Source organism: Microcebus murinus, chromosome 1, assembly GCF_040939455.1.
Source record: "Microcebus murinus isolate Inina chromosome 1, M.murinus_Inina_mat1.0, whole genome shotgun sequence".
NCBI lineage: Eukaryota > Metazoa > Chordata > Mammalia > Primates > Cheirogaleidae > Microcebus > Microcebus murinus.
The window spans coordinates 65,364,748-65,795,300 of NC_134104.1; the positions used below are offsets into that span (position 1 = coordinate 65,364,748).

Consider the following 430,553-nt stretch of genomic DNA (forward strand, 5'->3'; position numbering starts at 1 on the left):
CTTTTTAAAATCTCACTGATTCCCCTCAATAACCCCGGGATCGGGCAGGGGACAGGGCACGTGTGCTTATCCCCAGTTTAAAGATGCGGAAACTGAGGCTCCAAGAGCTTAGCCAACTTGCCACAGGTCACACAGGTCTCGTAACTTGCATCCCAAGGTCCTTCACCAGCTGCCTCCCCGACCTGGCAGGATGTTAGCAGGAAGGATGGGCACCTGAGCAAGGCGGCACACCCACCAGGGGGAAGGGAAGGAAAGGAGGAAGGTGACTAGACGCTCCTGCACAGCGCGGAGACAAGAAGCAGGAATGCAGAGGACTTTACTTTGGTGCAAAGAGGACCTAGGCCTATGGAATGAGGTGCCTACTCAGTTGCCTTTTTGCCCCTAGTTTGTTCTGCCTGAGGTTCTGGCAATCTAAACCATGGGAGAGTTGGGGGACCACATCTCTAGGCAGGGTAAAGGAAAACAGCTTTCGCTTTACCCTTCTTCATCCTCCAGCCCTCTCCTCAGAGCTCTGAGGAGGAGCCTAGAGGTCTGAGTAAGCTTCCTTCTCTATCTCTGCAGGTAGTCTCTGCAGATTGGAAGATAAACCATGCCAGAGTCACAAATTGGAAGGAGGAAAGTTCTAAGAGATCTGAATAAAATAACCCCTGAGTAATTCAGACTTTGAGTAACCCATGATTGGCTAAGTTGTAAAAAGCAACATGAATTAGTCAACAAAAATTCTTGAGCATCTCCAATGTGCAAAGCACTGTGCTAGTTGCTACCAGGACAGAAAGATGACCACACTCAACTAGGAATTTACAGGGAGGGGAGAGAGCTAACCACTACTTCTAGGTCAGAGCAAAGTTCAAGTGTTCAACAGAAATCCAAACAGCACATTGGGTGTTGAGAGAAAAGGAGCATCACTTCCCTCTGGAGGTCAAGTCTGGGTCCAACAGGGAAGGATGAATAAGAAGAAAGGAAGGATGGACTAATATTTATTAAACACTACTATATGTCTATAAATATTTTATTGTCAGATAACCATTTCTCCCCTTTATAAAGATGAGGAAGCTAAGACTTAGAGAACCAAGAAGTTTGCCCGAGGCTCACAGTTTATAGCAGTCTTTGTGCTCTACCATGCAGCCATGTAGCCAATAATGACATGGGAAAGACACTCAGAACATAGACAACTGTCTGTACAGGGGCCAGATGGCCAGAGATATCAAGGTTATTGATTAAGGTTCCATTCTTGATCCTCTTCTCTTCTCATTCTCAGAGCTCTCCTTAGGTCATTCCTTTTAATTTTATTTAATTTTTTAAAATAATCACCTTACAACAAAGGCCATGTGTGATTGATGTAGAAAAAAACTAAAAAAAGAAAACAGTCATAATCATGCCACCTAGAAATAACCAGTATTAAGGTCTTAATCCTTTTCTTAAACAATAACTAGATATCTTACCCACAATTAGTTTTAGAGTCTGCCTTTTTCCACTTAGCAAAATATTGTGGATGTTTTTTCATGTCAGTAAGCATTCATCTATAATATCTGCTTTACTGTCTGAACAGAATTCTATTGCATGGGTATAGTACAATTTATTTAACCAATCCCCTACTGTTAGACATTTTTCACTGTCATAGCAGTTTACAAAAACTTTCCACTCCTTTACTGTTATAAACAGTGAGCATTTTTGAGGAAAAATTTTCACACACGAGCCAGGCATGGCAGCATGCGCCTATAGTCCCAGCTACTCAGGAGGTGGGAGGATTGCTTGAGTCCAGGAGTCTGAGGCCAGCCTGGGCAACATAGCAAGACCCTCAACTCAAAAAAAATATTCACACACATCCATAATTATATTCTTAGGAGAAATTCCTATAAGTAGAATTGCTGGGTCAAAGGATAAGCACATTTTCTTCTCTAAGATAGTTCTGAAATCTGTATCTTCAAACTTTGCCTCCCTTCCCATTTCCAAGCTGTCCAGTGGAGAGCTCCCCATGGGTGCCATGGGACCCACCAGCTACCAGGATTTAATTTATCTGAAACTAAGGTCATCTCCCAAGTAGCTTACTACTCCCTCCGTTTTCCTGCCTCTGGTGGAATTACCTTATCCCAGATACCCTGATCTTAGAGTGATAGTCTCTCCTCTTCCATTGTCTTTCACATCTGTCTCTTCCCACTACCTTCTTCAGGAACATCCCCCTCCTTGCCTGGACTATGGCCAACTCTCCCTCCTTATTCTCAGATCTGCCTTCCACTTTGTCTCCATCTGATCTCACCCCCACTGAAAACTGTCCACAAAATAGCCTCTTCCTTCCTGCCAGCTTTCACTGTCTACCACTTCCCCATGTTATCCAGCCACCCTCAACTGCTCTTTACACCTCTGCAGAGATTACTTTTTTCTCCACAAATCAAACTCACTGCACCTGAGGGAAGCCCTCTCTAATCCCCCTCCTCTATCCCCTCCCTCATAGATACTCCCTCCTCCTCTGCCCCCAGCACACCTAGCTTATCTCTCTCTTTTTTTTTTTTTTTTTTGAGACAAAGTCTCACTTTCTTGCCCAGGCTAGAGTGAGTGCCCTGGTGTCAGCCTAGCTCACAGCAACCTCAAACTCCTGGGCTCAAGTGATCCTACTGCCTTAGCCTCCCGAGTAGCTGGGACTACACGCATGCGCCACCATGCCCGGCTAAGTTTTTCTATATATATTAGTTGGCCAATTAATTTCTTTCTATTTATAGTAGAGATAGGGTCTCGCTGTTGCTCAGGCTGGTTTGGAACTCCTGACCTCGAGCAATCTGAGCAATCCACCAGCCTCAGCCTCCCAGAGTGCTAGGATTACAGGCGTGAGCCACCACGCCCAGCCAGCCACCACACACACTGATTATAGCACTGTCAGATTGCATTATCTTGACTTGTTTACGGAAATGTCTCCATAATCTGCTGAATTCCTTAAGGGCAGAGTTGGTATCTTGTTCTGTGCCTCAAGCTTAGCCTGATGCCTGGCACATAGGAGGTGCCTAATAGTTGTTGATAAACGCATTAATATATCTGGGGAATGGTGAGTGGGATAGGGTCTCAGGTGTGTGATGGTAGATGAAGATGGACAGGTAGGTTGGACTCCTGAACACAATGTAGAGGAGACTGGGCTTCAGTTTAAAGACAATAAGGAGCGAGGGCGCGGTGGCTCACTCCTGTAATCCTAGCATCCTGGGAGGCCGAGGCAGGCAGATTGCTCGAGGTGAGGAGTTCAAAACCAGCCTGAGCAAGAGTGAGACCCCGTCTCTACTATCAATAGAAAGAAATTAATTGGCCAACTAATATATATAGAAAAACTTAGCCGGGCATGGTGGCACATGCCTGTAGTCCCAGCTACTCGGGAGGCGGAGGCAGGAGGATCGCCTGAGCCCAGGAGTTTGAGGTTGCTGTGAGCAAGGCTGACCCCACGGCACTCACTCTAGCCTGGGCAACAGAGTGAGACTCTGTCTCAAAAATAAATAAATAAATAAAGACAATAAGGAGCCCCTGAATTTAGGGATAGGAATATACTGGTCCATTCTGTTTTGGGAGGCAAACTGGCAATGATGTAGCCACATTGAAAAAGCAAGATCCAAGAGTACAGGACACCAATCTGGAAACTATTGCAGAGCAGATGTCTATTGGGCCTCAAAGTGATCTGGCCATGGGAATGACACCATTGGCTGGAGGAGGCCTATGGAAGGCTGAGAAGGAAACCTGGGGCCAATCCCTAGGTAGAGGAGAGTCCTCAAGGTCAGAAGAAACCAAAAATGCTGGGAGAGGTCACAGGAATGAAAGGCAGAGGTTAAGACAGACTCCAGGATGTGCACCTGGTATGGAAAGGCAAGGATGACGTCATCTGATAGAGTGCTGACCAAAGGACATCTCAGGCCTCTCTGAAACAAGTGCCTGGTTTGCTGGAAGTCAGGTGACTACAACCCAGGGCACAGTGGGGCCCTTTGGGAGACCTGCAGACACGTCCCAGGCCCCTTCCAGCTGTCTTGCCCCTATGCCTCAGTTACTCTTCAGGACTTAATTCTTCACTCCTCTAGACTTTTTTAGAGGAATATTTCTATTTTAGAAGTTAGAATATTTGGATATTTTTAATATTTTAGAACAGTCAGAAATACCTGTAGAAGTGGGTAGAAGTATTACTCCCCTACCTAAAAATACGTCCCCCCACACCGCTTAAAACTCCTCTATCAGAAAAATCATGCTTTGGGATAACACTCATTTGCTAAAAATGAATGCAGAAAATTGAGAGACAGAAAGATTAGTGGTTGCCTAGGCCTGAGGAATGAGGGTAGTGGGGAGTGACAGCTAACAGGTATAAGCATCCTTTGGAGGGTGATGAAAATGTTCTAAAATTAGATTATGGTGATGTTTACACAACCTCTCTTAATACCATATAATAAAATCTGCTGGCTTGAACACTTTAACCAGGTGAGCTTTATTGTATGTAAAATATATCTCAATAAAAATGGTCAGAAAATGAATGCAAACACCCCTAGGAAGTTGAGGGACTTGTGGCAGGACTGTCAATCATAGCAAATCATTGTGAATGAGCTTAATTGGGCCCCAAGGATGGGGCCAAGGTTGGGTGCTTGCTGTTTAGGAGCAGGGATGAGTTAGGTTGAGGAACTCTTGTGACCAGGGTGCATTCCCTTAGGCAAATAAAAGCATAGACCGGGAAACCCTGAGTAGAAAGGGTCAGAGTACCTGGGAGCGGGAAGGAGGGCAGAAAGGGAGGCCAGTTAGGAGCTAGGGGTCAAAAAGGGTCTTTTCCCCTTGCACAGTTTTGCTCTGGAGAGCCCTGCCCTGTAATGAGGTCTTCAAACGAAGTTAAGGAACTCTACCCAAGGCACTCTCGAGGCCGCAAAGGTTCATAAAGATCATCTCATTCCCACAATCAGGTAGAAATGAATCCACAAGTTGTGTCCACCTACCCTGCACATTTGCATTTTGAGAGTAGGCCCCATGCTTCAAACTCAACTTACCTTTCAGTTATCTCCAAGTCAGAGAGTAGTTAACAGGATGGTGCATTGGCCATCTTGAGATTTGGTCATCTGTGGGGCTTGGGGCCAGTGTCTTAGCCACTGGGCACAAATAACTGAGTCCCAGCACAGGGATCCATCCTATGCACAGCCAGTCACCCACCGTGAGCTCTGAAGAGGAAAGGAGGACATCACCTCTCTCACTCTTGACCTCCGGCTTCTTTGGCTTGGAAATCGAGGATGATAAATTTGCAATTAATAGTCTGGGGAACTGGGCCCTAGATTTTTCCAGACCCCATCCTTACCCCTAAACCTTGGGCCCTCAGGGAACAGAAAATATTCAAAGAGCTCAGATTGGAGCTGAGGTGGGAAAGGCTGATAATAGCGTGCTCTGCCACTCTCCCAGGTGCTGACATTTGCATTTTAATGGAGGCGGTTAATGCCTCCATTTAAAGGAGTGACTAATATGTTCTTTCAATTGCAACTGGAGGTAGGTGGGAGACCCTTTGTGGCCCTGGGCCTTTTGACTGTCCCTCTAGTCACATCCCAAGGACTGCACCTGATTGGCAGTGGCCAATCCTTAAGACTCTAGTGCCCACATTCTGTGCTTTATCTCTGTTCCGTTCTTGGTTGTGCTTTCCTTCTTGCACTTTTTCCTGAATCCTTTTTTGCTAAAGTCTAGGAACATCCCCATGAGTCATTTATTCTTTCAACACACATAAACCGATTACCCATTTGAAGCAGAAAACTCTGCTGGGCACAGCTGAGTGGGGGGAGCTGGAGAGGGATGCCAGCAAAATGCCACCCCCAAGAAGTCAGAGGTGAGGAATTCGCAGAAAGAGCTAGAGAACAAACAGCACAGTGTCAGCAGAGATGGGCCTTGCAGCTCATGCTGAGTGCTTCCTGAACATGACAAACATGAAGTAATGAATTAATAGGAGAAAAATATTCTTATAGGTTGGGGTGAGCAAGAAAGTCTTGGGGGATGGGGTGGGGTGGGGGTGAAAATGGACCTTAAAGGATGCATAGGAGTTGGATATACAGAGACTGGATTCAAAACATTCCACTTAGTCACAAAAGACCACATATTATATGATCCTATTTATTATATGAAATATCTAAAATAGGCAAATCTATAGAAAGTAGATTAGTTGTTGCCTAGGGCTAGGGAGGCTTGGGGAGAGAAACTGGAAGTAATTGCTAATGAGTATAACTGGGGTAGTGAAAAGAGTTCTAATAATTTGGAGATGGTTCCATAACTCTGTAAATATGCTAAAAAAAAACCCATTGAATTACACACTTAAAATTAACATGTAATGTATCACAATATAGCTGTTATAGGCACAGTGTCTAGCACCTGTAATCCCAGCTACTGGGGAGGTTGAGGCAGGAGGACTGCTTGAGCTCAGGAGTTTGAGATCAGCCTGGACAACATAGCAAAACCCCATCTTCAAAAAAAAGTAAAAAAAAAAAAGGAGGTAAAAGAGGCCCCCTACAGACCCCCAAAATCCATTCTTTTAGTAACACTGTTTCACAGTTATAGAAGGAATATCCTAGTTTTATGTTCCTAGTCTTTTCCTGTATGAAGGCCCATTTTTTTTTTTTTTTTTGAGACAGAGTCTCACTTTGTTGCACAGGCTAGAGTGAGTGCCGTGGCGTCAGCCTAGCTCACAGCAACCTCAAACTCCTGGGCTCAAGCAATCCTTCTGCCTCAGCCTCCCAAGTAGCTGGGACTACAGGCATGCGCCACCATGCCCGGCTAATTTTATATATATATATATATTAGTTGGCCAATTAATTTCTTTCTATTTATAGTAGAGACGGGGTCTTGCTCTTGCTCAGGCTGGTTTCGAACTCCTGACCTCGAGCAATCCGCCCGCCTCGGCCTCCCAGAGTGCTAGGATTACAGGCTTGAGCCACCGCGCCCGGCCTGAAGGCCCATTTTTAAGGCAAAAAATTTCTAAGCATCTTAACATGGTATATATGTACTTTTAGTTAAGAAAATACATAATGGTGAAAAGCTACTATAAAATTAGTCATTTAAATGTGTTAATAATTTATCAATCCCAATAGCATCTATACATGTTGGAAAAATGGTTCTGTATTTGTGGGGGGAGCATGCTTATCATACTTACAGATGAGGCTTAGTGTTCCTCTTTCAAGATCTTGTTGGTCCTTAGGAGGTCCTCAGCCCACAGGGTTCGAATCCTTGTCCATGCTCCATCAAAGTGTATTTGGGTCAGCGTCTTGGTCAGGCTCATGGGTGGAGACCCAGCATCAGAAAATCTGATACAACCTCCTCCCCAGGATATTTCTGCCTCTTCAAGCTACTCAGTCAAAATGGCGCCCTTTCTCCTCCCAAACCAAATGGGCTTTGCTGAGAACAGACCCAGCATGGAAGCCAGCCAGAGCCATGCTGTTGGCAGACACTCTTCTCTAGCAAATGTAATTAAAGGCAGCAGCAAGTGCCTATTAATTTTTCATTAGAAAAGTCAGAGGCAACCTTCTTGGAAGGCAGCATCATTGAACTTGGGGTTTGGTAGTGAAAGGCAGACTACCCTGTACGCACCCCTTTCCACGAGTGCACACTTGTTCACACAGTAAGTCCACAATCTCACTATTGAGCACAGGCAGGAAAGAGTCAGAGACCAGCACCTCTGTGTGCTTCAGAGATCATTTTGTCCCATCCCCTATCTCCAATTACCCCAATGCCTAGCTACACATATAATTGACTGCATGGACTAATACCGTATATGATGTCTCCCTAAGCTGTGTCTCCCCAAACTGTGTTTACATGCCATTCTTATAGTTTGAACCCTATTTTAAATGCTCTTGGAGAGACTACTATTCGAGCTCTTCATGGTAAATCCTTTTGAAAAGGAAATACAGTGCCTACTCCCAAAAGCGTTGTTTCATCACGCAGGGGCAGTGCTGTGAGGTCAGAAGAGGGCAGTGGGAGCTGAGGGACCGCTGGCCCTAACAGCTATCCCCCTATTGGCAGGCAGGGCCAATTCCACTGATAACTGACAGTTAACTTATCTCTTTCTCTTAGTCCTTGGGCCTCCTTACTAAGGCTTCGGACATGATGAGCTAACTGCCTTTCCACTCGGCACAGAGGAGGATTAAGGGGAAGAGTGCTACACTTGGTGTCAGAACACCTGGAGTTTCTACACCTGCTCTCCCACTTTCTAGCTCTGTGACCTCTGACAAATCGCTTCATGTCTCTGAACTGCAATCCCCAGCAAAGATAATAACGCCCTCCTTCCTCCCATGGTGACTTGTTATGAGGACCAGGACAATGGCGTGGAGGTCCTTTTCAAATTATTCACCATTATGTAAAATGGGAGGCATTCTTAATAACAGCAAATTAATAAATTTGCTCTTAATAAATGCAGATGTGGGGAGGGAATCAAGATGGCAGACGAGAAACACCGCCAGACAGAATGTCTCTGCAGAAAAGACAGATTCTAGCAGAAATTAGAAGGATACAAAATCAATACACAGAAATCAGAGGCATTCATATACGCCAACAACAATCAAATTGAGAACCAAATCAAAGACTCAATTCCCTTCACAATAGCAACAAAGAAATTAAAGTACCTAGGAATATACTTAACCAAGGAGGTAAAAGACCTCTACAGGGAGAACTATGAAACACTGAGGAAGGAAATAACAGAGGATGTAAACAGATGGTAATCCATACCATGCTCGTGGATCGACAGACTCAACATCATTAAAATGTCTATACTACCCAAACTGATCTATAGATTCAATGCAATACCTATTAAAATCCCATCAGCATTCTTCACAGATATAGAAAAAATAATTTTACGCTTCATATGGAACCAAAGAAGACCCCGAATATCAAAAGCAATTCTAGGCAACAACAACAAAAAAAATGGAAGGTTTTAATATGCCAGATATCAAAACTATACTACAAAGCTGTAGTAATTAAATCAATCTGGTATTGGCACAAAAATAGGAATATTGACCAGTGGAACAGATCTGAGAATCATGATATAAAACCATACTCATATAGCCATCTAATCTTTGACAAAGTAAACAAAAACATATGCTGGGGAAAAGAATCCCTTTTCGATAAATGGTGCTGGGAAAACTGGATAGCCACTTGTAGAAGGCTAAAGCAGGACTCACACCTTTAACCTCTCACAAAAACCAACTCACACTGGATAACAGACTTAAACCTAAGGTATGCAACTATTTGAATTCTAGAGGAAAATGTTGGAAGCACTCTCCTAAACATCGGCCTAGGCAAAGAGTTTATGAAGAAGTCCCCAAAGGCAATCACAGCAGCAACAAAAATAAATAAATGGGACATGATCAAACTAAAAAGCTTCTGCATAGCCAAAGAAACAGTCATGAAAGTAAACAAACAACCTACAGAATGGGAGAAAATTTTTGTATCCTACGCATCTGATAAGGGGCTGATAACTAGAATATACTTAGAACTCACGAAAATCAGCAAGAAAAAATCAAATAACCCTATTAAAAAGTGGGCAAAGGACTTGAACAGAAACTTTTCTAAAGAAGACAGAAGAATGGCCAACGAACAAATGAAAAAATGCTCAACATCTCTAATCATCAGGGAAATGCAAATGAAAACCACAATGAGATATCACTTAACTCCAGTGAGAATGGCCTTTATCAAAAAGTCTCCAAACAATAAATGCTGGTGTGGATGCAGAGAGAGAGGAACACTCCTACACTGCTGGTGGGACTACGAACTAGTTCAACCTCTGTGGAAAGCAATATGGAGATACCTTAAAAAGTGATACAAGTGGATCTACCGTTTGATCCAGCAATCCTATTACTGGGCATCTACCCAAAAGATCCAATGACACTCTACAAAAAAGACACCTGCACTCGAATGTTTATAGCAGCACAATTCATAATTGCAAGGCTGTGGAAACAGCCCAAGTGCCCATCAATCCAAGAATGGATCAATAAAATGTGGTATACGTATACCATGGAGTACTATTCAGCTCTAAGAAACAACGGCGATATAGCACCTCTTATATTTTCCTGGTTAGAGCTGGAACCCATACTACTAAGTGAAGTATCCCAAGAATGGAACAATAAGCATCACATATACTCACCAGCAAACTGGTATTTACTGAGCAGCACCTAAGTGGACACATAGGTACTACAGTAATAGGGTATTGGGCAGGGGAGTATAGGTACTACATAGGTACTACAGTAATAGGGTATTGGGAGGGGGGCAGGGGGCGGGTATATACATACATAATGAGTGAGATGTGCACCATCTGGGGGATGGTCATGCTGGAAACTCAGACTTGTGGGGGGAGGGGGGAAAGGGCATTTATTGAAACCTTAAAATTTGTATCCCCATTATATGCCGAAATAAAAAGAATAAAATAAAATAAAAATAAACGCAAATGCTCATTTTTGAGGTTAGCATGGAATGAGGTACCATTGCTGGGTCTCAAGCTCTTGCATACATTTATAGATGACTGTGATAAATAATTTTATGTCTGTGCTGTGCCTGTACCAGCTCCTCTAGTAGTCTGGGAGATCTGCTCTTTCATCTCTGCTGTGTTCAAAGCAGGGCCCCCAGGGCCATGCAGATGAGGTCTCTGTTCTCAAAGACATTCCCTCTTTGAGGATTCTAGCAGACTGCAGCCTGCCTGCCATGCAGACTGGAGTCCTGCAGGCGTGGGTGGAGATTAGAGTGGCCTGGGAGAGCTTGAGTGGTGCTGAGTGTTGTTTCTGCTCTCAGTGGCCACTACGGCCTTGGAGTGGTCCTGCCCAGCCTCCATGTGGCCAACTCTAAATCTGTGCCTGGGGTGACAAACCAAGCTGTGTTAGAGATCGTGCTGGGGCTGGCTGACCTTCCCCAAACCCGGATAATCTCTCTCCTTGGCAACAAGCTGGGGCAACGAGGGACAGTGACAGATTGTGAAATCCTGGGGCTGGGCTTTCTAGAATTACTTAAAAAGAGAAAATAGTAATAATATCTTGCATTTGTATAGTGCTTTTAGAAAGAAGGAAAGAAAGCAGTCTTTAAAAACTGTTCAAGGAGAAGGCAGCTTTACAGTTTGCCTGGTAGCGAATCAGGTGGATAAGAAATGTGTTGTCTTATTCTTATCCACTCGATAACATGGTGAGTGTTAGGAGAAATAATTTTTTTCACAGATGAAGATGCAGAGAAAGAAGTGGAGTGAATTGATCAAGTTCACACAGCAGAATTTGAGGCTGAATTTGACCTAACCTTCTTGACTTTTTATGCATTGGCCCAAAGCAGGCAGAGAGGATGAGTCTGGATGACATCACAGTTCACTTTGTCTACCTGAGATTCTGGCACGTAGACAGCTCTTCTGAGTCAGATTGTGCACTTGGTCCTCCAGGGCACACAGGAAGATCTCTACTTACAGGCTGGAAAACAATGAGGAAAAGTAGAGATGGTGCATGGGAAAAATTGGCATCCTCTAGCAAGGTTCTTCACACTAAGGACCCTTACGCCAGGCAGGACCAGACTTAACAGACCAGGATGGGTGGAGCTGCTTTTGCCACCTAGGGAGACTCAGTGGGGTTTGGAGATTTAAAGGAAAGGACAGTGAACTCTAACCAGTGGGCCAAATGCAGCTCACTGCCTGTTTTTGTAAATAAAGATTTATCGAAACACTGCCACACTCATTTCTTTTTTGTCTCAGCCTGCTTTTGCCAAGAGATGATATGGCCCACAAAGGCTAACCTCTTTACTGTTTGCTGACCCTTGCTTCACACCATACACATCAATAATTAACTAAATTCATTGTAGACATAAGTGTAAAACCTAAAACTATAAAACTTCTAGAAGAGAACACAAGAGGAAAATCCTTGTGACCTTGGGCTAGGCAAAGATTTCTTTGACACAACACCAAAAGCACAATTTATTATTTTTCAAATTATTCAAAAATATTGTGATAAAGTGGACTTCATTAAAATTAGAACTGCTCTTCAAAAGTGTGAATTGAAATTAAATCTTAAGGCTCCCCGCCTTAAGATTCAAGATGACTGAATGGACTCCCTCTTGGCCAAGGGGATATCTCAAAACTGAATTGCCTGCCAGGAGGAGGGAGGTCAGACATGCCTGGTCATGCCTCCCTCCCTTCTTGGAGATATACTTTGTAACCCATTAACGGGCCTAACAGTATGCAAGACAAACCTGCATTTCCTCAATTTACACAACCACAACATATATATGTAGGGTGGCTTGTCTCTGATTAACAGACCTGCTTATCTTAAAACATTCCAAGCCTTGGCCGGGCGCGGTGGCTCACGCCTGTAATCCTAGCACTCTGGGAGGCCGAGGCGGGCGGATCGTTTGAGTCCAGGAGTTCGAAACCAACCTGAGCAATAGCGAGACCCCGTCTCTACTATAAATAGAAATAAATTAATTGGCCAACTAACATATATAGAAAAAATTAGCCGGGCATGGTGGCGCATGCCTGTAGTCCCAGCTACTTGGGAGGCTGAGGCAGCAGGATCGCTTGAGCCCAGGAGTTTGAGATTGCTGTGAGCTAGGCTGATGTCATGGCACTCACTCTAGCCTGGGCAACAAAGTGAAATTCTGTCTCAAAAAAAAAAAAAATTAAAATCACTATAAGATACCTGTTAGAATGGGTAAAATTAAAGAGTGACCATATCAAGTGTTGGATAGAATATGGAGCAACTGGAATTCTCATTGCTGGGGAGAATATGAAATGGTACAACCACTTTTGGAAGCAGTTTGGCAGTTTCTTAAAAAGTTAAGCATGCACATACCATAAAATCAATCCATTTCACTCCTAGCCAAGAAAAATGAAAGCATGTAAACATATGTCCACACAAAGATCTATATGCTAATATTTATAGCAGCTTTATTGATAATAAGAAAAAACCCAAATATTCACCAACAAGTGAACAGAAAAACACACTGTGGTATAGTCACATAATGTAATATGCTTAGCAGTAAAAAGGGATGAACTATTGATAAAATTAACAACATGAATAGATCTCAAAATAATTATAATTAGCCGGGCGCGGTGGCTCACGCCTGTAATCCTAGCACTCTGGGAGGCTGAGGCGGGCGGATTGCTCGAGGTCAGGAGTTCGAAACCAGCCTGAGCAAGAGCGAGACCCGTCTCTACTATAAATAGAAAGAAATTAATTGGCCAACTAATATATATAGAAAATTAGCCGGGCATGGTGGCGCATGCCTGTAGTCCCAGCTACTCGGGAGGCTGAGGCAGAAGGATTGCTTGAGCCCAGGAGTTTGAGGTTGCTGTGAGCTAGGCTGACGCCACGGCACTCACTCTAGCCTGGGCAACAAGTGAGACTCTGTCTCAAAAAAAAATAATAATAATAATAATAATTATAATTATCCTAAGTGGAAGAAGCTATATTGAAAAAAAAGAGTACATACTGTATGATTCTATTTATAAAAAGTTCTGGAAAATGCAAACTATAGTGATAGAAAGCAGCTCAATAGTTGTCTAGGAATGACAGGATTGGGGGGCAAGGAAGAATGGGAGGACTTGATTGCAAAGGACCACAAGGAAACTTTGGGGATAAATGATGTTTGTTATTAATATCTTCATTATGGTGATGGTTTCATGGTGTGTGTGTGTGTAATATGTCAAAAGTTATCAAATTGTATACTTTGAACATGTACATTTTCTTGCATGTCAGTTATGTCGTGATAAAACTATTCTTTAAGCATTTTAATTTTTATTACTCAAAAAGGCTTCATTTTTAAATTTAGCTTTCTGACTCTGCTTGTGTCCTCAACGCTTTCACAGCGACTTTCTGCTCCTCGATAAGGAAAGCACGCTTAATCCTGCCACGGACACACTCAACACACAGGGAACCACCCTAGGCCCTGCTGACGTGTTCTTTTGTTTCAGACAACCTCATAGGAACCTTAGGTTTCACAGCATGAACCCCTCGAAGCCTTCCTGGGCTCATGCCACGTGCAGAGTTTGGTGCTCTCCCAACCTTCTTGGGACAATTCCCAACCTTCTTGACAATTCTATTGTCAGGGTTCGGGACAGCCTAGTTTTAGTAGAGGTTGTCTTGCAGGAGTGCCTGTGATGATATGTCAAATGCTAGACTGCTCTGAGTGCCTCTAGACAACATCCCTGGAGGAGGCTCAATAAAGCTATTTTTTTAAAAAAGAAGAAAAAAAAAATCCTGATCTTGTCATTTCTTTCTTTAAACACTGTGTAGTTGGAGGCAGCCGGCCCACTCCCCAGGCTTTATGTGCCTGACTCTCACCACAGTGGCTGAGCTCAGTTGCCACTCTGCCCTCTTAAGCCTTCCCTTCATGCGAGGGGCCACAGGTGACCACTGTGTTGCCATTGTGTGACAGGGACTACCAGAGGCTCTCCTTATGTTATTAGGAGGGTCATTGTTGCCTTCCAAGCCAACTAAGTCAGACATGCAACCTCGGTTTCTCATGCCCTTGAGAGACTGCTGGTTGCCACCATCCTGGTATCAATCACTTCACTGCTGAGGGTTAGTTACAGAAAACAGGATCCACTCTAGTTGAAGCAGAGAGGAACGTATTAAAAGACGCTGGAGATGAGTTCAAGGAAGGTCCCAGCCATTTCTGCATAAGGGAATTTCCTCAGTAAGTAGAGAATGATCTGACTGTAGAATAATGAAATCTGTATTATACAAGTACCCAGTTAATGGTGTTTTTTTCCCCAGCATATTGCAACTTCCCAAATCCTCTTCTTGTCAAATGGCTAGTAAAACTCAGCCCAGAACCTTTGATTATTGGCTCATTCCAGGTCTGGCATAGGGAAAAGACAATGTGAACCTGGAGCACCTCACTGGGCTAGAAACAAAGACACCCTCAAAGATTGAAGGGGACATGTCAAAAAAGCAAAGGACACTACACATCTATTAAAATGGCTGAAGCAAAAGAACAATGACAACAAAAACCTGACAAGGTCACACGAAGTGATTCCAGGCTCACTAAAGGATGATGGAGAGAACCGGCCATCTGGTGTGCAGGGAGTCACCTCCTACCTGGGTGTGGATCAATGATACGGCATCAGCCTCCCCGGGAAACCTTTGAGGAAGACACCAGGACAGTGTCCTGGTGGGGACCAGGGGTCCTGAGTTCTAGGCTGTCCTTGCTGCTCACCTTCTTGCATCAGCCCACGGGTGAGTCTTCTCCTCCTCTGAGCCTCTCGTGTCCTTGTGTGTTAAATAAGGATGTAGGGGGACCCCAGGTGTTTTCCAACTGAGTTCTGCATGGCCTAGGAGTCCCTGGGACTGTCTTGGGTGCTGCAAGGGCCAGAGGGAGCCGGGCTGAGGTGAGCTCTACTCAGATAGTCTCTGTTGTATGTCGACAGGTACAACTCTCAGTTGACAAACTCAGGAGGTATAGAAAATAAGTATCAGTTCCTTTATTTTCTAAATTTCTAAATTAATTTCTGATTCCCAGGACGCATCCCAGAAGCTGGATAAAGTGTTCACCTCAAATATTCTAGGGGGTCTTCTCTCAGGAAGTGCCTCACTTCTGGGTCAAAGGTACCCTACCGAAAGCCACCTCTCTGTCCAGTGGCCCCTTTGGGCCCAGCTGTCTCTGTCGTTTCTGTGCCACTCCTGAGACATGGTGGCTTTGGGAAGTGGACCAACGTCCCCTTCTGCCTTTCTCTCATCACCCACAGACCCTTATTCCAGCCCACTCTCCAAGCTGGGAAAGCCCTTCCTAGCCTGGGGGAATCTCCTCCCTTTGGGTCTCTTCAAGACATTCATTCAAACTTTGCCGGTGAGCCCTGCTTAGCAGATGAATTCTGTGCCCCGAAATTTCATGTATTGAAATCCTAACCCCCAGTACTTCAGAATGAGACCTTCTTTGGAGATAGGCCTTTACAGAGATAATCAAGTTAAAATGAGTCATTAGGATTGGACCTAACCCAATATGACTGGTGTCCTTAAAAGAGAAGGAGATCTGGTCACACACAAGTGCAGAGGAAAGACGATGTGAAGAGACGCAGGGAGAAGACAGCTATGGCCATCTATAAGCCAAAGATGGGGCCTGCAGCAGAATCTGCCCTTACAGGCCTTGGAAGGAACCAGCCCTGGTGACACTTTGGTCTCAGGTTTCTAGCCCCAGAGCTGTAAGGCCATAAGTTCGTGTTGCCACCCAATCTGTGGTACTTCATAATGACAGCCCTGGCAAACCAGTGCAGACTCCTTCCCCCTCTTGACCTCCCTGCAAGCTCTCTAAGTCCTCCTCTCTGTTGCAGGCTCTTCCCCTGTTGTCAGCTTGAATGGAAGAAAGGGATAGGGACAAAACTCCAGTGCATATTTCATAATCTCTTTCAGCTACATATACAAGGTTTTATTTGAACAGAGAACCAGAGACCAAAAACAGTTTTAAAATCATTGGTTTGATGGGTTGATGATTGTCGTCACTGAATTGTACTATTCTCCGTACTTTTGCATATATTTGAAATTTTCCATCATCAATTGTTAAAAGGGGAAACGAGAGAGAAAACATCACTTCATGCCACTGGACTAGAATAAGACCAAGGCGCGCCCCGTCTCTAGAGTTCCATCCCGGTACTGTCACCCCCTTTCCTTGTCCCTGCCAGCCACAGCAGCCAGGGCCAGCCCCCAGAGCCCATGCCTTCCTTCCCCAGCCAGGCTGGGCACGGAGGCCTCCACAGCCCTGCAGCAGCCATCGCTGAGCAGAACCGGGGTGGCAGACACCCCCCCATCCCAAACATCGAGCAGACCTCCCCAGGCAAACCTCACCACCAACTTGGCAGCTCACAGGATCCTCTGGATGACTCCTTACCCCAGCTTCTCTCCCTCTCAGGAGTTGTTTTCCCTTTAAAGGAAAATAAAAATCTCAGGACCCCTCCCCCAACTCCTTATGCAAAAGGAAAGGTAAAGGCCTCAGGCACCTGAGAAGGACTGTTTAGGCAGATCTTTGAGAAGAAAATTCCTTGCTGGCCTTCCATAAGCCAGGATATGTAAATGGTAACTTAGATCTGCAGGCTAAGTCTGGCTCCTAAAATTAAAGTCTGTTCAAGGCATACTAATAATGAATTACAAGTTTATCCAAGTTTATCTTTCCAGGTGCAGAACAGAAACAAGACAAGATCAAACATTCTTCCACCTACCCAGGAGCATCTGCATAACTGATGCTTCCTTCACTCCTTTTTTCTTTTCTAACATTCACCTTATCTCATGTAAAATGCAGATTTCCTCAGCCTCCAAGAATATAACCATTTTGCCTCCCTTAGTAACTCCCTTTCTCTTTCTTTTTCTTTCAGTTTGCCCTGTCCCCCTTAAATATTGAAGTTCCTAAATTCCCTCCAGGAAAACAGTCCCAGATTTGTCTGTGGTTTCTGTTTTTCCTGGGCACATCCTAAGACTTTGGCTTAATAAGCCTCCATTGATTGAGATCTTTATCTCAGCCACTTATTTTGGTTGCCACCATGAATCATGTATTACCATTTAAAAATACCAAATAATTACTCAAATGTTACTACTGACCACTCTAATTATTTTTCTGGGACAGCCACAGGGGCTCTTGCCCAACAGCCCTCCTCATCGAAAGCTCTGTTTAACCTCTACCTCTGAGTCAGGGCAAAAGAATCCATGGAAACAATAGTATCTGTGGCATTGTAAATGAGTTCTGGATATTACTGGTACCAAAGTCACTTTCCTCCTGGCACTATGGTGAAATAGTTAATAAATGGCAGCCTGATTGTTCTCAACTTCCTCGTGTCTCATTTCAGGGGCCATTCTTTATTTCATTTTTAAAGTTTCCTCCTCCTAACTCACTTCTTCCTTTGGAGCCAACACCAGTGTTGAAATTTCCACTGGCAAAATGAGAAAAGGAAGATGGGCTTTGCTGGGATTGATTTAATCAAACTTAAGAAACTGTCCTTTTATTTTAGGATTATGTTCTTACTATTTTTTGGTCTTAAAATATCTTTTCCTTCCTGCCATGGTGACATCAGTGTACTATGATGTGTCAGAATTTAATTACAGGTACAGCAATCACTCTAGCTGTCTTAAGCAGGACAGAATTTAATACAGGGGTTTAGGACAACTTCATTGGAAGGGCTGGTGGTGGACATGCAGGCTGGGCTCCTGGCAATGACTCCCAAACCTGGTAGGACTGGCCTGCCCAGGGCCCTGCCATCGCTGCCAGGATCAAGAATCTGGGGGGGTTGGAAGACATGGGCCCCATCTGCCAGCTTCAGGGCCACATCACCTCACAGGGGCCACATCAGCCTAAAATGGATGCCACACACGCTACCTGTTGGCACCTGAAAACTAGAAACCGGGCCTGGGGCTATCTCTGCCCCAGGGGAACCAACGGTCTTATCCGGAGCTTTCCAGGGGAAACAGCAGAAGCAGCAGAAGCACAGGCTTGGCCACGCTGCCTCCTTGCAAATCTCATGCTGGCGCACCTGCCCAGCAGAGGGCCAGTCACGTGCGGACCTGGAGCAGTGAGGCCTGTGGCAGGGGTAGATGGGAGTTGGGTGGACCAATCTGTAATACCTGTCACTGATGGTAGCTTGTTTTCCTTGGCAATCCTATAGCTAGTCCCCCATATTTCACTCATTCGTGGAATCCAAAATCCTAGGGTGGGGGGGCACCAATCCTCTAGAGCAGCCCCAACAAGGACAGAAATTAAGCTAATTATATCTACACCAGAATGTCTGATAAACATAGGAAAAGGAAGTCCTCTTCACCATCATCAAGGGAACGCAAATTAACATTATGATTAATCTTGATTAAAATCACCACTACACACCGACTAGACTGGCTAAAATGAAAAAGCGAAGATAGCAGGTGTGTATGAGGATGTAGAGCAACAAGTATGCATTAGCACAGACACTTGGGGAAACTGTGGCAGGACCTATTTAAGCTATGAGTACGGCTGACCTCTGACTCACTAATTCCACCATGAATTCATCAGAAAAAAACAGGTATGAGGCTGGGTGCAGTGGCTCATGCTTGTAATCCCAGCACTTTGAGAGGATCATATGAGCCCAGGAGTTTGAGAGCAGCCTGAGCAACATAGCAAGACCCCGTCTCTACAAACAATAGAAAAATTAGTCAGGCATGGTGGCAACTGCCTGTAGTCCTAGCTACTCAGGAGCTTGAGGAGGGAGGATCCCTTGAGCCCAGGAGTTTGAGGTTGCTGTGAGCTACGATCATGCCACTGCACTGCAGCGTGGACAACAGAGCAAAACCCTGTCTCAAAATAAATAAATAAATAAAAATGTATGAGAATGTTCACAGCAGTACTGTTTTTAAGAGATAAAAACTATAAACAACCATGATGTCCCTCAGTGGTTGAACGAATAAATAAATTGGAGTATAGTCTCACAACAGAGCACTACACAGCAATGAGAGCCAATAAGCTACAACCACATGCAGCAACATGCATGAATATCACAAACATGATGCTGAACCAAAAAGACAGGCACAAAGAGGGCCTGCCGTTTGCTTCCATTTATAAGCCACAAAAGCAGGACCTTAGAGGTTGCCACAGCGGCTGCCCTTGCGGGTGGATAGGGACTGGAAAGAAAGGTAATCTTGGTATCGATCATGTTCTGTTTTTGATCCAGATGCTAGTTACACATGTGTGTTCACTGTGTGAAACTTCATCTTGCTGTGTCACTTATGATACATGCACATTTTAGTATGTATAGATACTTCAGTAAAATTGACAAAAACTAAATAACCACTTAGCTTCAATCTTTCTTTCTCCAAGCACCTCCCACCCACTGCAGGCTGGTGACAACGATGCTTCCGCTTACAGAGCACCTGCTGCGTGCCAGGCGCTGCCGACTCTCACGAGCCATGGCGAGATGCTTGCCCCATCCTGTGGGTGAGGCACGGGAGGGGAAGAGAGACGAGCAGGTGGGCCACAGCCGTCCAGCGGACAGTGCTTGAGCTGCGAGCCAAGCCCGGGACTGTGCCCTTCCAGGAGAGCCCACTGCTTCCCCACTGGGCTCGGTCTCCTTTCCCGGCCTGCAGCCTGGGGAAGTGGTCCTTTGCCAAGGATTTGGCCACCTCCCTGCCCCCGCCCCCACCTCCGCTCCTCTCCCCAAGCTCCAGGCCGGTAATGCTGAGCAGCAGCCACCGTCGCCAAGCACCCTAGAGGGCAACATGTTGTTCCTTGATGACAAGCCTCAGGGAGCCACACAGCTGTGGGCGGCCACACGCGGTGGTCTAGTACGCTGGGACTGTCCTTGCCCTTGTGCCAGCCTCTCCTGGGCGTGGCATGGGCAGCGTTTTCAGATTTGCCAAGCCAGGGCCTGCAGGAGCAGGGCAGGAAGACTCGCACCCAGGACTGGCCCCTGTGGTTTCCTGCTTTGCTGCACCATCTCTGGGAGGAGTAGAGCCCTTGGACACTCTCGACCCCGGGGCCCTGGACGTGCCTGATGCCCTTGGGGAGGCCCTTCCCCCGGGCCTTGGGAATGTCGCGGATGTGCAGTGTCCGTCTGCTGTGCCCTCTGTCAGGGCCTGGCATCAGTGGACTGAAAGGAAGTGCCGGCTGCAGGGCTAGGAAGGCATGGAAGGGACAGATGCCATCAAGAAAGACAGTGTCCCTGCCCTCAAGTAGCTTATAGACTTGGTGATGACAGTGACTAACATTTATTGAGCACTTACTATTTGCTGGGCACTTATTCTTTTTGTTGTTGTTGTTTGTTTGTTTGTTGTGAGACAGAGTCTCGATTTGTTGCCTGGGCTAGAGTGCCATGGTGTCAGCCTAGCTCACAGCAAACTCAAACTCCTGGGCCCAAGCGATCCTTCTGCCTCGGCCTCCGAATAGGTAGAACTACAGGCTCATGCCACTACTCACGTCTAATTTTTTTGTTTGTTTGTTTCTATTTTGAATTGACCAGCTAATTTTTCTATTTTTAGTAGAGATGGGGTCTCGCTGTTGCTCAGGCTGGTCTCAAACTCCTAAGCTGAAGTGATCCTCCCGCCTCGGCCTCCTAGAGTGCTAGGATGACAGGCGTGAGCCACCACATCCGGCCTGGGTATTTGTTCTAATTTCTTCATAGACATTGTCTCATCGAAGTCTTAAAACAATTCTTTAGGTAGGTACTATTATAATTCCCAGTTTATAGACAAGGGAACTGAGGTTCAGAAGTTTAAGGGGCTTGTGTTGGGCAGCCTGTAAGCTGGCCCAGTCGTCCTTTCTCCTTGTACTTACGCTCTTGTATAATCCCCGCCATTCCAGTGTGGGCTGGGCTGACTGACTCGCATCTACTGAGTGGAATATCGCAGAAGAAGTAATGGATCATCTTTGCTCCTGAGGCCGGGTTATAAAAAGACTGAGGCCTCCATGGTGGGGGGGCTCCCTCTCGCTGTCCCTGGTCCCTCGCTCTCGGGGAAGCCAGCTGCCCTGCTGTGGCCCAGCGCTGTGGAGAGGCCCACACGAATGAGTTGAGCCTTGCAATGGCTGCAGGCTCTGCTGACATCCTGACAGCGACCTCGTGAGAGACCCTGAGCCAGACCCACCCGGCTAAGCCCCTCTCAGATGCTGGACCCACAGAAACCGAGACATCATAAGCAGCTGTTGTTTTAAGTGGCCAGATGCTGGGATAACTCGTCACACAGCAATAGATAGCCGACTCTCGTGCCCATCCTTGCACAGCCTGTCTGTGACCGGGCTGGGGTTTGCAGCCAGGCACGTCCGACGTCAGCGCCCACTGCACAGCTTCCCCCGTAATGCGGAAGAGACACAGTCGAGGCTCGCACTGGGCTGAGACTACCCTGCATTGACAACAAGGCTGAGGGCCGAGTCACCGTGGGAGGTTCTTAACCATTCTGTGCCTCAGTTTTCTCATATGTAAAATGGAAACAATGGCAATACTAATTTCATATGGTTATTTTGAGGAGTCAACAAGTTTTTACCTGGGAAGCTCTTAGAACACAGTGAACACTCAGTAACAGTTAACCATTATGAGTATTAGATGAAATAAGGTATGCAAACATTAAGTGAAATAATATTGGGCTCAATCTGCTCTGAAAACCAGTGTTCTCATTTGCAAAATGGAGATGACAATATTGTCACTCCTTGTTGTCAGGATTAGATGAAGTAGCGCGGTGCCTGGCACGTATTAGAGCTCAATAAATGGCATCCACAGAATGACACATCGACTGACGCTCGAAAGGCGGCATCAGGTGGAAGATGGGTGACCAGTGCTGTGACAGTGCAGCCCTGTGGATCCTACTCACCTGACACTCTGGGTTTCCCTGCCCCGGGGCCTGGGAGCCAAGTGAAGGTGGAGGGCAGGGTGAAGGTGTCGGGGGAACAATTTGCTGCTTGTGGGAAATCCAAGCGGCCTGGACCTTCCTCCTGGGCCTTGGCAATCTGCTCCTGCCGAGGCCTGAAGCAGGCCTACGGTGCTGCCGCTGACAGGACCCTCAATGCTCCAATGAGGGGGGATTATGTGAACAATCCCAGGAAGGAAATTGGTTCCATAAAAATCCCCAGATCCCTGGGGCTGGGAGGCTTAATGATTCCCAGCACAGATGAGTCCCCCTCTGTTTCCCGTTCCAGTTGGATCTTCTTTGCAATCGCATGGTCTATGCTCTAAATGCACTCCAAAAGGAATAAATGAGCAAATAACACGAAAAAGATGGGCCTTACTCTGCAGCCCTGTGTGGAAATGTTTGGGAAAATGTGATGACCATCTTTGTGCAAAGATTTGGAGATTTGTGAAACATATTTGTACAACTTCCTTTGCCAACTTCTTGTTGATATTTTTGGCATATTGAAATACCAAACATCTAAAGGAGAAGACAGAAAACATATAGCCCCCAAATGATACTAGAACATACTTGTGAAAAAGTGCACCACACAGCACCCCAAACCTTACCATCCTCACTGAGGTTGGTGTTTGCTATGGAATTTGGGACGGAAAGACTTGGTTATAATCCTGACTGGAGCAGATGACTTCCCTTCTCTGGGTTTTCTCAGCCACAAAGTATGGGGCTTGGACCTGATCAGTGGTTTTCAAATGGAGTTCTGTGGGGCGCCTGGGGGTGTGCCGAGAGGGCTCCCACCTCTTACATAAATCACAGCTACTCCCCTTTTGTCAGCCTCATGTTTTAGGGTTCGGATTCTGATTTTTTGGAAAAGAGATTTTCCTACTTAGGAAAAATAGACTTGAAAGTCACTTTCTTAGAACATCTCTGAGCTCCTGACCAGTTCTTATATTCTTAGAGTCTGTGTACAAAAGGAGAGGGAAAGGGGGTTTAAAATGGCCTAGAAATACAGGAGTCAGGCTGAAAGAGGGACTTCCTCATAACACAGAGCTTAAATCTCTGTCGCAAGTTAACACAAAAGGAAAGTGAAGGATTTTTGTTTGTGGGGATCTTTAAGAAGAGCAGCAGAAGGGTTTGGATGCAGCGAGAAACCCAGGGCTGGGGGTGGATGAGGTGACCCCATGGCTGGAGGATGCCACGGTCCTGTGAAATTCCTGTGTGGGCTGAGCAATTCCTAAACAGGGAAAGGCCTTGCAAGCCACAAGGCAAGTCTATTTTGTACATTTCTTTCCTTCTGCCCAGGCCTACTCCTCCCAGCTCTCCAACCTGAGTTACTGAGCACTTACTGTGTGCCAAAGACGCGCAGGTGCCAGGGATACGAATCCTGCCCTCTCAGACCTCACATTCCGGAGGCAGGGAGACACAGAGCCTGACCCACAAACCATACAGCCGTTCGCTGACACCTGTCCTAGGGCTCTGAAGAAGAAGTACAGGGTGACAGAACACTTACAAGGGAGCCAGATCCAGAGGGACTGGGGTGGGCTTCCTCAAGGAGTGGTGTTCAAGAAAAAGCTGACAGCCGGGCGCGGTGGCTCACGCCTGTAATCCCAGCACTCTGGGAGGCCGAGGCGGGCCGATTGCTCGAGGTCAGGAGTTTGAAACCAGCCTGAACAAGAGCGAGATCCCGTCTCTACTATCAATAGAAAGAAATTAATTGGCCAACTAATATATATAGAAAAAATTAGCCGGGCATGGTGGCGCATGCTTGTAGTCCCAGCTACTCGGGAGGCTGAAGCAGGAGGATCACCTGAGCCCAGGAGTTTGAGGTTGCTGTGAGCCAGGCTGACGCCATGGCACTCACTCTAGCCTGGGCAACAGAGTGAGACTCTGTCTCAAAAAAAAAAAGAAAAAGAAAAAGCTGAAAGAGAGGTGAGCGCGAACCAGGTGGAACCCATTTCCTGTGGAAATGAGGAGCCCTTTCCAAGGAAACAAGATGTCAGGGGCGCCCCAGGGGTGCCTTTTCCTCTGGCACATGCACATGCAGTACAGCCTGTGGGGTTTTAGCTCATTTCCAAGTTCTATGTTAATTAATTTGCTACTGCCCCGTCCCCAACTCTTCTAAACCTGGTGTGCATCAGAATCATCCGGGGCACTTACTAACACAGTCCTGGGCTCTATTCCCAGAAATCCTGATTCGATGTTGGTGACGCTGAGGCCACCACACCCAAAGCACACCTGAGCAGCGCTGCTCTGGTGGCCTGTGCTGCTGTGTCCCTCTCAGAGCCACACTGGACACACACCTGTCACACAGATGGGGCCGATCCTGGCCTGGCTGGGAGGGTGAGGCAGATGTCCTTGCCATGCTGGGACTGTGGTTTAGGGGATCTGCCTGGAGAGCATAAGGGTCCCCGTCATGGGGGTTAGGGTGGTGGGGATGTGAATCAGGGGTCAACACCCTCTACCTCCTGGGGCTTGTCTTGCACGGAGGATCCCAGAATCCATGTGAGGAACCCACTCGTCCGTGGGCCCATCCTCAACACCCAGCATGGGATCTGGCACCCAGGGGGATCTCACCAAGTCTTTGCTGCATGGCTGATGGGAGAGGAGGCACCATGACGTGGGGGTTAGGGACATGGGCTTAGGGACATAGAGCAGGATAAGCCGGTTTCAGATCCTGGCTCTGCCACTTACTAGCTGGGTGTTTGGGGTAAGTTTCCCAGCCTGACTGTGCCTCGATCTCTTCATCTGCGGAAGAGAGATGGTAGGAGACAGCACCTGCTGCACAGGGCCTCTGGAAGAGCAAACAGACCGGGGGTGGCAGATGTCTGCTTAGTGAGTGTTGTTGAAGGAATGAGAGCATGCAGCTTGGAGAAGGTCCAGGTGTGTGGGCAGCTGGGTTTTGGGGCTCTGGGGGAAGAATGGATCAATGGATCAATGGACATTAGGGGTGTCCAAAGGGTGATCTTCCCCAAAGGAAGCTGACCCGCTGTGGTTTAACCTCACTGAGGAGAGAGGGATGGAGAAAACTATTGCACAAGAGGAGATGGATGAGGAGGAACTTCCACAGTGAAGGTGCACTCAAAGGACCCACAGGGGTCTGGCAGGGGCCCGCAGGGGTCTTCTCTGTCTCCTGGAAATGCCAGGGTCGCAGCCTTGCTGCAGATCTTGCTCAGCTTTTCTCCGTATGGCTCCTGCCTCCTCCCAACTCCCCACTCTGGCTGGAACCCGAGAAGTTCACCATCGTTTCCACGGTGCTCGTCACTGTAGAAACCAGGGCCAGGAGAGACAGAGGAAGAACAGGAGAGGCAGGGGTGAAGAACAGGTGGGCTAATGGCCCGGGTGGGCGGAATGTGAAGCAACTTCAGATGCCTGGCAGGTCTCTGTGGTCTTCCAGCATCCCCCACCCAGTCGTCGGAGGGAGTGACCCCGTTGGAGGCTCTCAGGGGCGTCTGTACAGAGTGGGTGTGTAACATGGCTGCCCGCAGGGCTGCTGTGCTGTCTGATCGCATCTGCGACACACAGCCCAGCTGGGCGAGGGCTCAGTACAGCAGTTCCCGACAGCAGTCCCGACGGCGACTCTGGCTGAGGGCTGGCTCCCACTGTGGACACTGAGCCAGGACCCTACCTGCTTTGTCCAGTTGTAAAAGCAGAGGTGAGAGGTGGAACTTCTATTTTTTTGTGTGTGTGTGTCATTTTGTTTTGTTTTTGTTTTTTGGGGTAGTGAAGATTTGGCAAACATAGATCAGCGGTATGATTAAATGAAGCTAATAACAAAATTAATCTTCCATGTAATTATATACACAGCTGCTATAATGCTGCGTGGTAATTCGTTATAAATAGTAAATAGTCCACAAAAACAAAGGTAACTAATGCGCCTTTCACACAGCCTGGCTATGGCCACAGCTTTTCTCTTTTTGTCTTGTTCGTGCGTGCTCCGGGACCTGTCACGGAACTGGGCTGAGAGTTTCCCTTGATGCCATGTGGCGTTCAATCCCACTTGAAGCTGATGCCCACCTGTTGTGCCTCAGTTTCCCTTATGCCCCAGAGCCCTCCTTTCATCTTCCCATCAACCCCAGGAGCTGCCCCTGTCCCCTCGGGAGGAGTCCTTGGGCTGCTGTATACTCCACTGCTCCTGTACTTCTGCTCTGACCTCAGGTGGCCTTTGTCCTCTCACCCATCAGCCACTGTCTGTCCCCTCCCCCACGTGGCAGGCTCTGTCCCAGGTGCTGGAGAGACAAAGGGGAGGGGGGAGACCAGTTAAATCATCAGGAGAAAATTGTAAAACACGTGGGCTTATGATGATGAAATATTTTTGCTCTATGATGTCTCCATGCACACTCTATTGCTCGTGACCAAGATATTTTTGTAAGACTCAAAAAGGGTTATTTAAAAAAGAGAGAGAGATGAATAAGATCCAGTTCTTGATCTGAAGGAGCCAACAGGCTGGCAGAGGAAGCTGGCCTCTACGCAGCTAATCACGACACCCTGGGACCATACTGGAGGGGCATCCACGAAGGCCAGAGAAACACATGTGGGGGCAACTGCCTTTGCTTGGTGAGAGGAAAAGGGCTGGGGAGACAGCTCAGAGCAAGTTTCATTGAGCCGCATCTTGAGAGATGAGGAGGAGTTAGGCAGGTGGCAAGGGAATGGTAATAATAGCTAACATTTATTGAGCACTTACGATGTGCCAGGCGCTGTTCTAAGTGCTGCTTGCGTGTTGGCCCATGTAATCCCCGAGATGACGTCAGGAAGCAGGTGTTGTCGTCCTCCTCCTGTAGAGGGAGGAGCTGGGCATAGTGGGTTGTATTGTGTCCCCCTCAAAAGGTGTGTCCAAGTCCTAACCCCTGGTACTTGTGACTGTGACTTTATTTGGAAATGCGGTATGCAAATATAATTAAGGAGTGAGATTTCATTTTAATATCTTAAAATCTTAACGTAAGATTACAGTCTCATTTCTAGATGAGATCATTTTGGTTTAGGGTGGCCCCTAAATCCAATGCCTGGTGTTACTAAGACAGAAAGGAAAGGAGAGGGAGAGGTCAGACACAGACACGGGGGAGGAGGCTGTGTGAAGACAGAGGCAGAGATTGGAGCTGTGCTGCCATGAGTGAAGGAAACCCGGAGCCACCAGGAGCTGGGACAGGCAAGCAAGGACCCTTCCCAGAAGCCTTCAGGGAGAGCATCGTCCTGCCCACAGCTGGACTGCAGACTGCAGCGGCACACGCTCTCCTCTGGGGAGCCACTGGCTTGAGTTGCTGTGACTGGTCACCCCTCTCTTCCCTCTCCACCCCCAGAGGTCCTTCAGGTCTGCATTAGGGAAGGGCAAGGCTACTGCCCCCTCACCAGGGTGGCAGTCAGCTGACCCAGGGAGCCTGGCCCCAGACTGGCCTTGATGCACCACAAGTAGGACTCCCATGAGCTGATGTTCCTGTCACTGAACCACAGTCTGTGCCCACTGCTGTGTGCTCAATCTGCCAGGAACAGCCTGGCTTCGAGAGGGGACAGGCACTGTGGCCAGGATCGAGGGAGCCCCCTAAGTGGGGGGATTGGGAGAGACTGGAGCGCTGCTTTGTGGGGGGAATCTGAGCGCTTTGACAGCGGCACCAAGCCCGGCCACCTGTCCTGTCGGGGGGAAAGGAGGCTCACTGGGCAGCCTTGTCCAGACCTCTGTCATCGCACCTTTCGGAGGCACGGGGCTTGCGGTGGGGCAGGCCAAGCTTTCTCAGGGGTCAGAGACGATTCTGAGTCTCACTGTGTTTTTGTGTTTTCGCTCCTTTGTCCTGATGAAGGAGGGCTGGGAGCCATAGCCTATGTCCCCAGGGAGGTCAGATCTTGCTGCAGCAGCAAAGGGAGTGGCCCCTTCACGGGAGGGGACAGCACCAGCCCAGCCCAGACCCGGAAGCCCAGAGGGTGAGGGAGGGCAGGGCTGGGCAGCGTTTCCCTGGGCCCCCGTGTGCCCGAGCAGCGCCACCGCCTCTCTGTAGGAATGGCCCCTGGGAGCGCCCACTGCTGGCTCAGGGCTTCTGTGGGACCGAGGGGGACTGGGCTCCTGTCAGGGCAGAATCCAGGCAGGTTTTCTCTTTACTTTGTTTAGACTCTCCATCCACTGGCTCCTGCCTGGCATGCCTTCTCTTCCCAGGGTAACTACTAAATTTCTGCCAGGGGGGTCTGAGCAAGAAAGTAAAGGTGGCTCCATTGTGTAAGGTTCCAAGAATGTCCTTTTTGTGAGTGCGGGCTGGTGTCACTGCCCCTAGGGAGCCTGCTGGTCCCAAGGGAAGGAGACCCAGGCTGCAGGTGCAGAAGAAGCTGCATCAGGCACTCGAGTGAAATCCTTCTGGCTAGGACTTAGCAGGACAACAAGAATGGTAAAGAGAGACCCAGGGACTGTTTTTTGGGTGCTTGAATGTGTTGCTTTCTGTTTGTTTCTCTGTGGCAACAAAGCAAAGCTGATTTCATTGTTGAGCCCTTACTTTCTCTGTGTGATCGAGAGAAGGACGGGACTTAAAAACAAGGAGGGGTACTTCATGGCGTGCAAACTCCGGGTGTTTGCCTATTGCCAGCCCTGTCTGGGCCATGCCGTCACACGGTGCTTATTGGTCACCAGCTCCGAGCCAGGCTGGGCTGCTGCGGCTGGAAATGATTGGAGAGGGCGAGAGGGGTGCTGAGTGCTCAGCATGGGCACCCCTCGGCCTCGGAGCTAAAGTAAAAACAATATGATTAGTGCAGTCACGAGGGGTGCGTCCTGCAACTGCTCCGCCTCCCGGTTCATACCCAGGCTCTGCTACTCCCCTGCTGGGTAATCCGGGCCAGTTATTTAACCTTTCCTCAACCATTCCTCAGTGTCCTCATCTGTAAAATGGGAATCTAACAGCATTGACTTTGTAGACTTGTTCGGAAATTATGTGAGTTAATATGTGTGGAAAATATGAACAGTGCTTGGCACAGTAAGTGCTGAACGTACTAGCTGCCGTCATTTTTCATGGGGTCGCCTTTGCTTTAGGGGTCTGCACGTGGGCAAGTCACGCACATTTGGAAGATATGCCCCTGGGTGAGGTGCTCTGCTCAAATCTTTTCTGTTCCAGATCTCTTCCTCTCGCCCCAATGCCTCGGGTCCACACTGCCGGCATTCACTCCTGCACCTGTGGGCGCGACACCCTGAGTGTTCTCAAAGCCGCCAGCGCCTCCCCGTCTCCACTGAATGACCTGGCGTCAGGGCCAGCGGTTGCCTAACGGGTCCCAGAGTTCACCGAGGAGGAAACCAGGACACAGTGAGAGAGGGTGACACGGGACTGTCTGTGACGCGGTCCTTTACAAAGCCCAGTGCTCTTTCTCCATGCTGCTGCCTCGCAGTGGGAGGAGAGGTGGGGGCTGTCACTCCTGGCCCCGGGCGGCAGGGGAACCAGGACTCCTGTGCTTTTGTCCTTCAACACCATGGCTGAACTCCGATGGGAAGATTGTCTGTGCCTGCGGCCCTGGGCTGGGGCATGCACCCACTTTGGGAATTGAGAGGAAGGGGGCAGAAGCGTGGTCGCAGACGCTGGCTTTTCCCACGGGCCTGGCCTCTGGGGTGGAGCCCGTGCTGGGCCTGCCCAGCGTCTACCAACCCGGCAAAACTTGTCACGCATGGGGTTCCTGCCTGCAAGGGCCAGAGGCGCCCGGCTCTGGGCCTCTGGCGGGCAGCCTGTGTGCACAGGCTGTGTCCTGGGCCTGTGGACGGGGGCAGTGGCCGAGGGCCACTCCGCAGGGCCTGGAGAGGAGGCCGCAGATTCCGCTCTGCTCTCCGTTGAAGCAAACTCGAGTGCCTTCGCCTATTTAATGAGCTGGGGACAGTTCATTTCATCCTCATGGCAACCCGCAAACGAGGTATTATTTGTCCCCGTTTCATACATAAAAGAGGCTCAGGAACGCGCGGCGAGGCAGGCTGTGGAGCGGGAAGGAAACTCAGGCCTGACTCGGAAGCAGCAGCGCAGTGCTCTGTCTCCGAGGAGCCAGGCAGAGTTTGGGAGGCTGGCGCTGGGCAGAAACAGCCATGCGAGCCAATGGCGCGGGCCGCTGAAGAGGAGTGCGAGAAGGAAAAGAAGGGAGAAGACTGTGGATGCAGAGAAGGAGAACTGAGGGGGGATGAGGGAGAGCAAGGTCTCCTCCCTGGCCTGTGGACCGGGTGTCCCCTGCGTGGTGCCTGCTGGAATACAAGGCCCTCAACATGTGGGGCTGGAAGCCCCCAACCCTCCAGAGCCCAGGCTGGCAACACAGACAAACTCGCAGGCCCGCAGGTAGGGGGGTGGCCCGGAGGACCCGCCCTTCAAAGAGGGCCGCCTCCAGCCAGTCTCCAGGACGCCAAGTCACACAGGACCAGGGCCCAGGCTCCCCAGAGGGCCACAGCTTTTTTCAAGAGAAGCAGGAAATTAATTTTTTAAAATGTGAACTCTCATCATTTTAAAATACTGGTAACCAAATCAATTTAAAATACCATTTTAGGAAAAAAATAAAAAGCCTGCCAGCTTCCAGGATGCAAGCTCTGCTTTGTGGCACTTGTGTCCATGAGGGTCTCACTGCCAGATTGCGAGTCGGTCCGGGAGACCACAGGAGAGCAGAGTGGGTGCGTGTCGGGGTGATGGGTGGTGGTGAGAATGAGGGCTGCGAGGAGGAAAGCTCCAGATTTCCAGAGAGAAAGGAAACAGGGTAACACCAAGGCATTGCTGCCAAAAGACGCAAAAGAGACATTTTGCCTTTGACCTGGATGTGCCTTCCACCAGCTCTCCGCGCCAGTGTGGCCAGAGCCCCGGGCTCTGCAGGAGGATGTGAGGATACAGGCTCAAGAGGGCTGAGGGAGGCAGGAGGGAGGGAGGCCTGGAGGCGGTGGGAAGCCGCTCAGCTGGCTGCTGAGAAGTGAATCACATTTCCATGTGATAGGTGCAGTTCACACTTTGTAAGGGAGCAGGGAGCAACCACAGCCTGACTTTTCTAAATATACCAGGCAAGCCACACAGCCACCAGGTTTGCAATTGACAGTCCTGAAAGGAGGCTGGGCGAGGCCTCAGATTCCATCTTTGGGGGCTGCATTCCAGGCTGTGCTTGTCCAGCTGGGAGAGAGGGGCTGGGGCAGGCGGGTGGCACTTCTGGAAGGTGCCCACAGACACCCGTTCCTGGGTAAATACCTGCAGAAACTCTGAGCAACTGTCACAGGCCCAGGTTAAACTGTACAACCTTGGGGCTTCCAGAGGGGGTTGCTCCAAGCCCATGGTGGACTTCCTTCTTCTGTTGCCCTCAGCCCTCCCAGAGCTGCCTGGCGCAGAGACCCCTGGTTGTGTCCTTCGAGCTTCCAGGTATGGGTAGCATCCGTGACATTGGCCCTAGGAGGGTCTCCCCCAAATCCACAATGTCTTTGAAAGTTCTCACCTGAAACCACACGGTGGGCAGTGGAGGCTCTGCCTGCTTGGTGGGAAGCTCAGGTCCCTGGGACAGGAAATCCTCTAATTAGCTCTCTGAGAAGTGCCCTGCACATCACCCTGCAGGCTGGGGGTAAGGGGTGAGGAGTGCCCCTTTCTCCCTGTGGCATCAGTTCCCAGCTCTGTACAAGTGGAGGCTGGAGGAGACGATGCCAGCCTGAGGCCCCTCCAGCTCGGACGTGGCATGGTTCCCCGGGGTTCGGCGTGGGCCAGGTTCGGGGAGGTGGGAAGTGATGGTTTTCCATGGAGCGGCGGGGCTGCCCATCTTCTCCTTGCCTTGGATGTGAGGGGCAGCAGCCACGCCACTGCCAGGTACCGATCAGAGTCTCTGCAGGGCCCAGAGAGCTTTCAGGAGCACTTGGGTCCTGAATGGCTGCTCTAACGCTGGGGAGAAGAGGCAGACGGGACCCAAAGAGTGTAGGCTTTAGACGGTGGTCAGAGATGGCCCTGGTGTGTGGACCCCTGCCTATCAGCGCTGCAGAGAGATAACCCACAGGCCTTCTAGAATCTTGTAAGCAGACTCCCGGCTGTCAGCAGTTTTTGCTAATGACAAGTGCCCAGGGGGAAATTCTGAGTCCTGAAGAAAGCGCTGAGCTCAGAGCCCAGTGCTCAGACTGGAGGCACATGCAGGGTGCTGCAGCCTGGGATGCAGAAGCTGGGTCCTCCCAGCACCTTGACCTCCCATGGCATCCACTTGCTTCTCGGGGAGCCCTGAGGGCTCAGGCACGACTACAAGTCTCTAAGGAGCCAGCTTCTGTGACCTCTGAGAGGCTGCCTTGGTGGGGTACCCACGTGCCATTCATCCAGAATGAGCTCAGCCCCCAGGTGCAGGGAAACCCTTGTGGGCTTTGGGGTCTGTGGGGTCTGGTTTAAATCCCGCCTCTCACTCCTCGGAGAGCCCTGCCTGGCCACACTTCCTAACGCACTGCCTTTCTAAGTTTCATCATGGGACTTAGTACCCGACACTACCCGATTCAACCACTGGTTGAAGCACTGCCAGGCTCCCAAACTGCCGTGGGACGCTGGGCACTGAGAGCACAGCGGCAAGCAGGCCTGGAAGGGTCCCTGCCCGCACGGGTGAGAAGAGATGGTGACACTGGGCTCGGGCCCTGTTGGGTGTGAATTAGCAATTTTTACAGAGTCGCTGGAGACGCGCACTTATGCTGAACAATTCTGGGCTGTTGTCTGAAATTCAAATTGAACTGGGCCTGTTGTTTGTTTTGGAGGGCGCCCCTGGCGCTGTGGAAGCATCTAGGAGCGGCCCGGAGCCATCCTGGGACCTCCGCGGGCGTTTCCTGGAGGCGAGGCCGCAGCTGCGCCTGAGGGACGAGGAGGAATCGCAGGTGGAGGAACCAGGGCCTCCCAAAGGCCAGGAGGCCAGAGCCACGAGACCCGGGGACCTGCCTGACAGGCTGTCACAGACAGTGGGGAGCAGAGGGGCCGGGGACACGGGCAGGCACAGGTCAAAGGTGGTCTCAGGTCACGTGCAGGGATCTGGACTTTACCCCCAGAGCAGCAGATTTACTGAAGGCTTTTAAAGGGAGCAGGATCCGACTGCCTTTTTAAAGGCTATTCCCACTGGCCGGGCGGAGAAGGGGTTGGGGGGAGAGTGGAAGCTGAGAGGCCGGTGAGGAGGCTTCAGTCGCTGCCGCCCAGCTGAGAGGTGCTGGTGGGTGGCTGGGACGGGACTCGGGAGACAGAACCAAGTCAACTGAGTCAAATAAGGGGAGGGCCACTGAGGGCGTAGAAGACGAAAGGTGACGCCCAGGTTCTTGACCCAAGCCACTGGTGGACAGGGTGCGGTACAGCGCGGTGGGGAAGACTGGAGGGGAGAGGAGGAGGAGGAGAACAGGAGGTGGAGATGGTGGCAGGGGAGAGGGTGACGAGCTTCGTTTGCATAGGTGGAGGCTCCAGTGCTCATGGGACCCCGGGTAGAGACGGCCAGCAGAGCTCTGGAAACCGTGCGGGCCTGGGCAGAGGCCTGAGCCACCGCGTGGAGATGCAGCTGGAGGCCAGACAGCCTTGCCCCTCCTCTGCAGCTCCTGCTTCGGCGCCTAGGGGGCCTGGCCAGAAAGGGACGGGTGAACGGGGCTCTGGACAGGTGGCGTTGGGGCCTGAACTCGACCCCTTCCATAGCACTCGATCCAAGAGGGGCAGCTCTCCCGGGTCCTTGCTGGTGCCTGACAAGTGCAGTGTGGACACCTGCTGCCTCACCTGATTTTTCTTAGATGGTTACATGACCTCTCTCAATTTTAAAGTGTTTACAACTGATTCAATTTTTTAAAAAATGATACAATATGGGCTCGACAGAATACACCCATAGTCCATATCTGCTCTGGGGACCGCTGGTCAGGGGCCTTGGGTTGAGGCGTGCAGAGGCAGGGGGACAGAATAAGCTTCTGCGTTAGAATCCCCCATGGGCCATGTCTAGAAGCAGACACCCAAGCGATTCCAAATCCACAGGCCTGGGCCAAGCACCATGGGTGATTCTCGAGAAGCTCTGAGTTCGGGGGCAGGAGAGGAGACAGAAAGGTTGGCTTAGGAGGCAGGAGAAAACCAGAAGAGCAGGCTGTCAGGAGAAAAGGTCATTTCAGGAAACAGGGCTGGCCGACCATGAGGAAAGGTGTTGGCTTCCTGGGAAGGATTCCAAGGCCCCTCTTCATTCTTCCCCTGCACGTCTTTGCTCCTCCCTAAGGAAGAGGAATACTGATCTTAGTGTTCAGTTTCAAGATGCTGAGGGAGCCACGTTTGCCAGGGGTAGTGAGTGGAGGCAATGGGAGTGACCAGGCTGCTGCACATGGGGGTGCGTCTGTCTCCTGTCCCAGGAGTCAGCAGAGTGGGGCCTGCCCTCTTCCATCGGATGTCTTTCTTGTCCTTCCCAGCCTGGCTCGCCCCAGCCAAGCATGGTGGCACACGTTTTTCTGAGTGTGTCTGTCCCGGAGCTGGCGGTACATGCATCAGCCTTTCTCCAGTCGCAGCGGCTAAGACCTAAGTGCTGGGATGGGGAGTGGGATGGGCAGGGAGGGAGGCCTCACAGTGTACTTTAGCCCTGGCTCCCAACCCTCACTGGTTTGGGAAGCAGGAGTGTCCACTGAGGTTCTGCCCAGCTCAAGCCACAGTTTACTATTTTGCTTGCTTGTGTTCCATCGATTCTTTTCCATACACCTTCAGTGGGGCTACATCGAGGAACAATGAGAGTTCTGGGCCAGGATTGGGTGTTGCTGGGCCCCCCAGTCTACTCTAAAACACTACCAGTATTTCTGCAGTCAAATGCTCTACCACTGAGCTATACCCCCTTCCACTAGTATTTCTAACAGCCAGCAGGAATGGACCCCAATTCCAACCATAAGACAAGGACTAAAAGGTGTGCACCAGATCTCATAGCAAGGAGGTCACGAGTGACCTTACCAGAGGCAGGTCGGTGGCATGGTAGGAAGTGAGCGAAGAGTGGCAGATGAGGAAGAGAGAAGTGTGTGCAGCCACCTATTCCACAGAACAGGAGGAGTGAGGTGGAGGTGGTGAAGGGCGTGGGTCGAGGCCAAGATGAGAAGAGCTGACCCAGAGGAACACACACAGAGAGAGAATCAGACTGACAGATGGAGGTCCCTTAGGAGGGGGGAAGATAGAAACATCTAGAGCACAAGGTAGGAATTAGCTTTGGATAAACGGTCACCCTTCCATTGCAACACGAGGAAAAGAAAAGAATGAGCCTAGGACAGGTAAGCTTATAGATTTGGTAACAAAAAGCTGCCGGATTTGCTGTCTCATGGCTCTGCTTTCTCTGTGAAATTGGGGGTGATACCCTGGGCTGAGAGGCAGCCAGAGATTTAAGGAAGATCACATTTAAAGAGAATCATGGACAGTGAGCTGGGCAGGCTGTCCAAGGGTAAGAGGCCCAGGGGACTGATCCTGGCTCAGGGCTTTAAGCCTGTGTGGCCCCACAGGGGCTGCTGGGCCCAGCCTAGTCAGCTCAGACACATTCATGGCCATTGGTGGGCCTTTTCCACCCACTAGAGAGCAGCAAATGGAAGACTCCAGCGAGAGGACTAACACCTGGTTCTCGACCTAATAACTCAAGTTACCTACTTGACAATGTGGTTTGGATTAAAAAAAAAAAAAAAAAAAAAAGCCCGCACAAACAAGGAAAACTCTTCTAGATCCCAGGCTAAGCCCCTATCTCTCATTTAATCCCCGTGGATGGGTAAATATTCCCTGATGGGGAAAGCTGCCACCAACAGATTAGTATTTTTCAAGGTGCGTTCCAACAGCCTTAGCCCTGAAGATGTTCCAAGGATAAAGATGAAAAACAGGTTTGGAAAATCCTGCATTAGCACCCTGTCTCTTGGAGATTCACAAACGGCATTCACATGCAGAAAGATTGGAAATGTTTAGCAGGGGAGAAAACTTTAATATTGTTTCCGTGTCCTAAACCACAGAGCCCTCTCCCTACCATGCCCATCCTCCCGTTGCCACTCAGAACTAATAGCCTGTGGATGTCACGTCAACAGACACTAAATAAACAAATCACCTGCAGTAGAACAGGACTAGCAGCCCAAGCGCAGGCAGCCAGTGGTTATTGATGGACATTCTCCAGTTTCCATAGCCCCCTGGTTATCTATCTGGAATGTCTGAAATGGCTGTCATTTCAACAGCTATCTGTCGAGGAAGGTTTTCAGCTTGTTGAAGGGCTAGTATCATCTGTGGCATGAACAGAAGCATTTTAAATCTGTGAGAAATCCCACAGTCCGAGAGTCAAGCGAGCGCAGATCCAGGGTACTGAGCGCGCTGCAGGAAGCATTCTCGGTCCAGACACCGCCTTATAAGGTGACCTGACATTTTCTCATGGCCCAGGCCACCCTCTAAAAATATCCAGAGACAGACTCAGAGTGGGAACTGACCTCCCTGAACATTTCAGCTATTAACAAGCAGGCTCTCAGCTAAACAGGAGGGCTAACACCTGCTTTATGACCCAGCTAAAAAAAAAACAAACAAACAAACAAAAAAAACAAAACCCAAGTACTCTGCAGGGTCTCCGATGGAAAGGGCGCTACAGCTGGAAGAAAATTCACCAAGCCTCCAAGCACACACTCAAGCTGGTTTCTTTGTTCTAAAAAAACATGATTTCATGTACTCCTCCAGAATATGCTTTAAAATCTGTCTTTGCTTTATATGGACAATAAAGATCCGTGACTGATTTTCATTAGAGCCCCTTTCCCCGTCCTTGGGCTGAAGCTGTTTTGCAAACTCCTTTGGCTCCAAGGGCCCCCAGATCGCTTGTGAGGTGCTGCCCCCTGGTGGGGAAGCCCGGCTATGACAACAAGGCGGAAATGGTGTTTCTGGCTTTAACTAAGCGCAACATCTGGAAATACATCTGGATTGCATCCACCCAAGGCCAAAGATAGATGTGAAAGCACTGCTGTAGTAATAAGTGTATGCTCTGGAATTAGGGAGCAGAAAACATGATTTCCAAACAAAAGGATTTATGAAACGAGTACTAGGTGCTTACACAGCCTCTTACATTCTTATTTTTGCTCATCAAATAAGAGATTTTTAGGGTAAATTGCCTTTTGTGGTAAAGATTATTTTTGATAATGAGACTTGTCCCCATAACAGTAAAGGACTATCTTTAAATTAAAAAAAAAAGATTAAACAGTCTCTCACACGTTTAAAAGAAAGTACTGGTCAAAAACCACATAGCTCTTTTCTAGCTCTGGTTCTCAGCTGTAGGCAGAGGAATGTTAATAGGTATGGCTATTTTTGGTAATAGTTGCTTAGAACAGTTTCTTCACCACTAAACTGTATGACAATGAGCCAGGTTATTTGTGAGGCTGGGATTTTTTTTTCTTTTAAATAATAAAAGGAATTGCAAAGCTAATCTTCATTCTTGCTAAAGGGAACAACAACACAGCAGTATTTTCGGAATGCTGTGTGTAACAGTAGGCCTCTTAATTATACCAATGGCAATTCCTCCAGGCAAAGGCTTATGTTAACATAGTACACATAATTGCCACAAAATATGACAATGACAAATTAGAAAGCCCTGGTTTCCCATTACAAACCGAAGATTGTAAAGGTTGTATTTTATGGGTAGCCTCTACTATTAACTTTACCATCTGTTCTTCAGTTTCAGTTGCAATAATTTTATTTCTCTTCTTGTAAATGAAAAGCCTGTTTCTGAAATAGAACAGGCTCTGTATGAGGACACAGGTAGTCTAACCACTGGGCTGGTAACGTCTAGGCCAGGATCAGACAGCATTTAGGAAGAATATGTTATCTGCAGCCCCAGTTTATGTGACTTTAAACAAATGTGAAATAAAGTAAGCACCAAGGCCCCCCAAATAAAATATATCTACAAGTCTGTTTTTCTTGATTATATTTAGAAAAAAACTTTTAAATATAAGAAAAAGTTGCCCTTTGGAACAAAGACCATACTCTGGGGCAGTGGTGATGGTTTACTCCAAGAAAGACCCAGCAGATTGGGGCTGGGGTGGGTGGGTATGTTACAACTACAGGTATCTCGAGAGATCACCCAGAGAAGAAATTAGAATGTGCCAGCACAGGGAGAGAGCGGTGCTTTTGTTCTGAGGTGAAACAACTGGGGGCCCAGAGCTAGAAGGTCAGAAGTGACCCAGCTGAGGACACCCTAAGTCAGTGTCCTTCCCACTGCTTCTGCCACCTTGGGAGGGAGCAGTTCCTTGGATTGCTCTGTTTGGAGGCATTTTCAGGATGAGGTGCTTGAAATTCACCACATCTTGTTTTAATGTAAGCTGAACAGTGCTGGGCAACAGTATCTCCCCTCTCAGCTCCTACCAGAAAACTTACACTAAAAAAACCTCATTGTAAGACAAGGGTTCTCAACCTTTTGCTGATTAACTTCTTAGATTTCCTGGTCACTTACATGAGGAATCCCAGCTTACAGACTGGCTCGGTGAGCCTGAGGACTGGCTGGCAGGGCAGAATGACTTTGTGGAAACCTCTTAATATAATCTATGTTTCCTGTTGAGTGCAGAACCATTATGCATAGTAGAAATAGATTTTAAAATAGTTAGAGAAAGAGCTGGAAGTCCACAACAGGACTGAAACCCTTCCATATTCCTGTAACACCACATTCAGGCCTATTGAATATGAAAAACCATTATATTCACTGGTCAGTATTTCAAATCCAGGCAGAGCACACACTAGTTTATTTTGAAATGCAACACAGATCAGTATTTTATGAATACAACTTATTACCACATTAACATTATCAGGTAAAAACAGCTTTCAAATGCATGCATAGAAAGTTAAGCATAGTCTTTGAACTCCTTATTCTAAATATACAAAAAATACATTTAAATTATATAATTTTAGTGAATCAAAGACTTATAAAATTACAATTTTGGTTTTCACAACATAGAAAAAATACAAAAATGACTGTATATATGGGTGTATAATTTTTTACCCAAATTTCAAAGGAGCAGTACATATTCACTTTGATGTTTTTAAGATGTTTTATCTGAAACTCAGAATTGAAAATAATTTGCAGGTTGGATCACATAAATGCAAACTTTTTATTACAAATGAATAACCAAAAAAAATAAATAAATAACCAAGTAAAAAATGAGGGCAGGATCTCTTCATATGCCCCTTTAAACTCTACATCTTCTACACCTTTCCTGTCAGAAGTTTGCTCTGGAGGAACTTTTTTGTCTTCAAGGATAGTGCTTTATTCCATGACTAACTCTCCATGGTGCCTTTGATACTGGCTGGTACATGTTAAATGAATAATCCCAACCTTAGCAAAGAGAACATAGCAAGATGCAGATTAGCAGCTTGTGTCTACAAAGCACTACTGCGCACCTCAGAGAACCGTCTTTCTGAAGGAGGCCCCACAGGGGGGATCTGAACCACGCACCTAAGGGGGTAGACGGGAGGATGATGCCTTTGACTGTGACCTGAGATGAAACCGCTCGGTCTAACGAAATACTCACAGAAACACTACCTCCCTCATTCGCACCTCATAAGAAGAGGTGACATTTGGTGGGTTGGATGTTCTTAATTTATAAAAGAACACTACTTCAAAAGAGAAATGAATTCATGTTTGGGATAAAGAAACCAGATATGGAGAGAGGTTATTGAAGGACACAGTGACATGCCTTGTTTTTCTGCCACAAGGATTCTAAAGGTTGACATACAATAATTCACATTGGGGTAGAGACCCTTTTTGAAAAGGGAACTGTTTGCTGTGTTCTCATTGCCAAAGTTCAATTCGATGCAATACTACTGTTTGCAACAGAATGTTCTTCATAACCGGTGACAAATTATAATAAAGAGGCCTGAATAAAACTCCCAGCCCACCAATCCCAAAATACTTGCATTTTTCATCTTATCTTTTAGAAGTTTTCCAAAAACAATTGAAAAAAATCTTTACTGAATAAAGTAGTAAGACTAATATAACCCAGGTTGATTCTACTTTACAGTAGAAATAAATTTTGGAAGAATAAAAAGACAGAAAAAGTATGAAAAAAGCTTTCCCACATATTTTGTCTATCAAATACAAGAATAGATTCCAATCTCAAAATGCCCAAGAGTGCTGACTTTCAGAAGCAGAATTTGAATGTTCAATTTAAAAATAATTTATTACATACCTGCCTGCAATAAATTTTTAAGCTTCTATGAAAATAAGCATTTAAAAATTTAGTTTTCCATTATGATACTCTTTTGATATTAGCAATTATATATTAAATGACAACTACTCAGTAAGCTAGACTTAGTCTTAAAGATCAACCAAAAAAAAAAAAAGGCTCCATAAATAAAAAAGATACTGTGTTGTTTAAAATTTAATGCACATCTAAACTTGTGCTTTTACATTTTCATCCAACCCTTTCTTGAAGGGTTTTAAATGCACAGCTGAGCAACTGAATGGTATGAAGATGTGATGTTAATTAGACAATGTCCATAGGACCAAAATATTTCTTGGCTGCTCCAACACCCAGAGATGATACTGCTTTTAGCTCATAGCTGCCCAACTGGAACAGTTTACTGCCTCTGGCCTTACAACTTGGTGGGAATTAACATAGGAGCATAATTAGGAAAAGTATCCAAACAGAAAAGTGAGAGAAAATTAAAAATTAAAATTACAATGGTGTAAAAACCTATTCCTGAATGTTTTTCTGGACTACATTTCTAACGTGGCGCTTCCCATGCGCTTTTGATTACAGATTCCCCACTTCCATGTGGCTGGATTGGCTTCAGGGTCCATAAATGAGAACGGCTACCAGCACATACCTTACTCGCGCTACTCAGAGGTGTTCTGAGAACAGTACCGTGAAAGGTGCTTGTCACTTACTAGCTATGGAGTTTTCCCTTTCTGAGAACTGTCATTTTGTTAAAATATGATTGAGGCTGAGCTCCAGATAAGGTAGGTTCTTACAAGGTACACATACTTATTAAATTCAAGCACGTTTCTTAGTGGCAGGCAGTAATGACTCAACTGAAAACAAACAAAAGGATTCTAGTTGTTTTTGGATTACGGGCACTATCCCAAAGCTTCACAGGCATATACATTTTATAATTCATTCAGTAGATATGAGGGGATAGGTCCCAGCCATAACTTCAGAGCATTCCAGAGAACAAAGTTTGCCGCTTCAAAAATACAAATAGTTTCCAGCATGCAGTCAAGCACTTTGAAAAGGGAATGCTAAACACACTGCAGACTGAAACATAACTCTACTGCAAGCTGGGCATTCAGTTGGTACAACTTCATTACTCAGACTGTAACTCTCAAGTATTCAGTGTTACAGATATTTATTTATCAGATACATGAAGGACACAGAAGGATATAAAATGCCAAATCTCTTTCTAGCGCCATCATAAATATTGGGAACTTCTGGTTGAAAGAAAGAGCATGCTGAAATGGACTGGCCAGGATGTTTTATGTAACAGCCTTTTTTAAATAGAAAATCCCAGGCCCATGTGACACTGGATTTTGGTTTTTGTTTTATTTTAAATATTTTAAAAATAGTTCTTACTTATTTTCTATGAAACGTATTGGGAACTCAAAAAGTCTGCAGCATTTTTTGATCATTGAAAAGTTTGTTTTTTGGGGGGGAGGTGCAGAAAGCAGGAACTATTCAAATTTCTTGTGCTCTTCAGTATGAGATAGGACCTTTCTTCTCTGATGTATCATGTGGAAGTACAACTGGGGGAAAACTAGAAGGAAAAGAAGAAAAAAAGGTTAAGGAGATCATTTAAAATTGCAAAGTTCTATTTAAAGCACATAGACTTGAGGTCCTCTCTGACCCTCTGACTACTTTTTGTCTAGCAACCAACGAAGGTAACAAGGTGGGCTTGGGGAAGGGCAGGAACAACACTGAGAGACTCACCTTTCTTTCCTGTGTTAGCTGAAGGGGAGAGTGGTGGGGAGTAGGATGACAGACACTACTGTCACTATCATTACCAACCAAGATGCCCAGAGCCACCAAATAATACTCTTTATACTGTCTTTTTTTGTTTTTTGGTTTTTTTGAGACAGGGTCTTGCTCTGTTGTCTGGGCTAGAGTGCAACGGTGTCATCATAGCCCACTGTAGCCTCAAACTCCTGGGCTCTAGCTATCTTCACATTTATTCTGACCAATTTCACAACAACCAAGTGAGGCATTCCAATGACGGAATTATTATTCCTTTTTCAAAGAGGAAGAATTCAAGCTCCAGGGAGGGTAAGCAACTTGCCTGGGGCCTCACAGGGAACCGCTGACAGAGCTAGGGCCAGGCTTTGGCTTCTGGCCCTTAGTCTAGTCTCTCTGATCCTGGTGTGGGGTGGTGCACCCCAAACTACTTCCCAAGATGTTATTCTTTCGATGGGAAGACTGAGGACAGGGAGGAATACATTTGACTTGAACACAACTAAGCTAGGTTTGGATGCAAGAAAAAGCCCTTGTGAAAAGTAAGCCGTATCTTAGGCACTGCAGATTCTTCTGTTCTTGCTCATTTCAGAGAACATTTTTAAAAGTACTGGTTCTCAAATGAACAGGGTGGTACTGCCTCCCTAGGGAATGTATGCATATAAGTGGGGAGAGGGGAAGGTTACTGGCATTTAACACACAGGGCCAGAGAATACTAAAACATCCTACATTGCACACCAGTTGCCACAACTAAGGACTGTCCCACCCCAAATGCCTAGGGTATTCTTGCTAGGAAATGCCAGTTTGAACTACCTGGCCTACACATGGTCACTGTGTGTAAAACAGCTTCAGGTGGGACGGCCTTTGGTATACGATACCCTTTCCTCCCCTCCCTTTCCCAACAGCTCCAATTTCTTATTTTTCAGACAGTAACCCATCTTTGGGGGAGGTAATCTCTACTACTGCCAACTCTCCCCTGACAGCGTCTTCCTTTTCAAATGGGCTCCAAGTTGGCCAGATTTCAAAGGATCCTGCCAAGGCACCCACGGCATCGGTGGGTGCACACGGAGCTGCGCGGGAGGCCGGGTGCGCGGCAGCGCTGCCGTCCACTCCACGTGCTATTTCTAGGCAGGAAGTTGTTCACAGAAAAGACCCAGCCTGTGCATATAATTCAACAGGGAGAGAACTATTTTGGTACGGAAGCCAGAATATTTGACAAGCTCTATAATCTAAAAACTGGAAGTAAAGATATAATTAAGCCATAAGGAATGCTAATTGTAATCATTTAAAGACGTGAGGCCAGTCACATTTCTATAGATTAACTTTAGCAAAGGGAAACGCTGGGAGCTAAGCTCGCTAGGGACCCTCCTGCTGGCTGTATTTGTGCCTACGTTACCCCACAGTGATGGCTGCGGCCTCGCAGCTGGTTTGGAGGGTTCAGGGAGGATAATGACCTAGGCCCTTAGTGGCAGTTAAAGCAAGGATAGGGCCACGCAGAACTTCATTTCCATTGCTAAGGGTCTGTTGGTTACCAGAAGGGTCAGATGCCAGAAATGGGGACAGATACGGCCTTTCATTCCTTTATATCTTCCCAGAGGGTCCTTAGTGCCCCACAGAAAGGAATGTGGGTGGGAGGCCAGAGGCCTGGGGGTGCTTGTGCTGTTCCCCACAGCTTGAGCAATGATGTGTGGGGGGCCAGAACTTTCATACTGTCTCCATCTGCATTACCTACATGTTCAGACCGAACCTAATGTGACTGAAACAATTCCGGATGTGTGGCTACTATTTTTAACTACATGGGCTATACTCAGGATAAACACTAAAAAAAAAAAATCTCAATATGACAATGGGCTATTGAGAATTCTACCTTCTGCTCTGCCAGTTGAAGACACTAGGAGGACAGTCACTGGGCATGCGTGTGTGTCTGTCCCCGTGTACCGGGGCTGCGGGGGCTGTGGGTGCTACTGGGCCAAGTCCCTTCTCAGTGTCTCGAAAAACTAGAGGTGTGGTTATGGTTGGGGGAGCGCCAGCTTCTCAGTGTCCTCACCCACGTCAGTGCTCCTCAACCTTTTTTTGTCTCCTCCCCCATAACCCATTTTCGCCAATTTTGAGGGGAAAATGTAAACAGGACTTAGACACCTACGGAGTCCTCAGATACTGTATTGTGCTGACACTGTACATACTGCGAGTGAAGCAGACCAGGAGGAGAGCACCTTGCCAGGGACCCACAACACCCCAACAGGAGGAGGAAGCGCTGGGGGCCAATGCTCCTGGGCCACAACTTGGGCTGAGTGTGCAATGTGGCAGTAGATCAGGGCATGAGGAACAGGTGCTACTTTACATAAGACATGGAGATCATCAACGTCCCATTGAAGAAGATTAAAAGAACCCTAAATTGTAGAAAGAAAACTAAATTTGGTAAAGGAGGTTGCATTTCGAAAGCAACCTCTCCTAATTCTGCATTTTCTCCTGATAAATACAAAGCTTTGGAAAGTTGAAAATGTGCAGTTGGCTGGAACAAACTGTACAAACTGGTTTCAATATTAACAACCTTGAACTACTGAAAACATCCAGGGCACTGGCTCAGGCCAGAGCCCAGTGGGTGCAAGCAGACACGAAGGGTGCCCTGTGGCAGCAGGTGTGGCCTAGGCGCCATCTTGGACCTGGGTAAGGTGGCAGGGATTTGTAGGGAATCTTTTACTTTTTATTTAGATGCACCCTTTTTTTCCCCTGGTCTACAAGAGATAAGCTGCCTTAAGAAAGAAATTATATTAGACTTAACTAAACCAAGTTCTCCTACCAAAAGGAGGCTGAGATCAGAAGAGAGAAGAAACTGAGGTAAGGGAAGCACACTGCTGCTGGGAGCGGAGTTTGCCCTGCTCTCTATCAGGCAGCAGGCCCTAAGGGCTGCTTTCTGTCTCCTCTCTCTTCCAGGGGGGAGATGCAAAGTCCCATGGAACTGGGCTTGTTTTCCTCCAGGAACCCTACTGTCATGGGAGGGCTGCCTGGGCTCAACTGGGCCCAGCCACTGCAGCAAGAGGTCAGCAGAAAGAGGCAAAAAGGCTGGCACTGGCTGGCACCAGAGCACAAAGATGACCAGCACAAACCCTGAGGGAGGGGCCCCCAGATTTCCATCAACGTGGAAGCACCTTGCCATGGGTCTGATTTCATAATACCCTCCTTGCCCCTTTCCCAGTTATCCAATATGGTACATATCCTCCTATTTGTTCAAAAACTACTAATATGTTGAATTTAAATAAATCCTGTGGTGCCCACTGGGATAATATGTGTTACACTGGGTGTGGGGAAACTGCAACTGTGAATTGTTGCTCTAGAGAATGGAAAATGAAACTCTAAGAAGACAACATTAGAGGCTGGGCACAGTGGCTCATGACTGTAATCCCAGCACTTTGGGAGGCCAAGGTAGGAGGACTGCTTAAGCCCAAGAGTTCAAGACCAGCTGGGCAACACACTGAGACCCTGTCTCTATAAAAAATAAAAAATGGGCTGGGCATGGTGGGGCATGCCTGCAGTCCCAGCTATTTGAGAGGCTGAGGCAAGAGGATTGTTTGAGCCCAGAAGTTTAAGGCTGCAGTGAGCAATGATCATGCCACTGCACTCTAGCCTGGGCAACAGAGTAAGACCCTGTCTCTAAAAAAATAAAGAAAGAAAGAAAAAAAGAAAAAAAAAAAGAAAACAATATTAAAAGGTGAAAAACTATTAGTTAATTTTTATTATGTAAGGTTTTAGATTCATATATACATATACATGTATATATACACACACATATATATTTTGGCGGGGAGAGAAGAAGGAAGGAGAGGGAGAGAGACACAGAGACAGGGTCTCACTTTGTTGCCTGGGCATGAGGATGGCAGTGACGTCAGCATAGCTCACTGCAACCTTCAACTCCTAGGCTCAAGTGATCCTTCTGCTTCAGCCTCCCAAGTAGCTGGAATTACAGGTACACACCACAATGCCTGGCTAATTTTTCTATTTTTTTTGTAGAGACAGGGTCTTGCTGTATTGCTTAGGCTGGTCTGGAACTCCTGACCTCAAGCGGTTCTCTGGCCTTGGCTCCCTAAAGTGCTGGGATTATAGGGTGAGCCACCGCGCCTGGCCACATTTATGTTTTGTTTGAAAATCAACTACCGTCTACATTTAAAGAGAGATGGCCTTTAGCCTCCATGGTTCCAGTACTGAAGAGGAGGACTTGATAATGAATAAAGAGTGGAAAATGAATCACGAAACTGAATTGCGTCCAAGAATTTCTCCAAGATAAGCCTTCACATGAAATCTGGATGTAGTTTTTTTCTCACAGTGCATGAAATGCAATTTTCCACAGAGGGACACAAACATGTCGCTTATGATTGTTAGGATGATTCATTCAGATTAGGCTGTGAGCCAAAGAAAAATCCAACCCTATCTGAATTTAACCTGGGGTTGAGGGGAGAATATAGCATCTATCTTCATAGACTAAAATAAGATTCAGAGTTGCAATGGCTACAGCAATAGCTAAATAAGAAGAAACACTAATATTATATGTTATTGGGTATAACAAGATCCTTTTGGTATGCAGAAATCTATTATAAGATTTACAACCCAACATCAGAATTCAAGAAAAGGACTAAACTCCTCCTCCACAAGCAGGATTCACCTCACAGAGACAGCAAACATGTCTTTCTCTTTTTGTTTAGAAAACAGAAAGTCTTGAGTGGAGTGCAGCGGCTGGAGTGCAGGTCACTATTCACAGGTGCGATCATATCACACTACAGCCTTGAACTCCCAGTGTCAAGCGATCCTCCCACCTCAGCCTCCTGAATAGCTGAAAACACGTCTTTTTCTATCACTGACTATGTCGATAGGCAAATTTGATTATCTGTCTACCTATCGATCTATCTATCTATTTATTTTTGAGACAGTCTTGCTCTGTTGCCCGGGCTAGAGTGCAATGGCATCATCATAGCTCACTGCAACCTGGAACTCCTGGTTTTTAGGGATCCTCCTGCCTCAGCCACCTGAATAGCTGGGACTACAGGCATTCGCCACCATGCCTAGCTAGTAGAGACAGGGTCTCCGGCTTAAGCTGGTCTCGACCTCCTGACCTCAAGAGATTCTCCACCTCAGCCTCCTAGAGTTCTAGGATTACAGGCCTGAGTCTCTGCGACCAGCCTATCCATATATTTAAACCTTTGGTAGAACTATTAATATAACTGGAAATCATCCTGAAGAGAACACTATGTCCCATTCAGATGGTTTTAGTGCTAATAAGAAAAGGAAAAACAGAAAAATATAAACTAAATCGATTTTTATTTGTTTCTAGTTAACTATGATCCCTTCAAAAAGAAGTTAACTGTCTATTTTGATGTAGTAACCAATGCAAAAATCTTTTTACTGTGTGTGTTTTTTGTTTGTTTTTTAAACCTCTCACTGGTAGACAATACCATGTTTTTCAAATACCATAATAAGCAGTTCTCAAGAGACAGAAAAATAAAATCAAGGTAAGTAGTCTTTCATGGCTTTTTTGTTTTCCACTCAGTACTTTCCCCCAATATCTACTTAGCTTACCCTGGTATTCACTATTTTAAACCCACATACTGAGAAGGGCTCCATTTTGGCAGCTGTATTGAGAAGGGTTCATCTTTATTCAATTACTGCCAGAGAAAATTCCCTTTGACAGTCGGCATTCAATAAAAACCAAGCGTTCCCAGGAAATTAGATTTACCTTTGCTTGGACATGGTGCAAAAACAATCAAAGACATTTAACTCTAGTTATTGTACAGCCAAATTTTAAAACATAATTAAATATACGCAGAGCTGTTTACTTACTGGGAATGTAGGAGATCATTATTAGGATCAGGAACGCATAGTAGTCGAAGGAGAAATTGTACTTGTTGGGTAAACTGATGGAGTACAGGCCGGCCTGTCTGACAAAGGGCAGGGCTGCATACATTGTGAGCAGTTCTCCCGACACTCCCATTGGGTACAGCACGATGAAAAGCGTGTACCTAAAACAAAGAAAAATATTCATTACTCAGGCGCACCGCCAGCTTGAGGAGAAAGATGCACTACTGCCCTTCTAATCAGTACTAGTCTCTCAGAAAGCTGTTGTTTATACATTTTCCTGTTTACTTACGTTTTCAATTCAGGTTGTACAAATCAGTTTTTGAAAAGGGCCTATGTAGCAAGTATATGTTTTCTGAATGTTCTAGAACAAAATAAATGTGTTCAGTCAGCCTCAAAATTTGGCCTGACTAAAGAAACAACTGTTCAAAACAATTCTCTACATAACAAGGGGATATCAAATACTGGCAAAGTAGGGGCACTGGGCCATGGTTGGTACTGAAGGGTCTGGCCTGTGGGCTAAGGTGGGGGCTGGGGATTTGGAGGGCGTCAGGGTGGTGGTGGGGAGGAGTTGGAACATGTTATCCAGGATTTCCTGTAATACACACCAAGTCTGGTCTGTGGACGGAAAATAAAAATAGTGCAAACATGTATACTGCTACTATTCTTCAAAAGTCTGTATATGCTATTGTGAAAAATCAAATACATGTAATTAAAAAAATTAAATTCATAATAGCTTTAGGTTATTATGTAATTTTCTGATTTAAAAACCCTACAATTACAACTACCGTCACATGGGAGGGGATCCACACAATTTCTTCACTTTAAAAAAGAGTTCTCTATGTCTCAAAAAGAATTCAGGGCTGGACACAGTGGCTCACGCCTGTAATCCCAGCATTTTGGGAGGCCGAGGTAGGAGGACTGCTTGAGGCCAGGAGTTCCAGACCAGCCTGAGCAACACAGTAAGTCCCCATCTTTACAGCAAACAGAAAAATTAGCCAGGCATGGTGGTACATGCCTATAGTTCCAGCTACTCAGGAGGCTGAGGCAGTAGGATTGTGTGAGCCCAGGAGTTGGAGGTTTCAATGAGCTATGATAGTACCACTGCACTCTAGCCTGGGGAACAGAGCAAGACCTTGCCTCTTTAAAAAAAAAACCAAACAATTCATGGAGCTAAGTGAAAGCCATTCTGAGGTATAAATATTGCTAAAGGGACGATCCGCTCAGAATTTAACACATTAACTGCCACATGAGTTATATTTAACTCACGCTAGTTTTGAGCCAGGGCCTCACGAAGCAAAACCCTATAGCTGGTTTGTGAAAATCTTACTTGTTGATGTTCTTATTGTTAAAATATTGACAATTTAATTCTAAAAAATGTAGATTGCGTTGCATATAACTCATGCACAGAAAACAATATAAAAAATAACAAATTTGAAAGGATTGTTTGTTTTTAATAGAACAAGAAGGCCCCAGGGAAAACATCTTTTTTCTAGTGTGGCAGTCAGTGTGTCAAAAAGCCTTTGGCTGTTGGTGGCTTATAACCAGCGATGAACTACAAGCTTCCAGGTACAGGAATTGTGCTGAAAAATCTATGAGGATGAAGGGAAGACGTGTTCCCCACTGCCAATGTTAGCCATGCTAAGGGGGACAATGGAGAAGGAAGAATTTTTCAGAGGCTGTGGAGAACAGTGGATAAAGACTCTTTCTCCAACAGTGAGATCAGGTCTTGGCCAACAAACTTCCCCTACAACCAGGGTAGACGCCTTTCGCAATGCCTGTCCACGCTGGTTAGTGCTGCTGTTTCCTATTCTCCCCTTTTCCCAATAAAAATGTTTATTGCAAACAAAAAATAACAGAGGAGTTCTCATACTTGAAATGTTGGAAACAACTGGATTATGTCCCTAATTTAATCACCAAACTCATAAACTGTCTAGGAATCACTATTTTCCTGCTCTGAAATGAGGCATTTCAGCTCCAAGGACAATCTTTGTCAGACTACTACCCCCTCGTAGTCTTTCCCAACTCAGAACCCTGCTCACAACTGTGGGGGTAAACAGAGGGGGTGACAGAGGACTATCAGCCTTTCACCCAACTCATAATGAATATTACTGGTAAAAATAATCAAAGCAAAATAAAGCCGATGAGCCAAAACATGTAATGTTTATTATTAACTAAATATTAGTTTAAGAGTCACAGCTTCTTGGCAAAACTGAGACTAGGAAAACTAGACTTGGTCCAAAAAACATCACAATGGCAAAGGCTCATCAGTAAAATCTGATATGGACAAAAAAGGGCTGTTTCATCAAATCTTTATTGAATAATTTAACTGAAAAGAACTGATCCCAATAAAAACAACTTATGTAAAATGTAGACATTTTAAAACAGGATTTCTAATAATCAAAGTAGAGACTGTTTTTCTGATGAGATCTACAGACCAGATTTCTACCCCACCTCTATCTCATACGATTTTATTTTCAGAAACTTGGAGGGTATATTTAGGCAATAAAGGGCAAATGCAATGATGGATAACTTCAAAAGTTAGTCTTCATTCCATATACTTTTTTACCTGGCCCATTTGATGAGGTAAGGCAGATGGTTTAATAGACTGAATGTATAAAAAGAGTAACGGATAATTTCTGTGATTGTCCAGGCAATAACAAACAGGAGGACACTGTCTTCACTCTGTACCTGAAGGAAAAGAACAAAAGCAAAACCAAACACATGAAAAATGTGAATGAAGAAGCACCCCTAATGTGTAGAGGCCCCACAGGGCTGGAGAATTAAGTCCATGCTCCCACTGGTCTCTACTCACAGGGGCCACGGTACGGCACAGAAGGAGCCTGCCAAGTAAAGGAACTCAGCCTGGGACAACAGCTGTGCGGAGCCAAAGGCTGAGAATTAAGAGGAAGGCACTCAGTCACCAGGAGTGAGAGCAGCAGGGCAGGGGCAGGAGAAGAGCTGCACCCACAGGAGACTCAAACACTGAGCTTGCCTGTGGTGTGGGGGAGAGGGAGTCAAGAGCAGTTAGGTAAGAATGGTGGAGAGCTTGGGATCCATTACTGAGAATTTTAGTTTGCTTTGCGTGACAAATGAGAACCCAAGGAAATTTCTAAGAAGGGGAATGTAATGATGAAAGCACAATTAAGACGAGGCTAATTCATGGGGCAGGGTGAATTCAAGCGAAGGAGGTAGGACCATTTCGGGGGGGGGTGTATTTATTCTCTCCCACTGGTGACCTCTTCCCTGGGAGGAGGCCTGCATCAACTCTTCAGCAATTAGAGAAGCTTCTATGCTGATCCCAGGAGGCAGCTAGAGTCAGAAGAGCTTTGAAACTCCCAGCCTCCTCTGAAGGTGTTTTTATACTGAAACACCAATAAACTTTTTAAAGAGCTCCTTTAGGTGTTTTTTAAGGAGATATTCTCCTGCATTGAAATTTATTGCTGTGGCATTAACTTTCAGTACTTCTCCCACTCTACCCAGCTGGGTTTGTAATGATCTTTTGTGTTTGAAAACCAATAATAAGAAACAATCTTGCATCCCAATCAGTTTCCATGCATTTAAAACAATCCCAGAGTCAGGTGATTAGTAAATCGAACAAATCAACTACAAGATGGACTTTCTCACGCCTAATACCTAACACAGCAAAGGTATGGCATTCAAGCCTTAACTTTTGCTCCTTTCCATTTGCAATGTTAATAGTTTTTAGCACTTATATTCTTCCTTAGAAGGTGTACATGGAGCGATCCACCTACACGATGAAATAAGTAGTCATTTACATACCTATTAACTAAATTGCTCTGACAAAGAATTTCATAAATGCATAGTTACTATTCTCTAAAAATAATAAGAATTTTATACTGTCAAGATCAAGAGTACTTTTTGTTTTCCTGGAGCTCTCACATTAGCCAAAGTAAAGCAAAAGCTAAACACCTCTAAAGCTTTCATGTTGAAATATTTCAGTTTGTCTTCAAATCCTCACTTAAAACCCACCTATACTAACTAAAATATAATTTCAGAGCACATTTTGCTTTTGGGGATATTTTGTAATCCTCCTCATCTTAAGATGTATTTTTACAGCTATGGGCTGAAGCTTTGCCTAAAGATCTCTAGGTTATCACAGGAAGCTCCTCTAATATTTTGTACTGTAAACATCTTGAAAGCAGAGAATGTGTTTGATTCATCTTCTGTCTTCCTAAATCACTTTGTGCTTTTCATAAGTAGAAGCTCAATAAATATTTGTGGAGCAAACAAATGCAATCCTAATCAGGTCACTCCAAGACTCAGTTCGCTTCTTTTTGGTGCCTGATAATTAGTTTCTGTGTAGCGTTAGTGGCCTTCAAAACAAAGAGATAAAAAAACCCCAAAATCAAAAACCCCAAACCTCTGGATTTGACCCAACCTAGAGGTTGGTTATTTGATTCCCCCCAGTATCTGCCCGCCAAGTAGACTTTATCCAAAGGAACTATGACAATCTCAGACTCAGGCTAAATATGAAAGCCATCTGCTTCCAGAGTCCAGCTGTGAAGACCACGTCATAAATCTTGAAAAAACACAGGAGATACAGGAAATGACAGTTTCTGTACAAAATATTTTCAAATCAATTGGAAATGCAACATTTTTATCAAGAAGGGACTTATATAAAATCAGAGATCAACCTTATCTGATTTACAGATAATTATCCAAAAATATAAAACAGGGGCAAAATACAATGAATGAGGGGAAAATGTAATGAATTAGTTAAAACCAGTAAGATCAATGAGACTGGAACAGATAATTGTACACTCATGTTTATAGCAGCATTATTCACAATAGTCAAAGGGTGGAAGCAACCCAGGTGAGTCTACCAATGGACAAATGGATAAACAAAATATAGTCTGTATGTGCAACAGGATACCATCTAGCCTTAAAAGGAAGGAAATTCTCACACATGCTACAACATGGATGAGCCTTTAAGACATCAGGCTAAGTGAAATAAACCAGTCACAAAAGGACAAACACTGTATGATTTCACTCATACCTATAGGAGTCAAATTCAGAGAAAGTAAGTAGAGACAGAAGGTTGACCAGAGCTGGGGTGGAAAGAAAGAGGTAATTATTGTTCAGCTAGTATGGAGTTTCAGTTTGGGAAGATAAAAACATTTCTGGACATGGATGGTATGGTGTTGCACAACAATGGTAAAGTACTAATGCAACTAAGCTGTGCCCTTAAAAACAGTGTAAGTGGTAAATTTCATGTTACGTATATTTTACCATTAAAAAATAAAACAAAAACCAACCCCCAGTAAGACCAAATTTAATAGGGTTAAATATAAAGTTACATAGAACTCAGCAACAATGACTCCAGAAGAGAAAGGAGAAGAACTGAAGTATGAAACCAAGAGATTTAGTTTGGTGAATCACAAGCTTCCGAGGGGCCCACAGGGCGTGAGGTGGCTGTTGAAACAAACAAACCCCAGCACTCAGCCACATTAATAGTCTCATCCCAATTAGTGCATTCTAAATAGATTAGACCCCCCCACACACAGGGATCAGAGTCTGTTATAAGGACCCCTGAATTGGCCAGGCATGGTAGCTCACGCCCTGTCTCTAAAAAAAAGGAAAAGATAAAAAAGAACCTCTGAACTAGCAGAGCTTATGGAAAGGAAAGAAGAGTAAGTACTTTAAAATACGTAAAATGGTACCGTGTGTAAGAGGCATATGGACATGAGGCTAATGGATAAAATAACATGGAGTAAAATGTCCAGTTCAAAATAAGAAAAACCATGTAGCCAACCAGTTGACTAATGAAATAGGCCACCTCATGAAGCTGTGTGCTCCCAGGCCCTGGACATATCCAAACCAAGACTGCCCAGGAGACAGTCCCGTGTAGGATGGGAGGCTGAGCTGGACGACGGCCAGTAAGGGCTTCCAGCTGCTGCTCTTTGCAAAGGTGTGTGCGTACCTCCTCCACGTGGACAAGGCACGAAGCTCTGGCCAAGACTGACCTCCTTCATGAGCTGAAATTTTTTTAGCTGGGAAAAAAGGTAGAGACTTTGACAGTACTTATTGAAAATAATTTTTCCTTTATCAAAGAAGGTAGGAAAGGAGAGAAGAATTGAAATGATCTGTCATTACTGATGATTGTCATGGGAATAGCTGTCTGCCTATTTACTTCCCCCGTGATGGTATGGTTTTCAAGCGTCCATGGCTCATCATTTGGCTTCCTCCTCCCCAACACAGGTATGGACATGAGGGATGTGTGGAATCAATGCCCCTGAAATTGGATGATAATTGCTATTTTTCTTTTTTTAAAAAATTAAAAAATGTTTTCTTTTTCTTTTTTTAGAGACAGGGTCTTGCTCTGTCACCCAGGCTGGACTGTGGTGGTGTTATTTTAGCTCACCGTAGCCTTGAACTCCTGGGATTAAGTGATCCTCCTACCTTAGTCTCCCGAAGTGCTGGGATTATAGGCATAAGCCACCACGGCTGGTCTTTCTTTTTCTTTTCTGAAACCAAGAATTGGGAACATTTTTCTAACAAGTGGGGAGTGCCTTTCTATTAAGGGCCAGTGACACAGAGAAAAAGAATCAATTGATAGCCTCACAGAAGTAAAAAAAAAACAAAAAAAAACCAACCAGTTTATTTTGGGAGGAGTTTTTTGAGGGGCAAAGGACTAGGATTATAAAAAATTCAACTCAACTGCTTTTTGAGTCAAAAACTAGAAACAGACAATTTTATTATCAAGAAGAAGTTAATAATAATATGTGTAAACATTTGCAAGCAAATGACCATAGTAGTATTATTCATAATAATTCATAATTATTCATAATTATGATAATAATTCAAGTAATAATTCAAGTATTATTCATAATAGCCAAAAAGTTAAAACCCAAATATTCATCAACTGGTAAATGGATAAACAAAATGAGATACACAGCCATACAATGGAATACTGTTCGGCAACATAAAGGAAAGAAATACTGATACATGGTATAACACAGAAGAACTTCTAAAACATTATGCTGAGTGAAAGAAGCCAAATGCAAATGACCACACATTATACAGTATTTTATGTGAAATGTCTACAAGAGGTGCATCTAGAGACAGAAAGTAGATTAGTGGCTGCAGGGCCTGGGAGTGGGAATTAACTATAAGGGGCATAACGGATCATATGGGATCTAGTTTTAGATCATAGAAATGTTCTAAAACTACATTATGGCAACAGTCGCACAACTTGGTAAATTTATTAAAATGTACTGAATTGTACACTTCAAATGAGTGAATTTTATAAATTATGCCTCCCTAAAGTTGCTTAATAAAAAAGAATAAGAGGTTTGCTTTAGATACACATTATTGCTTTTTAAGGGAAAAGGCTGTGCCTCTAGAGCATAGACGGGAGATAATGAAGATTTTTTACAGTTTACAAAAGAGAAGGGGACAAAAGGCCAGGCTTAGGACAGGTTGCCAAAAATGTCTCAAAGCCATGTTTCAAAGTTGCATATTCACAACAACGGCACAAATAGGGGAGTGGGCACTGGGCAGCCCTTGCCGTTAGGAAATCTTCCTTTGCTTGGTACAGTGAGCTGCGGTGTTGGATACTCCACGTTGCAGACGGAGGTTTCCACCCCCTGCTCTTAAAGCGAGGGAGGCGGCGGCAGGGTGTAGGCGGCTTGTGTAATTTAGCCAATGGAGTTTACATAGAAATTCAAGCTGGAGAAACAAATGGGTGCAAGAGAAAACCCTTTACACACAAATAGCATCATATGTTTGACTTTAAAAGGCACAGGGAGTATCAGTACATGAAAAGCTGTCATTTTTATTACATTCAAAGTAAAACAGATGGTGCCACATCAGAAAATCGCTATTGTAGAAACCCTATTCTTCTTAGCATTTTGGAATCTGCTGCTTACCACTCTGGGTATTTCAAAGAAATTCCCTGACCAAGCTTTATGGCAAGCATTCTTCTTCTTAAAACTGCTTCCATTTATGAGGAGAAGAGATTTTGGTAAAATCTAAGAGGGTAGGACTAGAGTCTGTTCTTGGAAAAATGGTGGAGACTGTGTTTGTCTTAGTTTGCTCCGGCTGCCATAACAAAGTACCAGAGGCTAGGGGGTTAAACGACAGAAAGGCGATTTCTCATAGTCTGCAGGCTAGAAGTCTGAGGTCAGGGTGGCAACATGGTTGGTTTCTGGTGAGAAATCTCTTCCTGACTTGTAGGCAGCGCCTTCTCCACATGTCCGTCCTCGCACAGTATCTTTGCTTATAAGGGCACTAATGCCACCACAAGGGCCTCACTCTCATGACTTCATCTAAATTTATCCCCCAAAGGCCCAGCACCAAATATCATCACACCGGTGGTTAGGGCTTCAGTGTATGAATATTTTGTGGGCAGAGACACAATTCAGTCCATAGCAGCAATCTAGAACATGTGTTGGCAAATTTTTTCTGTAAAGAGCTAGATATCATATAATGTGGGCTTTGTACCACACATGGCCTTTGTTACATATTCATCTTTGTTGTTTTTTACACTCTTTAAAAAGTGCATTAGTGCCCTTATGTAAAAGCTGACCTGGTGTGGTGGCTCACGCCTAATCCCAGCAACTCTGGGAGGCTGAAGGGGGAAGATTGCTTGAGGTCAGGAGTTTGAAACCAGCCTGTGCAAGAGTGAGACCCTGTCTCTATTAAAAATAGAAAAAATTAGCCAGGTGTGGTGGCACGTGTCTGTAATCCCAGCTACTCAGGAGGCTGAGGCAGGAGGATCGCTCGAGCCCAGGAGTTTGAGGTTGCTGTGAGCTAGGCTGATGCTATAGCACTCTAGCCCAGGTGACAGAATGAGACTCTGTCTCAAGAAAAAACAAACAAAAAAACCCCTTGAATTCCTAGGCTCAAGTGATCCTACTGCCTCAGCTTCCTGAGCTCTTACTATATGTCAAGCAATTTTTAAAAATATATATTACCTCATTGCATTCCCATTTTACAGATAAGGAAAGTGAGATTTAAGAGAATTTGAGGGTTTATAGGTCTGGCCCCTAAACCCTGAACAGTTTTGACTTGTCTTCTTGGGCTTCAGGCCTCACACACGTGTATGCATACACACATGCACATGTGTGTTATGGGGAGAACAACTCTCTTGTGGAATAAGAACATTTGGAAGGAATCCTGTACATGAAGAGCCTGGAGAACAGGTAATATAAATGTGATGGTTGTTTAGTGTTAAGAAAGCCATCTGTTCTCCAATAAATGTAGCCAACTTCTGAAAAGGGAATGCAGAATGTGATTTGGACACTAAAGGGACCGAGGGAAGAGGCTCACTGAAAAAGACTGAGTAACAAAAAACTACAGGTCACTGGTATCCGCAGGTATCCTTAATATATCCACGAAATGCCTTCTAGTTGCGCACCAACTGACCCAATATAGAATGCAACATAAGAACTTGAAACAAACCCTAATGAATTCCCTAAAGTGAATGTGACTCTTCTTCACTGAGCCTTGTTTTGCTAATAATCTTCATTTCTCTTTTAGCCCTGTTTTACTTCTTGGATTTGACTTGTCAAAAACCCTAAAAATCTATCTCAAAAGTTTGTTTCTCTTTTCTGTGTCTGCTATGTAGAAATTAAAATATGAAACATGATTCCAATTAAAAAAGAAAACAAACTCAGAAAGATAAAAAAGAAAATAAGGAAAAAGAAATACTTTCCTAGGCAAGCTCTGATTTTCCAGAGAAGAGATCATCTCGAATGTGTATCTGGGTACTAAGTACTAAGGTTAGTACCCAGTACTTAGTACTTAGTACTAAGTACTAAGGTTCACCTCTTGCCCTTCCCCAGGTGGAGGAATCAGTATGGTGGCTGCAAACCTGGGCTGGTGAGGTCCTGGAGGCTGAGGACACAGAGAGTGAGGGAAGGTGGGAGGCGGCACGTGGTGTGAGCCAGAGGCCTGGCAGCTAAAGGTGGGGATGGTAAAGGAGATGGCCAGTGGGGTTTGGGAATCAGCTACAGGAAAATAAGTAAACTAAGCAAATAAATCAATACACTAAGAAAAATGGGCTTCTTGTTATTGGAGGAAGTATTTGCAAACATGGAAGGGAGAATGCAAGAAAGACACTGGGGTATTAGACTGCAATTGGAGACTGCATCAGTATGAACTCATGATTTATATATATATGTGTGTGTGTGTGTATACACACATACACATGTAGCCATGCAAGTTATTTTAGATATCTATGTGTGTATTTATGTATGTACATATACATGTATGTATGCCCCAGATTTCTCTATTGAGAGGGCCTAGTGGCCACGAGCACTTGAACTACCCAGATCTTAGATTCTAATTTTTTTTTTTTTTTTTTTGAGACAGAGTCTCACTTTGTTGCCCAGGCTAGAGTGAGTGCCGTGGCGTCAGCCTAGCTCACAGCAACCTCAAACTCCTGGGCTCAAGCAGTCCTGCTGCCTCAGCCTCCCGAGTAGCTGAGACTACAGGCATGTGCCACCATGCCTGGCTAATTTTTTCTATATATATTAGTTGGCCAATTAATTTCTTTTTATTTATAGTAGAGACGGGGTCTCGCTCTTGCTCAGGCTGGTTTTGAACTCCTGAACTCAAATGATTCACCTAGGATTACAGGCGTGAGCCACCGCGCCGGCCCAGATCTTAGATTCTAAATGACCATCTTCCACTAAGAGAAATCAGGCCTCCTTGGCAAAGGGCTGGTTCCAGGGCTGATGCAGGGGAAGTACAAGATGAGTCTGGAAATCCGTTTGTGCCAGAGTGTAAGGAAATACTCAGTTAATGATGGAGCTAAGTTAAAGGACCAGGAGAAAGAGCTCTCACTGGCCAAATCACAATTTTAGCATCAAAATAAATAACATATTATAATCTGTTGAATTACATAGGAATTCATGAGTCCAAACTGATATAAATACAATTTAAAAATGGGATAACAGGTTGCCAACTCATGTGTGTAAAACCACTGATTAGAAACAGACAATCACCATTTGGTAGCCATCATAGAGGTGGCTGATCCAGGCAGGAGTCTTTCTCACAAAATACTAATTCATGAAAAGAGGGAAATGGTGAATTGAAGGCGGAGCAACCTGGGAGACCCTGACAGGAGCAGGTGATCGAGGTCAACATTGCCAGGGGTGGGAAGGGGGGGGTCAAGGCATGATCTGAGCATGGCATCATTTCTGTGCTGCTCCTGCCAAGGATTCATGGCTTGGACTGGTTACAAGGGACGTTGACTGGATCTAGGTTAAGGGTCCCCCTATAGAACTTAAGGCCTAAACTCTTTAAAACTGACCTGAGGACAGGATGGACCAGGCAAGACTGAGGACCTCTTCCAGATCAAAGGAGTCTGGCGAGACCTGACAGGGAAACATGTATGTGGCAGGAATACAGCAGCAGCCATGTGTCTCCTTCTCCCATGTACCCCAGTGCCTGGCACTCACCTGGAGCACAGAAGATGCTGATTATTGTCATTCCAGGATGGAAAAAAGCACAGTGTTTGGACAGTTAGTGAAGTTTGAATGGGGCCTGTGGATTAGACGGTAGTGTTGTATCAAGGTTCATTTCCTGATTTGGAGGATTCTATGCAGGTGATACAGGAACATGTTTAAAACATCTAGTAAGTACTTAGGGGTCATGGGACATTATGTGCAGCTTACTTTCAAGGTTCAGAAAAAGACAAATGATAATGCATATATAAACACAGAAAGACTAGGCGGTGGAACAAGTGTAGCAAGATGCCAATAGTTGGGGAATCTGAGTAAAAGGAATATGGGAGTTCTTTGTACTGTTCTGGCAACTTTTCTGTAAGTATGAAATTATTGCAAAATAAATTATTTTAAAAAATCATCTGAATACTAAGCAACTACTTTGGGGATACAATTAGAAGCAAACACAACTATCACTTGGTTTCTTTCTTTTTTTTAATAAATATTTTATTTTCTTGAATTTTAAAAAAGTTTACACTATTCTACTTTCTTTCTTTAACTTAGCATACTTAGATACACCTAAAACCACTTGGTTTCTAGATACATTGTTTTAGATGTGAGGCCTAAGGGTTTGCCGGGAGAGGCCGGCTATTATTACTATAAGAACATTTATAACAAAACACATCAGTGAGGGCACACTAAGAGATAGCAACTTGAGAAGGAATAACAGATTTAATGCTGACCTTCAACTTGTATCAGCATTATCACTGTCTTAGCCTGTACAGACCCTGAGGGCAAGGCCCACAAATTTGCTTTGAAGAAGGGCTAGCTTAGTTGTAAGACAAAAATCAAATTCTTAATAAATGCTTTAGACTAGGATAATAATGATGATTAACATAATGATAGTTCCCATTAGCAGGGCTAATTATTTCTTAAGTATGATAAAAGTAATTATGCATAAATTTTCACCAGCTAACTGAGAAACTGTTTCAGTAAGTGTAAAGAACGTATCCGTTTCTATATGAAAAGTCAATTATATCTCCGTAATAAACCTCAGGACATAAAAAATTCAAAACAGTTGTATAGAAATTTGTCTATTTCTGGAAGTAGAGAAAACGACAAACTTATAAAAAGATTAGGCTACTTTATAGCCAATGTGTAGCTAGCTAACACTTATTGAGTACTTACTAAGTGTCAGGCACTGTTCTAAGTGTTAACTTAGAACACTTACAGGTGTTAACTCATTGACTACCCCAGGAGGAGAACAACTGGGCCTGGGAGAGTGGCACAGCTCCTTAGGTACCTCAACAGGCTCAAACAGCCCTCAACTGGGGCAACTGAGGATGACAAGTCTTATGGTACTCTGTCCTCTCTGCCTTATAAGTTATCCATCTATATGGTGTTTGCTGTCTGCTTGATCCTACTGGAAGCCCTGTGAGGGCAGCAACCATGTTTCTTATTTCCTTACATATCCCAGTGCTTAGCACGATACCTGGAGCACAGAAGATGCCGAATACATATCTGTTGAATGAGTAAGAATAAAGAAATAACAGGTGGTGACCCATCTGCGGTCTGAGCCTGCATGTTCTCTGACTTGGCTGGAACAGCCTTGGGTGGGGAGTGCCACAGCACTGGTGCCTAGCTGGTGAGTCAACCGAGGGGCCGGGCTGGATAATAGGACAATCCCAGTTCTTTCTCTAACTTGATTAAACTTTTTTGAACGAAAATACAACTCATTTAGTTATCTGTTTAAAATGAATTTCATCCTTGATAAGACACCGAAATGTATTAAATATTGATGCCATATGTTTAGGCCAGTCGTGGTGGTTCATACCTGTTATCCCAGCACTTTGGGAGGCTAGAGGATGGCTTGAGGCCAGGAGTTTGAGACAAGCCTGGGCAACATAGCGAGATCCCATCTCTACAAAAATTTAAAAATTAGCCAGACATGGTGGAGTGTGCCTGTAGTCCTAGCTACGTAGGATGCTGAGGCAGGAGGATCGCTTGAGTCCAGGAATTCGAGACTATAGTGAGCTATGACTGTACCACTTCAGCCTCACCTAGATGACACAGAGAAACTCTGTCTCTAAATAGATTAGTATTAGTCTTTTTACATAACAATTTCATGTATTAAGTATTCTTTATGATTTGGTATTATTTAAAAATCCACTATAGGGTCCTTGGTAAATAAACCAGAAAATACTACACTTTTAAAAATGAAAACTGTAAGTTATAAAAACATTAATATTCTTCTCCTTTAAAAGAGAGAAAAATGTGCAACTATCTACTTTTTTTTTTTTTTTTTTTGAGATAGGGTCTTGCTCTGCTGCCCCAGCTAGAGTGTGGTGGTGTCATCATAGCTCACTGCAACCTCAAATTCCTGGGCTCAAGTGATCCTCCTACATCCTGGCTAATTGTTCTATTTTTTGTAGAGACGAGATCTTGTTCAAGCTGGTCTTGAACTCCTAAACTTAAGCAATCCTCCTGCCTCGGCCACCCAAAATACTCTGATTACAGGCGTGAGCCACTGCACCTGGCCTACATAGTTTTTAATCAAAACCTACAGTGACAAAGAAAACTGGTTAAAAAGTTTTTACCATTACAACACAATAACTAAGGACTATTTTTGATGTGAATGGCCTAGTTAAAAACAACTCTTGGTCATGAAATAAACTTTTCTGAACATGCAATGAGAAAAATGTATAGGCATGCAGTCAACAAGCAATGCATGATCAATTCTACATTTATGACAAAGCCAGACATGCAGAGATGAATGCTAAAACGTTCCCCTTAGTCCAACTTTAATGCTTACTATGCGTCCAGCCCATTTTCTGGGAAACATGAAGGAAGCGTGGCAGGTACTTTAAGTAGCCTAGCTAATCACTACAACTGGCCTTTTGCCAATCAAGTGCAACTACGGAATCAAACAGACCTCAAGACTTCTTGGCTGCATGTCCTGGGGAAAAGTTATCTCTCCTCTCTGAGCCCTCTTTTGTAAACTGGAGATATGTGCCTTTGCACAGGTGTTGTAGGATTAGAGAAACATATTAAGTGTTTAGCAAAGTGCTTGCCATTATTCCATGAAAGGAAAAATTCAATTCAAAACGTATTTATTGAGTTCCTACTATCTATGCTAGTCATTACTGGGACTCAGTACAATGTTACCTCTTAGGCTAATTACCAAGAAAATGTTTTGCGTTGTTGTTTTGCTTTTTGTTGTTTAAGTATTATTTAACAGATGCCATCCCTCCTTCTACTTGAAGGTTAAGACACATCTACCCACTCTGGGTGTCTAAGGATCTCACCAGGTGCTGGCTTTTCCCAATATTTTTCTTTAGTCCTGTTTGATTCTCTCATCTCCAAAGAGCATGTGATTAACTGAAAAGCTTTCATGCAACTATTACCTTTGACACAACTGAAGCACGGGGACTGCATCAGAATAGGGTTGTATTTAATCCCAACCCTAATCATATATATCTAATCTAGTCTAAGTAGCCTACGAAATGACAGGATTAACTGCAGCAATGATAGCCCAGAGAACAATATTTCCACCAATTGGTTACTGTAGCCCCTGGGGAAGAGCCGGGGGATACTCACCCCACAGACTCCCCCAAATCTCCAAATGCAGTATCCCGGTGTGCCTGCCCAACACTACAGAGGGGATAGGATTTATCATTGTTAGACATGTAACTGAAATGTCAAAAGAACATGAAATTGATAATATATTTTGTGAAATGTCATGGCTCTTTTTGCTCTATGAAAGTATAATCGTCGTAAACATTTCAAAAGAGAAAATAAAAATAAAGGCTATGACCATCACCTCCTGGAGCAGAAATATCAAAATGCTGACCGATGGTCCTGGACCAAAGATATTCTGTTTGGCCTTATATAGTACTTTAAAAATAACTGAACCAGTTTTTAAAAACTGAGAGATTTCACATTTTAGAAATCTGGATTTCTGCCTTTCTTAAAAAATTTACACTTCATAACAGTGGACCTATCTAGCAATCACTACCTGAGGTGCACACAAGCGTGTGAGACAGTGTGCATGCACTCTCCAGTCACCATGTTTTTCTTTTCTTTTCTTTTTTTTTGAGACAGAGTCTCATTCTGTTGTCTGGGCTAGAGTGTCATGGCATCAGCCTAGCTCACAGCAACTTCAAACTCCTGGGCTCAAGCGATCCTTCTGCCTCAGCCTCCCGAGTAGCTGGGACTACAGGCATGCGCCACTATGCCCGGCTAATTTTTGCTACATGTTATTTTTAGTTGTCCAGCTAATTTTCTTTCTATTTTTAGTAGAGACGGGGTCTTGCTCTTGCTCAGGCTAGTCTCGAACTCCTGAACTTAAGCGATCCTTCCATGTCGGCCTCTCAGAGTGCTAGGATTACAGGTGTGAGCCACTGCGCTTGGCCACCACCATATTTTTCTTGAACTTTCTCTCTCTCTCTGTCTGAGACAGGTTCTTGCTCTGCTGCCTGGGCCAGAGTGCAAAGGTGTTATCACAACTCACTGCAGCCTACAACTTCTGCGCTCAAGTGATCCTCCGACCTCAGCTTCCCCAGTAGCTGGGACTACAGGCATGCACCACCATGCCTGGCTAATTTTTCTATTTTTTGTAGAGACAGGGGTCTTGTTATGGTGCTCAGGCTGGTCTTGAACTCCTGGCTTCAGTGATCTTCCTGCTTTGGTCTCCCAAAGTGCTAGATTTACAGATGTGAGCTACTTGCATGTAGCTGAACTTTCTTTTTAAACTAATTGGTGGGACAGACCTCTGCTGACAGTTGATAACCCCAGCTACTGATGGTAAAGTGCTACAGAAATGTAACACAACGTATGTGAAAAACGTTAAAGTTTGAAAAACCATTAAGTGCTACTTAAAATTCTGATTAATGGAATGCTGAACACTATTTTTAACAATTTGATCAGTTTTACACTTGAAGATCTGAACATGTTTTTCTTTGAGGCAATGACCTTGACAAAAGATTCCTTCCAACAAGGCAACACCAATGCAGAAGGCAAAAGAGTCACACACCTTTCAAGTTTGGGGTTATTCTTTCTGGTAATAAGCCCAAGCACAACGAGGTAAAAGGAAGAAAATGCCAAAACCTGTCCCGTTAAAAACAAACATTTACGGGGGCAATCTGAAGAAAAGAAAAGTTAAAACGCCTCAATGTATCAAGCCTAATAATTAGTTTTTCTGAAGAAAACAAAAGTTAAAACTCTTCAGTGTATTAAGCCTAGCCATTAGTTCTCCTTCCCTTCTAAGATGCAGCGCATGCTCTCAGCGTGCACACACACACATCCACACAGGTACAGCAAGTCACAGCTTACAAATTCCAGAAGTTCACCACGGTTTTACTCCAGACTTGCAAGGGGTCCTCTCTCTGGAAAATGCAGACAGCTTAGTAATATGCTTTATTTTTTCTGTGATATGTCACAGCTTGTAGTGAGAACTTTGACTACAGGGCTTCTTGACATGGGTAAGTAAAAAACGTTACTAAGCTCTCCTCCCTTAAGAAACAGAAATATACTTCATTTATATTTCAGAGGAGTGGAGGGATGGGGGTCCTTCGTCACATTTCCCTGTGGTCTTTAAGATTCCCGGTGAGACCAGTTAGTTGTTACCTGACTGCGTTCATTGTGCAGGACAACTATCACGAGGTGGAAGGTACAGGTATTCTTCTCAGGTTTATGTATTTTTAATTAAACTATCTGATACTTGTACTTCAAAATAAATTTATTTTGAGAAAGCTACAGTATATAAAGGACTCCCACTTTGGCAAAAAGGCAGGTAATAAAAGATAGTTCTGCCTCCCACATATTAAAAGTTTTCAAATGAATATTAACCAGTGCTTAAAAATGCCTCTATTGTACTGTGGAGCACACCTGTTTAAAAGCAGTTTACAGGTAATAACTTTTAACTTGTCTTGGCTTTGCTGACATATCTTAGCAAGGCTCACGACGCCTGCCAATCACCTCCCCTGTGCAGTGTGAGAGAAGCTTCAAGTGCAGTGGGATGATGGTGCTGACTGTACTCCAGTGGCATTCTTTAACTCAAACAGGAGAGAAAAGGCATGTGGAATGGTTTCTGCCAAGGGCAAACTCGGGCCGTGGTGTCATGGCGAAGGCCGGGCTGCAGCCTCTGAAGCACCAGGCCAGGCCGGCACAGCCTCCTGACCCAGTGCACTGGCAGCTGACCCACTGCCACCTCCACAGTGGTGGGGGAACACACCAACACCATTTCCCATACCCACAATCGGGATTTTCGTGACAATTTAATCTAGGGAACTAAAAAGAAATCCCTTGACTTAAAGAATACACTATACCAAGGATACTTTATACATTTTCTTTGGCCGCCTTATAAAAAATTATACAGCCATTCACACACACATATTGGATATAATATATGGAAACTGAGCTGACTAAAATCAAGAGAATGATAAATAATGATGTAACTAGAGCTGCACTGTCCAGTAGGCTAGCCGCCAGTCATATGTAGCTATTTAAAATATCATATTAAATAGAAACTCAGTTGCTCAGTCACACTAACCGCATTTCAAGTGGTCAATGTGTTCACATAAGGCTAGGAGCACTGACGAGCACAGAACGTTTCCATCATCAAGGAGAGTTCTATTGGACTGTACAGGAATAAAGGAAATACCCCAAAGAAACCCAGAAGAAAAATGTTGGTAACCAACATCTTTCCATTACTCTATAGTACTAAAAAGCTACTTTTTGGGGGCTTTAAACAGTCTAAAGAAGCATCTTAATTCACTTCACTTTGAACCCACGGATGAAAGCTAGTTTGAATGTCAGAATCACTTACTGCTGACTCTCCACTGATAATACCACTTGACAGCATGGTTCTATGCCACAGAGCTTTGTTTTCCTGTGTTACTCATTAATTCAAGCTGATGACATATAACTAAAGCCGAAACCACTCAGGCTCCAGCCTGTAAATCTCATGTGCTTATTTGGGAAACTACTATTTTAAGCCCAAGGTAACAATTTTTTTTCTTTCTTCACTTTCATTCCTTTTCTATGACAGTTTCTTAATGTCGAAAGTCAAGAATCTTTGTTAATCCCAGGACTCCAAGTAGCCAGATTCAGCTCTAAATAGGCTTCCTGCTATTGGGAGGGAGCAGCAATACATTATAGATACCAGCTAATAGTACAGACACGTCTTATGCTTGAAGAGGATGAGTTCCAACAATAAGCTTGTCAAAATTTTGTTATTAAAACTATGAGAAAAGGGACCCCAATGATATACCCAGAAAGTAAACTAAATGGGAGGGGGGTTAGTGGAATATTATAGAAGATCAAAACGCAAAATGTACTGAAAAGCCTAAAATCTGGAAGTCCTGGGGCAGAGGGAAAGGAAGAAGACACTCAGTGCCGCAGCCTGAAGGGGACAGGGCCAGCTGGGGCAGGAATGGCACTGGGCTCCGGAGGACACTTTTCTCCAGGGCTGGCAGGTTGGGACCTGGCCCTTCCAGTCCTGAGTGAGTGCTTCCACATGAAGATAACTGTGTAGACTTGTGGGGGGTTTGTCTGGTGTATCTGCCCCTTCTTGTGTCAGAACTGGTGACTGGGAATGGTACATGTCAGATTTTAGCTCTTGGGGTGAGAGAGCAAAAGAAAATGCCCTGAGGAGCCTCAGTGTTGGGGTGTTTGTAGGGCAGAGTCACCACGGGAGGAGGGTGCAGGATGCAATGGAGGAGAGGTCAGAGCAGAAAAAGATGAATGTTAAAGGCCAATTAAAGAACATCCTGATTTTGCTGAGCCTGGAACCTATGCAACTACTGACTGATAAACAGGGCTGTGTTCTGTATGAAGTGTGATAATGTTGGCTTCCATGGGTTAAGTAGATGTCTTTTTTATTTTACACTTATTACACTTAACTGACTTATTAATAATTATCACCAGAGGATATCATATTTTCAACAACAAATGAGTTCCAGTAGAATTTTTAAAGGAATTAAAAAAGGGGGGGGGGCACTAGGACAGTGGGAGAAAGATGCACCATGGATGGCAGAAGTGAACCTACAATGAACATCAAGTATCTAAGGATTTTTCTATATTTTGAAATAGAATCTTTATATACAGTACAGGAAAATGTTGGGAAGGGGCAGGAAGAAAAACACAGGGAAAGATACATTCTGATTTTGCCCAAATCACCCATGCTAAATATAGGTAATGGAAAAAGGACCCATTTAGCTTTAAGTAAAACAATCTTTAAGTAGAAATAGCACTAAAGTACTGCTGCATTTGTCTAGGAGCTGTCTAAAGTTTGACAGTGTCTGATTAACAATCAAATAATGAGGTTTTCTTACCTTTAAGAGAGGTGCTAATTTTAAAAGTGAAGGTGATGTAAACCCACCTACAGAAATATTTAAAATAGAAAGTAAGGGAATAGATGGAATAAGGGTAGAGAATTTCAGACATTCAGGAGGGCCAGAGGATACTGGATGTATCTCAGTGGCCTTTGCTACCTGAATTGGGATGTCACCATGGAAGGGGCACTGAGGCTGGAAGACAGGGTGGCATGGCTTCTGGTCCAAGAACAGAACTTCAGGAGGAAATAATGTGTCCCCACACAAAGCATCTCATCTCCTCGTCTGAATGACTGGGATAAGAAGCTGCCCTTTCTGCCTTTCCATGACACCATGTTCATGGGTGGTGCATGCTGGGAAAGGCCCAGCACAGCCATCAGGGACAACAGGGAGCATGTGCAGCCACGGGAGAGAAGGTACCAGGAGCAGCCTCCAGAGGTGGGAGAGAACACTAGCATACTGTGTACCCAGCCTCAGAACCCAGCAGAGAGAAACACTGTAATGCAACCAAGCTGGCACAGCAATGTGGGACTTAGGATATTAATTTATCCAGAGTTTTAGCTTTTGTAAGAATGAAAAAGAGAAGGAAAAGAGGAAGATAAAAAATTGTGTTCCATCTATGAAGGAAGTGGCATTCCTTCCCAGAGCAGTTGTTTGCTGTTTAAGGGATTCCAGAAGCTGCTCAGTGAAAAACTGCATGCAAGAGATTTTGATTTCTAAATACTGCCACTTTGTTTTCAGATATTCTCCTCATTTAATCTTCAAGAAAACTCTGTGATATCACAGTTGGGGCAGATATTAGCATTATCATTTTATAGATGAGAAAAACAAGGCTCAGAAAGTTCAAGTGCTTTGTTGTAAGTCATAACGTGTCAAAGCCAAAACTCATCAACCCTTCACCTAAGTTATGGGTGGTAAGCCTCCAGGTTCTAGAATATTGAGTTCTAATTACCTAGGAAATAATAAAACTGTCAAGGCTAGGTGACATTTCTTGAGAAATCTCAGGAAGAGATGTTGGCACAGTTTTTCCTCAGGGGGAAACGACCTAGTTCTTCAGTGCAGTGATTTCAGATCTTTCTCTGCTGTAAGGGCGGTGCTCAAGCCTCCCCTTACCTAGGCATCAGCTGGATTTTGGAGAAGGCACTAGAAACTCCACGTAACTTTACTTAGCAGTTTAAGGGAACTCTGAGGCTTTCATTCCTCAAGAATGAAATAACAGCTCTTGAACTTAGGAGATGCTGATTTGGTTAGGCTTCAAGTAAAGTAAGAAGTGAAATCCAGAAGAGAAGGTCAAACAAAAATCACAGCACAACACAGAGGTATGATCTAAGGATCATTTCTCAGACCTTGGAATTCACGAAATTATCTGAGGAGCCTAATAAAAATGCAGATTCCCTGGCCCTATTCCCAGACATTCCCTATCAAGTGTGGGGTGGGTCCTGGAATGTGTGTTTTTAATAAGCTCTCTGGATAATTCTGGTCCAAATAGTCTATAAATCCTAATTTGAAAAACAGTCTTGGAACTTTCAAGGAGAAGGTAAGTTAATTGGAGAAATTCATCAGAGCCACTTGAGCAGTAAAAAAACAGAGAAGCAAAGTGTTGCAGAGAAGCACCCAGGGCCCACAATGATGTGTGCACTTGTTGCATGAATGATTTAACAAGAGGATCAGATCTCAGTATGCATGTGGCATAACAGAGCTGTTAAAGAGGAAAAGGCCCTCTTGGTCTAAGGCAGGGGTTTTCACTCCATGAGGGAGCAGGAAAAGTCAGCACAACAAAAATAAGGGCGTGTTTACGTCAAGTTTTCAAAGGGCGAGAAGGCGGCAGCCCTGATGCAATAGAAAGACCCTGGATTCAGAACCCAAGCTGCCATTTGTTGGGTGTGTGACAGTCACTTTGCCTGCCCAGCTTCCAAACTCTAAAGGGAGGCTATAACCCATCTCAAGGTTGTCAAGAGTGAGTGGTCATAATGTACTTTAATAAAGCCCTCTGTAAACTATGACACATTGAACAAACAAAAATCATTGCAATTATAGGAAACTTTCTTAAACACTGATGACAAGAGTTCTGTAAGCATCTTGCTGACAAGCTGATGAGTGAGAATGGTAGATGGAGTGTCACACGCCCAGCAGCATGCCAGGAGGAGGGACACAGCTGACTGGTGAAATTAGGAGAATTCACAGAACATTCCAGAAGAATGTGGGAAAACGTCCTTTCTTCCAATGCTGGCAAAGGGTGAGGAGGACAGGAGAGAAGGCTCAGTGCTCTGGGGGTATAGTTTTATTTTATGCAAATTATCCCTTGTAAAGTATACAGGTTCTTCACTGCACTTGGGCTACAGCCACAGTGAGAGCCCAGCAACTTCTTCCTCAACTACTCCCCAGGGAGGCGAGCTGGGACTTCTGCTCCACAAATGCAATCTCACACTAAGAACTCACGAGAGGATTTGGGGTGGCTTCTTCAAAAAGGGCTGAGGCAGGAAAGAACACAACAGTGGCCTACTTAAAAGTTCAGGAATGTGAGCTAAGCTTCGCTACTTATGGACAAAGAATGATATGTGCCCTGTTAACTTGTCTGCTTCTGAAGGGGGGTCATGGTGAGGGACAGAAGCTGGCATTTCCCACTGAAGTTCCTTTTGAAAAATGCCAATCCCGTCTCAGTTCAACAAGGAGACAAAGATATAAACACAAACGAAGGGCTAAGGAAGCAAATGCCAGCAGTGGCCAGCCCAGCTAAGGTAGGGGGCAGGAGCCAGCTCAGGGCTGGGAAAGCTGAGACAACCCAGACAGGAAACGGGCAGACTTGCACTGAATACTGTATCCCCACGTCCCGCCTCCCTACCCATGCCGCAGCATGTTCTGCCAGAGCTCTTCTTTCTTCATATATATGGTCTCTTTAAAGGGAAAAAGGTTCCTGCCCAAGATTGTGCACGAAGGAAGAAAAATTAAATAAAATAAAGAATAAAAGGAAAAAGGTTATTTGCTGTATTAGAAGATGAAAAAGCTTTTGAGAACAGAGACCACAATTTTTTCCTTGATATCCTGCTGATCAAGGCATCACCCTAGCTGATGGGTGGAAAACCATCTGATCACTTTTTAGGTTCACAATGTACATGGTGACATTTACATGACTAGCATTCCATGGGGTAGAAACTAAAGTGACAAGTGAGGATACAGGTCCTGTAGGGCCTTTTCACCTCATATGTGAAAAAAGTAGAGTCTAGTCTTAAAAGGTATAAGGTTACTCCTCAGGGCATCATGTACAGTTATAGGGAAACAAGGGAAATGAGCATAGAAAACCATGAGCAGATCAGAGAAGATGAAACAGAAGCTCAGATCCAAATGGAATGTGTTGAAAATGAAGAATTCTTATCCACTTTAGAGGGGAATCTGATGTAAAAAAAAAAAACCTGAGAAATGATAACAGCATAAAAAGAGGTCAAACATCACTATGAAAAACTGAGACATATTTTATTAAGCACTTATTTCTGAGGTCAGTTTCCTTATGCATTAGTTATATGATTCTCACCATTAGGGCAAGCAGAGCTGAATATAAGGAAAATAAAGATATTTTTAAGATGCTTCAGGAAATAGAATGTAAGTCGTGTGTAATGTTGTACAGAACAAATTGAATTATAGCTAATATGAAACTCGAAGCCAGGAAAATAGCATTTGGCCAAGGGAAGGGGCTGAGGAACAGGTGACAGCACCCAGACTGGCCTCTGAAGTGCCACAGCAACAGTCTTTTTAAGTTAGCTGTTGCAGACTTGGGCAGGGCCAGAGAGGGAATCTCCTGCTCTAAACAAAACCAGTGAGTTTTATTCAAACAAAAGGGGAATGAGGAGAAAAGAACCTGATCCCAGAAAAGCAGAAATATCGAACCCTACTGACATGAGAAACGAGGAGGTCGACTAATCAATAGGTATAGGTAAAAACAAGGACCCAAGAGGTGACAGAAAGACAATAAAATTTACCACACTACACTCTTCAGAAAATATGTTAATGTTAGCAGAAACTGGGCCACTTTGGTTGCAGAGAAACAATTTAAAATATGCAAACGTAATGCATATATAACCTAAATTACTGTACAGCTAAAATGTGATAATATATGTGAGCCCATCTGGTACATGTTGAGTCTATACATCTGGCAGGTGGCGTGGTCACTGAGGATGACAGCCAGGCCCATGGACCTGTAATCCACAGAGATACTAAGAGCTTTTTAAGCCAACCTGTCTCAATGATCTGCCCCGGAAATCCTGGCAAATGCTGCTAACAGCAATTTGACTAACAGAACTGCCTGCTTTGAATTGTAAGCATGTTTGATGTGCCTGTCTACCCTCTGGCAGACCTGCTCATCAGAAGTGGTCACTGAAGCAGGAGGGAGGAGGAGAAGCAAGGCTATGGATAATCTATCAGCTGGACCATTAGTACCTAGACAATCAATATCTGACTATATTGGCAGAGTGATTGAATACTCCATAGTGAACAATATTTTGACTTCATGTACCTAGCATTTAATTATTGAAAGTACATAATTGCCTATTTAAGAATGTAAATGAGTTACTACTAGGAAGAAATTTTAGGTTACTGGAGACCAATGTCAGACAAAGTTATAAGTTGGTTAAAATGAAAATGAAAAGGAAAAATTATATACATAAAAGTAAGAGAGGAAGAAATATAATAGTCCTTCTTTATCTGGGCTTTTGTTTCTGTTACCGCTGGTTAGCCTTGGTCTGAAAATATTAAATGGAAAATTCCAGAAATAAACAATTCATAAGTTTTAAATTGGGCGCTGTTCTGAGTAGCTTGATGAAATCTCACACTGCCCTGCTCTGTGCCAGCAGGGATGTGAATCTTCTCTAAGTCCAGTGTATCCATGCTGTATATGTCACCCAGTTATCAGTTAGCAGATCCTGTGTTCAAGCAAGACTTGTTTTACTTAATAGTGGCCCCAAAGAGCAAGAGCGGTGATGCTGGCAATTCAGATATGCTACAGAGGAACCATAAAGGGTTTTCTTTAAGTGAACAGGTAAAACTTCTCCACTTACTAAGGAAAGTAAACAAATTGTATGCTGAGGTTGCTAAGATCTACAGTAAGAATGAATTTCCTATTTGTGAAATTGTGAAGAAGGAAAAAGAAATTTGTGCTAATTTTGCTGTTGCACCTCAAACTGCAAAAGTTGTGGCCACAATGCAAGACAAGTGCTTAGTTAAGATGGAAAAGACATTAAATTTGTGGGTGGAAGACATGTTGCATAGTAACTATAGCTTCAGGCATCCACTGGGGGTCTTGTAATGTATCCCACTCAGATAAGGGGGGTATTACTACATGGGTTAAAAATGACAATTTGTAGAAAGGACTTTGAAATAAATGAAGAGATGATGTGGTATTTTTAAATAACTTTCCTAACTCCATAAACAATTAAGAGTGAGAACAAAGGTGAATATTAGAATTTATTTGCCTGTTTTAAACTTTTTAAAAAAATAAATGTAATCACTAAAAAAGGGCACAAAATTATTTTACATTCTTTCTGCATGTGAAATTTAGACCTTTTCAAGGAGATAGATCTTTTTTTAAAAGCACATGGATCGGCAAATTCCATGCAAATATATTAATAACAAAAATAATAGCTTATTAACCAAAGTGTATTAAACTTTGGCTAAAAACTCATTAGCTATATATATTTTTCTGGATATATATCACACACCAATAAAAAGGTTAAAAAAAAACCCTCATTAGGTGAAATACAAATGAAACTGTCAAAATAAATCCTGAAAAACAAAATGTTTGGACAGGGATTTCAGAAGAATAGAGGGGAAAAAAAATGCCAAAATAATGCTAATGGACTAGACAGTTGAAAAATGAATCCTTCTTGTGACTACAAGTACTGTACCTCAAGGCGATATTAGTAAGAAAAAACTGACTTTGAAAAAGCAGAAACTGCCCCCCCCTCCAAAAAATGAAAGCTTAGTTACAAATTCACACCCATGGTGATGATGGTTTTCTTCATCAAATTCTTGCAATGAGTGTCCCTGGGGCTGCCTAGGTATCTGCCACTCTAGGCCCCTGTCAGAGCACTGGTCTCTCAGAACTGTTAGACTCAGTACATTTGGCAATTCCATTTATCCTGGTAGGCTGGGTGGAAACAAGTTTGTTTCTCCTGGTCCAAAAGAATTGAATTGCTCTGAGGATGAATCAGTGTCTCCCATTCCCACTGTGAAGATGCAGATGCCCAGAGTTTAATGTGCTGGATACAAACAAGATACTAGAAAAATATAACTGAGGTGCAGACCACATCCACACCATCCAAACCTCCATGAGAACTAAGATCACAGGACCGTACCATTTCATCAGTCTTCTCTTTAGCAACACTGCATATATGGGGTATGTTTCCCACTATTAACTCCATTCCTACAGTGAATGTGAACTTTATTCAGCTACATTGATATGACCTGGAGTTCTCATTTTAGCCACAACAAACGTGTGAAAGAGAAAGTTGACTAGTGTTTGTTAGTGCTGATATTATTTTATTTTAGTCTGTATAAACACTTACCTCTTTGACGCTATGTGTCACTGCCCATATTAAAAAAACTCTTGACATCACTTGGAAAGAAGTCAGGACAACGGAAGATGGAACAATTCCTGAAAGAAATTTTAGGATGGATGAATAAACGTACAGTATTAAGTTTCAACATAGAATACATTTTCTAAAACATTTGCACTTAAGTGTTTAGAGACAAAACCATCTTGAGCAACTGAAACTTATCTATATTGCTATACAGATTACGTTTTTTCAATACAGTCAGTATTAAATACTTTTTTCCTCCCTCAAAACAATAATATTGTTTTGTTTTGTTTGAGACAGAGTCTTACTCTGTTGCCCGGGCTAGAGTGCCGTGGTGTCAGCTTAGCTCAAAGCAACCTCAAACTCCTAGGCTCAAGTGATCCTCCTGCATCAGTCTCCCAAGCAGCTGAGACTACAGGCATGTGCCACCATGCCCAGCTAATGTTTTCTATGTATATTTTTAGTTGGCCAATTAATTTCTTCTATTTTTAGAGATGGGGGTCTCACTCTTGCTTAGGCTGGTCTCGAACTCCTGAGCTCAAACGATCCGCCTGCCTTGGCCTCCCAGAATGCTAGGATTACTCTGCTGTACATCACTATGCATGTACAGCAGAGATTCTGATGCAGAATGACGGTCATGCCAACATTCTGCATCTTCAGAAGTATCCTGAGCCAGAGTGAGAATCACTCTTGTCATGTGAAAAACAATAATATTGTTAGTGGCACTACCAAACCAAGTACCTTTCTTAAGCCTTTCAAAACCAATGACCAAGTATTTTTACACTTGTTATATAGATGAAGAAAACAAAAACACCACCTAACCTCTACAATCAGACATTAACAGGTAAGAGGTCATTTTATAATATGGGTTTCAAAACAAACAGGCAACAACACTAGATGGGAAATGAATCTTATTTGTATCTAATGAATGTTAGAAGCTCTTAGATATCAGACTTGATATATTATCTAATGGTTAAGTTAGGTATCTTTTAGTATCTATTTAAATATTTTGCCAATAAGCATATTGAAATCAATGGTTATCTTTAAATCTGTTTCTTTCCACCTTGTTCATTACATGTATTGATACAAATGTCCTCTCAATGTCCTCAAGTTATAATACTGGAATCACCTTTAATTAATTTAGATAATCACACAATTCTGCTAAGTTTACATTTCTTTGGACAGTCCCTTCAATTCCTGCAACTGTAATTCCTATCTAGAGATGAGCTACTACCATTATATAAATTTCTTGCCTCCTTTAACTAATCTTGAACCCAGCAATAAGCCATAATCTGTAAACATAATTTTTTCTTTATAACGTTACACTGGCATGGAACTGCTACTAAAATAAACTCTGGAAGCAGAATTTGACAACAGTTTTCAATCCAGCAGGCACTCCACTTCTCTCTGGCCTTTCTGCTGCCAGCAACTAGACTTACCACCTTCCTGTGCCTCTCAACTCACACATGGGCCACTCCACACACGGCAGGAACCTCCCATCGTGGTTGTAGATCCTTCTTTCACTTTAAAACTAATCTCATCTCACTGGACTAGCTCAGACCAATTTTCATTCTTCCAAGCGCTCCAAATGCACTTGGACTTCTGAACATTCATACAGTTGGACAAACTACAACTTGCCAAAAGACCATGTATGAGTCAGATAGATCTACAATTGCCTCTACGGTTCAGCTAGAAGAGAAAATCACTTTATACCTCATTAAGATAAAGAGATGTTATATCCGTTAGAATGAGTTTCCTAAAGAAAATTTAGGCTTTGAGGGACAGTTTGGTTCCCAAAAGCAAATAACCTGGATATGTCAAGCACAATTCTTGGCATCTAGATGTACCCAATAAATCTTAGCAAAACGAATGAAACGATGAAAGAAAAATATAAATGGCCGGGCGCTGTGGCTCATGCCTGTAATCCTAGCTCTTGGGAGGCCGAGGCGGGCGGATTGCTCAAGGTCAGGAGTTCAAAACCAGCCTGAGCAAGAGCGAGACCCCGTCTCTACTATAAACAGAAAGAAATTAATTGGCCAACTGATATATATATATAAAAAATTAGCCGGGCATAGTGGCACATGCCTATAGTCCCAGCTACTCGGGAGGCTGAGGCAGAAGGATCACTCGAGCCCAGGAGTTTGAGGTTGCTGTGAGCTAGGCTGACGCCACGGCACTCACTCTAGCCTGGACAACAAAGTGAGACTCTGTCTCAAAAAAAAAAAAAAAATAAATAAATAAATGTATGGACATAAAAGACCAATGAAATAGACTGAGAGTCCAAAAATAAATCCTCACATTTACAGCCAATTGATTTTCAACAAGTATGCTAAGACAATTCCATGGAAAAACTATCTTTTCAGCAAATGATGCTAGGACAATTGGATAGTCACATGTAAAAGAATGGAATTGGATCACTTCCTCACACTATATATATAAAATTAACACAAAATGGATCAAAGACCTAAATGTAAGAGCTACAACTATACTACTCTTAGAAGAAAACACAGGTGTAAATCTTGTGACCGTGGATTAGGCAATGATTTATTAGATATGACTCTAAAATCACAACAAAAAATAAATAAATTGAACTTCATCAAAATTAAAACCTTTTGTGCTTCAAAGGACACCATCAAGGAAGTGAAAAGATAATCCACAGATAGGAGAAAATATCTTCAAATATGATTTGGAGATATCTCCAAATCATATATAATAAGGAACTTATATCCAAAATATATAAAGAACTTACAGTTCAACAATGAAAAGACAAATAACCAATTAAAAATGGGCAAAGAATGTCAATAGGCATTTCTCCAAAGAAGATACACAAACGGCCAATAAGTACGTGAAAAGATGCTCAACATCATTCATCATTAGGGAAATGCACATCAAAACCAAAATGAGATATATTTCATATCCACTAGGATGGCTATAATCAAAAAGACAGATAGTAACTACTACTGGCAAGGATGAGGAGAAACCGTACCGCACTTGATACATTGCTAGTGGTACTGTAAACTGGTGCGGCCACTCTGGAAAACGGTCTGGCACTGCCTCCAAAGGTTAAATAAAGAATTGTCATGTGATCACATTCCCACTCCTAGGAATGTGTATGTATATGTGTGTGTGTGCATCTCCAAAAGGAAATGAAATAGATGTCTACATAAAAACTTGTACATGCATGTTCATAGCAGTATTCACATTAGGCAAAAGGTAGAAATAATCAAAGTATCCATTAATAGATGAATACCACATAAATAAAATGTGGTATATCCATAAAATGGAAGATTAGAATAAAAAATAATGAATAATCTTAAAAACTGAAGTATATATTTATGGTATAATATTAATGAATCTTGAAAACATTATGCTGAGTGAAAGACAGTGACAAAAGACCACATATTATTGTATGATTCAATTTATATGAAATGTCTAGAATAGGCAAATCTATAAGAGGTACCATGTTTCCCTGAAAATAAGACAGGGTCTTATATTGATTTTTCCTCAAGAAGACACCCTAGGGCTTATTTTCAGGGGATATGTTTTTTTTTAAGTATAGTAAAACAATCTACATTTATTCAAATATAGTTAAGTCGTCTTCTTCTGGAACATCATCATAACTCTCCAAACCTCGAATTCCATCCTGAATTTACTGCGACTCTATTTCCTTTAGAACCATTGGCCCCAGTCTCTCATGTCCAGCAATAGAGCTCTCATGGGGCAGATGAGAAGGGCTGCTCATCTTCTTTACCGCTCCATGACAAAATGCATGGGTTGTGCAGATACGCTGCATAGCCCCGCCCATCACTAGGTCTTATTTTCGGGGAAGGGCTTATATTGCACAAATGCTTAGGAATCTTGCTAGGGCTTATTTTATGGGTAGGTCTTATTTTCGGGGAAACATGGTAGAAAGTAGATTAGTGATTACCTTGGGCAAGGTTTGGGGGAATATGGGGAGTGAATGCTAATGGGCAGGAGATTTCTTTTCGGGGTGATGAAAATGTTCTAAAATTGACTGTGGCCATGGTTGCACAACTCATTAAGCACTCTAAGTGGGTGAATTGTATGGCATGTGGACTATATCTGAACAAAGCTGTTATTAAAAAAAAGTATGAGTGAAGTATAAAACCTAGTTATATAATTATATAATACAGCTAAAGAAGCTAATTAGTGAGTCAAACATTTAGTGATACACTTAGATCACACTTTAAGAAAAAGTTTTTTTTAAAAAGGACTGAGAATTAAAAGATTTCTTAAATGAATTATTAAGCATTTGCTGCTTAAAGAAAGATGACCACTATTTCCAGCTTCTCCTTTTTTTAAAAACTCAAAGACCAGCTCATCACATAAATATGATTTTTCCCTTTTATTTTTGCTCTTTCTCCTTTGGCCACTGAAGCAATGGGCTAGACTACTAATGTTCCCTGCAATGATCCAGGGTTGCTGCTGTATCTGGTTGGGGGTAGGGATAGGGGGACATCAAACTTTTTGATTTCTAAGACTTGCAAGTTCAAAAACCTAATTTTATGCCATTCACCAGGGTACTTTTTTTTCTGGTGTCAAAATTAGAATGCTTAGTAAGCGTGACTGGGATCACACAGGGATCTGGAAGGTCTAGGGAAGAACTGTCATTCTGCCGAACACAGGCTGATTAATTATCTCTTCTCTACTATATAACTCCCCTTTTTGCCAGGTGCTGTGGTTCACGCCTACAAACTGAGGAAGCTGAGGCAAGGAGGATCATTTGAGGCTAGGAGTTTGAGACCAGCCTAGGTAACACAGTGAGTCTCGATCTCTAAAAACTGAAGAAAAAAAAAAAAATCAGCCCGGTGTGGTGGCATGCACTTGTAGTACTTGGGAAGCTGTGGCAGGAGGATTGCTTGAGCCCAGGAGTTTGAGGCTGCTGTGAGCTATGATGGTGCCACTGCACTCCAGCCTGGATGACAGACTGAGACCTCATCTCTAAAAAAACTTTTTAAAAACACCCTTTTCTCGGGAATATGAATATTTATATCTGTCTTCCTTTCAGAGTGTTTTTCTTAAAAAGTTTTAGTATTCAAAAACAGTGATTTACTCTTTTGGTATATTTCCTACCAGTCTTCTCTTCTAAACATATTTTTGAACACAGTTCAACTTCTATTGTTTATATACTTTGTATTTTGCTTTTCTCATTTAACATTTTAAGAATTTTCTGTCTTATATTCTTCAAAACATTTTAGCTTGAGTCATGATATTCCTTTCAGTGAATACATTTGTTTATTCTCCTTCTGTGGGACATTTAAATTGCCTACAATTTCTTGATACTATAAATGAAGAAATGAAGTATTACAAATAACATAAAAATTTTTGAGGCTCAGACCTTTGCTTTTTTTAAATTTCAGTATATTATGGGGGTATACATGTTTTAGTTACATAATTTGCTTTTGTACAGTTTGAGTTAAAGTTTTAAGTGTGCCCTTTACCCAGTTAGTATGCACTGTTCCCATTAGGTATGAATCTACCTGCCCCCTTCAGCCCCCTCCCACCTGCTTGATTTCCGATGAATATTACTTCCATATGTACACATGTATTGATTGATTAGTTCCAATTTAGCATTGAGTGTTTGTTTTTCCATTCTTGCGATACTTCACATAGAAGGATGGTCTCTAGTTCCATCTAGGTTGTTACAAAAGAGACCTTTGCTTTTTTAAAAGGATTATTTCTTTGGGACATTTTCCCAGAAGTAGCAGTACTAGGTCAAATGTCTTTGAGGAGCTTGAACTATATTGCCAAATTGCTTCCCCAAAACTCTGTTATCAATTTATATTCTCACCAGCAATATACAAAGGGTTCCTGCTTTAGCCTACCCTTGGCAATAAATTTAAATCTTAATAATTTGTGAATAAAAAACTGATCGATACTTTCTAATTTGATGCAGATACTGAGATGTTTCTGGCCCTGCCTGTAGGTGCTCCTGCAATCCCTATCCAGGGAACTTGCCTACTTGGGTACATGAATTTTCTCCAAATGACATCATTCAAACCAACTCTCACTTAGTTTCTATAGCATATGCACCTACCTCCACCAGTCACCCAGCAAACAACAATTCAGCCTCTAGCCTGACAGCACAATCTCAAAATGCCTGTGGTCAAAAGGCCATAGGAAGAAGGACATTTATTTAAGGAGGACCATCTGAAGGCAAGGAGCTCTAAGTCTATCCTTGGATTCAAGCCAGACAACAACAGACGGCCACAGAGACAGACCACGTTATCTCAGCTCTGAAAAGAACTGGCATCATTGAGTTGGGCTTACTGTTATTATCAGGTGGATTTCATAAGAAACTGTCAAAAAATTATTACCTTATTTGCCGTAGGAATGATATACGGTATAACATCCCCCCATCACTCAACGCCCCTGATATAAAGCCCCAGGTGGGAAATTTGTTTTAGAACTTAATGTTAAGAAATGTTGTTCCTTTCCAATGATAAAAATTATATAACTCAGTCACCCTTTTCCACTTGGTACTCAGAAAGCTTCAAGCCAAATCTGAAGTACACTACATTATGATGTTTTACGTAGGAGTTACCACAAATCTTTATGGGATGTCAAGCACAGACAGATAAGACAGACTACATCCTCTTTCTTTTTGTCTTTTTGACACTTCTTGCAGTCAATCCTACTGTGTTTGCATTTATGTGCCATTACTTCTTATTTGAACACAATGGTATATAGCATGTTAAAACCCAAACTACAAAATTTTCGTTGTTGTTGATTTAATTGGTTGTTTTCAGATGACAGAGAGATTCTGCAATCTCATCAGTAAACTCTCATTAGATTAAAATTAATTCAAAAAAGATTTACTAGGCACCTATTATTTGTTATTTTATTCACCAAATATTTTTGGAGTATCTACTCTGTGCCAGGTGCAGTTCTCCGTGCTGGGGATTCAAAAGTGAAAAAAACGATATCCTTTGTGAACTTATGCTCTTGGGCTGTAAATGATTTGCTTTATCATAGCTCTTATTTTTAGGACTTTTTCCTGAAGGTGAGAGGCTACCAAACATTTGTAAACAGGAGAATGGCATGATCACATTCTTGGTTTCAGAAAGACATCTTTGTCAGCAGTGCAAATCCTTGGCAAGGCGAGGTTATAACTTGAGAAATAATTTTGGGAATTTATGTTGAAAGGGCAATGAACTTTTGAAGCAAAACATTGTCAGATAAAAGAAACACAGCCGTGTGTGTGTGTGTGTGTGTTAAGCAAACTGTATAAAGGGAATCTGGCAACTAGTTGCTTGCTTTCCCAGAACCAGGGTGCAGACTGACAGCTCCCTAAACTGCTGAGCCCTGCAAGCTGGGCAGCAATGGGAACCCTCCCTGCCCAGTGCAGCCCTCAGATGGGTGGGGTAACTGGGGTTGTAAGACTGGCTACGTATGACCAAGACCAGGTTGGAAGTTAAGTACAGCCATGCACTGTGTAATAATGTTTCCATCAGCAACAGATTGAATATGCAATGGCAGGCCCATAAGATTAAAATAAGAGTTGAAAAATTCCTATCACCTAGTGATATAGCTGTCATTATGTCAGAATGCAACGAGTTATGTGTTTGTGGTGATGCGGTATAAACAAACCTGCTGCACTGCCAGTCGTATGAAAATATAGCCCAGTACATAATACTTGATGACGATAACAAATGACTGTGTTGCTAGTTTATGTATTAATATTTACTATACTATACTTTTTAATCATTATTTTAGAGCATTCTCCTTCTACTTATATAAAAAAAAGTTAACAGCAAAACAGCCTCAGGCAGATTCTTCAGGGTTATTACAGGGGAAGGCACTGTCATCATAGGAGATGACAGATCCATGTGCGTTATTGCTCCTGAAAACCTTCCAGTGGGATAAGATGTGGAGGTAAAAGACAGGGATATTGATGTTCCTGAGCCTGTGTCAGCCTAAGTGAATGTGTTTGTGCCTTAGATTTTAACAAAAAAACTTCAACAGCAAAAAAATTTAAAAAATATGAAAAGCTTATAGAATAAGAATATGAAGAAAGAAAACATATTTGTACAGTTGTACAATGTGTTTATTTTAAGCTAAGTGGTATTACAAAAGAGTTAAAAAATTAGTTTATAAAGTAAGAACTTTACAGTAGGGAAGGTTAATTTATTATTGAAGAAAAGATATTTTAAAAATAAATTTAGTGTAGTATAAGTGCACAGTGTTTATAAAGCCAGTAGCAGTGGACAGTAATGTCCTAGGCCTTCATTCACTGACTCACCCAGAGCAACTTTTGGTCCTGTAAGCTTCATTCATGGTAAGTGCCCTACACAGGTTATCTTTTATACTGTACCTTTCCTATGTTTAGATACATAAAGACCATTGGGTTACAACTGCTTATAGTAGTCACCACAGTGACACCCTGTACAGGTTCGTAGCCTAGGAGCAATAGCTATACCATATAGCCTAGCTGTGTAGTAGGCTATACTGCCTAGGTTTGTGTAAGTACACTCTGTGATGCTCACATAACGAAATCGCCTAACAACGCATTTCTAAGAACATATCCCATCGTTAAACAACACATGACTGGCCAGGAAAGGCAAGGCAAGGCTGGAGTAGAGGAGGACAGTGTTCAGATAGACCTGGAGGAACCAGGGAAGGGGCCAACCATCAAGGCATATGTGGGTAATGGAGACTAGACCAAAGCCAGGAGGGAGAACACCAAGTTGGTGCCAGAAATTAAACCAAATAGTAACAAATAAAATCAGATCACAGACTCTCCCTAACCATATCCCAAATATACAGAATCAAAAGTAACAACATTAAACAACAACAACAATAACAAAAATCAGCAGCAGCAACCAAAAGGAATGGGTACAATTTAATGGCACATACTTTTAAATGTGCTAGGCAAGAAAAGAAAGATTATGGCACAACTTTTACCCTCTCTCCTTCCCCAAAAAGGGATATTAACCAGTTAACAAAATCCTGAGAATATTCACTAAAAAGCCCAGATTTGGAGAGAAACACCGATTGCCAGCTGCACTGTGACAGACACAGAGACTGGAAAGCGGTGGTGTGTGTGGGGGTGACTAACTGGGAGCCACCTCACTGGTACTAAGCCTGGGGCCCACACTGAGCCGGAGGACGGATGCAGAGTTCCCTGTGGAACGGGATACACTTCCTACAGGGTTGAGGGATCCTGAACAGGGCAATTAAATCTCAAACAGAAAGAACAGTCCACATAATTTATTAATATGTGGCTCATTCACATTCTTTAAAATACAAGAAGTCTAAAAAGCTATAGAGAAACGTCTCCCTCCTAATCCCACCCTACTGCCACCCAGGGGCAACCGATGATTAATGCCTTGTCTAGCATTCCAGAGATATATTTTAGGTGTGTAAAGCAAACATGTATGTGAATGTATAAAGATACTTATATATATGCATATACATACTTTTTGCCAATGTTTTACATAATGGCAGTATTTTATACACATTGTTCTATACCCTCATTTTCTTCCCTTTAAAGATCTTTCTATATCAATACAAAAATTATAAATGCCGAGGCTTTATAATGTTTTAATACATATGCACTCTACCTCCATGTCCTTAGGGTATAGAAAAATGTGCAAAACAAGAAAACTCCAATCCTTAAACTGTAGCTTAGAGGGGAAAACAATCGAATCTTTTTTTTTTTTTTTGAAACAGAGTCTCACTTTGTTGCCCAGGCTAGAGTGAGTGCCGTGGCATCAGCCTAGCTCACAGCAACCTCAAACTCCTGGGCTCAAGCAATCCTACTGCCTCAGCCTCCCAATAGCTGGGGCTACAGGCATGTGTCACCATGCCCGGCTAATTTTTTTCTCTATATATTAGTTGGCCAATTAATTTCTTTATATTTATAGTAGAGACGGGGTCTCGCTCTTGCTCAGGCTGGTTTGGAACTCCTGACCTCGAGCAATCTGCCCGCCTTGGCCTCCCAAAGTGCTAGGATTACAGAATCGAATCTTAAATACTGAGGAAGTGCAGACAGCAGAATTCAGTAACACACATATCAGAGCAAATAAAATTGCTGGATAGGGCTGCTAACACTTTAGCAAGATGAAAAGACATGGCAACAATATAAACATATTAATAATACAAAAAAAAGGAAACAAAAGTAAATTATGCATTGCATCTAGGGTGAAAAGTCAAAGATAAAAGCAACTGGAAGGAAGATAATAATTATGGAAGACAAAGACAACCCTATTTAACTGTGGTCCCCACCCCCAGGCCATGGACCAGTACTGGTCCACAGAGGTCCGCTGCTCCCCCATCCCTGGAAAAATTGTCTTCCACGAAACCAGTCCCTGGAGTCAAAAAGCTTAAGGACCACTGCAATGTAAGGATACTTGTTATCCCCAAAGTAGAGAACACAATACATGGAACAGGAAAAGTATTCAAGAGTACAGTCCAAGAAATTTCCCTTAAATGAAAGTACTAAATCTGCACTGAAAGAATACACTGTGTTCCAAACAACAACAATAACTGATAGTGAATGACTAAAACTGACAAGTTTCTTGGTTGTAAAAATAATACTTCAGAGATCTAGACAAAAAAGTTACCTATAAAGTGGTAAGAAAATCAGCCTGGCTTCAGACTGCTCCACAGCAACAGCCAATGTCAGAAGACAATGAAGCAATACTACAAAGGTCTGAGGAAAAGTACATTCAAGAATCCTATACCCACTCCCAAGATGTCATTCCAGTGTAACAAGGCAAAGGGTAGACATCACTAAATATGAAAGAACTTGGCAGATAATGTCTTTGTGATCCTCCTGAGAAACACATGCTATCGGAAATCCAGTCAAACAAGAGACAAATCAAAATAAAGAACTTAGGAATGGAGAAGTCATGGTAAAAGGGCCCATAGTAGGCACTGAATCCATTCAAATGTAACTCTCAGACTCAACTACAGCAATTATGTCCATAGATTTTAATGCAAATGCTATGAACAACAATAAATTAATAACATAATTGAAAATGGGAGTCAGGGAAGAAGAGATAGAAGAAAGTACACTAATTTTCTTAACAGAATGAGGAAGTACTGCTTAAATATCCTTAATAGAATTAAGAGATATTATATAAAACTGAAATATAGCTCAACATAATTCTAATCTAAAATTTTTTTCTTAGATCTTTTAATACATACTGGTAAAAAAAAAGTTTTATAATTTATTTATTTTTGATAAACAGTGTTTTTAATTAAAAATATCATGTATTTTTTATAATAGTACAAGCTATCTATCTTCATTCCTCCATCTATCTACTTTTTCTTCCTTATGTTAAGATGCATGTGAAGAGAATGCTCTCTGGAATGACATTTACATAATATTAATGAGGATTAGTTCTACTGGTAGAATTTAGAATAATTTTAAGCTTTACTCTTTGTACTTTTCCACATTGCCTGGACTCCTTTTAAGGAACATGAATTAAATTTTCAAAACTAAAAAATCATTATTCTTAACAAGAAATTAAACATTTAGCACTAGCAAAAAGATAATTCTGAAATTGAAACAATTCCAATTTTAAATAGGAATTTTCTTAAATACTTTCTCTTCGAATACAAGCTAATCTCAGGGAAACAGAAAATATTTCTGGCCAAAACGAAGAGAAGGGTGAGAGTATGAGAAGAGCCAGAGCAATTTCTAACCCCATGGGACTCACGGGAAAAGAGGACTGACATAAGGGCAATTCTCTTTTCTTCTTTCCGAGAATACAGAAAACTGGCCTTGCTCCTGGGTTGTAGCACCTGACCACCCTCAGAAAGCAATCTTCAATATATCCCACATAACCACACTTACATTGAGCTCTGACAAATGTCTTAGACTGAAATCAACAGCAAAATTACGGATTTACACGAGGTTGGCATTTCTAAAATATGTACTAAGCTGTAAAAGGGCATTAAAATTTCTTTGTGCTAAAAGGGGAGTATTATTAAATGCATTCATGCTTAATTCTTATGAAAGTGAAATGAATATAACAGGAGAAACACAAGAAATTAAGTGCAATGATACTCCATGTGCCATCACTGCTAAGAAACGTATAGTTAAAATTAAATCTTTTCCCTTTAAAGTAACAAAATTTTAAATACAGAGGCTTCTCAAACTGGGGCAGGCATACCCTAAAGATGTATAGCAGGGTCCAATCCAGTGGCATCCTACTAGCAGTCAGCTTACTCAAATCAACTGTATGAACTCAATGAAAAGAAAATGGAACAGAAAAATAACTTAGAGTGGGCAACTCCACCCAACATTTCACAATATGAATGTGTACACCAGAGTGAGTGAGTCTTAGGTCCCCTGGCCTTTCACCAAGATGACTGTGATTTTACTGTTGAAAGATAAAATAATTTTCATACAACACAGCCCCTAAATGTAAGCCAACTATTTCATATGGCATTTCCAATTAAGGCAGAATGAACACTTTGAACAGTGCAGGAAACCACAGCTGTGCTGGACTTATTGGGAGTCAATATTTAGCTGAATTGTGATATACGAGCAATTTAGAGAATTCTCATGGGAATTTTACCCCTATATATGCAATTCTACTTTAGGAGATATAGTCACTGAATATACACAGTGCATCTTCATGGAATATTGATTTTCCCTGAAATTTGAGGGAGGGGAATCCATTTCTATACTAAAATATTAAAAAGAGGACTTCATAGTTGTTTCACATTGTCGTCAGGTATAATGCCTTTACTCTCAAAATTTTGGGGGCGAAACTATATTCCTCACTACTATTTAGGAAACTTGGAAAGAAAAGCTGCAAAAGCATTAATAATACATGATAAAAATATAACAAATAAGGCTTAGGGAAAATAAGGGTAGAGAAAATATCTTAAAACCATGAGAGAAATTAATACCTAAATGAATGCAGAGAAGGGCTGTGCACTTGTTTGGGGTAGACCACAAACTTGGCTCTGAGCTCCTTTACAACCAATACAATGTGAGAAAAGAATCCAGTTGTATAATTCATAGTGTCTATGAAAGAAATAAAACCAGATGCTTGGTTACTTGAGCCAAGTCCTCATATATTAAATGGCTTTGACTGCTACACTAGTTTCTAGTTTACTGGATCTTCTTTTTGTACACACACACACATTTTGCTATCTCCTCCCTGTTTCAGATGGCCAGCTATCAAAATATCTGCTGCAAGCAGCTTACTCTTCCACTTAATTGAGGTTCTCATGTGTGAAGAATAACAATAAAATGGTTTCAAGAGATGGTCCAGAGGCCTCTGAAGTGAATGAGCTTTTTGAGGGCTTTATCAAATATTCAGAAGCTCTGGGGTCTCCACTCGGAAAGTTTAACCTCTGAATGACAGCAAAATATAGACATGAAATAAATGACACATATTTCCAACCTTTCTGAAGATAACATAAAAGACTATCACATTTTGAAAAAGATAAGGCTGGGCGCGGTGGCTCACGCCTGTAATCCTAGCTCTCTGGGAGGCTGAGGCGGGCGGATTGCTCAAGGTCAGGAGTTCAAAACCAGCCTGAGCAAGAGCGAGACCCCGTCTCTACTATAAATAGAAAGAAATTAATTGGCCAACTAATATATATACAAAAAATTAGCCGGGCATGGTGGCACATGCCTGTAGTCCCAGCTACTTGGGAGGCTGAGACAGGAGGATCGCTTGAGCCCAGGAGTTTGAGGTTGCTGTGAGCTAGGCTGACGCCACGGCACTCACTCTAGCCTGGGCAACAAAGGGAGACTCTGTCTCAAAAAAAAAAAAAAAAAAAAAAAAAAAAAGAAAAAGATAAAACATAAACATGCTAGATACCATTCTCAAGAGGACACAGTGAGTGAACTGTAAGTAATGGAAACTTACTCAAATCTCTGTATTATAGTTAGCATTCCAATAGCAAATTCCCATCCTATTATTTTTATTGTCTATAGAACACCAGATGTTTCAGAGCAGACTGTTAATAACAGCATTGAAATATGGGGTTCATATATACTTCACCAGCAAGACCACATACATCATAAGCATTTCTTTAAAAAAGAAAATGAGGCCAGGCCGGATGGCTCATGCCTATAATCCTAGCACTCTGGGAGGCCGAGGCGGGTGGATCGCTCAAGGTCAGGAGTTTGAAACCAACCTGAGCAAGAGTGAGACCCCATCTCTACTAAAAACAGAAAGAAATTAATTGGCCAATTAAAAACATATAGAGGCCGGGCGCGGTGGCTCACGTCTGTAATCCTAGCTCTCTAGGAGGCCGAGGCGGGCGGATTGCTCAAGGTCAGGAGTTCAAAACCAGCCTGAGCAAGAGCGAGACCCCGTCTCTACTATAAATAGAAAGAAATTAATTGGCCAACTGATATATATATAAAAAATTAGCCGGGCATGGTGGCGCATGCCTGTAGTCCCAGCTACCCGGGAGGCTGAGGCAGAAGGATCACTCAAGCCCAGGAGTTTGAGGTTGCTGTGAGCTAGGCTGATGCCACGGCACTCACTCTAGCCTGGACAACAAAGCGAGACTCTGTCTCAAAAAAAAAAAAAAAAAAAAAAAATATAGAAAAAATTAGCCAGGCATGGTGGAGCTTGCTTGTAGTCTCAGCTACTTGGGAGGCTGAGGCAGAAGGATTGCTTGAGCCCAGGAGTTGAGGCTGTTGTGAGCTAGGCTGATGCCACGGCACTCTGGCCCGGGCAACAAAGTAAGACTGTCTCAAAAAAAAAAAGAAAGAAAGAAAGAAAGAAAGAAAAGTAGTAAAACTATCAGGGCCAAATGAAATTGACAGCTGAACTATTTTATTTATATATAGAGTCACTTTTTAATAACTTATGCTAACAATCTTTAAGTACCCTGAATACTGGATTAAAAAAACCCTTTTTATTAGTATCTGTTTTAAAAATGTATTAATTTTTTCCAATATATTTCTGAAAACTTATATAAAGCTTTTACAAAAGGCTGAATCCAATTCAATGGTCACCTTCTTGAAATAACGTAAGATCTAATGAATGACAAGGCTGAGAGATGAGAATCATTCCCTTTTGGCTTGAAAAAACCAACAATCACAGGATTACACTTAAGCAAACCAAGAAATACACTTCTATCGGCAATGTTCTTTCTTCAGAGTTCTTTAAATCATGTGGGCAGGGAGGAAAGACTGAAGAAGATGAAGTTTAACTTTACTAGAAGGTTGTAAAAGAAGGCATCTGTGGGAAAGATCCTCTAAATAAGAGAGCAAGGAACTGTAAGGGTTATTTAAATATAGTGCTTTTTAACTAAGAAAATCTTGGCTGTCAGAGTTGGAAAGAATCTAACAGATTAAGTTCAATCCAACACTTGACAGATGTAAGGTCAGGAGAAGGTAAAGTGACTTGCCAAGCTTACACAGATAGCTGAATACAAAAATTGATATTTATGTTTAAAATTTGGTGGTCACTCTCTAAGGTTAATTAATGGTCTTTAAAATATAACTAGAACAGAATTAAATATTTGTAACCAATGTTTGAAATGTTTTCAATATAAAATGTCAGCAACCAATATGACAACTGATTAACATTTAAATTATATGAAGAATACACATTGTTTTATCTTTTAAAAAATCAAGAACCTAATAGGCAAATGAACAAATGGCATAGACAATTCACATAAAAATGAACACAATTAATAAACAAATGTAATTATATTCAATTTCATAATTAGCAAAAAAGTAAATAAATAAAAGTATTTATGATTTCATATGATTAAATTAGTGAATATTAAAAAGGAAGCATAACACCCAAAGTTGGTATTATGTTGAAATCATCATACTCACATTTTACAAATGGGCACAGTCCTTTGGCAATTCAATCTGGCAATATTTTTAAGAGTTAAAAGAACATTCTATGCTTTGAATTAGTAATTACATGCGAACATGTATGCTAAACTCATAAACTAAAGGCTAAAAACATTTATCTATCAACAGATATGCTGGTTGAAAAACTTATAACATTTTAAAAATGAGAACAACCTAAACATTCTCCACTAAGAGAGACATGATGATGATATCTCTAATTACAAGAGATATTTTGTAGTACTTTAGAAGTATCAGTGAATACCAGATGAGCCTGAAACATTATGTCATACCAGAAAGCAGAAAATTATCAAAGACAACTGGGATCCTTTTAAAAGGCCTCAGAAGATAAGCTCTGAAGATGCTCCCAGTGGCCAAAGATGGGCTAATCCGAGCATCAAAATGAATAGTTATAATGGACTGAAATCACACCAAATATGTTAAAACCCATGAGTTCATGATGATAAAATAAAAAACAAAAGCCTTCACTGTCCCTTTGACATGCTCTGATTTTTGCTGTTTGGGGGCAGGTGTGGTGTCTGTTAGTATCAGTGCCTGAGTCAGGAATATTACAGTTCTGGTTCTGCATGAGAAGAAGAGTATATAAAGCAACATGAAATGCCCTCATTTTGTTTTAAATTACAGACTAATATTAATTGTTTTCAGAACTGGATTTTTTCCCTCAAAATTAAGTTTTTTTTCTTTTGGACTTAATAAAGTATTGCTAGCTGAAGCCAGTTTGACATGGTGACAGAGATGTCTGACTGATGAGAGGTGTTACTGCCTGATTTAATACTAAACCCTAAACCTTTTTATTTTTTATTTTTATTATTATTTTTTTTTTTTTTTGAGACAGAGTCTCGCTTTGTTGCCCAGGCTAGAGTGAGTGCCGTGGCATCAGCCTAGCTCACAGCAACCTCAAACTCCTGGGCTCAAGTGATCCTCCTGCCTCAGCCTCCCAAGTAGCTGGGACTACAGGCATGCACCACCATGCCCGGCTAATTTTTTGTATATATATTAGTTGGCCAATTAATTTCTTTCTATTTATAGTAGAGACGGGGTCTCGCTCTTGCTCAGGCTAGTTTCGAACTCCTGACCTCGAGCAATCCGCCCGCCTCGGCCTCCCAGAGAGCTAGGATTACAGGCGTGAGCCACCGCGCCCGGCCTAAACCCTAAACCTTTTTAAAGAACAGCAAAATATATTTTACATGGAAAAAGAAACTTTCATTGGTCTTCTTTAGAAGACTTTGGAAAACAAACACATTTTTCTGAAAATTAAAGGAAATCAAGGGAAAGAATCAAAGTAAAAAAAAAAACAGAATATTGTTATGTCACAAGAAACCATGGAAAGTAGTTACCACTGGGGAAGGGGGAAGGGCTCTGGATAGCTGGGGGACTGGGGTGGGAGAGGGACTCATTTTTCACTGCATACCCACTTATATCTTTCGAACTTTGTACCATGTGAATAAATTACCTATTGAAAAAATAGGTACTCATTTAAGTATTCCTATTCAAGTTATGTAAAAAAGTGGAAAATGATTTTTTGTTTGTTTGTTTTTGAGACAAAGTCTTTCTCTGTTGTCCAGTATGGAGTGCAATGGTCCAATTACAGCTCACTGTAATCTTGAACTGCTAGCTTCAAGCAATCCTCCTGCTTCAGCCTCCCAAAGGAATGAGATTACAGTTGTGAGCCACCACAGCCGGCCAGAAAATGATTATATTAAAGACACCCGCCCCATGAATTCAAATGATAGCCACTCTAATTATAACAATGCAGACACTACATATGTACACAGACTAGGTCTGGAAGGAAACAGAAAAAGAAAACTGTTGACCTTAATTGCAGAATTTAGGGGCAATTTTGTTCTTTTTGTTAAAATGAATTCCATTGTTATATTTATAATGTTATTTGTCCAATACATAATGTTAAAATGGCATGTAAATAGCAAACAGTATTTTCACTCTGTCATCCATAGTTGAAGGATAGTCTAGCTTTTTGAACCTTGAGCCCATAATCAAGACATCAAGAACCATTTGGGGGTAACTTGACTCTAACTGTAGGCAAAAGATCCAAGAAGGGTAAAAGAGAGGGCCTGCTGATGTTCACATAGTAGATGTTAAAAGTACAAATGGCCTTGCCTAGCTCTGTTTCCCCATCCCTGTTCTAACACGGGGGTGGTGGCGGTGGCGGCGTTCACCGCGTGGGAGGCCAGCAGAACATGGAAAGAGCCTGTCGACAGCACATAAAAGACACACACTGAAAACACTGCTTGCAGGAGGAGTGAAGCTTGTCAAAGTACTGCAGAGGCTGGGAAAATGAAGAGAAGAGAAAGAGCAATTATAACCTGAACCTAACAATTCCCCAGCTAAATTTAACTAGAGAGGTGGAATATATCTGTAGCTTGAAAATGATAGGCAAATGAATGTTCAGGTACAAAAAGATTCAACCCACACAGAACTTTAAATGGTCATTGTAAAAAATCATATATTTCCATATCAATAATCTGCTATTATTCTGATAATATTTCAATTGTGATCCCCCCAAATAAATAAATGACCTTAGGGAAGAATAAGGAAATCCTAAGCTCAGAGCAAAGGCTTTCATTTCTTGGTAAAAAGTAAATCAGAATCAATAAGAATTTATAAAAGCCAAACTTTTTCAGAAATGCTACTTTAAAAATTTTCAGCTATGAATAGTGAAAATCAAGTATTAACTTCTATTTTTACTTTCTAAAAGTTGAAATGGAGTTATTTCTCCAAAGTTTTCCATATTTTTATGGCAAGAGATATCTCAGGTAATATACTTAGTTACACTGAACTACATTCACAAATAATTCCAAAGTATATTTCCTAAATTCCTAAAATATGATATTCTAAAATACACATATTTTATACACATAGAAATACATCTCAAAATGATTACAATAATTATTTCTGGGTAATGGGATCAAGGGTAATTTTTATCTTCCTCATGTGTACTTTTTTTTTTTTTTTTTTACAATGCACACTTGTTAGTTTTATTTTAGAAATGGTCTTTTTGCTAACAACAACAACAACAAATTGCCACAATTTGATTTAATAGCCATTATACTGCAAATTCTGTTAAAAATCAAAGTAGGTACAATTTCATACACAACTGATTTATAATCATTTCAGCAAAAAAGTCATATAAAATAAAAAATCTAAATTGAGAATAGTTTTTGGAAGAATTTATTCAAAAATCCCTTATTCTAATGAGGACTTTGCTGTGAGAAAAATAGGATTGTGTACAAGGTCAAACTGAGATTTATGACTGTCTATATATTACCTACGAGTAAACTAATCTATGTTTTTGCTTCTCAAGTCCAACATTATACATATAAAACAGATTAATTATTCACATCAAGTACTATAACATCACTCTATTCTACTGCCAAGGCTCACAGATTGCTCTATTGGCTCGGGACTTCAGCAACCATCCATACCCTCTGTGGCAGACACCACTGGTTGCTTACCCATTGTACAATCTCTCTCTCTTCCTCACTAACAGAACACTGATCTTATTTGGGACAGCAAAATGTACTCTGCTAAAATACTAGCTTCCTTGGAATCCCTTGCAGCTCCAGGAAGCCTTGTAGCACAGTTCTCACCAATGAAAAATGATCTGACTTTCTGGAAAGCCTTCTGGGGTAGCTACTTTCTGCCTGGAATGTTGTAAGTATGACACCACATAACTTGCCACAGACGTCTTATAACTATGGGATTACAAGCACAAAGACAGAAGTCACACACTAAGAATGGGAGGGCAGAAAGACAGACTTCTTTTTTTTTTTTTAATTTCAGCATATTATGGGGGTACAGATTTTAAGGTTTCAATAAATGCCCATTTCCCCCCCTCCCCCCAAAAGTCTGAGTCTCCATCATGACCATCCCCCAGATGGTGCACATCTCACTCATTATGTATGTATATACCCGTCCCCCTCCCCCCTCCCACCTGCCCAATACCCTATTACTGTAGTACCTATGTGTCCACTTAGGTGCTACTCAGTTAATACCAGTTTGCTGGAGAATATATCTGGTGCTTGTTTTTCCATTCTTGGGATACTTCACTTAGTAGTATGGGTTCCAGCTCTAACCAGGAAAATATAAGATGTGCTATATCACCATTGTTTCTTAGAGCTGAATAGTACTCCATGGTATACATATAGCACATTTTATTAATCCATTCTTGGATTGATGGGCACTTGGGCTGTTTCCACAGCCTTGCAATTATGAATTGTGCTGCTATAAACATTCGAGTGCAGGTGTCTTTTTTGTAGAGTGTCATTGGATCATTTGGGTAGAAGCCCAGCAATGGGATTGCTGGATCAAATGGTAGATTCGCTTGTATCGCTTTAAGGTATCTCCATATTGCTTTCCACAGAGGTTGAACTAGTTTGCAGTCCCACCAGCAGTGTAGGAGTGTTCCTCTCTCTCCGCAACCACGCCAGCATTTATTGTTTGGAGATTTTTTGATAAAGGCCATTCTCACTGGGGTTAAGTGATATCTCATTGTGGTTTTCATTTGCATTTCCCTGATGATTAGAGATGTTGAGCATTTTTTCATATGTTTGTTGGCCACGCTTCTGTCTTCTTTAGAAAAGTTTCTGTTCAAGTCCTTTGCCCACTTTTTAATGGGGTTATTTGATTTTTTCTTCCTGATTTTCGTGAGTTCTAAGTATATTCTAGTTATTAGTCCCTTATCGGATGCATAGGATGCAAAAATTTTCTCCCATTCTGTAGGTTGTCTGTTTACTTTCATGACTATTTCTTTGGCTGTGCAGAAGCTTTGTAGTTTGATCATGTCCCATTTATTTATTTTTGTTGCTGCTGTGATTGCCTTTGGGGACTTCTTCATAAACTCTTTGCCCAGGCCGAGTGTTTCCAACTTTTTCCTCTAGAGTTCTAATAGTTTCATACCTTAGGTTTAAGTCTGTTATCCAGTGTGAGTTGGTTTTTATGAGAGGTGAAAGGTGTGGGTCCTGTTTTAGCCTTCTACAGGTGGCTATCCAGTTTTCCCAGCACCATTTATTGAAGAGGGATTCTTTTCCCCAGCGTATGTTTTTGTCTGCTTTGTCAAAGATTAGATGGCTATATGAGGATGGTTTTATATCATGATTCTCAGATCTGTTCCACTGGTCAATATTCCTATTTTTGTGCCAATACCAGATTGATTTAATTACTACAGCTTTGTAGTATAGTTTGATATCTGGCATATTAATGCCTCCCATTTTGTTTTTGTTGCCTAGAATTGCTCTTGATATTCGGGGTCTTCTTTGGTTCCATACGAAGCGTAAAATTATTTTTTCTATACCTGTGAAGAATGCTGATGGGATTTTAATAGGTATTGCATTGAATCTGTAGATCAGTTTGGGTAGTATAGACATTTTGATGATATTGAGTCTGCCGATCCACGAGCATGGTATGGATTTCCATCTGTTTACATCCTCTGCTATTTCCTTCCTCAGTGTTTCATAGTTCTCCCTGTAGAGGTCTTTTACCTCCTTGGTTAAGTATATTCCTAGGTACTTTAATTTCTTTGTTGCTATTATGAAGGGAATTGAGTCTTTGATTTGGTTCTCAATTAGATTGTTGTTGGCGTATATCAGACTTCTTGTTATAAAGGAAAATAACTCCCTATTTGATTAAAGCCACAATAGTCTGAATTTTGGCAAGTAGAGCCAAATGCAATCTTACTTATCTTTCTATAGCTGAAAAAATGAACACAAAATCTTGAAGGAAATCTGGGTGGACTTAAGAGGTCAAACAATTATGTAACAGTGAAGGACCAGGTAACACTTTCTAAAAAAGCCATTTCAATACTTCCAAGATATGAAAACTAATAGCATCAGTAAGAAAGAAGATGATAGAAATTGAGTGTACTGATTTCTTCTGGTGAACAATTTTCTGATTTATTTATAAAACAGTTCATATCTAAAAGAAAAAAAATTACTAGCATTTTATGTCCAAAAATTTAAAAAATCTGCTTTCTTTTGCAATTTTGACATGTGGTATTCATGAGCATCTTTTAAAAACATCTTTCTGGGGCCAAGAATGTGGCAACTTAGTGCCAGGTCAAGATCTACCAGATATAAATGCAATATTTAGTGAAAGTATTTAACTATTATAAATAGTTGGTTGCCCTTTAATAAATCATTTTCCTTTAAAAGTGTTAGAATTGTGATTAATCCCTTCCCCCACACAGATTATTTTAAGGAAAAATTTTCTACCCATAAGCACTATACTCTAAGCAAATCAGCTCCAGATCCAAGATGAAAATATTATATGGATAGAAATAAACTCCAGAGAGCTAGGAAATAATGTATTTCACTTGATATTTCACAGTAGATAAAGTACTATGAAAAATTACTTTGAACTCCAAAGAAGTTTAATAAATATTTATGGAGTGAATATCTGCACCTTAATACTGAATATAGATTACAGGTCCCAGGCTCCTATAAAGTTTAGGAGAAAGCCCTTTCCGGGCTAGTTTAATATTCCATTTAAGTGCTCATTTCTGATCATTCAGGTAGCTTTTATCTGGGCTGAGGCTTTCTGAGAGTGTTTCCTGTCCCAAAATTATAAAAGTGGAAAGGGATCTCCTTTTCTTAAGGTGTGTCGATGTGAAGCTAAAAGCCCTCATATGCTACTGTGCTAATGGTGCGATCTTCACTGAGAATCATCTGCTCACTTGGCTCCTACCATATATCCATGTATTCTCAAAAGATTTTCCAAGATGACCAGAAACTGTTTTAGGTGCTAGCTATAAGAACAAGCATTACTTCGGATTATACAGAAAGAAAGGGAGAAACAAACTGGGCTATACTGTTGCTCAAACTATAACATTTATTAAGAGCATTCTATGTATGATGCCTAGTTCTATATCCTTTACTTATATTAATACATTATTTTACTTTATTTTTATTTTGCATATATTAACTAATTTGCTTCGCACATACTCCTATGAGGTAGTCCTATTTTCTCACTGCATTCACTGAGAGATCTGAGGTCCAGAGGAGGGAAGTAACTCATACAATAAATCACATGAGTACCTGGTAGAACCAGAATCAAATCTAGGCAGTCTGTCTTAAGAACCATGCTCTTAACTAATAAGCTGAGCTATACTACTGTGTTTCCCTGAAAATAAGACAGTGTCTTATATTTAGTTTTCCTCAAGAAGACACCCTAGGGCTTATTTTCAGGGGATGTGTTATTTTCCCCTCAAAGCCTCAGCTTGCAGCATGCACAGGATGGCCAGGACCTGACAGGAGGAGCCGACCTTGTTGGTAGGGCTGCCCGCACATTTCCGGTCACCTCTGGGATAGCAGCTGTCACAATGGGGCAGATGAGAAGGGCTGCTCGTCTTGTTTACCGCTCGTCAACAAAATGCATGGGTTGTGCAGATATGCTGCGTAGCCACGCCCATCACTAGGGCTTATTTTTGGGGTAGGGCTTATATTGCACAAATGCTTAGAAATCCTGCTAGGGCTTATTTTATGGGTAGGTCTTCTTTTCGGGAAAACATGTTACCTTCAAGCCAGGAAGGAAAAATCAGGAAAACAAGCCCTGTGGTGATGCTAAAATATGCCCACAAATTCTTTGATACTCCTTCCTTCACGAGGTAGAAACTAATTCTCCTCGGCATGAATGTGGTGTGGACTTAGTAACTTGCTTTTAACAAATAGAACAAAAGCAGAAAGAATGGTGTGTGACTTAGAGACCAGATCATAAAAGGCACACTGGCCTCCTCCTTGCCCTCTCTCTTGGATCACTCCTCTATGGGAAGCCAGCTGGTCATGTCATGAAGGATATTCCAGCAGCCCTACCTGCAGAGGCCCAAGTGGTGAGGCACCAGGACCTCCTGCCAACGGCCATCCTCCAGCTACAGTACAGTTTGCAGACACCTACAGCCCTACCCAACATTTTGACTGGGAGTGCATGAGAGGCTGAGCCAGAACTACCCAACTAAGCTTCTCCTGAATTCCTGACCCATAGAAACTCTGAGACAGTGAACATTTGTTTTCAGCAGCTCAGTTGTAGGGTAATTTTTAATGTGTCAATAGATAACTACTACTACTTCCTAAAAAAAAATTACTACAGAACCTTTGATATTAAGGTAAGCTATAAAATGTGGAATTACTTAATGATTTTGTATGTCCATTCATTCCTTGGAAGCATTATCACTTTGATCACTAAATAAGGGTGAATCAACATATCCTTTAGGTCCCTTGAAAAGCATAATAGATTGAACTAATTAATTTCTGAAATTCTATCCTGCTTACTTTATCGAAAATTAAGGAGTACATATTAACATAAAGGTTGAAAGATTATTCCTGCCTTAAATTGTCACATACCCTTTGCTTTTTTCTTATAAGTCAATAAAGAAACAATATATTCTACCTCCAAAAATCTATAAGAACAAGCTGTCTACTTGATTCCTGACAGTCTATTCAAGGTGCTAATCTGCCATTATTTATAGCCCCTTGATTCCTTTCTGAGCAGCTGTCATTAATAGAATAACTTCGGAGTTCAAAACACTCTTTAATGAACTCAACTGCCTCCTGAAATTATTAGTCATGCTTCTCAAGGCTACAACTGTGATAAATGCTAAAGATGAACTATGTCTCAAGAAGGCTGTGAAAAAACTCATCATCAAAAACAGCAAGATTAGCTGCTCCTCACTGACGAATATTCCATTAAAGCCCTCATTCCAGATCATTCGTGTAGCTTTTGTCAGGGCTGAGGCTTTCTGGGGGTATTTCCTGCCCCAAAGTTATAACGGTTTTTGGCCTGCAAAGTGCCCCAGAGTTACTACTTGGGAACCCATGTATGCTATACAAAGGGGGAAAAAGAAAGTTAAGGACTAAGCCAGGGAGCACCAACACTGGAGGGACACAGGAGGGACACAGGAAAAAGAAGATCTTGTGAAAGAATCTCAGGACAGGTGCAGGTGGCCTATGGCACAGGATGAGAGCTGGTCCTCAGGAAGGCCAGGCTTCCACTAAGGCAAGAAAGCTGAGGAAGCACTCTGTGAAGACAGAGGGAACTGTTTACAATGCAAACAGGTTCCAAAAAGCACTGTAACCTCTCCTTATGGGCTCCTATACCTCTTTGAACTTATTGTTTTGGCAACATGTTTGTCATTTTGTCTCCCCAGGCTCCCTGTCTAGCTCCTGGGCTTGAGAGCAGGCCTAGGTCTAGCTGATTTTTGTGCATTGTCAGTGCAGTGCCTGCCACCCAGCAGAAACACAACAGATACTTGCAGGCTTTCTGGAGGGCAACTGGGAAGTATGCATTAGTAAATGCCATAAATTCATATTACCTTTGACCTACACTTCTAGGAATTTATCCATAGAGACTAATTGCAGCTGTGCAAAGATTAAGCTACAGGTAAAGTTATAATATGCACACTTGAACACCATCTACATATTCAACAAATAGAGCACTGGTTAAAAATTGCAATATATCTGTTATTATTATATATACCTGAATATTAGAAATTCTACAAAAATCTATACAGATCAATAACAAATAAGACCATACAAAACTCCGATCCTCAGCACAACTAAAAGGTGGACTACTAAAGGCTCGATATACTTGTAAGTAAAAAAAAAAAAAAAAAAAAAAACACCAAATTCCAACACAGCTATCTTTTGAGCTCCCAACTCCAAACCTTTGTGGAAAGTGAGGAGAATTTGGAAAAATGTCATAGAAGAGAGGAGAGCAGAGCAGAAGGCCTAAATCTGAGCTAAAATCACCCCAGAAAGAGACAGACCCCAATACACTGAAAAACACCTTATTCATTGGAGCACTAATGACAGGGAAGGGACTTAATCTGTGGGATTCTGCGGCAACCTGAAGAGGCATTACTTCTAAGGAAGAATTGGGTAAAAAATAGAAGGGAGCAGTGCCCTCTAGTGACTGGACAGGGAAGGAAGAAAGATGCAGGAGGAAATACAGATGCTAGCCACACAAAGGAGTGCTCAAAAGCAAGGGCATGGAATTCCTCCCCCAGTGACCTCTTTAAACAAAATCTATCCCCTAAAGAGACTTTACTTTACTACATTTACAGATAAGAATGTTTTCAAACTAGGGATCTTGTAAACCAACCCAAACTTCCAACCTTATCCACAAAATGAACACATGAAAGCAATTTACGACTGTATAAAACTACTTTCAGAAGAAAACAGAAAAAGAAGATCAAAACATTCATAATAAAATGTCCTCTGAAAAACAATCATAAAGGAAACTTCAACACAGTACTCCAAACTGAATTAAATATCCTTAAATAGAGATTTGGGATATGAAAAAATATACTTTAATCAGTTTAAAAACTGAGACCAGAAAATGGACAAAAAGCAGGCAGAAGTGGAAACAAAAATTGATTGAACTCAGTAAAAAAAAAAAAAAGTAAGGAAAAGACCAAATTATATCTGAAAGGAAGACTAAATTTCAAGATGCCCAAAGAAGAACAGATTCAAATGAAAATTTAATAAAGGGCACTGAAGAATGAAAGCAAAGTAACCAAGAGAATGAAAATGGGATAAAGAAGTAAAAGGGCTCAGGAGAAAGCAGCTGAGAGAGAAGGAGGCAAAGAATATCCAACATATGTATATTTGGAGTCTCTAAAAAGAAAAATGGAATAATGAAACAGAACTAAAATTTAAAATTATAATCCAATAACACTTTACAGAAATAAAAGGTGGCTCAAATCTACATATCGAAAGGGCCTACTGGATACCTTGGAAAACTGCCCTGTAATGGTCAGGTCAGCTCTGAGGCATATCCTAGTAAAACTATTAGACTTTACATACATTTAATATATAAGATTCTCAGAGTCATCAGATAAAAAGAAGAAATATCTCAAAAAGGCAAGATTATTAGGTTGGCATTACACTTTCCAAAGAAATATAAAAGCAAGGCAATAAAGGAACAGGATTTTTAACCCTTTGTACTTGCTTGCTTTTTTCTCGATTCCTTTATTCTTCTTGGGATTTAATTTTTTAAATACCCCAGATTTTACAAAGCACGGTAGTAGAATAAAAAACTAGAGTTTCTTTTCATACAAACTTATTTATTTGGATTTTTTTATATTTCAAATTATTGGTACATTCAAAGAGTAATTTTAATCTCTATAATTTTTACTAACCGTGTCGAGTCACACTCAACATCCAAGTGCAAAGGGTTAAGAAATTCAAGGGAAGAAAGAACTGACTAAGGATATTATATCTAGCAAATCAGTCCTTCAAATATTAAGCTACAGAAAGTCTCAAACATGTATGAACTCAAATAACACTGTGCCCACAAACCCTTCTTGGGAATCTACCCTTTGGGAGAGGCAATCTGCCATGGACTATGGGTATCCCTGCATATTCCTGCTAGGTATGCCAAAAAGGCAATTTCCTGACTGCTCTTTATCCAGGTCATTTCTTAGGCTTGTGTTTGCAGGGAGCAATCTTGAGGGATAAGGTAGCTACTGTTGGCAAAGAGTTACCATTTACTATGAAAGCAGTAGATTCCCCGAGATTGGCATTCCTCTCCTGTAACACAAACCACTGCATGTATGAACATTCACCTAGACCCACCTACATTGCCCCCATGGAAATTAGGGAACTGGGGAACTGATGCAAATAAACAAGGAGCTCTACCTATTACTTTTGCCATGACTACTAAAGTCCTCTGTTTCTCATCCAAGAGTCTTACGTTTTTTGACAGGATCCATAAAACAGTAACAAGCTAACTTACTAACTAAGTTAGTAAGTTACTAACTAAGCAAATAGGGTAAAATCTCCAATCCTTCATAGTTCCTAATACTAGTAGACGATGAGCTTTGTCCAACTAAAAGGGATGAGAAACTTGGGCAAAATGACTGACAGTGAAAATATATTAAATGTGGACATAAGACTAACACAAAGGTTGGGACAGAGATGAAGAATAATACATAAACGTCATATGTTCTGACAAGGTAGAGATAATGCAAGTGTAAAAAATGGGAGAAGGGAAAGAGGAAAATAGAATAAACTCACTGATTGTTACATAGATAATAGGTGTCAGTTAAAAGATACCTGTGATAATTGACAAGTTAGACAGTAAAAGAAAACAGAGGACTACAGACATTAAAAAGGCATAAATACAAAAGTAACCAATAGGACAATTACACAAAAAACCTTCTAAATACCAGAATAAATATATAAATATTTTTAAAAAGAGCAAAGAAAACATATCAGTAGTTGGGTGTGGTGGTTCACGCCTGTAATCCCAGCTACTTGGGAGGCTGAGGGAGGAGGACTGCTTGAGCCCAGTAGTTCAAGGCTGTAGTGCGCTATGATCGTGCCTATAAATAGCCACTGCAATCCAGCCTGGGCAATACAGTGAGATTCTCTCTCTTAAAAAAAAAATCAGGTAGGTAAACATAGCAAATATAACAGAGTACATGTAGCAATTATACAATAAATGTGACAGAGTAAGACCAAACATATCTGTCATATCAATAACTATGAAAGGCTTAACTCACCTATTACAAGAAAGAGATTTTCAAATTGGCTCACAAAACAAAACCCAAGTCTACACTAATACATAAATGATTCAAAAGGGGCACAAGTAAACGAAGGAACAAAGAAAGGTATATTAGACAAATGAAAATAAAACAAAGTAAGAGTAATGATTTTGATATCAATGATGTAGAATTCAAGACAAAATTAAACCTGACACAGACTTTTTAAATGTTAAAGCCACAATTTATAATAAAAATATATGTTATGAATATGTACAAAATAACACAGTAACCACTTTGCCACAGCAAATGCTATAGAAGACACAGGAAAATTAGAAACACATTAATAACTGGAGACTTTAACATAACCACTCACACTATAAGATAGGGCAAGTGGATACAAATTAAGTGAGGATATAGAAGACCTTAAAAAAAAAGATAGATATTGAATTTTACACCATGATAGTAAAAATGAAGTAGGAAGTATGTATTCCTTCAAAATTAGTTGGGGAGGAAAACTCAACTAGGAATAGTTTTATCTTATTAAGTAACTAATATAATGAGTGTCATACTGGAAGTCCTAGCTAGTGCAGTAAGACAAGAAAAATAAATAAAAGATACAGATCGAAAAGAAAGAAATAAAGTTGTCTTTGTTCAAAGATGACATGAGTGTCTATAACAGAAAATCCCAAAGAATCTACAAAAAAAAAAAAAATCCAAAAACTAATAAGCAAGTATAGCAAGGTTGCAGGATACAAGGACCATATATTAATGTCAATTGCTTTCCTATATACTAGCAATGAACAATGGTAATTTGAAAGCAAAAAAACCCAAAAAACAAAAATGCCATTTGTAACACCACCAAATAAAAACAGGTATAAATCTAACGAAACAAGTATAGAATTTATATGTGAAAAACTACAAAACAATGATGAAAGGAATCAAAGAAGACCTAACTATACAGAGAGATATTGCATGTCTGTGGACTGAAAGACTCAATATTGTTAAGATGTCAATTATTCCTGACTTGACCTATAGCTTCGACACAATCACAATCAAAATCCCAGGGAGCTATTTTTTAGATGTTGACAAACTGATTCTGAAGTTTATATGAAAAGGCAAAAGACCCACACAATACTAAAAAGAACAAAGTTGAAGGACTTATACTACCAGATTTTAAGACTTATAAGATTTATAAGACTTATACGATTTCAAGACTTATAATCAAGACAGTGTCTTAGTGTTGGCAAAATAATAAACATATAGATCAAAAAAACAGAATAAAGAGTCTAGAAATAGATCCATACCTCTGATCTGTGACAGCTCAGAAATAGACCTAGAATCAAATGATCTTTGACAAAGGCACAAAGGCAATTTAACAGAGAAAGAGCAGACTCTTCAACAAATGGTGCTAGAACAACTGGATGTCCATATGTTAAAAAGAGAGAGAGCAAGAACACAGATATAGACCTGACATCCCTTGCAAAAATTAACTCAAAATGGATCACAGACTTATCTGTAAAACTATAAAACTTCTAAGAGAAAATCTATATGACCCTGGGTTTGATAATGAATTTTTATTTTAAAAAATGTTTATTGATATATAATAGGTATACATATTTTGTAGGTACATGTATAGTAACATTTTGATACATTCATATAATATGTAAAGATCAAAGCAGGGTAATTAGGATTTCCATGGTAATGAGGTTTTTGTTTTTTCTTCACATGGCTGCCATCGTGCAGGTAATAAGTTTTTAGATACAACACCGAAAGTACAATCCATGAAAAAAAAAAACTGGTTAAGTTGTATTTTATTCAAATAAAAAACTTGTGTTTTGTAAAAGATATTATTAAGAGAATGAAAACACAAGCCACAGACTGAAAGAAAATATTTGCTACAGATATATCTGATAAAGGATTTGTATCCAATTTATAGAAAGAATCCTTAAATCTCAATGAGAAAAACCAATTAAAAATGGGCAAAAAATCTAAATAGACACCTTATCAAATAAGATATGCAGATGGTAAGTAAGAACATGAAAAGATGTGCTGCATTATTTGTCATTAGATAAATGAAAATTAAAACCACAGATATCACTATACAACTATTAGAATGGCTAAAGTCCACAAAGCTGGCAAGCTGGACTTCACTAAAATTAAAAATTTCTGCTTTGCAAAACATACACTCAGGAGATTGAAAAGACAAGCCATAGACTGGGAGGAAATATTTGCAAAAGTCATACCTGAAAAAGGACTGTTATTCTAAGTATACGAAAACTCTTAAAATTCAATAATAAGAAAACAAAGAGACTGATTATAAAATGGGCCAATGATCTTTATAAGACACCTCACCAACTAAGATATACAGATGGCAAATAAGCATATGAAAAGATGCTCTACATCGTGTGTCATCAGTGAAATGCAAATTAAAACAATCTGAGATAACATTTTACATCTATTGGAACGGCCAATATCTGGAACACTGACAACACCAAATGCTGGTAAGTGTGTGGAAGAAGAACTCTCATTCATTGTTGGTAGGAAGGCAAAACGGTGTGGCCACTTTGGAAGACTGCTTGCAAGTTTCTTAGAAAACCAAACGTACTTTTAACATATGATACAGCAATCATGCTCCTCGGCATTTATCCAAAGGAGTTGAAAACTTATGCCCACACAAAAACCTGCATACAATGTTCACAGCAGCTTTATTCACAATTGCCCAAACTTGGAAGCAACTAAGATGTCCTTCAGTAGGTGAATGGATAAATTCATTTACAGCCAGAAAATGGACTATTACTCAGTGCTAGGAAATGAGCTTGTCAAGCCATGAAAAGACATGGAGGAAATGCATATTACTAAGTGAAAGAAAACAATCTGAAAAGGCTACATACTAATGACATTCTGGAAAAGGTAAAACTATGGAGACAGCAAAAAGATCAGTGGCTACCAGGAATTGGGGGGAGGGGTGAACAGGTAGAACACAGAGGATTTTTAGGACAGTGAAAATACTCTGTGAGGCTGGGTGCGGTGGCTCACGCCTATAATCCTAGCACTCTGGGGGCCGAGGTGGGCAGATTGCTCCAGGTCAGGAGTTCGAAACGAGCCTGAGCAAGAGCGAGACCGTCTCTACTATAAAAATAGAAATTAATTGGCCAACTAATATATATAGAAAAAAATGAACCGGCATGGTGGCGCATGCCTGCAGTCCCAGCTACTCGGGAGACTGAGACAGGAGGATTGCTTGAGCCCAGGAGTTTGAGGTTGCTGTGAGCTAGGCTGATGCCACGGCACTCACTCTAGCCTGGGCAACAAAGTGAGACTCTGTCTCAAAAAAAAAAAAAAAAAAAAGAAAAAGAAAATACTCTGTGATAGTATAATGGTAGTACATGTCATTATACATTTGTCCAAACCCCAAAGAATGTACAATACCTAACTGTGAACCCTAATGTAAACTGGACTTCGGCTAATAACAATGTGTCGATGTAGGTTCATTAACTGATAACAAATGTGCCACTCTGGGGGCCTGTTGATAATGGGGAGGTTATGCCTGTGTGAGGGCAGGGGACACATGCAGATGGTGTCTCTGTATCTTCTCAATTTTGCTGTGAACCTAAAACAATTCTAAAATACTAAAGTCTTTGAAAAAAATTAATGGAAAGATGTTCACTATAAATGAAGAAGAGAAAAATTCTCTCCCAGGAAAACTATACAGAAGTATAAAAGATGACATCACTGTCATATAATATTCCTAAGGTTTCTTGCTACTTTTATTAATGCATTATTTAACTGCTCAACTCCTGCCACAGAATCATAAACCAAATCATTCTTTGGCTAAAAGATGACTTGAGCTTTTATTTTTTGGTTTAACAGAATTTAGTCAACTCAGTCACTAGATGGTGTTTCCAACTTCATGGTACTAACCTTGCTTTTGAGGCTAAGAATGTAAGTGGAAGGTTTACTGACTTCAGACTATCACAAACCATCTCACCAGAGAACTTCTGAAATATAGCATCCTTTTTCACTAAGTAAATTAAGCTTATTTTTAATTTTAAAAGTAACTTACACCTTATAATTAAGAAATATTTATATGATCATTTCCTTCAGGGCAATGTAGAAAGTTCCAGAGTTTCATTACCTCAAATATTAATGATCAAGTCATCAGACAGTGAGTGACGGGGAAACATCCATTTCTTTTTTCTCTGGTTAACTCGCTCATTCCTCAAGTTTAGCTATTGATTTACTACTATGTATTCTTATTATAAGTCCTCCAGAAGTCCTGTGACTAAGAGAAAATTTCCTTAATAATGCAAGGGTGCCATCTAGTGATGGCCATGGTGAATACACATCATAGAAAATCGCGTGTGTGTGTGTGTGTGTGTGTGTGTGTGTGTGTGTCCTATCCCAATTCTGCTTTCTGATGTCACTTTCAAAATATATCAAGAGAAAAAGGTAGTAAAACGATACTTGAAATCAGTTTCATAACACTCTTACATAGGCACATTTAAACATCTAGCATATTCACCTTTCATATCACACTATTCAGATCACTGGCATTCATCTCTGAAGTGACATCACAGTTAAGAGTTTCATAGAATTTTAAAACACCCAGCTGTAAGGAATATTAGAGAACATTAAGCACCTAGTCCAACCCTCCAGTTTTACAGATGTGAAAACCCAGAAGGAAGATGTCTGACTTGCCACAGAGTGAGTAATGTTTCCAGCAGGGTTTGCCTTAGGTTGGTTTCTGATGGCCTGGATAGCAAGCTAATATTATCTTCTAGAGAAGAGAAATAAGAGGTTTCCATTCAAAATGAACCCCTGTTCCTGAAAGGACAGCAGAATGTAAAATTCTATGATCTGGGCTCTCTTCATAGCTTTCCCTTCTGAATGCCAAGGGGGCATAGAAACCCTCAGGGATTATGTTTTGCCCAATAATCGGGTACTGCTCACTGAGAACTTGTCAGATGTCAGACAGTGTACACACGCCCTGGGTAAGTCTTCTACCCTCCCTGCTCAGGCACTTTGGGCATGCTTTAGTTCTCTCTTGCTTCTCTGCATGTCAGTACATTCTCATACAGCAGGGAACAACAGGGCTGGGTGTGGCAGGCAAAGGCAATGGTATGTACAGAATTATGGAGGTGTGAAAACACAAGGTTTATTCAGAGAACAGGGGCTGAAGCCAAAAGACACAGGTGCTAAAACTTTCTTGCCTTTCTCTTTTCACTCTGTCTGGAGGGGAAGAGGGAAAATTTGATCAGGAGGCAAGAGAATTAACCAGAGCCAAGGTAGAGGGAGGCTAAGCGAGGCTGGTATGAAGGTCTTTGCTGATTTGGGAAAGATTAAAGTTTGAATATGGTCAATGTGGTCTTGATATAGGGCTTTTTGGTGTCAGGATACTAGAAAACCACTGTACTTTAATAAGTGACAAAGGTAGATATTGCAAAGGAAGGGAAGGTTGCTTTTGGCAACCTCCTACCCAGGCCTCCAACTTCCCCACTGCAGCCAGGCAGCTCTCCGGGGCTGAACCTTAGAAACTGCTGGGCAGACAGACAGGCCAGCCTGCCTGGCAAGGTTATGTCCACTTTCCCCACCTCCCCTCCGCCATCCCCACCACCAAGCATGCCCCCAGGCAGAAGGCAATGTTTAAATCTGGTTAGGAAATGTTTTTTATCTACATTTGTGAGAGAGCCAGAGAAATGGGCTTGGAGTAAAGGGGTCCCGCTAAGAACAAGGCTTATAGAGAGTCAGCAAGGTACATGTATAGCTGCACCAGCTCACAGTAACTAAAAGGGAGGCAGGTGAATCAGAAAATTTATTCTTTGGGAATATGACAATTTTTATACTGTATTTTAGATAAGTATTCCCTTTTTTCTTCCTTACAATATGGTAAGGTTCATTTTTAAAAGTGTCAACTAAGCATGGTACCAGAGAAAGCAGTTTTGTTTTTTTGCCCAGCCATAGCCCAGAGGGCTGGGTACAGGTGTAAAAGCCGAATTCCAGGTCAGAGACATGTGGAAGAGTTAGCCCCTCCCCTCCAGGATGTTCCCCTATCAGAGTTCTCTTCTGCTAAAACTTGGAGGGTTCCATGTCTGGTTTTAAAAACAAATGATGGCAGTTCTTTTATAATGCTGCATTGTAAACGACTGATAAAAGCCTGACCTTCTAAAAGCGGGGTGCTAGAGGAGGGGTGTTGCAGTTCAAGAGAGGATTTAGTTAGCTCTAATTGGTGGGATGGAATTTTTTGTGTGTGTGAGACAGTGTCTCACAATTTGTCACCCTGGCAAGAGTACAGTGGCTTGATTATAGTTCACTGTGACCTCAAACTCCTGGGCTCAAGCTATCTTCCTGCCTTAGCCTCCCAAGTAGCTGGCATGTGCCACCATGCCCTGGTAATTTTTTTTCAGGGGGGAGGGAGTAGAGACTGTGTCTCACTATTGCCCAGGCTGGTCTCAAACTCCTGGCCTCAAGCGATCCTCCAGCCTTGGCCTCTCAAAGTGCTAGGATTACAGGTGTGAGATGCCATGCCTGGCCAGAAAATATTTTTGACAGGAGACAGGTGTCTCCCTAGCAGCTGCTCCACTTCCCTTGGCACCATGTGTAACCTAATACAATCAGTTTGGCACCATATGCTACCCACTAATATTAAGGTGACTGTGAGTTTTTGAAATTAAGTTTAACAAAAATTTAATAAAAGGTGTCTGATGTTTGAGAGGAGTACAAGCTAGCCCACACAGCAAATGTTTGAAACCTCAAATCCAGGACATCTAAGTGAAAGATCTTTTGACCCTGTCTGTTGATGAAATCAAAGTGTGAATACTCAAGTTTAGACATAACACCCTCTGGGCTATGACTGAGTTCCTATCTGTTCCACAGCTTTCAATCAAAAGAAAACTCCCAAAGTTATTTATATTGGCAGTATAATTTACGACGTGAAATGTTCCTCAAATGCACAATGTCACATTTTACCAAGAATATCTTCAGCTCACGTCTCTCTACCTCTAATTTCTACCCTAATGAAGGGGAGGAAAGACCTTGCAGAGCTGCTTAGCATTTCTCATATCCCCCATGCTTCTTGCCCAATCTAATCTTGAAGACAACGCAGAGAAATGACAATACATCTTTCAATACAAACCATGCCATGTGAATAAAGAAATCACAACTCTTCTTTGTAGTCTGGTGAAAAACATATTTCAAATTGGGTTTTGGTGTTTTAAAAAAATTCTCATTTCTAAAAGGCAAAACACCAAGTACATACAAAGCACTACAAATCTTAGGTTGAGGGCTGCAACCACAGCATTTGAAAAATCCTGTCCCTGGATTATCAATGGAGAACAACCAACCTACTTTGAAAAAGTTGAGACATAGGAACTCATTTACAAGGACACAGGCTTGACTTCCTCACAGAAATGAGGCCCTCATGTGGAATTTGAGTTTCTTGTTTCTGGAGGCCATTTTTGCCAAGTTGCATCGTCACAACTATGAACACAATGCAACTCCAACCCATACTAAGAATAAATGGCCCTGAAGTGCTCACTTACAAAGGAACTATAATTTAAAAAAAAACACAAAAGAGTTACATCTATACAGATCTAAATATTGAACGTTACATTAGAGGCAGAATAAAGTTTTAACACTCTACGACACGATATTGCTTTAGTTAATAATAACAGCTACCATTTTACTTGGCAATTTTCAACATAGCCATGTTTCAGACATTGTGCTAAGTGTTTTTCATACATTGTTCCACTTAATTTTCATAAGAACCCTATGAGGTTGGTATTATTATCCCCTTTTTACTGATGAAAAAAGTAAAAGGTGCACAAAAGTTAAGTCACACAGAAGTCATATAGCTAGTAAGTAACCCAGGTCTGACTGTGGTCCATACTTTTCATCAATAGTACATAAACTAAAGATATCTCAAGGCTCTAGAATAAGTTTCTCAAAGACTAAGTTGTGATAGTAAAAAATGGTCAGAATGCTACAAGAAAATAAACCATCATTCTAAAAATAAACTTAAGTTGTATAAGTTAAGAAATGAAGCACTGCTTTTAGGCTAATGTTAGAAACAGTGTATTTATTATTATCATTAATTCTTTTAAGGAACTGAAAACACTTTGAACAAGTTTTAGAAATTTCTGCCAGAATTTGGTAAGATTATGATCCCATGTTCACCAAGCTCTCACTTGGTGCTATGTAGTTACTGTTAGGTGCTGGGATAGAGAGATCAGTAAGAAACAGTTCTCACTCTCAAAATGTTCAGTGACACTGGTGGGGATACAGGTACAGCGCAAAACCACACACATAATGTGGAAAGTGTTAACAATAGAGCGAAGTGTAGGGTATTACAGAAAAAAGTGAGGAACGGTACCTAATCTAGCTGGTGGGTAGCTGGGAAGTTTATTGGAGGAAGACCAGCTAAGAGTTAGATGGGTAAATGGGCCGCCTATTCACTCCACGCAGAGAGCAAAGGTCGGGCACAGCGCAGACACAAGGGTGCGGTCACGTGGGACGTGGAGGGACTTGCAAGAAGGTCAGGGTTGCTGAAGCATGGGTGAGAGGCAGGGAATGGACACAGTATGACTGGAGAGGTGGGAAGGGTCCTTTTTAGCCTTTTTAGCTAAACCTTTATTAGCCTCAGGCTTGTCAGCTGTAAAATGTGAAGTAAAGGAGATGATGAATGTAAAGCACTGGGACACGCTAAATACTCAAGAAATAGTGGTTCTTATTACTAATATTTTTATTATAGCCCTAGAAGTTCAGGAAGACCCACATGGGAGTCCAGATGAGATATATTGAGGTCCTGAACAGGGATGAATCTGAGAAATATTTAGGAAATGGAACCAACAAAACTTGATTGTCTGGCTATAGGGATATGGTTAAGGGAGAAAGAGTCACCATCAATGAGCTCTGGGTCTAGGATGGGTGGCTAAATGACTGGTGGCATCCCTGACAAAGAGAATATGGAGGCAGAACAAGTTTGGGAGTCTGGGTCAGGCCGAGGAGGTCCTGAGTGTAACCAGAAGTGGATATCCAGGAACCCAATGAACAAGGTGGAGTCTAGGGTGCAGGCATGGCTTGGAATTAGAAAAGTGGGTGTCATGCCCATCTCATACCATGGAAGGGAAGAGATCACTCACAAAGGGCGTGTTCAGTCAGAAGAACAATGAGCTAAGACAGAACCCTGGGAACACCCACAATTAGGGGGCAAGGAGAGAAAGAGAAGCACCCAAAGAAGAAAGAAAAGAACCACAGAGGACAAGAAAAACCAGGAGAGCTTGCTACAGTGAAAGCTAAAGGAGCAGGCTCTCAAGGAGGGAGTCATCAGAGGTACCCAATGTAGCTGAGAAATCCAGTCAATTCCATATATGTCCTCAGAATTTAGCAGAAGCTGCTACTGATTTTAGACCAGCGGGTAATTTTTGTAGGACAAAGGGGACAGAAGCTCATCTGCTAGGTTAAGGTACAACAGAGAGTGAAGAAGTAGAAAGAGTCTACCACAAATCTGGTAAAAAGGGATGGAGAGGAATAATATAGTAGTAACAGGGGAATGCAGGGTCAAGGGTTAAGTTAAAAATTATTGTTAAGAGGCTGGGCACAGTGGCTCACACCTATAATCCTAGTGCTTTGGAAGGCGGAGGTGGGAAGATTGCATGAAGTCAGGAGTTTGAGACTAGCCTGAGCAACATAGTGAGACTCCATCTCTACAAAAAAAATTTAAAAAATTAGCTGGGTTTGGGAGTGGTCACCTGTAGTCCCAGCTACTGGGGAGGCTGAGGCAAGAGAATCCCTTGAGCCCAGGAGTTTGAAGTTGCTGTGAGCAATGATCACACCACTGCACTCCAGTTTGGGTGACAGAGCAAGGCCCTATCTCAAAAAATAAAAAAATTATTTTTAAGATGGAGCACTCTGAGCATTCTGTGAGCTGAAAAGGAAAAGATAGATAGCAACGGGTGATGATGCAGGAGAGAAACAATCACTGACAGAACAAGGTCCTTGAGGAAATAAGAAATTTTAAATTATCTACTGTGTGTCAGGCACAGGCTAGGCCTCAGGGATGCAGAGATAAATATAAGAGTCGGCCCTCAAGGGGCTCACAGTCTGATGAGGGAAAAAACCCGCTGACAACCCCTCCAAGCAGAGTGTGACATGGACACTAGTCCTCAAGGTGCGTTCTGCCAGAGGAGCTCACAGGGGTACCCATCTGACTGGGGTCTCCTGAACCTGAGCCTGGGCCTGCTCACCTCTGTTCCCACTGCCCACCACAATGTGTGGCATCCATGCCTGCTGGGCAGTCAGTAATTTTTTTGGTGTGAATGAAAAAGTATACTTGTCAGAAACTTTATTTCCTGGGATAGAGATCTTATAAAGAAGTATTTGGGGTATTAATATATAATTAAATATTAATTAAAATCATAGTATACACGTTTAGTGCTATGGTCTAAATGTCTGTATCTCCTCCCAAATTCGTATGTTGAAAGCTAATCTCCAGAGCAATAGCATTAAGTCGTAGGGCCTTTAGGTGTAGGTCCTGAGGGTTCTCATGAATGCGATTAGTGCTCTTGTAAAAGAGGCCCAGGGGGGGCTTGTCTGCCCCTTCCACCATATGAGGACACAGTGAGAAGGTGCCATCTATGAGGAACAGGCCCTCACCACATACATCTTGATCTTGGAATTTCTAGCCTCCAGAACTGTAAGAAAGAAATGTTTGTTGTTTACAAACTATCCAGTCTATGGTATTTTGTTATAGCAGTCTGAACTGACTAAGATACTTAAAAACAGGCATCTAAGAGCTTTATACAGAAACAGCACAAGGTTAGGAGTGAGGGAGAATGAGGCACAGGCTCAACCACATGGAGAAGGCCTGAGTGGTTCCAGAACGTTCTGTGGCCAAAGACATCCCTAAATCTGATAGCTTATGCTTAAAACTTATTTAACCATTTATGACACAATTTTTCAACTCAAAATTGTAAAGAAGTAGAAAGGAAATATGTGTAAGACTACACAAACGTTAAAACCCAGTAATCACAAAATAAAACCAGATAGCCAGGCCCTGGTGTCACTGACCTGGCTCCAAATGAAGTTCCACCATTTATGACTGTGTGACCTGGGCAAGGTCACTGAACCTTGCCCAGGACATGACAGGTCAGTCCTCAAGCCCCTTTCATTTTTTATTTTTTATTTATTTATTTATTTTTTTATTCCAACAAAGCCTCCAGATACTCAAGCCCCTTTCAAACCTACTGTTCAAAAGTTATAAAGCAGCATTTCTTATCCATTTTGGGATCACAAACTCCTCTGAGAATCTAATGAAAACTGTGAATTTTCTCTCTACCCCCAAAATAAACATAGAAACATGCATATAAAAGTCTGCAAATCATTTGAGGGGTCCCTAAAGTCTACCCATGACCCAAGTGGGAAAATAGCAGAGGTGCAACTCTTGATAATAAAGATGCTTTGTCTTCCTTAAATATAACAGAGCCAGGTAACAAAGTGATCTCTCTAAGACTCCCAATGGTTATGTCTCCACCTGTGTGTCCTCCTTAAGTATAAGTCTCCTCATCTTTGAGAGAGAATATAGTGTTCCAGTGATCACAGAGAGGGCTCTCCAATGCAGCCCAGCACCAGGCCTCCAGCCACAGTTTCATAAACGTGCTAGTGTTTCTCTATCACCCTTGTACAAGAAGGTGGGAGACACTTCTTTTAAACTGACAGGACAAAATAGCTGGGATATTTAATAAAGTACTCAGTGATAATACCTAAATAGCACCTATGATTTCAGAAACCAAAAGCCATTCCAATTTGAACATTTTTATATATAATGATTAAATGGTTTAGTTTTTTTCAATATTTAATAGGCATCAAATCAAGCCTATTATTTATGACTTAAAAAAAAGAATCCACTGTACATAGTAGAGAACAGTAGAGAATCCACTGTACATAGTAGAGAAAAAAATCCACACTTACCTATAGCACAATGTAAAATCTAGAAGAAAAAGGGAAGAAAAGAAGAAAATCAGTATGAATCAATAGTATTAAAGTTTTATTTTATGTAAACTAGTCTTTCAGTAAGAATACAGCATGTCTGCAATAGTATTAATTTGAAAAACATACATTCCATTTTTAAACTTGGCTATAGGCTATTTAACAAAATGTAAATTCCTGTTCAGTTTTTTGTTTGTTTTTCATTTTTAGTTTATGTATCTTTGGAAGATTTAATCTTCACTTGGTGGTTTATCAGATTATCAAGGACCTCTTTTTTATTAATAATATATAAACTGATAAGAGCAGTAAGTGTTCATTTCCCATGCCCCTTTCTCTATAGAACAGAACTGTCACAGACTCTGGGACTCAGGGTTGGAAGAGCCTTCGTTGGCTCCTCTTGCCCGGCAGGCTATTGAATGCAGACATTCATTCTATGAAGCTCCATACTCAGTCCCCATCTTGTTTCATTCTCACTGTTTAATTTTACTGAAGATGATCTCACTGAAGAAGTGTTCCCTGGTCCAATCTCTAACTGTCTCTTCAAGCTTCAGGCCTACATTCCAAGCTGCCTTTGGACATCTCCATCTGGGTGTAGCAGCAGCAGCCCAAACGTGGCCAGCCTTGATGGGAAGCACAGCCTTTCCCTCCTTCATAACTGATCTGTCTCTTGACGACCAACCTCCCAGTCGCTCAGGTCCAATATTCTTTCCTTTCCCTCACCCAAGTCCAGATGGTTTCCAAGTCCTGCTGATGCTTCTGAGAGCTATCTTCCCCATTTTCATTTCCAGTGCCTTGAGGCTGCCATCTCCACTCCACCTCAATAGCCAACCAAATGGCCAACTATAAGTCCCCTTCCAACTCACCCTTTACGCAGAATTGCTTTAACTCTGATGAAGATGACAAAAAAGTAATCTGAAGCCGTCTACAAGATTGATTTAATGACCAAATTTTTTCCAGGTGGTAAGACCTAACAGCTAGTATGAGACATTTTAGAATTTTTGCATTTCTCTAGCTGCCATTGTATTGTTTGATCCTAACAATCACCCTGGCAGATAGGCAGGACAGATATTCCTACCTGTAGGTGAGAAGATCAAGACTCACAGAAGCTGCACAACTTTCTCAAGGAATAAATGATGGCAAGGATCAAGAACCCAGATTTTATTTTTATTCTATTGCTTTTTCTATTAATATCATGCTATTTCATTGTACATTAGTTATGAGTGCTCTACAGAAGGTAGAATGTGACAAGACTTAGCTTATCTATAATACTGTGGATAAAAAAATCCTACATTAAGTTTTTTTTGGGGGGAAGGGGTTGGATTAAAAAACCACTGGACAAACCACTGCACAAATTTGTTGGTAACTGATAAGAGAACAAAAGAGTTACCATACTGCAAATCTTATAGTCTTCTGCAAAAGTAAACACTGCTAAAAACCTCAAATGCATGAATTGATAAGCTAAACCTCCTGCTGCAAAGTTGAGGAAAACTAAAAGATATATCTAGATTAAAATGAGCAATGAAAGATATGAATGAAGAACATCACTCTTTGACACCAGAAGACAAATAACAGTGCCTAGACAGAAAACCTATTCTATCCATGTATGCAGCAAGACATCCAGGCTGCGGATTAACAACAGGGCATTGCAGGAAAGGACATATAGGCTAGCATGTTTTCTTTGTGTGATAGAACAGTAGGTCTTAGTCCTATCAGATGCACCCTCCCCTTTTTAATCACATGTATTTTATAATGCCTCTTTTACCATCAGAATTGAAATTCATAGATGGTATGACCTATGTATACAAAATTTCCAAAAGCAAATAAATACAATGTCCTAATTGATATGTCAATAAGAAATTAAAAGTAATTTATATTTTACAAATACGTATTTCAATATATAAATGTTTGGGGACATAATCAAATAATGAAGCAGTCAGATGCACATACCACCTTTTATAGAAGTTTGGATTTAAAAATAAGACTATCAGGCCGGGCGCTGTGGCTCACGCCTGTAATCCTAGCTCTTGGGAGGCCGAGGCGGGCGGATTGCTCAAGGTCAGGAGTTCAAAACCAGCCTGAGCAAGAGTGAGACCCCATCTCTACTATAAATAGAAAGAAATTAATTGGCCAACTGATATATATATAAAAAATTAGCCGGGCATGGTGGCGCATGCCTGTAGTCCCAGCTACTCGGGAGGCTGAGGCAGAAGGATCACTCAAGCCCAGGAGTTTGAGGTTGCTGTGAGCTAGGCTGACGCCACGGCACTCACTCTAGCCTGGACAACAAAGTGAGACTCTGTCTCAAAAAAAAAAAAAAAAAAATAAGACTATCAGAAATCACTCTGGAATAGCACAGGAAAATAAAAAAGCAGATGTATAGACCAACACTAGAAAACAATAACATTTAGATAAGTAATAAGGGACATGAAGAAGTAACCTTATTTGAAGTTGGAATAATATGCCAAGGTAAGTAACAGTCAAAGCAGACAAATTGGAGAAGTATAATTACTGTCTCAAATGAGCTAGGTCTTATTTATTTATGAAGTGTGTAGTCAAAATAATCTCCTAGGTTATGTCATGGGAAAGAGTAGGAAGAAAGTGTCACAGAAAATCTATCCTCTGTCTTGAAATGCTGTTGAGACATACTGTCAATGTCTAGCGTGTAAAAAGACCTTGGAGACCATATTCTTTAAATGGTGCAACAAGGAATAGAAGATAAATTAGACAAAAAAAAAAAAAAATAAAAACAGTAATGCAAGAGGCAATAAAACATTGTGTAATAGATTGGGGATACTTTTAAGATAAAATGAAAAACTATAGCTATTCCAAAATAAAATTACCATTTCACAACTTAGATTTCTTACCATTATATATATATAAACAGAGAGAGCAATAATATGAAATATTAAAGTAGTCTATATTGAAATTCAGAGAGATCCCTACATTTTATGTGTCTCCATTAATTTAATAATCGAAGTCTCAACAAGAATCTCAAATCTCCTGTTATAAATTATCAATCACTTTCATTGCTTTTGCAATAGTAACACTACTGCACTGAAATCCTTTTCAACTAAAAATGCAAGTTGGAAATGCTGTAATATTTACAGAACATAATGTGCAGAGTGAATAAATTATTTTGAGAAAATAGCTTTGTTTCACTTAAGCCTCCCTCTTCATACCAACAATGGCAGGAGAATTCTACAATTCAACAATGGTAGGGCAGAATTCTAAAGATGATCCCCCAAGATTATTGCTCCTTGGCTATTCAATCAAACACTAATATAGGTACTGCAATGTAGGAATTTTGCAAATGTAATTAAAATCTGAAGTCAACTGATTTTAAAGTACAGATACTATATGGGTGAACATAACGCAATCAGTCGAGCCCTTTAAAAAAGAGTTTTTCTCTGGCTGGTGGCAGAAGGGGAAGTCAGAGTACTGAAAGAACAAGAAGGCCGGGCGTGGTGGCTCACGCCTGTAATCCTAGCACTCTGGGAGGCTGAGGTGAGCGGATTGCTCGAGGTCAGGAGTTCGAAACCAGCCTGAGCAAGAGTGAGACCCCCGTCTCTACTATAAATAGAAAGAAATTAAATGGCCAACTAATATATATAGAAAAAATTAGCCAGGCATGGTGGTGCATGCCTGTACTCCCAGCTTCTCGAGAGGCTGAGGCAGTAGGATAGCTTGAGTTTGAGGTTACTGTGAGATAGGCTGACGCCATGGCACTCACTCTAGCCTGGGCAACACAGCGAGACTCTGTCTCAAAAAAAAAAAAAAGAAAGAAAGAAAGAACAAGAAGAATTTAGCACACCGTTGCTGGCTTTGATGTTGGAGGGGGCCATGTGTAAGGACTAGAAAGTAGCCTCTAGGAGCTGGGAGTGATCTCCAGCTGATAGCTAACAAGGAAATGTGGACCTCAGACCTATAAGGAAATGGATTTTTCCCCCAGAACCTCTGGATAAGAGACAAGTCAGCCCGGCTGAAACCTGATTTTAATCTTGTGAGACCTTGAACAGACAACCCAGTAAAGCCCAGATTCTGACTTATAGAACTGTGAGCTAACCAATGAATGTTGTTTTGAGTTGCTGAGTTTGTGTTACTCTGTTATGCAACAACTGAAAACGAAAACAACTTTCTTCTAGCTTAAGCTTTTTGTTTAATTTTTCATGAAGATTTCCCAGTATTAATATGCTCTACAACACTACCCATTTATATTTGTAGCAGCATTAGAGTATGTGTGTGTGTGGTGGGGGGGGCACAAAACAAACCCTCATTGAGTTGGATTGTCTCACACATTTTTGGGTATTGAGCCAGTAGCATCCCGAGTCGTGGTGATCACAGCACACTCTCAATTTTCCAAAATGCACTCTAAGGAGGTGGCACCTGCTTGACTAACATCCACTGAAAATCACTGGACTAGAACAAGCATATCCCGTTGGAAAAAACTTAAGAGGACATGCCATATTCAAAAGCTCTCCTGAAAATACGTCATATGTAAACTCCTCTCTCCCCTGGGCTCTTTCCATTTCCAACTGGCAATAAATTGATTTTAGTGTTAAAATTTAACCTCAATGTCAAAAGCCATTTTGCACAATAGGTTACTTGGAAACATCATTTTTGAAAAAGTTTCTAAGATTTGAAGTAGGGAAATTATTTTTGTACATTACCAATAGATCTGTTCAATTTCATTTTTAATCTAAGATGAAATGACAGCAAAGCCCAAAAAAGAGTTTAACAAATCTCAAGAGGAATAGGAACCCAAGCAGTTTTGGAGACCTCGGCTGTACTTAATGGATTTAATATGATTCAGCTACAATGATTCCCTATTTTTCAATTCAAAATTCCAAATTCTTGGGAGAAAAAGAAAAAAATCTGACCAACCCAGTGTGGGTCAGGTATACACCCCATGGTCAGCCAGGTGTGGCCTAAGAGGCAGAGTCAGGGGGTAGAGATGCAGCTGCTGAGGGTCCAGCCTTGAGACTAGGAAAACGTCCAGAGGACAAATCACCGAGGTGGGAAGCTCCACAAGACGTGTCTACTACACTCATGTTTACTGTGCAGGGGTCTAGAAATAATTTGAGTTATATTTACTAGTTTTTAATTTGTTTTAGAAATTATCATACTGTATAATTATATGATTCCATTTTTGCTTAAAACTTGCCTATATAACATGTAGTCTCAAAGGATAGACCACCAAAATGTTAACAGTGGTTATTTGTAGGTAGTGAGCTTATGACTGATAGGCATGATGGTACTCTGATTTCTATGAGAAGGGATTTCCATAAACTATTACTGGTCTCTCTCCACCCTTTAATCACTTTACTTCAGAAAGGAAGGTGACTCATTTGAGCAGTAATTGTGAGAATAAATGGGGCATGCTCAGTTTGGTTCCACACTAGAGGTTCCATACAGAACCTCAAGTTCTCATGGTTTCTTCCACACCACTCTGGCTGCTGGTGCCTGGGACAGGGTGGGTGGGGAGTCTAATTCTGGAATGCAGTTAGCAAACCCATTTGACTTGGCACCAAAGTATGTCCTCCAGCTTTGCCTTTATTGCTAATAAAGGTGACTTTTAGGACTTTTATGTAAATCCTTTGAGTTCTCAATGTTCAGAACATAAGCAAGAAAAAGAGGGCTCCCTCAGAGACTCCAAACATGTTTTTAAAAATCCTTTACATCCATTTTTTAAGGAGGAAATAGGAAAATTTCCTCAATTACCATTTTCTCTGTCACTTAATTTCACCTTTCTTGCTATATTCAGCTCTGTAATTTACCAATTCATTATTTCCTAATTTTCATATTCTGATAGTGAAATGTTGAAGTCCCATAGAACTTAAAACTAGGGAAAAACTTAAGATCATCTACCTCCATGTAGTCACTGCACATGCTGAATTGAGGCCCAGAGAAGACTCAGGTCACAGGGCCAATTAATGGCAAAATCAAGTCTTTGTACCCAAATTTCTTATCTGCAGTGTTTCTTACATATATTGTGACATCTTTTAAGTAAAATTCTATTTTTACTTCTATAGCATTTCTGCCAGCTTTTCTATGTATTTTGTTTCTCTGCTCAGATAATCATTCACTCAGCAACTGATTCCACATGTGTCATGTTCCTGCTATATGACAAATTGTGAACTCTGAGAATTTCTCTTTGGCTTCTGCTGTGAAATCAACTTTATCTTTTGCTATGACTGGACAGCCCTGCTTTTCTTGATGCTTGGTTGGTAGGCTGGTTTGTCCCTTAGTAAACTTAAGTGAGTCTCCTACGGGAAACAGAATGTTAGATTTGGGGTTTTACTTTTTAACCAGTAACCACCATTACAACTTTTTGTTTTGCTATATTTAACTGGTCCATTTTCATAAACATTAGAAATGACTTGTACAGCATGTGTAAAAACTCTATTTCTCTTTAAATCAAAAAGATAAACTACCTAAGCTGCCTTTTTGTCTTTATTTTCCCCAAAACTTTTTAATACAATTTTCCTCATTCATCTGTTTTTTTCTTTTTTCAGACCCACTTCAGAGGGGAACACCCTGTGTTTTCTATTGTATTTTATTATTTTTTATACATTTCATGTGAGTGATATATAAATGCACACTAAAGTATACAGAGTAAATAAAAGTAGAAATCTTCTTTTATTCTCCCTGCTCCTTCAGAAATACCACTCCCCTACACAGAGGTAAGCACAAGTTTGACATGTACCCTTCCAAACTTTTTCCTAAATCTGCAACATTGCTTTTTTCTACTGACTTTCCTAATCTGAAAACATCAACATAATTACTCTCATTATTCTCAATTTATGGATTAAAAAGTATATAAACTCTGGAAATAAAATTTACATTGTTACATTTGTCTTCCTTTGCTTAACCTCCTTCCCACTTCATTCTATGCTGGTGAAATCCAAAGCATCTCAGGAGATTCCATGTGGACATGCTGCAATCTGCACTGCAGCCGCCCACCGCCACTGTTTACTGCAGTAGCCGCTAGCCACAGGGGCCTATTTAAATTTAAATAAACAGCCTGTGCAATGGAGGGGAGACCCTGTCTCTAAAAACGAAAAACAAAATATTTTTAATAAAAATGTAAATAAAATCGAAAATTCAGTTTCTTAGACCTACTAGCCACATTTCAAAGGCTCAGTAGCCACATATGACCAGTGGCTACTGCTTTGGACTGCACAGAAGCACATTCCAACATTAACACTGCAGAAAGTTCTACTTAGACAGTGCTAGTCTGAAAACCTGGTTAATTTTATTTATTTATATAACCGTTAAATGCACTTTGATAAGGTTCTTTCTAAGTTCCATTACTTTCTGTAGGTGTTCTCAAAATGTCTCCATCTGTAGGAAATTGCATGGTCTATTATCCAGGAACCTAATGTTTTCTCCTATCTTCACTTGGATTTTTTTTCTTCTTCAAAGTCTCAGGTCCCAAGTTCTTTGTTACTCTTAGGTTTTAAAATTTTCTCTTTCCTGCCAGAAATTGTTTAACTTTTAAAACTTAACAAATAAGGAATGGATGGAATGTTTTTCTTGTTGAACTCCATATACTCTCAATACCCATTATGAGATGACTTTTCAGTTCAAAAAAGTTTTCTATAATTTTTTCCCTGATTATTTATGAGTTATACATTCCAACCTTTTCTACTACTTCTGGTAGCCTTACTTTTTGAAAGCTTGTATGCTATCAATAGGTTTTCTACATACATTGGTTCTATTACATCATTGTTTGTCTGTTGAGTTTCACTACTTAGATATCTATTTTGTTTTTCTGTTGTTCATGTCATCATGCACACATTAGCTAGGTCAGCAACACATAATACGCCTGATGTGCCTGGCACTCCAGGTTTTGTAATGCTCTCTTGACATTTCAAATGGGAAGTCAATTTCCCAATGGCTTCTCTTCTGTCATCTATGTCATACAATGACTAGAAACCCCTGGCTTTCTTGAATCTCCAGTATCACCTATTTCTCTGCACTGTGGCCTCCTTCCTGTCCTGCATCGCCACCAGTGTTATTTTTAGTTTAGTTTTTTTTTAATTTCAGCACATTCCTTTCTACAGACATCAGCTATCACACCTCTTTGAATTTGCTTCTATTTGCTCCAGTCACCAAGCAGCGAGGCCTGTGTGGGTGGGTTCCTGTTTCCCACAGACTCCCTTCTTCCCTCTAATGTTGTGACACATTAATTATACCCAAGTTAGATTTTTCCTTGGGCTTTCACATTGTTTTCGAAGCTGGTTTTTCTGAGATTTGTTGTCATTCCTATTTGTGTTAGATATCTCCACTATGACTTGCTCTGCTAGCTTGTCAGAGTCTCTTTTGGAGGTCTGTTTCCTCAAAATGAGTCTTCAGAATAAAAGTAGTCTAATGTGCATGTAGATTGCATTTCAAAAGTTCCTTTTTAAGGTTATTATTATTGGGAAATCAGCATGTTTCCACAAGGAGGAAAAATATTACACACGATGGTTATGTCTCAGGCCAGTTCACAAAAGCAGACTTAACCTATAGAATGTGCCTGAAGCAGAATATTTCCATGGGGACAAAAAGAAATCATCCAATATTTGAGCCATAAAGACTGACAAACTAGCAGGGAGACAAGATGGGATCCCTCCTCTTCTTAGAACACTACAAGTTCTTAATATCTTGCTACCTTTTAGAGAAATATCCAAAGTTAAGTTCCCATTTCGTTAGATGATCTGAAGAGTGTTGTGAGGTGAGGCATGAAGAGTCAGACCTGAGTATAGATAGACCTGGGACTGAGAAAGTGGTAGTGGGGTTAGAAGACATAACAAAAGCTGTCTGTTCTCCCTCACCACTCTCTGGAACCAGTTCTGCCATTTCAGACCCAGCCCTTGGTAAACTCCAGGAAAAGATCAGAAATGAGATTGGGTTGTTTACTCCTTTTTGTAGATAAACGGGTTCTAGGCAACAGAAGGATCTGGCAGAGAATGGAAGGAAAAGGAGTTCCTATGGTCCATCAGGTACTCCCAGATGGGCAGTGGTGGGTAAATGACATAGGCAATGATGTCCTTCTGTTGCAGATACTGCGTAGCAGTCTCAGCAGTTACTGTCTTTCCAAGGGAGCAGAGCAAAAGGGCCGAATAGAAACCTCCAGCGATAGTCCTTCCGCACAAACACCTAATTCAACAATTATCCAAGCACCTTCAGACAAACTAAAAATCAGACGAGCGATCATACTACTTGGTTTCAACATCATATCAAAGAAAGAGGCACTGCAGAAGGCAGAAAAGACAGTCTTGCCCTACCTGTGCCACCCCTCTGCCATCCCCTGGCAGTGCCTCACCAGCACACCAAGCAGAGAGAGAATCTGTGTACTGGTGGGAGGGACAGTGAAGTGATTGTGGGGCTTTGCATTAAAACTCAGGGCCACCCTGGCACAGGGGAACACAGCACAGGGCAGAATTCTGCTGGTGCCCATGGAGGGAGCATTTTGACCAGCCCAGCCAGAGGGAAATCCTCCACCCTAAATCCCAAGTTCCTGCTAGCCTCACCGCCCCACCACCAGCAGACAATGAGCAGCCTGGGGTGGGGACTAAATTCATAGGGCAGTTGGGCTACAAGGGCTGCAGTGCTTGGGCAACTCCTGTGTCTGTGCTGGCTCAGAGCCAGTGGACTTGGGGGTGCATGTAATCCAGTGAGACACCAGCAGCGACAGTCAAACCAGTGCCTGTGTCACCCCTCCTCCAACTATAGGCAGTGCGGCTCAGAGAGACTCTTTTTCCACTTGGGGAAAGGAAAGAGAAGAGCTCAGAGGACTTTGTTTTGCAACTTGGGTACTGGCTTAGCCACAGTAAAATAAAGTACCAAGCAGACTCCTGAAGCCCGAGTCCAGGCCTTATTTCCTGGATAACATTTCTGGACCCACCCTGAGCCAGAAGGAAACATGCTTCCCTGAAGGGAAGGACCCAGTCCTGGCAGGATTCACCACCATCTGCTGACTAAAAAACCCGCTGGGCTTTGACTAAACATTACAGGTAGCCAGGCTACAGTCACTACTGGCTTTGGGTGAGACTGGGCTAGCTTCAGGCGTGACCTGGGGCTGGTGACCACAAAAGAATGCCCATGTCACTCCTCCCTCAACTCTACCAGCCCAGTATAGAGAATGAGGCAAGAGAGTGAGAGGTAATCCAGGGTATTCTCTTATATCTTACCGAAGTCCACCAGGTGGTACCACCAAGGGTCTGCAAGAGTCACAGCATTACTGGGCTTGTGGCCCCCCAGGTGCTGACATAGCTGCAGTGACTAGACTTAGACCACAACACAATTCCCTTTGAGTATCTGGAAAGCCTTCTCAAGAAACACAGGTTCAAACAAGCCCAGACTGTGAAGATTAAAATAAATACCTAACTCTTCAATGCCCAGACACTGAGAATCATCCATGCATCAAGAACATCCAGGAAGATATGACCTCACCAAACGAACTAGTGACCAATCCTGGAGTGATAGAGATAGGTGACCTTTCAGACAAAGAATTCAAAATAGCTGTCCTGAAAAAGCTTATGAACTTCAAGATAACACAGAGAAAGAATTCAGAAGCCTATTAGAGAAATCTAACAAAGAGATCGAAATGAAAAAAAAAGCAGAAAATCTAGAGCTTAATAATTCAACTGACAAACTAATATATCAGTCTCTCAACAGCAGAATTGATCAAGCAGCAGAAAGAATTAGTGAGCCTGAAGACAAACCATTTAAACATATACAGTCAGAAGAGAAAAAAAATAAGATGAAGCATGCTTACAAGATCTAGAAAATAGCCTCAAAAGAACAAATCTAAGAGTTATTGTCCTTAAAGAGGAGGTAGAGAGAGAGACAGGGGTAGAAAGTATATTCGAACAGTTAATGTCTTTGCAGAGCAATCCTTAACTCACTTGAACTCCCACTGTCAATCCCAGAGGCATATCCAACCGTATTTGAAAGTGTCTTTGCTATAATCACTGTTTTATGTTAACCAATGATATTTAGAAATCCAAATTCTCTCAGAAATAATTTGAAACTGCCATAACTGCAGCAACCTCCTAGTTTTTATTCTTTAATTCTACTCAACAAAGCTGGAAAGATTAGAGTCTGCTTTATCAATGAATATCATGGAGCTCTAAAAAAGAATGTAGTAAAAAGAACGGATCCATAGTTCATTATAGATGAATAGCATTTTTTAAAAGCTGCTTGAATTATTAGATATAATTCACATACTACAACAGTCACACTTTTACAATTTACAATTCAGTGGTTTTTTAGTATGTTCACAAGATTATGCAGCCATCACCATTATCTATTTCAAGAACAATTTCATTACCTTAAAAAAAAACCTATACTCATTAGCAGTCACTTCCCATTCTCTCCTCCCTACAGCCTCTGACAACCACTAATCTATTTTCTGTCTCTATGGATTTGCCTATTCCAGACATTTCATATAAATGGAATCGCACAATTTGTGACTTTTTGAATCTGCCTTCTTTCATAATGTTTTCAAGATTCATCAAGGTATAACATGTATCAGTAATTTACTTATTTTTATGGTATGGATATACCATATTTTGTTTATCTATGAATAATTTTTGTGACCTTTGTTAATTAGCCCTCAGGTTTACTCAAGATTGAACTCAGGACACAATATATTATTCACACACTAATCTCTTGGCCCACAACACTGATTATCACTTTTTGTCGATTTATAAATCATCTTACACATTATACTCTTCATTGTACTATGTGTCTTGTGAGTATTTTGGTAAATATAGTACTTCTTGGCCTTTCCACTTAGCACCCTTTTTCTAGAAACTGTCCCATTCATTCCAACACTTCTATATGGTTAATGTGACCTTGCTCCTGTCTACAGGTGATTGGTCCATAAATGAACACCCCTGGTGACTGTGCCAGGAACGGGCACCTGATTTAAGCTGGACCACTTAGTTCTGCCCTGGGGATGTGGAATTGGTAGCAAGACTCTATTTGTAAATAGCTGCTCTCAGGATTATAGGAGCTATAATCTCAGGAGCTTTTGGCATTTACCATTATCTGCTATGTAGACTAAGAAACTGAGAAAACTGGTCTGCAAGAAGAGAAGAATGAATATGAGAGAGAGAGTAGCAGAAATAAGAGATGGAGTGAGAACTCCTAGATTCCCTATGGTGTTCTAGTCCCTGATTCCAGGCCATTCCTAAGACCCAGCTATAACGTCTCTGCCTTTGGGTTCCATGGAACATCCTACACACTTATAATAAATCCCTCTTGCTGCTTAAGCTAGTTGAAAAGGTTTCTGCTATCTCCAATAGTCCTAAAATAATTATCTATCAACAAGATTTTAAAGTCCTTATTAGCAAGAGCTCAATCTCCACAGCACTCATTATCCAAACACATACTTATTTAAATTACTACCTGTGGTAAATAATCTATGTGTTGTAGATAATCTAGAAAATTATCTACAAAAAATATTCAAGACATTCTTAAATGAGTATGTATAAAAATATTAAGATTTGTGTCCAGGCCGGGTGTGGTGGCTCATGTCTGTAATCTTAGCACTCTGGGAGGGTGAGACAGGGGGACTGCTTGACCTCAGGAGTTTGAGACCAGCCTGAGGAAGAGCAAGACGCCATCTCTACTAAAAACAGAAAAATTTTCTGGGCATCCTGGTGTGCGCCTGTAGTCCCAGATACCTGAAAGGCTGAGGCAGAAGTATCGCTTGAGCCCAGGAGTTTGAGGTTGCTGTGAGCTAGGCTGATGCCATTGCACTTACCAGGCAACAGAGTAAGACTGCCTCAAAAAAAATAAAGACTTGTGTCCATTTTATAAAAAAGCTGTATCATTATATCACCAACTCAATATATCTTTGTACCCATTTTATAAAAAAGTCATTTCTTTTCCTCAGAAAGTAAGCTTCTTTTTGTATTACATATCTACATGTCCATTTGCACTTGCTTGGTAAATGTTTTTAAGTCTTTAAAAAAACAAAGTGTTATGATTTTCCTAAGATTTGAAATTTCTTGAAAACAAGTAAACTTCTATTTCCTTTTTAAGAAAACTTTCACAAAACCCAATAAAGAAAAGCATTTGGCATAAAGACATATAAATGAGTAGCTATCATCCTTGAATTCATTTTTTCCTCCTGTAAATAGGATATATTGTCAAGCACTAATAATTCCCATAAGGATAACTTATGTGTAATTCAAGAACACCACACATATTTATTATTATTATACAATGTATTCTGGGTAGGTGACAAAACACTCCTTAACTGGCTGCATAGGAAATGCAGTTTTAGCAAGCTTGCCTGCTCTGCCTCCCAGTCTATGGCATTGCCACCATCACTGATCTCTGCAATGTTAATTTCCTCAGGTTCCTGGGAGTCTTCACTTTCTTAGTCCTCTTCCCAAAATCAAATCCAGGATCTGTCACCTATCTGGTTCTTAGTGGGGATAACAGACATAAAACCAAAAATCCAAATATTTTCTTAAATCCCTATTAACAATTCTATAGGGATAAATAGGCTAATCCTTCAAAGTCTAACACTTGATTCCTGAGTGGATTTTGTATCATGCTGTTTAATGGACCTTTCCTAAGAGATACTAAAATTTTTAAAATTATACTTCTAATATTACAAAGTTTTAAAGAGCCAGAATCCCCTTTAAATTACTGAAGCATTCTAATTGGGTATAATTCCCTACTATATTTAGCACTGGGACAGTTTCTGATGGTGTTGACCCCAAATTTTCTTCTGTGGCTAGAGGGAAACTATGCTGGCCACAGCCCTCAGAGACAAAGTGCTGCTTATTTACTCCTGCCCCTCCCCCTTTTCACTCACGCTTCTAAGTTTAAACAATGGTTCACACTACAATTTGCAGACCCAAAACTGTTAAGATAGAAAGGGACTTTAAAATCTACCTTAACCTAATTATTTTACAAATGAAAAAATAAGGTGGATAAGCGATATAAAAGACTTTCCCAGATTCAGAGTAAGTTGGTAAAACCAGCATATTTAGAATAAGGGTACCCAGACTCCAAGTGGAAGCTCATTTCACTATACCATCTACCTAAATTGTATAAGAATGGACAGTACTGAAATTCCTCTGCTTTCTAAGAGAAAAACAAAACAAAACAAAAAACTACAATTTTCTGCTTTTAAAAGTGAGACAGAGTGAGAGGTAGAGGTATTATATCTCATTTCAGAGGTAAATAATTTTTTTCTTAAATATCATTCCATAGTTCAGGTTTTAAAAATTGTCCCTGAGGTTTGAAAGTCATAGATGGGCTTGCTCTGGAGGCTAAGTGAAATGAAACTGAAATACCAGATATTCCTTGCAAACTGAAGGTTCTTCACCATAGTGAACTATATGGCAGCTATTGATTTTGTGGGCCAAAGCTATTCCCACTCCCCCTGTCCATTAAAAAGGTCTATAGTCCTTTGGACAGAAGGATGGGCACGGTGTCCTAAGCCTGGCTAATCAAGTATCTCAGGACTCTGGCAAGGGTCTGAACTGTTCTGAGTAGGGCCAACCAGAATCCTGCCTGGCTAATCAAGTATCTCAGGACTCTGGCAAGGGTCTGAACTGTTCTGAGTAGGGCCAACCAGAATCCTTACCTAGAACTGTGTATGTCACAGAAGCTGAGAAAAATAAACTCCCTCCCTGTTTCCCAAAGTGTGGAGAAGGCTGTCTGCAGGAGAGCCTGAGGCCAACGTTCAAACAGAAATAGAGATAAGTAGAGGTGAGAGGTGGAAAGAGAGTCTAGCAGTGTCAAATCCTTGGTTCTCATTCCTGAGCTGGTTCCTTTGATCTTGCAAGTTAACCCTGTATCTTTAACAAGTAGAAGCCAGAAGATTCTTTTTTTGCTTCAAATAGTTTAAATTGAATTTCTGGCACTTGTAGCTCAAATATCCTAATCTATATTTACCCCAGGAGAGAAGACCAGATATACATTGCCCTTAATACAGGAAAATCAATAAATTTTTGTTAAAACTTTTTTTCTTTTTAATTGGATGCCTTTCAGACAGGCTCTACTGTCTCTTGTCTCTAGCACTTCCAATAATCTATACCCACCAAATTCACTGTTTCCATTATAAGGCACCCAAAATTATGAGCTTGCCAATGCTTTCCTTGGATGTCTCTAGAATTTTTAAAAATCCTCATATAAGCTTGTTTCATTTGATTTCCAATAAAAGTTGAATATAAGATATATTCCAGGTATTACAAGTTAAATGAGATTTTACTTTATATAGAATATCAAAAAGATAGTCTAGGTATCAACATTACAGTATGCTAGGAGACAAAATTTCAAAATATAAAGCAAATCTAACAAAGATATGACTACTTCAATATAATTTAGTAGTATGTTTTTTACTTTATAACAATGGAAATCAATAACAACAATAAATCTCAGGACTTACCTCCAATAAGGCTACAGTTTGGAAGAATTTCAAAGGCTTTTCAATTGAATAATAAAGGCTATGGTAGCTACCCTTAGCCAGGTATGCTCTGACCAGACCAACAGCTATAACCAGCCACCTAAAAAAAAAAAAAAGAGTAATGGGGTGAGAAATGAGGTTGTAATAACAGATATTGCTAAAGGCAGATCTCAAGAATCAGTATCCTGGATTACTGATGGTAGTTCTCAAATACTAAGCTGTAATACACAGGAATGTTGCACTACCAAAAGCACCCTACCAAGAGTGCTCAGCAAAAAGCACAGTGGCACCTCACCCATCTGGAGCTTGTTTTTTTTTTTTTTTTTTTTTTTTTTTTTTGGCAAACTTGTCTATTGAGAAGGCCAAAATGAAGAAAATAAGCTAAAATGGTCTTTGCGCAGCTAAATTAGGTGCCAGAAAGTCTAAGATGAGAAAAAAAAAACCCAAAAAAACTGGTTAAGGGAAAAATTTAAATGGCCTGTGCAGTTCACAGGTCTTTAATAATAATAGAGCGATGTTTTAAACTATTTTTATAAGTGCCTCACGGGAACATATTCATATCTTAAAATCTATGCTTTTCAATTAAAAAATTAAATTCAAATTTCAATTCAAAATTGCAAATGAAATAAACATACAAAAAAAATTTTTTTTAAGAATAAAAGTTTTTTAGCTGAATCTCCCGAAAGCAGTTCAGAAAGGAAAGCCAGATATACATAAACCATAAAACAGGGAAGCACTTAAGCATACAGCTGTGAACGTTACATTTCTGTTCCACTCTCCTTCTCCAAATAAGTGTCAGGTCTTATAATTTTTAATTTCTTAAGTTCCATGGTGAAACAAATGGATCTTTATCATGAAGGTATGTCTCCTGGACCGCAGTAATAGATTGATCTAAATGTACAATCTCTACTAGTCAAAGGGATATGTGGTCTATGTTATTAATATTTCTAAAAACTATCATAGAAGGACATCAAATAAGAAATGTATTCCTTAATGGTGCAACTGGTCCAGCATTAGCAGCCTGGAAGAAAGCTTACTTTGCTCTTATAACCACAACTTCACTTTCTGGTTTAAGATATCACTCTTTACCATCTATCCCATGTGTATGTTCATTGCCCAGGAACAGACTTCTTGTTATCAACACGCCTGAAAATACCTCTCCAATCCAATGCTCTCATCAATGCCCTTGCTAAGACAAAAATTTTATATGTAAACGCACACACATGGATTCGTGAGTGCTCTTTTAAAAATCAATGTGACCATTTATGTGATAAGGAAAACTTGTATCTGTAATAGCTCTTCACTGGCCTGTGAGTCAAGAGAAATGATTTCTAGATCCAGAGCTTCCTTTTATTAACAAGTTCCATGATCTCAAGCAAGTCACAACTTCTCTGACCCTAGGTTTCAACATCTATCATTTCTAATTCTAGCAATAAGCCTATGATCTGCCCAGGATATATTTATTTTCACACACACACACAAGAAAGGTGCTGAACTGTAAATATACATTAGCATTTGTGCTTTTAAAAAAAAAGGGGGAAGTGTATATACATACTTGCTTGTAACAGCATCTTAAGCATACACAAAATTGGTTGCCTCAATGGAGGGGATCTGGGTAGAAGGGAAAGGTGGGGGGAAGGATTTTCACTGTATGCTCTTGGGTATATTTTGAATTTTGAACCCTGCCAATGTATTACCTACTTCAAATAAAACTGGATGTTCACTATACAATTCTTTCAACTTTCTCATATGTTTGAAATTATTCATAATAAAATGTTAAGGAAAATTTTTTTTTTTTTTTTAACAAATGAGTACAATTTAAAAATATAGAACAGGCCAATACAATGGCTCATGCCTGTAACCCCAGTACTTTGGGAGGCCAAGGTAGGAGGATTGCTTGAGGTCAGGAGTTCAAGACCACACTGGGCAACATAGTGAGACCTCCTCTCCACAAAAAAATTTTAAAAATTAGCCAAGTGTGGCAGTGTCCAACTGTCTTCTTAGCTACTGAGGAGGCTGAGGGAGGAGGATTGTTTGAGCCTAGGAGATGGAGGCCGCAGTGAGCTGTGATTGCACCATTGTATTGCAACCTGGGTGACAAAGCAAGACTCTGTATCTAAAAATCTATATATTAATAAAATTTAAAAAATACACAACAAATAATCTGATACTGTGATCCTCCTCACCAAACCACAGGATAAAGAATTGCAGAGCTGGAGGAACCATCAAGATCACCTAGCCCAACTCATTAGTTTTATAGGTGAAAAAACGGAGGCCTAGAACAATAAGACAATTTGTGGAAAGTCACACAGCCAGTGTCAGAACTAAAAACCCGCTGTGATAAGGTATGGACTGAAATGAGGGAGACACAAGATGGGTAAAACCTGTTTGGAGAGTCTGTACTTCCCCAGTAACTCTACCTTCCGCTCCTAAGTTTCTTCCTCACCTCAACCCATCCTAAAAAGTCTAAACTCAACTAAAGCATGGCTCTGCTCACACCACTGGTCAAAAACTTTGAACGCTTTTCCGATACCTTTCAGATTAAAGCGCAGCCCGGATTTTGAAAACAGCCGCCTAAATGAATGGTCACTCAGCGGCCACAGCTCTCTGCGTGCACAGCTCACCATTCGCGACTGGCCGCCTGGGTTGTGCTCCGCGCCGCAGATGGCCCGGCACGCCGCCCCCACACCTGCCGGGTGGCCACCCACCTTCTCTCCCACAGCCCTCCCGAGCCGGCGCCTCCCTGGAACTTGGCTCTGCCCCCAGCGCAGGCGGGCACCGGCCGGCTCCGCGCTCCGCCGTCCGCAGCGCCCAGGTGCGGGTCCCGGCCGCCGGCCGCTGGGCTGCACTGCGCGCCGCGGGCCGCAGGGCTCCCTCCCGGCCAGGCTGGCTCCCGCCTCCCCGAGCCCCAGCCTCACCCCGCTGTCATCACTACATTGTAGATGACCAGGTACGCCGTGGCCAGAGGCCCCGGGCCCTTCTTCTTCCGCGCGCCGCTGGCTTCGCCGGCCCCAGCCCGGCCACCGCCGCCCCCATTCCCCTTGGTTGCCGCAGTAGCCGCCGCTGCCGCCATATCAAGTGACCGGAGCGCACTCTGCCTGCGCGAGCACCTCGGCCGGACTCGGCCAAGCGACTGGGCGGAGGGAGGGACGAAGGAGAGGCGGGGCGGGGCCGCGGGGCGGAGCCGGGGACAGCGCCCACGGCGGCCGCCATCTTGGGTGAGGGCGCAGACGCTCCTGGCGCTCGAGTCCTTCGGCTCGCCTCAATAGCCGCTGCCATCTTGGATTAGGGTAATCCCCGCCTCTTGTGCGCTAGGGTAGCGACCTCCGGCGCCATCTTGAATTGAGGCAATGTGCTGTTTGACCGCGCTAGCCGGGTCTGCTGTTTGTGCCAGCTAGATACTTCGTCGTCCCTGGCTGTTCTGTCTCCTATAACCACGGCCTCGATGTTGGATCAAAACAATTATATTTTCGTACTTCCTTCTCCAATGGTCCTATCCTCACCTTTAAACACTTCCACCCGAGTATCCTGCCATTTTGGATTAGGGCAGTTGACGCCGTCTTCGCTTCCCTGGTCCTTTGCATGGTGGGCTTTGCTCCTTAGCCGTTCCCGGGTTGGAGGTTCTTCTCTGCCTTTTGATTTTAAGGTACTGTTACAGTGGAGAAGTCCCTGTGGCCTAAAATGCAAAGTCGTCCGTGAGGGCTGGACGGGTGTTCTAGTGCATCTTCCTTCCCGAAGCCACTTGGGCTCGCCCGTGGCGTGGGCGGGACGGGAGATGAGATGAGGCGGTCAGCTGAGGGTGAGGTGCTGGGTAAGGGAGCAGGTTTATAAGCACGATGACGAAAAATAGCATGTTGGCTTAGGTGGAAAGCCTGTCTGCTGTGAGGGAATCTGCTGACCCCACTTTCCACTCATTATTTTGTTCCCGGGGTTTCTTTATTTGTAAAAGTCTCCTACCGTCGATTTTCACACACCCAAGCATCTCCTTAAATGAATACTGAAATATTTATGTATTTATTCCAACAAGTATTCATGGGACTTCTACAAAGTTGCACTGGGATCCACGGCATTAAATGAAAGAGACAAAATCCTAGGTCTCCCAGAGATTATATAGATTTCCTGCCAGAGGAAAATGGATATCAGTTGGTGGAACATGTTATCAGGAAGTTATCACAATAGTACAGGCCATGGTTGATAGCGATTTGAGCCAGAGTGCTAGCAATTGAGGTGATGAAAACCAATTGAATTCTGGACATGTTTTAGAAGTAGAATCTCATAAGATTTGTAGGTAAATTAGATATGAAGTGTGAAAGAAAAGGCATTGTGAGCAACTTGGAAGAATTAAGTTGTAAAAGAAGTAATTTTGAAGGTGGAAGTCAGTAATTTTGTTTTTTACATTTTGAGTTTGAAATCCTTGTTAGATATCCAAGTGGGGAGGTTGAATAGACCATTAGGTTTTAGGCTCTGAGGTTCAGGGAAGAAATGTGGGCTGGAGAGTCCTCAAAATGGTATTTAAAGGCATGAGACCTGGAGGGAAGAAGTGAGATATAGCAACTGAACAATTGTGGGGGTCCCATCCTTTTACTGCCTTCACAGATCATTGCCTTCTGTTGCCTTATTTTCCTAACTTTTTAAAAGAGCATGTTGGTGGGCCAAAATTGCAGACTGTGATGAGAGAAAAAAAATTTTTTGGCAAAAGAAACAAAGAAGTGAACCATTTTGTAAAACCAAATAATCATTCATGTAAAAGCTTTCATTAATTTGACTGATTTTTTTTTTCAATCAAATCTACTTAATGGGAAAGTAGGAGGAGTTAGGAAGGCATAAAGTTCTGCCATTTTGGAAATCAATTTAAAACTCAATATATCTTTTTGCAGTCACTTAGGTCCAACTCCAATCTATTTTCTCTGCCATATAAGTAACATTCTGGAGATTAGGATATGGATGTATTTGGGAGTAGGAGGGATATCATTAACCCTACAGAAACTCCTCCACTGCCCCCCAAAACATACAGAAAACAAAAATCCCCAAACCTTTAAAAATGACATTCTTTTTATATCATTGCTGAACTTGAAGGAAAGTAAAGGATGTCTCCAAGGTGGGAGCCAGAAGTGGAGAGAGGACTTGTAATGGTGTTGGTAAAGAACATCAGACTGGAGCCAGAATAATGATCAGTTAGTAAACACAAAAGCCAGGTTTGCTCTGAGGACAAATGCTAATACCAGTGCTAGGATTGAGAAACTAAGCCTGGAGTCCATGGCTGCATGGGTAAGTTGAACCTCTAGGATCCTTGAAGGGGGCACTAAAGTGGTCCAGATGCCATCTGGCTTTTAGCAGAGTGTGTTAAAATCCTTCTGAGGGAAAGTGTCCCAAATGTAGACCCTTAGAATTTCCATTGATTAGGTCAATAATATATAAACTCATAATAAAAAAAAATTAGCCCAGCTTGAGCAACATAGCAAGATGCCCATGTCTAAAAAAGAATAAAAAAAAAAAATGCCAGGCATGGTGGTACATTGCTATAGTTCTAGCTAATTGGGAGGCTGAGGTGGAAGGATCACTTGAGCCCAAGATTTTGAGGTTACAGTGAGCTATGATCCTGCCACTGCACTGCAGCCTAGGCCACAGAGTAAGACCCTGTCTATAAAAAAAAAATTAAAATTAAAAAAATTATCAAATATACTGGGAGATAAGATAAGCCACAACGAGTCAGTCAGCAGAAAGAAAAAAAAATGATTTAGTCCTCAGGAACTTCATATATTGGAATTATCAGATAGAGAATATCAAATAAGCATTATGAAATATTTTAAAAATAAAAGGTGAGGCCGGGCGCTGTGGCTCACGCCTGTAATCCTAGCTCTTGGGAGGCCGAGGCGGGCGGATTGCTCAAGGTCAGGAGTTCAAAACCAGCCTGAGCAAGAGCGAGACCCCGTCTCTACTATAAATAGAAAGAAATTAATTGGCCAACTGATATATATATAAAAAAATTAGCCGGGCATGGTGGCACATGCCTGTAGTCCCAGCTACTCGGGAGGCTGAGGCAGAAGGATCACTAGAGCCCAGGAGTTTGAGGTTGCTGTGAGCTAGGCTGACGCCACGGCACTCACTCTAGCCTGGGCAACAAAGCGAGACTCTGTCTCAAAAAAAAAAAATAAATAAATAAAAATAAAAGGTGAAATAAATATTTTTGTCCACACAGAAACCTGCACATGAATGTTTATAATTGTCAGCTTTATTCATAATTGTTAAAATTTAGAAGCAACCAAGACGTTCTTTAATAAATGAATAGGTAAAGAAACTGTGTTTCATATAGACAATGGAATATTATTCAGTGATAAAAAGAAGTGAGCTATCAAGCCATGAAAGGAGGACCTTAACTGCACATTGCTAAGTGAAAGAAGCCAGTTGGAAAGGCTATATATGGTGTAATTCCAACTATATCACATTCTGGAAAATGTCATATAGTTGGAATTACACAGTGTAGAGACCATAGAGACATATAGAGACCATAGAAAGATCAGTGGTTACCATGGGCTTGAGAGGATGAATAACTGGAGCCTAGGAGATTTTTAGGGCAGTGAAACTATAAAATATGTTCTGCAATGACAGATACATGGCATTATGTATTACTGTCAAAACCTACATAAGCAAGAAACAAGAGACTATTAAAAATTACCAGCAGATTTGAAAGATTCTTGTATTGTTCAGGAAGATGAAAAAGATACTGATTAATATTAGACTTTGATGAGTTAAATATTCACGTTGTAATGTCTATGTAATCATTAGAAGTATACAAAATGTTTAATTTCCAGATAATTAGAGAGGGAAGAATTAATTGATTTTAAAAATTATACATCCAGGCTGGGCATGGTGCCTCATGCCTGTATTCTTAGTACTTTGGAAGGCTGGAGCAGGAGGATTGCTTGAGGCCAGGAGTTCAAGAGCAACCTGAACAATATAGCAAGACCTCATCTCTACAAAAAATAAAAAAATTAACCAGGCATGGTGGCATGCACCTGTAGTCCCAGCTACTTTGGGTTGCTGAGGCAGGAGAATCACTTGAGCCTAGGAGTTTGAGGTTACAGTGAGCTGTGGTGATGCCACTGTACTCTGGCCCAGACAACAGAGCGAGACCCTGTCTGTAAATAAATAAATAAATAAAATCCAAAAAAGGCAAGAAAGGAGAGGAGGGTGGGGGAAAGAAACAGAATAGAGGGACCAATTAAAAACACAAGTAAGAAGATACATTTGAACCCAAATGTATTCGTAGTTGCATTAAGGGTAAATGTACTAAATACTTCAGTTAAATAGCAAAGATTATTGTCTCAAGAAATAAAACAACAACAACAACTATATGCTGCTTAGAGGAGGGCACTTGTATAACATAAGAATATAGAAATTCTGAAACTAAAATTATAGAAAGGATATACCATGAAAATATTACCCAAAAGAAAGCTGGTATGGTAGGCAGGATAACGCACCCTGTCACAGAGAGATGTCCATATCCTAATTCCAAGGACTTGGGAATATGTTATCTTTGGCAAAAGGAATTTTGCAGATGTGGTTAAGTCAAGGACCTTGAGATGAAGGGATCGTCTGAGTTATCTTTGGTGGGCCCAAAGGTATCACAAGCCTCTTTAAAAGTGAAAGAAGGAGGCAGAAAAAGAGAATATCAGTCAGAGGGACATGTGACTACGAAAGAAATGCAGAGAGTACAATGTTCCTGGCTTTGCAGATGGAGGAAGGGGGCCTTTAGACTCTAGAATAAAGACAAGGACATAGATTCTTCCCTTGGTTTTAGCCCAGTGAGACCTATGTCAGACTTCTGACCCTACAGAACTGTAAGGTAATAAGTTTGTGTTGTTTTAAGCCACTAAGCTTATGGTAATGTATTACAGCAGCAATTAGAAACTAATACAGCTAATATATCTATATTGATATCAGTCAAAAGGCATTACTAGAGATAAAAACTTTCATAATGGTGAAAAGTTCCATTCACCAGGAAAACATAACAATTTTAAATGTGTATGCATAATTACATGGCTTCTGTGGTAATGTTCCAATTCTATGTAAAGAATTATAAAATGTTATTGGATGACATTAAAAAATACCTAAATAAAAGGACAGTTGCTTAGGTCTTGGGTAGAAAGACTCAATATAGTAAGGATGACAATTCTCCCAAAATTAATTTATAGATTGTATGCAGTCTCAGTCAAAATTTCATCAGGTGGTTTTTGTTGTTTTTGCTTTTGTGGAACTTGCCAAGTAGGGTAAAATTTTATATGGAAATATAAAAGTCTAAAAATTGCCAAGGCATCAGGAGAACTTGCTTTATATGATATCAAGATTTATTATATTGGCTGGGCACAGTGGCTTGCGCCTATAATCCTAGCACTCTGGGAGGCTGAGAGTGGAGGATCGCTTGAGCTTAGGAGTTCAAGATCAGCCTGAGCAAGAGCAAGACCCTATCTCTGCTAAAAATTAAAAATATTAGCTGGGTGTAGTGGCACATGCCTGTAGTCCTAGCTACTCCGGAGTCTAACGCAGGAGGATCACTTGAGCCCATAAGTTTGAGGTTGCTGTGAGCTAGGCTGATGCCATGGTACTCTAGCCAGGGTAACAGAGCAAGACTCTGCCTCTAAAAAAAAAAAAAGATTTAAATTATAGTAATTAAAATAGTCTGGTATTGGCATGTGGATGGCAAAGAGACCTCTGGAATAGAAAGCTCAGAAACAGGCCCACATATATATGAGACACTTTGTCTGTGAGAGAGAGAAAGTAGGGAAAAGATGGGCTTTGTAATCAGTGCTGCTGGGACAGCTGGGTATCTACATGGGAAAAAATGTTCCCTATCTCTCATCATACCCAGAAGTCACTCACAGACTTAAATGTGAAAGACAACATTTAAGGCTTTTAGAAATTAATATAGGAGAATACCTTTATGACCTCAAAGGTAGAGAAAGAATTTTAAAACTGGATATCAAAATTACTAACCATAAATAAAAAGATTGATACATTTGACTATATTAAAATAAAGAACTTTTGTTCATCAAAAAGTAGCATAAAATAAGCAAAAAAAAAGAAGCAAGGTACAGAGTAGGAGAAGATATTTGCCACACATATAATTAATAAGGGATTAGCTTGTGGAGTATATGAAAACTCCAGTCAGTAAGAGACAACATTGAAAAAGTGGGCAAAAGATTTGAACAGCGACTTTACCAAAGAAAAAAATATAAATGACCAATAAGCATATGCAAATATGCTCAGCCTAATTATTAATCAGGGAAATGTAATTTATAACCACAGTGAGTTTCCTTTTCACGCGTCCTCAAACTATGGCCCAGGGGCCACATGCGGACCATCTAGCACATTTATCCGGCCCTCCGGGTGTTTTTGCCACTGCTGCCTGCCCTGCCACAGTGCACATGCTCCAATGGTCTGAGGGACACTTAACTGGCCCCCTGTTTAAAAAGTTTGAGGACACCTGCTTTAGATTGACTAAAATTAAACAGTTTGATAACACTGATTGCTGGTGAGGGTGTGGTGCAGCAGAAACTCCTCAGACTGCTGATGGCGAATTGGCGCATTCACTTTGGAAAACAGTTTGGCATTCTCTACTAAAGCTGGAATTACACATTCCAGCTGTGACTGTTAATCCTATTGCTAGGTAGGTGCCCTTAAAGACCCAGTGGGGTACATTCACCGGGATATTCTAAGCAGCATTGCTCATCATAGGCCTGCAACACAACGTGTATCTACAGTAAAATACATAAATGATTCATGGTATCTTCCTATGATGGGATATTAACAGCACTGCAAATCAAAGAAGCTGCAGCTGTGTTCAACAATGTGGATGAATCTCATAAACATAATATTGAGTAAGGCACAAAAGATATACACAATATGATCCACTCGCTTAAAGTTAAAAATCAGGCCAAAGAAATTATTAATGTATTGTTTAGGGATGCACACAAAGGTGGTAAACATACATAGAAAGGGAATGATATTGTTATAAAAGTCAGGATAGTGGATACTGCTGGTGGGGAGGGGGGAAAATTGCAGGGATTGAGAGAAGGGGGGTATCTGGGAGTAACAGAAATGTTTTCTTCCTTGACATGAGTAGTGGTAATATAGGTTTTTTCCTTCATCATGATTTATTAAGATGTATATTTATGTTTATGTCAGTTATATTTCATAATAAAATTATTTTAAACAAAGGAATGATAGGCCGGGCGCTGTGGCTCACGCCTGTAATCCCAGCTCTTGGGAGGCCGAGGCGGGCGGATTGCTCAAGGTCAGGAGTTCAAAACCAGCCTGAGCAAGAGCGAGACCCCGTCTCTACTATAAATAGAAAGAAATTAATTGGCCAACTGATATATATATAAAAAAAATTAGCCAGGCATGGTGGTGCATGCCTGTAGTCCCAGCTACTCGGGAGGCTGAGGCAGTAGGATTGCTTGAGCCCAGGAGTTTGAGGTTGCTGTGAGCTAGGCTGACGCCACAGCACTCACTCTAGCCTGGGCAACAAAGCGAGACGCTGTCTCAAAAAAAAAAAAAAAAAAAAAGGAATGATAAACACAAGGAGATGCAAAGGTGTGACATGCAGGAAAAGCACACAGGCAGCTTCACCATTCTTGGTGATGTGCTTAAGTTAGGTTTGGTTTCACACGTGGTCTTTTCATTTTATGCTCGTAACTTACATATGCTTTATATGTTAGATGTACTTTATATGTCAGATATTTGTGTGTTATATAATCAAGTAAAAGTAAAAAGGAATCCTGACAGTAGGAAATAGGGTGATCTGCATCAGGATTATCATCTAGGAAGGCATTGTGTGTAGTTAGTCTGGGTATAATAAAGGTATTAGTGGCTTGAGTCACAGGCACCTCTTTTTAAGGGAAGCCCCGTTGATGGACAGGGGATATATTTTGTACCATATGATCCTCATTCTCCTGACTACATACACAGATGGTAAGACTATAAAGTAAAGCCATGAACTATTTGTCACCAAAGTCAGGATAGTGGATACTTCTGGACTAGAGGTAGGCACCCCTCTTCTCTTTTTGTTTGCATAGAAAAGGCAACTTCTGCACAAAAGATGTGTGCACTAATCAGATTCCCAGGTTCCTAAGCAATGGAGTTCCTCTAATGGTTAGTGTTAGGTCTGGAGCCACAGGAAGCCTTGTGTGTGGCAAAATGTTATTTATTTTGAGCATCTGGGTGCAGATGGGTGGAGGTCAAAGAGCCCCCACCCTGAGGGAGGGGAAAGCCTTGGGTTTTATAGAGGGTTTTTCCAGGTGGAGTAAGTGGGCCAGAACAGCTGCTTGTAATAAATTCTTTTTCAAATAACCATTTCCTAGGACCCCTGCCCCAGTCACATCAATCCTTTGGCTCCGGCATCATCCTTATCAAGAGAGATAGGGAGGAATAAATTTTGTCCTTGTGGGAGGGGAGAAGGAATGCTGGCTGTAGCTGTCAGATTTATAAAGTCCGGGGACTCTTCAGACTCCTGTGGCTATTGTTTTACAAGCCTAAGTTTTCCATTAATCGAGTTCTGTCCTATACCTATTTTTCGGGTTCCTACCTGGAACAAACCTAACAATTCGTTAGAAAAGGAATTTATTGAAGTGACATTGGATAGCTCACAAAATTGGAAAAGCTGAAGAATGAGGTTTGGAACATAAACAGGAGCCATGGGAAATTAGGCAGCCAGAAATAGAGACCAAATCAATACACAGGAAGAATCTGGTTAGAACTTCTTTCATTGGCACACCACCACTGGGCATTGGACACTATCCTTCTAGCTTCCTCTTCCACCCCTGGAAAGATTTTAAATGCCATTTGCTTCTCTGTGCTACTCCAGAGTCAAGGTCTTAGGTAGGACTATATGATTGGAAGGTCCCAGAACCAAATTCTAAAGAGAAGGGCACTGGGAAAGGGCCTTTTTGCCCACACCTGAACCTATATATTGGAATTCTTTCCAAATAGTGTATTTGGATTCTGGGAGGCCAAAAATGAAAAATGCCTATCACAGGGAATATTAGAAATAAACCTACCTGGCCTCCGCCTATTTGTAGGGAGGAGAAAAGAATAATAGGATTAGTGAAGATCTGTGAAATTCATCGGGCCATGTTTTTCCTTGGAGACGAGGGATTGTGTTCAGATTCACTGGACTGAGGCAGCCAGGCTTTCTCTTCCTTCTACCTTGCAGTGCACCACCTCTTTCTCTTTTCCAGTTTCTCTGCCCATGATTGGGATTGGGCAGGGGTGGAATTCTGATCAGCCCTGCTAGGCCAGGCAGCTCTCTTCAATTCAAGAAGATGGGAATTGACTCCACTGCTGTCCCCCAACTGGCCATCATCAGAGAGCCCTCCAAGGCTGTAATTTTGGGTACCCGATCTGACCATGAACACAGCTGACATTTGGATTCTCAGGATTCAGACTCTAAATTCCACCCTAAACATTCAGTTAGCTATCCCTTAGATAGGCTGTTGGTATAACCTGACATGAAAATGCTGTATGAGATTCTTCTTTTGAGAATATGAACTGGAGACTAAGGCCTGAGCAGAAGTGAAGAGAGAAGAGAGACTGTGAGAGGCTGTGGGGTAGCTGCCTTGGTACATGATGGCTGTCTGAGACCAGCCTCAGGCCATAGATCTCCCTACCAATGGTTAAATGTCCACAGCAATGAAATTCAATCACATTAATGAACAAATGCTGATTAAAACAATGACATAGATAATGCCCTCTTTTTTTTGTTTGTTTCTTCAAAATGTCAAGGACAAAAACAATACTGTTGGCAGGGGTATAAGGACAGGGGTATTCTTAAACTTTGCTGCTGAAAGTATACATTGGTTAGCTTTTTGGAAGGCAGCTTGGCAATACATATCAAAATCTTAAAATTATGTATGTCTTTTGACCCAACAATTACACACTTGGACTTTTTTTTTTTTTTGAGGTGGGATCTTGCTATGTTACCCAGGCTGACCTCAAATTCCTGGGCTCCAGCGATCTTCCTGCTTCAGCCTCTCAAGTAACTGTTAAAGAAAGAATTTAACATGTGAGAAGAGATTTAGTTATAAAAGCTCATCACAATGCTATTTATAATATAAATATTTCCAAACTGTTGGAAACAATCTCAATGTCTGGCAGTACAGGCTGGTTAAATCATGATAGAGGCTTAAAATAGTATATGCAGCCATTAAAAATGGTTTTGCAGAAACTTACTTTAACATGATTCGGCAAAAATAAAGTATGTGTGTATATAATAGTACACTCACAAGAGAGAAATTGTGAGCAAAGAGCAAATGTGGGAGCATGGTGTGATTGGTAAGTCAGAAACTATGAAGCGTATGAGATTTGCTTGTTTTGTTTTTTGTTTTCTTTCTTTTTTCATGTTAGATGTATAATGCGCTGACACAAGGTTTAAGGGAGGCACCTCTCATACAGGCTCGTGAAAACCCAATCGTCACACTTATAAGCTACAAAAGGATCAGTTTGAGATCTTTACTTGCAAGCTAACAAGTTACTTCGCCATATGTAAATATATACACACACACACACACACACACACACACACACACACATACATACACACAGAAAAAATATGAGGCTTCTGAGTCAGAAACAAAAACAGTTAATCATTCAAGGCAAAGCAGCAGCCAGAGCAACATCTTGTGTTGGTTCCCAAACCCCATCCACCCAGGGAGATGGAGTGAGGGCCAGATGGTACCTGCACACCCAGTGGCGTATGTTACAAGAGAGGAAGCCTGAAATTAGGAAACTCTGATCTTATATATAACTACTGGCCATCTGCCCATCCTCCTCTCCAGAGAGAAAGAAATCTTTAATCTAGAATGTAAGCAAGTCTTCTCCAGGAGGGGAGGGAGAGTTCTTTATCTTTACTATCCTGGACCATCTCCAGGTAGAGAAGCATCCTGGTTTGTCTCCTTATGCAACTGTAGGAAAAGAGCCCATTGGCATGGTAAGAGTGATGTCATTTTCAAGTGCAACGTAAAGTGCAACCGCTGTGATAACTGGTGTTTGATTCCTGCATTCCAAGGTGTTCCCATAGCATAGGTAATCCCTCATAAAAGTGTTTATCTAACCTCTCCCACGGTCACATTTGCAAGAAAGTCTAAGGCATGACCAGCTGCACACGTTTTACCAAAAAAGCTTGCTATATAAAAACTGTTTTCTGGAATGCGGGTGCAGGAATCCTCTGTTTCAACATGGCTTCTGTTCATAAGTCCCTATTAAATGTTTCTTTCTGGATTTGTCTGCCCCTCTTTCTTGGGCCCCTCAGCTCTCTCAGCCTTTGGAGGTAGGTTTGCATATACCTGCTCACCATGGAACAACAAACTTGCTTGAATTGGTTTTAAATGCTTTTGATCAGAGGACCTGAACCAGGTAGAAAAGTGAGATGATCAGGGTAAATCATCTTCCAATAGTAATTCTCTGTGAAGGATAAAACAGTGTTCATGAAACTGCTCTACCAAGTTTCCTCTGGTTTGAAGTAGTTTTAGTAAAAAGTTTGGGTTAATAGTATTGCAGAGATGTATTTGACATAGAAATTGTTTAGAATATATGAAGTAAAAAAATTAGATTAAACATGGCATGTATTAAGATCTCATTTTAATAACAATTAGGTATAGGTATATATCTGGAGGAAAAATCTAGAAGGGTATATACCAATGTATTGATAATGTTTATCTTTGAGTGGATAAGAACATCAGTTGTTTTAAATTGTTATTTCTGTTTATATCTGTTTTGCTTTCTTTCCAATGAATATAGTGATTTTTGTGATCAAAGTTTTTTCTTTAGCTGGGTACAGTGGCTCGAATCTATAGTCCTAGCAACTTGTGAGGCTGAAGCAGAAGGATTGCTTGAACTCAGGAGTTTGAGACTGCAGTGACCTATGATTGTGCCACTGCATTCCAGCCTGAGAGACAGAGTGAGACCTCATCTCTAAAAAAAAAAAAAAATTTTTTTTTAATTTAAAATTTTTTAATTAAAATTTTTTTAATTTTAAAAAATTAAATTTTTTAAAGTCAAAGACAAACCTCTTTGTCTTTCTGTCTTGCAATGAGAGTAGATGTAGATATCAGTGATGTGGGTTCTTTGTTTTGTTTGTTACTTTTTGGTTTTTTGCTAGTTTAGCTAAATCTTAGCTTTTAAATTACAGGCACAGTTGCTCATGCATGTAATCCTTGCACTTTAGGTGGCCAAGGTGGGAGGATTGTTTGAGGCCAGGAGTTTGAGACCAGCCTGGGCAACATAGCCAGACCCCATCGCTACAAAAAAATTTTAAAAAATTAACTGGGCTTAATGGTGTACATGGGTAGTCCTAGCTACTCAGGAGGGTGAGGCAGCAGAATTGCTTGAGCTCAGGAGTTTGAGCCTGGGTGACAGAGTATGACTCTGTCTCAAAAAAATAATTTGCTTTTCTTTAATTATATTAAAACCTATAGGCTGGGAGTGGTGGCTTATGCCTCTAATCCTAGTACTTTGGGAGGCCAAGGCCGGAGGATCACTTGAAGTCAGGAGTTTGAGAGCAGCCTGGGCAACATAGGGAGACCCCATCTCTACAAACAATAGAAAAATTATCAGGGCGTGGTGGTGTGCATCTATAGTCCCGGCTACTTGGGAGGCTGAGGCAGGAGGATTGCTTGAGCCCAGGAGTTTGTGATTGTAGTGGTGTGTGATGACACCACTGCACTCTAGCCTGGGCAACAGAGTGCAACTCTGTCTTAAACCTCCCCCCACCAAACCTCTTTGTCTTTCTGTCTTGCAGTGAGAGTAGATGTAGATATCAGTGATGTGGGTTTTTGTTTTGTTTTTTACTTTTTGTTTTTTTGCTAGTTTAGCTAAATCTTAGATGTGCTTAAACTGCCCTATAAAGAGGGCGAGAGAAAAATAAAGCTATCAAGAGACAGCATGGGGGGAAAGTAAAGAGAAGAGGGGAAACTTAGGAGAAGCGACAGGTCTGGGGAGGTTTTTCGAGTGAAATGCCAATTGGTATAAACTCCCTTACCTATGTCCCTTACAAGGTCCATAAATTCTTTGGTGTTTTTGAGTGGAACTTTTGGTGGGAAGCTCAAAGAAATGGAGGAGGAGACAGTAGTAATATGGGTTACATTTTGGGTGCTGCCTGAGATCTTCAAACTAATGTGTATATGTCCTAGCTGTATTTAGGGTTAAATCATCACCTAGAATAGTGGCTCTCAAATTCAAACAAAAGTGATTGAGGATCCTAAAGTGCTTTTATTTGTGTGGCTCATGACTATCTAACATTTACCATATTAGAAATTAAAACTAAGAATAGTTTCTATCACAAGAAAATCTAAGCCCGCAGAGTGATGACATCATTACACATCGGTAGCCTCTGGAAAACTCTCTACATTTGTGAGTGAAAGAGGGCGAAAAAAGCAAATAACAAGTTAGTATTATTATTAAAATAGTGTTAACTTCATGTCCCCCCTGGAACAGTCTTGGGGAGTCCCAGGAGTCCCAAACCACAGGTTGAGAACCACTGCCCTAGAAAGTGAATACTTTGCGAAAGGTAGGGTATTGACTTCCACTTCTGCTCTGTTTCCGCTGTTCCCGCCTGGTGTCCTGTTTGCACAGTGCACCTCTCCTGATCCTCTTAACTTTTCTCTCCTATTGTTCGTGGTCTTTTTGTTCTTTTTTTCTGGGAGATTTCTATGTCTTTGCCTTCCAAACTAATTCTTTGAATGTTTCTTTAATTTCTGATTTTTTTTTTTTTTTGAGACAGAGTTTCACTTTGAAACTAGAGTGAGTGCCGTGGCGTCAGCCTCGCTCACAGCAACCTCAAACTCCTGGGCTGAAGCGATCCTTCTGCCTCAGCCTCCTGAGTAGCTGGGACTACAGGCATGTGCCACCATGCCAGGCTAATTTTATATATATATATATATATATATATATATATATATATATATATGTATATATATATACATATATATATATATATTAGTTGGCCAATTAATTTCTTTCTATTTATAGTAGAGACAGGTCTCTCTCTTGCTCAGGCTGGTTTCGAACTCCTGACCTTGAGCAATCTGCCCGCTTCGGCCTCCCAGAGTGCTAGGATTACAGGTGTGAGGCACCGCGCCCGGCCTGATTTTTTTTAATAAATAGCATCCTGTTTTTGTTTTTGGATGTAACATTTCCTTATATCTTTTTGAGGATGTTAATTATTATTTTCTTCTCTTCCCTATATGATCTCTATTTCTTCCAAGTTCTTTTTTAATGTTTGTTGTCCTCTTTGTCTTTTGCATGAGTTTTCCTCAAATATTTGATGGTAGGTAGTTGTTCACCTGTATTCAAGAGTGAGGCACTGAAAACTGAAGTTGTGTGTCTAGGTGGAGCCTGTTGACTGTGGGCCTTGCTGTAGAGTGCTCAGAGTCATTAGAATGACCTTAACACCATCTGACAAATCCATGATATGCAGAATTCAGTTGGATGTCATATTAATGTCTATAGGGGTGTTGGTCATACCAGAAAGAAGGCTATGGAAACATTTTGGGATTCTAATAGGTCCAAAAAGTTTTCAACAGCCTTACATAAGAATCCTAAGGATCCAATGGAATGGCCATAATTATTTTTAGAGGTAGATAGGAAACATTATATACCTAAAGAGAACTAAAAACATGTAAAACCAATGACATGATAAAAGAAGTTAGCTACAATCTTCTTTGCCTAGCAGTCCAAGTTCTGGCAGCTGAGCAGTGGGAGAGGGCTGGACTTCCAAGGCTTGGTGTGCAGGCCTTCCCCTGATCCCACCCTCCGTCGTGCCTGTTGTCCACCGTTCCTCGGCCTCACCAGTCCACTTTTAAAGACCTCCTTTTCTGCCAGGGTCATGAGGTGGGACTGTCAGCTGGCCATGTGGACTAGAGGAGGAAATGGGGGCATGCCTAGTTCCCCTAATTCTGTGGTAGGAATCACTTTGCTGTCTGAGGCTTTCTTTCCTAAAGATACTTCCAGAAACTTAAAAAATTAATTACCAGTTAGTGTATTCCCAAATTTTGTTGACAACTCGTCTACTGTATCTCCTTTCTTGTCCTTTGCTCTTGTTGGCTTATGCCTTTTTTCCTTTCCTTTCATTTTAGTAAGGTTTTGGGGGAGACAGGAGGTAATGCGGGTGTTCAATCTGCCATGTAGGACCAGTAGTCTAGTCTCAGTTTAGCTTCCCAGAGACAATTATTCTTCTCTTTAGCACCCAATTTTTGTTGCATCATATAATAATTAAATTATGCAATTACAATGACTAGTACATCTGGCATAAATAAGTTTAAGGACAAATGCATTGACTCTTGGTAAATACGCAACTCAGTGGGAACTATGTGGGCATAAGTTAATTTACAGAGGGAATGAAAATTGTGGTAAATTGGGCAAGTTGGATTAAATGAAGATTAGCTAATCTTTTACTTTAAATAAATGAATATAAGACATTCAGTAATTTTTGAAAGTCTAAATGACTTGGCTTCTTGGACAACCAGTTTAAGAATCTAATCTAATCTTTAAACATGCCTTGAGCAAGCAAATGCCTTTCTAGGTTCAGACTGTTTTGTGAACTTTGACGTGGATTGTATTGACGTGTTCAGTGTGCCCTGGATTCTGGACCCATGTCTGTCCTAACTCCTAGTAATCCCCGCCTCTGCCTTGTACTCTTAGTTGGACTTTGATCTGCTTTAACCATCAAGACCTTGATTTGACCTTATGAGTTGATACCTTACATTCCCTTGAGGCTTCCTTTCATAGGCACTTGGGAATCCTTCAGGGCAAACCAGCTGGCCCTCCTATTGCCTTCCTCCTCTGCACCAAGTTAGTTTTAGCTTCTCTGCTCTAAGCCAGTTACCCTCTCTTTGCTTTTCATCTTCTGAAATTCTGATATTTTCCATCTGTCACCTCCCATATTTGTCTCCATATTCGAAGGGTTTATAGATGTTTTAAAAATATTATTGGCTGGGTGTGGTGGTTCATGCCTGTATTCCCACCTCTTTGGGAGGCCAAGGTGGGAGAAGCACTTGAGGCCAAGAGTTCGAGACCAGCCTGGGCAACATAGTAAGACCGCCCCCCCCCGCCCCCCCCCCCCCGTCTCTAAAAAAAATTTAAAAATTAGCAGGATATGGTGGTATGTGCCTGTAGTCCCAGCTACTTGAGGCCTGAGGCAGGAGGATCACTTAAGTCCAGGAGTTCCAGGTTGCAGTGAATTGTGATCACACCATTGCACTCCAGCCTAGGTGACAGAATGTGACCCTGTCTCTTAAAAAAAAAAAATTACTATCCTTTTACTATCAGTTTAATGAGAGTTCTGAGGAGTACAGAATTACTGCTTGTCTTCAGTAATTTATTTTTGGTCTTCTCTCTACTATGGTAGCTTTCTACTTCCTAAACCTCGATCTCCTGGTTCTTCTGAAAATAGGAGCCTTAATTTTGAGCTTTCTGAACAACTTGAAAAAGATAGCTTTTTCCTAGGACTGCCTACCAGAACCCTATTTGTTTTGTGGTTAATATGCAGTTAGAAATAAGTCAATGTGAATCAGCTTTTGCAAATATCAATTAAAACTTAGGGAACTTTTTGGGATAAAGGTTAAGCATGATTAGAAATTTCCTCTTGATTGGAAAGTAAGACTCATAGGGTCAGATGAGCTTCTCTCCTTTGATTAGGAAGAAGCGGGTGTTTAGGGACTGGGAGTTACAACTTTTCCTCATATAAAATAGTGTAGTATTTGCACATAACCTACACACATTCTCCTTTAGAGATGATACTTTAAATCATCTCTAGATCACTTACAATACTTAATACAATGCCTACACATCACTTCTTTCAAATGGATTCAACATAGTCCTAGGTGCACAGCAAATTCAAGTTTTGCTTTTTGGAATTTTGTAGAATTTTTTTCCCCAAATATTTTTTACCTACAGTTGTTTAAATCCATGGATTCAGAACTCATAGATACAAAGGGCTGATTGTATATAACTTTTTCACATATTTTTTTTTCCTGTAGAAGTTTAATCAGTTCCTTGAGGGTAGAGACTATTTTTGACACATCTTCGCATCTCTGAGTGCCAGAATAGGGGCTTACCAAGAGTCAGGTGCTGTACATGAGTTCATTTAATCTTTATATCAACCAACAAATGAGGAACTATTATTACTCTAATTTTGTAGACAGGAAACTGAGGCACAAACTACACAGTTATAGTAAAAGGTAGTAATTTATTTTACAGAGGGAATGAAAATTGTGAATAAGGCAGACAGGTTAGTTCCAAGGATAGTTCCAAATGGAAGTGACTCCACTTGGCTGATTAACCAGGTTAGCTAGATCCTACCCAAGTACACTGCAGCAGTTGCCTTCAGTGAACATGCAGGCGCTTTCTAGAGAGACAGATCTGGGACTTCATGGAGCTTGCAGAATTGGCTGTATGACTGCTGCTAATAAATGACGATTTTGGCCTGAGACTTATCTTTCACTGTAACAGATCACCTGGAGCAAGGCTGTGGCTAACTCACCGTATCTCTTACTATTGGAGGCTGCTGATGTCTGCCTTACAGATGTTAAAAAGTATGAATGATCAAATTGACTTAAGTTAATTTGTAACCCCCTTCTTCCTTAGTTATCTTCAGCTGGAAGAAATCTAGTCCAAGAGAGTCAAATAATGTCTTCTGAAAATTGATCACAGGCCTCAGAGACTACTGGAGTTGTCATCCTTGATGTGAAGCTCTTTCTGCAGTTGTGTGAGAATTTGGAATATGGGGTAAGGCTAACAGGTTAAAATTTCAAAAAACCAGCAGTTAAAAATTTAATGTTGTTCCCAAGCATGATAGACCTCTTGAAGGGTTGATTGATTTTATTTTTTAATCTTTATTTATTATTATTTATTTATTTTTATTTGTTGACAGGATCTTGCCCTGTTGCCCAGGCTGGAGTGCAGTGGCATGATCACAGGTCACTGCAGCTTTGAACTCTTCGGCTCAAATGATCCTCCTGCCTCAAGCTCCCAAGTAGCTGAGACGACAGGTGTGTACTACAACACCCAGCTAATTTTTAAAAAAATTTTTTGTAGAGCCAGGGCCTTGCTATTTTGCTCAGACTGGTCTCAAACTCCTGGGCTAAAGTGATCCTCCCATCTAGGCCTCCCAAAATGCTGGGATTACAGGTGTGAGCCTGGGCACTTTAAATTCCAGTGGGAAGAGAGTTATGATCAAAATCAGTTGAGGTTAAAATGACTGTAGCTGTCAGGGTGGCTCCTCCTTCTTCCTTTTGGTTCACTGTTGATGAAATCCTGCCTCAGCAACCCTGTCTCCTCTGCATCCACTGTATGTGCCCCTATTGGGTGTTCCCCTGCCTTAAGTGTCTCCAAGTTCGAAAGACATTGGAGATTTTGTGAGAGGAGACCAGGCCAGGAGGGGAAGAGTTGCAAAAGAAAAAAAAGAAAGGAAAAAAAAAAAGACATTGGATATTTTGGCCTTGTTGGTTGTTTCATATCACAGGGAATCTGATAGTTGTTTTTGAATTTGCAGGACTATTTAGATTTTGTGGTGAGCAGCACAGAACTGATACTTTTAAAATGACTTAAAAAATAAAAAATTACATATGAATATAAATAATGAAGAATACCTGAGCACACTGAGTCTTTATGATCCAATACAATTGATACAACTATAGTATAGATCATACTCTCTAGGCTTTCACACAAGCTTTTAAGTTTTAATTTTATAATTATTTGAAAAGTGATATGCATAGTTGAAGTAAAATTTGGAATTTCTCTTCCTCCTAGTCCATCTAGAGTAATGCTAATAGAACTTTATAGACAGTTCCGCTCTGTGCTGTCCAATATAGTAGCTGCTAGTCACATGTGACTGTTGAGCATTTGAAAAATGACTCACACTGACGAAGTTTTTAAAATTTTATTTAAATTTAAATAGCCACCTGTGACTAATGGCTACCGTATGAGTCAGCACAGATCTAAAGTATGGGGATGACCCTGTATCCGGATAGTCCATGTTGCAGCCACAAAGAACTGTAAAATCTTGGTGGTTTATAAGAAAGGCTCATTTCTTGCTTGTGTTATGTGCTCATTTTGAATTGGCTGAGGACCCCAAAGCACAGAGCAGCCACCCTCTCACATGCTGCCAGTCAAAACCGAGAGTTGTGTCAGCACTTAAATACTCTGGTCCAGAGGGGGCACACATCACCTCTGCTCACAGCTCACTGACCAGGACTGGTCACCCAGCCCCACCAAACCAGGAAGCCAGGAGAGAAACCCTAACTGTATGCCAGGGGGCAGAGAGTCTCAGTAATGACTGTTGCAAACATTGCCTGCCCCTTTCAAAATGCAAAGAAGGGGTCCCAGGGGATAAAAAAAGCAGTACTGTGTGTGTTTTCCTAAAAAGTGGAGAACTGAGTTTCTTCAGAATTCAATTATCCATTACCTCCTTGATACTCATTAGCATAGATTTATCAAAAGCAGGTAAGATGTGAAGCAAAAAGCAAATTTCAAACATTTTGATAAAAAGAAAAAGACAGTCTTTATATAAACATAGAGCTGACAGCAGTCAGCATGTCCTGTTACTTACACATAAGAAATATCTCTTAATAAGATCTGCAATGTAAAGCATAATCAATGGATTGTTTTTTATATGTTTGCTATGAAAATGAATGGAAGAAAGTATATTTGTTATTTTTTCTGGTGCAGAATTTATATCCTACATTTTTTTACTAGCAAGGAATAAAAATAGTCTCAAAAATGTCATGTAGATTTTAGCATTATGAGGACCTGATAGTACAGAAGACATCCTTCTATAATAGAATGTTATGGTACCAAACTGATGCCTGAGAAAATTTTTGAACTAAATGTGTAAATTAAGCTACCTATATAAATAAGAATCACCTAAAAGTCATTCTGTTTCTTAGTAAAATACAACCATATAAGCCAATTCTTCACATTTATGGAGCACCCTGTTTGTTTTTCATGTGTTTCTAAGATATATCCATGTACTCTACAACTAGTGGCATAGAAAGAAAGAGAATTTTGCAAAGATTGAACAAACAACATGCACTGTGGTATCCTTTATTTAAAAATTGTGAGCTAACTACAGTTGTAGTGTTCTCATTTACCATTCTGATGGTATAATAAACTGAGAGAACATTAGCACAATTTCAAGAAGGCATTAGCCTGTAAACACACATATATACCACACACGCACACACACAACATACACACACACAAGGATTATAGTCTAAACACAAAAGTGTTGGGAAAAAAGCTTTGACTATTCTAAATCAAATAAAAACCCTTTATTATAATAAACTGTGGCAATACTGTGGCTATTATGAAAAATATTGTAACTGTTTAAAAAGCAAAAAGGAAAATACTGGCAATTTGAAACTAGCAGCAAAAAGCAGATAAAGTTAACATAAGAATAAGATAAAAATTCTAATGTTGATACTGTGTAGAATTGCACTGAAGTAATTTAAAATTGGTTCTTAAGGAACTGTTAAAAAATCCATTGAAATATTAAATTGCTTCACTTTACAAACAGTGGAAAAGAAAAAAAGTATTTGGAATGTTACACACACACACACAGGAATATCAGGTATATCAATTATGGTCTTTGTTTATGACCTTCAAAAAGTTTTCTAAAGAAAAAATTTAAGTGCCAATGTAGTGAAAGAAAGTTAAAAATCCCTATAGATGCAAGTCTGAGTGCATTTATCAGGTCTAAGAATATATTTCAAGGTTGGGGGCAAGGCTTGATTGATGCACATTCAAGAAGAAAAATATCGTGGAACCCATAAGGTAGGTCAAGTTCTTTGGAGAGTGTTGAGAATGAAGGTATATTAAACTCAGACTATCTTGAAGGAGATTCCAATGTATGTGGAGTTCTACAGCTTTTCAGTTGAAATCCATTTTATAGTGGCCAGTAAATAATTAAGACTAACTTTTCAGCAAACTGGTTTTTCCTACATTCAAACACAAAGATCTTTCCCACACATGCAGAGCTGATATTCTATAACAACACAAATATGAAACCTGGTTTAAGAAGAAAAGCAACATTAGCAAGGATTGTTTCCATGGGTTCTTATCCAAATATCTGAAGCTGCTAGACATTTGCAAAGAGGGGATAAGCTTAGATAGCCCACTGATTTTAGAAGAAAGGAGACTTTATTTTCCTAAGAAAGCCAGAGTCATTCATGAGCAGGGGACCTGTCTTCAGAACTTAAGAAGTAAAATGTCCTTAGTGCTTAAGGTCATAACACGTTCAGATCCAGAAAAACTGGCTGGTGAAATGGGGGAGATAAATGGAAAGTTTGAACATCTGCAGCGTACTTTGGAATAAAGTGTGCCTCATAAAATTAGAATGGCTCAACTGCTTTCAGAACGAAGTGCAGCAATACTGGAGAAGACCCAGTTTTCTGGAGTCCGGAGCTGGGCAAGAGAGGCTTTCCATCACTAGGGACTCTGGCTGAGCTGTGGCTGCAGGGCCAGAGCCCTTGTTTTGGCCTTAGTTTTCATTAGTGCATTCAGTAGGGGAATATATGACTTTGCCCAGATAAATTTTTCTCTTGGTTACTTTCTCTCTAAAATCAATTGGTCAGGCAAGTTACTGGTGATTTCCCTTAAATGAAATCTAGCTGCACTAAGTATCTTAAAGTGCCAGCTAATTCAAATTAATGCCCATCAAGAACTGCTGTTGCTGAAGAATCAACCCCCAAATGACCTAACTAGATAATCTATCACACTAGGTGCTTTTGCTACCTTGAGTCGTTTGAGCTTAGAGAAATAGTCCTTTTAATATGACTTATAATGCTTCTCTCTGGCTTTGTTCACTCTTCCTCTTCTTCCTCTTCCCCTTCCCCTTCTCCTTCCTCCATGGTTTCCACAATGAGCTCTGCTGTACAGGTGGCTTCTCCAAGACTGTTGACAGCCTTGCAGGTGTACTTGGCATCGTCATCCCCACAAACATCGCTAATAATTAAAGAGCAGTTCCCATCCTCATCGTAGTCTATCTGGAAGTGGCGGGACTCCCTGATTGACTGGTCATCTTTGAACCAGACCACCTCAGGGTCTGGGTATCCTGCATCACAGGGAGAGAACACAAGTTGCAGAAGTTGTTATTCACAATTTCTTATCAACTTATGCAAGCAACTCCTAAGCTACCTCAGTCGATTAAAGGGGTCAAGGAACAAAATTATGATGTTGGCTTTCAGCATCTGTTTTGATATGTACATTAGAATATGGGCATGTACTGTAAACACTAATATCTGAAACCCGAAATAGAATACTTTAAAGTTGTCCCATTTTCCACCCATGTTAGACTTGTACCAGCCTGTAGTCCCACCTGCTCAGGAGGCTGAGACAGGAGGATTGTTGAAGCCCATGAGTTTGAGACTGCAGTGAGCTATGATCAATCATGCCACTGCTCTCTGGCCTGGGTGACAGAGTGACACCCCTGTCTCAAAAATAAATAAATAAATAAATAAATTTAAATTAAAAATAAGAGTCAAAACAAATGTGAACAGGGGATTTTTTTGGGGTGATGGAAATGTTCTAAAATTGGACTGTGGTCGTGGTTGCATGACTCTATAAATTTACTAAAAATAATTGAACTATACAATTAAAATGGGTAAATTTTATCGTATATAAATTATAACTCAATAAAGCTGATAATAGCTATGTAAAACATAAGTTAGAGGAGCTGATAATATTGCTAAGAAAAAGAAAGCAATGTCTTAGTCTGATCAAAGCAGGTAATCTGCTTATAGATAACTGGAAATGGACTGCATTGATTAGCCTTACTTTATGCATCAGTTATGTTTCTGCAAAGTTCAGCATTAAAAAATAAAAAACACACATATGTAAATACATACATATTTTAAAAGTGTATGTGTACATATATACACATGTCACCAATATTGTACATATATACACATATACTTTTAAAGCTATACAGCATATTCTAACTGATTTGCTCTTAAATTTTGGAGAAGTATTTTTATAGGAAAAAAAATTATAGCCCCAACCAGAATAAAAATGATATAAAACAAATTAAGAATTCTAACATTGTTTTCAATGTAGAAATTCATTTTTATCAAAACAGCATCCATATACTTTATTTATTTATTTATTTTGAGACAAAGTCTCACTCTGTTGCCCGGGCTAGAGTGCCGTGGCATCAGCCTAACTCACAGCAACCTTAAACTCCTGGGCTCAAGCGATCCTCCTGCCTCAGCTTCCTGAGTAGCTGGGACTACAGGCATGCGCCACCATGCCTGGCTAGTTTTTTCTATATGTTTTTAGTTGGCCAATTAATTTCTTTCTATTTCTAATAGCGATGGGGGTCTCACTCTTGCTCAGGCTGGTTTCAAACTCCTAACCTTGAGCAATCCTCCTGCCTTGGCCTCCCAGAGTGCTAGGATTACAGGCGTGAGCCACCGCGCCCGGTCCATATACTTTAATTTCTCATCAGAGCTCCAGGGAAAAGTTACACAAATACCAAGGATATAATCCCAAAGAAAAAATTAAGTACAAAGATGATAAGCACTGTGTCATTAAAAAATTTTAAAAAGAAATAAAGGAGAGAACTTCAGAAGGCCCGAAGGCAATGGTGAGGGTTACAAGAGTGGCCCCAGAGCTTTCAGAAGAATTCCGAATCTGAGAACCTTCACATCATCAAAGGCTGGTACCTCCACTTTTTTTTTTTTAATTGAATGAAAAAAGAAAAAGATTATGGTAGGCAAAGTATTTACAAGGCACTTTGATAATATAAAGATGCAGAAGAAAAAATTACTCTTTCATTCCTAACTTTGGATTATTTCACTCAAAAGACATTGTAGAGAGTCACATAGCTGGACAATCCCATAAAGTGGGAGGCACAGTTTGTTCTGACTGCTGGACTGTGCTCTGTGGCCTTGGAAAAGTTGCTTAACAAACTTCTGTGCTTTATTTGGTCGGACCAAAATGGGAAGTAACCCTCCACCCTAGTTGGCATGTGAAAGTCACAGACTTGAAGCAAAGTGGCCTTTTCTCATCTTGCCCTTTGTCTTTCTAGAATATTGCAATCTGTGGAAACTGAAATGCCTTGTGTCATCAATTTTCCTCATTTCTCAGGTGCCATGGCAAGATCCCTTGAGCTCTGACCACTCACAAGCCTGTGTCGGCATTATTCCTGGCAAGCAGAGCAGCAGCATGGGGATGGTGGCACTGAGTGCTTTGTCCCGGGTGCCTGGATCGCCCCTGGCTTCAGTCTGAGCCACACTGCATGCTCTCTCTCTGCACTTGCCAGTCCCATAGCATTTCCCTGTATTCCACGACATCCTTAAAAAACTTAAGGTTTCCCCTTTTCACACATGTCACCTCCCAGAGTCCGCCAAGCAGCTCGTGGGTTAGACATCATCTTGCAGGCAGGGGGCTTGAACTCTGGAGCACGAGATCACTCACCGCCCCAGGTCACACAGCCTGCGGGTGAGTGGCAGGGCCGACTCCACATGCTGTGCCCTTTGTGCCAGCCTTTCTTTGAGAGCCTTTTGTGGGCAGCACTTCACATGCTTCTTAGTGGCTTGCAAAGCTCATTTCATCATCAAGTGTGTTCCACAGTCCATGGATAAACCATTTTTACACTTGGGCCCAGCGGCTGGTGTAAGTAGATGAAATACCAAATGTGCCCTGGGTGAGTCCCTGAAGGGTACTAGCTTCCAGGAGGTGGGAGTGGCCCTTTAAGGCCAGCACCCCCTCAGGCAGTTTCCCTCAGGCCCTGCTGTTCCTGGTTGCTCCAGGCTGCACAGAACCGACAGGGCCCTGCCATCCAGCTGCACCCTGTGTGTGGTGAAGAGAAGCACAGCTACGACTTACCTTCGATCTTGCAGTCAAATCTAGCAGCACTTCCCTCCACAACTTCTAAATCACGAATGGTCTTAGAGAAATAGGGTTTTACATGGGGCTTTTCCTCAGCGACAGCCTCAAGGAAAGCTTGGGACACATCTTCTAAAAGACAGGGAAGAAGACCAGGTCATTTCTTCATTCCTTGTTCTCTCCTCTAGTTTAAAAGAGCTAACTTAAAAAAAAAAAGTTACTATCATTTAGCAAATAATGCAACTCCTTTCTCCTGGGGACGGGTTGGCCCGCTGCCAAATGGCTTTTGGCAGAAGACAGAACTGTGCCCAAACAGAGGAAATATTCAGCCTCCCCTCCTCCCTTATGCTGACACACTGAAAAGGGAAGTCTTCTTTAAAAAGGATTTCTGGCTGCATTTCATGCTGTTTCAGGATTTAGTTGAGGGTATTTGAGAAGGTCAGAACCTCACCAGCCTTCCTGGTCTCAGTCCCCCTTTGCCCTCCTCCTGCAGCAGGTCCTTCACCTGCTCCTTAGAGGGGAGGAGCCAGGTCCTACAGCATCTTGCACTTGCCATAGTTGAGTTCTCCACGCTCATCCTGCCTTCCCGTTGTGTGACTGCGGACCAGGATGTGGGACTGGTCCAGGGGAAAGCTGTAACTTGGAGGGACTCCTATGTCCTCTCCCTCCCCTTCTGGCTATTTCTGGGTCATCTGGGGAGTGGCAGGAGTAGATCAGGAGGGACCAGGCCCATGTGCTACAGACTCTGTTCCCAGATGCAAGAAAGCTCCAGAGCTGCCAGCTACTGGCCTCGCTAATTACCCTGCCTTTGTGCACCAAAGGGATCCAGACTCAGCTTCTCACCTGTTGGTACAAAAGCACCAGGCAGTGAAGGATGGACGAGGTCTCTGGCCAAATGAGGCACCTCAAGAAGAAAAGGGCCAAGCCTTGCATGTACCTCAAGCAGGAAGAGGCCGAGGCCTTCACTGAGCAGTGGATGGGGCAAAGAGAGTGGGGGAGTCACTAACCCTGGGTCTATGGGCGGGGCCCTGCCAGTCACGGTCCACCCAACTCAAATGACATGAGTTAGCAGTATGAACGATGCCATAAGAATATGGACTATATGAGTCTATTTTTGTTTAAAACAAAACCACAAATTCAGTAGAAACTAGAAGGCTATTTAAAAATGTTACACAACTATATGTGATTTTTATATTGTTTTTGCCTATCAATATGCAATATCGCTTTCGTAATAGGAAAAGAGGAAGCTTCTACTAAAGTCTTGGTTAATTCTTATACAAAATATAGGGAAAAGAATAGGTGAGGTCAAGACAGAAAAGTAAGTCACCGGGAACAAAGATTTAAAAAAAAAAAAAGAAAGAATAGCTGAGGTTGGCTAGTTCTATAAGATAAATACCAATTTTCCCTATGAAAATGGTTGAGCATAAGGTTAAATGAATAAAGAATAATTACTAGACTTAGTAATTGTTGTCAGGACAACTCAAAAATATTTCCAAACTTATACTTGTAGGGGGATATTAAAAGAATAAAACAAAACCATAACCTCCAAACACCCCTCTGTCCCCCAACCCTTTCTTTTTCACCGACTGTCGGAGAAAACCCTCCTTACCTTCAGATTCTAGCTTTTCTGCATTGAGAGGGCTGGTTGGTGACCCCGTTGAGGATTTCCTGCCACTGAGCCCTGAGATCATTGCCATAGAGGACAGTCTTCCAATGGCTCTCACAGCATTGCCCGTTTTCTGGAAAAGAGACACTGGGGTTGGACTCCAGCGGCGTCCCCAGTTTGAGCCCGCAGCGCGGGGGGCTCTGAGGAGAAGAGCCCGGCCGGGAGAGCGGCTGTTGCCCGGACAAGGGCCTCCGCGCACTGAGGTCCTGCCAGAGGAGTGAGCCCAACCTTGCTCTGCTCAGCACTATCAGCGTGTCAGAAGATGTTCGGAGAATGGAATGGGGCCTGGAACTGATGTGTGCGTTAATGTGACTAAACAAGGTCAACATGAGACAAAAACCCTTTCATACTGTGCTTCAACTCCCATAAAAGGGATAGTTTATATAAAGCAACTGCAGGCTGAGACAGCTCAGAGACTTATTGCTGACTGGGCCTAGTGGGGCTGTTTCTCGTAAAACAATGCTAGCGACAGGATTTTAATTGGTCAAAAGAATCGTTACTACAGATCACACAGGTCCTGATGCAAAAAAAAAAAAAGCTTTCTAGCTTTCTAGCTTTCTGTTGATCTTGGGTAAGTCACTTAACCTCTCTGGGCTTTAGTTTCCTTCTCTGTATAAAGAGGGACTTGGACAAGATGATCTCCAAAGTCCTATTTTGTTCTGTTTATGATTCAGATACTTAAGAGATTTTGAGAAACACTCCGGCTGGCCCCAGCACAAGTCTACAACTGTGCCATGAAATTCTGGAGGGGTGTTCTTCTATGGTGCAAGCTCAGGCACTAAAAAGAAGCACCCAAAGAAATAAAAAGCATTGGCATTTTGCTTTTCTGAGACTAAACTTGGGACAGGACAGAATTTCTCCTGAAAAGGAAAAGAACTTGAGACATGATTGCTTTGCATTGTGAAAATTCTACCAAGTGTAGGATTTAGGTCACAAAATCCCCAGTGATGTACAGAGATTGTATCTCTGTTTCTTATCTTTCAATAAAGTTTCTCACCCTTTTTCTAAGATCAATGGGAATGACTAACACAGGAAAGCTAAGGCACAACCAAGTCCTTCCACTCCTGCACCCAAAGCATCTTTTTCAGGCATTCAAATGCTGTGCATCCAGAGAGCAGATGTCACCTCGGACTGGCTACTTGTCCCCTTCTGAGAGAGGAAGGAAGCAGCCTCTTCATAGGCACATGGTTTGCATTCACTTGTTGGACCTCCAACTGTGCCAGCAAAGAAAGCCATTTTCTCTGAATTAACTTCACATGCTCAAGTATTTCAGTAAAGCCTCACAATTTTGGACTAGCTGGAAAACTATTAATAGTATGCTTCAGTATAAAGATTATTTTGAAAGTAAAGAACTTCAAGATGCTAAGGAATCGTACGAAAAATGGTGTATGTGTGCGGGCACGTGTATGTATGGCTTAAGTGGAGATCTACTGCTGCAACGATGATCACTTTATGCCCCCTGCCCTTCTTCCTGCAGACTGTTCTCACACACTTTGGACAGATAATACACCTTGCTCTGTCCTCTGGACATCCGTTCTTGCACACGTCACTGTATGGTGTGGCTGTGCTTCTAGTTTTCTGCTGCCACGGTGAGGCTGGGTGACCAGAAAGAACTCAGGCAGCCCCCCGTGGAGGTGATGAGGAAGATGGTGAGAGATGGCAACCGACCAACTGCACTGTGTGCAGAAACACCGTGCCCCTGTAGAGAATGCCCCTGCAGATCGATGCCAGGCAGCAACCTTTCATGCTCTTTTGGGAGAGGCTGTTACTGGTGCCATGGTTCGTTTGTTTATTGTGCTAACTGGAATTTGAAAAGACCCAGCTCTTCCCAAGGGAGGTTACCTTGCCCTCAGGAAAGGGTAAGAGGTGATGCCAGCTATGGCAGCCCTCCTTTCCGGAGTCAACGTCAGACCAGCCTACTTCCCAATCAGCCCAGCTTTAGACTCCGCCCTTCTCGGCACTCCATTCCCTTTATCCACTACTGACGGGTTTGCCCTGGGCTAGGAGTCTGTAAACCCAGAGGATGCATTCCCAACAGGGGCAGGTTAGATCTCTAACCACTGATTGCTGGGTGACCTTGTGCAAGTCAGTTCCCTTCAGTGTCCTTGGGCCAGAAGATTCTAATCTTGCTGCTCTAGTCTTCTACTTTAGAAAGACTGATTCATACACATGAACATGTAGCAGGGAACGCTCCCCTTAAGCCAAGGGCTCCCTAATTCCAGACACCTGCATGGTACTGATTAGGACTGTCTCCACCTGTGTGGTGCAGAGAGAGATGTCTTTTCTTGATTTTAATTTGTAGCAAAATGACTAATATGAAGTTATCAGAATGAAGCAAACAAAAGAGTTATAATATTTCAGAGGAAGTAGCAAATATATGAACAAATATTAGGCCTCATGTAGGGGGAAGTTTTCCAGCAGATAGAGATACTCAGTATGTATTTCTAAAATAGGGAGAAATGTAAAAGACGTGTGATAGGGGAAAAATCTAAAAACAATCTACATCAGAATCCAATCTTTGGAAACTGATTTGTGAAAAAAAAAATTGGTAAGGAAGTTCTTTGTCAGAAATATATCTGTATGTTCTAGTCTTCCAGTTTCATGCCTTTGAGCTGAAAATTGGTTGCTGCTTTACTGACCAAGACTTTTGGAAATTTTTGGAACATCAAAACAGCAAAGTTTCAATTCTCTAATTTCCATCCTTGTTTTGAGAAAGCCTTTTTCTTGTTTGAGGGCAGTTGCCAATGCTGGGTTCCTTGTCCCTGGTAGGCAGTATCTGTACCAGCCTCCTTAATTAGAGACTGTACCTCCCCCAAGCTTGCAGAGCTAGGACAGCCCCCCAGAATTAGGGTCTTTCAGTGCCTATACCAAAACAGTCCCGGGCAAACCAAAGCAAGCGGGTCACCCCACACCACCCAGTGCCCCCATATAGTCCAACAGCCCCAAGATGACTGTTTCCTCTGAGCAGTGGATACTATCCAAATGGGATGGCCAAGCTTACTCCGTACCGTGTTAAATCTAATGCTTTCTCCCCTTTAGCCCTTTGGTACATGCTGCTGATGGTTCCCAGAAAATAAAGACAGTTGCCCCCGGGCCTCCACTTCCTAGCTTTGCTTCTGGTTTGTTTGCATGCAGAAGCCCGGCTATCCTGCCCACTTACCTACCCCCATTGCTATGCCTCCCCAACATGCCTTTGTAAAATTCTTTTCATAGAAGTTTAAAATATATCTAAATATAAATATAAACCACAGTCACCTCTGGTTGCAATAACTTTCAGAATAACTTCATTCCAAGGTGAATAATATGACTAGTCATCTATACCTAGCCTAGACTTGCTTGCAGGGTTCTGTTCCTATGCCACTTCCGTCCTCCTAGGGCTTTCTATGAAAACCACGCCAGAACGAGAAGGTACCTTCTCTGGCGCAGCTGTAGAACATTCTGGGCCTGCCCTGGCCCTTTTCCTATCCCACGGCCTGCCCCGCCCCGCCACACAGAAGCTTGGCCGCTGTGAGAGGGCACCCCTGCTCCAGGGGGGGGCTAAGGTCCCGAGACTGGAGTTAAAATGTGGAAAACATTTTCCTAAGGAAGCAACAGAACACGAGATGGTCAGACACGGCTGAACCAGGGAAATGATGCTTCAGGAACATTACTTGTTGAATGGGATTTTGAGGACTACTTTTGCGTTCAATTTTGTGAAACCTGGCCGCCGATTCTGTGGACAAATCATTTCCAGATGCTGCCACCTATATTAAAATATGACATTAAGGTTCCTTCTCTGAATTCTACCCTTTTCTCTCTCCCCCTTTCAAAAGGCCTTATGGGCCGGCACGGTGGCTCACACCTATAATCCTAGCACTCTGGGAAGCCAACGCGGGCGGATTGCTCGAGGTCAGGAGTTCGAAACCAGCCTGAGCAAGAGCAAGACTCTGTCTCTACTATAAATAGAAAGAAATTAATTGGCCAACTAATATATATAGAAAAAATTAGCCAGGCATGGTGGCGCTTGCCTGTAGTCCCAGCTACTCGGGAGGCTGAGGCAGCAGGATCGCTTGAGCCCAGGAGTTTGAGGTTGCTGTGAGCTAGGCTGACGCCACGGCACTCACTCTAGCCTGGGCAACAAAGTGAGACTCTCTTTCAAAAAAAGAAAAAAAACAAAAGACCTTATGGCTAATAACACTATAAACAATAAGAAAAATGTTTAACTGATTAAAATACCAGCAGATATTATGGTTTCCTGACTGATCTGCCTGAAGGATTGCATTTGCCTCCTCCCCACTTCCTTATCTCTTTCATCCCCTGGCACAGCGTCACCCTAGCAGTGGTCTTCCTGCAGTGCTCCGAGGTGATCTGGCTCTCTCCTCAGAGGACTGCCCCATCCCAACACCAGCTGCCCTGTCTTTCCAGAAGTATTTCTGTGAGATCTGCTGGCCATAGGATCATTCATAAAGGCAACCTTGGATTTTGTGGACCCCTTTTTGTTTTTGGTTTTTTAAATAGTTGCTACTCTGATCCTAACGGCACCAGAAGGCGAGCTGCACAGGTGTCCCGTCCCCCCCCCCCCCCCCCGCCTGAGGGTGGCCAGGAGACCACCCTAACCCTCACACAAGGGCGCCTAACCCAGAGCCAACTTCCACTGCAGAGGAGCCAGGCCGTGGTGTGCTTGGGATGGCAGTCCCCGAAACCCCACACCATGGTCCCTTGTTCACCTCTGTCCCCTCTCAACCTTTGTGTGAACTTGCACTTTTTGGGGAAACTCGGTTTAGTCACCCTGTGTGCCAAATGACCCATGTTCCAGTTGTCCCCGAAACAGCAAATTCTTTTTTCTCTGCACCTAGGCAAAGGCTCAATGCCCCTAGGTCTCCTGGGTCTCCAGCTAAGAGACTCTGCTCTGTCCAGCCCACCCAAGAGTGGGGTCCAGTTCCCACCCCTGCACCTTTCCTCCCCCTGTGCTGCCACTCACCCTTCTCTGTGTTCTTGCTCAGGTTCCATCTCTAACTTCACACCCCTGCCCCCGGAGCATTTCCTCATAACCACAGTCACCTCTGGTTGCAATGCCCTGCTGTCCTGTCCACACGCACACTTACGGAGTGGGGAGCTGCTCTGATGACTTATCATTGTTGCTGTGTGTTGTGTCCTTCATGCCCACTTGCTTCGGTTCCTCGTTACACTACGTGTCCCGAGTACGGAAACCATGTCCTCTCTAGTAGCCCAGGAATCGTTTAATACTAATTGTGATGATAAAAATAATAAAATAGATGATGATAGTGATAAGCACTCTATGGTTCTGGATAATAATTTTATCCATCCTGTTATCGGAGGTGGTTTTGTGCTTTAGAACCAGGCTCTGGGTTTGAATCCCAACTTTTCCACCTATTAGCTGTGTGATCCTGGGTGACTTTCCTAACCTCTTCTCTGCCTTAGTCTGTCTGTAAAGTGGGGATAATAATAGTACCTGCCTCCTAGGATTAAAAGACTTAGTGCACAGAAAGTGCTTTGAATGGTCCCCAACACATGGCCAGCCTTAATACCCATTAGCGACTGGTATCATTTTTGAACACTCACTATGTGGCAGGCATTGTACTAAAGGCCACATGAAGATTATCTCATATAATTATCACAACAATGCTGTGAAGTGGGTACCACTATGATCCCCACCTTACGAATGAGAAAACAAATCCACAGCAAGGATAAGCTACTTGCTAGGGACACAAAGCTATTAACATAAACCTCCCTAGAGGGTGGGGGCCATGTCTTTGTCTCCTTCATCATAAGGAAGTGCAAGACCATCACACGGCCTTTAAGGAGAGCACGTTCTCCAGGGTTGCCAATGAGACCTCAAGGTGACGTTGCTCATCCCTAGCCATGAAGACATGAACCGTCCGAGGCCTGACCTGAGTAAGCGCCAGGCTGCGCAAAGCCTCCCCTACCCATTCCGCTGGGATGACATTGAGCAGGATCGGAGAGAGAGCTGTAGTTAAGAACCCAGTTTCCCCTGAGAAAGGGACTCAGTGCCTGGGACTAAGCAGACCACTGCACCTTAATCAGTTGCTTAAATTAGTCCCAGACTATTTCAGAAACAAATCTACACTTTCTTGGAGTGAGGCCAAGGCAAGCTAGGAATAAAGGTTGCTTGAATAAAGAAAACAGGAGGGACAACATCCCAGTCCAAAGTGACCCTCCCATTACCTGCCATTTCCTCCTGGCCATGTATTTCTTCATCCGGTCCTTGGAGAGCTTCTTGGCTTCCATGTTCTTGGTGTCTTTCATTAGCCATGGGTGCTGAAGGCACTGGGTGCAGTCCAGGCGGTTTCTGATGGAGGCAGAGATCAGAGGATTTCTGAGCAGGAGGAGACTTCAGAGGCCACTGGCCAGATCAGAAATGGGGGCTCACTTGTCCCCAGTCACACAGGACAGAGGCCAGGGCTCCCTGCTCCCAGTCCATCCCCCACGACCATGTCGCCGTGCTCTCCATCTTTTCTTGTCTCGGTCTGTTACACTGACTAGGCCCAGCACAGCTCACTGTCAAGAAGGCCTAACCACCAAGAAAGCAACTGGAGTCCTGTGACCTGCTCTTGGGGTCTAGGAAGAGTACATGCTGCAAGGCTGACATGTCTGGGGAGGGCTGGCACCATATTCCAGGGTAGGGGGTCATTCCATTGGGCACAGGAGGGCTGGGGCCCACAGAGGCCTAATCCTTCTGTGTCCCTGTCTGGACAAGTGGAACATGAAACACTAGGATAAAACCTCTGAGAATCACTGAACTTTCACATATTAGGGTGCGGTGGAGTATCAGGTTTTTCCTGTTATAACTCAAATAAGTATGTCCTACATATAGCCTGTGAATTACAACAACCTTACAACTGCTGAAACTTGTTTAATCCTCCGGAAAGCTCTGGGGATCTAGAAATATTTTAGGGCCATCACCTTAATTGCAACAGGACTAATAAAGCCCAAAGAACTGAATGGTAACATAGGTAGAAAAATGATGGGAACACAGTGTACAAAATGTAAGATTTTTAGATAAAGGGATTATGGATGATTTAAATTTTATCATATGCTTCAAATCTTCTACAATTTACAATGTAGTAATTTTATAATAGAAAAGGATTTTTTAAAAGTGTTGATGGATGGAGATTTCTGGTTGAAGAGATGCTGGGAATAAGAGTTTATGGGAATTTACACTCTTATTTGTCTTGATCTATTTGAATATGATCAATTCTTTGGTGAGTCCATTTTGTGAGCACAGAGGGGCCCAACACAGCCTGTTACTGAATTAACTCAAGGTCAGATGGAAAAATAAGGTGTATACACAATAGCTCATTTGCCAACTCTTCAGTGACTGAAGCTTGGTTGACAAAAGCCATCCTTGGACATGAGTCACTGGAGGGAGGGTTCCGTCTCCTGAAGCACCTTGGGCGTGGGGGATCCCTCCCATTGGAAGGGACTCTAGAATCCTCACAGCATTCTCATTCTCCTTGGGTCGTGCTCATTTCTGATACAGACCGTGATGGCAAAAGTCTAGAAGACCTCACCGTAAAGGAGTGTGAAATGTAGCCTCTGGGGGAGTTTGGCCCTGAGCTGGCTAAAAAGGACGAGTAACAGGAAAACCAGACCCAGCTGTCTAGGACACTCTCCAGCATTGCCTCTGTAGCATCTGCGTTCTGCTCTGATGAGCGTTTTCCCCAGAGGGGAGCCAGGTGCAATGTCACCTGGAGAGGGAAGAGCCTTCCTGCAGCCCTAGAGCCAGCCATCCCTCCCCTCTGCCAGCACACCAGCCATCTCAACCACCCTTCTCAGGAAAGGCTACAAGCGCTCCCTGGGATTGCCAAACCTCTCCAGGCTCCTGGGTGCACCTATCGCCAGGCCCTGGCTCATCTGGCCACCGAGCTACAGAGTGGGTGAGCTGCCACCTGGCTGGCTGGTCTCACCTGACACCCCACTGCTCCCTTCCCCTGGGCAGCTCTCTCTAGGGTGCACAGCCTCTCTTGCCAGGACAGTCCTCACCAACAAATCCTGACTAGACACACCCCCTGCCCTCTGCCAACCCCACCTCCCGGCTGTGGTCCCTTTCACTACCCTTTCCCCACAGCCTCAGGCCAGGCACACTGGCCTCCCGCTGTTCCTGACTATTCTACGTGTTCACCCTTTCAGGCAGCCCCAGCAGGCAGAGGTGGGGAACCTCACAGTCTGTACTGATGGGGACTTGGGACAGAGATGGAGCGGGGAGAAGGCTAAGTCCACTGGTCTGGGATCACAGCTTCCCTTGGGCAGCGTTAGCAGGCACCTGGCCATATTCAGGCAGGCAGTTCTTAAGGAATTTAGGTATAAAAAATACACCAAGCCATAATAATTTGGGGACATGACCAGGAGCCACAAGTAGGTCCTAAGGATGCCTCTGTCACTGCTCCTGTGTGTTGAGAGGGTACTTTCCCTGCAGCCCTTGAAGAGGGGCTGAGGTTCCAGCAGGGCTTTGGCAGGCCACAACCAGAAAATAAAAGGGGTGGTCATTATTCATGCAGAACAAGTCGCCCCGCTGCCTGCAACTCTGCTGGTCAAGTGTTGCTTTTCAAGTTAGGTTTCTGTGTTCTTTCTAAAGTTGAACATAGTGTCTAGCACCAGAAGCAGGGGACTATGAAGACCCCCTTTCCTCCCCATGTACACTCAGGCTGGGTCCCTCACGATGCCCGCCCTCCCCTCCTCAGGGAATGCCAGGACGGGCCGGAGCCCGGGTGGAAGACGCAGCTCCGGCAGGGAAAGGGAATCCCTGCCTTCAGCCCCAGAGCAGGGAGAGGGGAAGCTGGAAAGACTGGACTCTCAACTCATTACTTCATATCTTTCTTCAATAAACTGCTGATAAAATCCTTGGCATCATCGGAGATCTCATCGAACGCCTCATCGTCGAAGTCCCAGGTGGCTGAGGTAACATTGGCTAAGGTTTCGTTGTCGTTGTCTCCCATGAAGGGGGAAAGTCCACTGACCCTGGGGAGGTAAGAGCAGGAAAGCAGGGGTGAGTCGAGGAGCGTGGGAAGGCCCCCCAAGTGAGTGCTTCGGTCCTAGGTGAGGGCCGGCAAGCCCCCTACACCCCCAGACTCACGCTGTGGGTTCTGCAATAGCTTTTCCTCTGCCTGTGGAAAGAAAACAGGGTGTGGCTCCCCACAGGCTTCTGTGGCCTGCCTTTTCTCAGTTGCTCACCACACTTTTGGGTTATCACCTGCCTCTTGACACCACCTGCCTGGGAGGCTGAGGTGGAAGGAATTTGGTTTAGTTGGTGGACTTCCACAGGGTACACAGCAGGGCTGATACACCCCTTGGTCCTTGTCTTCTATTCTTCCCCCAAACCCAGCATAGAATCTTCTCTAAGTCCCTTCCTCCTGCACCCTCTCCATGGACCAGTCACGAGGGATAGCGAGCATCACTGCACCCTTTTGTCCCCTCCCTCCCACCTCTTCTTTGCACATCTTCAGCTCCAAGAAGAAAGCCTGGCACACAGGTGAGGCCCAGCAAGTGTGAGCCCAGCGAACAGATAGACTTGGAGTCAGTAATGTGGGTTCAGGGCACCCGAAACATTTACATCAAACCAGAAAGCTTCCCTACCAGGTACTGTGGCAGAGGAAAGAGCATAGCCCCTTCATTTGCTGAGTGGCCTTGGGCAATTCCCCTCATCTCTGTGTCACGGTTTCCTCCTCTAAAGTGGAGAATCTACTACTTCACTCAGGGTGGTCACTCCTTCATCAGCAACATCGTGATGGCAGCAAACATTTATCAAACATTTATTATGTGCCAGGCACTGGGTCAAAAGCTTAAAATAGATGAACACATTTAGTCTTAATACTGTCCCGTAATGCAGGTAACTCTTAAAATGTCTTACAGATGAGGAAACTGAGGCATAGCACAGGGTTAGGTAAGCTGCCCAAGGTTCTGACAGTCAGTGAGATCCCAGGCATCTGTCTTAGAGCCTGTCCTCTTAGCTACTATACCATACTGACATTTCCATGAATATTAAGTGAATTGCAGTGTGCAGCACAGTGGCAGCACTAGCTCGAGGCCTGGCCACAGTGTGGAGTCCATCCATGACCTGAGCTATTGGCAGTTCCCTGGGCTCCCTCCACTGCCTTAAATTAGTCTGTGATGGCAGGAATGACCCATTTACCAGGAGCTTAAGCCAAATAGACGTGGGAAGGTAAAGAATCTCAAAGCCAAATAGCCCAGATTTATGGCTTATCGGCCTCCCCTCTCACCTCTGTGCACCTCATCTTCATACCAGCAACCCATCCCACCTTTCACACGGACCTTGGGCCGGCCTCATGGGTGTCCGACCCACGCAGTTGCCCAGACTCCCACCCTTAGATGAGCCCCTTGCTTGGTTTAATGCTCTGCTGCTGTCATCTCGAAATTTTTAAAAGTGTTTGAACAAGTGAACATCTTTTTTATTTTGCAAATTATGTAGCTGATCCTGCCCTGACCCCAACTGAGCCCCATGAGATGGGTCTGGGGCCCTCACACCATCAAGTTCTCAAGTTAGGGCTCTACTAATGTCCCTTCTCTGAAATCCTTGTGAACCCATCATTATACACGACAATGTGCTATCGCTGCATTTCTCCAACCCCTGGCTGTGGCCTGTTAAGAACCAGGCCACACAGCAGGAGGTGAGCGGTGGGCAAGGGACGGAAACATCATCTGTATCTACAGCTGCTCCCCATTGCTTGCATCACTGCCTGAGTCCACCTCTTGTCAGATCAGCAATGGCCTTAGATTCTGCATTATGGTGCGTTGTATAATTCTTTCATTATATATTACAATATAATAATAGAAATAAAGTGCACAATAAAGATAATGTGCTTCAGTCATTCTGAAACCATCCCCCCTGCCCCTTGGTCTGTGGGAAAATTGTCTTCCTTGAAACTGGTCCCTGGTGCCAAACAGGTTGGGGACTGCTGTGCTAACAGCTTTTGGAGAAGTTTTGGCATTTGAGAGGCCTAAGCTTATCAAATATACCTGTACCCAAACACTGAGTTTGGTAGAACAAAACCCACTTGAAATATTGGGAGAAAGCTTACCATGGGAGGAACCCTCTGGTGAAACGCTTTATAAAAAGAAGAAAGCTTTTGCAATGTGAATTATCTCACCTTAATCAACATATTTATGTTTTTGAATAATAGATTTTTGCAGATGGCATTTGCTTAAAGCAAGATGCTGATTGATGTTTTAAGAGGGCAAAGAGAGAATCACTCCTGGTCATAACCCCATGAGGGAAGGGTAGGAATTCACCAGTCCTTGAGTCTGTACTGTTATATGCAACTCCTTTCCCTATTCTGGGCCTCAGTTTCCCCTTTTCTATACCCAGGGGCCTGGGCTAGATTTCCTAGGGGCCTCCCAGCTCTCTCCATCTCTGCAATCCTGGGTGGCCTAAGCAAGCCCCATGGAGAAGCAGCCTGTCCCTTGCGTATCAGCTACCTGCTTCTTCTGGTCTTTACATTTTCTATCTGAAACAAAGAGGGGGAAGTCCTGCAGCACTGTAAAAGATGGCAGGAAAAGCAAACAACCCTGCTGTGGAATGCTGAAAGGTCCCCCTCTGCAAACCTCCTTTCCTAATTAGGAACTGTAATCCTGCAAAGATAGGTCTCAGAGTCTCTACTGCTCCAGCCAGGGAGCTCCTCCTTCCTGGCAGCCCATCCATCTGAAATACCCTCCATGCCCCTGCTGGCTCCTGGCCTGCCCAGCTCCCCTGCCTTCTCCCTATTAAAGAGCATGTTGAGCGTGAGACCAACCTGAGCAAGAGAGAGACCCCGTCTCTACAAAAAAATAGGAAAATTAGCCAGGCATCGTGGCCTGCGCCTGTTGTCCCAGCCATTCAGGAGGCTGAGGCAGGAGGATCACTTGAACCTAGGAGTTTAAAGTTGCAGTGGGCTATGATGACACCACTTCACTCTAGCCATAGTGACAGAGACCCTGTCTCTAAAAACCAAACCAAACCAAAACAAACAAGCAAAAAAATACATCTCTAGAATAAAACATGGAATATATGCATAGCATGATGACAAAGAGACAAAGAGAATGTTTGAATTTTCAGTAATACTGTTCCTGGGTGGTGGGGTTTTGTGGGATGTTTAAAAACTTTTTTCTTTATTGCTAGAATTTGCATAAGGATTCACATAATTTTTTATTAAAAAATAGTCATTATTTGTTAAAAATCAACCAGTCAACAAATACAGTAACTTGCTCTTCCTGCCAGAAACCAAATGAGTATTGCTAACTCCAGGTATCCACGCGATCTAATGTCTCCCTTCAGACTCAGGGGTGGGAGGGTGAGGGCTCCACGACCCCACCTGCTCCTTCCCTACACTGCCTGGAAAGTACAGCCAAAGTCCCAGGAGAACTAGTAGCAGGGCTAGTGTCTCTGGTGCCCAGATAGGAACTGCCCTGATCTCTCTGCGGGGTGTGCACAGGACTGACTGCAGGAGTTCCTTCAGTGGATCAGGCAGCCTGCTGCGACAGAGCTCGGCACTTTCCCTCCAACTTTTTGGCCTCTCCTCTCTCACTGGCCCCAGCGAGGAGATCAGGAAAGGTTCCCTGGGACAAAGGTGGAAGTGGCCCTGACCGGGACCTTCCAGGCAGATAACCAGCTCCAAAGACAGGGGCAGAGTGGGGCAAAGGATACCACAAGGGCCACTAGAGAACCTCATCTGGATCCTTCCAGCAGCGGCTCTAGAGTTCTGCAAAGCAGGGGCTTAAAGGCAGCCCTCTAGTGGCTCCAACTTTTCTTTACAGCACCACTCTGCGGAGAGCTCAGGAGGGACTCCCAGACCTCCACCCTCTGCACTGTGTGAGCCAGCCCCCCAAAGCCCCAGAGGGCAGTGCCCACAGTGGCGCATCCCAGATCCAGGAGCTGCCCAGGACTGACCCAGCCTGAGCCAGTCTCCCTGCCACACACACCCCTCCTCCCTCCTGACACCCGCTGTCCAAACACCTTCAGCATCAAAACCATCTTCTCCCCATTTCAAAAACTCTTTGGTCTTAGCTTTAAAAGTAATCTAAAAGTTGAATAGGCCGGGCGCGGTGGCTCACGCCTGTAATCCTAGCTCTCTGGGAGGCCGAGGCGGGCGGATTGCTCGAGGTCAGGAGTTCGAAACCAGCCTGAGCAAGAGCGAGACCCCGTCTCTACTATAAACAGAAAGAAATTAATTGGCCAACTAATATATATATATATAAAAAAAATATTAGCCAGGCATGGTGGTGCATGCCTGTAGTCCCAGCTACTCGGGAGGCTGAGGCAGAAGGATTGCTTGAGCCCAGGAGTTTGAGGTTGCTGTGAGCTAGGCTGAGGCCACGGCACTCACTCTAGCCTGGGCAACAAAGCAAGACTCTGTCTCAAAAAAAAAAAAATAAATAAATAAAAGTTGAATAGTCAATATATTCCATAGTAATAAAAAAAGACAAAAAAAAAAAAGAGGAAAAAAAAGTAATCTAAAAGTAGGCAAACAAGGTAGCATACTGCGTTCTTCCACCTAGTAGAACTTTCATTTTACATTATTCTTATGATCTAGTAGTTCTAGTTCTAGATCATATATCCAACCAACAGAAGAAATATATAAGTATGTTCACTGAAACACATGTACCAGAATGCTTGTAATACTCCAAGATGTTGTAACACTCCATGTAGTTTGGAAACTACTCAAATATCCATTGAAGTAGAATAGATAAATTAATTGGATTATATTCACACAATGGAATACTACATAGCACTGAGAAAAAACAATCTACGACAACAAATAATACTATGAATGAATCTTACAACATGAAGCAAAAAGAGCCAGACACTTCTTTCTGTATGATTTCGTTTATATAAAGTTCAAGAACAAGCAAAGCTAACCCATGACATTAGACACGAGGAGAAAGGTTACCTCTGGGGGACAGAAACAGGATGGGGCACCAGAGGACTGCAGGGCCCTGGTAGTGTTTGGTTTCTTGACCAAAACTTACTGAGCAGTCTAGCCACTGCTCTGTCACTGACCAGCAGAGAGACCGACTGTCCTACTTTGCCTGGGACTGTCCCCATTTTAGCACTGAAGGTCCTGTATCCCGGCAAACTGGGACAGTTGGTCGCCCGCTCAGCCTGTGGGAAGTGGGCAGCCATGTGGGCTTCCTTGGCTCCAGTCCCCCCCAATGCCAAAGGAAAATGGAGTCCCGGCCACGGCCCACCAATCAAGATCCTATGTGAAAAGTGTGGCTGCAGATGATCCCTGTGCCACAGTGATGGGAGGACTGACTGAAGGGCAAACAGCAAGGCAAGGATCTTTGGTGGCTGGAGAGGGTCCCTGGCACCAAGCAGGCTGGAAGGGTCTGCCCCGAGTGAGCTGGCCAAGGACTGCTTCTCAAGGGTCAGAGATCAGTGTGAGCACTGGGCAGGCTGGGGACAGCCCCGGAAGGGGCAGGCTGGGACCCGCCCTGCTGTTCCTTACTTACCAAGGGAGCCAGGAGGAAAGCATCTGGAGCACTTGTTGCTTTCACTCACCAGCCCCCTTCTCCAGGAGTGGGGAGGGGTGGGGAGAGGCAGGGAAATGCGTGGGCCAGAGGTTTCTCTATGGATCTGGGGAGGGTGTGGTGCTGGGGCTGATCCCAGGCAGGGAAGAAGATGACTGTCTGGGGTACAGAACCTGTGGCACAGGTTCCACTGAGGGAGGCTGTCCTAACAGGTGAGAGTAAATCTCTTGAGCATGTGAAAAAGCCACATTGCACAAAAATCACCCCACTTTTGCTAAAGCTTTTGTAATATTGGCTCCTAAACCCAACTATACATCAGAAATCACCATTCTCCAACTGGGTTCTGAAGCCCCTGGTGGTCTGGGAAAGTATCCTTAGAGGTCCTCCTGAAGTTTTCTATGAAAATATTACATTTTTCTTTTGTTTTGACAACAAAAATATTTTTTAATGAATGCACACATATCTGCATCTTCAGGGAGACCATCCTCTAACTGCGTATTGCCACACAAGTTCAGGGGCTGCCTCTGAGGCTAAGGACTGTCTGCAGCCTGAGGCCTCGGAGACTAAATCAGTGAGACCCCACCAAGAGTGTGTCCTAGAGCCTTGCTAGTCAAAGTGTGGTCCTTGGACCAGCATCATCGGCAACATGGAACCTGTTAGAAATGTGGAATCTCAGGTCCCCCAGACCTGAGTCAAAACCCCAACTGAAGGAGACACCTAGAGATTTCATGCAGCAAATGTCTGGGGCCACCATCTTTCTGCAGTGTTGTTAATTGAAATGGCTTCTTACAAGGGTATTTTCCACCTGTTTCTCAGCTCTAATTACTGTGTTTCTCTCTGTTGTCTGTTGGTCCCATCAAAGACTATCTTCAAAAGGGTTTATTCTGTAATCCTAGCAATCAGGGAGGCCAGACGGGAGGATTGCTCAACTCCTGGCCTCAGGAGTTTGAGACCAGCCTGAGCAAGAGTGAGACCCCCGTCTCTACTAAAATTAGAAAGAAATTAGCTGGAAAACTAAAACTATATAGAAAAATTAGCCAGCACATGCCTATAGTCCCAGCTACTTGGGAGACGAAGGCAGGAGGATCCCTTAAACCCAAGAGTTTGAGGTTGCTGTGAGTTAGGCTGACGCCATGGCACTCCAGCCCAGGCAACAGAGCTAGACTCTGTCACCAAAAAGAAAAAAAGCGTTTATTAGTTCATCCTTATCCTGGACTCAGAGAAAAGGCTGGCCGTTGGGGTCCCCGTCCTGTGAGGATGGGGTGCTGTCCTCTAAGACAATGAGGATGCACAGAGATAGGCACCTGGCTCCCTCTCTCCTTTGTGGAGCCACCAGCCACATTTTCCACCCTCCTGACCAAAGGCCCAGGCGGGCCAGCCTTGGGGACAGTGAGTGCCTGGGGTGGGGACCCTGATGTGTGGAGTTACGTGATGCTACAGGATATGATGCAAGCTACTGACCTGTTGGAAGCCCACACCTCCCCGACTCTGGGTTGGATCCCACTGTCACCCACCCTGGCCGCTCCCTCAGGGCAGCCTGGGCACCTTCTGCAGGACCCTCTGCCCTGCCGCACGTGCCCAGCACTCACAGGATGTAGCAGATGACCCCGATGCTCCACATGTCCGTGGCGTAGCCGATGGGCTCATAGTTGATCACTTCAGGAGCCACAAACTCCGGGGTGCCAAAGAGGACCTTCAGAGAGCCCGCGTTCTCTGAAACCAGGACGGAGAGGGATCAATCTCCAGCATTATCACCAAGCCAGCTTGGGTAAGTGGCTGCCCTCATCTATGTGCTGGCCCCATCTGGGAGAGCAGAGACAAGGGCCCAGGGTGCTCGGTCCTTGGGTGATGGCACAGAGACATTTGACCTCGTTGTTAAACAAGAGCATCAACACACCTGTGAAACTACATGCTGCATACTCACCTCACCTGAGCGGGGTAACCAGGGTGACGAGGCCATTAAAGCACCTGCCCCTGAGTGGTCCTTCTGACTTACGCTTGGTATTAATAATAATCTCTAACATTCACTATGTCCTATGCACCCACTACCAGCTTTACAAGGATTTTTCCCATTTAATATCCTCACCAACCCTAAGGGGTGGGCATGATGCCCATAGTACCAGGGATGAGACTGAGGCCTGGGGAAGTGAAGTGATTCCCCACCCAGTTAATAAGTGGTGGTCTGACTCAAGCCCGGGTGGTCCAGCTCCTGAGCCATGCTATCCTCCACCCCACCACTCTCCTGCACATCACAGCTCCATGGCTCTCCTGCAGGAGCTGCTGGGACGGCATTCAGCATTCGAGAGAGGCCGTAACCCTAAGGTGGTGCCTCTTAGCCACAAAGGACCAGAGATGCCCACTAGTGGGCACTAGAGGCAGGTACCTGGTGTAGGCACTGGCTCAGGAGGAGTCAGCAGTGGGAGTGGCAAACCTGTGGCCTGTGGGCTGCATCTGGTCTTGCTGAACTTTGCAGAGCCTGCAGCAAGTGCTCTACAACAAAGCACTTAATGATATGGAAGCTCTGCTCCAACTCCTGCTCCTAAGCCCTTCCTGCTATATTTTAAACACTCCCCAGTTCTCTGGCTTTTCCTTGGTGGACACCACTGTTCCTACAATATCCCTTCATCGAGGGAACCTGAACGTTGTGTTCCTTGAGGTCTGATGCTGCTGGCGTCTGAGGCCAGTGGCCTCCCTATTCGTTTAATTTTAGTGGTTACTGTGCAAAGGCAGGTCCCGCACACCAGTTGCTGCCCCCACCCTGTCCCTGCAGGAGGGAGCAGAGCGGGTGCAGTCCCCTGGCATCGGGGCGTGCTGACTGCCAGGCCAGCCATGGCTTCACTTTCTTCTTAGGACCAATGCAGCTGCAACCAGCAGGGGCATGCTGGGAGAAGCGTACAGGGTGGGATTAGCATGGCCAGCTCCTTCCTGCTCCACCCAGGGTAGTGAAATAAAGGTCAGCTCACCCCCGCCGTGGGGCTCCTTGCTAACAGGGCAGTGGCCGAGTGTGTGAGAGTGAAGCTGTTTCCTTAATTACTGAGACATCAAAGAGCTACAGGGGCAGGGTGGCCATAGGGGGAATATGAGGCAGACAGTCACCGACCACAACGCTTTCAGGGTTGGGTTAGGAAGCCTTTCCGTTTCCCCATTCCCTCCCTCCTGCCCAGTGTGGGCGCATCAGAGGAGCTACAGAGCACCCTGGGTGTGGGGGGGTCCTTAGTCCAGCCCCAGCACTTCCCCTGCTCAGGGTGGGTCCTCCCGGGCAAAGCTATTGTGAACCTCGGGATCCTACTCTACAAACCGGGGCTCATAGCATCTCTCATGCCTGCCTCACAGTGACAGTCAATTGTTTTAATGTGACAGTGCTCTGGAAACTGTACAGTATGATGCAGGTGAGAGGAGCCACCACTATCTACATGAGTTTTGCCACTAATGGCACCAGAGTGAGAAACAGAAGAGGGATAATCATCATCATCATCAGGCACTGTTCCCACCACTTTACCGACATTAACATGCCCGATCCTCCTAACAAATCTGTGAGGTAGGTGCTAGTATTAACCCCTTTCCCAGGTGAGGAATTTGAGGCTCACAGTCACACAGCTAGTTAGTGGTAGGGGCAGGATTTGAACCTGAGCAGTCTTCGTGGTCTCTGATTTAACCCTAATAGCATACATTTCCTCTAACCGCCAGTGTGTGCAACGCAAAGAGCCCCTGCCACCACATGGCCGGGACAGCAGGAGAGGTGGCCTTACCCAGCCTCCTGGCCAGACCGAAGTCGATGAGCTTGATCCTGGTGCCCGTCTTGTTGACACACATGATGTTCTCGGGCTTGAGGTCCAGGTGGACGATGCCCTGCTTGTGGATGTACTCCACCCCCTCCGAGATCTGCTTCATGTACTTGATGCACTCGCGCTCCGTCAGCTCGAAGTCCTCGTCAATGATGCGCTCAAACAGCTCACCCCCTGACACGCTGCGGGGATGGGAGGCCGGGAGAGCAGAGGGCCGTCAGACCACAGCCCCGTGCAGGCCGGGCTGGCAGGGCGTCTGGCCAGGGGTAGGCTGGGGGCAGGAGAACTGGCAGGAAAGCCTGGGGTATGGGGGTGATGGGTACTTTATGCAGCTTCCTGAATCCCATCTTCCATCAAGGGAAGAGGGTCAGGGGCCTCCTGGGTTCCTGCTTGGGGGACCCTGCTTAGGGGATCCCACTAAGCTGCTGCGAGATTCAGGGGAGCATCTGGGCCAGGCAGTTTCAGAGGTGGGTGTGAACGGAGAAATCTAGACATAATTTCCTTAGCAAAAAGAGGGACTGCTGGGCAATCTCTTTTTCTCGAATGACCACAGAAGCATCAGGGAACATTCTTGGACCTTAGCTGTATCTTTTAGTCACAGGGAACCAAAGTTTAAAATACAGTTACCATAAGCATTTATTTTGCATAGCCAGAATAGAAAAAGATCTTCAATAACAAGGAGGCTCTGCAAATTTTCTAAAATTGGTGGGTTATAAACCATCATATCTACAGTTGTGATAGATTTGCTTACTGTAGCTAGGCCTATAGCATCAGTTCACTTCCTCCAGCCATAACTAACTTGTCTCCCCTGGGCCCCTTCCTTGCCCAGGCTGAGAGTGTAATCCGGTCTGCCTGGATAGACTCTAGATCCTGGCCATGCCCAGTCAACTCCGTGCTTCTGGAGCCCACAGCTGCACGTTCTCAGCTAAGAACTGCTCCCAGGCCTTGGCCAGCCAGCATACCACCCTTCAGTGCAAACACAGGGCCCTGCTGCCTGAGTTGCACAGGTTCTCTCTTTTCCCCTATCCCACCCTCTGAACCCACCTTCCTTGCTCGCTGCTTAGCAAATTTAAAGCATCTCCTAGGTAACTTACGCAGTGCCCAGATATTAGTAAGCTCACTTTTCTACAATGGCCTGCGGGTCTACCAGCTGAACAAGGCTGGGGGTCTTTGTTCCGGGCCCGTCCTCTTACAAGGACTTGTAAGGGGAGTCATTGTGAAGAGGGGAAGGAGCTGAATTTGAATCTTGTCTCTGCTTTTTGCAAGCTGTGTGACCTCGGGAAAGTTGGTTAACCTTTCTAAGCCCCAGTTTCCTTATCTGTCCAGACCTCACAGAGTTGTTAGGAATGTAGAATCCTTTGTAAAGTATCACGCCTAACACACAGTAGGTGCTCAGTGCATGTTAATTGTTATTTGACAACCTGTGGTGGACCAAATGGATCTTGTCACCAACCCCTGCGGGAGAGACAGGGATGCACTATGGGACGCAGCGCACCACAGCCTGTTGGACACAGGACACACACTTCTGGAGGGCAGAGCTGGGCAAGGCCGTCTGTGCCAGTGGCCGCTGGAGGTAGCTAGAACTGATGCTGTAGATCCAACGGGGAAGGTCCCTGCATGGCCAGCAGGTGGCGCCACTTGTCCTTGTGTCCTCCATTTCTATTGCTCTCCACCAAGCTAAACTCTCCCCTCTATTCTTAGGTTTCAGCCAATTATTAACATCTCTGTGCCTCAATTCCCTCATCTGTATGATGCAGGTAAAAACAGCACCATCTCACAGGGTTGCTGCAAAGACTGAATGAACTAATACAGGTAAAATGCTTAGAAGAGTGTATGGAACATAGTAAATGCTCAATGTTAATTATCCATAAAATTATCAGTAAATTTTTTATTTTATTTTAAAAAATCACTTAAGGCTTTTGTTAAAAATACAGATTCCTAAGCTCTTCCTTTGGAGATTTTGATTTAGAAAATCTTGGGAGCGATCTGAGGATCCATATTTTTAATAAGTACCCCAGGTCATTCTTATGACTAGACTAGATCATAAGAATGAGAAATTCTGGCTTACTCAACTACCAACCCTGGGAGGACAGCTGAAATTCACGTGTTCTGAGAAATCACTCCTCATTTCCCTATTAAATGACCTTTCTCTCCCTGGGCATCCACAGCCTTGTATCTGCACTTTTTGTATCAAGCCTGCCTTGCCTTAAAGTTGTTCATGAACATGTCTGTAAGATGTCTAGTGTATCTCTAGGCCCCTATTTATATCTGACAATATTTGGCACAGATGAGGTGCCCCAAAACGCTTGCTTTTAAATTTAAAATATTCTGAAAAGGCAAGCAGCCATTACATTCAGTGCCCTTGGGAATGTCTAAGGCAATGAGTGGTAGAAATCTGAGCCTTGGAGATAATTACTGCTACATTTTTAGAGGTAAAACTTATTCAATATAAATTCAAATAGGTTCGATTCTATTCACACATACTTAATATATTTTGAAAATCGTTCCTATGGTTTATTTTCCAGAATGGAAGGTATTAAACAAGTAGAATTAATGGTTCTGTAGGTTTCTTTTCAAAATTCTCGAAGTGGAAAGTATTGGTTTGCTAGAAAGAAGCTGCCACCCACAGAAATGGGATGGGAAGGGCCAAGACTGGACCAGAGGAAATGTGTGCTTAATAAATGAATAGTGAGTGAGTGAAATGAATAAATGAGTAGATGAGTGAATACTTATCAGCAAGACTACCTAATCCCAAGGAATCAAATTTATCCCCTAAACTCTAGACTTCAACCAGCCTGCCCAGGCAGCCAGAAAGAGTGGTGCTATCAGGGGACTTGATACCCAGACCTTCCCCTTGTCTCATGGCAGGACAAAGGTGAGATGAACCACAGGTGGCTCAGCCTAAGCTTCATTTCCTCTTCAGTGCTCAGGGACCCATCACCACTTGGAATGTCCCAGGCACTTCCAGAAAGACAAGCCCAGGCTCCAGGCCAGGGGGCTGAAGGAAGCCCTGTCTCAGAGCTACATGATAGGGGCTTGCCAGTAATCAGAAGTCAGAAAGGCTGAAGACATTCATTCTTATTTCTCACTATATCTGAGGCAGCTGAACTGAAGAAGGCTGGGACCCTGGAATACGTTTTCATTTTTCTGTATCACCAGGCATCCTCCTTCTCTTAATCTCAGTTTCTCCATCAAACAGGAGAATAGCAAAGACTGAAAACCAACCCTCTCAGTGGTCAAGTCTTAGAATGTTTGAGCTGGGAGGGTTGAGTTCCTATCCGGGCAAGCTTCTTCCCCCGGGGTCCAGGCACACCTCTGGCATCTGTGCACGTCGACCTGCTGCCGTCCATGGGGGAGGCGTGGGGTGGAGGGATGAAAGCCAGACCAGCTGAAGCCTGAATTTTTCTCCCTTTTTCCATCCAGCTTGCCAACTCCCCATTCCAAGCTAAGTATGGTATTCTGCCCACTGGAGCTGCTGCCCAGCCTTCCCCAGGCCCTGCCGCCTCCTGCCCCCTCCCTGCCCCCCTCACCAACTCGCTCAAGGTCTAACTTCTAAAGATAAGACATTCCTCCACATGTCCTCACATGCCCACACTGCCTGGACAGAGCAACCTGTTCTGGAATGAATGTGAAAAGATGCAGCCCACAGGGCTACTGTGAGCGTGTCATGAACGAGGCCACGGCATGGGCTAAATATTTCCTGAAAATGGGGAGGAAAGTTTGAATTTGGGGCTGAAAATAGATTGAAAGATACAAATGGAGACTATCTCTGAGTCCTTTTTGGTTCCACAGAACTGGAGAATTCTACAGCCAAAAGGGGAGTCTTGAGGTCAATTATTCTAATCCAAATACCTCTTCTCACTGGTAGGATTTAACAATTACAAAATTGCAACTCGATAGTAGCAGAAACTGAAGCCAGGCTTCCCAAATACTAAGAAGGATTTGTTCCACAGCACCTAGTTGGATGTTAAATGCTCAAAAAGTACTTTTAAGTAGAAAAAAAGACCAGACTACAGACAAAGTCAATGCATCACACCGCTAACAATAGCTCCCATGACAGAGCACCGTGCCTCACATGCATTATTCCATTTAATCCTCACAGTGCTCATGAGGCGGTTTTAATATCCTTTTTTATGGATGATGAAACTAAGGATTGCCACAATGGACAAACTTAACTCAGGTCAAACAACAACAAAGAGGCAGAGCTGGGATTTGAAGTAAGGTTTATCTGACTCAAGTCTGCACTCTCATCTACTATTGCCTTTTCCAAAGAAGGCATACGGAAAGGAAACACCTGTTTGCCAAAATGCTAATGCAATGAGGGGAGAGAAAAGACTAATTAATATTCCACTCACAGTTAAAGCTTGGGCATGTCTTCCTGGCCTCAGCTTTCTGGGGGAAGATTCCACCATGCTGACAGAGAGCCTTCTCCAAAGGCCCCTGATCCCTAAAGTTCAGTCTGAGCAATTCAAGGATGCTGAAGGCAATTTTACAATATCTCTAAAAATTTCAATTGTACATATCATTTTATTTATTTTTTTCTTTTCTTTCTCAGTCCATTGCAGTGGTATCAATACATACCCTTTTAATCTAGCACTCCCTCACTTATGGAAATTTATCATACAGATACACATAGGCATGAGTGAGAAGATATATGCACAAGGTTACAAATAATGCTTGTTTGTAAGGGCAAAAGCCTAGAAACTGCCCATCTTCTTATTAAAAGAAGACTTCTTAATAAATTGTGATATATCCATATGACAAAGTCACATGGAGCTTTGAGAATGAGGTGTCATTCTCACTAGGTGTCGATATGCGACCATCTTCCACATCAATTTGTTGAAAAAAGCAAAGTATAAAATAGTAAGTGCAATAAACTGCATTTTGTGTTAAAAGGTGGGAAAATAAGAATATATTAATATATATCATATATGTTTATATTTTCATATACATGCTTATATTTGGAAGGATACAGACAAAACCAATAAAACTATTTACCTATGGTGCTGGTGGTGGGGAGTCAGTACAGAGTAGCTAGGGACTTTTCACTGTGCATTTCCTTATATTTTTTGAGGTGATTATATCATATAAAATATTCAGATAAAAAAGAAAACTCTTATAATACACAGATGCAGTGGAAGACACCTAGCTTACTGATGTCAGTATGTGTGTCTGCATATGTGTATTTTTGTGTTTGTGTTGTGCGTGTCTCTGCATGTGCAAGGTGGGTGGAAGATTGAGATGTAGATGAAACAAAGGATTTTGGGAAAGCCCTGGCTGGAGGTCATCGGATCCATCCCCCAGCCTTGGTACAACCCAGCAGAGAAAGTGCTACTCTCTGCTGAGTGACAAGTCAAAGCAGCTCAAAGGAAGGCAGAATGGGGCCTGCAGAGGCGCAGGGAGGACCTGGAGCAAGGCTTCCACTCCTAGATTCCAGCCCCCAGCCCTGGGTCCTCTGTCTTTCCCAGGGAAGTCAGGAAGCTGCCCTGTCCCTGACCCACCCCTGGACTCTAAACCACCTACAGGCGAGAACACCCCTGAGTGAAACCAAGGAGCCTAGGGGCAGCTTAGGCCCTTTCACAGGGAGCTGAGGGTGAAAAGGGCACAGGGGTCTGCTAGCTTATTACTAAAGTGAGCACAGGGCTGCCGGGTGGGGCTCAGTGGGTCAGTGCCAGCTCTTTTGGTCCTGACTGGCCAGCCCTGGCCATAGGCTCATATCTTGCATGTCACACCCTTGTCTGCAGCGCTTTCCATCTCGGGGCAGGGGTGGCTGGGATGGGACAGTAGGGGAGACACATTCGGGGGCTCCCCCAGCCCACAGTGCCCGGGCTGCTGGTGGCAGGCCACTCACATCTCCAGGACCATGACGATGTTGGCCTTTTCCTCGAAGGCGTCCACACACTGCACCAGCTTGGGGTGGTGGAGGCAGTTCATGATGCTGATCTCCTGCCGGATGTTCTCTTTCTCTTTTGCCGAATACGCCTTGAAGAATTTCCCTGCCCAGATTTTCCTAGTTTTCTTTTCTACAAGTCGAAAGACCTGTCCGAATTTCCCACTGAAAACGAAAGGGGGAGGAGAGAAAAGCCAAATTTAGCTGAGCTTTCTACTAAATTGGGGTTGGCACATTACGGTCCCTGGGACAAATCTGGCCCACCTCTTTTATAAGTAAGTTTTTACTGGAACCAAGCCACACCTGTCTGTTTCTATATTGTCTATGGCTGCTTTCGTGCCGCAGTGGCAGAGCTGAGTAGTTGCAACACAGCATATGGCTCACAAAGCCTAACAGTAACTTCTGAACCTTTATGGGAAAAGATTGCCGACCCTTGCTCTAGATGAATGAAGCACATTTCTTTTTTCAATTTTGGTTTCCTACAAACACTCAACTGGTACTAATGAAGCACATTTCTAATGGTGACAGTGCTGCTCTCAATCTAGGCTGACGGATGGACATCTTTCCCTCCCTGCACAGGGCCCATGGAGTTGGGCTGAGGCAGCCCTTCCCAAACACGGAGAATTACTGAGTGGCTGCCTTCCTTCCCCTCCATGCCCTAGCACGGAGGCAGGATCCTGTTTCCCAGGACAGTGGAGCGTGGGGTTCCTGTGGGACGGTGCTAACTCCTTTGCAGAGCTGTTATGCGGTCTGCATCGCTCCTTCATTTCCCGGAAACAACTGGAAACACAAGCTGAGTCCCATTCCTTTTTCTTCCCCCTCTTGTACTCCTCCAGGGATGGAGAGTTAGGAGGGGATGCACAGCTTGGCTGTGACCAAGGCTCAGGGTTGGGGCCTGAGCCCACTGGCACCCTGCGCACCCCGGGGAGGAGCCAGAGTAAGCGGCGTAGACCAAGTCCTTGAAGGGAGCCGTGATGGCCGCTGTGCATTTTAGTGGAGCACGGAAGCCGGCCGGCACTGCTGAACAGCGTGCGCTGATCGGGCTCCTCTGACCTTAGTGGACCGAATGGAAGGGATCCAAAGACAGTCTGACCCAGGTCTAGCCCTCTCCTTTCAGTCCTGTGCTGTGAGCGGAGGCACAGAAGAGGCAGGACTTGCCCACGGCTTTCGCAGAGCTGGGCCGGTGCCGAGCCGCAGGAGCAGCCCCACAGAGCTGTGGCGCGATGCTCCGTGGGCGCTCGCTCCTGATTCCACAGGACTCTCAGCCAGGAGGTAGAGCTCAGAAAAGACAGAAGGCCAGAACACCGGATTTAACTGTGGGACCTGTGCCACCCTCACCCTGGGTAGGCAGCTACCCATTCCACTTACGATCCTAGTCGCTCTTCGATGTCATAGAAGTCAGATACTTTTTGTTCCGTATTGACCGTCACTGTCCGGTAATCGACCTCAGGCTCCTTCTCGTCTGCAGGGGATGGGTGGGGGTCAGTGTGACGCACCAACGCCCCTGCTCAGCCCCCTCCACCCTGCAAGTCTGACCCGAGGACAGGTGGCCAGCACTCACCGTCATCTGACACCTCCACTTCATCCTTTGGCTCTGGGGGGAGACAAGGAAGGACAGAAAGGGCACAGGTGATTAGTACTGAGGGCCCACCAAGAGCAGGACATGCTGGGGGCCTTGCCAGGCATAGGACCACCAGGCCCAGAGAGCTGGGCATCCCCCAGAGGGGGCCAGGTACAGACTGGCAGGTACCACCTATCCCCATGCAGCCCCCTCCTCCACCAGGTCTCCCCTGCCCCCCTTCCTCTCTAACCTCATGGTCGTCAGACATACCCTTCTCTACATCCCTCCAGTCCCTCTTGACTTTCGGAATCTGTATGAAACTGTGACAGTCCCTTTCTGCCCTAGCTTAAAATCCAGCAACTTAGAAGCGCTTCTAGTGTCAAATCCATTGACTCATTTGTTGAACATGCTTTATAGAATTCCAGCCATGTACTGAGTACCTTGCTAGTTATTGTGGGCATTCAAGACAATCATGATCTCCCCTTTCTTGAAGCTTATAATTCAGTCGGAGAGGCAGAAACATGTACTTGAAATATGGGTTACAAAGTGTTACAACATTAAGCAGCATCACCATGGTACCAACTGAATACACAACTGAGGAGGGTGGCACAGAAGAGGCAATCATAAAACCAGAGCAATTATTCTCAGAAGAAATAGCCCTTGGGTTGTACCTTAAAGGAAATCATGGAATACAGTGAGGGTTGAGTGACGTGGCAGAGGTGAAACCAACAGGTGCTCGTGGCAGACGGGGAGGGACACGGCAGCCACGCTAGCTGCTCACGTGGATGTGAGCGGGGGCAAGGGGACAGGTGGGGTGGCCAGCAGGACACGTCCGCTTCAGAGCTGCAGGCTTCCCTTTGCCTTGGTATAGGTTTGTCTCTTGACAATAAGGCCACTCTGGCTGCTTGACCTTGGCTAAATGCCTTTCCCTTTCTGGGCCTCAGTTTCCCCATCCGTAAGAGGCAGGAGATGAACGAGGGGGCTTCTGAGAAAACTGAACAAGGACATTAGGGACATCATGGGGAAAAGGATTTTCAAAGTGTGAGAAGCTGAGTGTGGGATAGTGTGGGAGTGTGAGTGTGTGGGGTAGTGTGGGAGTGTGTGAGGTATGAGTGTGGGTGTAGGAGTGTGTGGGATGTGTGTATGTGAGTGTGACAGTGTGTGTGTGGGACAGCGTGGGAGTGTTAGAGAGTGTGAGAGAGTGTAGGAGGGTGGGAGAGTATGGGAGAGTGTGAGTGTGGGACAGCATGGGAGTGTGGGAGAGTGTGTGGGTGAGTGTGTGAGTATGAAAGAGAGCCTCAGACCTGGGGAAGTGCGTGACTTGCCAGGGCCCAGCGAGCAGGCTGAGGAAGAGAGGGAAGTGGTGGCCGGCTGTCCTCCGAGGGACCAGGGCAGATGGGGCAGAGGGCTGGTCAGGCACCGCCCGGAGGAGGGGCTGAGTGTGGGCTGCACCCTGCGGTGCTTTGCGAGTTCAGCACCTGTGACGGGCGGGCGTGAGCCGGGAGAAGCTGCGGCCGGAGCTGCGGGCAGTGGGCCTCTCCAGCAGGCTGAGGGCAGAACAAAGGGCTGGACCCTCAGCAAGCGATCTGAGGAGAAGTAACAAGGTTCCATGCAGCATAAGTACCTCTTACTGGAAAAGAATTTTGAGAGAGTTTATAAGGAGCAGGAGAAGCCGTGATTTGTTTAGAGTTCTTAAAATGCTTCTGGCAAAGTTTAGTTTCAAAAAACTAAACATGAGTGGGACTGGGAAGACTATGTTATGGCAGAAAGGAAATTGCCATGGAAAAATACGAAAGGGTGAGAGAGACAGGAACTCTCAGAGAGGGTCCAGCTGATGAGGCTGTGGGTTTCACAGCTACTGCCTAACTGATTGATCTTTCTACACTCACGTATTTGGGAGTTAAGAGTGTCACTGTCCAACTCACAGATGATAAGGATGACCTGGGAGCAATGCACCCAGAAGCTGGTAATGGAGTCAGAGTTCAGGGAGAATGAAATCATTTTGCCTTTTAGGGTGGTGAACGGTAGTCAGAACCCAAGAAGGGGAGCACAGGTCCCCAACCTGCTGCTCTGGCCCACAGGATGCTGTCGTGGGGATATGTGCACTGGTACCAGCGGGTGTCATCACTCGGTGGCCCTTGCTGGAGCCTGGGCACCTGCCCTGGAACTCCGCCTGCTGGTGGCCGGGAAGTCACCAGCAGGAGCTGCGGCAGGTCTGGGGCGCCGCTGAAGGGAAGGGCTGCCACGGTAGGACCATCAGGAAAGGCCAGGCCTCGCTTATTGGGAAAGAAGTCTAAAGTGGACATGAATTAAAAGGAAATCACAGAATTGCCAAGGGTGAGATTAGGGTGGCAGACTTTTCATCCTCTTGTGAATACTATGCCTCGAGGGGCCCGTTTGGTGTCCTGCCTCACACAGGAGGGAGGCTGCGGGCACAAGGAACGCACATAGGTCCAACAGATGCTTAGGTTAGTTCAACGACGATATTGTAAACGGGGCTTTAACCACTTCGGTACATAGTCGAGGGCCACAGATGAAGGCGCACAGCCGAGCGTCAACTTCAGTGCTAATAACAAAACTTGACTTTTCTAATTTTTCATTTATCAAAAGAAAATTGTGAACATTTAAAAATAACGTAATGAAAACATATATGTATGTGTTACCTATTCTGATTTACATTACAAGTAAAGCTGCCTGTAAAGTAAAACAAGCTTTCAGTGCTTTTAAGCTTTCCTCATCACACAAGAGCAAACGGGATTCGCCGTCAACGCACAGCACAGACTATCGTGCGGACGATGAGCGCCGGCTGTGGGCGAGGTCTCGCGGCCGGTGAGCGCCGTGCCGCAGTGGTTAAGGGAAGCCGGAGAGTCAAGTAAACGGACACCTGGTGGCTGCCAGTCACTGGACTAGGTCTTGGAGGCAAAACAACCCTGACTGTCAGGGAGTCGGAGACAGTGGTCCCGACTTGCTGGGGCTTCCTGTTTCTTGTTCCCATGCCACATTTTCCCAGCGCAGCGTGGGGACGTCCTACACGGCGGGGTGAGAGAGAGAAGAGGAGGCAGGCTTTCTTGGCCCGGGTCGACAGGAACGGTGTGTTCTCTGCCAGTGAAAGCGCAGCACGTGGCTGGAGCCAGGAGGCCTGTGACTGGACCCAGAGGTGTCCCCCACGAGCCTTGAACAGGCACCGGTTCCAGACCTCCCTGCTGCCCTGACTCCAGGCAGATGGCTCAGAGCCAGCCCACGTCTGCCCCTCACCTCCACCTCGCCCCCTGGGGGTTAGAGTCAGGGCTCTGGTCAGAGACCAGATCATCCTCAGGGAGTTCCCGCCCCTCCTCGGGGTGCCCTGTCACGTGGCAACCTCTCTTCTGCGGGAACTTTGACGGAGACTCCCAGCTGTGCGTTCCCCTTCTGCCTTCCCCTTCTCACCCCGCCTCAATTCTGTTTGAGGGGCAACATGGCCACAAGGGAAGGGCCAACAGGGAAGGAGGCAGAGGAGAGGCCACAGCTCGGTTCTCCCATAAAGGGCTGCAGTAATGAGAAAGATGACCAGTTTGGTTTCCATCTTCCCACCAAGGAAGGAGCTAAAAGTGAAGTAGAAGGGACTTCAACTAAACATTTAAAAACTCTATTCAGAATGAGCTATGAGCTCCCAGAGCTTAGTGGAAGACTGTCTGGAAGGCGGTTCTGAGATATTTCTGCAAACAGAGGAGAGTCCCATTACCCGGAGTGGTGTTCCGGAGAGGACCAGCTAAGTGCTTGGGACCCCCAAGCAGCACGAATCCCGTCTGTCCCCTGGACAGAGAAACAACCCTTCCCTTGGCTGAGGACTGTCGCATGCCCAGCGGGCACTAGAGGGCACCCTAGCCCCAGAGACGGCCTCTGCGAGGCGTGCTGGAGCCTGGGACAGGCTCTGCCTCTCTAAATGCCCCTGGGCTGCAAGGAGGCCCCAGTTCTGCAAGAAGCCTCAGTCACGGCTGATTTACTAACAACAATAGGGACAAATGGAAATTAGAGTTAGGAGCAAGGCTGGATTCAGAGTGAGAGCAGGATTACAGTGGGAGTGGAGCCCACATCTGCTGTGCTGGGGAGAACGGGGTGTCAAGGTGGAGGCTGTTTGCTGGGCTTTGGGAAGACTGGGTGTGGAGCAGTCAGTTTAGGGACACTAATCTTTCTTAGGGGCGGCTCTGGCACAGGGAAGCCGCTGGAGCCGTGCAGGGAACCCTATGCCTTGTCTTCCGTGGTAGCCACGTGCCTATGGCAGCGCCCGCACACAGGAGGGGCAGGGCACACGGGGTGGATGAACACGGGGTGAGAACTGGGGCATGAGCAGGGCTGCAACTGAGAGACCAGGATGAAACAGAGACTAAAGCTGCCCAGGCAAGAGGCAGGAGCGGTGGCGGCGGTGGGGCTGGTCAGAGCCAATGTTAGCCCGGCCGTGTGGAGTGAGGGTCACTGGCACTGCCTTTTTGATATGACCCTGTCCTGCATGGCTCCACAGCAGTGACCTACCATGACCTCCACTCTATTGCACCTCTCTGCCAACACACACACACATACACACACACACACACACACACACTCACTCCTGGGAGCCATTTAACTCACAAGCATCTGAGCAGTCCGCAGAGGACTTTTGCTTGGAACTCCCCCCCCCCCACATCCTCAGCCCTGAAGCCTGACGCCTGCCAACTCTTCCGCCCTCCTCCTCCTCCCTTTGGATGATCCAGCTGGGCCTGGGGTGGGGAGCAGCTTCCTGTCTGGAGGCTCTGGGTGGCCTGGACCCCACCTCTGAATTTCAAGTGATTTTAGCATTACCCCTTGTCCACTTCTAGCTGGGAGGGGGAGTGACAGGGGAGGGGGGCTGAGGACCTCAGAAGGGGTTCTGCTGGCCTGCTACAGGGAAAAAGGGAGAGGCCACCTGCCCAAGCCCTGCAGTCCCAGCTCCCCTTCCTGTGGACTCTCCCCACAGACCTGGGTGTGGCTGTCCTGGACTCCTGGAAGCCACATCTCGCAGCACCCGTGGCCTCTGGTCCTGCTGCCTGGGTTCTTTTCTCTCTCCTCTCCCTCTCCCTCTCCTCTTCTCTTCCTTCCTTCCTTTCCCTCCTTTCCCTCCTTTCCTTCCTTCCTTTCCCTCCTTTCCTTCCTTCCTTGCCTTCCTTCCCTCCCTCCCTCCCTCTCTCTCTCTCTCTCTCTCTCTTTCTTTCTTTCTTTCTTTTTTTTTTGAGACAGAGTCTCCCTTTGTTGCCCAGGCTAGAGTGAGTGCCGTGGCATCAGCCTAGCTCATAGCAACCTCAAACTCCTGGGCTCAAGCAATCCTGCTGCCTCAGCCTCCCGAGTAGCTGGGACTACAGGCATGAGCCACCATGCCCGGCTAATTTTTTTCTAAATATATTAGTTGGCCAATTAATTTCTTTCTATTTATAGTAGAGACAGGGTCTTGCTCTTGCTCAGGCTGGTTTAGAACTCCTGACCTTGAGCAATCCTCCCGCCTCGGCCTCCCAGAGTGCTAGGATTACAGGCATGAGCCACCACGCCTGGCCTGCTGCCCGGGTTAATCAGGGTTTCTACAGTTTCTCCTGGTCTGCATCATAGCACAGACCTGGATGATTTCCTTTCCAACCAATGAACATCTTCCCACTGCAGTGTTATCCCTTTTTCCTGCCACTTTTCCAAGTAATACCCTAAAAACATAGTCTGGAACTTGGTTGCTCCTGCAGGCACCCCCATTCTGTCCCACCTGCTCCCCACTCTCCTCACTTTAGAGGGGTGTTGTGTGTGAGGGAAGGTAAGAGAGGGCAGTGGATGGTGGTCCCCCCACAGACATCTGTGAGTGGCCAGTGGGTGGGAGCCCTGCGGACACTGCCAAAGGCCCAGGCCTTGGGGGCTCGCGGCCCCTCTCAGGGAGACCCGCTGCGCGTGTGTTTGCAGCGACAGGCGGGTGAAGACCGCCCAGCACACAGCCGCTCGCATCAATTTGTAAAGTTAGTATGTCTTCCATCCGCATCCTCCTTTCTTTCTGGAGCCCTCGTTTAATAGAAAGCAAAGTTTTAATACCTGTTTTACACCTAATTTTCACAACGAAAGGGGTCGTCACATCAGAACAATGGCTTCCACGCTCACTGTGTTGACTTTAGGCCCGGCTCCCTCTCCACCTCCTCTGATCTTCAGTCTCCCATGGTCCGCCTTGCACCTTCAGCCCTCCTCTCTCCAAGAGCGCCTCTCCCCTGGTGTCCCTCCAGCTTGCTCCCCAGCCCATCTATTTCCTCTATCTGACATTCACATACTCTTCACATGAAATTCCTGAAATAATATTCCATACTACCAGCCTCTCTTCCTTCCATTTATTCCTTAACCAGGGCAACCATTTTTTCATGTAGAAACTCTACAGACTTTGACCTCAAAGGTTACTACCAACCAAAGGCCTATACCCAAAGATCCTTCGAGTCCTCATCTCTTTCATCTTTGTTTAGTACGTGGTGCGGGTCACAAGCCCTCTTTGCACAAGCCCTCCCTCCCCTGTTTCCAGGAGACCCCAGGCTCCTCCTGGTTCTGTCCTCTCTTGGTCCTTTCTTCTGGTCTCACAGGCCCCTTGACGTTCTCTGCCACACTCTGTAACTTTATCAATGCCCATGGCTTCAATTATCAATTAAATGGTGAAGACTCCCAAATCTGTAGCATAGATTAAAGCTTTATCCTGAGCTCTAGACTTAACAGTATGCAGACACCTCCCCTTGGAAGTCCCTCAGACACCTCAACTTGATAGGTCTGAAGCCAAAGCTCCTGTCCCCCTGCCAGACTCCCTGTTGTCCAACCTACAAGTCACTCAAGTTCAGAACCTGGAAGGCAGCCTAACCTCGTTCTTCCATCTAACCAAAGGAGCACAGGCTTCAGGCCAGGAAGCTCTGACTTCAAGCATCAACTTGCCATTTACAAGCTCCGTGACCTTGGGCAAGTAGGTTCACGCCTCTAAATCTCATTTCCCCATCTGTAAAATGGGGGTAATATCAGTATCTACCGCATTGGGTTACTAGAACTGAATGAAATGTTGCACATAAAATGATTACCAAATTGCAAAGAGCAAGTGCATAATATATGTCAGCCTATTAGGCTATTTGTTAGGATGAATCATCCTAACAAACCTCTAAATAACTCTTGAAATTGTGTTCAGTTACCCTAGTCAGAAACTGGAAATCATTTTAGATTCTTCCAATTTTCTCCCTCAACTCTCTAAGGAAGAAGTCATCAAGAATGGTCAATTCTACCTCTCGAGGCCTTAGTTCATGCCCTTACCACCCCTGTCCTGGACGAACATCACGGAGGCCCATCTGGAACCCTGCTGACTCCACTCTCACCGCTCTATCCCATGTGTTCACGCCTCTACCCCGGTGCTTCTCAAGTGTTCATGGATACCTGAGTCCCCTAAGACACAGGTCATGTTAAAGCAAAGGTCCAGAAGGGCCCAGGAGCATCAGAGGCTGAGAGGCTGCATTTCTAATAAGCTCCCAGGATGCCAAGGCTGCTGGCCCAGAGCCCCACTCTGATAGCAAAGCTCTGCTCTCTAGTTCTCTAGGAAACAGACCTAATCCTCTCAATCCCCTGCCTGAGATTCTTTGATGAACTTTACAATTTTGCTTACATTGCCCTTTTAGTCTTACTTCCTCTTGTTCTATCTCACACAACATACGCCCTGGCCACACACAAGCTTCGCAAAATGCCTCACGTGTCCATCACTTTGTCCCTTCGCTCAGGCTGCTTCCTCTGGGTGGATGCCTTTCCTTATCTTCCCTGACCCTTAGAATCCTATCACTTTTTCCAACACTCAGTTTAAGTGTCACCTTCTCTAGGAATGCTTCCTCAGTCTCCATGGCAAAATTCTCCATGCTTTCTGCTGTGTCCCCTGAGCTCTTTGTTTATACCACTTCAATAGAGTGCATCCCATTTCATTATAGTTAGCCGAACACACATCTGTTCCCTTAGATTCTAAGCTCATTGCCTTATCTGTTGTTGTGTCCCAAGTGTTTGACACTGAGTAGACACTCAGATACGAATGCAAGAGGAGGGAGGGGGTAGAGGGTGGACACAGAAACCTGAGGTCTACCTGAGCTCTTGATTAATATACACCACCCCCTGGTGGCAGCATGCTAAAATTGCTGGTTCATTGTTTTTTTGTTTGAAATGTCATATGTACTTTGAAAATGTGAACCAGTATTACAACCTTGGAAATCAAGACCCCAAAGGACCCTGCCAGTCATCACTGATGTTTTCTCAGTTCCTCTGTACCCCTCTCAGTACCTACATACACAGGTCAGTCATGTACATTTATTTCAAGCGAAATAATGAAGTGAAGGCAACCTACCCTCAGGTTTCTCTCCCACCACCGTGAGTTCAGACTCCTGGCTCGGCTCACTGGTTCCATACACGTTGATTGCACGCACACGGAATTTATACTCGTGGTCAGGCAGCAGGTCCTGCACGTTGAAAGAGGTGCTGCGGCACGTGGCCAGCTCCTTCCACGTCTTGTTGGCCGAGTCCCAGATCTCGATGCTGTAGGACTGCACGGCGCTGCCCCCGTCATATGAGGAGCCGTACCAGGACAGGGTCAGTGAGGAGCTCCGAATATCAGAGGCACAAGGTGTGCCAGCCGGGGGGTCTGGCTTATCTGGGGATAGAGAAGCACATCATTACCCCAACTCTCCAGAACTGTAGGGAAAGAACATTTTGAGTTAGCTCTCTCTGGAGGGAGAAGCAGCCTAGAAAGCCCAAGCCAAGGTCCTTGGTCCTGGCTCTCTTTCCTCAACCACACCTCACACCTGGAGCTCTACACAAACACAGCTGTACAGAAAGCCCATGCATAACTATTTGCTCAGGAAAACCTTTTCGGGGGGCTGGTTTTCCAGTCTACAAGTCAGGATTTCCTGTACTTTTCCCATGTCATAAACATATTTCTCAGAGTAAACAGATCTGGGAAGCTGCCCAGAAGGTGTGGACTGATTCCTATCAAAAATATGTTTTGAGAGAGAGTTCAATGTGTGCGTGTGTGTGTGTGTGTGTGTGTGTGTGTGTGTGTGTCTGTCTGTCTGTCTATCTGTCCTTCAGGCCCTAGGCAAATGACCTGTGACATGACTAGGGGGTCTGTGTCCACTTTCTTTGGGACTTGGGAAAGGCCTGTCCACCGAGGGGCAGCATAGCACAGCTGTTGGGCTCCGAAGTCAGACTCAGGTTTGAACACAGATCTCTCCCCATTCAGTAGCTGTTAATCACTCTATGCCTCAGTTTCTTCATCTGTGAAATGTGATAATAATAGCAATTGGATTTTAAGATTGTTGTGAGAAATTCTTAGAAAGTGACTGGCTTGACTAGTCATTATTGTAGTAGTTTCTTTTTAATTTTATAATACATAAAAAAATTACTCCTACCCTACCTCTTTTATTCTCATAGGACTGGTATAAATTGAGATGAAGAATTTTCACAATGAATCTCAATTTCAGCTGCTTAAAAAAATAATTTCACAAACAAACCACAATAGCTAATCACAGCCATCCTGGCTAAGGGACAGAAACTGAGCTAAGGACGGAAATAAGTGGCTCTTTTGGCTGGTTGCCTTCCCATTCAGATGACCTGGAACCAGTCGTGCTGCCAACTTTAAGTCAGATCACGATAGCCCATTCTTTAATGAGGTTCTTGAATTTTGCTGATTTTTAAATTGCTTATCTGAACGAAACTCTTCTATTTTTTAGATTTAGTTTCTGCAGATGGTTGGTTAGTCACAGATATCTGTATTTAGTAGCCTTTAATCTCCCCCAGTGCAGCTTAAGTTCATGGAGCTACACAAACTTGCAATTAAAACCATGCTTTCGCCGGGCACAGTGGCTCAAACCTGTAATCCTAGCACTCTGGGAGGCTGAGGCAGGAGGATAGCTTGAACTCAGGAGTTCCAGACCAGCCTGAGCAAGGGCGAGACTCCATCTCTACAAAAAGTTAGCTAGGCCTGGTGCACGTGCCTTGTAGTCCCAGTTACTCAGGAGGCTGAGGCAGGAGGATTGCTAGAGCCCAGAAATTTGAGGTTGTAGTGAGCTATAATGACACTGCTATACTCTAGCCAGGGTGACAGAGTAAGACTCTGTCTTAAAAAATAAAACAAAACAAAAAGCAACTATGCTTTTAAGCTATGTGAACTCTAGTCAGTGAATCTGAAACCAGTTTATTTGCCTGTCGTTCTCATTTGGAAAATGGGGCTAACATGTACCTACCTCTTAGAGTGTTTGCCAGTGCTGAGTAAGCAAACACTGACAGGGAAAGTACTTGACTCCTACTATCCCACCCTCACCAGGGCAGGAAGGCCAAAGAGAATTCCTGCAAATGACCCTGTGTATCTGGGGAAGAAAAAAAATCTGAACGTGTGTATGCATGTACATACCCACATGCATATCCATTTTCATACACACATGCATACACATGCATGTTCAGTCTCATTGCCTCCCCCACCCCGCCCTGCTGCGTCCACATTCCAGCCCAGGACATGCTGCCCAGAAGCTGTCTATCCCCAACAGCCCAGGCCCAGACCCGGCCGCAGGAACGACGCTGGGATCGTGACGGAGCCACTTCCCAGCGTCAGCAGTCACGCCGAGGCCTCCTGTGATGGAACCACTTTCACTGCTTGTTTAATATGTTCTCTTAGAAAAACTGTTTGTTCTGAAAGATATATTAGTCTTTTTAGAAACATTTCTGGTGCTGGCTAAGATGTTTATTACTGTAAACTCTCTTAGAGACAAGTGGTTCAAGTCCTCTCAAGACCCAGCTAGGGAAGGAAAAAAGCCTAAAGAGGATTCGGGGCAGACTCACTGCTCCCCACCCCAGAAGCTGCTTGGAAACGTGTGACGATGGGACACGTGCGAGTCACGTGGGCTCAGAGAACGAAGGCAGATGTGTTCTGCTGACTGCTCTTCGCGCCTCTGCTGTGGTCAAGAAAACTGAGACATGGGAACTGCAGAAGAGTTACCATTTGTACCCTACCCTGTCACGGATGTCTCTTGGCCGAAAAAGAGAACTCATGCATGACATATGTCAGTGATGTCTAAGTCCTGTGGCACAAGAGAAGATGCAAAATTTGGGGAGGAGGACTTTAATTTTAGGTGAAACTTTCAAGGAATTTGACACCAACTTCAGGGTTTCAGAAAACACCCAAGGCTGTAGTCTTGTGAGAGAGTGGAAGTCCTTCCCCCGACACCTGCCCTTAGAGCCACGGCTGCACCTAACGCTTTCTGTTCTTTCCCACCTACAGAGCCACATACCAGGGCTGAGCTGGCGAGGGATGAAAACTCTCAGAACAGGGCACCCCCATGGGCCTCTCCTCCGGGCCAAAGACGCAGACACACTCAGACTGGGAGGGAAACCCTGGGCATCATCTGGCAGAGAGAGGCTGGCTCTGCGTTGAGGGCCCAGAGCGCCACAGTTCCTCGGAACTCTCCCAGGGCTCCCTGGAGGCTTGAGTAACAGAACGGGAAACTCAGCCGAGCCTAAGAGAAGGGTCCCCAATGGAGCCGGTTCCCAGATTTTCTGCTCAGCAAATGTTCTCCTTCCTGGGAAAACAGAGGCTCTCATCCTGTAGCTTACCACCAGGGTCGCCTCCCTCTTGGTGTCTGTGCTTGCATGCCTAAAGATGGCCATGGCTGTGTCCAGCCCTGCCTGTATGTCCCCTCAATGGGGCTTCAGCAGCTGCTGGGAGGGCCCAAAGTGGTCATCTGCCTGCATCGTCCTTGCCCCCAGGAAACGGGCCCTTGGTGGCTAAGGCACTTTGTTTACCAAGAAAACCCAGCTAGTCCGTGGCAGAGCCAAAAGGAGATTCTGAAAGTCTGTGGACCCCCCACACCCCCTCCTGCCAAGCCCACAGGGTCTGGTACCTTCCAGCCTCTCAGGCTGAATGAGACCAAGGGCTCACCCTGCTTAAGCCTGAGCTGAGCATTACGAAGGGAAATCTCCCACCCTTAAAAATCATGAAAGTTCCAAACTCAGCATTTAAAGATTATTGGGCATTTGGGGTTCTCTCTACTTTGTTTTTCTCCTCTAAAGATATGCAGAGAGACCTGTTTTTCCCATGCTGGGTGAGTGACACTCAGGAATCCATCTGGGTCACACTGCTCTCTCACGCTGTGCTCCAGAGCAGCCCTCCCTCCCCTCAGGCCACAGACTGGGGGCACAGGAAGAGGCTAGGAGCATGGCAAATTCCTGGGCTGCCTTTTAAAATATAATAATAATGTCTCTAAAACAGAGAAACATCACTCATTTAAATTAACTGAGGGAAAGGCTGGTTTTATTATCATTTTAAAAATAGGAGTCACAGACTATCTGAAAAGAAAATAGTCCTTTAAAGATTATACAGTAAGATGCCTGTGCAGTGGCTGACTCTTATAACCCTAGCACTCTGGGAGGCTGAGGTGGGAGGATCACTTGAACTCAGGAGTTCCAGACCAGCCTGAGCAAGAGTGAGACCCCGTTTCTACCAAAAATAGAAAAAACTAGCCGGGCATGGTGGCACATACCATAGTCCCAGCTACTTGGGAGGCTGAGGCAGGAGGATTGCCTGAGCCCAGGAGTTTGAGGTTGTGGTAAGCTGTGATGATGCCACTATACCCTATCTGGGGTGACAGAGTGAGACTCTGTCTCAAGAAAAAAACAGTTATATGATAAGAGAAGTTTACTGCTAACAAGTAGAAGTTGTGTTACACTGCCCTTATTTAACTGGCCTGTAAATGGATGCATCTAAAGTGTGTGAAAACTGTCCAGTGTAGGCCAAATGATTCCTGTTTTATCTCATTTATGTTTTACATCTACTTAATAAACCCTGATCAGATAATACGCAGATGTCTCTGGAGATGCACAGGTAAATCTGAGCTTAATCCAAGTTTACCTTGGACTAATGCTGCATTCACGGGCTCTGAATGAATGCGGCTTTGCTTAGCCATCAATGCGGTCCTCGTTTTATTGAGCAATTCTATTCTTAGCTCTGCGAGGGGGAGGCAGACAGAAAGCCCTGTCCTCCTCCATTCCATTCCCCTCCCAGGACGGCATTTAACATGTTGCTCCTGCCAGCTGGCGGGCAGCCACACCAATGGCCCTGTCAGCACTGGCCGTGGAGAATGAGAAACTAAACCATAAAAGGCCAGAACTGCAGCCCGTGCAGTGGTGACGGGGGTGGAGAGTGTGTGGCACCGTGCAGGAGCTGGCCACGGTGGGGGCAGGGGGCACTGGTTACAGGAAAGCAGTTCAAAGGAGCTGACCCCAAAGTCACAGGCAGGGGCAGACGAGAGAGAACGCCGAGGAAAAGCAGAACCTGAGGCTTGCCAGCAGGACAGGACTGCAGGCTTAAACCAGTATGGGGTGGGGTCTAAGTGCACGGGCAGGCTGGACCACTAGCTCCAGCCCTGCAGCCCCTGCCTGCTTGGGGGAAACTGCTGACACAGCCCCTGGGGTCACCAGGGAGAGGTGGAGGGATAGAGAGAGAGAAAGAGAGAAGAGTTCCCTTCCTCCTTCATAGATAGAAACCCCATTCCCTATTATTACATGGGCCTTCCCAAATCTAAAGCTCGGGGAAGGGGACAGAGTGACAGGCATTGAGACATAGATGAAACAGCAGGGGGTGAAGAAGCAAGGCCAGGGAGAGGAGCCCAGCAAGAGAGGAGGCAAATAGAAACACAGACAACAGGGGATGGGAAGTGGTGCTGAAGCTTGGTCCTCTGGGAATTCCCTCTCCCAGGTCCCCTGTGTCCAGTGACAGTCCTCCAGGGGTTCTTCAGCACTTCTGTCCAGGGAGTCAGGCTGGAGCCTGGAACCCAGGGTCTGTTCTGGTAGCTGGCCTGGGCACAGTTCCCTGGCTACCTCTCCTGTCTGCCCACCTGTGCTTAGCTTTGTCCTTTGTCCTCGCCTCTTCCCGATTCACCTGGTTGGACAAGCACGTCCTCTTCTGTAACTGCTTAGGGCTGGAGTGAGATGCTACAGGGCTTCCCAGGGCTCAAGATGAGAAAATAGGGGGATGGACATCCACAACTCCATGGCATGTGGGCAGTTCCCTCAAAGGCCCACATGTCTCCCTAAAGATGAATTTTCCAGCCAGAAGTTTCCTTTACCTTTTGGGACCTTCTGCACCCACGTCACACTGCCATGAGTGGCATCTGGAGGACAGGCGTTTTAGAGCTCCCGAGAGCTACTTCCCACTTGGCCCTGATACACTGTGTTCCTTGGCTCATGCGGGTCCTTGGTTTCCCCTTCGTAAGGCGGGAAGCATCAATCTGCCCTGTCCATCCTAGTCCTAACAGAGGATACCACATGAAGACGGGGAGGAAAACTGCTTGGGAACAGAGTCAGGGAATCACAGGATGTCAGAGAACAGAGTCAGAATCACAAGACGTCAGAGCTACAAGAGGCATTCAGAGTCACCTCCAACTTCCAACTTCATGCCTAGATACCTCCACAAGAAATTCCAGAGGAAGACTGCTGACCACCGTGGCCACATGAGCCCTGTTACCAACAGATCCTTTTGTTCCATGTGCTCACGTGTGTGTGCACCAGGAACACACACAGGACAGTCTAGCAAGCAAGGAGTCGAGGTCAGGACCAGCACGCACAGGTGGGAGTTTTGTGCACTGCACATGGGAACCGAGCAGGGGGCTTCTGGGCCAACCTCTGCTCCCCAAGCCCAGGTGGTAAGCCTGGGGGTGAGGCTGGGGTGCAGCCTTTCACTCTGCCCAACAGGTTCCCTTTTTCTAATTTTCACAAAGGTACCTTATATGCTTGAAAGCCAAGGAAAGAGGGAAACCCACTTGGGTCTCGTGCACGTGCCGGCAAACACCAGGTCAGAAGCTTTCATGGGCACAACATGCGACTTCCCGCAAATGCACGAGACACGGTCTGCTCTCCAGCTGTCTACTCCTTTGCCTGTTTGTTCCTCTGCTGTCCAAGCACCTGCCACATGGGGGGGGGGGGACTGAAGCCAAGCATGACCCACAGCAGGAGACCGTTAGAAAGCTGTTTGATGTTCCAGGAGAGAGCTGACCGGGGCATGAAAACAGTGACTGGGAAAGAGAGGAGGAAGTGCACTTGCGCATCGGTGTGGAGACAGACTCGACTCAGTCTGGGATGTAGGTGACAGGAAAGGGGAGTGCAGTCAGGATCAGGGGGTCACGGTGACCTCAGAAGAGTGGTCCCAGCAGACTAATGGGGAGTGGGATCACAGGGAGCAGAGGGTGCCAGGGGGTGAAGAAGCACAGTCAGGGTGGAGACACGCCTCCGTCACAGGTGTGGTCACAGGGTGGCTAGAGTAAGAGAAAGCATCACAGAAGTCACACACGCCTGTGCATTTGGCTAAGGTGGCGACACTTACAGGCTACTGAGGTTGAGAAGAAGAGAGAAGTGAGCAGCTTCAGGAGGGACAAAAGTGGGCCATCCCCAGAGCCTGGAGGATGGACATGGGGACAGATATGGACACCTGTAGGTGTGGGGGCCAGGAAGCTGACCAGGCTCATGCCTGATGTTGTGCATTTCTCAGAGGCTAGAGGCCAAGGCCTGCAGGGCGGGGGACTGGAGGAACCACTACATAGACAGTGGGGGAAGGCACTGGCCAGAGACAAGGAGGAGGGTTTCTGACCAGCACGGACCCTTCAGCTGGGCCTGGGGGTCAGCAGAGTTGGGTGGTGACTGCGGGTGATGTGATCTTCTCTCTGCAGTGCCACGAGGCCCTGAGATTCACACATCCTGCCTTGCAGCCTTCCCCACGCCCACCCCTAGACGACTCACCCACCACGGTGAGGTTGACCTGGGCCTGCCTGCTGCCCAGCTTGTTCTCCACCAGCAGCGTGTAGCAGCCGCAGTGCTCCTGGCGCGCAGCCAGGATGGTGAGCTTGCTGCCATTCTCGTTGTTCTCCACCTTGATGAGGTCGCTCTCCTGGATCTGGGGGTGGGGTGCAGCAGGAGCTGAAGGCTGGAGCTGGGAAAGGAGGGCTCCTCCCCCACTCCCTGCAGCTGGAAAGCTTTGGGGGCTTTGTCTGGTCTGGACTCTGCGCTTCCCCCAGGGCCCCCTCCTGCACCCGGAGCCAGGCCTCTCTGAGGGTGCTCCAGCCTGGGTGGGCAGGGAGGGCGCTGAGCAGGGGCAGGGCGCATGAACTACCTCGGCACCTGCTGCTCCCAGCACACAGCTCGGGTGCATCCCAGCCTCCCTCCACTGCTCTGGGATGGGATGGCAGAACACGTCTGAGCAGCGTCATCCACAAAGCCTACCGCAGCGGGGTCGGACCTCTCCGTGCTGTCCAGTGCAGCTGCACTAGCTATACTGGCCATTTAATTAGTTCAGTGGAAACAACCCAAGTGTCCATCAACTGATGAACAGATAAACAAAATGTGGTCTTTCCAGACAATGGAATATTGTTTATCCATAAAAAGGGACGAAGTACTGATTTATGCTATAACATGGATAAGCCCTGAAAACATTATGCTAAGTAAAAAGAAAAAGCTTACGCAAAAGATGAAATATTATATGATTCAATTTATACAGAATGTCTAGAATAGGCAAATCCATAGAGACACAAAGTCGGTAAGTGGTTGTCAGGGGCTGGGGCAGGGGGAGGAATGACTGCTAATGGGGCTGTGGTTTGTTACTGGGCCGATGAAAATATTCTAGAATTAGATAATGGTGATGCTTACACAACCTTGTGAATAGTCTAAAAACCATTGAATTGTACACTTTGAAAGGGGGAATTTTATGGTGTATGAATTATATCTCAACAAAGCTGTTATAACGATTTTAATTAATGAAAATTAAAAATTCAGTTCCTCAGTTACACTAACCACATTCTGAGTGATCAATAGGCACATACGGCTCGTGGCTGCCACACTGGGTAGCACAGATATAGAACATTTCCCTCACTGCAGAAAGTTCTGATGGGGAGAGCTGGAACTTAGCTAAATGTCCCTGAAAAGTAGTGAGATTCCATCTTATTTCAGATGACAGTAGCCCAAACACAGCTCAGGGCAAAAGTGATTTGGGATGCTAAAGGCTAGCTGCTCATCTCCGTCTTTGGAGACCAACTCCACTTCCCTCCCTGGTAGTACTAGCTGCTCACCTCTGGGCCTAGGACAATTCGTGTGCTTTGGAAACAGCACCAGAGGGCTCAGAATAAATCTTCACCCCTTCTGGAGTTCCTGAACCTGTGCCAGCCCACCAGCCCAGGTCTCTGCTGACCCTGCATGCAGCCATAAGCCACCAACATGACATCGGTGGAACAGCCAGGCTTCCCAAGTTCCCTCCTAAGCTAGTTGTTTGGAAATTCAAAATTTTTTTCCTTAGGAACCATTTTTATAATTTGTAGCTATATTTCTGGGTCAGTAAGCCAAAATTCTATTTACTGTACAATTTATGTGTCCAAATATTCAGATTCACTTTTCTCCCTTCAGCACGTGGTAAGTTTAAGCTGGTATCAGATAGGAGTCAGTGGGCTGGCACAGAGTCACAGAGTCACAGAAAGCTCAGGGAATCCGGGAGGTCTTCTTAGGTCACTGGTTCGATTTGCCTGACTCTGAGTAGGATCCTAGACTGCAATAACAAAATCAGGCGGGGGCCATGGATAGCTTCTATTTTTTCCTTCACACTTTACTACACAAATTGTAGCAGCTACGGCTTATTGGTAGATTCAGAAGAAAAGGTTAGTGAGGACTCAGGCTTGGTGGGTGGGTGATGGGTGGGTGAGGTTGTCTCCCATCTCCAAAGTGATGAAGAACGAGGCCATTCCATTATAGTACCCGCTCACCCCTTTCGGCCCAGGGGTTGTGGGGTGTTCTCGGGCCACCCCGTTCCGTCACTGACCTGCTTTCGGAACTTCATCCAGGTACAGGTGATGGGCTGGGTGCCTGTCACTTTACCAAACAGCTCCACTGACTCTCCCGCGCGCACCTTTTGGTCCTCGGGGAACTGGATGATCTGAGGGGGCATTGCTGAGGGGACAGGGCAGACCGTGAGCAAGGAGGGTGCCTCCAACATTCTGGCCTCACCAGGCACTACTGTCCACAGTGGTCTGTTGGCTCCTGTCTCAGCTTCCAGACCCCTCGGGGGACAACTGAGGGCATTGACCCCGCTCCAAATCGTGTGAGCTCACGGACCAGTAGGTTTGTTCATCTCTGTATTCTGATTCCCCCAGAAGTGACCCACACCTTTTACATGGCAGCATTGTTTCTTTATTAGTTGTGCTGGAATTTGAGTCTTACCCTGATTTTTTGAGTTGATGTCCTAACTCACTTATTCATTAAGCAGCACCTTGCTCCTATCCTCCAGGTCACCCTGGCTGACAAGCTCGATGGCACATCCTCGAGTGTCTTTCAACAGGAAACAGACAAGGGCTCTGTATAATAAGGACGCACAGAGCACAGGGACGGCACCGCATGGCCGTCTCCACAAGGGGCAGCGTGGAAGACGGTGGGGGGCAGAGCTGCACAAAAGGGGAGGGAAGCTGCAGTCCTGTGGGACGCCATCCACACAGGGAGGCAGAGGAAAAGACAGAGCAGTGGAGGGGGTGGGGGGCTGGGCTGTGCAGAACTGACACACAGAACAAATTCGCTTGAATAATGCAGAGCCTGAATTAGGGTTGGGGGGTGTCTCCTGGGGTCACATACCCAGGTGGTCAGTCTAGCAGGGTAAAGAAAAAACCCCTATGACAGCTGACTCCTTTGTCCCCAAATATCGCTATAGCCAATTACCTGCCTTCGGAGGAGTCTTGGGGGCCGGTTTCTTTTTCACAGTTGCATCACCTGAAACCAAGAAGTTTACAAGTTATTTTCTGCAGTTTTTTTCACAAAGCTCCTGATCCCAGGAGGATGCGGACTTGCCCAGTGGGCCCTGGTCCAGGGAGAGCCTTTGTTTGAATATGTCTTTCCAGAGATCTTCTTGCCCTCTCACGCAGACAACCTCACAATCGAATGAATGTCAGTTATCCACGACCTCTGGAGGGGTCTCCAGATTCTCCAACGAGATAAAAACTGTCAAAAATGTTTAAGCTCCCATAGTCCTATTCAAAGATGATAACCCCAAACTCACTAACTACTCTCTCACTCTAGCTTTCAGGAAATTTAGAAAGGAAATTATGTCAGATAGACCAACTAAAATTAGCCTTTGGTGTGGATCCAAGGGTCTCAGGCTTCCTTTGGGTCACAGACTACAGCCTGGTGGCTTTCATGTTTTTAAATGTTTGTTGAATGGATGAACAAATGAATGAATGAATGCTCTCCTCCCTTCCTACCCCCACTTCCTCCAGATAACTCAAATAAGAAAAATGACTCAAACAGAAAAGTTTGCAGCGCAACCCTATTCATCTGGCTAAGTAACGATAGGGTGCACAGGCAAAGGCATCCTCACTGGCTGGCCCTCACATTCCTTTCAGGCCTTTGCTCAAAAGTCATCTAACTTACTTATCCAAGTGAAAGAGAAACCTATGAGCACACAAGCACCTATATGCAAATGTTTATAGTGGCTTTATTTATAATCGTCCAAAACGAGAAGATGTCCAAATGTCACTCCACTGGCAAATGGAGGAACTATGGTCCACCAGCACCATTAGTAAAAAGGAACAAGCTGGAGCAAGGGCAAGATTCCGTCTCCAACAAAAACCAGAAAACTTAACCAGGTGTGGTCGCATGCACCTATAGTCCCAGTTACATGGGAGGCTGAGGCAGGAGGATACAATCTCTAAGCCCAGGACTTAGAGATTGTTATCAACTATAATGATGCCTTTTGAGACCTTGTCTCAAAAAAATAAATAAATAAAAATGAATGAATGAACAACACTGCTGATATGCACAATGTAGATTAATCGCAATGATTTCTCTTTCTTTTCTGCTCAGAGAAGCCAGACTCAAAGGCTACTTATATGACATTCTAGAAGAGGCAGAACTATAGAGATGGAGAACAGATTAATGGTTGCTGGAGGTGGGGTGGGGAGCAGCTGACTACAGAGGGGCACAGGGAAGCACTTCAAGGTTATGAGACTGTATCTTGACTATGGTTGAGTTGCATGATTATATGAGTTTGCCCCGACTCACAGAACTGCATTCTAAAGAGGGTGAAGTTTACTGCAGGGAAGTTATACCTGATACAAAACATGGGGAAGAGCCACTTCACCAATGAGATCATCCCTAAGCACCCTACACAACAGCAGCCCTAGCACTCCCTATCATCCCTACCCTGCATGATTATGCCCCTGTGGCACTGGTTGCCATATGACAAACTATATATTTGTTTCTCTAATTTCTGCCCTTCTTCTTCTCCCAGACTATAAGCTTTGTGAGCACAGGGCATTTTTTTTTTTTTTTTTTGGTTCACTGCTGCATAGCCAATGTGCCTGGCACATAGTAGGGACTCAGTAACCATGTGCTGAATGAGTGAGCGGGTTGACAGTAACAATTATTCATCCACACAGCTTCACATTGCAGAGTCCAGAGAAGTGGGCCATGTCCCGGTTTGGATGAGGAGCTGCTCTGTGAACACAGGGGAGTTAGCTGACTTACTGCATTACCACTCTTCTACACTGAAAAGAGCCCTGTTACCCAGCTGAATACCCTCGGGGGACTGCTGGAAGGAGGTGAGCCCTGACAGGAGCACTCTGCAATCACAGAGCTGATGGCTACCAGCGGTGCAATCAATTAAGCCCCGGGGGAGGCCTGCTTCCACCAAGCTCACCCTGGCCTGCTGCCTTATGGATCCATCCATCCATCTCCAACGGTTTACTGAGGGCCTGTTGTGTGCCAGGCAAATGCCGGTCAGTACACAGTACTAACCAGGGTACTGAGGAGAAAACCAAACAAATGTGAGAAATCAGGGCTCAAGGCCTTAAAGGTCAGCATCTGTGGTCCACAGGAAAGGCTTTTTTTCTTTGGCCATCAAGGACATTTATCAGACAATCGGCAACATTTGAATGAGGCCAATAAATTAGATGACAGTATTGCATCAGTGTTAATTTTCTGTTTTGATAATCAGACTGTGGCTTTATAAGAGACTGTCCTTGCTTGAAGGAAATACACACTGAAGTATTTAGGGATAGAGGGTACGTGCATGCAACTTGCTTCCAAACTGCTCATAAAACGTATGATATGTGTCTATATGTGTATGTGTGTGCGTGGAAAGGAAAGGGAGCTGGAAAAACAGAGGGAGAGGGAGAATATATGGAAAGCAAATGTAGTAAGATGTTAACATTTGCAGAATCTGGGTGAAGGATATACAAGAATTATTTACGCTATTTTTGTAATTTTTCTCTAAGTCTGAAATTATTTCAAAATAAAAGTTAAACAGAAAGTTAAAAAAAGTGTTATCCAGTCAACATGATGTGGCTGTTCAAATGTGGGAGGAGGGGAGGACACTGAGGGCTGAGGAGGTGGTCAGAGGCTGAGAGGTGGGCACAGGGAGACCCCAGAGTGAAGGAAGATCTGGAATGCAGAAGGGAGAGGAGCCTGTGGTCAGGGACGGACGGCAGCTCGGAGTTCAGAGTCAGGGGGATGTGTGGTGGAGGCTGGGCAGAGCACAGGGCTGACACTGGAGTACAGTGGCATGAAGACAGAGTGCAAGTCAAACGGAAGAAAATTGAAAATTCACTTCCTCAGTCACACTAGTCACATTTCAAGTTCTCAACAGCTGTCCTTGGTTAGCGGCTATCACACTGTGCAGACTCAGGTCATTTCCATCATCACAGAAGTTCTACTGAACAGTGCTGGGCTTGAATGCAGAGCTTGAGAGCTAGGCCTCTGTCCTGCATGAGTGGGGCGTCCCACACAAGCAGCATCAGACTGGGCTCGAGGTCCCCTACAGCTCTCTCTAACAGTCAGGGACAGACATCTACGTAGGAGGCTGTTGCCACACCTCGCAAGGCCCTGATCAAGATCTAGGCAAAACAGATGATACAAGTGAGAGACAGAGGAAAAACTAAAAGAGTTTAGGGGGCTAAACAAGGGGGTGGTACAGAGATTACCTTTGAATTTCTTGCTTAGCTACATGGGGAAAATCATATTGAAGGAATATGAAATTTAGGAGTGAAAGATGAGTAGTTTGATTTTGTCAAGTGAATTTGGTAGATGAAAAATTTGAATCTGTTTGTAGGCTAGAAGCTCAGGATCAGAACTGTGAAGAGAGGTTGGTGGAGACAAGAAGTGAAAGATTCCAGACGAAACATGCAGCTACGATGGAACGTGTGAGGACAGGTCAGTCCTCTGAGGAAAGAGAATGCAGTGACAGATGGCAAAGGGCAGGGTCTGACCCCAGGCAGTGCCTGCAGGGAGAAGCTGGGATGAAGGAGAGGGTTGGGGAAGGACCCCAGACTAGGAGGAATGTCCCTGCAGCAAAGATAGAGGGGGGCAGACTCTGGGAAGGGCTCCAGGTGACCAGCAAGGAGTGACAGTGACACTGAAAAGGCCAAGCGCCGTGGACTGTGTGGTCCAAAGTCACTCCAGAGGAGCCTCTCAAGCTAGTTGGTCAGAAGTCCCCGGTGAAGGGCAAAGACAGGAGAGGTAATGTCAAGCTAAGGTTTCTTCTGAGATGAGAGAGAAGAGAGAAGACAGGTGAAGAGTCTAGGAGTCAGGGAAGGGGTGAGCCCAGAGATCCTGGGGGAGAGCACAGGAAGCCGAGTCCCTGTTGGGGGGGCACCTGTGCCTGACTGAGCCACAAAAGACCTGCGCCCCTTCTTCCAGGACTGCTGGGGAAAAGAAAGGGCTTCTGCCCGAGCCGGGGCCCGCTCACCTCTGGAGAGAGAAGCCATTTGTTCAGAGGAGCTTTGTGGACAGCGGGTGTTAAGGGCTGAACTGTGTCCCCACAAATTCACATATTGAAGCCCTAACCCCCAGGACCTCAGAATGTGATTGTATTTGGAAATAAGGCATTAAAAGATGAGATTAAGTTAAAATGAGGCCATTAGGGTAGGTCCTAATCCAATCTGACCAGTGTCCTTACAGAAGAGATTAGGGGAGAGACAGAGACAGGCAGAGACCAGACATACACACACCCCGAAGGAAGACTAAACGAAGACACTGGGAAAAGATGGCCATTTACAAGCCAAGAGAGAGGCCTCAGAATCCTTGCTCTTGACCTTCTAACTTCCAGAACTATTAGAAAATAAATTTCTGTTGCTTAAGCCACCCAGTCTGTGGCACTTTGTATGGAAGCCCTAGCAATCTAGCATAGCTGTGGGTGGGACCTGTGGGGTGGTGGCAGGTGAGGAGGAAAGGTGGGGACAGTCCCTGGGGGGGGTGAACCAGGGTTAATAAGGAGAGGGCAGTGGCACAGCATGAAATCAGGGGACTCCAAAGTCTTGCCCTGTGCTTGGAGCTCTGGGCAAACCTGTAGAAGTAGAGCCCTAACTAGTATCTATCTTTCAGTGTTACAGTTAAATGGGATTGAAGGCCACATTTTTGTTTGTTCTATAAATTTGGAGCTACCACTGTTTGAATTGGTTAGCATTTAAAGCTGGTCTGGTTCCTGCCAGTAAAAACAACTTTAAATGTTAACAATGTTCTGTATCCTATTCTATACATATTTTATAGGACCATCTGCTGAAATCCATTAACTGTGTTTTGGACTTACACGGGAAAGCAGAGTCACCTGTTTCTGAAACTAGGTTTCTAAGAGGGAGTTTCTCACTTATCCCAACCAAACACTAGCAGGGCACCTCATGGTGTTTCTATTTTATGAAAAATGAGATGGAGTCTCATAAAACTCAGGTCACTTGCTGGGTTCACAAAACCAGATGTGGTTGAGCTGGAAATAGGACCTAAGCCTCCTGCTGCTCAGGGTATGGCTGCGTTCTTCCTGTTCTCTCTTCCTCCAGCTGACAAAATCTGCTGCATCCCCACACCCAGGCTTCTGAAACCTGCTCTGTCCCTTGCAGAACTGCAGAGGTGGCACAGGCTCTGGAGCTGGGCTTGGGTTCAAATCCTGCCCTGTCTCTCCCTGAGCTGCAGGACTTAATGCACATGATTTAACCTCTCAGAGCTCCAGTTTCCTGACTTAAAAAATGTGGGAGGAATAAATAAAATTTGTTGTAAAGAAAGTATAACATATGGTACATGCCCTAATACCAGCCCTTCCCCCCACCCCTCTTCCCCAGGCAAACAGATCCGCAGAAGACTTCTCTGTCCTCTGGGACCAATTTAGCTTCTTCAGCTACTTAGTGTGCCATGCTCTTGGTCAGTTCAGCCTCACGCCTGCGTGGGATCTCTTGTGCTGTACCTTGCACTCCTTCCCCCCGCTCCAGGTCCTCAATGGAGGCAATATTCTCACTGATCCAGATGCCAAAAATCTTAGTACTGCTTGGGTCACTAACTAGTTTCCTCTCATCTGGATTCCCCTTCTTATCATCTTATTATCCTGTCAGTCCTTTGCCTCTCATCCCCTTCTCAGATGCCCCAAACTTTCTGCACCAGCCATTGTTAGAGAGGAATATCCTAGAAGGAGAATAAAACCCAAATTTCTTTGCAAACCCCATGGTGGCCACAGGCCACAAGGTGGGCAGGTCCCACCCCACCATGGGGCTGCCCTGTCGCCTCCCCCTGCAGCCAGCCCCAGGCCCCACGCCACTCCCCAAACTCGCACCCGGGGTACTTCACTCACTGCTGCTCTTAGAGCTCCTCTTTCCATCCCTGCTATCCTGAGCCCACACCCACACATCCAACTACCTGACCATCATCTCCCTGGGACATGCCAAGCACACACCGTCAGCCCAACATGTCCAAACCCAAATCCAGGATCTTCTCCCCAAACCTGCTCCTCATCCCTGTTCCTCCCGAGGCCTCCCTGCCCACGTCCACTCACTAATGCCCGGCGATTCCATCACCTAAGTACCTCTTCAGGCTGCCACTTTCCATATTCCCACCATCGCCATGCAGTCCCACCTGGACCACCGCCTAGGCCTCTGGTTCCCTGTCCCCCCTGCCATGTCTGTCACTCTGTGGCCAAAGTGATCCTTCTCAGATGCGAGTCTGATGTCACTCCACTGTTGAAACCTCACCAGTGGCTGCCCACTGCCACTCACGATCAAGTTCAACTGGTCTTACAAGGTCTTCGAAAGCTGTCCCTGGCTTTTATCTCTAGCCTTCTTCTTTCTTACTGTTCCTTCTTGGGGGAACACCCTTCATCATGCCCTCAATTCTCAATATCAGTGGTTCTCAAAATTTTGGGTATCATAATCACCTGGAAAACTTGCTAAAAACAGATTCTGGGCTTCTGGGTGCTGCTAGTGCTGCTAGTCCCTGCACCATCCTTTTGGTGGCACTGCCCTGCACTCCACACTGAACATTTTCCAGTTCCTGAAACACCTGGCTCTTGCCTTCAGTTCTTTGCACGTGCTGGTCCCTCTCCCCTGGGCTGACTCTTGCACTTTCTCTGGGCAGGTCTCACGGCTCATGCACCACCACCAGGCTCGGGTCCTGCCCCTCCAAGGTGGTTCCATCACAGCACTTATGGCAAGGCACTCATTACAGAAACCTGCCCCCAACACGGCAAGCTCCCTGAGGACAAGAACAGCATCTACCTTCTGTGTTCCCTGTATCCAGCATGGTATTTGGCACTTGCCTGATAAATAGCTACAAAAGGAGTGAGTGGAACCCCTAAGCAACTCTGTTAACCTGGGAATTCCCAAGTAACATTCTACCCCAGCCCTGGGCTCTGATGCTGAGAGATATGGCCCTGGGGCTTGAATTCTTGTGCAACTTTCCATGAAAAGAAGTCTCTGCTCTGTCTCCTCCTACATCAAAACTGCCAGGTGCTGAGCCTTCCATTCTAGACAGGAGACTGAGGTTAGAAGTGGTGAAGCAGCCCAATAAAATCATCATGAATCAAAGTTTCAAATTTGGAAGCCTTCCTGGAAATCTGGAGCAGCACTAGGGAGGCCAGTCTCCTCAATGTCCTCGTGAACCTTCCTTTTGCCTTGGGAGGCAGGAGATCAGTGCCCCACAAAAGCTTCCAGGCTGCTCAGTCTGAAGGCAGCTGAGTGCCTCTCTCTCAAACACTAAAGTCAGCAGGGCAGAGACCAGAGGAAGAGTTTTCAACATAGGTACAGAGCCCGAAGGTGGTTCTTACAGAGTCACAAGGGTCTGACATAATGGAAAGCAAAGGAGAATTAGGGAGCTAGCCTTACCAGCCTTGGGTACAGGGAGGTCCCTGGATCTCTGCCTCTCTGGGGACATTTCCCTTTTTAGGTAGTTAGCTAAAAATAGACATCAAACTCTTCACAATTCCCAAAACCAGCATTAATTTTCTGCCAAAGGCTCCTGAAAAGGGGCTCAGGCTGCACAGAATGAGGAGTGAGCATCCACCCCACAGGGGTGGGAGGCTGTATCAGAGCAGGAGGGTGGCAGGGGAGCCTGGTGGCAGAAGGCTGAGTCCCACTGCCCCGTGCTGGGGCGGGTTCAGGGCCTTGGTGACTTGACTCACTCCCCCAGCTGCACACATGGGCCCCTTACAGGATGTCTTACAGACTTGGGGAGAAATACCAGTTGTTTTCCCCAAATTAACATCTCTGGGCAAATTTCCCACTCACTTCCCTTCATAGCAAAGGCTGTTACACAAAGATTCCAGAGGAACACTACTCCTCTAGTTATGCAAACATCCATTCCTAAACTACCCCTCCCCCCAACATCAAATGGCTGTGAAAGGGACAGCCCAGCCCAGCACACAGGGCCAGCAGCACCCGCAGTGGTTGGTGGTGCCGTCCACGCCCTCCCTGGGAGGACGCCTCTGGCCACGTAACTGGCTCGTGGGTGACAGTGAGAGAGCTGGGGAAGTGGCCGCCAGGTGGGTGGAAGTCACAGTCACACGGTGGGCATGTGTCCAGGTGCTAGGTAGTAACTCTCTTCACAGACCAGTGCTGCAGCTGGGAGAAACTGGGAGTTGGCACCAACTTCCAGAAACATCCATGAAAATACTCAGCTTCTCTCCCAGGGCCCACATGCTTCATTGTCAGGCAAGCTTTGACGCCAGACCCCAACCTCTCCAGCATTTCCTTCCAGCCTTTTGAATCCTGTCAGGACTGAACACTCCCCATGACCTGCAGAGAATGTTTAAAAGAAAGATTTGATCCTGGGGAACCCCTTCATGAAAACTGGACCCTGTTTCTGATATCCCAAGATGCTTTCCAGTTGACATGACTTTTGGTTTTAGAGAGATAATATGGGAGGCCAAGGCAAAGATAGCTAAAGGTCCCATAATCTGGGACGGTCCAAAGTGATCAGTGTCAGAGAGGAAGCTCAGGCAAGGCCAGACGTGGAATACACAGGGACGTTCCTTCTGCATCATCCCTAAATCACAGCACCACGGTGGAGGCAGGCACCCCTGAAGCGTGGAACTGGCTTGAAAAATCAAGTATTTATTATAAACCTGCTCAGGGGCCAGCCAGTGAAATTTCAGGGATGTACAGGACCCAGGTCCTGCCCTCAAGTTGTAAAAGCCCCTACAGATGCTCACTGCTCTCTTTCCTAAAAGATCATCAGCTTATACAGACTGGTAGGAGGCATCTCAGAGCCTATACCAAACTGGCATTGCCGCATCTATATTTCCTCAAACCATCTCGTAAACCGTCAATAGCACCTTTGCATGGGCGGCATGCTTGCCTTCCCGCACTCGACATTCCCAAGAACCACCCTGGCCACTCAGAGCCCCTCCAGCTAGAACACCCCAAACCCAGTCCTTATGCTTCAGGCCTCCTTCCCTCGGGATGTTTCTGCTGCTGCACCACCTTAGTGACGCTTGCTGTGACTTCAGGCTCCCTCATACAACAGCTGACATGAAGCAGACTTAGCTGGCTTCACCTGAGCCACGTCACTCAAAAGCTTTCCATCCGATGGCCTGCTGTCAGAGTTGGGGAGGCATGGGGTCCACTGGAGAAACTGCCCATGTGACAGGCGAGGAAGCCAAGGTCCAGAAGGATGGAGAGCTTTGACCAAGCCACCTATTCAATTAGTGGGAGAACCAGGACCTTCGTCTCCTGCTTTCCAGCCTGGTGGCTTTCTTGCTATGCCTTGTGCCTGCATGTTGCCCAGAGGGATCATAGCAAACTGGCATCTGGACGTCCAACAGGGTTGTTCCCGCCTCCCCTGCCCTGCTCAGCTCAGGCGGAGGAGTCTTGGATGCTTCTCCCCTGGGCCTGTACATTTCTCTCCTGTTCTGTCTCCAAAGGGAGGTGGGGACCCACTCGGAACTGGAGGAGTGAAGTGCTCCAGGGGTGTTGGTATTTAATTCCCATCAAGAAAAAGATAGCCATAAAGAACATCACTGGGGCAGCTGACAGAAACTGAATGTAGACCATGGATTGATTAGATAACAGCATTGGTTCAGTGTCAGATTTCCTCACTTCAATAACTGCATTGTGGCTATGTTCTTAGGAGACACACAAGGAGCCAGAAGTCAAGGGCATGATGTCGCCAATTTGGTCTAAATTGGTTAGGTATCTACCTAAACAAATAAATGAATGAATGAATATATACCTAGAAAATGATAAAATAATGGAGCAAATGAAAATAGGTGGTGACTCTAAATAAAGAGTATACAAGAGTTTCTTGAACTATTCTTGCAACTTTTCTATAAATTTGAAATTATATCAAAATCAGTTTTAAGGCCGGGCGTGGTGGCTCACGCCTGTAATCCTAGCACTTTGGGAGGCCGAGGCGGGCGGATTGCTCAAGGTCAGGAGTTCGAAACCAGCCTGAGCGAGACCCCGTCTCTACCAAAAATAGAAAGAAATTAATTGACCAACTAAAAATATATATACAAAAAATTAGCCGGGCATGGTGGTGCATGCCTGTAGTCCCAGCTACTCGGGAGGCTGAGGCAGTAGGATCGCTGAGCCCCGGAGATTGAGGTTGCTGTGAGCCAGGCTGACGCCACGGCACTCACTCTAGCCTGGGCAACAAAGTGAGACTCTGCCTCAAAAAAAAAAAAAAAATCAGTTTTAAAAAGACAATCCCATTGAGAGGCATGCAGCACACACCTGGACAGGTCTGGAGATTGGGGGAAGTGTGCCAGTTGCTGCTGCCCTTCTCCCTCAGCTGTGATGGCACTCAGACCTCTGCTAGCCCTACCAAGCCAGTCCTCTGCCTCCTCCTGCTGCCACTTATGGGCTGGGGGCACTCTGCCCAGCCTTGTGTGGATGGCACAAAGAATGGCCCTGAGACTATGGCAAGGCACAGGGGCTTGTGGCAGGAACACAGAAGGTTGGCATCACAGTTCCACACCTTACTAGCTGTGAGACCTGGGCAGGACAATTTCATTCTCTACAGCTCAGTTTTGCTCATCTGTAAAGTGGGAACAACTACCTGTAGCACCACGGAGATCCAGCTGAAGTGACATAGATCGAGGTACTGGTAAACTCTGATCCTGAGTCAGACACCCTCTAGCATCTGTGGGGTTTCCCTGCCAAACCCCTGGTGGCCTCCCCTGCCCCTCCAATGTCATCATTCCTCTTCAGTGAAACCACATCAACTGCATTCCTCTTCTCCATAACCTAGCCCAGAGCTTTCCTCACCCCGACATCTTCCCAAACTACCCGAGCTTCTTCCTATGCTTATGAGCCGGTGTCTGGCCGATTAACTTGTGCTTCTGACAGTTTCTCTCATCCTGTCCCTTGCTTGGGTTGGGGCAGATGGATTTGGCTTTCCCTCGTGCTCCTCAGTGCTCAGCCCCTGACTGGGTGTGTGTTGTCCACTCCAACCACTGACAGCTCGCTCAGAGGACTGGACACTCAACCTGGGGGGTGTGCAGATGGGGTCTGGCCACCGTTGGTTAGATGAGAAAATCATTGCACCTTCCCCCAGGAAATGTGGATTTCCCCCTTAAATTAGGAACTTCTTAGTCCCTGGCAAAAATGAACACATACACAGCCAGAACACTCATGGAATCGGAGGTCTCTGGGTCTGGGGACAGCAGTACTAACAGAAAAAGGCAAGTTGCAGGGGCATATACACCGCTGATCCCATCTCTGTGGGGAGAAAAACCCAACTGATGTATTTGTGCATATATACACACACACACATATAAATGCACAGAAAAAAGTAACAAGGTGAATATATTTGGGAGAGGGTGAGTGGAAGTGGGGGGTAGATGAAAGAAGACTTTCACACTGTACTTGGTGTATTTCCATACTGCTTAAAATGCTTACATAAGAATGTGTTCATGTATTTATGTAATAAACAATAAAAATTATCCCCAAAAGGGAGAAAAGAACTGGGGTGCAGACCTAAAAGCCCCTTCATTTCCCATCTCTGGGCAGCCACCTTCTCAGGAGGCCCCAGGAACAAAGCCCTGTGGTGTCCCTCCGGCACCCAGGCTGCAGCCTTCCGAAGGACAAGCACACAGGTGCGTGAGCAGGTGGAGGCATCCAGAACTACCTGCTACTGCTCTCAGTGCCGGGTGACAGGCTTGGGGTGATGGGCCGGGTGGATGGGCAGGCAAAGGAATGCCAAGTGGCCATTACTGCACATGGAGACACCCTCATCTCCTTGGGGAAGATGTCTGTACCTCTAACGCACAGGCTTTCTATACAGAGTGGCGTCCCCTCGTGCAGGCCGGCAGTGCCTGCTGGAGTTAATCCAGGCATGAACTTGGTGTGTGTTTTCTGCAGAGACGAAGCCCTTCTGCCAGCCCTGCTCCTGCCGGCTTAACGCTGACTGACCCCCCTTAGCCCCTGTAACTGCTTGCAGCCTCCACACGACAGGGAGCCGATGCTGCTGGTGTGAGGGGCGCCCAGGTGGCTCCACATTTAGCACAGGCAGTAGGGGAGCCCCCTTCTGGGCTGGGCACCGGGCTTCTCCCTGGAACAGCTGGTGCCTAGCGTGACTGCACACGGGAGCGACCTGGGAACTTAAACAAACACTGAAGTCTGGCTCCCACCCTGAGATTCCGATTTAATTAGTCTGGGGTGCAGCCCAGGCAGTGCAGCAGTTTAAAAGCTCCCCAGGTGAATCTAGTATCTAGCCAAGGGTGCAAGGCACTGCTCCAGCGCCTGACGATGACAACTTGCTGGGAGTTCTCCACAGCCTGGGAGAGAGCCCAGCTCCTGCTCTGCTCACTGTCGGAACTTGTTTTTCTCCTGCACAGCCCTGCTCTGACCCCACCTCACCTCCTTCAGGATCTCCCTAGAGTGGATGTGCGGGGGCCGAGGGCTGCTAACTTCTAGCCAGCACCTACACTGCTACTTCTGTCCCCAGGGCTGGGGGACAGCCATGTCATCCCGCAAATTCACAATCACTGGTGCTCTCCCTACATCCTACGTCTCTTCCACTCACGTTTTCCTGTAACGACTATAGCATGGGCCCAAGGAATACTCTTGGCAAATAAAATTATTAACCCATTCTTACCAGGCTTTTCTTAGAATTATTCATACATTTTCAACAATTTATTAAACATCCACTCTTAATAATCTGAGGCTCCTCACTTTGATTAAATATCCATGAGAAATCATAATTCCAATCTGGCTGCCCCAACACAATGAGGGCTGAGTATCTCTGGCAGCCTGGCTGGGGTATGTTCAAGGAACCCAAGTTCGTCAGGAGGAAGGTAAATAAGTTGTTTTCAAATGAGATGGAAAGAAAGAAAAGAATAAAACCAAGTCACAAAACACTGCTTTGTAATGGAAAAAGTGAAGCAGTCTTTGAATTAATCGGGCTCAATTACTTCAATTACTTTCCTCCATTAGCGTGGGTAATTAGGAGCTTGCCTTTTGTTTGTTTTAAAACATAGAGTGGTTGGGCAGTCCAACCCTCTGTTAAAACCGGAGGTTTCAAAGGATATTTCTGCTGACAAAATTGGACAAAAAAATCACATGGGAAGCCAGGGCTGCATTAGGACTTTTGGGGACTCTATGCACTTCTGCCTTCATGGGCTGCTTCTGCCATCAAAAAATATATAAATATATAATATGTATTTAATTATATTACATGTCATATGTAATACATATTTTAATTATATAAATTTTACTTTTCAACTGCATTGGTATAAAGATGACTATATCAATATTATGAATTAACACATTGTCTTCGACCTAAAAGTTCACCTTTTCCTTCTGGTTTTATAAGATAGCACATCTGGCAGGCCTGTGAAAGCACTGTGGACCACGCCGAGTGGGTAGGTGGGCTCTGGGAGAAGCTGAGATCCCAGAAGAAGGGACAGCTGTCTATGGTCACAGAGAAGCTCCTTCCTCCCTTGGCTGTTTGTGCCACACTGCACTGTGATTCTGAGACACCAGAAAGAGCCTTCCATGAACGACAGGGTGCGGCCCGTGTCATTCTGAAGGAAACCACTTGAGCAGGCCCTGCCTGGGCCCTCAGGGAACACACAGTGGCGGAGGGAGGATAAGACCCAGGCACACCACCCTGGCGCTGGGAAGAAGACCGTCACAGAGAGGAGGTGCTGGCACTACGGGGGCTCACAGGAGGGACAGTTACTCGGAGCTGAGGTGGGAAGAACTCAGGGATGAGGGCTTTTCCCTGGGAGCGTGCTATAAAGGTGTCCCACGAGACAGGTGCCGCAGCAGAGGCACGAAAGAAGGAGCAGGGGGCGTCCAGTGCAGGGAAGAGCTCAGCATGGCCTGAGTGTAAGACAGGAGCAGAGGAGCTGGGTATAGCACCGGGAGAGGCCACACAGGCCACATGTGCACATGTGAGGAGGTGTGTCCCATGCACTGACATGCAGAGTGTCACTGACATGGGATTTGTGGGCTCTGGCGGCCGCTGCACATTTCAACCAGGAGTGAGAAGATCAGAGCTACGATTAGAAAGGTCCCCCTTGCAGGGCAGAGTCAGCTGGGGAGAGATTAGCAGATGCACTCACAGGGGTCTTGGTGAGAAGTTGAAGGGCTGTGAGGCTGAGGGGCACATGGGTAGGAGGAGAAACGAGAGCCATGCAATGCCACCCTGGCTGCAGGCAGGCTGGGGAGAGGAAGGCGGGTGAGAAAAGTCCACTAGCTCTGTCATTGAGAGCTCTCTGGGAGCCTCGGGGTCCAGGCAGAAGCCAGACTTCCATGAGCGCAGGCAAGAGCGAGGGACCAGGCCGCAGGGCTGTGAGGCCCGCCTCTGCCTGGCGAAGCCGAGCGAGTACTCACTCTCTGTTCCTAGCACGGGAGGAAGAGAGCTCTTGGGCCTCCGGGATTTCATCTCCGGGGCCTTGGTGTTCTCACTGGCCGGAGCATCTGGAACAAAGCAGGTAACAACAGCTTTAGTCAGCAGCTGCTAAGGAAAAGAGCAGGGGAAGCATCTCAGTCAAAACCCCACCTCAACCAAAATCATAACCGAGCCCCTACCCGGCCCCACTCTGAGGGTCTCCCTGCCTGCTGAGCAGAACAGCGCCTGCAGCTGCGCACCTCCCCCACCCTCCATGAGCACACCAAAGAAAAACAGTCTGCTCCCCTGGGCCTGATAAATCAGGTGGAGACAGGTGACCCCGGAGCTAGTGATACCCCTCTGCAGCAGCACATGCAGCCAGACAAGACATGGGCAGGGCGGGGCAGAGTCACTCCTCTACGCCCCTCTCCCAGCTCTCTCCTTCTTCAGGCCTGACTCACTGGCTGAATATTCGGGGTATCCACAGGCTGTTTCTGGTAAAGAGGAGGGAGGGGATGGGGTCCCCACCAATGGGCTCAGCGTCTAGGGGAGGCTTGCAGCCTCTGACTTCTTGGACTTCCTTCTACAGACCAAACTTTGCCCCGACAGACGGAACAAAGGCCTCCGAGCAGGCAGCCATGCGCCTTACCCCTCTGAGACCGAGTCTAGGACCCATGTTGGAGTTTATGCTTCCCCTTCCGCAGAGCAGGCCTGGGGAAACCCTGCTGCAGCCGCATGCTGGGCCGATCTGAAAATGCTGGGCAGGTGAGTGCATGGCCTGGAGGTTGAGCGGGGCCCTTGGTCTCCACTCACACTCCTTCTGAGCACTAATGCAAAGTGCAGATAATGCCAGAGGAAACCTTCCCTTGTTGGGGCAGCAGGGAACTGTCACTCTGGGCTGGGCGGGGTGGAAGAGGCCCTTGTAGAGCCCCCAGGAGACTGGACTTTAAGAAGCTGCAGGGAAACCACCCAGCGACTAGGGGGTAAGGAGGAGCTGGCTGAACAGCTACCACTAGGCCCCAGCATGGTCACCAGGCTTCCTTTCCCTCTGAAGGAATGCTCTTTGGGGACAGTAGTAGGAGGGAGCTCCCCCCCCCCAGCTCCCTTCCTGTCCATCCTTTTCCTGCTCCCTGAGAGGAAGCTCAGAGGTGGGGAGGAGGGGAGGGACTTTCCAGCAGAGGCAGCTCTGGCCACATTCCTGTGGCTTGGCTGAGGGGGAAGGGCCACCTCACTGTCCCTGCCTCCAGGATGGGGACATCCTGGCTAATCATGCCTAGACTGGGGCTGTGAGGGGTGGGCACAGGGAGTACAGAACGGAATGGCTGGGGACATATTCACGTGGACTCCCCTCCTAGTGGCATTGGGTTCCCTGCCCGCTGCAGAACATGGCTATGCCCACATCAGTCCCTCCACGCATCTTCTCTGAGGCCCGAGCACCAGGCAGGCCTCCTCCCAACCCGCCTGCCCACTCCCCAGGAGCCGGGTAATCCAGGGACTGAGAGGCTCATGGCAGCTCAGAGACAGGCCTGGAGGACGTGGGGGTCAATCTCCCCACCAAAGACAGAAGACACCACCGAGGGCACAAGGCTGAAGAAACCCTTTTACGCAGCTCTTGATAACCCAGCCCTCCCATGCCTCCACCCCTACATCGAGTTCCCCAATTCCCAACACCTCCCCTAAGGGCAAAGGAGCCCCGTGCTGAGTGAGGGGTCCCCACCATCCAGTGTGACACTGCCAAGCTCCTCAGGGGACTGCCCACACCCTAGAGCACCAGTTTCGTGTGGACGCGGATGGGAGAGCAGAAAGCCCCGTGGGGGAGATGATTTCATTCTCTTACATGGGATGTTTTCCCCATGGATCGCGGTCACGCTCAGCCACAGAAAGGCCCTCTGTACATACTTATTTGTCAGCTTCAGTGGTTCTCAGCCTTAGCCATACATTAGAAGCACCGGCACTGGGGTGTCTCACCCCCAGCTCTTAGTCTAATAGGTCGGGGTTGGGGTCTGCGCAGCAATATTACCCAGAAGCCCCAGAGATGTTCTCATGTGCTGCCCGCCGAACGCCCAGCCTCTCCTCAAGCCATGTGACAGCACATGTGCAAGGTGGCGGTGCAGGAGCAGGCGGGGCTGGGGCCAGTCCAAGAGACAAGGAAACCTGGCAATCCTTCCCTTTGACATTTGGGGGTCAGGGTGCCATACACCAAGGGCAAGGGGCCAGCATCAGCCTCCCTTGTCCTGGGCCTTGCCTTCTTTCAAGATCAGCATTTTTTTTTTTTTTTTTTTTTTGAGACAGAGTCTCGCTTTGTTGCCCAGGCTAGAGTGAGTGCCGTGGCGTCAGCCTAGCTCACAGCAACCTCAAACTCCTGGGCTCAAGCAATCCTCCTGCCTCAGCCTCCTGAGTAGCTGGGACTACAGGCATGTGCCACCATGGCCGGCTAATTTTTTGTATATATTTTTAGTTGGCCAATTAATTTCTTTCAATTTGTAGTAGAGACGGGGTCTTGCTCTTGCTCAGGCTGGTTTTGAACTCCTGACCTTGAGCAATCCGCCCGCCTCGGCCTCCCAGAGTGCTAGGATTACAGGCGTGAGCCACCATGCCTGGTCTTTGTTTTTTTTTTTTTTTTTTTTTTGAGATAGGGTCTTGCTTTGTCACCTGGGCTAGAGTGCAGTGGCATCATTGTAGTTCACAGCAATGTCAGACACCTGGGCTCTAGCAATCGTCCTGCCTCAGCCTCCCGAGTACCTGGGACTGCATGCCTGCACTACCACAACTGGCTAATTTTTTTCTGTTTTTTTTTTTTTTTTTTTTTTTTGTAGAGCTAGGATCTCACTCTTGCTTAGGCTGGTCTTAAACTCCTGGCCTCAAGTGATCCTTCTGCCTCAGCCTCCCAAAGTGGTAGGCCTACAGGCATGAACCACTGCACCTGGCCAAGGCCAGTACTTCTAACAGTCACTGATGACAATTTAAAGAAAGGTGCACCCAAAACAGTTTTTGTTTCTTTGGGCCTTTCTGAGGAAGAGGAGTAGAGGGCAGAGCAAGTCCATAGTTCCGCATCCCTGGGCTTCAGCACTCTCCCCCTCGGTGAGTCCCCGAACGTAGAGCAGGGCTTTTTTTAACTGATAGGTAAACTTAGATACAAGCAAGCAAAGGATGAGAGGCCCAGGTTTCCAGGGTTCCAGAAAGAAGGGCATCAGGGACTGAGATGCCCTCTCTGCACGTGGGGTTATGTTGGGCTTTACTTCCAAGCATCACAGCAGGGAATGAGAGCGCTCTAGGTTTGGCTGTGTCATCAGCAATCTTGGGAACTCACGCAAATAACTCAAGGTGCCCTATGTTTGTGTTTCCACATTTGTACTAAGGGAATGACTCCTGTTTTCTCTGCCCCACAGTGTTCGGAGGCTCAGAGGAGAGAATGCCTACAGCAGTGCTTTGGAAAGCAGAAAATGGTCATTTCCCTTTGAATTCACTTCTCCTGTTACCCATGTCCCCTTGCCTCCTGAATTGGTTCTGACACTGTCCACCTTCAGAAGGCCCCGAGGACAGCCCCTCCTGGCTCTGCATCTGTGCGGGGCTCCGGGGCACTGGGTTCTCCCTGGCGGTGCCAGCAGAGCCAGTCCACTGATGGGCCCTGAGCCTTGCTGTCAGAAGTTCCCTCCTACCTTATCTTTCCATCTGGCCCTGAGGAAAGGGGCTCAAGTTTCCCTTTCAAACCAGGCACACCCCAGACGTGGAGCCCCACAGGACAGCCCCGCCCCCCTAGAGAGCCAGAGCTGGGGGCGGGGGCTGGGCACGCACCAGGGGCTGGCGGAGGATGCTGAGCCACTAGACCTCCGTGAGAACTGCAGCAAGGAGGGGGCTGGGAGGGCCCCGTGCACTTAATCAAAAGCAGCTTTGTGCTCACATGGCTGGCCAGGGGATAAAAATAATAGTAATATAAGTTTAAGAGCAGCTTGTATTTTCTGTCTATTTTAATCATTCTGTGATGAAATTGAACTCCATTTCTAGATCTGTGCTCCAGGGCTAAAGTCCTTTGCTGGCCTGGCTGTGCCCCTAAAGAAGCGTGGGGGAGGAAGATGGAGGTGTGGGGAAGTGGGGGGCCTCCACAGAGAGAGGAAAACTTGTCCTTATATGGACAGAGCCTCACCCCTTCCACTCCTGGGCTAGCTCTGGACTCAAGCCCTCAGGCAGAATTTTTTTTTGTCTCCCCAAGAGGTTGGTTCCCTGAGCTCTGGCCAGAGGCAGGGGGAATGAGGTCTTGGGAAGCCTCTGGGAGGGGGTCCAACTTCTAAGAGTGCCAGGAGGGGGCAGGCAGCAGGGCTGGATGGCCCATTCCACCCTTCCCCAGGATGGCCCATTCCTCCCAGCTGTCCTCTGCCTGAGAATAGAAGCACGCCAGCACAGAAAGGAGACAGATTTCTAGTTAGGAGCCTTCAGCTCCTTTCTGTCTCCTATGATGGGGACACTCTGAGTCTGACCTTCCCCGCCAGGAAAGCGGGAGCAGCAACACCTCAATAGAAGAGTGTAGGAGACGCAAAAGAGTCGTAAGTGATGGCTGACTGTGCCAAGTGCTTCAGATGCTCCCAAACTACGTGCCAGTACTTAAGTGTTTCTGACCTACAAAAACAGCAATTTTATTTAGTTCAACCTAATGCCCATTAGCTGCCTGTGACAATTTAGACAACAGATGTGACTTAGGAGTATAGCAGGACAAAGGCTACCCAAACAAAGGTGGGAGAGACGAGCTCATTGGCAACCAGAGGGCCCAGTGGCCATGGTGGCCGTGGGTCCTGCTAGTTAGGGCCACCTCCAGCAGGTGACTCAGCCTCTGGATGCCACAGATGAGGCTGTTGTTACAATGAAGCCCCTGAAGCCCTCTGGTCAAGGGACCAATGACCTCCACGTTGCCGCAGCTCAGGCTCTTCTTCACTGTGCAGCAGCACTTGGTGCCTGGGCTACACCATTTGGCTTATCGAAGTTCTCACCACTGGGCTTCTGGATCCCACCCCCAGCCTCACCCCGCCCCTGATTTCCTCTCTCCTCACTGTGGCCATTGCTTCTCAGGCTCCTTTGCAGACCCCCATCCCGCCCTGCCCCTCTACGCTGGACTCTGCCTCCCCCTCTTCCCATCTCCACCATGTACACCCTCAGGGGCCCACTCAACCCCAGGATGTCACATGGCCTCTGTATGTGGATGGCTCCCAAATCCCATCTCCAGCCTTGACCTCCCTCCTCAACTCCAGATTTATCTCAATATCTGCCCCTGTGACACGCCCACGTGGGTGTCAAATGGGCACCTTCGACTTCACTGCAGGAGCTCCTGACTGTCCCCCCGCCCCTGCGTTCTGATCTCAGTTGCTGGTGTCTCCCAGATGAAAACTAAGAGTCACCTCTGACATCGCTCTCCCCATATCCAATTCATCAGCAAATCCCACCAGCTCTACATCAAAATAGACTATTAATCTCGCTCCCTCTCTCTTCCCCTGAATCTAAGCTGCCTTCGTCTCATGCCTGGGCTATGGCAGCAACCTCCCACCATTCTCCCTTTTACCCATCCTGAGTCTGCACCCAGCCCAGACTTATCTGAATGCCTGTCTAAGCAACATGCCCGCTTGGGGGGTAAATGGGCATTTTAAACTTCCACACGGACACCTGAGTGATCCTTTACAGATGTCCAGTGCTGTCCCATCAAACTTAGAATAAAATTAGGTTTCTTTGTCACTACCAGCACTGCTCAGACCTGGTCCGTGTCCTCCTCAGCCTCGTTTCCCACCTCCCTGGTCTTCCTCATCTTGAAATGCCTCCACCATGTCTCATCAGCTCAGGGCTGTGCTCTCGCTGCCACCTCTCCCCTCTGCCTTCCCTCACTGCTCTTAGGTCTGTGTTCAAATGTCCCTTCATCAGAGAGGCCTCAGCAACCTCTCCTACAGCAGCATTCCTTCCCCTGGCACCCTGCACTGCTCTCTTCACATCACGTGACATTCCCTGTGACATGCTATCCATCTGTATTATTGCCTCCCCGCACTAGAATGTAAAGTCCCCAGAGCAGGAACTTTTCCTATTGTGTTTACTGCTTTTAACATAGCCCCTAGAGCAGTGCCTTGGCACAGAGTGGGCACTGAAATATTTGCAGAACAAATGAGTGATGGCCTGAGCACCCACTGGAATGTCCCCTCCTACCACAAGCATGCACAACCCCCCATGGTCACAAAGCCCTGACCTCAGTAGTCACTAAGGCTGGGTGCATCAGCCAGGGTGGCAGTGGAGGGGAGGCCAGGGCAGGGAAGGGCTGGACAGGCCAGGGAGGGACTAAGGTGCCTTCTGACTCCTATGATAGGATTCTGCCCTACGAAGGGCTTTTGTCCCTAGCCTCTCATCTGGGTCTGAAAGAGAGGAAATGGGTTATGCAGTCCCACATGCGGGGAGGGCTGTTGCTAAGGGAGATCTGGATGGGTCGGAGAAGAGCCCTGCGGGGTAACTGCACAGGCTGAGCCAGCCTTGGAAAGGCGCAGGCTTCAGAGCCAGACACACCTGAGTCCTGCCAGGGTAATTCATGCCCTATTTATCATGCAGGGTGGGGCTCCGACTACTGCCTACTGTCTGTGTGACCTGGGAAGTCCATTGACCCTCTCTGAGCCTTGGTTTGCTTATTGAGAAAGACACCCTGCCCGACTGTTGCATAAACTAAATATGCAAATGCATGAGAGTCTCTGCCCATGGCAAGCATTAAAGGTCAGCTTCTCCTCCTCCTGGGCAAGTTTTTCTGGCACGTTCTTACTCATTCTAGGTTTCAGCTCCCTTCAGTGTGGCACAAGTTGACACTTGCCTTCTGCTGAGTTTAGAAAGAAGGGTGGCATGATCATAATCATAAAAGTGCACAAAATGCCTTTTCTTAGGAAAAAGACCCAAACAGCGTGATTAAAACAGTGAGATATGCTGTGCCATAAAGGTGACCTTCCTTATCTTTACTATGAGGGCAACGGTGGTGTGGCTGACACGGAACAGCCAATGAGCCCTCTTTGCCTCATTTTTATGAGGCCTTAAAGTGTATCAGCATGTTGGCCTCAATAGTGCTTGGGACAGGCTGAGTGAGTGAGAGAGAGGGACGTTCGGGGCCGGGCCAGCCCAGTCAAGGGGCAGGGAAGCCTGCCTGCAGTAGCATCAGCTGCGGCCCCCACGCCCAGCGAAGGACCTCGCCGCCTCATCAGAGGTCAGGCAGGCAGCTGCAGATGAAAGAGACCGGAAGACCCCACATGATGCCTGGCCTGGAAAATTCAGTCATGGTTACTCTTTAGGGCCACAGGTTGCTCCATGTATTTTCATTCATGACTCCTTTTGAGAATTTGGTTAAAAACTATGGACCACTCTCTTCCGAAAGATGCTCCAAGCCCTGCCTCCAACACACACACATAATTTTGCCTATACTTGCAAAAAATGCACGGACTCATCAGGCTCTCCAAGTCAAATACTATGCCTTGGGGATTAGGAGGACATGAGGGGCTGAGGGGACAGAGTGAAGTCAGAGAGCTGACCCGGCTGGGCAGAGCACCAGCCGAAATGAGGCGAAAGGTGCAGAATGGTGGTGGTGGGGAGCAGTCAAGGAGGCCCCAGTTCCCTATTGTTTGCCTAGATGTGGCTCTTAATGGAAAACTAGAGCTGCACTGGGCCGGAAATCCATCCGACACACAGGACACGAACATCTCCAGGTATAGCCACAGGGAAAAGAGTGCAGGAGGGAAGGGGCTGCTGCGCTTTTTCTCCCTGAGAACCAAACCACACAAAGCCCAGTGGACAGAGAGGCAGCCTGTTATCTCAGCTGGGTTCCCTCCTGCCACTTTTCTAGCTCTTCTTCCAAGACCCAGCTCCCAGTTTGCAGCCAGAGGCCAAAGCTTGCCTTTGAAGGAGCTGGAGATAAATAATGATGGTCACCAAGATTAGTGGAGAGAGCAAGGGAATGTTCCAGCAGACCTCTGGGCAAACAAAGCCCCTTAAGTTGCAGAATGAATTCCCTAAACTTAAAAAAAAAAAAAAAGAATTCCCAAATGTATCCTGTAGGGGAAAAGGAAATTTTATCTTGAAAACAAATCTGGAAAAGGTGCTGACACTTTACAGATAAGGAGAATAAATTGCTCTCCTGCCTTCTGCTGGCCATGTAAACAGACCTACTGAGGCTGGGGGTTCTGAAAAAAGATAAACTAATTAACTGGCTGCACTGCCCTAAGTGTGAGTCCCAAGGGAGGAGAGGCGCTGTTAGAAATAGCCTTCCAGGCCAAGTTTCCAGAAATGCTATTTTTTTAAACTGTAGCACCTGTATAGAAAGAGGCGGGACTCTGAGCTGGGCAGGTGACAGCCCAGGTGAGGAGAGACCCCCACACGAAGTAATCAGCAGTAGGAGCCCCAGCCCAGAGCTTTGAAACCTGCATCACGGTCCCCCTCTGAACTGATAAAAACTTGGGTCCATTAGATCTGCTTCCTCAGACTCAGAGCCCCTGTGGCTAGTACATTCACAGAACTCCAGGGAGACGCACACAATATTAGATGATTTCAGCTTCATTTTTGGCTACTAGCAATTTAATTTGTGTTGCCAATGTGTGTTTTTCTAAAGGACTTTTTAAGACTTCCCCCTCTCTCCCATTCATTATGTGCCATAGATCCCAGCTTTGTGGTCAGGAAATTGGATTATAAAATCCAGAATGGGACACAGTGAGTCTACATTCTGTGCAGTGGCAGTGAAACAGGTTAGGGTTTTAGAGCTCAAGTGATCACTCACAGGAGTCTGCAGAACAACAAAGCTATACTTCAAGATGCCTTATTTGGACACTGGGTTTTGTTATGTCACTGACGGTTATTAACCAGGCATTTCAAAGGCAAGACATTGTTTCCTCCAAGCTACCTTTTTAGACATTTCCAGGCAAGCACCGAACACAAAGAAAGGGCACTGGATCATGTGTCCCAGGACGGGGTTCTGCCCCGGCTCGACCCTGGATGGGCCCGGGAGCCTCGGCAGGATGCTCTTCCTCTCCCAATGCCCGCAGTTTCCTCATCTGTGAGATGAGTCTCAACCACACCAAGTTCATTCCACTTGTGAGTCTCCAGTTCTAACCTCCTCAGAGAGGAGAGAAAAAGCCACGGATGCACTTCCTGCATTTCTTTAGGACAAACCCTAATTGTTCAGAGCTTGTGACTGCCCCTTCCCATCACGGGAAACCTACTCGGCTGTGGCAGGCCCACGCTTTCTCCCACATGTCTCCCCCCCTCCCTCAGCAATATTATTATTACCATTCGCTTTTGGCAGAGGTGGCCCTGTCCTCTCTACCCGAAGATTTGGCCCCAACTCACCTTCTCAAGGAAGTCTCCCCAACGGCCCCACTCTGCTCCCTCCTCCTCGGGTTCCAGGACCCAGGACCCAGGCTGGGTCTGTCCTGCCAGCACTGACACCCTTGTGGCTTGTAAAATACTTTTAGTCATTTTCCTGTGGGTGTGTCTTCTGTCCTGCCCAGTGCCCCAGCTTCCCTGCTCAAAGGTTCTGGGTGTGGGGTCAGGGCTTGGAGGGGGCCAAGAAGGTGAGCAGCCCCTCCTCCTGGCCAGGGGCGGGGGGGGGGGCAGGAAGAGCTGCCACTTTTCTTCCTGTTTTTATGCACAGCATAGGCTGACATGCACAATGAATGCCTCGGGTAAGAAGGCAGCGTTGGGGGCAGTTCCAGGCAGGTGTGTGGCAGGAGAGGGGCTGAGAAGTGGGACCCCGTGTGTGGTGGTGGTGATGGGTGGGCACGACCTACCGTCCACAGTGACTTGGCAGGAGCACTCAGCCTGGCCAGCGCCATTCTTGGCCACACACTTGTATACGCCTCTGTCCTCGGGCAGCGCCTTCTCAATGGAGACGGAGCAGAGTGAGCCTGGGGGGAGGAGGAAGAACTGTTGAGTGGACCAGGTATGGCCCCAACACCTGCCCTGGCATCTGGAGCACGGCAGGTCACTGTTCCACAGGAGGTCTCTGGGGGTCCAGAAGCCAGAGCCCTGTGGGAATAGACCCTCTCTCCTCGCTGAAGCCAGGGCACTCTCTGCTGTTAACCCATGTCCAAACTAAGTGACCTCTAAATCCGTTCCTTCCTGGTACCCCCTCACCCCGTTTCCAGAAAGTCTTTTGGGGATATAATGGAAGATTACAGAAGAAGAGAGAGAAAGAGCCTCTGCCTTTGGAGAGCATCTAATACAACAGAAGGAGGTGGACACAGGCCCGGCACGCTGGGATGTCACGAAGAGAGAAAGGAGTCAGGCACAGGGTTGCAGACCCTTGTCAGTAAAGCTGGCAGGTGAGGGGCCCCGCCCAGCTGACAGCAGTGATTCTGGGAATGCACTTTGGAAAAGGGAGCTTTGAGCAAAAGGGGCAGGTGGAGGAGGGCAGGAGCCCTTGTCCAGGAGGGGTGGAGCCCTTGTCCAAAAGGGGCAGGTGGAGGAGGGCAGGAGCCCTTGTCCAAAAGGGGCAGGTGGAGGAGGGCAGGAGCCCTTGTCCAGGGGGGGTGGAGCCCTTGTCCAAAAGGGGCAGGTGGAGGAGGGCAGGAGCCCTTGTCCAGGAGGGGTGCTGGCCCGGGGGAAGATCTGCTGGGGGAGGCAGCTGACCACGGCCTGGGACCTGGGAGCTGGCTTCTTAGGATGGTGTCTGAGCCAAAGATCCGTGGCCAGTGAGGGGCCCTGGGTTGGCAGAGGGCATTTTGGGGCTGCTTCCCTTCAGTGCCAGGTCTTCAGGTTGCCTCAGAGAAGAGAGGGATGGTCCTCTCCATGGACTCCCAGCGGGGTCTACCCTCGCCCCCAGCACATCTCTTCTGGCTGGCTGGGGGAAGGAAGGAGCTAGGGTGGGCAGCCACAGGAATCTGGGGTCTGGCTCTTGCCTGTCCCAGCTCTCCCATCCCAAGGCTGGCCACTGCTCCTCTGGGGGACCCTCCTGGGGAGTTTCTACCACGGTGTGGGGAGAGGTCAGCAAGGGCTGGGCCTGCTGGGCCAGGCAGAAGGGCAGGCAGCCCCCAGGTCCTGCCTTCAGGCGCAGACAAGCCAACCGCATGGCGTCCTGCCCAAAGCTGCCCTATTGTCAGGGCAGCAGCCGTCGCACAGGAGGACAGAGCCAAGGCCACGTGTGTCCTGCTGCCTGAAGCCACAAGCCACTGTCACTGGGAGGGCAGAGCTGGGTGTGTCCTGGGGACAGGTGTGGGGACAGCATGACCAGAAGGGAGACCAACAGGCACTGTTCCCCAAAAGGCCGTCTGATCTTGAAAAGCATGCAAACCTACCACTGCCCACACCCGCCAGCCCCGTTAGATGAAGGCACAGACTTGACCATCGAAGGAAGTTCAGAAAGAGGAAGGATGGCATCTGTTCTGCCTAGAGAGCCTCACCAAGGCTAGAAGAGAAAGTAAAGGCGTGATATTCCCCTTTAATCCTTGCCAGCTGTATAACATTTTAAACAGAGACTCCTTCAGCCTACAGAACACCTGGGGTGGGATGGCTGCTCTGCACCCCACCTCAGCCCCCTACGCCCCTGCACAGACTGCACCCCTCGGGAAAGGCTGCACTCTGTTCTCTCACCAGGAAGGCAACAGGCCAGGGTCGCTTCCCATTGTGGTTGGGAGACAGAATTTGTAGAAACTACAAGGAAAGGATTTAGGCTAGATCTTTAGCAAGTCTGTCCTGAGAGTGAGAACCATGAGGCTCAGAGACAGGGGAATGAGGATAACTGTCTGCTAGAGAGAGAAGTTTCTGCATGTCTGGGTGGCAGGAGGACGCTGAGATGACCTCTGGCCCCAACTTGAGGCTTAGAGGAAACTGACCCCATCTCGCAATGTTCCCCCAGCCTGAGTAGGGCTGAGGCTGGGGAGCAGACATCCCGCCCCCCCCCCCATGTACATCCTGTTCGAATCTGGGATTGTCTTTCAGTTTCAGTCCCTCGGCTGTCTTTAGCCTTGAACCAAACAGCACAACCTGCACAAACAGCAGTGGGACTCCCAGGAGAGCAGTGGAGCCCCCGAGCCCCGGGAAGGCAGGGAGCTGGCAGCTTTGCCCAGCCTCACCCAGAGCCAGGACCCCTGGCCACGCATGGGCTGGGGGAGGGCCCCCAGGCAAGCTCGGAGCCTTGGCTACCCCAGATGAAGAATTTGGTATTTCCTGTGGGACAGTTCATTCCTGACCTCCAGAAGAAAAACCATTTCCCAATGTTTTTTTTTTTTTTTTTTTGAGAAGCCTCAGCCTGATGGGGAATTTTGAGGGAGGTGAGGGGGATGGGAGCAGTGGGACCAGGAATCCCCTGATGGGTGTCGAGCCCCTCACAGTGTGCAGCAAGTGCTCAGGGGTCTGAAGCTCCCCCAGCCCTCCCCTTTCCTGAACGCGTGGGAACAGGAAGGGAGGGATGGGCTGAAGCCCCAAAGGCTCTGCTTAGGGGGCTGCCTAAGCCTGCAGCGCCTCCCTGACCCGGTGCACCTGGCCAGTCCAGACCCACAGCATAACTCATCTCAGGTCACCCCCTCAGGCACGGTGCCCTCCGTGTGCCCACTAAGCCCCCAGCCCTAGGTGGACCTCTTCTGTGCTCCCGGGTCACCCCGAGCTCACCCTTGTCAAAGCCCGGCTCACAGGGCGGCTGCTGGCTTCCACGCCTGTCTCCCACCCAGCTCTCTGAGGGCAAAGACCATATCTGTCACCAATGTTTTCCCTGAGCCTGGAATGCAGTCGCAGTAAGACATAGCTGCCATTCTGAGAATGACAAGGCGTATTTCTGTAGCAGATGGTTTTCATAGGATCTACGTAAAAAAAGGTCATGAATACTTAATCAAATATAACCTACTGCTGAAAAATATGGTTTCTAAAAGGAAAAAAAATTCCCAATTCAGAGTTCTTCAAGTGGATGATGCATACAATGAAAAGGGCTAGAATAATGCCTTGCTTGTAGTAGGTGCTGCATAAATCAATTTTTTGTAGGATGAACTTACACAGGCTTTGAAAAAAGCTTTGCAAGATTCCACCCTGAAGGCAATTAAAAATGAATTATCTGTTGACATCAGCAACAAAAATGAATCCTCATTACTAGAGTGGGAGAAATGTTTTGCTGGGGAGAAGCTTGGCCTGGAGACAGGAAACGAAGCGTAAAGATAAAAGCTCTTCTCAGAGTTGTTCAGGCCACCAGCCTCCCACCCCTCTATCACCGAGGTAGGGCCAGAAAGGGCTGGGGACAGACTGGGGGGCCCAGGTGTCCATCCCAGAGGGCAGGCCCACCTGGTGGCACTCTGGATGCTGTTGGCCCTGCAGCCCCGGAGGTGCAGGAGGAGAAAGGACACCTCCACCTGCCTGTCTCTCTCCAAGAATTAACCAATGGTCAACTCCCACCCATGGCTGTCACACCTCTCCTGCTCTCCTCGGCACCCCAGGAGGGAACTAAATGGGGTGGATGGAATGGGCCTGCAGGCTATGAGCCCTGTCCAAGCTACAGACATCAGAGAAGGCCCCACACCCTACGAACAGAGCATCCTCCAGCAGCTGGGCACAGGACACGTGCTGGTGGGGAAGGACGAGAACGCAGGCGTCTCTTGTGGACGGAGGTGGGTGACAACAGTTTGGGAAGGTGTCCTGGAAGAAGCAAATCTTGATGATAGCAGAGCTGACAGGATGGGGATCAGTGCGGTGGAGCAAGAAGGGCTCCAGGTCAGGGAGGCGGGGCAGGAGGGTGCTGAGCCCAGCGTGAACCGCAGGAGACCAGCAGGGCCAGTCCCTTCTCTTCCCCTACAAACCACTCCACCCACCGGCCTCCTTACGCCACTGACACCTCACTGTGCCCCAGCTGCCCAGACCCCCATGTGCAGTGGTCTTCCACTCTCCTCCTCTTCACCTACCCCCACCCCCACCAGGCTTTTCCGAGCCAGCAGCAGGCTCTATATGTTCTATCCTTGCTTCTTGAACTGATTATTTCTTCTCTGAGGCCATGGCTATTGTGCGCATCCACCTTTCTCCCTGATCTCTTCAGTGGGCTCTGAATTTGTTTTTTGGGCACAGAGTCAATCAAAAGCCCTACAACCTAGCTTTGTTTACAGTGCTGCTCCTCACTCCAAAATCTTTCATGGCTCCCTATTGCCTTTAGACTCGAGTTCCTTGCCATGATCTGGGATGAAATCGGGGCCATGCCATTCTTTCCAGCTCTCACTGGGCCGTGAGCAGGTCTGCGTGCCAGGAAAGCCCATCCCCTCCAGCCTGCCTGCAGGGCTCAGCCTGAGGCCCAGCGCCTTCACACCAGCCTTTCCCTGCGGCCCAGCACTCTGCTCCCTCTCCTGCCTGCTAGCAGCTCCTCCTGACACCTCACTGGCACTTGTCAGCACGCAGCTGCTACACTTTTAGCACTACATGTGTCTGTGTATCTTTCCTTTCCAGATCTGTTAAGATCCACTCCACCTCTCAGAATGCCCTACTCCCTGCAGTGGGACCGGCTGAAGTGGCAGCTGATAGGCAAGGCCTGAACAAAAGCTTTCTCCTTAGCAGAACACCTGGCTCTGGAAGATTTGGCAAATGAAGGGACCAAAGGTGGGGCTGATATTTGAGACCCGGTACTCTCCCCTACTGTGGCAAGACAGGCCCATCTCGAGGTCTGCTTTCTCCATGCAGGGAAAACGCTACAAACTTGGAAAGCCCAGGGGCACCATCAGTCTTTGAACCTTCCGGCAACTGTTAATAATGTTGAGGAGTAATAGCCCTTCGAATTTTCTGTGGATAAATTCTCAGCCGCCACCAGGATTCTGACAAACTCATAGGAATTAAGAGGTCACATAGCGTAGTGGTCTACACACAGTACTCGACCACTTGAGTTCCAATCCCAGCTCGGTTACTTACGAGCTGTGCGACCTTGGGCAAGGTGCTGAACTTCTCTGTGAGATGGACATTAAAGTAGTCATTGTGGGGATTAAATGAATGAAAATGTAAGATGACCAGGACAGCATTTGGCACATGAGACATTCAAATCATGCAAGCTATTCTTATTTTAAAATATTTAGAATATTTTTTTACAGTTTGATTTGGGGCTTTCTCTGCAATCCCCTCCTGCTCCCTCCTATTCTCTCCACGCTGTCCCTGTGCTGGCCTTCGTTGACCATTTCTTCACCTGCTGCCCTGCACCTGAACCGCTCCCTTTGGGACAGTGTCCGAGGGAGGCGATGCTGCAGTGGCTGGGGTCTCTGCGCTCTTTACTTCTCAGAGACCCGCAGATAAAACATATTCCAGGCACTCTGGGCCTGAGAAGCCAGCGCCAATGGCTCAGGAGGGTTTATGAGATCAGGCCTGGGTCTGCCTTACATGGCTTAGTCGAGTGGACTGTTTCTAAGTGGCCATCGGTGGCTCTGGGTTTAAATCCCATGCAGGCCTCAGAGGAGCTGCCTTGGGTCCCACCCTAGCTGTCGGAGCCTCAGTTTCCCTGAGGTCGGAGCAGCCACGGACCTCACATTGTGTAGGCCTGTGTGACTGCGCGTGTCCTGAGGATGGCGGCCACCCACCCTCATCCTGCCCAGAGAGATCACCACAGGGCAACCCAAGAAATGCTCCCAGCCAAGAGCTTCCCAAGTGGGAGCGCCCCTAGCAGGGCCGAGGGGGAGGCAGCCACTCCCCTGGACTTGTCACCCCAGCCTGGCCGTCCCCAGGCCCACCTGTGTGTGGACCTCGGGGAGGCTGAACCAACAGAGGCAGGGGGACGGGTGAGAGGACTTCTGGAGGACCCTGCTGATCTGGGGACATGCACGTGAAAAAGTTACTGTGTCAACACATCAGCGGAAAACATCACGCTTTTCTCCCTGCTGGCCAATTTCCCCTTCGCTCCTTCAGCATGTAGACTCAACACGCTCAGCTCTTCCAGATTTGCCGTCCCAGACCCAGACAGGAGAGAGGAACCTCACTGGGAGCCCAGAGGGATACTGCTGAGAGGGAAACTGCTGTCTATGGATGCTTCCTTCCAGTTGCTAAGGGGAAGGCAGACCAGAGGAAGGTGAGGGAGGGCTGGGGAGGGCCCAGGTGGAGCATGGCACAGCGACAGGAGAGCGAGGGGAGTGTGAACAGCATCTCTGATGTCTCAGCTGACCTGGACTTGGCAGGACCCATCCAATCTGGCCTCTGCTGTGGCCGTCCTCTGGCCCTCGAGGGTGACATGCCACCTCCCAGGGAGTTTCTCTGGACTCTGCCCTGGCCAGAGCCACCAGCATCAGCCTGCAGCACTCCATTCTGTGCCGGCCACCAGAGTGGGGTGTGGACATCTGCCAGCCTCGGAGCTCCCCCACGCCCCACCCCTGGCTTGGGATTTACAAAACCACTTCAAATGAAATTGAGGGTCCAGGGAAAATACTCCTCTCACCCCCATCTCTTCTCCAGGCATAAACTGGCCCATCTGAAAACTCCAGACCCCTAAAGGCCACAGATGGCAGGATTTGGGCCCCCCCTCCTCTCCCCACCACCCAAGAATGTGAAATACCAGCAAACAAAAGTCTCATCCAAATTAGGAAGCGAGCAGCCCTGTCCGCCCGGGAGTGTGTACTGTAGGGGCTGTTTGGGGTTTTGGCTTCCCCCACAGGCCCCTTCAAACCCACAATGCTACCAAGACTCAGGCTGTTGTTGACCCCACCTCAGAGCTCTGTGCCGTCCTGTCACTACACACCCTTCCCAAACCTGAGGTGCAGCTGCCAACCAGCTCTTCCCTCAGAGCCCCTCGCTGGCTCCTGCCTCGGCGGCCCCCTATCTCCAAGCCTGCGAACAGAGCCCTCTCTGTGCAGAGTTGCTGGGCGTCGACTCAGGCCCAGGGCTACCTTGGGGAGCACAGAGCTGGGGGTGCATGAGAGGGCTCTGCCAGACAGATGCCAAGCCATGGGCATGTGCCCTGCGACCAGAATCCCAGCCATCACCCCCAGCAACAGGGCATGCCCCCAAGAGTGAGGTGGGGACAGGGCCCGGGCATTCCGACCAAGGCTACGGGCTATAAGCAGAGATCAAGACCAAGGTTCCAGGAGCTGACAGTGGACCTGGAACAGGGTCCCCTTCTTCCCCAACCCCCCACCCTCATTTACCTTCTTGGGAGAGGATGATGAACTTGGTGGTCTTGAGGGTCTTTCCATTCAGCGTCCAGGTGATGGTGGCCGGGGGGTCAGAGGACACCTGGCACTGGAGTAGCAGCTTCTCACCCTCTGCCACATGAACATCTTGTAGCTTTTCCTTGAATGTTGGGGCTGTCCCTTGGCTCTCCGATCTCTTTTCATTATCTGTGGCCCCCGCTTGCCCTCTCTTGCAGTTCACATCATTCTTAACGTCCTTCTTGAGTTCTTCTTTCCCAGCTGATTTCAGGGTCTCAGCAGGCTTGGTGCTGCCCACGGGTTTTAGGGTCTCATTGGGCTTGGCATTGTCCATGGGTTTCAGGGTCTCAGCGGGCTTGGTGTTGCTCAAGGGTTTCGGGGTCTCGGCAGGCTTGGTGTTGCCCACGGGTTTCAGGGTCTCTGCGGGTTTGGCGTTGCTCAAGGGTTTTGGGGGCTCGGCAGGCTTGGTGTTGCCCACAGGTTTCGGGGTCTCTGCAGGCTTGGCATTGCCCATGGGTTTCAGGGGCTCAGCAGGCTTAGCGTTACCCATGGGTTTCAAGGACCCTGATGGCTGTGCATTGCTCACAGGCTTGGAACTTTCCACTGCTTTGGCATTCAAGGCCTCAGTGCTACTGCTACCATTCTCTGCTGGTGATTTCTTCTTGCTGCCTAGCACAGAGCGAAAATCCGGGGTAGCAGGTTTTGGAGGTGGCACTTTCTCAGGCACTGGGGTCTTGGGAGTCCCTTTCTTGGCCAGGACAGAGCGGAAGTCAACCTGCTGGGGGCTATGTACCTTCCTCTCTTCCTCGGTCACAGTCTTCGGCTTTACTTGCCGCTGCAGGTTGGCGCGGAAATCCATCTGCTCAGCTGGGATCTCCTTGAGGTCTTCTTCCGACACGGTCTTGGTGCTCACCTTCTTCCCCAGGAGGTCACGGAAGTCCAGCTGCTCTACCTCCTGCTGGCGGATGGCCTCCTCCGTGTGCTGCCTGGTCTCCACACGCCTCTTCAGCACCCCTCGCACGTCCTCACCGTCCTCCTCCTCCTCCTGCCCTCTTGCCAGCCAGCCGGGCCTCAGGGTCCCATAGTGGTCACCACTGCCACCATCAGCACCAGCTTCTCCACCACAGAGGCCCTCACAGCTGGCAGGCTCCCTCCCCCTGCAACCAGTGAAGGGAAAAGGGAAAGTAGCAGGAGGAAAGGGGCAGGGGAAGAAAGAACGTCAGGGGAGAGCAAATCCCTGAGGGCGGAGGGCAGAGAGGAGGGGCGAGGGAGGGGGCTGGCCAGGCTGTGTTTATAGAAGGGAACATTGGAGAGAGGCGCTCACTCGCCTAGTTGGTTTATTACATCGGTAATGACTTCAGTAGCCTTATAAGGGTGTGTGCAAAAAAAAGAAAAATCACCCCCTCCTTTCCCCTCCTCTCCCTCCTTCATTCCCCTTCCAATCTCTCCCTTTTGGCTTTGGCAGCCTCTGCTGGAGGATACAAACACTCTGGGGCTGCTGGGCTGGGCTGGGGGTGGGGTGCCTGGCGGGGCAGCTCCTGGGGGCACTCACCGTGGGGGGGCCCTGGCAGGGCTGCTCTGTAGCATCAGTGACACCTGGCAGCTGCATTCGCCAACCCGGTTCCTGAGGAATTCCAAAGATCAATGAAGATCAAGAGGCTGTCTGGGCAAAGGGCCTGCTCAGCATGGACTTGGTCACAGGCTGCTGGCCACCAGGGAAGATGGAAGTCACCAGATTAGCTGTGACATCCACCCAGAGTTAGGTCTAGGGCAGGGCCCTCTCAGACTGTGGTCACCCTTTATTTTCCCAGCTCTTGTTTAAAAAGAAGAAAAAGAAATCTCTGGACAACAGCTAAGACAGGCATCCAGAAGTAGGAATACTTTTCTGTAAGTGTATTACATAACACAGTCAGTCAGTCATTCAATCAATAAGAGGAGAAAAATAAAGGCTAACCCTGCCAGGGTCTGCAGTCAGGCCTGGTCAGCCTGCCCAGTGACCTTGACTCTGACTCCCAGCTCCCTAAACAGAGAGGTGGGCACTTCCCTCAACCACTCAGGAATACAGCACCCCCAACCTCTGCTTACTGGGAATGCCCCTAGATCAGAATCTTGTGTGTTAAAAACCTAACAAGTGTTTCCCTACGTGGGTGGCCCTTTCTCTTCTCCCTTCAGGTGGAGAGGGCTCTGGATCTTTCCTGTCCTAGAACTGTTTGGCCTCCCAGCGGTGGAGCAAGCCGGCGGAGGACCCTGGGCTCAGGAGAGAGACTGGAAGGGTTTACAGCCGAGCAGCCCGCCAGCCCCGCAAGGCTGCCATCTGCTGGCGTTGCTGAGCTCTGACCATCAGAGAAGGCTCTGCTCAGGCTGGGGGAGGAGTGGAACAGGCCTGAGAACCAGAGGGGACTCTTGGTGGCCACAAGAACTGTATTTTATGCAGTACTCTCCAGTCTTCATATGTCCACACCGGTTGTTTTTCTTGTTCCCCACAAATGCCAGGGAGATGCGGAGCATGGCCATGCCCCATTTAAAGATAAGGAAAGCAGGCTCGGAGGGTGGACCCTCGGGGGTCTCAACATCCGCTCCCACTCCTCATTCCCTTGTTTGCAGCCCTGTCACTAGCACTCAGCCCTGGGGCAGATATGCCAGGGTCTGTGACAAGTTCCTCATATGCCCCATCTCATTTTATCTCAGGATAGCTCTGTGAAGTTGGAGTCAGCACTATTTTTAAAAGGTAAGAAAAAGGAATTAAGAGTTAATAAAGGTTAAGCAATTTGCCTGAACTCACAGAGGTAACTAGTGGGGAAAGAGCTTGGGACCTGGATCTACCTGAATCCAAGACCTGTGACCTCTGCACCCTGTCCCGCAGTGCTCATCAGAATAAATTTGCTCTGGGATCCATGTGTGTTTGTGCGAGTCTGCGTGCATATGTATGTATCAACCGTACATTTGTATACACACAGATATGGGGTCTATCTGGCAGACACCTGTACCTGGAGGTCCGTATTTGAGAACGCATGTGTGTGCATGAGTCATGCCACATGGACAGACATCGGGGCATGTGTTCATGTATGTTCTGCTGATGTGTGTGGGTGTCCACCTCACTCTGCTGGCCTCCCTCCCAACGGGCCCATGGCATGGCACGTGAATCTCAGGGCGCCTGGTGGGTGCTGCTCACCCCTGGGCACTGGGACCCATTTGAAGCAAGGAGAGGGCAATCTTTGCTACCCTCCAGCCTTCTCTCACCTGCTGGGGCCCCCTCTATCTTCCCTCCCCAGAGCCCTCACACGGTCCCAGGCTGTGCCACTGCAGGTGCCTTCTGGCTGCCTTAGCTCTTTTCCTCCTCTCTTCCCCAGCCAGACAACCCACAGCCATCCTGTCCTGCTGCCCTTCTTGGCTCTCAGTGAGCACAGATTCAAGGCTCAGGGAGCCTCACGTCTGGAGAACATCAGGGCCCATGGTGCCCCTTTGCTCAAGAAACAGCAATGAGAAGCCTCGTCAGTGTTAGCAGAGCACTCTGAGCTCTCAACACTCAGAAAGGCTTGTGGAGTTTGGGTCAACTTGTAGAATAACCACTCAAAGGCATGCTGGGTCAGGGCCCCAGACCCTGGCACCCTGCTTCTGCCAGGCTGCTGGCCAGTGTTGGGCCATTCCTTTCCCCTTTTTCTTTCAAGCTTAATGTGGTGGTGCCCAGGTTTGGCGTGGAGCAGGAAGACAGGATGCCCAAGGACTGTGTTTGCCCAACAGCCCTTTTCAACATCTCCTCAGCTGAGCTTCCTCCTGCCACAAGTGGAACACAGCCCAGATGCAAACAGCAGGAGCAGACACTGCCCAGATGGCCACGCTTTGCCCCAGCCCGACCCCGCAGAGGCTCTGAATGGTGAGGCCCTACCCCTGGCCTGGAGCAAGGCTTCTCTCCACATGGGGAGGTGGTAAGGGCTTCTGTCGTTTTCCATGACCTGTCCTCAAGGGGGAGAGCACAGACTCAGATAAGCCTCTCTACCTTGTGGCACCCGGGCAGGGGTCTGAGGAAGGTGGAGAACTTGGGATCCCATAGCTGGTCCATTAAATGGATCATCCCTTGGATGGGTGACCTAGGGGTAACTATTTCCACAGCTATAAACTTAACTCTCTGCTGGGCCTTGTGTAGCATGGGATCATGTGTAGCCTACAGAGTTCAGAGGGGCCTCCTGCCTGGACCCATGTGCCAGATGATCTACCCAGCTGGAACAGTGTTTTGGGGCCATCTTCAATATTTGCACACACCCAGGTACAAAATCATGTCTGGGCTGAGGAGGAGGCCCCATCCCGGGTGCTGCCATGGAAGAAGACATGGGCTGTCACCTATATATTGCACCTTTCACAAACTAACAGAGCCCTTTGCCCCTGCTTCCCAAGCCCCGAATAAGAAGCCCACACTTCAGTTACAAAGCCTTGGATCCTGTCCCACTTGGAATCATCTGTCTCCAGGATGGATTTTATATGCAAAATTAGTTTAAAGAACTAATTTCCTGGCAAGTATCCATTTTTCAACCAGTTCAGCTATAATTGGGAGCTGACTTTTTGACATTTGCCCTTTTGGTGCAGGAGAAAAGAATTGGGGAAAGGAAGGGAGATAGGAACTAGCCACCTACACTTGCCTCACAACTTTATCAGGGACAGACAGGACTTGCCCCCCCCCCCACCCGGCACACCTGACCCCTGGCCTCCTTGTAGCCACCCAGACACCCCCTGGAAAGGCCCCCTGCCCTGGGTCTGGGGTCTAACTCCTGTCAGGATGAGAAAAGCAGCAGAAACGAGGCCCCTGGCACCCTGGCACACACTCCCCAGGAGAACTCTCCACTGACTTCCTCCTTCTCCACTGGGGACAAAGCCAAGGCCAGGACCGTGGCCTCCCGAAGGAATAAAGAGGCTGGACTTGTGGGAGGAAGTAGAGGCAAGGGCACATGGGTGGGGACCCCGGCGTGGTTGACTTCCCAGGTCCTCCAAGTTCCTGTGCACTTGAGAGAAGCTGCTCATGCTGGGCCATAAGGAATGGAAGAGCATCTGATTTAAGTCGGAAGACGAGGGTTTGAACTTGCTCCTCGCCTTTGGGTGGCCATAAGCAAGTCCATGACCCTGAGACCTCAGTTTCCCCCATTATTAAATGAGGATGAGGATAGATAACTTCTGACGTCTCTTCCAGCTGGGACAGTCTAAGTTTTATGACTGTCCCCAGCTGGCCCCAGACAGTCTGCCTGCTGGCCTCCCAGTGCAGCCCTCCTCTCTGGCCTGGCAAACTCCCCATAGCCCTTTGCTTTGCTCGGCCCCTCCTTCACCTTTTCCTCTCATCCGATTCAACAGCAAAGCCTGTTCTCATTTGCCAAGACTCAGCCTTGCTTTTCTCCTCAAAACCCCACAGAAAGCTCATCTCCTCTAGGATGTCTGGCTTAAGTAACGTGAGCATTGTCTCACAGTACTACTCCTTCTAAACTGACAGGCTCGTTGGAAAGTATTTTTACACGTCATCAGTTTGCATTCTTTGTACTGGCCCAGGGAACAAGAGTGTCCCTTCTCCCCATTTGGGAGGCAGATTTGCCTTCCTGCTAACAACTAGCTCAGGCATCAGGCACAGGCCCTTGCTGTGCTCTGAACATACTGCTAATGGTAGTGGGTGACCAGCAGCCTGCACCATCCCGTCAGCTGACCACAGGCATGTCACCGAGCTCAGATGAGATTTGTTGAGCATTGTCCAGCTCAGCAAAACTTCCTAGCAGACCCAACGACTCCTAAGAAATAATAAATGGCTTTTTAAAAAATGGCTACATTAAAAATGCCACTAAGTATTGGGGTGGTTTGTTACATAGAAAAAGCTAACAGACACATGTGTGAAGCACATACCCAGAAAGGACCAAAGGGCATGGGATACATACTGGGTTTGCAATTGTTGTAGGCACAACGCTCCATCACAGCGGTAGCCTTGGCATCTAGCTAGAGAGCCTGTTTGTAGCTCACAGCCATACACATGATGGGCTCAATAGTGGGAAGTGACCAAGTCCCGGAGAGAACGACCCTTGCAGAGTGGACAGGCACCCAAGCCAGGGCAGGTCTAACCGTCCTCAGCATGCGGCACAACTTCCTACTTGTAGGTCAGGTGTAGACAAGTGCTTTCCTCAATGTTTACACCAACCCCAGGACCAAGGGCAGGCATCCTATCTCCATCAGTCCAGGGCTGGCATAGAATTCCAAGAGTTGGAGCATTTTAAAGGACATTTCTGAATCACATTCATTTACAAAATAGCCACCAAATGCTAACTACGGGCCAGACATTGTTCCAGGCCTGCGAACATAGCAGTGTGCTTCGTGGAGCTGACCTTCCCATGTAACCTAGCAAGACCTTGAAAAGCTGAGAAAAAAGGAATAGAGAAAGTTAACTTCCCTGTGGTGGTCTTAAAATGTCTACAAATTATCTGGCGCTCCTCTCTCCAAAGGTGGAAAGTAATTCCCCTCCCCTTGAGCAGGGGCTGTATGGAGTGACTCACTCCTAACCAACAGGAAGTTGGAAGTGATGACGCATGACTTCTGAGGGTAAATCACAGGAGACGTTGCAGGCTCCAACCTGTGCTCTCCTGTAGACCACTGGCTCTGGGGAACCCAGCTGCCATGTCATGAGGACACTCAAGCAGCCCCGTGGAGGGGCCCCCAAGGCAAGGAGCTGAGGCCTCCTGCCAACAGGCACGTGAGTGAGCCACCCGCAAGCAGCTCCTCCAGTGTTAGCCAAGCTTTCCAGACTGCAGACCCTGCTGACATCTTGACCTCAACTTCAAAATCATCCAGCTAAGCTGCTTCCAAGTTCCCAGCCCACAGAAACTGTGAGATAATAAATGTTTGTTGTGTCAAGCTGCTAAGTGCTGGGGTAATTTGTTACAGAGCAATAGATAACACATACATTCCCTCTATCCTCCTGCTTTTCCCACTTGAATCCATTCCCCCCCTCCTTCATATTTTCCACACACCGCACACTGGGGGAGCAAAATCCAGGATAAAATAAGACTGAAGATTTGGGGAAACTGAGCTCAGAAGGGAAGGTTTTGAGGCACATCTGCTACACGGAAGAGGAAGAAACTGCTGTCAGCAGCACAGGGCCTGCACTGGCTTTACTCTGAACTCCGAGCCCCACACCAGTCTGTGCACCCTCTGGCTTCCCCGACCCAGGTGGGGGCACTAGGAACTTGGGGGTGAGGAAGGGAGGCTGGCGGGCCATGCAGACTCACTTGAGCAGGATCTCATACTGGCCGGCGTGCCAGGGCTGCACATTCCTTAGGACCAGCGTGAACACGTCCTCATTCTGCAGCACCTCGAAGTGGCCAGTGTCTTTGCAGAGGGCTTTGCCATCCCGGAGCCAGTGCACAGTAGGGAAGGGGTCTCCAGCTATGGCGCAGGAGATGAGGACACTCTGGCCCAGGGAGGCTGTCACCGAGCGAGGCTTGCTGATGAACCAGGGCTGGGTGCCGTCATGAGGCTCTGGAAGTTGGCAAAGGACAAAGCTAGAGTGGAGGCCCTTCAGCAGACAGCGTCCACTCAACTCCCCACGGTGTGAAGGGCGGGAAGCCAGAGCGTCACCTGAGTAACAGCTTGTCTAGAAATCACTTTGACTGGATATATACATGCAGCACATCCTTCTTGTTCCAAATCTGTCTTGGTTACATTCTCAGAGGACAGTATTAACAGGAATTTGTATATCCAAAGCAAAGGGAGAGAGTGCAGAAGGCAGAGGGCACTGTGCTGGGCGCTAATGATCTGCATTGGGTGCATAGGATTAAGAGTTGTCACCTGCCTTACGTGGGCTTAACTTGCCTCTCCTCTTAAATATGAGTTCTCTGATGACAAGGACCCTGACATGCCCACAACTCACCTCAAAAGCTATCACTGCCAAACTGTCAAGTGTATTACTTAGCACTCATGCAGCTTGTCACCAGTAACCCAGACAGGGCAGGGACTTCAGAAAGCTGGGAAGGCAGCCCCACCTGGCCAGAGCTTGCGATACAGGATAGGGAGCTGACCTCTGGGCTGGGATGCGACCCAGGGAGCAGAGGGTCCACAGCGGGGGCAAAGCAGGCTCACATGGCTTCCTCGCCTCCACGTCACTTTTGGAGAGGCCATGGCAGGACTCCCTCCACACCTGCTCCTCGTGGGTCAGCCTCACCTTGCACCGTGAGCACGGCCTGGGTGCGGACCTCCCCGGCGCTGTTCCAGGCCTCGCAGGTGTACGTGCCTGTGTCCTCCGGGAACACCTCCTGGATGCAAAGGCTGTGCAGAGTGCCTCTCTGTTCAAAGTGGAAGTCCTCTGACTCCTGGATCTCATTCCCGTTGTGAAGCCAGATGACCTCAGGGGGTGGATTCCCTATACCGGGAAGAGGTCGGGGGACTGTTCAGGGAGGTCGCTCCCTGGCCATGTGGCAGCTCTGCACTTACTACCGTAATAGGGTATACATGCTCTACTGAACTCTCTACACTTCAGTTTTCCTGTAAAATAGGGATCCTAACAGCATCTACCTTGCGGTTTGTTGGGGGGACTAAATGAGTTCATCAACCCCCCTTAGCAGCCCATCAAGGCAGCAGATTAGAAGAGCATCTGGCACAAAGAAAACACTCAATGCTGTCCATCAGAATTATTTAACAACAGATTTGGAGAAAGTAGAAATAATTCAGATGCAAAAATATGATTTAAAGGATGAAGAAGAAAACCCAGGAAGAATGGTTTTCAAAATTAGAATGTAAACTGCTGGATAATGCAAAGGGGCAACCAGATTACTGGGCTGTAATTACCGAACATGTTTTCTGCTCTGCGCTGCTTCACCTGGTGCATCTACATGCTGGCAATGGGAACTTCCTGATAGCTCCCTTGCAAATTTTCACCAGAAACACAGCTCAGTTAGTGTTTCCTTTTGCTACCAAACAAATGTCACCCCAGGGCAAAGATGGGCACCAGCTTGCAAAGGATTTCCAAGCATGGCTCTTAGTGGACCACAGTTTTAGGTTTTACTAGTCTATTTCTCTGGGCAATTTGTGTGGATTTGCTGGGGCATAAAACAACGGCCATCTGTAAGGGCTTCCTCTCATGGAAGAGCTGAGCCATTGGGCTCTGCTTCCAGGGAGCAAGACTCCTGGCGTGGGCTGCTGAGGCAGGTTGTGGGGCACCAGGCCCTGGGAGGCTCAAGAGAGAGCAGACGGACATCTGTCTGCCATGGGTCAGATGTCACACATCTAGAGAGCAGGTGCAGACTCAGTGCACAGCATGGTGAGTGTGGACAGGCCCTCTGCCTGGGACTGTCACGGGATGGCCTCCAGCCTATAGGAACAGACAGTCTATCCGAGCATCAGTAAAAGGGGAGCCCCCAGGTTCCCGCACAGCTCACCTTTATTGCTTCCGCAATGTCAGGCAGGGGCCAAGTCTAGGGGCGGAGAAGCTGGGGACGGGTCAGGGGGGAAGGGACTGCAGGAAAACATGGCTAACAACCACAAACAGCAGGAACTTGAGGTTTTGAAGCACACATACCTGTGGAGCTGCGACTTTGTTATAACACCTGTCAATCATATATATCAATCATCTGGTAATATCCTACACCTCCTGTATGCCCACCTGTGGACCAGGCCAATAAAAGGAAACCACCTGGGTATCCTCAATGTCTTTCCCCACTCATGGAGACTGGCCCATTCCTTCCTGAAATGTACACTCACTTTACATAGTTCCCTCCTTTTCTGCCATGAAAGCTGTTGGTGTGGAATTGTATCCTGTATGCGGTCACTCCATCACATCATCCTACTTGTGAATTTTTCAAGCAATGAGCCAAAGAACCAGGATAATAGTCTGCCAAGAGGCTGGACCTGACATGCAACTCAAGAGGAACTAAAAAACTAGGAAAGTGACCTCCAGGTTGTCATAGGCACTGATCAGTGGCCAAGGAACACTTATGCACTAATGGCAAACTACAGCTGCCCCTGCCAGGAGTGCGATGCCAGGAGCTTCCCTGGGCTTCTCTTGCTCGCCTCTAGCAATGACTGTGACATCTCAGTCCATGATGCTAATCACACGCCCTTGTTGCCCTGCCCCTGTTTTAGAAGGACCTCTGCCCCATCTTCTCACCTTAAAACTTGACTAGAGCAGTTGAGATGATCTTCTGAGAGTTGAGAAGTTCTCACATAATTTGGTTTTGTACCAGTCTTCAGAACCTTCCAGCTACATTGATCACACTATGTTTTCAAATCAACTCCTCACCACTCTCATAATGTCCTTCTTCTCCTGTACTGTTGAACCCTGAATCCAGGAAATCTTACCCAGAGAAGGCAGAAAATAGAGGCCAAAAGTCTCCACTTCTTTGGGTCTATTTCCTGACAGTCCCATCTGATTTTCTGGTAGATCAATGATCTGAGCAGGCCCTCAGGGAGCAGTACTCATTGTGATCATGCCCATTTTCACATATGCCCCGGACAAAGAGATGCAGAGACAGACCTGACACCTGGACCGTCATGGTGACCTGGCTTCCATCCATGACTTTGAGATCAGAGAGGCCCTGCAGGAAGACAGGTGTGACGGGCCTGCTGGGAGCCACGGGCAGAAGGTATTCACTCTTCCTGTCACTCTTCTTTTCTGTATGGTAGGCAACAGAATGAGGGGTGAACATTCATTCATTCAACAAACACAGAGTAAATGTCCACTTGGTACGTGACTGTGTTGATGCTAAGGCTCCTACCAGAAATTGACAGCTAACGGATAAAGAGTCAAGGACAAAAACATTTCTGGTGCAGGGCTGGCCCCTCACTTCCATTCAGACCCCTGTGAAGACGGATGAACAAAGAAGACTCTCCCCACTCTTGGAATCCTTCCCACCTGGGCTCTGCCCTGCCTACAGGAGCTGGAGGGAGGAGGCCGCAGGTGCCTGGCTGGTGGTCTCCTTCCCACGCACCACAGCCTGGGCAGGATGAGCCCACACTGCCCAGCTGCTGGTCTCTCCCAGGCCAGGCAGCTCTGACTTTCAGTAATTCCTTTTTCACTTTTTTGTTTTTGGCAGGTGCAGCAGCTGAGATGGGGAGGGCTAGGCTATTTCTAACTTAAACTCTAAGTTTTTGGGGAAAGGGCCTCTGGTATTTTGGGTCCTTAGAAGCACAGGGCCACAAATACCAGACCTTCTTCAGGAAGCAGAGCCATGGGGCTGTGTTCCCAGGGCGTGTTACATATCTGGGCAAGGCCTAACTCCAAAGCTGCCACCGAATGTTTATCTGTTGCCACTAAAGACAGAGTCAGGCCCACTGCAGAGCTCTCCGAGCTCAGCCTCTGGGAATGTGGGTGGGCAGAGGCCAGCAAGGCCCAGGAGGCTGCAGAAAAACTCCCCCCAAAGCAGGTGCAGTCTGAAGAGCATGGAGCCTGAGTTGGAGAGCAGGTAACCCCACGATCCCCACAGAAGAGGGGATTCTCAGGCCCCTGCTGCCCTCCGGGCCCCTGGGACAGGCATTGCAGCCTTTGGCGGAGGACAGGCGGGGGCCTTGGCAGAAGGCTCTTGGAGTGGGATTGGGGGCCCAGTATTGGAAATGCGTAGATCCATCACGTTCTTCGGACTGGGCTGCAGCAGTCAGGAAAGCTGGCTGCCTCGGGAGAGTTGAGGAATTTCCTGTCTCACACAGACTGACAAGGCTAGAGGACAAAATGTTTTTGCCCCTTCCAGAGTACTCCCTGTTCCCCCCTCTCTGCGGTTTGAGCCCAGGTCCCCAGCCTCAGAGAACCCCATAAAGATGAGCTCTAGCTCCTGGGTGCTGCAGGACGCCAGCACCGCTAGCTCCATCTTCTCAGGCCGGTGGCAGGCTCCTCTTTGACCCTACCCTCCTCGCTTCTGCCCATGACCCGTTTCCTGGCCTGGGGCTTTGGCAAAGCCAAGTTACCCTGTGGATCTCAGGCACTGGGGACTAAAAACCTGTCTGCTCCTTCTTCCCTGGGAGCTCAGAAGTGCGTGTGAGAGGGTGGCTTCTCGCTGGCTCTGTGCAAGCCTGAGGTCTGCCTGCAGCTCTGGAGGGAACGGTGGTGCTGCCCTGGAAACCGAGGATCTGGGGCCAGATCCTGGCCTCAGGCAGGTCCCTGCCTCTCTCTGAAGCTCAGCTTCCTCACCTGTCTCTAGGGGTAGTCAGAGTGTCATCACATGACTTTGGGGAGTTTTAAAGAGATACTATGTGAGAATACTTTGTGCAACCATGCAGTGTCAATGAAAACATATGTGCAAGGCTGGCCTGAGAACCGACTCAGACCTACCCACGGGGCTCGCTTACTCCTTGGGCTCATCAGCAGCACAAGAACCAGCGGGGACTGGGCCTCACCCACAGATTGTCCACTCATTTTGTATGACCTGAGGCAAATACTGTTAGGAATACAAATGTGTTACTTAAAAACACCATGGGATATATCTCAAAGTAAATTGAGAACAAGCTTTCATGGCACCCCCAGCAGGAGATGAGTGAGAGAGACTGAACTTGGGGGAACTAGCCCACAGCCAGGCCATCAGCTCCAGTGTCACCCATTGCCTCTGTCCCTGTTCTTTGTTCCCCAGGGCCCTAGGGCATGAATAAAGGGAAGGACCAAGTGATTGGGAGTAAATGTTCAGAAAGATTCTGTTCTCAGACCTGCAGGTATGTCCGTCCCAGCAGACGTAGGGCAGGTCACATAGGTTAGGGTGACCAGGAATCCAGACCAGCACGCGACTGAGTCATCCAAGCAGTCAACTGCACCCCCAGTTCTTCACAGGGTGAGAAACCAACCAGCCCGCCCTACAAACACTCACTGCAGTGGGATTAAGAAGCCAGGGAGGATCTCAAGTTCTGAGCAAGTGGCTCCTTTAGGTAGTCCAAAAAGAGCAACCCTACTAGAATCCTGAAACCCCAGTCCCTATCCTACAGCCACGGTGCTGAAGGAGAGGGCAGGACAGAGACCTGACTAGGGAGAAGTGGCTTGTTCAAGGTCACGGAGCCAGCATAGACAGACGAGGCCAGCATGTTATGCATGCATCTCTTCAAAGGAAATCAGCTCTCTCCAAGGTGCACATGGTGAACTCTCCATGAGGACAAACATGTTGTCAGCTGACGCATATCCTAGACCCTTGACAACCAAGAAAAACTAAAGCAAAACAGAGATAAGCCATGTGAAAAAAACAAAACAAAAAAACAAAAACTGTGTGTGTATGGGCACATGTGTGCATGCATGCATATCAGTTCAATCCAAAGCCAAAGAATTATTCTAGCTCATCTGTGGCTATAGACTGTATCATTTTATGCTCACTCTTGCATGGTCTTAGGTAAAATGAGATAGATGGAAACCGACATTCTTAACTCATGGCTCTACTGTGTGATCTAGGCAAGCTTCCCACCCTAAGCCTCAGTGTTCTCGCCTATAAATTGATGATGCTAACACAGTACTGATAAGTGTAATGTATACATCATCAGTATAATGCATGGTAATGCATTATATATGCATCATCAGTATAATGCATGCAGGTTTTAGATGATTTAAAAAATATGTAAGACAGCTAGAATAATTATTGGCACATTAGAAGTATAAAAATAAATGTGTTTTGATTTTCCCAGGCCAACTGACTTCTTTGGCTGGGCAACTCCACCTGACAGTAACTATTACTACAATGAGAAAAGTTCCCCAAATGAGGACTTTCACATATAATCACGCAGGAAGGGAAAGAACAGCAGCCACTGAGATAAAATCATAACAATGATTCCTTACAAAATTCTAGATTCTAAAGGATGTTCATGGCCCATTTGGTGGTGTCCTCAGCATCCATGGAAGCCCTGTGCAGACGGCGGAGAGCGAAGTTCACCTGCCCTAGATCCTGGGGCTGAAAAGGGCCAAGGGATGGGATGCAGCTAGCCAGGTCCTGGTCTGGGCACTGTCCCTCATCTGTCCTGAGAACAGAGGCAGGATGCCCTCAGTTCGGCAGGGAATTTCTGTCATGGAGCATGTCTGTGTTTGTGCCCAGAGCCACCGCGTCACTCCTCTGCAGGTGTCCTCCAGCACCGTCCCAGCTGGGGGCCAGGGTCGGAGGTGAGAGGCCCCCAGTGGCAATGCTGTCTCAGGGAGCCTGAGCTTATTCCCCTGGGGAGAGCACGCACTGGCCATGGCACACAGATAACAAGGGACAGTTCTCTGGGGCCCAGTGACAGACTTGCTACCCGGCTTCAACGGGGCCAGACTAAATATGTCCCAGGCTTTTCCCACAGCTGTGCTTCCTGCTGCTCTGCTGAGACCAAGCCCGGAGGGGCCGAGCCTCCCTGACTGACTGGCCTAGGATTACAGCTCTAAAGCGAACTTGTCTGTGGCTCTGGGGCTTGCCATCGGCCACTGCTCCCCATTCACGCGCTGACTCCGTCATTCAGCTGACTGCCACTGCTCCATTTGAGAGGATGGAAAAGTGTCAGACCTGTCCTCAAATGGGTAAGACAGGAACTAAGACTAAGAATAAACGGCTTATAAAGTAGTCTACTGTTGAGTGAAAATGATACCATGGAGGCTGGGCACGGTGGCTCACGCCTGCAATCCTAGCACTCTGGGAGGCCGAGGTGGAAGGATCACTTGAGGTCAGGAGTTCGAGACCAGCCTGAGCAAGAGTGAGACCCCACCTCTACTAAAAATAGAAAGAAATTAGCCGGACAACTAAAAGTCTATATAGAAAAAAATTAGCTGGGCATGGTGCCGTATGCCTGTAGTCCCAGCTAGTTTGGAGGCTGAGGAAGGAGGCTTGCTTAAGCCCAGAAGTTTGAGGTTGCTGTGAGCTAGCCTGATGCCATGGCACTCTAGCCAGGGCAACAGAGTGAGAGTCTGTCTCAAAAAAAAATGATGTTATAGAGACTAAAGCTGTTAATGGAACTTAAGAAAGGGAGGGAAGTAGGAGGAAGAAAAGAACAGAGGGAGAAGAAAGAGAGAAGAGAAAGAGGAGAGAGGGAATGGGGGTGGGGAAGGAAATGAAAGGGCAGGGAAGAGAGAGAGACAGACAGGCAGGCAGATACACACGCACCCGTGCGCGCGCACACACGATCCTCTTTATGATCCTACTGAGCCACAGAATTTTTCCTTCCTGGCCATTTTCGCTCTGTTTATGACTCATTTCCCCCCCTATTGTTACCAGGGGTTTTTACAGTGCAGTTTTTCACTGACACCTGGGTTTAAATATAGCTCACATCAGTGAGACTCAAGAATTTTGCACGTAAGTTAAAAAGGGTAAGATACAGACTCACGGGGACGCCTCCGATCCATGGTCAAGGTCCAAGCAACGGTCCTATGAGCATTGTCTACAGTATTGTTAATTGCTTATTTATCAAGAGAAACTATTCCTCGGCCCACATAGTCATAGCTCAGGAGCACAGGTCAGTGACAAACTTCTATGTAAATCAACCCAAAGAAATTCTTTATATTCCTAAATCAGTTTGCACTCAGGAAAGATACCAGCTTTCCTCATCTCCTTAAAATCTTTCATGGAATCCTAATTTCCGTAGAAATCTGCATATATCTTCTTTCTCGGTTCAGCCACAGTAAACTTGCAGAGAGCTGCACCCCCCGGGGATACAACAAACGCTCCCACAACATAAAACCACAGACGCCTGGCCAGGAGGACACGCATCTGAGGTTCCATCAAAGCGCTGGTAGTCACTGTCTACCAGTGACTACCAGTGACAGTGACACCATGGTAGTCACTGTCCTCGATGGATATGCCGACCTCAACCCCTCCGTCTTGGCTGATGGAGAAATTAACCGCAAGAAGTTGTTTTTGAAGACAGTCTGCAGTCATGAAATTAAACATTAAACTATTGCTCTAGGGAAGCAAACACATGACTTAACACATCCCAGAGTAGCAAAGCAGAAAGTACAGGGCTGAGGCAGGTGGACACCTAGTTCTGCTGCTTATTGGCTGGGCTTCTGTGGGCAGCTGGCTTAACCTCTCTGAGCATCATCTTCCTTCATCTATAAAGTGGAGTTAATTTAAAAGCATCAAGTGGAGTTGTTATGAAAATTAAATAAAACAAGCCAATTTTCTGGTCAATTAGACTTTTTCTATAAAAAAGAAGATTCTTTTTTTTTTTTTGAGACAAAGTCTCACTTTGTTGCCCAGGCTAGAGTGAATACCATGGCATCAGCCTAGCTCACAGCAACCTCAATCTCGTAGGCTCAAGCAATCCTTCTGCCTCAGCTTCTTGAGTAGCTGGGACTACAGGCATGCGCCATCATGCCCGGCTAATTTTTTCTATATACTTTTAGTTGGCCAATTAATTTCTTTCTATTTTTTTTTTTTTTTTTAGTAGAGACGGGGTCTCGCTCTTGCTCTGGCTAGTTTCAAACTCCTGATGTTGAGCAATCCACCCACCTCGGCCTCCCAGAGTGTTAGGATTACAGGCGTGAGCCACTGAGCCCAGGCAGATTCCCTCTTAAAAAACACAAATTGATAGTGGTTTTAGTTTAAAAATACTGACATGAATTGATATCCAATATGACATTTTGGAAAGCTCTTACTTGGAGAAAGAGTTAAACATCCACACAATGGAAGCAGTTTGCTACCTTCATACTAATTTTTCTTACACAATGACCAGTAAAACCCATTTGCTCAAAACAGTGCCATGAGTGAGGCCTTTAGCTCTTCTTGGACTTGACATTAACCCAGAGCCACCGTTGTCCCAGGGGCTGGCCATGATCTCAGCGTCTCCCTCTATACTATAAATAATTCTCCTTGTTCTTCCTTTCATAGCCCTTCCCTTTCTTTCTATGAGTTTAGCAGGAAAAACAACTCAATTCTGAATTTCTCCTTAAAAGTGTTTTTTTCCTACCTGCCAACTATTGCTGGTCAACTTGTTGGTTTCTGAAGCCCCATGTTTATGGATCCAAATTTACGTTTAACACACATTTGCCTTTATCTTGGATGTACTGAAGATTTTCTTTAGGCTTTTAACATGAACTATCTCCTTTAGGTATTACAATGCAAAATACCATTCCAACAGCAAATCTGATTCACCCCAAACCCTGTCATGTTGTGGAAATTCAATAAATCACCAAATGGGGGGAGTTCTCGAAGCACAGTCCCCTCCTCTTCCTTTATTTGGAGCCCAAAATCCAGCATGGTCCAGGGATCACAAACCAGCCTTCTCCCTTCCCGAAATTCCAGGATCACTAACTCTAGAGGACTCATCAAAGGAGGGTTACTTTCTCCCAGCTGCAGTACAACCCAGCCCCTGCCCATTTCCAGGGTGCTTACACAAGCTGTAAAGCCCCAGGGAGGTATCTGACTTCCCTTTCAACACAAGTCTGTTTCCTAACCAAATGGAACCTACTTGGAGAGTCAGCAAAATGGCTACTTTTGTGGCATAAAAAAGGATTCTTCCTCCTGTAGGCTTTCCTTTTTTGGCCGGCCTTCCTCCCACTGATTTCTCTAGCATCTAAGAAGAGAAGTGTGCAAGGAGAAGAAGGAAAGGAACAATGACGTAAGACAACCCAAAATAGATCTATGACCAGTAATGACAGGGTTGCAAGGTGGGAAGCAGGGATCATTGCAACCACAGCCTTCTCACTGTCTTAGAAGTTATAATCAAACTCTAAACATAAGGCTACAGCACCCAAACCACCAATGTTCCCTCGCAGCGAGAGCCTGGAAACCACACTCTCCATCACGCTGTCATCACATGGGTCACATCTGGCCACTAGGAACACAGTGCTGTGATTCTAGATGGCATTCTTGACCGAGAACTCCAAGCAAGCAAATGGTGGATATGACCTTCTGCAGGTTGTAGAAGTAGACAGTTATGAATCTCTATAATTGCCCAATTAGTAGAATGAGGCTCAAATTCCATGATAGGGGCACAAATGTACACATATACACTTGGAAGTCTTTCTGCAACATGAAGAACCCACAAGGTATATACAAATCTAATTCCTCACGCAACCTACATGGAACTAAAATACTGGCTATAAATTGATTTAACATTTAGTCAATTGCTTGCCTTCTTAGTTTACAACTTGTGGACAGATGTTTTGGGTGGACTAAGGTTCTTAATGTATATTAAAAAAACACAAGTTAAAACCAATATTTATTTTCCTTCAATAAATTTCTCTTAAGTCAACATAAGTATTTAAAAAGTTGTCAGTGTTTCTAAACTCATGGAGGGCAGGGTCATACCTTATGCCATATGGATTGATAGTGTAGTGTCCACAGTCCCTGTGTATAACTTGGGTAGAGAGGAGGAGGGGGCTCAGAATTGCCCCCAGAGCACCTGGTACTAATCGGGAAGCAAACACTGCCTCCACTGATGCTTCCATTGCCAAGCAAGTGCCCGGCTGCACTGGTGCCTGTTGCCTTCTTTAGGGGCTCTGCATCAAAGCAAATACTCTAATATGCTTGTTAAGTTCTATTTTTCACTCTAGAGATCAGCTTTTTCCTTTTTAACTTACACATTCTATGTCCTTATGTGTCTCTAATAGGCCCGGCAGGCCTTCGGTTTAATAAACAAACCGTTAGGCTGAGAAACTGCATCAAAATGGGGCACAATTAGCAGGTTATACATAAATCTAGGCACTTGAGAGTTTTAGCCTTTACAAAGATACTCTGGAAGGACATAAATTCAAAGTGCTCTAGCACAAAGGAGTCGCCCCACCACTGCCAGTCCAGATAGGAACTATTCACTCTATCTCAGATCTTCCCAGGCTTTGCAGGAATTGAATTAATCATTCTTTAGGCTCCATCCTCAGTCAAGAGGGAAGACTGTCATTGCCTGGTTAACTACTGAGGATTTTTCCCCCTCGCTTGTGAGGAGGACAGAAGGAATATTTGTTGAGGGACTCTTGAAAGGTAATTTGTGGATTTTGGCCCCAGACAAGTGAGGAAGATGAGGGAATGCCTCCCTGCACTGGGTACGGGAGTCCCACTACCTCAGATTGCTCTCTCACTCACTCACTGAACACATACTCCCATGGCAGGCCCTGTTCTACACACAGTAGGAAGACATGGTCCCTCCCTGCAGGGAGCTTACAGTCTGGAGAAGACAATTAAGCAATAAGAATAAAATCAGAGCAAATTTTCACAGAATAAAATGCTTTCTCCCTGCCCTAAGAGGCCCTGCCTGATGTACCCTCTCTCTGAACTCACGTTCTGTTACTCTGCCACCTGTTTACTTTGTGCCAGCCACAGTGGCTGTCTTGCTGTTCCTAGCATAGGCCAACTGCATTCCCAACACAGGCCCTTTGCACTTGCTGTGCTGCCTGCCCGGACCACTCTTTCCCCAGTTCATTGAAGTCTCTGAGGCTTTCTTTGTTACAATAGTTAAAAAGTCCACCCTTCTCTATTCCCTCCCTCCCTCCCTCTCTTCCTTCCCCCAGGCTGGAGTGCTGTGGTGCAATTATAGCTCACTGCAGCCTCGAACTCCTGGGCTCAAGTGATCCTCCTGCCTCAGCCTCCCAAGTAGCTGGGACTACAGGTACATGTCACCATACCCAGCTAATTAAAAAAAATTTTTTTTTTCTAGAGACAGGGTCTTACTACATTGCCCAGGCTGGTCTTGAACGCCTGTCCTCAAGCAGTTCTCCCTCCTCAGCCTCCCAAAGTGTTGGGATTACAGGCATGAGCCACCACACCTGGCCCCTGCTTAATTTCTTAATAGCACTTGTCAGCATTTGAAACTGAACCAGGTAACCAGGTGTTGATTCTTGCCCACATCCCCATCAGAATGGAGACTCCATGAAGACGGGACCCTTGACTGTCCTGTTTCTGCAGTTTCCCCAGAACGATGCCTGGCACAAATAAATACAGGGGTTCAGTAAGATTGATTGATAAATACGTGCACTACGGGAAGGAATGGGGTGTTAAGAGAACTCATTCTGGGGTGACTAGGGTGGGCCTCCCAGAGAAGGTGAGATCTGTGGGCATTAGCCAGGCTTTTGGGGGAAGAGGGTCACAGAGGAGGGGAGGTGGAGAAGGCACGTTAGAGTGGCCACAGAAATTGAGTTAGAGTGCTGGGCCAGCCCTCTCAATGACTACAAAACCTTGGCAAAAACGGGAAGGACCCTCGAAAAGACACGGGAAGGGAGATGCGCTGCTGAATGGCGCCATCTCGTGGCCGGAGCTCTGGAACAGGTGCGCGAGTCTACGGCGGCAGGTAGCTGGCCCGACACCTCCCTTCTGGGATTCTCAGGTTCTCCCTTACCCTTGCCAGACAGACAAAGCTGATCCCCTGGAGAAAACACTCCTTGGGCCCGGCGTTATAAACCATTTCGTCGCGTTTAAAGGTAGGTTCTGCCGGACGATCCTAATAATAACAGCACACCCTTACTGAGCACCTCCCATGTTCTGGGGCCGTGGCCTGTATTCACTCAATCCTCACAGCGCTGTGAGGCGACTACAGTGCTCTCTCCCATTTCACACAAGAGGAAGGCGACAACTCAGGTTGCGGGGCTCGTGGGTGGCGGAGCAGGACTCACACCCAGGCAGTTGCCCACGCCCCTGCGCCCTGCGCGGCGCGGCGCGCACTGAGGGTAGCAGCGGCGAGGCTTGCGAGGCTTGCGGGCGGCTGAGGGAGGGCCTGGAACGGCGGTCAGCGCAGACCGGAACAAGTGGCTCCCTCCGCTGCAATCATCTCCCCAACCCCGAGCTGCCCCCAGACGACCCAGAGCCAAAGGAGCTGCCAATAAAGTAAGAAAAACTCCACAGCTGAGGATGGCGCAGGACGCGGGCTTGCGCCTCCTGAGTGCCTTGGGGCGCGGTGCCAGGGGTGTCGCCGTGCCAGGCTCGCCCTGCTCTAGTCCTGCCCCGAGACAACCCCACTGCTGCCAACCCCACTGCTGCCGGGCCCAAGCGCGTGGCTGCGTCTTTCGGCCCGTTCACCATTTATGGTATCTGAGCCAGCAAAGCCCCACGCCGGGAGGGGCTCTCACTCCTGCCCAGGCCTGTTCTCACAGCAGATCCAAACCGCCCGGCAGAGGTTTTGCCTGGGACCTCTCTGTGTCGGCTTCAAAACCCACTTGGATGGCCCCACCCCCCACCCCCACAGGCCTGGGAGTGAGGAGGCGGGCCCAAAGAGCTCTTGGTCCTTCATCAGGGACCCCCACCTCTGGGGGACTATTAGCTCGGCCGGGTCACTCTAATCCAATCTAAACACAGGCAGCCCGGGACAGACACTGGATTAGCTGGGCTCTTGGCTGGGGCCGTGGAGGGAGAGTCTCAGAGGATGGAAGGCTGGGATATGCAACCCATTGTGTGCCATTCTCACTCTCTCTGCCCCTTGCTAGACTTTGGGGCAGGCCACACTGACCCCTAAGAAGAGCCCCCTCGTGGGAACAGGAGACTTGTCCCCTGGCCCTAGGAGGAGGCTCTGAGCAGCTCCTGTTTCCTCTTAAGTCTGATTATTACGATTTCTTGACTCCTTCCCCTCCCCCAGTGAGCCATGAAGCCAGAACTATGAGGGTAAATGGGGTAAATGTGTAAACCAGAAACCCGGCTGGCAAATGCCCAGGGGCCAGAGCCGGGCTCTGACCCCGCTGGAGGGCTCCTGGAAGGCAGGGGTAGACCAGTTCACCGCGCCATGCCCTGGGAGCGTGCTCGCTCCCGCCAGAGGGCTGCATGGGGCCGGCATCAGCCGCACCCTCCATCAGTGCCAGCCCTTTATCCCCGAGGGACGGACACTGCCCAGCTCCCAGTGGCCAGCCCCCCACTTGGGGCCAGGGGACAAGCACTCTGAGAAAGGGCAGGATGTAGGAATGAACATGGACTCGAAAGTCACAGTCCCTAGGTTTAAAAGGCCAGCTTTGCTGACTAGCCTGGTGTGCTTACGCAAGGTACATTAACTTCCAGACCCTTCTGTGTAAAGGGGGACAGCAACCCCATCCCCGGGCTGTTGAGGTCTCAATGAGGTGAGGGGAGAGTATCTAACACAATGAGCAGCAAATGTTTTCTCCCTTTTCCTTTTCAGTGAATCCATCCCCTACAACCTCCCAGAAGGTGGCTCCGCAGAGTACAAGGAGACTCTCCCGAGAGGCCTGAGGACTAGGGACACAGAGAAAGGAGGTGTGGTGTCCTGCTAGTCTCATGGGGAAAGCAGACATGTTGCACCCGGTCCCAGCACCCAGAGGACCCAGTCACGCACAGCCTGGGCAAGGATGGGAATGAGGCTTACCTGAAAACCCTGCACCCAAGAAGGACCTCTCCAGGAATTGTCATCATGCCCGCTGATGCCACAGCCCAGACAGATCTGTCTTGAGTCTGTGGCTCCCGGGGACTAAGTGCTTGGCTGATCAATGCATGACCATGATAATCAGATTACTGGACACCAGGCTGGTGATGTGTAAAAACAAGCTTGGGGTGGTGGGGAGAAGGAGGGGCAGAAGGGAGAGGGGACCACCCGTGACCCTCTGGAAGCCTCAATACTCACACTGTTACCCAGTGTCCCCCAGAAGATAAGGGGTCATTTGCGAGGCCCTAGCTACTAAGGGAATATGCGAATACTCCTCCTAAGTCTTCTTGCAGCACGTGAGGTTTTCTTCCTATCAGAGCAGGAGGTCCTGGAGCCAGGGGAGCCCTTGCCTCTTTCCCCTGCATCTTCCCACAGCCCTGGGCAGGGGGAGATGGGGGGAAACTCGCCACTCTCATGGCAGACACTTGTCATTGTGAACTTCTAGAGGCCACCTCTTCCACCTGCCGGCCTTCAGGTGCTTTTTAAGGGCCCTCCCCTCTGTCCCTAGGAGGTTTTAGCAGCCTCTCCTCTGTTACAGCGACTGCCTGCTGGTAACAGTATGGGGCAATGTCACTTGCACTTCGGGTCCCTGGATTTCAGCCAGTGTTATACTATTTCTACAAAAGCGCCCTTCCTCCAAAGCAGCTGTGTCTGCAGGAAAGGTGCTGCTAGCAAGGTGACCAGAGGCTCCTACCATGCACGGTGACCCGGGCACTGCAGGACACCTGTCCCAGGGCATTCTCAGCCAGACAGGTGTAGGTGCCATCATCCTCCGGCAAGGCGTCCTGGATGTGGAGCTCAGCCACGCCGGCCTCACAGGTGGAGCGAGCGTACTGGATGGGCTGCCCTGCGGAGGAAGCACAGGGAGGCTCAGGCCAGGGGCACCCGGCGGTGGCTCGGGAGCCCTTCCTTGGCAGGGCTGCTGCTGTCGTGGCGCCTGGGCTTGTCATGCTTGCTCAGATCCACTGGGGGCTACCGACGGGTCAGCTCATCCCCAGCCAGCTGGACAGAGGCCCGTGGGCTGGAAAGGAGACGAAGGAAGGGAGCAATCGTGTGGGGTGGAGGAGCAAGATGGGGCCTAGGACGGGGGAGGAATTTGGAACATGGGGGGACAGGGACACAGTTTGGGGCATTCTGTGTTAAAGAGTCTCCAAATCCACATCTTCAACTGCACAGAATTCTGAGCCTGGAAAGAAGCTTCCAGGGTCATCTGGCCCCTAGGCCAGCCTCAGGCAGAACAGACCCTGCCCAGACTGAACACGAGGCTCCCAGCGCCTTTCAGATGTCTCTAGAAACACTGATTCCAGTTCCCACTGTACTTATTTATCAAGCAGTTCTGTATCCACTACCCAAGTTGTAGTTAGGTGCATTTCTCCTATGCAATCAGGTGTATTTTAGGGCTCACAGGAAAGATAAATGTGGGAACTACAAATGACTCTGGCCCCTTCTCCCCAGAGTCCCTTCCCTGAGAAGCCCTTTGTTCAGGTCACATCAAGTGCTACATGGAGACAGGAGTGCACGCAGTGAGCTTCAGTGGTTGCCTTAATGCTGTATGTTCCTGGGATTTTATCATTCCAGGATGTGACCTTCCATTTCCAGGGGGAAGACAATCTCATTACCGAAGATTCTGGCCTTAGAGCAGGAATGTGTCCATTCGCCACATAGGAAGCGACTGTCAGTCTGTTCCCTCGCCAGGCCCCAGGGTCCTGGTTTGCACTTCATAAAATCGGGGGTGGGCAGTGGGGGAAGGAGAAAGCACAGAAGGAAGTCCTCTCCCTGCAATGTTTTCTTCTGCACATAGCACTTCATGTCTCCATGACAGCTTGGCAAAGAGACCGCCAAGCATGCCACGGGCCGAGAGTCCTCCCAGCCTACTGCACTTCATAAAAGCGGGGCTGAGAGCCGGAACGGCAGGGACCAGGATCCTGCCACTGACAGGATTACACACTGCTCTTTGTTTTTATTTTTTGTAACAATGACACCTGTAAAACCTCTCTTCCTTGAGAAAACCATTATATTCTCTGATTGCTGCCAATGCACCTCTGCTGTCCAAACGTGTGCTGACAAGCTTTTTGAGAGCTCTCCTTTTACTGGAGCATAACTCACTTTGGTCCCACAAACATGGGATAGGATGGAGGCCCCGGCAAGGGCCGTTGGCTCAGGGCACATCAGAAGTGGGAGACATTGAGCTCTCCCAGCTCGGAGGGAGACTGGGTGGACCAGAGTTGGCAGCCAAGGAAAGCCAACTTGAGCACAATCGCCCTCTAGTGGAAGGATGAGGAAACTCCAAGAGTCACCAAGAATGCACAGCCCTGAGAGGCGAAAACCGCAGGTCAGCAAACTACGGCTTGTGGGCAAATCCAACCTGCAACCTGTCTCTGTACAGCCTGCGAGCTAAGAATAGTTTTAACATATTTTAAGTGGTTGGTGGAAAAAAAAACCAATATTTCATAACATGTAAAAATAATGTGAAATTCACATTTCAGTGTCCATAAATAAAGTTTTATTGCAAGACAGCCACACTCATTCATTTACGTATTGCTTGTGGCTGCAGTATAAATACTGCAACAGTGGAGCTGAGTAGTAGTTAGAGACTGTGCAGCCCAAAAAGCTGAAAATATTTACTACCTGGCTGTTTTAGAAAATGTCTGTTGACACTTGAGCTGGACAGGACAGAAGTGAAACTCTCTCTCTTAGATGCACTCTTACTCCTCATGCCCATATTCTGTTCCAGCCGCAAAAGCTGCCTTCTTGCAGTCAGTCGCAGGATCCAGGAGTTCTGTCTTCAGGTGAGGAATGGAGGGAGGCGGACCTCCATTTGCACTTAGCCACCCAAGGAGACTCCACGTAGGAAGAGTCTCACTCTTCTCTCACTCATTCCCGATAGGTTCTGGCAAAGTCTGAGCAAACTACACCAACAAGGGAGTTCACAGGTGGTCCACCAGCGACGCAGGCACCACTGGGGACCAGTTGGTGCATGAGTGATGGGTGTCACTGCCCTCTAAAGGAGCCTGTTCTATCAGACGTGGGAGCTGGCTGAGGCCCTGAACCTTCTGTTCCAGCCCATCTCCTCACTGATAAAGACAACAGCACCTAGACAGGTGAAGTGTCCAAGGTCATCTGACAGCTCCAGTGCAGAAGGACTCGAGCCCGTGTCTCCTGACTTTCAGCACAAACTCTTTCACCCTCCCTGTGTATCCTCAAGGTCATCCCTGCTCAATCTCACCAACTTAATGGACTGTTTTCAGTCGGAAAATCAGAGCTGCCCTGCACGTGCACAATTTAAAGCACTTTTTAAAAAGAGAAGGTGTTTACTACTAATTGATCACAACCAGTTACAGATTCCTTTGTTCCTTCTCCCACTGCTTCACATGACTTGTCTTTAAAAATATGGGAGAGGGTGTGAAAATAATGGTAATTAATTTTTTAAAAGAATCTTACTTGACCAAAAAAAAAAAAAAAAAAAAGAGTTGGCATGTCTTTATAGGTGTATAACATTAAAAAGAATTACTGGTCTAGAACCACCTGCCACTCAATCAAAAGTGAGACCCCTCAAGCAACTTTGGTGTGGTTCATTAGTTCGTTAATTTATTTGTTCATTCGTTGTCCCAACAAATATTAATTGAGGGCCTATTATGAGTCTGACCATATGAAAAGAAATTAAATTGCTTGTGCACTTATCTGTCAGGGACCTCATGAACCACTTTATATAAAAGATCGAATTTAATTTCACAACTGCCACCCTGCAAGGTGGGTGGTATTATTCCCATGATGCAGATGAAGAACTCCAGGCTCACAGAGGAGTGGGAACTTGTGTAGGGGACTGGAGCAGAGGGCTGGGGCAAGGGCGACTCACCGTTGAGCAGCCAAGTGATTCGGGGCACTGGGGTGCCCTGCACGGAGCACCGCAGCACAAAATCCTGGCCCTCGATGACGGTACAGTCCTTCAGGACACTGGAGAACGAGGGGGCCACCTCCATCACGGCCAGCCCTGTGAGGGAAAAGGACAGACAGGCCATCTCAGATCACAGCTTGCCTGCTCTGGCGACTGGCCGCAGTCACCCCTGGCCTCACAGGCAGACACCTGACTGTCCTGGGTGCCAGGGCTTCCCCAGCAGCCTGGCTTTGCCTTCTCTCTCTTTACACGTGGGAAGCAGGCAGCCTGGTGGCATGGAGACCTGGAGCCCCAAGCAGGGCAACTGGCACAAGCTTTTTCATAGTCACAAAGCAGCCCAGGCCCTGGAGTGCTCTGTACCTGGGCCTGGCTTCTCTCCTCTGTGACTCACGCACCTCCTGGAGCATCCCGAGGGCTCCTGCCTTTGTGGTCCTGCTCTACTCTTTAGTGTCCCTTCTCTTCTTTAACATGTCCCATCAGTGATTACACAGTCTTGTGAGTATCATTTTACTTGTAGAAGCAACAGGCCCACAGGTGAGGATGTTTCGATTTTAAATTATTATAATTATTTTTCTAATTTCAGATCTGAATCAAATGACAAAGGACTCACGTGTGTTCCTGTTTTCTAAGTAGAGTTTTAGGCCTAACCTAGGTAGAGAGTTCGGAACTGCTGGGCGCCTGGGAATATGCATTAACAAGGCCCTCTCGTGAATCTAATGCACATTCTAGTTGAGAGCCACTGAGCCAAACTTTCCAAAACCTTTCTACATCAGGGAATTGGGGAACATTTTATAGTTTGGGGGCCTTAATTAAGAGCAATAGGGGTAATCTCTTCTACAACAAGCAGAACATGCTGCAGAAGTGTCAAAGTGGCTATAGATGAGAAAAGGCAACTGGATCTGGTGATTAGAAGTTATATCACAAGACAGCCTATTCAGTACAGACATGAGGGGAAAGGCGTATTATTTGCAGGCATTCATGGATAAGAAAACCTAGTAATATTTGAGGGCCTACTGTGTGCCAGGTACTTTTCTAGATGTGTTTGTGACAATGCCATAAAGTTGTTATTTTGAGCTAATTTTACAGATGAGGTTAATACAGAGCTGAGCCTAATGGTGAAGCCAGATCTTCCATCCCTCTCTCTCCCTCTACAGCCACATTTTCTCCTCTAGGCCCAGGGGAGGGCAGGTGGTGGCAGTGGAGCTACAAGACAGAATCATGCGCATCAGGGCGGGCTTGGCTCTGAGGGAGAGGTGGACGGACCACCCCGAGAGGTGTAGGGAGGCACCATCTCCACCCCCTTTCCCGGCCAGCATCAAATTCCCTCATTAGAGAAATGCCTTTGGGAGTCATTGAGAAGAACATGGGCTTTTATGCCAGCAGACTTGGCTTAGAAATAAGTTCTCTTTCATAAGACATATGAACTTGGATGAGTCTACTTAACCTTACTACAGCTCAGTATTCTCATCTGAAAACTGGGTGTAAATATAATTTTCTCATAAGATTGTTGGGATTACTAAATGAAATAATGCAAGTAGAGCATTCAGCACAAAGTCTGGCACGTAGAACATTCTCTACAGGTGTTAGCTGTTATCAAATGGAAGCTGTGCACAGAGACTACATGTGCAGCAAGTACAGTCTGGGGATGAAAGAGTGGAGGGATGAGCTTGAGAGACCACCAGGTGGAAGGAAGATTTTATTTTTCATTCAGCATAGCTTGTAGGGAGAGTAAAAGAGGCCTCTTGATAAGAGCTTGAAGAAATGGTGGGAGAGCAAATCATTATTAGATCAGATCTTTGTGGAGACGGGAGGGGACAGAGAGAGAAGTCCTGGGAAGGGAAACAGACAGCTCTTCTGCAGTGGCAGTATATGAGAGAGAGACAGACGGGCTGTAGGAAGAGCTAAAAGAGCACACATCAGGTAATCTGCTTCTTGGTAAAGTCCTCTGCCAAGGATGAGCTGGGACTTTTGAAGGCTAGAGAAGTTTTAGAACAACTGGTATCTTCCAGAAGATAGGGAGTCGAACAGCACTTCTGATAATGGCAGAGTAAAGGCCTCTGAAAATCTCCTCCTCCCCCCCACCAAAATACTGGCAAAAAGAGTCAACTTTTTCAGAACTCTGTAAAGTAACCAAAGGTTGCAACATCTGAGGAGTATTCATTTTAAAACAAACAACAACCTCTCCCAACCAAAAAAAAAAATAAAAGAAATCCAGCTGAGTCTTGGTAAAAACAGCAAGCTTTGTGGCATTTGCTCCCATCCTCCTTGCCCAGCTCTGGGGTGGGTTTGAGAACCAACAGTAACTATGGCACCTGTGAAGACCAGCTGCCTAGCAGTGGGCAGAGGGGATTCAGAGCTCCTGAACAACCCCATCCTGAAGACAACTGTCACTATTTGACCTGTCTGGCAGCTCCTTCCATAGCTCCGTTTTCAGGCTTGTCTTTTATGTGACTTAACTCAGCTTGCTCTATGTGAACAACCCTATCCCTAGGGTGTGTGTAAAAAACAATCAGTGGTAATTGCTCAACATCACAGCTACTCAAGGCAGCAAAATCAGGTGGTCTAACAAGAGCCTGACAAAAAACTTAAAAGGAAAAACTGGGGAATGAGATGTCTGGGGCTTGGAAAAGCTCTGACATATTCCTGAGAACCTAGAAGGCCACATGCACGTGCAGGGCTGTGGACATGCCTGGGGAAGACCTGAGCAGGCCCTCCTCGCTCACCTCTGGCTGACCTGGAGGCTCAGCACAAGCAGGAAGTAAAGGCTAAGGCAGAGCTGTAAGCTGCCGGTCGGAGCATTGAAGACATGCCCCAACACACACAGCCCCTCAGCAAAGGCTGGGAGAAGTACTGGTTCAAAGCATTTAAGGAAATCTCTGTCCAATCAATTAGCTGATCATTAAGCTAACTAAGCAGGGACTTCAGTGGCTACACATGACAAATTGTCCAGACTTCATGGAATGGAGCAAAATTATTGTAAATCATACGTCTGATAAAGGACTTGTATACAGAATATATAAAGAAGTCTCATAGCTCAGCAGTTAAAAAAAAGCAAATGACCCAATTGAAGATAGGCAAAGTATTTGAATAGGTATTTCTTCAAAGAAGTTATACAAATGGCCAATAAGCATATAAAATGATGCTCAACATCATTAGTCATCAGGGAAATGCAAATCAAACTCAAAATGAGATGACTGGGGACTGCTATAATTAAGAAATTGAAAATAACGAGTGTCGGTGGGGATGCGGAGAAACTGGGACACTTGTATGTGGCTGGTGGAATGTAAGATGGCGCAGCCACTAGAAGAGTTTGTCAGTTCCTCAAAGGTTAAACACAGAATTACCATATGACCCAACAATCCCACTCATAGGTATAAACCCTTAAAATTGAAAACAGGTATTAAAAAAAAAAGTACACAAGTGTTCACAGCAACCCTCACAATAGCTATTAATAAAAGCAGAACACAACCAAATATCTATCAGCTTATGAATGGATAAACAAAATATGCTATATCCACACAATGGAGTAGTATTCAGTCATAAAGATGAAGTACTGATACCTGCCACAACATAGATGAACTTTGACAATATTATGCTAAGAGAAAGAAGACACAGGGGACCATACATTGTGTGATTCCATTTATATGAAATGTTCAGAAAAGGAAAATCCATAGAGACAGAAAGAGGATTAGTGGTTATCAGGGGCTGGGAGAATGGGGAGTGACTACTAATGGGTAGATCTTTTTGTGGTGATGAAAATGTTCTAAAATTTGATAGTGGTGATGGCCGCACAACTCTCTGAATATATTAAAAATCACTGAATTGTACACATCAAAAAAGGTGGCTTTTATGTTATGCGGAATTATATCTCAATGAAGCTGTCACACAAAACAAAGTAAGACAAGGAGTTAACCTGAGATGGACTGCGCTAAGATGCAAAGGGGCTAAAAATAGTCTTCTATGAGACTTATGTAAATTCACAGAAGAGGATGCCATAGGAGCAACTGGGCTTTCTGGGTACACCAGCAACCTTTGGTGGACCTAATGCCACGTACCTGTCCCCTGCCCAGACACAGAGCCCTGACCCGGATGATGCAGCTCCAGGTCCTAGACCTGTGAACTCTGCCCATGGGCACTCCCACCTCCCAGTGGAATGGATAATGTTCCTTGTAAAGGAATTCACGAACGTAGTAAAAATCCCAGCTAAGGGAATCAACAGTATACAGTGAATGGTAAGACCCCCTCCCTACTCCTGCCCAAGGACCCCCAATTTCTTCTCTCAGAGGCAACTTGTGTGCCCTTCCAGAAATGTTTTATGCACACACAAGCATCTTTGTGCATGTATATTCTATAGTTATTTTCTTGCTTTTACAAAAACATATCATCCCTATGATAGTATCCAGCCTGTATTTTGTGCTTTTCCATTACTGGAGTATTTTGGAGATGTTTCATGAGAGTCTACAGAATGTTGCATGGTATTTTATTGTAAGGATAAACTACTAAATGATTTTTTTTTGAAATGTATATTATGGAAAATTTCAAACATATGAAAAGTAAAGAAAGCAGTCTAGTGAATCCCTGTGCACCTATCTCAACTTTCATTTATACTGATATCATTTTATTAGTACCCCTGCCAATCCCTCCAAACATGAATTATTTCTAAGGCAAATAACAGTAATCACATTTCACCAGTCAGTAACTCAGTTTATATCTCTAAAATAGGTGGACTTAAGAAGAAAAACCATAAGACCACCATCGCATGTTAAAATAGCACAAATTTCTTTACATCTAATATCTTATCAATGTTCAAACTTTCCTGATGTTCTTCTAACAATTTTTCTTAAATTACCTCGATCAGGATCCACCCAAGGGCTATATATTGCAACTGTTGATGTTGCTTATGTACCTTTTAGTCTAAGCTTCCTATAGGTTACTTCTCCCTTCCTTTTTTTGCTTACAATTTATTTGTTGAAAAAAATGGGTGAAGATTATTTGTCACATCAAGTTTCCAACAGCCTGCAATTTGCTAAATCTATCCTTGTGGTGTTATTTAATAGGTTTCTCAAGGGTATGACATGGGTCTAGGATCCACATATGCATTTAGAGGGGGAAATCTTTTAAAGAGAGACAGGCATAATATTATTTATCACAGTTTGGGTATAATAGTGAAAAATGGAAAAATTTAAATATTGAAAAAATAAGAGTACACCTCAATTAGATAACACCTACCCAATGCAATAGTTTATGGTCATTAAAAATTATGCTTTCAAAGAATATTAAATAATACAGAAAGATGTTTATATTGCATGAGAAAATTGGGATAGAAAGCAGTATACAAACAGCACGCTGACTTTATTTTAAAAACATTAAAATATTTATTTCTGAGTCATAAGATTATATATTGTTTAAATTCTCCACAATGCACAAGCATTACTTTTCTAAACAGATATTACAATAAACATAAAAGCTGTGGGATCCCACATCATCTCACATTACTCTAAACCTGTATGTTTAGTGAACGCTTGGTTCTCTGTGGTTATGAACATGAGTCATGGCTGCTCGAACAGCTGAGGGATCTAAAAAAAGGTAGCTCTCGGCTGGGCTGGGAGTGGGGCCTGGGCATGTTTGTTTGGAGGTGATTCTGCTGTGAACTCCTGAATGAGAACCACTGGCCTGCCGCAGTGTATTTGGCCTTGGTGTGTGGGTGGGGATGATAGTCTACCGGGTCGTATATGGGGCGCTGAAGGGGATGAGCTGTCTGCAATATATGAAGCACCCCATGAATGGTCTTCCCACAGAGAATCCAGGGTGACCGGGAGGGATTTACTCACTTTCCACGAGGAGGGTCCAGCTACAGGACACCTGGCCTTGGATATTGGAAGCCGTGCAGCTGTATTTCCCGCTGTCCCTGGCCCGGGCTCTCAGCAGGCAGAGGTAGTGGGATCCGGCATCTTCATAAACCTCAATGGTGCCTGTTTGTCTCCTCACGGGGGTGCCGTCCAGGAACCAGGCCACTTCAGGCTTTGGGATCCCTGAAACTGCAGGGCCAGGTAAAGAACATGAGCCCCCGAGAGCACAGTGTGCTGGTGGGAGGGGGGCCTGCACCGGAAGTCAGAGCTCCATCTGGTGTGGGGTCACCCTCCCTCCTGAGTGCTTCCTCACGCCTCGCCCTGCCCTCCACAGGGCAGGGTCCCTGGGAGGAGGAGCACAGCGTGAGGGGCCAGGTCTCCAGCTTGGGCAAAGCCAGGAAAGGGGAGGAAAGAGAAGAGGACACAGCCTTTGATGCTGGTGGTGCTGTGGGTTTTGTTCCTTCTAGGGTGGTAAGATTAGGGCACAGGGCCAGTGCTCTATTCCACAGTGAACACTGGGCCACTGCTGGGTGTCTCTCCAGAACAAAGGGCATTTTTAGACTTAGGAGAAGACCCCTGTAAGCTGCTTTCCTGGGGACCCTAGTTCAAGGGGACGGGTGGATATAGGGGTGTGAGCAGCTGCATGCTTAAGGAAGGGAGAGGCCACCAAGGGGTGACACTTTGGGAACCAGTGACTTAATTAACTCTACTCACCCTCACATCTGAACTTGACTGTTTGATCTTCCCTGACTTCCTGGCTTTGAGGCTTGCTCTCAAATTTGGGAAATGTTAAAGCCCTCTGGCTCTCCATGGGGATTCTCTTGGTAGCAACCTTGCCCACAGCTTCCTGGCTTCCCAGGCCAGACTGCCTGGAGTGGAGGGCGGCTGGATGGGGTGCAGCTGGCCTCTTCCTCTCTTCTCCGGAAGGAGACAGGGCCCTCAAGACTGGAGCCCTCGCTTCCGGCTGGACCCTCGGGGCCTGCAGGGTGATGGTGCTGGAAGTCTTGCGGAGGACGGGGGCCTGAGGGACCATTCCGGGCGGGTTCCCACACTGCTCCGGCGTGGACTCCCGCAGGGGCTGAGGCTGGCTGTTCGTGGCCCAGGCCAGGGAGCCAGGCCTCTGGGGACTGGAGCAGTTCTTACTTCCAGCTGCGGTCTCTAGGCTGTCCGGTTTCGACCCCTGTGAGATTCCATTGGTCACCTCCCTCCTGCTGTCGGAACTGGCGGCCGTTGCTCCTCTCACAGACGACCTGTTTGGGGGTGGGGAGGGGAGAAGGAGGAATAGAATGACCATCTGGTTACTCACAAACATTACTCATCACAAGCACAGATTCCAGGGATTGCAAAAGCCCACAAATTCAGAGCAAGAAAGCGCCAAAGTCTTTCTTTGCTGCGCAGCAGCCATTCTCGAGGCTTCCCTGGCCCACACCCCACTGGGGCCCCTTCCACCTCCTCTTCTCTTCTCCATGGGTGCCCTCCCAGTTCACACCCCTGCTGCTTTCCCTCACCTACTCTGCCCTTGCTGATCCACTTTGTGCACGGCAACCACAGCCGATCTTTTAGAAACATAAATCGAATTATGTTGCTTCAAGCTCAAGGGTTTTCCAATAGCTTTTCCAGTATATAAGGGTAAACTGAGCTTCTCAGGCTGGCCTGCAGGATGCTGGCTCCACTGCTCCTGACCCTGAGACACCAGGCTGTGGCCACACAGGCATCCTTCTGAGTCCCCACACGCCGCCTCTCACCCGAGGCTTCCCCACGCTCTCCCTGTGTCGAGAACGCTGTCCCTGAGCCTTTCTTCCCCAGCTAGTATTGCTCTTCACAGGGCTGCGCCCAGACAGCGAGTTTCTAGAAAGGGCTTCTCTGACCTCTATTCTAAATCTGTGCCTTTCTGTTATTCTTCTTCATGGATGCATCATAGTTAGCAACTATGCATTTGTGACACTGTTTTAAAGCCCTTGTCTACGCTGGGCTGTCTGCTCAGCCCGGCACACTGCACATCTAGCACTGGCCGCCGCAAAGGAGGCTCCGGCGGAACCCTGGCTCCATGAGTGGCTGGATTCTGGCCTGGAACACGTGAGGTGGCCTTCTCTGGGCAGGGCGCCCTCCCTCACGGTGGCTCACTGGTGAAGGTGCTGCACAGATACTGAGAAAGGGGGCGGCACTGAGTTTTTGAGAATCTCAGCGCTGACAGTAAGCCGACATAAGACCTGTATGGTATGTTACGATAGGAGGACAAAACAAAACACTCAAACCAACATCCTCCAAACAGTGAGTTCTCACTCCCTATACAATGGCTTGAAAACTAAGGGCATGTCTCAGTAACAATCCTTCTTTCCTTGTGGGCATTTCAAGATGGAAAGCATAATAATCACAAAGCCTGGACATACCTGCTGGCATTGTTCAAACCTGAAAACGGGGAAGAGTGGAAAGAATGTTAGTGGAATACTCGGAATACTTCACACACCAAGTTTTCACTTCGCAAGCATTTCCCTGTCACCATGGCCCCGCCCTGCCTACTCCTTCCAGCTTCCCTGGGGCTGAACATCTTCGGTGGGTTTGACAAACTACTCCCAGCCCCAGAGAACATTCCTCCCAGCCCTGGCCTACGCTGTCAAAGCTGCAAATGCTGCCCTTCCTCTGCTCTTAAACAGTGCCTGGTGTTACTATACCCTGAGGACGTAGACTTTTTTCCTGCTCATTAAATAGAAGGAAACAAAAAACAATCCAGGGACAAACAAAAATAAACATCTGCTGAAAAGTTCAAACCCAAACATTGTAACTTGCCGGTAGCCCTTAAAAAAAAAAAAAACATAGCGTGTTCCCTTTTGACAAATGTGTGCTTTAAAAACGTACAAAGAAAGTGTAATTTTATTCAGTTCTTCAAAGAAAAAAACATACAAGATATTTTTTTCCCTGCCATGTTCTTTTTCAAAATTTTTTATGAAAAATTTCAAAATACACAATAGAGAGAAGAATATAACAAACCCTGGAAGTCGGCACCATGATTAAGGAACACTTTGCCAGTCTTATTTGTCTCTTTTTGTTTTGAGTTTTTTAGCATCCCAGGCAACATACTTTGTCATTAAGTCCATCCGAAGGGAACAGTTTTTAACCCAGTGCCAGGGCAGGCACAGGGACAGCAGCTAAATCACAGCTCTGGTCGCCGCGGGAAGCTCCTGATACAACGGCGGGTGAGCAAGTCAAGTCCCCTGGTCAGGACCAGCACCTGCAGTTTCCACAGCGTCAAGTGGAACAGTGGGCACCACATGTGCGGTGTGCGGTACAGACCAGGACTGTTTCACGAAACTTGTTCCAGTTCAATATGTTTATACCTGTACACATGTTCTGCGGTGCAGTATAATGAATGTAAAATGAATTTCTTTCTGTGGGTTGTGAAAAACCCACAGACTGGGCCAAAAATAGTAATGAGAGCAAGGAGGAATAGTTTCTGAGAAAGGAAGGGGATGCAGAGACAAAATCCTCAAGAGAAAAGAGGGGAAAGGAGGAGGAAGGCGTGAAGGTCACTTCCCTCCTGGTGCCCCAAGCCTTGCCTCCCTCCAGGCTCCTGCTCCAGTGAAGGGACATCCAGCCTCTTCCCCATCTGCCCTCTGTATACCCAGGCTGGACTTCAAGGGACCAAGGGACTGTAAGGAGGAGACATGTTCAGAAAGATTTCCAAGGAGGAGCTGACAGGGTGGACGGGCCAAGGAGGAAAGAGGGAGGGGTCGAGGGGATGCTGAGCTGTCCAGTCTGGGAGAGAATGAACACAGGGACCTTGGGCAGACAGAGTCAGGTAGAGGGAACACCTGATTTCAAGGACAGAGTGGATGATGAGTAAATTTTAGGCAGGTTAAATTTGGGGTGATGGCAAGATGTTAGCAACACCCACTCTTCCAGTTGGCGATGAGAGATATGAAGGAGTCCAAGTGGGGAGAGGACTGAAGACACGGGGGGGGGGGTGTGGGAACGCGGGGGAAGGTGGCAGGCCAGCACACAGCGTCTTCCCCTGTGGCTGGGCCTGTGCCGCCCCAGCCCCTTTCTTCTTGCCAAAGATGTGCCTGGGGTCGCATGGGCGTGTGTGTAGCATGCCACGTGCACGCACACGCAGGTGTGCAGAGGGACCTGCTGCACGAGACCGCCCACAGCGGATACCTTGGATAGAAAGCTCAGCTGACATGGAGGCCTTCCCTGACCCATTCACCACCAGGCACGTGTACACGCCCACGTCCTCTGGGTTGACTTCATGGATTTCCAGAACTTGCACCCCGTTCTTCTCAGACATAGACACACGGCCACTCGGCTGCAACGGGATGTTTCCCTGTGGATGGAAACAGGGTAGCTTGGTCACAGAGATCTGCTGACATTTTGGCAGTGTTCTCCTGTCTCCTGCCTCTTGCCCATCCCGGTGGGACAGACCCCAGGGCCTGGGCAGCAGAGCCCTCTGCACTGTGCTCTGTCAACACGAGTGCTCAGAGAGCAGTCTTCAGACAATCCCTGACTTGCAGCCTGTGCACGTGGAGTGGTGTGGTGTTGTGTTCTGTCATCTCAGCGCAGATGTGTGGAAGCTGTTTCAAGGGAGCCCAAGTTTGAGGGACGAAATCCCTTATTCCTCTTGTCTGTTTTTCTCTGCCTCTAGGAGTTCCAATTCTGGACAACCTACCTTCCCTGGCTCTGACCCCACCTGTGCCCTGCGGTTCCTCACTGCCCTGTTTGACATCCACACCGATCCCCCGTCTCCCTGCCACCACCTCTTCCCCCTGGTCTTCACTTCGTCCAGCTCTGAATGATTTATAAGGCACTGTTACAGGGAGCCTCCTGGCAATAATTTGGGGTAGGTGGTATCATTTCTACCTCTCAGATAAGGAAACCAAGAGCCACTGGTTCTAAGAGATCCAGTGACTCGTCCAGTGCCACATGCTTTATGAATCACGGAGTTGTGGCTTGAAACTCGGCACCATAAACTCACGTTCTTCTCTCTTAAGATTGTTGGGTCTATCTTGACTCAGAAGTTTTATGCTATTTTGTAACTTTAAGGATTATAGGAACTTTGTGGTCTGAGTAACACAGGGAGAGTGTGTGATAGGGGCAAAAATAAGCATTTTTAACACACACAGAGAACCCTCAAGAATCACCTGCAGTTGAAACAGAAGGAACTGATTGGAAAGACAGGCTCTTACTATTTGAAGGGTCTAACCCTGAACCTTCAGAGTCCCCAGGCCTGGGTCAGGATCAGGGTGGGAAGACAGAAACCTCACCTTGAGCCAGGTGACCTGTGGCTGGGGCCGGCCGGTGATCTTGCAGGAGAATCGTCCTGTCTGTCCTTCTTTGACCACCGCTCGGCCCAGCTTGGTAGCAAACTTTGGGGGGCATTCTCCCCAGATGCTAGGGCGGGTCTCCACTGCAGGGGTTGAAAATCTGTCCCTGGGAAAAAAAACACATCAAATAATCCAGCCCCAGACAACGCAGCAATTCTATCCTTCTTACTCTACCCCACTTGAGTCACTTAAGTTAGGGTCAGAAACCACTGGAGTGTAGCCTTCCCAATTCTGTGCCTCGAACACTTTCTCATGCCCTCTCTGGAAAAATCTGAGGCACCAAAACCTATTTCTTCTGCCCCCTGGGCATGCAGCCAGACTTCCTTTACAATTCCCTGCAATCAGGTTTACCTGAATTCTGCTTAGCTCTGGCCATGAGCCTGGGTTTGGGCCAGTAGACAGTGAATGGAAGTGCTGAATACCATTTCCTGGGATGACCCATAGAAACCCACTTTGAGATTCTCCACCCTCTCCCTCGCCTACTCTGCTGGCGAGATACAGAAGGTCGATCTGAGGCTCAAGGCCCCAGGAGATGATGGAGCTCCAAAATGGAAGCAGCTTGGGTTCCTGAAAAACAACATGGAAGGCTCTCCACCTGTTATATCCGAATATCTGAATTGAACTTCCCTTGAGTAAGAAATGAACTTTCCCTGTGTTGAGCCACTGCAATTTGGGGCTTGTCCGTTATACAACTTCTGTTACTCGCCTCTTCAAAGTCTGCTTATTTAAATATTCTGACTATTGCCTTGATTGTTAGAGTCCCCTGTGGACTCTGGCCATGTCTCCCATGTCCTAGCATATAGCAGCTGGGCCAAAGGGGCTCCCCACAGAGGCTGCCAGGTCAGCAGGTGCTGTGTGAATGACACCACATCCCACTAGGCTCCCACCCTTCAGTTGTTATAACCCAGGAGGCCCAAGAAGACTTACTCGCTAGACCTATCATGGTCAAGTCAGCAGAAAAAGCCAATCCAACCCTTACTCTGGTTTGGACATCCCAGAACTTACCCAAAGGTTTTGGAAACAACAGGCTGACCATGCTTCTTCATAAAACTCCCTGCAAGAAAGAGGGTTGAAGATCAGGTCTGAGCCACCAACTTGGAGCAGTGAAAGTCAGGAGGATTCCACAGCAGGGGTGGGCGGGAGAGTGATGATAATGTTAACACAGACTGAGCATGCGCTGGGCCACCGTGAGCACTATGGTAGATGCTGTCTATACGTTATTATGTCAGTTTCTTGCAAGAATTTAACACATTTATTGACACATTAGAAAAAAATGTCTTTTCCTTGGGGCCATGGTGTTTCATTATGGAAATAGAACAAAAACTTTAAAAACAAAATGATCCCTTCTAATTTAATGAAAAATTTGTTGTGTTTTTATTATTTTCTGTGAGTTATATGCAACTTGAAAAATAGTTCTTGCAGCTCCTAAGGTGAAGACACATGAGTTATATATGCTTCACGAGGCCCCAGGCTCAAAACCAGCATTGAGTTAAATACAACTCACATGGTAGTCAATGTGTTAATGAGGCTGGCACTACATTATCCTTCTATGTTTTAAGCAGATGAGGGAAAAAAAAGAGATTCAAAGAAGTTAAGTCACACAAGGTAACAGAATCGGTAATAGTACAGAAGTATACCCACATCTCCTAGGTTCTCAAACACTGAACCACGCTGCTAAGTTGTTAGGCATCGCACTGGGTCTACCATTTGGGGGCTTATCTGTGGTGACCCAGCATCTCTCCAGAAAATGGGATCCAGTTAATGGGAAGGAGGGAGATGCCCACACACATCTCTTACCACCTCTGTTCTCCACTGACACAATCAACACTCCATTCTTCCAGTCAAAGCCCAGCAAACAGCAACAAGCCCAGTGGAGCAGGACAGCTCCCTGGAGATGAGCTAGGGCAGAGCCAGCACCTCCCCCGGAATCCGCAGTGCTGCCACACTGAGCAACGCCAGTCCTGGGCAAGCCACTGCCACGCTGGGCACTGCCAGTCCTGGGTGAGGTGATGCCACACTAGGTGCTATCCTACTGGGTGCTGCTGATCCTGGGTGAGCGGCTGGGCTGCTGTGCTGGGCAGGAAGCAGTTAAGTAGCAAACTCAGCAAGGCAGCTGGGGTCAGCTCCCTTTATCCAGCTGTGCAGTTGGGGAGGAACTATTCACAACATGACCAGGAGGTAACTATGAAGCAGTGGGGGTCTTATTTTGAGGAATGGAGATGGGAAGGAGAGGACATTTTTTGAGATGATGATCACCCTGGAAGTTGTTCTCTTTTTGCTACAAGCTGGGAATGTTTATAAAATCATACCCAAGGCATGCATGGGGAGGGCAGAAGTCATTCACTGATACCAGCAGACAGCTGCTATGGGGAATTGGCAGAGTGTTTACTGGAAAAGGGTAAACTTCCTTAACTTCTAGCACTGATCACATTTATACACCTGCAAAGGAACAGAGGCATGGAGGAGGAGGATCATGGCTGAGTATTTCCCTTAGTCATACCTGGTTCCACCAGGACCTTAGCAAAAGGGATTGATAACAAACACCTGAATCACATGTAAGTCGTGGCCCCATATGATTGGTGATTTCTATATGGGCATTTCTATTTCACATTACTTAGTGAGCCATGTCTAGTTTTCATTCCATAACGTGATTTGGTTCTTGTCATCCCATTCCTGATTCGAGGGTGAAAGAACTTCTAAACTTGTGAAAGGAGAGGATTGTTCTGGAAGGACCCAGCTGACACGTCCAGTCAAGATGCTGGGCCCCGCAGATGCTGCTGGAGGAAGTGCAGACTGTTCAGTCCTTCTGGAAAGCATTTGAGCAAGGCTAGATCACAAGCTTTAGAGATGCTCTGCTCTTGCACTAGTAAGTACCTCCCTTTCTGTGGACTCCATTCAAAGGAAATGATGCTAAAACTAGAAAGGAAAATTTACAAGGCTGTTTACTTTGGCCTTCTTTGTATTAAATAACAATAAAAACTGGAAACAATGTAAATGTCACAGAGTAGGGAGACAATAAGTGGTTAAGTTAAATGCAAATTAGACATCTCATTCTGCTAAGACATTATGTTTAAGAACATACGAGGCCGGGTGCGGTGGCTCACGCCTGTAATCCTAGCTCTCTGGGAGGCTGAGACAGGCGGATTGCTCGAGGTCAGGAGTTCGAAACCAGGCTGAGCAAGATCGAGACCCCATCTCTACTATAAATAGAAACAAATTAATTGGCCAACTAATATATATAGAAAAAATTAGCTGGGCATGGCGGCGCATGCCTGTAGTCCCAGCTACTTGGGAGGCTGAGGCAGTAGGATGGCTTGAGCCCAGGAGATTAAGGTTGCTGTGAGCTAGGCTGATGCCACGGCACTCACTCTAGCCTGGACAACAAAGTGAGACTCTGTCTCAAAAAAAAAAAAAAAAAAAAAAAGAATATATGAAACATGCAGATATATGTTAAAATATTCTCCCATTTGCTCCTTAGCACACTCCTAATGGGCTGTGGTCCTCCCCACTTCACTGAGCCCCATGCCGACCACCACCTGGCCAGACTCAGTGGTGGACCCTCTGTCCCCATCTCACTCAGATGCTCGGTAGCATTTGATGAAAGGCCCACTCCCCTTCAAAGCTCTTTCTCTTTTAGTCTCTCCACCTTTAGCTGGTTGCCCATCCTCTCTCGACCTTCTCTGCTTGACCTCTGCATGCTGGGTGCCCTAGGGCTCAGTCCTGGGCCCCTTCTCAGCTCTATCTACTTCCCCCAGAAGGTCTCAGACAGTCCTTCAGATTTAAATATAATCTATATGCTGACATCTCCTAAACCATACTCCACCAGAGCTTTTTAGCCACTCATCAGAGTTATCCAGAACAATCCCCAATATATTTCAGGTATTTGAATATTTGTTAAATAAATATATTTTATGAAAAAAAAACAGCAGCATACAAAATTATCTATTCAATGTGATCACAATTAGGTAAACGTAAAATAAACAGGAACGTTATCAGAAGATACCAAAATGTTATTAGTAGTGATTGTTTTTGGGGGGTGGGACTCTGAACAATTTTATTCAGCTGTATTTTCTAAAACCTGTACAATGGTAAAGAAAACAACAAAACATGATCCAGTTATGAAAAAAGGGAGAGGGAGGAGAAACAAAGTAAAATCTGGCATCCAAACAGGGTGGATAGTTCCTCTATGTATACTCCATACAACAGCATTGTCCACGTATCCAACCACTGACACTCCCACCTGAAATTTCTATGTACTATCTCTTGCACGCATCCATGCTACTGTATCACTCATCTCATCTTAAAGATTTCAGAAAGACTGGACTGATCAATGGATGAATGGTTAAACAAAACTGTGATCTAGCCACACAATGAAATATTATGCAGCTATAAATAGGAATGAAGTACTGATACATGCTATGACATGGATGAACTTTGAAGAAGTGTGCCAAGTGAAGGAAGCCAGACCCAACAGGCCACATATTGCCTGAATCCATTCATAGGAAATGTCCAGGAGAGGCAAAGCTACAGGGAAAGAAGGTGGTGAGTGGTTGCCAGGGGCTGGAGGAGGAGGGGGTAGGAAGTAAATGCTCAGTGGGTATGGGGTTTCCATTTGGGATAATGAAAAGGTTTCAGAACTAGATAGTAGTGATGGTTGCACAACATTGTGAATGCATTTAATGACACTGAACTGTATACTTTAAAGTGGTTAAACTGGCAAATTTTATGTTATGTGTATTTAACCACAATAAAAAATTTAGACTGAGCATTTTTGAAACTCTTGGGAGCTAAACATCTTATTCTAAAAGCTTTATTCCTTTAAAAATAAAATAAAAACAAAAATATGACATTTCCCCAAAGAATAGCAAAAAGAATGCTGTTGAGAGACTTCTATGTCAGGGTAAGAGTGGTTAATGATATGATTCAAACAGTCAGCTAAAAGTAAATGGTATTGAGCAATGCTTATTTAAATGTGAGTTAACACCAGAGTTTAAATCAAAACAAAAAGAGAATTTGGGCTAAAATATCTAACAGAGTCTATTTATAGGAAAAAACTTGAAGTTGCAAACTGTCAGATAAGGCAAAATTAATTTTGCAAAAGTACAAAAATTTGGCAGAACAGGAAGGCTATGTAGAAAAATAAGTGGAAAGAAGATTAAGGTAGAAATGCCAAAAATAGAAGAGTGAGTTAAGAGCATTGGTGAGGACAGGATCAGGTTGATGAGCAAGAGGAAAGGCCAAGACACTGAGGGTCTCTGAGCCAATTATTGTAGATTTTTCAAGGACGAGTAAAAGAGAATGCTGGCAGGTGTTAGGAGTGGAAAGTTCAACAGTGGAGGGGATAAAAGTAGATCCAACCCTATTTGTCAAAGGACATGGACTGACCAAGACAGACCGTACTGCTCAAAAAGTGAATAATGTGATCGAGATTGTGAGGAGGAGAAATGCCTCTAAAAACGTGTAGCAATATAATTTATCATCCAAACAAGGACTCTCAACACTGGAAGGGACACAATTAATAATTATGCCAGGACAACAGGAGTAAATCAGGAAAAGTGGGGAGCAGTCATCCTACTATAGACGACTTCCATGTGTTTTTAAAGGATTTCTTAAGACAGTGGTTCTCCACTCTATCAGAACAAATGTCCACTTTTTATAACCCGTATCTAGTAACGCCACCTGTGCCATCCTGAATTGAAGTTCACTGCTAATCACCCATACATATAATTTCAAAAAAAGCAAAGCCTTAAATAAAATATTAAAGAGATATAGAAGAAAAGTAAATTCTAATAATATGTATTTCCTTATGTAACTGTTCAAGCATGACTGTTCCAATATGTAAATGCTCAGGCACATTAGAAGACAACGACACAGTCAGATGCTAGCATTAATTCCTAATGCACATTTGGACTGAAAAGTGAATGATCAAAAAATCATACTCTACAAGTAGCACAGGAAAATGAAAAAACACAGGGTATACAGATGGCTGCTAGAATACTAGAATAAAAAGTAGTGTTAGGATAAATAACAGAACATGTATTATATAAAAAATGAAAGAAGAAAATAATCTTGGAAGATAACATAGCAAGACAAGTTACAGACCACTTAAGTGGTGAAAATTTTAAAAAAACACTATTAATGTGGTGTCAAAACAATTCTCTGTTTTATGACATGGGATTGTAAAAAGTTGTCACAGTAACCTTATCTATGTCTTAGGATCCCACCATACCTTGAAACATACATCCAGTGACTGCTTTGTAAAAAGGGACAGTAATGATAAGAGGAGGCCATAGAGAAGCTTTGTGTTAGGATGAAAAACAGCAGTCACCCCAACAAAAACAACTTCAATATATAATCTTTATAACACAAATTTATCACTGTACCCCAAAGATTCAAAAAATGCATGAAATGGCAACAAAATTCAATGAGATATCTACATTTCATGTATCTCCACTAATTTAATAATACTATTTGGTTCTAAATCTGTTAAGAATTTCAAGTCTCCTCTGATGCACATTTTCAGGGCAATAGTGCAGTAACAACACTGTTTTATGCATAAAATTATATAAAGTAATTGTGTGTATATACATATAGCTAGAAATACTATATTTCATTTAGTAGAAAAATTTGCAGTAAATTTTTCAATAATTTTGAAGTTATAACTTCATTCCTTTTAAGCTTCCCTCTATGTAATGACCATTTCTTAAATTATTTGGCTTGTTTTTACAAATTCTTAAAACCCTTTTTCTGCATTATTGAAGACGAAGGAACCACTGATTCATATATTTGCAGTGTGTCTGTTCCTGCATGTTTCCTGGCTGTAGGAATTAGGGAAAATTCGGCATGTCCTGCACCCCAGTGCTAGCCCAGTGAACGCCAGCAGCTCCCCCAATCACCAGGAAACCAGAAGAGCCCCTCAAATCTCCTACATGCTCCCTAGAGGGTGGTACTGTCTTCATGTAGAGCCACTGGCTTAAAAAAACCTCCAGAGAAATACACGGAATCAGAGCTTCTGGTTGAATATTAAACTTGATATTGAAGGAAAAAAAGAGAGTGGAAAAAAAGTCAAAACTAAAGGTCGCTGAAATTGCTCAATGTGGGTAACATTTTTACAGAAATTCTACAAATAGATGTCTCCTTCCCTTCCTGGAAGCACTCTGCCTTTCTCTTAAGGCTCGGATTTTATTCTGGGTTTTATTGTACACATCGTCTGCTTGTTGAAGTCTGGCTGATGCCGTCTACGTGATAGGGACTCGGTCAGTGTTCTAGCACGGATGGGGTCCCAAAGAGCCACACAGGCGGTCAACAAATACTGAGCTCCTCCTACACACCAGACCTACCATGGGTCAGGCCCTGTACTAGGCTCTGGGGATTCAGTAACTGATTAAGAAAAGACACATCTTTTCCTTCGTGGAGCTTCCACTTTTAGTGGGGAAGAAAAACATTAAAAAATACTTATTTACAATTTAAACACGAATAAATTCAAGTATAAAGAACTGAGTGCTTTGGGGGAGTGCTAAGTCCCCACACCTAGGGGCGGCGTGGGGACTTCCCAGGGGCAGTGAGGTCTGAGCTGAGGCCGGAAGGTGGAGCAGGGTTCCCAGGGGGGAGGGCAGAGCAGCAGCGCAGGCCGCAGGCCCAGGCCCAGGTGAGAGGGCTCAGTGTCTGAGAGAACTGGGAGGTCTGAGTGGCTGGAATGCAGCAGGCAAGGAGAGGCTGGAGAGGTAGAGAGAAGCCATGTCACACAGGCAGGGCCTTGTTGAGGGTGAGAGTTTAATTCAGAGGCAACAGTAAATCACCGGAGGAGTCAAAGGCAGAAAGTGATAATATCCGACATGAATTAAAAAGAAAAGTTATTTAAAACAGCAATGTGGACGGAGATTGGAGTGGGGTATGAGTGGACACGGGGAAAGCAGTGGGGAACTCTGCACCAGGTAGAGATGATGGCAGCCCGGGCCAGATGGTGGCAGTAGAGATGGACAGGTGTGGACAAACGAGAGCTGCGCAGGAGTTGGCACAGCAGGATTTGGTGACACTTGATGCAGGGGTGGGAAGGGAGCATTTGAGGTTGACTGAGGTCGTCCGGCCACCCCCTCCTAAGGAGATAGGGCCATCACCTATCAGAAGTTGCAATGAGTCCTCTCGGGGGCAACCCAAGTCCTAATGATAAATGTTAGTGGGACTCTGCCAGAGGATACCTGTCACTATATAAACAGGGCCCTCGCCCTACACAAACTGTTCATTCTGCAGTCTCTACCCATGCAGAGTCCACTGCTGCGGCCCGCTCTTGCCAGAATGTACACATGTACGTTATTATTATGCTATGAGACTCTGTAACAATTACATCCTTCCATAGAGGGTAAGGAGTTCATCCCAGGGTGCCAAATGGACATTTCAGGAGCTCTGTTTGGGGCTCCAGGAAATTGACACACTAAAGAATGAATTCTTCCTCAAGAGGCTGGAGTAAAATATACACCTCTTACAAGATAAACCATTTCCTGGTCATTCATGGAGAAGGTTGTCATATATCCTACCCAGTGAATTCAAAGGAACAGCAACATGAAGTTTTGTTTTGGAGGGGGAAATAGTTCAATAAACTGATGCCAATGATTTCTCAATTGTCTTAAGTACTCTAGAGAAATGTAGATACTCAGCAGAGAGAAAATAATTTATTTCCTTTGGAGTTTTCTTTTTTTTTTTTTTTTTTTTTTTTGAGACAGAGTCTCGCTTTGTTGCCCAGGCTAGAGTGAGTGCCGTGGCGTCAGCCTAGCTCACAGCAACCTCAAACTCCTGGGCTCAAGTGATCCTCCTGCCTCAGCCTCCCAAGTAGCTGGGACTACAGGCATGCACCACCATGCCCGGCTAATTTTTTGTATATATATTAGTTGGCCAATTAATTTCTTTCTATTTATAGTAGAGACGGGGTCTCGCTCTTGCTCAGGCTAGTTTCGAACTCCTGACCTCGAGCAATCCGCCCGCCTCGGCCTCCCAGAGAGCTAGGATTACAGGCGTGAGCCACCGCGCCCGGCCTGGAGTTTTCTTTTAAAGGCCAAGACTCCCAGGCATCCTAGCTTGCTTCTCTAGAGCTATGTTCTACTGTGATTCCCAAAACAACACTAAGCCAAGTAGAAGGTATTCCCTTTAGTACTTAAATCATAAAGTTAATTTTATATCAATTTATAAGTAAATAAAGAAAACTTTATATCCATTGTGAGACACTGCCTTCTTGCAGGTCTGATACGGTGTTAGTCACGTGGCTGCTGTCTTCAGTACAGGTGGCAGATCGGAAGCCACCCTGTGGGCATGTGCAGCGAATGGGAAGGTCATCTTAAGCATGGATCTGCAGAAACTCACTGCATCAGTAAGCTCCCCATTTTTCTTGGGGATTATGCAAAATGATGGTGTATCAAAGACTAATGAAACATCTGAAAAAATGTAATTGGAATACTTGTAATAAACCTATGTGTTCAGGAAAATAAGCTTAAAGGATCCATGAGACAAAAGTAATCATACATCATGTACTTATACCTGTGACTAGGAGGAGCAGTTCCTTTGGAGAGCTATGGGCAGTACAGAAATGGAAAAGGAACAGTGCGCTCATCCTCTAGAATAGGTAGGTCTCTAGAAACTCTTGCTGTAGACCTCCCACTGTCTCCACACAATCTGTCCTACAGCTTTATTCCCCACTCCTCTCTACTTGTTCCCATCTACTCTCCCACACTGAGCTCACCTACCCCCAACCCAGGCCTTAATTCTTCCCACCTCCCTCCCATCCCCATTATCTGAATCACAACCTGCCATCCAAATCCAATTCACTCTTCCAGGACTAGCTCAAGCCCCTCTTCCTCCAAGAAGACTCCACAGACCATTCCAGCTTCCAGGGGCCACATTTTTCTATGAACTTACAGAGCTGATATGCCAGTCATTTGGGAAATGAACCCATAGTGTGTGACTGGTGGTGTGCTTTTGCTTAGCTTTCAATGTGTCCAGGTCTTATCTGACCAACCAGGTTCTTACAAAAAGGACCTAACAGAGGATTCTGTCTCCCACACAGCACCACGCAAAGTCAGCACTTCATAAACACATCCTGATGGTGAATCTATAATTGCAATATAATAATGAAGTATGAGGTCAAGAAAGTCAGTCTTGGCCAGGTGCAGTGGCTCACACCTGTAATCCTAGCACTCTGGGGGGCTGAGGTGAGAGGAATGCTTGAGCTCAGGAGTCTGAGATTTCAGTGAGCTATGATGACGCCACTGCACTCTACCCAGGGTGACAGAGAAAGACTCCGTCTCAAAAAACAACAAAAAGGTCAGTCTCTTGAGGGCAATGACCAAGGCTTGTTGCTCTTTGTACCCCAACACAAAGTTAGCACATTCACTGGAATTTGATGAATGAAGGAGAGGCTAGAACTGTGAGCCAGTGGGAGAAGCCTAACTCCACAAAGGGTGGAGAAGGGAGAAGGAGATGGAGGGAGAAAGATGGGAAGCAAAGGAGGCAGCACAAGTGGTAAAAATCAACGTTGGGCCAGCAAGAGAAGCCGGCCTATATTTTATGGGGAAAAAGAGGCAAAGTGGAAGGCGAAGACAAAGGACAGAAGGGAAGGTAAAGGAGGTTTAAAGTCATCCTTCAGGAACAGAATGAGAGCAAGTAATTTTCCACCTAACTCTTTTGTATACTACACAGGTGAGGCTTCTGCCAAGGAGGTCTTGACACACAACTACTTCACAGCAAAGAGATTAATGGGGCAAAAAGAATAATTTTCATCTCTGCCACATTTATTTTGCTAACTTTGATGAGACAGAAAAGGACAAAAACTCAGAGCATTTTAAGATTCTGCCTAGATTTTTAAAAAATAGGGCATATGCCCCTAAAAAAAAAAAAAAAAAAGAAGTGTCATTGTCATTAGGGAGTTTTATAGACAAAAAAGTGTTTTAAAGAACATAACTGGGAGATATAATATTAGGTCTTTCAGAAAAATAGGAAGGTTAGATAAAGAAAGATAGTACAAGAGAAATAAGAGAACCAAAAAACAAAAGGAGAACCATGACAGGTATCCTAGAGGAACACAATAATTTAAAACTTGGCCAATACAATTAGACATAGCCTTATAATATATGATGTCAGCAATCCAATCCAATGTGAAAATAAAAGAAATCAGAGAAATCTGTCCCTGGAAAAGGGTAGTGGCAAAAAAGATGGTTCAGGAGCATCTCTTATGAATTCAAAATCTGTTAAGGCACTTGTTTTCATAGGGGATCCTGCATGTTTCTTGGCTCTGATCATCAGATTGGAAATCAGATGAGGAAGCTCTCTCTTTTACAAATTCCCCCTCTAAGTAGCTCTATGAATGTTAATGCCAGTTCAAATAATGACAAAGCTACTATTTTCTGGACTCTGAGTCTTTGCTAGCGGCTGCGCTTACTCCTTATACCGCCCTGTGGGGCAGCCATGTGCTCCCACTGACAGAAAAGGAGATAAGGCTCAGAAAGGTTAACTCTCCTTAGTTAGAAATGAGTAGAGATAAAGTTCAATCCAAGACCATTTGCCTTTCTTTCCATTGCACAACACTGCCCCTACATCTGATCACTAAGGGGTTCAAAAGCTCCACATATGAATTATACTCTTAATTCCAGGACCTCTGCTCTTTCCAAGTAAGAAGCACAGCTCTGAGTTGGAAGACAGGCAGGTGGGTTGAAGGGTTCCTTTTGTAAAGGTCTGGGCTAACCTGGCACAGCTAACAAGTTATCCACACCAGAAGGGACCAGAGTGGGTCCTTCCAGGCCTATAGCCTTGGGGTGGTTCCAAACCAGCCTCTGATGCAGAAGCGGAACGTGCACAGGGTCCCCGACACTGACAGAGGTTGCAGCCTTTAGGCTGTTCTCTATCTCCTGGGTTAGAAGACGTAAAATATCTTAAAATTTATGTCTTAATTTTAATTATATCTTAATTACTTATATCTTAATTTTAATTTGGGGGCCTAACTCTCCCCAAATTAAAGCCAAAGGGCAGGGGCAGGGGTGAGAGCCTTGGCCTGCTCTCATTCCTCTATATCTCTCCTGTCATATGTCCTTTCTCCTGCCCCAAGTACCATGACCTACTAAAAATGTTCTCGCTTTGTTTGAGACATCAGACCTAACTTCCTGAACAATGGGAATTGAAGACCACGTTTTCATATTATCTAGGTTTTTTATACCTCCCCTACATTCCTAACTCACTCCAGTCCTCCCTTAACATGGATTATGGAAAATAAGAGCTGGCCCAGGCTGGAGAGGCCACCAAATTCAAGTGCTTTATTCTGCAGAAACAGAGGTCCAGAGGTTGAAAGCCACACCTCTGACTGGCACAAGTTAGGACCAGGACCTTGTACCCTGACTCATAACTCAGCACTCTTTCCACTTCCCCAGCTCCAAACAGGAAATCAGAAAAGGGGGCAGAGTACTTTTTTATTTGTAAACCTCAACTCAAAGTGTGGGCATTGACAAGTGGATAAGACAGGGAAAGCAGGCACCAGAATGGCAGAGATGAGGTCATCCCCAGACTCTGGCCAGGGGCCACTTCCAACTGAAATGCTCCTGCCACAGGCATTTGAAGGTCATTAGAATGAGTGAGGGACTAAGTTAAAGAATTCAATGTAAGCCTCCACGCCATGCAGGCTCTGCTCTGTGAAACAACCTGCCTGCCCTTTCGTGGTATGGGGAAACAGGGACAATAGGGCAAAGAGTGGCCATTGGCCCAGGTGCACCTCGCCCCCTTCTGGAATCTTCCCTGACTACCTTAGTCACTTATCCATAGTCCTCACACACAGCATCCCCTGAAAGCCAGGTTGGGAGGACAGTCTTCTGGAAGAGAAAGAAGCACCCTCTGAACCCCTGGTTTACAAGCACTTAGAAAGGCCTAAAAAGGTCACAAGAACCTGGTCTTACTGCTGAGGGGCTGACAGACCCCTATGTTCTTGCAGACATGAAACTCTAAATGCCAGCCAGGGCCTGACCTGGAAATCTTCTCACCAGCAGAGTGGCTTCAGCGTGACAGGGGAATACACTGGTGGCAAAAAACCAGGTTCACCTACGATCAAATGTTTCTCCTGGAAGTTTTAAAGTTAACAGTAAATTTTTTCAAGTGCAGGGGAAAAAAGGACAAAATAACTAACCAGTATGACTACTTGGGTGTGTTCATCTCCTGGATATTATTCTGAGTTACACCATGTTTTATAATGGGCACGTGTTGCTTCATAACAATGCTAATGTTGGGAAGCGCTGCCCATCAACTCCCCAAATATCTCAGCATCTACCATGTGGCAGGAAGTTTTCTAGGTGCTGGAGATGCAGCAACGAACAGGGTAAAGTCCATCTCCTCCCAGGGCTCCCGTCTGGCGGGGGGCGGAGGAGATGCTCTGATGTGAGACAGTGATAGGTCTGGGAGCAAAATGAGCGGGGCAAGAGGATGGAGCGGGGTGAGAGGACGGGGTCAGAAAAGGGCTCTCTGAGGAGGGGACATCGGAGCAGAGGCCCTGCAGCCTGGCTCGAGGGAGACCCAGAGGCCGGCGTGACCGCAGTGGGGTGAGCAGGTGCGGGGCAGTGGGACAGGGGTCTGCAAGCCAGGTGGGGCTGATCGGGCAGGGCTCTCTAAGCCACCAGGAGGCCTCGCAGCCTCAGAGTGAGGGAAGCCTTGGGAAGGCTCGCGCAGACGGCGAGGCGATGCCTAGTTTGACAAACACCGTCCCCTGGGATCCTCCCGTGTTCACTGACAGCTCAGCTCCCACCAAGGCTCTCACCCTCTGGGACTCACCTTCCACTGTCAACTCCACTGTCACCTGGCGGGCACCACTACCATTGGTGGCTTCACAGGTGTACTTTCCCCTGTCCTCCTCACGGACGGCATGAATGACAAGGCTGAAAGTGCCCCGGATGCCGCAGTCCAGCAGGAAGCGGCCCCCGCTGGTGATGGGCTGCCCGTTTCTGTGCCATGTCACCTGGGGCTCTGGGTAGCCCCGGACCTTTAAGAAAAAGAAGAAAGGGTCAGAGCCTGTATTTCATGAGTTCTCACTATGTGCCAGGTATTGTCCGGAGTCCTTTACAGGTGTTAACGCATTTAACCCTCATAACAACCCTTGAAGTCGATACTGCTTTCACCCCTATTTGACAGATATGGAGGTTGAGGTATAGAGGGTTTTGGTAATTCCCAGTGTTGAAAGTAAAAACAGGCAGAATCAGGTGTCCTGGCTCCAGAACCCACCATACAAGTGACTCTCCAGCCTGGTTGTGTATTAGCATCATCAAGGGGGGCTTTTAAAAGTACCAATGCCCAGACCCCACCTTAGACCAGTGAAATCAGATCCCCAAGGGTGAGGGCTGAGCATGGGGATTCTGACCAGGGCTTCTCAAGCTAACGTGCGAATGAGTCACTTGGGGACCGTGTTAAAATGCACATTCTGCTTCTACGGGTCTGGGCTGTGGCCTGAGATTCTGTAGCTGGGACAAGCTCGCAGATGCTGCTGGTCCCTGGAGCTGGGAGTAAGTGGCAGGTTCTGGCCCTGCGCTGCCCAGTGGCAGCCACTCTCCACACACAGCGTGGCGCTCTTGTGACGTGGCAAGCGAGACTGAGCTGCACTGGAAGTGTACATCACACACTGGGGTTTGAAGATAGTATTAAAAATGTAAAATATCCCAATAATTTAAAAATATTGATTACATGTTGAAAAGGCAGTATTTTTGATATGTTGGGTTAAATATATTAAGATTAATTTCACCTGTTTCTTTCTCCTTTTTTTTTTAACGTGGCTACTAGCAAAGTCACAATTCCCTACGCTGCCCCTCTAGTTCACTGGCTCTGCCTTTTGCTTTCGCCTACGATAGTTGGCAGCTGACATTTGCTGAGTGCTAAGTGTTTAGCACTTCAAAGCACTTGACTCATCTGAGCCTCATAGCAACTCTTTCACGGAGAAGATAGCTCCCCAAAGAGGGGAAAATGCAGCGATAAAGTCTAAGAAAAGAATTCACTTTCAGTGCCAGAGAAAGAAAGTTCCCTAAGGGCCCTCGAACACCTGCAACTCAATAGGCCCTTCAGAATGGACTCATCTGGGGAGAAGCAGAGCTCAGAGTGGCTCACTGAAGCACAGCCGAGGACCCAGAATTGTGGAATGTTAGCACTAGACAATGCACAGAAGATTATAGAAAACTCCTGAGAACACAGTTGTTTATAATACAAAACAGTGGTAGCAATAGCTTGTATCCACTCCAAGACAAGAGAGAATGGATTTGGATGAAGCAAAACCAAAATTCACTGAACTGAATGACCCTGAAACTGCATTTACAAAGAAAGCCTTCAATGACCTGTAGCAATAATCCTCCTCACACCCCCTGCAAAGCCGTCGATGATGCCGTTTCATGTGTGGGGAGCACTGCAGTGCACACAACCTGGACATCCAAACACAGTCGCTTCCCTAAGCGTGCTCAAGGAGGAAAGGGCTGTGTTCGAGGCATCGGCGTTGTCTTTGGACTGTGCTCAGTGTCCTTCCCAGGTGTTCAGCCCCCAACCCATCCTAGACCGCTTTGCCTTTCTCTGACAATAGCTGATTCCCAGTTAACCAGGATGTAGATTTCCTTCCAAAGGAAGGAAGCCTCGAATGACAGTGAAAATTACCAAAGTGAACAATCCCTCTTTGGTTTTTCCATATTGTCACACCTTCAGTGCCAGTTTGTGACTCCAGTAAGACTGTCTTTCCAATCAGGCTTCAGTGAAAAAGAAACAAAAACAGAGCAAAGCTCCAAATCAATATCACCCATCTCATTTACAATTTCTAGAAACAACAACAACAAAATAATCCCCTTCCTGAAAAAAATCTAAATTATACTCATGACAGAGCTTGAGTACCTGTGAGGAAATGCTCAGATTCTGAAGCTGATTGTCCAAAAGACATGTCAACAATGCCTGAAGCCATTGTAGTCTCACCAAAACAAGCATATGAGACCTTAGGTTGGAAATGTTGAAGGATACCACATCCATCTGGAGGTGTGAGGTCTCACAGCTGTTATAACATGAAACGAAGTGTTAACAGTGGTTGTCTCTGGGTGGGTAAATTATGGGTCTCCCCTCTTTTTCTTTTTAGTTAACTATTAGTTTGTGATAGTTCTGTAGATAATGCACCTAGCCTTTGTAAAATAGAAAAAAATTAAATTAGAAAATATATTCCTTTTATAGTATATGTTGAATATAGTATATGATGAATGTATAGCACATTCATTAATTTGTTGAGGCCCCCAAGGTGCTTAGCAATGGAATCAAAAGAGCTAGCAATTGCTAGCAATGGAAATAAAAGAGCTATAAAATAAACACTACACATGCTTGAAGGTGACACAGGTTATGCACCCATAAAAAATCATGTCATGTTGTGACTCTATCTGGGCACAAAGGTTCATGCAAAGGAATGTTGGGCAACAATGACCCTATTAAAGCATTCTTCTCATTTTCAGGAAACTAAGGAAAGCCTTTTCCTACAGACAGAAACCCCCTGGGAGTCTGGTCATACAATGACTCTGCAAATCGTCATCACCTTTTCCTGCACCTGTTAGGCAGGGCTGGCCTGCCCTCTGGAAGATGGTCGCACAGCCTCCTGTCAGCTTCAGAGAAAGGGGGTGCTGAGCACTGCCACTGGGAGGAGGTAAATCATTAACGCACCACTTGCGCCCTAGCATTCCTCTAGCTGCAGCTGGCCCGCTCTGGTGGCCCATCAGGCCCTGAGGCATCAATGATTAACTGGGGACACTGAAAGCTTTCCAGATATCAGGGACACCATCCTTCTATCTCTGTTTCTTTTCCCCTCACTTTTTACACATACGTCACACTTATTCTGAAATGCCCTGTTAAAAGAAATATTCAGGGATTTTTAAATATGCTGAAATTGGCATCACTTAAGAAAGCTGCAGTTTGCAAATGGTACTTTTATAGCACTTTGGATCTGAAGCAAAGGCAGGAAGGAATTTCTGTGACCTTGTTCAGTTCCAAGGTCTGAATGATTTGCAACGTCAATACTTGTTCTTCCAACATGGGAAAAATTTGTTCAACCACTACTTGACATTACCTAAAAATTATTCAACTTCAAGTAAACCCATTTTTACTGCCTGCCCACGGCTCTGGGCTGCTGGGTGGGGAGGGAAGAGAAGCATCCTTGGGACACATGACAACAGCCCTGCCCTCCCGGGTGCCTTCTCTGCTAGCATCGCTGGCCTCCAGTCAGGAAGCCCCAGCTGGGGTCTTCATCAAGAGCACAGTAAAAACCCATGGAAACTTCAGTTTTCAGAGGGTTTCCACATACAGAACTTCATCTGATTCTTACAAGTATGAGGGAGGTGTCCTCGCTTGGGCTACCCAGAAGCAGAAGCTGAGACAGGGCTCGGAGAGCACCGTATGTGAGCCCTCGCCAGCGCCGGGAGCAGCCTGAGGAAGGGGTCTGAGTGTGGCGCCAACAGTGTCTGTAACAGCTTGCAAAGCTAGTCATATTATTAAACCCATATCGCTGAGAAAAGAGGCCTAGAGAAGTGGATGGTTTGCCAATGATCTTGCATGGCAGATCAAGTGGCAGATTTGAGACCACAATTTCAGTCTCCAAGTTGAGTGGCTGTCTCCATGCCTCATGGTAAATTCATGTTTTTGGTGAGATGAGTTCTGCAGAACCCAAACTTCTGATACATATCTCTCTCTAAGGGACCATAAATCTCTTACAGGTGAAAGCAGTATCTGTTTCCCACTTTTGAAAATGTCAGGTGGTTCAGGAAAGATACAGTCACACCATAAGCAAGTCTTGGGTTATTCCCTTGGACTCACAGTAGGACAGGATGGGTGCCAGGTGTATGCCCAGGATGTCCCAGGAGAGTCGGGATGGTACAGAGAGGACAGTATGTGAGCCAGGGCCTGAGCACCTGGGCCTGGCTTGGCTTCCTAGCCTCTTTGGGTTGGAATTCCTTCCTTTCCTTAAAGAGGAAATTGCTCTCAATAGCTCAGGTTCCTTCCGTGTCTGAAGTATCATGGGTTTAAATGGTGACCCACTTAGCTTCCTGCGAGAGATCCTTTGCTTTCCCTTCCATCCTCCTCTGGGTCCAACCCACAGCCTTCGTACCCTCTAATCCTGCATATGGGAAACCAAGTGACCACAGGAGAAATGCTCAGGGACGTGAAGAGGCAGCCCTGAGTTTTCACCATAATGAGTTTTTGGAAATGTCCCCAAAGAGGGTCATTCTAAGGAGAGCATCATATTTTAGCCACAGTAACCACGTTTAATTGGAGGTTGTGTTCTTGAACAAAAGCCCGGGTTCAAATAAATCAAGGACATAACCAACAACTTGTCATAAAAGTAAAGATATAGTAACTATAACCCCTACAATAATTTCAAACAGTAAAACTGTGCTCCAGCTCCATAAAATGTCCTCAAAAACCTTTATGGCCTCAAAAGGCCTTTAAAAGGCATGGGGCTCATCCCATGCTTGCTGACGGTGGAGTGGAGAGCCGGGCTGCAGACAGACAGCTGCATTATGGCTCCCTGTGTCAACTGTGAGACACTGTTCAGTGCTGTCTGGAGATTTACTTCACGACTAAAAGTGAAACATTCTTAAGGGCACTAAGCCTTTGATTTTCTCTAACATATGTCAAGGGCTTTCAACCCATTCCTAGCTGCCTAGCACAGCGTCTCTGTCCCCACAGCCCCTCCAAGACTCAAAGCAACACATCTGCCCTCCCTTAGCTCAGTGTGAGCAGAAAGGGAGCGACTTTGCCACTTTTGATGATCTGCTGCCTGTGTTTCATTCCTGGCGGGGCCTGGTCCAGTGCACACAGTGCAAATCCACACGGCTGCAGGGCTTAGCTGCCGTGGCCCAATGGTCAGCAGCCAGGTGTGGGCAGCAAGAAGGGACTGAGGCTCTGCCCACGTCGGGAATGGAGGAAGAACAACAAGAGAGAAACAGGGTTGAGCTGAGGCCAGGGAGAAGACAGAGTGCCCGGCAGGGTTCTGGGGATTGGGAGATGCTCAAAGAGGATGAGCGCAGGGAGCTGAGCGATCTTTACGGCTGGGAATGACAGACTCAAGGGGCTGCCAGTAAGTATTTATTTGATTGTTGAGTAACTGAATTGATGCTGGGAAGGGCTGGGCCTACAGGGGAGGACACCAAGGAAACCTTGCATCTCCCCTAAGCTGATGATACCTGATTCCGCAACACAGCACTGCCTGCCTGTAGCTCGTTACTCTGAACTTCCTACCCTGCTGCAAGGAAGTTTCCTTTATAACAAATAAATTCTCCTATGATGAAAGACTAGAACAGGACTGGCAATTAAAGACTGAAAAATAATGGGGAATAAAACCAATGGTACTGAGGAATTAGCTGAAGAATCAATCTCCTGCTCCAAGCTCACTCAGATAATAAATAAACATGGGTGCACAAAAAAGAGAGTTAAAACACTAACACCACAAACAAAGTAGATTACAAAAAATGTCCATAAGACTTACCTCACAGGGGTGTTATGAGGGTGAAGCACGCAGGGCGAGAAGCGGGCATGGCATGACCTGGCTTCGGGGCCTGTGTCTGTGTCAGCAACTGGCACGCAGCCCCGTAAGCTGGCAGGCGCTTAATTAAGGCTTTGAATAATCTCATTGCCAATGGTCAAAAGCCTTAACCGAACCCAAGGAACCCATCAGGAAGAGATCACGCCAGCTAAAAACAGCAATTAGTGAGAGGCTTATGCTGCTGGATGCTCCCCACCCCCAGCCCGACTCGTGAAACAGTGAGGACACGAGTGCTTCCGTGGATAAGGCCAGAACACGGAGAACCGGTCCTCGGACTGGCTCAGAACACGCCTTATGGTCTCCAGGGGCAGATGCTTCAAGGCTCTCGCTATGATCAGCCACTCTCACTTCCTACAGCATATTTTCTTTCCCTGTGACCCGAGACATAGAAACCCCCGAGGCTCTACATCTGCAAGTCTGAGGGTACAAGACCGGCTACAGCTTGGCAACCAGGGGTTATAACTCAAGCCCTTCTGAATCATTAAAGAGGATCTATTTCCTTTTATCTAGACCAACCTTATCAACACATGCAACTTTTAAATTCCCTTTTAATGACATAAGGATCTAAAACCCTTGGGAGCGGTCCAACCAAGAGAGGGAACTTTAGGTGTGATGGGGAACTGCTCACATTGGTGCTTTCCTTCTTGCTCCAAATTCATAGTTTTCATATAAAAACAAGCGTCCTTCTGGCTGAATGCCCAGCCCCTCTGGTATGGCTGTGGGACTCCAGTCTTAGCAGCCACCTCTACATTAAGCTCTGAGGTTCTGGTTTTACTCTCTGTCCCCATGGGTCTGCAAGGACTCCATGTCTTCAGCTAGGGAGGCAGCCGAGGAGATCACTCTCCTGTGGCAGCTCTTCTGTTTCTGCCACTGAGTTGAGATACACTCTCAGACATATTAAACTATTAATAAGACGCATGTGGCATGGTATGGGCCTCCTGCCCATGCCTACCACTTCCCGTGTAAGCAGCATGTCCCTCCTTTGGGGGAACTGCTCCCTACCCCTCCCCATCACATGTGAGTCTGGTGGGGATGGCAACCAGTGAGCTGCCTCCTGGCCAATGGGCATATGATCCAAACCAACCAATCGGACACCTTCCCTGCAATTTTATCTTTGAATATTGGGAAACCAAAGCTATCTCTTCACAGGGCCCCCACACTGGGAAGATGTAAGCCTAAAGCAATCTGGAGCCATCCTCTGCCAGTCCCCACCACCCATTTTCTTGCCTCCAGTCCAAAGGAGTAAGCCACCTGGAGAGTAAAAGCTCACATACACAGTGAAGAGAAGAAATGGAGACACTTCTGCTTAACCTAGCTGGAGTTGGTTTCTGTCACCTGCAAATAAGAGTCTCAACTAATTCAGGAAGGTACATGACCTCTGGGGTCAGACAGACCTGTGTGTGGATGCTGGCTATACGAATCACTAGCTGCATGTTGCTTATCTGGCCCTCAGTTTATACAACTGTAAAATGGGGAAGATACCAGAATCCACTTCCATGGAGAGGTGTATGATCAAATGAGATAGCACATGTACGATACCACAGTAATAGATTCTAAAGGTTAGATCCTTCCTCTCCTCTTTTCTCTAAAGTAAATTATTCTTTATAATAAGGTACCCTAGAATCCATACAGCTTCCAGCTTTGTTAATAGCATGAAATTATTTTTGCCCTAAGAAATTTCAGAACATGGGAACTTCTGGGCCTGGCGTGCCTCATCTTACACAACTTGCAGTCATACAGGCAACATCAAGACATCATACTCTTTTTTTTTTGAGACAGAGTCTCACTTTGTTGCCTAGGCTAGAGTGAGTGCCGTGGCGTCAGCCTAGCTCACAGCAACCTCAAACTCCTGGGCTCAAGCAATCCTCCTGCCTCAGCCTCCCGAGTAGCTGGGACTACAGGCATGCACCACCATGCCCGGCTAATTTTTTCTATATATATTAGTTTGCCAATTAATTTCTTTCTATTTATACTAGAGACAGGGTCTCGCTCTTGCTCAGGCTGGTTTCGAACTCCTGACCTCGAGCAATCCGCCCGCCTCGGCCTCCCAGAGAGCTAGGATTGGACATCATACTCTTAACTAGCAAAGACCTAACACTTTAACTGAGAACACCTGCTCTGGTTAAACTGGCTTACTGTTTTTATTTAAAGAGCTAAGCCCAATTTGGAAAGCGATCATTGTTTTTATATAACACCACAAGGCACGTTTTAAAGCAAATCTCCCAGTCTGTAGTTTTACCACACCGTCATTCTACCCCATAATAGTATGTGCACCTTTGAGACAGAGCCCATCACCTGGATTTCCGCCTCACTGATTAATGCAGCCTTGGAATTTCAAGGGGCATGGGCGAGTGTCAGGAGGAAATAAATCTGGGGCAATAAATCTGGAGTTCTAGCCAGTCACAGGGAGAGAGACATACTTCACTGGCAGAAGGGACAGAGCAGAAGGCTACTCCTCAAACATCAGAGACCATTACCTCCCAGTTGTCAGACGGGGACAGTGGCCACAGATTGGATTGTCCCCCTAGGACTCTCTGAGAACATGAGGTATTTCTGTTTAAAAGCAGGGGTGGGCAACAGCGACCTGAGGGTCCAACAACCTGAGAGCATCATGACTTGACCTTCTTGGCTTCGCTTCAGAATTCTGGGTCTCTCCAGGCTGCCTCTGTGACCCAACACCTGCCCACGTGCATGCCAAGCACATGGCACGTGCGTTCTGCTGGGTTCTCCCAGGTGGCAGGCTGCAAGGGAGGGTGTGGAGCAGGTGGGGCCATGAAAGCAGGATCTGTTCTGCTTCCCGCATCAACAGGGCCAGGAGAGCACTCCTGTGACTCTGTTGGAAAATACCTGGCACAAATGGCAGAGAGCAGCCATGTGAAGATGTCACTTCCAGGCGGAAAGTCTGCCCTGTGCCCCAAGCTGCCCAAAGGCATCCTAATTTGCATGGAGAATCATGTCAGAGAAGGAATCAAAGGTCGTTCCTCATGCAATGACAGCATCTGACTGGCCGTCAGGCTGAAAACAATCTTTCTTAAAGTATGCTTATTCTCACCAAAGCAATGCCTGTACATGGTTAAAATGTCAATTGGTACCGTAAGTAACAAGAGAAAGCAGGCCTCTGCTCTGCCTCTCCTACCTCCACTTCAGTAGAAGGCAATCACTTTTAACTCTTTTAGTCATTTCTTCTGGTATTTTCTTCCATCATTTCTAATCAACAGGCTTATACAACTATCACTTTACTCTTTGCAATTGTAGGCTTTATCTCTACTATGGTTTGAATGCTTTGGGCCCCTCCAAAAGTCATGTTGAAACTTAATCCCCAATGCAACAGTATTAAGAAGTGTGGCCTTTAGGAAGTGATTAAGGCACGGGGGCTCTGCCTTCCTGAATGGGATTAGGTTCTCTTATAAAAGGGAGGCCCACCTTGGCCCCCCAAAGTTCTGCGATGACAGGTGTGAACTACTGTACCCAGGTGGTAAATTTCTAGTTATATGCCACCATCTTGGTAGAGCACATCCTCCAGTAGTTTCCTAAGAATGAATGCATGGAAAGTTAAAATTTTTAGACCTAACATTTCCAAAAGTGTCAACACTCTACTTTTATATTCAGTTGACATTTTGTCTGGGACTGGCATTTTAAGTGGAAGCCTTTTTTTCTCCTGAATTTTGAAGGTATTGCTTGATGGCATTTGAAGGCAATTCTTCTGGTATCTAGCATTGCTGTTGAGAGGCATAATGCCACGCTGACTCCTCGATCCTTTATCTATGACTTGTTGTGTGTGTTTGTATGTGTGTGTATGTTTTCCTTTCAAAAGTTTAAGGCCGGGCGCTGTGGCTCACGCCTGTAATCCTAGCCCTTGGGAGGCCGAGGCGGGCAGATTGCTCAAGGTCAGGAGTTCAAAACCAGCCTGAGCAAGAGCGAGACCCCGTCTCTACTATAAATAGAAAGAAATTAATTGGCCAACTGATATATATATAAAAAATTAGCCAGGCATAGTGGCGCATGCCTGTAGTCCCAGCTACTCAGGAGGCTGAGGCAGAAGGATCACTCGAGCCCAGGAGTTTGAGGTTGCTGTGAGCTAGGCTGACGCCACGGCACTCACTCTAGCCTGGACAACAAAGCGAGACTCTGTCTCAAAAAAAAAAGTTTAGAATGTTCTCTTCATCCCTGATAGTCTATAATTTCACGATGATTTGACTTGGTGTGGGTCTTGCTCACTGTCAAGTCAGAGCCCTGGTAGGTACTTTCATTGTTGGCAATGCATGTCTTTCAGCTTTGAGGAATTTCTGTGTTTTGACAATTCTCCCTCTCCTGTTTTTCTCTCTGTTCTGTTCTGTTCATGAAACTCTTATGAGTTGGATATTTGCCCTGTGAGACTGACCGTCCATACTTCTTTTCTCACTTATCTTTCACCTCTGTCTTTTTATTCTCTCTGGGAGATTTCTTTGAGTTTTATCTTCCAACCAGTCTATTAAATTCATTATTTTGGCTATTATCAACTTCAAAAAACACTTTTTCAGTTTTCCAAAATTGATTTGAATTATCTCCTCTTCTTTTTTAGTGGATGCACCATCTCTCTGAGGTGAGATAAAGTTTCTTTGAAATTCTCTGTAGTCTTCTGTTTCTACTTGGTTTCTTTCTCAGTTCACACCTCTTCCATAACAAAGGCTTCCACTGGACATCTGATGACCCTTTACTGATTTATTATATATATAAGAGAAAAAAAAAAGTTATGGATACACAGGTGGGACTTGTCAACTTGCTGGACCTCACAGTAGAGATTGAGTAGAAAACCTTGACAATAAATATCTGTGGATCTTCTCTCTTGAGGTGACCAGTTTCCACAAAAAGGGATATTCCTATATCCTGCTGTGGTGGAGGTGTGTGTGGGGGTGGGTGCAGTATTTAGGTGCGTCTACTGGCACTTAGGATGCTGTGTGAGGGAAGACCCGGAGGGGGGTGCTGACTCTCACTAGCCCACCTCATCTGCCTGCAGCTGTCCCTGGTGTCCAGAAGATTGAGAGCTGGTTGGGTTCAGCCTCTCCACAGAGGACCCATCAGTCTTCTGGGGGAAGGGAGGAGCAGGGGCTTGGCACATGGGCATGGACTCCAGGAGGGGACCCGAGGGCCTGACTGCTCCTTAGCAGATCTTAACCAATGCTCCAGTTTTTAGCTTCATTTCACAACCCAGCCTTTGAAAATATTTGATCTTTCAATTCCTCAGCCTTTTCAGAAATTTTCCAGCACAAACAGGCTTACTTTTATCTCCGCCTACTCCCCTAACCACAGGCATAGCACAATACAGAAAGCTAAAACCCAACTCAGCCAATCATCTATTCACTTCCCATCATCCACCAATTTGTTGACATCTCTCAGCTGCTGCTGTCTCTCCCCACTCTCTCTGTCCTCATAAGTTTATAAGTTTTCATTCTCTTTCTTTCCAACTCATTTTAAGGGTGGCTATTATAAAAAAAAAAAACCAGAAAATAACAAGTATAAGCAAGAATGTGAAGAAATTGAAATCCTTGTACACTGCTGGTGGGAATGTAAAATGGTACAGCTACTGTGGAAGACAGTATAGCAGTTGCTCAAAAAGTTAAAAAACAATTACCATATGATCCAGCAATTCTACTTCTGGGTATATACCCAAAAGAATTGAAAGAAGGGATTTTAAGAAATATTTGTACACTCATGTTCATAGAAACATTATTCACAATAGCCACATAGTGTAAACCAGTGGTCCCCAACCTTTTTGGCACCAGGGACTAGTTTCATGGGAGACAATTCTTCAATGGACCAGGGGAGGCAGAGTGGTGTTGGGATGATTAAAGCACATTACGTTTATTGTGCACTTTGTTTTTATTATTATTAAATTATAATATATAATGAAATAATTATACAATTCACCATAATACAGAATCAGTGGGAGCTCTGAGCTTGTTTTTCTGCAACTAGATGGTCCCATCTGGGGGTGATGGGAGACAGTGACACCCGAAGTGTGTTGCTTATGTCCAGTCTACTCTGTAGTCTCATTTTGGTTGCTTTCACTGCAGAAAACCCTGCTTCATAAAGATAGGATGTTGGGAATGGAAGCAGGCTTTTCAGTGCTTCTGTGGCAATCTCAGGATATTCTGCCTTGACTTTGATCCAGAACATATGGAGATTTGAAGTCATCTTAAACATACTTTTAAGGCCACCATCATTTGCAATCTCAAGCAGTTGATCTTCTTCTAGCACGGACAGAGTCAATTCACCTGGCTTATTCACAAATGGGTTGCAGATCCATTCCTTCCCCGTTTGGGGGTCTTTTGTGATTGGGAATTACTGCTCAAACTCAAACTTTGAAAGCTGAGATAGGTGATCATGCACCAGCTGGGAGAAAGAAGGCCCTGGCTCAGTCTCTTTCAAAATCTCTGCTAATGTTTGCAACATGTCAAAAATCCCAATGTTCACTCGTTGCCCTCATCATTCCAGTTTAGCTTTGAATGCAGCCCCTTTATCTGCTGACTTGAACACAGCTGTCATTCTCCCCTGACGTGACAGGTTGAGTTCATTGAGCAGGTTAAATGTCACACAAGTAAGCAAGTTTTGTGACCCATTCTGTATCACTGAAATGTGCTGCCAGTGGTGACTGTTATTCTAAAAGAAATCTCTGGATTGGCCCTCATAACTCAAAAACTCTGGCCAGTGATCTACTTTTAGAAAGCCATCTCTCTTGTCCATCTCCTTACAGAGCTGTGTGAACAGATGTGAGTTAAGAGCATGCACGTTAATGTGGTTGATAATTTTAATCACATCCTGCAAAACGTTGTGTAGTTTAGGTGACATGTTTAGGCTAGCCAACATTTCTCTATGGATGACATGGTGCATAGACTCATATTCAGAAGTGTGAATTCCTCCCTGGATAGTGAAACCAGAAAGCCATCCAATCACAGCAGCCGCTCTATCTGTGCACACACTGACACAAAATGACCAATTCAGTTTTCCTGATATGTAATCATTCAAAGACTTGAACAGTTCTGCAGCTGTGGTGTCGGTTGGCAACAAAAGCACACATAACATATCCTCATGAACACCCTCCTGAAAAATATATCACACAAAAACAAGTACTGGGGCCCTGTTGCCAACAGGGTAGACTCGTCAACCTGGATTGCATACCATGGTGACTCGGTTAATCCTAACATCTGTGCCTCAATATCCCCTGCTATTTCATCAATTCATCTAGTTAGGGTGCTAGCTGAAAGAGGAACATGTGCCACCTTTTGAACTGCAGCCTCTCCTAAGAGTTCACAGTAAATGTCCTTAGATCAACCCTTCACCAATAGTAAAGGCTTCTTAGCTTTAGCAATGCGGTTAGCCACTAAGAATGATGCTGTCAGTGCAGACACACCTGATGAAGTGGTGGCCTTCAATAACTGCTTCTGTTCTTCGTGTTCACATTTTTTTCTTTCGAAAAACTCCAAAGGCTTGTCTTTTAATACAAGGTGTTGGGCTCCAGGTGGCAAAGCAATATCGAAGGTTTTATGGCTTTGTTGCCACATATTATGCAAAGTGGGCCTGGAGAATGTGAATCACTTGTTGCAATGAACCCATAATTTAAGTAGGACTCTTGGTATTTTCTTTTAAATGCAGCTTTCATTTTGTTGGCAGTCTTAGAGTCTTCTGCTGGCTCATCACTGGGTCTGTCCCCTTTTTCAAAGAAGCTCTCCAGCAATGTTTGTTTTTACTCATTTTTGCTAGGGTTAGTTTGCGGGCTGACCAAAACTGCGACTGAGACAAGTGCACAGTAGAGGAAAGAGGCTCAGATAGAAATGGTAATAAAATAACAGAAAGGCCACTTGTGGACTAAAATAAATCTCGGATTCTGACTTAAAGCCTGTCACCAGATGCAGCTGTGTAATTGAAGTATATCAACTCACTTGCCACTATAACACACCTGCCACCAGATGCAGCTTAATTGTCACTTGCCACTCATTGATAGAATTTTGGTATGAGTCTGTAAGCAACTGATTTATTATGGTCTCTGTGCAGTCAATGCTCTCTGCTAATGATAATCTGTGTTTGCAGCTGCTCCCCAGAACTAGTATCACCACCTCAGCTCCACCTCAGATCATCAGGCATTAGATTCTCATAAGAAGCTCACAATCTAGATCCCTCCCGTGCGCAGTTTACAGTAGGGTTCATGCTCCTATGAAGATCTAATGCCACAGCTGATCTGACAGGAGGCGGAGCTCAGGCGGTGATATCAGTGAGTGATGGGGAGTGGCTGTAAACACAGATGAAGCTTTGCTTGTTTGCCCGCCGGTCACCTGCTGTGTGTCCCAGGTCTTAACAGGCCATGGACCAGTACTAGTCTGTGGCCCAGAAGTTGGGGACTGTAGGTGTAAGCAACCTGAACGTGTATCGACAGATGAATGGATAAGCAAGATGTAATATGTTCATACAAGGGAATGTTTTTGACTTTTTTTTAAATTTCAGAATATTATAGGAGTACAAATGTTTTGATTACATGTTTTGCTTTTGTGCAGTTTGAGTCAAAGTTCTAAGTGTGCATATCATCAAGGTAGTGTGCACTGTACCCATTAGCTGTAAATTTACCCATTCCCTTTTTCCCACTTCAACCTACTTGGTTTCCATTGAGTTTTACTACCGTATACGCACATGGGTGTTGATTGATTAGTTCCAATTTAATAGTAAGTACATGTAGTGTTTGTTTTTCCATTTTTGTGACACTTGGCATAGAAGAATGGTGTCTAGTTCCATCCAGGTTGTTACAAAACGTTAGTTATTTAGCCTTAAAAAGGAAAAGAATTAGTTATTCAGCCTTAAAAAGCAAAGAAATTCTAACATATGCTACAACATGGGTGAACCTTGAAGACATTATGCTAACTGAAATAAGCCAGTGACAAAAAGACAAATAGTATACAGTTCCACCTATGTGAGGTACCTGGAGTAGTCAAATTCACAGAGACAGAAAGTAGAATGGGGATTACCTGGGGCTGGGAGAAGAAGAAATAAGAAGTTAGTGTTTGATAGTGACAGAGTTTTAGTTTTTGTTGTTTTTTTTTTACCAAAAAAATCATTATTTATTTGAAATTCAAATGTAACTGGACATCCTATATATTTTTTTTCCTTTTTTTAAATTTCAGCATATTATGGGGGTACAAATGTTAAGGTTACATATATTGCCCCTGCCCCCTGTCCCCCCTCGAGTTAGAGTTTTAGTTTTATGAAGTAAAAAAGTTCTGGAGATGGATGGTGGTGATGGTTGTACAACACCATGACTATATTTAGTGCCACTGAACTGTACACTTAAAAATGGTTAAAAAGGTAAATTTCATGTTAGGTATATTTTACCATCATAAACAAATTGATCAGCTGTGTGTGTACATATGCGTGTGTGTATGTGTGTATATATATATATATATATATGAATCTATTTCTGACCTCTGTTCTGTTTCAATTATCCACATGTTTATCCCTTTGCCAAATATTACACTGCCTTTAGTACAATAAATAAGTCTGACCAAAGTCATTTCTCTGTTTTAAAATTTTCCAATGACTTCTCATTGTGCTAAGAATAAGACCCAGCCTGCCTATTTTTCTCTGCTCCCATGTCCCTCCTCTCTGGCCTTGCCCACTCTGCTCCTGCCACACTGGCCTTCACTCCAAGCCACCCAGGAGTGGCTCATGCAGGTGCCGTCAGGGCTGTGAAAGAGGCTTACAGGAGCACAAGGAGGGTGGCGGTGGTTAGTGGTGTTGCTGTGAGCTGAGCAGGAATCCCGGGCCACCTCTCGACACAGGGTCCGCCCCAAGGGAGCGTGGCAGGGGTAGCTGTGAGGGTTGGGTCCGGGAGCCCGAGGGTTTGCATGGACCAGCCGGGGTTCCAGGGCAGTGCCAGCTCACAGACAGCCCCCGCTTACCCAGAGCAGTTCTACTCGGGCCACTTCTGCCTGATTTACTGCTCTGGCCAATTCAGTTCCACGAAGCCCTCTCACAAGTTATTGTTCAGGAATTTTAGGGCAGTGCTCCAGGGGTCACAGAAAAGAGAAAAGAAACAAATACCAACGACCCTAAAATGAGGTCCTACTGTGAGCAAGCCATGCCCGTGATGGTTCTCTGGTACCCGTTGGTGGCGTGCTGGGGGAGGGGCACACCACAGGGGTTTGAGCCCTACTTCAAAACACACATTTAAAGCAGATTTAGACTTTCCAGTCTTTGCCACTGAAATCTCTTTTCTGAAGAAGCATCTGGAAAAATGGAGGGAAAGGCTGCCCAGTTATTTAGTAAAAAACAAAACTCAAACTTTCCTTTCCCCTCCTGCCAGTGTCCCTTTCAACTCTGTGATCCTCAGGAAGAAGGACCAGTGGGGAAGGGCCAGCCAAGCTAGCCTTGAGCATCTTTGTCCCCAGAGGAGGCCTCCGAGCCTTCCAGCCAGTGACTATAGCTGTTTGTGGGGGCTGCCTCCCCGCGCCCACAGCTGTGTGGGCAGGATCAGTGGCTGGTTTGGGTAGAAGGATTCAAAGCCAGCCCACTTCACAGACTGCTAGAGGAGAAGCTCCAGCACTTTCTGTGGTAGGAGCTCTAGGCAGAAACAGCCCTTCTGCACAGCTCCTAGAACATTCCTGATCAAAGGAGGAGGGTAAAGAGGCGGCCTGCAAAAGCCTAGACATCTGCTCTTCTTTTCCAGTCACAGAAGACTGCAAGAAATTAAATCCGTGCCACTGCTAGACGAAAGCCCCAGGTCAAGGAGCCTGAGGCAGGGCTTGGCCTTAGTGCGGGTAACTGCTCAGCCCACCCAGCTCAGAGAAATCCAGTTGCAGCCCAATCCATCCTTCAGCTGTTACACACAAACGCATGTGCTGGCACCGGGCTGCCCTCAGGCCTGTACTCATGACGCAAGTCAGCCATCAGGACCTCCAGCTCTGAGGATGGGAAAGAGGTAAGAATGGGCTGTTGTTGGGAAGTGACAGGGAGAAGCATTTTACGAGGAAGAACGATGCCTGCAGGTGTCTTCAGGAGAGCACTGCTGGGAGAGGCCCAGGGGGCTCCCAAGAAGATGGCCTGGTTCACATTTTGTGCGTTAAAAAGGTCAGCATCAGCTTAGGTACTGGAAGGATCTGTGACCTTGTTACACCCTAGAAAGCTCACGTCAGCCCAGGGGCGCCTAGACGCCTACCATCACCGCTGGCCTCTGAAGGAGCCCCAGGCCCTGGGATGCCGACAGAAGCCCCTGCCTCACAGCCGCCACTTCTCACAGTAGTCACCTTGCTGCCACCGCTGCCCAGCACAGCCGGAGCAGGTCAGGGGCTCGCCCCAGAAGCCCAGCGCCAGGCCTGCTCCGAGAGCCCTTCACCCCGGCAGCAGGGTGCAAGCGTGAGAGCAGCGCTTATTCCAAAGCTGTTTTCTGTCTTAAGAGCTTTACAGCTGGGTCCAGGGCCAGGGTCCCATTTCTAATGTTGGTGGTTTTCCCTTCTGCTGGACAGGGAGAAGTGGAAAAAACCAATGCTGTCCTGGCTCTCAGCTTCTTTTGAACTGATTTTTCTGCCCTTGGGGGCGTCTGCCACTAAAGCAGATGTGCAAGCCACGGACGCAGGTGAGGGTAGAGTTGGAATTCTCAGCTCTGACCGCTAAGCTGGGTCACTTGAGGGAAAAACCCATGGAACAGGGGAACCCTGGCCTGAATGATTCACCCAGCCCCTCTCAAAGGCAAAGACCCTTAACACCCTCCAGGGCTCAGGCTACTGCTGCTCCTGGCCCCTGGCCACCACTGGCCTAGGTCTCTAAACACACCTGGAGATCGGGTACTAGGGACAGAGCTCTGACTCCAAGTAGATGGTATTTATTTATAAGGCTGAAAAAAATATTCTAAAGACATGGCTAAATGCCAATACAACCAATTCTTAGCTATCTCCCTGTTGCAAAAGGGGATAATGTAATTCTGTTTCTTTTTGTCTATAGATATGTCACACATCGGATTTCTCCTCCTAATTCCGTCCTTGTGCAATATGCTCACGGTACACTGTCAGGTGAGCAGGACAGAGACCCTAACACATACGCTGCTGGAGGAGCCCAGGGAGGAGCAGCTGTGAGAGGTTGTGCCAGCCGCCCTTCCCTCCTGCCAGCTCCTCCGGGACCACTCGCCTCTGACAGTCTCCCCAACGACTCTGATCTCTCCCCACTCCCAACTCACAGCACTTACACTATTATCTAAAGTGACCACATTTTAAAAACTAGTGCACATTGATCTGATCACAGTGCAGACTGCTTAAAATTAGGCCTGTCCCAGAAAATCCGGGACAACTAATCACCATTACATCACCTACCATATTTCCTTCTGCCCTACAGCAAGCACAGGACCATATTTTCCATAGAAAAACAGGACACATTATCTGACGAGAGATTTATGAGCAGCCTCCAGGTGCAAGAAGGAGTTGGTATTATAAAAGTTTCAACATCAAAATACTGGAGCTCTGAGAATATTTGGATGACTTTACTGGAAAAATGAGAATATTTTAAACCAGAATAGTTCCTGACCATCTGAGATGGCAACACTATAGCAGCGACTCAGGTTATGTTTTTGTTTATTCCAGGCATATTTGATACAACTCATTACAAGACTGTGAGTTACTCAAGAGGGAGAAACAGGCATTAATTATACCTATTGTGAAGTTCTCTCCATGCCCAGCATGGCCCCTCAATGCCCGGCTGGACTGAGTGGATAGCTGACTGGTGTCTCTCCAAGCTTCATGTTCCAGCACCAGTGTCACTTAGGAGACAACTTTGTTGATTTCCCCAAATGGGTGGTGCTGTTGTGCTCATTGCCCCCTGTGTCTTTCCTTCGGTGGGCCCTGTCACGGTTTACATTTCATCTGTACGCAGTTACATGCCTGTCGCATAGCATGAGACTGCAACTGCCTGTGGAAAGAGATCACCAATGGATTGACTCCCAGCACAACACTTGGCACATAACAGGGGATCAATAAGTACTTTTAAATTAACAATGTGGTCTTTCTGGTAGGTCCCAGGACTCCCTATTTCTCCCTGCTCAACATTTTTGTTAACTTGAATTTCTCCATTATTAATTATGAATTTATTACTTGGATGAAGACTGTAAGGCTGCTCACGAGTACTCAAGTTGGCATCGATACTGGGAGTGTAGCATGTTGGCTTACAGAATCGACGTTCTACAAGATCAAAGGTCCAAATAAAAAGAAATTAGGAGGGAACAAGTCTTGTGAAGGTTCTGAATCATCAACCAGACAAAATTAGAAGGGTAGCTCATGTGTAAAAGGAACTGGGCACAAGTCTTCTGAACATCATCTAATCTTAAGCTGCATTAACAAAGCACAGCATCCAAATGAGAAGAAGGCAGTTTCATCCCACACGAGCAGCACTAACAGAAGGCTTCTAGGCACCAATGCCACATGTTAATAGGACAACGATGAAGGCGTCTGTGGGTGCAAGGTGATGATAATGCCCAGTGCCCAGCTGGTACCTCAACAGATATTTACTGCCTGAAAAAAGAATAGTTGATGGAAGTAGGTATATTTAGCCTGGGATAAAAACACACCAAAAGGACATATCTGTCTTCAAATACACGATGTGTCCTTATGTAAAAGTCTATATACTGTGTAGCACCAGAGGACAGAACAGGGATGAATGGTTCCAAAATCCAGGCAGGCAGATTTAGGCTCACATAAGAAAGGGCAACAATGCCTGAATGACCAAAGGGAACAACTGGAACATGGGCAGAGCCCATCCCCAGAATGTTCATAAGGCGGCTAGAAAACTGGCTGGGATTTTGTCCAAAGAAGCCTTCATACCCTCTAAGTTGCCTTACAACCCCAAACCTAGTTTTTCAAGAATTTGACAGAATTGAATGCAAAAAGGTGAGACAGACTATAAAAGAAATATTCCATTAATTATAGTATTATATATAACCTTTGTGCTATAAATACAGGACTTATAATGATTGGTTCCTTGAAAGTTTTAATAAATAAGGGAACTCACCCACAAAACTATCTGGATCCAGTACTTTTTTACAGTCATTTCTTCAACTGTTGTAATTTCTTCCATTGAACTTTTCAGGTTTTCAACTTCTTTTTAAGTTAATTTTGGCAATTACTCTTTTATTAGAAAAACATCTATTCCTTTCAAGATTTCCAAATGTATTGTCAGAGTTGACCCTGAAAATCTCATTTTTGTCAACTCCAGATGAGTGGTTAGAGTTTCATTTCCAAATTTTATGTATATCTTCTGTTTTCTTTGATTGGCCAAGTTGGGTTTACCAAGTACCTATTTCCAAGACCAGTTCTTAAGTTAATTCATTAACATTGTTTTTCTGCTTTGTAATAAACTCATTTTTGCTTTTACATAAGTATCTTGCTTCTATTTTCCTTTGGCTTATTTTGTCTTTTTGATTTTGTGAGTTGAATGTTTGCTTCATTGATTTTTTTTGTATTTTTTGCTCAATTATAAAAACATTAAAGGCTATGCATATACAGATACTTCTCAATTTATGACAGGGTTATGTCCCAATAAACTCATCCTAAATTGAAAATATCATTAAATTGAAAATGCATTTACTACACCTTGCCTATCAAACATCATAGCTTAGCCTAGCCTACCTTAAACCTACTCAGAACACTTACATTAGCCCACAATTGGGCAAAGTTATCTAAAATGAATCCTATTTTATAATAAAGTGCTGAATATTTCATGTAATTTATTGACTACTATACTGCAAGTGAAAAACAGAATGGTTGTACAGGTACTTGAAGTATTGTTTCTACTGAACATGCATTGCATTTGTACCTTTGTTAAGTCAAAAAATTGTAAGCTGAACCATTGTTAAGTTGGGAACCATCTGTACCTCTGATATTGGCTTTAGCTAGTTATAAACTAACTACTTGAAAATTAAGATTGTTTTCACATCTACTGGCTACTGCCAGTTAGAAAAGGTATACACATATGTATATTTTTCACCTAGGAATAAACTTAAGAAATGCAAAGGTCCCTATATGATGAGAGTTTCAAAACCTTCTAAACAACTTTTGGGAAGTCTTGAATATAAAAAGAGAAATACTTTGGAGTAAAAGTAATTGGTGGGATTATACCATTAGATATGGAAATGTTAAAAAGTTATAATTACTAAAACTATTTTGGTTCTAGTACAAGAATATACATATTGACTAATGAAATAGTCCAGAAAATCCTAAAACAAATTCTATGCATAAGGACTTTAGTACACAATGAAGGTGGCTTCAAACTAATAGGAAAAGAATGGATTGATTATTCACTAAGTACAGATAATTTGAAATTGGAAAAATAATTAAATTAAGGATGGCTCCTAACATTATACACAGAAACCTCAATTTTAATTAAAATATTAAAAGTAAAAATAACTAGAAGAAATTTGGATATAATCTGAGAGTTTCTAAGCACGAGACCAATAGCAGAAACTATAAAGTTATGTGACCACTTAAATTTGAAAATTTTGTACAAAAGCAAAGGTGAAAGTCCTTTTTTTTTACTTCCAAGAGACAGGGTCTCACTCTGTCCCCCAGGCTGGAGTGCAGTGGCGTGATTATAATTCACTACAGCCTTGAACTCCTGGGCTCAAGCATCCCATTACGTCAGCCTCTTGAGTAGCTGGGACTACAGGCATGCTCCACCACACTCAGCTAATTTTTTAAATTTATTTTTATTTTGCAGAGACATGGATTGTTGGGGGATGGCTTGCTATGTTGCCCAGGTTGGTCTTGAACTCTGGCCTCGAGCAATCCTCCTGCTTTGGCCTCTCGAAGTGCTGGGGTTATAGCGTGAGCCATCACACCCAGCTGAAGATGAAAGTTCTTAAGGTATATAAAAAGTTTATATGACTAAATAAAAACAACACAAATAAAGTAAAAAAAAAAAAAGAAGTTAATGAAGTAACTAAACACACAAAAAATGTTTGATTTAAAAGCAATCAAAAAATGTAAAATAAAATGTGATATCTTTCATTTAAAAATTTGTTAATTTATTAGGTAAAGTGATAACTAGTATTATGTAAGTATGGGAAAATTCAGCTCCTTTTTTTCCCTCCTTCCCTCTACCTAGCCAAAAATTAAATTCTTAAACATTGCTGAATTGAGGGTAATGGTTTGAACTTCATATTTTTTATCTATGAAATTAGAATAGTAATGCTGACCTCATAAGGCTCTCTTAACAATTTAGAAATAGTTATCAAAAGACTTAAAAAGATTCAATAATTCTATTTCTAATATCTCTTATCAAAGATATCCATCATGATGGATAATAAGTTTGTTTTAACTTATTTGAAAGATCAAATAAAATAGAAATCTACCTGTCAAAAACACAGTCTATTTAAAATAATCATGGTACATCAATAAGACAAAATACTATGTAACTATTAAAATTTATCTTGAAGAGTATTAAAGAATGTGAGAAAGTTTTCATTAAGTATTAAGTAAAAAAGCAACTTATAAAACTATAGTTACTTAATATCCATAATATGACTTTTAATAGCCATATACTTTCTTACCATTATAACAGAAAAAAAGAAATTCAAAGGAAATCTACCAACATGTAAAATAGTTGTCATTTCTGCGTGATGTGATTGTTCTCTTTTCTATACTTTCTGTATTTCAAAATTTTTCTTAAAGTAAACATTTTGCTTTCATGAACAGTAAAAAAAACAAGCAGTTTAAAAACTTTACCTACTGAAATTCAAATTATGCAAACTTACTAGAAGCACATTTTTAGAAAACAAATAAAAAGAGAGGCTGGCAGTGACTGAATATCCCTTCGGGAAGGAAGAATAGCGGCACACCATGCTCGTCTTTGAGAAAATGCAGCTGCAATGGGCATGGTTGGTGACTGGCGGGAATAAACCCGGGCGCACTCAGCTGCAGCAGGTCTGGCAGTGTTCCGACAGATGGGCTGCCGTGGCAGGGAGCGGGAAGCTTCGGGATGGGCACGTGGGAGGGCTGTGCTTTGAACAGAATCCTCATCCTCTAGCTGCTGCCCAACAGGACAGCTGAGAGGACTTCAAAGGACAGCACAGCCCATCCATCACGCATCCAGTCGGAGGCCCACACCCCTGCCATGAGAACCCCGCACTAGTTAACTCATCCCGCAAGGACTCAAGTCAGTGGTTAACGTCAAAGAAATACCGACTGGTAGGCCTGGCCAAACCCTTCCTCAGATTTAACCGGTTTCAGCCTTTGAGCGAGGGTCTGAAGCTGGGCAGAGCCACCACCCGTCCCCAGCCAAGGCAGCCAGCGCCCCTGGCAGAGTCCCGGTCTTAGCTTGGTCCACTGAGTGAGACAGCTCTGGGGCATGGAAAAGCAGGGAGAGGCTGGAAGCCAACCTTCCCCACAGCTGTTTTCAATCAGGCTCCACTTCTGAGGTTGCTGGCAGACCTCTGGAAAGATCTGAACCAACCTCACATAATGTTTTCCATCAAGCCCACAATTAAGTCATATTCTCTTAACTCATCAGCTGCACACGAAACCTTTTTCCTGTCACTTCTCAGCTCTCCTCCTAAGGAACCCACAAGCAGGTGAGGCAGAGGTTACAACACTTGTGCAGGGTCAGTGGAGGCTGCATCACAGGCCTCCAGCGGCAATTGTTAATAATTACTCCTCCTCCTGCTATACAAGGATAGAGGGGTTGGGTGTTTGGCCTCAGGATGTAAAAGCTACATTACGCACATCACTTCATTCAATCCTCCCAGTAGTCCTGTAAGGTTAACATAACTATGCTAAGTTTATAGATAAGAAAAATAAAGTACAAAGAAGATAAGATAAGTAATTTGTACAAGGTCCTCACATTCAGTCTCATTCTTGTAGCCCACCACCCTTCAGGGAGTCAAACAGGATCATGGACAAGATATTTCCAAGTATCAAAAAGCTATGCCGGCCAGGCGTGGTGGTTCACGCCTGTAATCCTAGCACTCTGGAGGCCGAGGCGGTAGCATTGCTCAAGGTCAGGGGTTCAAACCCAGCCTGAGCAAGAGCAAGACCCTGTCTCTACTATAAAATAGAAAGAAATTAATTGGCCAACTAAAATATATAGAAAAAATTAGCCAGGCATGGTGGCGCATGCCTGTAGTCCCAGCTACTCGGGAGGCTGAGGCAGGAGGATTGCTTGAGCCCAGGAGTTTGAGGTTGCTGTGAGCTAGGCTGACGCCACGGCACTCACTCTAGCCTGGGCAACAAAGTGAGACCCTGTCTCAAAAAAAAAAAAAAAGTTATGCCAACACTTCCTAGCCTTTTGGCAAGATATTTTACCAGTGCTAGCCTGGGAGTGCTCTATGAGAGCACTGTTAAGCACCACGTCCTAATTTTGTAACTGAATAAATTAATGACTTCTAGAAAGGTCTAGGTTGGAACCTGCCTTCTCCATGAGGACTTCTGAATGCTTCTTTCCTGTAGTTTTTTTTTTTTTTTGTACATTTTATAGTATTTTATATGCTGACCATAGAGCTCATGGTCTTGTTCATTACTGGTGCTTGTTCACTCACTAAAGTGGCGGGAACCTGTAGCCTCCAGGCCACATGTGGCCCTCCAGATCCCCAACTGCAGCCCCTTGACAGAATCCAATCCTTTTAATAATAGGATTTAAGGATTTAATAAAGATGTTTAAGGACTAGACTCCACTCACAGGGAGTACCTAGGCTTAGGTACTTAGGAAATGGAGAAGACAGAGTCAACATGGTAGACCTTATGCAACACATAGAAGTCCAGTGAAAGTGTAGGCAGACACACATGTTTCAGTACCTCTATCAGGCAGCATCAATGCTTAATGGGCAAGACCTGAGTCTCAGTATTTCATGTCCCTTAGGGCCTAGCTCAGTATTTATTGCCCACATATTTTAGAGCCAGTACAAAGGCGTCGCACCTGCCTTAGGAAGCTCCATCTCTATTGGGGGAGACAGTCTCCACCCTGAGGGCTTCTAGTCTGTGAATGAAGACAAATTGACAAATGTACTCTGAATAAGGATATGAATTGAATGGAATGATTAAAATTAGTGAATATGCAGCCAAGACCATGACATGCAGAGAAGAAAAGAGAAAAAGAGGAACAAAAAATGCCAGGTAGTGCAAGACTTGACCCTGTATGGCTGGAGGAGTCTCTGAGCTTAAAACTATGAGGTCTGTCTGTCCCACATCAGTCAGTCAAGGTCAGTGACCCTCTGGGAAGACGATTTTCCTTGCACTCGCAGCTCTCCTAGAGCACCTGTGTCTTTGCTCTCCCATTGCCCAGCCTTTGGTTTTCATTTCTCAGTCACCTACTACGTGTCAGGCGTTGTGGTAGGCACTGCGGTATTCTAGCTTGAGCTCTCTGACCCCCAGGACGAAGAGGCCTGACCTCTGATCTGCCTGCTGCTTCTCGCCTTCCCTGCCACCGCAGTAGGCCCCACTGTGCGTCTCGGGCTCTGAGTGGACTCTTTGGCTTCCTATCTCCCCCTCTCCCAGCTGCCTGGGACCTACAGGCCTTGCCTGTCCCTGTGTGGCCCCAGGACAAGCCGCAGGGCACCTGCAGACTGAGGTCCAGTGAAGGGCTCCAGCTTGGAGAGAGCCAGACTGTGGGCGAGCAGAGAGAGCCTGTGCAGGGAGGTGTCCAAAGTGACACGGTGAGTTTGAACCTCACAGATCAGGGAGCAGATGGGCCACGAACCCTGGCTTTGTTTCTCCCCTTACTGATGGCAGTGCAAGCCGAAGATTGGCCTTTTGGAAAGTGCTTGAACTTAAATATGCCCAAATCCTTTGTCCCATTAATCTCTCTACTGCCAGCTAATCAATCCCAAGGAAATAATATTAAATTTGGAATTAAAAGCTTCATGTATAAAGATGTTCATACAAATTTAATTTATAAAAGGAAATATTGGAAACCGCCTAAATAACTGCCAAGAGAGGAATGGTTCAGTAAATGGTAGCATATCAAATTTAATGGAATATTAACCATTTAAATTATGTTGACAGATTTGAAAAATGACTGTTATACTGGGTAAAAAAAAGCAAAACACAAAACAGTATGAGTGATTTTAGTTATGACTAAAGGTTACTAAGCACTTACATATGCAACAAAGATATGTCATTTAAATAGTGCCAAATTATAGGCAGCATTAGGTCCATTTTATAGGCAGGAAAATTAGAGAGTAACAAGACAAATTATCCAATGTCACAGCTAGTAGAGGAGGCAGCTGAATTAAAAATCAAGTCTAACCCATAGCCTGAGGCCCTCCAGCAAGCCACCATGCCCCTGTAAACACTACCATTATCTCTACACTGAAAACAAAAGAAACCCCCAGCTCAGAAAGGAGTTACAGGACAGAACTATCCAACAAAATAATAGTGACTGCACCACAAAGCAGAACCTCAGGTAGTTTTCACAGTTTTCTTTCTAACTTTTGCTTTTCTGAGTTTTCTCAAATAGCATATTGTATTTTCACTTTAAAAACTCTCAAATGTTTAGCGTGGTGCTGCGGAGCGATCCTGACCAGGTTACCATGGCAGTCGTGCCCACTGTTTCATTAGGCGACTGCCATGTGCTGGCACACGTCTGCTATGCATCAACCCCTCAACACACCTCGAAGTAGGAATTATGATTCCCAACTTGACTATGGGGCTTAGACAATGTAAGCCGAAGAAATTCAAACCTGAAGTCTGTGCTCTTTCTACTCTTCTCATCGCCCCGCTGCACAGAGATTCCTGGTTTCCCGCCCTGACGCTTTGTGATCATTTGCGCTTTGGCGAGTGCATGTTTATAAGCACGGAGCTGGTCACTGCTCCCTGAAGAAGAGGTCAAGGTGAACCGGGCCTTCCAGAGGCATTTCCCCACACTCTGCCACAGCTTCAGGCCTGCCCCTCACTCCCCTTCCAGCCCTGAAACCTTGGAGAGGTCACACCCCTCACCTGGAGGTTCAGGGAGCCTGAGCGAGCGAGCGTAGAACAGAGAGACCTGACGGCCACCGGGAGATGAGCTGACGGCCAGCCAGAAGGGGCCTGAGCCAGGCTGGGAACCAGGGCGGGTGGACGGCGGTTGTGTTTGAGCTCAGGGAGGAGGAGAGACAGAGCAGGGAACAAAGACGGAGCCGGGGTCCTGCTGTCAAATAGCATCTTACTGCCTTTAAAATCCAGACAGCTTCCCTTGTGCATGCACAGGAAAATGCGTATATATCCACATGTACACGCAATCTCTAGAGTTCCTACTGGTTATTCCTGTGATTGCACCTCCTAAGCAAATGGGTTTATTTTTAAGGACAAAATCATTTCTAGGGAGCTTACAGTCACACTTGTAGCCCACCACTAACAACGATAGAAGACCATAGAGTACTCACGTCTGTATGCTATTCTCACCCAGGCTGTTATTTCCTGCCCATATTTTCCCTCTGTTGTTTTGTGATTCTTCACCTCCACTGCAGTAGAAGATTCTAAGCAATATAAAATTTAATCTGTATGATGCATTCTCACAGGGGCGATAGCATCCCTAAGGGGATAAAAATTGGTTCTTGCGGGGCTGGGGACAACAATTTTATTCTTTTTACATATAAACCACACACACACATACACTACAGTGTGTAAACAGACACAGAGTGTGTCTGTGGGAAAGAATTTTCATCAGGGGGCTCCCTTGGAGGGTGATAGTGAAAAAAAGTGGGGCTGAGCGCCGCTGATCCGAGCCAACCATGTGCTTGAGCAGCCTATCAACAGACAGCCCCACCCAAGATCATCAGACATAGCATTCTCAGAAGTAAAATCGGGCAAGATGCAGAAGTCCAGGCACCCCTTGTCCACTGCTCAGCCACTTCCCACGTGCTCCCCCATGGGCAGCGGAAACCTACAGTCATGACCTTTGCTTCCACCCCTGAGACCAAGAGTTCTCACTTTGGTGGCTTATAAAATAACCTGCAAAACGTGCAGGCTCCTTGGTCTCACCTCGGTGGGTGTGGGTGGGAACTTGGAAGCATGCAGTGGATTCTGCCAGACCCCGCTTTGAGAAACGCTCTCTACACGGTGCCTCCACTAACGACTCAGCCACTACCATGTCCAGAGTTTCACTCCACATAGTCATGTCCTAAAGGCTAAAAATGCAGAGGTGGGGGTGGGTAGGGGTCGATTTGACTTTATTACAAAATTGCTCTGTCCCAGATAACTCATTAATCAAGTCCCAGTGTTCACTGTATGTGTGGGGAACTGACTGCACTAGACTGTTCCGGAAACAGTCCCTCCCGGCCTCCCGCAGAGCAGAGCGTGGCGTTCTACGCAGGGGTGCCCGCGCCCGAGCGGCCTGGCTGGGGGAGCTCAGCCCAGGACCCGGTCTCCGTGGTCTCGACTTCCCCTCGCTGCTCACGGTGACGCAACCCCAGCATGACAGGCTGTGGAAAGTATGTTCAGGTGCCTGGCTCCCCTCAGCCCAGTGCCTTTTAAATCAGGATCCAGATTTGATTTGATTTTCCTTGCCTTTCTGGCTCCGACTCTTCAAGGCTCATTTTTCACTCCGCTGTCGGGCTTCCCAGCATTTGGGGGCCGGGCTGAGCCAAGTCCTTCACACTTCACAGGCAACCTCCCTCCCGGGCAGGCGTGGGACTCTGCGCCTGCTGTCTAAGGCCAGCTCTCCGCAGACCCCGCCCTGCCCCCACTGCCTGGTCCTGCCTGAAGTCCTGCTGGGGTTTTCTGGGTGGCCAGGAGGGACGTGCATCTCTTAGGGGAGTTGCCTGGGGACTCAGCATGCCACCAAACGAGAGACCAACAGTGAGTCTAGTTCTCCTCCTCACCACCACTCAGCTAGCTGTCAGGACACCGGTCTACTCACCATCACTGTCCCCTTCCTGTTTTCATTAGGGAGAGTTCTAGAGTAGAGGCAGGGGACAGGAACTAGCCTGGAGGGAGCCACCAGGTCTGACACATCATCAGAGTGTGCTTCCCACCCTCCCTCACAGCATCCCTGCACTCAGGGCCGGTGTCCACGTAGTGGCTGTGGGAGTGTGAATTTAGAGCCTCAGAAACTGGAGGACATGAATCCCTTGGACATAGGGACAGGCCTTTGTTCTTCCTGTCATCTGTTTGTGACGGGGGAATGAAGCACCCTGCACACAGCTAGTGTTCATTGAACGGAACTACCCTGCACACTGCCCACTCAAGTCGGCCTTCCTGGGTGTCACGAATTCCACATAGCACTGGAGGTCACCTGGTAAGACGCTAGTAAAACCACCAGATCCCTACTCCAAAGTCTTGTTTAAATTTCATTTTTATGAAATCATGGGGTGTTAGAGCAGGAATGGGCATCAGAGTCATCTGGTTTGCCCTCTTCAGGTTACACATGAGGACACTGAAGCCCAGTGGTCAGAGCGAGTTAGAGACAAGGACCCAGGCATGTGCTCAACAGAACAGCCCTCCTTCCCGATCACACCGTCAGTCCTAAGAGCAGCCAGCTCCCCGTGATGACCAACAAGCTGCTGAGCTGATAAGTCTGCGAAGGCAGCACCAGGCTGGCTGCCGTGCCTCAGTGTATTTAAATCCATCCTTGCTCAGCTGTAACTTCACCGAGGCTTACTGAATATCCACCACAGGCCAGGCACAGCCTACGTGCTGTGCAGAAGACAAGGATGAGTCAGAAATCATGCTCAAGGAACTCTTGTTCTAGTGACAAGTACCTAAACAACCAGAACATAAAGCCAAACATATGCAGTACAAAAAAGTGCCAGGGTGACTCAGAAGGAGACCACACCTGGCAAGGAGAAGCAGGATGGGCTCCCTGGAAGAGGTGACTTTTGGAAGAGCCAGGGTAGCACTCTGATAGTGTTGGGGTCCAGACTCCAGTTAGAAAGGATGACAGAAGCCCAAAAGGCCAAGCCCAGGACCTGTTTGGGAATCGTGGGGCCTGGCATGGGCCTGGATAGCAGGGCAGTGGGGAAGAGCATGGGTCCAGGGGACCAGCCAGCCCCACGTGGTGGAGAGAGGTGAATGCCAGGCAAGGAGCCTGCACTCAAAGTGACAGGAGGCTTCTGGTCAGAGAAGAAGTGCTCAGAGCCTCTTACTGGGAAGACCCTCACCGTAGATGAAGCTCAGAAGTTGCTGAGGGAGGGATGCCAGGAACAGTGGGACAGAAATCTTCAGCAACCTTCAAGTGGATGGGCGGAGAAGGTGACCAGACGCCTGGCCTCATTCCTCATTCGAGCTTTCCTGGAGAGTACCGTGCCCCGAGAGTCGCCGGCCCTCCACGCACACATTTCACTCCATTTAATTCTGCAAGTCTTTCCCTATGTGCTGAGAAATTGGAGAGGGGGCGTTTGGCATTCTCTGCCCTCTGACATATCTAGAAGGGCTTCAGGCACTATAAAATGCTACACAAATGCATGGTAAATTATTAAACATAAGATGCGATCACAGCAAACCACAAAGACGACTCCAACACCAACTCTAATACAAATAGGCACTGAATGAAATAATAAAATGTTGAAGATGGGAGCCGCTGTCAAGATTATTTGGTCCAACTCCCAGCCTCATTTGTAGATCCCAAATACCACGTCATCACAGATGACAGGCCAGCCCTCCCCAAACACTAACCAGCTAACACCCTGCCCAGCCCACCGTAAAGTGCTCTATAAACAGTAGTTGAATGAGTCAAATCCAAACACTAAAAATCTATCTTAATTAAAAGCAGAACATTACTTTAATGAGACAAGAGATTAATATTTAAAAAGTTTAGAGGCTGAAAAATCATCTCTCTTTACCAGGCACCCAGCAAAAGCCGGCACTAGTGGGTGTTTTATAAAAATTAGACATGTAAAGTAGAGAGCACACGCTACAGTATATAACTCACAGAATTTCAGATCTCAAAGGGCCTTAAGGACTGTCCAAAATGTGATTTTATAAGAAGGAATCCGAGATGCAGGGAGGTTTAGTGGTTTGTAGGAAGTTTTAAGGCAACTATGTAGGAACTAGAACCCGGTCCAGGGCTCTTTCCACAACACGTTATGTTAATCATGCAATTAAAATCTAAATTGTAGAGTGCAGAACGGAACCCTCCTAGAATGTGGCAATGGAAAAAATATAATGGGTTGGAGGAGCTGAAAAATACTTCATAGAGGAGAAAAAGTTAAATTTTCTGTTACCAAAATTGATAATTCATTAGTTGCAAGATCGCTGAAGACCATGATCATGTTTTATTTTTCTTTGTATTTCAGAGTCTGGAGCACAGAGGAAACTCAACTCATTTTGGTCATTTTTTTTTTTTTTTTTTTGCGACAGAGTCTCACTTTGTTGTCCAGGCTAGAGTGAGTGCCGTGGCGTCAGCCTAGCTCACAGCAACCTCAAACTCCTGGGCTCGAGTGATCCTTCTGCCTCAGCCTCCCGAGTAGCTGGGACTACAGGCATGCGCCACCATGCCCGGCTAATTTTTTTATATATATATCAGTTGGCCAATTAATTTCTTTCTATTTATAGTAGAGACGGGGTCTCGCTCTTGCTCAGGCTGGTTTTGAACTCCTGACCTTGAGCAATCCTCCCGCCTCGGCCTCCCAAGAGCTAGGATTACAGGCGTGAGCCACAGCGCCCGGCCCATTTTGGTCATTTTTTATGAAAGTGGTGTCTTCATTATTAACTTTATTTAAAGTTGGAAGGAAGTTGCGTATCACAAGGAATCTGAATATCTTGGGCTCTGCAGAAATTGTTATCTATGTGAAAAAATGAACCAGACTTGGTGATACCTCCCATGCCTCTGTGGATCTCCTGTCCTGGCCACTTTGAGTACACAGAGTAAGAAAACCTTAATCTGGTCTCTTTATCTCTCATCACTCATTTTGCCACTCAACTTTGTTTGCATTTCAGGGCAGACAGTCAAGATAATTAGAAACATGTTAAAACAATAGGAGCCTAAAGGCCTTATCAGTAGGAGACAGACATATCTAGACAGCACCAGACTTCTTTTCCCTGGTAGGTAAACTATCACTGGGAAATTTTAAAAACACAGACACTTAAAGAATTTCCAACAAAAAATAATTCTATTTACATGGCTCCAAATCCTCTTTTAATTTTAGGTAGTAAACACGTTGATAGCTTTTATATGGTTGTGACCAGACTGTGCACAGTGTCTTTGTTCTACTTTTCTTTCCACTTTATACATTTCCATTTATGGATGTAGCTACCAAAAATGACAAATATGTGATGATGTAACTAACATCTGCCATATCGATGTGTCTGTTTAATGATCTCCCTTTGAGCACAAACTACTTCCTTATTTGTTATCATAAATACTGCTCTGACTATCTTTGTACCAAATACTTTTTTTCTTTTCCTTTAAGAGTCAAGTTATAGTGTCAAAAGCAGAATTCCCAGCAAAGCGTATCAATGGTTTTATCGCCCCGGTAACATTCTGCTAATCAGAGGTCCAAGGAGACGGAACCAATAATCAGTGCTTCCAGCAAAGGAAAACTTCACCTGTTTCCTCAACCCCAACAATGGACTGTTGGTATCTTGTAATTCGCTAGTTTTTCAAGTACCTAAATACCTTGAAGACATTTTAATTTCCATTTGTTTAATTGCCAGCAGTGTTGGAAAATGTTGTTTGTTGCAGTGTTACATATTTTTCCATACCCAGATTTTGTCTACATTTCTTTCAAGGTAAACTGTGTATTCATCTTTAACCATTTGTCAAATAGAATATGGGCACTGAACTTAGATAGAGGAACCAAGTCTTTTTACAGGCATTTTTATTATGCTTTTGAAAAATTACAGAAGCAGGCTAGGCATGGTAGCTCATGCCTATAATCCTAGCATTTTCAGAGGCCAAGGTGGGAAGGTCACTTGAGGCTAGGAATTTTAGACTAGCCTGAGCAACACAGTGAGACCCTGTCTCTGCGAAAAAAATAACAAGAAAATTAGCTAGGCATTGTGGTGTGTGCCTGTAGTTCTAGCTACTCAGGAGGCTGAGGCTGGATGATTACTTGAGCCCAGGAGTTTGGGGTTGCAGTGAGCTATGATGATGCCACTGCACCCTAGCATGGGCAACAAAGCAAGGCTCTCTTTCAAAAAATCAATAAATAAAACAAACAAATAAATATAAAATTACAGAAGGAATTCCTATCTACTATTTTTTTAAAAATTCAAGCAATAAGAATGTATATAAAGTAAAAGGTGAAATTGAGGATATTAAATGGCAAAAGGCTTCTTTCCTTCTTACTCTTTCCCCTCCATGAAATAGTATCACTTCTCAGATATCACCCTTGAGATCATTTTTCTATTATTCTTATCATTAACTCCATCATTCTAGATAATACACTGTGTCTACTTCTTAATTTAAGAGTTTAGAGAGCACTTAGTGGAGTCCCACCACGAATGATGAATATTTTCTCTGACTTACACTGCCTCCCTCTTTGCCAGTCCTGTTTTGATTTTTAGATCTTCTACTGGACATTTATGGCAAGATCACAAATTCAAATGCCTACAGAGTCAGGGCAGGAAATATAAGTATAGAAAGTGGGTGGGGATAAGAAATGTCATGAGCCTCTTCCTGTCTATCTTCTGCCTTCTCATTATGAAAACAGACATGGCCAGGGGAAAAACAAAGTTGTAACTGGCAACAGGACTTGTCCTTAGTGTTGGATGACGGCTGGAAACGATAGGGACTACAGTGGCCTGGAAAAAATTGCTTAGACACAGCAAGTAGCACCCACTGAACAGGTGTGGCCATGTGGAAATGTTACCAGATCTTATTTTTTAAGAAAAGCCATGAATTATATGTGTAAGCTTTCTGTTTGCAAATATTTGCTCAAAGTTTTGAGAATATCACTGTCCAAACACAAAACGTCTGTATGCCAAATATGGCCCATGAGTTGACCATTTTTTTACCTCTGTCATTATGGTTTTAGGTCATATACTTAAACCTCTGTTATTTGACCCATCTATTTTAGATGTATCTCTTCACTTCTCACTTAGTAAAAGGAGGACATTAGTGTCACTATATTTTTCTCCTCCTCTCTTCCTGCCTCTACCTTACCATTCACCATTCCTTTACTTTTGGCTTGCCAAAACTTACAGAGCTTACTTTCTGTTCCATAACAATAATTATCACTTTTGAGCTTTGTCTATGGGTTGACCTAAAAAATAGAACAGGCTGGGCGTGGTGGTTCACGTCCGTAACACCAGCACTCTGGGAGGCTGAGGCAGGAGGATCGCTTGAAGCCAAGAGTTCAAGACCAGCCTGGGCAATATATTGAGACTCTGCTCTACAAAAAATACAGAATCAATTCCTATCTCCTGTTTTAAAAAATTAACTGGGCATGGTGGTATGTGCCTATAGTCCTAGCTACTCAGGAGGCTGAGGCAGGAGGATCGCTTGAGCCTAGGTTACAGGGAGATGCGATCGTGCCACTGCACTCCAATGTGGGTGACAGAACAAGACCCTATCTCAGACATGAATAAATATAAGAAAAACAATTTTCTTGATAGCAATATTATATCATTTAAATGTTTTCTTCAGACATCTGGTGGCCATGAATAAACTGTTCACCATTAATGACTAAAGAACTAGCTTCCAAACATAGGTACTTAGTGTGGGCTCTCTACCCCTTGGGTATAGTCCTGTCCCCTGAACAAGGGGACAGCCTGAAAGCCCCACATGGGACATGTCTGTGGGTGGCTTCACTTAGAGGGTTCGGCCATGGAGCAAGTGGACAGGTGACATGTCCAACACATTTCCACCCCATGGCAAAGTCAAAAGACTGTTTACTTATATACTAACCAAATATCTATAGTAGGAGCTTCACTTTTCTCCATACACATGTTTAGTAAAAAGTCCTTCTTTTAATCACCCTGACTTCTGCCCTATGTCCACTCCTAAATCTCCAAATCCTCTAATCTCAAATGTATGGCTTTCGCTTTGGCTGAGGCCTCAGCCCTTATCTGTTCTGCAGGCAGAGCTGACCTAGCCCTCAATGCAGTCCTGAGAAAATCTCTCGTCCACTAATGTTCCCCTTCTGCTTTTAGTGCAGCCCTCATTCACCCCCTTGGAGCTTCTTTTTATGTTCATTTTAATGGCATATTTGGAAGGAAGGGGAGTTAATAAATCTGGTTAGTCCATCATTTTGAACCCAAAGTGGCCACCAACTGCTGACATAGTAAAGTTTCAGTGATACTTGTCCTGCCATTTCTCATTCCACTGCTTTTGCTCTGAATACTTTGGGAACTCTGTGACACCCGGGCAGCCTGCCACCAGCCACATGAAATAGATAGCTGTGGAGACGCTCGGAGCACAGTCAAGCTTGCTGGGATACCACGGTCAGCACTCTTCTGTGAAGATGGAAGACAAAGATTCTCTCAAGAACACATTGCATTTTTCTTTTTCTTTGAATAAATCTTATGCTCTAACAAAGTCTCAAGAATCTAATGTCATATTTCCATTGTGAATGGAATACATTTTCAATATATCCTCTAGCTGTGGGTCACCGACATACAGTATAGGAACTGAATTTAGTATGAGAATGATCTCCATCAGCCCTGTCCCAAAGGACTTCTGTGACAGTGGAAATGTTCAACAATCTGTGCTGTCCAGCATGGTAGCTATTAGCCACACCGGGGCTACTGACCACTTAAAATGTGGCTAATGTGGCTGAGGAACTGAATTTCCAATTTTATTTAATTAATCTTAATTTGAATTTAAATAGCCACATGTTGTTAGTGGGTATTATATTGGTCACAGCAACTCTAGGCCTTGAACAACTCACTCTCATTGAAGAAGCAAAAGATAATAAACAAACAAACAAACAAAAAACCCCAATAACAATAACGGAGACCAGCAGTCTGACCCGAAACCTGATTTGGGCCATACTTCTCAAGAAGCACTGAAGGATCAGCTTACCTGATTCATAGCTAGTATCAATTGTAATTTGATAAAGAGCAAAAATGAGTCTCATATATAAATATTATAAGAGGTCACAGGAGGGAGCAATTGAGGGTTAGAAAGCTCAGGATTAGATCTAGGAGGAGGATCTATGTGCTGATGTAAAAAAGAAATACCAAAATATGTTAAGTAAAAGGAGCAAGTTACAGATGAGTATATATACATGGGCTCATCTGGGTACGTCAAAGGCTATCAGATACATGCTCATATTTGCATAGGTCATTTCTGGAAGGATATCAGTGGCTACCTCTGGAGAGTGGATGTAAGGGTCAAGGCAAAGAACTTTTTAATTTTGTTTAAATTTTTGTTTTAAAAATAGTTTGGGATTGAAGTCATTTTTTCTTTCTATAACAAAGTTATAGGCACAGAGATGATTAGTGAATAATACATTTTTAAAAGGCCAAAGTAGTCAACTCTTTCCTGTGGTTATTAGTCATGAATGATCTTATGCAATTACTATATTCTACATCCTATAACCATGGCTCTTCTGTACTCTAATAAAATGACATAAAAAAGAATCATAAGGAAAGTAGCCTGAAGGAGGCAGGATTCACATCGGATGTGAGGCTGGGCAAGAGGGAGAGGAGAAGGAAAGGCGTCCTGATGCAGGAAGGAAGGGAGGGGGGCGCAGGAAGGTCGGTGGGAAGAGCGAGGGCGCTGGGAAGCCTGCTGATGGCACGACAGGGGCGGGACCGTAGGGGAAGCACAGGCCAGATCCTGTGGGCTTGACCGGCAAGACACCTGGGCTCCCAGACACTATACCACCTGGGTTCCCCTCAAGAGCCAAGCACTTCTTGAGCACCCATCATGTGGCAGGCATTGTGCTACTCCTGGGCACCAAGATGAGAAGAAACAGTCACTGCCTTCAAGGAACCAGACGAGACCTGTGAAAGCGGTAGCATCCCGCAGTGCGAGGAACACAAGACTTGGGCCCAAAAGAGCTGGCTCCACCACTTACTGGTGTAACCTCAGCAAGTTCTGTGATCACTCTGAGCCCCCAGCTTCTTCCCCTATAAGAAACAGGGATAAAAACTGCCTTTCTGGGAGGATAAAATGACTAAGATTATATGCCTGGCCCCAACAAGCCACTGACATACACGCTGAGTCAATGGGAAGATGAAACGTTTTTCTCGTTTACCCTTTCTCCATGAAGCTGATGCCAGAGCAGAGTACCCGTGTGCGCGTGCAAGGGCCAGATGAGCAGGACATAACTCGGGTATGTCAGAGGGAAGGAGGAAGAAAAGGAGATGACACCGGACAGCGATGAGCCGGCCATAACAGGCCTTTTCAGCAGGGCTGAAGACCTGCGTGCGGCAGGGGCCGTCAAAGGGTCCAGGGCGTGGGGCAGGCGGCCCAGTCAGACCTGCACGGACGAGGATCCCTCACGCAGAGGGAAGGACAGTCTGGAAGGGCAGGAGTCAGAGGCAGGAAACCTATTTTCAAGCTACTCCAAACGTCACCTTAATCTCCTCTAAATTCTTATGATTTATTGAACGAATCTGAGCATCTAACTACACACGTCACGTCCTGCAGTCTGACACGCACCTGTTTCCCTGCAGAGCCACATCATTAAGACTCCCGAGGGCAGAAAACAGACCAGGCGCCTCCTTCAGATTTCTCCAGCCCTAGCGCGTGGCCGACTGCTCAGAGTTGGGAGTAAACTGGGAAGAAGTTATCGGGAGAAGGATTCAACTATGGGATAAACTGGAAGCTGAGGAATCACTCATGCTCCCATGGGTCAGGTCTTCTCGCCGGCCCTTCCTCCGCTCTCCGCAGCGTGGACAGGAACGCGCTGACGAGTCGGCTCCATCGCGAAGCCCACTCCAGCACACCCCGGCCAGCAGGCTGGCCCCAAACCCCACCTGGGTGGCGCTTCTCGAGGGGCACTGAGGGATCGGCTCGCCTGACTCACGGCACAGCCAGTGCCTATCACTGTGGCGCCTTTCTTCTGGTAAGAATAAATTCCAGGGTAGAGGGGAAGAAATCTCCAGTAACTTCAGTATTTTTCCCACCATCACTCTCTTTTCGTGATGACTCTGGTGGGGAAGGCGGCCCACCGACACTGCAGCCGCCAGCGTGGGCGACAAACAGCTGGGTGCGTTCCGGCCAGCCCCGCGTCTGTGGGGCCCGGGCCGTCTACGCACGGAGGCCCCCAGCTCTCCCCGAGGCCCGGCAGGAACGCCAGGCCGTGGAGCAGTCCTGTGACTTCTCTTCCCACCCACTCCCATCCTGCACCGTGGAGTCCTGGGCACGTGAGCGGACAACAGAGCCCCACGGCCGAGTCTCGCCTGCCTGACTGTCCTCCCCTGCAAACAGCTGCCCTTGACCTGCCACCCAGGCCTGGCGACGTCGTCTCACAGGAAGGGCCCACACCGGCCTAGGAAGCGTGTTCAGGGCCACTCGGTAGGAGACCTGCGGGCCGTGGGTGCCTGCACACGGCAGGGGCGGCTCCGGTGAGCATACGCCTTGGGGACACAGACCCCTGCGCCGCGGAGAGGGCACGGCTGGATGAAGGAGCAGAGGCTTCTAGGCTGTGGGACCAGGGCAGGGGCTTTGGCTGCCTGGGTTTAAAGGTGATACCTGAGATAAAGAGCTTTATGAATTTCTGAAACTATCTCCTCAAACTTTGGGCTGGCAAAGCCCCAGAAAAAGAAAAAAGAGGTGGCTTAGGTCAAATCAGGAGACCTGAATCAAACAGCAGTAATAGTTGTTTCATAATGACATTAACTCACCACTTTACCCCATGTGGCTGACTTTATCTCATAAACCCTAGGCCCTGTTGGCCCAAATGGCCACAGCCAGGGAGGGATGAACTCCTCTAGAATGATTTGACTACAGGGCACACTTAACTCAGAATAAGGCATCCCTGTCACTGTTAGCAGATTTGGTATGAGTCTGAAAGAGTTTTTGGTTCTCTCTGTGCTGTGTCTTCTCTCCTATTTATTCTCATTTAAGAAGATACTATCTCCACATGCATCTCGTTAGGTGCATCTCATTTATCAGTGAGGAACACTTTTTGTAAAATTTCCTGTGTGAATAACTGCAGCCAAATATCTTACCTAGGAGAGCCTATAAGTCTTAGAATTTTTGTCTCTTAGCTGCTAGTCTTTATGCTCCTCCCTGTCCCCAACCAGTCCTCAGTGTGCTGGCTTGCTGCCTCATGGTTCTAATATGGCTGCCTGAGCACCAGCCATTACATCTATATTCAAGGCAGGAAGCAGTGGGGGGTGTAATATGGGAGTACCAGTGATGTCTTTTTTTTACCTCTGTTTAATCAGAACAGCAAGAGTTTTCCCAGAAGCTCCCTAACTAACTTCAGCATGAATGTGTGATGAGGCTACTCTAAGCTGCAAAGGAAATCTCTACATTTGCCCCCAGCATAGAACAGGGCAAGGGCAAACGGGATTGGTAATGGGTTATGGGCTGCCCAACATATCTGCCACAGGTGGAAGTTTTGCTCCAAAGGACGTGAGGGACTGAGACTCACAGAGATGAACACCTCACAGTTTAGAGCTTCTCAGGAAAAGGCTTGAACCATAAGAGGGCACCTACAGTTCCACCTTACTGTCACCAAAGTTCTTGCTAGAGAGAGGAGTTTTATTGGAAGGAGGGGTTCATTAGGTCCTTTGCATAAAAATAGGCATAAAAAGGAAATGGGGGCAGAGTAGGCAAAAGTGTTTACCTATTTAGGAATAAAAAACAAAAGCATGAGTTTGAACCAGCTTCCCATTAGCAGCTCAGAACGTGGTAGGAACAAACCTTTATAACTTTCTCACACCTGTGGTGTCAACGTGTTTTTCAGTGATGGAGAGTCCCTGAACCCCCTTCAGAAGAAGCTGGGAGGTCCTAAGGCCCTTCGCTGGTGGTGGCAACGTGAAGAGCAGAGGGGAGGGAGCAGGCAGAGGTGCTGGGCAGCGGCAAGGAAGAAGGACTCCCGCCAGCTGTGACGGGACCAGCCTGCACCTAAGAAGATGTAATTTTAAAAAGTTACACACTTTTTAAAGGTCATCATGAGACAGACGCCAGGACTGGTTTGGTGCAGAATAAGCACCTAGACCAGGATGTGTCCTGGGACATGGGCAGAGGGCTGGGCTGCAGGCAAGGTCAACTGGCCCCAGCCATGGAGTCAGCATGGGTCGGAGGCAGAGCACCGGACTGTGCCCGGGGAACGCACATTCGGAGTGCTCGGAGCCCAGTCTCACAACTAGCGACTCTTGCCTGAAGCCCACATCACCCCAGGCTGGCACCACCTTGCTTTTTCACTTCTCTGAGAGCACCAGGTCAGGAACAGCCCCTGTCCAACCTCATCTTTGGTATCAAAACCACCAGCTTCCTTATTCTGGGATCATTTGAGTGGCCCTTCCCTGATGCAGAAGTCTCTCTGCTACACTAACCGTACACACTTGCACCACACTGGTTTACAGAGCACTTTCCTTTACAGTCTCTCCCTCTGCGTTTCTTTCTAGCCAGACACTCTGCCTGAACATCTCTCTGGGATGGTCTTCTCTCTACACATACTATATACCCGTGAGCTGCCAAAGTGTTGTTAATTCCAGTCAGGGCTAAGTAGCAAAGCAGTACTGTGGTCTGACTCATACTGAACACATTTGCATTTTGATGTATAGTTCACATGCAATATACAAGGTCTCATCAATATAAGAGAAAATTGTCACATAGAGAATGCTATATTTTATGAATACTGCAGTCAACATTGGGAATGCATTAAATGACACTGAATTGCTCACATTAAAATGGTTAAATTTATGTTGTATAAGTTTCAGCTCATTAAGAAAAATACTATATTTACTATTCTACACTTTTTGACTTTATGAAGTACTTTTACTACCTGTCAACTTTTCTTTTGACATCCTGTAGGCCAGAAATATGGAAACAACCAGTTGTTTTTTTTCAGATAAGGAAACCTTAGGTTCAGAGAAGGGATGCCTTGCCAATCAGAGGATACTGGGCATCAAAGAACTTCAGTGTGCTGGCTCCTGCCTGGCGCTCAGTCTATGAAGTTTCCAAATCAAGCATCGCAAAGGCATGGTTCCTTCCTGACTCCAAAGCTCCTTCCTGACTGCAAAGTGCAACTCCTTTGCAAAGGAAGCAAAGGCATCATGCACTACAGGGAAGGTAAACCCCTTCTCACTCCCCATGTTTGCCTAAACTGAGGAGGAGCTCGACTCTTAGGAGCAGTGTGGCAAGAGGAGGGGTGTGGAGATAAGATCCATTTTGCTATCTAAGCCCCTTCTTAGATGTTTGTTTTTAATTTTTAAGCATAAAATTCGGTGTTTTATAAGTACTATATATACAAAGAGTTGCGTAAACACCACCACTATCTAATTCCAGAACAATTTCATCATCCCAAAAAGAAATCCCATACTTACTAGCAGTTATTCCCCATCCCTCTCTTCCTCCGGCCCCTGGCAACCACATCTACTTTCTGTCTCTATAGATATTCCCATTTTGGAGATTTCACATACATGGAATCACACAGTACGTAGCCTTTCATGTCTGGCCTCTTTCACTTAGCGTAATGTTCTCAAGGTTCATCCATGTTGCAGCATGAATCAGTACTTTATCCTTTTTAATGGTCATCTAAGCTGTTTCTAAAACCCCAGGCTTCTTCCTGTTGCTTTTTTCCTGCTAGCTGTGAGGAAGAGGATGGGAGACCAATGTCTGGGCCACAGAAAAGGGCCCTCAGCATGGCAGTGCCCAGAGAAAAGAAACAGAAAAGAAACAGACCCCTCAGGAACACCACCACCCCCACAATCTCCTTCAGGTAAGACAGGAAAGGACTAGGCCAGCACCGTCAGCAAACAGTCTCAACTACACAGGTCTGTGCATGACAGACAACTCGTTGCAGCCCAGGTCACTTTCCAGGTGGCAACCCCTGCACACCATCCAGACAACCATTAGCCAAACCTGCCACTTAACAAAGCTAGGGTCCAGTGTCATCCAAAGAGAGTCATACGTCAGCCCCTGACTCATGCTTTCAGGAGCTCACTCTTAAACTGTAAAGTCATAATGCATCTTAGGAATTCTTCTCATCTCGGTTGTCCTCTGCAAGTGCTCAGATGAAAGCCTTCTAGTTTCTAAAGCATTTCCTGGGGTAGATCACCTGTGATTAATCCCAGGACAGATATTACTTGTCAACCTCCCTGACAACCAACCATATGCATCTCCATGTCAAGCTGATCTGATGTCTGGGTGGCCTGAGCTGGCAGCTTCCTAAAAGTCTTTCTGATTGGGCATAACATTAGATATTCTTACAGCTATTCTTCGATATTCTCATCTTCTTCTCCCTTTTAGTGCAAGGTAGACAGGAATTATTATGCCCATTTGCAGAAGAAGAAATGGAGGCCCACTAAGGACAAGAGACTGATATTCATTTGCAACTCGGGACTGAAGTAAGGGGTCCTCCCCCCCAACTCTGGGTGTGCCAAGTGGATGCTAGAAGAACATCTAGCTAAACACTCCCTCCGGGGAAATGGTGAGAGAAAAATTACAGACAGTTCTCAGTTGTGGAGATTTGAGGGCACATATTTAAACCCACGCTGCATTCTTCCTGCCACCAGCCCATGTCTTCTTCTAGAACTAAATAGCATGTACCCAGAACACAACCCATGTTAACAGCAAGACATCGCAGGACAGTCAACATGCAATGTCCCTCGCCACCCCACCGCCGCCCCCAGTTCTCCAACACAGCCCACAGCCAGCCATAAACAAAAGAAAAAGAGAAAAGTGGCATATGTTCACTTTACATGGGGGTCCAAAAGAAAATCAGGACTCCTGCTAGGTCCAGCCAGCTAAGGAAGAGGCTTGCGGAGCGACGGCCCCCGCCCATCCCCCCAAGCCTCCCCTGCCAGCCATCTCTTACCCTCCCTTCAAACTTGGCGGTGGCTCCTTCTTTGATGCAGAGGTTCCGAGGGGGCAAAATGAAAGCAGGGGCCTCAGTCAGGGGCATGGAGCCGACTCTCGAGGGGTCCACACTGAGGGATGTTTTGGAAACGTGCGATGAGGCGACCAGCTTCACATCCCCCATGGTCTGCAGGAAGGAGGGAAGGAAGAGGACCAGGTCAGATCAGACAGAGCACAGTCCTGTCTGCCCGTCAGGCACCCACGCCCAGCCTGCTGGAGTGGGTTTCTCGTGGAGCAGGAGCCCAGGTAGGCCAGTGTCCACCTGGGATCCTCTCTGGGAACGAGGCGTCCCAGACACCAGCTCCAGGGCCATGCCCGCCCCCTCTACGGAGAACCCTAGGGAGAACTTTCATCTTTTCACTGTGCTCTTCCTCCAGGAAAAGGGCATCTGGGGAGAACAGGGAAACTGGATGGTTTTCAGAGTTTTTATAATAGCTATCTAAAATCTGTATTTAACAGTTATTAATCCGTCAGAATCAACATCTACATTAAGCACCATGGTAGACAGCAACAGCTAGTTCTGTCTGCAATGCACAGGCTCACAGGCTACAGAAAAGGAAGGTCATTTGGGATCAATATGGCAAGGACCTTGGGTGTGGGGTGAGGTGAGGTGAGAGTTGGTGATTGAATGGAGGGAAGGACAAAGGCTAGGCAGGACACCCCACCTCTAGGGATGAGATTGTGACAAAGGCTCAAAGGTCACACAGATCGCCAGAGAAGGGAGGCATTTAAGATTATCCAGGCTAATTCCTCCCCTTACAACTGAGGCCAGAGAACGCAAGTCCCTTTCCCCAGGAGACAGAGCAAAATGTGGCATCATGGCAAGAACGCCCAAGCCCGACTCCTGGTCTAGGGCCTAGTGGGGACGAGACAAGATGTGGCTCGGGGCTGGCCAGGTTGGTGGGGACAAAGGGACTGATGTGAGAAGTAACAGATGACTACCCATGGCAGCAGTGTTCAACTTTTTTGTGATGTTTGTTTATTCTCAACTTTGACACACTTCAAACCTGGAAAATAGCAACATGTTAAAATAATAAACTACCATGTATCAACTACCCACTCTGTTCCAGACACTGTATCAAGCACTTGACACATTATCTCATTTGTTTTACTCCTCAGAACTATCCCATGAACTAGGTATAGTCATCATTTTGCAAATGAAGAAGGTGAGCTCAGACAGGTGGAAAAACTTCCCCATTACACAGCTATTGAGTGGTAGAAGTAGAAGTTGAACCCAGATTTATTAGCCTCTAGAGCTCTTTTGGCCATGCTACAAGCCTAAAGGAAAAAAACACGAAAATCTCCATAATTCTATTACACAGAATCATGGTGCGTCTCCCTCCAATTTCGTTCCTACGAATATAGAAAAACACATATTTTACACAGTCGAAAGTGTATTTTATATATATAGCTGTTTCCTTTTCTTCTCCCACAACTTTTCTTAAAATAAGGGGGAAAGTTGCTTTCAAGAAAAATGATTTTAAAATATTCCATCATATGGATGTATAACTTACATAACTACATCCCTATTCCTGGTCATTTGGATGGTTTCTAAATCTTTTATGATAATAAACCGTGTGACAAGCCTATTTGTGCCTAAATCTATGTCTGAATTCCTGATGATTTCCTTAGGATTGATTCCAAAAGTGGAATCATTACAGGTACGAATCTGAGTTCTCAGTCGCAAACAACAGAAACTGGCTCTGGTTCTCATAAACACAGAAGGGATTTACTGAAAAGATGGCGGCGGCGGGGAGGGGAACTTCCCAAATCCACAGGAAAGGCTGGAGAACCAGGCTGGGAAACGGCTGCCATTGAGAGAAGCTGGGAGTCAGACTCCAGTCAAGGTCACTGGACACCCACTGCCATTACCTGGAATACCCTCTAAGTATCCCTGCTCCAGGTTCCAAATCTAGGTGGGAGCCTTACCAGGCTGGGACAGCCCCAGGTTGAGGACCACATCTTACCATGACACCCCTGGTGCCCAGGCACGGGACAAGCATCTGCTGACTGAAGAGAAACCGTATTCCTAGCTTTTGCTTTTCTGTTAGTTTTCTTTGGCTGTCTAGTCACACGCTTAAATCCTATGCTGTGTGTCAAGTAAACTGACACAAAATAACAGTGCTCTCTGGAGTACATAATTAGCTTGTTTAAATTTAATAATATCTAACAAAAATAAAATAGGGATATTTCTTTTGAAGTTCAAGTTAAAGTAACAAAGTGACTAGGTTTGGTTGTAACCGGGCACATCCTGTGCTTGATAAAACCAGCTTTCTCTTTCACTGATAAGGTATTATAAGCTTTGCAAACAAAATTCCTTTCCAAATGATAAGACTCACTGGCTCACTACAATAGGTAACAATAAAAGCAAACACTTATTTAGCACTTACTATATGTGGGAAATTCTTCTAAGTACTTTAAAAATAATAAATAGCTCATTTGTTGGAAAATATGCTTATATTTCTGTTTTATAGCTATATATTCTATAATACTTATCTGTGTAGGTACCAAAATGCAAAGAAACATGTTTTCATAACACATTTGTCAGTTCATAACATCAAGAATTTCCTTGTCAAATTTTCCCATTCACTAAAAGAAAACAGACTGTGATGCATTTTTTAGAACCATGCTTACATTTGTGTTTTAGAGCCAGATATTCCAACTTTTCCATATAGGTACCAATACACAAAGAAACATGTTTTCATAACAACTTTGTTAGTTCAAAATGTTAAGAAGTTTCCCTGTCGAACTCTTCTTTTCAATGAAAAATAACACGTTATGATGCATCTTTTGGAAAGTACGCTTACTTCTGTGTTTTATATCCATACAACAACACTATGAGATAGATAACCTCGCCATCCCCCTCTTATGGATTAGAAATCTGAGGCACAGTGACACCAAGAAACTTGTCTAATGAACACTGTCCTGGTGGCAGGCACTCTGAAAGCCCTGCCTATAGAGTGTATCCACATAACAAAAACTTTTGTAGCTCCTTAATATGTTAAAATAAATAAATAAAGCAACCAATAATAAAAAGAAAAAAAGAAAAAAAATTGTACAAGTTCCCGCATTTAGTAGGGGGCATAGCTATCATTTGAAACTATATATCTGGTGCTGGAGCCCCTATTCTTACCCACTGGGCCCTCTCGCCTCTTGTGAGCACTTGGAGCTAGCTGGTGGGAAAGGGGCCTTGAAGCTGGGACAGCAAGGGGGACAGTCGAGAGCTGCCACCACATACATAGAGAATTTAAGATTTTCTGTGTGTCAAAACATACCATCAACAGCATTCAAAATGGATGATAATCTAGGATAAAATGCTTGCACAAAAACAAGAGACAGAGAAACTTTACATATAAGAAGAAAACAACCTGAGTGATAAATAAACAGAGGATGTGACTTGGACAATCCACAGATGACAGATCCATGACCAATAGACACATGGAACACTGCCTAGCCCCAGTGATAACCCAAGAGTGCAAATCAAGAACAAGCTATTATTTCTTTAAACTAACCAAACTGATGTTTAAAAGGAAAGAGAACACACAACGCTGGTGAGACCAGGATGATAAGGGTACATACCCTCCTACCAGGAATATAAATTTGTATAATCTTTCTTGAAAGCAATTTGGCAAAACGATTCTGAAAAAAAATGTCCATCTCGTTTTACAATAATCCTACATTTAGAAATACATTATTGGAAAGGAATCAAAGATACAGCCCAAAATTTATTTATAAGACCACTAATTACATTATTTATAGAAAAAACTAGATGTATTTTTAACAATCCAGTTAAATATCCAACAGTGAAAATTGGTTAAATACAACAGAATACCAGGCAGTTATATGAGTATATATTTACAAGGAAAATAATTACATGAATTTGATGACAAATAAATTTTTAATTTAAAAAATTATAGCAAATGTTAAACATACAGAAAAGTAGAAAGAATGATAAAATGAGCACTCCAAATACTCACCATCTACATTCAACAATTGACATTTTGCCAGATTTATATCATTATGTTTGCGTGTATGTACAATTACTTTAAAGTAATTATAGAATTACTTTAAAGGAGTCATGGTATGATTTGAATGCAAGAATCAGGATAAGTTCATTCACTCAAATATATTTATTGACTATTATACTATTTCATAACAATGTAGTTAAAACTGTCTAATGATAAAAATACATATTTATTGAATGGCTACCATGTGCCAAACCAGGCACTAGGTATACAGCAGGGCGCAGTTACATGTGTGGGGAGTGTGTGTTTGTGTGGTGCATGGTGAGTGTGGTAACAGGGTAGGGAAGGATGGGGCTCTGGTATCCTGCACAGGGCCACCCCCCAGAGGGAGCACTGTTCCCTGTCCTCCTCCGCTGCCCCTGACGAGAGGCAGAGTTCTGCAAGAAGGGCCCGAGTTCCCTGGGCAGCTTCCTGCAGCACCTTCACGTCCACACTAGCAGCACCATTTAACCAGCCAGGTGTTTGTGCCTGACACTGTGCCAGGCCCCATCTAGTTCAGTCCCAACAGTCCTGCAGGGCAGTTTAATTATCACCCTTTCACAAATAGGGGCACTAAGGCTCAGAAAGCCACCTATGCTTGTTCAAGTTCACATAGCTAAGAAGGGGAAACCAAACCAAGATCTGATTGCAAAGTCATAACCCTGCTGGCTTCCTGGAGGTCCCCAAAGCCCAGATGAGGTGTTTCCTGCCATCCCCAGTACAGGGAGATGCAGTAGGCGGAGGCTTGGGAGCTGCAGAGAGGAAGCGGGGCAGGCGGTGTCCCCCCTTCTGCTCTCAGGCCTGGCTTTGGAAGACACAAGACTCTTGTCCACCTCTGCCTTCAGGGCAGCTGGACTGGGAGTGGTGAGATCAGGCCCAGGATCCTCCTATAAATCCTCTCGATCTAAGATCTGAAGTCCATCTACTGTGTTTCCCCAAAAATAAGACAGGGTCTTATATTTATTTTTCCTCAAGAAGACACTCTAGGGCTTATTTTCAGGGGATGTGTTATTTTTTTAAGTATGGTAAAACAATCTACATTTATTCAAATATAGTTAAGTCGTCTTCTTCTGGAACATCATCATAACTCTCCAAACCCCGAATTCCATCCTGAATTTATTGCGACTCTATTTCCTTTAGAACCATTGGCCCCAGTCTCTCATGTTGAGCAATAGAGCTCTCATGGGCAGATGAGAAGGGCTGCTTGTCTTCTTTACCGCTCCGTGATGAAATGCATGGGTTGTGCAGATACGCTGTGTAGCCACGCCCATCACTAGGTCTTATTTTCGGGGAAGGGCTTATATTGCACAAATGCTTAGAAATCCTGCTTGGGCTTATTTTATGGGTAGCTCTTATTTTCAGGGAAACACGGTAAACCTCCTGAAGGCCCCACATGCTCTCATCAAAAGTAACCTGCTTGTCCTCAAGAACGCGTTAGACAGGAGTCTTCCATCCCTAAGACAGGCCTGGCTTTACGTTAGAAATGGGACAGGCAAGTCAGTACAGCAAGGAAACATCTGGTCCCCTGTGAGGCAGTTCCCGGGAGAGTTACTCAGCTGTCACGCAGGCAGGACCAGAGCCCAGTCCCAAGCTGGTTGGTCACACCAGACAGCTCTGCTCACCCGCAGCCCATCGCCCCACCCCCTGCCATCGGCAGCATAAACAGATTCCTGCCACACGATGAATGGTAACTGACATATTTGGAATGCTCTATCAGAAAAAATAATAATAATAAAATAAATCAAACCAAACCATCCTTTTTCCTCTCTAATCCCTTGTCAAGCCTTTTGATCGCATTTCAATCAAGAAAACCAGACAGGCTGGGTGATTTCTGCAATAATTTCTCTATTGTAAGAGTGACAGCAGTCAGTGGCTAGACTCAAACACACCGGCTGGGGGGGGGGGTCTCATTCAATACAAGTTAAATGTAGATTACTTTACTTCTCTGTAAATAAGTGGAAAAACAGGGGAGGGGTCAAAAGAACAGTGGTGCAAGAGTTAGGAGCTCCTCCTCCCTGACCCCGGCAATGATTTTTGGGTCAAAGCCCACCTCCAATAAAGTTTTCACAAGTAACATAATTTATTAACCATTTGAAGTAGCACTGAGTTAATTTGACTTTAATTTGATCAAAAACACTTTAAATCATCTTTGAGCCTAGAAAGGAACACTTTCAACTACAACCCAAAGAGACTGCAACTCCAAAGCAAAAAGATCTAGAAAAAAGTAAAAAATCAGGGACCAAGTTATACGGCAGAACAAGTTTAGAGAAGCCAGTGTTCCCTTCCCTACCCAAAGCGTACACACTGGAAACGATCATTGTCTTTAAGTACTTCATCAGTTTATAGGGCATCGTGGAAATACCATACCTCTACTGCAAGGAGGGGCTGCCAGGCAGGCTTTGAAGTCAGCGGTGAACCTGCCCCCAACAGCACACATCAGAGGCCACAAAACCACCCACCCATGTGCGAGTGCCCCTGCACTGACAGCTCCACTCTCCCCTCCTTAATCCTCTCTGCAATGCACTCAAATCCTGACAAATTCCCTCATCACTCCTAATCCGGGAGTGAGCTGCTCCTCGGCTGTGCCAGGCTGACTTGCCAGTAACCCAGCGGAGCAAAGCAGGGCAGGGCCACACACCAGTGAATGGGACACACCTTACCCTGGCCTCTTCCCCAGCAGCTGTCACATGAGTCAGGACGCGAGGCAGCCACGCTTCACCACCGTACTGCAGAAAATCCTGTCCAGGGTCCAGCGGAGAACGGAGAGTGGAGGAGAGCTGGGGACGTCACAGAGCCCAGGGCCAGACCGAAAACGTTAAGGGGCTTTTGTTCTGACTCTGCTCCCAGATGTTGCAACTTGCCTTCCACTGGGCAGCCAACTTCACCCGGTCCAGGAGGTCTGTTGTTCTAATCTGCCCAGCTGGGGTGACCTTTGAAACCTCTGGCTGCCTCTGCAGAAGTGCTCACCAGAGTCCTGGGGGAGCCAAGGTGGAAGCTCACAGGTTTTTACTTGTCCGGCGCTGCAGATTCTAATCTGAGTGTGGAGTAACGGGAGGACCCTGTCAAGCAGAGAGCCGAGCACTTGGAGGGGCTGGGCACTCTCCCAACTCCACATCTGGCCTGGAACGCCACTCCAACCCTTGGCACATCTGGCCTGGGATTACCACCCAGGGCTCACGAGACATTTGCCTCCTGAGACCCAGCTCTTTCTTCCTTAAGCTGAAGAAGGTCTGTTTATGATCCCTAGAGTGGGAGGCAAGCTCAGAGAACAGATGAACTGAACTCCTGTGCTGTGTTCTCTTAAGGAATTGGGCTGAGACGTGAGCCAGGCTCCACAGACAGTGGTCACATTGAGCGCCAGACCTTGCTGCGCTGGTCCAGTGCCTCAGGGACTACCCTTGGAACATAGCTCTAAAGTGAGGCGGCAAGGTGATGCCCCGTCCAGACCTTCTTCCCTGGGGAAGAGAAGGTATTTTCATAGTTCCAAAGAAATCGCTCATTCTGTGCAGCTCACACCTTGGGATAGACCATGGACATATGAATCAGCAATGCCATGAATTTAAGCTCTTCCATCGGGTCATGTCTGATTCTAGAGGAGCTAGTATTCTCCCAACAGCTAGGAGACCCCCCTACCCTCTAGCTCAGCAATTCTTCAACTTTTTAGTCTCAGCATGGGGGCCCTTTATGCATCTAAAAATTACTGAGGATTCCAAAGAGCTTTTGTTTATGAGTTATTGCTATCAATATTTACTGTATTGGAAATCAAAACTGGGAAATATTAATTCATTTTAAAATATCAACAAGCCCATTATATGTTAACATAACATTTTCAAGAGAAAATGTATTTTCCAAAACAAAAAAATAGTTTAGTAAGAAGTTTAGTTCATTTTTGCAAATTTCTTTAATGTCTGGCTTAAGATGGCTAGATTTTCACATCTGCTTTTGCATCCAGTCTACTGTGACATCACAGTATTTAATAGCTGGTGGAAAACTCTACTGTCCATTTGAGAGAGAATGAAAGTGAAAAACAGCAAATGACGTCGCCTTACAGAAGACACTTAGACCTCATGGCCCCCTGAAAGTCTCAGGGACCCCCAAGGCCCCCAGGGCACACTTCGAGAACCACCACTTTAGCCTGTCTCCCTACTCTCCCTGTTACCATCTACTCTCATTTCTGTCCTTTTTAAAATACACAAGAGGAAAGGGAAATACTGTTTTATTTAAGTACCAGTGTGCAACTTTAAGGAACAGGTGAAGAAGAGCACGGATCAAGACCTAATTCGATTCCTTCTCTTTCAAAGAGAACAACTGAACACTGTGGACCAGAGAGGTTTTAAGCCTGAGACAGACACTGATGAAGAGAATACCTTTAAGTCACTTAAGCCCTTGACCAAGACTGAATATACACCACAGACTCTGAAAGACCTTGCACATGGCAATATTAGAATATTTTATGGCTAATAAAGGAAGAAATTAATACAAAAAAACAATGCTGTTTACCACTGCGGAATGGAAGTGAATCCAGATCTGAGTCTTCTTAGACAGAAGTCTCTGGTGCCCAAGAGGACTAGAAAGGCATTTTCAATTGGACAGAACCAACACAATGATCTGGACAGAAACACGGAAGGTATCAAACCTGTGGGTTACGCTAAGCAGGCTGGGACCGCTTACATATTGGACGTTAACTATCACCCTGAAAGATCAGCAAACAAACTGGAGCTTAAGGGACGTTTAAAGGAAAAACAATTTTTAAATTCCTATACTTGGGCTCAAAAACAAAAACAAAACATTTGCCCAAGTACAAAATGGCTGATTGGAAACAGTGACCACGGATTTCTGTCTCCCTGGGATCAGGCCAAGTCCCATGTTAAGAGCACTCATCAAATCCTTTGTTTTCCTCATCCCACACGTCACAGTCTGCAGTCGTGTGGTCATGTGACTCACAGCTGTCTCCCCGGAGAACATAAGCCAGGCCAGGTCACAGGTCCTGTGTGTTTCACTCACCACTATATCCCCAATGCCTAGAATGGTGATGTAGTAAGTTTCCAATAAATATTTGTAGAATGCATGAGTGAATAGAAATTTAGGTTAAAATATCATAGGAAGTTACTTCCAAATGACAACATGCTTAATTTTGTTGTATAGGGAAGGAATCCTGAGAACTTTACAGAGAGAATGTAAGAGAAGGAGCAGGTGAACAGGTCACACTATAGCAAATCTCTAGGGCCTATAAGGTATTTGGTTCCAGACACATGGATGTTATCCCAGCTCTAAACCTGGCATATAACTTGTGCATTATTTCTACTCTTTGTTTCTCAGTCTTCCTGGCTGTGGAATGGGCATAATCACATCTTGCCCTGGGTACACTCCCTGGGTTTCCTGCTGGCATGTCTTGGCAACTTGGATCCAGGTCCCTGGATTTCCACATGGAAGCATACAAAGCCAACCCCATCCTTTCCCCCACAACTGAGTTCTTCCCTGAGCTACCTGGCAGCCTCTCCTTCCCCATGGCTTCCTGGGCCTTTTCTCTTGGAAAACACATTAAAGGAGGGTCTGGGCTTCTGCAGGCAGACAAGCTGCCCACGTCAGCCAGGCCACATCAGCAGAGCAGCAGACCGTGGGTGGGAGGAGCTTGTCTGCTCAGCAACACAACCTCAAGTGCCCACATCTTTGGCAGAGAGTTATTTTTAAATTTTCTTAAAAGGGGACACAACACACACATGCAGATACGCAGATCAAATCAAACAAACACATTCAACCACACACACATAGTGTGAAAGAGTAAGGCCTGGAGCAAGACCTCCAGATCTCCTGGAGCTGCTCTCTTCCTGTCGGGATTCTTGCTTAATTTGGGATTTAATGAGAACAGGCTGACAGAAGCTTTCTGCAATAAAAGTCATACGCAAAAGAAATCAGAGCCAGAACCAGAACGCTGATTGTAACTAAATTAGCAAAATGCACATCCTAGCAATACTCCTAAAGCTCGCTCATTTCATTAGCAGGTCTCACCCCTACAGAGGTAAGCTTGGGATATCAAGTGTGTCCATGAGCTCTCATCGCCTCCATCTCCCTCTCGAATGCCACACCTCCTGCCTCCATTCTGCTGAGCAAAATTGTGCATTTGTTAACCCCCCTGAGATGCTCAGTGTGAGTGCTCAGTGAGGGGAACTCACCACCCTCTGCCCAGCAGAGACCAGGAAATCAACTACTGGCTTCCACCCTCAGGGTGCCAGATTGGGGAGGACAGGGCGCTCTGTGGTCAGACCAGCTGCCTTCTCCACTGCTAGCCTGTGTGGCCCCACTCATCTGTAAAGTGGGGCTACTCCGAAAACCCTCCTACCTGCAGGATTGTTGTGAGGGTCAGCAACATGCATACAAAGCAGCCCCAGCCTAGTCTTTGGCACAGAATAGGAGCTCAGTCTATGATGGTTGCTTTTGTTAAAGCTGTTGTTATTATTATTTTAAAATATGTCAAAAGCTCAGGGGATTAAAGGCAGCCTCGCTCAAGGAGGGGGCCACAGGAGGAAACAGGAGGCAGCACTGGAGGGTGCAAGGGCACAGAGAGGCAGCAACTCTAGTGTTCACTATGGCTTCACCCTGACCAGCTGTGTGACCTTAAGAAAGTCACTTCCCTTCTCTGATCTTCTTTCTCTAGATGGCCTGGAAGGTCTCTCTGGACCCTTCCTGCCCTAGTGCACCAGTGTCTCTAGGACTGCTGCCAGCTCCCCACAGGACACGTGGCAGGTAGGAAAGGTTCCTGCAGGGGGAACTAAGCCCAGAGCAGGGACAAGATGCCGTGGGCAACAGAAGACGAGCAAAGCCCTACCTACCAGAAGGGACTCCTGCCTGCTCCACCACACAGGGTTTCACAGACCGGGCAGGCAAATCAGGCAGGCACACGGTCCTTGGGGCACCCCTCGAGCAGCACAGGTCATGAAGGCTCTGACAACTGGACCAGTGCCAGGAATGGTCACCTGTGTGATCCCAGTGACCCAGCTCCCCAGCCTCTGGCCAGCTTCCAGGTCAGACCCTCTGATTCAATGAGGTCAGTCGAGAGAAGGGTTGGGGCTGGAAAAGCTGAGGGGAAACTCCAGGAAGAAAAGAAGAAGGAGGGAACCAACAGCAGCCACTGTTTGCACAGCACTTACTATGTGTAAGGCATCGGACTAAGCACTTAGGGTGACTTAAGCTCATTAATCCCTTAGCAGAGTGGCAAATATTAACAGCAAAATTAATGGGGCAGGATGTTAGGGAGTATTGTTGCTCATAAAGTAAACAGAAGATATTCCTTGTCTTTCAACCATTTCATTCTTCCTCTCCCTCCTGCTCCCCCAACTCTGCCAGCATTGGGGAATTGGAGTTACTCTGAAACAGGAATCTCATTGAGGGTGGTAGGGGGCATGTGGGTTTGGCAGCTGACAGCAGCAGGACATGCTGATGGTGTTTAGGGGCAGTGTGTTGAGGGGAGACCCAGCAAGGAGGAGGATGGAGTAAAGAGGAGGGTCACCTCTCTGTGCCAGGAGTCTGCCCTGCCCTGCCTCCTCTCAAACACTGGTTTTCAGCGAAGCCCAGGAAAGTGACTTTGGAAAAGAAGGCCCATGAAGGAAGAGTGCCGCAGACTGGCAAGTCCCCTTCCTTCTTTCTGGAATTGCCTGGAACACATGCTCCCTTCTGCTTTCTGCAGAGAGCTGGCTCTGTGGGGATATTCTGAAGGGACAAGCCCAGAGGACACCGTGCTAGGAGGGCCCTTAGGCCCTGAGTGCAAGTGAACTGTGACACAGCTCATCCAGGCCTGGCTGCTCCTCTCCATATAGGTTAGGGGAGCTGCCAGGCCCCATGGCCTGTTTCTCCTGGGAAAACATTAGCTCTGTGGCTCCACTAACACTTGGCTGACTGGAGCAGAGAGCAGGAGGAAGGCACATCTGTGGGCGTCCCCCTGTGAAGACAGCTGTGAAGACAGGTGCGGACAGGTCTCCTGGGGCTAGGAGCAGTTGCCGTCACCCATCTGGCTCTAGGGCATCCATGGTTGGCTCAAACTTCCCTCACCAGGAAACCTCGGGATACTTCTTTTCCCCAAATACTCCCCATGTGACACAGCAAAGGAAAGAGGCATGAGCCAACCCGGTTTACCACCTCCTCCAGGCTCTGGGATTTGAGAAGCCAGTTTGCAATTGTTTTCTAATTACACTCATCAATAATACAATCTGCCTCCTCTGGATGAAGCCTTAGGCCTGGCAAACAGTGTTAAGGATGTTTAGTTTCCCATCCATCCTTGCTTATCACTGAGAGAAGACTGCAGGTACACAGGAAGGGGAATGAGGAGAGAGCTGAGGCTGGGTGTCACCAACATGCCAGAGCAGGGAAGGTGCTAAATCCAGGTGTGTTTCCCATACGATTTTCAGGTTGGCTATGTCAGCTAGAGAGAGAGAGTGCACACACCAATCCCTGTTCCAGGGTCAAGTCCAGAACTGTATCATAAACATAACTGGGGCAACCACCAGTCCTAGGGCAGTAGTAAGAACCAATTAACAGCCTAAGAGTAAGCACAGTGGTGACTGCAGGGCCGTGGACTTCGGTGGAGCCATCGCATTACAGCCTTTGTCATCAGACATGCCTCAACTTGAACCCTTGCCTCTGCCACTTGGTGGCTGGGTGACCTTGGGTGCTGTACTTATACTCTCTAAAACTTAATTTCCCCATAGGTAAATCTGCAGGGTTGCATAATTAGAGGCAACTTCAAGTATCTAACACAAATTTGATACTCAAAATACCCAATACATTGTAATGGTAAAATGCAAAGTAATTTCTAATGATGCCTGGCACATAGTAAGCACTCAGCAATGGTAACTGCTTGGTAATAGTCAATTATGATGAAGAATCTGAAGTATCACCTTTCAATTAAATATTCTAGTTTATTTAAATATTGCTACAAACATTACCCTATCTATCACAAATAGATTAATTCATGCCCTTAGTTGACTAATTTTTATCAGTTACTTGAAATTGATTGGACAATATGCATTGTTCTCATCCTCCCAAATTCTGGTTCACTGTTTGCACCCTGAAATGTGGCTGGATCACAGAATGCCAGGGATAAAAGGGAACCTTAATCATCCAATCCACCCCCTTATTTTACAGGTGAGCAAACAAGGGCCCAGAGTGCACTAATGTGTCCTCAAAGACTGGGACAAGGATCTCTGACATTCGTAAGGCATAGAAACAGGCCATGCCCACCTATGCAGATGAGCCCTCCAGTATATAGAGAGAGGGGAGATGGCGGAAACATCTGGTAAAGGGATGGGTCAAGGGGAGTTTTAAGAAATACAGTCATTAAATTGATGGAGACTAGACTGTGGAGAACCCAGAGTACAGCAATGCATTTAGCTAACGTTACCAAAGAGTTTTGACATAATATAAACATCTAACTGCTGACCTAACAACTTATGAAATGCTTTCCTAATCAAGATCTTACTTCACCTTCACAACACACTGAGATATTTTATGAGCCCATTTTATTGATAGAAAATCTGGGCTCAAAGACCAAGTGACTTGCCTAAGGTCATATAGTTATAAAGCAGCATTAGAATCTAGTCCTTTTGAATTACAAATCCTGGATCAATTTGGTAAAATGCTCAGTAAGGATTTACCAAGATATTTTAAATCTTATTGTAATAAATACCATGCCCCAAAGGAAATTTCCAGTGTAACAAATGTATCGATATCCCCTTGGATCTTACTGTCATGATATCTGCACAGAACAAATTTAACTATGGCATCAATCCCTTGCCCAGGGAAAGCCCCTTTTATATTTGTCCTGAACAAATGTATGACTTCATTTCAATCATTCATGCCTGAGAGAGATCACGCATATTAACTAATCTCTGGCAAATTTGTGAAATGACACTACCATTAGCAGATAGCATCTCCCCATGCACAGTGCTGTTCTGAGATGACAGAGATTACTCCCATTCACAGGCCAGAAATCTCTGAGTCCTCCCCAAAAGCTTGCTGCCCTACTCCAGGCTTCCTGGACTCTCCTCCCACCAGCTAGGCACAAGCCCAGACCCTGGCCTCGGAGGCTGCATCAGAACCGCCAGGAGGACGCCTTGGCAGTGTGACAAGCCCTGTGTCTCCACATGCAGCTTACCCCCTGACCTTACCACCCTCCCAAGATATAAAGGCTCCTTCCCAGACAGCCTCCAGCTGTAAATGAGAAACAATGGCTTAATGTTTGCTGGAAATTACCTGGGGTGGTGGACGGTTGCCAACCCAACCCCACCAGATTTATCAGCCCCAGGGCTAAAAGTCAGGCCCAGACCTGACTCCTCCTCCAGCCTTCTCCACTCTTCACTCCAGAGGGCTGTGTCTTCTCTAGCCTTCTGCTGGTCCCACTTCCACTCAGCCCTGTCTAGTCCCACCAAGGCCAGGAGCACAGGGAGCCTGCTGCTCTGAGGTTCCTTCAGGACTCTTTGGTACTAACCTCAGGTCCTTTGTGGACAAGACTCACTCACTCTAGGAACCTGGGACATCAGAGCTGGAGGAAACCTTTGAAACTATCCAATCCATCTCCATCCCAGAGAGGTGCCGCTGTGTGCCTTCTGGAGATGGCCCACCCCATCCTGGAATGTCACCTTTACTCAGAGATTTGGGGGAAGCATTTTTATATTAAAACCAATACATTCATATCATGGTATAGAATGCCAACTATAAGAAGACTTTACAAATAAATATAGGATTTCAAAGAAATGCTAAGCTTTCTGTAAGCTGCTACAGGCTACACCCCAAACCCCAACCCCTAGAATACATGCTCTTTCTCAACTGTCCTTGGGGATGGCAAAGTTGGAAAAGCACTGACTCAATCCAACTCTCCAGTTTTATAGAAAGGAAACCTAATGCCCAGACAAGCGAAGTGACTAATGATCACATATCGGTTGTCACTGGTAAAATCAACCCATTTATTGAATGCTTGCTGGGGCTAGGTACTGTACTAAGGGTTTTACCTAAGTTCGCTTTAATTTTCAAAGTAACTCTGGAAGACAGGTACTGTATTACTTTCATTTTAAAGATAAAGGAAGGACCCAGACGTTGAGGAATGCAGTCAAGGTCTCAAAGCTGTTAAGTAACGGCTACCTATTATCATCTGGGTCTGAACCCAAGTCTCTGACTCCAAAGTTCAGACCCTTGGTAACAATGTCACATTGTAACATACGTCACAGGGAAGAGGTGGGAGTGGATCTGAGTCCAAGGTCCTGGTGTCTTGTCCTGGCTCTGCCACCAGATTACACACAGCCACAGAACTCAAAGAGACTTTGGCTCACTTTCCCCATTTAAAGACAAGAAAACCAAGGCCTTGTGCTTAAGGCCAGAGCTACCAAATTTCCAGGACAGGGTCTGCTAATGGGGGAGCCTGGGCAAGTGTCCTAACCTCTCTGGGGTCAGAGGGCCTCTAATGTCCCTCCTGGATGCACCAACATATAATCTTAGGTGCACATGCTGGCAGCCTCTCTGTGAACTTGAGCACTTGTGGGGCCACTCATTCTTATTGTTCTACAGACAGCGGCTCACACAAACTCTCCTAAACTTACCACTGTGAGAAGGACAGAGTGTGTGAGGGGAACTCATTTGACAATCCCAGTCACTCTGCTTCCGAGACCAGTTTGTCAATCTGCTAGTGATGAGCTAAGCCTTGTACAACAGGAAGCAGAATGAACACGCAGTAGCCAAAAGCCACAGCCACAAGCACACACAACCCTCTCAGCAAAGAAATTCCAGAAGTTCATTAATTCCTGTGGTTTGCATGTATAGGAATCTTCTTCCAGATCCTAACTTCCCAGGCCACTGCTTTTTGTCTAAAAGGCCTGTTCCACAGCTAGACAAAAGCATGCTGAGAAGATGGGACTCTCTCTTGACTACTTAGAACAGTTTACATGCCATGGTTCCCATATTGATCACCTGGGTCAATCAAGCCAGCTTTTTCAGGTCTGTGCTCTCAGCATAGCAGAAAGAACCAGGGCCTAAGCTCACAACACACAGTCTGTCCACGCACCTGTCACTGTGTGTTTACTGAGGCCTCTCGATGCCTACTATGACCACAAATAAGGTGCATCCTCCCGATAAGTGCCAAAAGTGCCTTAGGAAGAGCCAGGACACCCTTTACCTCCAGATCTCATGCTGCCCGGGTTTTCCCTTTGTTCCATAACCTCCCTCTCTCATACCAGGAATGCTCTACCTTCCCCTGTCCCTGCTCAAGCCAAGTGGACCCCTCTCTGGACCAAGAGTTCCTTCTACAGTCCCTGAGGGCCACAGGTGAATGGCAGCCTTGGGTCTGGAGCTGTATCTGCTGAGCCTGGGACTCGCTGGGCCCCCAAACTCAGGCTTGGGCTGGCCCAGTGCCTCACACTCAGCCCTCTCCACTTAATTTCCACCCTCAGTGGAACACAGAAATGAGATGTCGGTTGCTCTCAAGCACTGGTTGAATACTCATGCACCTGCTGTTCCAGTCTAGATTCTGGGATTAGGCAGGGACCAAGCCCAATGCCAACCTAGCCAGTTGGGAGGGGGAATCACAGCACTCTAGGGTGAGAGGCAGGAAGTCAGAGAGGTTAGAGGAGGTTGAGACTCAGGGAACAGCCTCGGCAGGGCAGCCCTCCTCACCTTGGCTCTCACGAGGCCCCTGGGCCTCAGGAACCTCAGCCTACTGGAGAAGAGGCAGACTTGAGAACAGAGCACAGGGGCTCCTGGCCACCTGCCAGCTCCTCCCCAGCCCCTCACTGCCCCCCACTCCCCTGAGCACACCTGCAGGCTCTCCTCTCAGCACAGCTCTTTAAAGCTGAGCCACCCAGAGTCCACACAACCTTGACCTGATGCTCCAAGCCTGGCGCTGGCTCTCCCTGGAGCTGGGGGTGCTACTTGTATCTCTTCTAGGAAGAAAGTCCCCGCAACAGGTGCCCAGGACACTGCTCACCTTCCCTGTCACCCTCCTTGGGTTACCAGCTGTGATGCCTGTGGCAGGGCTGGCTGGGCAAATGGTCAGACCCTCAACTAACTGCCCTGACGTGACCTCACACTGGTCTGCAGTTTGAGGTCCTTCTGCACCATGCCCTGCCTGCCTCCCTCCCAAAGGACACCGTCTAGTTCCAGGGTCTCAGCACAGCAGTCAGTGATGTTGCTGAGAAAGAACATCCAGGTCTTACCACCTGCACCAGTGGGTGATGACAGAGAGGGACATGCTTTTCTACTTTAACACTTCTCACCCATCAAGTCTACCTCTTTCTCCTCAGGCTTCACTGAAAATACTTCTGAGGCTAACAGGAGTTTGTCCTCTGCTCCCACACCCAAACCCCTTCCAGAGTGGGGCTGTCTAGAAAGAAAATGGTGGCCCCTGGGAACCTGGAAAAGAAGGCACGGAGAGAACCAACTGAGAGCACCGCACACAGCAGGAGCGCAGCAAGGAACCTCTACTCAGAAGCGTCAGCCCAGCTGAGTCTGTGGGGAACAGAGAATGCCTGTCCCCTCCCAACCCCCTCTGAAACAGAGAGCTGCCTGCACATGGGGTGGGGAGAAAGCCCTTCCCCACAGGAGACTCCCTCGCCTCGAGAGGGCGAACAGGCTGAGGCAAGGCCAACAACGGGCCAAGGACCAGCTGGGCTCACCCCCAGCCCACGGAGCACAGACCTTGAGGACACAAGGCTCAACTTCAAGAAACTTGGAATCCTAATGGGGAAACCAGATTAACAAACTGGGGCCAGGAAAGCGGGATGAAAAATTAAAAGCTAGTGGGGCCCTGACTCTTCTCGCCTTTCTACTCCTGATTCTGAAATTCTGCACCTTACTGGGACACTCCCAGAAGCAGCAGCTCATTTTCTTGGCATTCAGCTCAGAGAGCGGTGAGTCCCCAGCACTTACTGGGTGTTAGATGCTCTCTCTCCTCTACAATAGCAAGATTGGTTTAGGAGCCTGGAGACAAGTATGTTGTTTACCATTCCTGCAAAGCTTTGAAACGGCAATCGTAGATGTCAGAACATGTTCTTTCAGGCAGTTTAGGTGAGCTTCTACCCGGTGGACACAGAGGCCAACCAGCTGTCCCCCTCCAGGTGTGACTGACTAGGCCAACAGGCAGTGCTCGGTATGCTTATCTGTACTGTTTTCCTATAAAAACGTATCAATTAAATTAACAATACACTTTTCATTACTAACCTCCATTTCTAACAGTTACATAAGAGCATGCTATCACCTGGAGCTTTTATAATGAATGCTTAATATAAACAATCCATTTGTAATCTCACTCTGGTTTTGTCATTACGCGATACAGGACTTTTCCTTAGAGAAGGCAGTGCCCTGGGACTTCCCAGGGTCCAAGGTCTGATGGGAGGAGAGTCAGGACACCCACATTGAAGAACCCTTACCCTCAACTCTGTTCCCCCTCACACCTATTAGTTGGGGCTGGGTTCAATGTCCTTACTTAACAGCCTCCTCCCTCTCTGTTTCTGGGCCCAGGAGAAAAACTGACTTCCCTATTGACAGTATTTGTCACCTGTGACATGGCTAAAACCAAATGGGGGGAAGGTCGGAAACATCTTGCTCACACGAGTTTCAGTTTAAGCCTTCACAGTACTACAGTCTCTCCAATTAAAAGGTCAGACTTCCCCCACCCAACCGCTCTAGGAAGTTACAGTTTGACATTAGCACATTGCTTGGGTGTCCTCTCCACTGGTCTCCGCAGGTTCCTGTCAATGCCATACACAGCCAGGCCTCCAAAGCAGCGTGCTCTCTCGTGAGTGAGGCAATGATTTTCCTTTATCTCTTAACTAGACATTTAAAATGATGTCCAGGTGCCAGAATGTAATTTCTTGCTTAAGTCCAAGAAAAGCCCAAGAGACTATGCCCCAACACTTGTTACCTGTGCCCCTCAACCAAACAACAGAACCAAACATCTACAAAATATCTAGATACCTCTTTGCTCTGGCAATCTGTTCCCGCCCCCAGGCAGGTGCATCTGTCCTGCTTCTCTGTTGACTGGGAGCCCCTCTGAGCTGAGGCTGACTGGGAGGAGAAGCTGCCTGAAGAAGGGATTTACCTCCTCTCTCCCAGTGCTCCCAAGATGTCCAGGCAGGCACCAGGGGCACGCAGGGTCAGAGCAATCCTCCTGTGGGCACAGGGGAGGGGCCTCCTCCACAATCCCACCCCATTTTTCTTGCAAGCTGAAATCAGGCCTCACTCCCAGGCTGGATCACTGATGATCAATTTGGCCCTGTGCCCAATAACAGGGTTCCCCCAAATCCTGCCTTGACAGAGCTGATAGAGCAGAGGGCAGACACCAAGAAGCAAACACAGCCCACCCAGGCCAAGCCCCTATCTAATTAAAGTTACCACCTTCCCCCATTTGGCATGACTTCTGTACTAACTGCACCAGGGCTGTTCCATGGAAAGTCAGTAACTTCTTCAGGTAAAAATGCTACAAAGTCCCAAATAGGGGAAGGCTCAGCTGGCAAATTATTTACTCTTACTGCTTCCACTCATTGAGATGTTAATAGTCATGCACTAGGCTTGTGGGATGGGGGAGGAAGGATGCAAGAGGAAAGGGAGTCCTGGGTCAAACTTAAGTATGAATTCTAGCCACATGCTGGGTGGGGCAGCCTGGGAATAACCACCTTGATCATCCTACACTAATCTGGAAGCAGAGCCATATTTATCTACAACACCTGGGCCCACATCATGGAATCTCAACTCACTATCTCTTAAGCGCTAGAGGCAACCAGCAGAGCAATTATCATCAACCTGGAATGTCCTCCGCCCTTCTTTTCAATCATTAGGGTGACCACATGTTATCCAAATAAGGACCCTTGAGAATGGAAAGCAACACTATTAATACTTACGCTGGAGCTGCCCAGGGGAAGCGGGATGTATGTATGGCCACCCTAATCACTCCCATGGTCTCCCTGAGTCTAGACATAGATGTGACTTCAAAGGTGTCCTCCCTGGTCACTGTCACCCTATTCTGGCCATGCTCATGCTTCATGTGCCCTCAGTCCAGGGAATTGTTTGTTTCTTCACACTCCGGGTTAAATTTGGACATGCTCTTACGTCTGTCTTTACTCCTCTCTACACAGTCAGTGTCTGGGTTGCTGCATCTCTGCATGAACTTTGAGCAGTAAACAATATTGCCCGAAAGTCTGGTTGTAAGTAGGATTACAAATGACTTTTTTGCTCAACATAAATACTATCATTTTCTATAAATATTTTCACAGTATTTTTCTATATATGTACTTTTTTTTTTTTTTTTTTTGAGACAGAGTCTTACTCTGTTGCCCGGGCTAGAGTGCCATGGTGTCAGCCTAGCTCACAGCAACCTCAAACTCCTGGGCTTAAGCAATCCTCCTGCCTCAGCCTCCGGAGTAGCTGGGACTACAGGCATGCGCCACTATGCCCAGCTAATTTTTTTTCTATATATTTTTAGTTGGCCAATTAATTTCTTTCTATTTTTAGTAGAGACGGGGTCTCACCCTTGCTCAGGTTGGTTTTGAACTCCTAACCTTGAGCAATGCTCCCGCCTTGGCCTCCCAGAGTGCTAGGATTACAGGCGTGAGCCACCGCGCCTGGCCATATACATTTACTTCTTAAAATAAAAATATATATACAGATTAGAATTGCCTTCATTTTTTTTGTGAGGCAGAGTCTCACTTTGTTTCCTGGGCTAGAGTGCTGTGGCATCAGCCTAGCTCACAGCAACCTCAAACTCCTGGGCTCAACCAATCCTTCTGTCTCAGCCTCCCAAGTAGCTGGGACTATAGGTGGACACCACCATGCCCAGCTAATTATTTTTTTTTTCTATTTTTAGTTGCTCAGCTAAATTTTTTCTGTTTTTAGTGGAGACAGGGTCTTGCTTTTGCTCAGGCTAGTCTCAAACTCCTGACCTGAAGTGATCCTCCGGCTTAGCCTCCCAGAGTGCTAGGATTACAGACGTGAGCCACTATGCCCAGTATGCCCATGCTTTTATTCAAGCTATACTTTTTTCAGATACAGAACACTCTTCATAAATTTTATTTTCAATGACTGTATAGTATTCCGTCAAGTGTATAAACCCTAATTTACTTAATCATGCCTCTGTTACTTACCATACAACCCTGCAAGTCACAGTTTCATGGGTACAACTTTTCCTTTGTTCTAGGTTATATTTCCCCAAGATATATTTCAAGAACTTCAATTACTGAGTCAAAGTGCACGGGATTTGTGTGGCTCTTGAGTCTGGGTCCTCTTGATCCCTGTCAACCTAACCAGTGCTGACTCGCGGCTGCCCAATACTATACTCCCGTCCTCAGCCCCAGTTTGGGTTTGATCTCCTTGATGTGGTGCCAGAACTCAGGCAAGCACTAGGTCCAGGGATTCCCGCATGGTCTGAAGGGCTATGCACTGAGATACCTGACCAAGTTAGGCAAGGCTTGGGAAGTGAGGCAGGGACTGAGTAGACAGGAAAGGATCCAAACTCCGGGGAGTCATGAAGTTCAAAACAACTGTGGTTATCAAGCAAAGCATCAAGGCTTCTGCCCCCTCCTGTATGATCCTGCCAGTCGGGGCAGCTCTGGAATGCCTTCCGCAGTCTTTTCCACCCCGCGGAATCCTGCTCCAACCTCAAGGTCCACATCTTCTCTAAGCCTCCCGGGCAGGATCTATGAGTTGCCAAAGCCCCACCCATGACATCGATGGTCCACAATCACCATCCATGACAAGGTGCCACCAATCCATGGTAAGTAAGAAAAATGAGGACAGTGTGCAAAGTCTTCAGGCGGCTCAATTTAACAGGCTGTCCCTTTATGTTCTTCGTACTTTAAAGGAATTAATGTGCTCATTCAATGTGTTCTTTCCTTTATTTGTAAAAATGTCAACAGATTTGTTTAATTATAAGTTTGTTCATTCATCATGTATCTTTGGGGAGCTTACTACCTTCCAGGTGCTATTCTAATCCCTGGAGACACGGCAGGGACAAAGCCGCCCCTGCTCAGCCCAGTTCAGGTCCTGACGGTCAAGGCTTTGCCTCTCCAGCTGCAGTGCCTGTGGGCAGGACTCAGGTTTATACATCCGTGGATCTGCACACAGTGAGTTCCTAGGACACGTTTGCTGAGGACAGGGTTTTATAAAGACACACTTACCGGGAGGAGAGTGGGAGCACGCGTGTGCACAGCAGTATGCACGTATGGCACACAACCCACAAGCACGCCGTATGTATGTATGGCACATACATGCATGTATAGCAGCACGGAGTGGGGGTGAAGTCAGCCAGCTCCAGCACCCATTGCCTAGCGTCCAAGCCGGTTCTGCTGCAGGACCTTCAGCAAATGCCTGAGTCTCCCTTAACCTGTGTCCTCACTTGTAAGCTGGGGAGGATGGCAGCAGCACTTGCCTCAGAGACGATGAGGACTGATGTCCTTGGCACAATGCTGGGCATACTGGAAGCCCTCCCTCAATGTGGCCTAGCTGTGGCAGGGACAACAGCATCAGTTGGGTGCTAAATAAACCAGCTATTAGGTGACCGGTCAACGTTAAACCAGGAGAAAAGGTCCACAATACAGAGAACCAAACTGAAATCGAAGAGGCATTTGACTGGCTGACTGGCCAGAACATTTAAGGATACAACAGGGAAATTTTCATTTGTACATAAAAGGGAAAATAAACTAGACAAACTTTCTTTTCCTTCTCCACAGGTACAAATAATGGAAATATGGCAAAATGCTTCTGCTAAGTCCAAGTTTTTCTAATGATGGGCACATGCCAGAACTCTGCCACAAATGGCCAAGCTGGGGGTGGGGAGTGGAATTGGGGAATAAACACACGCAGTTCAGGGACTTTCCTGAAGTATGGACATCTCACAGACAGATAGTGTCTGGTGCCATAGAGAGCTCTGGAATTTCAGAAGTCTGCGGGAGGTGGAGTGGGGTGAAAGAACACTGGCCGCAACCAGCAGAAGGACAAAGGCCCAAGTCTGCACTGAGTTTTTAATGGAATGCTGCACAGATTTAATATCAGTGGGGCAGATAAAATAATGTCAGCAGACTGGATAATTAAAGCTTTATGGCTGACTTCTTCACGCTCTCACTTTCTGGAGGGATGTTGAGATAGCAGAGGGATGGGTCCAATAAACCAAGAATTCCTCACAGTTATAAAGATATTTTTAGTTCCTCCTGACATCTAGGATAGCAGAGACATTATTTCAGGATCAGATCCTGACTGTGCCCTTTACACTGCACTAAGCATCACGCTCTAAAACCCTTTGATGAAGATGTGATTCTTTAAAAGATGTGCACAGGCTAATTAAGACCACATCTTGGGAGTCTTGGCTGCCAACAGAGGCCATTTCTGGCTGAGTGGAACAGCTGCCATCACCCCTACTCCCCACCATCTCCCCAGATTCCTTTCCCTACCTGCCAGGGCTCCCCCAACCTCTATCCAGACCAGATCTGCTCAGCATAGGACTGCAGCTGCCCAAGACCACAGAGTCACCATGGAGCACAGCCAGGTCATTACAGAGCAACTCTGGACCTAACCACCTGTTCCCACTTGCTTTTTAAAACTTGGGCTACTTGACAAGGAAAGAGTGAATCACAGAACCACAAATACAGCTAGGAGACCATGGAGATCTGCTAATTCAACCTCCCACCCAGTAGAGGAATCCTGTCCTGTTCCAAACTGGGCAACAGTGGGCCTGGTGTCTGCATGGAAAGTTGCCAGGTATGGCAATGCCATGAGGCTGGTGAGTACGGACTGGTGGGGGTAGGGGGAACCAAAGCCAGCAGCGTTCGAGGTGGGACTCAGTCCAGGTCCTGGTGTGTCCCCTCTGAGACAGAGCAGCCTGGGAGTGCCAGGAGCTGTGGCACGAAGGACGCAGCTGAGACTAACTCCTTCAGACCCTCCTTATACGTGTGAGAGCGCTCTCGGTGCAGGTCCCCCAGCCCCAAGGCCTGGGAGGGGACAGGACAAGATGGCAGGGGAAGGAATTCAGGTCAGATAGCAGAGTCAGCTCTCTTAGGAAAGATCTGGAGAACCTCTTTAGGACCATCCTGCTCCACTGCCCAGCTTCTGCAGAGAGCAGAAACAGAGGAACGCACTGGGGGACCTTGAGAGCCAGGCATCCCTGAAAGGAAATCACCCAGAAAATCCTGAGAGAGGAAGTCCCCCCTCACAAGTAGCCCATTCCCACGCAACGTCGGGGCTTTGTTTTACTCAGGAAATCATTTTGCTGAGCCATGATGTGCCTCCCCCACCTGGACCCGCTGCTGCCTCCCGCAGTCACAGAGTGACACTGCTCTTCCACAAGACATGCAACACATATCCGAAGACAGGCATTGTCTATCCTTTATCCTTCTGCAGAATAAACACGTCAGGCCTTCACCTATTCCTGCTTGGCATGGTTTCCAAACCCTTCCACATCCTCTGGGCACATCATACTAGTTTGATCATGACCTCCTGCTTTGACCCTGAGGACTGAAGAAAGACCACGACAGTATAATGGTTACATGCTCAGGTTTGAATCTCATGTCCATCACTCACCGTGCCTCAGTTTCCTCAACAGCACCTGATAATCTTAATTGTGAGGGTAAATTGGTTCACAGAGAACTCTTAGGATTGTGCTTGGCACCTGATAAGCATCTAATTAAAGTTTAGCTACTTCTTAGCACCACACTTAGCCAATAAAAAGTACATAATAACATGCACAAATCCTCATGGATGTTCCTGCTCCATTCCTCACCAGCTTCCTTACTGGTGAAACAACAATAGGCCACTGCTGATCAAGAATGCTTTGGAGCTTTGATGTGGCAAGGAAGGAGCAGTCTCCTGGTCAGCACTTGGAGCACAACAAGGGTGCAGTAAACATTAGCTTCCCCTTCCTTTCAAGGGATGCAACAGTCGGCAGAGCATTCTCCACGGGTCTTTCACAGTTCTACACAGCTTGCAAGGAGAGGCAGGGTCTGCCTTTGTTCCAGACTATCTTTTTAAGAATATTTTCATAGTAAACAGCTTTGGAAGGATGAGATAGTGTCTCCTTCTCGATGGAGCACAGTGCACGTCCATTATAAAACACTCAAGTTCCCTAAGCTCAAGATCTCTCTCTTCTGTGTGTGCCAGTGTCACCTGGCCCTCTTTGCATCATACTATGGCATTGGAGCTCAAAGAACCAGTGCAGGAAAATGTTGACACTCTGGTAACTGTTACTGTTGTGAATCATGAAGTCCTGTACCTCTGACCCTCAAGTCTCACCTTCTGCCAGCATCTATGGAACTGTGAAAAGTTCACTCCTTAGCTTGAAAGTAGGTGAGATCTCAGACCTGTCACAGGTATTAACAATACCCTATAGAAAAGACAGCAGCAAAGTAAACCCTCTGTTTTTATCTTAAAATGTTATCAACCCCATCACATCCTGTCCATATTTAGCTGATTTTTTAAACATTTTAAGTAAAGGGTTTTCCTAATTTCCTTATTTGTTCGTGACTTTCATCTTGATGACTTTAATCCAAAATTCCATTCGAGATCCTGCTAAAGATTGTTTTTGGGGAGAAGAGTTCGTTTGCATTTGAAGGTCCCTTTTTTAAAGTTCGCTTGTCTGAGATGCCCAGACCACTGTTTCTCCCCCTGTTCTACTCATCCCTCCCACCAGACCAGGTTGGCTCTCCTTCCAAAACTACATTCTCAGTCACAGTGTCAGACACCAGGGCTGTGTGGCACAAGACTCATGGCAAGCGTATGCTTTCATTAGCTACATGGGCAAGAGAACTGCAAGCTCTCCCGTCATCCTAGGGAGCCCTGCTCTTTCCTCATCCCTCACCGAGAGCACAAGGTGGATCGCTCATGCTGACAACTCCCAGCCCCTAAAGGTGGGGATGCGTGACCTGAAGGGTATGACATGGCTGAAGGCCAGCAGGACACCAGCTGGGGTAGTGAGGCAGAGGAGGTAAAACAGCCACACCCTTCTGGGAAATCTGACCTAGAACCACTGAAACGCTGGAACCCACATCAAGCCAGACACCTCAGGCACTAGGAAAAGGAGGGAACACGATTAGGGGTAATGTTACAAAATGTCCAGTACAATTTCTGCTCACCTCAGGCCACCGAGTGGGAGGCTGGCAGATGCAGAAGAGGTCAGTGGCTCCACATCTTCCTCAGGCGCCATGACTTAATGGGGCAGTGTCCTCACCCTTGCCTCCTGCCACCACTACTGCCACTCATTTTTAGGTCAAGGATTTATGTGCATGATAAAGTCCAGCTTGTAGACACCCCTGACTATGTAGCTAAGCCACCAGTGATGTGCACAGTTTTCTCCCGTGGGTACTTTCTTGCATTCTGTAATTATCTTCCCTCCCACTATAAAATTTGGTATATCTATGTCTCAGCATCTGGTATTAAATTATAACTTATGGTTCTTTTAAAAAACAAATAAGCCAATAAAGCTCTTGAACTACAATGGTTTGATATTATTCATCTTTGTAATATTTGGGGTTTTATTTTTAGATTTTTACTGTCTAAAGATTTCTTACAATATTTTTAAGCATGGTGGGGTATCCTAAGACCTCAACATCTGGTCATAAGTTACTTTCAGAACTGTAGCATAGTTTTCTTTCTTTTGAAAAATAATTAATCTGTGATGGTTTTAATGGATAGCAAATAAATAAAAACAGCTTTTATCTTAACATAGTTTTAACAGTAAAATCGGATTTTATCAGGCCCCATAATCAGTGACTGTCTGGAAAAGTTTAGTAATTAGGTTTCAAGGATAACTGCAGGAGACGGAAGCTTGCTCTGTGAGTTTATTGTCAGCTTAAACTCTGCAGGGCCTGGGGTCTGCCCTCATCCCACACCCAGGGGCTCCTTTGTGTTGCGGGGGACTCTCTACTGCTGTCCTGCCACCCCTGAGATGTCCTTCCCTCTCACCAAGGCTCTCACAGGTGCCCCAACCAGAAACTGTTACTATGCTTTCCTATAATACTGTGGGTCCTCTGGTTTCACTATGTCCATGTAAGAGACAGGACAGGATTCAAATCTTATCCCAATGTCCTCATGGCCAGAAGACCCAGCTCTCTCCCTACATAGATTAACTCCCTGTTGCCTACCCCTGCAGGGTTTGCTATGGTATGAATGTGTCCCCCAGTGTTCTAGTGTTAAAACAATCCCCAATGCTATAGTGTTGAGAGGTAGAACCTTTAAGAGATGATAGGTCAGGTCAGGAGGGCTCTGTCCTCATCAATAGATTAATGTTGTTATCACTGGAGCGGGTTCAGTATTGTGGAAATGGGTTTGTTATAAGAGCAAGTGCAAGTGCAGCCCCCTCTTGCTCTCTTGCACTCTCTTTCCCTCCCACCCTCCACCATGGGAAGGCCCTCTCCAGATGCCGGCCCCTTGATCTTGGACTTCCCAGCCTCCAGAACTGTAAGAAATAAATCTCTGTGCTTCATCAGTTACCCAGTCTGTGATATTCTTTTGTAGCAGCACAAAACAGACTAAAACAGGGGTCTTTGAGGCTGTTCTACCATAGAAACTGCCCCTAGTCAGAAATGGCCAGACTCTCAGGCCTGGGCACTTCTCATGGAAACAGACCAGTGGAACCCGGTCAAAGGGAAGAAGCCTCGGCTGCCCCAAAGCCTGGCCTGTAGAATTCCTCCCCAGACACAGGTCTGGTCGGATTCTCTGCTCTCTGTAAGGACTTAAATTGGTCATCTGAGTAAGATGCCTCCAAGGGAAGCCTCTTCTGCCACAGCCAGGCTCACATACACCTTGCAGAGAAGGAGGACAGAGCAGCCCACTGCTGCACCAATCACTGGACATTCAGAGAGCTCACTGTGGCCCTCCAGGGCCCCCACTTCCTCAGGTTGGAGTCCTGTGGCCACAGTTAAGTTTCTTACCTCAGGAATCTCACATGTTTGTGCTTCTGTCCTGTTCCTTCTGTCCATCTTCTCCTCTGCCACCCAACCTCTCCTCAGAGTTGGGTCATCAGCAGCCTCTTCTGCTCAGGCTGGGACTAATCGGCCTCTCTGTCAGCACTCCCCCAACAGCCCCCCGCCTACCCCCCCCCCGGACAACTCCAAAAGCTGTCCTACAAGGAAGTGTCACCTCAGGCCCCAACTTCACACAGCAAAGTTTTTCGAGTGAGGCAGTTAAGTCATAGTTTTGAGTGGCCACAAGTACAAGCAGAAGCAGAGTGAAGAAATCACCCCTGGCTTCAACAAGTTTCCAGTTTAATGGGGTAAGACAAGCCCACAAGCACATACAAAACAAGGAAAGCACCAAGAGGGCATTGTCACTCGCCTGACAATGTGTTTACCACCTCTCAGCTGCACTGGCACGGCTCATCACCCCTTCTTCTTGACAGACTTTCTTCCCTTGCTTTTTGGGATGCTGCACTCTCCGTTTTTTCCTCCCACTTCCTCTTCCTGGCCTCTAAGTGACTGGCATGCTCACTCCCAAGGTGATCAAATCCAGTCCCGTAGTTTCAAACACCACCTAGAGTCTGGTGACTCCCAAGCACATGTCCCATCCCACCCTCGCCACTGACCCCTAGAAGTTTACGTCCCATGTGGACTCCACATCTCCAGCGTTATCCACCAAGACATGCAGGGTCTCTCCGCGTCTCCAGTCAAACCTGTTCCTCCCGCAGCAGTTCCCATCCACCCAGGTGCTCAGGTGGAGCTATCATCCCTCGTGCTTAGCTCACCCCACCTGCAACTGCCACCAGCTCCAACTCCAGTCTCCTCACTCCTCACCACCTTCACTGCCACAGCCATCCAGGCCAGCAGTGTCAAGCTTTCAGGCCACTGTGGCGGCCTCCTACCCACCCTGGGTCCACTCTCGCCTCTCTACAGTCAGTTTCCACGTGGATCTCGACATTCCCCGCTCAGCCCCCTCCAGTGGCTGCTGGTTACAAGCAGAATAAAACCCAAACTCCGTCTCATGGCCTGCAAGGCCCTAGGTCACCAAACCCTGGCTTATTGCTCCAAACTCACCTCCTATTAAGCTCTGCCCCACCACTCCATTCTTGTGCTCAGAGGCCTGCTTTGCTGTTCTTCCAACCACGCCAAGCTCACTACTGCCTCAGGGTCTTAGCAACTGCCAGTTTCTTTGCCTTAAATCATGTTCTTTCCCTAGATCATCTCAAGACTTACTCCTTCACTCTACTCTGTTCCCTGCTCACATATCACCTCCACAGAGAGGCCTTTCTTCACTGCTTGACTATCTTATGAAAAATAACCCTCCACCCAATTTCTCTATCTCCTTAAGCTCTGGACTGTACTTTGAAATCACTGCTGGAGGTTACTATCTTCCTGTCCCACTAGGATGACAATTACACGGGAGCAGGGATTTTGCCTTGCTTATCACTCAAGTAGTACTTGTTGAACGAATGAACGTCATGTGTGGTAGAATGTCACGTCACGTCAACCACAGTGACATGGCTCACATTCTTTTCTGGGGAAGGAGTCTGAATTTCTAATTAGAACAATAATAGATGGTTACAATATCGACCAAGGCCCTAACCCCCACCTTTTAAAGATATACCATCAAACCCCATATTTAACTACAAGTTAGATATCTAGCAACATAAAGCTCTCTACAATACATGTGCTTTCATTAAAAAGAGAATAATGAAGCATATGCAAATACAATTTGATATGCTATGGTATCACAATTCATTGATTAAAGTAATTATGCTATATTAAAAGTAGAATGAACATCTTCATTAAGGTCACGGAATTCAGATAAGAGATTTTCCACTGGGCATCTCTGAAAATATGTAGGGAGGAAGCTCAAGATTACTTGCTTTTTTGAGACATCTATCAAGAAACGTTCATGTCTTGCTAAAGACTCCTGCGTCACCCGTGAGTGGGCCCGAGGGACTCAAGAGAAAGGCGTGCGTTCTAGGCCCCCTGCCCTAGCCAGTGCATCTCTCGGGCTTTGCTCATGTGGCCCCGTCTGCTCCTCAATGCAGGGAAAGGAGTACTGGGTCCCTGCGATCCCATTTGCCACTGGGTTTCACCACTGAAGTTTCACCTCATTTACTTCTTTTCCTTGTTGCAAATTTCCCTGTCACAAGCATAAAGTTGGTGACTAAACAGAGAGGCTCCCAGCATAGCCTGCTCATCAGCCCCAGAGGTGCTGCCTCCATCCTGATTTTAGGCCAGGCAAACGTGCCTGTGAAATAAAGGGGCTTGCAATAATTTTTCCAGCATTTGCTCTTCTACCTCTGCTGCTTCAGTGTCGAAAAGCCCTCAGGGTTCCTTTAAAGGGCGCCTTGCTCAAACAGTGTTCGTGTTGGTCCAGCCTCCCCCCAATCCTAAGATAAAGCCCCATCTCAGCCATACATGCTGCATCTCCTTCAGGCAGCGGCAGGGCACTGCTTTCCCTTTATCAGCCACAGTAGGTCCAACCTCATAGTCACTTTTTAAAAATTCCTTTAATGTTATGAGATTTATTTCCTTAACAAAAGAGCAAAACCTACATACTTAGCTTGGTCTTTCAAAGTAGTCTCAGAAGCTGTTGTCTCAAGTCAGTGATGGGGCCATAGTTCAAAGCAGGTTTAGAACCATGGGGGAAATAATCAGTATAGCTTTTTAAAATCCCAAGCTACACTTCCTTTTACTAATTCCTGCCGCCCCCTCCCCACTCGACCCCTGCCCTTCTCACTGCCTTTGCTTCACTGGATTTGGTCTGGCCCTGCAGCCTCCTTTGCAGCGAGAGTGAGCACAGCCCCCTCCAGGCTGACGCTGGCTGGGGACCCCTGAAGTACTGTCATGGTGACACCCTAAGGAGAGGGTCAAGGGTGGCAGATGGAAACTACTTTCCTCACTTGCTAAAGCTGTGGAAAGCAATGGAAACACCACCACCCCCACTCCAATTACACATATGAAATCCCAAAAGATGGCACACATTTTTGAAATATAACCGAGAATATTTACCATTGTAGAGCTGCCCAAAGAAGGCACCCTCTCTGTTAAACAGCCTCCCTCTACGTCCGTTGTCACACGGGACTTCTCACTGACCAGACTTCAGATGACTGCGCCTGTGCAGCAGCATCCGGGGAGCTCTTGGTCAGGACCTGGAACCGCTCAGTCCCACGGAGCCAGCGATGGTCATCGGCCCAGGGGACAGAGAATTCTACCTGTGCTCCAACCCCCGTGACACCTGCTTACTAAGGAACCACGGAGCCAAAGGAGAGATCAAAACCAAACGCAGCTAATCAGAGCAGCTTCCTGGAGGACATCTTCAGCCAGTTAGGAAGGATGACGCACCACAGTTCACAGGGTGAACAGTTTCCAGCAGGGGCCAGGACACCCAGCAGGCCCTTAATCCTGTTTCTTGGCTGGCTCCACTGACGGTTCCCACCGCGTTTGCCAGCTCTAGAATTCTGACTGGCTAAGCCAAGATCAACAGATAACGCTAATGCATGCTGCCTTCGCTCCACCTGCCTGGGCAGCTGGCCGGGTGTCATCTCACCTGGGGGCACCACTCTCTCCTGGATCCCCAGGAAGACGCACCGTTCCCCTCTCTGAGGAGGAACGGTCAACAGGATAATCTACACTCTACCCACTCACCGCCGTCTTCGCTGCTGTTTGTTGTGGCAACTGGGCCAGGAGGACAGGAAATACGTCCTGGAGATCTGCTTCCCTGTGGGCTGGGGAGTTCTCAGCTGGGACACTCCGAAGTTGTGCTGAACTGCAGCAGAGGCAGCCAGTTCGGGAGCCACCTGGGTGGGAGAGGAAGGGAAAGGCAAATCAGAGACAGACACGCAAGAGGGATGTGGGTGCAGCTGGGAGGGGCACGCACTCCCACGACAGGCTGCATGGAAACAGAGGAACTTCCCAAAGGCGACAATAGGTGTTTTATTACCGTGTGGGGGATTGCAGGTTTAGAGTTCAGGAACAATGGTCGAGGAGAACCAGAACTAGGTGCTCTTGCAGTGGGCGGTGCTCAGGTTAGGCCTAGGGTCTGGGGAGAGGCCCTGGGAGCGCCTCCCTGCAGGTGAAAGGCAGCGCAGGTGGGTGGCTGTTGGGGATTTCTGGAGGGAGCTGCTCCTGGCAATCAGGGGCCTGGCTTTGGTGGCATGGGCCAGGGAAGAAAGAAGGAGCTGACCAGGAAGGAGGAAAACACTGACACCCCAGGAGAGGACTGTCCCCAGAGATGAGTGACTCCCCTATCCGTGCTGTCCCCAGGGCTGAGCCCACGTCCTCTGCTCCCCCAGAACTCAGGCAGACCACAGGGTCCACCATTCCTCTTGGTCCAGGCTCCTGAAGTGTCCCTTCTCCCTTCAGAAACTTCTGTTGCCCTCTGAGGGCAAATCTCGTTTGCCTCTTAAGCAGGAAACAAATTCCTATAATAAGCAGTAAACTCATTTCCTCAAAAATACAGATGACTTATTTCTGGGCCCTTCACGGGCCACCCTTCCATAGGTGTGTTAATTCGTAAAGGGCAGTTTGCAAACCCAGAGGAAATCAAGCTCTCACAATGGTAGTTGCTATGGCTTGAATGTTTGTGTCCTCCCCAAAATTCATGTTGAAACTTAATCCCCAATGCAACAGTGTTAACCAGTGGGACCTTTAGGAGGTGATTAAGTCCTAAGAGTACAGCCTTCATGAATGGGATTAGCAACCTTATAAAGGGGCTAAAGGGAACCAGCCAGGCCCCTTTTTGCCCTTCTGCCTTCTGCCACATGAGTGTTAGGTAGATAGTTAGGATCTCCCACTCTCTTCGGGACAAGAGCTCCCTGCTTTGGTGTTGTTTCTAGCAATTGCTCCACCTGGGAAGAAGGATAAGGGGGGGGGCACTCTATTTTGGTGTTGCCCCTCCCTTAACCCTATCCCGAGCAACTGCTCCACCTAGGGGGGGAATGCTTTATCAATCTAGGAATTCCCCAGCCAGGTATGATAGGGTTTAGAAAGTGACCTAGAGTAACCTACAGGTAATTAATATGCCATTAGCTTGAATCTACATTTTAGTTCACACCCCCAGGTGGGCTCTTAGAGGAGGCTCATATATGCAGATAGAATTTTGAGGACACCTGTTGATCATCTGCTAACATCCTACACCTCCCCAGAGCCTTCCTCCAGACTGGGCTAACTAAAGGAAATAATCCAAGAAGTCAGGAGGAAGTGAGTGTGGCAGTCAGTGGAGTGAGTTTGCCTGTCTCTCTCCATCCGAGGACAGACCCATTTCATTCTACAATAAGGAGCTGCTCTTGTGAAACTGCTCCCTGCCTGAGGTTACTCTGTCGTATTGGCCTTGCTGGTGATTTTTCCAAGAAAGGCGTCAGAGGACTGGTATAATAGCCTGGATTTGACTCTGGTGTGTCTGGTCATTCTTCAGCCAAGAGCACACCAAGGACCTAGGGCAGACTCCCACCCTGACATCTTTGGTGCCAAAGCCCAGGATTCTGACATGAGGACACAGCAACAAGACACCATCTCAGAAGCAGAGAGCAGCCCTCACTGGAACTGAGTCTGCTGCTGCCCTTGATCTTGGCATTCCCAGCCTCAGAACCATGAGGAATAAACTTCTATTATCTATACATCACCCAGTCTCAGGGTTATGGTGACATATAAGACAGCATTTTGGCAGGGAGGCTGTCAGATTAAAAGGTCCTTACACAATCCCTTAATAAATCACACAGGAGACCTAGAGGGTAGAAACTCTTGGTTTAAGGTGGTGGTTGCCCGACCACCCCCCAACACTTAGAAGAGGAAATGGCAGTGACTGGGCTGTCAGAGGAGGGGCAGGATGGGGTGGGATTCCATGGCCAAATGCTCTTTCCCACGTGGACAGGGGGTGTCAGCAGAAAGAATCCCAAGAGCCAGCCCCGCTTACACCTGATGCTCCCTGTAACCTGTTTGGCCTCAGGACCAAGTGGGAGCTGAAGTAGGACGGACTGTCCATAACAAATGGTTTCTACAGCTGTCATGGGCTAAGCCAGGCCATCCCAGCAGGACTTCTATTGACCTTGAGGAGAAAGGTCAAGCTCGGGCCATCTGCTGACACTCTCCTCAATGATCCTCCCTCCCTGGTGAGGGCTCAGGAACCCCTGTCGACTGCACCTGCAGCGTGTGCACATCTCACAACTCACCTGCACCACAGACACTTCATACTCCTCAAAGGACTTGGAGGCACTCACAAGATAGCACAAAATAAAGCTACAGATTATTTAAAAATTAAAACTGCATAAAAGCTGATAATACATGCGAAATTGTTTTCTAAGCTATTTTGCCACTCAAGCATTATATCTATCCCCGAGTTTCCCGAAACTCATGGCAAAAAAAAGTAACAGGATGGATCACATAATTCTTGTTGGACAAGAACACAGAGCCACTTCATCAGCAAACAGGGCCCTCCAGTGCTAACCTCTAAAAAGCCTCTACCCAGAGAGAGGACTGAACATCATGATGAACAATTCCACCTATAGCATTTTCAAAAAGAGAAACATTCAGTATTTGGTAAGTTTTTAATATCAACATTTGAAAAAAAGCAAGGAGAATATCAAAGCATGACTTGAGATTTTTGCAGGGATCTAAAGCAGTGGTGTGGGCAGGGGTCTGGTGGTTTATTACAAACAAGTCTCTGAGGTTCTCGGTGGAAGGCTGTGCTGTCCTCATCACCCATGGGGGAGCAGGTGGGAGGACATTAGGATGTGTGGCAGGATCACTGATTGTCACAATGACTTGAGGACAGGGGAAGGGGGCCCAGAGTCCCACATTAAACAGAATGCTCATTGTAAAGAAGTGTCTAGCCTAAAATGCTAACGCACCCCTCCAGAGAAACACTGGGAAGGAAATCAGTAATCAGCAGGGCTCTTTTTGTGCCTCCTCTTAAATACCGATTAAGTCTTCACAGGGAGTTGACCACAGTGACCACAAGAATGTCTGCTCTGGGAGGTACGGATGGAGGGGATGCCAGGTTTCTGGTGTGTCAGCTCCGCTGGAGGTAAAGCACATACTGTCTCATGAGGCGGCAGTGCTGGCTGGACAGAGAGCTGGACCACAGTGCGCTACCTACGGCCCGCCCGGGGAAAGGAGCCTACCTCTCCTGGTTTGCATTTGTTATGTCTAAATCAGGACACAGCTGGAACATCAACACCGCACACGAATTCATCACAGGAGAAGCTGTTTTAGTAGAGAGCAGTGGGTCTCAAAGTGTGGTCCCTAATTAGCATCACCTAGGAACTTGTTAGAAATGCAGATTCTCGGGGCCCACCCCAGACTTGTGGAATTAGAAACTCCGGGATGGGGCTGAGAAAACTTGTACTAACAAGCCCTCCAGGTGGCTCTGATGCAGGCTCAAGTGTGAGAACCACTGGTCTAGAAAGTTAGGGGCTAAATGTGGCCATTAGTCACATGAGATATTTTAGAGATGCCGCCTCATCCCCGTGTAGGTTCCTGTCAGACTCTGAGAGGCACCAAGGTGTTTCAACAAGTCTGTTGCTGGCAAACGACTAGGGTGGAGGCCTGAAGAGGGAAGACCTAATGATGAGAAATGGGGCAAGGGCAAATTATCAGGGACTAGTCTCAGTCTCAAGTTTGATTAACCATCTTAGAAGGATGTTTTGGTTTTAAATTTAGCTTGTATTTCTCTTTGAATAGAAGAAGTTCAAAATTGTGTTTGGGCTCAAAAAACAATACCCCAAAATGATGGCCTCAGAAACAGCCTTCAAAGCACAAGTTTCTCTCTGACCTTCTCCTGTCCTCCTGTCTCTGGCCCCTTATTCTCCGGAGAGGCTAGCCATAAAAACTAGAATCCCTTTTCCCCAAGGCAGATCATAGAAACCAGAATTCCTTTTCCCCAAAGCCAGCCATAAAACCTAAAAATATTACTCAAACTTCCTTTCCCACCTCACCCCCTACCTTTCTGTGTAAAAACCAGCCATAAAGAAATTATCTGACCTACCTCTGGCCATAAAGTTCCTCCCCCACACCCCTGCCACCTTTCTGTGGAAAAACTAGCCATAAAGAAATTATCTGACCTACCTCTGGCCATAAAGAAATTATATGACCCACATTTTTTGATTATAGATTATAAGACCCCCATTGTAGAGAGGGCCCTGCCCCACATGCAGAAGGAAAGAATGCTGCACAGAGAGGCCAAGAATCTGGACAGACAGGCCTTGCTGGTTTCCCCACTCAGTGTTAGCATTACATCATACCCTTTTTGTCCATATTTCTACATGGCTGTCCATACTTTGTTGAACCTAAACATCACAAAATGGACAGTTTCCCTTGTACCTCTGTGTCTTCATTCTGAAGGCTCCTGTGTCCTATAAAAAACTATGATCAAGTAAATTTGAATGCCTTTTCTCCTATCAGCCTTTTGTTAGTTGATTTTCAGTGAAACTTCAGAGGGTGAAGGGGAGGTTTTCCCTCATTCCTCCAACTGAAGAGACACAAAAGACCCACCCCTGCTCCCAAGTACCCAGAACCTACTTCCCTTCCACAAAGTCAGCCATGCCACTGGTGTCTCTTCGAGATATGTTACAAAAATACATGTATATTTTTATCCCTACTTGTTCTTGAATACAAGTGAAATAGCATATTACACACACTATTCTACACCTTATTTTTTTTTTTCACTTAATATATCTTGGGGCTTATTCTATACCAGAAACATCAAGAACCATGTAGAAGAGTTCTGAGTGTCTGGAAACATATGACACCCCAGGGCGTGGGTAACTTCCCTGCAGAAAAGGAACACCTGCTAGGCCACCATGTAATGCTTGTAGATTTCTCAGTGAACCTCCTGTAGGAAAGATGTTTGAAATTCTGAATTAGGGAACTCTCCTAAATGTGCATGCATTCAACACAGGGCTCCAAAATACATTATTCAAAAATTCTTAGAACTGAAAAAACTAGGCAAATACACAATTGTAGTTACAGGCTTCAACATTCCTCTCTCAGTAATTGATAAAAACAAGTATACAGAAAATAAGTAAGGCTACAGAAGGACTGAACATCACTAAAATCAACATGGCTGAATGGACACTCTACTCAATAAATGCAAACCATTTTTTTTCAAGTAAACATGAAACATTCATCAATAGAGACTATATTCTGGGCTACTACACACACCTGAATCAAATTAAAAGAAGTGAAACCATATGGAAATGTTCTCTGATAATAATGAAATTAACTAGAGTTAATATCAGAAGGATATCTGAAAAATTCCTAAAATGTTTAGAGATTATACAACACATTTCTAAATAACTCATAGTTCAAAAAAGAAGACATAATGAATAATAGAAAATATTTCAAATTGAATTAACATGAAAACACAATGTATGAAATTGGGGGGATGCAGAAAAAAATCTTAGAAGAAAATGTATATACATTAAATGTTTATGTTAGTAAAGAAATAGTCTCAATCCAATGATTTATGCTTCCACTTAAAGAAAACTAGAAAAAGAGCAAATTAAATCCAAATCTATCAGAGACAAGGAAATAATAGAAATAAAAGCAGAAATCAAAGAAATTGAAAAAAAAAAAAAGAAAATTGATGAGACCTAAACTTTGTTCTTTGAAAAGATCAATAAAATTAATAAGCTTTTAGTAAGCCTTTAGCTGATCAGGAAAAAAGAAAGATGACACAAATTGTAAATCTCAGGAAAAAAAGAAGGGACATTATTACAGATCCCACAAACATTATAAAGATAAGGCATCCCTTCATGATAAAAATCCTCAACAAACTAGGCATAGAAAGAAAATATGTCAAAATAGTAAAAGCCATATATGACAAACCCACAGCCAACATCATTCTGAACAGGGAAAAACTAAAAACATTATTATCTCTACAAACATAATTCTGAACAGGGAAAAACTGAAAACATTACCCCTACAAACTGGAACAAGAAAGGATGTCCACTTTTACCACTCCTACTCAACACAGTACTGAAAGTGCTAGCCATAGCAATCAGGCAAGAGAAAGAAATAAAGGCATCCAGATGAGAAAAAAGGAAGTCAAATTATCTCTGTTTGCTGACAATATGATATTATACCTGGAAAACCCTACAGATTCTACCAAAAAATTCCCGAGTTTGATAAATAAATTCAGTAAAAGTTTCAGGATACAAAATCATCACACAAAAATCTGTCACATTCCTACACACCAATAATGAGCATGCTGAGAACAAAATCAAGTCAATCCCATTTACAATAGCTACAAAAAAAAATTATCTAGGAATACATTTAACCAAGGAATTGAAAGAGCTGTACATGGAAAACTATAAAACACTGATAAATAAATTGTAAATGACACAAACAAATGGAAAAATATTCCATATTCATGGATTGTAAGAATCAATGTTGTTAAAATGACCGTACTGCACTAAGCAATCTACAGATTCAATGCAATTCATATCTAAATACCCAGGTCATAGTTTATAGAATTAGAAAAACAATCCTAAAGTTCATATGGAACCAAAAAAGAGCCCAAACAGCCAAAGTAATCCTGAAAAAAGTTGGAAGCATGACATTACCTGACTTCAAATTAGACCACAAGGCAACAGTAACCAAAACAGCATTATACTGGTATAAAAATAGACACAAAGATCAATGGAACATGGTGACTCATGCCTGTAATCCTAGCACTTTGGGAGGCCGAGGCGGGCGGATTACTCAAGGTCAGGAGTTCGAAACCAGCCTGAGCGAGACTCCATCTCTACCAAAAATAGAAATAAATTAATTGACCAGCTAAAAATATATATACAAAAAATAAGCCGGGCATGGTGGCACATGCCTGTAGTCCCAGCTACTCGGGAGGCTGAGGCAGTAGGATCGCTGAGCCCCGGAGATTGAGGTTGCTGTGAGCCAGGCTGACGCCACGGCACTCACTCCAGCCTGGGCAACAAAGTGAGACTCTGTCTCAAAAAAAAAAAAAAGATCAATGGAACAGAATAGAGAACCCAGAAATAAAACCACAGACCTATAACCAACTGATCTTTGACAAAATCCACAAAAACATACATTGGAGAAAGGACACCCTATTCAATAAATGGTGCTGGGAAAATTAGATAACCAAATGCAGAAGAATGAAACTGGACCCCTATCTCTCACCAAATGCAAAAGTTAACTCAAGATGGATTAAAGACCTAAATGTAAGACCTGAAACTACACAAATGCTGAAAGAAAACCTAGGAAAAACTCTTCTGGACATTGGCCTAGGCAAAGAATTCATGACTAAAACTCAAAAGCAAATGCAACAAAAACAAAAACAGACAAATGGGACTTAATTAAATGAAAAAGCTTCTTCACAGCAAAAGAAATAATCAACAGAGTGAACAGACAGCCTATAGAATGGATGAAAATATTTGTAAACTATGCATCCAACAAAGGACTAGTAAAGGACTAGTATCCAGAATCTACAAGGAACTCAAACAACTCAACAACCCCCCCCCAAATAACCCCATTAAAAAGTGAGCAAAGATCCCAGCACTCTGGGAGGCCGAGGCGGGAGGATTACTTGAGGTCAGGAGTTTGAAACCAGCCTGAGCAAGAGCGAGACCCCGTCTCTACTATAAATAGAAATAAATTAATTGACCAACTAATATATATAGAAAAAAAAATAGCTGGGCATGGTGGCACATGCCTGTAGTCCCAGCAACCTGGGAGGCTGAGGCAGGAGGATTGCTTGAGTCCAGGAGATTGAGGTTGCTGTGAGCTAGGTTAACGCCATGGCTCTCACTCTAACCTGGGCAACAAAGTGAGACTCTGTCTCAAAAATATAAAAAAAAATTTTTAAAAAGTGAGCAAAGAACATGAACATGTATTCTTCAAAGGAAGATACACAAATGGCCACAATGATATGAAAAAATGCTCAACATCAGACAAATGCAAATTACAACCACAATGAGATGTCATCTTATACCAGTCAAAATGGCTATTATTAAAAAAGTAAAAAAAAAAAAACAAAAAACAAATAATAGATGTTGGTAAGGATGTGGAGAAAAGAGAACTCTTATACACTGTTGGTGGGAATGTAAACTATTAATAATACAGCTTCCATATAAAACAGTATGTAGATTTCTCAAGGAACTAAAAATAGACCAGCAATCCGAAAGAAAAAAAACCATCATTATATCAAAAAGAATACCCACACACATGTTTCTCACAGCAGTATTCACAATAGTAAAGGTATGAAATCAATTGAGGTGTCTACCAATGGATGATTGGATTAAAAATGTGAGATACATACACACACACACACACACAGCATGGAATACTACTCAGCCATAAAAAAGAATGAGATCATGTCTTTTGTAGCAACATAGGTGGAACTGGAAGCTATTATCTTAAGTGAAATAACTCAAAAAGAAAATCAAATGCCACGTTTTCACTTATAAGTGAGAGCTAAATAATGTGTACACATGAACATAGAGAAAGGAATAATAGACATTGGAGACTTAGAAGGGTAGGAGGGTGGGAGGTGAGTGAATGAAGAGAAATTACTTAAAGGGTACAATGTACATTATTTGGGTTATGGATACACTAAAGCCCAGACTTTACAACTACATGATTTGTCATATAAGGAAACTGTACTTGTACCCCCTAATCTAGAAAAATAAAAAAACTAAAAGATAATAAATACTATAAATAATTCTATGCCCATAAATTTGACAACTTAGATAAAAACAGATTCTTTGAAAGGAATACACTACCAAAACTCACACAAGAACAAATAGATAATATGAATTAAAAAAATTTTATGAGGCAAACATTACTTGATATGAAAATAAGATAAAGACATTACAAAAAAAGAAAACCACAGACCAATATTCTTCTTGAATATAAACTCAAAAATCCTCAACAAAATACTAGCAAATCAAATTCAGCAATATATTTTGAAAAAATATATTATTATCACATGGAGTATATCCTGGAAACATTAGACTGGTTCAACATTTGAAAATCAGTGTAATTTATAATACCAACTGACTAAAGTGAATAAAACTACATCATTTTGTTAGATACAAAAAAAACATCTGACAAAATTCAATTATCATTCATAGTTCTGGACAACTGCTTTAGTCAGAATGCACAAAACTAGGATGCCTTGTTTAAAAAAGGCATCCTTCTTGGAGGATCCAGAAGTTCTCTTACAAGGAAGATCTCAGGTGATGTTAGAAGATGGGGTATGAAGGAATGGATATATGGTAGAGACTTCAAACATGTAATGAAATTATATTAATGAAATTATGACACATTGTTCCAGAGAGAGCTAGTTACACATAGGCAGATTTCTATAGAATAAAAGAAGGGCTTCATGTTATCAGATCTCTGGACAAAGGCAGCTGCTTCATATTTGAGGTGAGGGATTCTTAAAACCACAAGTATTCAAAAGGTCTCAGACAACTATCTGTCAGGGATGTTGTTAGGGGTCTGCGACCTTACATGAGAAGACAGACTTGATTACATTGAAACTTCTTTCTAGTGCTAAGAAAGAGTAGAAAAAGAAAATCCAGTTGGCTTAATTAATGCTCATTAAGAGCTAAGTAAGAAAATAGGGGATTAATCTACATTTTAAACTCATGTTGCTTATCTTGATGTAGTTTACACCAATAATTTAGTAGAAATATATATTTCTACAGTACACTATGTAAAAACATTTCATTCTGTATACCTTTCTTCCTGCTACTTATTCTAAAGCGGCTAATAAGTGACAGCTTAGTTGTTGCCTCATTAGTATTTTCGGCTATTTCTTTTCTGTCAGTTCCTTCCTCTCTACCTATAGACATCTCTTTAAAATATCCACATTTAGAACCTACTGCTCTTTCCAGCTACTACCCTATTTCTAGCCTTCCTTTCCATTCACATGTTTTCAATGAGTCATCAACATCTCCTGGCCACAATTTTCTTTCTACCCACTCCCTCTTTAATCCTCCTGAAATCATCTCAGTTCTTTCATATACCACCCGCAAGGTCTGCTAGATGTTAGAGAGGCTGAAAGTGTCATCAGGAGGATATGACATTTGCATTCAAGGAGCTGATCAGAAAAAAATCAACCTAAATCATCCAAATATCCCATAGGCAGAAACTGGAGACAGGAGTTGGAAAGGAGAACTGACATTTATTTGGTATCTTCTAGTACAGTGTTGTGGTATATTATCTCCCATTATGGCCATCAGCAATTCTTCCATCCTTGTACACTCATGTCTCTCCAACTCCAACTGTATCAGAAATCACAATAAATGTAAATGGACCAAATTTGCCAGTTAAAAGACAGATTATATATATTAATATTATATATCATCTATATCTGTATCTATATATTACAGTTATATACTGTTTATAAGATGAACCTAAAACACATAAAGGTATTGAAAGAAATGACTGAAAAAATGTCAGGCAAAAACTAACTGTAAGAGACTTGGAATGCTGAATTAATATCAGACAAAATAGATTTTAATGGAATCAATCAGGAAGAAGAATCACTACGTAATAATGACAGGAGTGAGATAAAGACATAGAGGATATCCCTTGGCAATAGTTTTAGAAATGAGGGTCCTGTATCTGTATTCCCAATATAACAGCTCATAATCAGACCAATTCTGCTCAATTTAATTCAATCTCACAATTATTTGTGTGAAAACTCCCAAGTTTGTTACCATAGGCAAAAAAGCTTGATTTAACAAGACATACATAGAACCCTATACCTTATCATTACAAAATATGCATTATTCTTTTCAAGCACATAGGAAATATTTTAAACAATTAAACTGTAAGAGGCTATAATGCAAGTTTCAACAAATTCCAAAGAATATTAGTCAATATCAATAAACTATCAACTTTTTTGTTGGTTTCATCTGCCATTATCTCATCTCTCTGAAATTCCCCTATTTATTGTACTTCTCTCTTTTGACATCGTATATGGACATTGTACGTGGACATTGTGTACATTCATTTGTTATTCAACACATTTTTATTAAACACTTAACTACTGGTCACTGTTCTAAGAACAGGGGATACATTAACGAACAAAGCAAAATAGACAAAGATCCCTTCTTTGAGGAACTTATATGCTAGTATCACGTAGCACTATACTGCAAGCACATAAGGCAGGACTATATCTAACATAGCTTTGGCTGGCTCCCAATTTGCTGCTGGGGCCAGACACCATGTTGGCTCTGGCCAGACAGAACCTACACATTCTGATACTGAAGACAGATGGCTTGGTGGTTCTCAGGGTATGGTCTTGGTATAGTGTGGAACATGGCTCATCAGACAGGGACCTGGGACCAGGAGGAGTAATAAACTCTAGACACCCTTCACCACCCGCTGTCAGTAATTCAGTAGCTCGAGTCTCCGCAGTCCACAGGTCAAAGCAAGCCAAAGGCTAGAAACCAGAATGTCAAAGCAGAGATGCAGAAGGCCAGATAGATGTCAAAGGTACTGGAATCAATGAAGTCAGACAGATTAGAAGAAACAATCATGTCTCTTAATATGTCCTTGCAAATTGGGGTACAGTTTTAAAAGGCCACCTAAGCCAAGTGACCACATCTCACAGGTTAGCCTGCTTGTAAGGGCCCTTTTATCCTTTCCCTATGATGTAGGAGGGAACAGCTAGGCCTGAGGGCATCCAAGCTAGGGAGCAGGACAAGGAGGAGAATATGTGTAGCTTGCTGCAAACAGATTCAAGTTCTAACAGCGACAGGGGCAAGTGGCTGGCTTTACAGAGAACTATCTTAAGTTCCAGAATGGCAAGCTAACAGCATATCCAACAAACGGAAAAGGCCCTGAAAAAGAGAGATGCCTCCAACTCCTGACACAGGTCTAAATGAAGACCATTCCTTCTGCAGAGAGGCACCCCTTTCCAAAGGCCACATCAGTCCAGAGAGAAAAACCAAAACAAAAGCCCCACAGCAAGAGACAGGAAGGAAGAGAAACTATTCAAAGCCCCTGTCCCTCTCCTCCACAGCACACAATAGCTGGGACCTCTACCAGGGAAGCCCGGCTCCAAAGGAATCCCTCTGACCTGGCGCTTCTGGTTTTTAAGCCTCTGTTTGAGCACTGTCACTATGGAGACAAGGCTGGGATGCTCTGCTCTAAGTGAGGGGGCTTATCCCTTTAAATACGCTTCTCGAGTTAGCAACAAAGGAACTCACTGAACCTCAACTAATCTCATATTCTCCTGGGAGACCTCTCTCAAAAGGCACTCTCCCTTCTGGCTCCCACAAACCTCCCAGGCTAACGCTCTATGTCCAGCCAACAGCCACATTCATGCAGTGATTTCGTTTACTCTCACACGCATCTCGATCAAGCCCCGAGGTGTCCTCTTCAGTCACATGAACCTCTCCCACAACTAATAATAGAGCCAAGTGGGGACCTTGGCTTTGGGGAGGCCTGTCAAGGAAGGCTAGTTCACATAGGTACTTGGACGGGACAGAGGAATGAGGGGTGGGAGGAATGAGCAGGGAGCCGACCTGCAGAACTTTTTCTTTTCCAGAGAGAATCTGCTGTTGCTTGTAGTCCTGGCAGGCCTGGGACCCCCACACCCCCCGAAGCTGTCCTCGGCCTGTCCCAGGCTGGCTGTTCTGCCTTGATGCACAATCTACATAGTTCCCAGCCACAGCTCTCCTGAGAATGGAAGTCGGCTCTAGGGAATTCATCCTCCTTGTCTTCAGAGGGGTCTTTCTTAGTCATGAGTTCCTTTTTGTCCTTGTTTAGTTTTTATTTGTATATATTCATCGGGTTCAAGTGCAATTTTGCTACACTGATATATTGCACTGTGGCGAAGTCAGGGCCTTCCATGCATATGTCACTGGAGCAACACACATTGTACCCACCAAGCAACCTCCCGTCATCCACCCCTACCCAACCCCCTCTGAGTCTCCACTGCCCATTGCTCCACACTCTGCTTCCACGTGAACACATTATTTAGCTCCCACCGGTGAGAACATGCTGTATTTGTCTTTCTGGGTCTGAGTTAGTCCACTTAAGATAAAGGCCTCCAGTTCCATCCATGTTGCTGCAAAAGATACTATTTCATTCTTTTTTATGGATGAATAGTAGTCCATTGTGTATATATACCACATTTTCTTTATCCAATCATCCATTGGTGGATGCTTAGGTTGATTTCATATCTTCGCTATTGTGAATGGTGCTGCGATAAATATGCAAGTGCAGGTATCTTTTTTGATACAATGAATTTTTTTCCTTTAGGTAGATCCTCAGTAGTGGGATTGCTAGATTAAATGGTAGTTCTAATTTTAGTTCTTTGAGAAATCTCCATATTGTTTTCCATAGAGGTTGTACTAATTTACATTCCTACCAACAGTGTACAAGAGTTCCCTTTTCTCTGTGTCCTCATCAACATGCTATTTTAAAATTTTTTAGTAATAGCCATTCTGACTAGTGTAAGATGGTATCTCGCTGTGGTTTTAATTTGCATTTAAGTCATGAGTTCTTAGAATCAGCTCTGGCTTCCTATAATAGAGGCCTACCTCTCATTAGTTTTACTACCTTGGGGAAGTCATTTCACCTTTCTAAGTCTTGTTACCTCATCTGTAAGATGGGAGCAATTGACCTCTCCAGAGGATTGTGATAAGGATTAAGAGACAGGAACACATTCTGTAACTCTTAGTTTCCTCTGCACCTCAACCCTCACTTCCCTTGGGGGCAGTCAGTCTTTAATCCTCAAAAGGTCCAAAGCAAGGGGACAAAAAGATGCACCAACTTCATCTTGATGTCTCCAACTCCAGTGTCTTCGGCCACTATTTCTGGGTGAATATATAACTCTTCTCTTTAGGTTTTTGTTTTTTTTATCAGAGACAGGGTCTCACTATGTTGCCCAGGCTGCAGAGCAGTGGCTATTCACAGGCACAATCACCGTGCACTACAGCTTCAAACTCCTGGGCTCAAGCGATCCTCCCACTTTAGCCTCCTGAGTAGCGGGGACTACAGGTACACGCCACTGCAACTGGTCTCTCCTCTGGTTTCTAAAACAAATAATGGAGGATGTTCAACCTCATTTGCCTTTATTATGAGAGATAATGAGGTGAGAGAAGATAATCCTAGGATGCAGAAGTCCTTTCTGCCCACTGAGTTCCTCAGCTTCCCTAGCCACCACATGACTTACCTCCCTGTGGAGAGGGGCTAGACAGGGCACTTTGTTAGTGTCCCGTCCTGCCCTAAGATTTCTGAATCTTAGGTGAGTACCAAGGATATTACTCCATGAAATTGGAGTAAATCAGACTTTGCAGAGAGACTGGCTTTGCCTTTTAGGAGTGTTCTAAAAAGCACAGATGAGATGTGCATGACACACAGACTAGACGCATTAACCCAGGAAATATTTATAAAGGTGTGTCACCTGTACATCTACCTCAGGGACAGGGCTCAGGGTGGAGCGTGCTGAGGAAGGGGAGCAAGGGAAAGAACTGTGAGAGCCATTTTAGAAAATAAAATCCATTCCTCTACATTGTTTAAAATAGATGTTTTATTTGGGAATAATTAGATTTTTAGAAAAGTTGCAAAGAGAGTCTGTATACAGTTCACCCAGTTTTCTCTCATGTTAACCTATTACCATGGTAAATGTGTCAAAACTAAGAAACTAACACTGGTACAGTCTATTTATTAAACTCCAGATTTTATTTGTAATTCTAGCATGTCTTTTTTTTTTTTTTTTTTTTAAGAGACAGGGTCTCACTCCATCACCCAGGCTGGAGTGTAGTGGCACAATCATAGCTCACTATAACCTTGAACTCCTGGGCTCAAGCCATCCTCCCACCTCAGCCTCCCCAGTAGCTGGGACTATAGGCACATGCCACCATATCCAGCTAATCCAATTCAATTTGGACTTCGCCCGTTTTTTCAACTACAGTTGACCCTTGAACAACACAGATTTGAACTGCACAGGTCCACTTACATACATATTTGGAAACGTGGGACTACCATGCCAACAGCCCCAAGGCAGCCTGCTGAAGATGAGGGGCAATCTGGAGGAGAAGGCCTCCCAGGAGACAATCAGCTTCCAGACACAGGAGTGAAGCTATCCTAGGTCATCTAGCCAGTCACCAGCTGACCATAGATGTATGACAGAGTCAAGACCAGCGGAGCTGGCATAGATTAAAAAAACTGCTCTTCCAACCCAAAGAATTGGCAACTATATAAAATGGTGTTTGTTTTAAGCCTCTAAGTTTAATAGTGGTTTGTTATGCAGCATAACTCAAATGATACAATTGATGACTATAGTTTTTCTTACAAAATCTATAATTATCATCTTCCTGATCCTGAATATGGCTTTAATATTTTCCCCCCAAATCACTCACACCATCTTGCAATTATTGCCTAGTCTTCATTTTCATCATATTTTTAAACAATACATACTTATGAATCTTTTGCACAGTCAACAGTTAAATAAATATATTTTATCAATTTCTATGTTCACCATTGCTTCTTACATTGTACATCTTTTCTCATTGTTTAACTTTTCGTTTCCAAAATATATCATTTAATAGTTCTTTTAGGAAGGGTCTGTGTGTTTATACTCTTGTCTTTCTTTGCTCTCATTGTACTGGGATAGTTTACTTAGGTATAGTATTTTAGGTTCAACTCTTAGAAGATGTGATTTGTCTGTCTTCTGACCTCTCTTGTTGCTGCTTAAACATTGGTCGGTCTGTCATTTATTTATACATAACTTGTATTTCTAATTTGGATTTTTAGATTGCTTTTTCCCCCTGTTATATTCTGCAGTTTCACTATAATACATCTAATTGTGGGTTAACTTCTATTTAATCATTCAAGATTAAGAGACACTTTTGACCTGAGAATCCAGGTTGTTACTCAACTCTGGAAAATTATTAGCCATTTATTTAAATAATGCTTCTTATTTAAATAATGCTTCTCTTTCATTCCCTCTGTTCACTCTTTCTGCAACTTTTATTAAAGAATATTGAAGTCTGTCAATTCACCTTCTGTATCTCTAAACTGTTCTTTCATGTTTTCGACATCTTTGTATTTCTCTGCCATAAGGCTATTTCTCAGTACTATTTTCCGATCTGTTAACTCACCCCTCAATGGTATTCCGTCTCCAGTGTATCACAACTATTGCACCTTTATTTTAAGAGCTCCATTTTTCACTTCTACATTTTAAGTTTTTCTTTATATATACCTGATCTTGTTGTATTTATGCTTCTTTTCATAATTCCTTATTTTTAAATGAAGGTTATATCTTTTTAAATTTTTGTACATCCTCACTTATTATAAAGTCTTTTTCAGATTATTCTATTAAATTAATTTCATTTGGGATAATTTTCCATTCTTATGGCAGTTACTGCTACCTGTATTTATTGATTTGCTATTTGTAATTTTGGAGTTGTAAGTTCCTTTTCGGTCTGTTCTTCCCACTTTTGTTATTTTGTCCCTATCCCTCTCCTCACTCCCATTTTTCCTTGACTTGCTAAGCCTTCCAGAAGCAGGTTGTGCATTACAAGCCCAAGGGAACACTGGGAATATAGCAGACTCAGTCACAGAACTAGCAGGCAGCTGGGCTCAATTCCTCATAGTGAGGCTATGGGCTTGTTCCTTGCTTTCCTTGGCCCACAACTTCTGATTGTCACAGTCTCAATCAGCAGGTTGACAGTCTTCCTTCTCTCCCATGCCTAGGCTTCTTTCATGAATTGGAGAGCTCCCTTCAGCCCCTGACTTCAAGCCTGACTGATTTCTCAACTCCTGCAGAGTACTTTTTGTCTTTGTATTTCATAGGAGCTAAACTTTCTGTAGCCACTGCCTCCCTCAAACCCAGAGCACAGCAAGCCAATGGCTCTAGCTCCTGATAAACTTTTTACAATTCCTTTTTTTTTTAGAGACAAGGTCTTGCTCTGTCACCCAGGCTGGAGTGCAATGGCACGATCATAGCTCACTGCAGCCTCAAACTCCTGGGCTTAAGTGATGCTCCTGCCTCATCCTCCTATGTAAAGAGGACTACAGGCATAGGCCACCACACCCAGTTAGTTGTTTTTTATTTTTTATCAAGATGGGGTCTTGCTATGTTGCTCAGGCTGGTCTCAAATTCCTGGGCTCAAGCAATCTCCTCTGGCTTTCCAAAGCACTAGAATTACCTTGCAATTCTTTTTTATGATACACAGAGATGATTACTTTGTATCTGAGGCTGGTTATATCATTTCTCTCTCTCTCTCTCTCTCTCTCTCTCTCTCTCTCTCTCTCTCTCTCTCTCTCTCTCTCTCTCCTCTCATCCATCAGAGACATGAGTTTGGAGTAGAGGCAGTTTTCAAAATGTAAATAAAATGTAAATTAGCAACCTGGTCCTCCTTCTCAAAATTGCACGTGCCCCCAAAATGAAACTTTAAAAAAGGAGGAGGGGATCACTTGTGAATGCCAACGATTTTCTACCTGAAGCCAGAGAAGCAGTGTCATCATGCTAAATAAAGCCTCTTGCTCCCCCAAAAGACAAGCATGGTTATCAAGGCAGACAGACCCTGATCCTGCTCTCTGCCACCACCACCTTCCCTAGAGATTTGGGTCCTTCTTTTATACTTAAACTATTCACTGATCAAGCTAACTAGAACAAAGGACTTTGGCAAGAATTTAATATAATCTTTACCATTCACTCAAGTGTAAAAATTTCAGGTAGAAAGAGTGGGATGAAAAGAGGAAACAATGAATATTGTAATACATTATATCTCAAAACTGCAAGTCCACTCTTTCCAGAAGAAAACTTGGTATGCTGCAGTCTGGGCACCTGAGTCTCCAGTGTTTGTGGTGTCCTTACTCAGTTACTGGTCAAATAAAGGAATAACTTAGTTTGCAACCCATAAATGGAGAGCTTATAATACTTAAGTAGCTTTCCTTCCCCTTCACCTGGAAAGGGACTCCTCCTTGCCTGTGAGTGTGGAAAGAGCAGGTTAACTTTCAAATGGAACATTTTCCTCTGTAACATACCACTATGACTGTCTCAACTGTGTTGATTCTCTCGCATCTGTGTATCCACTGAGATTTTCCCAGAATTGATCTTAGCAGGGTACTAGATTGAATGAGACACATTAATCTCTGCACTAACCCAAATCTCTGCACTAATACACTAACTGTATTTTGTACATATGCTTATTTTTGTTTTTGCTTTTGCCAAGCTGACCCTAACACAACCAGTTTTCCATTTAGCTACATTACCCATTCAAGTATTTATTGAGCATCTATTGATAATAACAGATCTTATTTAATGAGGACCTTCTTTATTCATTACAATGCATTGTATATACCTACTTTGTCTTCACAAAGCTAGGCATGCACACTAGGCAATGTTATTCTCATTTTTCAATAGAGGAAACAGGCTCAGAGAAGTACAATGATTTCTCAAATGTCACACAGGCTGGAGGTTGAATTCTGATATGGCTCCCAAACCCATATTATTCCATTAGTGCAATCTGAGGACTCCTTTTCTTTGGTATAAAGAAATTGCATGTCAAGGGCTACAGCCCTAAGTTTTCAATCCTACGGAAAAGCCAGCCTAATAGCCTACCCTGGGCCTGTCACCCTGGCCTGTGTATATTCATTTTCCCCTTATCACATCAACTCTCCAAGTGAACTTCAGGGGCCTATGGTCCAATGACTCTCAGCTATAAGCATAATGCAGACAGGGGACCAAGGACTTTTGGGTCCCCACTGGTATTGGACTCTGGGCCCTTTTCAGTGCCTGGATGCTTGGTAGGTTTTTTATTTTGTTTTTGTCTTGTTTTGCTTTGGTTTTTGCTGCTGCTGCAAAGGCTCTGGGGAGCTGTCTGCTTGTCGAGCTTATTTTTATCACTTGCAATGGTGCCCAGATCCTGTGGTATTGCCATTGGCCCTGAAGATGGTATAATAGGCAGAAAAATGCAGAGTGCAACTTGGAAGAACTGAGAGGTCTCCAGAATGGGAGACGCCTCAAAGTACTAAGGAAAGGAAAATTGGAGCTGGTTCTCCAGGAATGTGACTCTAACATTTCACCCACTCCTTTTGTCTCTTAGGTAATTCCCTGGACAACCTGAGATAGCCACAGGCCTCTTAGTCCATTTTATTTTGCTTATTACAGAATGCCAGAAACTGGGTAGTAAGAAAGGAATTTATTTCTTACAGTTATGAAGGCTGAGAAGTCCAAGGTTGAGAGGCTGCATCTGCTGAGAGCCTTCTTGCTGGTGGGAACCCTGCAAAGGCATGACATGGGGAGGGGGCTGAGCATGAGCATGAGTGTGCTAACATGCCATGCTCGGGTCTCTCTTCCTCTTCTTACAAAGCATTAGTTCTCCTCCCATGATAACCCATTAATCCATGAATGCATTAATCCATTCATGAGGGTAGAGCCCTCATGGCCCATCACCTCTTAAAGGACCCACATCTCAACACTGCTACACTGGGGACCAATTTCAACATAAGTTTTGGAGGTGACTCTAAACCACAGCAGCCTCATTTCACCAAAATGCTTCCCCTCACCCATATTGAAACTACTCTTCCTACCAAACTAGTTTCAAATAGCTTCCTTTAATGCTTTTATAGTTGACCCTTGAACAACATAGGTTTGAACTAAGTGGGTCCACTTACACAGGGATTTTTTCAATAAATACAGTGAAACATTTTTTTGGAGATTTACAATTTGAAAAAACAGATGAACCACATAGCCTTGAAATAGCAAAGATAAAGAAGAAAAAGTTAGGTATGAATACATAAAGAATATGTAGATAATAGTTTATTTTATCATTTACTACCATAAAATATATATCAATCTATTATAAAAAGTTAAAAGTGATCAAAACTTATGCATACATAGACCATTCATGGTGCCATTCAGAGTTCTGGAGAAATGTAAACAAACATAAAGATGTAGTATTAAATCATAACTGCATAAAATTAACTGTATTGCATCCTGTACTACTGTAATAATTTTATAGCCATTTCCTGTTGCTATTGCAGTGAGCTCAAGTGTTGCAAGTATCCACTTAAACTATCTTGTGAGCAGTTCTGCAGTAAATTGTGTAGCAAAGCAAAAAGTGACCTCTCACATGTCTCCCATATTTTTCACTTTCACTTTTCAAACCTTGATTATGGGACCCATACAAAGTGTCATCAATATGCTGAAGTGCTTTCAAGAAGCAGAGAAAAGTCAAGATTACATTATAAGAAAAAGTTGAATTGTACTATAGATTGAGGTCTGCAACTGTAGTTGCCCACCATTTCAGACAGATTATTCATCTTGTAAATGAATGACATAAACTTATGGTATCAACACACACAGTAAAGTACTGAAAACACAGTGTGTTTTCCCTTATGATTTTTTAATAACATGTTCTTTTCTCTAGCTTGATTTATTGTGAGAATATATATAACACACAAAATACGTGTTAAGGGACTATTGATACTATTGGTAAGGCTTCTGGTCAACAGTAGGCTATTAGTAGTTAAGTTTTGGAGGACTCAGAAGTTAAACTTGGATTTTGCATGGGTGTCGGCACCCCAACCTCCACGTTGTTTAAAGGTCACCTGTACACACATGACCTCACTGGATCCTAGGACATAGGCTGGATAGGGAATATCATTCCTATTTTAATAAGACTAAGAGAGACTGAGGCATTGGCTAATTGGCAGCACAGTCAAAACTAAAGCCCATCCTCCTGACCTAAATTTCGTGCTCTTGTTGCTCAAGCAAGGATGACGTTATTTATCACCCTACCTGTGATCTGATCCTAGCCTCTGTAACACTTAACCTCCACAGGTGATTTTATCAGGGCCTCATTTTTCACTTGCATTATTCCAACAATGTAATTAGTCCTCCTACCTTCAACCTAGCCCCCTGGCACCCTGCCCCCAAATCATTCTCCACTTCAACCAACGGATCTTTCTTCTTTTTTTTTCTTCTTTCCTTTTTTTTTTTTTTTTCCTTTTTTGAGATAGAATCTCACTCTGTCACCCAGGCTAGAGTGCAGTGACATCATCATAGCTCACAGCAGCCTCAAACTCCTGGCCTCAAGCCATCCTCCTGCCTCAGCCTCCCAAAGGGCTAGGATTATAGGCATGAACCACTGTGCCTGGCCAAGGGATCTTTCTAAGAAGCAAATCTGGTCATGTCACTTTCCATGTAAAGTCTTTCCATGGTCCTCTACACTCTTTGGGATGAAGTCCCAATCCTCCAGAATGGTGTGATATGGCCTTTACCCAACTCACTGGTCCCATCTAATGCCACATCCTGTGATCCACACACCTTCTGCCACCTGCACTTGCTGCTGGGCCAACCTGGAACAGCTTCTTCCCACATGATCCCCTGAAACATCCTTACCTGTATCTGCATGACCTGTCTTAAGTCAGGTCCTCCCAGAACATCCTTGCCTATTTCACCTGTAATACTCCTAGAAAAGCTTTCTTATATATTCCATCCATCTCTATGAGTTCTTTGATAGCTGCATATTTTTTATGGGAATCCTCAGAATGCAAGATAGATTCTACACCATATAGTAGTAGGTTAATAAATGACATCTGGCTGAGTCTAGGCTCCTGCCTTTCCTAATTCATGTGTCCTTCCTTGATATGAAAGCTCAGTTTTGTCTTTCCCCAAACCTTCAGACATTTGATGCAGGTCTTTAGACAACACCAACATAGTCTCTAATTCACCCTTTCCTGATAGGCTTGCTAAATAATTATTGGAAATTCTGGTTGTAGAGTCCAGTGTCAGATTAAACCAATATGCACTGGTCACTTACTGTGTGCCAAGAACCCTTCCATCTCCTCGAACTGACCAGGCATCCCTTGGGAGATATTGTGTGGAGAGGTCAAAGGGCATCGCCCTTTCATCAGTCAAAATACAATGCTGACCTGTCACAATACAATCCTCCAAAACCCCTGTATCTAATTATTTATGTACACATAGATTCTACATCAATGTTTTCCAGCATTTAGTATGAGGCTTTAGAGTACAACCTCTGCATCAAACTACTTGGTTTCAGATCCTGACTGTGTCATCCACTGGCTGTGTGTTTTCAGTAAATATAAAACTTCACTCTCCCTTGGTTTTTTCATCTATAAAATGGAGATAACAGTATCTATACCTCATAGGATGTTGTAAGGATTAAGTAACCTTACAAACATTTGAAATAATGTAGGCAAAGCACTTAGAACACTTGGCACATATAGCAGTAACCAAATAAATGTTAGCTAGATTAGAAGCCCTTTTAAATAACCTCTGCCTACAAGAATTACCCTTTTAGCCAATACTTTCCATTCCCCCTGTACAAGACACCAACTGATGCCACACCATGCTGATGCTCAGGGCCAGTAGGTTATTCTCCAGTTCTCTAGTCTAGTCTACCTGCACACTTCTGTCCCCTCCCAGGTGAGCTGCATGCTCACCAAGAGTGGCACGCTTATCCCCCAAATGGATTATACTAATTGTATTTAGCATTAAAACTTTATGATTAAATTTACATATAATTTAGATATTATATAAAGTGATTAAATATGAATATAAAAGGTTTGCTTCAGTGAAAACTATATTATATAGATGAATTAATAAAAAATTACTACTAAATTAGGTTTAAATGGGACAACTATAAAAATTGAGGAAAAAATTATAAAAACTAGAAGAGTTCTGCATTTTGATGGCTTTCAAAGTGCCTAAGTTCCATTCCATACTAAAAAGATTCAAGCTGGACAATGTAGAAAATGCCTTACAGGCATAGCACAAGCAAGAAAGATAACATGGACCCACAGGCAAAGAAAAGACACTCTCCCACAATGAAAGTTTGGCAACTAAATGTTTAACATTATGTTTTAAGTTAAAATGCTTTAGGTATGTATGCATAAATTTTCCATCAGCTTTTTCAACTAGTCAATCAATGCCTTGTCCTAATCATACCTCCAACACAGTCTATTCCTCATCATGCAGACTCTGAGTCTATGACAGGCTTAAGTTTTTCCAAACATATGGGTACTTGAATAACACTGCTGACGTCATCTCAGCCTGACTCAATCATGGCATGTGCCATCCATTTCCATATGTTCAAAAGGTGAAGCTGTGTCATAACACAAGATACTAAAAGGACTGTCCAAATATCACTATTATATGAAGAGCTTCTATAACTCCAGCAGAAAAAGGCAAATAGTTCAATAGAAAAATGAGCCAAGGACAAAAACAAACAATATGAAAATAGCCAAAAAACATGAAAACATGAAACAGTAAAAGTTAAGAACAAACTAACAATGAGATAGCACTTATTACCTATTAGATTGACAAAAGTTTAAACGACCAATATCACCTGGTTTTGGTAAGGTGTGGGCATCAAATTGTTGCTAGTAATTTCCCCTCTAGGTAACAGAAACAATTACTTTATACATACATATACATTTTTAAGTGATGTGTTCATTGATATTTTCAGATGCAGTAAAAACAAACAAAAAACCCAAAGAAACAAAACTCCCTTTCACAAGGTAGGAAAAAGGCACCTCACTAAGCCTCAAACACAGTTCTAAAACTAAAATTCCAAAAACATTTTGATCTCTGAAGAGGACTAGTTTGAAGGACATCAGCAACTTGGATGACGCCTTCTGGGGTGTTGGTGAAAATCCCCCTCCTCCAACTCTGCCTAGGGCAGCAGCGCTCATGCCCCGGCAGGCCGGGCACAGGGCTCCAGACCGAGGTGTGGGGAAGCCATGCCACCAAACAGCCAGCTCTGCTCTCTCCGGCCTTGTGATTCTTCCCCACACTTGTGTACAGGCCTGGGTTGCACGGGGTGGACAGTCTGCCTCTCACATTCTTTGCCCAGGCATTGCTATGTCTCCCGCCTCCCATGCGGAAACACGCTTGCTGGTATTTGAGCCCTTGTGACACCCAGAATCTGCAATAAAATAAAAGTCCCAGTTTCTCTGGAGGATCACTGAGCCAAGGACATAGTGTTCTATCTATACAATGAAATGCAGATTTCCCAATAAAAGGCAAAATTCTTGACTTTGGGAGCTTGAATAGGATGGAAAAGAATTCCAGCTGGTTAAATTTATTGCACTGAAAAAAGCCCTGAGAATAATTCTTGTCTCTGAGCCCAAGATGCTGTCACCTTGCCATGGATTGTTAAAGCACTCCCAGTGTGCTCCCATCCTCAAAGCTGTGCCCTGAGACAGCCTAAATTGGTCAATAAACACAGCAGTTCGGTCTTGCTGCCTCTTCTTCTGAAATTAAGAATATTTCAGCTTAACTAGAACCAGGGAAAAATGTACAGGAGGCCGTATTTAGGTAAACACTGGTTGGACACTGTGCGGTGGTTGCACATTGAGATCATGAAAGAAATGCCAATAATTCTCCTTCCTGCTCTATATTTAAAAGAGAAGTACCATAAAGTACTAGCCATATCAGGCCTGAGGGCCGAGCAAGGTGGCTGTGCAGTGAGACTGCCGGCTTCACACTGGCACCATCGCTCACCAGCTCTGTGCCAGTGGAAGCCTACAGGAGTCCCTGTCCCTCAGACTCCTTGTCTGAAACATGGTGGCACCAACAAAGCTCCCCTCAGCGGGCCATGACGACAGGCAACTGAGTTAATACCTTTAAAGTGCTGTCCTCACGGGAACACTGAAATGTTGGTTACTACCGGAAGGCGGAAGGTGGAGGAGCTGAGAAGATACCAAAGGACCTGCATGTCCACCATTAGTTTGGCAGCCCATGTAGAGGGCATTTATCCACATGCTCTGCCCAAGCTGTCTTTGGCCATTTCATGTGTTTGGCCACTTACATCTGGCACTTACCACGTACCTCCATGTGTGCGTGTCATCTCCCTAACTGGATCGTGGGCTCCTGGTGGGTAGGAACAGTGTCTTAACCTGGCACATAGTCTCATACCCAGTAGGTAGGCACTCAACAGATACTTGACTGACTCTGCTGGCTGTCCATATGGGGAGTGGACTGGACCCAAAAGGTCAATCTTACAAATTCCAGTTAAATGGGCTTTTCTAGAAGGACAGCTAGATCTTTCAGGACACATTTATCAAAACCAGAGATAGATATGGTTTCTGAGATTCCTCTGGGCAGCAACACATTACAAGGTGCCACCATTTCTGCAGGCAGGTGTGTCCTCTTATTCCCTGCCTGGGAGCTCTTTGCTCATCCTGGGCAGGAGCATCTTCCCTGCCCAGTCCAGAGCTCCAGGCTTGTGGGGACTCCACCCAGATTCTGAGCCAGCAGTCAGTGCCCCGCCTAAGGAAGTCTCTAAGGCCATGTTGGCTCAGAGCCACCCATCTGGGCCGCCTCCTCAGCCACCTTGAGTATTTACAGTTCAGGATCTTACTCCAACTTCTTACTCTAACTTCCTGGCCATCTGTTCTAAAACTGCCAAGCTATGCAATTTAAACTGGAGAATGCTGTATCTCTGGAGTTCATCTGTTCATTCAGCAAGCTTTCCTGAGGTCCTGCTGTATTCTAGGTCCTGACCACATTCTTAAAATACTAAATCTTAAAATAATTGACACATCATTATTGAGCATATGTGCCAGATACTATGTAAGTGCCTCAAATCCATTGTCTAATTGAATTCAGTGAGGTTGGTGCTATTCCCATTTTACAGATGAGGAAAAATGAGGCACAGAAATGTGGTAACTTGCCTGAGATCACATAGCGAGCTGCAGGGCCAGCGTAACATCTGAAATCAAGTTTGTCTGACACAGAGCAGGCGCCCTAATCACAAGGCTTGCTGACTCTGCATGCCCCTACTTAATCTATTTCCGTTTTCTGGCTTTATGACTCTTGCTCATGTCACCCTTAGCACCCAGATTCTAAAGACCTGGACTAACTGCATCTTGCCTATGTCCTGGCTCTTCTGGGCAGAGAGAACCAATCCCCTGATGCTAAATAAAAAAGTAAAGTTCAGGTTAGGCTTAATAACACCCCTTTCAGCAGCCCCTACCTCCTTCCTCCCTTTCTCAGCTTCCCCCTCCCTACCCATTGTCCCAAGTTATTCCCTTCCTTTTTCTATCTTCTCCCCGTGCCCACTCAGGTATCCCACAGGCTCGCCAGCTCAAACCCAAACTGACCTCACCTCCCTTCCTGACTTCTCTGCTTGGCACTCAAGTTGAAAACCTCCGTCACCACATGAGAAGGGATATATAGCACAGTGGTTTAAAATATGGGCTCCACACTCAGACTGCCTGCGTTCAAAATTCTGGATCTGTCTCTAGCAGCTGAAGTTGCTTAATCTAGCTCTATCTCAGCTTTTCCATCAGCAAAATGAGAATAAAAACAGTATCTAACAAAAAGGAAAGTGTTTTTGCAACAAATGGGGCTGGAATAACTGGACGTCCACAAGGGTAAAAAAGAGCCTTTCCCTACTTCACACCACACACAAGAATTCATTTGAGGTGGACGACAGACCTAAGCATCAAAACTGTAGCTATAAAACTTCTAGATGGAAACATAAGAGATTGTCTTTGTAATCTGGGGGTGAGTAGAAATTTCTTCAGGCAAAGAAAAAAATAGCCTTCCCCTCAAAATGATAAATTAGACCTCACCAAAATTTCAAACTTCTGCTTATCAGAAAGACACTATTTTGAAAATGAATAGGTAAGCTACAAATTAGGAAAAGTATTTGCAAATCATACATATGACAAAGAATCAGTATTCAGAATAAATAAAGAATTCCCACCACTCAATAATAAAAAGATAATTTGATTTTTTTAATGGGCAAAATATTTGAATAACAGTTCATAAAGAAAGATACACGATGGTCGACAGGCACATGACAAAGTACTTAATATCTTTAATCATTAGAGAAATACAAACTACACCCATAATGGGATACTGCTATACCATTACCCACCGGAATGGCTAAAATTTTAAAACACTGACAATCCCACTGCTGAGGATGTGAAGCAACCAGATTCTACGCATTGTCTGTAGAAATATAAAATGGAACAGCTGCTTTCACAGTGTCTTATAAAACCAAACACAGACCTATCTTATGACCCAGGAATTCCACCCCCAGATATTTACCCAAGAGAAATTAAAACACATCTACCAAAAAATACCTGCTTTACAACAGCTTTATTCAGAATAGCCAAAAACTGGAAACAGCTTTTGACAAAAACTGGAAGTGGGACAAATGCCTTGTGGTACAGCCATACAACAGCACACCATTCAGCAGTAAAGAGGAATGAACTGATATACGCAGCAACATGCATGCATCTCAACAGTGTCATGCCGAGTGAAAGAAATTTTAAGCCAAAAAGTACGTACTACACACTTCTCTTTATATGAAGTTCTAGGAGAGGCAAAATGAATTGATGACTTAAATACTTGCATAGTGGTTACATCTAGAGTGTAGGGACGGAGACTGGCTGGAAAGGAAGAATATAAAGGAATTTTGTGGGATGCCAGTAATATCCAAATCTTGAAAGGGGCTTGGGTTGCACAAGAGCATACTTTTGCCAAAAGTCATCCAATGATACACTTAAGGTTTGTGTAGTTCACTGTATGTAAATTTTAACTTAAAAGAAAAATAATGTAAACACTACTGAAGTCTAGTTAATGGTATGCATGCTTAAGTATTCAGGGGGAAATGCACTAATGTCTGAAACTGGCGTTGAGATGCATTACAAAAACAAGATGGACTGATGCAGTGGTCCCCAACATTTTTGGCACCAGGGACCAGTTTCATGGAAGACAATTTCTTCTTCATACCAGGGGGTATGAAGGTCAGGTGGTGAGCAGCCCATCTCCTAACAGGCCACGGACTGGTATCAAGCGATGGCCTAGGGGCTGAGAACCGCAGGACCGATGGATGATAGAGGAATGGACAGACAGGTGATAAAGCAAATACAGGAAAATATTAATTTTAGAATTCAGGTGGTGGGTATATAGGTATTGACTCTACATGTGTATCAACTTTGCTGCATATTTCAAAAATTTAATAACAAAATTATAGAAAATGGTTCCTACAAATGAGATTGTTGCATCATCTTCCATGCTCACTTCCCTGTCACCACTCACATCACCCCGGACACCTGGTAATCTCACAATCACTCACATCTCGCTCCTTGCTGGCTCTCTTGCAAACTTTAGCTCAGCACAGGTCCTGGTCCCATACCTAGATTTCAAACCCATTTTTGGTATTTGCCCTACTCCAATCTGTCCTGAATGTCACTGCCAGGTCAATCTTCCTAGTTCATAGCTCCTGTTATGCACACTCTGTTGCTCAACAGTATTCAGTGACTCTCCATCAACAAATAACATCTACCCTCCTTGGCCTGCAACAAGGCCCTTGCATTCTAGCCTTACTCTCCCACTGTCTTAGGGAAATACAGAAATTTTCTGCTATAGTCAACCAGATTACTGTTATTCCTTAACACATCATATACCCTCTATCTCCACACCAATGTCTCCTCCACTGGAATTTATTCCTAATCCAGAGCTTTTAGCAGTGTAACATATGAACAGAAGCTGATTAGAAAATTTTGGCATTAAACCGATAGGAGTTTTGAGTCTTCCTATAGATAGTCAGCTGAACTAAGTCAGCCACAGAAAACACCTACTTCGTGTACTCTGTGTTCATTCACTCATTTGCTCACTTGGTATACTCATTATGTCCTAGATAATCTGCTCGATGCTTCAAAAAAGACAGACACAGCGGCCCCTGCCCTGAAGCAGCTCAATTAGTGAAGAGTGAGCTAGACTAGAGCAACCATTGCTCACCGTAAATCCTGGGCTGAAGCTGGCAGATTTCACTCAAGCTTCACTCCCAATTGAGAGTGGTGAGAACGTGGTAGGATCTCTGTGGCAGTTTTAACACATGGCCTCGAAATCTTTGACACTCCTCCCCTCAAGGTGGGGGAGGGAGGTTATGCCCTTCTCTCTTAAATGTGAGCAGGCCTATGACTGCTTTGACCAGAATGTGACAAAAGTGACACCATGTGACTTCTGAGGCCAGGTAATAAAAGACCAGACAGCTTCCACCTGGCTCTCATGGAATGCTCCCTCTGGGAACACCTGCTCCAGGCGCCCAGCCACCATGGTGTGAGCCCAAGCCACATGGAGAGAGAGGCCTCACAGAGGCCTCAGGCTACATGTGTCCCAGCTGAGCCCAGCCTCCAAGTCCTCTCAGCCTAGGCACCAGATGGTAAGTGAAGGAACCTCCAAATGATTCCACACCCCAGCCATCTGAGTCACCCCAGCCACTCAGGTCTTCACAAGCCATCCCCACCATGTCCTGTTCAAATTCCTGACCCACAGAACCCCTAAGCATGATAAAATGATTATTATTTTATACCACTATGTTTGGGGGTGTTTTGCTACCAGCAATGGATAACTGGAACAATCCCTACAGAAACAGGTGCCACTTAAGGCAGGGCCCTGGGCAGTCTTGGCTAAATGGGCTGGAGCCAACAAAGAGTGACATCCCTCAGATTATAATGTTTAAATTTCTACCACATTTATTAAGTTTACAACACCTTCATTTTATTCAACATTCAACACATACATATCAAGTGATGAGTATGTGATGGACACTATTTTTATTTTTTATTTCAATAGATTTAGGGGGTGCAAGTCGAATTCCATTACATATAGGTATCGTATAGTGATGAAGTCTGGGCTTTTAGTGTACCCATCACTCAGATAGTGTACGTTGTACCCAATAGGTAATCTGGATAAAAACCCTTGCCCTGAAGGAGCTTATCCTTTAGGGGAGAAAAAAGGCAATAAGTGAGACAAATAACCAAAATATAAACCATGTTAGATAGGGGTTATGTACAGGGAGATAAAAGCCAAGAAAGGGGACATGAAATATCAGGGTGAGGTTGAAATTTTAGAGGGTGGCCAGGAAAGGTCTCGTGGAGTAGGCGACTTGAACAAAGTCCTGTTGGAAAGGCCTAGGATGGGAAAGGCCAGGTCATCCCCTCTCCAGCACACTCCCCATGTCAGCTGCCCACACCTGTCACCCAGACAGACCTCAAGGCAACCCTTAGGGTCAAGGAGCTTGGGCATCTCTGAAACATCAACTCTCAAATAAGAATTCTGTGATGCCAAAGCAAGAAGGGAGCTCATAAGCTATCCAGTCCCTTTTCCTCATCTTTCTGTGAGGAAAGTGAGACCATGATGTTCCAGGTAGCCTAAGCCTTACATGAGATCTGCACATCTACCCAGTCCCATGCTGTTTCTACTACTCCCCACTGGCTCCTAGAATACCCCTTTCCCTTGGTAACGATGCTCTTTCTCCTTTGGCTTCATCACCCCAACCAGAAGCACCTAACCCTCCACCTGAGTCAGTAGTTTGGTGACCAATTCTTAGGGTGGGTAGAGCTAGGGAGGCCAAGAACAGAAGCAGCACTGGCCCTGGACAAATGCTCAGCATTCCCAGCAGTGGCACTATCGCTGCTCATAGTGTCTCCATCCGCAGCTCCTCCACCGTGCAGCCTGTGATGTGGAAATTGCACGTTTTCCATCTTCTCTTCCCAGCCAGTCTGTTGTGGCTTGAATTGTGTCCCCCCAAAAACCATGTTGACGTCCTACCCCCAGGTACCTGTGAATGCGACCTTTTTTGGAAACAGGGTCTTTATAGATGTAATTAAGATGAAGTCATACTGAATTAGGATACCTCTTAATTCAATGACTGGTGTCCTTAAAAGAAGGAAATTTGGACACAGACACACAGAGAGGACATCATATGAACATACACAGACATGGAGTGGGGAGAGGTCCATGTGAAGACAGACAATGAGACTGGAGTGATACGTGTACAGGCCAAGGATGCCAAGGATTGGGGGTGACTGCCAGAGGCCAGAAGAGTCAAGGAAGGGTCCTCCCTTAGAGCCTTCAGAGAAAGCACAGCCCTGTTGACACCTTGGTTTCAGACTTCCAGCCTCCAGACCCAGGAGAGAATAGATTTCTGTTGTTTTGAGCCACCCAGTGTGTGGTACTTTGTTACAGCAGCCCTAACAAAATACACCCTCCTGCATAAGAAGCCTGGAGCCACCCATGGTCCCCATACAGAGTCTTCCTCCCTGCAGTCCCAGGTCTAGACCTCAGAAGCAGCACCTGCCTCCCCCACACTGCTCCTTCCTATCTACCTCCTGTGCACACGCATAGACCTCCCACCGAGCTCTGCAGAAAGGGAGGCGGGAGGTCAGCCATTTCTAGAGTGGTTAGTACAGTTCACTGACTAGCCTGGTCTAGTCTTGCTATAGGCACAACCTATTTTATAACGTTTGGCTCCAACCAGTCTGGGATCTGTTGGTCTTTTTGAAGGGTGGTTATTATAACCCTCAATGACTGATAAATGACTGATGGGTCCTCTGACGGGCTGAGAGGTTGCACAGAAGTGCCACCCACGGGAGATGGGTCACTCTTGCGGGTCCACTAGCAGCCTTTTCAATGGGAGGCATCTTACTAAAAGGCTATTTGGCAATATGGAACAAAAGGGAAAAAGAGCATCATACCTTTTGACCTAGTAATGCTTTTCTTGGAATATAATAATCCAAGGAAATGATACAACAGAAAAAATGAACCATTTGGACAAAGATAATTTAGCAGTGTTACTCATAATAGTGGAATAAGAACTGGAAACATCAACTGTAGAACAATTATTAATAAAAGAGAGTATCATAATAATACGTAACATTTTCTGGGCACTTACTACTGGCCAGGCACTGTACCAAGCAAGCACTTTGCTTGGATTTTCTTGTTTATCCCTCACAGAAACCTTATGAGGTTGCTATATTATCCCTGTTTCTTTCTTTCTTTCTTTCTTTCTTTCTTTCTTTCTTTCTTTCTTTCTTTCTTTCTTTCTTTCTTTCTTTCTTTCTTTCTTTCCCTCCCTCCCTCCCTCCCTCCCTCCCTCCCTCCCTCCCTCCCTCCCTCCCTCCCTTCCTTCCTTCCTTCCTTCCTTCCTTCCTTCCTTCCTTCCTTCCTTCCTTCCTTTATTTCTTTCTTTCTTTCTTTTTGAGACAGGGTCTTGCTCTCTTGCCCAGGCTGGAGCACAGTGGTACAATCATAGCTCAGTATAACCTCAAACTCCTGGGCTCAAGTGATCCTCCTGCCTCAGCTCCCTGAGTAGATGGGACTATAGGCATGCACCACCATGCCCAGCTGATTTTCTCTTTTAGAGATGGGGTCTGGCTATGTTGCCCAAGCTGGTCTCAAACTCCTGGCCTCAAGCAATCCTCCCACCTCTTGGGTCTCTCAAAGTGCTGGAATTACAGGCATGAGCTACCATGCCCACCCTGTTTCTTTATAAATAAAGAATTTGCTCAAGGTCACACAACAAGGAAGTAGCGAGTGATCACTGTTTTATACCCTTTGCTTAGCTTGAATCATGACCTTACTGTGGCCATCTGATTTGGGGCAAGTTCCTTTTAACTTCCCTAAGCCTCAAGCCATCCACTATAAAATGGAATCAAGAACAATATCATAGGAATGACAAAATATAATGTGAAATATGTGAAAACAAGTAAGCTGTAAAGCATTACCCAGATGAAAAGCATTTATGGCCACTCAAATGATAACTCTGAATATCTTATGTGGCAGGCCTAATTGTAGCCTATTTTACATGCCACATTGAATAGCTGAAATTTTATCATTTATGCAGCAGGTGATTAACATTGTTTATAACCAGGGGTGACACAGATCTGTGTTTTGATACCGTTTTAAGGTACAATAATACAAGATTATCTCAGGGTGACAAAACTGGAACTTTATCTAATTCCCAATCCTCAACAAGTATTACAAGTTCTCCAGGAAAAGCCCTATTCTGATTGTTCCAGCGGGCAGTGAGGCCTTGGTCTGAGGTGGGCTGGGCAGTCTGGAAGCAGCCGTGTCCTTAAGCCACTGACTTTCTGCAGGACAGACAGGGTCCTCATCCCCTAACCGCCATGCCCAGGGGTCCAGAACCTTGGTAAGAGGAATGGAGAGACCCCAGAACATATGATAGGATAGGGGCATTCTGAAGGCAGTCAGATATTACTCTTTCATTCCTCTCTCTCTGGGTGGTTGTAAAGAGGATTATTATTGTCACCAGGTCCTAGGGCCTAGGACCAATAAATCTCAGGCACTTATGCAATTGGTTCCACTAAACAGGGACTGGCACAGCCACAAGTTCCCATCCTAGTGAACCTGGCTGTTATTCAGAGAAGATAAATGGCACAAACAACCCAAGGCATCACCCAGACCTACAGTCGGCCCTTCCTTGCCCCAAAGTAAAATCAGAGACTCAGACTTTGAATCATTCCTATCCATCTTTCAGTGCAGAAATATCCAAGGAGGCAAAAGTGGCCAGCATGTTCTCTCCGCCTCCTAGTCTTCTAATGCATTTCCCATCATGTTTTCAATATGTTTTGCATTTCTCTATAGACTGTTGTCCACCTCTCCCCTCCCCTCTCCCAGCCCAGAGAGTGGGGGGGTTAATGTAACCCTTATAACAAAGAGGTTACACACATCTCCATTTTATGAGGGAGTGAACTGAAGCTCAGGATCATTAGATAATGTACCCAGTTTCACCCACCTAACAAGTCCTTAAGCTGGGATTCAAACCCAGGTCTGTTAGCTCCAGACCCTGCCCATCAACCACCTATCCAGCCTTCCCAATCGATGAGGAACAGCAGCTGAGATGGATGATGCATGCTACCTGCACAAAATGTGTTTGTCCTGCTGTGTCTCCATGGCTCTATTCGGTCCATACTCTGCAGACATGAAGGTCATTCAGGAGCCAGATGGGCCTGGCCCCTCCTGCTCCGCCCCCTCCCACACATAAGCACACCCCTCTGAAAAGGGGGCCATGCTCCTGGAAAGGGGTCAATCAAGCCCTTTTAGAACACCAGCACTGGGCTGGCATCTGGAGGCCCAAGTTCCTGGGCCTGCCAGCCCTGGTGCCAACCACAAGCCTCAGGAAAAGGAGAGAGTAATTAGAAAGCAGTGCCCCACAGACAAAACTTGAGTCATGTTTCCAAAATAGTGTCCAAAATGAAAGATCAGCCCGGGGCCTGCAGTGACAGCCCATGAGCCCAACTCCTCCACACAAGCCCCATTTCCTCTAGGCCCCTGGGGGACCATAAGGGCAGCTGCAGCAGAGGTACCACCAGGTGCACAGGTGTTTCCACCCAGCCACAAATGTTCACAAGCCATCTACTACATGCTTGCTGGGAGATCAGAGGTGGTACTATCATTGGGGGGGGGGTGTCCCTGAGCAGCCCATGGCTTGGTGACAACACAAGCTGACAAATAAAACACAGGGCCAGAGCAGACCAGATGCTCTAAACCAAGTGAAATGTACGTCGGGAATGCAATTTTTCTGGCTCAACAGTTGAAATTCAATCAATATCATTTATCATAGTGTTAGACTAAAGCAGGGGTAGTCAAACTATGTGGCCCACAGGCCAAATCCAGCCTGTTTATTTTTGTAAATAAAGTTTTATTGAAACACATCCGTGCACATTCACTTACATATTATTATATCTATGGCTCCTTTCAGGCTTCAATGACAGAGTTGAATATTTGTGACAGAGATGGTATAGCCTGCAAAGTTGAAAATACTATCTGCTTCTTTACAGAAAAAGTTCACCCACCCCTACTCTAAATTATTAGAAAAGAATCCTTTCATCCACAAAACTGCAGCAACCCCAACTTCCTCTACTTTCTTTTTTACAAACCATGTTGAAAGGCAGGCAAGGATTAGGACCCAGACTGTCAGGTGGAAGACCAGGCCACTGCTTATGATGAAGGAAACACACATAGTATAAGTCCTATTTCCCTGCAGGCAGAAGCCTCAGGGCCCTTTGGAAGCATCTAGCACAAGTTTTGACTAAAGCTCTTGTAATAAATGCATGGAGGTAGGAAACTGTTTCTACACCTCCATGTCCCCCTTCCCAACCCAACTGTCCCAGAAAAGGAGAGCTCTGGAGATCATTAGGAACGAAGAAAAGTTTCAAATCAATGACCTAAATATCCACTTTAGCAAACTAGAAAAGAAAGAACAACTAAACCCAAAGCAAGTAGAAGAAATAATAAAGATAACAGAAGAAATCAATGAAATTAAAAACAGAAAAGTAATGGAGAAAAATCAATGAAACCAACAAATAGCTGGTTCTTTGAAAGAACCAATAAAATTGACAAATTGCTAGTGAGATTGACAAAAAAGAGAACATACAAGCTATAAATATTGAATGAAAGAGCAGACATCACTACAATTCCTAAAGACATTAAGAAGAACATTTATACAGACCTCGCCCCCCTCCGCCCCCCCCCCCTGCGAGTAACAGAAGGTCCCGCGGGCCGGGACAAGTGGCGCCCAAAGTGGGGCCCAAGGTACGGACCTTTGTCGGGTGACGCCGAGGTGCGCTCTTCGGCCGAAGGAAACCCTACAGAGACCCTCGTTCTGCCGCTCACAGTAGTCGACGGTCTGGTGAGTAAATTTTTACATTGTCACCCCATCGAGATGGGCCATTCATTGTCTAAAGAGGCCGTTTTTATCAAGGATCTCAAGGCCTCACTCAGAGAGAGAGGAATTAGAGTTAAGAAAAAGGATCTAGTAAAGTTTTTCGTGTTCATTGATCGTGCTTGTCCTTGGTTTATTGTTGGTGGACCTGAGATTCACCCACGCAAATGGCAGAAGGTAGGCAGAGATTTAAACAATTTACTTCTGAATCAGGGCCCAGATGCCGTCCCTGTATCCGTTTTCTCCTACTAGGGACTAATCAGAGATATTGTTGAGGGAGCAGATTCAGACCCCAATAAAAAGCAGCTGCTCTCAGTAGCAGAATTCTGTCTCCAACCCGTGTCGCGGTCTGCCTCGAGAACATCTTTAAAGGCGACCGGAGAGTTGGCTTCTCCTAATAATCCTGAGGGACCAACATGCCCTTCCCCTTGCCCCTCAGTTTGTATTAATATGCCCCCTCAGGACCCCTCGGCTGAGCTCCAAACATCTAGAGACGAGCCCCCGATTAGTAGGCCAGACACCAAGACCCTCTATCCTCCCTTGCCCGAGGGTACAGCCCCTCATGCATTTAATTACCCGGTATTCAAGAAACAACCCCTCCAAGAGTCCCTCGACCCCGCAGAAGAGGCAACCCTCGGAGAGGAAGCGGCCCAATATCACGATCCCGAATGGCTGCCTCCTTACACGCCCCAGATTTACGCACCTTCGTTAATGCCTCCTCTTACAATGCCCTTACTTTTGCGTACCAAAAAAGACTTAAGTCAAAGGGTTATGCAATTAAGAGATGTTTTACAACTTCAAAAAGAGTTTGCCCGGCTTTCCAAAGACTTGTCCTCCCTCCAAGATACGCTTAAAGATTCGGTTTTCATTAGCCACCCATGTCATGAGACCGCCCAGTCTCACCTCACCTTACATAAGAAATCCTTAAAATCCTCCCATAAGGCCTTAGCATTCCCGGTAGTTACCCGGTCTGGTGGCCAGAAAAACCTTACCGCCCCTTCTTCGAGCCAGTCCCCGCCCCAAGATTCAGATAATGAGGATACGGAAGGGAGGGAAAGAGAAAGCGAGAGCGATGACCTCCCAGAAGAAACAGACTCAGAGCCCACTGAATTTCGCAGACTAAAATTCAAAACCTTAAAAGAACTGAACTCTGCCGTTAGGACGTATGGGCCCAATGCACCCTTTACCTACTCCCTCCTAGAGGCAGCCTCGGGAGGCGGCTACCTGCTCCCCTGAGAATGGATCAAACTAGTACAGGCCGTTATTTCTCGAGGACAGTTCCTCTCATGGAAAGCCGATTTTCTCGACCGCTGTCAGACTACGGCTGCTAATAATTTAAAAAACCCCAATTCTGCATCTTGGACCCTTGAAAAACTTAGCGGACAAGGGAAGTTTGCCACTGAACGGTGCCAAAGGAGACTCCCAATTGGACTTTTGTCTCAGACCGCAGCGGCCGCCTTCGGCGCTTGGCGTACACTTCCCTCTACGGGATCTGTCCTTACTCCCCTGACAAAAATCACCCAGGGAGCTCACCCAGGGAGCTCAAGGTTTTAGTGAATTTGTGGGCAGGCTTTTAGAGTCTGCTGAACGAACCCTCGGACACGAGGATGAGAATAATAGGCTTATTAAACAATTAGCCTATGAAAATGCCAACAGCACCTGTAGGGCCATCCTCAGGGGCAAACTCAAAAACAAAGACCTTAATGACATGATTAGAATGTGTAATGATGTTGACCCCTTCGCCCATAAGGTATCGCAGGCCGTGCAGCTTGCGGTTGGGGCCACCATCCAAGGGACCACGGCACAGAGGGACTGCTTTAAGTGCGGCCAACCAGGGCACTTTGCGAGGCAGTGCCCCTTAGCCGCCTCCTCTGCTGCCCCTAACCTCAGTGAGCCGCCAGGCAGGTCAGCCCAGCCCTCCTCCCTCTGTCCTCGCTGTAAGAGGGGATAGCATTGGGCCAATCAGTGCCGCTCCAAGACTGATGTCCTTGGAAACCCCTTGCCCCCCCCTTTCGGGAAACGGCCTGAGGGGCCAGCCCCGGGCCCCCTGTCCTATTCAATTTCAGTCAGCCTCGGGGAACAGCCGACAAGAGAGCCCCAGACTCTAGACTCCTCCGAGCAACCACAGGGAGCGCAGGAGTGGACTTGTGTGCCTCCTCCGACACAATATTAAGACCTGAGGATGATGTTCAAATTTTGCCCACTGGCTCCTTTGGACACCCCCCCCTCCCGCTAACATGTTCTTTTTTATTCTGGGCCGAGCCTCCTCCACTCTTGCAGGGCTCATAGTCCACCCCTCCATAGTAGATAGTGACTTCACCGGGGAAATTAACATCTTAGCCAGTGCGCTTACCGGCCCTGTGTGTGTCTCTAAGGGACAGCGCTTAGCTCAGGCATTGCCCTTGCCCCTTAATACATCCTTCCCAGCCATCGCCTCTAACCGAGGTGCTTCCTGCCCTGGCTCTTCTGATCTCTATTGGGTCCAAGCTATCACCAAAGAACGGCCCACCCTGCGACTAAAATTAGATGGTAAACTTTTTGAAGGCCTTCTTGATTCAGGTGCCGATTCCACGGTTATTGCCCAAGACGCCTGGCCCGATTCATGGCCACTGCAGCCCTCCCTTACGCACTTGCAAGGTATAGGAGAGTCTAGAGATACTCTCCAGAGCTCAAAAATTTTAACATGGGAAGACCCTGAGGGAAACAGGGGTACCACTCAACCCTTCGTAGTCCCGAGCCTACCTGTTAACTTATGGGGGCGTGATATCCTTGCACAGATGAATGTCATTATGTGCAGCCCCAATGAAGTTGTAGCCAGCCAAATGCTTAAACAGGAATTCCTCCCAGGACAGGGTTTAGGCAAAGAGGGTCAGGGACTAAGAGCACCCTTGACCACCCTCCCTAAGTCAGACAGATCAGGACTAGGGTTCGAAGACCATTTTTTGTAAGGGCCATTGATCCCCCTGCACTCAGGCAGATAAAATCACTTGGAAGAGTGACTCACCTGTCTGGATCGATCAGTGGCCCCTCCCATCTAACAAGCTAGCTGCAGCTACAGCGTTGGTGCAGGAACAATTAGCTGCCGGACACATACAGCCCTCTACTTCACCATGGAACACCCCCATTTTCGTCATCCAAAAAAGGACTGGCAAATGGCGGCTGCTACAAGACATACGGGCTGTTAACCAAACAATGGTTCCCATGGGGGCACTACAGCCTGGTTTGCCTTCACCCGTAGCTATCCCCAGAGGCTACTATAAGATAGTCATTGACCTGAAAGACCGCTTTTTCTCCATACCATTGCACCCAGATGACTGTAAGCACTTCGCCTTCAGTCTTCCGGTAGTAAATTGTATAGGACCCTCCCCGCGTTTCCAGTGGTGAGTATTGCCTCAAGGCATGGCCAACAGCCCTACCCTTTGCCAAAAATATGTAGCTCAGACAATTGATTCTTTTAGAATTCAACATCCTCAAATATATATAATTCATTATATGGATGACATTCTTTTTGCCGGAGCCGACGAGGCAACCTTACATCAAGTTACCATGCAGGTTGTCTCGGCCTTACAAGCTCGAGGCCTCCGCTTGTCCCCTGAAAAGATTCAGGTTTGCCCCCCTCCTCTGCAAAACTAATTCTCACCTTAGTCAACGCCTCTATCAGGACCATCCAAGAGGCCAATAATTCAGAATATCAGGAGTGTTGGGTATGCTACTCCCCCCGGCCTCCCTTCTATGAGGGTGTCGCTACATTTGATAAACTATTATTTACTAACAACACCAGCAGACTCAAATGGGGCCTAGACACCCATGGTGGCCTGACACTCAGCCAGGTCACAGGCCTAGGCCTTTGCCTTCTTAGCCCAAGAATGCTCCCTCCCGAACCCTTAGAGAAAATATGCAATCAGTCAATTACTGTCAACTCCACTTTTCGGTATATTCAGGCATCTAACACCTCCTATTTTGCTTGTTCTTCTGGCCTTACCCCGTATGTAGTCACTGCAACGTTTCTTGAGCATAGAGAATATTGTGTGTTAGTCATGCTTTTCCCCAGACTCACTGTACATCCTGCTGACGAATTGCTTAAATTTTGGGAGCATGGCACCACAATGCCCCGAGAAAAAAGAGAGCCCATCACGGCCATAACACTCGCAGTTGTTCTAGGCCTTGGTGCCACAGGGGCTGGAACAGGCATAGCCTCTCTAGTCACCTCCAACCAGCAATACCTGCAGCTCTCTGCTACCATCGATAATAATCTCCGAGAGCTACAGCAGGGCCTAAAATATCTCAAAGAATCCCTCGCTTCGCTTTCTGAGATAGTGTTGCAAAATAGAAGAGGCCTAGACTTAGTGTTCCTCCAAGAGGGAGGCTTGTGCGCAACACTCAAAGAAGAATGTTGCTTTTACGTAGACAAAACAGGTCTGGTAAAAGATAGCATTGAGAGAGTTAGACAGAGCCTAGAAGATAGAAAAAAACGGAGTGAACAAAGTGAGGCATGGTATCAAAATTGGTTTTCTACATCCCCCTGGCTATCCACATTGCTTCCCAGTGTCTTAGGGCCCTTTGTAGGCTTTTTGTTGCTTCTCACTTTTGGGCCTTGGGCATTCAAAAAACTAACCAACTTTGTCAAGTCGCAGGTAGACGCAGCCACACAAAAATCGGTCTCCGTGTTTTACCAACGGCTAGAACAAAGAGGCTCCAGAAAAGACCTCCATACAGAGTCTCCCCATTCAGCCACAGAGGGTCTAAATTTTTCTAACCTTGCCTCAGACATGGAACGTAGTTGGTTCCAAAGGCTGTGGAGACGCCCATGACGGGATTATTGCGATGCCGCGTACCAGGTGCACACCCCGCCAGCAGTGAGGTGACTCCATGACGGGAATATTGTAGGTCCATGCCTGGGGGCACACTTCATAATCAGAAGTGCCGGAGCTGGGTGCCACCTACATAACCTAAGACAGAGGCCTCACCTTCACGTTTATCTCCCGATCTTACATTTGGGGTGCTGGTCGCAGAAGCCCATCGGTAGCCTAAGACAGGCTCTCCACCAACCTGTGTAAATCTCCCTCATATTAATAAAGATAGGGGGAGATGTTGGAGACTAAGACCCTCCACATCCCAACGACTTGTCCTAAGCAGGGGCCTAGCCCAGAAAATAGCCTAAGACGAAAATAGCACCCAGCCCTCCAGCTATAGTTCCGAGAAGAATGCATCCCATGACGTGCTTGCTCCAGGGCATGCTACCTGCAATTGTTCCCGACCCCCTGCCAGGTTGGGGTTGAGTGATCCATCACAAACAGCTTCCGGTGCCATTGGGATGCTGATTGGGGCTGATTGGCCCACACCCAAACCTCATCATTCCCCTACTCTATTTTTCTGTTTCTACTTCCTTGTTTCTGTATATAAAACCTACTAAAAATCCAAGTAAAGTAGACCTTGACAACCAAAAAAAAAAAAAAGAAGAACATTTATAAATAGTCTACCTTTTAGATTAAATAAATGAATTATCCAAAAGATACAAACTACTGAAAATAAAAACAAAATGGATAACCTGAAGAGTCCTACATTTATTAAAGAATTTAATCTATTGTTAAAAACCATCCCACAAAAAAATTGCAGGCTCAGGTAGCTTTGCTGGCAAATTTTACCACAAATTTAATAAATAAATAACAATAATGAACACTACCTGGGTGATGGGCACACTTTCAACCCTGAGTCAAGCATAACAAAATTAATACATGTAACCAAAAACATTTGTACTCTCATAATATTTTAAAATTAAAAAAAAAATTATACAAACTCTTCCAGAAGATATAAAAGGAGGAAATATTTCCCAACTCATGGTATGAGGCTACCAATACCCTGACATCAAAATCAGACAAAGATGAGAACAGAAAAGATCAATATCCCTCATGAATACAGACATTATAAGAACCCCAACAAAATGTTAGCAAGCCAAATCCAGCAATATATATAAAAATTTAATAATACATCATGATCCAGTGGAGTTTATTGTGGGAATGTAAGGCCAGTTAAATGTTTGAAAACCAATTACTGTAATTCAGCATAGCAATACACTAGAGCAGGGGTCAGCAAACTATAACCTGGCACACTATGACCAGCAGGCCAAATCCAATCTGCAGCCTGTTTTTGTAACTAAAGCTTACTGGATATAGCTACAGCCATTCATTTATCTGTCTATTGTCCATGGCTACTTTCATGCTACAATGGCAGAGCTGAGTCATTCAGTAGAGAAAATCTATGAGAATTGAGTACAGTTGAATAAATTAAGACTTTATGGCCCACAAAGCCTAAAATACTTACTATCTGGCTGCTATAACCTGTTTTTCACTTCCATGAGATGCATAGGACAAGGGATATGAGAAGGGGCATGGAACTTCTGTGCCCTCTCCAGGTGCACCACCTTGCCAGAGTCTCAATGTGATTAACCAATCCAGAAGCTCTCCAAACCCTTTAATTAAGAGTTTTAGGGAGGTTCCATTACATAGGAATGATTGATTAAATCATTGGCCATTAGTGATTGGCTCAATTTTCAGCCACTCTCTCTTCCTTGGAGGTTGGGAGGTGGGCTGAAAGTTCCAACCTTCTAATTACATGGTTGTTCCTCTGACAATCCAGATCCCATCCTAAAGCTATGTAGTAGTCACCTAATTAGCATAAATTCACCTATAATTGAAAGGGTCTTACTAAGAATAACCTAAGACATTCCTCTCACCCCTCTGACTGAGGAAGTTCACAGGGTGTTAGAAGCTCTGTGCCAGGAAACAAGAATAAAGACCGAATATATATTTCTTATTATATCACACTTCCCTTTACAAAAAAGTTTGCCAATTCACAGACAAAAGACAAAAAATGTGATCATTTCAATAAATCCAAAAAGGCACTTGAAAAAAATCATCATCCATTTACAATAAAAAAAAAACACTCTCAGCCAACTAGGTATAGAAGAAAACTTCTTCAACCTGGTAAAAGATATCTATAAAAACCTACAGCTGGCCGGGCGCGGTGGCTCATGCCTATAATCCTAGCACTCTGGGAGGCTGAGGCGGGCGGATTGCTCGAGGTCAGGAGTTCGAAACCAGCCTGAGCGAGACCCTGTCTCTACTAAAAATAGAAAGAAATTAATTGACCAACTAAAAGTATATATACAAAAAAATTAGCCGGGCATGGTGGTGCGTGCCTGTAGTCCCAGCTACTTGGGAGGCTGAGGCAGGAGGATCGCTTGAGCCCAGGAGTTTGAGGTTGCTGTGAGCTAGGCTGACGCCACCACGGCACTCACTCTAGCCTGGGCAACAAGGCAAGACTCTGTCTCAAAAAAAAAAAAAAAAACCTACAGCTAACATCATACATAATGACATAGACTGAACTAGTGATGTCTGTTTTTACCACTCCTGTTTAACATTATACAGGAGATCCTAACCAGCACAATAAGGCAAGAGAGCAAATAAAAGTCAATGAAATTAGATTGGGAGAAATAAAACTCTTTATTCAGATGACATGATTATCTATAATGAAGATGTCAAAGAATCTTTTAAAAGAGCTACTAGAATAAATCAGTTTAGAAAGGTCATAAGATATAAGATCAATAAACAATTCAATTGTTAAAAAAAATTTAAAAACTCAGGGAAATAGTTAAGAGGCAGATAAGGCCTGAAAATTGGTTCTATATCTCAGCCTCCTAAATTGTTTAAATTATACATTATTGTTTGGTAGCTAACTACAAACAATTAGATACTATTTATATTAGGTCTCCAAATTCTGTTGGTACATATTTTGCTGTACTTTATTCTGATTAACATTTTTAAAAAATCCCCATTAACATTAAAATAATAAATCAATTATATTTATAAATACTAGCAATGAATGATTAGAAAATAGAATTTTACTAAAAGTATCATTAAAAATTGCACCAAAAACATGAAATACATAGCTAGCTATAAATCTAACAAAAATGTTTAATACTTATATGCAAAAACTACCACACACTGATAAAGAAATCAAAGATGACTTAAATAAATGGAGAAATATAGCTTATTTTTCTGGAAGACTCAGTGTTGTTAAAATGTTAATTCTTCCCAAACTGATCTATAGATTCAATACAATACCCATCAAACTTTATACAAAAGCCAACAAAATAATTCTAACATTTATATGAAAGGTCAAAAGATCTAGAATGGCCAAAACAATTTTGAAAAGGAAAAAATAAGTTGGAGGACTCACATTTCCTGATTCTAAAACTTAATGAGAAAGGTACAATAATCAAGATGGTGTGGTATTTTTGGATGAATAAACACATAAATCTGGAACAGAAGGCACCCCCACATACATATATGCTCAATTGATTTTCAACAAAGATACAAAGACAATTCAATAGAAGGGTAATATTTTCACTATATTGCTAGAACTGGACATTCATATGCACAAAAGAACCTCTAACTATACCTTGTACAAAAGTACAAAAGTTAATTCAAAATGGATCAGAACTGAATGTAAAACCTAAAACTATAAAACATCTTGGAGAAAGCATTAAAGAAAATCTTAATGACCCCACATTAGGTAAATATTTCTTAGACACACCACCAAAAGCACAATACATTTTTAAAAATTGATAAATTGAACATCAAAATTAAAGACTTCTGTTCTGCAATAACATTGTTTAAAGAACGAAAAGACAAGCTACAGGCAGCAAGAAAATATTTGCCAAACATGTACCTGATAAAGGACTCATGTCCCGAATATATAAAGAACTCTCAAATCTCAATCATAAGGAAACAGATGATCCAATAAAACCCAAGCAAAAGACTTAAACATTTCAAAGAAGATGATATATGTTTGGCAAATAAGTACAAAGATGCTTAACATCATTATTCACTAAGGAAATTCAAATTAAAAACACAATATGATACTACTACATCTCTTAGAAGAGATATGTCTAAAATTGTTAAAAATCTGACAATACCAAGTGCTGAAAAGGATGTAGAAACTATAACCCTCAAAAATTGCTACTGGGAATACAAAATGGTACAGCCACTTTGGAAAACAGTTTGGCATTTTATTATAATACATTTATCACAGCAACCAGCAATCCCACTCCTAGGTATTTACCCATGTGAAGTGAAATCTATGTTCACATAAAACATATACACACATATTTATAATGAATTGTTCTTTATCACCTAAAACTGGAAACAACTCAAATGTCCTTCAATTGGTGAACAGGTAAACACATTGTGATACATCCCTACAATGAAATAGTACTCAGCAACAAAAAGGAATAACCTACCGATATACCCAACACTGTGGATGAATCTCAAACCTGTTATGCTAAGTGGAGGAAGGCACACTAAAAAGGCTACATGCTGTATGACTCCATTTATATGACATTTTGAAAAAGCCAAAAACACAAGACAGGAAACAGAGCAGTGATTGCCAGGGTTTGCAGGGGTAGAAGAATTGACTGAAAAAGTACACAAGGCAGTTTTTGAGGGTGATGGAACTGTTCTATATCTCAATTGTAGTGGTGCTTATAAAACTATATATAGTTTCTTGAAACTCACAATTTGCATTAAACTAGGTGAATTTTATTCTATATAAATTATACCTCAATTTTTTTAATTGAGAAAGAAAAAAATGTCTTCAAAAATTCATTATGATGCAGCATTGTAAAGTGATTGTGTACCTGACAAAGTGCCTATCACTTGTCAAGCAGTGGAAGCAAAAGGCAGTAGAAATACCCAAATTTATCATAATAGACTACACCAAAACTAGGAAAAGTTGGGGTGATTGATTTATGCGCAACAGATGATCAAGTGGCTACTGAATATTTATTTTTTCAAAGTTTCCAGTTAACTTTTAAAAGAAGATATTTAATTTTTAGCAGTATTATTTACTTGTAGAAAAACCAGCACTATAAGTTCAACCTAAAGAAAATGTATATGAAACCCTGATAGACTTTAATATATCTCAGACTTACTATGGCAATCCTAAATGTGCTAAAAATGTCAAAATTGTGGGCACATACAAAAGTGGCAAAAGGAAGAAAACACCATTAGTAGTTCAATCTCACTTAGGACCATACATGTAAAAAGCCCAAATAAAGTATTAGAAAAACCAAAGCCAGCAAGTATTTTTTAAAAAACTATACATCATGACCAGGTATTTATCAAATGAATGCAAGAATGGATCAACATTCAAAAATCATAGGCACAGATTATGAAATACAGCATTTCCTGTTAAAATCATGTATAACTCTGATAGACTAGCACAGTTTAGAAGGATCTTTATAGTTTGATTATAATAAATGGTGAAAAAACTGGCATGCAATTTCATAAATAAAGGTATACTGTAATTTAGAACATTTTCTAAAATTATGTGTATTAAAAGAAGTACTTTTTTCCTGAGAAGCTAAAAAATGATATGAATCATACAGACTATGGTAATTTGGAATCGAGAAAATATGGGAATTCATCTTCTTTGACCAGGAAGCTGTTACCTTCATTTTTATCTTCAGCTAGCTTGGTTTCTGTTAACTTTGAAGAATCCTACCTAATACACAAATCAAAGAAATAACTACACTGTGAAAAATCAAATCTGGTTGACAACAGAATCATGCAGAGAGCCTAGTGAAAACAAAGATTCCTTGATCTCACCAAGGTCTGGGCTACTCGGACTGGATAGGCATAGACTATTTTTCAAACAGGGCTTCCAAAGGGATTTTGTTATTAGCCAGTTCTGGAACCACTGCTATGAGGAAATACAGGCATCGGCATGTCCCTCCCTTGAAGTTTTTTCAATGTACTTATAGATGTAAAATTTTAGCATGAGAAAAATTAAACAAAAGATTAAAACATTTCATAATAATATATGACTTGCCACCTTAAAAAGAATTTTACAGGGACTAATTTCGACAGAAATTGAGGCTGAGAAGGTCAGAGACAGCCACTGTTTGGGTGCAGTGTCTGACAGGTATTAGAACTCTACCCATTCCCGGAACAAATACTAAAGGATAGAAGAACCTGTCCATCAAAGAAGCAAGTGAGGAATACTCCAGGGGAGTATGGTCTCACAGTCAAAGCCAGAGAGACAAGAAAATATCAAATGGGTGGAGGGACAAGTATGAATGGGCGGGGTCAGGGATCATGGGGGCCATGAGACTAGACTTGGAGGTCAGACTATGGAGGCCCCTGAACTTCAGCTTAAGGTTCAGAGGTTTCCGAAGGGTGAGTGACGCAGCCAGACTATGCTGTAAGATTAACAAAGCATCGAGTGTACGATGTATTGGGGCCACAGAGAGGCCACAGTTAATGCTCCAAGTGTGAGCTGGTGAAGGTTTGGTCAGGAAAAACAGTAATGTGAAAGTAAAACCAAGTGTCCCTCTGCCTGGGATAACCAGAATGCCCACAGAGGATGAGCTCAGCCCCTCGGTGGCTGGCCCAGCTGCAACAAGAGGCCAGAGAAATCCCTAAAATATGCCATTGGGTAAAATCAGTAGCAAGTGCATTAACTGTATCATGCCCTCTTCTGTCTTTACAGAGAATAGCCACTCACTATAAAGACAGAAGCTTCTGGTAGTGATCAGAGGCAAGTTACAACGTAAGGACTGTGCTTCTCCAGGCGCACTGGGAAACTACCTGCTGCCTTCTCAACAACTTATCAATTTCTACAAGGGCAGCAACCAGGTAAGTACAAAATGATCTCTCTGTTGACACTAATAGGAAAATACCAAATGGGAACACTTAACTTGGATAATGGGGAAGCTTAGGAATAGATCTGTTTTGTCATGTTTTACCAATAGACTCAGTATTAGCTGGAAAATGCATAAAATTCAGGAGAAACATTAGAATGAGGTTATACCTGGCCCTGTAGAAGACATGATTGAAGAAGTGAGGTAAATGAGTGCAAGATGCCTTCTCGTGGAGCAGCAGACAGCAAACCACTTAGAATCTTTTCTTAAGCACCTCCACTCACCCCACGAGCCAGTCCTTCAACCCAGAGGTACCGAGCCCCTGTGGTATGCCAGGCCCCGGGCTACAAGTAAGGACACAAGATGAACCACAGCCTTTAACCCCCAGGAGCGCGTGGCCTAGTGGGACACCACCCCTTACAACTGCATTGCAAGTAAAGGTGATCAAACACTTGTTCCTCTGCTCACAGCCCCCTCAGGTAAGCAGACGGGAGCTCCTCTCTCCACTTACAAGACCTGGAGAGATAAAGTCATGTGGCTGGGGACAGTGCTGCAGCTGGACCCCAAACCTCGGGCCTCTTCCTGGTTTTCGCACAGCCTGGGAAGGCATTCCATGTAGCCTAACGCTGGGAAAGGAGAGCAGCACTCCTTTCAAGCTCAGAGGGCCAGCCAGAGCCTCCAGCTGTTCGTAAGGGTGAAAAGTCCCGTGGAGGATGGTGCATTCCAGAGCCAAGGCTGACCCAGAACACAGGTATCGAGTTTGGATATTAAGTGGGGTAGGGGCTGGGACTCCAAGTGGGTATGTCGATACTCAGTATGCAGGGGCCCTGGAGGCAGACAGATGGCAGTGATCACAGTCAGACCAGACAAAGGAAGGGAGAGTCACCCCTGCTCTCCCCCACACACACACACCCTCGGACTAAAGAGGACAGCCTTCAAAGACTCTAGAGAACCAGATGGAGAAGATGATGGAACCAATTCATATCCATTCCTCCAGCCTGCGTCAGGCCATTCACCTCCCCACCCCATCACCACCCTCCACCCGGATAGACAGAGTGATGAGAACTCAGATGATGCCGGCTCTATCACTTGGCTTCTTAGGCCAGAGTTTCCTCCACAGTCCAATACAAGTTAGGTGGACTTGTCTCCTTCAGTCCTAACACCCTGCAATTCCAGAACCAGGAAGTGAGCTACAATAAATAAGGCATGGAGAGGGAACACAAAGCCCCAGAAACCCAAAAGTCTTCCATGGTACTGGGTTTTTGCTCTGGCCATAGCATTGCTTATTATTTTTGATTGCATATAAAATCAAAACAAATGTGTTCAGGAATATTCTAAGAAGCAGAGGGATACCAACCTGAGCATGAAAGCTACCCCCTAAATAAATCTCAGGAGAAGAAGACCTACATGTTTGGAAGCAGGTTACACCAAGTTCCAGCAAGAGAGAGCTGAGAGCCTTCCGACACTGGTGCCAAGCGTCCCTGCCTCCCTCTCTCCAGCAAAAGCCCACCCTCTCTTCCTCGGCCTCATCTTTGAGGCCTTCCCCTATTGCTCTAGCCCCTGTCTTGCCACCTTTAATTCTCTTAATGGAGTCTGTACCACAGGACCTGGAAATTTTGTGTTGTTCCTGCTTTCTAATTACTTCATGTGTGTCAGCTGTTTCCCCATATAGACCCCCCCCCAAGTCTCCTGGGCACACTGCCTTTATTTTATAATCCTCCACAGAGCTAAATAGGGAGTAGATACAAAATTAATGCTTATTGGCTGATTTCTAGGTCATTCCGTAGACATGGAGAACACTACCTGCCATGTATAGTAATAGCTATTCCTTGTTTTGTGCCTACTATTTATATTCATATATTCATTTAATTTTTATAACTGCCCTTATTGTCAGATGAGGAAACTGAAGTCAGTTCACAGAGTTTAAATACCATGCCCAAGAACAGCCAATAACTGAATGGGACAGATCTGAACCCAAGTTTGACACCAAAGATTACATTCTACCCTGGTGCTTCTCACTGCCAGAAATCTGTAGGAGAGCTACCACACATTGGAAATCCTCAATCTCCAACAGCAAAAAAGGTAAACAGCATTCGCAACTATAAAAGCTCCAAACTGTAGGAGTTTGGTTCCCAAAAGATTATGAGAAATAACCCACAAGGCCCTGGATTAACAAATTAGCATCAGATCTCAGGGCTCAGAGTCACCAAAAAAAAAAATCAAGAAGCAGATCTGAAAGAAAAGGAAATCCTCTCCTCACCCGGTTCTTTTGTCTCTAGACGGGCTTTCTGAGGGCTCTGCACTTAAGATCCCGGGGAGGAGTGGCGGAGGGTGGAGAGAAGTGCCAGCGGTGGGGGGAGGGGACAACGCTGGGAAATTCGAGAAGCCGGATCTACCCAAAAATTCCCACAGCTCCCTGGTGGGGCGCCCATTGTGGGCATTCACCCCAGACACCCTCAGAGGGACAGGGAGCAGGAGGGCGATGAAAAGGAGGTGGTGTGAGCATCTGCAAATCCGTCCACAAGCTTCAGACAGGGAGCAAATCTTGCTGGCCCTCCTCCCGCCCCGCCCCGCCCCGCCGAGCTGCCCGTCACAGTACATTTCACAAGGGCGGCAGCCCTGGCACACCAGGTGCATGCAACAAGGCAGAAAGGGATGCGCCCGCTGGCTGGTAGTGACAAACACCAACGTCCACCCACCTTGAGTTTGTGAGGAGACTGCATTTGCTCAACCTGTCAGCGTCAAACAAAAGATAAGTTTGCAGCCAACACTCAAGAAAGACTAAAGAGAATTCACCTGTAGATTGGCTCAGGTGGGAGGGGGCATGGCTTGTGCCACCACTGGTGCCCAGCACACTCTCCTCTGGGTGCTGTAGATTGGCTCAGGTGGGAGGGGGCATGGCTTGTGCCACCACTGGTGCCCAGCACACTCTCCTCTGGGTGCTTGTGGGGCAGGAGGCTGGGGGAGCACAGGGAAGGGACAGGAGTCCCACAGCATAGGAGCACATCCCAGTGACATCGCTCTGTCCATGCTGGATCACTGACGGATAGCTCCTTGACTCTGAGCCCAAGAACACCCAACAGACCCTGCTTGGACTCCACGGATACATTTTTCTATGCAAATGGCCCTACCTCACATTCTCTACTCAAGCTGGGCAAGGACAATGTCTTCTGTTGGGAAGGGTTACTTTTTTTTTTTTTTTTTTTTTGAGACAGAGTCTCACTTTGTTGCCCAGGCTAGAGTGAGTGCCATGGCGTCAGCCTAGCTCACAGCAACTTCAAACTCCTGGGCTCAAGCGATCCTTCTGTCTCAGCCTCCCAAGTAGCTGGGACTACAGGCATGAGCCACCATGCCCGGCTAATTTTTTCTATATATATTAGTTGGCCAATTAGTTTGTTTCTATTTATGGTAGAGACAGGGTCTCGCTCTTGCTCAGGCTGGTTTCGAACTCCCGACCTCGAGCAATCCGCCCGCCTCGGCCTCCCAGAGAGCTAGGATTACAGGCGTGAGTCACCTCGCCCAGCCGGGAAGGGTTACTTTTTAAGTGTTGTTCTCTCAATTTCACCAGATTGCAGAAAGGATAAGACAGGAAGCTTTTAAGAACAAATAATCTCCCAACCTGAGTGTGTTGGTTTGAGTCGAGTAAGGGGCAGCTGGGCTTCCAAGTAGCCTAATATGTCCAGAATACCAAGAAGCATTGTTTTCAGAAATAGAACTATCTTTCTGAGAACTCAAGGTGGGTGGACCTTGGTGTTTGTCACTACAGGCCAGCAGGTGCATCCCTGCTAGCCTGTCCATACTCACAGGGACTCTGGACCCCTACCCCCAAGTAGGGCTGCATTCTCAAATCCCCACATTATGACTTCTTAAAAGACAAAGACAAAAAAACAACTAGCTGTGTTTCACAGTCTGTAAGTTCAGCTTATTATTTTGAGGATAAAAGTTAGGGGTCATTCTCCTAGACACTGAGCACATAGTGACGCCAGTGCACTCAAAATCTATGCCTCCGAGGCTGGTGAAGAACTCCCTCACCAGGATCAAGATCGCTTCCCCACCTCTGGCACTCAAAGGCCTCTCCCCTCTGCACCATCTGGGCCCAGCCGACTTCTCTGACAAGGCTTCTCAGCAGAAGCCCCCCCACCCACCTGCCTGCCTGGAGCCCCACTCTGCAGTGACTGTACCTCTCTGTCTACTAGGTTCAAGCAGCAGGTGGGTTCAAAAGCAGGAATGTCCCAAGGGCCTGGTCTGCACTATACATGTTCTCTAAGGTCTGAGCCCTGGGGAAATAGTCTCCTGGTGAAGGGGTCAGCAAACCTCACATAAAGAAAAACTACTCCAATGCTGCAGCAACCTTCCTCCTAGCTTGCCAGTTATTGTACAAAATAAACTGAACAAGGGAAATGGACCAACACAAATCCTTCACCCCAGGGGATGGTTCTCCAAGCTCATGGCTAGGTTTGTATGAGGACCAGCATTCTTTTGTATCATCAGTTAACAAGACCTATATATCCTGGTGAAAAGGCTCTTGTGCATGTCCCCAGAATACCCACTACCCAATCCAGCATCCAGAGGCCAACCACTCCCAAACTAGGACCAACTGCTCAGGCTCCCACTTGCTCCAGTTCAAGGCTCTTGGCCCACTGAGGGTGGAAGTCAAAGGGGCAACCTCATTCTGGGCAGCAGGAGAGAATATTCTACGCTGCCTTCGGGCACTATGGTACCAGCAGCATCATCCTCCACAGTTCTGCAGTGTGCAGGGCAGGGAAATAGACCAAGACAGAGGAACACAAATGAGAGAAGGGAATGAGGTCAAGGATTGAAGAGAGAATGAAGGGAAAAAGGGAAAGCGAGAAAAACAAAAACGATTCTATTAGAACCCAAAATGTCTTTTAGGAACCCAATAAGGTTACCAGAAATACCAAAAGTTTTCCCAGAGATTTGCATTGTTGATACCTAATGCTTTGAAATGTGTGAGGGTTTCCCAAACGGTCCTCTCAAGCCCCCCATTTGGAAAGAACTTATTGACAAGTTGTGCATTTTGATAAAAAAAGATTCCATTAGGGCAGAAAGGAACACAGCCCAGCTTGGAAGCGGGATGCAGGCTCTCAAAGGTTGGGGGGCATTGCATATACTCTGCTCTTTGCACTTGGGGAGAGGAGGGATGGTGAAAACCAATGGCCTGAGGCCTGGCACTATGCCCACTGCCCGAGTGTACCCCCACCCAGCTCCCTGAATCACATTAGCTAATGTTACTCCCTCTGGATCCCAGTGGAGCTGGGTGTTTCTCCTGGTTATGATATACAAGGTGCCTCCTCCCTCTACATACACCAGTAAAAAACCCTCTCCCCATCAGCACATCTTCCCATCTGCAATACTACTAGAAATTCAGTCCTTTGAGTCTTGAAGGGTTTTAAGTTCCAGGGAGAGGCTCTACCTCAACCATTGACAGCTCACACCTCCTCATCCAAACTTTCCAACCACAGTGATCTGAGGACGCCGTCCCTCAACACTTGAACCCTAGTTAAAGGGAAGGAGGCAGAGCGTGGGGTGGGAGGAGTGTGAGGTGAGGAGTACCAACAACTCTGCTAAGCCCACGCCCCAGTGTCGCCTGGGATGACCAGGTCTTGGCACCTGAGGGTCGCCTTCACCGCCCTACCTTCCCAGAATCACATTTGGGCTGGAAGGACCTTCACGTGGCACCCTGTCCCAGCAGCTGTCGCCCGGTCCTCCTGCAAAGGACTGGGGAACTGGGAGAAGAGCCCCCTTTTCCCCCTCCGGCGATTCGCGCCCCTCAAATCAAACGCACCCCTTCGGATGATTCCCACGGAGAAACCGCATCACTGTCCCCAAACACTTCATCTCCCCAAAAGAAAACGCTTGCTGCCTGGTGTCACTGGAGCCGGCCCCTTACGCCCCCAACTCCTCGGCGCACCTCTACTGGAGCTCCTCTCCAATAGAGGAGCCGGGCGGCCCCGGCTTTGGGAGGGTCCCGGCCCCCACCCGGAACTCCCACCCCTCGGAGCCTTGACTCCCAGGGGCCGCGCCAGGACAAAAGCGTGGGGCGCGCTCACTCACCCGCGCGGCGAAGGCGGCCCGGGGGCCGCGGCCCCGGTGCTCGGTGGGGGCTCACCGGCCGCGGGCCACAGCGCGGGCTCCGCGCTCACTCAGCGCCCGGCTGCGGACCCAGCGGCGCTGGGAGCCTGCGGGGCGCGTCCGGGACCGGGCGCGGGAGAGCGACCCGGCCACAGAGCAAGTGGGAGAGCGCAAAGCGGACGCGCGGGTGCGAGCAAGTGAAAGCGCGGCGCGGCGGGTCCCGACTCAAACTGCAGACTCCGGCTCACACGCGCCGATTTGCATGTCATTTGCATGGCGCTCCGGGAGTGGACCTGCTGCTCTTCCCGCCACGCCCACCCGCGCTCTTCCTCGCAATCCGGAGCGGGGCATCTGCAGGGGAACCGAGCGCCGGCCGCCGACCCACCTTGCCCGCGCCCGCGCCCGCGCCGGCCGGTTCCTCCTCGCGCACCGGGCGCTCGGCGTGGCGCGGGGCTGTAGTGGTGTGTGTCCTAGCCCCGAGCTGGCGACTGGGACCGGGAGACCTGGGCTTTGGACAGGGTTCTGATGGTAACTCTGTGAGCCTGCAGGAGACACTGGCTGTCTCCGGGCCTCAGTTTTCTAACTTGTAAAATGAAGATGTCAGCGGGACCTACCAGTTCTTTAAAAAAAAAAAAAGTGGGTGTTTTTGTTTGGGCTTGCCTTATGTTTAGTTTGCACCTGATATGAAATATTTCAGAGTTTTCTGATCTATTCACTTTGGGCCCTCTTTCCTTTTTTATAAAAACTTCTTACTCAAATTTAAGAAGTGTTTTTTATGCTTTTTATTGTAAAGTAAAACATAAGTGCAGGAAAACATGGAAAAACAAATATATAATCTACTCAATCATTGTAAAGGAAAGATCCTTGTTATCACCACCCGGGTCAAGAAATGCAACTCTGCAACCAGCCCAGAAGCTCTCCATAGGCCCTGACCACAGCCCTCCTCCTCCGTCCTCCCGAAAGGAACCGCTACTCTGACTTCGTATTCACTTCTGTTGGTTTCTCTACCGGTGTTCTCTCTCGAGGGTGCACCTTGCCCATGTTTGTTTTTTTTTTAAACTTGAGGTGCCTTTCAAGTCTCTTCGTTACAATTATCTGCTGAAGAACTTAAGCCCTTTCATCTGTGGAGTTTTCCACAGTCTGGGAATTGTGCATTCATACGAGGCAGTCCAGCATGATTCTCTGTCCTCTGTGTTGACTGCAAATCGGCAGCTGATCAAGAGTCTTCGTCTGACTGAGGTTTGCTACCTTTTATAAGATTACAGGTGGTTGTGAGTCCTTTCACCAAAAGGTACATGATGTTTGGTTTTTGCTCTTTTTTGAGGTTAGCAGCTGTTGGTGGTCAATTCCTAAATTCATTAATTAATTGAGGCTTGCAAAAATGGTGATATTCTAATAATTTTGTTTTCACTTATTAGTTGAATAAATTTTTAAGGTGACACTTTCTTGTATCTACTATTTGATTACCCTGAAATAAGTTCCTATAGGAGAGGCAGGATAAATACTTGCTTCTTTTAATTTATCCGGTTTTTAAGATAAATGAATTGGTTCTCTGTCATCCTCAGAAGGTGCTTTATTAGGTTTCTTTCTTAACATCATTATAAATTAATGAATTTTTATGTAGTTGATGGGTTTCAATCTACTACAAGTCTAATCCTATGTAAAGCTCAAATTATCCCATCTTTGGCTAGCAGGAGCCCCTTCAACGTGGCTCCTGGGTCCTTTTGATAAAACTCTATTAATCCTTTTATTTTTTTCTCTAATGTGCAAAAAGCTTTGAAGTCTCTAATAGTCTTTAATAGCTTCCTTATTATCTGATATAACAAGATGTTCCCCAGACCTGGACTTGGCTATTTCTCCAAGAAGCCCTAGCTTCTTCCATTGTTATTTCAAGATGACGATATGGGCACTTGAGGTGCTCATTGCTACTAGATTGGTAACTGTTTCTAGGCCTTTTCAATAGACAGAGATAACACAGAATATTTCATATTAATATTTCCTTTATGGGTTCACATCAATATTTTTAATTTAATTTCAGGACTATAAAGTGTTTACTTAAATTTTCTATATTACATCAGGATCTCCTTTCTTCCATGTAGGAGAATTCTGGCTCTCAAGGATTAAGGAGGTGATGAAATTAGAATATCTCCATTTACTAATTTGCTTTATTTTACATTAAACATATAATAATCTGAGAATAACAATATTAATACTACCACCATCAGTTAGGATTCTTGAAAACAGTTACATTTTTTTGCATATCCTATCCATTTTATTATAGTTATACTTTACCCAAACTGTCAGCTTCTATAGCCATTGCATACTAAAATTTTCTCATTTAACCTTAATTTAGTCTTAGTTCTATAGGTAAATATATATTTAATGCTTACCATTAGTTCTTTATGTTTACGTATCTCTAGTCTAATCATATTGGTTGTCTGAAAGTTTGCCCTCTAGTAGGTTCCTTAGAAGGGGTTTATGGCAACAATAAGCCCTGCTTTCTTATATGTTGCTTACAGTTTGTCTATACCATTTTTACTTGAAGGTCAGTTTATTTGGGCTGCTATAACAAAATATCATAAACTGAGTAGCTTATAAACAACAAATGTTTATTTCTCACAGTTCTGAAGCTGAGAAGTCCAAAATCAAGGAACCAGCAGATTCAGTGCCTGGTGAGAGCTCTCTTTCTGGTTGGTAGATGGCACCTTCTCACTTTGGCTAGATGATCAAAGAACTTTATCTTTTACTTTGAAGTGCAGTAATTTTACTAGGATGTCTGTTGGTTATTCTGGTTTGATATTTCCCAGGTACACAGTGTGTTATTTTAAAATGTAGTTTCAAATACATACATATTTTTAATTTCAGCGAAGTTTTCTTCAATTATAGTTTTAAATATTTATTCTATTTTGGACTGCTTTAGATTCCTTCCCAAGGGACTTCTATTATCTGTATTTTGGACTTGCTTTGTATTTCTTCAATATTTATCACTTTTCCTCAAGCCTTTTTAATCTTTCTTAATTTCTGTTATTTATTTTTTTTCTCCTTTTCACCTTCTATTTCTTTTAAGCCTTTATTAGTTATGCTTATTTGCTCTCATCTTCCTTATAGTTTAATCTTTACTTTTTAAGTGCTGTCTAAAATTTTTAATTCTTTCTTGAGTTCTGTTCCAATTTCTGAGTTTCTCTAATTCTGATGTGTGCTGTTCTTTCATGTCTTACGTTACTTAATGTCTATTAGCTCTTCTAGGACATTATAGCTTTGATTTGTTTTTTGAGCATATCTTTCTGGATGTTATTCTGATCTTTATCCATTTTTCTATAGTAACTGCATGAGAGTTGACCTCAGTATTTTTCTGTGGATCATTTTTACATGAATTTTGCTTTCCTGAACTTTTAGAAGATTTGGTCAAAAAACCTTTTCAAACTTCACAAAGTTTCCCCTTTTGCTTTTTCTGAGTAGTGTTCAAAAATATATGGTGAAAAAATCAGAAAGTATGAGAGCTCCAATTTTGTTCTTTTTTAAGCCTGTGTTTGTTATTTGGGGCTCTCTGAAATTCCATATGGATTTTAGGAAGGGGCTTTTTCTACTTCTGCAAAAACCACCATTGGTACTTTAATAGGGATTGCACTGAATCTGTAGATCACTTTGGGTAGTATTGTCATCTTAACAATATTGTCTTCCAATCCATAAACAGGGGATATCTTTCCATTTATTTAATGTCCTTAGTTTTCAGTGTACAAGTCTTTTACCTCCTTGGTTAAATTTATTCCCAAGTATTTTATTCTATTTGATGCTATTAAAAATAGAATTGTTTTCTTAATTTCCTTTTCAGATTGTTCATTGCTAGTATACAAAAATACAACTGATTTTTGTGTGTCGGTTTTGTATCCTTTCATAATATGCAAATTTTATTCCATTTCTAAAAATTTCTCCTTAGTGTAGAGTCCCGTCCTAAAAAGGAGCCCTGGTTGGTCAGTTTCAAGAGTTAATGGGGGCTAGATTGTACCAGCCCTTCTTAAACTCTGGCTAGTGACTAGAGGTCAAGGAGATTTTCACAAAGTACTAGGAAATATATCAGTTTACCTGAAAAATACTATGGTCCAAACCTACAAACCTAGGACATGATGTCTGGTGTGTCAAGACAAAATAAATAAACCTCCTTCAAGAGAAACTTGTCTATTTCCACGGGCCTCCTGAAACAAGACAAGTTAGTCCCTCTGCCCCAAAGAAAGACATTATTTGTAGAAAATTTTCCTTTGCTTGGTGGCTTGGGGGAGCCTCTTTACTCTTACTCTCAAGAAGTTTAATCTGCAAGCCCTGGCCTCCATCTGTCTGCACACATCCTCTGCACTTCCTTCCTGTCTCTGGGTCCCTCCTGTGGCCTGACCTCCTTCACTGCTGGTCCTTGTTAAAAACGCCAAATGAGAAGGAAAGGGAGAGAAGGTAAAATGTTACAATGCAGTAATCTCACATGAGAGTTGAATAACATATAGCTCAACTTTGTTTATGAATTTATTAAATCCACCTAGATCAGCATTGGTGGGTTAAGGCTAAAGACCCTCTGGTTCTCAAGTCTGGCTGCAATGAACTCATCTGTGGAGCTTTTAAAAAATACTTATACCTGGTTCTTATCCTCAAAAATTGAATCGGTTGGTCTGGCCTGGGGCCTGAAGAATAACTTTTAAAAAAAATTTCCCAGTAATTTTGATGTGGGACCAGAGTAGAGAACTGTTGATAACCTAGGTGAAATCCCCACCAAACAGAAAATTTACAAACTGTGCTTTGGTTTGCTCTTCTGTTTTACATGCTAATGATTTCTTTAAAGACAGGTAGCTTGAGAGAAAAGGGAATGTAAATTGGTACAGCCATTATGAAAAACAGTATGGAGACTCCTCAAAAACATTAAAAAATAGAATTTGATTCTAGTTTTGATTCAGCAATTCCACTTCTGGATATATATTCAAAGGAATTGAAATCGGTATGTTAAAGCGATGTCTGCACTCCTATGTTCACTGCACCATTATTCCTAATAGCCAAGACATGGACTCAACTAAGTGTCCATCTGCAAATAAATGGATAAAGAAAATGTGGCGCCATGGTTTGAATATTTGTTCTCTTCGAAACTCATGCTGAAATTTAATCCCCAATGTGGCAATACTGAAATGTGGAGCTTTAAGAGGTGGTTGGGCCATGAGGGCTCTACCTCCATGAATGAGAGTGGGACTGGTGGCTTTATAAGAAGAGAAAGGCCGGGTGTGGTGGCTCACACCTGTAATCCTAGCACTCTGGGAGGCCGAGGCAAGCAGATTGCTTGAGGTCAGGAGTTTGAAACCAGCCTGAGCAAGACCCTGTCCCTACTAAAAGTAGAAAGAAATTAATTGACCAACTAAAAATATATATACAAAAAAAAATTAGCCGGGCATGGTGGCCCATGCCTGTAGTCCCAGCTACTTGGGAGGCTGAGGCATTAGGATTGCTTGAGCCCAGGAGATTGAGGTTGCTGTGAGCTAGGCTGATGCCACGGCACTCACTCTAGCCTGGGCAACAAAGTGAGACTCTGTCTCAAAAAATAAAAGGAGAGAGAGACATGAGCTAGCATGCTCAGCCCCCTTGCCATGTGATGCCCTGGGCCACCTTGGGACTCTGCAGAGAGGTCCCACCAGCAAGAAGTTCCTCACCAAATTCAGCTCCTTGAACTTGGGCTTCTCAGCTTCCATGAATGAAATAAATAAATTCATTTTCTTTATAAATTATCCAGTTTCAGGCATTGTTATAAGCAACAGAAAACAGACTAAGACATGTGGGTGGGTAGGGGTGTGTGTGTGTGTATTCAATGGGAAAATAGCCTCAAAAAATAAGAAAATCCTGTTATATGCAACAACATGGAGGACATTATATTAAGTGAAATAATACAGGCACAGAAAGACAAATAATCCACGATCTCACTTACATGTGGAATCTTAAAAAGTTGAATGCATAGAAGCAAGCAGAGAGTAGAATGGTGGTTACCAGGGGCAAGAAGTAGGGAGGAAGGATTAGGGAGATGTTAAAAACAAAAAAAGAGACCAGTTCCTTGACCAGAAGTATTAACATATGAAAATATAGACATACAGACATGCCAAACACTCTACCCTCTACCTCCATATAAAAGGAGATAAAATCACAGTTGGTAAGTGATAGCACTGGGATTTTGACCTGGGTCTCTTTTTTCATAAAGCCATCAATGAAAATATAATTCCAAATTCTGATAAAATGTAAATTAATTTTTCAACCATAAAAGTCATAAATACTAATTGCTAAAAAAAAAGAAAAAGAGAAGAAAGCGAACAGTACAGAAGGTAAAGAATAAAATGTACCCATCTTCTCCCCCACAGCCACACCATACAATCCCCTCAGTCAGCTCTGTTGAGGATCTCTTGGGCATCTTTCAGGAAAACACTGTTTTATTAGATCACTTATATGATAATAATTCTAAAATTTAGTCCAAAAATATTAGATTAAGGTTCCTGTGGTTATTATTATGCTAGAAACAAGTTTAAGATCCAAATCAATCGTTTAAAACTACAGAACCCCAGATTCCAAGGAGGTCGCTTGAGTGGATGAAGTAGGTCCTGGGGCCAGGACGCAGGTCTCCCACCCCTACCCTGTTTCAAGCAGTTCTGCTTTTCTCTATTTCACGTGCTGTACTGGGCTATTATGTAGGACTTTGCCGGAAATTGAGATCTACATTTTTTAAGTCTGAAAGAATAGCAACAATAGTTAAAGTGAATAAATATGAACTCAAGGGATTATGTTCTATTATTTTATATTCTATTTGTCATCCTTTCCTCCATATTCTACTTCTACAACCTATAGGTTTCTGTTTGCTCCTTTCACCAGTCCCTCCATTCCAAACACACGCAAAAGAGGTTTAATAGAAACAGTAGGTGATCTAGGCAGAGGGGGAGGAAGCACTGAGAAAATCCAGCACAGCAAAGACCACATTTATGGACAAAATTAGCATATGCAAATCATGGCTGAGAAACCTATCTACTGTATAAAGCAAATCTGGGGGCAATACCTCTGATTTATACAAATTCTGTAAACTCAATTTTCTGCATAATGAGAATCTATAGCCGGCTGCCATCATCTATGAAAAATCCCTTGTTCTGCAGAAGAAGAAGTAGAGAGTAGAGAGTCAGTTGTATATTACTACCTCAAATTCTTTGTGTGGAGGGCATATAGTAATAGTGTTGACATTGGAATCAGCCACTTGGTTTTCACTGAAGCTTTGTCATTAACTATCTGTGTGACCTTGAACAAGTGACTTAATTTCTTATGGACCTTAATCTCCTAATTGATTAAAACAAGACACAAATGGGATAAATCCCATCCACTTCACAGGGTTGTTTTAAGGGTTAAATGAGAGAAGGTACATTGCAAAGCATATTAACGAAGTGCTTGACACATAATTTCTCCACAAATGGTGACTGGTTTTCTGTGGAGTACCAGTTATTTGATCACAGCCCTGCCAAACTCAGTACTCTGGTCCCTCGTGGGCTAACATTCTTTCCATTATTCTGTGCTGCCTCTTTTTCGGTAACCTCTACCTATGTGATCATCATTCAGTCCCAGGCTGGAGAGACTGTGATCTGTGACCCAGGGTCCCAGCCAAGGTGGGTTTGATGGGTAGCAGCAGGAGAGGTGGTACAAATCAATCAAATGAGTGGAAGGTTGAGGTGACAGTAAAAACTATCTCCACTTGGTGGATCCTGATCAAGTATGAAGTGAAAAACTTAAATTCAAACCTAGCACTTGTGAATATCCCAAAATGTCTTTATTCACTTTTACAATTGTTTAAAGTCATAACTTATTTTAATAAATAGTACTCTGAGTAGAAGTGTACACAGAAAGAACTGATTTGTCAACTTTTCTGACTTTAAGATGTTTATCGTTTAATCAGTTTAGCATCTGAATTAAAAGCTAAGCAGAAGTTCTAAGTGTAGTTCTGTTGTAGAAAGCATTCATCTGCTAGCTTAAGTTGCCCTTGATAACTGCTGTTGGTATGTAAGAATATGAGCTAGGCCTCGAGTACTCTACCCTCAGCTCTGTACCTTTCCTAACCTGTCTCATCCACTAATGCAGCTTCAGCTGCCACCAGGGATCTCCAAACGTAGACCTCTAGTCTCTCTCATCTGGGATCCCAGCTGTTGGACTTCACCTGGAATTCATGTTCTATATTGCCCTCTTCCCCTCATCCCTGCCCAGCCTCCTGGCTCCCAGGTTACCAACAACCAGGCCAGGCTAGGAACTAGAGTCCCCTCATTCCCATTGCCTCATCAGTTGCTCATGGCATTTCCTACCTCCACAGAAGGCAAATCCCTCTCCTCCCTCAGTTCTCACTATCACTTGCCTTAGCTTCCAGGCTACTGCAGCAGCCTTCCAACTGGGCTTCCTGACGCCAGTCTCGCCCCTCTAACCCGTAATTCAGGAGTTGATAGATCCTGGCCACTCCCTGAACATGCTTTGCTAGTTCAGGACTCGTTAGTCTGTGCCAAGCTTTATTGACCCCTTATCTGTGAAATGGACCAAACTCCACCAGTTTGACTTAGATGTCTCTCCTCTGTGCTCCAATAATATGTGCTTCATACTAACTTGGGCTGTATCCCCAAATAGACTGCAAGCCTTTGAGGGCAGGAATTGGATCTGGCTTTTTGTGTATATCCTAACAATAAACAGAGAGATGGACACCAAGTAAGTTAATAAAAACATTTATTGTAATACTTATTTGTGGAAATAAACAAAAAAGCTATTAACTGCTAAAAACAAAACAAAACAAAACAACCAAACAGTATTCATAACTACATAGTGAAATTTTTGAGAGAGACTAAAAATGAACTCAGAACTCCTTCTTTGGGAAATTTTTGCTCTGGATTATCCCAGCATGTTTTATAGTGGTCTCCTACACGTCCATGTACTCACTGGAAAAAATGGCTAATGAAGTAAAGAGCCCTCACACGAACAGAAGCCTGACATTAGGAGGTTTGCTACAACTGCAACATTCCAAATTCCTCTTCTTTGTAGGTCGTCCAGGGCTCACCTGGTCCTTCCCCCTACCTCACAGCAAGACTATAATGGTTTTAGAAAGGTGTACATCTACCTTTCCTTCCTGGTAATATGAAAGGCAGCCTTCAACTCAGTTACAAATTCCAATGACTGGACATTCTGTCTGGAAAGCTCTTTCTTATGCTTACATAATCATCCATGCTGCTAATAAAAATCTATTCAGATTATGATAGTGCTCAACATTTTAAATACTTATAAATTTAACAAGATAGACTCAGGATCTATATTTTAAAAACTTGGAAAAGAACTATTAAAAGATACAAAAGAAGATTTGAATAAATTGAAAGTCATATCATGTTCCTGGGAGGAAAGACAGTATAAAACTTTTAATTCTAGAAATTTTTCTAAGTAAATTTAATGTAGTTCTAATTAGAATTCCAACAGGATTTTCCTTAGAATTAGATAAAATGATTCTAAAGTTTATATAGGGAAAGAACTCTAAATAACTAGTAAAACCATAAAAAAAATATGAGAAAGAGAGTGTGTAGGGGGGCTTATTAAGATATCAGTCATACTATAAAGCTTATAAATTCAAATCAATATGGTGTTGGTAAGGATCTTTAAAATGTATTTGTGAAACAGAATAAACAATGGTAATTCTATTATAGTGATTATTACAAATGTTTGTGTGCCAAAGTGGTAGTTTAGTGGGGAAAAGATGAACTATTTTTTTTAAAGGTGCAGACACAACCGGCTACCCATCTAAAAGAAAATAAGTGTTGGACTACCATCTTACACTGCATTCAAAAATAAATGCAGGCCGGGCGAGGTGGCTCACGCCTGTAATCCTAGCACTCTGGGAGGCCGAGGCGGGCGGATTGCTCGAGGTCAGGAGTTCGAAACCAGCCTGAGCAAGAGCGAGACCCCGTCTCTACTATAAATAGAAACAAATTAATTGGCCAACTAATATATATATAGAAAAAATTAGCCGGGCATGGTGGCGCATGTCTGTAGTCCCAGCTACTCGGGAGGCTGAGGCAGGAGGATGGCTTGAGCCCAGGAGTTTGAGGTTGCTGTGAGCTAGCCTGATGCCATGGCACTCACTCTAGCCTGGGCAACAAAGTGAGACTCTGTCTCAAAAAAAAAAAAAAAAAAAATGCAAATGGATTGAAGATTTAAATGGAAATGAAAATAATTTTAAAACTTGAAGAAAAATATCTAGAGGATACATGTACAATCTGTGGTTTGGGGGGACTTTCCTTACTGAGAACCAAGCAACTATAAAAGACAGGCATATTTCTCCATACACAAATAACTTTTTTTGTATGGTAAATGATACTATATACAAAGCTAATGGCAGTCAATATGCCTGAAAAATGTTTGTGCTACTATATTCACACTAAGGCTCACTTTCTATACAATGCACCCTTAAAAGTTGATAAGACAATAACCAACAACTGACAAGAAAATTGTGCAAAGGATAGAAATAAATAATTCACTAGTAAGTCATGTGAAAAGGCCCAACAAACATATGAATATGCTCAAATTCACTAGAAATCAGGGAAATAAAAAATAAAAGTAACAAATCACTTGATATCCATCACACTAGCAAACATAAAAACAGCCATAGCAAAGTTTCCAGTGATCAAATATGGGACAATGTAAGCATCAATAAAAATCATAACTGCAACAGATTGAAACACATCAAATAAGTTGAATCCATTACTTTGCAGTGATACTAAATATGTCACTACTCAAAGATGCGAGAGAACTAGTTCACTATTTTGAAAACTGGTAAATAACAGGAAAGAATCAAGTATTTATCTTGCCTTATTCATATGAACTGTATCATCAGCTAACCAAATAGGAGAGGTGATAAAGTTTTGCTTTACAGACACATTCCACCTCGTAAATGAAAAGGGGTAGATTTAGACTATCACCATTCTGAAATCCTAATAATCTGGGCACTGAGCACCAATGGTTGCTAACATCACAAAGGAAGAGACAGACATGTGACTTGTGATGGAGGAACAGACATTGCCTATGAATTCTTTTTGCCATAAAGGTCGAACCTGAATCTAATCAAGCCTTAGAGTCCACTACCAATTCCCAGGCAGTAAGGACCAGGAAAATATTCCACTACCACACAGGGATGCAACTTGCAAAATTCAGACTGCAAATCTTCACAGCACCACAAACTTGGTTCTTTCAACACATAAATTATATAGAGGAACAACAACAACAAAAAAGACGACAAGGGAACTACTCATTTAAAGAGACATAAAAGACTAATCAATAGCAATTTGTGTACTTTTATTTAAATCCTTATAAGATGTAAACACTGGCTGAATATTTAATAAATATTATTAATTTTCTAAGGCATGATAATATTGCACTTATCTTTTAGATACATTTATGAATTTTATGTATTTTAGAAAAACATTTATGTTTATATTTATTGAAGTAATAAGGTGTTGGGAACTTGCTTTAAAATAATATGAAGCAGAAGGAAGTGGATGAGGATGAGGTAGGACTGGCCATGTTATTGGACATGGGAGTTCACTAGACCATTTGCCTACTTTTATGCATGCTTGAAATGCTCTATAATAAAAAGTAGTGTCTTTCACACACACACACATACACAATGAGCCACAGCACCTATTGCTGATTGCTGGTGGTATATATGAAGGAAATTCTCACACAATGCTGGCAAAAATGTAAAGTGCTACAACCTTTTTAGAAGGAAACTTTGCAAGATCTATTTTTTAAAACACATATGTCTTTTGACCCAGTAATCCTACTTTTGGGACTCTATTACTTAGAAATAGAACACATGAGGCCACATGACAAATATATTTTCTGTGACACTGTTCATAGGGGACCCCAAACTGGAAACAAAGTGAATGCTCAGAGCAGTAGATTTTGTAGATTGGCCCACTTTAACCACTGTCTTGTGTGTCTTTCTATTTTGTAGAGGCTGGAAAGCTAAAGACATTCCCCAGTCTCTCTTAAAGCTAAAGCTTTTAGTTTGTGACAATTTCACCAATCGGATGCACTAGTGCAGATATGACAGACATAATGTAGGGCCAGAGTCAAAAGTTCTAGCAGTAGCTTCCTGAGTGTCAAGTTGCAGCTAAGGTAGTGTGATTGTGGAGCCAGCAGCTGGAACAACCGCTTCCAGAACGTGACAGAGGTAGCAGTTCCCTTGGAGGGAGGTTCTGCAGGACTGTTGTGGGTGTGGTTCCCGAAAGCCCAGCCTAGAACCTGCTACTTGGGCTCCCATGATTTTGCAAGTCCCGAATCCCTACATTAAATCCCTTTCTACTTAAAATAACTACTTTCTTTTATATACAACTGAACATAATGGTTGAATAAACTGGATATTATATCTCCATATCATGGAATACTAAGGAGTCATTGAAAAGAATAAATTAGATCCAAACTAGATGACTTCCTAGTCATACAGAGAGATTTTCATGAAGTACTTCTAAGTGAGAAAATAAAAATATGATTCCATTTTTATAAAACAATGACCAGCTCCCTGAAGTCTGCATAAATACATGGACCATTATGATTTTATGAGCATGGAGAAAACACTGAAGGTCACGTACTAGATTATAAATATAGGTTAAGGTGTGTGGCTAAGGTATAGGAAAGGGGCTAATATTGGGAGAGGAGGTGGAAAGGGAAGGTTTTGAAAAAAATAGCAAGCATGATATGATCATATATATATATATAATCACTTGTGTACTTGTATGTGTATATATAAAGAGTGCTAAAAAGGATAACCAATTTGTTAGTCTCAGCATGGTGAGATTTCAGATAGGATTTATTTTTATATGATTAGGGAGAAAACTAAAGGTCTTTTCATTGTGAAGAAAAAAAAGCAAAACACCCTCTCCTTGCCAAATCCCTGTGATTTATAATAGTAACAAACACTATAAAGTACTTAGAAATAAATCCCATAAATGTTTAACAAGATCTTTATAGAGTAAGTAAATGGAGCATTATATAATATTAATGAATTAGAGGTTTAAATATAATAAAGATGGCAATTCTCCAAATTAACCTATAAATTTAAAGCAATTCTAGTATAATCTCAAGAGAATTTTTCACAGAAATTTGACAAACTGGTCCCTGAATTCACGTATAAGAATAAAAGGCTTAGCACAGACAATTTTGAAGATGAATAAGGAAAGGATCACCCTATCAGATATCAAGACATTACAAATCTGCAATAATTAAAAATGTGGTATTGCACAGAGACAGATAAATACATAAATGAAACAGACTAGAGAGAGAATACACAGACCCACCAATATAAGGAAACTTGGACAGTGACAGAGGTGACATTATATATTAGTGAGGAGCACAAGATAGCAAATGACAAACATGGGTCATTGGCTTCTTTCAAAACCCACCATGGAAATGCTACAGAAGTGATAGGTTAATGGATAATAGAATATACCATAAAATCATTGAGAAGCCTTTGGGGATATAGGAAATGGTCCCATATACCAGTGGGTGCATGGGAAATGTCAGTCTGGAGTAGAAGATGGTCAGGCAGAGGCTGGGCTGGGGGGAGCATTCTCCTTGCATTTTCTTCTCTCCCCCACATCATTCTGGTGAGTCACCTCACACCTCTGGGGGGTAGAAGAGCAGTTCCCTCTCAGTGCCACAGAGCATCTGAGTCGGGTTATGGCAGAGCTGGGACGTGGTGGTGTGGGGAGCAACTAACAACAGGTGCAGATCAATGTCTTGACTCCTGAGCATCCTAACCCCTATCTCAATCCTAAGGGTGGGAGCTCTTGTAAAAGATCAGAGCTTGGGGAAAAAAAGATACAGAAAACAGATCATGATCAAACCTAGACTGAAATAACAGAGGTCACCACTCTAAAGGGTTTTTCCTATCACTACAACCAGCACCCTACAATATCATACACATTCAACAAACTTAAGAAGGGGGTATAAGTTAGAGTCTGGTCTCCTCTCCTACGTATACATCATCTGTTTAGGTAGCTATGTACTCCCAAGGCAATGTGAACTCACAGGGGAAAATAACGAAGCAGATGAGGGGTACATGCCAAATAGTCCATGCTAAAGGGAGCAGAATCAATGGACCAGATGGATATAAATTTAAAATACCCATAGTAAATATGTTTAAAAAGATAAGGTAGAGTATTAGAAATAGGAAGCAGGAGCAAACATGAAGAACAAATTGATGATGAATTTGATGAAGAACAAATTGTGTGAATAATGTTGACAGCTGAAAATAAAAACTGAATAAATGAATTTAGCTTCAGGATAGGAATAGCTGAAGAACAAATTAGTGAGATAAAAGATCACATAAGGAAAGTTCTCCCAGACAGGAATGGGGAACGGGCTTCTGGATCCTGGAGAGTACCCTTTTGACTGAATCCAATCTTCACAGAAATTTGGATTGGGTCTAAACTTTAGACAAAGAGATGAAAGAGATGAAAAAAATGAAAGTTAGGAGACATGAAGTTTTGAAACAGAAGTGTAACAGAAATCACAGAAGAGAAAAACAAATTACAAGGAGGAAATATTTAAAGACATAATGACTGAGATTTTCCAGAATTAGAAAAAAAATGTAAGACCACTGATTTAAAGAGCACTACCAGGAGACATCAAAAACAAAAACCTCCCATACCCATTAGAGTGAAATTTAAAATAACCGAAGCCAGAGAGAATTCTAAAGGTTTCCAGAGGGAAAAATTATCATCACCTACAAAGCAACAGGGATCTGCTCTATGACAGACTTCTCAACAGTCATGCTGGGAGCAGGAAGACAATGGTGTAGTAAGTAAATTTTATATTGAAAGTATCATGCTCAAATTTGTCTACTTTTCTCTTGTCTTACTTACAATTTTGCCTTCATTCCTGAGGTGGTTTAATTTTTCCTCCCACTGCTTTCCTAAGTTCTGCCAGCTCTTGCTTCATGTGCTCATCATCTCTTCGCTAAGCTCTTGCTTCTCTGCTCAGTGCTCTTGATTTCAAAAAATAGCTATTTCATTCAGTTATAAACTTCATGTCTCCTTTTATTTTTTTCATCTCTTCATCTCTTTGTCTAAAGTTTAGACCCAATTCAAATTTCTGTGAAGACTGGATTCAGTCAAAAGGCCACTTTCCAGGATCCAGAAGCCCACTCCCCAGCCCTGTCTGGGGGAAGTTTCCTGATGTGATTGATCTTTTATCTCATTAATTTGTTCTTCAGCTAAATTCATTTATTCAGTTTTTATTTTCAACTGTTAACATTATTTACACAATTTCTTCTTCATGTTTGCTCCTGCTTCCTATTTCCAATACTCTACCTTGTCTTTTTAAACATATTTATTATGGGTATTTTAAATTTATATCCATGGGTATTTTAAATTTTAAATTTATATGCATCTGGTCCATTGATTATGCTCCCTTTACATGGACTATTTAGTATGTGCCCCTCATCTGTTATAAACGTTCATGTTTAGTCACAAGTTTTATCTACTCTAATGTTTTTCTGCCAGGTATTTTTAATTTATAGTTTTCCTATTTCTTTCCTCTATGTTTCCTCAAAATATTTTAGTATAATCCTCTGCTGGTCTTTTTTGATGACTTTTTTTTTTTAAGCAGTTAAGAAAGGTTTTCCTGGATCAGCTATTTGCAGAAGGCTTGCAAGAAGTACTGGGATCTTCCTTAATATTCAGAGTTTTGTGCATTAATTTGTTTAGTGTTTCCTTCTCCACATGGCAATAGGCATCTATGCTCCACCCTCCTCCCCCAACATACACACAACGTAAAACCTGTGGATCCTCTTCCCATTGTTACAAACTAAGGATCCAAAACCTTCCCTCTGTGTAAACTGTTTATTTTTGAGAAATGTACTCTACTAGCTCCTTCTGCTATCTGAAGCCATAGCATGCTATTTCCTCTTGCATGCACTCCTGCTTGATAACTGCTTTTGGAAGTCATTCTACCTATTTTGTGGCTTAGTTTTAGAGGTGTCTCCTAGTTTCCTCCACAAATGGAGTTTGTACTCTTCTTGGTTTCTACAAAAGATGGAGGGAGGGGGAAGGGCAACTTTACACTACCATTTTCACAATGTAAAAAAAAACCCACAATGTAACCTATTTAAATGTGAGACTGAAAGAAAAATATTCAACTCTTCAGAGAGTTACCACCCAAAGATACTCTTTGAAATTAACATCAGCCAGAAGAAAAATAAATATGGAGGATACCCAAGATATGAGTATTAAAGGA

At 44.9% G+C, this 430,553-nt stretch overlaps 2 protein-coding genes, 1 long non-coding RNA gene and 1 pseudogene across 9 annotated transcripts; 1 reads left to right on the top strand and 3 right to left on the bottom strand.

Moving 5' to 3' along the window:
* Positions 1-38,865: 38,865 nt before the first annotated feature.
* HACD2 (3-hydroxyacyl-CoA dehydratase 2) lies at positions 38,866-133,327 on the bottom strand. Of its 2 annotated transcripts, XM_012780466.3 has the most exons (7): positions 132,897-133,327; positions 129,961-130,078; positions 114,540-114,558; positions 74,239-74,327; positions 50,507-50,628; positions 47,923-48,101; positions 38,866-41,902 (listed from the first exon to the last, which is right to left on the bottom strand). In XM_012780466.3, the coding sequence occupies exons 1-7, from the start codon at positions 133,049-133,051 to the stop codon at positions 41,820-41,822; spliced, it is 765 nt and encodes a 254-aa protein (XP_012635920.1). In that variant the 5' UTR covers positions 133,052-133,327; the 3' UTR covers positions 38,866-41,819. The 2 variants fall into 2 exon arrangements, with proteins under 2 accessions (XP_012635920.1, XP_020142713.1); XM_020287124.2 differs by lacking the exon at positions 50,507-50,628.
* On the top strand, positions 133,321-152,927 carry LOC109730793 (uncharacterized). The gene is made up of 3 exons (XR_002223851.2): positions 133,321-133,624; positions 150,616-150,756; positions 150,902-152,927. It is a non-coding gene; the product is annotated as an uncharacterized LOC109730793 (long non-coding RNA).
* On the bottom strand, positions 143,374-143,471 carry LOC142875512 (uncharacterized; annotated as a pseudogene).
* A 129-nt stretch (positions 152,928-153,056) lies between the features above and the next one.
* On the bottom strand, positions 153,057-360,792 carry MYLK (myosin light chain kinase). Of its 6 annotated transcripts, none has more exons than XM_012780459.3 (32): positions 360,654-360,792; positions 329,043-329,210; positions 286,486-286,693; positions 273,700-273,748; positions 272,635-272,800; positions 271,532-271,697; positions 269,767-269,785; positions 268,091-268,626; positions 267,359-267,565; positions 261,489-261,623; positions 258,327-258,479; positions 245,895-246,032; positions 243,588-243,785; positions 242,656-242,905; positions 236,961-237,032; positions 235,406-236,565; positions 228,116-228,232; positions 218,342-218,428; positions 203,976-204,026; positions 203,089-203,216; positions 201,027-201,180; positions 193,594-193,896; positions 185,238-185,270; positions 185,045-185,138; positions 183,638-183,841; positions 177,751-177,968; positions 175,591-175,714; positions 168,347-168,499; positions 165,707-165,830; positions 159,464-159,593; positions 157,855-157,986; positions 153,057-155,080 (listed from the first exon to the last, which is right to left on the bottom strand). In XM_012780459.3, the coding sequence occupies exons 2-32, from the start codon at positions 329,205-329,207 to the stop codon at positions 154,830-154,832; spliced, it is 5,925 nt and encodes a 1,974-aa protein (XP_012635913.2). In that variant the 5' UTR covers positions 329,208-329,210; positions 360,654-360,792; the 3' UTR covers positions 153,057-154,829. The 6 variants fall into 6 exon arrangements, with proteins under 6 accessions (XP_012635913.2, XP_075858273.1, XP_012635915.2 ...); XM_076002158.1 differs by lacking the exon at positions 360,654-360,792 and adding an exon at positions 335,748-336,265 and having other exon boundaries at positions 157,855-157,983; XM_012780461.3 differs by lacking the exon at positions 360,654-360,792 and adding an exon at positions 335,748-336,262.
* Positions 360,793-430,553: the final 69,761 nt, after the last annotated feature.

What these genes read in the sequence shown, in the direction of transcription:
- HACD2 (XM_012780466.3), bottom strand. Translation starts at nt 133,051, where the DNA reads ATGGCGGCAGCGGCGGCTACTGCGGCAACCAAGGGGAATGGGGGCGGC. An exon ending in AATGTAGTGATGACAGCGGG is followed by an intron (nt 130,079 to 132,896) that starts GTGAGGCTGGGG and finishes TTTTTTTTTTAG; the next exon opens with GTGGCTGGTTATAGCTGTTG. An exon ending in AATGATCTCCTACATTCCCA is followed by an intron (nt 41,903 to 47,922) that starts GTAAGTAAACAG and finishes TTTTCCTTCTAG; the next exon opens with TTTTCCCCCAGTTGTACTTC.
- MYLK (XM_012780459.3), bottom strand. Translation starts at nt 329,207, where the DNA reads ATGGGGGATGTGAAGCTGGTCGCCTCATCGCACGTTTCCAAAACATCC. An exon ending in TGCCCGGGTCACCGTGCATG is followed by an intron (nt 246,033 to 258,326) that starts GTAGGAGCCTCT and finishes CCTACCATACAG; the next exon opens with AAAAGAAGAGTGACAGGAAG. An exon ending in CAGTATGAGATCCTGCTCAA is followed by an intron (nt 237,033 to 242,655) that starts GTGAGTCTGCAT and finishes GGAATTCCTCAG; the next exon opens with GAACCGGGTTGGCGAATGCA.